The 576,716-nt window shown below is 40.3% G+C and overlaps 6 protein-coding genes and 2 pseudogenes across 10 annotated transcripts in view; 4 read left to right on the top strand and 4 right to left on the bottom strand.

Annotated features, from left to right (window-relative positions):
* Positions 1–101,823: 101,823 nt before the first annotated feature.
* Sec16b (SEC16 homolog B, endoplasmic reticulum export factor) lies at positions 101,824–163,707 on the bottom strand. Its single transcript, XM_052200600.1, has 28 exons — positions 163,663–163,707; positions 163,029–163,196; positions 143,709–143,777; positions 139,017–139,344; positions 137,120–137,232; positions 136,332–136,452; positions 135,313–135,412; positions 134,054–134,198; positions 133,311–133,462; positions 132,906–132,967; positions 131,168–131,303; positions 130,544–130,774; positions 125,448–125,545; positions 122,997–123,078; positions 118,374–118,491; positions 116,649–116,760; positions 114,868–114,973; positions 112,846–112,986; positions 111,617–111,730; positions 110,765–110,837; positions 109,347–109,655; positions 108,779–108,846; positions 106,181–106,330; positions 105,915–106,013; positions 105,180–105,288; positions 104,977–105,056; positions 103,969–104,067; positions 101,824–102,904 (listed from the first exon to the last, which is right to left on the bottom strand). Exons 4-28 carry the CDS (start codon positions 139,280–139,282, stop codon positions 102,833–102,835), a joined length of 3,156 nt encoding a protein of 1,051 aa, XP_052056560.1. The 5' UTR covers positions 139,283–139,344; positions 143,709–143,777; positions 163,029–163,196; positions 163,663–163,707; the 3' UTR covers positions 101,824–102,832.
* Positions 163,708–177,461: 13,754 nt separating this feature from the next.
* LOC127697431 (quinone oxidoreductase-like protein 2) lies at positions 177,462–209,321 on the bottom strand. The gene is made up of 10 exons (XM_052200594.1): positions 209,251–209,321; positions 209,057–209,165; positions 206,037–206,133; positions 203,820–203,878; positions 203,265–203,330; positions 202,441–202,550; positions 200,772–200,853; positions 196,618–196,799; positions 194,019–194,247; positions 177,462–178,408 (listed from the first exon to the last, which is right to left on the bottom strand). The coding sequence occupies exons 1-10, from the start codon at positions 209,298–209,300 to the stop codon at positions 178,340–178,342; spliced, it is 1,053 nt and encodes a 350-aa protein (XP_052056554.1). The 5' UTR covers positions 209,301–209,321; the 3' UTR covers positions 177,462–178,339.
* Positions 209,322–249,461: 40,140 nt separating this feature from the next.
* On the bottom strand, positions 249,462–255,211 carry LOC127697059 (uncharacterized). Its single transcript, XM_052199927.1, has 5 exons — positions 254,845–255,211; positions 254,392–254,614; positions 254,028–254,205; positions 253,380–253,431; positions 249,462–249,714 (listed from the first exon to the last, which is right to left on the bottom strand). The coding sequence occupies exons 1-5, from the start codon at positions 255,209–255,211 to the stop codon at positions 249,521–249,523; spliced, it is 1,014 nt and encodes a 337-aa protein (XP_052055887.1). The 3' UTR covers positions 249,462–249,520.
* On the top strand, positions 254,584–549,304 carry Rasal2 (RAS protein activator like 2). Of its 2 annotated transcripts, none has more exons than XM_052200582.1 (18): positions 254,584–255,411; positions 378,057–378,184; positions 389,055–389,178; positions 448,220–448,326; positions 490,447–490,556; positions 507,212–507,365; positions 508,521–508,619; positions 509,966–510,520; positions 511,904–512,048; positions 518,597–518,741; positions 519,408–519,644; positions 521,803–522,004; positions 524,603–524,781; positions 525,660–526,521; positions 534,438–534,572; positions 536,638–536,840; positions 538,156–538,243; positions 543,508–549,304. In XM_052200582.1, exons 1-18 carry the CDS (start codon positions 255,210–255,212, stop codon positions 543,670–543,672), a joined length of 3,840 nt encoding a protein of 1,279 aa, XP_052056542.1. In that variant the 5' UTR covers positions 254,584–255,209; the 3' UTR covers positions 543,673–549,304. The 2 variants fall into 2 exon arrangements, with proteins under 2 accessions (XP_052056542.1, XP_052056541.1); XM_052200581.1 differs by having other exon boundaries at positions 524,582–524,781.
* Positions 281,202–281,611, top strand: LOC127697722 (gamma-aminobutyric acid receptor-associated protein-like 2; annotated as a pseudogene).
* LOC127697721 (mortality factor 4-like protein 1) lies at positions 347,139–347,937 on the top strand (annotated as a pseudogene).
* Positions 549,305–549,805: 501 nt separating the features above from the next.
* Positions 549,806–565,315, bottom strand: Clec20a (C-type lectin domain containing 20A). Its single transcript, XM_052199926.1, has 9 exons — positions 565,287–565,315; positions 562,919–563,265; positions 561,387–561,455; positions 559,393–559,761; positions 558,346–558,462; positions 557,008–557,211; positions 552,714–552,833; positions 551,975–552,060; positions 549,806–549,970 (listed from the first exon to the last, which is right to left on the bottom strand). Exons 1-9 carry the CDS (start codon positions 565,313–565,315, stop codon positions 549,827–549,829), a joined length of 1,485 nt encoding a protein of 494 aa, XP_052055886.1. The 3' UTR covers positions 549,806–549,826.
* Positions 565,316–573,755: 8,440 nt separating this feature from the next.
* The window catches only part of Tex35 (testis expressed 35), a 9,788-nt gene continuing 6,827 nt past the window's right edge, over positions 573,756–576,716 (top strand). For all 4 annotated transcript variants that reach the window (XM_052200596.1, XM_052200595.1, XM_052200598.1 and 1 more), the window contains exons 1-3: positions 573,756–573,794; positions 574,419–574,466; positions 575,061–575,129. In XM_052200596.1, the coding sequence (XP_052056556.1) occupies positions 573,756–573,794; positions 574,419–574,466; positions 575,061–575,129 (156 nt within the window). The remainder of the gene's footprint in view (positions 573,795–574,418; positions 574,467–575,060; positions 575,130–576,716) is intronic.

Genomic DNA, 576,716 nt, shown 5'->3' with positions numbered 1-576,716 from the left:
GTGACTCTGACCAAACAAGTGAAAGATCTGTATGACAAGAACTTCAAGACTATGAAGAAAGAAATGGAAGAAGACCTCAGAAAATGGAAAAATCTCCCATGCTCATTTATTGGCAGAATTAATATAGTTAAAATGGCCATTTTGCCAAAAGCAATATACAGATTCAATGCAATACCCATCAAAATCCCAACTCAATTCTTTTTTTTTTTTTTGAGTGGAAATATTTTTATTATGTACATTTTCCATCAGAATGCAATGATTCTACATAGATTTAAGGAAAAATTCCTCAACATATCAATTGAACTTTCAGAAGGAAAAAATAAACAGACTTCAAGTCTTCTGGGCATATGGGGTGCTGTCCCAGCTCATAAATCCACGGAGGCAGCATGAGTCTCTTGCTCAGTTTTGCTCTGGCTCCTACCAATGAATATATTGAAGGATTCAAGGTGTATGTTCTGTACAATGCTTGGGTGTCTTTCCTTTCCAGGTTCCTCTCTCACTAAGACTCTGTTTTTAGTCGTTTCTGGGAGCCCCATTGGCTCCAGAATTCACCTGGGGCAAGCATGTCTCTACTGCTGTCAGAGCTGTGATCTTCTGCCTGGTTCAGAGCCCACTAAACCCTTCTCCTGGAAGTGGCTCCTACTTCTTGAGGACCCCAAAGTCTCTCTGAACTCTCAGCCATTGGCTCCTCTCCATGTGGACAGCGTTTCTGTCCCCTCTCTTCTCCAAATGCAGCTTCATCCAGCAGTGTGGCTATGCTGGGGTTCCCAGGCCCACAGCACCAGGGGTTCTGGCAAGAGGGATGACTCAAGGCCTCAAAACTATCCATTGCCCAGGCTCATGCCTGTTCTCGGGTCATGTCTGAAGGCATGTGGGACTCTGAGTGGTCCTTCCTTCCAGGCAGCTCTTCCAAGGCTGATGCAGAAGCCGTAGCTTCAGATTCTCAAACAAGTAGTAGAGTTTAGCAGGTGACTTTCTCCAGATTATAATCTTTAATCCAGAGATTGAATCCGGAACACACACCTTTAATTGGGGCCACACCTTCATCTTGAGGCCTACATAACAACACAGAGGAAGCCAATTTTCACATTGCATGCTTGCTCTCTCCTAGCTAGCAAGTCTTATTACTTAGCTGGCATTAGAGCTTGCTTGTCTGTGGTTCCAGCTATTACTGAAGAGTAGCTGAGACATCCAGCCTCAGGGACTGAGAACTTCTGGATCTTGGACTTTGCTTCCTATCCAGCTGTTGTGTGATAAGGCCGACTTCATCCTGTAAGTCATTCTAATATATCCCATTTCAGGAAAGGGAGCGTAAGTGAGAGATCATTCTATTTATCTTTTATTTTCTAAACCAGGCACCCCAAATTCATTTGCAGGCCCACTAGCACTTTCCAAATTGCCTGTCCATTCAGTTGCCTATAATGTTTTTTTATTATTATAATTTTTTATTTTCTTTTTTTAAATATTTTTATTTTCTATATTCTTTGTTTACATTCCAAATAATTTCCCTTTTCCCGGATCCCCCCGCCCCATATGTCCCATAAACCTTCTTCTCTCCATCCATGCTCCAATCACCTCCCTCCTAGAGTTAGAAAGAGCAACTCTCAAATTCATCTGGAATAACAAAAAACCCAGGATAACTAAAACTATTCTCAACAACAAAAGAAATTCTGGGGGAATCAGTATCCCTGACCTCAAGCAATACTACAGAACAATAGTGTTAAAAAAAAAAAAAAAAAAACGCATGGTGTTGGTACAGTGACAGGCAGGAGGATCAATGGAACAGGATTGAAGAGCCAGAAATGAACCCACACACCTATGGCCACCTGATCCTCAACAAAGGGGCAGAAAACATCCAGTGGAAAAAAGATAGCCTTTTCAACAAATGGTGCTGGTTCAACTGGAGGTCAGCATGCAGAAGAATGGGAATTGATCCATCCTTATCTCCTTGTACTAAGCTCAACTCCAAATGGATCAAGGACCTCCACATAAAGCCAGACACTTTGAAGCTAATAGAAAAGAAACTGGGGAAGACCCTTGAGGACATCAGTACAGGGGGAAAGTTCCTGAACAGAACACTAATAGCATATACTCTAAGATCAAGAATTGACAAATGGGACCTCATAAAATTACAAAGTTTCTGTAAGGCAAAGGACACCATCAAAAGGACAAATTGGCAACCAACAAATTGGGAAAAGACCTTCACCAACCCTACATCAAATAGAGGGATAATATCCAATATATACAAAGAACTCAAGAAGTTAGACCCCCAGAAAGCCAAATAACCCTATTAAAAAATGGAGTACAGAGCTAAACAAAGAATTTTCACCCAAAGAAATTCGGATGGTGGAGAAGCATCTTAAAAAATGCTCAACTTCATTAGTCATTAGGGAAATGCAAATCAAAACAACCCTGAGATTTCACCTTACACCAGTCAGAATGGCTAAGATTAAAAATTCATGGCAGATGTTGGCGAGGACGTGGAGAAAGAGGAACACTCCTCCACTGCTGGTGGGGTTGCAAATTGGTACAACCACTCTGGAAATCAGTCTGGAGGTTTCTCCGAAAACTGGGTACCTCACTTCCAGAAGATCCTGCTATACCTCTCCTGGGCATATACCCAGAGGATTTCCCAGCAGGTAATAAGGATACGTGCTCCACTATGTTCATAGCAGCCCTATTTATAATAGCTAGAACCTGGAAAGAACCCAAGTATCCCCCAACAGAAGAATGGATGCAAAAAAAAAAATGTGTTATATATACACAATGGAGTACTATTCAGCCATTAGAAACAATGAATTCATGAAATTCTTAGACAAATGGATGGAGCTGGAGAACATCATACTAGTCTCAAAAGATTAATCATGGTATGCACTCACTAATAAGTGGATATTAGCCTAGAACATTGAAATACCCAAAACATAATCCACACATCAAATGAAGTACAAGAAGAATGGAGGAGTAGCCTGGTTCTGGAAAGACTCAATGTTGCAGTATAAGGCACAACCAGAACAGGGAAGTGAGAAGTAGTGGATGGGAGAACATGGGGAGGGAAGAGGGCTTATGGGACTTTCGGGGAGACGTGGACCAGAAAAGGGGAAATCATTTGAAATGTAAATAAAAAATATATCGATTAAAAAAAATTTAAAAATTAAAAAATTAAAAAATTAAAAAAGCTTTGAAACAAAAAAGCTCTCCCTAACATACATTATACATATCATAAACAAAAGAGAAGGATATATCATATTATTTTATGTTATTATACTATTATATGCATTTGTTAGCTATTAAGGTTTTTTTTTTCCCTCCAGAGAACTGACTGATACATAGAAGAATCATTAGTAATGGGGCCCAGGCAACCAGCACTGGGCCATCCTGTGCAAACCAGAGTGTGTGATTTCCCTAGTAAGACCCCAACAGCCAGGTAGAATGTGGTGGGAATATGAAAAACGCTGGGTTGGCAAAAAAAGAGAGCTCGATAAAGACTTATTCCTCATTTCCTTTCCTCAGTTGTGGTCTTCAGCCTAGAATGAGCTCAAATCATAAAAGATAAGGCTGGTTTGCTTTGGTTTGGTTTTTAACCTCTAACATGGGACCATCACCTTAGGTGCTTTCCTAACATGATGTTCTGTGACCTGAAGTGACTGGTGTCCATGTTATTCTGGCACAGACAGAAAAGTGAAGGGTTTGGAAAAGACATGGGAGACCAAATGAGGTTGTTAATCAATTCCCTCTCAAAGGGGGTACTCCAGGAACTAGTGCCTGGCACCCAGAGGCTCGGCCTCTGCAGGAGAGAGCTGAGTTGGCCCTGCCTTCCAGGCAGCTCTGATGCGCCCACCACCTGGAATGATCTCAGCGGCTCAGCTGGCACACTGCACCTACCTCCTCCTCTCCTCACATCTCAGTTAACATGTTAGCCCACCAAGGCATATGGAAACTGTGAAAGCTCTCTAGCGTGTCCAACAAATACTTCCCACAGTGAGATCATATTTATTGAGCATCTACCCTCTTCTTGGCATTGCAGAGCAAGAGCACAAATATAGAGCCTCTGACTCTAGGAAACACAGAATCACATATAAGCTTGGGGATGGCAATCGACTCGCACTGCATCCTAATCCTCTTACAGATCTATTCTGGGTCAGCCTACATCACAAATGCCGAAAGCTCCAAATTTGATTTCCTCTCCCCCCCAACCCACCGCCCCCAAACTTAGCCCTGTGAGTTTTCTTCCTGGCTGTAGAATCCAAGGCAAAGATTAGTTCTGGAGTTTGAATGAAGGCCACAAACTAACTTCAGAGAAATGATACTGGGGCTTTAGAGTGTGCAAAACTCTTCTGTTATGAGGAATGCACAAAAACACGCATACACACATGCACAAGAGCGCACACACACACACACACACACACACACTTAGTAGTTTTATATTTTTCAGATTTCATTCATGTGATCCAGTACTTTTGAAGTACATTAAGAGCTGGAAAAGATGTCATGAAGACTGAAGTAAATTGCTCGCCCTCAGCTATACGCACAGCATTAAAAGTGTCCTTCTGAGAAGCCCAGAGCTAAATGGGCAATGCTTAATTCAGCAATGCTGTAATCCCAGCACTTGGGAGGCAGAGGCAGGCAGATTTCTGAGTTTGAGGCCAGCCTGGTCTACAGAGTGAGTTCCAGGACAGCCAGGGCTATTCAGAGAAACCCTGTCTTGAAAAACCAAAATCAAAAAACAAAAACAAAAACAAAAACAAAACATAAAACACTTATTCCACAAGAAGTAGCTTCTAAAACAGTCTTCGATTTTCTTTCAGGAAGAGAGAATTAAACTGGAGTCACATGGTAAACTTTCATAAGCCTAAGATTCGTGTCCTGATGGAGAAACGTGGAACATGGGGCCAAAGCTTTATTCTCGAGTGTATGTTCAGGTGTTGTACTAACCAAAGGTCTGGAAGCACTCAGGGAAGACTCCAAGGATAGAGGACAGATCAAAGTGACCCAATGTTCAGCTCAGCAGGGCAGAAGGCACTGTCATTAAGTATGCTGATGACATACTTAATACTTCACCCTGGCTGACCCATTTTCATGGAAAGACGAGCAACTGACATAACAGCCACCCCTCCCCCACTCCGCGCCCCGTGCCATTTCCATTAAGCTGAGATGTAGGTCTTCTTTTAGACTAAGGCAGCTTAGTCACCACCTAAGACGCAGTCTGTACCCGTTCTTTCTGAACTAAATCAAGGGCCATCCAAAAGACCCCTTTCATCCAATAGACCTTACAATAGTAAGGTACTATTGTAGATCCAAAACCATACTTTGTACTTTCTGATAGCAGATTACTTATCACATACACACACACACACACACACACACACACACACACACACACAGTTTGTTTTTAATTAAAAACAACTTTCTTGAAATGAATCTTTGTTTCCTTCTGAGCCCCCCTACACCCCTTCTCTGTGGAACAAATCACCCTTGGGGCCCCAGCAGCCTCCTTTCATTCCTCAGGAGAGATAGATGCCCAGTCTTCCTCCCGGCAGAACTCAGCTAGCTCACCTTTCCTCCAAAGGCTGCGCCAGGCTTCTGCCTCACAGAACACCCTCCAGCACATCACCAGCCCACTCGCCCACCCCTGTTTTGCAACAGCAGAGTCTCTTGAACTCTATCAGAAATGATACAGATGTAATTAAACCTGAATTCTAGTCTCTCCTATGACAACTCCACGGACAATTAATGATGATAAAAGAGTCTGCCAGCTGCCGCCTGCCACACCAATGCGAGCTTCTAGCTCTGGTGAAGATAGAGGGTGAAGGGCAAGTCCCTCTGGCCCCATTTCAATCTGCCTTTTATCTCAGCTAGCTAAAATGTAGCCCCGACTTTGGGGGAATTTAGAGTCTTTCTTCTCCCCTCTTAGAGATGAGGAACTGACAATTGAGGATAATTCAGTGTCTGTGAAATAAATAAGGATGCTTCCGGCAAAAGTAATTGAAGCTTTATCAGCAGGACCAGTGTTTGGAGCCAACACAGGAGCAGCAGGAAACGCTGCCCATGTGAACCCAGAGCAGAGACCTCAGCTTTCCACACATGCGGGGCCACAGGAACTTAGCAGAGGGTAAAGAGAGAACTCCATCCAGGAGTCGCTGTTGCTCTCAAAATTAACTTTGATGACATCTGTTCCTTTCTATTCTGAATTCTAGCTTTAGCCACAACTAGAGCCTGTGTGGTAAAACGGCCATGGATGAACTAAATGCATCACAAACAAGAATCTGAGAAAGAGTCGGGTGTGAAAAAGAGTGATTAGTAGGAGCAGAAGGGACATAAGAGCGGATGGGGAGAGGAAGTAGCCAGAAGCATTACATATATTTTTAAAAAAAATTTTAAACAAACTTAATATTTTTGTGTGCCTGCAGGGAGACCAAGGCTTGGGCAAGGCGTGTGGCGGCAATGACTGGAAAAGACCCCATCAGACTAGGAAGGGGAGAAGGGAGGGAGGAGGCTGCTCAGTGTTCACACCTCCAAGCCACATGCTGAGGTTCTGTGGAGACAGCCCCAAGCTGCAGGCTTCCTGTGTTGCTGTCTGTTTAGCAGTTGTTGTTTATGGCTTGTAAGAATCCATTTAGATAATTCCCAGAAGAAAATGACTCATAAGCATAGGAAATAAGTGTTCAAGATCACTTGTAATCAAAGAAATGCAAATACGAAACAAGAAGATAACATTTGCACCTATCAAACTAATAGGGATTAAAAAGAAATTCTAATAATCAACAGGAGTGGTAAGGGGACCCATCTCTCACTGCTGGAGTGCTAATTGGTATAGGCTTTCTCCTGGTAATTTGTAACAAAAGTCTTAAAAATATGCATGCTTGTTGGTCCACCAATTCCCCATCTAGGAATTCATCCAAAGGCTGTAAGTAGCAATTCAAGCAAAATCTAAGTGCAAATGTTTAATTAGTATGTTATCTACTACAAAGAAAGTACAAAGACAAATGTGATTTTATTTTGTTGAATAATTTCATGATAAATAATATATCATTGATATGAAATATATTTCATATATTTTCCCCAGTTCACATTATGTATCAAACTTAACATTCTAAGGTTACTGTTATAAAATGAAATAAAAAGGAAATATACAGATAGATATAGAAAGATAGATAGATAGAAAGATAGATAGATAGATAGATAGATAGATAGATAGATAGAGATAGAGATAGTTATATGATGAGAGACAGAAATCCAAAATTATTTTATTGAAAGAGAGAGACCAAAGTGTTAATGATTATTTCTATGAAGACCATTATAGTACATTTTTCTATACTTTTCAAAATCCACAATGAATAGGTACCAGAAAATATATGCGGCATTTTCAAATGTACAAATAAAAGATGAAAAATGTATTTAAAACAAAAAACTTTTATCTGTGTTCATTTTATGTGAATTTATTCCCATGCCATAAGTGTTTGTTTCCTTTCCAGGACACCCTTTGCTTCTCTGCAGCCTCCTCTTCTGGCTTCAGAACAATTTGTTTCTTTTCAGCCAGGATCATCTCAATGTGTCGGGGTGGGGTTAGGTGGTCATACATTGGTTAATCCATCATGAGCTCTGTAAGTTCATTAGCGCACCCTAGTGCACCCTTTGTTCAACAGACACCTTCAATGACTAGAGAAACTACATCTAAACCCTTACATTCAGCATTACACTCTGCATTTTTAAACATGTGCATCAAAAACCAATTAGAGCTCTTTTTAGGCCACCGACCCTGTGTCCCACACCACCCCTCCACTGTTTTTCCTGGATGCACCTACCAACTTCTCCACTACACGGCCAGAACAGCACATGTTGCCCTTTAAAATTACATCTTTCAGACATTTGATGGCTTTCTGAGTACGCATATCCTTAGTGGCCTGGGCAGCTTCAAGGGTATTCTTTAAATGAACGTGAAATTTGGACTTCTTGATTTGCAAGATTTTGTAGGATTTTCTGGGTCGAGAGAGTAGCGGATCATCTTCACAGGTCACCCGAGGCCACTTGTAGCAAAAGTGCATTATTAAGGATGGCTTTTTTAACAAAGGAGCCTCAAGGCTTGATGGCTTGAAACAATAAAAGTGTGTTTCTTATCACCTTGCACATATATTGCAAGGCAGCCAAAGACCCATCCCAACATCACCCCATTCAAGGACAAGAGCTTTACAGCCTGCATTGCCGAAAACATCGCTTATCACCATGGCAGCTAGAGAAGAACACATAGGAAGTTACACAGTGTATCTTAATGACTAACATTCAAAGATAATCAGTGACACTCATCGACCATCTCACTGGACAGAGTCTATCACAGGACCAACTTTTCTTAATGAAGTCAAAGAAGTGTAATACTACAACACACCTTTCAAAACAAAACAAGGAACATATGTGCAGAGAAACATTTCACTACAAATACGTTATTTTTATCTTAAGAACTCATTAGTAGTCATGCTAAAGGTCTTTCCTTTGCAATTCATTAGCAGTGAAGATGTGACATTGTGTCATTCAAGTGGCCCTAAACTATCTAATCTGATGCTGCTTCCTAAATTGGCTTTTGGAACCATCTGCTCTGAAGACATCACTAATGCAAGAAAGAGAGTATTTGAAAAGTTTCAAGGTATGCATACAAACCTCCACTACACTAAGGAAATGTACTTTTTCTGACCAGCCCACGCAATAGGCTCAATAATAGCCAAGATAATTCAAGAATTTCTAAGCCAGTATTTAAAACAGAAGAATCTAAATAAGCAACATTGTATATCCCTCCATTTTTCCATTTATTGAAGAATAAAGAGACGGGATATGAGTTGTTGCCTAAGATTACAGACTCTATTGATTGGTCCCTGCCCCTTTCACTTTATATTACCTAGCCAACCAAAGGTCTTTGTAAGTCCTGGGTACCACCTTTGTGTCAGTATGGTTCTTGTGCCAGAGTTCTCAGGACGGTGAATTTGTTGACATAGCAAACTAGACTTGGGTAAAATTTTTTCTTCGATCTCTCAGTGGTGCTGTATCTGGGGTGAGTAGACACTTGTTAATTTCTCCTCAGGAAAAGTCATGCCACACAACTGGCACCCAAACAGGGACTGGCAGGACCAAAGCTGAGTGATGGAGGAGTAAATATTTTACTCTTTGGATCTTAAGACTTGGACAAGCTCTCTACAAGTGGTTGATAAGAATGCAATGGAACTGATCTGACAGTGGAGCTTCAGCACAGGCAATTTTGATATGATCACCTTCCTCTATGTGGTCCATGATGGTATGCTCCTAATTGTGTCAGCTTCATGCTTTATAAATGATAAGACATACAACCAAACTCAGGCTGTCTGAGGGTGAAGTATCTTTGTAGGAAACGCCAGGTGCCCCTCTCCTCCTCCTCCTCCTCCTCCTCCTCCTCCTCCTCCTCCTCCTCCTCCTCCTCCTCCTCCTCCTCCTTCTTCTTCTTCTTCTTCTTCTTCTTCTTCTTCTTCTTCTGTAGTATTAGGTGGTATGCCTCCTGCTTGATGACTGGGGTTTCCACATGAATATAGGGGAGCCCCAAATGACTGATGGACTAGAGAAGACATTGCTACCCTTGAAAGCACCATAGCAGGCTATGCAGCAATTACAGAGACTTTGCAGTGAATGACGATGCCTATAACTGAGGTTGTGCTGTCTTCCCAAACAGATCTGCCCAAATGATGGAGGAATTACAAGGAATAAAAGATGCTATCATCTGCACTAGCCTCTGACTTGGCAGGAAAAGTAGTGGAAAAGGAAAAATGAGATGGTGGTATTGGCCTACCATTTCTTATTGGTGGCATAGTGCAAGGGAAAGAGAATACCAATTATATCTATATCAAAAAGACTTTCCTAGGATCTTAAGACTTGTAACCCAAGGGAAAAATCAGAAGCAAGAAAGGAGAGAGCAACGTAACATTAAAGGAAGATACCACCTTGGTTAAACCTTTAATGCAAAGGAAGGAGAAATCCATGAGTCAGCATGCAAATGGGGCCCTTCATCATAAAGTAGTATAGGAAAATATCAGTATCAGAAAACAACCTACTTTAGAACTGACTGAAATAATGGATAAACAATTTAATCAAGAGTCAAGCTCGACAAAATTCAGCATCCTTTCATGCTAAAAGTCTTGGAAAGAACAGGAATTCAAGGCCCGTACCTAAACATAGTTAAAGCAATATACAGCAAACCGGTAGCCAATATCAAACTAAATGGAAAGAAACTTGAAGCAATCCCACTAAAATCAGGGACTAGACAAGGCTGCCTCTCTCTCCATATCTTTTCAATATAGTACTTGAAGTTCTAGCTAGAGCAATTAGACAACATAATGAGGTCAAAGGGATACAAATTGGAAAGGAAGAAGTAAAATTATCACTATTTGCAGATGACATGATAGTATACTTAAGTGACCCAAAAAACTCCACCAGAGAACTCCTACAGATGATAAACAAACTTCAGCAAAGTGGCAGGTTATAAAATCAATTCAAGCAAATCAATTGCCTTCCTATACTCAAACGATAAGCAGGCTGAGAAGGAAGTTAGAGAAATGACACCCTTCACAATAGCCACAAACAATATGAAGTATCTTGGTGTGACTCTAACCAAAGAAGTGAAAGATCTATATGACAAGAACTTCAGGTCACTGAAGAAGGAAATTGAAGAAGACCTCAGAAAATGGAAAAATCTTCCATGCTCGTGGATTGGCAGGATTAATATAGTTAAAATGGCCATCTTGCCAAAAGCAATATACAGATTCAATGCAATACCCATCAAAATCCCAACTCAGTTCTTCACAGAGTTAGAAAAAGCAATTCTCAAATGTATCTGGAATAACAAAAAACCCAGGATAGCTAAAACTATTCTCAACAGTAAAAGAACTTCTGGGGGAATTAGTATCCCAGACCTCAAGCAATACTACAGAGCAATAGTGTTAAAAACTGCATGGTATTGGCACAGGGACAGGCAAGTGGACCAATGGAATAGAATTGGAGACCCAGAAATGAATCCACACACCTATGGTCACTTGATCTTTGACAAAGGAGCTGAAAATATCCAGTGGAAAAAAGATAGCCTTTTCAACAAATGGTGCTGGTTCAACTGGAGATCAGCATGCAGAAGAATGCGAATTGATCCATTCTTATCTCCTTGTACTAAGCTCAACTCCAAGTGGATCAAGGACCTCCACATAAAACCAGACACACTGAAACTAATAGAAAAGAAACTGGGGAAAACCCTTGAGGACATAGGCACAGGGGAAAAGTTCCTGAACAGAACACCAGTAGCTTATGCTCTAAGATCAAGAATTGACAAAGGGGATCTCATAAAATTACAACGTTTCTGTAAGGCAAAGGTCACCATCAAAAGGACAAAACAGCAACCAACAAATTGGGAAAAGATCTTCACCAATCCTATATCCGATAGAGGGCCAATATATACAAAGAACTCAAGAAGTTAGACCCCAGGGAACCAAATAACTCTATTAAAAAATGGGGTACAGACCTAAACAAAGAATTTTCACCTGCAGAAATTCAGATGACCAAGAAGCACCTTAAGAAATGCTCAACATCATTAGCCATTAGGGAAATGCAAATCAAAACAGCCCTGAGATTTCACCTCACACCAGTCAGAATGGCTAAGGATAAAAACTCAGGAGACAGCAGGTGTTGGCGAGGATGTGGAGAAAGAGGAACACTCCTTCACTGCTGGTGGGATTGTAAGATGGTACAACCACTATGGAAATCAGTCTGGCGGTTCCTAAGAAAACTGGACATGACACTTCCAGAGGACCCTGCTATACCTCTCCTGGGCATATACCCAGAGGATTCCCCAGCATGCAATAAGGACACATGCTCTACTATGTTTAAAGCAGCCTTATTAATAATAGCCAGAAGTTGGAAAGAACCCAGATATCCCTCAATGGAGGAATGGATACAGAAAATGTGGTGTATATACACAATGGAGTACCATTCAGTAATTAAAAACAATGAATTCATGAAATTTTTAGGCAAATGGATGGAATTGGAAAATATCATCCTAAGTGAGTTAACACATTCACAAAAGAATACACATGGAATGCAATCATTGATAAGTGGATATTAATTAGCCCTGAAGCTCTGAATACTGAAGATACAATTGGCATATCAAATGATTCCCATAAAGAAGGAAGAAGAGGGCCCTAATCCTGGAAAGGCTTGATCCAGCATTGTAGGGGAGTACCAAGACAGAGAAAAGGGAGGGGGAAAGATAGGAGAATGGATGGAGAGAAGAGGACTTATGGGACATATGGGGAGGGGGGAACTGGGAAAGGGGAAAGCTTTTGGATTGTAAACAAAGAATATAGAAAAAAATATATATATACATATATATAAAGAGTCAAGCTCATGAGAGGGAAAGGCATGGTGATGGGTAGGGTCAGTCTTGAGTTCTATGTAAATAAACTGAATAATATAACTACCTATACCCAATTGAGACAAAGGCTGCATAATATGAGGAACTATAAGGGAAAAAATCAGTTCCCAATCACGTAGTCATCAAACATGCCTAGTTTTAACAACTGAGGTTCCCATTAACTAATATTGTAGAGTATAAGGCAATAGAGGAAAGAGAGGCATTACTGAGACAGCTAAGTACATGAGAGGTGGTGTCTGATGCTCAGTTGATAACATTGTATATTAGAGAGTTAATAAAATTATTGCAGAGGAACATTGGAACCGGTTGTGGAGTTTAATGGTTATGTGAGCCCTATCATGGGACACAAGCTTTATGTAGGAGTGAGGATCCGCTGGATCTGAATGACTTAGACCTGCATCCAAATAGGGTTGATAAGTTGCTAAAGCACTCCGGAGGAACAGGGAAAGGGAAAAGTCAAAGCAAACAAACAAGTAGGTCTATCCTTGCAATTTAAAGGCAAATGTGGCAATGTTTGTCAAGTCAGGGGTCTCTGGGGAAAAAGACATAAAGCCAGATTCTGGGTTTAAGAGTCCCTGCAAGGTTTTAGAACCTAAGCAGTATTTACAAAGTTGTGAAATAAGGAGAGAATGATAATGTGGTACATGTGAAGATGACTGCACTTGTCTTGGAAATGGACAATTATCCCCCTCACCGGGCACATTCTCTCCTTCAGAAAGGTACACTGGGGGGTTAAGACCGCTTGTCTGGCCTATGATCCTTTAAGGAGCTACATATGGCAGATGGGGAGGCAGTGGCACAGCCTGTAAGAACTGGAACACTGTTCTCTAGTAACAAACATGGCAGGCATCACATAGATTTGCCTCCTCCTGGACATTTGCTGAGGTAAGCAACATAACCAAATCCTACCAACCCTATCAAGAGATCTGTGGCTAGCTCACAGCTCCACCGCATGATGAGGATGCAGGACAAAAGAATATGGGAAACTGAAGTATGACCTGAACTGGAAAAACCACTCTCTATTGGCTAGCTTTTGTATTCCCTGAAAAGTATGTAGTGTACTGATGAAGAATTATCATAAACAATCTTATTTGGCTATGGACCTGACATACTACACTATCAACATGCCAGATAAAATCTATCTGTTGGTGTAATACTGACAAACGTATTACGGATACAGCCAACTGATTTCCCAGTCTAAAAAAGGTAACCTGTGTTTGGGGCTGTAAATCAGGGCAAAGACCTGTGGCTGGAGAGGTCATAGGCCCAGAGGGGAAGACACTGCTATTATTTCATTAAATGAAAGTAATTTCTGTCAAATTGCCTTCTAAACATTTGTTTTTACACTCATATATATCATTGCTGTCAGCCTTGGTTATAGATGGTAATTTAATTTGCAATAAGGTCTTGTTACTACAACCCTAATAGCCAAGCTTCTGGAGCTGTATCTTAAAGGCCCAACAATCAGCCATAACCACAACAAATAATCACACCATTATCGTTACATCATACCACCATCACTCCCAAAGAGCTCAGGAAACATCACAGAAGAGAGGGAAGAAAAAGTAAGAACTAGAGGAAAAGGTAGAGATATAGATAACTTTGGATATAGTTCCACCTAACTGAAACATTTCCTGCTGGTGGAAGGAGGGACATTCACAAGATTTAGGAAGCTCACAAAACTTACAAGTCTCAGGAAGCTCAAAAAGTTACAAAACTGATGAGGTCTTTTCTGAAGGCTACACAGGCTACTTTTAACATTTCAGAGAAAGCTCCACTTTTCGATGGTGCTGTCTGCAGGTTGGGCAGAGCACCTCAGGCACTCTGCCTTCACGCGCCATCACACAAGCTTTCCAGGGATACAGCTGTCTTTGAGTCATTCATGATTGTATAGGCAACAATAACAAACTCACTGGTTCATCAAGCTGGTTCTGGGTAGAATTATTTTGCTACTCTCTTATAGATGTTATAAAAGATGTTTGTCTATATCTCCCCGGGAAAATCAGACCTCTATAAGGGATGCAGAAAATTATTTTAAAAAAAAATCTAACCCAGGCCAGAACCTTTCTGTTGTCGTTGAAACATTTTCATTCTCCCTATTTTCTAATTAGTCATTATATGTGCAGATTCTAAACTTTCTCAATGCTAATTTTATCTAACCCTTTGTTTCCAGTCCCAACTATTGTCTTTATAAGCTCATTATTTTCCCAAATTATTTTAATCACATGTTCCTTTGTCTTATGCCTTCTGAGTTCCCTCTCCAAAATACTTTCTACACAACATAAAATCATCTAATACTATAACTTCTTCTCTTAAATTATCCAGAAACCTCCTAACATTTAAAAGATGAAGTTTGAAGAAAAATAATGGAATTTCTCTGCCTTGTGACTCTAGGCGACCTTAAAGACTAGAGGGGCCGTTATCAAGCTGTGCCCAATGGAACATTTACGTGGAGAGACAGTGTGTTCCATAGTCTTGTCATTTTAGAACTCCTTCAATGTGTTCAGTTTTGTCAGGGAGTTGAGAATCTGAGATCTGGCCAAGTGAGAATGAGAGCTCAGCCCTTGGTTCTTGGTCTCCTCACCACACTGCTTAATTTTCTCATTGCTGTAGCAAAATAACTTGACATAAGCAATTGAAGGGAGAGGTGGCATGGTTTGGCTCAGGGTTTAGAACACACCATCCAGCTCAGTGAAGATGGCATGGTGAACAGCTTAGCTCATGGTATCCAGAGCTAAGCTGTTCACCTGGTGCCAACATCTCACTGGCACTGAAGCAGGGGGTCGGGGTCTGCACAAGACAGAGGTGTTACCTTCAATGCCCTCTCTTGGGAACCACTTCTACTAGCTAGGCCATACTTGAGATATGTTTTCGGTCACCAATGCTCAAAACAAACCTATGGGGGACAGATCGCATTTATCTATCTAAGTCTGGGTGGCCTTGCCCAGTATCTGGCTTTGACTATTGTCTCTATGCTGACAAAGTCTCCAGTTTTATGTCTAGCCATACTTCACTAGTTGTTGGACTGCCTGTGCATGGTCTACAATCTGAAGTTTCATAAGTACCTAAAACTTGACTGGCATCTCCTCAGCTTCTCCTTACCCAGCTTTCTCCACTTTAGCCAATGGCAACCTCACTGTTCAGGTGGCTCAAGCCACAAACTCGGATGACATTAGGACTCTCCAACTAGTTTTTCATACCTATTAAGTCTATCAGCAAATATTATTTGCTCTACATTCAAAACATATACAAATGAAGAGAGAGAGAGAGAGAGAGAGAGAGAGAGAGAGAGGATTTGACTAATTCTCAAAACTCCACTGTGCTTTTTACTTTTTTTCCAAAGATTTATTTATTATACGTAAGTACTGTTACTGTCTTCAGACACCCAAGAAGAGGGCATCCAATCCCATTACAGATGGTTGTGAGCCACCATGTGGTTGCTGGGATTTGAACTCAGGACCTCTGGAAGAGTAGTCAGTGCTCTTAACCACTACGTCATCTCTCCAGCCCTTTTGTTTATTTCTGTCTTTCACACTAGACTGTAGGATCCAGATGGGCAGGAAGAATGACCTAGATTGCTTACTGGTATATCCTCAGTTCCTATAACAATACCTGACAAAGGAAAGACATTTATATTTTATTTTATAAATGAAGGGATGACTTATTAATGCATAGAAAAATGGTAACTTTAGGCAAAAGATACAGCTTAGGCAGTAACATTATTGTTGGGCAAGATGAGCACCTGAGTTTGATCCTCAGAACCCATGTTAAAAAGGGATGAATGTGGTAGCGCAGGCTTCTAATCTTAACAGTGGGGAGATGCAGATGCGGACAGACCGACCCCTGGAGTTTGCTGGCCAGCACAGTCGCCTAATTGATGTGCTCCAGGCCAAGGAGTGACTGCCTCAAAGAGATGGACGAGGCGAGGCTTTTGAGATTGTACCTAAAGATGTTCTTTGGCCTACACGCCACACACACACACACACACACACACACACACACACACACACACACGAGCACGCACACGCCCACATGCATACACACATGCATACCACACACATAAACATACATACACTAGAATATTATTTCAAAAAAAGAGGTGTAATTCCTGAAGAATGATACCTGAGAATGACCCTTGGCATCTCATATTTTGAGAGGTGGGGGAAAGGAAGGGTAAATCACAGTTCACATAATTTTTTGGCACAGACTTCTTTTCCATGAGGCATTTTTAGGGCCACTTATGATAAAATATCGCCAGTCTTTCTATCCTCCCCATCTGCCAATGAAGGCTCAGGTTCTGCTCACTTGGCCTTTTCTCTATCATTTGACAATCCTTAAGATAATTTAATGATAATCGTGACAACTAGGCCTGGTTTAACCTAGTAGATATTCTTGTATATAAGGTGACAAATATTATATTATACCTTCCTTAGAGTTTTTCACCAAATCTACTTCATATATTTAAAAAACAATTTATTAAATATTAGTTTTGTCCAAGGCAGCATATCAAGCCACTGGGGTGAAAAATGACTAATTGAGCACAGAATTTTATATCTGGGAACAGACCTAGAACCAAGAGTAAATAAGAAGATAGGCATGTATCCAACTGTTGTGGAAAGGCAGCAGGACGGCTCAGCCTAAAACGCCTAAGGAACGTTGTGTTGTCCTTGTGCTAAGTCTTTGTGTGTGAAGTCTTGAAGAGTAGGTTGAAAGTCTTGAAATCAGATGTATTAAGAATCATGCCACACACGGAGAGAAGAGTAAGGCAAATGCTTGGCATGTGGAAGAAACTAGTGGCAGCCGGGATGACTTCCAGAAAAAAGAAAGACCTGGGAAGGAGATGGGGCAGTAGTCGGGCCATGTCTAGAAGGCTGCAGACGGCCTTGGAGCCGGCCACCTGAAGCTTTTCCTTGTTTGTACCCTGGGTAAGAGTAGTCCCCTCGAGAGGAGTCCTATGAGCAGCTCCACACATGCTTATCCACACTTACAGGACTGTTACATGTATGACCCATCGGTCTGCTGGTTTTGTGGATGGGTACTCTGTCGCTGTTGCTCTTGGTCACAATGCAGCTATAGTCACCCACCTCCAGTCTAGTCCTGCTCCAGGTATGAGCAGAAGAAGGCACCAGAGAGACACTCTGGCTTCACCCCTCTCTCCTCACACATTTCTAATTATATACACCACCTTTTCCAAACCAGGCATGTCGCCTATATAAGGTACTTACCAAATGCCAGACAAGGAGTCCAGTACTATGTCCTAACTCTCTCTCTTGCTCACCATTCAGTGTTCCTTAGAGCTGCAGCTTCATGGAGTCAATTTTTCTTTATACCTTGTGTATAAGCCCAACTCTTTAACCAGGTCATAATGTTCTGGATGGGAACTGTTTTAGATGTCTCTGCATCTCTCAAATGCTTTGCACAGTGCCCAGTATACCAAGAGTTAAATACTTAGAGTGTAAAGTACTTGTACAAGGGAGGTCAACTAGAGGTAGCCATGGAAAACTAACTTCCCAAAAATCTATCCATAGGACTCATAGACATACCTAACCTGGCTGACTCCAAAATGTAGCACTGAATCCAGAAGAAATTGGAATTCCCAGACTTCTATCAGAGAGTGGCACAGTAATAACATCAAGACATAATCTGGTATCTAATCACTGGTCTGTGGTACTAGGAAATGTGCCCCTGCCCAATAGGCAGAAGGAAAACTGCAAAGAAAGCATTTATGACTATAAACAATTTTTCTTTATTCCTCATCTGGGTCCTGAGGCCTGTGATTTGGCTCCAATTTTTCATTGGTGGTTGTTTGTTTCAGACAATAAAACTGTTCCTTTAAAATAATGGAGACTATATTGAATCTAAAAATAAATATCAAAAGACCAAAGTCCCTGAATGGGAGCAATTATTGCAAAAGGCCCAGCCAAGCTCCAAACAGCTGTTAAGGGATCTAGGAACAGGCAGGAGGCGCCTGGCCTCCCGGCTGATGGAGTCACATGGGCAGTTGACAAACTGAAACAGAAAATGTTAACACACACATAGCAACAGTACATATGCCATCCCAGAGCATGGCCCTTATTTGATCATTATTGATCACTAACTACCTGTGGTATTGGAGGATACATCACACAATAAATAGAAAAGGAGCGTTCAGCATATTAGGGAAAACAAACAATGGGAAATCAGGCAGAAGAACTACTTGAAAGTCTCTAAGAGGAGGAAACCCAGGTCCAATTTTGCTGTGAGACAGACTAAGTCCCGTGAGTCACCAGATGAGAAGGAAGCCAAGCTGGTGGGTCTTTACTTCGGTGTGGTGGTTGCTTGATGCATTCAGAGAACATGACAAAACTGTGACATAAATGTCAAGGACAACAGTTACGAAGAGTCTGCAGCTATGTTAGAACTGCCTTCCTCCACACGATCTGGGCCTGGACATGTTACAAATAGAACCCATATTCATATTCAAAATCTTCCTGTGAGAGAAGCCTTATACACGGTTAATAGGAAGGGGGAGTGGGGCAGCCACTAGGGAAACTGGAGCAAAGATCCCTCCGAAAACAAATTGCAGAGCCACCATGTGGCCCTACTGTCCCACTCAAAAGAAGATTCCTGAAGGTATCACAAAGATGCTTACACAAATATGTTTCACTTTAGCAGCCAATATATGGAAGCAGCCTACATGTTCATCAACACGTGAATCAGGGGATGGTATACACCTCTCCAAAGGACTCCAAGCAGCACACTACAGAGACAGCTGCACATCAGTGTTTATTGCAGTAACTAATCATAGTAGTTAGGTCGTAGAAACAACAGGTATCCAACAGCTGCATCATGACTGAAAAAATGTGGAATAAATACACAATGGGATATTTTTTCACCCATTAAGAAAAGTAATGATATATTGTATATAGGAAAATGGATACAACTGGAGATAATTCTATTAAGTAAATTAAGCCAAAACGTGAGGTTTTTCCTCATTCTACATTTTATATAGATAAGTAAACTCATATATGCAGTTTACAACATGAAAGTAGAAGGGAAACTAGCTAGAAGAACAAAATGAACTAGTGAGAGAGAAGAGGGTGGGTGGAGGATGGAGGAAGAAGGCGTATAAGCTCGACATACAATATGTACTTGCATAGAAATATCCTTATATAACATAGTACCATACATAATGAATATACAAAATGAAACTTTAAAATAATAATAATTATAATAATAATAATAATAATAATAATAATAATAATAATAATAATGGAAATGTGGTTTACACCAAAATTGGAAATTGCCTGTGGGCATAATTCAGATCGTAGAGAGCTTGCCTAGCAGGTGTGAAACCCTGGGCTCAATTCCCAGCACCACATAAACTTGGTATGAGGGCACATGTCTGTAATTTCAGCATTCAAGAGGTAGAGGCAGGAAGAGCAGTAGTTCAAGGTCATCTTTGGCTACTTAGCAAGTTCAAATCCAACCCAAGATAGATGAGACCTTGTCATAAAAAGGAAAAAAATGAATAAACGTGTGTCATTTGCAGAAAAATAAAGGGAAATAGAAATCATATTAAGTAAGATAAACCAGACGCAGAAAGGCAAATGCCAAGAGCTTTATCTAATGTGTGGAATCTAGCTACCAGAATATATTAATATGCATTTATACACTATTTGAAACAGAACTGGGTTGTATGGGGGAAGGGTTCTAAGTGGAAGGGGAAGCAAGGCAATATACTGGCAGGGAAGAAAGACCAAATAGCATGTTTTTTAGTGTTCTTGTATATGTGGAACTGTAGTGGCCATTCGTGAGCCCCGGAAGACCACCCAGGAGCCTATTCAGATGCAATTGCACTAGGACCTTATTCAAACTCAAGCTTGGGCCACACCACCAGCTCTGACACAGAGAACAGGAGGGTAAAGCCCCAAGCTCTCCGCAAGACAAGGTTTTATAAGAAATGGCAAGCAAGTGAGGGAGTTTCTAGTCTGGCATACATCTGATTGGAAGACTGTTATAGAGTTGTATCACCCTTTAAAATAATTGGCTGTTTCTAGGAGCCAAACCATAAACTTAATTTCTTCTTTCCTCCTGATTGGTGATGAGTGTTAGGAAGTGAAGTGCCAGGGGGCAGGCTTGTAACCTGGAAGCACAGGTTTGTTGGGGAGTAACCTGGAAACTGGTGCTGGAGAGTTCACCCTTAGGTCAGGTTCTCTAAGATAGAGTCTGAAGCCAAGATCTGGTCTTTCAGAACCTAGATTTAAATATATGAATGCATATATATATATATATATACATGATATATATTTATATATTCTTATCTATATGCACATATGTGATATGGAAGTAGAGGGTACCTCCTCTGTACTCCCACCTCATTTACTAGGTGACAATAAGGGGACCAGCAAGAAAAGGAGGAAAGACGGAAAGGGAAGTGGGGGTAAATTCAGCTTGAAACAATAATACATATATTTTAAAAATGTCATAATGAAGCCCATTTTTCTGTATGCTGATGAAAACATATTAATGTTTTAAAACTAATATATAGGGGGGGAAAGCCTCTAAGTAAAGACTTTCTCTTAATACCACAGCATCAGAATATACACATTTCCCCTTCCTTGAATGGCAAGGCCTACAACGTTGATGCTAAGGGATGCTTTCAACTGATAATCACTGGACCACTTATTTTTACAATAGCAAAGTTCTTCAGAAAGTTCTAGTAGAGAAAGTGCTGTGGTATAGGCATCCCACAAAATAGCAAGGAGCCAGCCTGGTGAAGCAGGGGCTGGCCTAAGAGGTTTTGGAGAGAACAAAAATTAGGGACAAATGTGAAGGGAAAGGCATGAGGACTGTGAAGAAGACAAGAGATTGATGCCACCCACTCATAAGCAGTAAAAACAAAACCTAACATTGGTCAAAAGCTCACACTACATCAGCCATTGAGCTAAGTATCTTAGATATTTGATCTGGTTCAGTTACTACATACATAAGTATGTAGAGAGAAAGAGAGATGAATGATAGAAAGACAGACAGAAAGACACATATATACATACATACATACATACATACAAACAAACATATACATACATAGATAGATACATGGATAGATAGATAGATAGATAGATAGATAGATAGATAGATAGATAGATAAATTTTTGCTGCAATACAAAATAATAATACCTTCCAGTAATGCCAAAAGCTTTAACCCTAGAACTTGAATTGTGCTGTATTGGAACAATATGGTTACATGGCAAAGAATGTTTTCAAATGAAATTAATGACAGACCCAAACATGTGGACTTTCTATCATCTTAGGCCTTGGGGTGCTAAAAACAGAATTCCAGCCAGTTTACTAAGGACACTCTTGGCTCTGAAACCAGAGGAACAGTTGCCTAAGCTAGGCAGCATGGGTGGCCCCTAGAAGGTGAGAACTACCCCAACCTCCAGGTAGCAAGGAAATGACTACCTCTGTCTTAGGAGCAGCAGGAATGGAACTCTGCCAACAGCCTGAAGGGTCCCAAAAGCCCCTGATCCTCAGTGTCTGCTAACAATAAAGCTGTTATCCTTGAAAGTTGAGAAGACTGCCCAGCCCACTGAACTTCCGACCTGTGGATCCAGGCAGTGGGTAACAAATTTGCATTATTTAAGCCAATACATTTGTGGCAAGTTGCTATAGCTGTAACAGACAACGAGTACAATAACATGATCTGACTTGGTGACAAGGAAGAGTGAGAGGAGAGAGGGCTCCACCTTAGCTTCATGAGCCAACACCTAAACATCTCCTTAATCCCCAGAACCAATTAATGTCAGTGTTACTCACCATTTCACAGACGGAAAAAAAAATAACTGTTTTCCAATAACTTAAGTCGCAGCAGATAATTGGGGTCTGGCATGGGACCTGGAACACGCCAGCACTCATGTTTGTTCCCACAGCCTTGTTGCTTCCCATTGCTTCTTGCATGGACTTGTGCTGAATTAAAGCACTTCCCTGTACACCATCTTACCTGAATCCCAAAACAGTCTCCAAGGTAGACCGGACAGGACTTATCCTCCCCCCATTTTTCTGAATCAGATAGCAATTTAAACACAGGTCATGAGCTGTCCACAGGTGTGTTGGGGACCCGCCTTATTGTTTAAATGCCTTATTGATACCCAGGAACTCCTACTCAATGTAGGAGCTCCTAATGACAAGGACAAGAAAGACAAGATACCCATCCATCACCAACCTTGGGCACAGGCACAGGCACACTCCCATACACTTGCTAACACACGTGTACTACATGTGCATTCACACCACATATACATATACACATGAAAAAATTAAGGTGGCAAATGAGATTGTTGTATGTAAGAAATACAGTAAAAATGGTAAGACCTGAGTATAAAAAAGTACTTCTCCCTCTCTCTCTCTCTCTCTCTCTCTCTCTCTCTCTCTCTCTCTCTCTCTCTCTCTCTCTGTGTGTGTGTGTGTGTATGTGTATGTGTGTGTGTGTGTCTGTCTGTCTGTCTGTCTACCTGTGTCTGTCTATGTGAGTGTATATACACATGTGTGCTTGGGTACCCATGAAGATCAGAAGAGGGCATCAGATCCCTTGGAGCTACAGGCATTCATGTGCCATCTGGCATGAGTGCTAGGGTCTGAATTCAGCAAGTATTAATCAGTGAGCCATCTCCCCAGCCACAGATATATAGGACAGAAATCCTGATATGTCGAACAAGAGATAGAGTTCCGCCTTCTACAATTAAGAAAGTTCACACATAGTAACCCATGCAAACATAAGTCACAGGCACTCTCTCAAGGCAAAACCCAGCAGCCCTGTGGTGTAAAGCACTTGCCTGCCAGGTCAAGGAAGTGTTGAGCTCAGGAGCTCACCTGCAGCTTCTCTGATGTGGACTAGCATCTAGGAAAAGGATATGCTAGAACCTGAGCTCACAGTTAAGGGAAGGAGGAATCTGAGGTCTCTCTGCTAAAGAAATGGAGACAAGAAGTGAGTCAAGAGAAGAAAGAACTCGGGTAAAAAAATGTTCCCACATCAGGAGAGGGAGAAAATGAAGAGGACAACCTTCAACGCAAGCCAGGAGTATGAAGAGTTAAGGTCATAATTGTATCGCGGAAAAGAAGAAAGGAGGGGAAGAAGCCTTGTAATAGAACTGTTCTAATTGACTGCTGACTCTACAGTGCTCAGATTCACCAGGTAATTGCTCAATTCTCCATTTCATTTCATCTGTGCGGTAAGAGCGGTAGAGCTACTTTGAGGGGGGGGTGGCTTAAGAACTGATTAAGGGAAATCACTCCTTGCAGGCCTTAGGTTATTCTTGTAAAAAGTGATTCCAGAAAAATCATAATTAAAATGAGAACACGATGAATAACAAGAGCCCCTTTCCTTGAATGTGAAATATATTTTAACAGCTACCTCTGCTAAGAGACCCAACACACTCGACCTTCCAATAAGGATAAGCAGGATTTTCTATCAGAGTGAAATAGAAACTATAAATCAAATGTTTCATATCTAAAGTCTGAGCCAGCTCCAGTGAGTAAAATCCCTCTCTCCAACAGTCCGGTATTTTTTCACTGGCTGGCTATCAGACTTCCTTGACTCCGGAACTATATGGATCCTGCTTCTTCATCTTAAATCTGTGAAACTACCATCAAGAGCTATAGTCTTGACTGCTTGTGACATACTATCTGAGATAAAGAAGCTGGTCAATAATAAATAAACCAGCGTGTGAGATTCTATCACGTACACATGGTTGAGATGGAATCATGGAGAAGGAGGAGAGGGGCAGAAAGTCTGCTGCTGGCTGGGGCGAGGTTGCAAAATAAGTCCTAAGGAGACTGCAGACAGCAGCAGGCACAAAGGAACATTAGCTCAAATGCCTTTGGAGAAGAGTAAATTAGGATAATCTAATTCTCCTGATTCAGGTACAAGGAAATGCACCTTGGCTAAGCCTAGATTATTCCTCCCTGGTCTTCACAAACTCAGTGTGGAGTTCAACAGCCTCATTCCCTGAGGGAGAGCTTAGATTTCAAATGATTCAACTGCTTATAGAAACTTCCGATATATTTTTTTCAGGGGTGCTGTTGGCTAATGGAGACCATTCAGAGCTATTTCGCTGACTGATGTCCTCCTCCTACTGAAAGCACAAGAACGCCTTCTCTCAGCCATTTGGTTCAGAGCTGTCTTAGTTAGGGTTTTATTGCTGTGAACAGACACCATGACCAATGCAAGTTTTATAAAAGACAACATTTAATTGGGGCTGGCTTACAGGTTCAGAGCTTCAGTCCATTGTCATCAAGGCAGGAACATGGCAGCATCCAGGCAGATATAGTGCAGGAGGAGCTGAGAGTTCTACATCTTCATCTGAAGGCTGCTCATAGAAGACTGACTTCCAGGAAACTAGGGTGAGTGAGGGTCTTAAGGCCACACCCACAGTGACACGCCTACTCCAATAAGGCCACACCTCCTAATAGGGTTTCTCCCTGAACGAATCATATAAGAAGCATCACAAGAGCAAAATAAAATATGCTACCATGATTATAATCACACTCCACAAAGTCTCCAGGACTCTTTGGTCATCCTGATGGTCCACTGTAGAGTACCAGGCTAAAGAACCTGGAGTGTGGTATGGTCTGTGAGGCAACAGGAACTACCCCAGAACAGGCACTTCACAAGTTTCAACAGAGTCCTTCATAGGCCCGGCCAACATTTTCAATAGGGACACCTCGGGAGTACCAGGATGCCTTGGTGCCCTCCCCTTGTAGACTCAGGCTAAATCAAGTAGGTGTAAGTGCAGTTGACTGTTCCAGTAATGAAGCTCATCTCTTTCTCCCATGCCAGCTTCCAGTCACCTTCCTAGCCACCCCTCATACACTGTACTAGGAGAGCCTCAGGACAGCCTTGGGGCCATAGCTCAGAAAAATGACATTGAATGTGACTTGAAAGTGGGTGAGAGATTTGTGGAGGTAGAAGAATACATGTAGGAAGTGGGAGACAGACATATGGGGGGCGCGAAAAACCAGGGTGGTGACCAACCAAAATAAAGCGTATATGAAAACACCATAAAGAAACCACAATTTTGTATGCTCATTAAGTATATATGTATGTGTATATATATATATATATATATATATATATATATATATATATATATATATATAAATCTTTAAATAAATAAAATGAGCCTAGAATTCTGAAAGCATCACTGACCCTTCTGTACTTATTCTGGGAACATCTGTCATTTACCATGAACCTTCTTGCCTGGAAATGCCTTGAGTTCTTGCCTCTGAACTGAATTAGAATCATGTGAGAGAGTGTTCAAAGAGAAAAATCCCAGCACCCCCAACACCTAGCCTATACCCCCAGAGAATCTGGTTTGGCCAGGTGGGAACAGGTTCCAACCTGGCAGCTGCATGCTCCAAATGCTTCCAGGGGCTTGATAATGTGAAGACAAGGTGGCCTATCAGGTCATGTGCTAACTCCTCTGGGTGGCTCTTTACAAGACAGGTGACTGACTCTTCTGAGCACCTGGCAAAGATGATTAAGCCCTTCTTCACTCAGAACCTGAAGGTCATCAGATGTCATCCTCAAGACCAGCTAGAATAAACATTACCTATTTGTTCACACGCAGTAAATATTGGCTGAAGGTTTGCTCTGGACCAGATACTGTGCAGGGAACAGAGACGTGAACATGGCTTCAAGCTGTTTCTCCATTTATTTAGTGCTCCCTTGGGCCCCTTCCCGAAGCCTGGTTTATTCATTTATGTGTTTATATATAATACATATGCCCAGATTCATTTACCTAGTAATCTCACAGTTCACATGCATCTGCAGCTGATACATAACATCTTTCTGAGGTTCTATGTGATAAGCATACAAGAGAGCAGACAGTCTGAACACAAGTCACGTACCTGCTCCTCTCCCAAGACTTACCTCCTGACCAAGTCTCTACGAGATTAGCCAAAGGATGGAATGAGTATCCAATATTCAAGAAGCCCAAACAAGCTCTCTCTCTCTCTCTCTCTCTCTCTCTCTCTCTCTCTCTCTCTCTCTCTCTCTCTCTCTCTCTCTCTCTCTCTCCCTCTGCCCTTTCAAGTCTTTAATTCCTCCCAAACTGTCAAGGAAAAAAAACACAGTCAAACACAGTCATAAAACTCTCCAACCAGACTCCATGGTCCTTGTGTGTGGTTGAAAGCTTGAGGGGATGGAAGACAATCTGCTGTCATAAACACCCTCATATGGGAGCTTAAAGATCAAAGATCCAGGCCCACAAGCCAGCCCTAATCCACCACTAACCCCTCTCCCTCCGATCTGCCTCCTGCATACTTTGACCTGCGTTCACTACTGTGATTATGCCAGCATCTGTCTTCCCTGCTGGAATAACTGATCCTCAATCTGTGGTGCATTCACTTCTGTGCCTCCGTCCCCCACCAGAGACTATATCTAATTCTGAATACTGTATCTGAACACTTACTGTGTGCTTTATTCTGGAGACTCTTGCTTGTTAGTTCTCACTATCTCTGAGCCTGAGTTGGATAAGTCTACTGCCTCACACACAACGGTTGGCTCCACATAGCTGTGGAGGTCACAATGGAAGCAGGTCGTCTTGCATGAGTTCTGGCTTCTGACCCTCTCAGTGACATTTGGTATATGCATCAAAGTTGTACAGGCATCACTACAATCAATTTTGGAAACAATTAGGAATTTAGAAGCCATTTAGGAGCAAACTTAAAATCAAATCTTGGAGATATTTTGTCATCCACAAAAGAAATGCTGTGCTCATTAACTGTGCATCTCCATCTGCCCTAAGCCCTCCATGACCCCAACCCTTAATCTATTTTCCCTATGTTCTGTACATTTCACATAGCATAACTGTGAAGGATGTTATCATAAACTGTCTTTATGACAATGACGTTTTTCAGTGTTCATCCTGCTATAGCATGTGTGTCGGTTACTTTTCTTGCTGTGACAAGACACCCAACGGAAGGAACTGAAGAGGGAAGTGTCTATTTTGGCCTGTAGTTTCAGGGGACACAGTCTGCCATTGTTGGGAAGTGAGCAGAACGGCCCAGTTGCTACAGGAGAGCAGAGCTGCTGCCTCTCACATGGCAGCCAGACCAGAAAGCAGAGAGCTACACAGGAACTGGAAGTGGATAGAAGACTTGATCCCAGTTACCTACAGCCACCAGCTAGGACCCACATCCCAGAGACTCCACAGCCTCCCCACACAGTACCACCAACTGAAGGCCAAGCATTCAAACTGGTGAGCCTGTGGGGACGTTCACAGCCAACCCATAACAGTGCGCATCAGATGCCTTGTTTCTTTCACTGTCAAATCACTTTCCACTGCCCTGACAGATTTTATTTTATTCCTTCTCTTGTTGATAGACAGTGGGCTGTTACTGCTTTGTGTGCATGTTGTTGGTGTGTGGGTGTATATATGTATGTGTGTCTTGTGTAAATGTGTGAGTGTGGATGAGTGCGTGAGTGTGTGGATCTGTGTGTGATATGTGTGTGTATGTCTGTGTATATGAATGTGTGTATATATGTGCATATGTGTATGGGAATGTGAATGTGTGTGTGTATATATATGTGTGTGTGTGTCTGTGTGTGTGTGTGTCTGTGTAAGTGTGGGTGTGTGTATCTGTGTTGTGTAAGAGTGTGTGGACATGTGTGTATGAGAGAGAGAGAGACAGAAAGACAGAAGGAGAGAGAGACAGAGAGAGAGAAAGACAGAGAAAGAGACAGAGAGGCCAAAGATTGATATCAGGTGTCTCTATCACTATTAACCTTTCTGGGTGGCAGAGAGGGGTATGCAGGGTCTCTTCACTGAACCAGGAACTCAGTGCTTTGGCTAGACTGGCCATCAAACTAGTGTTCCAACTTCTCTGTTCCTGCCCCACCTCCAGTATTGTAATTACAGGTGGGTGCCACACACCCACTGTTTACTGGGTTCTTGGGATCCAAATTCAGGTGCAAGCACTGTACCTACTGAGTCATCTCCCTCACCCTACTTCTGATTTTTATATGTCATGAATAATGTTCCTATGACCATCCGTGAGCAAGTTCTGTGTGGATGTACGTTGTTAATGCTCTTGGGCATATGCATAAGAAAAAATGACTGGGTCATATGGCAAATGTGTGGTTAACCTTTGAATAACTGCCTGTTTTCCAAATGAAATAGTCACAAATCTTGTCCTTGCGTCTATGACCCGGAACAAATGAGTTCCCTTCATCAAGTCTTGATTTCCTCATCTGACAAATGAGGTAATATATCCCGAGGGGACTCTTTATGCACAGGGCTGTCCACTGCCTGACAAGAGGTTTCTAACAGGAGCGGGCACTCTGTGACATTACAAACGGCCTTCTGGCCACCCTGCCTCTGCACTTTGCATTACGAGAGCATGTACCATAGATGGCTTGAGTGTAGCCTCATAGCAAGTTAAACGGAGAAACTCAGACTGAAAAATCACACCGCTCCTCTGGGTCATTTCACCAGTCTCTGAATTTAGTGAAACCATACAATAAACTGGCTCTGACCAAGTGTGTGTGTGTGTGTGTGTGTGTGTGTGTGTGTGTGTGTGTGTGTGTGTGTGTGTGTTGCTTTAAACTGGACTTCTGCCCAGAACCAAGTTAAAAAGTAATCAATAGCCCAAGTTATAGATGCTAATATAACTCGGTGGGAAAAGCACCACTGTGGACTCTGTTAAAGCAACATTTTCTGGATTCCCAGAGTTGCCTACAGACAGCAAAGCAAACATCATCAAAAACCAGTCTTCATGGTCAGGGTGAACCCTAGTTCACAGGGAAATGTGAACCAAGTTCATCGGGCAGTGTGAGCCCCCCACCCATCCAAAGGCCCCGTTAACATTTCTGGTTCCTCCAGAAACATCTGACCGTCTATCATCCCCAGAAGAGTTGTTATTTGAGGGGGGTTGGGCTCCCTTAGGAAGATGCACTTCACTGCGGAAGCTGGTTGCGGAGTTACTATGTAAATCCCAGAGAGGAAGAAGACAGGGAACACAGGCAAAGATGAAGCACACAATATTTAACATTCTACATAATGTAGTTCTGCTTTGAGGACAGTAGTCAGTACATTTGGAGAAACCTCTCCGAACATTTGGGAAAACACGGACTTGTGTCTCTTGGCACAGATACAGTACCAGGCTGAAGGCTAAGAACTAGTGAGGCTGTTCCATTACGCTCTGCTCCACATAGATGTTGGGATCACAAGCAAGAGCGAAGCCATGGGCCAGGCCTTCTGGCATGAGCCTCAGCGCGCTCTGTGCTAATGCAAATCACCAAGCAAGAAAAACTAATCTGTTCTTTTCCTAGAGACATTAATCAAACCTATCAAGACATACAAGATGGGGAGAGGGGAAAGAGGCAGGAAAGATGGAGAAGAAACAGGGACAGGGGAGGAAGGAAGGGAGGGAAGAGTGCAGTAAAAGGTTTAAATGAAAAATGTAGCTAATTTGCTTACTATTACCATGGGAAAATTAACGAGAAACAAAGTTTTCCAGGAATCTTTTAAGTAACTAAAAGCCACTTGGGAGGTTTATTATTTTGAACACACACAGTTCAAAACTGAGCATAGCAGCCCACTTGATTTTAACTGAGAATCCATTTGTTACTAAGTAAAAGTATCTATCAGATAAACACACCTGTAATTTGCTTCTGTAAAGGAATTGGACTCAAGCATGGCCCAGAATCCTTCAGTGACCCCATGACAGGAGGGAGTTCCTGGAAAGCCTGGAACCTAGCAAACACTACCCATAGGGCAGGGGTCAGGAGATGGAGTCTGCCAAGAAATGAGGATGAAACCAAGGTATGCGGAGAGAGATGATTTTTTTTTCTGGAACATTTTAGCTGTAGTTCCATTTCCATTTCCCTTCCATTTCTGAAGGGAAATGGAAAAATTCAATCTCTAAATCTAAGACGTTTGTGATAACCTGAGGCTATGATAGGCTGTTGTCTTCCCCAAGCTAACCTGCTCATCTTCGGTCTCTCACAGACATCTCTCCAGTCGGCTGAGTTCCAAAGCTCTCAAGGCCTGTGTGTGATCTCAGTGCTTCTGCAGTCACTTCCATGGAACCGTCTGTCGCAGCCTCATCTCTCCCATGCACTGAAAGCCTCCAGTAGGAAAGGGAAAGGCACCTGAGGTGTCTGCAGACCAACAGTGTTGACACACTACCAAGTAACGTGGTTCATTTAACTAAAATCCCTTCTCATGGGAGCAGGAAATGGAGCCTCTACCCAAGAGAGGAAGCAACCCTGAAAGACACCATCTAAGACGGATCCAACCCTGAGTTCAAATCTCAATGTTCCTACCAACTCCCAAAGAAGTAGATCGCTTCATTTCTATGACCCCGGTTTTCTTACCTGCAAACTAGAAATGATAACAGCCGCCACTGCAGAGTTATGCTGATTAGATTAAGTCACAAACGGCATATATTTGGCACACTATTAAGTGATATTTCTTGGTGATAGATGTGCATGTGTGACAATGTTTCAGCAGCACTTAGAGCTATGATTCCCAAATATTTACTAAATGTGTTCCTGTTGTGTCACGGCATGTAAAGACAAGCTACATTTTCTGTCCTTGGGGAAATCGTGGTGTACTGAGTTAAACAAACCCACATCCAGCTGTAACACCGAGGTGAAGACATCTGCCTGAGGTCCTCAGGTGGCAGAAGAGGGACAGAACTACAGATCTGATCATTTCTAGTTGCTCCTGTTCCCCGTGACTCTGCTTTCATTGGAATGAAAGGTGGGTGCTTCTTCAGTGGTTGTGTCTTATCTACAGAAAGAAAACCAGAAAAAAAATATAATAAAATTTGCAGGATCGTCACTTCCAATGGTTGCACTGGAAGCTATAACAGAAAAGAAACAGGGGGGGCTGGAGAGATGGCTCAGCAGGTAAGAGCACCGACTGCTCTTCCAAAGGTCATGAGTTCAAATCCCAGCACCCACATGGTGGCTCACAACCATCCGTAAAGAGATCTGACGCCCTCTTCCGGTGTCTGAAAACAGCTACAGTGTACTTACATATAATAAATAAATCTTTAAAAAAAAAAACTGTAAGAAAAGAAACAGGGACAAAATGAAAAGGTTATGTATAGTGTGTCATCCCATGGCCATCCAAACCAGGACTGGGACCAGTAAGGGGTTAGGGTTAGGGTTAGGGTTAGGGGTTAGTGTTAGTGTTAGGGTTAGGGTTAGGGTTAGGGTTAGGGTTAGGGTTAGGGTTAGGCTTCTAGCTGGTACTGCCCATCAATGACTTCTTGTCACAAAACAGATGACTGTTAAAAAGGGATGGGGAGCAAGACAGAGAAAAATCCTGTATAGACAAGTGAAGTCTTCACACCTCATCAAGAAAACTTCTCTTTGCAAAAGATGGATTTTCACTACAGAAAACCACAACCAGTCAAAATGCAGAGTTGTGTAACCAAGTCCCAGTGGATGTATCTACAATATACTTCCAAACGTAAGGCTTAAGAAACATTGAAGAAGACGGAGCAGAAAGATTGTAAAAAAGCCAGTGAGAGCGTGTCTCCTATTAACATCAGAAGCTATGCCTATCAAGTCTCCCCAAATGTGAGCTGAACAAGAAGAACATGAATGAACATGCCAGACTGGATGGGGAGAAGTCCAGAAGGCATCAACCCTACACAAAGAACTATAAACAACCCAACAAAAAGCTGGGCATAGGAGAGGTGTTCTTCCCCGGGGAAGAGCACAGCAGTTGGTTATCCAGGGCCAAGAGATCAGCCCTGAAAACATAGACAGGTGGCATGATACAGAGTGAACAAGCTGTATTTAGAAATGCATATGCACATATGTATGCAATAAAACATAGTGGAAAAAGAGGTTATGAATTTGAAGGAAAATGGGTAAGGGGTATATGAGAGGTTTGAAGAGAAGAAGGGGAAGAAAGAAATGTTATAATTAAATTATAATCTCAAAAAGAAGAAGAAAATGCTGTAAGAAATGGTGCTAGGGGCGATGCTTTAATTGGTAAATCACTTACCTTATAAGCATAGAGACCTAAGTCTGATCCCCAGAATACACATTAAAAAAAATAAATAAATAAATAAAAATCTGAGTACATCTGGCACATGCTGAAACCTCAGCACTGGGAAGGCAGAGTAACCAGTTCTTGAGGCTCACTGACCTGTCTATCTACCTTAATTTGTGAGTTTCAGGCCAGTGAGAGACCTTCTCTCACAAAAGCAGAAAGGGACTGGAGAGTTGGCTCAAAAATTAGCTAGGTTGTAGACAACAAAAGGTCCATTACTGGTAACTACATGGTGGACTCATGAGCTCCAGGCATGCAGGTGGTACAGATTCATACATATGTATGAAAAACACCCATTCAAAGAACCCTTACATGAATATACATATATATATATATATATAAAATAAAAACTGGAGAAATGGCTCATTGAATAAACACATTTCTGTGCAAGCATTAGGACCTGAGACTGAATCCCTCACAGCACATTCCTATTACCCTACCATTGGAGACAGTCAAATCCTGGGCACTCACCCTAGCATGAGATTTGTGCAGGATGATAAATATGGATCTATTTACATAGTTCTACATGCAAACATCCAGTTAGACCAGCACCATTTTTTGAAGATGCTTTCTTTTTTCCATTGTATGGTTTTGGCTTCTTTGTCAAACATCCATAGGTGTTGGTTTATTTCTGGGTCTTCAGCTCAATTCCACTGATCAACCTGTCTGTTGTAGGCAAATGCCATGCAGTTTTTATTGCTATTGCTCTGTAATACAGTTTTAGGTCAGGGATTTTGAGTCCTCCAGAAGTTCTTTTGTTGTACAGTATTGTTTTTACTATCCTAGCTCTTTTTAATTTTCCATATGAAGTTAAGAATTGCTCTTTCAAGGTCTGTAAAGATTATGTTAGAATCTTGATGGGAATTGCATTGAATCTGTAGATTGCTTTTGGTAAGATGACCATTCTTACTATATTAATCCTGCTGATCCAGGAGCATGGGAGGTCTTTCTATAAGACAGAATGAGAAAAGATCTTTACTACCCCTACATCCAAGACAGAGTCAGATATATCCAAAATATCTTTAAAAAAAATTAGACACCAACAAACCAAATATCTCAGTTTTTAAAATGGGGTACAGAGCTAAACAGAATTCTCAACAGAGGAATCTCAAATGTCCAAGAAGCACTAAAAGAAGTGCTCAACATCCTTAGCCATCAAGAAAATGCAAATCAAAATTCTGAGATTCCATCTTAACTCAGATGACAGCACTTGCTGGTGAAGATTTGGAGCAAGAGAAACATTTCCTCCATTGCTGGTGGGAGTGCAAACTTGTATGACTACTTTGGAAATCAATCTGGTTAGTATGAGTCTGTGCAGGAAAGCCTTGCGTTATTAGAAAAATCATTAGTAATTTATAGACACAAAAGGTGAGAGGAACAATTTAGATTGGGAATGCATAGGATCCCCTTGAATCCATGGACTTTCTTTCCTATGCTGTGATGTTTTCATGTGCTATTGGAAAAAATAAAAATTCAACAATTACCAAATTACCAAAGCCTGACTCTACTTGCAAAACACTCTTTAGAACTCAAACGTATTTCCCCAGACTTCAGCAATTCTCCTTCCCCTGAAAATTCTATTTACAGATGGGAAAACAGTTCAATAGTATTAGGTAACTTGATTATAGTAAATAAAATAAAGTTCCTTTTACACTTTAGTAAGTAAATCCACTTAAACAGGCCTGAGAGTAAATTAACCTCTCGTGCATTCCTAAGACAGAATGTGATTAAAATGACATTTGATTGGATGTATTGTGTCAGTTCCTATGTTGTCGGAGTTTGACATAACAGCCTTTATGCCTTTTAAAAAGTAGAGATCTTCTGTATCTGCAGTAATTCCCAGATGGCATATGCACCCATTGCCAACTGCAGCAAAGTTTCTCAACCTGTGGGTTGCACCTTTAGTGTAAATGAATGTGCAGTGATGAAAATCTGGCAACACTAAACATTTTCTTAATGAGAAACAATCAAAAATAATTTAAGATCTAATGCACAATGTGTCTGAGATATTTCTGCCGGTGTGATCCTTGTTGTGTCATGTGGCTTCACTACGGCCTTGGTTCTGAATGTGTGACATGCATACACCACAGTGTGTGTGTGGTCACACTATGTATGGCCAACAGTGGTGCCTGGTGCTTTGGCTCAGATTCAACAGTTCTGAGTGTTATGAGGTATAGTATAATTTGCTCAATTACAAAGCTTTCTGTTCTGATAATAACATAATGACTTAAATATGGAAAACATAGACTGTTAGGATTTTCTTACCATCATTCCTGAGTAAGTAATTATCATAATAGTCAAACTCTATAATGTATTGTGTTAGACAAATAAGCACACACATCTCAATAGAGTATAAAGTTGCTTTTGGTCTTTAATAAATGTTAAGGTTATTTGTGTACAAAAAATAGAAAGAGAAATGAACCTTTGCTTTTGGTTTAATTTGGTTTATGTATTTGGGTTAGTTTGGTTTGGTTTGGTTTGGTTTGGTTTGGTTTGGTTTGGTTTGGTTTGGTTTGGTTTGGTTTGGTTTGGTTGGGTTGGGTTGGGTTGGGTTGGGTTGGGTTGGGTTGGGTTTTGAGGGAGGGTCTCATATAGCCCAGGCTGAGTTTGAACTGTATGTGAAGCTGAGGATTACCTTAGACTCCTGATTCTCCTGCCTCTGATTACTAAGTATTAAGATTCACAGCACATAGCACAATGGGCAAACAATCATGTTTTCAAGAAGAATGAGTGAGAAAGAAACCAGAGATTATAAGGGTTCCTCAGAGAACAGAACTACATGTTAGTGTGGGTGGCTGTGTAGGGAGCCAGCCCATGGAGATAAAGCCTTCTGTACAAGGACATCTAGCTGTACATCATACTTTTACCAGAATCAAAATTTGGATAAGGTAGAGACTGACTGGATATAGAAGGCCTGTGCTTGCATCTCAGCTCTGCCAGAATGCTGACTCTGGTTCAAAATAGACAAGTAACTGAGTCTGCCTGGGTTTCTCATATTCTCTTACCTGCAAAGGAACCATATGTGCATCACAGCAAAAATGAGTTAATGCTGGTTCTAAGGTTGCACTCCAGTGAGGACTACACTCTGTGCCTGGGCTTTGTTATTGTGCCTCTCTCCTAAGCATCCTTTCACACAGGACTTGACCACATTATTCTCTATGCAATAGAAAGATATGTAGAGAGGAGATATAGCACGCTCACTGCAGGACTAATTGTCAGTCACCCTTGTCCTAGCCCTAGCTTGAGGAAATTACTTTCTTCTTCTGATGGAGTTTTCTCATCCTTAAATGTAAGGGCAGCAACTGATAATCTCTAAGATCCCTTGGGTCTCGATGTTCTATATTCTCTTGGAAGAGCCCCTTCCTGAGGCTGGGAGACAACCCAGAGCTCTGGAACATCTTATTGCCCAATTAACAGCATTTATCCAACATTTTTTGTCACGTATATGCTTCAATTCCAGGTATTCTGAGCCAATTCTGCGATTCAGACTTCTTGGACAGTGTTTCAACAATCTTCAAACATGTGACATCAAGCATGCCATTTTCCCTTCATCTACCAACTTTGTACTTTTATCAAAAAAAAAAAAAGAAGAGGTACCGAGTCCATCTGGCATGATTTGCTTTGAATAAAAGCCCATCTGCTTATTATTTTCTAATTTCATTGTCCTCTCGAATGTTTACAGTAGCTTCTTTCAATATTTATTGCACTGTGTTTCTAATTACTGAGCCAGACTATTCACACAAGCTTGGTGGGGTACCAGGCTGGGATGGAGGTGCCACTCTCCTTTTCATCTCCACAGTTATTTCCTCTAGAGGGCCAGCGTGGCCCTCAGCCGTCATTACAGAGCCCTAGCGTGATGCTGTGGAGACAGATTCTGACAATCGTATCCTTTATCCCGAGTCTCCCTGGGGACTTGTGAAGCAGTCTCTGATGAATTTTTGCCAGCCTCAACAGCATTATTGTCATTGCAAGGATGGAGATAATTATCTGATTTATTATCTTGAGGTTGCTATCATCCTGGGGCAGTGAGATCACTGGAGACAGAAGGCTCAGCTCTGGTTTGGGAAGTCCTGGGGGGTGGGGGGAAGGGTTCCAAATGATGGTATCTCTGAAAGGCAAGAAATGTGGTAATCTCTGCTATGGAAACATTTCCAACCGGTTCTTTTGAAAATACTCTTCCAAATCCAATATGATATTATAGATCTATTTAAAAATTGAAATACTTTTCACCCCAAATGAGTTCCTACTTCCAGTTCCCGGATTTAACTGCAGTGCTTTTGTTCTTCTCATCCAAAGGCTCTTGATCCGCTCCCCACACCCAAACAGCTCTTTGTATTCCCTTTCTGCAGCATCCTAATGCTTCCCTCCGTCCCTTGCTCCCATCCCCCATTCCTTCACCTTATCTCAACCCCAGGTTAAATATCTCTATTCTTTCAGGACTCCATCTTTCAGTCCCCCCTATACCCTACCAACCACAGCATTACCCCAAAACCATTACCTAGAGTACATCTTCATTTCATCATTCTCTGTCTCCACAATGCTCTCTGCAAGTGTCCTTGGGCCTGCAGGACAGACCCTGGCCTTGGTGGCATTGGAGAGATCTGCGCTCTGGTCCTGTGCCTGCAACTGGCTGTGCATCCCACTGCTGCCCCAGATCTTCCTTTCAGACAAACAGAGAGTGCACTGGGCTCTGCACTCTCAGTTTCTGCCCACTGGAACTCTGTATGCATGAGTAAAGGTTTGCAAATGAGAGAAGATTAAATTTGAGGTGAATTCCTAGTGCGGACACTTAGGTGAGTGGGGTAAAAGAAAATGTGCACTGCCTCTTTGTGTGAGCTGTTAAAGTGTGCTTGATTTGGATTTCCCCCCTAAATTCTTGCAAAATGTTTCTATTATGCAACCCACTAGATAGACCCCCATCTCACCCTCTTCTCACTCAGTGATTCCACAGAAGTTCTGTTGCACATATGCACATAAAATGTATACAGGTACAAAGCAGCAGATCTTATACAGCAGAGGCAGCAGGTTAAAACAGACTTTGGAATCAATTAGAACTGGATTCATATAACCCAGCTCAGAGATTTACTAATGCTGTAACATGGGCATATTAACATTTCTAAGACCATTTCCTCATCAGTAGAATGAGATAAATTCCATCCCTTGCAGGATTCTTGAGAAAATTGAAGCTAACACACAGAAAGTGCCATCACGGACAGTCCCTGGTATTTAGACTCAGTCACGGCCACCTCTCTCTACTGGAATTCAGTACCAACACTGTCTGTCCCATTTCACTCTAAGGAATTTCAATGGATTGGTCCATCCTCTCCTGATTGACAGTCTCTCTGCCAGCCTCCTGAAATCCTGTTCTGATGATGTCTGAGACTAGAAAGTATAATGGCAGCCTGACATCAGTCCAGTAATTCTGGCTTACTGCAGAGCACAGCTATTTGATGTTTCCCATCAAGGTTATGTTCCTCTGGCTGTTTTTTTTTTTTTTTTTTTTTTTTGTGTCTATTAGCCATTTTTTTTATTTGATATAATTTATTTACATTTCAAATGATTTCCCCTTTTCTAGCCCCCCCCCACTCCCCGAAAGTCCCGTAAGCCCCCTTCTCTTCCCCTGTCCTCCCTCCCACCCCTTCCCAGTTCCCCGTTCTGGTTTTGCCAAATACTGTTTCACTGAGTCTTTCCAGAACCAGGGACCACTCCTGCTTTCTTCTTGTATCTCATTTGATGTGTGTATTATGTTTTGGGTATTCCAGTTTTCTAGGTTAATAACCACTTATTAGTGAGTGCATACCATGATTCACCTTTTGAGTCTGGGTTACCTCACTTAGTATGATGTTCTCTAGCTCCATCCATTTGCCTAAGAATTTCATGAATTCATTGTTTCTAATGGCTGAATAGTACTCCATTGTGTAGATATACCACATTTTTTGTATCCACTCTTCTGTTGAGGGATACCTGGGTTCTTTCCAGCATCTGGCAATTATAAATAGGGCTGCTATGAACATAGTAGAGCATGTATCCTTATTACATGGTGGGGAATCCTCTGGGTATATGCCCAGGAGTGGTATAGCAGGATCTTCTGGAAGTGAGGTGCCCAGTTTTCGGAGGAACCGCCAGACTGATTTCCAGAGTGGTTGTACCAATTTGCAACCCCACCAGCAGTGGAGGAGTGTTCCTCTTTCTCCGCACCCTCTCCAACACCTGCTGTCTCCTGAATTTTTAATCTTAGCCATTCTGACTGGTGTAAGATGAAATCTTAGGGTTGTTTTGATTTGCATTTCCCTAATGACTAATGAAGTGGAGCATTTTTTAAGATGCTTCTCCGCCATCCGAAGTTCTTCAGGTGAGAATTCTTTGTTTAACTCTGTACCCCATTTTTTAATAGGGTTGTTCGGTTTTCTGGAGTCTAACTTCTTGAGTTCTTTATATATATTGGATATTAGCCCTCTATCTGATGTAGGATTGGTGAAGATCTTTTCCCAATTTGTTGGTCGCCGATCTGTCCTCTTGATGGTGTCCTTTGCCTTACAGAAACTCTGTAACCTTATGAGGTCCCATTTGTCAATTCTTGCTCTTAGAGCATACGCTATTGGTGTTCTGTTCAGAAACTTTCTCCCTGTACCGATGTCCTCAAGGGTCTTCCCCAGTTTCTTTTCTATTAGCTTCAGAGTGTCTGGCTTTATGTGGAGGTCCTTGATCCATTTGGATTTGAGCTTAGTACAAGGAGACAAGGATGGATCAATTCGCATTCTTCTGCATGCTGACCTCCAGTTGAACCAGCACCATTTGTTGAAAAGGCTATCTTTTTTCCATTGGATGTTTTCAGCCTCTTTGTCGAGGATCAAGTGGCCATAGGTGTGTGGGTTCATTTCTGGATCTTCAATCCTGTTCCATTGATCCTCCTGCCTGTCACTGTACCAATACCATGCAGTTTTTAACACTATTGCTCTGTAGTATTGCTTGAGGTCAGGGATACTGATTCCCCCAGATTTTCTTTTGTTGCTGAGAATAGTTTTAGCTATCCTGGGTTTTTTGTTGTTCCAGATGAATTTGATAATTGCTCTTTCTAACTCTGTGAAGAATTGAGTTGGGATTTTGATGGGTATTGCATTGAATCTGTATAGTGCTTTAGGCAAAATGGCCATTTTAACTATATTGATTCTACCGATCCATGAGCATGGGAGGTTTTCCCATTTTTTGAGGTCTTCTTCCATTTCCTTCTTCAGAGTCTTGAAGTTCTTGCCATACAGATCTTTCGCATGTTTGGTAAGAGTCACCCCAAGATACTTTATACAGTTTGTGGCTATTGTGAAGGGGGTCAATTCCCTAATTTCTTTCTCAGCCTGCTTATCCTTTGAGTATAGGAAGGCCACTGATTTGCTTGAGTTGATTTTGTAACCTGCCACTTTGCTGAAGTTGTTTATCAGCTGTAGGAGCTCTCTAGTGGAGTTCTTTGGGTCACTTAGGTAGACGATCATGTCGTCTGCAAATAATGATAGTTTGACTTCCTCCTTTCCAATTTGTATCCCTTTGACCTCCTTATGTTGTCGAATTGCCCGAGCTAGTACCTCAAGTACAATATTGAAAAGATAAGGAGAGAGGGGGCAGCCTTGTCTGGTCCCTGATTTCAGTGGGATTGCTTCAAGTTTCTCTCCGTTTAGTTTGATGCTGGCTACCGGTTTGCTGTATATTGCTTTTACTATGTTTAGGTATGGGCCTTGAATTCCTGTTCTCTCCAAGACTTTAAGCATGAAAGGATGCTGAATTTTGTCAAATGCTTTTTCAGCATCCAATGAAATGACCATGTGGTTTTGTTCTTTGAGTTTGTTTATGTAGTGGATTGTATTGATGGATTTCCGTATATTGAACCAACCCTGCATTCCCGGGATAAAGCCTACTTGATCATGGTGGATGATCGTTTTGATGTGTTCTTGGATTCGGTTGGCAAGAATTTTGTTGAGTATTTTTGCATCGATGTTCATAAGGGAAATTGGTCTGAAGTTCTCTTTCTTTGTTGGATCTTTGTGTGGCTTTGGTATCAGCGTAATTGTGGCTTCGTAGAAGGAATTGGGTAGTGTTCCTTCTGTTTCTATTTTGTGGAATAGTTTGAAGAGTATTGGTGTTAACTCTTCTTTGAAGGTCTGGTAGAATTCTGCACTGAAACCATCTGGTCCTGTGCTTTTTTTGGTTGGAAGACTTTCTATGACTCCTTCTATTTCTTTAGGCTTTATGGGACTGTTTAGATGGTCTAGTTGGTCCTGATTTAATTTTGGTATTTGGTATCTGTCAAGGAAATTGTCCATTTCCTCCAGATTCTCCAGTTGTGTTGAGTACAGGCTCTTGTAGTAGGATCTGATGATTTTTTGGATTTCCTCAGTTTCCGTTGTTATGTCTCCCTTTTCATTTCTAAGTTTGTTAATTTGGATACTTTCTCTGTGCCCTTTGGTCAGTCTGGCTAAGGGTTTATCTATCTTGTTGATTTTCTCAAAGAACCAGCTCCTAGTTTTGTTGATTTTTTGTATGGTTCTCTTTGTTTCTACTTGATTGATTTCGGCCCTGAGTTTGATGATTTCCTGCCTTCTACTCCTCCTGGGTGAAATAGCTTCTTTTTGTTCTAGGGCTTTCAGGTGTGTCATTAAGTTGGTAATGTATGCTCTCTCCATTTTCTTTTTGGAGGCACTCAGGGCTATGAGTTTTCCTCTTAGCACTGCTTTCATTGTGTCCCATAGATTTGGGTATGTTGTGTTTTCATTTTCATTGTGTTCTAAAAAGTCTTTAATTTCTTTCTTTATTTCTTCCTTGACCAAGGTGTCATTGAGTAGAGTATTGTTGAATCTCCACGTGTTTGTGGGTTTTCTGTTGTTTCTGTTGCTATTGAAGACCACTTTTATTCCATAGTGATCAGATAGGAGGCATGGGATTAGTTCTATCTTTTTATATTTGTTGAGGTCTGTCTTGTGACCAATTATATGGTCGATTTTGGAGAAGGTACCATGAGGTGCTGAAAAAAAGGTATATTCTTTTGTTTTAGGATAGAATGTTCTATATATATCAGTTAAATCTAATTGGTCCAAAGCTTCAATTAGTTTCATTGTGTCCTTGTTTAGTTTCTGTTTTCCTGATCGGTCCATTGAGGAAAGTGCAGTGTTGAAGTCACCCACAATTATTGTGTTAGGTGCAATGTGTGCTTTGAGTTTTAATAAAGTTTCTTTTATGAAAGAGGGTGCCCTTGCATTTGGAGCATAGATGTTCAGGATTGAGAGTTCTTCTTGTTGTATTTTTCCTTTGACCAGCAAGAAGTGTCCCTCAGAGTCTCTTTTGATGACTTTGGGTTGAAAGTCAATTTTATCTGATATTAAAATGGCTACTCCAGCTTGTTTCCTGAGACCATTTGCTTGTAAAATTGTCTTCCAGCCTTTTACTCTAAGGTAGTGTTTGTCTTTGACCCTGAGGTGTGTTTCCTGTAAGCAGCAAAATGTAGGGTCCTGTTTACGTATCCAGTCAGTTAGTCTGTGTCTTTTTATTGGGGCATTGAGTCCATTGATGTTAAGAGATATTAAGGAATAGTGATTGTTACTTCCTATCATTTTTGACGTTATTTTTTAAATTTGATTGCTTAACTTATTTGGGTTTGATGAAAGGTTACTATCTTGCTTTTTTCAGGGTGGAGTTTCCCTCCTTGTATTGGTGTTGTCCTCCTATTATCCTTTTTAGGGCTGGGTTTGTGGATAGATATTGGGTGAACTTGGTTTTGTCGTGAAATATCTTAGTTTCTCCATCTATGGTGATTGAGAGTTTTGCTGGATATAGTAGTTTTGGTTGGCATTTGTGTTCTCTTAGAGTCTGCATGAGATCTGCCCAGGACCTTCTAGCCTTCATAGTCTCAGGTGAAAAGTCTGCTGTGATTCTGATAGGTCTTCCTTTATATGTTACTTGGCCTTTTTCTCTTACTGCCTTTAGTATTCTTTCTTTGTTTAGAACATTTGGTGTTTTGATTATTATGTGACGGGAAGTATTTCTGTTCTGGTCCAGTCTGTTTGGAGTTCTGTAGGCTTCTTGTATATTCATGGGCATCTCTCTCTTTAGGTTAGGGAAGTTTTCTTCCATAATTTTATTGAAGATATTTGCTGGCCCTTTAAGTTGTAAATCTTCACTCTCATCTATGCCTATAATCCTTAGGTTTGGTCTTCTCATTGTGTCCTGGATTTCCTGGATATTTTGGGTTACAAGCTTTTTGCACTTTGCATTTTCTTTAACTGTTGAGTCCATGGTTTCTATGGAATCTTCAGCATCTGAGATTCTTTCTTCTATCTCTTGTATTCTGTTGTTGATATTTGCATCTCTGTCCCCTGATTTCTTCCCAAGGCTTTCTATCTCCAAAGTTGTCTCCCTTTGAGTTTTCTTAGTTGTTTCTACTTCTGATTTTAGATCCTGGATGGTTTTGCTTAGCTCCTTCCCTTGCATGTTTGTGTTTTCCTGTAATTCTTTAAGAGATTTTTGTGTTTCCTCTTTCATGAGCTCAGCCTGTTGACCAAAGTTCTCCTGTATTTCTTTAAGAGATTTTTGTGTTTCGTCTTTCATGACCTCAGCCTGTTGAGCAAAGTTCTCCTGTATTTCTTTAAGTGTTTTTTGCATTTCCTCCTTGTTGGCTTTTGTATTCTCCTGGATTTCTTTCAATGATTTTTGTGTTTCCCTTGCAAGGGCTTCTAACTTTTGATCCATTTTCTCCTCAATGTCCTTCATGTGTTCCTGTACCAGCATCATGACCAGTGATTTTAAATCCAAATCTTGTTTTACTGGTGTGATGGGGTATCCAGGACTTGCTGGTAGAGGAGAATTTGGTTCAGATGTTGCCATATTGCCTTGATTTCTGTTAGTGACGTTTCTGCGTTTGCCTTTTGCCATCTAGCTCTCACTGGTGTTACTTGGTCTTGTCAGTGCTGGACTCACCAGTGCAAGCTGCCCCTTCCCCGTTGGCCTCTGGTGCACAGCTTACACTCTGCACTGCCTATAGACAGGGTGCTGTTGTCCAGGCTGTTCAGATCCCGAAGCAGGCACCTGAAGGCTCCCGCTGGGGCCCGCAGGATTTATTGGAGCACACCGACTTCTCCCAGCTGGCCGCCCGGAAGCCCCCACTAGCCTCTTGAGGGACCTGGAGATGTGGCGGCCACCCAGGCTGATCTGAAGCGGAGAGAGTTGAGCTGGGGGCTTCTGCCTGAGGCCTTGCCCCAGATTGTGTCTGTGGACCAGGTGGAACCCGTGTGCACCCCCAGGGAGCTCCGAAGGTGAATGTTGCTGTGACCTCCCCTGTGCTCCGCTCACTCCGCTGGGCAGCCGATTTCCCCAACCGGGCTGGCGCACACTAGGTTAGCCTTGTCGCCTGGGCCCTGAGTCCAGGCAAACGCCTGGGAGGCCAAGGTCCGAGCAAAGTTCCCCTAGGGCTATGTCTGTTATTTGGGTCCGCCAGGTGACCTGGATGGCGGGCGTGCGCGTCCGCGCTCCGCGAAAGCACCGGGAGAGTCTGTTGTGCTAATAACCTCCTGGGCTGGTTGACACACAGATGGCCCACCAAGCCGCCCAGTTCTTGGGGTCAGTCCTGTGCCTTTTGGGGCCTAGACCCCCGTTTTGTTAGCCTCAGGCTACGCTTGTTAGCAGTCTCTGCCCTCCCGAGCACTCTGGCTCCTGTAGGCAAAATGGCGGCGCGTGCACCGGCCGGGGCAAAAAAAAAAAAAACCTCCTGGCTGGGTTGGCGCCCCGATGGCCACTCGAACAGCCCAGGGCCTGGGTGCAGGCCAACGCCCGTCTGGCTCAGACCCCTGCGGTGTTGGGCCTAGGATTATGTTTGTGTACCTCAGTCTGACCGATCTCTGGAGCCCGGGATCAAGATGGCGGTGAGTCTCTCCTGACTGGCGGGCAGCCGAGTTCTGAAGTGGCTTCCGTGCAGCGAAAGGCTCCGCAGAACCGCAGTTGCTTGCCGCCCGGCTGGTCAGCGAAGGTCAGTGGTCGTGGGCGCAGGGCCTAACTGGACCCTGTGTCGCCTTGGTTCCACTGCTGATGGCCCTTCAGCTGGAGCAGCCACTGCTACCGCCGCCGCCGCCGCCGCCGCCCCTCTGGCTGTTTAACTGTCCAGGTTCCTGCAGCTCCAACTGGTAGAAGGCCTGGGTTCTTTTCTAAGCACAATACCCTTGATCACTTCTTGTCACCAGCTGCCATTAGGGATTTCAAAAGAGTGAGCAAAACTCACTCTGAACCATGACAGCTCATAGCAGATAGAAAAGAGGGATGGCTGCCAAAAGCAGGTTAGTCTTCACCTGGACTCTGGAGTCAGACTGCTGGCAATTGCACCTGACCTAGGCATTTCTTAGTAAGATGGTCTTGTTCATGTCGCTTAACTTCTCATTGCTTTGTGTCTTGATCTATAAAATGAAAACAGTAAAGTTTAAATGAGTTAGCCCTCAGGGAACAGTTTGAATTCTGCATGGCATATAGCAAGTGGTCAGTGATATTAGCTGGAATATTAATGACTAAAGTCTCCCAACATCTATCTGTCTCTTCGTAGCTGATGAGCTGGCTCCCTATGTGCACAGACGTCTTCAAAACACCCTGCTTGCCCATCATGTGCACCATGTACATATTCCCACATATTCGTCACAGCAAGAATGGGGGGCAAGAGAAGACTCATTTGCTAGAGAGCCTTTGTCAATAATTGCTTCATTATTGACAATAAGGTACAGAGTTAGGAGAAAATGTAGGAAATTAGACAATGAACAGGTGCGGCTGGACCATGAAAAATCTTTGGGCTTTGCTATATACTTTCGGTTTCACCCTGGGATCAAAGAAGAAAGAATAAATGGTTCTAATCAGGTGAGCAAGATGATACCTTCTGAGTTCAAGTATAATTAAGAGGATTTCTGGTGTATAAAAAATAATGGAGATCAAGCAGTGATCATCTGGATTTGTAATAATGCGAGTGAAAGATTATAAGAACCTGAACTAAAGACCTGTCCATAGAGCTAAGAGAAATTAAGACATTTCAGAATTATTTAGAATGTTAGATCATCAAGATCTGAAGACTAGTTAGGGAAGTCAGGAAGTGGAGGGAGAGGGAGCAGAGATGGAGAAGTCCAAGTTTTCTGTCATATGAATGGAAAGCCAAGTCTCAGTTTCTGAGTTAAAAATCCTAAGAACATTTGGCTTTAGATAATACTCTTTTATATGTGATATTATAGATATTCTTCATTTTGAGATAATGGTAAAATAATATGGACTGGAAAAAAAGCCACCCTGAGACCTCAAGTAGACAAATTTCATATAGCAATAAATCTTGCACTCAATGTATAGATCTACTTCAGTAGTTCAGTCTTCTAGAAATAACAAGCTATACTAAGAGGACCAGGCAGAAGGGGAAACTTGATGCAATGACTCAGGTTCAGGACAAAGGTCTGTAGTACACATAAGAGCCTGTGGTTAGAAAATCATTGGACAGGTAATGCTGAGACAGGCAACCAAAAGAGGAAGTAGCCACTGGGACTTTGGGGCTTCCACTAATAAATACCACACTATTAGAGTCATAAAGGACCATGCCTTAGAGTTGATCCCACGTGAAGCTGTTGCAGTTTTCAATTTCAACCAGGTCAACATTAGTTCATTTTCCATCTTGGTCGTTCTGGAATGTCCAAAGTTCTTTTGTCGGTTTCTACTTAACTGGAACCAGAAATGTCCATAAAAGAAAATAGAAGATGAGGGCTCAGAAATGAGTTTTGGAGAGAAGGGAAGTATCAAGCCAACCAATGTAGCTTGCATTTAGAAGCAATAAGCAGTTACTGGAGGCTTTTAGGTGGAGTCACAGTGATATGAAAGCAAATGTTTGAAGGAGTAAAATGACAGCCCTGTGCAAAATGCATTGACTTGGCTGAAATCCACTCAAGTGGTAAAGCATCACTGCCATTCTAATTAGACCTTGCACTTCAACACATTCCTGCATCGTTAAACTCTGCCCCCTCTAAACCCCGGGTAATGCTGCTTGCTAAGGGCTCTTAACTCTCATCTCAGTGAGTTTTCAACCACAGGAGGCACTGAGTTTGGAAATTAGTCAGCATTTGTCACTGGGGTCGTTGCTGTTTTCAGAGTTCAGAGGAAATGGAGTCCTGGCATGGAGTTGGGCAAGCATCTATGGTGCCAAGTACCCTGGACACAATGAGCAGTCCTGACCAGTGAAGACTCCTCCTGCCCCAAATGCCACCAGCATCCCTCTCTAGAAACAGAGATCATCATCTGTTTTGCTTCTCCTATCTTTGTCTCCTACAAATTTTCCCCTTCTGTTTATCACCAGGCATCCTGCCAATGCCTGATTAGCAGGTTAAATGGTCACTCTACTGTCATCAAACTCCTTCTCCCTTTCAGGAGCAACTGGGAGAAAGCCAAGGTCCATTATTGACCTAGTTCCATAGCACTTAGGACTTCCACAGTACTTGGCAATGGTTTCTATTAGCTGGTTCTCCTGTCAACACATCAATTGAATTACTGTTGTTATTATCAGTGAGCTAGTAGAAAGACTGGAGCCCTGGAGATGTGGGAAACTGTCCGTGTCGCTTACATTTAGCTCACACAGATTTGGAGATGCTGGTTTAGAAGTCATAATAATTCTTTCAAACCTCTATGAGATTCATTTAGGGACCACTTGCAACTGAGTTCTAATATAAACACCCCTCTCCTTTGAGAGTTAAAATACTTTGTTGACCAAGTTACGAAAAGTGAATGTCCTTCTTCCTTAGTTTCCAATGTATTATTAAAGCTGTATTCACATGTTTAAGCATCTTATATAACTGAATATTTTAGGGAAAATGTTTTTTAAGGATTTTGGTGTGTGTGTGGGTGGTATGTATATGTGTTTGGTGTGGGAGGGGGGTATGTGTATGTGTTTGGTGTGTGTGTGTGCGCGCGCGCTTGTGTTTGGGGTGTGTGTATGTGTGTTTGTGTTTGGGATGTGTGTTTGTATATGGGGTGTGTGTGTTTGTATATGGGTGTGTGTGTGTGTGTGTGTGTGTGTGTGGTTGTGTTTGTGTTTGTGGTATGTGTTTGTGTTTGTGGTGTCTGTTTGTATTTGGTGTGTGTGTGTTTGTGTTTGTGGTACGAGTGTGTTTGTGTTTGAGGTGTGTATTTGTGTGTGCACATATGTGTGTGTGTGTGTGTGTGTGTGTGTGTGTGTGTTGTGCGCTTCCTATGGAAGTCACAAGAAGTCAGATCTCTCTGGAGCTAGAATTTCAGGCATTTGTGAGATACCCAAGATGGGCTCTGGAAACTGGTCCTCTGGAAGAACAGCAAGTTCTCTTAAGTGCTGAGCCATCTCTCCAGACCTGTTTTGTGCAGTGTCATGGTTCTTTTTTTTTTTTTTTTGAATGTTTGTTACCTCTTGTTACTGTTATCACTGGCCTCTTTGTGGAATATCATATATTACTAATAGACTCTCTTGAGGGAATGCAGCCTTAGTCTCTGTGTTACTCCAATAATGATAAAGGCATCTGGCCTATGACAACTACTTAGAGGATATTTGTTGATAGATTGGTGACCAGGTTGGGGTTTCAGTTCTACAATATGCAAGGAAGTACTTATTAGAATTTGTCACCTTCATCCAAAGTTTACTCTTTGAAAAACACATTGTCTTATTTTAGGGAACTATTGGTATGATGAAACACCATGACTGAAAGCAACTTGGGGAGGGGAGGGTTTGTATCATGAACAGTTCCATATAACAGTTCATCATCAAAAGCAGTGAGGGCAGAAACCTGCAAGCCGGTCCTGATCAGAGGCTGTGGAGGAGTACTACTTACTGGCTTGTTCCTCGTGGCTTGCTCAGCCTGCTTTCTTACAGAACCGAGGACCACCAGGCCAGAGATGGCACCACCCACAATGGCATGGTCCCTCCCCCACCAATCACTAATTGAGAAAATGTTTTACACCTGGATCTCATGGCGGCCATTCCTCAACTGAGGCTCCTACCTCTATGATGACTCTAGCTTGTGTCAAATTGACACAAGACCAGCTAGTACAGTAACTTATTTTGACCAATAAAGTAGGTCAGCTATAACCATATGACTCCAGAACTAGGCCTTATAGGAACTGGAATGAGGCCTTTGTTTGTTTGGTTGGTTGGTTGGTTGGTTGGTTGGTTAGTTGGTTGTTATTTGTTTGTTATATTAAGTCTTGGTTGACTGATTGGGTGGGTGAGTGAGCAGATAGCCAGTTGTCTGCTTGGTTTGCCCCACTTTGGAGCCCCAGCTGGCCTCACTAAGGTTGTCTCAAACTTGTGATTCTCCTGAACCTCCTACCAAGTGCTGGGATTAAAGGCACGTGCCATCACACGTAACAAAACTCAGTATTTTTGTGAATTTCTATGGAAACTTTTTTCAGGCAAGAATCTGGTTAAAAAAAAAAAACAGCTTAATTCACTACTCAAGGATGTGATTCACCTGGCCTTGTCTGTCTTCACAATTAGACAGCAGTTGTCACCCATCAAACATTTGTGGAGAGGCATTCAAGACCGACCAATGTCTGGTTGCCCAGCAGCTAATGACAGGCATAGAAGCCAATCTAAGATCACCAAGGCTACTCCAGGTGAGCACAGCAACCAACTACCCACAGTCCCGCAGATATCGTTTCAAGGTCTGGGTTTAGAGATGGTTTGTTACTTGGCATCATTTAGACAATAAAAAACCTAATTTTAAAGGGATCTTTTTTAACCATGTTCAAACTTAATAGAAAACTATCTTAATTTAAAATTTTTAGATAATGTCAAACAACCTGCAATTTTTTCAATACATTTATCCAGAATCATCAAAGAATAAGCTAAAGCAGGTGACAAACTTTTCAGATAATTGATGGTTTCCTCTTAAAGTGTGAAATCTCTTATTTAATGTAACTATTTCTATGGTAATCTTTCTAAACTCCATTATGCAAATATGTATGCTACCTACATTAGCATAATACTTGAATTCTGTACTTAGCTTTTCCTTAATGGTGTTATTAATAAATATGCTATCCAAAAGTATTGCTCCTCTGGGAGTATTGAAATACATTGGACAACTGTCTCAATGTTAGATGGTCCCAGACCATTTGGTTTTTTGTATTGAAAAGCATACATACATTTCTGTGACCTCCTTATCCTCCTTTAAGATGTATCCACCATTTATTTCTACTAGAACAAGCTTACCTCTATCTGCTTTTCTTTTGCTCTTTCGATCTAGTATAGCTACAAAGCCCTATAACCATAGAAAAATATTTATTATTTTAAATTATTTCAAATTAAAGAAACTCTAAGTGACTCTAACATCAAATATTCTACCCTAAAGCAATGCATACATAAAGAGCAAAGACTTATATCTTTCTCCTACAAACATGTTAGCAGCTGAGATAGGTAATCTCTAGAGTAAATAAGCTTTAGATAAAAATAACAAGGTGTAAAAATTATAAAATAAAATAAACTGATTGACCCATGACATATAGAGTTAATAGGCCACATAAATGTATATCACTCCAGAGTTATAACTATATAGTTATAACTATAAATTGTATGTATATGTCTATATATTATATACACATTTCATATTTATCTAAAGTATATGAAAAATAAACATTGATATTGATCCTATTGGAACCTATATCACTAGAAAATTCAAACAAGATGAAAAATAAGCAAAGAAGTAAGGTATTTCAAAAATGATGACCACAGTTTTCTAAGAATTAAAGTTATATACCCTTAAGTTAAATGCCATATATATGACAAAGGAATTAGATAAGAAAATACATAAATTCATCATAGTAAAACTATGTGAAAAGAGAAAACTTAAAAATCTTTCAGAGAAAAACAACTATCAAAGAAAAAAAAATGAATCAGCACCCAACTTCTTTAAAGTAATTCTGAAACCCCTGGGAATGAACAGAGACACCTAGTTGGTAATATTGCTCTTGTACCAGTCAGGGGCAGAGAAGATGGCAGTCCTTTCTTCAGCCTAGCTTGATGCCTGGCTTGGTGGCCAAAACTGTCTTAAGCCTAGGACATGTAAAAATTCACATCAAATCGAATCCAAGCAGTGTAGCATGGGAGGAAGAAGCTAGAGGCCTACAAACCACCCACAGAACTGCCCACCAGTGTCCAGCGCAGGTGGACCATAGACGAGAGCTTGCCATCACATCACACAGCATGGATGGAGGATGCCACCCAGGGGCCTGCCAGCCGTGTGACTAGCCGGCAGCAGGAGCCATCACTATGTGAGAGGATCTGGTGGTCAGATGGGAGAGAAAAAGAAGTGCCACAGCCTGAGCATTATGAAGAGAGATAAAACTGGAGACTCGAGGGTGGAGAGGAGGATCCTGTTCTGCGTGAACAGCCCCACCCCCTGGGACCATGGTGATGTCCCAGCCCCAGCTGCCACTGGGGGCTATGTCTTAGTCTGTGGCTATTCGGTGGCAGGAGTTGGTGTCACTTCCACCGCTCATATTACTACTACAGAACATGGGGATGTCCCTGGCCAGGGAACCACATGGACATGCAGGGGCTGTGCGTAATTGGCCCCGCCCCTCATTGGATGCAGCACTCTGGAGAGCTGGCCCTGCATCTCCACCAGGCAGCACAGTGGAGCTGGCCCTGATTGCAGGGGGTGAGAGGGTGGGGATGGGGGGGAGGGGGGAGCCACTTGAGGGTGTGACTGTGGGAGAGCTGGCCCTGCCACTCATCTCCCGTGGGGTGGCATGGGTGCAGAAATGGTGTCCCCCACCTCAGCCCCTTGCCACCTCCAACAGCCAGGAAAGCTGCCCACAGGGTCATGAGTTCAGGAGAGCTAGCCAAGCCCCTCACCTTCTGCAGCACTCAGGAGAGCAGGCCCTGCACCAGGCCTGGACAGCACAGTAGAGCTGACCTTGAGTGGGGGTTGGGAGGTGAGCCAGCCTGAAGATGGAGAACATGGTAGAACTGGCCCCACCACTCCTCTGCCATGAGGTAGACTTCTGGGGAACAGGAGTGATGCCACCTCCAACCTTCACTGCCTGCAGCTGTTGGAGAAATGACCTTGAGGTAATGAGGACAGGGAAGCTGGCCCTGTTCCTTGCTAGCTGCAACACTTGGGAGAATGGGCCCTGCACCTCACCTGAGGGGCATAGTAGAGCTGGCCCTGGTTGAGACTCGGGCGAGCCACTTCTGGGTGTGAGAGCATGGGAGAGCTGGCCCTGATATTCCTATGCTGGGAGGTGGTGGGTACGGGGATGATGCCCTCCCCCTCCCTTGCCCCCTGCAGTAGCCAGGAGAGTTAGCACTGGGTTCATGAAAGTGGGACACCTAGCCCTGACTCACTGGATGCAGCAGTCTGGAGAGTGGATTCTGCACCTCGCCTGGGAACACAACAGAGCTCTAATGGCAAAGGCACCAGAGAGACAACTTCAAACCTATGAGAGCAGGAGCGCTCACCCAGCCTCTCGCAGGCTGTAGCATGTGGCAGAGTAGACCCTTCACTTGACTGAACGACACAGGGGAGCTGACTCTAGAGGCATGGGTGTGGGTGAACCAGCCCTAAAGGCACAAGAGCAGGAGAGCTGACCCTGCCTTCTGCTGATGGCAACTTTGGGTGGCCTAGCTGGAGCAGTGCTCCGGAGCTTGTTCTGTTGGTGGGGATTGGGAAGAGCCAGCAAGCTCAACACCTCAGCTATCACCCAGGCCCAGATCCACGGTGATCTGAAATGGCCCACCCCAAAATATATATCATCTGTGAACAGTTGGGATGAATGAAAGGACCAGTCTTGTTGATCCAGAGCTGCAGGATCTCCATGACACAGGGCAACAACAGGATAACTGGGAGGAGTCCCAGTGAAGATCTGCTATTGATGGTGCCACAGAAGAGAGAGGTCTTGAACCAGAACCATGACACTGCAATGAACATTTGCGAGTGAAAATGTGTGGACAGAGGGATACACTGTGGGACACACTGTGGCATACTACAGTTTCAACAATAAGATGTTTTCTATGCTTTAATTTGGTGGTGGTAGTGGCGGTGGTGTGTGTACATGTGTTGTTATTGTTGTTGTGTGTGTGTGTGTGTGTGTGTGTGTGTGTGTGTGTGTGTGTGTGTTATCTTGGGGGGAGGCTGCAAGGGTGAAGGCAAGTATGAAGGCACAGAGAGATGAGCAAAACTAGGGTGCATGATATGAAATTCACAAAGAACAAAATTTTTACAGTAATTCTGGATACAAGAATTCAACAAGTAATGATGTCTTATGTAATATAGGAAAAAATCAAACCTTAAATGTTATAACTAACTAAATTACTATGTACATGAAACATAAGTAAAGATATGTAGCCATGTGACCACATAGCTCTCTCTCTCTCTCTGACTCTCTCTCTGTCTCTGTCTCTCTGTCTCTCTCTGTCTCTGTCTCTCTGTCTCTGTCTCCCTGTCTCTCTCTCTGTCTCTCTCTCTCTCTCTGTCTCTCTCTCTCTCTCTCTCTCTGTCTCTCTCTCTCTCTCTGTCTCCATAGCTCTATTCTTTTGTACTTTGGGCCTCCTTACTCTATCTCTAAAGCCCCTTCCCCTCCCTAAGTGACTTCTTAGTCTGTTTAGTTCAAATCACATGGACTTCTCATCCCCCTCCTCATCCCCCTCCACTCCATTCTCCACCTCCTCTCCATTCTCCTTCTCTGGACAGCTGCTGATATTTACAACTTATAAGTCCTGAGGTTTTTCTTTCAAACTCTAATAAAATTGTCCTCTGGCTTCTATTTGGATCTATGATTAAATTCTCTAATTAATAAAACAAAGACCCTAAACAGGGAACACTAATCTCCCCAGTATCATCAAACAGCCATAGAGAGGGTCCCTAAAATTTCTGGAAACATATTTTGGTGACCCATATGGGAATGCTACAGAAGCTTCTCAGGGGATAAAACCAATATCCATACCCAGAGAGAAGTAAAAGAAAAAACGTCAGTGGTTTTTCTTGCGATGCCCCCTCTATCCTGGGTTGTTTTTCCATCCTCCTGTGGCTGACAGGTGGTAGGAGGCAGGTAATAAATGTCTAACTCCCCATCTTCTCTCTTTGAGCACAGGATTCTTTCAGCTTCCAACGAAGGAAGGAAAGCAGACAGAGGGGCTTGGTGGCTTAGGCCCACTGTCCCCAGACATGAGGGCGGGTACAGCACTGTCTTCCATCATGTGCTACCCGAGCAGTTGCTTTTCTAACTGAGGAAAGGTGCCACCTCAGGCTGCTAAGACTTTAAGTCGGGACTAGCTACCTTAACAAGTTGACTTCTAAGGAACTTGCATTGCTGACAAAACAGAGAGCCACAAATCCACTGACCAGGCTACACTTGAGAGGGACAAAATAGTACCAAAGCCATTTTCTCCCTCCCAGTCCCTCTCCTTCTTTCACAAGTTCTTTTCCTCCTGACAGCTTTCACATAGGAGCCAGGGGGAGATGAGACTGAGATCCAGAGCATCACTTGCTACTCCCAGTGGTTGCAGACTTCGGCTTCTGCAGTGAGACCATGGAATTCCTTACTCCTCTGCTCCTCTGCTTCCTATCTGGGGCCTGTGTACCTCAGGACACTTTCTCCTGCCTAAGTGTTAAGAGTTAGCAAGTTCCCAGACCTTGCAGAGCTCCAGACCTTAGCACAACCGAGCCCATCATTAGACATACCAATCAGGCCCATGAATGCAGCACATAAATAGCACTGCCCACCAAAATTGAAAACAAAGACCTAATTCATCAAAGCCCACAGTTCTGGGAAAGTCTCCAAATGTACTGACCTTGCTTTTTGGCTTTTGTAGTTCTGCTTTGGGCTAACTGTTCTTGTATGTCAACCCAGGATGTGTTTTTGTGCTTAGAAGCTCACCCTAAGAAAGGCTCTGGATGACCAATGCTGCTGAATGCCTTTCGTTCCAGCACTTGGGAGGCAGAAGCAGGCACCTCTCATTCAACCTGGTCTACAGAGCAAATTCAGGACAGCCAGGGCTATGCAGAGGAACCTTGTCTCCAAAAGGGGAGGTCTCAGGGATACACTAGGATCCTGAACACCCAATGTAGTCACTTGCTAGCTAATAAAAATTTTCTATTTTCTTAAACCAGTATTCAAGTAATCTCCTCTGATGGACACCCATAAAACTAGTATCTCCTACTATCTGCATGCTAACTTGGGTGCTTTTTTTTTTTATTAAGGGGGGTAATTGTTCACATTTAATCAGCAAGGTACCTGAATCTCATGGGGATTCATGCCCTGATTTTGTGAGGATGTCTAAGACTCATTTTATCATGGATATGAGCTCACCACAGTTAGAAAGGTAACCATGGGCCTCTGTTACCATCTTGGTGTACCATCTGATAGTGTCATCAAGATGTCAGGAGTCATATGATTTGTCCACCATCTTGGCTAATGACATCATTGAGATGGCAGCAACTATCTGACTCTGTCACCATGTTAGTTAATGCAATCACATGGCATAAATGAAAATAGCAGCACCCATAAAACTTCTTGATACCAGTGAGCCTTCAGGAGAGCACTATATTCCTAGAATTTCCAGTGAACCAGGCAGGCAGTCGAGCATCCCAGTTCCCTTCTCTCAGCTTTCCTGTTTTTGGTCTTTACCTTCCTAGATGCCTAATAGGATCATAAAAATAGAAAGCCCAGGTGGGTACTATAGCCATGTGATAAGGTCATTGTGTTTCCTATACCAGGCCTCCATGGTGTATTCTTTGATTCACTGCTTTGCATGATTTATACTTTTAAAGTTTATGGGATGGGACTTAGTGTTTTCCCAGCCATGTGCCCCCAACACTGGCTAGCTAACCAAAGGAACTGGTGACTCAACCTGGAAACTCATGAAAGCTGCTGTAGACCAGGGTTAAATCTTGAGAAATTTTAAATCCCTACAAAGGATAGTGCCAAGTGCTGGACAAGCCACCACTACTGGTCAGCTGCTATAGCTGAGGCATGATCAGACTGCTTGGTCTAGAGACTAGAGATGCAGGCTCTATTTGGTCTTAATAATGCCTACTCATTCTGTCCTGCATCCGGGCTTGTTTTCCTCTGAGATAGAGTGTTCTTTCCCTCCTCACAGCTCCTTTGCTCCACATTGTCTGCTTTTATTTCTGCCTTTATCCCACTCTGGACACCACAGCTTTTGTTCTCATGCTGTGGTTAGTGGCACGGGGAGGCTTAGGGAAAAGAACATTCTGGGCTCATCTCCCACCAAGCTTTTTTAGATTTTCTTTTTGTCATCTTGGTTATTTGTTTTCCATGCTCAGTATTCCCTAGATTATGGGGATCTAAACCCAGTAACATGTGATAAATTACAATATGGCTGTCTTAATCCAGGCAGCTGACTGATAGCTCTCCTTAATTAGAAAATTCATCCCGGTGCTATTGAGTTTGCCTCATATCTAGACTGAGGAATGTAATGTGGATTGATTATCATTTGGAAAAAAAGGCTCAGAAACAATGCTTAATGAGAATATTGGAGTTTCAACCCACAAGGAAGCCAATCTTCATTGACGTATAAAGCCATTAGAATTTGACTGATTTCCCTGGTACATAAGGGCCAATATTTATTCCAAAGGTTCTTTTGGATGGTAGGTCCTGCACAGGTATGCTAAGACTAACCAGGCAAAAATACTTCATCAAGTTCACAGGGAATCAGAGTCATGTAGAATTATGTAGGTTAAATTGAATTCTCCTTCCTCTCTATCACTAATGAAGGAAGACAAGACACAGGAAGCACAGATTTCCAGAAGTAAAGGTGACTAGTCTGATAGACCTCCCCTTTCCAGATGGTCACTAATGGAGAAGGAAGAAATGAAGGGAAGAAGGAAGGATAATGGGGACATCCTAGGGCAAGAGTGCAAAGAATACATGAAAGACATTCCAATACATGTTTCTTTTGTCTTACAGAGAGGCTATAATATACCAGTTTGTTAATAATCCTGGAAAAAGAAATGTCTAATGATTTTCCATACTCCAGTGTAGTGACAATTCTGGAATTTTGGTGTCTTTAAAAAACACAGAAATATCATAAGAATATGTTTTTATTTTCATCCCAGGTATGAAGATATGAGGCTGCTGCTTCAGACCGTCCACAGCAGCTGACTATGATTTGCCTAGTGCTCTAGCAGAGGCATAATTTTGACAGCTGAATATAGTTTCTGTGATTGTGTGATATTTGGAATTCTGGAAATTTTTCAGAGAGCATATGAATGCTAGAATCCCCCAGTAGTTGATGTATGTGGTCATTGGTCATTCAGGGCATTTAGTTACAATTCATTAGAAGTGGTGCCCAAAGAAGAAACAAGAAAAAAGAAATTAGACTCAGGGATTTCTATTCCTTCCTCCCCTCTATCCTTCATTCTCTCCTATCTAGTGATAAGGGGTGAGACAAGCAGGATAAAGTGTGGGAAAAAGAACTCACAAAGTAGCAAAGACCAGCTACAAGCAAAGAAGAAACAAGAGGAAAGAAATTAGATTTAGAAATCTCTATCTCTCTCCCCTTTATCCTTCTTTCTCTCCTATCTCATGCTGGGGGAAAACCAGGTGATAAAAAGTGGGAAAAGGAAGAACCTACAAAGTAACTGAGACAGGCAACACACCAAGCAAAGTGGCCTAAGTTAAACTGGATGAGTCTTTAAAGCTAGCCTATAGTGGAAATATCAATCAGTATTATAGTAACCTATAATTTGATCTCTTTATAAGTGGGAGAGTATTTAATGTGTTTTCCTGTTTTTGTTTTGTTTTGTCTCCATTTTAAGGAGTGGGTATAGGTTTTCAAACTGTTGGCCACCCAAAGTCCAGCCTGAAAAAAAAGTGTCAGATTAGAAACTAGTAAAGGCAGATATTTCTGGTGGCCTGATCATCCTTGGTTGTGGGTACTAGATTACACTTAGCTTATGAAATTTAAATTTCAGAGGGTGAGCTTTCAAAAATCAAATGGTTCTGTCTCTGACAGCACTCTAAAGGAGAAAAAACATGTTTCATGGCCTCTCACCAATCCTCATTCTGTATGCACAACCCAATGGATGATACGACTCATCTGGACAAATCTGCATAGGTCGGAAGATGGACAGCATGTCAGGTCCAGCACCACTGAATTCAGCAGCAAGTCTCCTTCCAGCAAATACCACTGAGTTTCTTCTCTCTTATCTCTGATCTTTTACAAAAAAGTAGTCATTTGCTATATTCTTCAGTTCTTCAGAGGAGAAGAGCAAATGTCTTTTGTGAGTATTATATTCATAAACTATAAGGCACTGTTACATTCACTGAGAAACTGGCTCTGAAGATGGAATTTGACCCTCCCAACTTTAGACCCAAGCATGTTTATTTAGAAGTATTCTCCAAAGCCCTGTCCTGGGTTCAGCTGGCCCCCTCACTTCTGACACACACACACATACAGAGAGAGAGAGAGAGAGAGAGAGAGAGAGAGAGAGAGAGAGAGAGAGAGAGAGAGAGAGAGGAGAACAAAATATCCTAAGAGTGAACAACTAATAGATAAGCTATTTCCAAGAGAGAGAGCTATTCTCTACCGTGTGACATGAGAAGCCTGTACTAGAAATAGTTATTGGGATGCTCTCCTATAGAGAGGACAGAGAGAACTCTCTGCCTAAAAGAGCTCTGAATCTGTAACACTAGTATAATAGTTTCAATAGGGATCTTTCAGTTAATTTCTCCAGGATGAAAACATCCATTTGATGATGGTTTTGTTACATATCGCTGCTTCCAAGTATCTGCTACTTATAATCACTCAAACACAAAAGCATAGCTACTGCATCATTCTGCAGACTATACAAAGCCCAGAAAGATACCTGACTTTCTTGTGTTTCTATGGGGGTTTCCTGGGACCTTATAAAGCCTCATAATTTAACAATATATATGGGTAACCTTTATTATATTACCCTATTTATAGAATTTGGACTCAACTTTCTTTCATAAGATAGTATTTTTATTTGTTATATACTGTGTCTTATGGTATTGAGAAAGAAATAAAATAAAGGGAAAGCAGTAAGTAGGGAAAATGTTAAAAGAATGTAAAAATAGAAACTTTTAGTAAAGAAGAGTCTCTATGTGCAGAATAAGAAAGCTGTAAAGAAAAGCAAAATGGCTGGGCAGTGGTGGCACACTCATTTAATCCCAGCACTTGGGAGGCAGAGGCAGGCAGATTTCTGAGTTCGAGGCCAGCCTGGTCTACAGAGTGAGTTCCAGGACAGCCAGGGCTACACAGAGAAATCCTGTCTCAAAAAACCAAAAAAAAGAAAAAAGAGAAAAGAAAAAGAAAAGAAAGCAAAGCAGAATGGGCCTTAGCAAGCTATGAAGGTCTGAGTAAGTTACAGAAGGTATGTAAAAGTGAGATGATGTATATCATTCTAAAATTCGTAAGACCAATGTTGAATATATCAATATAAAAACTCTACTTTTGTTCACTTTTATTAAAAAATAGATATTTTTTCACATGATATATTCTGATTACAGTTTCCCCACTTTCTACTTCCCCCAAGTTCCTTCCTATTTCCCCTCCCATCCAGATACACTCCATTTCTGTCTCTCATTAGAAAAACTAATAGGATTCTATGGGAAAATAATAAAATATAATATAACATAATAAGATTAAAAAAACACTAACACATCAGAATTGAACAAAGCAAACAGAAGGAAAAGAGCCCAGGAGAAATCACAAGAAACAGAGACCCATTCATTCACACACCCAGGAATCCCATAAACAGGAAGTTATATATGTAAATGACCTATAGAATTAAAAAAGAGAGAAGAAAATATATATGGGTGTATAAAATAAAATAAAAATTATAAATAATAAGATAAATATTTTTTTAAAAGGAGGAGTTCTGAAATGATATTATAAGACAAGGAATCTCCAAGAATGCCTTAAGTTCATTATCTGTTGATCATCTACCACTGGACATAAAGCCTACCCTTATGAGTAGTTAAACCTCTACTTAAATCAGTGGAGTTCTCTTAGGTTTATTGGCTGCTTCTTGGGAATAGTTACATGAATTAGCTTAAAAGAACAACATTTATGTCTAATAAACATTTATCTTAAACTATTTTGGTTTTGCTCAAGCTTTTCCTAAATATTACACAGTACTAAAAGTACTGGGTGGCTATACCTGACCTGGGTATTCAATACCATACTTAAAGGCCTACCTATACAATGTGGTCAAGGAGACTGAAAAGGACAGTATTTTGCCCCTTGGCCTCTAAAACTAAGTCCCCAGGGACTACAGAGATGTTTCTCAAAATGTCCTCTATCCTTGACGATTTATCCATCTTCTTATTCAAAGAAGCCATGGACACTCTACTAGTGTCCACTCTAACCAATGTCCAATCTACAAAGAAGAGATTCAAGACAGAGAAAATTTCCTCAAATTTTCTTCCAAGAAAAGCCACAGTGAAGCAATGCTTTTGACTTATTCCCAAAAGTCAGAACAACTGATAAAAGAGAATCTAGAGGAGCCAGAGTTTCTTTCTAATCCAAGTGACATAAGGATTAGATCCTCTACTGTCTTTGACAGTAAAAAATAAATAAATATATAAATAAATAAATGGACAGTTTGGCCACCTGCATGATCTTAAATATCCAACAGAAAAGCATAACCAAAGACTAAAATAATTAGTATTTTTAATAGTCAAGAGATTGCAATGCCCAGCCATTAGACTTAAATCCATAAGAGATGTTATTTAGATGTTAGCTATCTCTCTCTAATCATTTTCTTCTTGATAAGGGAAATGCTACCCAGATGTAAGACATCATGACTTTGGCTTAATTCAACACTGCAGCACCTACCTGAAGTTGAGAGAAACAGGTCCTCTATAGTTTTAAGATAAAAATCAAATTGTGGTTATGTTTCTTCTCTCTCCCTCTCTAGAACTCATGTGGATGGGATATCATGCTATGATTCTAGCAACTCTAGCAACTATCAAGGTGCGTGAAAGTAGAGTCTTTGCTGATCCCTCAAGTTTAGCCTTGAAGGCAAAAAAACAACCTATAAAATAGAGAGTTGGTCTTATGTGATCATCAGAACATTTTAATGGACTTAGATATGAGCACATGAAAAATATGCTCTGTTCTGGACTCCCCTTGTTCCCTGCCTAGGGGTTGTGATGCTGGTAAGATTTCTCACTCATATCTCTATCCAGGCACCAGTCAAGGATTTCCTTTTCTCACTACACAACTAACTGTTATACAAATGTAACAACCAATGTGCTTTTGGGGTCCTTTAGATAGGCGTTTTGGAGGAATAACCCAACTGTCATAGCCAATGCCTCTATTCAGCTCAAAGAAGCCAGATCTGTCTTTGTTCTAGTTCCTTAAAGGCAATTTGGGTTACATCAGAGGGGAGAATGATAAAAACAGGTAATATAAATTGACAACTCAGTGGATGAACTCTGAAAACAACAGGTTCAGAAATACCCTTAGGGGGCTGGTAAGATGGTTCAGTGGTTAAGAACACTGGCTGCTCTTCCAGAGGTCCTGAGTTCTATTCCTAGCAATGACATGAAGGCTCATAACCATCTATAAAGGGATCTGCTGCCCTCTTCTGGCATGACTCCTATATTTTAAAAAATGCATAAATAAATAAAATAAAAAAGAAGACTCCAGAAGGAAGGAAGGAAAGAGGAAAGAAGGGAGGGAGGGCAGGAGGAAAGAAGGAAGGAAGGAAGGAAGGAAGGAAGGAAGGAAGGAAGGAAGGAAGGAAGGAAGGAAGGAAGGAAGGAAGGAAGGAAGGGTTCTTAGGTCTCACTTGCTGGCATATGCCTTTAATCCCAGAACTCAGGAGGCAGAAGCTAAAGAATCTCTGATATCAAGGCCAGCCTAGTCTACTGAGTGAATTCTAGGATAGCCAGGACTCTGTAGAGAGACCCTGCCTTAAAAAAAGGAGGGATAGGGGGAGAAAGGGAGAGAGGAAGGGAGGGAAGAAGAAAGGAAGGAGAGGAGAGGGGGGAGGGGAGAAGAGGGAAGGAGAGGAGAGGAGAAGGAAAGGGAAGGGAAGGGAAGGGAAGGGAAGGGAAGGGAAGGGAAGGGAAGGGAAGGGAAGGGAAGGGAAGGGAAGGGAAGGGAAGAGAAGAGAAGAGAAGAGAAGAGAAGAGAAGAGAAGAGAAGAGAAGAGAAGAGAAGAGAAGAGAAGAGAAGAGAAGAGAAAAGAAAAGAAAAGAAAGAAAAGAAAGAAAAGAAAAAAGAAAAGAAGCATTGGTTCTCTGGCCAGGAATGCTAGGATAGGAGTTCTAGGTGAGTTGTCTGATTGCTTGCTGGCTGGCTTGTTTAGCGGTGATGATGGTGGTGGTGGTGGTGGTGGTGGTGGTGGTGGTGGTGGTGGTGGTAGTGGTGGTGGTGGTGGTGGTGCTGGTGGTGGTGGTAGTGTTTTGTTATTAGTTCTTTGAAAATTTCATACAATAAAATTGTATAAATAAATGTTGAGTAACTTTTCCAAGATCCACCATCTCTTCCCTACCCACCCAACATTCTTTCTTTCTTTCTTTCTTTCTTTCTTTCTTTCTTTCTTTCTTTCTTTCTTTCTTTTTTAATGCCATCAATACCAATTTGTGTTGCCCAAATATTCCCGAATGTAGCATTACAATGGAGTATGATCAACTTGCCAGGGACTACTGTGATGGTTTATATATGCTCATCCCAGGGAGTGGCACTACTAGAAGGTGTGGCCTTGTTGGAGGAAGTGTGTCACTGTGGGGATGGGCTTGGAGATCTTCCTTCTAGATGCCTGAGCATGTAGAACCCTCAGCTCCTCCTGCACCATGCCTGCCTGGATGCTACAATGCTTCTGCCTTGATGACAATGGACTGAACCTCTGAACCTGTAAGCCAGCCCCAATTAAATGTTGTCTTTTATAAAACTCGCATTGGTCATGGTGTCTGTTCACAGCAGTGAAACCCTAACTAAGACAACTGCATACACTCTGAGAAAATTGAGAGTCCTCAATGAGAACCTCTACCTAGAAACCACACATGAAGGTGAGAATTAAAACTCCACTAAGACATTAATCCTCCTGCTGAACAGCTTTGGGGTTGGATCTCTAGGTTAGCAAGGTGGCAATGGATATGGTGTGTGTGTGTGTGTGTGTGTGTGTGTGTGTGTGTGTTCCCCACCTTCAGCCCATCTCCTATATGATTTTGGAATTACCTCCTCAGAAGCAAGAGTGAAATATCACCAGTAAGGACCCATTAGGAAAAAATTATTTCCCTCTAGTCAAGAAAATGAGAGAACTAACATTCCAGTTGGGCGGGTCAATGATATGGCTAAGAGACTACCCATGAAGAAGGTGGGACCATCCATAGGAAGATGGGTTTACCTTAAGCCATGTTAAAAAGGATAATTACTGCTTTAATGAGATAATATGCAATTCTTCCCAGAATTCCCTCCCACCCTCAGTCCAACAGCTTACGGAGCTCTAGCCATGTATTTTCACAGGTCTTTCCACTTTGTGGAATTACTCAGAGAAGCATGCCTCCTTTTATAGCTCTATGATATGCAACCTTTCCCTCTACTTTGGACTTCCTCTAAAACCCTCTTCCCCACTCACCATGTGGCTGCCTGTCCTCCACATGGCTAGCAGATCTCATCCCATTTTAATTCAAATGATGTAGTTTCTAGTTTTTTTTTCTCTTCTCCATTCTCCTCTTCTGGGAAGCTCCTAAGATTTACAATTTGCCTGCTCTGGGGTTGTTCTTTTAAGCACTAATAAAATTGTCTATGTGTTTGAAAGCAAAATAAGAATAAATTTAAAATTAATGAGCAAATAAAGATATTCATGGGCATATCCTACTTCAGAACACTTACGCCATGGAACCCATCATTAAAAACATTTAATTCCAAAGAGAAGATTTCAGTGCAGATAGGCACCACGGGATGTGCAGAATGATTAAAGATCTTAGTAGGTGTCCGAAATGAGGCAGGAAGAGAAAAATGACCAAAAAAAAAAAATTATAGTAACCAGGAAACATAGGCTAAGATGGTAAAAATAAATCTTCATGTAACCATAATATGAAAAACAAGTGCATTAAACTTACTGAACAAAAGGAGAACCTCCAGATTGGGCAAGAACACAATCATCATGAGATGACATACTTAAGGACTACATACAGACCACATACAAGTTTTCTAAAAGCAGTTTTAGGCATGTTTTATCCACACAGTTATGCATACAGAGACACAGAGTGGCATTATACATCTCAGGTGAGTTAGAAAAAGGTGTGTAAGACACAAGAACCAAAGAAAGTATACACGGCAAAATAAGCAATGAGACAAAAGCTATGACAATAGAATTGCCAGATTTACATATCAACACTTACTGAGCACCATGTGAGCCTTAATCTAAGATCTTTTCTCTTAGTAACTCATTTAATCTTCACCAAAAGCCAGTGCGATATCGCTGCTACTAGCATCATGTTTTTATCACCAGTTTACATGAAGCAACTAAGATGCAATGTATGCCAGAATTATAAATATAAATGTCACTGATAATATAAGGCAATGGCTAATAAAAGTAAGGGCAAAAGCAAAGAAATCAACTAATACAGTTAAAACTTTAAATGCACCTTCCAAAATCTATTAAGTCAAGACTGTGCTTAAAGGATCCTTGAGTTCAAAATTAGACTTAAGAGACAAAAAGCTCTTGTTTCCAGAACAATACTAACTAACAAATGCAGAAGAAAATATGCACCATCCACATCTAATAATGGAATTCTTCAGGTGAAGATCATTAGTCTATAATAAAACCATTGCTCAAAGAAGGGGGTGGGAAATTAAATAACTAATGGTCTTAAAAATACCCCAAGCTTTGAGTTTGAGGTGGAAATGGATTATTTATTTCAAAGGGTAGAAAGCACATAGTTTTATGATAAAAACAGTGCATGAGTACATGCCATCTCAATGAAGTTCCCGATGAAGAGACGGTGTGACACCCCACACCTCTTCATGTAATGCAATGAAAATATTACAAGTTTTACCAGAACACAGAGAAATTATGTGGAATGTAAGAAAGCTGAGCTGTGCTGTCTACAAAACGGAAAATGATCACTGTGGTGGTTTGAATATGCTTGGCCCAGGGAGTGGCATATAAGGAGGTATGGCCTTGTTGGAGCAGGTGTGGCCTTGTTGGAGGAAGTGTGTCACTGTGGGGTGAGCTTTGAGACCCTCCTCCTAGCTGCCTGAGGAAAGTCTGCTCCTGGCTTGTTTTGTATGAAGATGTAAAACTCTCAGCTCCTCCAGCACCATGCCTGCCTGGACACTGCTGTGCTTCCTGTCATGATGATAATGGACTGAACCTCTGAATCTGTAAGCCAACCCCAGTTAAATGTTGTCCTTTATAAGAGTTGCCTTGGTCACAGTGTTTCTTCACAGCAAAAGAAACCCTAAGAAAATTGCTTATAGGACCCTAGGTCTAAATTTAAAGTAGAACAGATATCAGTGTATTAAAGAAAATATTGATTGCCTTAATTAGTAATGTACAGTTCTATTTATAACTTATACATCAGATAACCAGAAATAAGAAAACACCTTAAGTCAATGAAAGGGTCAACTGAAAAGACGCAAAAAAAAACATTTTAATGAATTCCCTTATAACAGAAATATGACAAAGATGTTCACTATTTCCGAAACCGCTTTACATAGTTTTTGGCCAATGGTAAATGAAGGTTACAAGAGAAAAATCAAAACTGTCATTGTTTTCAAATAACAAACAATGAAGACTAATTTCATAAAGAAAATCTTAAAACCCATTAAGCCATAAATTACAAATGATGGATAAAAACCCAATACTTGTGGGTGATTTAGTATTGTGCAGATAAACTCCCCAACAAATTAACATAAATTTAATGGAATTACAAGCAAAATTTCAGCAGAATTTTTAACATCTCATCAAACTAACTCTAAAATAAGGAGAGAAAACAAACACCATGCATAATGCAGATTATTTTGAAGGGAAAAAAAAGTAGAAGTAGTCATCCAGTAGAATCAATTTAAGGCTGCTGTAACAAATTGTCTCAACAAGATGGCGTAAAACGGACCTTTATTCTCTCACAGTTCTGCAAACTTTACATCCAAACTTAAGATGTCGGCAGGGCCACAGTTTATCTGGATGCACCGTGGGAGAATCCATGCCCGACGGTTCCAGGGTCTGTGGAGTGCTAATATTTCTTAGCTTTCCTTGACTTGTGGCTACCTCCCTCCAGGCTCAGCTTACATCTTCACATCACCTCTTCCGCATGGCCAGGCCTTCTCCTCTTCTCTCTTATAAAGGTTCTTGCCTTTATAGTTAGAAGTCACCCAGTTAATCCAGAATAAGACCCTTTGCTTACATACATCTATAAAGACTCTTTGCCATGTAAAGTGACTTTTACAGGAGCCAAGGACCTGGAGGTGTACGTGGCTTTTGAGGAAGGCCAACATTTAACACAGGGCACTGTCTCTAACCCCAACAGGACAGAGTATGAACCCCATGCTCTAGTTCTGTCATACTTATGCAACCATTCCAAGAAACCAACAGAACAAAATGAAATCGGGAAAGAGTTCCAAACTAGAAATTGAACATATGTGATAACGGATGTCATACCAGGATTTCTGTTGCTGTAATGAACGCTATGTCCAGTAACAACTTGAGGATGAGAGGTTTTATTTTAGCCTATGCTTCCATATTTATTATCAAGGGAAACCAGAGCAGGAGCTTAAGGCAGAACTGATGAAGAGATCATGGAGGAATGCTACATACTGGCTTGCTCCCTCTGCTTGCTCAAACTTTCTTATACAGCACATGCCATATCTGCCCAGGAATAGGACCTCCCACAGTGCTCAGGCCCTCCCTCATAAACCAGCAATCCATAACATGCCCCAGACACCCCCCCCCATGAAGAGTATTTCTTGGTTGAGATGCTGCCTCTCCAGAAATGCCTAGGTTTGTGTCAAGTTGAAAAGAACTAATCAGCACAACTGACATGACAAACCAGCTAAATCAACAAGTGAAACAGTTTAGGAACCAAATTTAAAAAAACAAACTTTGTGGACATCATTGTAACTCAGACCTTACTTCATAAATAATGTCAAGCTAAAAAATACAAATAGATTAAAAAACCTAAAGATTAAGAAATAATGGTATGAATATAGAAAAAATATGGGAGAAAAGATCCAAGCTACAAGGTTAAAAATTGGCACCTTTTATTACAATGAAGTTAAAATTATCTTCTTCCTTACAGGATTCCAAACAATATATATCTGGAAAGTAAAGTTTTATTTTTCTTCTCTTAACTTTGGACAGAATCTAATGATTCACGTTCAATACAAATAAATAAATCATACAAAATAATGGAGTTAAAAATTAACTCCATTTGGCCAGGCAGTGATGGCATATGCCTTTAATCTCAGAACTCGGGAGACAGAAGCAAATGGATCTCTGAGTTCAAGACCAGCCTGGTCTACAGAGTTAGTTCCAGGACAGCCAGGGCTACACAGAGAAACCCTGTCTCAGAAAAACCAAATAAATAAACAAACAAACAAACATACATACATACATACATACATACATACATACATAGATAACTCCATTATAGAAAAACCTAGGATGTATCATATAAGATGAGAACAACACCACCACTGATAGAAATTTACTTTATATTATATACCCTTTGTTGTATCTGATGAGAGAGACAAATTGCTTCTAAGGTCTTTTTATTTTTTCCAAAAAATATTCCTGAGCACAATATGGCCATAAGAAAACCTCTGACAAGCCCCAATCAGAGAACATTCTACAAAATGTTTGACCAGTATTCTTTAAAACTCCAAAAATCAACACGTGAACACACACTGAGAAACTTCCTTAGCTAAAAGAGACTGGGGAGACATGGCAGCAGAATGCAATATCGTGTTCTGAATTGTGTATTAGAACAATCCAAGGAAACTCATACAAAACCTGGAGAAATCAGAATGTCTGTGGTCTGGTTAATAGTGTTAGACCACATAACTGACTTGCTTTTTGACTAACATGCCAGCTTATGTGGAGGTTAGCAACTAGGGAGAGCTTAGAGAAAGACGCTGATAAGATTACTCTGTAATGTCTTTACAACTTTTCTGTAAACCCAAATTATTCTAAATTAAAACATTTTGCCATATATAAAGATTTTTTTGGTTTTGTTTTGTTTTGTTTTGTTTTTCAAGACAGGGTTTCTCTGTGTAGCCCTGGCTGTCCTGGAACTCACTCTGTAGACCAGGCTGGCCTCGAACTCAGAAATCCGCCTGCCTCTGCCTCCCAAGTGCTGGGATTACAGGCATGCGCCACCACCGCCCGGCTAAGATTTTTTTCTCAACAAAAAAGAATAGGAGATGCTTGTAGGAAGCAAATGAAATTCTGAAAATATACAGAACTCCAATAAGTTAATGAAAAGTCAAGAAACTCAACAGCAAAATGGATAAATCCAGGAACAGATGAGTACCGGACCAGAAATCTAAATGACTAATAAGTGTCTCATAATTAACCACAAATGCTCTAAATAGCATCAAAATATATTTAGATCCATTTGCCAAAGTGTGTGGATGAGAATGTGGAAACAGGAAGGCTAACCAACACACTTCTCCCAAGAGAGGAAGATGGAGCATTGGAAAGCATTCTTGAGAGCAACAGTGCGGTGGAGCAGGTGGGTCTTCTGTTACCTGTGACCCCATTCTACAGTTAACCTCCCAGACACACTCACCACGGACTACAGAGAAACACAGCAAAGAATGCTCCTCACAGCACAATGTGTAGACGAAGTTCACAGTGGTGTCTATAAATGGGATGGTAAGCAGAACACGGTGGGTGCACACTCTGAAACATGAATCAACAAGTTAGCTAAATGAACATTCACCCACATAGATGAATCGTAGAAAACCATGCCAAGTGAATACCATCAATGTAAAAAATAAATAAATAAGAATTTAAATGCTGTTCATTTATTTAACCAGCATGTTCTAAACTCCTAGTGCATGTCTTCAAGATATTTCAAGGAACTCAACAGGCATCAAGATGAAGCCTACAGAGGTAAACACTACATAATTGAGCAAGTTGGGGGAGGCCATGCACAGGCAGGCACTTGTGGGGTTGAGATGATGGTTTTCAATTTCAGCTAAGGTCCAAACCAGGCCAAAAAGTAAAAAAATAAAAATAACAGAGTGAGGCATTCTGGCAAAGGCTCGGGAGCCTACCTCTGAGCTAAGCATGTGAGTTTTATATGGGTAAACACAGGGATATCTATATTGTAGATAGACAGATGTAGTGCTGTCCAATGGCAGCACTTTTTCTCTATATACTGATTACAGAATAAGTCATTTGTTAATGGCCAGATAAGTCACCCTCAGATAAGAAAGGCACTGTGGTATTGGATTTCATTACAGTAAGAAACACCAAGAGTCTGATGCTTGTGAGTAATATTCTTTCTAAGGCCTTTATGAATCCCCCAGTTCACAAATAGCCACTAAGTCACACATTTTCCATATATATATAGTTCTTACTCATTTTATATATATATAATGAGTAAGAACAATTTTTCTCTAGGGATCTGGGGGCAGGGTATCTAATTCATTTATTAATCATGTAACCCACCACTAAACTCCAGCATCCCAGCCAGCAAGCATAATTCTAATTCATGCTTCAGTAAAAATACAAATTATAATACAAATTTTGGACCCAGAGGGTCATTTGCAAATAATGAGAAATGCAAATTCTAAATCAATGAAAGTCCAGGGAGAACTTTGGCATGATGGCCACTCTGATCCCTGGAAGAACTACTGCAGCCTTTTAACGTGTTTACTATGATCTCTGAAGCAATGGAGGCCGTGAACGGGCCCTGATCATTTTGAGTGACAATTTAGCCTGTGGCTCAGACCACTATGGACTCACAGTGAATCAGAGAAGATTGAAATTCTAAAAGAAGCTGTTGGTTCTGAAGCTTTTAATGATTCAAATTTTCAATCAGAAGAGTCATTTTTTCCAGTTCATTACCCACAGATTCTATGGATCAACCAATGTGTATAGCCATCTCGCCTTTCCTTCCTCTAGTACACAATTCTGTCCATCATTTTACTGAGCCCTGAAACACAAGGCCAAAATATACACACGTTCATTTCTCCTTCTTTTACCTTGGCAGGATTCCAAAATCCCAAGAAACAAAGTTGGGGGAGGGGGAAATCCCAACATTTTAGAAAGCTTCTAAAATGAAGCAAACTGATTAGACTGATGATTAGACTTAACCCCACTGGACTGATGGGAGATTGGGCATGGGCTGGCAGCTCTGTGACAAAGGAGAGGTGCAGGAACAGGGGGAAGAAGAGAACGGCTCAGCCTCAAGTCAGAACTGTGTCCATCTCACAGTGCCAGTCCACCTCAGATTCCTGAAGATGAAAATAACTCTGAAACACAGAAGGCTATTGAATAAAGCAGCTGACAATTACAAGTACAAGGAGGGAAACGGGAATAGGTTCCCACTGTGTAAAATTGCATGTTATTGAATTGATTGAGTTGTCATTCAGAAAAGGTGGTTTTAGAAATGAAGCCAGCAGGCAAATAAATAGAGTAGAAATTCAGATAAAACTCATTCAAGTATCACTACTGGAATATGTAAAATGAAAGGACTGTAGTGAGTATGGGTAATGTCATTAAACAATGACAGTGAAGGTCATTTCTTATTCCATTTCTTCTTTGGTTTATGGGCTGTCATTCAAAAAAGCCACTGGCATATTGACTTATCAAGAGTCAGGGCCAGGAAGATCTTGGTAATATTAAGAAATTCCCATGTTCTGCCCACTACATAATCCACCCTCACCTCTAGCCTCTTCCACGTTAACACTCCCACTAACATAATTTCTGTGGTCAACCAGTTGGACGAACTATAGAACTGGCTCTGTTTCCCTACCTTTCATCAGGCAGAGCACACAATTAAGTATACACTTTTTTACTAACATATAAAGAATTAGGTTTCATCAAGGGTTTTTTTCTCCCCAAAAACTACTCCAAGTACACTTTGTATAGATATGTGGCAGACTTATGTTTTGTCAGAGTTACTGCTATTCAAGGGAGATCAACCCGGTGTATTGTTTTTGTGTCATTCTAACCAGAGTGCCCAATAGAAACAACTTAAGTGGGGAAAGGTTCTGGCTTAACAGGTTCAGAGAGATTTCAGTCAGTCCATGATAGCAGAGAAGGCATTGAGAAGACTCTCAGTCAAACTACAACTGGATTGTGTGTACAGTATGTAGTAGGTTCTCAACAACAAAAGCTCTCAATGATTGAAGAAATAATGAACCTCTGGCAGCTCCCTGTAGTAGCAGGAGTCTGGGGGTTGTGGGATGAAATCCCAGCAATACATACAAATTTTGGAAGAGATCAACTCTGCAAGCTTAGAGGACATGTGTATGCACTCACCAGTGCTCAGACGCTGTGAGCACTGTCCGCCAGGAATGGACAGGAAATACTGCAGAACAGAAACTCTGGGGTCTATCCTGGATAGGCAGAGCCAAAGAGGACTGACGAACCCACTGCCTAGGACATGTTTACTCCTTTTCCAAACCAGTGCCTGATCGACAATGTTGAAGATTCAGCTGAAGTGGAAAGATTACAAACAAGGATGCTCATCTGAAACCCAGGGTTCCAGCCCCTGCATAACCAGACTGTGCCCTCAAAAACTCATTTAACTTTTCGAAGTCATAGGTCCCTCCTCGTAATTGAGGGCAGCGGTAAGACTGATTGGAGCTTTTGAGAAGAAAAGAGCCCACCCGGATGAAAGCATTCTGTGGCACTCTCAACGTGGCTCTTTGTACATTAAACAGTATTCTATGTGAAGCCTATGCTAAATTTATCAACTCTGAATTGTAATTATAGAGCTACAGCTTTAGTTTCTTGTTAAAAATTTAAACATCAAGCAAGCAAATTGAGTTTTGGAGAAGGCCAGAGAGGCTTTCCCTAGACCCTGAAATTATACCATCAACTTGGTGCAGTGCCTCACCGCAGAGCAGTGCTTGAAGCTGTGAGGAGCAGCGGCCTCCGTGTGCAGAACATTTAACTGTCTGCTGGAGAGTATGTAAATAAAACCTTCACTAAGGTAAACACTTGTTCAGTTTTACTGCCTATTTGCACGTTACTTTTATGCCCCGTTATGATATATGACTTGTATGTGTTTGGAAGTCTTAGAACGTCATTCAGTTGCATTCAGTCCTCTAAGTGACTGGCCGATAAATGGTTATTTACTCACTAGCTTTCATGGCCCATGAAAGTCTTTAAACTGGAACACTGTCCCTAACTACCCATTAGTGATCGTGGTAATTCTTCCTAATGGCATGTGAGCCAGTTCATCTTGACAGCCTTCGTGGCATGGGGCAGCAGGTTGGGTGGCATGACGGAAGATCCGTGTTCAACCCAGGGGACTCAGTACATTGTCTAGAATAGTTTGTGTCATTAATATGGGGCTGGTCCAAGAAAGAAGATGAGTGTTAAATGCATCATCTGCTCCTAGATCAAGTCACCAAGTCCTCAGTGCCTACTTGCTGGTCTCACACTAAAATGACTGTTCAGCTGCTTGGTGGAATCTCCAGGTACAAAAGTGACATGTGCACGGGAAATCCCGTCCCTACAGGCACATGTGAATGCTCTGAAGTAATAAATCAGATCATTCTAGGGCAGAAAAGCTATCCGCAAAATGAATCCAGATTTTGCTTGCAGGATTTAATTTACAATACATTTCTACAGTGTTATAATAGGAAATTTGGGGGTTAAAATTGTTTTTAATATAACAATGGTTATTCCCACAGTAACCATAGTATAATAGTTATTATAACAAAAAATATCGAGTACTGTTTATTTTTTCCAGAAAATGTGCTAATGTACCTTATAAGCATTTCACATTGAATACTCATGTAATACTGAATTCCATTAAATAGGTTTATCATCTCTACTTTGTACATGAGAGTTCTGAGACTCAGAAAGGCTAAGTAAGTCGTCCCAGTGTTGCAAAACACCCAGACCAGGGAATGGTTCTACCCACATTTAGGGTGACTCCTCACCTCAGCAAAACTGTTGTAGATGATCTCTCTCACCACAGAAAAAGATTTGTCAGGGACTCTGGACCAGTGCTTCTCAACCTGTAGGCCATGACATATTTGCTAGATATCCTGAATATCAGATATTTATGTTATGATCTGTAACAGTAGCAAAATTACAGTAAGGAAGTAGCAACAAAATGATTTTATGGTTGGGGGTCAGCACAAGATGAGGAACTGTATTAAAGAGTCACAGCATTAGGAAGGTTGAAAGCCTTGTCAAGTTTACAATCAATGTTAACCATCTCAAAGTGTAATGGTAAAAGCTTTCGAATGTCTAATTAAAAGCTGTGGACTCAATTCTATCTACTAAAACAATACCACTTTTTACTTTGTGGATTTCATAACATAAAACTGTAATAAATACTAAAATAGCTATCCATCAACTAGAAAAGAGAAGTAATTGTTGGCAACTACAAAGAGCATTTTTTTAAAAGAAATGAGATTATTTGTCATATTTATAATAAGAATCATCTCTTCCTTTGAAGTAATGAAACGTGATTTTCACATTTTCAAAATGCTAATAATAATTTGGCTGCTAAAGTATTGAAAATGCTTAATGGGTGTGATCAGGGGCCATGTCTCTCTCCCTCCCCACCCCACCCTGCTTTCTCTGCTTCAGTCAGTTCTTACTTTTACACTGGGCTACAGGAATCTCTTGGTGGACCTCCGGCCTCAGTTATCACTAGAATATTAAAACGGGGAAATGAAGTTAGCAGCTTAGTCTGTGGTAGTCCAAAAAGCTGTCTTTTGAAGATTTCTTGGGTATTCAGGGCTCAGCCACCTGCAAGAAAAAGGTTAACTACTAACCCCTCCCCATCTCTAGTCATAGCAAAGATAGTCTCTGAGCACCCTGGGTGTTAGGTGCTGCGCTGAAACTGGGGAAACAAACAGAAGATGGGCTCTGTGATCATAAATTTTAATATAAATGAATGTAGGAAAATAATATGGCAGCTGTATTTCTTTATCCTAGCTAGTCCCCCAGTAACAACGACACAAAGAGACCAAGATTCATTTTCAAGCTTCAGTACCTGGGTAGTGTATCTTAATTCCCTAAACTAGTCTGGCTACCTCCTAGCCAAGATCCCCATAATATTGACATTTAGGGTTTTCCATTCTCCAGCTGAACTCTGTGAACTCCTCCCTCCTCCCTCTTTCCCTCTCCCTCTCCTCTCCCTCTCCCCCATACACACCCTACCTTCCCCTGCCCCTGACTAATGGAAGCCCTGCCCTATTCTCTCTTCCACCCAGCCATTGGATGCTCAGTTTTTATTGACAAGGCAGAAAATAAATGGTAAGAATTGTTTACACAAACTTGAGACAGGAGATTTTTGACATAAGCATTACAGACATTACCTTGCCCAGATTGAAACAAAATATGAGGGCAGAGAAATCAGCATTTGAATAACACAAGGATAACTTTTACACTGTGCACAAAAACATTATGCTTATAGGCTCCTTACCCCACAGTCTAGTAGAACTTTCCTAGTCCCCAGGGACTGCTGGAGCAGAGCATTTTGTGAGTCCTGGGCTGAGATACCACCTCCATCTTTACACCTAATTTGCATCTGGGCAAGGACAAGGCCTCCCCTCCTGCACCAAGCAGTGGGATAAAGTTTCCTTTATCCTTGATTTGATTTGTTTGGCACTGTTCAGCTCATCAAAGGCCTGGCCCCTTGGGTTCATTTCCATCCCTCCTGCAGACAGACATCATAGACATTTTACCAAAGTACCATGTTCCAACTGCTTGCAACCCTTCCGCAGTCTCTTCATTCCAACAGGCACGTTCTTGTCTCCTCTTCCCAGGACCCCTGACCTCCCGGGTTCTCCATTCAAGTATTAGCTTAATCATCACTTCTGATGGCACGGATCTTCTCCCCCACAGCAGGCTACACATCTGGCAATACACCCGTTTAGGGTCCCCTTGTTCCCTTTGCATAGCTCCTACCACACTCGTAGAATTCACCTGTTGCCTCCTATCCCTCTAGACCATAGCCTTTAGAAAAACAAGGCTTTGTCTTTCTCCCCATCATGCTCCAATCATCCTATAGCGGGTGCTCACTAAATATTGATCTAATGAGTGCTGAGTGAGCTGTGAGCCACATCTTTAGAGAAGAATACATTTCGTGTTAGTCTATGGAGATTTTGTATAGTCTAGATGCAAGGCCCACGCCTGCTTTATCTCTGTAGCTGTGATGCCTTGCATTGTGCTGAAATAATTCAGTTACAGAAGAAGAGGCACGATGCAGGATTTCCTGACTCTAGATTTCCCTTCCAACTCACTTCAAAAGAGCAATTTGATTTCTCCAACCACACTAAACCTTTCTTCTCCCCCCCTTCCAGCAGCTTCCTCGGCTCTCTGCCCATAAAACACTTGTCAGTTGCTGTCTTTTCACCAGTTCGTGAAAGGAAAAAGACATGTCTTCCCTCCTCCATGCTCTGAGTCTGAATTCCTCATGCAGAGCTGTGGCTCAAGAAATGTTGACTGGTGCTGGTGCTCGGCTTCAATCCCAGGGCTTAGAGGCAGAGGCAGGTGGAGCTCTGAGTTCAAGGCCATCCAGGTCTACAGAGTGAGTTCCAAAATGAAAGAAAGAAAGAGAGAGGGGGAGGGAGGGAGAGAGGGAGGAAGGAGGGAAGGAGAAAGAAAGGAAGAAATGTCGACTGAGAACTGACAAACTAAATTTGTTTCCAAATATATTCCATGATTTTCTACCTAGAAGATTTTTAAAACAGAAGGTAGATTTTTAGGCTTGGTGGTTTGAATACGCTTGGCCAAGGGAGTGACACTATTTGGAGGTGTGGCCTTGTTGGAGTAGGTGTGACTTTGTTGGAGGAAGTGTGTCACTGAGGGAGTGGGTTTTGAGAGATAGTCTTCTCCTGTCTGCCTTTGGATCAAGATGTAGAATGTTCAGCTTCTCCAGGCCCACATCTGCCTGGGCGCTGCCACACTCCAGCCTTGGTGAGAATGGACTAAACCTCTGAACCTGTAAGCCAGCCCCAATTAAAGGTTATGCTTTATAAGAGTTGCTTTGGTCATAGTGTCTCTTCACAACAATGAAAACCCCGAGGAAGACACCAGGTGTGTGAAAATCTGAGTGGGAGCCCTTCTGCAAACAGTAAACTCTGGTGTCCCTACCCAAGCCTCCAAATCTGAAAATAAGTATCTTGTTGACACTGAAAAAAATAATATTCTTTTTGTCTTCCTTGATCACAGACAAAGTCTGGTCCTGCCAAATATAGTCATGTTTTAGAAGGCTCAGAAATAAGATGCCAATGCCCACTCTGACATAAGTCAACACTAATTACCTTCCTCTCTCTGGCACTACAAGGAGCACCTGGGTGTTGGCACCCGAGGACAGAGTCTCAGCATTGGCAGGAAGAATTAATGGCACCTCAAATGCAACCCTATTGCTTGCTAGACAGGTCCAGCCTCCGTAAGGGTCCCTCAAGAAGGCCCCATCTCCATACCAACCGACACACTGTCATAACCACAAAGAATCCCTGACATCTTGCCTGGCTTTTGCACCAGCACGCAGCCTTGTAGGAGCTCTGCTAAGCCTCTCCTACTTTTCTCATGGGTAGAGACAGAAAAGGCCCCCACACAGAGACCCCTGGGTATGACACTAATCCATTCGCCTGCTTCTATGTCACATTTAATTACTCACTCGATACAGAATTATCCTTACTGAAACTCCAAACTAATGAGATGCTGTGAAGCCTTCGAATTGGGGATTACAAACCGCCTCGAGCCGCACCAAGGTCAGTTTAGATTGTTCTAAAGCTGATTAGTACGTGATCACCTTCTCTTTAACCTGAACCCCCTTTAGTTTTCATTTTTCAAAAAAAAAAAAAAAAAGGAAATATCAGAGTGTTTGGAGGAGGCAAAGGGCGACGCTTCGTTGTTTGTTTTAACTACATGAAAGCTTCAGCCATCAATATCTGAATCCTCGGAGATGCCCACATTGAAGTTCTTTCTCATAATCTTCCCAACGGGCTATGTTGTCCTTCGCCTCCAAGGGATAGGAAAGCACAACCTCTAAATAGCGTTTTTCAGGGAGATGATGCAAAAGATGCATAGACATACATAGCTTTAAATAAAGCCGCAGTCCTGTTTCATAATCACGAAGGCTCCAGGCAGTCTTTACATTCAATTCCTCAGCACGCGCCTCTGTGAAGGATAGGGTAGTATAACATGTTTGTCCTGCCCAGGAAGTACGTGGTAGTCCCACTGAACTTCCAGGACTTTAAGTATACACGACTTTGACTACGCACTCTGTACACATCGGTATCTACTACAGCAGCTCGAATCAGATGACAGCCTAGCAGCTGAAACATGACAAAGGTCAGCTGAGACACACTGGGACTGGAATAACCACCAGAGTTAAGAGTTAGGCTGGAAGCAGAGCTGAAGTAATCAGGTTGGTAATTTTTATATTTGACTGCATATTGAAGTCATGGTTTGGGATATGTTAACAGAATTTCTCAAGTTCAGTTCTATTGATATTTGGGATAAGATATTCTTATTGTTTGAATCTGTGCCCCACACCCACACCCACCTCTACCCCACGTGTCTTCAGAAGCATGAGAAACCCTTCCCCATAGGGCCTCAGTATGTGTCTATACCTAATTGGCAAGGAGAAGAGAACCACCATTGATTGGCTTAGAGAAATGGTATTTAAAAAGTAATCCTCAAACCAACAGCATCACTTACACAATTGGAAATGCATATTCTCCAACCTACTGCACACCTATGAAATCAGAAACTTCAGAAGTAGGATTCAGTCAGCTGGTGGCTTAAGATGACTTTGTTATGAGCTTTAGAAGTGGAGAGCTTAATGTAAATAAATAAAATAATAAAAAAAAACTGGGGAGCCACTGACGTGGACCAGTCAAAGCCTGTTTCTTATTTAAAGCTTCGTTCTCCTGAAAAATAAAATCAGGGCTGACTCTTAAGGAAAAAAAAAAAGCCATAATTCTTTCATAAAGCAGAAGAAAGGGGTGATGGGAGCATGGTCAGTTTAGCAGACAGCCAAATTTATCTCTTATAATCAACATGTCAATTGTCTTTCCTTTTCGACTAGAAAGAGCTCTGATGCTTTTCTATTGTGCATGCTCTGTAGCCAGTAACTTAAGCGGATATTGACTATCACCATACAATACCCAAATAAAATATCAACCCTTAGCCATGCATGCAAAGTCTTTAAAAGAAGTTCTCATAAAGGGCTTTAGAACATCCCCCAGGATGATTCTTTATGGTGGAAAGATGAATTATTGTTTTTAATTTTAGTTTTACAGATGGGAAAACTGAAGCTTAAAGGGAGAGGAGTCACACGGCTAGCAACTTTGTGTGCCAAAGCTCGCCATGCAGAACTGGCCGAGAGTCTCTGGAGCTCATCTTCCATTAGATTCTGCTGGTGGGAGGAAATGGCCCCTGCCAAAAAAAAAAAAAAAAAAAGTGTGTGTGTGTGTGTGTGTGTGTGTGTGTGTGTGTGTATCTTCCATGGAGAAAACCATGAAGATTTCAGCGACTTTGTCTGCAAGACTTTGGAATTGCAACTATAGTATAAGAGAAGTTGACAGCTAAAACGAATGGTAAAGATTTCTCCACCACTGCTAATTGCATGGCAGAGGAGTTTTGCATGCCACTGCCCAAGAAAATGAGCATTTTTATTACCTACTGTAGCTTTAATGAATGACCTAAGACGTAGCTGCAGAACAGCTACCTCAATCACACTGCGATGCCTAACCGCCCATTTTTCTCCAGAAAAAAATCCAAAAGATTTTTTGTTGTTGTTTTATTTTCTTGTGAGCTGTAGGTATGTACACATATACCTGTAGGTATGAATTTTAAAAAAAAAAATCTTAAAGAAAAAAAATACACATGGCACGTTGTCTGCTAAAGTAGATTTCAAGTGTGACTTTTCAACTAGGAAGGATGAAAATCAAATCAGATCTCAGTCCCCAGAAGACCACAGAGGGGTCATTAGAGCAAAATAGCCCAAGGTACAGGGTTCTCCATCCCAGGTATCTGCTCTGTTCTGCAGCCCTGTCAGCGATGCTCTTCAGGACCGGGAGTGTCTGCTCGAACAGCTCTGCTGGGGATGGAGAGATTGCTTGCTGATTACAGAACCTGCTGCTTTTCCAGAGGACCAGCATTTAGATCCCAGCACTCATGTCAAATGGCTCACAACCACCTATAACTCCACCTTCCAGGGGAATCCAATTCCCTCTGAGGCACACACACACACACACACACACACACACACACACACACACACACACGAGAGAGAGAGAGAGAGAGAGAGAGAGAGAGAGAGAGAGAGAGAGAGAGAGAGAGAGAGAGTTTTATAACAGCTCTGCTGAGCATCCTATGAGGGAGGCTCACATCTCTATCACAGCCTGGGTCAACACTGAGATCCTGAGACCAGCAAGCAGCAGATGCCATTTGATGGGAGATGGCTAGGAGAAAATTAAGAGCAGATAACAGTGGGGACACTCTGGATAAAGGGCAAAGGCAGCATGGTCCTCACGCCCTTTGCCCTAAAGTTTTCAGAGGAAAACTGTTCCGTCCAGATGTCTCCTTCTAGCCTCCCTATTGATTGGGGGATACTGCTTCTCCTCTTGCGGCCCAACCCTTGTACATCTCCCAGGCCCTCTGCTGTCTTAATCTGAAAGTTAAACACTTCCAGTTTCCACCCAGGTGGAGGGAAAGCACACTACCTCAGCCCGGCAGGAGCACTGACATTCAAAGCCCCAGGCAGAGCTCCGCCTAAGCTGGCTTCATGAATGCTGTATTATTGTTCTGCTGAGCAGTTACCCCCATGCCAAGAAAGTCAGCACAAGCCTTCTAAGCTGTGCTGATGGATGTTTCCAGAGAACCCGTGGGAGTTATTAATATTCATGTTCCCGTCACACTTTCTGCAAGTAAAGGAAGCTTGTTTTCTGTAACACATCATTAGGTGAGGAAGACAAGGGACCTCCTAGTGTTTTGAAGCAAAAAGGGTGGTCACTCCAGACCCAGAGGGGCTGAAAGAGGAACAGACAAGGTGAACTGGTTGTACGCAGTAAACTTTCTCCTTTTAGCGATGCACAAAAGATCCTTTTCATCAAATATAGACATTTGTAGACCTCTGCAAAGAGATGGGATCTGGGGCTGTTGACAGTCTCTTTCCTCTGAGAGGGACAGCGGGACAGAGGCCGTGTCTGAGAACACAGCTTTCAGAGTACAGAGTAGGGACTTGGGGACTCTGAGCTGAGCCTCCCTGCTTGTCTGTATAACACAAAAGGAGTCTTTAGATTTGGAAACAAAATAGCAGGGAATCTAGTTAGGATGGCTGTCATCAAGAAGACAAAAACGTAACAAATGCTGACAGGGATGCAGAGAAAGGGGAACCTTGGTACACTAGCTGTGGGCATGAAAATTAGTACAGTCATTATGGAAAACAGCACAGAGTTTCCTTAGACCGTTAAAAATAGGGCAACCATATGATTCGGTAATCCCACTGCTGGGAATATATCCAAAGGAAATGAACTCAGTATGTCAACAAAATAGCTATACTTCCGTGCTAATTGAAGCAATATTGACAATAGTCAAGTTATAGAATGTCTATCAACAGATGGGGATAATGAAAACATTGTGTTTATACTCAATGGAATACTATTCAGTCATTTAAAAAACGCTGTCATATGTGGCTGCATGAATGATGGGTGGCACTGGGGGACATAGAGTTAAGAGAAATAAGCCAGGCTCATAAAGTTGAGTGCTACATGATCTCGGTGGTGTGTAGAAAATAAACATATTGATGATATAAAAGAAAAGTGTCAGAGGTCAGATGCCAGGAAGGCCAAGAAAGAAGTGATAAACAGAGAAAAGATAATAGTTATCAAATAGATAATAGCAAAATTCAGTTAGATAGAAAAGAAGTTCTCCCGCCCATAGCACAGTAACAGGATTCCATTAGCAATTTCCTGTATATTCCAAAATAGCCAGAAAAGAGGATTTTTAGTGTTCCCAACACAAAGAAAGGATAAACATTTGAGGTGATAGAAATGCTAATTACGCTAATCATTACATTTAATCATTACACATTGTACTCACATACTCTCAGATTTCCGAATAGCACCTGTCTCGGACCACATGGCCACTGTGTGTGGAATGAATTAATAATCTAACGGGTCGGGGAAAGAAATGAAATCTGTATTCCCCAAGGGTGGCAACACACCTTAGCAGAAGAGGTTCAAAACTCATTCACGGGCACCAACTCTCGATTTTCACGACAAAGGGAGCTTTTTACCTTCTGTTCATTTCGTAGCTGAGGAAGTAGGCCCAGAGAAGCTACACACCTATTTACAGTGCAGTGTGAGAAGTATTCTGCAGAGTGTGAAAGTGTGAACAAACACAGGAGATCTGGAAAGGTAATAGAGTCTCGGACCTTCTGAAGATTACCTTCCATGAGTGTTGGGGGAAAGAAGACAATAAGATAGTAAACAAATTAAAAAGTAAACGGTATTGTTGAGCTAAATTAAGAGATGGGGAATAGGGACCTGGACCTGGAGGGTAATAAGGAAAGACCTGCCTGAGAAGGGACACTGGCAGAGAGCCTAGATGACAGAGGGTTGAGCCAGGGGGCCACAAGGCTGTAGGGAACGGAGCAGGAAGTGTGAAGACTCACTCGTTTTTTGCTGTACCTGGCAGGTACATCAGCATCTCTATGAAATGGAGAGGGTTTCCTTCATCCCAAAGTCAGCATATGAAATGAATCCTGCCACAAAATAAAAATACAACAAAATAATGAAGGTCCTTACTAATCTTGGGTGTATACGCAGAGTGAGACTGGGCTTCCACCTGCTCAAAAAGGACACCCAAGATCTGTTGCTAGACACTGACCCCTTTCCCTCTTACATACACCAGCAAGACATACACCTCCCTCTTACATACACCTCGCCTGCACCTGTCGTGCTGGAAGCAGCTATGGCATCCGCATTGTGTTGCAGTGTGCAGGAGGCATTCCTAGCCTGTTATTCCAATTTTGTTCCCTCGCGTTCCCAACTCTCCAAAGTCCTGCCAAGGACAGAAGATGCTGGAAGGGTCTGTTGCCGTGTTACTACATGGGAAGAATGGATAGTGAGGGGGAAGAAAGTTATAATTGATTATTAATGCATTTCTCCACACCATGCTGAGAACAGTGTGACTTCGGCAATCTCCAGACTTCCGACTATACACAGTGCCCAGTGGAGAACCTGGCACATAGTAGCTATTCAATAAATGCTTGATGAAAGAAGAAATGGAAACTAATGTCCAGTAGCATACGCTGAGGATGAGCCCAGGCACTCTCCTGGGCTCATTTCCATAAACCCAGCTCCGCTTCTCACCCAGCAGGAGCTAGGGACACCCACAGAGCTTGGCAGAGCCCTGACATCTCAGAAAGGAGACTCAGCTCTCCTCTCCAGAGCACACCCACTCATCCCCCCTCACCGCTATGTCTGTGGGTGCAACTGAGTGGCAGCCCGCAGAGGACAGTGGGGTGATTTCACTGCAGGTTAGCTTGGTTGGCATTTACATCAGTCACCCCTTTCTGTAATTTTAAACTCTAGCTCAGCGTTCTCAGAGAAGACGTAAATTATTAAACAAAAGAAAGCAACTCTGGCTTCAGATCAGATGGTAATAAGCATCACCTAGTATGCTCAAAGTCCCTTCATGGGGCCCGTGTGGCAGCAGAAGGAGTTTAAGATTTGGCAATGCTGTTCAAGTTCTGGCTGGTGTTAATTGTAGATGTGTCTGGAACACACAAGGAGTGTTGGAGAAAATCAGGGCGCACTTCTCCCCATGCCTAAGGAAAGAGGAGGGTGGGAGTAGGGAGAAGTAAGGCTTCACATCAAAACAAAGTAATTTACATTGACTGCACATCTTCTATGTCCCGTGTATGATATATCTATAGTGCTATGATAATGTTGCCTTCACAAGTAGGTGTCACTATCTGTTCTGCCAGTGAAGACATCAGGGCACAAAGACATCAAGTAGCTTACCTGAAAGCACACAGTGGGTGGAAGAGCTGGAACTGGAATCAGCAATCCCCTCACCACAGGTGGCACCAGCCCCCCCCCCCCATCCTCTTACCCCCGTGGGTAGCCATGAAGCCCATCCTAAAGGATGCCATAGGTGATGAGCACCGGGATTAGCTTTGTTGTGGGATGCAAGCTTTGAATGACACACTGGGGGAGGAGTGGGACCCTGTGAAATCTACCCTGTGCATGAGAATCAGGTCCTTCAGTACAGAGGAAAAGACAGCATGGTGACAAACAGCAAAACTCAGTGTGTCCCTAGAGCAGTCCTCTACTGTGGCTCCTGCAAAGCAGTCCCTTAGATATGTTCTTTTGTAAAAACCATGAAAGTTTAATGCTACATATCATATATCATATATATGACATATAGTACATATCCTTTATATATTTAGATAGATAGAGAGAGAGAGAGAGAGAGAGAAAGAGATAGATAGATAGATAGATAGATAGATAGATAGATAGATAGATAGAAAGAATGTCTGGTGAACAAATAACCCCAAACTGATTTCTATTCCCACTGAGAATCTGCACTCTAAGCAAGCCAGAGTTGCCATTCTGTGCCTCATTCAACAGGCTCTAGAAAGAAGCTCCAGGCCGCAGCACCTCACACACATTCTCCCTCTTGAAATCAAAGAGGAAAGACTTCGTGAAGTAGGAAGCCTCTGAGAGCTGAGAGAGAGATAAATAGAAGGCATTGGATCTGCTAGGGTGAAAGAATCAGCAGGAACTGGGCCAGAACCCATTCAACTCCCGCAGAACCCTCACCCCAGATAGGTGTCTGCAATACAACCGGAAGGAGCACAGAACCCCCAGGAGAGCGTCAAATGTGCCCATCCCCAAGTCCATGCTTATGTTAGACAGCTCCAGGGTATTGGGGGAGGTATTGGTAGAGGAGTGTCTTTGATTGCTTCTAACAAACCTGCCCATTTTACAAAGAAGAAACTGACAATCAGAGATCACTTGACCAAGGTCATAATGCCTTCATAAGACAAAGGAACAAAAAGTTAAGCATCCTGGTACCCTTCCCAGAATGTTGGTCCAATTCAACCCTGGGACATCTCAGCAAAAGATGCTGGTTGAGAGATCTGCCCCAGAGAGAGCCAGGCCGAGATTTCATCATGCAAATAAAGACCAACACACTGGATTCCACTCTGGAAGGCCACGCACAGGCATCTGAAGTATTATTTAGACAATACCCAGTACCGCTTGTGTGGAGTTTCAAAAAAAAAAAAAGTAATATATCCAAGAAGCTGCAAGAAGACTAATTTCTCAAGCATCCGTGAAAAATCTCACTTCTTCCAGGAAGCTCTCTTAATTCTCACCGCCATTCAACTCCAAATAAGTTCTCCTACCCCTCAAAACCTTCCAGCTTTATGGATCCTGTGGCACCATAAGGTCTTGTTAGATGTTGCTGTTGAGTTCTCTTTCAGAAACCAGGTCTCTTTGTTATGTTATTTTATGAGCTCCTACAGCCTAGAGATATATTGTCAAATTCCCCTCCAATACCTAGCACTGGGCCTTGTCCACAATACACACTTAGTAAATATTTGTCGAATGAATATTCTTATGCAAAATCCATCATGGGAAATAGAAGATTATAGCTGATCCAACCAAATAGGGTTCGAAGAAGAGAAGGCTTTAAGCATAGATATTTCTTCTAATTCCAAGAGCAAATCTCCCTCTTGGAATTCAGAAAGAGATAGGGGCTGTTGACACTGGAATATGGGAGAAGACGTTGAATTAATCAGGTGTTAAACCAGAAATCTTTGTTTGCTCAAGAGCCCCTGGGCCTGAGCCAAAAGCCTGTTGGGATGGTCTGACTTCCCTTTCTCAGAGATGTTCCTCACAGGAATGAGTAGGGGGAGGGGGTTGGGGGGGGTAGAGATATGGCTGAAAACAGCCATTTAAAAAAGTTTAAAAGACACCATCAGAAAGATATCCAGTATCAGTTCAGAATTACTGTTCTCAGAAAGGGTCAAGAAAAGAGCAAGAGGCTACATTGAAATGACCCTTGGCTGCCAAGCTAAACAAGAATGTCTAAGCAAGAAGAGCCAGGTGAGTTAGGAAGAAATTCCTGCCTCCAAGGAACCTAGGGAGAGCTTTCTACCTCACCTAAAAAGACCACACACTTTTGTAACTGAGGAGAACGTTCTCGGGCCTGCTAACCTTCCAACAACCATCATTGCCAACTGCCTTGCCCTTTGGTTCCCAAGCCACCTGCCTAGCATGACACCAGCCAGAAATTCCAGCTGTGCGTCCCAGGACCGTGGAAGTTCACACTAGCCAGGTGACTTCAGAGCCTGAAGGATGAAGCCAGCTCCAATATTTCTTTTGGGAATCACGCCAAAAAGCAACTGCCTAAATAACAAACCCCACAACCAGCTCCAGTAAACTTTCCCTCGATGCCAAGGGTCATCTACACTGCCAGGGAACAGACTACAGCGTGGGAAGAAATATTCAGACAAGAGGAGCTAAGAATATTATTAAAGCTATATATTTCTTCCTTGGGAATTTCAAACTTTCTTGGCTACAGAGTCCTAGAGATGTCCTCGGGCACAGTTTCTCTCTGCCATTCTGTTGTCCTCTCTCTTACTTTTGCCAAGCAGCTAGAATTTACCCAAAACCATCTTATCTACCCAATACTATTTGGGGCATTTGCAAGACTGGCTCATTTAATCAAGACAAAATGAAAATTCTTTAAGGTAAGTGATAGCATCACTTCTATATCAAGGATGAAGAAACTGAGGCTCTGGGAGGTTAAGTCACCCAAGATCACATGGGTGGAGCCCTCAAGCTTACACAGGGCTCCTGGAGTTTTGTTCCTTTGTTTTGTTGTTTGTTTTTCTTTCTCCATTGCTGCCACTGATGCAGAACAAGCCCTTGGTCTTCACATTGGGGAGCTACATAGGTTCCTAAGGATTTGTACAATTCACACAAGCAAATGAGAGGTGGATTCAGTGCTGGCTAAGTGAAAAATCAGGAGATGGGGGAGGGGACAAAGGGGCATGCAGTGTGGAGGAAGGAGTCAGAACTCACTCCAGGGAAGAGGTACCTATGGAACAAAGGCTGAGAAACTCCTCAGTCACAGAGCTGAGGAGGGTGTTTGGTACAGTGAAAGAGTAACTAACTACCCATGCCCCCTTGAGCAACTCTCTTCTTGTGTGATCACGTTGTCTGATTTCATTTCCAAATTATGTCCCTTATATCTGGCTAGTGTGGAAGTCTAAGTCTTTGGCTTGCTGCTAAGCTCTGTATTCACAGTCTAAGAAGTAGGACGTGACCCATCTGTTGTCCGAGATCGTTCCCTAGACTGGCTCACGGTCTGATTCGATTGCCCTCACACAAAAGAGATCGGTAGCTAGATGTAGCCCTCAGAGAAAGGGACCAAAGAAGCTCGACTGCAGTCTAGTCTTTGGAACAGGAAGTGTTGTGCCTCATACATAGTGAAACCAACTCTCTTAGACTATGGGGCACATGGGGAGGGGAGTCCAGTACCCTGTGGTTAAAAAAAAAAAGTGTAGCCATGTCTGGTCTTGCCCTCATGTATTTCCACATCCAAACAAGGAGTGTGAACTGTGGCTGGGGTGGGGGTGCGGGCACTAGTTTATAGCACCCTGGTCATATGAGGACCAAGGAAATATGGCCTAATTTTGAAGTCTAGGAGAGATAGAAGACATGGAGACCTTGTGATCACTTTCAACTAAAAGAAATCAGAAAAGATGGAGGGAGGGAAAATAATATGTGCATATATATAAAACCATGAAAATGTAATGAAGACTGGTGTGCCTTATACTAAACTAATTGTTTTTTAATCAGAAAAGGCTTGGCATGCCTTGGAGGAGGGGCAGAGCTCTAACAGGACAGGAAGGAAACACATCCCAAGCCAAAGGAGACACAAGCAGAGATAAGGAGGATGATGTGTGAGTAAGTGTGAACACGGGAGAGGCCCAGAGGAAACCTTTCATGTATTAAATGGCTTAGCCTTGTCGCCTAACAGATACGTGAGCATTTGGGATTCGAGTTACACTCATTTGCTTCTAAAGGCTTTTCCTCACCTTCCCTTGAATCCTGGACTAGTAAACCATACTATATGGGTTTGCCGCATCTCAGCTGTCACACACACACATACACACACACACACACACACACACACACACACGCACGCACATCTGCAGCCTGATCCTTCCAAGCCAAATTGACGTGTCTTGACTTTTCTCACATCTGCCTTGCTCACCTTTTGCTGCTGGAGCCAGCCACCTGTCAGTCAAGTTTGACTTCCTTCATTCTCTCACGTCTCACAGTCATGAGCAAATTCTAATAGCTGTAATATAAAAATACATCCAGAACTCAGCCACTTGGCACCACCATTTCCACGGCAACCTCATATACTAGATGATCTTTTACATGCTGGATTATTGAACGACCCTTAACTCCAAATACCATTCAAGCCAGGAGTCAGAGTGACCTTGAAAATTGTAAGCTTGGACAGTCTTCTACAGAAGCCCTCTAAATAGTTTCCCTGTCACTGGGACTAAAAGGCAGATTCCTTCCCTTGACCCAAGCTCTGTGTTCTTGTCTGCTGCCTGCTCCCTCCGCATCAGCACCCCCGTGCTGGCCTCTTTGTTGTCCCTCACACCAAGAACATTCAACCTCCAGACACTACACTCGTGGTTGTCTTGGCCTGGTTTGTTTCTCTCCATGTGCCCGCACCGGTTGTCCGTAGCTCTCCTCAGGTCTGTACTCACATCCTGGTCACCAACGCTACGCCTGACTTCCTTCTGAAAAACAGCAACCCCGTGCTTCTTATCATTGTATTTTCGGACTTATTATGCTTATTTCTTTGTTTGATCACACAGCCACTTCCACCAGACTACTGTCCCACGAGAGTAAAGACTTAGTCTGTTTCACTCACAGATGACTCCTGATGGCAGGAAAGGTAGCAAGTATGGAGTGCTTTTTTTATTTTTATTATCATCACCATCATCTTCATTCAATGTCTGATTAAGTAGGTGAGTTTCTTATGTTAGCATTCCCCACCAAAGACCACAAAAGAGTTGCTTATTATAATGGTCCAAGACAACTCTGATAGGGTCCAGAGCAAGGTCAGATCCCAGACAAACACATTCTTGTGTTACAAGAAGCATAAGCTTAGAGTGGCAGGTGATGTCTTCAAGTCCCAGAGGCCCCAGATTAAAAGGACCAGAGCCTTGATGGAGCACCATCTCCATAGCAAGCACAGACACAAGGCTCCAGGGAGGGTTAGTCCAATAATCCAACAATGACATCAAGGGTCAGCTTTCTTTTCCATCTAGCTAGCTTCACAAAGATCATAGAGCAGATTTCTTCTTATGTACCATTTGCAGAGCCTGATCCTGTGCCCATTTCTAGTCAGTATCTGGCAAGAAGAAAAGAACCAGAGCCTTAATGAAATTGTTTTTGCTTGGGTTTGCATTTTTGTTTTGTTTTGTTTTGTTTTGTTTTGTTTTGTTTTGTTTTGTTTTAAGGGAAAAGGGGAAGTAGTGCTCTTGTCTCTTGTGAGAAGCTGAGTAAAGCTCCTAAAAGGTGTGTCTAGATAAAAGAACGTGGACTGCTCTTCCGCAAGACAAAGTTCAGCTCCGGGCATCCACATCAGGTAGTGCACAATCTCCTATAACTCATACTCCACAGGGGTCTGCAGAGATATGATGTCTCCTGCCTCTGTGGGTATACACACACATATACAAATAATTAAAAGTAATAAACTTGCCATGGTAGCCCACACCTTTAATTCAAGAGGCAGAAGAAGGTAGATCTCTGTAAGTTCAAGGCCAGACTGGTCTACATAGACAATTCAGGTCAGCCAGGGCTACAAAGTGAGACCCTGTCTCAGGCAGACGGACGGACGGACGGACAGACGGACAGACGGACGTACAGACAGATAGATAGATAGATAGATAGATAGATAGATAGATAGATAGATAGAATAACATTTTTTAATCCTGAGATGTGCAGCTCTTAATTCCTGGAACTAACAAATGTGATCTTAGATAACAAACATGAAGCTACAGAAATTTCTAAATTAATGATAGTGGACTTGGATGTAGTTGGTAGAGAGCTTTCCTAGAATGCACATGGCTCTGGGCTTGATCTCAGTAACCACATGAAACTTTTCATAGTGGTACCAGCCTGTCATCCCAGCTCTTGGGAGGTAGAAGCAGGAAAATCAGAAGCTCAAGGTGATCGTGAGCTTCCCAGCGAGTTTGAGTCAACTGGGCTACATGAAACTCTGCTTCAAAATAATGAATTAGTCGATTATATTAAATAGATTAAAACAAATTTAGAATTATGATGGGGAGATTACCTTGAATTAGCCAGATGAATCTATGACATAAAAAAAAAAATTCTTATGGGGGCCTTATAAGGAGAGGGTAAAGGGAGATTTGATAAAGAAGAAGACAATAGAGTCAGAAAGCAGGGATTGGAACTACAGTACAAATGCCCTCTACTGGTGAATAAGGCAGGGAGCAAACTCTCCTGAGGCCTCCAGCAAGACCCACCCCACTGATGCCTTGATTTCAGCTCCCCGAGATTGAAACTGTGAGATAACAAATGTGAGCTTTGAAGTTACAAAGTTTATGGTCACTTGTTCCCGCAGTGAATGGAAACTAATACAGCTAGGATCAGACACACGCGCACACACACACACACACACACACACACACACACACACATACACACAGTGGGGGGGAGAGATCCCTGCACTTCCCTGCATCCCTTTACTCTTAAGGTTCCAACAAGCACAGCAGGCATGGGATGGCTTTTTAAAAATCAGTGCAGCATTCATGAAGTTATCCAATCATTTTAAAAGTCCTTGCAGCCCCCACGCGGCTTGGTTTCTCCCGTGGCACAGCACCAGGAGACAAGACCTGGATGCTCCTTCCACTCTCCCCAATGGGTCGTCTTTGTAACAGCTGCTTTGGGAAAAACTATTTTCAGCCCTGACATACAGAAATCATCTTGGTTTTTCTTTTCTTTTTTTTTTTTAAGAGCATTAACTTTCTTTCTTTCTTTCCTCCAATGGGAGGAGGAGAAAGAGAAAACTTCGTGCCCTCGAGTCAAAATAATTACCTTCAGGACTTTAAGTCTGCATCCCCGCTGCTTACTCTGGTCTGATCAAAGCCGGTCATGAATTAAGAATAAACCGTAGCCCTCTATTCACCACTTTTTAAAATGATCTTTCTGCCTCTTTTCTTGGAGGAAGAAAAATAACATTAAAGTGAAGACTGGTATTAACCATAATGATAATGTTTCACATTTATATTCTCAAAGAGCGTTGTTAGGATCATTAGACAGCTAATGTGTGTGATTCACTCTCGCCAATGCAGGTCAATACTGTTATTCTCTCCTAGGCAACAGGGATCCAGGTGCGGCAAGATGCAGCAGTAGTTACAGAGCCAACACTGGAATTGGGGTAGATGGATGGATGGAATCTAAGATCCTTCCAACATATGTAGAGCCAGGATGGACCAATGCCCTGTGTAAAAGACTAGCAATGTTTACTGATTAGTAACAGAGTTCAGACGAGGCGCTCCAGTTCTTAATTTGAGATAAGATTGTGACTGATAAACAGGGAACAGAAGACAATGCAAGAGCCAAATGCTGGTCTGGATCACAGCAAGAGCTGTAGGAACAGGAGAAGAGGAGTCCTGTCTATACAGAGCCTTGTAGGGACCAACCTGGGCTCTCATAGATTGGAAAAGCACTGTAGAATACACAGAGCATATGTGTGGCCTACCTAAAGACAGACTAACTACATGCTCAGCAGAGCAGAACACATTAGATAGTGACAAACTGGGCCTCTGGGCTTCTCTGGTACTGTGACTGACCTGAATTTAAGAACGTTCTAGGCACTCCTACAAACCTACGACCCAGCCTGGATCCCTGCTGTCCATAAGCAACACTGACAAGCACTTGCTAGCCTTGGAGTTTCTTATTTACTGAACCGGGTGAATCCATTTAAGCAGTCCAATGACTCAATTTGGGCCAACCTGTGATTTCAGTGACATTTTTCAGAAAGATGGACACACGTTACTTCAGTGGTGCAGACTTTGGGATTCAGAGACCACTGAAAAGTCACCTGCCTCCTAAAATGGGAGAAAAAGGTTCAGGGAATCACCAGGATTCTAGGAAGGTGTTGTTTTCCTAAGTGAAGGGACTTGAGGACAGAACAAGCAAGGTTCTGTCTGAGGTTACCAACCCCCAGTTCTTTAAAAGGAAGGCACTCAAATAGAAGAACCTGATCTCAGAATTCTGACAGAGTGCACTCAGCTCTCCATAAACATCACATCCTGTTCTTACTCTTATCCTATTACTGCAGCGTGAAACCTTCACTGCAGTCTGACGTCACCAGCAGGCCTGTGCTTGTGACCGCTGGACCATAGGATTCCCACCGTCAATCTATGCATCACACCCTGTCCTCCATCCAATCTGCACACAGATTCAGGGAAAGCTAGGTGACACGCCTCCTCTGCTCCTTGAGGACACACTGGCTGTGTCTGAGGGAACATTCCATCCATCTCCTTCTCTGCTCATTCATTCATTCACTCAGTCAGTCAGTCAATACTAGAGAAGTACCTGCTCAATACCAGAGACTCTACTAGAAAACGGAAACACAAGGAATTCAGAAGCAAGCCCCAATGATGTACAAAGTATTAAACAAAGAACCAAGTTGCAGGAAGGCATGCAAATTATAGTGACAGCGTCAGTGGACTGGGAGTGAGAAGGGGGAGGGGCTGGGGGAGGGTAAGGGAAGGATGGAAGAGTGTGCACAGGCTGCGCCCACTGAAACGCTCATCTTTCGTTGTACATCCCTTGGTAGCGATGCTGACAGCCGGCATAGCTTGGGATAAGGCAGACAATGATACATCCCACTGTTCTAATTCTGGAACTGCTATGCCACCTCATTAATATGAGAAAATGTGTTAAAAAGCTGCTGATAAACAGCTGCACAGAGGCAGAAATAGTGACTCCCATCACATTTGCAAGTTTTATTGGCTCTCCAACATGGCATAAGAGGCGAGGCTTAGCCTGCGTGTATAAGCGGAGTAATTTGCTGTAATGTTCCAGTTTATTGGTAGACATTTTGCTATATCATGTCTCCCCAACCACAGTTTAAGGACACTTCTGATTTACACAGTTCTGTAAACTGCCTCTTTCTTAGAACCGCCGTGCCAACCGGCACAGTTATCCTAACGTTCCAACCTCTCAATAAAGCAGACGACTGTCTGACTAGCTTCCACGCATCCCGCAAGCTCTAATAAGCAAATTTCTCCTCATTCAAAAGATATTTGATTAAGAAATTAACTAGGAGTTGTGTATAAATCATGGCAAGCTGACTGAAGCAATGGGAAAGGAAGGGAAGTTAAATCTTATCCTAATCCAACACCAGACCTGGAGTTGCAAAAGAGGTTTGTATGAAATGCTGCAGCCAGGACCAGTATTCAAACCTGGCGGGCACAGGTCCCCAAAAACAAAAGCAAAAGTCCCAATTTCCCTTACCTGGGGATGGCTCTGCTTTGTAGCTACACAAGGGAAAGTCCCATGGAAGCTGAATTCTAATGAACTCCCTTCTCCTCAGTCTCCCTCCTTTCTGATGACAGATTGATGGCCTCCTCAGGTGCCTCCTAGGTGCAATCGACAGGGGACAGCAACACTGAACTCACAGAATTGATTTCCACTGGGTCCCTGTTTAGGCCAGGCCCGTAGAGGCGATTTTCATTACTGACCTCCCCTTGACCCCTCCCCCTGAGGAATTACAGCCCATCAAAGAACCTTCTCTGCTAGATAAATATTAAACTCTTTTCTGTTTGACACCAGGCGGCAGCTACTCCCTTCCTTACGGGTTGGGGATTATGTATTTGTGTAATTTTTGTATTATGTTTGTTTTGTTGGCAGATGGCTTATTATTGGGGTTGCATGGGAAGAGGAGTAGGTGTAACTCCAGGGGCGCGTTCTGCTAAATTAGAGGCAGGTAGGGCAGAAAAGTGGGGATTCGTTTTAACAAATAAAATCCAAAACTGTATAATTTAACTAAATGCGAAGAGCCTTAGAGCCTACAATTATCCAAACAATGCTTTGAAAGGGTGGCTTAGAGACAAGAGTTTCCTTGTAGACATGTTGAGGCAATTCTCCTGTGGGCTTTCCCCCTTGGACCTAAGACCTCTGCTCTGACCTCACCCAAGAAGAATAACCAAACAAACTCTGGGTCTGGATCTCCATCTCCTGAAAGTGTGACTGTTTCCTGGCAGCACCAGGGTATGGGGTCTTAGAACTGCCAATATAGCATCAAGTTAGAGCCTTTGGTATAAAATTTGACCTAATTAAGACACTACGGGCAAAGCATTCCAATAGCAATTACATGGGTTGTAAAGGGGTAAAGTACCTTTTAAAACCAAGAAATGCTTCTGCCAGAAACAAGGGCCCTGGAGGGTCAAATGAGGAGCTGTAAGCACAGGACATTGCTACCCTTGACCTTAAAGGGACACGTCCATCACCTGCCATGGAAGCTGTCAGCCAAGAACAAAAAAAAAAAAAAAAAAAAAAAGCCAGGACACCCACATCCCAAGACTACTCTCTTCTTGTTCAAAGACTGTTCTAGTCTGTGGTCCTGGCCTCTTACAAAACCATTCATTCATTTGTTGTTTTTGTATTTTGTGGCAGACTTATTCATCTTCCAAAGATTCAGAGAAGAGTGAAAACATAATCACAGGAGGGTCCCACAAAATCATCTCTAGACTAGACATAAGTTGTAGTCATTTTCTTACAAATATTCCTAAGATTCTAGTTTGGGGAAAGCATTCACTCTTGGCTGTCTCAATACTGAACTGGTATTAGACATAGGAACTGTGCAAGGTGATGCATTTGTTGTGTGTCCTTGCCCCTGTGAAGTCACAAGTGGAAAATGCATACATCCATGTAAACACTTGAGATAATGAGCTGTATCCTTCATTAGCCAAAGAGAAAGAAGGGTGTAGAGAATCATTTTACTGGAGACAGAACTAAACTGAGATCACTGGTCCTTCTGGGATATACATGTGCACCTCAAAACAGGAGGGAAGGCATGGGCTGTGCAGGCAGACTGCACAAGCTGACTCCTAAGTCTTTCACGTACTGTGTGATCTTGGAGAAGATCCTGAAGCTCTCTGAGCCTACGCCTCTAGCTCCTACTCTACAAAGTGAGGCTCCAACACTGAGCTGTCTTAAGGACCCAGGAAGAGACATCTATGGAACCCCAAGCACATGCCTGCCCAGTTCCACTGTTATCTGTGACATGTTGGACAAGTTATCTGAACTACGTGCCCTTAGCTTCTTCAAAATACTCACCTCATCCCATCCTTAAGAGAATTTAACGAATACGCACACATAAAAAAAAAAGAAAAAGTCCAGTGTAATATCCAGCAATGTATAATGTAATATCTTAGTTATTAGTATTGATGTTTTATTACTACAAATAAACCCCTCAGTCGTATAGTAAGACAATCCAAATGATGTTCTCACATTCACAGGGAAAAGCTATCAGTTATGAAATCAAAACCTTAATTAAGAAGATTTAGGAAAATTGATTAGCCTCTCCAGGCCACGGGGTTTTTTCATCAATAAAATGTTATCCTCCAGAACCTTCCTGATAAACTCATGCCTGGCAGGTAAGACGGAAGTACTCCTGACACACAGTCCCTGGGGCAGCACACCTTGATTGGAACCTCATCACTTAGTCTCCAGTTTGACTGTGAGTTCTGTGAAAACTAGGCTCATTCCTCAGCTATGTGTCTGCTAAGGTGTCCATTATATGCTCACTGAATAGATAAAGTCCAAATATTTCCCTGAGATTCAACCAACTCTCTGAATCTGAAAGTCCTTCCTCAGGACTAGAAAGTCAGCTTCTGGAAAGAGTTAAAACCAGAATGCAAGTGATGCTTTCTTTTAGAGATCTGATGTCAATTACCTTCAACTGGCAAGCTATTCCAGTACATTTAGAAATTAATTTCATTTGAATGACACAAGGAAATGTGTCTAGGTTCCAACTCAGATTCTCCATTTCTGTATGTTATGATGATGACTAACGCCATCATTGTATTGGAGGTTTATGGGTGGGTGGATTCACAGAAAGTTTGGAAATGTACTGAGAGAGCTTAGGATCAATAATGCTCCAGATGGTCTCAATTCATGGGCATTTATTCAAATATCTTAAAATGTAGGAATGAAATCTTGAGGCACCAAATTCAAATTATTTCCACTCTAGGACAATGATGTTTCCTTGTGACCCAAAGTCTTGATCATAGGAAACAAAGAAATGCAAACAGTCTGTGATTGTCTTTTACATTCAAAAACAGTTCCTAAAACCCACAGACAAATTTTAAAAGCCAAGGACTTTGATATCCAAAAAGGCAGTTTGAGAAACATGAAAAATTAGCTAGTATTTGCGGGCCAGAATTAGAATCCTTGACAAAGGATTTGTTATTTCCTATTCTGGTGAAACTGGATATTGCTAGGGTGTGGATGTGATTTGAAGACGTCCCCAAGAGTTCATACCTAAGAAGCTTAGTCTTCAGTGTGATGAGACAGGAAATGGTGGAATCATTAGAAGGAGAACTTAGTGGGATTAGTTATGTCATAGTGAATGTTGCCTTCAGAAGAGATTAAGGTAGTTTGCATAGGACTTGGTTAGTTTCCACAAGAAGTCAGAGATGTAGATAGAGAGATGATAGATAGATAGATAGATAGATAGATAGATAGATAGATAGATAGATAGATAGATACACAGATACATAGATACATAGATACATAGATAGATACATAGATAAATACATAGATAGATACATAGATATAGAGATGATAGATGATGATGAAGATAGATAGATAGATAGGTAGATAGGTAGATAGATAGATATAGAGATGATAGATGATAGATAGATAGATAGATAGATAGATAGATAGATAGATAGATATAGAAATGATAGATAGATAGATATAGAGATAATAGATAGATATAAAGATGATAGATGATGATGAGAGAGAGAGATGATAGATGATAGATAGATAGGTAGGTAGATAAATATAGAGATGATAGATAAATAGATAGATAGATAGATAGATAGATAGATAGATAGATAGATAGATAGATAAAGAGCCAAGTGTATGGGTTTGCATTTTTGCCTCCCCACTGGGGTGCCATGGGATGCCAACACATAGTCTAAAATAAGGAGTCCCAACACATGTTTCTCCAGGTGCAGGCTGGGGTGGAAGTTGTGGGATGGGGGCTATAGTTCTCCAACATCTGGGCACCCAGGCACCACTAGGAGCCGCAAAGAGTTGTGAACAGGGACTTCCATTCCCCTGTGCACCCAGATGCCACTGGGGACCACAAGGAGTTGGGAATAGGTCCTGGGCCTACAGTGAGCTTGGGATGGGGGGGTCCAGCTTAGCTCAAGGTGAGTGCCAAGAGTACCAGGGGGCTTCTGCAGGGGACTTAGGCATGGCTCTGCATGATGAAGGCATCCCCTATGGATGGTTCTTGATGAAGGAGACAGTCCTTGCTTGTCCAAACTGCTTTATTCAAGGCAGGTGAGGATGCGTACAACTTGTTCAGGGTGAACCAGAAATGTAAAACCTTTTGCATGAAGGGATGCCCAGGAAGAGAAGCTCATTGGCTAGTTACTCAGGCCTACCTAGATACCTCATGAGCATGGAGATTTCCAAGTTCTATGCTACATGCCTGGCTCTTGTGGTCTTCTTAGTGGGGTGTAGTAGCCAAATGCTCCAAGACAGGACTCTGGTGGGGAGCTAGTCCGAACTTCTGCCATTCTCAGTTATGAGTTTTATTGGGGTTCTGAACTTTACTACTACCTTACCAGTTCTTCTGTCTGGTGGCGTGGCCCTCTGCCCCACAGGTGTGAAGGCCACAAAATAGATTGAATTTGAATTGAGCCTGAACAACATGGCAAGTTCAAGAATAACTGGACTAAATAATGAGTTCCTGCCTCAAGCATAAATAAATGCATAAAATAAAATAAGTTTTATTAAAAATACTTATAAGAGAGTAATGCTGGCCCCACTTCCAGCTGCCATGCCATTTCTCGCCATGTGCCCCCTCCACAATACGTACGCTATATCTCAAACCATCTGCCACCCAGATGTGCCCCCTCCACAGTACGTACACTATAGCTCAAACCATCTGCCACCCAGGGACACAAATAAGGCCCTTCCTTGTTAAGGGGACCACCTGACCTTTTTCCTTTCTTTGTATATTATCCATTGTCTTAATCAGGATTTCTATTCCTACACAAACATCATGACCAAGAAAGAAGCAAGTTGGGGAGAAAAGGGTTTATTCAGCTTACACTTCCACATTGCAGTTCATCACCAAAGGAAGTCAGGACTGAATTCAAGCAGGTCAGGAAGCAGGAGCTGATGCAGAGGCGATGGAGGGATGTTTCTTACTGGCTTGCTTCCCCTGGCTTGCTCAGCCTGCTTTCTTATAGAACCAAAGGTACCACCCACAAGGGGCCTTCCCCCTTGATCACTAATTGAGAAAATGCCCCCACAGCTGGATCTCATGGATGTATTTCTGCAACTGAAGCTCCTTTCTCTGTGATAACTCCAGGCTGTGTCAAGTTGACACAAACCAGCCAGTACATCCATCTTCAATTAGTTTATTCCAGAAATAGAAAAACAAAGAAATACACACATCTCCATAATAGCAGACACTTGGATGATGCTTCAGATAGAGGTTAATGTAGCTTAAGAATGAAACTTAATTATGCAGATGGTGCCCACAAATCTGCATAGACCCCGAAAATCACTGTTAATATTAGCTCCATCCCTAAAGAGGAACTCTACAGCAGAACTCATGACCTCTACATTCTATGTGGGGCAGAGGGAAACAAAGACAGAGTCTATGATAGCAGCTTAGCAAGTCTGTATCAGGTTGTCAAAGCTATCTGTACAGAGGAAACCATTGAATATTTGACACACCATGGACCTAACTCCATTAACAACATCATCGAACTTGAATAAGTGGGAAATGTACATTCTCCCAGAGACAACACGACTAAACGCCCAGATTCCTGTCACACTACTGGACTCTAATTCCAGCTCCACCCTTGCCAGCAGCATCAACTTAGACATGATGCTACCCTCAGTTTTTGATTCTCCATATCTTGTCTGATAACCTCAATAAATGTTAGTATACTTATTGCTGAAATTCAGAATACCTGACCACCATAGACTCCACCAAAAGACTCCAAGTATCATGGAGTCCTTGGAGTTTGATCCTCACTGCTGTGAAGAAAATCTCAGTTTTGTAAGATTTCCTTTCACAAGCAGGAATGTGATCTATGGCCATTTAGCATGTGACAGAGTTCCTGGCATAAGTGTCTGTTTCCTGTCTTCGCTGGAGATGTATTAGTTACTTCTCTCATTATTTTGACCAAAGATCTGACAAGAATTGACCTGAGGGAAGAAGGACTCATTTAGGCTTACAGTTTAAAGAGGGATACAGTCAGTCAGGTGGGGAAGGCAGGACAGCTTGAGCATAAGGAAACTTACTGGTCACATTGGGTCTGCAGTCAGGAGGAAGCAAACAGGCAGGACATGGGGCCAGGTTACAAAACCTCAAGGTTTTCCCCGCAGTGGTCCACTTCCTCCAGCAAGGATCCACCTATTAAAGATCCTGAAACCTTCCAAACCAGTACCACCAGCTAGGGGCCAAATATCCAAGCACACCAACCTATGGGGAACACTTCATATTCAAAGCACAGTGAAACCTTAATGGAAGCTATGGATTTCCCCTTAAGATTCTTTTTAAATGGAACAGGCACTCTCTACCATGGGCAGATGCCAGGAAAGCATCTCATGTTAAAATAACAAACACTTTTCACAGGTCAATAAAGTTGACTTAAACTGTCATTATCTTGATCCAAAGAAGTACTGTTACCTGGAGATGGGAATGTATAGAAAGGAAGGAAGTGTGGGAGGCAGATTCTTCCACTTGGTGGGATTGTGATGAAAACATCCTAACGTGCTATTAATCTTCATCCAAAATAACTTTCACTCTCATTAAGAAGCCATTTCTGAAAGACCTAAATGAGTGATAGCCAGGAGTAAATGCATCAGGGCATGGGCGAGCATTGAGGGCACACTCAGGGGCAAGCTCAGTCAAGCACCTACAGCCTACTGCCATTGCTTCCAGACTCACACCGCCGCCTGGGCAGGTTCCGGCTGAAAACAAAAGGCAGATGAGGTAGAAAATGACTTCCACAAGTCTCTCAGGGGTGGAAGGGTTAGAAACCGTTCTCAGAATAGTGAGAACCAGATCTCATTGTTCTCGCCTCTTTTCAAGTAAAAAATGGGTGTTTGCACATTCCCTCAAGGTAGAATGCACTCTGACTTTGGTCGTGTCTCTTGCCCCTCTTTTATGGTTGATCAGAATAGAAACCCTCTCCCTCCACAGTGAAGCTGTCTTGGAGAAATAAAATTCTAACAGAGGCTTTGGTCCTGGGCAATCTGACGCCCACACAGTGTTAGAAGGGGAGCTTATGCAGGTGATGGAGGTGGTGGGCTCCTTCACAACTTCAGGGCCACATAAGAGGATTCCATGGAGGGGTAGGAGGGTGGCAAGATGTGATAAAGACACATAAATGGAATTTAACGGTTTGTTCTCTTTCAAATTACTGACCATTAAGCTTAAATGTTTTCACATAAGTATTAAATTTTATATATATATACATATATATGTATATATGAATCTCAAATTTGCACTTACAACTCAGTTTCACAAGAAAAGCATGGCTTTATTTTCCTTCACTAATTTATCCTTTCTCTGAGCTTGTACTCCACTGAGGAACAGGGTAAAAAACAAACTTGCCAATTAGTACTGTCTCAGGCACTTCCTTTGAAATGGTGTCTTTTGGCTATTATTTCCTTTAAACACAAAACTCTATTTGTAGTCTCTCTCCCCAGATGGTCCTAGGATGATGTGAAAGAGGGTCTGTGACCCAGTCTCTCTTGTGTTTTTCTCTGTTCCTGTCTAAACCTGACCTATTATCTTTTGAATACTGCTGGTCACCTCTGGCCTTTTGGGATGCAGTGCGATTGCTTGCATCTAGATCATTCCCTTTTGCACGGAGCTCTGCCTACCATCATAGACCTGTCCATCCCCAGGATCAAGCCACTATGGCCACCAATACACTGGACACACTACCAAGCCAGTCTTGCAGGCCCTCCTGGGCTGTGGAAGAGGAAAGGGTCTCTAACGTCTTTGCTTTCCCATTCCCATGCTACCCTCCCAGCTCGTAAAACGGAGAACTTTCCCTGCTACAGCTGCATTCTGTCTTTCACCACAACTGGTTTCAACCAGCTGGAGCTGTTAAATAACTATGACCTTCAGCCACACAGTCATTGCCACACATCCAAAGCAGATAAACAAGGAAGAACTTTGAGTGACCCCAGTTCATCAGACCTTTACTGAACCTACCTTTCCTGATCAATGAGCAATGGATTTGTTCTAATCAGGGCCATGCAGACTGATGGACGCAGTCTGACTCTGCCACAATGAACACTTTCAATCATGAATTAGCCAACGTTTCTTGAACCTCCTCCTTCTCTGGTGCATAAAACATCCTATCGGTCCCTCCTGGGAAGGCGCATTCAGAGCTGTGTGTTCTTCTGCTGGGGACTAAAGAAGCTCTGTGCTTGCTTTCTTGAGCACTGTAGTCATTGCTTTTCTGTGAATGCCTGAACAGAGAAGAAAGGACTTGGGCATAGGGGTTCTTGGCACTCTTTCTCAGTTTGCAGGCCACTCCACTGACACACTACCTTTCATTGGGTAGGACATTCCCTGTGTTGTTGCTCTCAGGGGAGTTATGCCTCTGGCCTACCAAGGTGGCAGATTGGATGCCCAGGGAAACTGGATTTACAATTAAGGCACATCTTGAGACATATTTTAAAATTATCATTCCCACCAGATACATATATCAAAAGGGACACAAGAGATCAGGCAGACATAGGCTGATGTCCAGTGATTTGCTTATTAGCTATACACTAATAACTTGAAACGCAGTTCTTAGCATGAGCTATCCATATTTCAAGGACCTTCGTTCATTTAATTCCAGCACTTTCCCTGTAAGGTAGGTACTATTACCTATTACCATCGCCATCATTTTATAAATGAGACAATTGGCCCCCAGGACGACCAACCCACCTTGTCTGTGGTTGCAAGGTGAACTGGATATGAGCAGAGTGTGAGTTTAGACAGTTTGGTGCCTTGTGGGAGACCAAACTGTGGAAAACCAGACTTTCCACAGCTCTCACCTTAAGATTCCACTGACCTTGCGGTTTATAGCTGAACCACCCGCTTCTTCACACAAGGCCGATCAACTGGGGTTGTCTAGGCGGAATCAGCATTCCAGAAAAGCTGCTGGATGCCACAGCCAGCATCTGCCCCATGACCTTTCCTCTTTCTGTGCCTTTAGCTTTCCCCTCAGCCCCTCCCTACTTCCTCTTATAGAGTGTTCAAAACCAGGCGTTCAGCTTTTCATTAAAGAGGCCTTGACAAGACACCCCTTTTGCTTTGCTTCACTTTTCTTTCCCGCCCATTTCTCTTAACTGGCTCGGTCCTCCTCGCCCCCCACCCCCCAATAACTAGGTCCCGCGAGTGCCTGGGCTATTTATTCACAGGCAACTACTAGGGTGCTACAGCCAGGTGTCAGCATACCAAGCCTAAAAAGCAGCCATCTTAGGAAGGAAAAACCACACATAGTGAGAGCTTTCCAGGTCCCAAATGTATATGTATATAGTTTCTAATGTCATCTAAGGCGAAGAGAATAGGAAACAGAATATGCCACACTCATCCAGCAAACTGACTAGTTGGTTACGGGAGCTTTTGTCCGTATTTCTTAAATTGAAAAAAAAAAAAATGATAGCATTAGAGTAGACCTGGGAGTGAAGAAGACCAGTCTTTGATTCTCCATTAACAAAGGGCTCTTTCTAGCTATTCACACCCGATCACACAATGGAACCATTATTAGAAAGACTTCAGGGAAGAGACCATCAATGTATTTTCTCCCTCTGCAAAAACCAGCCAGAGACAAGCATTTGCTATAAAATTATCTGGATTTAATCGCTATCAACATCAGAACCATAGTACATTAAAGTACAAAACTTTTATGTACAATTACACATACAAAAATGTTCTTTGTGAGGAGCAATTTTAAGCAAATCTGACAAACAGCAAGAATCATTTCTATTTGAGGTTTGAAAGGAAAAAAAAATGGAAATTTCCAAGACATCTCCCTCCTCCATGGGGCTCCAGTGACCCTCACAGAACATCAATTTGCAAAGGCCTAAAGTAGGAAGGCAGGTATTAGCAACACGAGGCACTCATTCCTCCCTCTTGCAGAAAGGATGACGTTTTAGGAAACGTTTTTCATTATTTATTATACTGATGTTCCATCCATCTGCATCATTAGGTTCAGTAGTTACCATGACGATATGATGCCTACAGCAATCTAACTTGATAGCCAGATGTCAGAATGTGAAAAAAATAGGACCCGCTAAGAAAGTGAGAGAAATATAATTAGTCTGAACCACATAGAAAATGTGCACAAAACTAGGACCAGGAGGAAAATTGCTGAAATGTCATTGAAAAGGGAATCACTGAAGGGCAGCGATAATCAGATTCAATGTAAAAACTTCACTAACAGGAGCCATAAACTGGTCTTTAAGCGAGACTGAGGAAGGAGTCCGAGTTATTCTGGGATGTTGCCTGAACTCCTGCTGCATAGCCCGGCGGCGTCTTCTACTGTGTTCACCATGGGATTCTCAAGGCCCTCACTTTCCTCAGGTTCGCAACCTTCTGCCTCAAGTCTGCCGTCATGACACTCGACCGTAGACTTTGGCCCCGTTCCTCTATCTGATGAGATAATTCCCAGCACTCTCAAGCTAAGATGAAGACCAGACCACGCTGTTGTCTAGGGAGATCCAGGTACTCCCTGTGCAGCAGGCTCACAAGGGCCTGAATATGACGAGGTGAGGTGGATTCTGAGAGGTAGAAAGCAACGGGAATGCTGTGCTCCAGAAGATGAGCCCAGAATGAGTAGGTGGCCATCCTCACGGACCTGGGGCAGATGGCCACACTCAGCATGGCTGGGTTGGGTAGCGGCGCTGGGCCAGGCGGTTTGCCCGGTTCAGGCTACTAGCAGTGGGAAGCTGGAAAAGAAGAAGAGACACTACACTGGAGTACAGATCCAAACATGAACACCCGTTTCAGCTGTGGGTGGCTTCCAACACTGTATTCTAATGGCCAGCCTTCACCTCTGAAAGACGGTGAAAGGAAGTTTGATTTCATAAAGAACAAAGGTCAAAGGATGCATCTGAAGAGTCCTCTCTAAGTCACTGAGGATCAGAGAGCTAGTTTGCAGGAACCCCTCACCCCAAGACAAGAGAAGGCACCCACACAAAAACATCAGCACTGTGTTGTTTATATCTCAGGAACAATTACAAGTCAGGAGTGATATTTGGTGGTATGATATTTCATAGATAGATAGATAGATAGATAGATAGATAGATAGATAGATAGATAAGTAGATAGATAGACAAAGTAGATAGACAGACAGACAGACAGGTAGATAGATAGATGATAGATAAGTAGGTAGATAAAGTAGATAGATAGATAGATAGATAGATAGATAGATAGATAGATAGATAGATAGATGATAGATAAGTAGGTAGATAGATAAAGTAGATAGATAGATAGATAGATAGATAGATAGATAGATAGATAGATAGATAGATGATAGATAAAGTAGATAGATAGATAGATAGATAGATAGATAGATAGATAGATAGATAGATAGATAGATAGATAGATAGATAGATAGATGGATGGATGGATGGATGGATGGATGGATGGATGGATGGATGGATGGGTGGGTGGGTGGGTGGGTGGACGGACGGACAGACAGATAGATACATAGATAGATTGATAGATAGATAGATGATAGATAAGTAGGTAAATAAAGTAGGTAGGTAGGTAGATGAATAGATAGATAGACAGACAGACAGACAGACAGACAGACAGACAGACAGACAGACAGATAGATAGATAGACAGATTGCTGCTGTAAACTTCTATAGACGCAGAAACAGAGACTTAATAGAGGCTCAACAATTGCTCAGAAACTTGCATTCAGTGAGTGGAAAATTGGAACGTACACTGCACTTCTTGGTCCATGACCTGACCTCCTAGGTCTCCCCTGCAAGGCTGGTCCTTACCTGAGGGACCTGAGATGGATTGTAGAGAGGAACAGCTCCCTGCAAAGTAGGTGGAGGAGGCAGGGCACCTGGCTGGGAATAGAGCTCAGAAGAAACACCCTGTGGATGCAAACAACAGAGAATCAGATCCGTGGCCACTTCCTGGCATGCTAAACCCTTCCACAAGAATCAGTGCTGGACGGCAAAAGGGCTTCTTATAAACCTCAGGGAGGCACAAGCAATGCCAGGGCCAGGGATGGATATACAGGAGCAGAAGCTCTTACACACAAAGAAAGGAGGAAGAAAGTCACAAGAAATTATATCGGATCATAAAAATCACCATCAAACTCTTCAGACAACCTCAGATACTACAAGAGTACTCCAACCAGGCTTCAAGAAATGGAAACATTTCCCTAGCAATACTCAGGAAATCCCTAGCTATATAGACAATCTGTGAAGAATTTATGATAGCCCCAGCCAAGTGCACATGAGTGAACTCCACTACCTACTAAAGCTGGAGAAGAGGCCGTTCCCTGGACTCCATCTAAGCTACACAGGCTGAAGTGTGATTCTCCAAAATGCATCTGACAAAGCCCCAGTATCTCAGCATAAAACCTAATCCTCAGAGGGTCTTCATAAGACCCCATACAACATGTGTGATACCCTTACAAAGGGAGGAAAGTTAACACAGACACATACAGAGGAATGACCTGATGAAGACATGGCGGAGGGCAGGGCAGGGAGGGGCAGGCAGCCAGCTGCAAACCAAAGAGAAAACCCTCAGAAGAAACTGGATCAGCCAGGGCTGTGTTCCTGTACTTTTGTGTCCCAGCCTTGTGAGAAACTACCCTTCCACTGGCTAGGCTCTCCAGGCTGAGGTACTATGTAGGCAGCTGGAGCAAAGTCATGCAGACGTTTTCTCCGTATCCTGAAGCCATTCTTTGCAGGGATGCTTCTCCAGCCCACTGAAGATGGTCCACCCTCACACACACAGGTACCATCTGGAGTCCCAGGCCCCAGCCTGCTCACCTGTGGCCCCGAGAGCCCTCCAATCCCCACGCCTTCAGCTATTCCACTGCTGTTTGAGGATCCTTGGAGACTACTCCCACCTAGAAGGCAAGGAAGGAATCCAAGCTGCTTCACATGCTCAGAACTGGGGAGTTCCCACTTCAAAGAGGGTACCCCAAGCTAAGAATACCAACAGCATCCAGGAGACTGGAGGCTGGCAGTACCTGTGCCTCTCGGGAAGGTGCCGGCACCTGGCAGAGATGGGGATGTGAGCGGAGGTGTGGGTGAGAGGCCGGGGCTGGCATGGTGAGGAGGTGATGTTCCGGGAGATTCCTGCTTGGTGAGAAGGAGGCAGGAAAGGTGACATTAGTGCTTAGCAAATGCATGCTAACCTTCATGTGTTCTAGCATCCACAATAGTAATCTCTATGTAGGCAACTTCCCACAAACACCATTCTGTGAAGCCTCTACTAAGGATGCTGGTCAGGTTCCTGTTGCTGAGCCTCTGAAGTAAAACTTCATCTTAATTTTCTACTGTTCCTCCCTCTCTCTCTCCTTCCCTCTCTCCCCTTCCCCCTCTCCTCCTTCCCCTCCCCTTTCCTCTCCCTTTCTGGTGTGTATGTATAGATGCTGTTTTGTTTTGTTTTGTTTTGTTTTGTTTTGTTTTGTTTTGTTTTGTTTTTAATGAAGCCAAATTGTATAGCCCAAGCTGGCCTAGAACTCACAGCAATCCTCCTGCCTCAGCTGCTGTGATTACAGGCATGTGTGCCACCATGTCTGACTTCCAAGGCCTGTCTCACTCTGCCTCTTGTCTTTACAAAAAGCCTTATTTCCCATGCTCCCCCAGCACAGAGTCTCCCTTTCCTTCAGCCCAGGTAGAAAGTGATGCCAGGCTGTGTTGTGACTGGATTTGCTCTGGGGTCCAGAGGGAAGCGTTGACAGTCCATCTGTGGAGGTTACCTCTGAGTCAGAACTGTCCGAAGAGTCTTCATCTCCAGAGGTGGACACACTGCTGGCAGGCTTTGATCGAAACCAGCTGAACCAACCAAATCCCGAGCTCTGAGGAGAAAGGGGGATTGCTAAAGCCAGCAGACTTGTTTCTCTCAGCCACTGTGAGAGCTGCCAGCCAGGCATGAGGTAAGCGAGGACGGACCAGGGCTTTGGACTGCTCTGCTGTTTGACACAGGGATGAAGGGAGAAAACACAGAGCAGAACAAGTTCCCCACCTTTGTATTCTTCCCATCGCCCAGTTTTCCTTTCTGAGAAGCATCAGGGTGAGACGCTTTGTCTGCTGCATCAGAAGACCCCTCCTCATCCTCCTTGGCTGAAGTGGCAGACTCCTCGGAAAAACTTCGAGCCCTGGGAGCTGGGGGTGTCTGAGATCAAACAGAACCACAGAGATTCATGCGGTGTTTAACAGGTTATAGAGCACATATGATGACTTACCCGGAACCCAGGGCTAGCTTCGGGAGAGCCCAGTCTACTGGGGAGAGAGGCAGGTTTACCCATGAAAATGTTGGTGACAGGAGAGGGGACAAACCAGGACCCACCCACTCTCCATCGTCTCCCTAACATTATGGGGTTTGTCAGCCATCTAACCTCTTTAAGTCATAGTCTCAGAACCAGACCAAGATCTGGAGAAGGGTGCATGGAAGCTGACTGACACTGGAGATGAGGTTCTGAAAGCAACATCTGAGAGATCCTCACACCCAGTGCCAGAGAGCTCAGCAGCCAGTGACACTAACCTCAGAGCTCACTTCCTAACAGGCATACATAAGAACATACATGCCACGGGGGAGCCAAATACACCCACACCCACACCCACTTCCCACTAACCTTGTTCTTATTGTGGTACGATATGCACAGCCTAAAGCTCACTTTAACCACTTATAACATGGCGGCGGCACTGAGTATCTATCTACACAGTGCTGTCCAGCCAGAAGCAGCGGTTCCCATTCCCCGCATCATCTCACCAGAAACACCTATCTCTACTCCACACCTCCAGACCTGCTCACCTCCATCCTTTTCTGTTATGTCTTATCGAATCTGCCTATACTAGGTATCCCATTTGAGTGTAATAATGTAGCATATTGCTTTTATATTGTGTTTTCATTTTATATTCTCAATAGAACATAATTAATAAAAGCTTTGCAAAGCACTACAGCAAAATACAGAAAGGGCTTCTTCTTTTTTTGGGGGGGGGGGGCAGTTATGGGTACAATATCTTTGGTGTACCAGGTACTGTTCTAAGAGCTTTCCATATCATGATCCACTGAATCCTTGAAACAATATTGTGAGAAATATACTATTATCATCATCTAGTTTTAAATATGAAAAAAACAGTGTATAGCAAGGCCCAAATACACTGAGCTGGTAAAATGCAGAGAAGGGATTCAAAGCTGGCTTTCCACTTAAGCAGTTAAGTCAAGACACGGGCACCAACCTGTGCTCTAGAATGACGGCCATCTGTGTTGTGTAACAGTGAAAGAAAGGTGGAAAACACACCGGGGAAGATGAGAGCGACTGGAAAAGAGAAGGTGGAGAAGAAACGGCCTGTTTCTAAGTCCCCGCCCCTGTGCACCCTGCTGTCTAACACAGGAATCTCCCTCCATTACCCCAAGTGTGTCCACTCGGGGCTCTCTCTACACTGACATATGTACCCCTGTCACCTGGTTCATTTCCATATTACACTCTGATCTCTGCTCCAAGACCTCCACAGAGACACAGCCCTGAGCCATCTCTGCCCAGTGCACAGTGCTGCTCCCCTCTAGTCACCTCCACAGCCACGGATGCACACTCAGCCCACTCCAGTGCCTGGCACACTGCTGGAGTTCCACGGACACTCGGGAAGGAAAGGAGCACTGTCGCACAGTGGATCGTGTCATACCATTTGTGAGAAAATACTAAAAAAATATTGTATGGTGCTAAATAACAAATAGGCAATAAATACACCTGTTTTAATTATTGAAAAGCATCTGCATATGTGTGTATGTGTTTATCCAGAAAAAAATAACGAAAGAACCAAAACTGTAGAATTCTGAATAGTAATTCATTGTATTCCGTGGTTCTTCATTTTAATTTTTCTGCAACAATAATGTACTATTTTTTAAGGGCACTGGCTGCTCTCAAGAAGACCTGTGTTTGATTGCCAGCACCCACATGGTGACTCACAGTTATCCATAACTCCAGTTCCAGGAGATCTGGTTATTTTCTTCTGGCCTCTATGGGCACCAGGCACACATGTGGAATAGAGACATGCAGGCAGGCAAAACACATGTACACATAAAAAATAAAATCTAAACTTAAAATCTTGAGAAAACTACACGATACAGTCATTTAGCCAATGCAGAGCTGCAGAGCAGCTTGTTTGGCATCTAAGTTAAGGGCCGTGCAGGCTGTCAGCGACTAGACAGACTGACCAGACAGCTAGGGGAAAGCCGAAAAGGAAAGACATGAGCCCCGCACTCTTACTACTGCCACAGAGATCTGACATAAACCAAAGCGAATGCTAAAACAAACGCCAAGGCTCTTCCTCAACGTGGAAGAGGCCAAAGAGAGCCCCATCTGTGCCCGGGGTCCGCTGCACTGTCCCTCGGTAACACAGGCGAAGGGACGAGTGGGACTAAGAAGACACAAGAACACAGACTCCTTTCCAACTCCCTGAGTTTTGCCAGGAAAGAAACGAGGGGTGGCTTGAACAAGGTAGAGGAAAGAGTTGCCAGTGCTGGCGAAACGCCTGTGTGTGACTGAGACACCAGGAGCAAAGAGCAAAATGCAGACCGGTTGAAGTGGTCACCAGCGTCCCTCCCGGATCCTCCGCTCACCTGAGGACTGGAAATGACTTCTAGACCCTCAGGGTCCTGCAGGGGTTCTTGAGGCATTGTGTTCTCTCCTGAAGTACCAAAGGGAAATGGAGACGAGAGTCTCAACTTGGGCCCTTCCTAGACCCATCTTGCAGAAAGGAAAACAGGGGGCCCGGTGGCCCTGGTGGCCAGAGATTATACCACAGGCAGGTCACAGCAAATGCAAAGTCCACTTGCTCAGTTCTACTCAATCTACGGTCAACCTCGTGACACCCTGGTCAATCCAGCTCCGCCCGCTAAACACCAAGGTTGTTCCTTAGGTGTAGAGGAAATTACTATGGCGGTGTGGAGCCAGACCTCAGAGTTCTCCCATCCGTGTGCTCTGTCCTGCACTGCTTGTCCCGGGGGAGAGAGCTAGAAGATTAACAGGCCCCTCTGGCTAACACTAGCAAGCCACCCGTGTACTCCCCAGTGCCTTTATCAGTCCCAAGCCCATTTCTTCCACCAGGTCCTAGTACCTCCCTCACCTGCTTCTTTACCACTTAAGAGGCCACCCTCCAAGGTACCCAGCCTGGCTGGCGGGTCTTACCGAGGGCAGGATGTGTCCGCAGCATTTCCTCCCCAACCCCTCCTCCAGGAGGCCCCGTCACTGCCACATTGCTGCCGCTGGCTCCACTAGTCGCTGACAAGTGGGTCGCAGGAACTGAGTAAAGAGGCACTGGGTTTCCCATGTGTGCTGAACCGTCTCTCTCGGAGTAGATATCTCGCAGCACCGGGAAGGGCGGCTGTGGGATAGGATTGGTTAGGCTTGTCTGCTCCGGTGTTGGCCGCAAGGCGGGGCTGTACCCAGAGTCTTCTGAGTAGTTTTGATGGCCAGAAAGATCGTGGTAGGGGGTATCTAAGGAAGAAGAAGCAGCGGTTACAGACAAATCATCTTTAAACATTACTGCTCTTGTCTTCTCTAGAAAGTAACCCCACCTGTTCCGTGTGACTTCCATTAATTTGACAGCAAGCAAAGCACTGAGTAACTTAACACCTCTCTGCTGTCTTCAGGATTTACGCTCTCACTTCTTGGATAATCTCTAAGCCCTTCTCCTAGGGGTCAAGAGGACAGAAATGACATCCAACTGAACTCTGTACCTTTTGATATTTGGATAAACACATTCTCCTTTAAGGGGACTTCCTTAGACTTTAAAATCTTACAGTTAAAAACTCAAATGACACTTTAGAGATGATGGCTTCCCTTGTAAAGACTCTTGGGGTTCATTTGCCCTGGAGAGGGCCTGGCTGATACATCAACTAAGGTGTGGGTGTGTGAAATGCTTGGCCCCTGTGGCACAGGAATGTTTGAGCTGCCAGACTTCCTGCCAGGGTTGTATCGTGTAGAGATGCCCAGCCAGGCTCTCACAAAGCCAACAAACAGAAGCCAAAGCCTCCCTATATTCTGCCCAGCCAGGAAGCATATCCTAAGGCAAGGCTGGAAGGCAAGAGACAGGGGACCTTGTCTGAACCTCACCACCCACGGCACGGCTTTGACAAAATGTGTGGCGTTCATTTGGAATATAATTCCTGCTGACCAGACACATGGAGGCATTCTGAGGGAGGAAGCTGAGCAGACACTTTGAAAGTGATTTCAGTTGTATGGCCAATTGATATAGTTCAACATCTTCACACTTCCAATGTCTAGAACATTACTAAAGATGCTAATAGTGTGCAATCTCTAGCCTTCAGAAATATAACTAGCTGGGAGCAAGTATGCACACAGGTGAAACAATAAGCTAACAGGGGAGAGAGAGAGAGAGAGAGAATCAAGTATTTGGAAATCCTGGCCTGCAAGGCAGGAAACCTCGTGCCACAGGCACTTGGATATGTCCAGGGTCTGTGTGACCAGCAAAAGCCTGGGTCAGCAGGTCTAATCTCCAGAAGAAGGCACCAAAGAAAAGGAAGTGTGGGTGTAACTGGAACGATTTTAATCAGATTATGGTAGTTAGATCTCATGCTGGGTACCTGTTGTTCCTCCAGTTGCATAAATATCTGAAGGAGTTGAATCAGCATCTCTGAGGTCTCCTGTTCTGCTTTGCTGTTTAAAATAAAGGAAAATCCTTTTAAACAGTATAAAGAAAAATAAGGGCAGAAGACAAGGTAGTGAGAACGTTAAGTCAATAAGGAATGTCCCAGGGGAATGACCAGACGAAGGGGCCTCCACTGAACGCCCAGTGCCCAGAATCATGCAGATGAGACACTGTTTCTTGGGTCCGTCAGCTCTCTTCAGAGCAAGGGTCACCAACCTGTCCAAAGTGAAGGCCAAAGAAAGGAACTAAATCATGGGCCTCTGAGTTTGCTATCGGGGAGGGAGAGAAGGCAGTGTGCATTTAAAGAGCCTTCACAGCAGAGTAGAAGAAAGAAAATGGGGGAGGCCCTGCTCCAATTACTCTTCTGATTATGACCAGCAGCTTTTGCAATTGTCAGAACAAAAAGGGAAGGCCTGGAAGTCCTTCAAGCAATTGCCCTACATTACATGAAAGTGACACGGGTCCACTGTGATCCATTGTTCCTAACAGAGACGGGGGAGCTTTGATGCTCATGAAACCGTCTCTGGGACCTCAGAGAAGGGGCAGGGGCGCAAGCGTGGTTGGGAAGAGCGCCCCCCTGTGGCACTAGGCAAACACAGGAAAATGCACAAGGCAAAGAAGCAAGGAACAAAATGTTCTGAATCCCAACATTCAGGGACACAGGCCACGCCTCAAAGGCGACAGGAGACACCCACGGTGGGGAATCAGCACCTCTATGTCTAGCCTATGTCTGGGAGTGAAAAGGGGAACACGGGGTACCCACTGACCCTAGTGTCGCCCTCCTTACCTCCAACTCCTTGTGCTTCCTCCGCAGCTGCACAAGCCAATCTGGCTCCAGGTCCCTGTCCCCACGGCGTCTTTCTAAAACTAGAGGATCTGACAGCTTCAGTTTCTCTGCAAGCTAGAGCCGAGTTTCCAGGCAGGCCAGGGGCAGAAAGGGAGAAAGGACAAGAGAGAGAAATGGGCCACGTGGAAAGACAACGGGGGAGAGAGTCAATAAGAAGGAGGGAGGGAAAGTCATAACTCACTCAAACGTCACATAACACAGAATAATTCAGCAGATCTCCTCCCAAAATTGCAGCATAAATAAATAAGCAACCCATTTGGCATTATCTCCCCCAAAATATGAGTGGGAACAAAAATAGCTCTTCATCTTCGTGTCCCTGCAAAGCAGCCTTCTCTGCAAGAACCTTCTAGAATAGAGATTCGGGAAAACTCAGGGACCTTGTTAATGCTAATTCTGATTCTGGTCTGGATGGGGCTCAGATCTACTTTGTTCACAAGCTGATGCTGCTCTCTGCCTCGAGGTGTCATTATGTTCTGTACCTGGAAACTCTAATCACCACCCATCCTGGGCCATCAACCCTATAGCAGTGGGGGTGGGGAGAGGAGTGGTTCAAGCAGCACAGATTTTATTGGTTATAGAATCCAGCACTTGGGCCTTGTGTAAAGATACAGAAATCGAAGAGCACACTGCCTTTTACTCTCTGGCTAATGGAGGTTTTTTTATTCCTTCAATTAATTGGAACAACTATTTGCCTGATTGTTGTTTCTTCCCAAGAAACGAAGGGTCGGTATGGTTTTTGTTTTCTTTTTTAAATGTGTCCCACACGTGATAAAATATTCCATGCATTTAAAAGTATTTTAATAAGGATCATTTCCTCTTTTAAACACTAAAATCTATTTTCAAAGGCTCGCGTTTGTAATTAGAACAGCACACCGCGGCTCGAAGTTTAACTGTACCAGAAAAGCAGATGCACAGAGCTTCTCAAGCAGAACACACCTGCTTTCCGGTCCCCCAACCCCACTGCCCCACCCACCCAGCCAGCCAATTGTTCTTTGTGCAAGCGGGGACCTCTGCTTATCACATCGGGGCATGCATGGTCAAAGACAGCTGTGGCCTCCAATTTTGCAGTGTGTTCAAAGAAGATGAAATGTGGAGTTTAAACCCCTCTACAATGGCTTCTCTGAGCACTGAAGATAAAACACCTACAGAGACCTCTTCGGGACGCTCACCTTGATGAGCTCTGCTAATAGCACAGGGTGACTGCTCCCTCCCTGGCTCAAGACAGCTGCACCAATGGCCTCACAGTAATGCAAGGCCTGGGATGCCAGGCCATAATCCGCCAGACGGGAAGCATAAAGGAGCTTGTACACCTGTGAGAAGGAACGAGGCCAGTGATGAGTCCATCCAGGCAGGAGAGAGGGAGAAAAATGTAGATAAGACTTCTTAGAAGTCAGCTGACTGCCTGCTTCCACACACTCTGGCATCCAAATAGCAAGGGCCCTGTGCCATTCGGGGCCATTTATCTGCGTATGGGCACAGCTCCAAACCCAGCCTGCATACAGTTCCTGCATTATAGAGAAAAGGATTCAGGGAGCACGTCAACTCATCTTCCCAGTCTTGGGTCTCCACTGGGAAGGCAGCAGGCAGCCCTTTTATCCAGCAGCCTACATCATAGGGAGCCTGAGCTTGTGAAGTACAGCACCAAGGCTCACATGAAGATACACAACTACACCCTTTGCAGAGGCTGTGAAGCCCAAAAGGAAGGGCAGACAAACGCAGGTGTAGGGAGGAGCTGTAGGATGAGACCAAGTATGACAGCTCCGGGGTCCAACAAAACCCATGCAATGCAAGCTCGTGCTAGCTGGGGGACATTTGGGCTAGCCCCTTTGTCTGTCCGTGCCTCAGCTTCCCTGTTAGAGCATGGATGAGACCACCTATCCCACTAGAAGCTACAAAGATAGGATTAGGGGATTCACACAAGGTGCTTAGAACAAATGGTATGCACAAGTGAGCTGGTAACATGTAACCAGTCCTGCCAGCCTCGGTTCCATCTTCTGCAAAAGGGAAAACCCCACAGGATTAGAAGTGATATTCAAGAAGCCACGGTAGCACAATGCTGAGTGTGTGAAGCAGTCGGTAAGAATAGCTGTGCTAAGACTACCAGCCCCGAACAGCGTCAACAAAGCATGTGGGTGGGAAGGATAACAGGAGAAAGAAAAGCAACCGGAAGTGTCTACACTGGAGCCGAGCGGAGGAGCAGCTAGGCAAGGCAGAACTCTCAGCGAGGAGAGGCTAAATGGGTCATGTATTCACAAAACAGGGACTCATTCCCAAGGTCTCGTGTGTTCTGTGTTGAGTGGGCATTGCTCTGGAGCCGCGTGCATTCTCAACAGCAGGCACTGAAGGACATCCATTTAAACAAGGTCTCGGGCCTGAAGGAGATACTCAGGGCAGAGACGAAAGGTACCTGCCTATAAAATACAGAGCAGTGTCGACTGAATGGGAGACGGGGACCTTGGAGCCAGTGCTGTGACTGGAATACTCGTAGTCCCAGCCCAGACACAAACTACCTCAGTTTTAGGCCAATTTGCTGCAAGGCTCCACTGAAGTTTACACTCCACACCAGCAAGAGATGTGAGAAAAGGCCACAAGGTACCAGGTCTCAAAACACATAGGGGATCGGACCAAACCGGAGGATGCTGCCGTGCCAGCATCAGACACTACGGGACATGAGGTAGCATGGAGATGCCAAACAGAGGGGCTGACAGGAGGGAAAAGAGCCTAGCAGTGTGGTTGCCCCCTTAACAGTTGAAACTCTGAGCGGGAAGAGAGAGTGGACCAAGAACGGAGCAGGAGGGAAGCTCTAGTGGGAAAGGGGGAGTGGTCAGAGGCGAGCAGTCGAGGGACCGGGATGACTGTGCGAGCTGAGGTGGAGCTGAGCGGAAGTGCTTGGAGAGAAGAGCCCAGGGCAACAGAGGAAGGCGAGGGAGGGAGGGGCAGAACCACAGCAAGATCTCCACGCGTATGCCTCCAGCAAAGACTTCAGAACCGTTTGCTTTCATACTGTAAAATCCTGACCTTCCGGGAACATAAAAAGAAACCCTAAGCTTTCCCACACTCCTGCTAAAGAGGACAAATGCAGGAGATGACTTGCCCGGCGGTACCAAGTGCCAAGCAGCAAGGCTAAGAACCGGGTTGCCCCTAACCTGGACACAGCCCTGCTGATGGTCACCCCCTCTGGGTTCAGTTACCTGGAAAGAAGGGATGAAGGATTTGGGGCGGCATAGCATCTGGCAGTACTCGAAGATTTCTGTCCGCTGGATAGCCTCAACAGTTGCAAATTTCAAAAACTCTTGACTAAAAGAGCAGGGAATAACAAGAACAGAGGTGAGGCAGGGATGCTCTTCTCAGGCAGCTCTGCAAGAGGAAAGAGGCAGTGGGCCCAAGAGGGATGCACGTCCTCCTTGCCCTCCATCTCCTTGGGTTTGGGCAAGAAATGAAAGTGCCAGCGGTTCTAGAAGAGCCTGCTTGTGAGGAGATGGTTCTACACCTTCCTTAACGTGATATGAGACACTGCAATTCTCCCACTTCACCATCCTAAAAACTAGCCCTCAGCCCGCAGCCCGCAGCCCGCAGCCCGCAGCCCGCAGCCCTCCAGCCTGGCATGTCCCAGGAAACACAGAGCAACCTGAGCTTGCCAAGCGCAAAAGAGGAAGCTGTGGAGTCCAGGAGCGCCACAGATGGCCTGGCAGAGAATGGGGAGGACAACTGAGCCGGAAAGAAATGATGGATCTTGCACAGGAAGTTCATTTGGCCAGTGAGGAAGAAAACCAGGTGAATATGATCTATGCAGGCAGACACACACACACACACACACACACACACCCTCAAGTCTCCCCTCCACAGCTTGCCAGGTGCCCTATATCCCAGGCACCAGAATATTTCCAGAAGCTAACATATCTCCAGAAACTTCCCCAGGATTCATGAACATGGGAGCGGAGACATATTAACCTAGGTGTGGTTATGTGTACCTCAGACAGGTCCTTGAGAAGATGTCTGAGCCCAGGCTCTCAAGAGTCCATGAGGTGCACATATTGCTGCATTGGTAGAGGGCTGGGGCATCAGCTACAACTTGGGCTCCTGCAACCCAGTCCAAGTCTAGTCCAACCTAGACTCCAACTCCACCCTGATGGCGCACCTGAGAGCCACCTCCGACAAGGCTTTCAATCCCTTTACACCTTGCTTCCCCTGGTGCAGTTACCTTTTTATAAGGTAAATCTGTAACAAAGCAACTGTGCAAAGGCACGGATGGCTCTGCACCGCAGACAGGTCTTCTTTCTCTCTATTGAGACAGGTCAATAGCCCTGGCTAGCCTAGAACTCATTGTGCTGCCCAGGCTGGCATCGAGCTTGCTACAATCCTCCTGTCTGTGCCTCTTGACTGCTAGAATTCTAGGAGCACAAATCATGACTGCTCAGAAATCACAACTATGAAGGAGAAAGAGGAAGAAAGATCCAGAACAGTGAGGACCACCCAGGGCTTCTGCTCACTCCTTCCCCAGGGCTTGGGTTCTTCCGGGGGGAAAAAAAAAAAAAAGAACAAGTGACCGATGGAGACGGTTCCAAGGAGCGCGTGCCCCAAATTAATATACTGAAGTAGTAATGGAGGCCCCAAAAAGTAGGCTCCTAGAGAAGGCCCAGGTGCCGAAAATATACTTCTAAGTTCCTCTTTTCATTTTTCTATGTTATCTCTGGTTGTGGAGTTACGCTGCCACCCAGTGGCCAGAAGAGTTCAATACACACCAAAGGCACCAACAGGACCAAGACACCAACAGCACCAAAGGCCCTCTGGCGGTGTGGTGTGGTGTGGTGTGGTGTGGTACCCTCTGGCCACCTTGCCTAGACCGATGCAGAAGATAGAGAGGAGGAGCCAGCAGTAGCCGAAATTTACACAAGAAAAAGACTAGTGAAGCCATGAAACCCGGCAAGGGTTAAAACAACCCATGGAAATCATCTCTGCAAAAGTCACATACCTGTGGTTACTGCCCACCAAGGCCAGGTGGTCTGTCTTCACCGTATAGTAGCCAAAGGGCACTTGAGCCATGAGATAGCAGAAGTGAGAGGCCTCCACGAGGCCTTTCCCAGCTACAGGAGGAGAACAAGAGCCCAGGCGTGAGGCACACCCTGTGGGACCCACCGTCTGAGTAGAACAGAGAAGTAAACAGTGGACCCCAGGGTCAGAGCGGAGACCTCAGGAGAAGAAACCAGGGGACTTCTCCTGGCATCTCCATCTCCTTCCTCCTGCACCAGCTTTTCTGACCTGCATTTCCGTTCTCCTCAGCCACAGCCAGGATGCTGTGTGCTGTCTCACATCCACCCCCTGATGGGTTTTTCATTGGGAATTTTCTAAAAGTCACAGGCAAGCGAGATGAGATGCCTATACCTAAGTAAAGTGGGACATCAGAAATGGATTTTAAACATCCTCGTGGGGTGTGGCTGCCTCCTCTATGGAAGCTGGATAATTGAAGGCTTTGTCCTGTGCTCATAAAAATCACATCAGTTACCAAACTGTTCCTGATTTTTAAATGTTCTCCGAACCTTTTCCACTACCTTAAACTTGAATTGAGTGGTGTGACAGTTAATCTTCATTGTCAGTTTGAATAGACTAATTTAGGAAGTCCCTCTGGGCGTGGCCTTCAGGGCCTTTCCAGAGAGGTTCAACTGAATAGGGAAGACTCATTTGGAGTCGGGGAGGCACTATCCTCTGGACTGGGATCTAGGGGTGAATAGAAAGAGGGGGAAGGGGGAGTGAGCTGAGCCCCATCATGCATCTCTGCTTCCTGGCCGTGAATACCAGGCCTCTAGTTCGTCTCACCCGCCTGCCATGATAGACTGTGTTCCCTATAACTGTGAACCAAAGAAACAACCCCCCATCCATCCCCCACACCCCCCAACCCCCCAACCCCCAACCCACTGCCCACCACCTTGCTTAAGTTGGTTTTGTCGGCCATTTGTCACAGCAGAGAGAAAGCTAATACAGCGGGTGAAGTACCAAGCACAGAGTCTGATACCCAATAAATATGGATTCCCTTTCAAGTAGGCTGCTGGGTGCCCGCCATCCCTGTCTCAACCTAACATGTGGCTACTTCAGATTCAGAACAGCAGTTGTTCACAGCGTTCCACCAAGAACACCATGATCTCTAAAAGTTAGACCAAATTTGCGAAGCAGAGATATGGATATCCTGCAGACATTACATACTTGTAAGGCCCTGTTCACAGACAGATAATAAACAGAGAGGTGGTTTAGGCAGAAATAGCATTTCCCTTCTGATGGTATACAGCCACTGAAGGCCCCGAGGCAGAGGGAAGTGGCACGCCCCTGGGTTAGCTCTAGGTAAAGGAGTCTCACCTGTAAGTAGAAAATGAAGAGGAGGCTATATAGCAACGGAAACGCGAAGCTACCAGTGGGAATTCTGGGAAATAGATATGGAAAAACAAACAAACAAAGATGGCAAAGGGAACTCTGGGAAACAGAGTTGCAAGATGGATGTGCCTTTCCCTGGGGGCTTCTTAACAGTGTCAAAATTACAGTTATGAAGTAACAACTGAATAACTTCATATTTGGGGTGGGGCATCACCACAGCATGAGGAACTGTATCAAAGGGTCCGAGCATTAGGAAGGTTGAGGAAAACTAGGAAACAGTGATGTCAGGCATGGAGAGTTGCCCCAGGGACGGTGTAAGCCCGTTTCTGCTTACCCAGGGTATCCCCCATGGTGACAATTGCTCGCTGGTACAACTCTGTGTCTCCAGCCTGATTTGACAGGATCACAGCCAAGTGGGGCCGCCAGTCTCCCCACTGTTTGTCTCCACAACCCTGAAAAAATAATAACGAATTACAGAATCATTTAGCAGAGCCCAGGGTGTAGTTAAGAAAGCTGCTGTTTATGTGTTGGTATGGAGTTCAGGGAATGTCTGTTACGCTATTGATGCTATTATTCACTGTGTGTGATGCTATTACTCATTGATTCGGAGTTCACGCTGCCTGCCTGGAGCAGCAGGTGTGTGGCACAGAACAGGTTGGTGGCCCACACTTGTAAAGCTGGCACTCAGGAGGCTCTAAGAAAGGATCAGGAGTTTGAGACCTGCCTGGACTAGAGTGAGACCCTGTCTCAAAATAAAAAGAGGGAAAATAATATATACATACACATGCATACACACAGAGATTCATATACACAGAGTCACCCACACATACAAAGACACACAAAAATACATACATATATACACACTCACACAGAGACATACATAGAGATACACACAGATATACACAGAGACATAGAAACATAAACACATAGACACATAGACACATTTACATACAGACACACACAGAGACACAAAAACATACACACGGACAGACAAACACATGTAAAAAAAAACATAGACACACATATACCCATGCACACATACACACAGACAGATACACAGATGCACACACAGAGATACACATATCCAGACACAAACACATACCCATACATAAGAAACACATACACAAAAGCACACAGACTCATACAAACCCATACACACATGTATGTCACACATAGATATACACTAGTTATAAAGGTAATAAATAAGGTGGCATTATTACTAATTTTTCCAGTTTCTTACCTGTGCCTTCACTTCAAATATCCACAGACAACCTCCTCCCAATACCCTGCTGCCTCCTCACCCCCACTGCAAAATAACTCAGGTTTTAGTGAGAAAGGAAACGAAGATTGATCGGCCTTGCCCATGCTAACGGACACAAAGGTCAGGGACTCTGGTTGCTCAATATCATACATGTGGCTGGTGTGTCCTGGCCTTACAAGGCCCTTCCACACATGACAGCCTTCACAGTGCTGCTGTGAAGTGACTTCCTATTACCACATCAGGAATGAGAAAATCAGGCCAGCCTTCAGTTTCCCTGGTGACGACACAGTGGCTGTGGACCTGCAGCAGGAGGAAGTCATTGGACCTGTAGAACTGTGAGGAGACCCACACGCATGGCGTTCCCCTCATGTTCAGATTTCACATGTCTTTGACCCGTTTGGGGTTAGTTGGTGTGTATGGTCCAGTTTCATCCTTCTGCATGTGGGCCTCCAGTTTTCCAGCACCATTTGTTGACAATGCTTCCTTTCCTCCAGCTTATGTTTTTGGCATTTGTGTCAATCATCAATGGCTGTAGTTTTGTGTGCTCACGTTTGGGTCTTTGGTCTTGGTCCATTGTCCTACAAGTCTGGTTTTGGGCCAGTACCGTATTCTTTGTACTAATGTGGCTCTGGAGCATACCTTAATATCTGGAAAGGTGATCCCTTCAACATTGTTCTTTTTGCTCAGATTGTTTTGGCTGTCTGGGGTCTTTTGTGTTTCCATATGAATTTTGGGGTGGTATTTTCTACTTTTGCAAAGAATGAGGTGGGGATTTTGATGTGGAATTAAAATGTAAACAGATTTTGGTAAATTGGTCATTTTCGTGACAGTAATTCTATTAATCCATGAACGTGGACTGTATTTCCATTTTTAATGTCTTTCTCTCTCTTTGGATGTTTTAAGTTATTCCACCCAAGTCCTGTCTCATATGAGCAGTATGAACTTAAGCAAGTCTTTAATTTCATTAAACCTTTGTTTCCTCATCTCTAGAATAGAGATCATCATTTATCCCTGAGAAGATTCCCCGTGACAGTAAGAGACAGTCCTATGAAGCACATTGCACAGTTCTTCACCTCGGTTTGCACTTTATAAATTTCACAATAGGCATGAACACACATTAGTGTGTATACACTTACAAATACACAAACAACCTCAGTACAAGAAAGGTAATTTGCGAACTGTCTACATCAATCCTGTTACACGGATAGAGAATGAAATGGACAGTAATGGCTAACATTTAGAGTCCCTAACTATTTGTAATTATTAGTGATTATAATCATCACAAGGAATAAAGGATGTTTTATCCAATTCCGTGTGATACTTGCTCCCTATCTATCTCAACAGCACATATCTATCATAAGGTGGTCATAAGAAGTCATCAGAGTAACAGCACTTTTACTTTATGACAATGGCTTAGCCCATGAGCCACACCCTAGGCTAAACACTTCTCCTGCCAACCACCACATACCACAAGCACACTGCTGCTCTCACTTAAACATATAAGCCAGGCCTCTTCTTGCTGGATCGTCAAGAATATAACAGAAGGGAAAGGTTTTCTACAAAAAGGAAATATTCTTGAAAGTCATCCTCTGTCTCCTCCCTGGTTTAGAGAAAGACAAGGGTAGTATAAAGCCAATTTAGAAAGAGAGGGGGGAGAGAAGGATAAGAAGAGAGAGAGGGGGGCAGAGAGACTGACAGAAACATACAGGGGCAGCAGAGAGAAGGGGAGGGAGAGAGAGAGGGAATTCATTAATCTTCTTAGTGGGATAGTAATGTAAGCATGGCAGCTGGTGGGTTCAGATATTCTCACCCATAATCCTCTTGGCCATCAGACTCTCCACAAAGAGAAATGCTGTTATTAAGTAGCAGCCATTCTGTCTTTTAGCAATGAGCAAAGTCAAAGTTAAACGTGGACTGAAACCCACATCTATGCGGCCAGTGGCCGTGCTTCTTCCATGACACTACCCATGTAGAAGAAGGGTGGCCTTGTATTCAGTGTGAGAGGATAGAAAGTTCGCACACTCCAGGATCAAATACTGAACTGGTGCATTGCCTGCAGAGCTTTGGCGCTCCCATCTAAGAGCAGGGGATATTAGCTGACACGTCCTCGTCACTGAGGCCCAGTGGGCCACAGGCTGATTATATCACTTCCTCCATTAGGTGCTTCGTGACATGATGCAGCTTTATTGCAGCGCTGAAGCTTCTGTTCAGCTCAATTGTGAAGCATACCCTGTATTCCAAAATAGCCCTTTGGTTTAATGAGGGGGGACAGAAGGCATCATTTCTCTTTGCTTTGCTTTGCTTTGCTTTGAACCATCTACAGTAAGAGGAGGGGCAAAGGGAAAAAATGAGAAATTCATTTTCATTAAAACTGGTTGCTAGCGAAGACTCAAGCTTCAAATATAAGATACAGCTGCCAAAAGTAACAGAGAGTGAACGGAGATGCATCGAGCAGGAACCAGGGTAATGAAGCAACACTTCTACGAAGCAAGAACATAAACTGAACATAAAGGAGCTCAGGAAAGAGATGGCACTGAACAGGAAGAGACAAGTGTGACCAGCAGAGCTCAGGAAATGAATAGGAGAAACATTAAAGAAACAGAGACTAACGTGTTAGAACACAAGAGAGAGAGAGACCTTGGAGAAAGCATCGTGAAGGACAGAGATGGAGGAAGAAAAGGAAAGACAGGAGTGCACAAAGAAAAGAATAACGTGGAAAAGAACAAGAATATTTTTTTAATTTAAGGGAAAAGTCAAAGCTGGGTGTGGTGGCACATGCCGGAATCCTCACACCTGTTGGGAGATGCCAACAGGAAGACAGGAGATCAAGATTACCCTTAGCTACATACCCTGGATCACAAAAAGGAGACAGATATAGTTCTATAATTCACATGTTTACAAGTAGATTATACATATGAGATAGATACATATACATGGAACTCCTGGAAATGAAACCAAAATAAATGCTGGAAAATATAATCCAAGAAAATGTTCCTGAATTCTAAGGTATAAATGTGTACATCCGAAAGGCAGGCTATGCTGCACTCCTAGAAAAAAAACAGGAAAAACAAACAAACAAACAAAAACAGACCCTGCCCATCAGTGCAAAGATATATGCTAGTAAAACTATTGGATAAAAAAAAAAAAAAGAAAAAGAATACATTTGGGCAAAAAGATGGGGTCTGTTCTAGTAGAGAAGCTCTCGAGCAGGCCTCAGAATATGGCCTGCCTCAGCCATATTCAACTCCAAAAGCACAAAGCTTAAGGTGTACAACTCTGGGGGATTGATGTGCAGTGAGTACACTTCCCTCCAGGGAACAGAAGGGCAGCCCAGCTGTGGGAAGTCTGAGGAACAACAGAGCTTGTACAGTCAGACACTGTGGGAGAGGCAAGGCCTTTGGAAGCCAGACAGACCTGAGCCAGTCATGACCCTACTCCACACCACCTCTGTGACTGAGCCTTGGTGCATCTTGGTACCTCTGTTTCTGTGTCTGCGAAGCAGGGATAATAACTCCTATCTCCATTCGTGAAATCAAATAGTATGTAGCAAATCATATATGGGCCAAGCACATTGTCGATAGTTAATTAACTATTATCCATGCTTCCTTCCTCTTGAAAGGTATTGCTACATTCCCCAACAGCCCACTCCCAACCCTTAGGAGTCTGGGGTACAGAAGGAAGCCTGTGACAGAGTACCGTGGCTGCTTGTGGAATCCTTCCTGACATGAGCTGGAAGAGGGTCTGCAGAGGGTCATTGAGCGCCAGCGTACTGGTGAATCTGTAAGAAGAAAGGAAAGTCAGTGGCCCCGGAGCCCAGAGGGAGCCCATCACCAGCACGTGGGCCTGAAGATTCATTCCACTTGACAGAGCTTCTATTTTGAAACAAGGCTTCTCTCTACTCTGTTGTGCATTTGTGGCCTTTTAGGGATGATCAGTTGCATCTTGACTGAATCACACACCCTGAATAGACTTCATTGTTCAAGGATATTTTCTGTATTTTTGCCCTAATGCCTTAATTCTTGGGCAGTCATGTCCAAATGCCTTCCTTCTATCGGTGAGCGGTCTACCCACATCTCCAGGTTGTCTGGGTAGCTGAGCAGTAAACCTCGAAGCTCTGCTCCATGGGCCCCTCCTTCCCAGCGACCCTCGGTTCCTCCTCACCAAACCCGTCCTACTGAGCATCATTTTCCTGGCTTATCTCAATCTGGGTCTGTAGAGCTTTGACTCATAAGCACTAAATAGCCATTTTCAATAACCAAAGAGGCGTGGAAGAGGGACCAGAAATGATCCTGCTGATGACAAACCGTGGGAGATGCTTAACAAGGATATAATAAGCTCTACAGCTGATTTGAGATTTAAGCATACTCAGTAAGAGAGATTTTTCACAATTCACTGAGCCCCATCAAAAATCAATGGCCCAAGGCAAAAATCTGTAGCAGAGATGTATGCTACAGTGTGGGGATGTGGGAAGTTCATTTCCAAACCCCAAAGGGAAAATCGTCCCTCAGATCACCATCTTTTGTTTAATAGCACCCTTGCCACGGGAGCTCAGCACACTCAGCATCGCAGACAGCAGCATGCCCACTGTTCCAGCCTAGGGCCACGATGGTTGGAAGATGGCATTACTTGTCCCCGGGAAGATGGAGCTGAAGTAATATAGAGTCTCACTGAGACCATCAGGAAGAACATACCACCAGGCAGTGTGGCAGCCAATAGGAATGCAGACAGTACTTAAAGTAAAGGGTACTCCTCATTCAACTCTGCCCAATGGGACTTATGGCCAATGCAACCTAAGTTAAGCTGAGAGAGTTGCTTCCAGAACATCAGCATGCCCTAAAAGATAAACACACGCGCGCGCACACACACACACACACACACACACACACACGGGATCTTTCTCACACTCTGACCCAAACCTGCTCCTACAGGAGGCCGCCACCTCATGCCACTGCCAAGCGCACAGGGATGTAGAAGACTCGTACAGAAAGAGACTCTTCTACAGTGTCCATCTAGACCCAATGCCTCCTCTTCACACTGGTTCCCCACTGCTCTCTCTCACCCCACTTTCTCCAGGCTGCTGGCTATGTGTCTTGCATGCATGTGCCTTGCTCCTCTTCCTGTCTCATTCTGGCTTAGTCACCTCCTTCTCCCCCACCCCTAACCCCCCACCCCCGGTCTACCATGGCTCTTGGTTCACTGTCTGATGTGATTTCTTACTAAGTATACATCTTCTAGCCACATTCCCCACATTCCCAATCAATGCCTCTTCTACCACAGCTCATGGTTCTACCAGCTCATATCCCTGTCAGCCTCTCAGTAGCCCCAGGCTCAGTGCAAGACCTGGACATGTGCTTAAATCAAAATCCCTTACTTAGCCTTCAGGCTCCCTCAGATACACTTCAGTGACCACACATTCTTCCTTCACTAATGGAACTGTCCAAACCGTCCCCTCCCACAGAGGACAATAGTCTCAATTCTTGGAAACTCTGGTCCTGGGCAACATTGCCCAACTGTTTCATTCCATTTACATGGGTTGAAAGAATGCCTCTTTGCCTGCCTTATAATAATCTAGGGACAGACAGTAAGATTGCTTAGCAGGTAAAGCCACTCACTGCCAAGCTTGGTGACTTAAGTTTAGATGCCCTGGATCTACGTGATGGAAGAAGAGAACTGACTCCTACAAATTGTCCTCTGGCCTTCATATACCACTCTATGGCACATGCCTACACACAGTCAGAAAGATATACTTACTTAATTAATTAATTAATTAATTAGATGTTTTAAAATGAAGAACCTTGAGAACTGAACATGAGGATGGTATGTTTATAATACAGGTACTCAGTATGCTGAGGACAAGGAAAATAAGAAGAAAGAGAAGAGAGAAGATGGGAAGGATGGAGAGGGGAGGGAAAGAGGGGAATCAAGAAATTAGAAGTGCTATACCCATCTCAACAAAGAGAACTTGGGCAACTGTGTATGGAACCTCTCAATGCATTTTTCACTTCTCCCCTACACACACACACACACACACACACACACACACTCAAACATATACATTCTATCTCGCTCACACACACACACATATACACACATCACCTTTGGAAGGGAGGTTTATCTGCTTTTCTGGTCTTTGTAAGCTAGACTCACCCACTCATGACCCAGTTGTAGGTCCTCGGGTCCATCTTACTGGCTAGGAACAAGGCATGGCCCCACAAGTGGTTCTTCATAGCCCACTCCAAGGCCTCCTGAGAAGCAAAACATGACATTCAATCGTACCTTGCCCATTTTACCCAAGTAAAACAACCAATTCCCATACAAAGGCATTCGTGTATTCCATACCATAGAAATCCCAGAAAAGGGCAGAAAATGAAGAAGGGCGAGTGGGAGTGTGGGCTCCACTCAGTGTACTAATGGTCTCTACACTGTCCACTGCTCCATCCATCATCCATTAGGACATTGCATTAGCTTCTCCTCAAACATGGCCACCAAGCAGTCTCATTCCTTCGGTCTAAGTTACAGAATACTTGTAAGAACCTAACTATCAAAAGTAAGGAAATGAGTTCGCCCCAGAGATGGAGTCTCAAGATACAAGTAGCAAAGAGGAGGAGGAAGAGGAGAAAGAGGAGGAGGAGGAGGAGGAGGAGGAGGAGGAGGAGGAGGAGGAGGATTTTTGCAGTCCTGCTAAAGAAGTGTGCCCTTCCTAACAGCTGTGGCAGAGGCAACATTTCCCACCACACTGTCTGTGAGCTTGGCTGAATCCCAGGCCATGGTATGGGAATGGCAGTGCCACCTATAGATTTGGCCCATAAGATTCATCACACTCATTCCTAACCTGTCTCGCCCCATCAGGTTTCTGGAATGGATAGGACTCCTGGGGAACCTTGGAAATCCTAAGCTGGAGATGGTGGAGGTCCCAGCATCCTCAGCCTGGTGATATGGAGGAGTGATAACCTACTGCTCATTTGTGTTCTCTGACGAAGAGCAATTAACTAGTGTGCTTCAGCCGGCGCACACGGGAGCTAGCCTGAGAGTCTAAGGCAGAGACTGTTAACGGCCAGGCGCTCACAGGATAAATTGGTGGCACCATTGAGTAAGGTAGGCTAAAGTTGCAAACTTCAAAACACACACGTATAGTTGCTTGTTTAATTTAACTTATAGCTGAGGTTTAGAACTGATATTATTAGCTTCTTTGGTAGAAAATAAACACATGGTATATGGTTGACAGTCACTAATGGGCTAATTCTACCTCCACGTATCGTGTCTTTATTACCCCAACACTTCTCCATGTAATCTCATTGCATAGGGGAGGCAAATTTAATACTTAAAATTTGGGAATTCAGTCTCGGATTCAAAGCAAGTGAAAAGACGGCATTAGAATAATTCTTTAGCCCGCTTTAACTATTTCATAATTCTTTTTAACTTGTTCTTAAAAGAAGTGACCGATAGATTGGTTTGGAACTGTTAGTTGACTCAAAACTCTGCCCATCCCAAAAATATAATTTATGAATAAGAACTTGAGACCTTATATCAAGGTTGGCAGTATTATTAAATCCAAGAACCAATACCTGAGTCAAATATGAATAAAGGTATCTTGATATCCAGCTCCTCATTCATCACCTGCCGTCACCCCACCACTCCATCACTCACTGACTCTCATCTGTCTCTCAGTGTGGTTCCCAGAAGCCTGTTCAGGCTCATGCTTACCCAGATTCAAGCCCCACACCTAAATCTAACCGCCCAACCTGTAAATCTGTAAAACAAAAATAGAAGCTAACACACACGTTTCCATGGAGATAAGTCAGATAATGCATAGAAGATATTGAGTTAGTGTCTGACAGGTAGAAAATAATTTCTTAATCTCTGCTTTTGTTATTGTTATTATAGACATTGTTCATCTTTCTTGAAGGAAAAGTTCAAGACTTATTTATCCTCTGTATGCCACACTGGGTGAGAAGTATATATATATATATATATATATATATATATATATATATATATATATATCCACATCTATATATGTATATACATGTGGATCATTTATTTTATTTTATTATTTGTTTTTGTTTTTTATGTGCACTCTTTCTGAGGGTATTGGATTATGTAGAAATAGAGTTACAGACAGTTGTACGCAGCCATCCGGGTACTAGGAATCAAACCTGGTTTCTCTGGAAGTGCAGCTAGTGCTCCTAACCATTGAGCCATCTCTCCAGCCCTCTATAGATATTATTTTAACAGAATAAATGAATCACTGACAAAAATCACAATTCTCTGCTATATAATCGCGATATAGAAAATGGCTGTAATTTGATAACACTGTTTTTATGTCACTGTGTTAAATACAGAAAAAAAACATTATGTACAAAAAGTCAGATAAAATATTAAAATATCAAAGTAACGGCCCGAAAAATGGCTCAGCAGTTAAGAGAACTTGCTACTCTTGAAAAAGATTCAACTTCAATTCCCTGCACTCACAAGGTGGTACACACACACACACACACACACATACACACACACACACACACACACACACACACACACACACGCGCACATGTGGCACTCACATATGCATATACAATAAAAACAAATAAATCTTTTTAAGATGTCAAAATAAAGTCCCAAAAGTAATTCAACCTCATTATTATAAATTAATTTAAAAATAGGAGAAAGCTAACTATGACACACCCTGAAAAATAAAGACTCGCAGTCTGGAATAGGACATAAGGGTATAAAGGGTACAAGCAATTCAGCGTGCTTTGATAAAAGGCTCTGCAGGAAAAGACGGGAAAGCCCAGGACAAGAATCGCCGCAGGTGAAAAGATCATCTCATTCACAGTAACAGAAGTGCAAATGTATACACTGAACTGCACTTTTTCACCTCTCAAATCGGCACAGATCACAAGTGTGCAGGCATGTTGTTAAGGACGGGAAGTAACGGTTCACCCTTTGCTCACGAAGCTAACTGATGATCTAAAGAGGCAACTTTCCGATATCTATCAAAATTATAAACCACATACCCTTTGACCCAACACTTCTGCTTCTAGACATTTATCTTACATACATTCTTTAATAGTGGACAACCTGACCGTGATGCTCTGGCTCAGGTATGAAAAACAGCATTCTCCACAAAGCCCCGTGCACTGAAGCCTTGGTCTCCAGCTATCGGGAGGTAAATGGATCGTGAGGGCTCTAATGTCACAAGGTGGAAAGCAATGTATATCTTTTAATATAGCAAGTATAACAAAAAGCAGGTTCAGCAAAATATTCCTAAAGCCAAATCAAGAGTGCCACCTGTTTGGGTACAGTCCACAGGTTCAGAACATTTGATACCTTCTTAATGATTAGAAAAGATTAAAAAAAAAAAAGAAAAGAAAGAAGGAAAGAAAGGAAGGAAGGAAGGAAGGAAGAAAGAAAGAAAGAAAGAAAGAAAGAAAGAAAGAAAGAAAGAAAGAAAGAAAGAAAGAAAGAAAGAAAGAACAAAAAATTTCATTACACAGGTAGTTTGAATGCATGTACCCTGTCTACCTCAAAGTTGATCATCTAAGATATCATGTTAAATGAAAAATATGAAATCTATAAATCTAATAGCACTATCAGAATGGTGCCATTAGAAAAAATTATACATCCAAAATATATCTCCAGATATTTTTTAAAGATGTTACTTTTTACTCTGTGTGTGTGTGTGTGTGTGTGTGTGTGTGTGTGTGTGTGTGTGCCTGTGTGAGTAGATAGTTTGTGTAGGTACTCACAGAAGCCAGAGCTGTCTGAGCCCCTGGAACTTGAGTTACAGGAAGTTTTGAGTTGCCTGACATGTGTGCTGGAAATTGAATTCAGGTTCTTTAGAAGAACAATACACATTTTTAACAACTGAACCATCTTTCTAGCCCCTCCAGCTATTTTAAAGAGATAAATATAGTATCTGGGGATGGAAATTTTCCTCTATTATATACCTATCACCTTCTGGTATTTTAAATTAAATTGATTTTATTCTAATTTTAAATATTCAGATTTACTTTATGACTTTTTATAAAACATGAGCACAACTTCAAAAGTAAACAAGGCAGCAGTCCCCAGCATTCAGTGTTGACAGGAATGCCTGAGTTCCAGTGGTAGAGATATTATTTATAAACAGGCTTTCCATAAACAAAGCTGTCATATACGTGAAGAAACAGAAATGCAGCCTTTAATCTATTAATTCCTAGCAAAATATTCAATCATATAATTTGTAATGAGTAACAAAATTATAAGTTGTCTTAGTGTTCAGTGATAGTGAGTGTTTTCATTTCTTATACATTTTTAGAATTATGTACTTATTTATTGCATATATGAATATACTGTAGCTGTCTTCAGACATACCAAAAGAGATCAGATCCCATTACAGATGGTATTGAGCCCCATGCGGTTGCTGGGAATTAAACTCAGAACTCTAAACCATCTAAACACTGAGCCATCTCTCTGGCCCTGTTTTTTCTTTATTTTTAAATTACATGTATGCGAGGAGGGTATCTTCACAGGAGTCCAGGTGCCCATTTAGGATAGAGGCTGGATCCTCATGGAACTGGAGTCATAGGTGTTTGTAAGTTGACCAACATGGGCACTGGGAACTGAACTCAGATCCTCTAGAAGGATAGTAGACCTGATGAACTACTGAGCCACCTCTCCAGCCCTAGATAGTTTGTTTGTCTGCTTGATTGCAGAGAGCACTTTGTCTAGAATGTACAAGGCACTGTGTTAAATTCTTGGAACCATAAAAATAATAAAACTGTACTACTTGAACATATTTAATGTTATTAGGGTATTTCACAATATGATATGCAATGTAAAATGAAATTAATTATATATGTATTCTTTAGAGCTGTTTATTTGTTTTAATACAGGTTATCCCTTTATAGCTTAAGCTGGCCTCCTGCTCAGGCTTTTTCCTCAGCCAAATGAGTGTACCACCATGCCTGGCATGTTTATGAAACTTAAACTGATTTTTAATGAGGAAATGCTGGGAGTAAATATATAAAATGGAAACAGATGTTGTCTTCTAACAGATGTTGTCTTCTAACAGTAGAACAACATGAACACTGCACATGTAGGTGGCATACTCCCGTGTATGTTTATTTTTCTTGCTTTAACCTTCTGATCTTTTCACATTATCTAAAAGAAGTGTATTCTGGCCATATCATTGGAGGAGCGGGAGACGGGGTAAGGGATGGTGGTCACTCATCTGAAGGAGCCTGAGGGAAAGGCTTTCTCACCTTCTTCCTTCCATAGTAGAGCAGTTTGGTGAATTTCTCCACGATCTGTGCTGGCGTATCCACGTTGGGGGGAATCTCCCCAGTGAGCAGGTTGCGAGCCCCAGAGTTCGGCACCGGCCAGTCCTCGTCATTCAGGTTGATGAGGTTGGCTACAGGGGGCTGCCTCTTGTACTTCTCCAGTTTCTTGCAGTCCTGCATCAGCAGCTCAGCTATGTCAGACCCCACCATGGACTGCAGGATAAAGAGAGTCATCATGGGGGATGTTCCAACTGGTCCCCAAGCTGAAGAAGGAAGACAGCGGGGTCTCTGCCTTGTTCCTGCGGCAGTCGTGCAAATACACGGGAGCTCTTTTATGAATGAATGAATTTCAAACATCGGCTTTACTGCAAAACCTGCTGGTGCAATAATCCAGGGACTGTACAACAAACCCCAGCCAGCAGGGGGCACTCTCCAGAAAAGGTTAGCATTGACACACCGGTGTTGGCATCAGAGCAGAACTTTCCCTCGGGGGGAACAGTGCTGCGTGGAGACTGCTTTTTCAAATTGTGCTATATACCAACTCCCGCGAAGACTAAAACTTCAGGCCAGCCTCCATCTGCCCCCTATATCAAAGCAGTGACTTACCCCATTCTGTCGACAAAGGAGAACCAGCAGTTGCCAGAGTAGAGCTGAGTCCCTGCTCCCTGGCGTCTCAGATTTGAGACACTGAGCTGCTTTCTTCTGACAAAATGTCATGATATCCACCTTGTGTATGTCCTCCCTGTGGGGCGATTGAGGAAGCAAGGCCTGAGCAGACTGGCTCTCCCTGAACAGGTGCCCAGGATCCCTGCACAAGGAACTAGCTAACATGGCGGAAGCATGACGGCCCAGGACCGGAAGTCTGGAATCACAAAATCATTTTTTTTTTCTGCAGAACAGGAAGGCATTTCAGAGATTCTCCTGTGCGTCCTTCCATCTTTTAAATGGGGGGAGTAAACCCAGAGACTGTAAGTGACTTCTCAGAACGGCACGTAAGGGCTTTGTTTAAAGTCAGACAAGACTGGGTCCGTGTCTGGATTACACAAACATCTCACTTGCTCTGTGACTTAGTGTCATCCCTACCTTAAGACAGGACTTTTTAAAAGCTGTCTGCATACAAAAAGGGATGCGCAAACTATATGGCATCTATCAATAAGTGCTCATTAAATGAACGTTATAGCTTGCTCAAGAACATTCAACAAATCAATACCAAGTGGGGCCAACATCATACTGTTTAATATACAACTTAGTTTTTTGCATACCTACAAGACTTAGGGGGAAAGGGTTAGGTACTTAAGGAATGATCCTTGAGATTGCCCTCGACACATACATGTGTAATCCGTGCTTTCGGCAAGCTTCAGGATAAGATCACGTGTACAGAGTAGTAGCAACATTTACTGGCCTTCACATGAATAGAGTTTCACGGCCTCTGAAGTAGGCAGAGTGAGTGCTAAATCATTTCTCAAGGGAACAACTTAAAGATGGTTGATAAGCCACTGCTTAGTGGGCTACCTGGCCTACTACTGGCCCTCGGACACCCACCCAGGACTCATCTATAGCAGCTAAAGCCTGTGAAAATGTGGCTGAAAATGCTAAAGCAGTTCCAGTTCGTTCCTGCAGAGGGCAGACGTTCACAATGTCCGAGAGCCGGGAAACTCATCTCAAGAAAAGCGTTTGAAGAACATTTTCCCATTCTGTGCTCCAGTCCCCTGTGCACTAATCCCTATCAAGCGCTTGGAACACTACAGCTTCCTGCCAGCCCCTATGAAATGGAACTGTTTTCTGTTTCTTTGTTAGGCTTACTTTTCGTTCTGCCCTTCAAATATGAAACAGCTTGCCGCCTTTACTCACAGCACCTCTTTTTCTACCTACTGGCATAGAGAAATCCTTTTCAAATAAAATAGACGTTCTCTTCCCTGGACACCAAGACCTGGGCAGGAAGATTCCTCAGCTTTCAAACGCCTTTATTTGAGAGTGGGTGACATAACTTAGTGGGGTCAGAGAAATTGCTCTGAAAGCAAGAGAACATAAGGTCAAACGCCAAACACCCACAAAATTCAAACACCAGGCATGGACAATGTGTATCTACAATGCCAGAGTTTTGGGGACAGAGACAGGCATATATCCTGGGAACTCAGTGGTCGGACAGCCTAGCCAAAGCTAGCTTTAGGTTCAGTGAAGGATCCTGTCTCAAAAACTAAGAGAACAAAAGAAGATGAGGGAGAGAAAGAAGAAAATGACAGATGTCTTCCTCTGGCTTCCACATGTATATGCATGCATGCACCTTCACACACACACACACACACACACACACACACCCTTAACAATGCTTGCAGTACTTTACCTGATAAGGGGCCCTGGGAAACCTCTCATCTCCTCTTGATCCTCAAAATCATTAAGTATAACCTGAAGTGGAAAATAAAATTAGGTCCCCAAGATTCTTCCAGCCAGTACCCACCAGTTGGATCCAGTCTCACATCCAGGGCTATGGTCTTATGGTGTGGCTCAGTGCCTTGGGGAGATGGTTATCCTGTGGAAAGATGAGTCACTAGCATCTCGGGGAAAATGTAAATCTAGCATCAGCTTCTTTCAGAGAAAAGCCCACCCATTCTTGCCCGCAATCTAGGGCATGCGTGACTCAATTCCCCCTCCTGGAGATGCCCAGCCTCAAGCAAAGTAAGAGAAAGGCTGAGCAGGGAGTTGAATTGAGCAGAGTACTTGCATCCCCTGGGCCCAAGCTATTGATTACCTCCATGCTATGCACTTCAACCAGGGCCGTTTGTCCATCAGCAGGAGAGTTGGGGGACACGCATACCAGTTGGCCTCCTGGTCCAAAACTCACAGACACGTGGGGAACATAGAACCTCATGGGTGCCTTGGGAACAGTCACTGAAGTGTCATCTGGCCAACAGACACATGTGACATCATTAGGTTTATTTTCAGTGCTTTTTAGTTGATACATGGCTGTTCCCACTCCACCTGGGCCAAGATGAGATGCTAGGTGGGATACTTGGTTAGAAAAAGCCATGCTCTAGTCTGATTTAACCCTCTAAGACTATGTCAGATTATAATGCAAATGGTTCAAATGATAACGCACTCGTCTCAGATTCTCAACCATGACCAGAGAACAAGCAGCGTCTGCAGCTACACCTCCAGACTAGCACTCACACCTCCCCTCACTTCACCCAGTCCTCCCTGGTCCACACTCTCTCACTTGTTGTGTGAAACCACTCCAGAGTGCCTCCTGGCCCAACCTAACAATGACTCAGAGCAGTGTTCCCTTCCAAGAGCTACCTATGATCCACACGCCATTACTAAAGACAAGGCGGGGAAAAATGATCCAAAGTTGGCCTCTCTGCCTGGGAGACCTGCATAAACCAATAAGGTAAATAAATGTAAACCCATTCCTGGTAACAGCAAAGGGTGACTTCCCACATGACCCAACCTTTCCTTCTCAGAATTAACCAGCTCCTGTGTCCACTCGGTACCCACCAGCCTGAATAGGCCTCCAAGCTGCTGATACCATGGGTTCATACGGCTCGGGGGCAGCTGTCATGTACTGACTGAGCTCGTAGCTACTGGAGCTGAGCCCAGACTCCTGATGCTGGAGAAGGTTGGATTTGCTGGTCAGCGATGACTGAAGAGGGTCGGAGTGGTGGGTGGGGAGAGAGAGAGAGAAAACGAAATTATGTAGGAAGGAGTTTCAGAGAATTTGCTTGTCCTTCCACTTCCCAAGAATTCCTTCAAAGAAACAAAGCTTGAGCTTCCCACTGAGCCCAGTGACTGTGGATTCCAGGAAAGAAGAAAGTAGCCCACTGAGCATGGCCCAGCGGGCTCCGGGGACCTAGAATTCAGATTTCAACTTCTATTTCTCTAAAGTCATCCTCTGCTGTTATCCTGTGGCCTTAAGCAGGTGACTTGGGCTTTCCTTCATCTGTAATATAAATTTATATAAATTTAAAGTCCTATACGAGTTACTTATTAATGCATTAGCTAATTTGTAAACACATGCACACTCTGTCTGGATAATGTGATTTCCCCACAGACAGGTATGCAAAAAATTCACCTCGCAAGGTAGATGAATAAAACAGGACATCCAAAGGCTTTTGTACCCTGTAAAGTGCTGTTCAACATTGAGGTTTTAGTATTAGTCACCACAACCTATGTGCTATATTATTAAGTAATAGATACAGAAAAACTGACTACAAAAAAAAATTATAATAATCACATAAATCAGGGAGAAAAAAACCTAACTCAAGCCTACCAAAAATTAAGAGCTGGTCTCTACAATATTTTTGCAACTTTTCAATAAATCTAAAATTATCTCATAATAAAACATTTATATCAATGCTGTTAAAGAGCTCTATTTTGTGACCTAGATGGTGCATGCATTAAGATTTTAGAGAAAAGAGATTAAAGAGTCAAGAAAGATTTCAAGGCTCCTTTAAAAAATTCTAACAGCTTTTTATTTCCTAAACATCTAGCCCCCTGAGGCACCCTAACACCTAAAACGAGGTGGCAGCCTCTTCACTTTCCAAGCACCTCACAGTAAATTAAGTCCTATCCACTTGACAAAATAGGAACAGGTCAGATCGGGGCCTCGGACTGGTAAGACAGAAGGGGGAAAGCAGGGAAGGTGGTGTGACTGGGAACTCCGCTGGCAGCTGCAAACCCCCATCCCCACTGGCCACACCAACAAGGTGGCCTAGCACGTGGCCACTGGCCTCCAGACCTCTGCCACTTTAGGTTACCTTTTGTTTCTGGGCTTCACTCTCTGGAAAGAATTCCCCGGGCTGCTCCTGTCCAGACATAGAAGCAGGGCTGTCTCTGTATGGATTCTTACTGGTAACTCTGCAGTGAAATGACAGGAGTGTTGAGACAGGTCCTGGGCAAGTCAGCAAGGCTGAAATACTCTCTGCTGGAGATAGGCCTGGTGCTAAGTGTGGGCAGATGTCAGGCCATTTTGAGTGCTCCAGCAAAACGCATTTTCTCTCTCTCCCACCTGAATGTATTAGAAAAAAATGGAATCTTCGGGTTCCACACACAATTACTAGAAGAGATCCGGACCTTATGGAGAATGACTGGTTGCTACAGCCTGCCTTCCTGGAAGAGCCTGAGTCAGAGCATTGGTGAATCCCAAGGCTAAGGGCACCGGGACAAATGTTTCAGTAATGTTCAGCCCTGTTGTGTCTTATGCTAAGAGATTGTTCCATGTGTATGACCAGGAAGAGGTGAAGTAGAAACACCCCAGCCCCAGGAAGACCCCAGCCATAACAATTACTGGGAGACCTCATTTCTGAGGCCAATACAGACAGGACTTGACCTTTAGCTAGGCCTCAAGTAATCTTTTCCTTAATTTGTTTATTTATTCACTTTATAACCCAGTTATATCCACCTCCCTCCTCTCCCCCCAGTTCCACCCTCACAAATTCCTCCCCTCATTACCCCCTCACTTTCTCCTCAGAGAAGAGGAGTCCCCCTTTAGGTACAAATGCCCTACGACATCAAGTCACGGCACGACTAAACACATCCTCTCCCACTGAGGGCCTAAAGTAACCTTACAGAATGTAGACTAGTCCTGAATGGGAACAGCACAGCTCTCAGAGATAGAAATAGGTCTGCGCCACCTAAGGTTATTCCCATGTCTCTGTGTCTGAAACAAAAGCAGACTGTGTCTTCCATAGGACCGGGACCACTACCAGGTGCCCTAAGATTGTCCCAACAAAGTCTAACTAAATCTTATCAGCGTGGCTTGTGTTTTAACACTTACTGGAATTGGGTATCACTATTTGTTCCAAATGTACTATTGTGCTTTTCCTGGTGATGCTCTCTGAAGTACCTCTGGTCTCCATGATCTTCATGCCAGATGTAAGGACTTCCTTGTCTTGCCACTGCACCCTCAGAGAAAGCAAAACAGAGACAGGTCACTTGCTGCTTCTGCAAGTCCTTTTAGAAGGATGCTAGGGAGCTGTAAAGCTGGGCTATTGCAATACAGTAAGTATGAGAATGTATCTGCCACACTGAGCCAGTTGATGGCTGAGGGCTAACCCTGAAAGCCCCCGAGATGCTCTGAACCAGTTTACTTGGCTTTAAATAGCTTCACAACAGCCGTGTATGTGTGTGCATGTATGTGTGTGTGCATGTATGGGTGTGTGTGTGTGTGTGAATGTGTTTTGCATGATGAAACAGATTATGGTAGCTAGTCATAAACTGTCATAGCACAACACCTTATCATATGGGGGTCTCAGATACAGAACTCCCATTGCAGTTCATCTGCCGCCCCCAGGATAAAATAATTGCTGCATTCACATTACAGCTTAGCACACCCGAAAGACTTAAGAACTGACTTTTCAGTTACTTAAACAGTAAATAGAACCTTTGCTACAGGAAGGAATCAGAGGAAAATGTGGTGAAGTGTGCGCTACCCACAGAACAAGTATCATGGGGTGGTCTCAGTATTATCAAGGGGCAGAGTCTCCAAACATGGCACTAGTGGCCCTGGCAGTAGGCCACGCATGCATCTCTAGTCCCCAAAGGCTTCTGGATGCTACTTCATACCTCTTTCTTCTGGCAGCAGCTGTGGATGCCCGTGGTAATAGTAATTTCCATAAGCATACTCATCCCTCGGTGTCGGAGTGTGGTACCTCTGATAGGGGTCCTCATAACCTGGTCTGAGATATCACAAAGACAGCCAGTCATCTACTACTAAAGGGAGAAACCAAAGGGAGCCTGGATAAACCAGACACCTTCAGAAGTCAAAAATGACATCCTAGTCTAGAATCTCCTGATTAGGTCAGAAATCTGCCATATTAGGTCAGAAAATCCAAAATCAGAACGGGGGGGGGGGGGGAACCTTTGCTTTACAAAAAGGATGTGTATTTTACAATAAAGCTCTTTTTTCATTTTTAAATGCTCTTATTAAAAGGAATTTATTTACAATTACTGTTATAGCAATAATCTTATTCCCCAATATGCACGTGCAATACCATCAAAGCTGTTATCTTGGAAACCCCTGGTACTGTCTGAGGAAAACCCCTTCTTGAGGAAAGCATAGAAGAGCACCATGAGCCTGGAATTTCGATGCGTATTACAGACAGAAGCAATGCTATCACCAGAATGACTGCTTTTATTATCTCTGTCCTTGACATACTCAAGTCCTCTTGAGGACTCAACAGCCCAAAAGGATTGGAGAAAGGAACGTTATTAGTGTTTCTGCCAATTAATAATAACCTCAGAGGCAATAATTGCTATAACTTTAACCTTCAAACCACAGGGCAGATAGATATAATCCCAACTAGAAGAGATGAAGGAAACCATATATGGCTTCTAATATTCTGTGAAATATTTAGTTCAGTACTGTGGGCCTGGGGGAGCAAGAGTTCAAGATTCTCCAACACAGAATTACCTCTGTGGTCTCTTCCTCCTCGTGTTATAGCCTGGAAAATCTGTATTTTCCTTCTCTGAAATTGAGTTCTCTTAAAGTTCTTATGGAATGAATACTGATCTTTGCATGTCTGTCACCCTCCAGGCATAGTCTGAGACACTGGGGTTATGAGTGCTGTTGGTATCCAGCTAAGATCAGAGAAAATGCAAAACCTTTTACATCAGGGTCCTAGGGAAAGATTTCCCACAGCCCACAAATACTGCCTTTCACAACCCCAAAGAACAGAGGTACTATCTGCTCTTTTATATCTCTACCATCCATCCATCCATCCATCCCTCCATCCCAATCACTCTATGATGGCAACTCTATGAAGTTCTACTTGGGACACAAAAAAAAAAAAAAAAAAAAAAAAAAAAAAAAAAAAAAAGAGGGAAACACTGTCACCAAAAAAACAAATCAGACAAGGCAGATTTTATCTAAGCCACTAGAGAAGAGTAGGTGCCTTGGTGGTTGTCAAACTTGACACAAATCTAGACATTTCTGGAAGAACAGAATCTTAATTCAGAAAACTCCTCCATTAGATCACCCTGTAAGCAAGTCTGTAGAGCATTTTCTTGACTGATGATTGATGTGGGAAGGCCCAACCATGGGGAGGGAGGGTGGCACCCCCTGGCAGATGGTTCTGGGTTGGGTCAAAAAGAAAAGTGAGCAATGCAGGGCTAACAAGCAAGTAAGCATCATTCCTTCATGGTCTCCTTCAGTTTCTGCCTCCAGCTTCCTGAGGAGGAGGAGGAGGAGGAGGAGGAGGACGAGGAGGAGGACGAGGAGGACGAGGAGGAGGAAAAAAAAATATAAGGACTCTGGAAGAGCCACACAGGATAGTTAATGTGCTTGAGAGGCTGTGTGAGGCAGGAGGATCCAAAGTTTGAGGGCAACCTGTTCTATGCAACAAATTCCAGGAAAGAGGGAGAGGCAGGGAGGAAGAAGGAAATAGACAAGAAACAAGAACAATTGATAATCTATTTGCAGGTTCTTAGGAGAGATAGGTTCACTGTAACCCTAGCATCATACCTTGAGTACAGGTGGCTGGGATAAGATCCTTTCAAGTAGTCAGCTCCAGACACAGGCTGGGACCACTCCCCACCCCTGGGTACATAGTGGGGCTGTTGCTGGTCATCCCTGGAGTCCTGCTGTGGCTTTGAGTTCTTGCGGGCATCGTGCCATTGGTAGTACTTAGGATGCAGACGAGGTCTATAATGTCCACTCTGAAGTCCTCTATTTGCATCCCTTGATGGTCCCATCGTCCTTCCTTGTGTCTGAGGAACCCAAGGTTCCATCTCTGACCCTTTGATTTTTCCCTCCTTGGGTTTTGAGGCTGTTACGTAGTTATTTTAATTTCCTGTACACAAAAAGAAAACAAGTCATTATTCTGAGCTGGGGCCATAGCTCCGTTAGGAAAATGTTTGCTTTTTAAGCACCAACATGTCAATTTGATTTCACACAGTTACATAAAAAGCCAGACAGATGTGGTAGTGCACATTTACAATCCCAGTGCTGGGCAGTTAGAAGTGGGAAGGTCCCTAAGGCTCACTGGACAGCCGACCAAGCCTAACCAGTGAAACTCAGGTCCCAGTGAAAGATCTTGTCAAAAAACAAGGTGAATGGCTCCTGAAGAATGCCACTCAAAGTCAACCTACAGCCTACATGTACACATGCGCCTGCACACACACACACACACACACACACACACACACACACACACACACACAAACACACACTTATAAATGCGTGTACATATACACACACATCATACATACACATCACACACAAACACATCACACACACATACATACACACACCAGATATACCATACATCACACACATACAAATCACATACGTCACACATGCCACACACACACATCACATCACACACACATCATATATTATACACACACACATCACACACATATAGCATCATGCACACACACACATCATACATACGCATCACACACATGCATACACATACACCAAATATACCATACATAACACACATACAAATCACACGCATACAAATCACACACATCACACATGCCACACACATATCACAGACACACATCACATCACACACACACATACACACACACATACACACATACACACTCAGCATTTTAAGCCTTTATCTAAGCATGGTAGTTAATGAGATTCTGTGTAAAGAGCAACTATGATTTTCAAAATTGTCTAAAACAAACCACAGACATAGAGGAATCTTTAAAAAAAAACAAACCCTCAAACAGATACATTAAATAAATATCAGCTTAGACAATTAGATTGATGCTGACTAAAAAATTAAGAAAGTACATATGGAACAGCAGCTGTGGGTGGCATGGGAGGCAGATAACAGTCCTTGACGCAGCTTCAAAATGCTATCAAGGAATCCCAATTAATGTTTCCTCGTTTATCTCACCAGCAAATATTTATACAACACGCAAAATGGACGTGCTGAGGTGTCAGAAAGAGAGGAAACCTCCTGGGGAGGTAGTCAGGGTTCAGATTGTTAATATGTCTCCTACCAGACAGATAATTTGTCTACCCCTCAATGTCTTTTCCTATGGAGATGGTAGATACTATGGGCTCGTGTTTCAAGGCTAGTGTCAAAGTTAAACATGACATGGAAAGTGCCTAGAACTGCCTAGGACATAGTAATTGTTCAATACAACACAGTAAGTATCTGTGGAAACCAAGGTTAGGATGGTGTGAGTAACTGAAGGCTTTGTAGGTCTAGGGAGGTGTGTCACTGGGTTAACCAACTGTCCACTACATAAGAACCTGAGTTTGGATCCTTCACACACACATGAAAGGCCAAGCCTGGTGCTTCTGTAACCATCAGAGAGCTTCAGGTTTAGTGAGAGACCCTGTCACAAAAAATAAGGTGGAGTGCAATAGAGGAAAACACTCAATGTTTTCCACTGTCTAAGCTACACACACACACATATACACACATTCCATACACATGCACACATACATACACACATCACACACATAAACACACACATATCACACATACACACATATACATACACATCTCACATACACACATCACACATGTGCACACCACACACAAGCACACATACACACACAGGCACACATCTCACACATGCACATGCACACATCACACACATATCATGCACATAGACATCACATATGCACACATATATACACATCACATATGCACACATCACACACATCACACACATATCACATATGCACACATATACATATATCACATATGCACATATCACACATATATACACACATACACACAAACACACAAACACACTCGCACCTACTGTTTCAATTGACCCCTTAACAGACTTCTCTTCCAAATTCTTTCTTTAACCTCTAGCCCTTCCTCTGGGAGAACCAACAGACACAGTTTGTGGCTGCTGATATGGGAAAATGGAGAGTTAGGTCTCCCAGACCTTTCTGACTGAAGACGTGTAAACCTAGAAGATACTCATATCTGACTAGTATCCTCACACATTCCTCAAGGTAAGAACTAGCTCCAAGCACTGGTGTCCTTTCCCAGTTCCTCTGCTTGTGTGGCAGAGGGGCACATTAGAGAGGGAAAGCCCAGCCAGGCCTTGCCCCTGATCACAGAGCCTGCTGGATCAGCAGCATACACAGGCAAGGACAGCCACCACCACCCCTCGCTTCCCCTTGGGAACATCTAAAGCAATGTGATTCTAATCGAACTTGTTTGCCTGTTCTTAGTCTGGAAGCTTCCAAGTTCATCTGAAACTCTTATCAGGTCAAAAGGGCGTGTGGTGAAACCAAGATCACCCTGTTTGAAAACCACAGAGCCAGGGTCCAGCGCAATGAGCCCGGAAGTGTGAGGCAGCAGAAGAGCAGGCAAGAGGAGGGCCTTCTGCCTTCAGGGCAGACTTAGCGCTGGACCTTGGGCCTTCCTCTCTAGGCCAGCTTACTTCCCGAGAAACTCAGTCGTACTGAAAACTTTGCCAGCAATTCCAGGAAGGGCTCAATGCCCCTGGAGCTGTGTAAGGATCCTTTGCTAAAGACCCATGAAACACAACAGTACTTGAACACAAATAAGAGAACTTGAAAAGTAATTGATTCGCTCATCCCCAGACTTTGCAGCAAGCATCCTCGCCCCGAACTACAAAGGCACAATATCTGATCATTCTGTCACAAGAGTCACCAACTTCAGTAGGTTAAACCTTGAGTTATAATTAAGGGTACTCATTTTCACACCTTTAAGAGTCTCAGAATAATACTCTGTCTATAATAACAGTCACAGCTTTGTATGCACAGAAGTGAACCCCCTGACTCAACAAGGGCAATAGCTCCCTTCCCGCTCTGATAGCCCAGCGAGCCCAAGGCAAAGGGAAGAAGTGTGTCAGTGCCCCCACGCACCTGCCTTGCTGGCTCTCCACCTTCTTTCAGCGAGGCTCCAGGGACCTGCTGGGAACGGCTTTCTCCCCTTTTAGAGACTGACAAAGTCCAGGTGCCACATCTACCAAGACTCACCTGGCCTTCAGATCTGCAGCCAATTACATACCTGTGCAACTGCCCGGCCTCCGTGGAGCTGATTCATTAGGGCAAAGTACAGGGTAGCTACCGCAGGCTGGGACAGTCCTGACTGGGCATATTTGCTCAGAACCTGGTAGGGGCTGGTGCTTTTGTTTACCTGGTCATAGACTGAGCCAGCTACGCTCCTATGAGAATACAACCAATCCCGTACACACAGCAAATATGGAAGAGGGACACTAGGGAGAGGAAGCCCAGAATGGCCTGGGGCAGCCCGATAGGTAGGGACCCAGCACCACTGTGAACTTGTGGTTCTGCCAGTGGCTGGCTCTGTCACTCAGTGTTCTCTGAGCCTCGGTTTCTTTCTCTAACACTTAGCTGTTCCTGAGTTGCAAACAAGTGCACACTAAGAGTGAGTGAGTGAGTGAGTGAGTGAGCACGGTTTTCATGCACTGAGGCAGGGATGGGGGCATGGGGGGGGGCTAATGCTTAGACTGTCTAGTCTGGTTTTCCCTCACCCACACTTATTCCCCACTAGGTTCTTGTTGTGCAGTCAGCTCTGCTTTCTAGCTGAGGGGAAGACTGGAGTCCCAATGTTGAATTGAAGGCACTAAAAAAGTTTTCTCTCTCAAGGAAGGAATTTCTCACATTTGAAAAATACATCTCTTCATGCTACTAAAGTAAACATAGAATGCGCTTTCTCCTTCACAATGTATATTTTACATTTTAAATCCTCCTCTGGATGGGTTGTATTCTTTCAACAAATGAATTTGTTTTGTCACACTACATGTTAAGCCCAGAACTCCAACAAGACAAAACACAGCCTTCCCACCGAGCTATATCCTCAGCCCTGTTTTTTAAAAGGAAGTCTCACTAAATTGCCCTGGCTGGTTTTGAACTCACTTCATAAACAAGGTAGACCTTGAAATTGCTATCCCCTACCTCCCCCTCCTGAAGACCTACAATTAGAGGCTTTCACCACCAACCCCAATCAACAAACTCTTATCGGAGTTCCTGCTATGTGCCAGCATTTGCCGTATATAAATATGAAAAGATATTGTCCCCGTTTGCAAGCCCGTTAGAACAAATTAGCCTTTCATGTAATCCAGGGGAAATGCCATTATCAGTTCTTGTGGTCAGATAGCTAATGTATCCAAACCTGGAGACTTTCTTTCCTTGCACCTAGCACGTCTCAGACTGTAGGCGGTGGTTTCTTACCATGCTGGGCCATGAGGGCTGGCTTACCAGTGGCTGCATCGATGATTTTGATCTCTCTGGGAAGAGGCACTGGTGAAGGACACAGACATTGAAGGCAGGAATCAGCACATTGTTAATTATCAAACAGACTCCATATCAAATTATGTTTTTATACATCAGAATCCCAGTCATAAAACTCTGACATAACTCTTGTTGCTTAAAGACGATGGCATGACGCTCAGCCTATCACAATGGCTGCACTCCTGTTGTGCTAACTGTAACAAGAATCTTAGAGAACATCTGAGTAAACTTCACTTTTAAAAAAAAAAATTTAAACTAAGAGCTACAGAATAGTGACTTACCCAAGATTTTACAAAGCTCAGTAGAAGACCAGCGAAGAAGGGTGTTAGCACACCAGCTAGAGCTAGCTGCCTTACACAGGGCTTTCCAGAGCTGTCTATGAAATATTTAAGAGTTATGTGAACTGTCAATTAAGTCAGAGGTAATTTCAAAAGTCACTCTGCTATGGGTGTCCACACCATAGAAACTGGTGAGTGCTACACTAAAGGATTGTTTGGTTGGTTTTCAGTGAACAAGTTCACCAACAGACTGAGTTCAAGCTCACACTCTTAGCTCTTAATTCCCTGTTCCTTCGTTGTCAAAGTTGTCATCCCATAGCTACCCTTAGCTGCACATTTCTAGTTTAAACATCCAGTTCAATGCTCCTTTTGTGGCATCCCAAAGCATCTCCAATTATCTCAAGAGTTATTATGAAAGTCTTCAAACAGTCACCAACCAAAATTAATTTTAATTAGCTTTAATTATTTTGTATAGACATACGGCATACAACAGTTAAATGGGTCACAGAAGGAAGGAGATTGTGGTGGGAATCTCACTACTCCAACGCATTTGGGATTTCTTAATTCCTGATTTCTCCAGCCTCAAATAGCTACAGTTACCAAGTCTTTCTACCTGGCAGCTAAATTCTTCCTGGTTTCCAGACAATATTTATTCAGCTTGACAAGGTTTTCAGAGCTCAGTCTCTACTAAGAGGTGATGTGAATTAGCCCTGACACCCTAGACTCCAGCTGCAATGGCCCTGCATGAACCCATAGATCCCCTCATGCCCAAATAGCTACTTTCTTTACACTATCCTGGCCCTGGTGACCTGCCCTTGTACCTGGTTCTTGTTCTGCTTCCCAATTATTCACCAAGAGGACCCTGGGGACCTTGCAAATCTGGGTGAATTTCACATAGTCCCTGGCCTCCTTTCCAAATGCCAGGCTACCCTCTAGGGTCTTAGTTCAAACAGGAGTAGCTACCCAGGATATAAACTGAATGTGGTTTTCTCTAAATATTTGCAAGTTGAAATCCTAAATCCTAATGTGTATTAGGAGGTGAGGCCTTTGAAAGGCAAAACAATTATGTTAGTGGAGCCCTTATAAATGGGGCTAATGCCCTTATGCAAAGACCCAAGGGAACTTTCTTCCTCTCTGTTGTCACGGAAGGATATAATCAGAAAACTGGTCTCTGCAAACCTAAAAGGAGGACCTCATCAGACAGCAGATCTGCCAGCAAATTGATCCTGGACTTCCGAGGCTCTAGAAATGTGAAAAATACATTTCTGTCACTTAAGCCACCAAGTCTGTGGAATTGTGTTGCAGCAGCTTGAGCTGATTAAGATACTGCCCTGGTGTGAGTGTGTCTGACAGAAAGGTCATGACTGCTGACGGTGCTGCCATCTCTGGTCATCTGATGAAGTTGGAAGAAATGAACACTGACCGAGCTCCAGGTCAGGTTTGCCATGAATCCCCCAGTCCTGTGACCTCAGGACTGATTAGTGTTCCAAGGAACAGCCCAACATATAAAACTGTTCACCGGTCCTGACCTTCTATCACCAAAATTAAAAATTTAGAGAGCAAGCCAAGTCCCGTGTCAGCACATTAGCAGTAGTTATCTACTTTCAGGTAATAGAATTTTACATGATTTTATATTCCTCTTTTAGTTTGTTCATAGTATCTAACTTTTCTATGATAGATAGATAGATAGATAGATAGATAGATAGATAGATAGATAGGTGATAGATAGATAGATGGTAGATAAATGTTATTTAAAATAATAAAATAAGCCAGGTGGTGGTGGCGCATGCTTATAATCCAAGTACTTTGGGAGGCAGAGGCAGGCGGATTTCTGAGTTTGAGGCCAGCCTGGTCTACAGAGTGAGTTCCAGGACAGCCAGGGCTATACAGAGAAACCCTGTCTCGAAAAAACCAAATCCAAATCCAAATAATAATAATAATAGTAGTAATAATAATAATATCAACTAACATTGCTTTTAATAAATATATCCAAATGTGTTGTCACATTAGAAACTAATTGGAGACCAAAGTTACTAAGTAGGGCCAAAGGTTCCAAGAATGATTAACTGTGATAAGTTTGCTATTGTGGGGATAATTTGAACCATTCATTTACAAAGCAAGTATTTGTGCAATAATCCCCAACCCTATCACATGCATTTGAAGCACATAGAAAACCAACATATGGTCCTTGGTTTAAAGAAGCTTTAAATTCAGTGAAGTATCAGACACCGTATGCAGGGACTATTCATCACTGACTTCTGGGGAAAGGATGCGCAGAGGAAAGCCTGGGGCAAAGTGAGGAAGCACAATACTCCAGGCTATTCAAGAGAAAGAGCAAGTTGGACTATATATACATTATACAAGAAGAAAGAACATTGTGCCAGCACCTCGTGTTTTATGATAGAACTGACATGAACTGGTACTCTGTTAGCTAGAGAATATTGGGGAGGAATCAAGGACAATCTCCAGAGCTGAGGCCATGCTGCATTCCTTTTTAATATGAAGCAAACTTGGGAGAGGCGTTGATTCATCAGGAAAGATGATGGAGTCAGTTTGAGATGTGCTAGGTGTGAGGGACCTGGGGGACACAAGTAGCTAAAAGTCCATAAGGCGTTGGCTCTGATGGTCTGGAGACCAAGAAAGGCATCTGAGAAGAGCAATGGGAAGCCGACTAAGAAAACCTCACAATGAGAGACAAGTCTGAGGGGCACCAATGTGTAGGACCAGGACACAGCAAAAGAGCCTGTGCACGTGGTGGAAGTGGTGGATGGATACCCCGAGAACTGGGAGGAAGCTGTGCTCCCTAAACCCAAGGAGGTGACTGCTGCAAAAACAGCAACACCCAACAATTGCAAACTTAGGGGCATGTTGAGAAAGGACAAGTGAAAGATGTTCTCTGGGTCACTGGGTTGGACCATTAGGAGCTCTGAAGGTCTTAGCATGGACCATTTCAGTGGAGCAACGTTCAAGGCAGACTTAGAAATGGTGTAAGAACAAAAGCAAGGCAAAGGAGACAGCAAGCAATCAGCTGTTTCTCCAGGACTGGCTGGGCCGAATAGGGCCGGGTGTACAACTGCCATTCAGGTTTAAAGAATCAGTTTAGAGCGGACAAGATAACAAACATGAATGTCCTGGATCATGTGGAGGAACCTAGACACTGAAGAGAGAAGATGGAGGGAAGAATCTCAAACCAGACGTGTGGGACCCAGGATAGGGGAGCACTCGTTTGAACCTCACTAAGAGATACATTCCTCTGAGAGAGGGATCAGAAGGTAAAGACCAGTACAGTGTATATATGCGTGAGTTTATACACGTGAGGCCCGCGAAGGAAAACACTTCCTGAAGCAGACTGACCAGTTCTACTGGTTGCCTCTAAAGTAAGCATCTGGGAAGAGAAACCATAAAGTTTAAAATGGCCAGGGTGCAACCAACAAATTGGGAAAAGATCTTCACCAATCCTACATCAGATAGAGGGCTAATATCCAATATATATAAAGAACTCAAGAAGTTAGACTCCAGAAAACCAAACAACCCTATTAAAAAATGGGGTACAGAGTTAAACAAAGAATTCTCACCTGAAGAACTTCGGATGGCGGAGAAGCATCTTAAAAAATGCTCAACTTCATTAGTCATTAGGGAAATGCAAATCAAAACAACCCTAAGATTTCATCTTACACCAGTCAGAATGGCTAAGATTAAAAATTCAGGAGACAGCAGGTGTTGGAGAGGGTGTGGAGAAAGAGGAACACTTCTCCACTGCTGGTGGGGTTGCAAATTGGTACAACCACTCTGGAAATCAGTCTGGCGGTTCCTCCGAAAACTGGGCACCTTACTTCCAGAAGATCCTGCTATACCACTCCTGGGTATATACCCAGAAGACTCCCCACCATGTAATAAGGATACATGTTCTACTATGTTCATAGCAGCCCTATTTGTAATTGCCAGATGCTGGAAAGAACCCAGGTATCCCTCAACAGAAGAGTGGATGCAAAAAATGTGGTATATCTACACAATGGAGTACTATTCAGCCATTAGAAACAATGAATTCATGAAATTCTTAGGCAAATGGATGGAGCTAGAGAATATCATACTAAGTGAGGTAACCCAGACTCAAAAGGTGAATCATGGTATGCACTCACTAATAAGTGGATATTAACCTAGAAAACTGGAATACCCAAAACATAATCCACACATCAAATGAGGTACAAGAAGAAATGAGGAGTGGCCCCTGGTTCTGGAAAGACTCAGTGAAACAGTATTCAGCAAAACCAGAACGGGGAAGTGGGAAGGGGTGGGTGGGAGGACAGGGGAAGAGAAGGGGGCTTGCGGGACTTTCGGGGAGTGGGGGGGCTAGAAGAGGGGAAATCATTTGAAATGTAAATAAATTATATTGAATAATAAAAAATAAATAAATAAATAAAATGGCCAGGGTGGAAAACAAAAGGGGGCTACAACTAGGAACACACCCTCAAGTAGAAAGTGGACTGGAAATACCCCAATGTTAGACCGAGACTCTAGCTTTAGCCTCCATAAGGGCATGGGTTTTCTGTGCCTATTCCCATACCCTGTGCCTGGCATGTAGTACCAGATCATTTAAGTTTTATTTATAAACATCTCAAATGTAGAGCAGCGATAACTTCACGATGATTTCATCCAACCATTTGCACAACGAATATTGAATTACACTTTTAAACAGAAATTCAAAAACAGTAAAGGATGTTGAGGCTGTGAGTGAAGGGATTTGGCCAAAGAGTGGGTAAATTACGTCTCATAGGCACAAATGAGCAAAGACGGACCCACATTATATACATGTCTTGTTAAACCAAGGTCACTAGCTATAAATGAAAGGCACATTCCCCCAAAACAAGAGTGAAAGGAAAACATTACATTTTAGTAATAATTTTTAAAACTCAGAGCAAGGAGACTGGATAGTTTTCTTACATGTTTTTCCGGCAGTATCTGGGGTACTGTGGCTCGTTGCAGTGGGCACACATCTCAACAATCTCTAACTCCAAGAATGAATCAAAGGGTGCAGGGCTCATGGAGAACAGCCTCCTGACTCCAGCAAGGCCACCTCTGAAACCAATCTTACAGGGAAGTTATCATATAGCCTTAACCACTTATTGATCACCAAAGTCCTTATCCTTCCTTCGGATGAAGCTGAGTAACAGGAAAGACACCGAAGTACGCTCTGGCCAAGAGTTCCAATTATGGAGAGGTGAGGTGCCAGGAAAAAGTGGTGCCTGTGCCAAAGTCAATTAGCCTGGCACAGATACTCTAAGTTACCAGTATCAGCCCGGGGACTTCCTGAAGACTTAGAAGTAAAAGTTGGCACAATCTATACTCCACTAGACCACAGAGCCCTACAGATGGTCCTTGACAATGGGTTCCTTTTGTTGTCATTTGTCTGGCCTCCCACAGACCTGTTCTTCCTGCACCCCGCTCTGCCACCAATAGCTAAAGAAACACCCCATCCTTCAAGAAGGACTCCAAGCTTCCTTGGCAACCCTGGGCTGGCAGAGGAGCGCCCTGCTTCTCAGCCACCCAGACTCCCACTTAAGAGGTACTCTCGGAGTCAGGATGAGTACCCTGGTAGAGGGATGTGTCTGTGACTTTAGGCCTCATGTCAAGTGCCAAGGGACAAAGAAGACTCACACAGCAGCTAAAAAATAAAAATCTTTAGTGTTCTCCGAGTATTCTCTCTGCTGCAGATCAATGGCTGTAAATGCCTGAGAAGAGGAGCACACCTCAGTCCTGGAATAACTGAACATGAAACCCTGTTCTACCATCTACTGACTATATAAACTTGTTAGTTATACCTATATCATAATGTTTTCTTCATCTGCAGAGATGATCACAGAACCCTACCTTACAGAATTATGATGAAGATTTAAAAAAAATAATATCTAAAACCTACAAATAATTTAAATATAGTAAATACTCAATAGCTGTTAATAATTGCTATGTCTCTAGATGGACTAGAAAATGTGCCCACAACATATTCTGCACACATCACCACCAGTAAGAGACTTGAATATTTATTACTGCTGTGAAATCAGCAAATCCTCCTTGACACTTAATGTAGTGCCTGCATTGATCCAAGACTTAGAGGAAATAGAGAAACAGTATCACTTGACTACACAGAAAAAAAAAAGGTGAATGGATTAAGGTGAGAATATCAGCACTCGCATCTTTAAGAAGTGTGGTCCAGTGCTTCCCACACAGGGGGGCTGGTTGTTCCAGGAGCAGGGCAAGATGCCATAGGATGACTGTGAAGCATGAATTTTCTTTTATAAGCTACTTTCAATAGAATTTTAATTTAACATCAATGCAAACATTCTGAAGGGAAGTTCGAATTTGCAGTCATTTTTTTTTTGAGACAAGCATGAGATGTCAAAAAAATTTTTTTTCCACATTGGCTATGAGACAGATAAACAGATACATATTCTGCACCCCCAGTCTGAGTCATTCCTCGCCACTCAGTGGGGAAGTCTGAGAGACATATTCTGAACAAGAGCAGACATTCAGACTCACAGAGCCAATGAGCTGGAAAGAGGCTCTGGAAGGAATCCAGCCCTGCAGGTGAAGCCATGACTGGGCCAGGGAAGCTCAAGCCAAGGCCCCTGCTGATATAAAGTTCTTTCATTTACAGGCCTAAAGCACTCTGAGCTCTCTACTGCTGGATAAAATTCTGTCTTATATAAGACCTGGCTCACTCAGCCACTACAGTGCACCAACTCACTAACCATGTTTGTAGAGTTTCAAAGTCTAGGACTGTTTTGGTTTCCTGGAACACCTGGTTTTTCTTCTCTGAGGAAAGGAGGTCCTCGGGGACCTCATAGAAGTATATGCCAATATTCTAAAGCTCAGATGCCCTTCCTAAGGGATGACACACACATGTGTCTCAGAATCCCATCTCAGTCGTTAAAAGACAGGGAATACCTATTGTACTGGCTGGTTTTGTGTGTTAACTTGACACAAGCTGGAGTTATCACAGAAAAAGGAGCTTCAGGTGAGGAAATGCCTCCATATGAGATTCAGCTGTAAGGCATTTTCTCAATTAGTGATCAAGGGTGGGAGGGCCCACTGTGGGTGGTGCCATCCCTGGGCTGGTAGTCTTGGGTTCTATAAGAAAGCAAGCTGAACAAACCAAGGGAAGCAAGCCAGTAAGAAACATCCTTCCATAGTCTCTGCATTAGCCCCTGCTTCCTAACCTGCTTGAGTTCCAGTTCTGATTTCCTTTAGTGATAAACAGTAATGAGGGAATGTAAGCTGAATAAACCCTTTCCTCCCCAACTTGCTTCTTGGTTATGATGTTTGTGCAGGAATAGAAACCCTGACTAAAACAAATTGATACCAGGAGTGGGGTATTCCCCTTCAACAAACTGACCATGTTTTGGGGAGGACTGTGGAAGGACTTTGGAACTTTGGGCTAGAAGATCCACTGGGTGTTAAGAGCTTTCTGAAATGTTTTGTAGGAGCATGGAAGACAATGTTAAGAACAGTGCAAATAATGGAGACCTGGCTTGTGAAATTTCAGAGGGAAAAATTAAAGACTCTTATCAGGGCTGTTGCTGTTTTGATTGTGAAGATCCTGTGGTTTGGTTAGCTGGGGCTGAAGAATCAGCTGTGATTAATAAGATACCAGAACTACAAAATTGAAACATTTGCATTACTGGGACTATTGATGCTGGTTAGCTGGAGCTAAGATATTAGCTCTTCCATTGCCTGACAAATACAGACGAGGATGCTCACAACCAACCAATGGACTGAGCACAGGGTCCCCAGTGGAGGAGCTAGAGAAAGGGCCCAAGGAACTGAAGGTATTTGCAGCCCCATAGGAGGAACAACAATATGAACCAACCAGTACCCCCAGAGCTCCCAGGGACTAAACCACCAACCAAAGAGTACACATGGAGGGACCCATGGCTCCAGCTACATATGTAGCAGAGGATGCCCTTTTCAGACACCAATGAGAGGAGAGACCATTGGTCCTGCAAAGGCTCAATGCCCCAGTGTAAGGGAATGCCAGGTCAGGAAAGTGGGAGTGGGTGGTTTGGTGAGCAGGGGGAAGGGAGGTGGGAAAGGGGTTTTCAGAAGGGAAATGAGGAAAGGGGATAACATTTCAAATGTAAATAAAGCAAATATCTAATAAAAATGTATAAAAGCAATTAATGAAATATATGTATAGGAGATAAAAAATAAAAGGCATGTTATTCATGGTCAGAAATATGAAACAAAGAAGAAGAAGAGGAAGAGGAGGAGGAGGAAAAGGAGGAGGAAGAGGAGGAGGAGGAGGAGGAAGAAGAAGAAGAAGAAGAAGAAGAAGAAGAAGAAGAAGAAGAAGAAGAAGAAGAAGAAGAAGAAGAAGAAATTAGCAGTGATTAAGAAGAGATCAGTGTCATTGAGGTAAAGGTAAAATCTTCGGGGAAGTGTTGTGTTTTCTGAGAGCACAAGGAGGCTAAATTCCATAGATAGCCAAGGTTGTACCTTGTGTTTGCAGTGGGACTTGGTAATGTGTAAGAGTCACAGAGGTGGTACTGGCTTTGAAGGTTGAAGGGATCATGAATAGCAGCTGAGGTTTGGCACTGTGAGAGGCTGCAGAAGGCCATTGGTGAAGGTGCAGCCTCAGTTGCAACTGATGGCCCAGGACTGAAGGGGTCATGCAAAGGAGCTGAGGCTTGGCACCATAAAGAGAGCCTATGAGAGGCTATTGGTGAAGCCTAGGTGCAGTGGAAGACAGCAGTGATTTGGAGATGCCAGTACTATGAGATGACCACCAAGAACAGCAGCAGCAGTGGAATACAGGCAGCTGGAGCCTAGAAGACAAGGTGTGTGCCACAAATGGCAGAACTGGACAAGTGACCCAAGCCCTCGGAGGAGCCCAGAAGATCGTGAGTGGATCCCAGACATTGGACGGTTGGAGTTTGATCTTGCTTTTGATTGTGACTGTGTCCTGATGTTTTTCCCTCGTGAAGAAAGAAGGTATTTTAGTGGAGCCCACAGTTAAGAGACTCTAAATTTTTAAAAGACCTTAAAATTTAAAAGATATTTTAAAGGGATTTAACTTTTAACATGCAAAACTATGGGACTTTTAAAGTTATTTATACCTTGGGGATGCATAAGAAAGTAAGGGTTGAGGCTTAATGGCGATGTTTTTGTGTGTCAAGTTGACAATGGGTCAATTGTACTGTCTGGTTTTGTGTGTCAACTTGAGTTATCACAGAGAAAGGAGCTTCAGTTGGGGAAATGCCTCCATAAGATCCAGGCATTTTCTCAATTAGTGATCAAAGGAGAAGGGCCTATTGTGGGTGGTGCCATCTCTGGGCTGATAGTCTTGGGTTCTATAAGAAAGCAAGCTGAACAAGCCAGGGGAAGCAAGCCAGTAAAAAAACATCCTTCCATGGCCTCTGCATCAGCTCCTGCTTCCTGACCTGCTTGAGTTCCAGCCCTGACTTCCTTTAGTGATGGACAGTAATGTGGAAGCTGAATAAACCCTTTCCTTCCCAACTTGCTTCTTGGTCATGATATGTGTGCAGGCTTAAAAACTCTGACTAAGAGACCCACCATGCAGCTCATCAGTCTTTTCTTCTCCAAATCTCACAGCCCCAACATCATTCATTAGATTTCCTATCTTAATCTTTGTCAAAGTTCCAAAGAATTGGAAATTGATCAGACTCGAGAGATGGCCCAGGAACTGGGACCACTTAAAGAGAACTGGAATTTAGTTACTAGTACGTTGAGAAGCTCACAGTCATCTTCAACTCCAGGACATCCAGCACACTTTTCTAGCCTCCAAGGGCCCCTGCACATAAGGGTAGGTACAAGCACACACACATGCTTGTATGCACATACATTAAAATAAATCTTTCAAAAAAGGAAATTGAAACTAAGCTTTGATTTTTTTTAACTCAGTTATTTTCCAGCCATGCATATTTGGGGTGGAAAAATCACTCAATTGTCATAATATTCTAGATCCTTCATCTTGAATATGGAATCTTTAAAGGGCTGTTATGTGACTGAAATGAAATACCATGTGGATAAGTACCAAAGGAAGTGCCTGTTAATTTTGAGGGTGAGTTTGGAATAAATATTTGCTTTTCATCCAGGTTATTTTATATTTTATAAAGATGTGACAAGATAAGCCACACACACACACACAGGTGATACTGGGTCAGGTATCATAGTGGAGAGCTCTTCGAACTCGAAATTAGATTTGCATTCCAGCACCTCTGAGGATCAGCTGTGAGACAAGTAACTTAACATCCCAGGCAAAGCAGCCTTGTTCAAGGATGCTGTATCTTGTTCCAGATACCATTGTAAGACCAGGCTAGGGTAAGTGAGACAAAGCACTATTTGTGGCATAGACCCAAGGTTTAACTAATATTTTAATAAACAAGAATAAGGTCTAACAGGTGTGATCAAGCTGTTGGCCAGAGGCCACATGAGCCCGAGAGCAGTGATTAACATAGTCCAAGACATTTGTAGATCCTGGTGTGTAGCAACTGTTAAAAAGTTAGACTCCCCGTGCTAGAAGCACTTAGAAAAGTAACTATAGCAAGTGTTCAACAAAAGCTGTTATTAAAAGAGTGCCCCAGCCAACAACTGGCAGGTGAGCGTCATGACGTTGAAAAGCTTCTGCACAGAGTCAGTGAGAAGTGGCCAAGTGGGCCAAGGCGCACACTGTAAAGCAGAGGAGCTGAGTTCGGTCCCCAGACCACAGTGCAGAAGGAGGGAACTGGCTCCCACAAGTTGTCCTCTGACCTCCGCACAATCACTGTGATATATACTAAAGTGATTTTTTTTAACTTTTATACAGCAAAAGAGGCTGTGAAGTAATGAGTCACCCTCACAAAATGGAAAAAAGTCCTTGCTAGCTGTACATCCAACTGTGGACTGGTATCCAGAATAAGAACTCTTAAAAATTGTAAACAAACAAAAACAATAATTGAAGAAGGTACCATATTCATAAACAGATACTTTTAAAGAGAAATCTAAATGGCTAATAAGACTTTAAAAGGTGTTCAACATCATTAACAATAGCGAGGGGGTGGGGGAAACAAATTGAAAGATCGATGAGATTCCCTCTCACCCCAGTGACAATGACGGCCATCATGAAAGCAAGTGGCAACAGAGTGCTGGAAAGAATGTGGAGAAACAGGAAACCTCACTCACTGTTGGCGGGAGGGAGTGTGAACGGGCACCACTACTATGCGAATCAGTCTGCAGGGTTCTCAAAGAGCTAGAAACAGAACTTCATGACCCACCATATCTCTCATAGACATCTACCCAAAGGACTCTATATCCTACTCCAGAGACACTCACTCAAACACCATTGTTGCTTGTCTATTCACAACAGTTAGAAAAGAAAGCAGCCTGGATATCTGTCAATAGATGGATGGATAATGAAAAGGTGATACATTTACACAGAGGAATTTTCATAGCTGTAAATAAAAGTGAAATTGCAAGTAAATGGATGGTACTAGAGTGAGGTGACCCAGGACCCAGAGAAACAAACTCTACATGCTCTCTCTTATACATGGATCCTACCTCTACGATCTGTGTTTTCCTTGTAGAGGCCAGAAAACTAGAAAAGGGTCACTGAGTCAAAGGTTACCTCAAGGGATGGTGAGTGGCAGAAAATATGGAAACAAAGAGGGAGAATAATGGAAAGGATTGCTGAAATAAAGATGGAGAAGGAAGATGAGGGGAAGAAAGGGAGGGGTTAACCAAACTGAATAGTATATGAAAAGCCCTGTGGAAATCTATTTGTAAACCCATTTTAATACATAGTTTTAAAAGATTGTCAGAAAGAAGATACCCTGCAAGCTAGATAGTGCACCTAATAGCTATAGTTATTTAACCAAGCCACAACGTTACCTCCTTATGAATTCCCCCCAAAACAATACAAGTGCTTGCCATTCCTTTTGGTTGCCCACCAGAACTAACTGAAAAGATCCTATTGATGAAGACATCACACGTCTTGGTGGAAAGCTGTAAAGATCTGAGCTGGAACTGGGCTGAAAGCTTCCTCCATGCTGGCTAGTTTCCACAGTTCAGGAAGTTACTATGCAGGCATCAAGGGGTGGGGCAAGAAAACAGTGGTCTTACCCAGATAAGAACTCTTGTGAACTATAATACCAAGCCAGGCAAGATGTGTTTACTGGCACAATGGTGTCATAACTGTTATGGGGGTAACCATCACTTAATTTGGTTTGGGGGCCAACTCTGAAGGAGAAATGCATGCCTAGTACTGTAAACCTGATTTAAAATCCCATGGATGAAGAGGTCTTGGGTGGGGGGAAGGGGAACTTGCCACTATTGTTCAGCTAAATTGACATGGTGCCTATCTGCCTGCTAAATATTTATGTCTATGCTCACAGACAAGCGTTATTTTCAGTCTTAATCAGAGAAGTTTGTCTTTGCAATGAATGGTGGTGAATACAGAAACCCAAGGCTGCCGAAGGTGCAGAGAACACAGGGTGGCCGAGTGCTCAGCCCCAAAGAAGACATTTACACCACACCATCTAAGGCTCAGAGAACAAGGACGAAGAGGGGATGGAAAAAAAATAAATGAGCGAAAAGATAGGGGAAAGAAATATTTTCTTCTGGGCAAATCACAGCCAATGCAATCTCGACCTCCCAGCATCCACAGCTGCCTGCAAGAAGCCTGCATAAAGCTCAACCTGTCCATAGTCAACCATGGATCAAGGAGGAGCCCTCGAGGCCCTATGACTCCTGGTTGATTCTAAAGAAGGGCAGTCAGTTGTGTACCTAATGATGAAGATCTCATCAGATTCCAGTCAGTAATTCTAAGCATGTAGTCACACAGACAGCCCTGGTTAAACTCGGCGGGTATAAAACAAAAAAGATGTGAACATGGAAAAGAAACTCCTATAGGAGAGGGGACCATTAGAGATAGAAGATGAGAGGGAGACAAAAGAAAGAGGGGAGAGCAGCAGTAAGTGTGTGTGTTTGTGTGTATGTGTATGTGTACATGTATATCTGAAACTGCCAAAGAGCCAATCCAATAAAAGATTTTTTTGAATTAGTTCATCATTTTGCACCAATGAAATGACTTATAAGCTGGCAGTATGATACTCGAATCTCATTTTTCTTTTCAAAAAAAAAAAAAATGGTGCACTTTTAAAGTTCAGGTCTTGCTCAGTGGCATCGTAGGATAAATCCAAAATGGTGTTCATGATTTTCCTGAATATTAAATTCTTGCTATTGCTTCCTCGCCCCGTAGCCCCCAAAATGCAAAAATTGCTTTCTCGACTGTTTAGAGCATGTCGTTTTATTTAGCTTTTATATTTCATACATAATGAACTTTTCATGTCATTTTACTTTATTATTGATAATCTAGCCCAGAGTTACTATTTCCAATAGTCATTCTGCCCTTTCTCTTATCATAATAACCCACTGCTACCTTATCTTGTCTTCCCCAGAAGTACCCGCCTGGTGCCTTGTTATTTCATTATCTAGTGGAATCCGTGGGACTGTTCGTTTGAGAAACAATAGGCAAGATCAGAAAGGGTCGGAGACTTTGCCAAGCACATCTGCATTAGTCACCAAATGAAGAACTTCACAGGAAATCAATCAGAGGATTTCTAGCCCAATGTTTTTGTCCAAAAAAAGAAAAAGAAAAAAGAAAAAAAAAAAAACACAGTACTTAGCAATAGGCATAGAATATATTCAACATAAAAACGCAATTATGTAAAAACTCATTTCATGTGAATACAATGATTACAACCTTCAAAGTCATCCAGCCTGTATAAATAGGCTCATTCAGCCTAATGATAGATTGGTAGGTAAGTAGACAGCTATTCAGTGATAAAAATAAGAACTCCAAGATTCATTTCTGTTTTTTTTTTTTTCTCCTCATCCAATTTGTCAGCCAACAAAGTTCCATTCCACTTTCTGGAGTTCCACTCCTCTGCCCACTGTTCATGGACAGAAATAGTCGGTGAGCGCATACACGTGTTTTAGTGCCACTTATGTCCCTTATTCTCTCAGTCTGGAATTAGTGCCTGCGGATAGCGCGGCTCCCCGGGAGTGCTGCTCCGGTGCTGAATTTAGCACATTGGGGCAATTTCTGTAGGAACCACTTATGGTGGCAAAAACCAAGGTTCAAACTTCAGTTCTAGAGGACATCGAAGGGCGCGTCAAGATGATGGAGAGGGCTCTTTTCTGAGCACACGTGTCTGCAGGCATCACAACACGGTTGCCAAAGTTTGCTGTTTTCTGGGGACAGCTTATAAATGACTGCTGCAGATTCTCTGGGCGCTGAGCAAACACCGCCCTTCCTGACATTGCTTCTGTGCTGGAGTTTCTCTCCAAGGTTGCTACCACTGTTTCTTTAACACTAAGGACACACTTTGTATTCCTCAGGGCATTAGTGACATCATGTCCTCGTGCTGATCTGGATACCGTTCATCAAATACATCAAATATCGTTAACTGACTTCAACTGGGGTCTAACTCATCTATAGAGAATGAGAAAAAAGTAGTTCTTTCATTCAACAAGTAATTATTTTACACAAATATAAATTCATTTGTTAATTGAAATAAAATTATTTTTCTACCATAGAAACTGATTCTCCATAGCTTTTATAGTGAAGAAAGTAAGTCCTAGAACTACACAGAAAGAATCCACAGTTCATGTTCTCACCTAATAATAGGGAGTAAGTGCCTATTACACGCCAAGTTAAGCCACATAACGAGAACAAGGCAAACTTACTCCTTGTACTCTTGGAGTTCACTCATGTCTTAGGGGTTCTATCACTATGATGAAACACTATGACTAAAAGCAGCTTGGGGAAGGAAGGGTTTATTTGGCTTACACTTCTACATCATAGTCCATCATTGAAGGAAGTTAGGACAGGAACTCAAACAGAGCAAGAACCTGGAGGCAGAGGCCATGAGGTGAGGGGTGCGTCTTACCAGCTTGTTCCTCATGGCTTTGTTCAGCATTTCTTATAGAACCCAGGACCACCAGCCCAGGGGCAGTACTACCCACAATGGGCTGGACCCTTCCCCATCAATCACTAATTAAGAAAATGCCTTACAGCTGGATCTTATGGAGGCATTTTCTCAAATGAAGCTCTCTCCTCTCTGATGACTGTAGCTTGTGTCAAGTTGACATAAAACTAGCCAAGACATCTATCTAATGGGGACACAAACTACTTAAAATGACTGGGTATGGGGAGTGAGAGTATGAAGCAAGTGAAATCCATTCTGAAGTTGCCATGTGATGGGTTTGTTCCCGGGTTTCAGCACCAATGAAGGGGGCATAAAAAGAGAGAGAGGGGTTTAGAGAATATGGCATGGCGGTGTGGGGGAAGGGGGTGCCTAGGCGGGCCGGTACCCAGGCACCTCTTCCCCCTGAGGGGCCACACGCACACAGACATGGTATAGAATAGAGTTTATTCAGGGAAGAGATTTAGGAGTTAAGAGAGGCAGAGAGAGAGAGGGAGAGAGTAGAGAAATGGAGGCTGGCCATGACCACATGGAGAGAGGGGGGAGGGGAGGAGAGCCCAAGAGGGACAGAGAGGTGAGAGTGCCAAGAGGGATGAGAGAGAGAGGAGGGGCAAGTAGCCCCTTTTATAATGGGCCAGGTCTATGGGGCGGGGCATACCTGGCTATTGCCAGGTAAGTGTGGGGTGGAGCTTAGACGGAAGAATAACACCACACCCAGTCAAAGAAAGCTCTCAAAAGAGAAGCAGCTGCAACTGAGACCTGCAAAGATCTCAAAGAGGGTGAAAGAGACCAATGTGCTCTGGGAACAAGGGTGCACACTGGAAAAGGACTCTTGGGCAAAGGAATGCCTAGGGCACAGCAACCATGGTCAGCGGACTGGGTCATAGACTTGGGGGTTTGAATGCCTAGGGCATAAAGAGCAGCATTCACAGTAAGACCCCCCCCATAACCCCCACCCAGCCTGTCCTAGCTGCCTCACTCAGCCTCAGAGAAAGGCATGTGGCCCCACCTCTCCCAAGACCGTGTTTGGGGTTTTGTTTGTTTGGTTGGTTTTGTTTTCATTTTCTGAGGGGTGTGGTTTTGTTGGGGTACTTTTGTTTTGTTCTTTTTGTTTTGTTTTCTTTGGGTGTTTGTTTGTCTCTTTGTTCTAAGACAGCATTTCTCTGGGTAGCCATGGCTGTCCAGGAACTTGCTCTGTAGACCAGGCTGGCCTCTACCTTCCTTTGCCTGCTGAGTGCTGGGATTAAAGGCATGTGCTACCAACTCACCGTTAAGACCTGGGTTTCTTTCCTTAAAAAACATATCTGCTATTTCTGCCTACCCAACATCCTGTCATTTCTGACAACAATTTATCAGTTTTCCTTTTAAAAAATCTTCCCGGTCTATTCTTAACTTATGTACCACGTGAGACATAGCCTATCTTTTTATCTGAGAGTGGGCACAAATATGTAGGCATAAATATAAGAATATTATGTCTCCCTAATCACAGAGCATCCAGCACATGTCCAGGGACATTTCATTCTGAAATGGAGCTTGGAGATGGTGATGTCTCCAACCTACAGAAGTTATCCTGAAACCACTGAAGAATTAAAAAATACACCTCCCACAGGGCTAGCTGAGATAGCAGGTGGCCATCTCCTCTCCCATCCATTCGCATGATAGTAGTCTATTAAGTAACTGCTATGTGCCTTATGCTGTTATAAGCATCAGGATTATAAAATAAGACATGATTCTGTGTCAAACCTTTTTAACATCAGGCGGTAAGGCGAATAAAGTAATTCTGGCATTTAGTGGAGAGAATGGTTCCAAAATGGAATACCACAGGCAAGGTGAGGCTTCAGAGTCAGTCAGCAATGCTCTCCTTAAATCAGTATGGACCAAACTAAGGGACTGGTAGAAAGGAAGACTGATCTAGGCAAGGGCGTCAGATTCAAGAGACAGCAAGGAGGCAGAATAAGTAGGATCTGGAGGTCAGCTGTGGGAGGGAGCTTACACAGTCCTGGACTGGTGACTGGGGATGCTGATGTCCCTGATCAAGAATTTTCCTGGGAGAAGCACATTGGGCCATGGTGAGTTTCGTTGCCTTTGGGAACGCTTGCTGGAGGAGTCCGAAGCTGTAACGAGTCAGGAGCTCCCAAGAGAAGTCTGAGGAGACATGCATTTGTGGCAGATGATATTCATCTGTTTATGCGCTGCTTTTTTTATTCCTGAAGATTCTGTGTGCTTTAATTTAGGCAGTACCAACACCCACGTCATAATTAAAATCACAGCTATAAATGAGACCATCAAAGGTGAACACAGGCTTCAAAATAACAGTTTAGGTGAGAAACGAAGAAAGAAGAGTCGGTGTACACTGAGAGCACAGGGTCAGAACTGCACGGAGGGAGATGACAGCAGGAAGACCAGTAAGTTAGCCTTACTCCAGAGTAGCTCAAGAGGGACCTGGGCCACAAGAGATCCTGTACCAAACAAAATGAGAGAGGCAGGGGGAGGCAGAGGAAGAGGAGAGAAAATAGTATAGGAGATCAAGTCCTACCTATACAAATTTGAAACTCAACTCAGTTTCATGGGGTTGATGGAAAGATCAGGACGGAGAGAAGAGAGTGGATGTCATGAAGGAGCTGTGCGTTTTCATTGGCTGGTTTGATGCTTGGGATAATGTAAAACGGAAGACACACAAGTTTTTAACTCAAAATGGGAATGAAACCAATGAAATAAGAGGTCGAAGGGGCCGATAAATAAAGGACTGGGAGATGGATGTGGTAGTCCCTGGGGAGGGGACTTGTCTGGGTCAAAAAGGACACTTTAGCTTGGTATAGTATCAAATGCCTGTAGTCCCAGCGCTTGGGAGTCTAAAGCAGGAGGATAAGGAGTTCAAGGACAGCCTAGACTCTATAGTAAGGTGCAGGCAGAATTGGACTGCATAAGATCTTGTTGCAAACAACGGAAAACCATGAAGAACCACAATAAATGTGAAAGTACAGACAGCCGGGGCTGTATGCAGACCTGTGTAGGTAGTTTAGTGACCTAGGCTAGGCAAGGCTGATGGGGGAATATGTGTGTAGTAATTATGTTAAAGAAATCTACCATTTCTATTAAAGCATCTTATGAATTTGCCCCGGTTTCCAGGGTAACCACTTGATCTATGGTGGGGAGTTTCTAGAAGCCAGGAAACTCCACATAGTCACTAATGGTATTTTGTATTTTAGTTGAATCCACTGCCTGTTTGTTTGTTTGTTTTTGTCTTGTCTTGTTTTGTTTTGTTTCAGGTCATCTTTAAAACTTTCATCTTGTCCTGCCGTTCCTCAAAAGCCATCAGTAGTAAAGGCTCCTATTCCAAGCACCGGCCATGTGAAAATCGATATCCAGACATCTAAGATGAGGCGGTATCGAATCACTACTTGTAAGGCCTTTTTCTTGAAAGCAATGCTTGTTCCTAACAGTATCTATACTGTAAGTGGGCCCCCTCTAGGAGGATCTTTCCAGACTGTTCCAGAATATCACGATGTGAAGAGTCCTAATTGGTGATGGGTAAGATGCATACCTAAGGAAAACATCCATCCTTTTAGATGTGGATAAAATCCAGAGCTGTGTTCAGCAAGTGGGAATCTCACACTAGGTGAGGAATCAATGCCCAGGGAGCTCGCCCATCCCAGCGCAGTCACTATACAGCACACGAGCTGCAGCCCAGAGTGCCATATGGCACATCAGGACCTGTGCCAGGACCCAGATCTCCCTTCTCCCAGCCAGCAGTCACTCCTCCCTTCGTAACATCTGTTTTTCCTACTGAGCTGCAAATTCCACAGGGGCCATCACTTCTTCCACCTTGTTTGCCTAGGTTTTCCCAGCAGAGAGGTGGGAATTAAAAATATCTGTTGGCCAAAACACTAACTGCACTCCAGGTAGACAACAGGTGGTCCCTTTTGAGGTTTCCTGCAAAGCTGGTGAGCAGAGAAAAGAGTCTCCATAGAAAGGAAGAAAGAAAGAAAAAGAAAACCACCAACCTGTAAACACATGGTTTATGAACTCTGCCAATACCAGGAACTCTGGACACGACTTCAGGATATAAACCTTGGGAACAGAAGCCACACAGCCACCGCTTGCTCACCGCTCTGTGCCAAGTCCTCATTTGTCACAGTTGGCAGGCACTGTGCCCCTAGTCATCTTTATAGCTTGAAAACAGAAGTTTCCACATTGTCTCTAAGTCAGCTCTAACCAGCTTGAATCCTCCTTAAAATATTTAACAGGCTCTATCCTCTCCCCAAACACTGTAATCGCCAAGCCTCCTTTCATCTTACCATAATCAAACTTGCCTAAATTCCTATGAAAGTTGAAATTACATGCACATTAGCCATGCATTCCATCCGACAAGGGAAGGCCCCTGCAGTCACTGTAGAGTGAGGGTCTAAACCAGCTTTAGCCATCATTGAACTTGAGGTTGCTTTTTTTCCCCCCAAACAGGATCCTGTCAAGTTCTTCATTCTGATGAAACCATGTGCTGGCCTGAACGCCTGTCTTCTCTGACTTTTCAAATGAATCTGTTCGAAGGGTCTCTAGTGAAAATTACATTCCCCCTTAGTTTTCTTCAGCTTGGGTTTGGTTTGGGTGAAGTTGTTAGTGGTGAAAATAAGTACTTACATCTTTGCTCCTAAATCAGGAGCTGCTGCAGCGGCTTCTCCTACCTCCCATCCTGACAGCCTGCTGTTACTCACAGCTGGCAGACACAGCCGTGCCACGTCAGCCACACAGAACCTCTCTGCTTCAGCAGCAGTTTCCCCACGGAATAATTTAGCAGTAGCTCCTGAGGCTGGAAACATGATCTGATCACCATTTTGAGACAGTCCCACTAAAAGGGGCACTGCTTGAAGTACAGAGAGTAACCACACAGCCCTCTGCATGCCCCGATCAAAATTCCTGAAGACACTAAACATCACACTGGCTTTCTTAGCAATCATGACAGCTATTTAGAAAAATGCCCCACCTCAAAAATGTATCAGGATTAATGATAGCTCATTTAAAAAAAATTAATGAGTTTAGAATGGCAAAATATTGAAAAGGCTTTTGCTTAAAAACAGGGCCATGATTGAGTAAATTACTACAACTACATTGTAAAGCAAGACTAATAATAATTAACAATTCAGAGCTGGCACCATTGACACACAGCATTTTCTGAGTTATTATAGCATGGAAAAATGTATCATCATTTTTCCATTTTATACATATACATAATTTTGTACAATTATATAAAATTATATATCAGTTATGTGCACCTACATCGATAAAGGTCATAAAAGATGTGTGGTGGCAGCTGCTAATATTTCCTTTCTCTGAAAAAGTATGAAAGAGAGCATTGGCAGAGCGGAAGTTACTTTTTCAAAGGCTCAGAAGAAATAGCATCTATTATGTCCTATTTCTGTAAAATAGTCTCTTTGTGAATAGTGTGTGTGCTTAAAGGAACGTCTGTAAGTTTATGAAGTGCTAACTAGATATCTTAAAGCAGTGGGATTCTAGATGCCTTTTCTTTTACGGTATAGTTTTAACTGTGTTTCAATTCTGCTCCCTCGGGGGAAACTATTTAGGTAATTGGGAAAGGAAAAAAAGCATAAAGGTGTTTTTATTAAGTGAAAACCATTGGCAAGTGGTAGCTTGCCTGAACCCTTATGCTTCTGAGTCTCTTGCTGAATCTTAAATAGATTTTGGGGTGGGGAGGGGCTCTAGCAGTGGTGTTTGTGGGTTCTTTCTCTGTTCCAAACACACTCACAAATGCTAAAGATGTTCTTAGACTTTTCTGGAGCAGACAAGTCACAAGAAACACTGATCTAGTCCTGAGCTCCACAATGCTCCCCTCCCAAGAGGCTTTTGTCAGAAGCAAGCTATATCCCTCTGCCTTTGAGGGTGAAAAAGGAACCCCAGGCCCATCGAGAAATACTGCTGGAAGCAGAGTTCAGACCAGACTACTTCAGATAATGCTGCCAGGGATGACTCCAGAATCATTTATGGAAATGCCTGTTACAGAATGATGATTGGCAGGTGGTGAACCAAGCCATTGTCTATTTCAACATTAAGAAATTGGATAATACAAGCTCTTACTGATAAATAAACAAATAAAGAACAAATGTCCCACAACTAGTACACAGGAGAGTACATTTTTAAAAATTAAATCAAAGTAAGGGGCTAGAGAGATGGCTCAGTGGTTAAGAGCACTGACTGCTCTTCCAGAGGTCCTGAGGTTCGATTCCTCGCAACCACATGGTGCCTCACAACCATCTGTAATGAGATCTGATGCCCTCTTCTGTGGTGTCTGAAGACAGCTACAGTGGACTCATATGGACAAAATAAATAAATCTTTTTTTAAAAAAAAAAGTGGGGAATAGTTGAGGGAGTAGAAAAATATCAAAATATATTGTATGAAAAAATGTATGTAGATAAAGGAAGTATATGGATCGACATAAAATTAAATGAATAACAAATTTCTAATGTGGAAAGTTTAGAAAACTCAAGATGTTCACTCACTATAAGGCTCAATATCAAGCAAGCCTACGTGTGAATGAGAAGGTAAATGTCGCATGTTTGTATTAGCTAGATCAGAAGAGGCTCTCAGGCTTACATAGGGAGAGCTACAGTTTCAGAAATGGTGAATTATAGAATTCTTCTAAGATTTACTTTTTTAAAAAAAACTAGTGTCCATTATGAAAGAGGATATAACATTCACAGAAGTGACTTACTTTTTTTTAATCCTAAAAATAACCCTAGCTGACTGGCTTATAAACAGAAATTTATTTTTTCTAGTTATAAAGACTAGAAAGGCCATGGATATAACTTCTTTTCTAGTTCTAATCCTGTCATGGATTTTTTTTCTTTGGGGTGGTGGATAAGTGCATAAAAATATATTCCATTCTAAAAGTGTAAAGTGTAATACAAAGCTAAACAGAGTCTGCCCATTCTGGGTGTCTATTCTAGCCATATAGACATTCACTGAGTTGCATAGAATTTGGATCTAGTTAATTTTGGTGTGTGAAATTTATATTTATTTGCAATTCTTTTATAATAAAATTTATGTTAAGTTTTTTTAATATTCTGTTACATTCTACTATAAAAACAATCCAAATAAGCATGTGAGATTATGTCTTTCTAGACATAATCACACACAACTGTCTTTCTAGAAGAGGTAGGAGGACCCAGAATTGGAAGATACTCTGGGATACATAGCAAAGTTTTGTCTTAAAAATGCAAACAACATCAAAAAAAACAACAAAAAGATATTTTAAGTAGTGGTATTTCGGGTGACTTTCACTTAACTCTCTGTGTTTGAAAGTAAATTTCTTATTTTTTCCCTATGAAAATTAAATCATTAGAAAGAATTATAAAGATGTTCATACTATATAAAACTAAATAATAAATAACTTGTTTACAGTAGTGACTTCCTTTTTTTTTTTTTAATCTTAAAAATAACCCTAGCTGCCTGGCTTATAAACAATTTTTTTTCTAGTTATGAAGACTGAGAAGGCCATGGTGAAGACACCAGCAGATTTGGTGTTTGTTTGTTTGTTTGTTTGTTTGTTTTTATGAAGCATACTTTCCTCTAGTTGGTTGCCTAAACCATGCCTCTCCATGGTGGAAAGGTGGGACGGGTAAGCAGCTCCCGCCTGCCTCCTTTAGAAGCACATGAGTCTCACTCTCCAAGCCTTCACCTTCACGTCCTGATCATGCCCCAACTGCTAAGATCACTACATTGGGTGTCAGGATTTTAACATATGAATCTTGGGGTGATGTTCACCAGTAAGGCATCCATCCCATCATTCAAGATGGAAAGAACTGAAAGTCCAGAGAGGTTAAGTAACTTGTCCAAGTCCATACAAGTAAGACTCAGGGCCTCTAGATCTGACATCAAGCCGAATTTGCTTTCATTATTAAGAATGATTGTTGCTGTGCAGGTGTGGCACTGCCACTGGGATGGGGGCCTCACACATCAATCATTAATCAAAAAAAACTCCCTCACAGGCATGTGCATGGGGCAACCTGGTGGAGGCAATGCTAAGTTGAGATTTAGCCATTCCTGACAAAAACTAGCAATCACATGCATATTCTCACTCTATATGCAAAAAAAACAAAAAACAAAAAACCCAAAAAAAAAAAACCACCACTTCCTTAGATTTATGCAAAAAATAGTTAAATCTGACTTGTATTTGCATCTTGTCTTGCACTCGGCTAACTCTTATTTTTGTTACTAACCACCCAACTAAATAAAATGTAAGATATAAAATAGATACCCATAAAAAAAACCATGAGGTACATCAACGACCTTGGTATACATGCAGCAAAGATGCATCCAGACATTAACCCTGCACTTCCCTTTGCTGGGATACCTCAGCTGGGTTGAGGAAGTTATTCAATCTATCCACCTATCACTAAACCACCGAGCAAGGACAAAAGCACTATGGCCGATGCTTTTGGGGTGTCCTGGGTGCATGTGTGTTTGCCAGCGTCTTCAGCAGGCTCTGGTAGAAGACTCACAACAGAAAATAACAAAAATAAACATTTCTTCCCAAAAAGAACTCTGAACTCTATCCTCTAGTGTAAGTTCCTAGTTTACAATGTACTTAAAAAAAAAAAAAAAAACTCTCACGTTTATGTATGACACTGAGACAAATGCTGCATTAAAGTCCTGACCTTCCCTGGGAGCAATGGTGGGTGAGAAGCCCAGGTTCAGAGCCCAGGCAGCAAGTATGGTGGCCCTGTAGCTGTGAAGACATGTGACTAGGCTGGGTGTCTGACTCTGACTCCACTCTCCAACTCCATTTAACTGAATCACTAGGTCTCTGAGCCTCAGTTTTCTTATCTATTAAATGGGGCTAACAATAACCACCTCAAGAGGCACTGTGAAGAGCACTTGAATACTTCAGGCAAAGCACCCAGAAACACGTTGCAGTCTGTGGCTCATGCCTGCCACACAGTATTTGGTTACTTAGTGTTTACCTAGTGCTTAGTGTGGACAGCTTTGTGTTGTTTTTTCTATATAGGTGCATGTCACTGACCCAGTAGTGCTGTGTCGACTGTCTTTTCTATGGCAGCTGAGAAAAGACATCACAGTCTTCACTCAGAAAGTAAGTGCTTGGTTCACGGTCCCACAGCTAGGCAGCAGAGAACCAGATTTCAACTCCAGGTCCAGTAAAGATCAAAAACTAGAAACCTCAATGACTGCTAACTAACAGTGCAAAAGTACAGCTCATAGATTCATTCACTGACTCACTGAAGGCTTTCTGTGCCAGGCACTATGCTGGTATTGAGCCTGTAGAGATGAACCAGGGAGACTGGAAGCCCTCACAGAGCCTGTATGCTATAGAAGGAGATAGAAACCCCAACCACAAAAAAATATATATGTGAATAAAACTAATCATCAAATGTCAGAAGGTGTTAGTGTTAAAAGACTGAGGAAGAGCCAGAAGATGAATGCAGGGTGGCATCGCCAGCCTCCCTTGGGTAGAAGCCTCGGGAACACTTCTCCTAGAAGGGGCGATGTAGCCTGTGAAGGGTTTCCATGGTGATGAGTGGGTGGAAGTGTCCAGACAGAGTGACTATGAGTGCAAATGTCTGGAAGTGGGATAAAGTGCCACCGTGATGGAGTGAGAAGCCCAGAGACAGCACGGGGAGTTACCTGGCAGCCACAAGTTGTAAAACAGCCCCTCAGAGAATGAGACAGTGACTTAGCTGCAGTGAGAGGATCAACTGGAGCTCTGGGTTCCCATCTCCAGAGTATGACTGTGACAGTGTGTGAGTGTGACAGATTGTGTGTGTGTGTGTGTGTGTGTGTGTGTGACAGTGTGTGTGTGACAGTCTGTGTGACAGTGTGTCAGTGTGTGAGTGTCACAGTGTGTGTCATAGTGTATGAGTGTCACAGTGTGTATCACAGTGTGTATGATAGTGTGTGTGACAGTATGTGACTGTGACAGTGTGACAGTGTGTAAGTGTGACAGGACAGTGTGTGACTGTCACAGTGTGTGACTGTGAAGGATGCAAGTGTGACAGTGTGAGGTGGGAGAAAAGATGACTAGGGACTGAGCAGGTTGGGGATCTGAGAAGGCCAGCAGAGCTGACTGAGAAGGAGGGGACAGCTGAGCTTGCTAGCTGGTCAGCCTGGCTGGCTGGTGGATGGTGAGCTTAGGTCAATGTGAGGCTGGCAAGGAAGGAAGGAAAGAGAGAGGGGGAGAAAAGAAGAGAAAAGAAAAGAAAAGTGGACGGGGCTGGAGCTGGCTCAGCAGCTCAGTCAGAGCGCCAGCTTCAGTTCCCAGCATCCACGTGGCGGCCCCCAAGCATCTGAAACTCTGATTCCAGAGAAGCAGGCACTTTCTCTGACCTCCACAGGCACCAGGCACACACTGTGCACATCCACAGATGCTGGCAAAATACTCATCCACATAAAATGAAGTAAGTAAGCCTTTAAAAAGTAGTTAAGGAGGAGAGCAAGCAAAGAAGACAAGGGATGTTAGTCTCAGGCCGCTGCATGTGTGTGCACACATCAGTGCATAAATCACACATGTGCAAAACACACACATAAAATACACACAGAGAGAGAAAGGATGCACACAGAACTGTGTAGGGACCAGAGGCTTGGAGTCTTTTAGTTAGGTAATCACCAATAAAACATGGCAGGATTGTGACTACAGCCCTTCTGGAGCCAAAGGATAATCAATTGTATTTCTCCCTTTTGTCGAAAGAATCATATGTCACTCAGTGACAAGGCTACATCCTGAAACGTGCTTCGTTAGGTGACAGTGACCATGCAGACACCAAGCCTACATTGTTTAAGTCAATCACTCCCTGCGGTTCCCGCCGCAGCAGCAATCCAGAGCTGTGGTCAGCCTAAGATGCACGGTAGGAGGCTGTTGCCTACTGTTTACAGAAAACCCTTTCCTAAGTGGAAGGAGGGCATTCTAACGTAACACTGACATGAGCCAGAAGCAGTCATGTGTCATCGGCCTCTGTGACTGTTATGTCCTGTACTCTGTTCAGCTGACATCACAGTGGGCTCATTTAAACCATCGTCACCACAAACACATGAGCAATGCAAAGTTGGACCTTTACCCTTAAAATCTGTTCCTATGGCCTTATCCCCATCAGCTAGGTCCCGAATCCAAACAGGTTTGCAACCTCATAAAACAGTGCTGCCACCTGAGGACTCAGACTCAGACCTATGAGGCAATGGAATACATTTCTCATCAGAAACATAACTGTGTAAAGGTCTCTTTCCCTAGAATACCTAATCTTAACTGGATTCTATATGCAGATACACATGTCGAAATAATATTGTATTCACAGATTATAAAGTCCTACAATGCCAACATATTCTTTGTGTGAAACAGTTCAACAAAGGGTCCATGGACGTGACTTGGGGACAGCTAGGGATGGAATGGCAGCCTTACACAAAGAACGCAGCAGGCTCTTTGGGCCACGGTGAAATCTTGCTGCCACCACAGCTAGAGGAGGGTCAAAAGCGGGCTTCTTTATGGACCTCGGTGTCAGAGCAGAGGAAAGAGTGGTCTGGAAGGGAAGCAGTCTGCTGGGGGCAGGGGCGGGTCCTCAAACACACCTGTGGGAAAAGAATGGCTGATTCAGGGAAAACCCATCCACAGAGTCAATTCAAACTCTCCATTCAGGGCAAGTCAGTGCTATCTTCAAATACACGATCAGCTCATATTTGATGCAAAGCCACGAATTGACAAGATAATGAGAGCCTGAAAGGTCTCCTGCTAGCTGCCCATTAGCAGAAGTTAGTGCACAAGGAGGGATGAAGGGAGAGAAAGTGGCCTGTGTTGTATGCAAATCCCAAATTTAGTTAAACGGACAATGTGAAGTTGAAACTTAAGGGTTCTTTGGAGAGTCAGTTGTGTTGGATGGTGTTTTCCTGGGGCAAACACATGAAGGAGTTTTTCCTGAAGTGGACACAGGTGAAAGACTAGGCAGACTTGTAAAGAAACATTTAGCTGAAGCAGACACAGGAGAGAGTACATTCTGCTAAAACAAACACGTGAAGGGATGTGTGATGAAGGATTCTTTGCTAACAACACACATGTATTGGTCTGCCTTACATTGCGTAGCTGAGCTCCATTTGTCGGTACTCAGAGGACCTGGTCTGACTAAAGACTGTGCTGAGACAAGACCCAGGCTGAGGCAAGGCACATGGAGGACACATGATGTTTGGAGGGTATGAACAGGACTCAACAGAGTGACAGGGAGAGAAAAGAGCTTTGCTTGCAGGCACTGCTAGCTGTGCAATGCTCCTGGGTCTCCACTGATCTTTTCTTCCCTGAGAAAGGCACAGGAGAACTTCTCCTGGTGTTCCTCTTGGTCCCTCCTGCTGACTGAAGCAAAGGCTGAGGCCTGGCTGTCTCTGCTATGTCATGTCACAGTTGTTGCTAACCCGACTTTACCAAACTGCATATACTTCCCTGGTGTATCCGTGAAGTGTTTGCTAGTGGATCGAGCTGCCAGTGTCTGCTAGTCTGTGAAGTGAACTGCCGATTTCCAGACAACACAAACAAGAATTACTCCACAACACCTTTTCAAACAGGTCCACTTGCCCCATATCCTTTCTTTTCCACTATCTCTAGTGGGTGATGGGCTACAAGAGAGGTTAAAGCATTTAAGGACCATCATTAAAAATGAGATTTAAAAAAAAAATAAAGTTACAGCAATGTGCTCCAGCAATCAATTACCAGAGATTAGTGCCCATTCCTGCAACACTGACATGGAAAGAATAAAATGCACAGCCCCAGCCTGCAAGAATTTATGTGCCAGATGGGGCTGTGAACAAATAGAGCCAATATGAAAGGCTAAGTATAGTCAACACTCCAACTGTAGCTGGGTGTGGTAGCTCAATCCTTAACCCCAGCACTCCGGAAGCAGAGGCTGTGGGTCTCTGTGAGTTCCAGGATAGCCAGGGCTACACAGAGAGATCCTGTCTCAAGAAACCAAACTGAAATAAAAATAAAATCTAGGACTAGAGAGTTGGCTCAGTGGTTAAGAGCACTGACTGCTCTCCTGAAGGTCCTGAGTTCAAATCCCAGCAACCACATGGTGGCTCACAATCATCTATAATGAGATCTGATGCCCTCTTCTAGGCATCAGAAGACAGCTACAGTGTACTTAGATATAATAAATAAATAAATCTCTTTTAAAAATTAAAATCTTAGCCGGGTGTAATCCCAGCACTCTGGGAGGCAGAGGCAGGCGGATTTCTGAGTTCGAGGCCAGCCTGGTCTACAGAGTGAGTTCCAGGACAGCCAGGGCTACACAGAGAAACCCTGTCTCAAAAAAAAAAATTAAAATCTATCTGTATTATGTAGATAGACCAATATAGAAGTTCAAAAACTAGGGATTATTGATCCCATGGTTATCCAATCTGGAGTTTGGTACTTCATTGGGCCCTACTCCACCGACTCGGCTGGGCCATGTCCCTCGGCTCTCTCACCATGAGATTCTAGCGTCCCTGTTTTACGGATGGGAAAACCGAGATTCACAGGTGTGAAGTGATTCACCCAAGATCAGATAACCCTTAACTCAGGAGACTCTTGCCCTGAAATCTAGGGCTTTCCCCATGCCACACTGGAAGGGTGAGGAGGGTTTAGGGAGGAAGAGAAAGCAAGAGGAGCACTTCACATACGGGAAAGAGGATTAATATTTTATTATTACATTGAGCTCAGTGACTCCTAAGAGCCAGTCTATGTCCCCAGATGAGAAACTGCTGCCAGTCTCTTAAAATACCTGCTCTTAGCCTATCTGGGTCACTGAAGGGAGCATTGCAGGCTCTCCTTGTGGTTATTTTTAACTTTTTAAAAAGAACCTTTAAAAGAGAAGATAAAAATTAAGTTAGAAAGTTAGTCGTCCAAAAGAGAAGCTGTGAAGCAGGAAGGGATGGGTTATCTATTCGGACATGGGAGCTGGGGGCAGAATCCTTGCAGGGTCACAGGAGAGGCAGAGACAGGTGTGTCCACGGGCTCTCTGGCCAGTCTAAACAGAAAGGCCCAGATGCCAATGACAGATTCTTTCTCAAAAACCAAGGCAAATAGCTCCCAAGGGAGCCCCACAGTTGACCTCTCCTCCTCATGTATATATATGCACGTCTGTGCATGCATATACATGAAAACTTAAAAGTAAGTTAAATTAAGACGTGTCTCCATAAGTTCAGAGAGGCCGTATCTGGCTCCCTTAGCCTTTCTCTGTGCCCTCTACTCTCAGCATGCCGACTTAGAATCCTTCTTTGAATATCAGACATAGACAGGAAGCCCAATGGCCACCCAGTGCCCATGACTTCTTCCTTCAAGACACGGGCAATTTTCCCACATTATTTTAGGTTACTTTTACAATCCCCCATGAATCTGACCTGTAATACTGTAAATCTGTCTTTGATTTGATTTGGGCCCTGGCAAACTTTGAGAGTAATAAGATCTTTGTGCTCACCATTCCTGTATAAAAAGAAGTCCTATTTTTACTTTGCCCTAAAACTATTTCTTTAAAATGATAAAAAAAAAAATTTTTTTTCTTCTTAGTTTTATCCACTGGGACTTAATAAGTTCATTTTTTTATCCTATGATTTTCATTATTTCATAAATTTCAATCATGCTCTTTTCTTAGCCTGTGGCTTTCCAGAATGAAGAGCCCTAATTCTTTTTATCACCCCTTACTTTTAAAAAAAATATGCTCTCTGCACTCTTGATCAAGTGAGATGTCCTTCTCTAGACCTTGACTGGCTCTGGGTATCTTTGAAGTACATCAAATCACCAGGCCCCATCACTTTGTCTATTATTCTGTATAAAGAGCACAATGACTTCAGCTAAAATGTAAAACCTTTTGGAGACATTTTTAAAAAAAAATCAAACGGTCCCTTTGCTCTGTGTCAATCCGACATATACTGAAAAGGCATACCGTTTCCTTTGATTCTGAACTGAAGTTAAATACATGGGTACAAGGCAGCCTTGTAATCCATGGTGAAAATGGCAGCTTGCAAGGCTCCTTCCCTACAGCATCTCATCTGACCTGCACCTGAACCACAAGATGCAGAAGGAAACATACCATTATCCTTACAGGCAGAAGGGAAGAAGATGGATCTATCCCAAGATCAAAGAGCTGGAGTTAGAGCTGCAGCCCCTCGCCCTCCCGGCAGAAGATGATGCTTCAGTCACTGCACGGAACGACCTTCCTTATAACTGCTGGTCACTTACTTTAAATCCCAAGCCATCCCCTCTAAAGTTTCTGTCAGTGATCTTCAAAAGATCCTCATAGTCTACATACTCCTTTCTCACATGATGGGGTCATCTCAGCCACACTGTGTGTATTAAGACCACCTGAACACAAGAGACTCCCAAAGGTGTATATCTAGACCACACTCCTCTCTTCAGAGCACCAAGCAGATACTTAGCACTCATATCTCAATATGTAAAGAACTCCAGCTTTTTAATTATGCCCCCACTGTTGCCAAAACCCACGTCTTTCATTGCTTTCTTCTACGTGAAATATGTCCAGAAAGTTCGTGTCACCCTGATACATTTTCCTCCTTTCCGTGCCTATATCCAATCCAACAGCAAGTCCTTTCACTTTCATCTCCTGCACAGCTCTACACTCTGGCCAAATCTTTCCTTCCCCATCATAACAATCAAACAAGCAGCTACAGTGCTCCCTTATTTAGAATGGACTCCTCCCTGATCTGCTCCCCTTCAACCTCTCCCCTCTATAGATGGTAGAAATTTAAAAGGCTACCCTGATCACATCCAATTCCTACTAAAATTCTTCATGGGCATCCCATTGCTCTTACAGTAAAATCAAAACCCTCATTCTTTGCCTTCAAACCCCTATGTGCCCTGGTCTCTTCTTCTAGAACCATCTTGCCATGCTCACAGACCCTGCCCCCATTATACCTCACCTGATTCAAGTTTAGCATTGTTGTATTTTGTTTGCTTGTTTGCTTGCTTGCTTGCTTGCTTGCTTGAGTCAGAGTCTCATTCTGTGGACCAGGTTCATTTCGAACTTGGGATAATCATCCTGTTTCTGCCTCCCAAGAGTACCACATATGGCTTGGTTTTTTTGTGCTTTATTTAACTATCTTGACTCCTAGATTTGTAGCTTTTGTCTAACACAGTCCTTCCTGTGTAGTGCTGAGTACTTCATACTTGATTCCCCAGCAATGAGAGAGCTCTGGAAACCAATGTATGTCCCATGCAGGCCAGCATCATAGCAATAAGCTCTGAGATGAAAAGAACTGGAAAAAAGCAGAATTCAGCACAAAGAGGACTTTGAAAAATCACTTTTATTTGATTCCTTTATATAATCCTAGAAGGAAAACTTGAAGAAGGAATAGCCTATTTTCCCCTAATTTATTTAAACTTTTTTTAAAATTAAATCCAAGTGAGTGGATGAAGACATCTCTAGTCCTTCACTTGTTAAGCAACACATTTGTTTTCTTTACTGTAGATCAAATAGAAAAGATTGCTTTCTAGATCCACACATGCACACAGGAAGGAATACTACCCAGTGCACTGGTTGGAAGCAGATAGCATCATTCCTTGGCTCATAGCAGAGAACCTCACTTTGGTTGTTGACCCTCTGTGGGGGTCAGTGTTAGGGACTGAACCCAAGACCTGACAAGCTAAGCAATTAGCTTGTTGAGCTACACCCCAGCCTTTGACACTCCTCTGGAGAAAGAGACATGTGCAAGTAGACCACTTGCACTGAAAACAAGAGGCGGGGCCGTAGGAGTGATTTCGGCCACAGTCAGTCTCAGAGGAAGAAATGAGAAGTCTGTGAATTCAAAATAAACATTGTCACTTGGAGACATATTGATTCTTTTTCAATTCTGATGGCTCAGATGGTAGAACCAGCAGTGACTAAAACATGAGTCAGATGCTTTCAAATCAAATCATTTCACAACAGCAGGAAGACAGGCAAACAGAGAGCAGATCATTAGAGGGTCTAACCAATACCTGCTAAATCTGAATCATCCGTTCTCCTTACTGACTGCCTCCTCCCATCTAGGTCGCTTTGAGGTTGGTAAGCTGGGGACATTCAGTCCTTGCTGTCCATGGCACTCACTAGTCATCCATGCTCCGTGGAAAGGTAGCTCCTGGCTAGAACGTGCACGTGCTTTCCCAGTCCTGATTCACCTTCCTTCTCTCCCAGGCACCATCCAGCTTGTCTTCAGAGATGCCAAAGAGTCCAGGAAATGCTGAAGTTGCCCTCAAAGGTGACTTTCATGAGAGTTAAGCAAACCAACTTTTAAGAATAAATAAAAGAAGCTGATAAAATCAAACTAGCCCCTATGACGATGACGCTTAGGAAAATGGTAAGGAAGCTGTATCATTAGAGGAGCAGAAGTACATAAAGCCCCACAGAAGTGGGAATACACCATACACAGCGAGGTGTGGCAGAGCCTTGTGGAAGCACCTTGTAGAGCCAGAGCAGCCATGTGACAAATTTCTACAGCACCCTTTCCACTCGACCCCCCTGGTATTTTCTAGGTTTCAAATTGTTTCTTTTTAACAGTCATCCTTACATTTTTCTCTCAAAACTTGTATGAAGACAATTTTTACATATGCATGTGTATGTGGGGGGGGGTGTATGTGTGTGTGTGTGCACGTGTCTATGTGTTATATGTGTATGGTGTTTGTATTCAGATGTGGGTGGTACACAGGTAGTAGATATCATTAATATGCAAGCCCAAGGCCCATGTCAATAGCTTCCTCAATAACTCACCACTTTATATATTGAGGCAGCCTCTCTCACTGAACCTAGAGCTTTAGCAATCACTGGTCTCCGCCTCCCTGGCACTAGGATTACAGGTGGACCACTGCAAATGCCTGGACTCCATATGAGGATCTAAACCACAACCCCAAAAGGATTTGCCCACTGACCCATTCTCCTTGCCCCAAAGATGGATGTTTTTAAGTGGTCTAAGGTACCTGACAACAAAACCCCTTGCCATAATATTTGGCAAGGGACCCAATGGATACACAAAAGGACCCATATGCAATCCTGTTATTAACCACTGTACATTGAAAGTTGCACAACTTAGAAATGCATTTCCTACTTCTGACTTATAGATCCTCACAGCTCAGCAACAGGACACAAGGGACACCATGGGAGCTGCGGGAGCTGCTGTCCAACATGAGGCGAGAGGACTGCAACACAGTGTGTATTGCTAGCATGAGAGAAGACCAAAAGTCAAAGTCAAAGCAAGGAGTCTACTCAACACCTATTGCTTTGACAGCTGACTTCCAGGGTAGGTCTCTCCCAGCAGGCCAAACGTACACTGAGCTCAGCACCCTACACACACACACACACACACACACACACACACACACACACACACACACACATGCTGCTCTCTCCCCTGAATCTAGCCATTTACTTAGAAGTAATAGTAGCACAACTTTTTATAAAAACTGTTTTATTGTGGCAAAACATACATACCATTTACCATTTCAACATTTTTAAAAACAATTGAAAGTGTATACTTCAGTAGTTTGTGATGGCGATTGTTACTACACCCATTTCCACTGATTTTCCATCTTCCCAACCTGAAACTCCACATGCCTTACGTAACTTCTTATTTCCCTCTGAAAGCACTGTCAAGTTTACTAGGATATAATCCAAAGGGGCCTCTGATGACCACCATTCCACTTTATCTTTGTTGAACTTTATGGGTCATGGAATCTGATATAAGTGGATTCACAGAGCACATGTCTTTTCTTAATATGTTCTATCTCATGCAGAATGGCCTCAAAGTTGATACATGTTGTAGCATGTCTGTGAATGATGATGTTCCTCTTTGAGGCTAAAAATATTCCAATGTATGCATATTATACAATACATATGCAATATAATATATATTGCATATTATGTATCACATGTATATATAAATACACTAGTATGCATATTTACACATTCACCTGTCAAAGGGCATTTGGGTTGGGCAACATATTTTTAATTTAATCCCACAATTTAAGGCTCCAGATAAGTTAAATTGAATAGTAGAAGGTACAGGCAGACATACTTCCTATGAATTCAGACGTAGTACCTATTTCTCAAGGAACTCACAGTACTTTTTGCTCACAGAAAGGATTGAATTTAGGCAAGAAGCTCTGTGGTCACACTGATTATGGGCAGCAAGAAGGCAGAAGCAAAGGAAACTGATGCCAAGACATGGCACCTGGGTCACCAAGGGTGAGAGCCCTTTAACATCAGGAGGGAGATCGGGAGTCACCAAGGGAGAGCCCTTTAACACGAAGGAGGGAGATCAGACTTGGGAGTCTGCCCAGGGCAGGATTTACTTGAGGGACAGGAGCACCTTGCCCGTGGATTTGCGCTGCATCACATGATGGAAGGCATCGTTGATCTAAAAGAAATCCAAAATGGAATGTGGTCAGACTGATACACATTTCAGCAAATATCTGATAGATGATCAATTTTTAAAACACTGCTATTGAAGTAATATGGAAGTAGTAAGTTGTCTCTCTATGAACTGTATATAGCCATGCAACACTAACAAGGTCACCATAAATACAAAAGAATATAATATTTAAGAATAACTGATCTCCAGAATTTTTCTGCATCTAAGCTATGATTTCCAATGTTGTCAGATAATTAAGTGCCGGTATGCAGAAAGTCCATGAGCCAGTCCTTATTCTCCTGCAAGAATTTTGTACCAGCTTTTGAACAGATACACCTGAAAGAAAAATTTCAATAATTTGAAAGAAAAAATCAATAATTTAAAAATTGTATCATTATATTATGCCAGTCCTCTGCACCTAAAATTATAACATATTACAAATCTTCAGAAATTTAAGGTTGTGTATTTTTTTTACTATGTTATTGGGTTCTTCCACCCTGTCTCCCTTCCAACCCTCACTCCAGCACTAGAGAGGAGAGGAAGAAAGTTAGAGGGAAAGCGAACATAGACTCTATAGGCTACTTCCTGCTGATTAGGGACATTGGGTTCCTTGGTGCAAGTCCAATCTTCATCGTCAGACTATTCAGCAGCCCAGCAAACCAGCATGCCAGCAATAACAAACGCAGCAGCAGGAACCAACATAAAGTTATAAGGCCAATCATAGCAGCCATAGTAGTGAAAGCAGTGTGATATTGGCAGAAAAACAGAAAAATAGATCCATGGAATGGGATAGAGGGCCCCAAAGCAGAACCACACACAGCCAACTAGTCTCTAACAGGAGTGAAGGCAGCTCCATGGAGAAGGGAGAGTGCATTCAGCAAACAGCTCTGGGAACACTGGATACCCACACTTAGAATCAAAGTATGTTTCATTCACAAAATTCACACAAAGTGTTTGAATTCACAAAAATTACCTCAAACCAGTTCATAAATCTACATGTAAAATACAAAACTATACAACTTCCAAAGACAACACTGAGAAAGCCTAGTGCACTTTGGGTCCCACAGTGAGACTCTGGAGACAGTACTGAGAGAACTGGGGGACGATTAGTAAATACACGCCATTAAAATTGAGAACCTTGAGGCTACTGAATGAACTCAACAGGTGCAGGGCTTACAGTGCAGGGTGCTGAACTGAGGTGGATCCACAGAACCCACATACAAGTAGAAGGAGATTCCTGACCCCAAAAAGTTGTCCTCTGATCTCCACATATGCACTGTGGCACATAAACCCACAAACACATAATTTTTTCAGTTAAAAAATTTGGGAGCCGGGTGTGGTGGCTCATGCCTGTAATCCAAGCACTTGGGAGGCAGAGGCAGGCGGATTTCTGAGTTCAAGGCCAGCCTGGTCTACAGAGTGAGTTCCAGGACAGCCAGGGCTACATAGAGAAACCCTGTCTCGGAAAAAAAAAAAAAATTGGGACTACAGAGATGCCTCAGTCAATAAAGTACTGTCCAGGCTTCTGCATGTGGTCCTGAATTACCCCCTTGGACCCACATAAAGAATCTAACATGTACATGTGACCCCAGATGGGAAAGCAGAGTCAGTCATTCTAGCCACAGGGTAGAAAGTGGCACAGGAAGTCATCAGGCATCCACCTCTTATCTCTGCATACATGCACATATATGTATATGCATCTACATATATACATGCACATACACACAAAAAGAAAACTAAAAATGTCTACACTAAAGAAGACATTGTTGAACACATAAAAAGACAAGGAGAAAAACATACACCTAACAAAGGGAATAGATAGATAGACAGACAGACAGATGGTGGATAGATAGATAAATAGATAGATAGATAAATAGATGGTAGAAAGATAGATAGATAGATAGACAGACAGATTGTAGATAGATAGGTAGAGAGAGAGAGAGAGACAGACATATAGATGGACATTAGAGAGAAAGAGAATGCTTAAAACTTAAAAAACATTCTGTTCAGAGCAAAAGATATGACTAGACATCTTACCAAAGAAGCACACAGATATCAAATAAATACATACTAAGACACTCAGCAGGCAGAGACTGAAAACAATGACAAGACCCGCAATACACCCATTAAGATGGCTAAGAACCAAGACACTACCCCAGTAGTGTTGAGAATATAGAACAGTGGGATCTCTCCCTTGCCTTGGCATGCAAGGCAGTGCAGACACGGTAGAAGGCAGTGTGGCAGTTTCCCACCAACCTAACCATGCACTCGCCACATAACCCAGCAACCAGATTCCTGGGTCTTCACTCACATAAACTAAAAGCTATGTTATGATGAACACACACATGAATGTTCATAGCAATTTCATTCACAACTGGGAAAACCTGGGAGCAACTGGTGCCCTTCAATAGACAGTTGGATAAGCAACTTGGGACATAGGGATCTTTGAATTTGAGGCCAGTTTGATCTGTGGAGTGAGTTCCAAGACAGCCAGGACTACATAGAGACAGAAATACCCTGTCTCAAAAAAAAATAAATAAATAAAAAATAAAAACTTAAAAAAAAAAAAAAAAGACGATCAAGACACAGGAAACCATTGAACCATTGAAGAACCTTAAGTGAATATTGCTAATAAAACAAGAATAGCCTGAAAAGGACTCCAATCACTTTGAAAAGGGCCAAAACTATAGAGACACCAGGAAGATCAGTGGCTGCCAAAGATACAGGATAAGGGGATGAATATGAAGATGTGGAGCCCAGAGGATTGTTTAAGGAAGCTATTCTGTAGACTATGTAATCATGGTTACATAATATTAAACATTTAGCAAAACCCACAGAGAGCACAACTTAATGTGCACGCCCCCCATTGTGATTAAGACCCTTCATGCGCAGCCATTGGTTCATTGGTTGTGACAAACACAGGAAACCAGTGCAAGGTGCTGAGTAAGAGTGGGAACTTCTGACTGTGCAAGACGGGATATGAGCACTCTAGTCTTCCTCTTGAATTTTTCCATACGACCAAACCTACTTTTAAAATAGTCTATACATAATGATAAATGCAAAGAATGAAGCTAAAAAGCAAAGGGTGGAGTAAACAACACCATTGCTTCTGCAGACAGAATAATAATCTACATAGGAAAACGAATCAAAGCAACAAAAATAAGAAAGACCATCAAACCAGTGAAATGAGAAATGAGCTTATAAAAGCCACCGGCTGTCTCTAGAGCAGAAATATCAATGTGCAAATGGAGCAGAAGTAAACTACTGTTATCAAAATCAAGAACAGTGACATTTGTGGGAAAGTGGAAAGATCCCATAAGATCTTAAGGAAAATACTTTAAGGTCTCCTAAAAGACATAAAAGATCTGACTATATAGCTCTACTTACAGATAGGACAACTTAACAAACATGAAAAGCAAGAACAAAGATATGAGATTATAAGATTCATTTTTATACATTTAAACATACCTCAAAGCTATACACATGAAGGCTATAGGGTGCTAGTATATGAATATTATATTTGAAGCAAGAGAACAGAAAACAGAGAGCGGATCTGTGTGTCCTGAAACTTGATGAAAATAGCATTGTGAATCACAGAAAAAGACTGGAGGCTGAGAAAGCTTGCTTGCTACAAATAGGAAGGTAAAAATTAGTTAGCTGACTACTCATAGATCTGCCCAGCCCAGCCGTCATCGGAGGCTTCCTCTGGCAGCTGATGGGAGCAGATGCAGAGATGCAGAGACACACAGGCAAATGTGAGAGAGAGAGAGAGAGAGAGAGAGAGAGAGAGAGAGAGAGAGAGAGAGAGAGTCCAATTTGGAGGTCTCCATTAGGTACCTTCTCTTGGAGTTTGGGAAACCCTATGGAAGGAGAACTGTAGAAGCCAGAGATGGTTGAGGACTTTAGGAGAATGTGTCCCATAGAATCAAGTAACCAGGGCTCTTGGGGGCTCACAAAGACTATGCAGCAATCCCAGAGCCTGCCTGGGTCTGCACTGGGACCTCTGCATACATTCTGTGGTTGTTTAGATTGGGGACTTTTGTGGGACCCCTAACAGTAAGAGTAGGGGTATCTCTGACCCTTTGGCCTATGGTTGAGACCCCTTTCCTCCTACTTGGTTGCTTCGTGCAGCTTGGGTAAGTGGATTTGTGGCCAGTCTTATTGTGAGACTTATTCTGTCATGTCCGATTGATATCCCTGAGGCCTGCTCTTTTCTGAAGGGAAACAGAAGAGGAGTGGATCTGGGAGACAGCTGAGGTGAAAAGGCGGGCAAGGACTTGGAGGAGTAAAGGAGGGAAACCTGCAGTCAGGATGTATTATATAAGAGCAGAATAAATACATATAAAAAAAGGAAACATTTAGTTAGCTGAGATACACACAATGCATAAGAAACTTCAGGTGCAGTCAGTCCTTAAGTGTGGACATTGCAGGATATGCCTACAGTCCCAGTTATTCTGGAGGCCGAGGAAGCCTAGCCTGGGTAACACAGCAAGCCCTATCTCAGTGGTTCTCAGCCTTCTTAATGCTATGACCCTTTAATACAGTTTCTCAAGTTGTGGTGACCCCCAAACATACAATTGTTGTTGTTGCTACTCCTTAAGTGTAATTTTGCTACTGTTAGGAACTGTAATATAAATATGTAATATGCAGGATATCTGATATTCCCATGAAAGGCTAATCGTTCAAACTCATAGGTTGAGAACCAGTGACCTATCTCAACAACTCAAACCCATAAAATAAATAAGCAAGAAAATCATTTTGACCCTGGGATAATGAAGGACCTTGGAACAAGTCCTCCAGCCACAACCATAAAACAAAATATTGGTATGTTAGAGTGGATTAAATGTGGACAAAGGTAGCAGGGGTCACACCCTTCTGCAGTCTTGAGACCTGCCCTTATGTTTGTAGGAACCTAACCTGAATGGAAACAAGGCTGCCAGGTGTAGCATGACAAATACTGACAAGTATTGGGACGCTTGGTCTCCAAATTGTGGCAATGATTGGGAAAAGTATTGACCCTTTTGAGATGGTACCTCGCTGGGGCAAGGGTGCGACTAGAAGAGGGCTCCAAGGGTTTAGAGCCTCACCCTGCTTCTGGTTCCCTCTTTCTGCTTTGTGTTGGCTGAAGAAGATACAATCTCTCAGCTTCTTGTTCCGGTTCCTGTTATCATGGACTCTCCCTCTGGAGCCAGAAGCTAAACTAAATTCATCCTTCCATCAATCACTTTTGATTGTGGTCTTTATCACAGCAACATAGAGGTGACTGATACACTCGATGACTTATAACATCAGAGTCCAGAAACACAAATCACTCAAAGAATTGAACATCAAAGGAGGCAGGGGCCCTAACAGAAAGAACTAGAAAGCTGAATTCCTTCTACATATAGAATGTATAGGTTTGTGTGTTTGTGAGGTGTTTCTCCTGGGTGAGGGGACACAGAGTTGAGGATTGAGTAGGGCCACCCCTACCCCGTGCTACACCCCTAGCACAGCCAGCCTGCAAACATTCAGAAGTCTTTCTGTATGTTTAAATGCATCACAGCCAAGAAATGCACATTAAAATCGTAAGATACCTCTTTATGCCTCGCTATGTGGGTGAATCTCAGAAATATGGACACTGCACACAGCAACAAAATGACAAGTAAACAAGAACTGTTCACGTATTTCTGGGAGGGGCAAAAACCCGCAGGGTCATTCTACAGAGTGAGCAGCCATCTGGATGAGCAAGCAGAGGTGCCACAACCCAGCAGTCCTGCTCCTAAGAAAACAGTCCCCACAAAATAGTTGCACAAGTCCCTAAGATTAGACCTGCAAGGCTGCCTATTATACTAACTATGGTGTCACAAACTCTACCTGGAAGTTTAGTGTGAGTGCGTCTTCAAACAGTGGTGGGTGTGCACCCATGTGCATATCACTACGCAGTTCTGGGGAACAATGCAGGATTCACAGAAGCAGTAGCAACAAAATGGCGGTCTTAACGCCAGCATGGCGTCGGAAGGTAAGAAGCAGATCCAGTTCAAGAGCACACCACTGGTTGCATATGTTAAAGATAACACACAAATATGGCGTTGTGCTTTACAAGGGAATATGAACCCACAGAAACACACCAGACATGCTGCAGAGAAGTATGTGGGGGGGGGGGGGAAGAGTGAGGACGGACAGTGGGAGGAGAGTACAGGGGACCAGAAAAGGTGAACGCTTATAAGTATACGGACAAAACAGCAGATTAGCCTGCATGGTCTAACAACGTATACATGCTTTGAGAAGTTTGCTGGTTAAACAACCCTTCCCATTTGAGATTCCCCCTTCCCTCCCCAAAAAAAGCACACACAAAATAAATAACTAAAAATAAGTAGAGAAATCAATCAATCATGTCACTCTCTGGCGGCATGAAATCTGTTTTAAAAAACATCTGCACTGTGGGGCTTTGCGCCTTAGGAGACCTTTCCACAGTGCAGACAGGCTCCCTGGGAGGAGGCGGAGGAAGCCTGAGACAGATGTTAGGAACACTCATTTCCCCCTCACTATCTCCAGGTGACTCACAGCTGCACCCTGTCAGGTAGAGCTGCTCATTCCCAGAGATTTGTCAGAGCCTCACAATAGAAAGAAAGCAGTTGAGAAAATAAGTATTATTTGAGATAGTGGTGTTTCATCACCAGGCATCCTAGGGAAATGAAGACTCCCTGCACATGAATGTTAACATAAAAGAAAGCTGTGGCTTCAAGTGCTAAGTCTTGTTTGTTAACCATTTTGCATATAAATAAACCCTTTGTAGAAATGAATCCCATATTTATCTGGCTTGCTAAAGAGATAAGACTGTGGAAAGCTTAATCTTCTTTATCTGTTTTTCAGATGTCCCACGGCTTTCCATGTCCAGTGGCCACTTCTGTTATGATTGTAATTGCCTCCAGGTTTCCATCCAGAGCTGGGAACCAGAGAAGCACCGGTGTCTGGGATCAACCAAAAGGGAAACTAAGGCAATGAAGTGAGAGATTGTGTGGTAAAATGCAAAGCTGCAAACAGAGGTCTGGGGACACGGCCCTGCTACAGACAGGGAAGTTGAGATGCAAACCGTACCCAGAACTTTGGTTCTCTGCCTTGAGGGGAGGAAGCCGTAATTAAATGTCTGGGGAGACACACAACCTGGAATTTGAGGAAGGGAAAGATAATGCTTTTGTTTTAAGGTGAAGGTTCTGCTTTCGGAATTTTTAATTAGCTCATCAAGCAGGAATAATCAGAGTACTTACAGTTCCCCAAATACATCGTGCTGATTCATGCCCCCATTAGCACTCTTCCCTATCAGTACGATCCTGAGGTCTTTCCAACTGAAAAATAAACTCAAGGGCAGGACCAAGTCCTACATTTTTATAGACTGTCATACAGAATGTTCTCAGCAAGTGATGAATAAAACAAACTCATGAATAAGTGAATCAATGTACCTGAGACTGAGCGGGACTTTCCATTAAAAGGTGAAATGTTTTGGCTGATGGCACTGCTGAATTTCATTCATCATGTCCTTATTCTGATACAAAATTAACTCAATCCTCTTTTAAAAGTCAATCAATGACAGATACAGCTCAGCGGAAGGGTGCATTTCCTAGCATGTGAGAAATCCGGGGTTCAAGGCCCATGGTATCACAAAAAAAAAGAAAGGAAGGAAGGAAGGAAGGAAGGAAGGAAGGAAGGAAGGAAGAAAGAAAGAAAGAAAGAAAGAAAGAAAGAAAGAAAGAAAGAAAGAAAGAAAGAAAGAAAGAAAGAAAGAAAGAAAGAAAAAGAAAAAAGAGATGCAGACCTCATATAAACTCATGAAAGGATACTCAAAGTTATTGATCATTAGGGGAATATAAATTATATTCACAAACAGGTGACTTTATATACCTACTAGGAAAGTCTCTAATTAAACAACTGAAAATACTAGGTGTCAACAAATACTAAACAACTCCATCTCTTGGGCATTATTAGCAGAGAATGCAAAATGGCCCAGACACTGTGGAAATCAGTTGACAGTTGGTTAAAAGTTTAACATAGAATTAGAAAATAGGCAGAAGCAAAATCCCAAAATGTTAGGACAGACACCTCAGCTTCCAGCCCACATATCTGTCTGAGCACTGTGTTCTAGTCCACAATGCCCTGCTCACAGGAAAGCTACATGCCATGTGGGCCTTGGTAAGAATGGCATAAGGTGGCTTTGCCTTCAAAAATCATGGGACGTAGAGGCTAAAGCAGAATTGCACCTGTTCTTTTTTTACGGGCATCAACAGCTGCCCCTTTTAGAATTATGCATAAGGTTTTTTTTTAAACAAACCATTTAGAAGCAACTGAAATCAAATTCTGGCCCTGTCATTCTTGCTTAATGACATTATTTGGATACCATTGGAGATAAGGAGAAATAACATAGCCAATTAACTATCTGTGTAAATTTTTTAACATTAAACATACACTTAGCATGTATCCTAGAAATTTCGATCCTCAAACAAATAAAGCCATATATCTACAAACATGTACATGAATATAGGTCAAACCTGAAAACAACCTTGTGTCTATTAATCAACAACTGGAAAAAACAGGCTGTTGTATATCCATCCAACAAAATAGCACTTGGCTTCTTTATAATAAAGTTTCCACTTAAAAAGAGAAAGAAATACCACTTCACAACAGAAGGGACTGAACCTACTGATGCATTTAGTCTGGATGAACTTCCCAAGAATTATACAAAGTAAAAGAATGCAAAATTATGGGAACTGGAGAGATGGTTCAGCAATTAAGGGCACTGGCTGCTCTTCCAGATGACCTGAGTTCAATATCTAGAAACCATGTGACACCCTAAAATCATCTGTGATGCCTCTAGTCACAGGGGATGATGCCTTCTTCTGTCCTCTGTGGGCACCAAGCATGCACGTGATGCACAGACACACATGAGTCTATGGTGGTTTGAGTAGGTTTGACCTCTCACAGACTCATGTGTTTGAATGCTTGGCCCATGTGAAGTGGCACTGTTAGGATATGTAGCCGTCAGCCAGGAAGTGGTGGCGCACACCTGAAATCCCAGCACTCTGGGCGGCAGAGGCAGGCAGATTTCTGAGTTCGAAGTCAGCCTGGTCTATAGAGTGAGCTCCAGGGCAATCAGGACTATACAGAGAAACCCTGTCTCAAAAAAAAAAAACAAAAAACAAAAAACAAAAAAAACCCAAACAAACAAACAAACAAACAAAAAAAGATATGTAGCCTTATTGGAGGAAATGTGTCACTGTGGGGGTGAGTTTTTAGGTCTCCTCCCATGCTCAAGCTCTACCCAGTGTGGAATCTAGTTGCCTCCTGGCCACCAGTGGAACACAGACTCTTTCTGCTTCCTTTGAATCAAGATGGAGAATTCTTGGCTCCTCTAGCACCACATCTGCCAGCATACTGTCATGCTTTCTGCCATGATGATAATGGACTGAATCTCTGAAACTGTAAGCCAGCCTCAATTAAATGTTTTATGTACAAAAGTTGCCTTGGTCATGGTGTCACAGCAATAAAACCCAAACTAAGACACAGGTAAAATACCCATACACAATAAAACATTAATAAATTTGAAAGTAAATACAAAAATAAACAAAAAATAATCCATCATCAAAAGGTCATGGCCTTATGTATATGATATTCTAGAAAAGCCCAGATTGCAGGGAGAGGAAACAGATGAGGGATTGCGAGGGGCTATGGAGTAAGGTAGGAAGGTGGATCACAAGGGGACACAAGGAAATCTTCTAAGATAATGAAACAAACTATATCTCCATTATATGGTGGCTACATAATTGCATCTGTTCATCTGACTCAGAGACTTTTCTGAGTACAGTGACATTCACCTATAATCCCAGCTGCTAGGGAGACTGTGGCAGGAGGGTCTCTTAAACTGAAGAGTTCAAAATCCACCGGGTGACACAGCAACAGAGCCTAATTCCTTTGAAATAAAGTCTCATTAAAGACGCTTATCTCTATCATACCATCCCTCCGAGACTCTGAGATCCACTGTGAAGGGGGTGCAGAAAGACTGTAGAGCCAGAGGGGACAGTGTTTCCCAGACACAACAGAACAGGTGCACAGATGAACTCACAGAAATGACAACGGCCTGCACACGGCCTGCACAAGCTTAAGCCAGACACAATTGCAGAATGGGGGAGGGGAGGGAAGGTGGGCATTATGTCCCACCCCTAGCTGAGAAGTTATTTGTATTTTATTGCTGCTGGGAGAAGGAAAGTCAGTTTTCTTTAAGTGAGTGGCCCCATACTACAAGGCTAACCCCACTCCCAGGAGTAGTCAGCTAACACAACCTGGATCTAATGGGTACTAAAGGGGTAGGAAGTAGAGGATATGAACGAATATGAGGTTGGGTGGGCAGGAAGGTGGGGGAAGATCTGGGAGGAGCTGGGAAAAGGAGATGAGTAGGATCCAAATATATTTATGAATATCTCAAAGAATAAATAAAAACGTTGCTTAAAAAAAGAAAATGCTCTTTTTTATGACACTATCTAGGCAGTTAACTGTGTCAAGATGAAGCTGAAGATCTCCTCCCCAGTCACCTCAGAAAGCCATTGAGATGGATGGCGAACACAAACGTCATTCTCTCCGAGAGAGGCATGGCCACAGAAGGAGATGCTGATGCTCTGGGTGAGCAGTGAAAGGGAGGGTTGGGTATGTGTCCAAACCAGCGGTGGGAATGACAAGCAAGGTTTTCCCATTAAAGCACGGTGTCTTGACCCATGGCAGTGTGCACCTGCTGTTGAGTGAGCACATTCTACGTAGAGATCAGAATAACTAGAGAGAAGAAGCACAAGACTGTTCAGAGCCACACTGTAGACGCAAAGCTGAGTGTTCTCAACTTGGTTATTATTTTTAAAACGGTGGAGGGAGGATGGATATTCATGGACTGACAGATACTACTATGCTTCAAGGGTTGAGGCCGAAAAGAGCCCCAGCAGCATGCAAAAGCTTTCCAGTCTCTCTAAAGAAGACGATGTCCACCAGCATGTTGTCAGGAAGTTATCAGCGTGTTAAACAGAGAAGGTGAGGAGCCCAGGACTAAAGCTTCCAAGAGTCAGCATCTTGTCACTCCACGTGCCTGCAACAGAAGTGCTCTGAAGAAACAGCACACTAAGGAAAACAAGGAGGAGGCTGAAGAATGTGCTAAACTTTCGGCCAAGAGAATGAAAAACGCCAGAGAAAACTGCCAGAGACAGATTGCCAAGAGACGTGGGCCGTCCTCACCGAGAGCTTCTACTTATAAGTCTGAGTCCAGTCAAAAATAAGCCTTTAAGGGTGACAAATGATCAGAGCTTGAAACACACACAAACACATACACACACACACACACACACACACTAATGCTGCATTGAGGGGTGGAATTCCAGGGCAGCAAGGGGAAGGTGGTACTGAATCCAAGGAAGATGGAAACTGCGTAGGGGTGTGTTACAAACCCTCAACTAGCTGCAGCTTCAGAGATACACAGAACACTGGTCACGTGGGACCTCTATGAAGAAGCCATGTAAAACAATCAGTGGGGAAAAAACAAAGCGCTTTACCCTCTGTCTTCCAGTCCTCAAAGCTTGCCCTACACAGAACACTCTACATTTGGCACTGCGGTACCAGGCCTCACGCTGCTCCTGGGGAAAACAGAGGCTTCTATGAGTCCATTAGCTCAAGCGTCTGCTCTGCAGATGCAGCAGCTGTAGTGAGTACATAGGGGCCTTGGCTCTAAGATCCCCCTCACTCCAGGGAACAAGGGACTGTCAGTGATCTAAACAGATGCATCCTGGGACTAGCCATCAAGGCTATATGACTGTAGACCCCTGGGAGAGCATTCCAAGGAAGTGTGATGAGCAGCCAAGTGGCCAGGGGCTAGGGTGGGGTTGAGGGTATATCAGAGATGGAGGAAGTAGCAGATATGAGACTCTCCACAAACTGGGTCTGGATCAATGGAATAATTACTATCAGGTCTAAAGTTTTGTTTTTAAGACGATTCCACCTGTACAGAAGAACCCTAAAGCAAACAATTTCTAGTCATTAAGTCTATTCACGTGGTGACCTTACCTGACCTTTACATAGGAACAATCTCTGGTCTGCAACATTTCAGTGCTTTGTTAGGTCAGGAAATATGCATCCGCTTCATAAAGAAAACAGACTGCACACCTCAGCAGTGCTATTCTCTGAACAGATCATAAGCCAATGCATGTGTAATCCACCCAGCTCTGCAAGGATGTCAACCTACAGGAAACAGTTAAGTTCTGGCTTAAATTTAAAATCTGAAGACTATGGTTATAACCCTGCCCTCTGAGATCTCAATGCAAAAGTTATCCTTCACAGGGACAGGAAAAGCTCAGTTCTGTATTTTAGAACAATGCTATCTTGGGCATTTGGAAGTTAAGTAAATTTACTGGATTTTTTATATGTATTATTTTATTTAATTTTCACACCCGGCAGAGCACATAGAGTATATTACTTCCCCACTGTAAATGAGGACAGAGCAGAAGCTGTCTAATTTACTCACAGCCAGCATCTGAATTCTGGGACTCTGACCTCAATAAGTCAGTCAACATATACATGAGCGAGTGACAACGGCTGGAGTCTCTAGTTACAGACGTAAGGATAGCACACAGCCCTACATGAAGTCTGTGCACTGTTAGAAGATGGCATTGAACAAGCAATTATAGTGAAGGGGAAAAGTGCAGGCTTCAGCCTACTAAAAGACCAATAGAGCAAAGCTCACTGGCATATTTGTATGAGCTATCAAGGTCAAAACTGTAAAAGCACCAAGCATTCTGCCACAGTACAGATTTTATAAGCTCGGTGGTTATTTTTTAATCCCAACAGGTTCTGACAAATAATGTATAAATCAAAAATGAAGTTCAGTCAAGCCAATTATATATTCACTTACACTTCGTGGTTTTAAACAAGCAAAATGTATAGATTGTCATTGCTTAAGTAAATACAAGAGTCCTGGTTATTTTGATTACAAGACAGTTCTTGAAATTCATGTAGATATTTCTGATAGATAATTTTCATACTACAGAATATAGTGTGTTCTGGCTGTGGTGGCACACACCTTTAATATCAGCACTTGTGAGACAGGAGCGGATAGATTTCTCGGAGTTCAAAGCCATCCTGGTATGTATATATGTGAGTTCTAGGCAAGCCAGAGCTGCACAGTGAGACCCTGTCTTAAAAAAGAAAGAAAGAAAGAAAGAAAGAAAGAAAAAGAAAGAAAGAAAGAAAGAAAGAAAGAAAGAAAGAAAGAAAGAAAGAAAGAAAGAAAGAAAGAAAGAAAGAAATAAAAGAATAGAAAAGAAAAGAGAAGAAAAGAAAAGAGAAGAGAAGAAAAGAGAAGAAAAGAAAAGAAAAAAGCCAGGCGGTGGTGGCAAACACCTTTAATCCCAGCACTTGGGAGGCAGAGGCAGGTGGATTTCTGAGTTTGAGGCCAGCCTGGTCTACAGAGTGAGTTCCAGGACAGCCAGGGCTACACAGAGAAACCTTGTCTCAAAAAACAGAAAGAAAGAAGGAAAGAAGGAAAGAAAGAAAGAAAGAAAGAAAGAAAGAAAGAAAGAAAGAAAGAAAGAAAGAAAGAAAGGAAGGAAGGAAGGAAGGAAGGAAGGAAGGAAGGAAGGAAGGAAGGAAGGAAGGAAGGAAGGAAGGAAGGAAGGAGGAAGGAAGGAAGGAAGGAAGGAAGGAAGGAAAGAAAGAAAGAAAGAAAGAAAGAAAGAAAGAAAGAAAGAAAGAAAGAAAGAAAGAAAGAAAGAAAGAAAGAAAGAAAGAAAGAAAGAAAAAGAAAGAAATACAGTGCAGTATGTGCAAAGTTATTTCTTGGTTCATTTCCAGAGAGTCTGATATAGTCCTAGGCAGAGAGAGATTCTGGTCCAACCAGCCATCTCTGCTTATCAGCTCTGACAGAACACATCACTGGGCAGCTTTCTTGGCTTCTAAGTCCAAGTCCTTCACCAGTAGAAACTGATTAAACAAGGGGTAGACCTCAAAAGAGTTTCTCGGAAGATTAAATCAATTAATATATACAAAGTGCTTAGCGTCTGGTATCTCTCTGAATTGTCTGCCTGGTCGCAGACACGGAAAGAGAAGAGACAGCTAATACATAGACGGGCTCGGTGATAGGGAGCCTGGCTTGGAAGGCCGCTCAGGAGCACCTAAGTCGGCAGAGGGGCAGCTCCAGGCAATGCTGGTCAAGGCCCCTCCTGGGAGGCAGAAAGGCAAATGGAAGCTGACGGACAGTAATTAGAGCTAATTCGTGTTTGGGAGGAAAGAGCAGCCTGTGGACAATTAAAGTGAATCTTTTTCCATGTCTCAGCAACACTGAGATCACATTACCGGAGGGAGGAGATCTTCAGCTACTCCCTCCCGCAGCAGCCTCTCCCTCCGTGACAGAAAGCCACAGCCAGAAAGGGACCAGGAAGCTACCAAAGTGGTGGTTTTCAACACTTTAAGCCACAAAACCTTTTCTTAAGAGAAAAGAATGAATGAAAAAGTGAAAACTGTGGTCCCAGAGGTGAACGGCTGTGGTTGCCACCGCCCACCCACATCCCCACCACAGCTCCTAAAGGTCTTCTGAGAGCTCAGATAATGACCTCTCCATGATTCCACGGTAGAAACTGAAGCAGGGGGACTTCCACATCCTACAGGGGAAGAGGGCTGTTACTGAGTACAACCAGCTTTCTAACAACCAGCAGATCCTCTCCCAACAGTCTGATGCCTTCCTGAGGCACACACCAGAGGGAGAAAGGACACACGCTGCTTCAAGACAATGTACCACAGGAACCACACACAGGCTGGAGGTTGGTAATTCATGAAGTGGGGCACCGACAGAGGGCCTAGCCTCGGCTAACCCACATTTGAACAGGACATGGCCTTCACCAATGACTACAGCTACCAAAGAGGTTGGTTTTTAGATTGTTTTTTTTTTTTAACATTAAAACAAATTAAGAAAAAAGTCCTGAGAGAAAGAGAAAGGCGAGCATCACAGGAAATGCCTAGGAGACTCAGTCACAGCCGAGCTGCATATGAATGCATGCAGTTCTGCTGGGGAGGAAGTTTAAGCCACAATTATGAGACTGCGAGGGGGAATGAGGCAGGGAGTGAATGAGCAACAGAATTAACTACAGTGACTAACGGATGGATTCGTGTCTTCTGGTGCCCAGCACAATCCATGCTCTGGTCACAGTACCGAGCACAGATCGTCGGGCTATACTCTGAGACATCTATATTTGAAAACCAAAGGTCAGGTCAAGTGCTTCCTTCTCGGGACTCTGCTGCAGAGTCCGAGGTTCAAATCAACACATGTAAATTATTTTCTAAAGCACTGTAACTTCCCTCCCTCTGAGTCACCAGTGATTGACAGAGCTCTCAAATTCAGCTTCATCCTGCATCCATGTTGAAAGCCAGGAGAACGGCGACAATCCGGACACACTGGAGCCTGCAACGCTCTACTTAGTATGGGCAGCCCAGCACTCAGGATGGCATTCTTACCCTTTCAGTCCATAAAAGGAGGGTTTATGCGGCTCAGAGACAAGGCTGCCAGACTTGACAGAGATTATTTCCCAGCCTTATCTCCCCCCACATCCCTTATGTGTTGTCTCACCTTCTCCAGCTTGAACACAGCACCAGTGTGTGGGTGGATGAGCCCTTGCTCGCAGTACTGCAGGGCTGTGGACATGCTCTTGGAAAACACTGCAAAGTCCTGGTGTTGGTAGCGACCCCAGTACAGGCCCATGGCGGAGATGTTCTTCAGGAGCAACAGGTTGCTGGGCACAGATGCGATGTTCCCTCCGGCGAATCCCAACACCACAATCCTGCCCTCCCATGCCAGGCTGAGGACAAGGGGGAGACAGAAAAGATTATAGGAAGTGATGGACAGGGCTGGGAAGATGACTCGTCTGTAAAGTGCTTGTAGTGCAAGCGTGAGAACCTGCATTCCCATCCTAGCACTCACATAAAACACCAGGCACGGTGATGTGCACCCATAGTCCCAACACTGATACCACAGTCCTTAGGCAGCCAGACTGAGATGGTGACTTCTAGGTTCAGTGAGAGACCCTGTCCCCAAAAAATCAGGAGAACAGAGGAAGAGACCCAACATCAACCTCTGACCTCCACACAAGCATTCATGGTTAAGTACACAGCCCCCAACATGTACACATATACATTACATCACAGAGACAGAGACAGACAGAGAGGAAGAGAGAGAGAGAGGAACAGAGAGAGAAAACAGAGAGAAAAACAGACAGACAGATAGACCAAGAGACAGACAGACAGAGAGAGAAATAGGCATTTATACCCATCAAAATGGCTACTATATTTAAAAACGAGATCTAGAGAACAATTATTAGTAAAGATATGGAAAAATTAAGATCCTCGTGATCTGTAGGTAGGATATATTTTAAAATGGGGGCTGCTATTATGGGGAACAATATGAATTTTCCTCAAAAATTAAAAAAAGTTCATTTAAAAAACTATTCCTGACATATTAGAGAGAACTGAAAGAACGCTGTGAGCTCTCTGTGTACGCCTATATCCAAATAGCCAAGAGGTAGACACAAGCCAAAATCCTCATCAGATGAAAGGATAAAGTCTCTCTCTCTCTCTCTCTCTCTCTCTCTCTCTCTCTCTCTCTCTCTGTCTCACACACACACACACATACACACACACACACACACACACACACTAGTATTCAGCCTCTCCAAGGAAGGAAATCCTGCCACGTGTTGTCACAGAGGTATCCTTTCAGACAGGATGCTTTAGGATCGAGGCTGACTCTTCAAGTATGGATGGATATTGGGGATCAACCCATGTCACACCATGGGTTGCATGTCAAGACAAGTCAGCTTGAAGATTTAGAACTTAGGCAGCAGGAATGAGGCAGCTGATGGAATATGAAGGAATTAACGAGTCACTTTAAACAAGGACGCTTTAGGGCTCCTTAAGGCATGGGACTTCTTTAGAGAACGCTGAATAATCTACAAAAGTTCCTGAGGCTCCTGCAGCCCATTGCGAAAAGTGCCAGAAAGCACACCACACGCAGACACACCACACGCAGTCAGACACACCACACACAATCAGACACAGCCGCTTTGCACGGGGCTTTGACAGAGAGATGTGCATGGTTGATCCTCTCAGGGTTTTTGGTATTTGGTTTTCTTCTTCAGAAAGGAAATTAGAAGCTGTTTACAAAACATAGTTGTCCAGGTCTGCAAGATAAAAGGCCCAAGACTGAGTTCACTTGGTCTCTGCTTCCTCCTCTGTTTCTCCTTTGCGTGTAGGACCAGCACCCTGACTGATACCAGTGTCAGTATGCCTGTCCCCAGCTCAGGGACCCCTTCTGGATTCTATGCAATGCTAACTGGATTCCTTCTATGGGCAGGCAGCTCTTGCTGCTCTGGTCTGTCTACTTCAAACTGAGGTAAATTACAAAGCACAGATGTAAAAAATGAAAGCAGGCCAGGTGTAATGACTCGTGTATGCTTATAAACTCAGCACTCGGGAGGCAGCGGGATCAGGAGTTCAAGGCCAGCTTTGGCTACAGAGCTTCCTGACAGCATAGCAAATACCCTGTCTTAAGAAACCTAGAGGAGAGGAAAGGGGGAGGGAGAAAGAACAGATAGGAACGATGCTCTCAGAGCACACCAGAAGCCCTGGGTGAAATAGAGACTGGTAAGATAGAACAGTCCCACCAAGGCTCCAGTGACACAGAGTTAGTCAGACAAAGCAAGGAAGCACACAGCTCCTACAGGACTTGCACCGTCAAAAGAGCTTGTACCTTGGCGCCTACTCAGCTGAGGAATGAGGAATCACCACCACAGCGAGCCTAGCATCTGAACAATGATCTCCCCAGGACCCCACACCCCCACATATTTAAAGCAGCCTAGTGGGGGGCCAGAGAGCTAGATTTAACACATGGATAATTTCTAAAGTCTCCAGCATTGCCAACTGGAGAGTCTGGAGTCATTTTTTGAATATTTTCCAGTTGGGTATTTTGTTTTTACTATATTTAAGCATTTCCTGATTTTTCTCTGCTTCTGTTCCTTGTCACCCACCCACTCAGCTATTCTCGTTGACGCGGATGCCTACAGCAGACGTGAACAGCAAAGACAGAGAGTCAGAGCTGCAGGAAGTCAGAGCTGCAGGAAGGTTGTGTGTGGAGGCCCCCGCTCTGACCATTCTGGACAGAGCAGCACACGCACCTGCGCAGAGACTCCAGGAAGACGTCTCCTCCCACCATGTCGACGGCTACATTCACCCCACTACTGCCCACCAGCTTCTTCACGGCATCCTTCAGGCTGCCCCGGCTGTAGTTCACGCTGGACTGTGCTCCCCTCTGCATCGCTAGCTGGCATTTCTCGTCACTTCCAGCCGCAGCTATGACCTGAGTGAAAAAGACAGTAAGGTTTCCAATGAACCAAATCATGTGGTAGGAGGAGCATATCCCCCAGCCTAGACTCCAGGCTTCTTCCTGCCCAAGCGCTGGCTGGCCTTCATCCCAACACCCCCTCCATGGACCCTAAGGTCTGAGGTGCCCAGTTGGAAAGCAATGAAAGCTTTCTCCAGATTGAAATGAAAACCACCATTTAATGAGCACCCACCATGAGCCACACAGTGAAAATACAAGCAGGACATCACACTTGGAGTCAAGAAAGTAAGATGTGTGTGGCAGGGAAAGAGACAGGCTCCACAAGCACAAACCAGAGATATCAAATCTAGGTCTTAAAGATCAGGAAAGGCTTCCCAGAGAGTGGACATGGGCTAGTGGGAAATTCCTGAAGACAGACAGACCAGGGTTCAAATCCTGGCCCTTCTACTCACTAGTTGTGTCACACTGTGGCAGCAAAACTTAAGTAAATTATAAAAGGAAGACCACACAGTCGAGACTCAAATCCAGGTAGCTCACTTAACCCAGGCTCCACACATTTTAACTTCTGCATGGGCCAGACAGTGGCCCTGGGTCTCAGCTACCTCATCAGTCAAAAAAAGAAAAAAGTCCTTCTAAAGTGAAGTGGAACATTGACTACAAAGTTCCTGGGGGCTGGGGGATAGCGTCAGATAAGTTGCAGCCATTGTCAGACATGTGCAATCACTTATTCTACTTAAACATCAGAGGAGAATCACTGGAAAGGCATAATAACTGCCACTCCATTACTCAGATTAAGCAGCTGAGCCAGGGTCACCCAAGTAATAGGTGGCAGAACAGCTCTCAAAGGCTGGGCAGTGGTGGCACATGCCTTTAATCCCAGCACTCTGGGAGGCAGAGGCAGGTGGATTTCTGAGTTCAAGGCCAGCCTGGTCTACAGAGTGAGTTCCAGGACAGCCAGGGCTACACAGAGAAACCCTGTCTCAAAAAAACGGGGGAAAAAAAAAAGCCAGTAAGTATATCACGTTACTCCAAAGTGCACGCCTGACTTTCCTCTGTTCTCCCTGGGGGAAGCCAAACCTCAGGTCCAAGGCAGATGACACAGTTGTGTGGCAAGTTCAAGATCTGGAAAGTTCCAGAGTTGCAAGCACTGAAGTGTCACCTAGAGTTGCCTTGTCAGTGAGACCACCCTCCACAAAGTCCAAGGTGATGTTCAGAAAACCTGCATGCACTCCTGGAGCCTGAAGGCAATTTTGGTTTGACTGTTATTGGGGGGCCCTTTCTTGTTGTTTTGAGGAGGGTCACTTTGTGGTTTCTTTGGGACGTTGCTATGCAGTGCAGGCTGGCCTGTAGTTTCAGTCCTCCTTCCCCAGCCTCCTGATACTTAGAATAACAGGAGAATATTATAAACCACCCTGGAGATAAAGGAGCTTAACTTTCTTTTTTTGTTTTGTTTGTTTCTGTCTGTTTGTTTTTATAGTACTGAGAACCGAACCCAGTTACATGCCAGTTAACTGCTCTACCACTAAGTCATGCCTGCTAAGCCATGCCTGTGTTTTTACTACAACCTATCTCGCAAGCACAAGGATAGAACTGTCTGTCTTCACAGTACTCAAAAGGCTTTCAAATGCAAGTACTACAAAGTTTGGATGTCTGGGTTATGGGTATTCAACCTGCACTCCTCAAGAGTCCTACCCATGAGGATGCAGCGCAGAGCTGGTCACAGTGCTATGTGCCTATAAATCCATCTGTCTACAAGACTGACAAGGGTCAATCAGGAGTCTGAAGGTGGCCTAGGCAATGGAGTAAGACCTACCCTCATTACTATTATCCCATCCTCCTGACCATTTTCAAACTCTCTGTAAACTCATTTCAGCATGTACATGTGATCACACATGTACATCACAGTACATGTGATGGCTAAATTCTCTTTGAGTTCAAAGATATACTTGCTTCTTTGTTAGTTGGTTATTAAATAAAATCTTTGGAATGTTAAAAAAATTGTATTCAGATACTGAAGACCATCGGTGTCCATAAAAGATTTCAACTCACCCATAGCTATTTGGAACTGAAAGCTACTTTCAAATGCTCGACAGTCCACCCCTTAAAACAGCATGGTTTACTGAGGGCTGTTCCCACATAGAGTCATGGTCAGCAGAAAACGGACTAGGACCAAGTACCTGACCCCATGCACAGACAGTGAATTACTTTCTCTCCCGGTGCTTCGCTTTCTTGATCTGTGAAGCAGAGACAATAAACACTTAGAGGACTCATCTCCCAGGGATGGCGTGAGGGTCCGGCTAGGATAATTGCTTTAGAGGCCCTCTGGAAGCAGTACGCAACACTGTGCAGAGAAGGTGTGACCAAATGACCTTTGCCGAGTAGGGGACACAGAGACATTTTTAACTTTTGTTTTTGTTGGCTTATATCTAAAAGACTTTTTGCTTCAAAAGAAGTTGTAGCTCATATGAATTTTAATATCTGAATTGAAGCAATTTTTTCTATTTAATCTCTTAGAACTAAACAAATAGTATAATCTTATCTTCTCAAGAAATGCTAAATAGACATGAAGACTAATTGTGATGTCACTCCCTGAGAGCTAAACTTTCTTCCTGACAACACGTAATGTGTTAATGTTCCACAAGAAACCTCATAGCCCCCGAAGTCATTCTCAAAGCTCACATCTCCTTCCCCAAGGAGACTAAGGTGAGAGAGGTGATGCCAATCCAACACCATGGACTTCTATTTCTAGAACTTGCTGTCTCTCCATCCTATCCACATGCACCATGGGAACTTTGCACTCAATATGGCCAAAACAGCTCTCCTTGTCCGCCTGTGCTCTCAGCCTCAATAAATGGCAATTTCAAAAGTTAATTTTGTGTCTTCCCACTCAGCGTCTAACAATAGCAGGACTTGTTAAGAGACGTGTACTGACACACCATCCCTCTGATAGGCACACTGCACACAGAATCTCAATATTCCCAGCAGCGCTCTGGAAGCAACATTTTACAAATAAAGCAACAGATGCTCTTAAGCTGGAAGCAGGACTGGGATGTGAAACCCCCTCCCGAACCTTTAAGGTCTGCCTCTGACTCGTAGAATGCTCTTCCTCAGAGTTTCTCTCTGACCCCTGGAGCCCCAGAGAGGCCCCCTGTAAAGACTGGTCTCATCTTCCATTCATTAATTTAGCCATTCATCACTTGGTTCAGAAAATATCTCAATTATATATTATGTTCCAGGTTCCATGGCAGCTGCTGGGACTAGTCATGGCCAATGCAGACATTCCCCTTGCCTTCATGAGGATGACAATCCAAGAGGGGAGGCATTGACCCACAGTGGCCCAATCAGGAGCAATCACACAGTGAGATGCTAAGAAACAGAAGCATAGCTGGGCGGTGGTGGCACGCGCCTGTAATCCCAGCACTCTGGGAGGCAGAGGCAGGTGGATTTCTGAGTTCAAGGCCAGCCTGGTCTACAGAGTGAGTTCCAGGACAGCCAGGGCCACAGAGAAACCCTGTCTCGAAAAAAACAAACAAACAAACAAAAAAAACAAAAAACAAAAAACAAAAAAAGAAAAAAGAGAAAAGAAAAGAAAAAAGAAAGGAAAACAAAAGAAAAGAAAAAGAAAGAAAGAAACAGACGCATAGGGTGTTATGAGATCACATGTAAAGTGTAGGGAAAGGAGACTGACCTGTCCTGAGGTACGCGAAAAGGTGACATGAGTTTAAATCGAAATCAGAGCGAGGCAGGTAGAGAAAAGAGCATTGCAGAGGCCATGGTGGGAGGCAGCCCTTGCTAGATTCCGTACCTGAAGAGCCAAGCCATTCCCTGTAAGGTGTCTGTTTAGTAGGAAAGTGGGCAGAGAGCAAGACAATACTCGGCATGCTGTGTGCCCCCAATGCCCTTCCCATAATACTTGATGAGTGAATCCATATATTTCATGCCTAAACACTGGAGTTAGTTTTTAATGGAGATTCTATAGGCAAATACCTTGGCACGGAACACATTTGTCACCACATCTATCACCGCGAGGCCTGTGGCTCCAGCAGCTGCTGTCACCAAAACAGTTTCTCTGTGCCAAGGGAAGACAAATGTTACTGTAGAAACCTTCAAAGCTCACCCAGAGTTAAGATTCCAGGGACACAGACTAGGGCATCTGACAGCAAGAACAGTAGAGACCCTTTCATTCAAACCTTCATGTAAATCCAATCTCTAAGCTTGAGGGGCTAGACATGCATATGATTTACGGATCAGGGCTAATCTAGTCCAGTTCTGGAGCCTTCCTCGAAAGGTCTCTCAAGCCTTCTAGATAGCCTTTCTCTCAAGGTAGTAGCAACGGTTTACCTTAGCAAGCATACTAATGCATGCTTCAGAAAATTTGCCCTATAAGCCATTTTCTTACTCAACTCTGCCTGATTTAAGAAGGTGGTAATTGTGCAATAGCCACTATCCAAATGATGCTACCAGTGGAAAACAATTCTGAAAGCCAGCTCTCTAAACAGATCGGGAGCCACGTTCCCAAGTAAAGGGAAGATTTCAGAACTTTTAAGTTTAAAGCGTCCATAGCCAGGAGATGGTAGCACACACTTTTAACCCCAGCACGTGGGAAGCACAGACAGACAGATCTCTATGAGACCAATGACAGCCTGGTCTACAATGTGAGTTCCACAACAGCCAGGGTTACACAGGGCAGTGCTGTCTCAGATCGATGATAGATAGATGATAGATAGATAGATAGATAGATTGATTGATTGATTGATTGATAGATAGATCAATCCTACTTGGTATAACCAACCAAGCCTTACAGAAACACATAGTCTCTGGTAAGCCCATAGGGAGCTACTTTAAATAAACCAACCTCCACCTAGTAATGATGGTACCTGCCTATTATCCCAGCACTCAGAAGGCTAAGAATGAAGCTCTTGAGTTTGAAGTTAACCTGGACTATATAAGTTGTCCTAGGCCAGCCTAAGCTACATAGCAAGACCCTATCTCAAGAAGTAAAATAAAATAAAAATAAATCAAGTCAGCCAGGCGGTGGTGGCACACGCCTGTAATCCCAGCACTTGGGAGGCAGAGGCAGGCGGATTTCTGAGTTCGAGGCCAGCCTGGTCTACAGAGTGAGTTCCAGGACAGCTGGGGCTACACAGAAAAACCCTGTCTTGAAAAACCAAAAAAAAAAAAAAAAAAAAAAAAAAAAAAAAAAAAAATCAAGTCTGTAAACTTGAAGTACTCCTATGAATGAGCCCCAAAGCGGTCAGATTCAAGAGAAGTACTTTGCCAAACCATTTAATGGCAAAAGGATAATCTATACCCAGTCTCCAGTATCCAAATTCACTTCTTTTTTGCCTTTCCTCAACTTAAAGGAACTTAAGCTGAAGAGAAGCACAGGGAATGGCAAGAGAAAAGAACGAGAGAGAAAGGGAGCAGGGGACACTCTTGTTTGTGATTTGCTTTTGGCTCCTGTAGCTCAGACTGACATCTAACTCGCTATGTAGCTAAGGATGGCCTTGGGTTCCTGATCCTCCTGCCTCTTTCCATATGCTAGGAACACTAAGTATATCACCAGACTGGGCTTCAGGCAAGGTCCTGTCAGACATTTCTAATATCAGAAAAAAAAAAAATGCCACCTAACCCTCTGCTCCTATGTAGTCCTTACCCGGGCTGGATGCGGGCCCGATGATCTACAGCCAAAATAGCTGTGCCGTAAGATACTGGTAGGACTGCAGCATCTTGCAACGAGACATTTTCTGGAACACGCCACAGGGTCTGTACAAAGAAATAACAGCAATTGGCAGTAAACATGAGTAGCTGGTCACACAAGCTACCTAGCAAACCTTATGATTGGATTGGGTGAGTACTTTGCAATGGGAAGCATACGTCTATCAACAGCTATTAAGGAAGGAGTACAAGTCCGGACCAAGCAAGCCAAGGTAGGGTTTAGGACCTGGGTGTGTCAGGCTTCAAACCCATAAGGCTGGCATCTGCTCCAAAAGGAGCCAACTGATGGAGGACAGGCTCTGGGTTACTATGCTGTCACGGGTGAATTGTGTATTAAGGAAAATGTATCCTAGTAAAGTTGGATGGGATCCATATAGCATGCTCCACCAGGGAGCACCATTCACATCCTGCTCACCCCAGCTCAGACCCTCTCTACAAGCTTTATAGGAAAATATGTCCACGATATCCAAGTCAATGTGCTAAACCAGTGTTCAACCATAACTCACTAAATATGGTCCAAATGAATGGCCAACAAAGGAAAAAAAAAAAAACACTCTACACAAACAAAACTCTGTGCAAGGGTAGTCAAGAAGGTTAGCATTTGAAGGGAAAAAAAAATCCTGCTTGGTCAAGAAACATGATGAAATGAAACAAACATAAAAGGAGGAGAGGGTGTGTGAGGAAGAGAGACAAGGAAACTAAAGAGAACAGTGGAGAAAAAGAAATGCCCATGTGTCCACCGGTGCCGAGAGTCAGAGATACCTTCTGGTCAGTGATGCACTGCTCGGCCATAGCATGAAAGTTACTCACGCCAATAACTCGATCTCCCTGGAGGGAAGAGAACATATGTTCAAATGCATGGCCTTGTATTCCAAAACACACATCTCTGACCCATACGACACCGCTTGGCCTCAATATCTATTCAGAGCTCCTTTTGGGTTTAAAGGCAAAACAGCAATTCCCTCAATAGCCAGCAGGCTACCAAGACAATATAAGCACATTTTTCACAATCAAGCCAAGAAAGGAAAAGTTAGTAGGAATCAGAAATCCTGTGACTACTTACTTTCACTTGAGATTCAAACTTAAAAATCCTTTATTGTTTCAGTAACTGAAGACCAAGTGTTGTCTTATATTCATAATAAAGAGTTTAATAAGGCCAGAAACTTCCACCAAGTCCCCCCCACCTCCTCATTCAGAATTCATTCTTTCTCTTCTGACTTGGTCACATGGCAAAGGCCAAGAGAAGCTAGACTTTCGGGGTATAAATGAAATTAGCACATCTCTCACACACACATTCTGGGGTTTTAACCAATTTACCTTTTTCACAGTGCTAACATCTGCTCCGGTCTCTAAGACAGCCCCAGAAAACTCCATTCCTAAAACATTTAAAGATTAGGTTACTAACTGGGCCGTGACACACACCTTTAATCTCAGCACTCAGGAACTCAAGGCCAGCCTGGTCTACAGAGCTAGTTCCAGGATGGCAAGGATGACAAAGAGAAAGCCCATCTCAAACAAACAAACAAACAAATAAACAACAACAACAAACTGGGTAGCAGTTGAGAACACTGTTCTTCCAGAGGTCCTGGGTTCAATTCCCAACAATCACATGGTGGCTTACAACCATCTGAGATGGATTCGATGGCCTCTTCTGGTGTGTCTAAAGACAGCTACAGTGCACTCATAGGCATAAAATAAATAAATAAATCTTTAAAAAAAAAAAAGAAAGAAAGAAATGTAATTTCTTATTACATTTTTTGGAGTTATTTTTGGAGTCTGGCATCCTGAACACAGGAAACACAACCAACAGGACACCTCCTCCTTTTGGGAGCTGTTACTTTTCAATGCCCATAACTTTACGTGTAAAAGGTGGTACTCAAAAACCCAGCACAATGAGCTGTAAGACTTCATGATCACAACACATAACTTATGGTTGCCCCAACTCTTAACCTAGATCATTTCAAGAATATGCAAACGCGCAGAGACTTGCAGGCACGCAGGTACTTTCGACCCTGACCACTGGGCCAATGGGCTCCTCTACAACCCCAACTACCGTGATCACCAGATGATATTTGTCTGTTGCCACCTGTCCTTTGCTGAACTGGGAGGAGGTCCTCAAGGACATGACCTGTGTTTGTGCAGACAGTGCTCAGCTCAACAGGATGAATTAGTGTCGTCCGCCCTTCCTTCGTCCACCTCTGCAATTTATGAACCTAATAGCTATACATTTTCTACTTGCTCTGCCAGGAGAATAACTTAATTGTGACATCGTCCGCTGGTCTATTCTCTCAGCAAACACAAACAAAAGGAACTGGGTCCTAGTATTAACACACATCCAAAAACCCCAAACATAACAGCTATGTTGCAATCACGCAATCACTATAATCTTTATATTTATCCCTATAAAATATTCATGTACTATAAACATACTGAGCTCTACTTAAATCTCTTTAAATAAACCTCAACAACAAAAATCAGTCATTTATCCATGCACTAAAGATCTAAAAATAGCTGGGGGGTTGGGAGATGGCTCATGCCTTTAAACCCAGCACTTGGAAGGCAGAGGTGGGCAGATCTCTGTGAGTTCAAGGCCAGCCTGATCTACAGCATGTGTTCTAGGACAGTCAGGACTACACAGAATAATCCTGTCTCGGAAAAAACAAAAATGGTCTAAAAGTAACCAGACAGAGCACAGTAAAATTCAGACAGTGGGGTACTAAGATATGTCTAAACTTTTTCCTTCCTCTTCTTCCTTTTGGACCTTCTGCATTAAGCTTCTTAGGGTCTGTGCCGTGCCGATGGGGCTGCGGATCATAGCTGCAAGCGTGTTCAAGATCCTCCAGAGAAAAACTGAAACCGAGGCAACACGAAGAAGGCAGAGGACTGACTAGGGTTAACAGAAAAGAAATCTGGAGAACACAACACTGTGTAAACAGTTGCCCATTTATTCATTTTAGAGTAGTTAGTGAATGTCCTAGTTAGCACTAGCTGTCAACTTGACACAGCCCAGAAGTATCTGAGGGAGTCTCAATTATGGGGTTGCCTCAGTCAGATTGGCCTGTGGGCATGTCTGTGGGGCATTTTCTTGATTGCTAATTGATGTAGAAGGGTCCAGCCCACTGGGAGTGGTACCATCTCTGGGCCTGGGCAATACAAGAAGGATATCTGAATATATGCTAAGAGCAAGCCACATTCCTCCACGGTTTATGCTTGGACTCCTGATGAAGAGTAAGCCAAATAAACCCTTTCCTTCCCAACTTGATTTTGGTCAGAGTGGTTTATTACAGCGACAGAAAATCTAACTAGACCACTGGGTGTCATCTATGGATTGGTACAATGCTAAGCTGCGGGCACAATCAGCTGCAGGGGGAGAATCATGCAGTAGTTACTGTAACAATGATGGTGACCTCAATAACAGAAAGTTCACTGGCCAAGCCTGGAAGAGAGTGGGGAGTAGTGTCTGGGAAGATGCATGTGGCTCTGAAGACTCTCAGAACTCTTTTCCTGAAGTAGTCATCTGGTCCCCATACTCACCAGGTGTAAAGGGAAGAGGAGGCTTTTCCTGATACTGACCACGACAGACCAAAATATCAGCAAAGTTAATGCCACAGAAATGAACATCAACTCTGACCTGTAAAAGAAACACAACACAACAAAACAGAGCAGTTACATCCTAGAGACAAGGTTCATTCAATAATAATTCATTCTAAAAGGGCTACCGAGGGCTGGAGAGATGGCTCAGTGGTTAAGAATACTGACTGCTCTTGTGAAGGTCCTGAGTTCAAATCCCAGCAACCACATGGTGGCTCACAACCATCCATTAATGAGATCTGATGCCCTCTTCTGGTGTGTCTGAAGACAGCTACAGCATACTTAGATATAAAAATAAATAAATTTGTAGGCCGGAGCGAGCGGGCAACTGGAGCAAGCAGCCTTTACTCCCAGCAACCACATGATGGCTCACAACTATCAGTACAGCTACAGTGTCCTCATACACATATAATAAATAACATGAATCTTTTAAAAAAGGACTACCGAATATGAATGGCAACCATATGTCTGTCAATATGTGGCCACAAGACAGATTATCAGAAGGCAAAATGGATCAAGTCTATGCCTCAAACTCACTATGTAGTCCAGGCTGGCCTCAAACTTGAAATCTTCCCTCGTGGCCTCTGAGAATTATAGCCCTGAACCATGCTTGGCTCAAATGTATTAAATTATAACCCAACATAAAGTCTTAAAGATAGGAGAAAGCAAATAATGAGAGTATGTGACCGCGTGAGGAATGCCAAGAAAAACTAGGAAAGTAACCCTTGTGCTAATAAAAGTCAAGAGTTGATGATTCAAACTAGCAGGTGAAAACATGGCAAGGACAAAAACAATGGCATGTGCAAATGCCCTGCATGAGGGTCCAGAGACAGGAGGGGAGCTCTGTACTCCACTGAACTCTGTAGGTCCGAACTGAGGATCTTGGCCTCCACACTCCGAGCAACAGAAGGATACTAAGCATGGGAGAGGGGCGTTGTCTGAGCAAAGGCAACTGTGCTGGAACTTGAGTAGCTGGAATCCTGTCTTCTATGCTCTTGGCAAAGCCATGCCTGAGGCAGAACTGCAACCACATGGGCCAGGAGTTTCTCCAGAGCAGAGGCTCTCAACCTTCCTAATGCTGCGACCATTTAATATAGTTCCACGTGTTGTGGTGATACCTAACCATACAGTTATTTACATTGCTACTTCATAACCAAAACTTGCTACTGTTATCAATTGTAAGGTAAATGCTTGATATGCAAGATATCTGATATGGGACCCCTGTGAAAGGGTCATTCAGCCCCTGCAGGGGTCACAGTCCAAGGCTGAGAACCACTACTCTAGACTTTTCGAGGAGCCAGTGAGTCTCAAAAGGTTCTGGACCATCACTGGCATCATCTGGGATTTAGTTAGAAATTCAAACTTCACCTTGTATGGAGGCATATGCCTTTAATGACAGCACTAAGAAGACAGAGAAGGGCAGATTTCTGTGAGTTCCAGGCCAGCTAGGGATACATAACAGAGGGAGACTCTGATCTAAAAAAAAAAAAAAAAAGTAAGAAATTCAGACTTTGAGGCCACACCCTGTATTGGATCACACATGGGAAGGTGAGGCTGGGCAAGGTGTCTGGCTTAGATGACTCTGGTGTTCAGTAGAGAACACATCCCAGCAAGGATTGGAATCACAAACGATGCCAGTTGGAATACCAAGTCGATGCTCTTTTTACTTGTTTAGGTTTAGTACAGAGGTGGCAGGTTGGTTAGAAGCCATTTTTTTATCAAAATCCCTTGTTTCTCAATTCTTTGTATGTGCCACATGCCAGGGCCCATTCCAAACTCCAGGCATTTAAAAGGGGATAAAAATAATATAAATACAGCTCTCACAAGCTAACTCCTTACAATACAAAAAGCAAAACTAAGGAGCCCATCCCTTAGCATCCGAAACCTGGAGTAGTTTTTGACTGGTAGATAGCTTGTCCACAGTCCTCAAGACACTCTATCTTGGTTTAAGAACAACCTAGCCTGCTGGGCCCTGGTGGTGCATGCCTTTAATCCCAGCACTTGAGAGGCAGTGGCAGGAGGATTTCTGAGTTTGAGGCCGGTCTGGTCTACAGAGTGAGTTCCAGGACATCCAGGGCTACACAGAGAAACCCTGTCCTGAAGGGAAAAAAAAAAAAAAAAAAGGAACAATAGCCAAGAGTGGGGAGGCATTTCTGCACTCTAGGGACTGATGCAAGAAGATTCCAAGTTCGATTCCAGCCTGGATGATGCAGTATCTTCAAAGCAGCACCAATTTCCCAGAAATGAATGACTCACGATGAGGGAAGCTGTGTAACTGTGATCACGGGCTCTTCCAATAATCGGGTTTAACCGCAGGCCCCATTTGGGTGACCTTTAGGGCTGTAGCTACATCTCTGCCTCTCGTGAGAGATCCCTAACATAAAGATATTCTTGCCTACTCCACCCGGTTTCAAATTCTCATTCGGTACTACATATGTGTCACACACTGTCACCAGAGTGGTCTACAGGCAAAGCCAAGGTGACTTTCACATTTCCTGGCAGGAGCCACAATAGCAAAATTACTGCAGGACCTAAGAGGAGCCCAGCCCTGTATTCTCATAAGATGGGGGTGGGGAGGGATGGTTTTGGGGACCCGTAGATAATTTGATACTGACGCTGAAGAGGGGCTAAGCAAGGGATAAGGGTCCTTTTGTCTGTATTGTTATGTAAAGTCGTGTGTAAATCAGACGCAGTTTCTAAGGCAACGGCTCTGGAGCTTTCCAAAGAGGCCTATGCTTGAGTTTTGAGGGAGGGCTTCCTTGACACTTCTGGCCTTTCCGTGAACCTTGAAAGGGCTTGACCTTCCAGCCTAAAGAGGGTGCGCGCTCCAGCCTCTGGGTCGCCCCCTAGGCTTGGGAACTAGGATCTTGACTGAAGCAGGAAGCCCACGAGTGCTGGGCTGAGGAAGTCAGATGTTCTGAACTACACAAGGAGGCATCCCCGGGTCAAGCTTGTCACCCTACCTCCTGTGGCCCGACAGGGCGGGGAGCCACCTCTTGAATGGTCAGGGGCTGCTTCAACTCGGTGCAGATGGCAGCTCGGTAGTGCCGGCCTTGGCCCTGCCAGGCTTGCCTGCAACAAAGAAAAGCGAGCTGGTTTTCTCGGGCGTACTCCTGGAGCCTGTAAGGGGGAACTCGGGCAAGAGTTGGGCTTGCACCTGCAGAGCCACGCCGGAGGGAGGCACCGTGCACACAGCCGCGCCGCCATGGCCAGCTGAAGTCGCTGGGGGCGTGGCCAGCGCGTGGCAGGAAGAGCCCGGGGAGAGCGGAAAGGCGTCTGAGGACGAGGACCCGCCCGCGCCGACCCGTGACCTGGAGGACGAGCGGGCAGAGCTCAGTCTGTCCGTGCAGGGGACCATCAGCCCCATCCCGCTTCTAGGCCTAGACCACACGGCGTGTGCAACCCTTGATCTCTTCCTCGGTTCTGAAAAGCAAAAAGGAAGCAAGAGGAAAATGAGTCGATTGCCCCAGATTAAGGCAGAGTCTTTTGAGACAGGGCCTCACTGTGTAGCTCTCTCTGACTTGGAAATCAGTGTTGACCAGGCAGGCCTAGAACATGTGAGCGCTGGGACTACAGCATGTGCCTAGAAGACTGTTAAATCTGTGTTTGGCAACATTTCAGTAGTACTGGGATTCTCTCTAAGAAAGAGTCTAAATGCATAGGTGAATCCTTTGATGTCTACATTTGAACGGCTAGAGTTCTTGGGACTAATTTTTCACACAGGATTAATTATGATAAAAAAAAAAAAACTAAACTGTTACTAATAGTCTGGTGTTAGCTGATCCTAAAGCGAATCCAAAGAGAATGTCCAATTAAAGACAAGCCAGCTGGGCACACGCCTGAAATCCCAGGACCCTGGAGACAGAGGCAAGAAAACTGAATACTGGAGTCAGCCTGAGCTACATAGTGAGACCCTGTCTCAGATAAAAAGAAATGAACATGATGACACGTGCCCTTAATCCCACTGCTCTGAAGGCAAAGATAGGTAAATCTTTGTAAATTTGAGGCCAACCTTGTCTACATAACCAGTTCCTGGCTAGCCAGGACGACATAGAGAAACCCTGTCTTAAAATATTAGTTAATGAAAAAAAATAAAAAAATAAAGTCAGGCCAAAACTTAATGATTTTCATGTTCCAAAGGGTTAACACTTAGTAAATGTGGTTCAGTGTCTACATAATCCTTAGGGGCACAGGTATACCCTAGAAGAAACAAAAATAATAGTACCGTCTATTTGAAATATTATATAAAATTACTTGGGAGTTGGCAAGATTACTGAGTGGGTAAGGGTGCTTGTTACTCAAGCTTGATGAGCTAAATTCCACCCCCAGAAGTCACATAACAGAAAGAGAACCTACTCCCAAAAATTGTCCTTGAACCTCCAAATGCTACCTTGTGACACATATATCATGACACGTACACACACACACACACACACATACACACAGACACACACATTAGCATATATAGATATGACCTATGTAAAACAGCAGGTGAATATACACCAGCAATGTATGTGAGGCACGTATGTGCTCTGCTGGGAAGAGTGGAAGACTATTATCATTGGATAAATAACATTTAACAACAGCATAATGTCTTTAGAAGACATCTGGTCCCAAAGTACAGGTCACGGCTGAAATCAAGTTCTACCACCTCTTTGACCACCTGCCTAATGGTTCTCGTGCTCACATAACTTCCATAAAGAGAAGGCATTGAACAGGAACGGACAACAATAGAATGAAGGGAAACTGTGAAGCAAAAATGAAGTAAGAATGCAGTTCTGAGTTTATGTCCTAAAGGCTTTGACAGAACCCAAGAACAAATACCCCCTCAGGTGTGCAGTAGGCACTGTCATCATAATAGTACCCACTGGGAATACTTAGCTCCATATATACACACACGACCGAAGGGAAGCAATGTCTACAATGGGAGATGATTTAACAAAAAAAACAAAAAAACATGTTTCCAATGAGACAGGCATGAACATGCTTTGTAAACTGCATATAAACCAAGCATGCAAGATGAACTTGGGACCTGGAGATGTAGCACAGTGCTATGGTGCTCGCCTAGGATGCTAGCAGCCCTGGGTTCAAGCCTCAGCAATATGAAAAAAGGAAAGATAGAAATAGTGGAGAAATCCATGTCAACACCAAATGGTCATGCTAGGCCTGAAGTGTAACTCCAGAGTAGAGCACCAACCTACCCTGGGAGGCCCTGAGTTTGAGCCATAGCATGGGGGTGGGGGAGGGGCTCCTGGTTGCCAGGAAAATCAACAGCCATAAATCTCTAATTTATGAAGTATGTAATGAAGATTGTTTGTTCTAAGTATTAATTGTTATTGCTGTGTAGACCAGGATGACCTCAAACTCACAAGAGATCTAACTGGTACCTACAGAGTGCTAGGACTAAAGGTATACACCACCACATCCAGGCCTAGCAACCATTTCTTAATCTTGTTTAATTTACAGAATCTGTATAATGCATGACACTTTTAAGTATTTAATAGATATGTATCTAATAAATTATTGAATGAGAACTCAGTTTTCTAGCATTAATTTTCCAGATAATTAGAAATAACTCTAGGTATTAGGCCTTTTATTTGTATTTAAGTGCTTTTACGGAAAGATTGTCATGTGCAAGTATACCGGGGAGGAATGTATGAGTGGTAAAAGTTCATGTATGGACAAGGGTGAACATGTCTATACACACGGAGGCCAGAGGAGGACATTAGGTATGTTTCTCTCCCATTCTCTGCCTTTTTCCTTCAAGACAGGGTCTCTCACTGGACCTGGAGCTAAGGCTGGCAGGAAGCCAGCCCCGAGGAGCCCTCCCCCAAAATACGCACAGTTCTGGGGATGGAGCCATGAACATGGCCACTTCTAGCTTTTGAGGCGACTGCTGGGATTAAACATGGGCCTCCTGCTTACACAGCAAGGACTCTCACTCACCAAGATACCCCTCAAAAGGTCCTATTGCTGTTTTCACAATAGTCTGCCATTCTCAGAGAATATGAAGATCAAGGAGTATAAGGAAAATTTTCAAGACTGCATTCAACGTTTATGTAAAAGCTAAAAAAAAAAAAAAGTAGAAATCTATAATCTATTTAAGAGTCTTGAAGGCTGGAGAAATGGCTCAGCAGTTAAGAGCACTGAATCAGCCGGCCGTGGTGGCGCACCCCTGTAGTTCCAGCACTTGGGAGGCAGAGGCAGGTGGATTTCTGAGTTCAAGGCCAGCCTGGTCTACAGAATGAGTTCCAGGACAGCCAGGGCTACACAGAGAAACCCTGTCTCGAAAAACATCCAAAAACAAACAAACAAACAAACAAACCACTGAATCACTCTTCCAGAGGACCTGAGTTCAATTCCCAGCAACTACATGGTAGCTCACAACCATCTGTAATGGGATCTGGTGCCCTCTCCTGATGTGTCTAAAGACAGCTAGCTACAGTGTACTCGTATACATAAAATAAATAAGTCTTAAAAATAAAAAACGTCTTGAAAGGTGTTGAAAATATTTTAGGTAATTGAGGTGATTTGAGCACTTATGTGTAAAAATAAGTTTGATGTTTACAGAGAGCAGTCAAAGGGTTGACAAGGTGTTTAACGGTAGTTACCATAGCAGCAAGAAAACCATCTAGTCTGTCCCTCTAGGCGTTACCACCACACCTTACTGTCTACATTCAGCTGTTGTTTCTGGTTCTCCCCAGTTATTTAGTTTTATTTGGAAGTAAGGTGGCAAGAAGAAACAAGAACAAAAGTAGAGTCCTGTAGGAGATTAACATCAAGCAGCTAAATCTGAACAATCAGTCCTCTCCAAAGGAGGCAGGAGATCCATCACTGCCCTCTAAACCAGCTTGAACCAGCTTGAGGCTCTTTAGGGAAGTAAAAGAGTAACAGATGAGTCTTCCTTCTGGCACAAATCACATGGAGAGATAATATTTAACATCCAGAAGCTGCTTGAGGGCTGGGGGTGAAGAAGCAAGCCAAAGCCTGATACACAAACCTCTCTGTTTTCACAGAATGGTAGAAAGCAGTATACACTCCGCTTAGGACGATGCTGGGAATGTACAAGAATCCTCCACAGTGAAAATGCACCATTCAGTAACAAGGCTTGAAAGGAAACGCTGTTGCTGCTGCCTCCAAGTTTACCTCCCCGGCTAGCACATAGCAAGTAGTCAGTTAATGCCAAGAGGGTGGGAAGCAAGGGGCTCTACCAGCTGTATAGGAGAGCTGCCGGGCCCCACACAACTGAAGCCACAAATACCAAAGGTTGTTTGTTTGTTTAGTATCTATCTATTGGTAGTGGACAGCCCGAGGCTTGTATTTGGATACTAATTCCACTCCATAGAGAGGCGGCAGATAAGGAGTTGCCTGGTGAACCTTCTCCTCTTCTTAACTTTTCAAATAAAGCCTTGAGCCAAGTAAAGGCTCAAACCAATGATTGAGCAGGAGGAAGGAGGAGGAGCTGAGGGTTTGGGGGAGGAGAAAAGAATCGCTGGGGAAGGGGGAGGAGCTACCGGAGATTGATGCAGAGGCTGGAGAGAAGCTCGCTGCCTGGAGAAACTGCAAGTTATATGTGATAACATAGATGGGAATAGAGTAGCGTAGTGGGAAATCTGCCCACTCTAGGCTTATAGCTTGTATTGTTACTGATTGAGTTGAGATTTCTTTTACTGGGTAATTGGGTTGGAAAAATATAGCAACATCTATCTAACTATCTAGCTATCTATCTGGTGTGTGTGTGTGTGTGTGTGTGTGTGTGTGTGTGTGTGTGTTCATTCATGAGTTTATGTACATCACATGCAGGAATCCATGGAGGCCAGAAGAGGGAGTCAGATGCCCTGGAACTGGAATTCGAGGTGATGGCGGTGGATGAGATTCTGAAAGAGTAGTAAGCACTCTTAACTGCTGAACCATCATCCCAGTTTTAAGGGCTCTTGCACATGCTTTCTACCCGAGTTCATGGCTACTGGCATGATTTGGTCTTCATGTAGATCAGCATTGCTACTGCAGTTATTAGTTGTCATCTTGTGATGTCCGCCAAAATACCTGAGATGTGTAGGAAGGCTTTGCCTTCTCAGGACTCTCCCCTGAACATTACTACCGATCACTACAGCAGAGTCAGCTTTTATCAGCTCCAGAACTTTAGCCATTGATCCGTGTAACGGCAAGTAACTACTACTTCTCCATCCCAGGAGTAAACTCAGGTTTGCTATGCAAGTTATTTTTCCAACACCCATTGAATCATGATTTCTGATCTGAGATGGAATGCTGGGTAATCTTATCATTAATCCCAGTACTTGGGAGGCTGGAGGACCTCTGTGCGTTCAAGGCTAACCTGGAGAGCTAGCAGTATATAGCCAGACAGCTTCTCAAAATAGAATGACAACAAAAAGATAGTCTCATCAAACCGCTTCCCTTGTAAGAAACAGAGTAGGTGGGGTCTAGCCCAAGGTCACACTGCTTCTTTGTTGTAGGAACTGCATTAAGATAAGATTTTCCTGTCTGCTACTCTTTCTATCGTGCTAGGTGAATCTCATTTCCCTACGTATTCGTCATTAGCTGCATCATCATCATCACCATCATCTTTACTTTACTTTCTCATAGTGCTTCATGAGTTTCAAAGCACTGTCACCCAAAGGGCTTCATCATTAATACTGAGAGTAATGTCGATTAGCATTAGAATGAGCACTTGGTGGTTCTCCAAGCAGAGCGGTTTGCAAATGCCTACGCCTGGTTTCATTGGCCCTCACAAAGGTTCTGTATATCAGGATACTAGCCTACCATTTTTTCCCACCCTTTTATGGATTCCCAATATAGGTTGAAGAGGGTTAAGGAACTTGCCCAAGGCCACACATCTAGGAAATGGAGCAGTTTAGCATCGGCCTAATTGCCTGCTGCCAGAGACCCTCTCACAGTCTCCAGCCACCCACTGTGCTTCCCCCAAATGCCCTCTGGAGTAGACAAAGAAGGTATTATACAGTGTATTGTAAACCCATGCTTTGCTCAGAGTTTTAAGCTTGGTTTTATAGGAATTTTACAGTCTGTCAGGCCCAGAAAAGAGAATAATTCCCCAAAGAAAAGAATATAGTGAAAGCAACCTCCAGGGATGCTCACAGTTAAAGGAGAAGAGAGGGAAAAAAAAATGCTAGCATCTAATTAGGAGCTACTCCCCTGTTCCAATAGCCAGGAGCTTGAAAACGGGCTGGTTTCGTCCAAAAGTATACTGTGTAAGACGTAAAACTGTGATTATGTAAAGCAGTGTTCACACACATACTGGGTTGCACGGTGTGATTAATGAAACAATGTTCTGACCCGGTTGCCTGGTTACAAGTTGTTACTTAAGCGGGTACCAGCAGGCATTTGGGCTAAATTCTTGGCATCTAGATGGAACCACTTCAAAGCAGGGATGACCCAAAATATGGCCACTGTCATTTCCCCAAAACTAACCACCAGTATTTGAATGAAAACAACTATTTTCCACCTTAAGCCATCATGACAGAACTGGTGAACAAATTCTCAAACATCCTAAAAATATGAAAACTCTTCAGTTCCACTTTCCCCAGGGAAGAAAAATTCTCCCTTTCCAAGGCCCGTCCCCAAAAGCGGAAAAACCTTACTACAAACCTCCATTAGTTCTCTAGTCTCTGAGTTCAGTTTGGTATCCATCGCTTTACCTCCACTGCCAAGCTGCTAGCGACATAGATAATTCTAAGAATAGCACAGTGAAGGGAAAGGAATTTGGGCTTAGGAATTTCTCACACCTGCGTTTGGTTCCTGGTTTAGCCACTTCCTCGTTGTAATCTTAGGGAAATTGTTTAAATTCTCGAAACGTTCACTTCCTTATAGGTAAAGCAGGCTTAAGTATGGTTCCTTAGATGGACGGAGGTTGTGAGGATTAACTCAGGTAAAACAAATACACAGGGATGTTCAACAACTAGTTGTCACTAAGAAAACAACCCCTGCCCCTAAGAATCTCACCATCTGGGCTGGAGAGATGGCTCGGTGGTTAAGAGAGTGGTTAAGACTGTTCTTCCAAAGGTCTTGAGTTCAAATCTCAGCAAGAACATGGTGGCTCACAGCCTTCCTTAACGAGATCTGATGCCCTCTTCTGGTGTGTCTGAAGACAGCTACAGTGTACTTACATATAATAAATACATCTAAAAAAAAAAAAATACTCACCATCTTGCCTTGGCAGTGGTGGTGTGAGTTCAAGGCCAGCCTTGGTCTATAGATTGAGTTCCAGAACAGCCAGGAACATCTAATAAAGTGAAGCACAACACTTTGTGTTTTGTTCTATGACAGAGAGGTACAATGGGGGTTGTAGGACCACAAAGAAGGTTAGCCCACCCCTGGCAGAGACTACTATTTTAGAAAAGCCTCATAGATGGTTTTTTATCAGTCTTAGCCAGTCAGAAGGCACAACCAGCATTGTCCTAGGTAAAGGATGGTGCAAAGGAGAACATGGCGAGTTCCAGGTGGCCCAGTTGTGGTCTGAGCCAACGAACAGTGAAAGATGGACTGAGACAGACAGATAGTGGAAACTTTAGAGCCCCACATTCTCAACCAAATGACTTCTCTCTGGATCTCAGTTTCCCCCTCTATAAAATGACTGGGGCCACAGATACCATGTTTGCCAAATGCCTGACCCAGAATATACTTCCTAAAATCATGTTGAATGCTCTTTATCACTGTTTATCTACAAAAATCCTCACGGCCGACTTTATACCCGCCTTTTCTTTCAAATCAATGGAAACATAAATGGGTGAACTCATCTGCTTAACACGTATTTATTAAACACCACCACGTGCCAGACAGACGCTAGATCCTGGGAATACTACCGCGAGCAAAACAGACAAAACTCTGCCCTGGTGGGACTTACAGTTCCTAAATAGAGATGAGAGGGTGGCGGCTCACTCTTCTGCGAGGGAACAGCCCACTTCGTGACCCGCTCCCCCCCAGACCCGAGGCTCTGCAATTCCCTGATTTAAAAAAAAAAAAAAAGTTAATAAACCGGGAAAGCAAAGTTCCCAGGAGGTCTAGATGTTAATCCCACTTCCTAACAACAACGGGGAGCCTCCTGTCCTTCCCCTTAATCGCTTCTTGCTTATCAAGCCCCAGCATCCTGTTGTGACCCAGGGGAACTGGTGAGTTGTGTTGTTTGGCAGGAAGAAATGTCGAGGAGGGCTAAGGCGGTTCTCGGGCTCCCGGGCCTGAAGTGGTGGCTGGAGGAAATGGAAATAGCACACACAGAAAGGCCATCCAGGCGGCGATTTGCCTATCTCCGCTGCCGAGCGATAAGCGAGCTCACATGCCCCGCGAGGGTGCGGAGGGGCTGTTCTTTCAACAGCAGGATAATCATACTTCACAGGTATGATTATCTTTAAGAAAGGCCTCACCACAGGAATCTCACCTAATCCCCAAATTCTGGGGGGGCGGGGGGTAGGAATTAACCCCATTAATCGTCTCCTTGCCCTTGTAAGTTAACTCCTCCTTCTCCACAGCCTCCTTCCTCGTGGCACACGACTATGTATGTAATTAAGTCATACACGAGATGGGGGGCAATTCTTACCCCATTCCTTATCCCTCCCTGCGAATCACAGCCGAGTCCTCTAAGTTTATTAGCCTCCCTTCCATTCACTCATCCCATCGTGCACCAACCCCAGAGCCACTGAGACTACACGCTGGCCCCTGTTTGCTGGGTCTCACAGACACTCGTCTCGAACGTGGCTGGCTTGTTGCAGCGTCTGAAGCCAGTCCTCTGCGTGTTCTCCTCCTGTTCTTGCCGTGTTTTTTCTGAGCCGCCTCTGCCACCCCAATGCGCACATCTGCACACCTGTCTGTCTCTCTCTTTCCTTAAGGGAATTCTTTTGCCTCAAAATCCTATTGCAGGTGCTGATTTGGAGCCCTACTTCCTAACTTGGTCTCACCACCTGTGAGAGTTCCTAAATAGAGATGAGAGAGTGGCTCCCTCCTCAACCTTAAAGACACACTCCATCCCTGGCTCTCACGTGACCTCTAGGTAGAGTCAGTAAAGCACTTCACATCTGACATTCTAAGGTCTCTTCACCCCGAATGAAGCGTGAAGAACTTCAGAATAGACTGACTTCTCCTGTTGGTTCTGCCTTCTGAGTGCCTGGCTCTGTGCCTGGGACGTGGCAGACGCTAAACTTAGAGGTGTTTGGCAAATTCTCCAGAGTCAAGCAGTTGGAGGGTGCAGCTAATTTGGTCCTCTCTGACTCTCAGCCTCGGCACGGGAACACAGCAAGGGTACAGGAATTGTATTCTAAATACCTAAAACACTTGTAAATCAAGGGGCAAGATGTCGGGGGAAGATTTCCTTTTCCACAAACACTGCTCATTTACCAGGTGTGGAAGGTTTAGTATTTGTGTAATCTTCCTTTCACACTCCCCAGAATAAGAAAGGAAAAGGAAAGAAAAAAAAAAAGAAAAAGAAAAGAAAGACACACCTCCCATCTCTTCCTCCCCAATGGACAGCAACACCATCACTTCCTTTAGAGCTAGGAGGCAGGAAGCCTAGCTTAGCTCCTGAAACTCCCAGTTAGCCTTAGGTTTCCTCACAGATGAATGTGTTAGGGAATGATCTAATAAGACATTTCACAGGATTAACCATGGAGATATACTGTCTACTACCATCTCGAAGTAACATTCCTGGAACTCCCTCCCCCCCCCCCCCCCGTATGTTTCCCCCTCCCAAGAAAGGAAACTTCAATTTCCCTGGGATAAACAAGCTTTCTAGAGAGAGACTCTGTCACAGACAATGCGTGCACTCGCCAATTACAAGCTCAAGTTCCACCCAAATACACACAATCAAAGGCTTTACCAAGGCCATCATTACATGTGCACGGGCTTCCTGCTGTCTGGGTAACATTTTAACGCTGCAGTGGCGGGCGCAAGAAAAATGCCATCAAAGCATTAGGTAGAGAAGGCTTCTTTGGAGTGGCAGGGTCTTTTTTCCACCTGATGGCTTACTTCACCTTGTCCTTTTAAAGCCACAGCCTGGGAGGGAGCGAAGGAGACCAAGAGGAAAAGAGTGGGCTGTGTTGCGCATGTAATTTGTTTTACCCACCGTTTCAGACGGCTTTTTAATGAGCTTTCTCATTAAGGGCTCTGTGAGTCTATGCTTAAAGTTTTCCGGAAAAGCCGATTAGCGGGCTGAATTCAGATGGCGCCTTCCCAGCCATGACTTGTTTTCCAGGTACTGAAAGGGAGGGAGACTATGTAAGAAGAGAGACCCGACCTAGCAAACATGAAAGCAAATGACGGTGACGTTAGTCAATCCCTATGAAAATACTAATGGTCATCAATTATTAGAATATCGGAGGCATCTGTGATAGCTTTGCTCTGTTCAACTTGTTCCTGAGAACAGAGGATAATTGTCTTGTGCTATTCTAGCCCCGAGCTCGTATTTCCTGTAGGGCACGCATTATATTGCATCAAAGATAAAGTGCCCTCTGGGCTCTGAACCCTGAGAGATGGGCACTAAGTCTTACGTAGCCCTCCTTATTTCCAGGGCCCAGGGCAACATGCAGACCCAGTGTTATATCCAAATCCACTAAATATGGCTCACCGTCGCACCAACTCAAGAAGGTGCCACCAGCGCATGAAAAAGTGCATCAATGATTTAGGTGAGTGCCAGGCTGCACATCAGAGAACTTGATCAAGTTACAGGACTCCACAAACATTTTAATGTGCTGACAGGCCCTAAGTAGGGCAACAGCCTTCAGTTAAAACTGTCCAGAGGAAGAAATGAATTGAGATCTAGAGAGACAATTGCTTTGTTGCTATGAGCATTCTCTGTTGGGTTTCTGAGGATGAATGGGTCCTTTTCATGACGGAGAGATGGATGTGACTTTTGCTTTGTTTGCTTTGCCAGTGAGTTTACTTAACAGAATCCAAGCACAGATGCATGAAAATGAATGCTAGCTGTTGCCTGTGCTTGAGCCGATTGTCCAGTATACCCTCACTTCTGCTTGGATGGTACAAAGAACACCCTACTCCCAGTGCCTCTAGGGACTTCCGGACATGATATATTTGTACAGCCTGACACAATGTTGGCCATAAGGGTATGTCTCATGAGGCATAAAACAAGGAGAGGGGGCTGGAGCTGCCCAGCATTACTGATTCACTAGACTGGGTATGAACAGCAAGAGAGGGTGATGCAATCTTTCCCAAAATGTTTGCTGAATGATTTAGCCCCACCACCTCACCCCTTTACAAGTCTGGTGAAGAACTGTCTTGTGTCCATGCCAGCGATGCTCACTCTGTCTCTCTTCTCTCCCTCTACACACACACACACACACACACACAACATTCACACACAGTCAGTGAGGAGTGAATGACCCATGCTCAGGGATGTCAGAATGAACTTGAATGAGCTTTGAACGATCTCAGATCGAGTACATAAACCCTTTGCAGTGTGATCCAGGACAGCAGTCACAAGTCCCTGAAAGTGCTGAAGAAAAGAGTTGATCTTCCAACTGGCATGGCGTCCTATTGGATGGCATTTATAGTTTAGGCAAACTCCCCTGATAATTCCGCTTCCTGCTGAAGTTCAAGGACTTCTGGCCTGGTGAGCCTCGGGTCACTAGAGGGCAGCCTGGAACAGCCTTTTCCCAGCGCTTCCCTCTTTGCCAACTGACAAAGCTGTGGCGCCCACGATCTGGGCAGGAGTTTGCCAGCCCATCCTGGAACCTGTTTCCTTTCAGAAACTTGTCTCGTTGCCACATCACTGAATATATCCTGCATGCATTTTACAGTGGCACTATAAGAAATCTGATTCCCAGAGAAAAATAAGTCCTTAAAGATGTACAGATTGTGTACCCTCAAACATTAGATATTGAAAGAATCAAAGACATTCTTCCTACTCCCCAAAAGTTCAAAGATAAGGCAAAACTATAAGACATCTTTTTAACAACTATAATTAGTAGCAATTTTCAAATCGATAGAATAGAGTAGTAAGTTAGACATAGACAGATGATTGTCTGTTTCGCCAAGGAGCCCCAGGCCCAAGCTGAATGGGATCATTGCAGACTAAGATGTTTGTAAATAATTGTGGGGAGGGTAGGATGAAAAAGGGGCCTGGGAATAAAGTAAGACAAAGAGAGATCTGGGCAGCCCAGTGTCTGACTCAGAGCCCTTTTCCTGGTGCCTCAGCAGGTGCTTTAAATATTATCGGCCATCAATTTTCATACTGGCACAGTGTCCATGGATTCAATACGAGCTTGCACAGCATGACTGGGTGCCAAGCACTGGGAATACAACAGCAGACAAGACAAAGACCTTCAGACCACCCACAGCTGTTGACAGTCCAGTATGGGAAATGAATGAGCAATTTACAAAGCAGCATACCAAGTGGCAGGTCAGGTAAGGTTCGTGGATGTCCATAGGAGAGAAACCTAACCCAGGGTACAGGCGAAGAAAGAATCCTCCAGTGGGATCCTTCAATACAGGAGTTAGAAGCAGAGAGAGAAATGGCATGGTTGAAGGTCAGGAAAGAGAGGAAGTGAGACCTATTTAAGGAACTGGAAGAAAAAGCCGTGACTCTGGCTGAGTGAGAGGGAGCCCCAGAGGCAGAGCCCAGCATTTAAGAAGCCTGTTCTAGTGGAGATGTCCAGTAATATCCCTTAGGGCACTAGGGAGTCACAAAAGGGTCAGGAGTAGTGGCAGTAATCAGGTCCCCATATTGGGAGGGCCTGCTGATGCCTAGTCAATGCTACCTCGGAACATCAGCAAACAAATCCTCAGGAATCTGCCTTTCTCTTTAACTGGACCTTTCCGGTTTCCTTCCTCTGTCCATATTCACCAGTTTTCCCTGAAACTCTTTCAAAACAGAGCTCTATTTTAAGGTCATCTTCACTGGGAAGGAAGCAAGAAGAACCTAGCATGTGACTGTCACACTTGCTGGACTGCCTGTCCTCAAGTCCCAGTGTTCTTCGAAGCTGGTGCTCTCTAAGGAAGTACAGGGACAGAGGGAGGCAGGGGGACTCCAAGTCCCAAACCTGTTTTCTTCTAGTTTAGACATCATTCATGCTTGTTTTATGAAGGCAAGACAGAGAGGAAAACTCAGAAGCTTTTGGGTTCCTGCCCAGAACATATGCAAAATGTACAGCAAGGCCTTATCTCTTGGGTAGCTGATGCTCAGGTCTTCCCATCGGCCCACATGTCCAAATATGAAACCCCTGATCGGACCTCCTGTCCTGAGCTACAGGTTGCCTAGAAGCAGGTGATAACAGTAAACTTTAATGACCAGCAGGCGAGCCGGGAAGCACGGCTGCTAAAGCCTTATTTAATTAAAGTCCAATTCCATGCTTGTTTGCCTAAAGACTGATAGAAGAAAGCACCCGCCGCCGCCACCTCGTCAATGGACTCTACCCCACGTCTATCCCACGGTAGCCCACGCTCTGCTCTCACTTCCTAAAATGGAGACTAAGCCTTCAGATATCACCGGCTCCTCCACTCTGGCCCCTGGGACGGGAGGCTCCCGCCCAGTTCTCTTTCCTTCAGAGCAAGGAAGAGTCTGTGTCCTGTGCAGGGCCTGGAGCCTCTGGTCACAAAAATAAACCACTGGAGTGCATGGACCTTCCTTTCCTGAGAGTGAGCGTACTCAGGAAGCGGCCTTACACAAGATATTCTCCCCCTGGTTTTCAAAAGGCATTCAATGGAGAAACAACCAGGTGGAAAGAAGGCTTCTTAGCCCGTTCTCTTTATTCCCCAAAACAGGCTCCGGAGAAGCCATCCCTCCCCCCAACCCTATAGCTCCCTTTTGGGTGTACACCCACCCCTTCCCACCCCAACATACTTCCAGATTCCTTTTGCACAGTGCTCTACCGAGTCTTAAAAGAACCACCGTCTCTCTGATTGTTGGGCTCATAACTGAAACTTCCCACACAGCAATATGAAGAGACGTATGATTCAAGCCTCTCCATTCCAGAAATATTATTAGTCTCGGGGAAAAAAAAAAACAGGGGCCTGCTCTATGTCTGTCACCTGAAATAAACTCCCAGTTTCTTCCCCTGCTTCCCAGATGCTCGATTCTAAAGATTATTCAAGCTTTTTTTTTTTTTTTTACCACCCCCAGGTTCCCTACCCCAACAGTTGCAGAGAGAGGGAGGAGGAGGGTGAAGCCCTTAGATGGAGGCCCCGGGGTGTGAGGGCGGGGGTGGAGGAGGTGGGGGGATATGGTGTTGGGATGGGGAAGATGTGGTCACCGGGAACGAAAATGAGCTGGCCTAACCTCTGAGACTCCCTAGAGAATCCAGTTTGTGTCTCTTTGCAGAGCTCAGAACAGCCTGTATGTTCTCTCCCTGTTGTGTGCCTGGCGCTTCCCCAGTGAGATATCTCCTGGAGAAGCTTTTCCTGTGAGGGGCGGGGAGCTTTTGTTCTCGTCGAAATCTGGTGCAGCTAATTAAATGCATTGTCCTGGGAGGCGGGAAGTGGAGGGCTTCCAGAGACCGGTGTTTTTACCGGGAAGAGTGGCTGCTGTGTGCTATTGAGATGTTCTTGATCTTTTGGCCCTGCTGGGCCAGCCACTTCAGGGGGAGATTTTGATAAAGCCCAGTAAAGTAAAAATAGACTCGTGGGGCGACGGCTCTCCTTTTCCTCCTTTAGCATGTGCTCTGAGCCGAGCTGGGTCGCAATTACAAACCGTTTCAGAGAAAGGCCCTCTAATAGTTGGGCTTTTGACTCCTATTGACCCGGAGTATTTTGGAGGTCATGGGACCAGTTGCCTTATTCTGTCTCACCCATTTCCCGACCAATCACATGCAGGCATGTTGCTGAGGTAAAATTTTTAGCAACGTTTAGCTATTGGTTGACAGGGTAGAAGTAGTTAAACAGCTCTGGGTTATTGATTTTAAAAACATTTCTACAGTTGGAGCTGTAGAAATGGCTCAGCAGTTAGGAACCCTGGCTGCTCTCCCAGAAGAACTGAGTTCAATTCCCAGCTCTCACACAGCAGGCAAGTTAACAACCAACTGTAACTCAAGTTCCGGAAGGTCAGACTCCCCCTTCTGATCTCCAAAGGTACCAGGAATGCATGTGGTACACAGATAAATACACATACACACAAACTAAAATAACAATAATAATAATAAATCAGGAATGTGGTATTCTAGAATATAGCACCATGCAAGTCTTAAAATGTCATATAATCTAGGATTGTCCTCACAGTGGCAAACCCAATTAGGACCAAAGTTTGACAAGGCAGCATGCATTTGTTTGAAGAGTATCACTCCTCTCTAGAGTCAAGAAACTTCATTCATTTAGCAAATGCTACAACTCTTTACTGGGCATGAACTATATGCCCAGGAGTGTTCTAGATGCCTGGTATATAGAACTGAATAAGACAAATACAGATCATATGGTGCCTGTGGTCAGGGAAAATGAATAACAAACAATGTTCAATAAGTAGATTATAAAGTATATTACATAGTGATAAGGGCCTGGAGTTGGGGCATAGATTAAAGTAAGGCCACCTGGAGAGCTATGAGGCCATAGAACAGAGACCTGGTGGGAGCGACAGTTAGCTTGAGGTTCCCGATGGAGAAAAACTTAGAAAGAAAGAAAGAAAAAGAGAAAGAGAAAAAGAGAGAAAGAAAGAAAGAAGCCAGCACTTGAGAGGCAGAGGCAGGCAAATTTCTGAGTTTGAGGCCAGCCTGATCTACAGAGTGAGTTCCAGGACAGCCAGGGCTACACAGAGAAACCCTGTCTCGAAAAAAAAAAAAAAAAAAAAAAAAAAAGGAAAGAAGAAAAGAAAAGAAAGGAAGAAAGAAGGAAGGAAAGGGAGGGAGGAAGGAAGGAAAGAGGGGGGAGGAAGAAAGAAAGAAAGAAAGAGAAAGAAAGAAAAGGAAAGAAAGAAAGAAAGAAAGAAAGAAAGAAAGAAAGAAAGAAAGAAAAAAGGAAAGAAAGAAAAGGAAAGAAAGAAGAAGGCACTGCCAAGGACCTGAGATGGGACTATTCCTATCCTACCGGGGGCCTCTGTGAATGCAGTAGTGAGGGTCAAGAGGAGAGAGGAGGAGGAGGTGATGCTCTAGCTCAGCAGTCCAGGGTAGCATCAGAGTCAGGGTAGCTCAGAGTCAGGGGAGAGAGAGAGAGAGAGAGAGAGAGAGAGAGAGAGAGAGAGAGAGAATATGAAGCTTTGAGGTTAACTTTCCTCTTGTGGGACATTAACATACGGTTACAGGACAGTAATTTGACTAGTAAATTAAGGTAGTGTTGGCATCATGACATCATGTAGTTTGACCAGCTGAGCATCAAGTCAATCACCATACCTCTGACAGTGATGGGGAAAGAATAGGAAAAGCTAAATTTTGGAAGGCAAGCTGTCTCCAGAAGGCTGGGTGTGGTGGTGTACATCTGTAATGCTGGCCTACAGGAGGCAGAAATAAGAGAACCACTGTATGCCCGGGGCCAGCCTCGTCTACTCAACAAGGTCCAGGACAGCCTGTACTACACAGTGAGACTCTATCCCAAAAAAACAAAACCAGTAACAGAAAGCTAATCATCTCCAAAGACATTGCTAGCGAGACTTCAAATGGGTTACACTGTTCTAACTGAAGCCAGTCTAAGAGCCTTCCTTTAAAGATCCCAGTTTCCAGATTTGAAAACTGAGACTCAACGAAGCCAATCACATTCATTCTTACATTCAGCAAGCAAGTCTGAGATGGGACTGGGCTTCTGAGGGATCAGCAATCAAAGGCCGGCAAGGCTGGTTCCCAGGGCTGTCAGCACTTGCTTGTCACAATTGGTTCCACCAGGGGTTGGAATCCCTTGGTGAAAAGAGAGATTGCATAATGAGGCCGCATTCAATAGGCGCTCGCTATTCAGTGTGCCTCCTGACTGGATCGCTCTTTTATCCTGGATCGTTTTCTCCAGCTATTTATTTCTGTGCGGTGGTGGAAAACATTGACGACAAAATGGCACCTTCTTACCCGGCTGCCTGTGTGTCTGACTCACACCTGCTGACAGGACCAAGCCTGTCAGTGGCGTGGCGTGGTTCCCCGGGGAGCCAGAGGTGGGTATTAACTCACCCTTGCCCTTCCCATCACCGTCATCAAGACGGTCAGCTGAGTTCTGGTTGTTTTCCTTTGAGAGAGAGAGAGAGAGAGAGAGAGAGAGAGAGAGAGAGAGAGAGAGAGAGAGAGAGAGAGAGAGAGAGAGAGAGAGAGAGAGAGAGAGAGAGAGAGAGAGAGAGAGAGAAACAAGAGAGAAACAAAGCAACTGGGCAGACCTTTATTACTCAGTGGGTCACTGCAGGCAGAGAGAGCAGCTCAATTTTCCAGTCTCACGTGGGAGCTCCTGGCTGGCAGTTGAAAGGCCAGCTTTTGTAAAACAGCAGCCTACTTGGCCATAGAGGCACTTCTACAGAGGGAACAAGGTGCCCCACCCCTCTTCTGCCCCCACCCCTCTTCATCCAACCTTAAGCTGCAAATACTCTCTTCAGCAGGTGGAGCATCTGTTGGAGGACATTTATTGGGGGGGGAGTATTTAAAGTGTTTGTCCTTTCAAAATCAAGCATTTGTTTGATCTAAACAACAACGACGACGATGATGATGATGGTGATGGTGATAATGATGATGATGATGTTTACATCCATTGAGAGGACAAACTGAAGCATTGTACCTTTCTCATTTCCAGGAGGCTGTGACATTGACTAATACTTTGTTTCTTATTAACGATAATAGTCAGGCTGGTACTCAGTTCTCATTTTTTCAGTTTCTCCCTGCCCCACACTCTTTAGACCACAACTCTTTGCAAGGCAGCTGTCCCATGAGTAGAGATCGTGTTATTACAAAGAGCAAAGGTATCTAGTTATTTATGGATTAAGCCCCTGACCTTATCTTCTTAGCCTTCCTCAGTGTCACCCACACAGAGACCATCTGCCTGTGGGATCTAGTCGGATTTAGCTGACCTAAGAAAATAACTTAAGGCACAAGATTTGGAATATTTATTATTATTGTTGTTTTGAAATAGATGGGTCTTTGTTTGCATACTCATTAACTGACTAGTGGCGGTGTGGTTTTTGTTTTTTTTTTGTTTTTTTCCCCCTCTCTCCTGAGGTTGTTTTGGGATATTGGGAAAGGGGGAACAATGAAGAACAAATTGCTCTGATTAATAATGTATTTATAGTTCAGTGTGCCGGGTGATTTCCCAGGGTGCCAGCTTTTCTTTATGAGGCTAGAAATACTGTATCTGTGACTGTCTTTCTCTGCAATAGGTGGGAGCCAGAGGAGACTATTCAGCAACACGAGTGGGATGCCCTTTTATTTACGTGTATTTTATATATTTGCAGGTTGGTGATATAAATACACCTCGTTCCGCTTTCCCTCCTACTCTAAAACTTGTCTCAAGTCATTCCAGGTTCCCCTAGACGGTGTCCTTGGAAACATATCCACACTTGTTAAGTAACTTTGTTCTACCCCCTCCCCCCACACCGCCACACAGAGGGAGCACCTGGAGGCATGTCTTCATTATGAAAATTTTAACTTTTAAATTACACAATCTGTCGAAGCTCGAACCAAGGTCTGGTTTCCATGACTCTGGAAATAGAAAGCGTCTTCGGAACCCCGCCCTTGGCTGGGCAAGTGGGACTGGGGGGTGACAGGTACTTGTGACACTGGGATTCAGGGAAAGTCTTTAAAAAACTGGAAAACAAGTTGGCACGATTACTTTAATGTTTACATGATTTTAATAGTCATCTTTATGTCAAGAAGACATTACCTCAGACTCAGTCATGATGCCTTCAGGAACCTTGAGGTGTCCTGTTGGCTTCAGACCTCCTTCATCAAGGGAGGATAATTCCCAAAGTCCTTGGGTAGAAATCAGATGACCTCATTTCCAGAAGTTCCTAGTGACCAGTGACTAACTTTGCAATCCCTTCTCACTCCTCCTCCCTTCCTCCCCACCTACCTCTGTCCCTCTTCCCTCCCTCCCTCCCTCCTTCCCTCCTTCCCTCCCTCTCCCTCCCCTCTCCCTCTCTTCCTCCTCTCTCTCTCCTTCCCTCCCCCTCTCTTCCTTCCTTCCTTCCTTCCTTCCTTTTTTTCTTCCTTGCTGTCTTTTTCCATTTTCCTTCTTTTTTACTTCTTCCTTCCTCTTGTGGCTCTGGGACTTGAACCCAGGGTCTCGTGTGTTCTAAGCTTACCCTTTACCCCTGAGATACACTTCTCACACTGGCTCCCAGCATAAAATGTTTCTTCAAGGTGCTTAACGTAATTTATGTACTTTTGCGTATGGGTAAATGTTAATAATTTTGTGGTCACCTTTAGAAGCAACTATTCATTTGTGAGTGAGTGGCTGCTGGAAGATTCATGCCTTTAAAAGCTGTTACAGCCAGGACTTTCGGAGGACTTGCTATGGTTTAGCTTAGGTGTATAACACAGCTTTTCTCACCTGAGCCTCATGACATGCTGGGAGGAAAGCATTGTTACAATCTGTTTGACAGATAAGGCAACTGAGGCACAAGTCAGCACGTTTTCTGAGGTCACGGAACTGGGATGTTGCAGAGCCTGGATTTTAACCTAGGTGATTCTATACCAGAGACAGAATTCTCAACCAGTTCCGCAGTTTCACCTGCTTTGGGCTCTAAAGAGCGAAGACAGAGGTAACATGATGGTAGGAGTGTGGGAAGATAGAGAACATTCAAGCCGTGTGGTGGACTAAGCTATCCACCACCTAGCATTCAGCTTTAGCCAAATTCCCGACTTTGTATGAGACACCCATTCATCAGCAAAGTACTTCATTTCCACAGTAGGTAAAAACATACTGCAGACATAGATTAAGTAACCTTTTCCCAAAATTCTTGGTAACAGAAGTCTTTTGTAGTTCATATTTTTCAATTTGGCTTGGGAATATTTGCATAGATAAAAATAGATATGTGGGAGATGGACATAGGGCTAAACATAGAATTCCATTATCATATATTCATAGCCTGACAGTAATTTAGTACTTATTGGCTTTTAAAATAATTTTGTGCAAGTAAAACAAATTTCTATGGTTTAGATTTTTCCATGGTGGCATCTTGCTGATTCTCAAAAAAGTTTTGGATTTTGGAATATTTTGGATTTTCTATGTTCAGATTATGGATATCCAGCCTTTATGTGGATAGTTGGAGGGGAGGAGGTATCCCAGAGCTCTTGTCTTGACTTCGTTTTGTTGGGACTAAGGAAAGATCTTGATCAAAGAATGCAGAATCATCTCACTGAGGTTGACCAGGAGATTTTGGGTTGGATTTGCAAAGAAAAGCCTGGTAAAGATTGCTAGGCCCTGGAAAGCCAGCCACTCACACTGTGCCACGGAGTTATGGCTTTGTCCTAAGGGATTTGTACTTTTAAAAGATCACTCTGGGGGTTGGAGAGATGGCTCAACAGTTAAGACTGCTCTTTCGACAGTCCTGAGTTCAAATCCCAGCAACCACATGGTAGCTCACATCCATCTGTAATGAGATCTGACGCCCTCTTCTGGTGTGTCTGAAGATAGCTACAGTGTACTTATATATAACAATAAATAAATCTTAAAAAAAAAAAAACCACTCTGCCTCCAGGATGGAGAGTAGGTTAGAGAAGAGCAAAGTTAGAAACAAGACCAGCCAGGAGAGTCTTGGGATAACCCTGCTTATGAAAAATACACTCTTTTTGACATGAGAGAGAGAATTTAAGAATTAAGAATAGCATTCCCATTTCTGACTTGGACAACTAGTTACATACAAATGTAAGAGAAGCTGAACCACTTGTGAGCATGGACTCAAAGGACATTAAGTCAACCTTCTACAGAGCTGCTTACACATCTATGGCTGTCTGCTGCCCCATTCACAACAGCCAGGAAGTGGAGCTGGCCAAAGTGTCAATCGATAAATGACTAGAGGGAGAAAATGTAGCACAATGGAATTTTATGCAACCATGAAGAGAAATGAAATAAATTTTGCTAGAAAAATAGGTACGAATGGAAATCATGGTAAGCAAAATAAGACAGACTCAAACATACCGCATTTTCTTTCATATACAGAATCTAGAATTAAAATTATATGTGTGTGCATGTATTTGTATATGTATATGTGTATGTGTGTGTATGTGTATGTATATGTATATATGGACTCTTGAAGGGGAGAGAGATCTTAAAGGAGGTAGAAAATGAGGTATTTGAATCAACGTCTCAATAAAGTTGAGGTTGGAAGGCTGAAGAGATGAAGCAATGTACAAGCACTTGATACCTAAGCATGAGGACTTAAGTTCAAATCCCCAGAACCAGCAGAGCCTTGAGGAAAGCCAGACACAGTACTCCACACATCTATAATCCAGTGCTCCTGTTGGGGGATGGGAGACAGACATGGGAGAATCCCCAGAAGCTCAAGGGCCAGCTATCTTGGCATATGCAGCAAGAAAAACCAAAACAAGAGAACCTGTCCAAACAAGGTAGGAGGCATGGACTGACACCCAAGGTGGTCTTCTGATCACCACACACCAGCTGTGTGGCAGAAACGCATCCATATTCACACCTACAAAGACCCATGTCTATGCACGCATATATATGCATACAAACACACAGATAAATACAAATGGAAGCCAAGGCGGGATGTAACTGGGAGAAGAAAGGCAGGGAATGAGATGGAAGGGAGCAACAGGCATGGAGAAAGGCAGTGGGGGAGGGGAACAAATGAGAATAAATTGTATGACACAAATGTATGAAGACATCATGACGAAACCCATTACTTCATATGTTAACCTAAGAAAAACCTTTAAAAGATGGCAGAAGAAAGAACGACCTGAGAGGAAAAAGAAGGAGACTTTGGAATGATTTGGTTGACCTGACATCTAAACAGAAACAGCCAGGGCACAGGTTGGTATATCTGGTTGGGAATTATGGGTTTGGAATTATCAGGCAAAGAGATGGTAACTAAAGCCAAGTGAGTGTGTAGGCCCACTTGAAAGTGTGGACACTGAGAAAGGAGGCCAGGGCCTGGTACAGGGCCTCAAGGAAAGGGATGGCCAGTTGATGGAGGTATCAAAAGACAGCTGTGAGGGGAAAGCAGTTCAGTGGATAAAGCGCTTGCTTAGCATGCTCAAAGCTCTGAGTTGGACCCCCAGCACCGCGTAATCTGGGTGTGGTCACAAACACCCTCATTCAGAAGATGGTGTATGCAAGAGGATCTGAGATTCAAGGTCATCTTTAGCTGTGAATTGAGTTCGAAGCCAATTTGGGATGCATGAGCCATTATCTAAAACAGAAGAGGAAAACACAGAAGGAAAGAAAGAAAGCTCAGCCAAACAAAGGGAGGATTTCAAGAGATTGAAAAATATGCAAAGAAATCAACAGAGTGAGGGCTCTGCATGATCCCTAGAGTGTGTGTGAAGGATGTTACTATTGCCCTTGGTGATAGATGATTGACAGAGGTATTGGTGGCATGATCTGAGAGGTGGTAGGGAGGAACACCAGGGAGGCTGAGGAAGTACCAGGTGTAGATGATTCTGTGGCTGACACAAACAATGTGAAAAGAGGCGGGAGGCAGGGGTCTGGGAGAGTTTGGGTTTTTTTGTTTGTTTGTTTGTTTGTTCAGTTAGCTTTTGTTCAGTAAGCAGAGACTTGGCTATTTTAAATAATGATGAAAGGTCTTAGTAGAAGGGGGAAGAGAGAGTTACAAATGAAGATTGAGAGTTCTAGCTGGGTGGTGATGGCACACACCTTTTTTGTTGTTGTTGCTTTTAAAGATTTATTGATATTTATTTGAGTACACTGTAGCTGTCTGCATCAGATCCTGTTACAGATGACTATTTGCTACCATGTAGTTGCTGGGAACTGAACTCAGGACCTCTGGAGGAGCAGTTAGTGCTCTCAACCACTGAGCCATCTCTCCAGCCCTGCACACACCTTTAATCTTAGCACTTGGAGGGCAGAGGAAAGGTGGATCTCTTTGAGTTCCTGGCCAGCCTGGTCTATAGAATGTGTTCCAGCCCAGACTGGTCTACACAGAGGAGCACTGTCTCCTCTGGGGGAAAAAAAAAGAATAAATAAATTAATCAAATTAAATTTAAAAAAAAGATTGGCTGGGAGGTTTGGGGGTGCAAAGGAAAGACCCAGGTTTAGCTATAGCAAAGGAATGCTCCCACAGTAGGGTGGGAAGTTAGGCTTTGGGCATGGCAATGGGGAGTCTGGGGAGTTGAGGTAACCGGAGGGCGGCTAGTGCTTTCCCTGCCAGTGGGTGTTGAGTCATTTGCTGAGAGTGAAGAGGAAGTGACAGTGTGGGTGGGAGACATGGATGTTTGAAGATTAGCAGAGTGGAGAAGGAGAATGGAAGGGAACATGGTACAGAGCCCCAGCAGGGGCTGGAGAAAAGTCAGAGAACATCCCCCGCTGTGGCAAATGCTTTGAGCCAAACCTCCTGCTGAAACCCAGGAGCTTGCCTGGAAAGTACCTTTTCCTATTCCACAAAGACATCAGGGGGTGGAGGAGATGTATACACATATAGACCAGTTATTTGACTGAATAGAGCATAAATAAATATTTTTTAAATGCATATTCATTGATAATTCATTATAAGTGCTGTGTTTACAGGGAGCACACAGTCTACACATCTCTTCAATATGTTCTACAACCAAATCACTTTAGTTGTCAGAACAAGCATGAAAGGGTAGATTTGCCAAAAAGCAGCAGCACAGACTCTGGAGTTAGCTAAACATGGAGTTTGGTCCTGCTTGGAATATCTAGCAGCTGTGTGATCTGAGGCAAGAGAACCTCTTGCTTGTAAAATGGGAATACCAATAAATGCTTCTTAGAAATGGTATATTTGGTAAAATAATATCTTTTGTTTTAAATGTATTTATTTTATATATGTGAGTACACTGAAGCTGTCTTCAGACACACCAGAAGAGGGCAGCAGATCCCATGACAGATGGTTGTGAGCCACCATGTGGTTGCCGGGAATTGAACTCAGGACCTCTAAACAGTCAGTGCTCTTAACCACTGAACCATCAGCCCAAATATTATATTTTTAATATTAACTCTTTTTCTTTCTTTCTTTCTTTCTTTCTTTCTTTCTTTCTTTCTTTCTTTCTTTCTTTCTTTCTCTCTCTCTCTCTCTCTCTCTTTCTTTCTTTCTTTCTTTCTTTCTTTCTTCTGTTTGCTTGTTCATTGATTCGTTCTTTTTTTGTTTTGAAATTGAATCTTGCAGTGTTGTCTAGATTGGCCTTGAACTATTGGGTTCAAGCGATCCTGCTTCAGCCTTCCTAGCACCTGGGATATAGGAAACTAGTTATTAACTAACTCACCTGGATCTCTTCCTTGTTATCAACTCCTAGAAGAGAAATCGGGGTAAAGGAGAGAGAAGGAACAGAGTGTTAAGGCCTATGTAAAATAGTAAGGTCTGGATGGAATGTTAAGGCCTAGGCTAAATCTTAAAGCCTAGTTAACTGTTACCTGGTTAGCCTGTCATTTTGTATTGTTACTAATATTATAAGGAAACTTTCTCATAGGTTGTTTCTGTTGTTACTAGGTAACTTTCTCCTGCCCAAGTTGATTACATATTCTACTATGTTCTGTGCCCTTGAAAACCAGTCACAACAGAAGTCTATAGAACTGCTTTGTATAGTTAACCATAGTAAGCTTGGACCTCAAGCAACCACCCAGGAGCACATCCTGCACCTGTTTATAAGCTTTTTGGTATTTGATTTTGTAAGCTGCCCCAAGGAAGGACCCCAGCACAAGAGAGACATCTGCACCAATATAAGAAACTATTTGAAATAAAACTTCCCATTTTGGCCAGGCAGTGGTGGCGCACGCCTGTAATCCCAGCACTCTGGGAGGCAGAGGCAGGTGGATTTCTGAGGTCAAGGCCAGCCTGGTCTACAGAGTGAGTTCCAGGACAGCCAGGGCTATACAGAGAAACCCTGTCTCGAAAAAACCAAATCCTAAAAAACCAAAAACAAAAAAAACTTCCATTTTGAGTAGGGGATGAGTAAAGTTTAAGTTTCCAAGACCTCCCTGGGAACTGACATCCTACTTGGCAGAAAGAGACATGTATGTGGGGAAACCGACATTTTGGTTGGCAAGTTAAGACATGGATGTTAGACAAGGCAAATTCCCTGCCACAGTTGAATACCCCAACCAATAGGAGCAGGATAAGTATACAACAAAGATATGCTCCTAAGGAAACCCCTATCCCTCAATTCTGATTGGTGGAATAACTTGGCACAGAAGTTTGTAAATCTCAAGCTTAAAAGCCTTACAGTATCTGGATTCAACATCATGATTTAGCTCCTGAGCCTGGAATCTGGCCTTGACTGATCAGTCTTGGGGTGTGTTGTTCAATTAGCCACCCCATTTGACTGAGACTGAGGGGTGTGAGGGGTGATTCCCAGACCCCAACATAGAACAGAGGGGCTAAATAGGACAACTGAGACAGAAAGGTGTGTCTACAAAGTCACCCTAGTGAGAGCAGCCCTTCACCCCACAGGTGACTAAGCCAGGCAGTAGACCTGAAGCCAGTCCTAAGAGGGAATCTCTTTGGGACAATAGGTTGTTTTTGAGAGAGAGAGAGAGAGAGAGAGAGAGAGAGAGAGAGAGAGAGAGAGAGAGAGAGAGAAGTAAGCTGAGGGATGGAGGTGGAGGTGGTCAGAGTGTGTGTGTGTGTGTGTGTGTGTAGATTGGAGAGATGTCCAGACTAACTCTGCAGTGTAAGTAACAGTTTATAGAAGACACTGTTACTTATTTCTCAGGAAGAACTCACCCTACAACTTCATGGTCAAAACAAATACCATGTTCCTGAATTTAGGAGGTCAGAGTCCGGGAGTAGCTTAATTGGATGATTTTAGCTCTAGGTCTCTGATAACTCGAAAACAAACCCAGGGCTGATCCCAGGTGTCTGCAGACTTCATTGTAGTCGAAGCTTCTGCTTCCAAGCTGGCATCCGTGTCTGTTGGGCCTCAGTTCCTTCTCACAAGGACCTCTCTGTAGGAGTGCACAGAACATGAATATCCCACCACGTGGAAGACCCAAGAAAAGAAAAAAAAAAAAACAGAAGGGAGAAGAAGAGGGGAAACAAATAATGAATCCTTCTATCATGGTCCTTTATCCAAGATTTGGGCCAATGAGATGGCTCAGGAGGTGATGACTTGAGTTTAACACCCAGAACCCACTCTATCTTACATGAATATAAAGTATATGTATTTAGTATAGATCCCAGCACTAGTAAAAGTACAATAAATATTATGATTATTAATCTTTCTATTTTGAGGGAAAAGTACCTTTCTATATTCAAGACGTAAAAGATTAGACACAGTCATTTTGATTGTGATTGGTGACATTTATTAACAACCTGACAACCACTGTGACACACAAGCCCACTGTGTTCCCCAGTGATTGACAATGACTGCTTGTTTTGCCCTCTCCTTGTAAAGTCCTATGACCTAAAGTTATTCTTTTAAACACGAGTTACCTTTGTACCTGAGGCATAGCCCACACTGCTGCTGCCTTGAGGGCGGTGAGACAGAGTGGCTTCTGCTGGAATTGAATTTAGACTCCAGGACAAATCTGAGCTGAATGACCTTGGACAAGAGCTCAATGTCCTAAAAGACTGTCTTCCTTTGTCAGTGGGTTTGGTGGGAGGATTAAATGAGATAAGATGTACTAAAACATTTACTACAGTGCTTATCCTGAGAAGGCTACCCATAGCTAAATATCATTTTCCTTTTTCTGGTAGGGTTTAATTTCTTAGTCACTATTGAGTTAAATAACTCTTCTTTTTTTTTTAATTGTTACATGTAAGTACATTGTAGCTGTCTTCAGACACAATGGTTGTGAGCCACCATGTGGTTGCTGGGAACTGAACTCAGAACCTTCAGAAGAGAAGTCTTAACTGCTGAGTCATCTCTCTAGTGCCCCTCCCCACCCCCCTTTGTTGTTGTTGTTGTTAAATAACCCTTGATCATGCAGACTTACAGCACCTGCTATCTACCACATGATGCTTATTTCTTGGTGGTGTTGAGGATTGAATGGAAGGCTTTGCACCTCGTGTTAGAACAAATTACTGCTTGGCACCATTCAAGTAAATCTGTTTTGTTTTGTTTTGTTTTGTTTTGTTTTGTTTGAGATAGACACTCCTAGTTTAGTCCAGGCTGGCCTTTTTGTTTGTCTGTTTTACAGTCTCCTTCTGTAGTTCAGACTGGCTTAGAATCTCATAATCCTCCTGCCTCAACATCCTCTTCACTGGAATTATAGACATATTGCCACGATCACCATGCTCTATAGTTTGCATTTTATTTAGTATTTTTATTTTGTTTTATTTTAATTTATTTTGGATTTTTGAGACCGGGTTTCTCTGTGTAGCCCTGGCTGTCCTGGAACTCTCTGTAGACCAGGCTGGCCTTGAACTCAGAAATCAGCCTGCCTCTGCCTCCCAGGTGCTGGAATCAAAGGCATGCGCCACCACTGCCCAGCTATTCAGTATTTTTTAAAAAAATAATTGTGTTTATTTATTTAACCGGTGTGGGGGTAGGGAGGTCCAAGGACAACTTGCAAAAGTCAGTTCTGTCCTACCACGTGGGTCTTAGAGATAGAACTCAGGTTGTTAGGCTTGCCAGCAGGCACCTAATCCTGCTGAGCCATCTCTCCAGGTAGTTTTGCTTTTGTTTTTATGTGAGGCGGGCTTGAATCCAGAATCTTGTGTATGCGACCCATGTGATTTACCACTAAGCTGTACCCATAGCCCTACCAGATGGGGTTAAAACACTTAAGGAAGCTACGCAGTAATATCCCTGTTATTTATTTATTATTTTTGAATTTTCCCAGCAGCCCAGTTAGTCTCCCTGGACATATTTCTTAAGGGCAAGAGCCATTTCTTACTTATATTCTTTGTTCCCTGCAGTGCCTAGCAAAGTGGTAGTGCACAGTGATTGGTACTTTGTCTTTATTTGCTGGCCAAATTAAAATCAGAAGGGATTGAGATTAAAACAATAGGAAGCCTTTGCGGTAGAAAATGAAGTAAATTACTTTGAGGATATGAAAAACTGGTGTTTCCAGACGATAAATCATGTGAATTGTATAGACTTTTATATTGTGTTATACAATACTCTGTATAAATATATTAAAAATTAAATGATATTTCAAAGTTTTAACGAGATAATGGTGACAAATAGACAGATACATTTGTAAAACATTTAATTTTCCTTTTATGAGTATAAATAATATGAATACATAGACATAAAGAAATTATAGCATTAATCATATGAATGATTTATCTGGCTTCCCAGGGTGTTTAAGCTTATTGTTGCTTAGAGAACTATTAGAGCCGCGAAGGACTTTCTCTGAAGGAAGTAAGTTTATATTTTCTCTTCAACCGTGGGGAGCAACAAGATAGAACATTTAGACCCTTGATAATATCAGTGGGAGAAAAAAAAAAAACCCAAGTAATTTAATATCCTTGTTCTAATCACATCTGGATGACAAAATATCAATGTTGGATCAATTCAAAAGTCATCCAGTTAATTTCTCCATGTCTACACCTGTCACTTTGTGGCCCGGGGTGACCACTTCTTGTTTGAGTAAGCCGTACTGTGACTCTATTAATATTTGTACCCACTGGCACTGCTCAAGTGCCATTCAAAGGTCCAGGTCCTGTGTCTTAGTTACTTCTCTATTGTGGGGATAAAACACTAAGACCAAGGCAACTGGACTTAAGGTTCCAGAGGGGTTAAGTGCCAATCCTGGTGAGTACCTGGCAGGCTTGGTGGCTGGAACAGCAAGGTGAGGGCTCACATCTTAAACCATGAGCAGGAAGCAGAGAGAGCACACTGAGGATGGCACTGTGGCCTTGAAGTCGCAAAACCTGTCCCCCAGTGATACAATTTCTCCTGTCAGGCTACACTTCCTAAACCTTCCCAAATAACACCACCAACTAGGGACTAAGTATTCAAATATCTAAGCTCAAAGGGGACATTCTCTTTTAAATCACCCTGTCACAGAAATGCCTGGTCACACACAGCTGTTTCAAGATCTTGAGAGGTGGACGGGTTGTGACCCACAGCAGGACTCCTGGTCTAAAGAAGTGTATTTTATCTCAGTGAAAGATTCTCCAATATTCTTCAAGAGGCTGACTCTTGACAATGCAAGCCTAGTTAGTTTTTCTAGAATCATTCTTGTCCCTTCAAGTTGTGTTAATAAGTTGAGCCCACCCTTTCAATATCTCCTTTCCTTGACAGGGCTATTTTCTTCCATGGCACTATTTTCTTCTGCAGCCTGACTTCCATTATAAGGAGAAGATAATTAAGGAATTACCTTCTAGGCTTACTTACTAGGGTTAGATGGGGGCTGGAGTGGGGGGGCTCAGGAAGTGGGTATGGAGATCTGACATGTATGTTACTTGTTACTTATTTTATTTTATTTTTTTGTACATGAAAAGTTTATTGGTTTGTTTTTAGGCAGAGTCAAAATGTTCCCATATCAAAACAGCCACATCAAGGCACCCACATGAAGATGTACTTGGCATCAAAATGAGTATATCAAAGCCGCGTGTCAGCAAACCAACTACGACAAAACAGCGTGCATCAAAATGGCTGTCTTCCTGAATCAAGACAGCTGTGTCTTCCGTTGGTATAGCCTTCGCTATCAAGGGAAATGCGCTCTAGAATAGCACTGCTGTCTAAGATAAAAATAAAAGGCTGTCTTTCTTATCATTAGCCCTTCTGCTTTCAGCTGGAAAGTAGACTTACTCACCAGGTGCTGTGTGACAAAGGCATCATTCCTTGGGTTTGATCAGGCTCAGTAGATAAAGATATTTGCTGAATAGGCCTGGTGATCTGAATTCTACCACCCAGAATCCTCATAAAGGTGGAAGGAGAGATCTGACTCCACAAAATGGTCCTTTGACCTTCACATAGGAACCATGGTAGACACCCCCCCCCAAGAGGCATATGCGTGCACTATACTAATAACACACTAAAAAAAACTAAACAAAATAAAAAAGAAAACCCTAAAAGTAGGTATGAAATTACAGGGCTGATCTTGCTTGGCATAGGAATTGTGAAACTCCCATACTAATTTTATAATCATGCTTTTACACTTTGTTCTCATCACAAAGCTCTTCTGGAATCATCAGCTCAGAATCAGCCAACAAAGTTTCTGCCAACATGGAGGCAGCCCAGAGCCGCTCACTCACTGCCTCCAGCTTCGTGTTCAGTCACAAGCCTGGAAGAACCAGAACACATGCAAAATGCCTTGATCTGATGTTTTATCAGATATCCAGTTAGCTTGCAAAAATATTCCCTGAAAGGCATGGTCCGGAAATTATTTTCTCTCTGTTCCTCCCGCTAAGGAAGCTTAGAGACTGGGGAGAGTTGCGCTGGGCACGTGACATGCAGTGGACACGGATTCTTTGCATCTCCCTTCATTGTTGACCGACACTTTCCTGGTTTTTGAGGTATCACAGTTTCTTGGTTTTATCCTTCCTCACTTCACCTCAGCTTTACCTCAGGCCCTTTTAAGCCTTGTATTTCTGTCTGACCTTTAAATGTTGGAGCACTTTGCTTCTCAGTCCTGTGTCCTCTTTAAGCATAACTGCATAATAGCTCAGGGTTCAGAGATGGTCTCCCACCAGGCCTGTGGAGCATAGCCTCTATCACAGTGTGTTAATTTGCTCCCTATCAACTCATTGTGTTGAGCGTCTTCATATAGTTCCCTACAGTGTGTGATGCTCTATTTTGATCTTCTCAACCGTGCTCCCTGTTAGAGTTCCCTCTCCAAGATCGAGAGCCTAGTGGGTACGTTTCTTCTCCAGTCAGCCTCCGGGGATTAACATGGCACCTGACTCAAAGTCAGCTCTTGACAAATATTGGCCAGAGAGAATGAATTTAAGCTTTTAAAAGAGGAACTCCATTAAGGAGCCTAGAAATTTCCAAACCATTAAAATATGCTATTGTTTAGAAACATTCCATGCACAATGACCACACATATATATATGTAAACTAAAAGGAATGCTATGTAAGGGTAATAACTTGGGAACATTTTGAGACTTTCACTTGGATATAATTGTATCCAACTTACTATACTCCTTAGATCATTTTAATCTGAACATCTGAATGCTGGAATGACTGTCCATCTGGTTCAGGGGATTGGTCATCAAAACTAAAGGTGTCCTTTTATCTACAACTTTCTCATAAAACAAATGATTTAGTTGAGAAGAAATAATCATGTGGGTTGAAAGGATCAATATCAAGGAGAGAAGCAACATAAAGATCACAAAATCATTTTTACCTAAGACGTGATTGGACAATCTGGAAAGAAGACAGGCCAGGAAGCGTGGGAGAGGCTGAGCAAAACGCCAGGAGGCTTTCACTTAGCTTGGTGGAAAGAGAACGAGGAAATCACGTTTGCAGTTTTAAATTGGATGCTGAGGAGCCCTGCATATTTGCCACAGAGCCCCCGCCACTGCTGAATGGCAAACACTATCTTTGAATTTCCAGGAAGTGCCTACCACACACAGCTGCCTCTCCTGCATTTGTGGTGGGAAATCAAGGAGGGGCTGTAACTCAACCTTGGGTCAGCGCCAAAAGAAGATAAAGGAACAGCTGCAAGAGGGATGGGAACGCAGCAGAGGCAGAACTCAAATCCCAGGCGGCCATAGGCATGGGCAGCTCTGAAGCACTGCCTGGAGTTTGGGGAGAGCATGGGCTTTCCCCGGAGATGTGCAATGGTAAGTTCCTGTAAAACTTTACAGCGAATCCTCTGAGAGTTCGAGTCTGCTGGTGTTCTCAGTCACTCTTTACCAGAGCAGTAATGAAATCTCTGTGTGAGGAAGGCATGTGCAATAGACTCCATTGAAGGGGGGCTTAAGCAAAACCCACTTGTTTCTCATCCAAGTCACAGCACCAAATGAAGGGGCTTAAAAAGAGAGGATGGGGGTTTAGGGAGTGTGGCACGGTGGTGTGGGGGAAGGGAGTGCCCAGGTGGGCCCTTGTCCAGGCACCTCTTCTTCCTGAGGGACCACACGCACACAGGCATGATATAGAATACAGTTTATTCAGGGTAGAGTATGGGAGTTACAGAGGCAGAGAGAGAGACAGAGAGAGAGAGAGAGAGAGAGAATAGAGAAGTGGAGTGGAGGCCGGCCATGACCACATGGAGAGGGGGGAGGAGAGCCCAAGGGGCAGAGAGGTGAGAGTATGTGGGAGAGCGGAGAGAGCAAAGAGGGAGAGGAGGGGCAAGTAGCCCCTCTTATAGTGGGCCAGATCTATGAGGCGGGGCATGCCTGGCCATTGCCAGGTAGGTGTGGGGTGGAGCTTAGACAGAATACCAACAGCCATTATTATCTATACGTTAAAATGGAATCTCCTTTGTATTAGGAACTAGTTTGGGGGAGGTAATCAGGTCATGAGAGAGTAGCCCTCGTAAATGCCATAGTGCCTCTGTAAAAAGAACTTAAGAAACCCTCCTGCCATGTGTGGGTATAGTACCACAGATTTATCAGTAACCAGAAGCAAAGTCCCAGCCTGACCAGAACTGAAACAGGTTGGCATCCTCCTTTGGGACTTTGTGCCCCCAGTCGTGTGAAACCTCCATTCCTGTTGTTTCTAAGGCATCCAGTCCACAGTACTTTGGCATAGCAACATGAATTGACTCTCTCCTATCCACACTGTACCTTGCTTTCCATTTTCCAATACGATCCTGTAGTCTCACCCTAGACTTTGCTACCTATGGCAGTTTGACTACTCACAGTCTCCATAGGCTCAGCTGTCTGAATGTTTGACCCCAGTTAGTGGCACTGTCTGGGTAGGCTTAGGAAGTATGACTTTGCTGGAGGAAGATGTTACTGGGGGCGTGGCTTGAGCTTCCATAGTCACATGCTATTCCCAGTTCTTTCTCTCTGTTACACACTTGAGGTTAAAGATGTGCTCTCCTCTGTTTTCTTGCTCCAGCCGCCTTACCTGTTACTTACTACCATCATTTTCTTTTCACGGTCTCTTACTACCCTGGAGTCATAAGCCAAATAAACCTCTCCTTCTATATGTCGTCTCTGTCATAAAAAGTTAGTAATATACAACTCGTACTAATAGGTCACTGTTTTGGCATTTTAAAAATTACACTTCTTTTTTGTGTTTGTATATGTAGGTATACATGCACACCATAGCACATGTGTAGTGGTCAAAGGACAGTTTCTAGGAGTCTCCTCCACCAGGTAGGTTCCCAGGGATGGACCTCAGATCAAGACTTAGCAGCTAGCGCCTTTACCCACTGAGTCAACTCTTCAGGACCTAGGTTCTAGAAATTTAAGCATGAAATAAACTCAGTTTCTCCTTTTGCTGAGTTACAGTTCAGTGGGGATATACAAATAGACAATTACAGCGGAATACACTAAGTGCAAACTATAAAAATAATCATGGCTTTTATGAGCTCATTAAAGAGATGCACTTAGCGAAGTCCTCAGAAGCGGGTCAGTTTTTTAATAAACTGACAGGTGAGTCAGATCTTAAAGGATGTGAGTTAAGCAGAGAGAGGGAGGCAAGCTAGAATGGGGTTTGAGGCAGGAGGAGGATAGGAAAGGGAAGACATAGCTAGAAAGGACAAATTTCTATGCAAATTAGTGGAAAGAAAAAAAAAAAACAGACTATCTAGGGGACACCAGCAGGCTTGAGTTGTTAGAGACCAAGTTACGCTATAAATAAGAGCAGAGAAAAATATCAGCGTTAGATGATGATGGTAGACTCAATCCAATATTAAAGGCATCCACCATCTTGCCTGTACCACACAGCTGGGAAGGGGGTGTAGGTCATAAAGGAGCATGGCAAGGTCAGAGTTTTAAATAAGTTACTTCATTGTCTAAAGAAGAGCACTTATGGTGGGCAGTGGTGGCTCACATCTTTAATCCCAGCACTTGGGAGGCAGAGGCAGGCGGATTTCTGAGTTCGAGGCCAGCCTGGTCTACAGAGTGAGTTTCAGGACAGCCAGGGTTACACAGAGAAACCCTGTCTTGAAAAACAAACAAAAAAAAAAAAAAAAAAGAAGAAGAAGAGTACTTACTAGCAGGTTATAGTCACAGCCGTAGTTCATAAAGAAAACCAGAGGACTTTGTTAGCTCATCGTTCTAGTCCCGGTGAAAGAGGAAGATAGCCTTAACTGAGACATGGATCCTGAAGAGCACAGGCAGGGACAGCTTTGTCACTGGCAACAGACTGGGACGGAGGAGACTAGCAGAGTTCCTTCCTGGATAACAAGAACCGGGTAATGGGATTGTAGGTTAAGATTATTATTAACAGGAGGAAGATGTGTGTTCAGTGGAGAAAATGAAGAATTCTGTTCTAAATTGTTAAGTCCCAAATCACCTTTAGATGAACAAGAACAAGATAGAAAAATCTAGACCGGAGAGAGCTGCAGACTAAAGGCATCGCACTGGGATTCATCTTCATACAGGTAATACTGAAATACCAAGGGTATCTCAGATCACATGGGGAACATCCGTGAGGTGGGAACGAGTAGTCAAGAATTCCAGGGTGAAGGTAAGAACACAAAGAACTTAGAAATAATACGAAAGACTGCTAAGAGTATGGCGTCATTAAAATAAAGAATATGTGAGAGAGAGAGAGACAGAGACAGAGACAGAGAGAGGGAGAGAGAGAGAGAGAGAGAGAGAGAGAGAGAGAGAGAGAATATCTTCTCTGTTGCCCAGGCTTACCTGGCCTCAAGCAAACCTTCTGGCATCAACCTCCTCAAGCAAAGCTATACGCAGCACTACTATATCTAACTTTGTCTTAGTTACAGTTTCTATTGTTGTGGTGAAACATCATGACCAAAAAGCAAGTTGGGGAGGAAAGGTTTATTTGGCTTACATTTCCACAGCCCTGTTCATCATTGAAGGAAGTCAGGTCAGAAACTCAAACAGGGCAGGAACCTGGAGGCAGGAGCTGATGCAGAGGCCATGGAGGGGTGCTGCTTACTAGCTTGCTTCCCCTGACTTGTTCAGTCTGCTTTCTTATAGAACTCAGTACCACTAGCCCAGGATGGCACCACCCACAATAGTCTGAGCTTCCCCCATCAATCACTAATTAAGAAAATGCCCTACAGCTGGATCTCATGGAGGCCTTTCCTCAATCGAGCTTCCCTCCTTTCAGATAACTCTAGTTTGTGCGCGAAGGCGACATAAGACTAGCCAGCACATGCTTCAAAAATAAATTTTAAGGAGGTGATCAATTATGCTAAATGTAATGCAGGGTGTGGTAATCTAGAGCTGAAAGACTTAAAATGAATCTACTTAAATATCATTTTGACAGCTGAAGGCAACTCCCTTGACTCCTAGGAAGAATATTCAAACAAAATAAGGGCAGTGCCCGAAGAGAAAATGATTGGCCAGTCACACACACAAATATAGAGACATTAAAACTAAAGAAAGTAGTCATTGAAAGTACAATATTATTAAGGAGGGTTTAAATTCCAGAAGTGAATGACATTTATTTTTGAAATCTATTAATGTCACTCACTGACATTAAATTAAGGGAGAAAATTAAATAATCATTTCAACAAATACGGGGGGGGGGGCAGTAATATTTAACACTCATATTTTTTGTTTCAAATGTTTCTTAGAAATCTAGAACTATAGTGGACCATCTGAATATATTTAAAAGCCTAGAGCAAATACTGCAAAATAAGAACTATTCTCTGCTTAAAGCCAGGAACGAGATCCAGACCTAATTCTTCAACATGCCTCTGGACTTCCTGACCAATACAGTAAGACAAGAAACAAAATGTACAGACTATTAAAACTAAGGAACAAAAATAAACATTTATATGAACATAATAAAATTTTCTCAACATAACATATTTGAGGCAATCCTTTACTATTGCATGGTTATATGAGTTTTTAAATGTTGATGGACCCAAAATCAATAATCAAAAATCACTAGTTTCAGTACAACTGCAATAACCAATTTGAAAATACAATAACATCATCTAGTCATAACAAAAGCAATTATGTACCCAGAAACAAATCTAGCAAAAATATTGAGCGTATTCACACACAGACACACACAAACACACACACACACACACACACACACACACAAAGAATATTTAGCCAAAATAGAAAACTGGTTTGTAAGAAAACTGATAGAACTGGAGACCACTATATGCAGAATCTATCTATCTATCTATCTATCTATCTATCTATCTATCTATCTATCTATCTAAAAGAGACATGAAAGATGAAAGGGCAAAAGGGGACTATTTGTGAGAAGAAAAGAATAGGAGTAAAAAGTAGAGGGAGACAAGAATATATTACATACATTTGTGAAAATATAATGAAGTATATTATTTTGTACCATTATTATCTGGTAATAATAAAAAGAAAACCAAGAGATTAGGCTACAGTCAGTATATAGGGGGATTTTTTTTTTAAAGATAAATCACAGAAAAAGACAAAATTGCAATTGAAAAAAATCTGCAAAGAATTCGACTAGGCGATTCAGACAATATTAAATAGTCAAGAGCACATCAAAGGGAAAATGTAAAGTTTTAAGTTGGATTGCTCTTCTTGTATATTCTAATTTTTTTTTTTTTTTGGTTTTTTTGAAACAGGGTTTCTCTGTGTAGCCCTGGCTATCCTGGAACTCATTTTGTAGACTAGGCTGGTCTTGAACTCAGAAATCTGCCTGCCTCTGCCTCCCAAGTGCTGGGATTAAAGGCATGTGCCACCACGGCCCGGCTTGTATATTCTTTATAAGGCTTATTTATTATTATTATTATGTGTGAATACTTTGTCTTTATGGGCACCATACAATTCCATTACATTGGATCCCATTACAGATGGTCGTGGTTGCTGGGAATTGAACTCAGGATCTCTGGAAGAGCAGGCAGTGCTCTGAGTCATGTCTCCAGCCATATATTCTTGGGAATCTCACAAAACTGAAAAACAAACCAAACCAAACCAAGCCTAAATAATGCTAAAATAGTCATGGTGTGGAGAAGAAGGTCTTCGCTCAGCTCTTGTAACTTGAGACAGCTATGCTGGAGAGAAACCCACCAGTATTTTGTGGTATTGGATATAAGACTATACAATATGTCAATTCATTTAAGACATATGGTAATGTCAATCTGTGAATCATGAGAAGTGGTTTAATAATACTGTTTGTGATAGAAAGTATATCATTTTAACTGATTTATATATGTATATTTATAAAATGATCAGACTAGGCCTACAAGTAATGACATTGATAACCCTTGAGAATATAATACTGCACTCAAAAGGTAACTACCAGGATGCATTTCATGTGTGTATGGAAGAAATGCATATCACCATTAGAACAGCAATGATATCTTCATCTGTAGAAGAAAATGGGGTTGGCTGGAGTGTTAAGGGGATTTCAACCTTAACACCTTATTTCCTTTTAAAATATTTGAAGAAAGAGAGATACCAGAAGAGAAGGAGGTAGTGGAGCCAATGAATATAGTCTAGTCTTTCAAAGTTCAGAGAGGAAAAAAGAAAAAAGAGGGATTGATGGTAGGTGGCTTCAGGAAGATACTGGGCCAGCAGAGTTATTCAACCAACATTTTTTATTATAATTTTGTCATAGGAATGAACTCATTTATTGCAGGCCAGGGCTGCTCAAACGGTAGCACTTCTGCTGGTCTTTCATTTCCTTCAGACTCCTGATGGCTGGTTTGACTGTGACAGCAGAAGTGGTGTTGTAAATCCAGGACCCACCAGCCATTGTTGTTGTGATGGAACCACAGAGTCAGATGACAGTGGCCCACATTATTATCTTGGTCTTGCCACAGAGAATTCTGGTGTACTGGTTGATTTCAATTTTTGTCACCATTTTCTGGAGAGAGGCACCACAATGATCCAGACCTTCTTGGTGCTTTTAGCCATGTCAGTGATTGACCTAGGTCTGATCTTGGAGAGCTAAAATGACAATTTAAACAGAAAGAAAAGTTAAAAGAATTATATTGAGGATACCCATGTACCTACCACCTACATTCCCCAAATAGCACTTGGCTTTACTTGGTTTATTACATAATCACCCATCCATCCATCCATCTACCCACCCATCCATATACCCATATCATCCATCCATCCATCCATCCATCCATCCAGCTTGTGTTTTGGGTGCAATTTCAAGTACAGTTTTGAGCATCTGTGGACTGCATTGGTACGGAGCTTTTTGGTAAGATGGAAGAGATGGACACATAGATTCAAAGAAGGAACCACTATTGAGAGCACAAGGGAAGAGACAATACTTGTTTAAAACTTGAAAGAAATAGGAGGAGGATCCAGCCTCTGGGGAAAAAAGGGAGGCAAAAGATGGGAGAGGTATGGTGAGAGTGAAGGAGATCTTGCTTTGTGACCTTATTATTATTATTATTTTGAAGATAGGATTTCTCTCACTGTCCTGGAACTCACTCTGTGGAGCAGGTTGGCCTCGAACTCATAAATCTGCCTACCTCTGCCTCCCAAGTGCTGGGATTAAAGGCATGTGCCACCACTTCCCGGCCTTAATTTTCATTCTAGAAGTAGGAGGTGGGAACATTTGTTGAAGATGGGAGTTGAGTGGGTCTAGAAGACAGAGGTACATGTGAGGTATCTTCACTGGGGAAAACAGGATGGCAACTATCAGTGAGAGCCAAAGGTCTGCTGGGATGCTGACCTTGAACCAGCAGCAGCAGCTGCAGCAGCAGCAGCAGCAGCAGCCTTGGAGCTGGTGTCAATACAGTAGCTTGTACTATCTGTGTACCTCCTTTATGCTCCAGACCTATTCCAATCTGCTTCGGTTATCTGTTGTTTCCTAGACTACACTGCCTGGCCATAACATCTCAGTGGAGTCTAATTCCAAAGTCATTTTCTGACAACTTGCTTCTAAACTCCTGTCTTGTGCTGCAGAAGATGTCTTTTTTGAGACCAAAAGACCAAAATGATCACCACTACCATAAAAGTTTTCAGACTTATCACTGATATATTGACTCTCTTCTACAAGAGACAAAGGGAACATAGGTCATTATAAACTACATATATTGGCCAGCTATTATGATATTGTTCTCAAGGGTACCAAAAAGACAATGGAGTCAAGTTTTTTTTTTAAAAAGAAAAACTCTCCTTTAGTGTCACTGAGCTCTGGCTTTTTTTTTTTTTTTAGATTTTATTTTTTTATTTTATGTATATGACGAATATACTGTAGCTATCCTTAGATACATCAGAAGAGGGCATCAGATCTCATTACAGATGGTTATTAGCCACCATGTGGTTGCTGGGATTTGAACTCAGGACTTTTGGAAGAGCAGTCAATGCATTTAACGGCTGAGTCATCTCTCCAGCCCCAAGGGCTCTGACTTTTTAAATTTTCTATTCTTTTCTTTCTTTCTGTCTTTCTTTCTTTCTTTCTTTCTTTCTTTCTTTCTTTCTTTCTTTCTTTCTTTCTTTCTTTCTTTTTAGATTTTTTTCCTCCCTGAAGACCCACCAGAACTACAAAGCTAAAAACTTAGTCATTTTGTTTGGTCAGGGTGAAGTATCTTGGTGTCTGTAGGTACTAGAATAACAGAAACTAATTTGCTAAATATGACATGGCATTGTGTAAGTTAATAGATGTTGTCACTCTGTATTCTAAGCAGTGTTGTATCATTTAACAGATGTGTATAGGAGCATTAAAAACAAAACCCACACACAAACAACTGACAACAACTTAAGTTTTATATTTGCTGTCTCTGGAGCAGATTCTGTAGTTGTCATCTCTGGGGTGGGGGAAAATCCTAACTTTGTTGTTTTTCCGACACTTTGCTATTTATTTTTAAATTACACAGGGTGGAGCTGGGCACCTTATTATTTCCAGTGCTTAAGATCTCAAGAGATTTTAATTAGACCCTGATGTCAGAGGCCATTGTGGTTCCCTCTGTTTTTATTCCTTTTGAATTCCTAAAGTTGAATGTTGAGGTGAGGTCATAATTTTGAAGGCGTTTCTGCCAAGAAGAAGTCACTGGTGGAGAGCTGTTTGTCTCTGGCATGTTCCGTGGCTTTCCCAAACAACAGTGTCAGCGGCTGCTGCAAGCTGTGGCGTTCTCTTAGGGCGCTTGGACAAAAGGGTTCTCTGGCGGGTCTTCCTTCCTTCCTCCTGGCTGCCCCCTCCCTTCCTTCCTTCCTTTCTGTCCTGATTCCTACCTAAGATCACGGAGCCTCTGTGTTTTAATCATTATCAAATGTTGCTGTGAGGCCCCAGCTTCCTTACTTTACGTTTACTTTCCTTACCCGCCCGGCTTCCAAACATAACTTACAGTTCGCTTTGGTGTTCCTGCATCTTCTACCAAGAAGGGAGGACAGAGGGGCAGCTACCTGAGCACTGGAGACTGGCCTTTGTCTCAGGCTCTAGAACAAAGGGGCTGAGAAAGTAGAGAAAGAACAGTTCCTTTAAAATTCAGAACCCTTTTAGGAAGTAAGGAATGCAATGTTTCTTTTATTACATTAGGTTCTGCTTACAGGCCGGCCGGGATGCAGGATGCTGTCTTGATGAGGGACAGACAAGGTTGGAAGGGGGAGCAACGAGCAACAGCTGAGAGCTATGAAGATAGGGCTGTGCTCGTGTATAAATAGAAATGTTGCTGTTGCCCTGATGAATCAGACCAGATGTTTCTCTGATGTCTCTGTTTGGTCCTTTGGTTGAAAAAAAAAAGTATAATTTTGCTAAAATTATATGTAGGGCCAGGAATGTGACACAAATGCTTTAAGCTTAAATAATATGCAAAAGAGTAAAATTGTTTTTTACTGAGAAAGCCTTTATAAATAAGGAAAGTAACTGTTTAGAAAGGGCCAGGGAAAGGTAGGAAGCAAGTCTTTGACAGTGAGTTTGAGACTCAGATGATTCAAATTTGACTTCTTCCTATGTCTCTAGTTATATGACTTTGGGCAAGTCAAGTCATTCTTCAGGGTCTAGGTGTGTTCATTCCAATTCATTTTTGAGATGGGATCTCAAACTTGCTCGGGCTAGTCTCCAACTTAGGTGGTCTTCCAGTCTCAGACTCCTCAGTAGCTGGGACTATAGGCATTAACCCTTCATACTTAGCAAGGCATGGTTAGTTTCAACTGAGGAGGGGCAGGACAGAAAATGAATTGAAGGGCTGGAGTGATTAAACTTGTTTTAAATGTCTTTTTCAGTTCCACATGTCTAAGAACAAAACCAGGTTTCCATTTTCCTTTAATCTACTTCCTTGCTTCCTGGTTTCTGGTATCATTGGAAGGATGATATGAGAAAGACATTGTGGGGGAATAAAAATGCAGAACACAGTGTTTGCCTTCATGATGTTTATAACCTAATTGTGAGCATTAAGGACTGCACTACAATTATTTATTGCGTTGATCCCAGAAGTGAAACAGGAACAAATGGTTAAGGAACTCAGAGGAAGGACTTGGTTAAGGCCTTAGGCGTTTGATGGGGTTGCTTTCCTGCAGTTAGGAGTAAACAAAGAGCTAGGTATTTTGGGGAGTGAGCTATTCAAGTGGGCAAGGGGGTGGGGATGGGAGCAGGGATCACATGAGTGGTCTTTTTAGATGTGGGATGGTTCTGCATTTTTCTTTTAGGCACCAAGGGACTTTAAAATAAAAGTTAGATTTAGATGTGATCTGGTCCTAACTATGCTTTATGATAAATCACCTATAAGGAAGGTAAGATAAAACTGGAAGCAGAAGGTCCTTAGGGCAAAGAGCCCAGCTAAGCAGGTCTACAGTGGGAGGGTACAAATGGCTGGATTTCTGTAAGTCTGAAGTAGGATCTACAAGCTCCTTTACAATAGCGATGAGAAGGCTGTCTGGGTGAGGGAAAACAGGGCACACAAAGAGATTTGTGAAGCGTTGAGTCTGAAATTTAGGAAATGCCATCTTGGTGGATGTATTCAACATTTATAAACTCCTGATTGGACCTCAGCACTGCAGAATGGTGATAGATATCCTAAACTCAATATCAGTCAGCTGACACTATAGTTACAGAAGTGCTTGATTATCGAGGGGATTGGAGATCTAGGCGAAGGCTGAATATTTCCCTGTATCACCAACATTGTACAACACAATCCGGAAGGTGCTAGGCCCCTCCGCTTAAGAAGAAAGGGAGTGCAGAAAAGAAGTGCAGATGTGCACAGCTGACAAGGTGACTTTATGTTTATGGGATTATCAGCAGAGAGAAAGGGGGAGGCACTTACACAGGGCATAAAGAAGTGGGTGGGGACCTCCTGAAGTATGAGCAGTTTCTGATAAAAGGGATGATGGGAGACAATCAAACACACACACACACACACACACACCACACAGCCTTTAAGGTGTGCCAGCCAAGATTCAAACCCTCATCCCCTAAGACTAGTGACACATGCAATGACCTCTTTTGTCTTTTAGAAATCTCAGAACTATTCCTAGATTTTGATATTTAGACCATCACTTAGAAAACTCTTTCTATCAACCCTCACATCTTTCTACAGGTTCCTAATTTCAGTTCCCACGTGTCCTAGTTGTTGGGTTTGATTTTGGGGGCCAAGAGTACTAGTGTTTATGCACTTTACAGATGTGCTAAGCATCTCCAAAGCTCCAAAGCGAGGGGAAAAGCGGGTGGGAGACCACAGGTAAGGAAATGAATCTCCAGCTCTTTCACAGTTCACACATCAAGGTCTGCCTGCAAACTAAGATTTATATCATACAAAAGCCTGTTTTCACTTTAAGAGCTGGGATTATACTGCAGAGATACCACAGGGACAAATGCAGGTGGCATTAACTACTTTGGGCAATACAAATTGGTTTATAACTTTTTGTTTTGTTTTTCTATATTATTTTTCTTAATGATAATCACTTGCAGAAAAAAAAAAAACCCAACCCCTTTTCTCACAAATATCAGAACAACTCTACCTGCCGCAAAACCAAAAACCTTACGGAGGCAGATTTATTAATAAATTAAGTAGGGCAGGGGTGGCAATATGCCATCAATTCTAGCACTCTGGAGGCAGAGGCAGGTGGATCTCTGTGAGTCCAAGGCCAGAATGGTCTGTGGAGTGAGTTCCATGACAGGCAAAGCTATACAGAGAAACTCTGTCTCACCCCCTCCTCCCAAATTAGGCTACGAATGCTTTCTTGTTTGTTTTTATTCACAGACTCAAGTAGCCAGGCTGGTCTCCAAATCTCTCTGTACCTGAGGGTGACATGGGCATCTGATACTCCTGCTTCTATCTCCCAGTAGGGATTATAGGCAGTGCCATCCTTTCCTGTATTAGTCTAGAGTTTTAATTTAGTTATCTTCAGAAAGGCTGTTTAATAGTGTACTTCATCATTTTTCCATTGGCTAAAGACTCTTTTTAAAATCCTGTTTCTGTTACAGAATTACTTACTCTCCATGTTGTGAAAGTATTTTCCTTTAGACCTAGAGACATTAGGTACATCCTAGATGTATGTTACTTAGGTAATTGGATGATGATGTGCAGCTAGTATGAGCTCAGGATGCCAATGTCAAGTAGTGACTAGCATGTTAATAGTCCGGATGGAAACAGATTACTAAGGAGGCAGGATTAGAGCAAGTCTGACAGAACCTTTCCCTTACTACATGATGATGATACCAAGAATAATATTTGGAAAACTTTTTTCCCCTTCATTCTATATACTACTCCTAATCCTGCTTTGGGGATAATAGCTTGGGTAAATATGTCCATATATATGAGTAGATACTTGGATTTATATGTCTGATGCCCATATTCACTTTTTGAGGTATCAACAATAATTCAATACAAAGGCAAGGGGTTTTCTCTCTCTCTTTCCCTCCTTCTACTGCAAAAGAGCAATGTCCTTTCAAAAACCTTTACAAAATTGTAGATGAGGTGGGTATGGTGGCCAACATCTTTAATCCCAGAACCCCAGAGGCAGAGGCAGAGGCAGAGGCAGAGGCAGAGGCAGGCCTATTTCTTTGAATTCAGAGCCAGCCTGGTCTACAAAGCATGTTCCAGGGCAGTCAGGGGTGGTACACAGAGGAACCCTGTCTTGAAACTAAACCAAAGGAAGGAATGAAGGAACGAAGGAAGGAAGGAAGGAAGGAAGGAAGGAAGGAAGGAAGGAAAAAGAAAACACTGGCTTTGTTTAGGGCTGGGTGCTGTAACTTCTAGCTTCAATATCTCTTCATTAACTAAAATTGGACAGCCAACTGTAGTAGTCAGATAGCAAGCAAGTGGGCTTCTACATACTGGGAAGGATTACTCCACTACATTGCCAAGCAACAGATCAACAAATCTAATCACAGAGTTCTTGAAAGATCAAAGTTGAAGAAATCAGTGTCACAGAGAGCTTGTAAGATGTACCTGTCCCACTGGTGGCTGCTTTGGCAGGTAACCTGGGCTGTCCTGTTGGCACCTGTTAAACAAGAGGAAGGGTGAGGGGATCTTTAAGGTCACTTGTGTTAAAATGCTATTACTCAATGTAAAATTTGGGAGAAAATTATAAAATGCATGCTCTAACTCCCACAAAGCACAAAAAACACACGAGTGCCCCAAACCTAGAAAATTAGATTGACCTCTTATAGAAGTTCAAAATAGAGAGAAATGAGGGCTGTGGTGGGTTAGGACACAAAACAAAAAAACTCCCTCAAAAGATTTTTTTTTAAACATCATCTAATTATGAAAAATTACAGCTTGGTTTGAAGTAGTCTTATTCATAAATTGTTGAAAAATCTATGATTTGTCAATACAACTTAAATTGGTAAATCTCTATTTGAAATTATTACTATTATTATTTTGCCTGCAATGTCTGAAATCTGGATTGGTGAATCCTGCTTAGGGTGGGTACAAATGAAGCCAACGTTAAAGAGGAAGGCAGTTTACTCACAGACCAAAAATAAAACACAAGTGACATTGTTAGAGGAAAAGAGAAGCCAACAGATTGCACAAAGATCAAAGGCAAAAAGAGAAGCTTGTTTGGTTAATGCTGGGGCTTTGGGGCATTTCATGTACTTGCGGGGCTCGTCTATCCATCCACACCACACATCGTAGCCATGCTATTCTAAACTGAAGATAAATCCAGCTCCAGGACGGGCAGGGCGCAAAGCCGGGATCTCGCACTGATCTCAGAATCCAAGACCCGGGGCCAGATCTCCCTTCTGGAAGGACTATGGCGTTTCCTCCAAGATGACTGTTAAATAAAGCAGCGTCTTAATGCTCTTCGCCCAAGAAAGAAGCGCTGGCCCAGAAATCAACAGGAAAGGGGCTAAGAAAAGAGGGAAGCGCCTTTCCCATCTTTTTAAATTTCCCGCACCCCCTTTTCTCTCCGCCTCCCTACACCGTCTCTGCTTCCAGCAGCAGCTAGAGGATCCCGCACCTAGAGGTGGTCAGAGCCGCAAGAGTCTTAGAAAAGTAGGCGGGTCTGGCCCGATGAGTATTTCGGTGCCCGATTTTTGCTGTCTTCGGCGGCAGTTCCTCCTCCGCTCGGTTACTGGATTGCACACGCGGCCATGCGCTCGGCTCTCGATTGCTTCGGCCTATCACCCTGGGATGCCGCCTGCCGCCGCCGCCAGCGCCGCGGCTGCCGGGCTTGTGGGTTTCTCAGAGGAGCGCGAGCTGGAGCCCGAGCAGCGGCCGGAGCGGCGGCCTGAGAGTTAGCGGGCCGGCCTGCGCGTTCCGCAGGAGAAAGCCGACGCCAGGCGGACAGAAGCTGGGCCGGGCGCGCCCCTCAGGCTGAGGGAGCCGGCGCTTTGAGCCCCTGAGGCGACGGCGGCGGGAGCCGGTCAGAGGGGGCGGCCCCTGGCGGCGACGCCCCCGAGCCCAGCCCTGCCTGGCCGCGCTCCATCCTCAGCCCGAGCCCGGGCCGCTCGCGAACGCGCCCGAGGGGGCTGAGCAGGGCTGAGTGGGGGCGGGAGGTGAGCCCGCGCTCCCCGGTGCTCCGCGTCCGCTCCGGACCCGCACCTGAGCCGGGACCCACCTCCGCTCCGGACCACGCTGGACCCGCCTCCCGGCCCGGGTCCCACCCTCGGCTTGCAGGTGGGCTGCGGCGCCCGGCCCTCGGGCGGTGGGCGGCGGGGAAGGAGGTGAGCGGCGTCCTCGCCCGCAGCCGTTCGGGTGCCGGTGGCCGCGCCGTCGTCCCTTTCCCGCAGCCGGGGAGCCCGCCCCGCCGCCGCCGCCTGCTCCCTCTGGGACACCATGGAGCTCTCTCCGTCGTCCGGAGGAGCCGCGGAGGCGCTGTCGTGGCCGGAGATGTTCTCGGGGCTGGAGTCCGACTCGCCGCTGCCCCCGGAGGATCTGGAGGCGGTCGTCCCAGTCAGCGGAGCAGTGGCCGGTGGCATGCTGGATCGGATCCTTCTGGAGTCAGTGTGCCAGCAGCAGAGCTGGGTCCGGGTGTTCGGTAAGGATCACAAATCGTCTGCCTCAGAGGCTGGCGTTTCTTATCTTTCCTTGGGCTCCGATGCATTCTTAGTTCCCATCTATCCTAGGTCAGCTGCCCACATCCCTTTTTGTTGCAGGAAATGCTTTTTGACAAGTTTTTCCAACATAGCGCCTGGTTATGTGACTCAGTAGGCTCTTTGGACCTCTTTAGATATCCACAGTAAGTTTATAAGAGTTGAGCTATCCGGACGTAATTCTTAAGTGACTAATTAAAGGCACTTGCTGCTGAGTCTTCTGGAAGGTAGGATGGAACAAGGCGCAAAACCAAGTGAATGGGATTTCATTTCCTTCCTGTTCTGTGAAGCGAGTGTTGAGAAGAAGATATGAAAAAGCTCAATAGATGAGCTAATGAATGAAAAACAAAACAATACAAAATCGAGGGGCTGGGGGGTGGGGCAGAGATGGGAGAGACCCCCAGCCCCAGCCCTAGCCCTTGCCTCAGCCTCTATTCAAGTGTTTGGTAGCAGTAGATTTACCTACAGCTTTTCCTTGAACCTTACTCTCTACTTGTCCTGAGTGCGTAGATTGTTTCAGATTGTATTGTTGTTTCTGGTTTTCATTGTGAAGCTACCCGGTTGCCACTCAGCAGGTTTAAAGTGATGAACACACTAAAAAAAAACTTTCCCCTTCTGCATTCCCAGTAACCATCTTTTAAATTAAACCTGAATGATGATTTTCTATTAAGGAAAGGCTGTAGCAACATTAAACATGCTGGATTCATGATTTAGCTGTGGCTTTCCAAAATATTAAAATAGCAGAATGTTTCTCACTTAGCCCACATGAACATAAAAGACATAAGTAATGTGGCTGAATATAAAATGACCAATTTGAAGCATCTGGGATCAAACAGTGTTGAGATGCTGTCCTGCAGTCATGTGCATCTAACCCTGTTAGTGATCAGCTTATTATATTTATGTTTTGCTTTCATACTTCCAAATAGGCTATGTGCTTTGTAATTCAAGACAATCTTTTCATGGTTTATAAGTTGTCTTTTGGACAGTTCAGTTGACTTCAGGCCTTCAGGCCCATCTCAGAGAGAAAGATCTCAGACATGTGAGTTTCAGCCTCAGTTCTGTCACTAAATTATTAAAACAATTTAGGGCAGATAAGGCCACCTTTTGGCCTCAGATTCCATATCAATAAAATGCATTGCCTGGATTAAATAATCTGTAAGGTCTTTGCAGTCATAAAATCTGCAGCTTTTCTTATGGTTAGTTCTTAGAAATTTATGTATATACTACGAAATTTATGTATGTATGGTATTTTGCTGGTGTTTCTAAGTGGTTTTTTTTTCCCTTCCTTTTTGCTAAATGGAGGAATTAAAGCACAGAGGTGGGAACTGATGCAGAGACACTCAATTCATTCTCAGCAGGTTGGATTAAAAGCTTTGCTGCCTGGTAGTTCACCTGTCTGCTAATTCAGTGTAGCTGATCACTTATAACAAAAGTTGATAAGAGTCTAAAAATGACTATAAATTGGAGTACATTGTGGTTACATTTTATCTTCTTGTCTGTGTACACTTTCACTCACTGTTTTCATACAGTGCTAGAGAGGAGACCATGTTAGAATATATGATAATTGACTGAGGAGTGTTCAGAGGCTGGATGTTCTAGGCTTTATTGTGTACAGTTTCCTTCACATGTAACCCATGTAAATTTTTACTAATGTTTTAGTAGTCTGTTCTAGAACTGGTCTCATCATATGCACACTTTTGCACACACATATATCTAAATATGTTTGGAGAAACCTAGAAATTAGTAGCATATAAGTAGGGCCAAGAACCTGATAGTTTTCTTTTTGGTTTTGCCACAGTTTCATTGTCATTTAATTTTGTATGAGTCATTTTTATCTCCCTAGTTCCAGGTTTCTGCATACAATGTGGAATCTGGAGTAGTTGGCTTACACATGCACTTAAATTCATACACAAGAAGTTATTCAGAGGGAGCATTTCTATGTTAAGTGGTAGAATTTCCACTGTATCATCTTTTTTTTAAATGTGTGATTTCTGTCAGTTAATTAAAACTCACTTTTATTTACTGTTTATTTACTGCTTTTCTTCTAAGGATTTCACCCTGGAGACTGCTTTGTTGTTCATAGTTGATACAAACCAAAACTAAATGGGTCTTGGTTGTTTTAGGTAATTTTAAACTTGTTTATTGTATGATTCTTTGAGTTCAGAATAACAATGTGGAAAATCAGTTTTTAAAAGTTATTTAGACAGAGTCTCACTATGTAGCCCTGGTTGGCCCGAAACTTGCCACATAGTCCAGGTTGGTCTCAAACTCATGGAGAACTGCTTGCCTCTCCCTCCAGAAGTGCTAGGATTAAAGGCATGAGCAGCCATGCCCAGCAGGAAAGAAAACATGTAAGGAATATACGTTTGTTTTTCTTGTTTCTTGTCTGATTTGTGTATTCCGAACTGATTCTCTTGGGTTATCTTTGATGTTCTACATAATTTATAGAGACTTTTTTTTAAATGTGGTCCACCTGTTTCAGAGAAGTTTTAACTTCTTTCCTCTAAATTTGTGGATTAAATATGGACTTTGGTCTAATTGGCCTCATTATTTAACTACAACTTGAACTACAAATTCTGTAATGACTTTTGAAGCCAATTGTTGAGCAAGCTCTCACTTCCGCGCTTTTTAACTCATCTTCAGGAGGACTCTGTTTTCACAAGGCAGGAAGGTGGAGGTAGGCTACTGCTGGACAGGGACTTGGTTCCAAAGGCTGATTATACTGAGTAGTGGTATTGAGGTACTGAGTGACGCTGGATACTGGCACATTCACTTCGAGATTTTTTTGGGGGGGGGGGGTTTCAAGACAGGGTTTCTCTGTGTAGCCCTGGCTGTCCTGGAACTCACACTGTAGACCAGGCTGGCCTTGAACTCAGAAATCCACCTGCCTCTGTCTCCCAAGTGCTGGGATTAAAGGCATGTGCCACCACCACCACCACCACCACCACCACCACCACCACCACCTGACTCCAAGAATTTTTATTGAAATCATGCAAAAAAACCTAACAAAAATATTTGCCCTTTTTTAAGGATATCTCATAGAAACTTTTAGGTGCAGTATTTTCTTAGTTTACTTCACAGATTTGAAGACTGCCACTGTTTTTACTCTTTGGTTAACAAGTTTGACGTTTTGCTTGATAATACATCCAGAGCTTTGTGTATTACCATGATTTGCTTTGGAATATGTTCAGAGCATTGTAGTAGGTGGGTCTATATTTAGTGCACAAACAAATGCAAGTCTTTGAGACACAGCTAAGAGAAAATGTTTATGCTGTCCTTTGTTTGAGTAAAATGTTTCATTCCAGTATTAACAAATAAATTGTGTCCATGTCCTGTCAAGAGTATAAAGTTTTAACATTAGTCTGTCTGTCTTGTTTGTATTCTTCCCTTACCACTTCCTTTATTGCCCTCAGGTCTAACAGATTGGTCCTGTGCCTCACAGTAAATAGGTATTAAATGTTAATTCGTCTTCCATTTGACCATTTAGAGTTCAACCTGATTGATTTTATGGGTGGTAGAGTTGCTTAAACAAAGACATGCCACAAACAGCTAAATATGGATGCAGAATCCAAGAGCATCAAATGCAGAACATTTCCCAGATATTTATAGCGTCAAAGCAGAGTCAATTGCCTGCAAAAGCTCAGCAAGCTAGCAAAAGGAAACGGGAGCAGCAAAGCTAGCCTTACTGTCTGTGCTTTTTCTGGTAAACAATGAGAACATTAAAATGAACTGCCTCACCGGGAGCGGATGGCAAGGGTAGGATACCCCAAAAGGGATTCGAGCTCCTCTAGAACTGTCTGTGGTAGTGCTCTGTACTCCTCTGTGTAACAGGTTTTGCAAGGGTTTACACTGACCACTCTTGGAGAATCAGAGGTCAAGTACATTAAAGAGTCAGCAGATGCCTTGTACTTTACAGTTTTAATACTTCCATTAGGATTTATCTAAGATATTCAGTTAATAAAATGAGGAACATCATTAACATTAAGTTAGTGTAGTTCTCTGTTTTTATTGATTGCAAAAGGAACCTTCTGGAAAGTTTCTAAAAATTGGTAGGTACTATTTCATATTTCAGCAAACACAAGATAAAGGAAGTGAATTATACTGTATTAAGTACTAAGACTTCTAGAGAGGGAACTGGTAAGCATTTCTCATGTGAGCTGATGGGATGGAAGTTGTAGTTGTATATAATATTTAATATTTCAGGAGTTAAGTCAAAGATGAAGTCTGCTTTTTGCACTTCTAGAGATTATTTTTGTATTCATTTAAGATATTATAACCAGCAACAAGTCCAGGAAGTTGCATCATTTTGGCCCACTACAGTTTTTTTTCTCCCCTGAGACAGGGTTTCTTTTGTAGTTTTGGATGTCCTAGAATTTGCCCTGTAGACCTGGTTGGCTTGGACCTCAGATCCACCTGCCTCTGCTTTGTTAGTGCTGGGATTTAAAGGCTTTTGAAGAATGCCTGGTTGGCTCAGTCTGAGTTAAATGTGGTTCACTCACTGGCTTTTTGTACGATGTTTTTCTTTAACTTTAGACATTATTAGTGAATTGTTTCCCCTCCTCTCCTGCCCTCAGTCTCTACATGCTTCAGAATGTAGCCTTGAGACATTGCCTCACACTGAGCATTCTGCTAGGCTGGCTGGTCAGATGGCCAGTGAGCTTTCTGAGATCTGCCTGTCTGCCTACAGTGCTGAAGTCACAGACATACAACCATGGCTGGGAGTTTATGAGAGTGCTGGGGATTTGAAATCAGTTCCTCATATTTGGGGAGAAAGTGTTCAAACCCACCGAGCCATCTTTTTAGTCCCTCCTAATTCATATATTAATTTATGGGTATTAAGAGTTCTTTATGACTGTGTGTGTTCATACATATCTGTAGTCCTAGCATTGGGAAGAGAGAGGGAGCTCTTGAATTCAAGGCTTGTCTGGGCTATATAGTAAGAAACAAATAAATAAATGAGTTCTTCTTTCAGACCATAGGTACTTTCCAAGAAAACTTTTTGTAATTTTAAATTCAAATAGTCCCATTTTCTTGAGAGAAAAATTCTTATATTGCATGTTCTATTAATGTTCAGCTCATAGACAATGGTGAACAATTTATTTTTTTTAAAGATTTATTTATTATATGTAAGTACACTGTAGCTATCTTCAGACATTCCAAAAGAGGGCATCAGATCTCATTATGGATAGCTGTGGGCCACCATATGGTTGCTTAGATTTGAATTCTGGACCTTTCTTTGGAAGAGTTGTCAGTGGTCTTAATCGCTGAGCCATCTCTCCAGCCCGAACAATTTATGTTATTTTAGTACAGTTCTAATTTCTATCATTGGTTTATTACTACCTTATTTTCAGAGAATTATAGTCTTTTTCACTGACTCAAATTGTATATCTATAATCTGTTCTGTAGTCATTGGACTAGAGTAATTTAGAATTAAAAAGTGAATTTGAAAAATTGATATACGGCATATATACAGTGGTATAAAATTCTTACTGACATTAAGAGAAATCATCAGGAATCAATCATGTTAATATTTCTGCAATCAAGCCAAGTGCTCTAAAGACGATAAATAAAAATAACTGCATTAGTGTAGGTCAGAGACTAATGTGAGAGAAGGTACCAGCAAAGCTTAGGTGTTCAGAGTTTGTGATTTACATCACAGATTTGTAAATAAGGATTTATATAACTTTCCATGATGAGCAATGTGAATTATACAAGAATTGCCTCGATCTTTTCAGATTGTAAAACTGAGTGGTCTTATTTGTTGTATTGAGACAGAGTCGTAGTTCAGGCTGACCTGGAACTCACTATATAGCCCAGGGTGGCTTAAAAATCTGTGATCATTTTGCTGTCATGGACTTCTGATTGGTGGTATTGTAAGCATAAGCTACCACACCCAGCTTTTGAGTACTCATAATATTAAAACAAATGTACAGTGGTGTTCTATAATGTTAGGTGAACTAAATTGCTGTCATAATTGAGGAAAAGAAAAGGAACTCACATGACTAAGACAGTAGGCTTACTGAGATTACTGAAGTGGCAAGGCAGTGGATTCTTGTTTTCATTAGGAAGGAAGGATGAGGTAAGTTGGCACAGAGGGTTTTATGTAATTGTTCTTTACAGTTGCTCTTCTCAGTAGCAGAGTGATTTGATCACCTTTAAATAGGTTAACCACAGAAAAGCATCAACTAATGTCTTGAGTTAATCCAGAAAAAATTTAGCCATTTGTTCTCTTATTCTACTTTATTGGAAACACTTTCAAGTAAGTAGAGATGTTTGGTCTTGTTAACCAGGAGAGGAGTTTGAAGTGAAGGGTGCTGAATGCACTACTGAAATTGCTTCACTGGTTTTGGCTGAGGGAAAATTGCTCTCTGATGTTTGTGAAAAAAGCAAAAAACAAAAAACAAACAAACAAAAAAACCCCCACCTTTCTTCCCAAAGACTGAAGAGCAGTGGTAGAGAACTCTACACAGTTAATGTGGTTTATCTTCTAGTGAGCCGGCAATCTTGAAGAGGTACATGAAGGAAAGTAGGAAGAAAACAGCAAATGTTAATGAGTATACAGGAAGAAAACAAAACTTAAACCAGCCTCATTTGTTAAATTGCTGTATTTTATTTGTACACATGTTTTGCCTGTGTGTATGTGTGTGCACCACATGTGTGCCCCACACCGTGGAAGTCAGAAAAGGGCTTCAGATGCCCTGGAACTGGAGTTAGGGATGATTGTGATTTATATGTGGATGCTGGGAATCAAACCCAAATTGATTTTCTACAAGAGTAACAAATGCTTGTAGCTGCTGAGCCATCTCTGCAGTTTCTGTTTGCTAGTTTATTATATAGAAGTTATTATATTTTTTATTTCTGCTGTACAATCAGATTTTGTTTTCTACGTTTTCTTATCAAATTACTCTAATTTTTCATTTGCATTTCTTCTAAGGTTCTACTGGACTTCTATACATTAATAATTATTTTCAGTATTATTCAAGTTCTAGTTTCATGTTGTCTGCATTTCTGAGGCTAAGGGTTTGATAATATGTATATAGAATGGAATTGTGAGATGAATATCTAACAATTTAGAGAAGAATATCTAACAAAACAAAATAAAACAACCAAAATTCAGAGTAGTGTGAAAAGTTAAAAGAAACTTTAAAGTCAATAGTCCCGAGTCTGTCAAAACAGTTTTAAAAGATGTCCTTGCCAGAGAGAAACTGACTCAGGAAGTTCAGCTTATTTCCAAAATTGGAGACAAATTCCACAATTTGTCAGGATTGGAACTCTTAACCTCAGATTCCTTAGCCTCCTGATTTAGCTTCTAGATCTTACTGCTTCCCTTAGGGAGATGACCTTTCAAAGCCAAAGGTTAGGAAAACTCTACAGTGAGAAATACCAGATTGTGAGTTTCACAGTCTGTAAGGGAAATGCTGGAAGTACCATTACCTAGGTAACAGAAAACAAAAATGAACAAAACATCCACCAAGCAGGAGGAGGAGGAGGATCATTGCCGTAATCCCTTACAGATAGACCAGAAGACAAACTCCATGCTTTTCTTCTCCTTTATCTTAGTTCTTTAGGCATCAAATCTTTAAACTGAGATCTGAATTGATACTTTAAGGAAGTACAGATGTTATATATGTGATGGGAAACCTGATACACTTAGTTAACTTTCTACCTTAGCCTTTAATTTCTAAGCTCCTGGACACATAATCATTACATTTAATATTTTGTAATTGTAAATTGTAAATTGTAAATTGCTTAATATGAAAATTTTGAAATTTGGAAAATCCAAAGAAAATTTAAGTCATTTGCAAATCTGCTTCTCAGAGGTAACTATTCTATAATGTTTTATTCCATTTTTTCCCTGTCTACATATTTGGTATTATGCTATCTGTGTTTAGTATTTTGCTTTTTTTCCCCCTTTACTGTATATTTTTTCAGGTTATTGAAAATATTAACATTTATCAAATACATTTTTAGTTAAATTTTTTTTTAGAAAATAGGCAATACTTTTTTGTTTCAAAATTTGACAAGTATAAATATTTCTTGAGTTGTCACTCACCCCTCCTGACTCACCCCTCTACTTGTTTTCTCTAATCATTGACAATTTATCCTCCTGCTTCTAGCTAAGTGTACAGAGGGGAAACTTAAAATTCTGTGTTAAGGGACTGGAGAGATGGCTCAGCGGTTAAGAGCACTGACTGCTGTTCCGAAGGTCCTGAGTTCAAATCCCAGCACCCACATGGTGGCTCACAACCATCCGTAATGAGATCTGACTCCCTCTTCTGGTGTGTCTGAAGACAGCTACAGTGTACTTAGATATAATAATAAATAAATCTTTAAAAAAAAATTCTGTGTTAAATAGGAACCAAGAAATTTAGTTAAAACAATTGGCCCAGTAAAAGAAAAACCTGGACTGGAATGGTAGTTCTGTATTTGTACTCAAGAGACTGATGCAGGGGAATTGCTGCAGGTTTTAAGGCTAAACTAGTCTACATAGTGAGTTCCAGGCCATCGTAGGTTACAAAATGAGACTTGTTAAAAAAAAACAAAACAAAAAACCCCCAAAAAACCCCATGATTTTTATTTCATGATATTAATGAGATGGTGAGCCAGTTTGCTAGGAGTTCATGGGTCTGGAGCGAGTTTTTAATTGCTTTATTTTTGGACTGAGAGTACCATAGATTTTTACTGTTTATATTCAGTATATGACAATTCACTACAAGCATTGATTTGATCTATAATTTATTCCTCTCTTCTTAGTTATTAATATGTTTGGCACATATATTTTCTATCATTTTTAAAAGAGATTCCTCTTTTTTTTCAAGACAGGATTTCTCTATGTTGCCCTGATTGTCCTGGAAATCACTCTGTAAACCAGGCTGGCCTTGAACCCAGAGATCTGCATGCTCTGCCTCTTGAGTGCTGAGCTTAAAGGCCTGTGCCACCACCGTCTGGCTGAGTCCTCATATTTTAATAGTGTATAATGCATAGGTGAGTCATAGTCAAGAGATTTAGGGGACATGATAAGTCATTTCTTCACTTGGCTAGAGAAGTAATTAATCATACAAAAGTGAGTCCTAAAGATATTTGGTAAAGTGAGGTGGTCAGTAACTGAACTCTGATGTAGTTTTTTCTTTTGGCAAAGAACGAATAATACCATTTCTACTCTCTAGTTTGTGGTTATGTTTGTTATAATATAATACTTGATATTTTAAAAGGTTCATCTTCTTGTTTTCCTAAATGGTTTTAGAATTTAGCAGTTTTTTTTTTTTAAGATTCATTTATTTATTTTATGTATGTGAGTACACGGTCACTGTCTTCAGACACACCAGACTAGGGCATCGGATCCTATTACAGATGGTTGTGAGCTAACATGTAGTTGGTGGAAATTGAACTCAGGACCTCTGGAAGAGCAGTCAGTGCTCTTAACCACTGAACCATCTTTTCAGCCCTAGCAGTATGTCTTAATCATAGCTCCTCTGCCTTTTTCAGAACCATGTGATTCAGAACTGACACTGAGTTCCTCATTTATAAATTGTGGAACTAAAATGAAAATGCTAGAGTAACAAGTTCTTCTGCATTAGTTCATTGTTACTATGAAATATATATTCCAAATCTGTTAGAACAATTTAGTGACATGAAATACTCATTGTGTAATCATCACACCATCATTCTGTATTTAAAATCTTTTTATGATCTGCAACAAAATTCTCTACCATTGAATAATGACTCTGCCTTGCACATCTTCACCTTGGCTGCTGATAACCTGTGCTCTAGTTTTTGTGTCAGTGAATTTATCTATTTTATGCACTTCATATTCATAAAATTATATATTTGTTTTCTTGTTATGTTTACCATGTATATCATGAAGGCTCATTATCTTATCAAAATTTATACTTTATCAAAACTGAATAATATTTCATTGCATATGCTGCATTTTGCTTTTCCATTTATCTGCTGATAGACACTTGAATTGTGTTCATATTTTAGTTACTGGAATCTTGTTACAAGCTTTGGTATATAAATATCTGTTTGATTCTCAGCTTTCCATTCCTAGATGATAACCCCCTATGACTGTACTACTCTTATCTTTCTATTTTATAGATACATTTAGAGGTAGATTTGAATATACTAGCTTGGGTTTATGGTAGTTCTGTAGTTGACTTTTGTGAAACTGCTAGCTTTTCATAGTAGCTGAACTGTTTAAAAATCTTGTCAGCAATATATAAAGGGCTTCAGTTTCTCCCCATCATTATTAAAACTTAATGTATCCTTTTCATAGTAGCCATTTTGAAAGTTTTGATTTATATTTCTCTGATTATTACTGATGTTATATTACTCATGAGTGTTGGTCATTTATATGTTGTTTAGAAATTGCCTATTCAGTCCTTCTGCATGAATTCTTAGTAGACATATTGGTGGTTTTCAAATTGTCAGTTTTAGCATTGATTTATGTATTAATCTAATCTCTATCACAATCATAATCATGAACATGATCATGATGATAAGTAAACTCATGGAGTGTTCATTATGAACCAGCTGCAGTGCTAAGTGCCTTATCCCTATCGTAGTGGATTTTTTTTAAAAAAAAAAATCACAAATATTATGCAAGCATGATACAAACACGAGCGTGAAGGTCAGGGAACAGTTTCTCAGGAATTGGTTCTTCCTCTGCCGTGTGAGTCCTGGGGATTGAACTTAGATTGTCAGGCAGGTGCCTTGACTCAAGTTGAGCCGCCTAGCTGCCCAGTTTAAAGAGCCTTTGTAAGTCGTTGTCAGAAATAGTGTTATTGACATGTTCTATAGATGAGAAATCATAGGCATGAAGATAAGAGTTAACTTGCCAAGAGTGACACAGCAGACAAGTGACTGGTGTGAAACATGTGGGTTCTTCTCAGATTTGTTTATAAACACTGTACAGTTTGGCTCCTTACACATAACTTTAAAAAATTGTAAATTATAACAAAGAAAATAGTATATGTTAATTTAGAACTTGCTACTGTAATTTACTTGTGAGTTTTAAATAGTACCATTACTGCACGGTAAAGCCATTGGTTATGTTGAATGTGTCTTCAAAACCATTACTTTATAGAGCATGGACTAATGGAGGATTTATCATGTAGACAATATGAAAAAGCTATGTGCGGGTGAGTGGTACAGATATTTATATATTTAGAAAAGGTTATCTAGGGCTGGAGAGATGGCTCAAAGGTTAAGAGCACTGACTGCTCTTCTGAAGGTCCTGAGTTCAAATCCCAGCAACCACATGATGGTTCACAACCATCTGTAACGAGATCTGACACCCTCTTCTGGAGCATCTGAGGATAGCTACAGTGTACTTACATATAATAAATAGATAAATCTTTAAAAAAAAAAGGTTATCTAAAATTCATTTATTTTTATTCATACATAAAATATGATTCTTTCTATATAAAAGCATATCTTTCTAAGCCTCTTTGTGTTTTATCAAGCTAGTGAAAGTATTGATCATTTAGAAGACATAAAATCTTAAAGACCCTGAGTTATATTTGTCTTAGTAATAACTATGGCCTCTTCAGTAATGGGAAATAAGTTAAGAATCTAACATTTTGATTAATTCATGAGCTTTAAAAACTGTTTAATAAAAAGGAATTGATAGAACAAACCACACATGTTTAAAGTATAGCAATGTATTTTAAAATATGTAAGTGACCATGAAATCATCCATACAATCAAGAAGGAAACACCTCGAATTTCAGTTTCCAGTTTCATTTCAGCCCTGTAGCAGACTACTTGGAGGTGGGATGGTCTTCTCCTCTGACTCTACTATTCCCTGGGGACTTTGCCAAATTTCTTGACAGATTCAGCTTTTCTCTATCCTATAGACCCTTTCGGTAACCCTTCCCCAATTCTAGCCCACTTCCATTGCTTTGTAAAAGTCCACAACTCTAGAAATACATTCTAGTTCTACATAGAGGCCCCCAGTTCCTCAGTGGTAGGGATTCAGAAGCACTCTGAACCAGGCAACCCATAGCCACAACATTCTGCTAAGATCCAGAGAAGGCAACAGAAACTAAAGATCAGAAAACCTACCTAACAAAGATAAGACCAGATATCAGTACCTACTATCACAAACATCCCTAAATCAGATGCCTAGACACCAGCCCAGAAACATAATATTAATTGTATGCCTCCATCAGAACCCAGCAACCCTACTACAGCAGGCCCTGAGAAACACAATACAGCTGAAACATAAGACAAGGACTTCAAATAGCGATTAAAAAGATGCTCAAGGACCTTAAAGAGAAAGTGAACAAATCCATTAAGTAAATCTATGAAAACACAAACAGTGGGATGAAGGGAAGAAAACAGTTCAAGACATGAAAGTAGAAATAGAATCACTTAAGAATATCCAAACTGAGGGGACACTGGAAATGAAAAATTTAGGAAGTTAAAGCTAGAGGTAAGTCTCACCAATGGAATATAAGACATCGAAGGGAGAATCTGAGGCATTGAAGACAAGATAGAATAAACGGATACCTCAAAGAAAATGTTAAATATAAAATAATCCAGGTACAAAACATTCAGGAAATCTGAAACAACATGAAAAGATCAAATCTATGATTAATAGAAATGGGAGAAGAAACCCAGGTCAAAGGCACAGAAAATACTTTCAACAAAATCAAAGAGCAAAATTTCCCTAACCTAAAGAAGGAAGTGCCTGTGAAGGTATAAAAAGCATATAGAACACCAAATAGACTGGACCAGAAAAGAAATTTCCCACAACACATGATAGTCAAAACACTAAACATACAGAACAACAACAAAACAAATATTAAGTCTCAAGGGAAGCTGGGCAGTGGTGGCGCACACCTTTAATCCCAGCACTTGGGAGGTGGTGGCAGCCTAATTTCTGAGTTCAGGCCAGCCTGGTCTACAGAGTGAGTTCCAGGACAGCCAGGGCTATACAGTGAAACCCAGTCTTGAAAAACAAAACAAAACAAAAGTCTCAAGAGAAAAAGACCAAGCTTTTTAATAGAAATTAAAAGCCAGAAGGGACTGGAAGGATGTTCTATAAACTCTTTTAAGAGACCATAGATATCAGCCCAGACTACTATACCCAACAAAACTTTCAATCGCAATTAAGTGGAGGAAAACAAATAGCATTCCATGATAAAACCATCTTTAACCAGTAGCTATCTACAAATCTAGTTCTATAGAAGTTGCTAGAAGGAAAATGTGAACCTGAAGAGGTAAACCATATCCAAGAAAACAAGGAATAAATAATCTCAGACCAACAAATCACAAGGTGTATGTGAGGGCAGGGTACATTGTAACAATAAAATTGTAGGAATCAATAAATACTGCTCATTGGTAACTCTCAGAACTAATTGTCTCAATTTTCCAATAAAAAGACATAGACTAACAGATTGGGCTTGAAAACAAAAACAGAATCCATTCTTTTGCTGTATCCAAGAAACATACCTTAACATCAAGAATCGAAATCACCTCAGGGTAAAATAATCAAGATATTCCAAGCAAATGGACTCAAGAAGCAAGCTGGTCTAGCCATTTTAATATCAGACAAAATAGACTTTAAACCAAAACTAAGCAGAAGAGATAGGGAAGGACACATCACAGAGTGTCCTCTATCTCTTCTGTTTATCTCTTGGGTTACTTCTAAATGTGTCCCCAAAACAAGGGTACCCAAGTTTATGAATGTAATACTACCACAGCTTAAATCACATATTGTACTTCACACAGTGATGGAAGGTGACTTCAATACCCCACTCTCATCAATTGATAGACATCCAGTCAAAATCTAAACAGAGAAATGCTGGAGCTAAATTATGTCATAAACCAAATGAACTTAATAGATATTTATAGAACATTTGCTCCAATACAAAATACTATACCTTTTCAGCATATATATACTTAGACACAAAGTAAGTCTCAATAGATACAAGAAAATTGAAGTAGCATCCTGTATTCTGTTTGACCATCATGGCTTAAAACTGGATATCTACAACAACAGACAGCCTCAAACTGATGGAAATTGAACAAAACACTACTGAATGACAAATGGGTCAGGACAGAAATTAGGAAAGAAAATAAAACATTTTTTAAAAATGGAATGAAAATGAAACCACAACATACTCAAACTTATGGGGCACAATAAAGGCTGTTCCAAGAGGCAAGTTCAGAGCACTAAGTGCACACACACACACACACACACACACTTGGGTTGATCTCCACTAGTAACTTAAGCGTATACCTGAGTGCTTTAGAACAAAAAGAAATCACACCCAAAAGGAACAGATGACAAACTCAGGACAGAAATCAATGAAATAGAAACAACAAACATAAATACAAATTATCAGTGAAACAAAGACTTGGTTCTTTGAGAAAATCAGTAATTTGACCAATCCTTAACAAAGTTAGCTAAAAGGCCAAAAGAGAATGCAGAAATTAACAAAATTAGAGCTGAAAAGTGGGTCATAGCAACTGACATTAAGGAAATCCAGAGACTCATAAGGACATACATTAACAACCTGTACTCCACCAAATTGGGGAATCTAAAATCAGGGAATAACACTTTTTACAATAGCCTCAAATAATATACAATATCTTGGTGATAATTCTAACCAAACGTTATATGATAAAAACTTTAATTTCTTTATGAAGGAATTAAAACATCAGAAGATGAAAAGATTCCCTGTGTTCGTGGATTAGTAGGATTAATATAGAAGAAATGGCCAACCCACCAGAAGCATTCTATAGATTCACAGCAAGCCCCATCAGATTTCAGCACAGTTCTTCTCAGATCTTGAAAGAACAATTTTCAGCTTCATATGGAAACACAGAAAAACCAGGATACTGAAAAAAAATCTTGAATAATAAAAGAACTGCTAGAGGTATCAATATAGTTGTAGTAACAAAGCCAACATGGTACTGGCATAAAAGCAGGCATGGTGGTTGGCAATGGTGGCGCACACCTGTAATCCCAGCACTTGGGAGGCAGAGGCAGGTGGATTTTTGAGTTCGAGGCTAGTCTGGTCTACAGAGTGAGTTCCAGGACAGCCAGGGCTACACAGAGAAACCCTGTCTTGAAAAAAACAAAACAAAAAAAACAAACAAACAAAAAAAGCAGACATTTTTTTCCATCCAACTTTAATATTTAATTATAAAATTAATACATCATTCAAATCATCAGTACTACTAACACAAAAATACAATGATTTAATTAGTAATTGAACCAAATGTTTTAATTTTTTATTAAAAATATTGTAATATTTTTAAAGTATCTGCTTTTTAATTTTTTTTTATTTTATATCCTGATCATTGCCCCCCTCCTGGTCACCCCCTTCCACAAGTCTTCTCTCTGTCCCCTGTCCCCTTCTTCTCTGAGTGGGTGGGGTCCACCATGGGTATTCCCCAACTCTGACAAATCAAGTCTCTGTAAGGCTAGGTGTGTCTTCTACCTAGGCCAGACAAGGCAGCCCAGCTGGTAGAACATACCCCATGTATAGGGAACAGCTTTTGGGATAGCCACTGCTCCAGTTGTTTGGGACTCACATGAAGACTAAGTACACACCTAAAAGTAGACCTGTTAATCAATGGAATTGAATTGAAGACTCAGACAAGACAACTAAAGACTCACACAACTATGGATACCTGATTTTTAATAAAGAAGCCAGAAATGCACACCAGAACAAGATAGCATCTCTAACAAATGGTGCGGGTCAAAATGGATGGCTGCATGTGGAAGAATACAAGTGGTTCTTAACATGCTGCCCAAAATTCAATCTGATAAAAGAGAACACAGCAAGTAACAGTCTTGAAGTCATTGGCATAGGAAAGACTTTATGAGCAAGAAACCAGTAGCACAGACACTAATAACAACAATTAAAAGCAGAACCTCAAGAGACTGAAATGCTCCTGTATGGCAACTGACACCATCATTTTGACAAAGTGGCAGGATACAGAATGGAAAATATTTTTATCAGCTACACATTCAGTAGAGGTCTAATACCTAAAATATATAAAGAACTCAAAAAACCTGACATCAAGAAAACAACCTAATTTAAAATAGGGATACAAATTTAAAGCACATTCTTAAAAGATGAAACACCTGATAAAGGCAATTAAATGACAATATCCTTATCTTGAGGGAAATGCAAATCAAAACTGCTTTGAGATTTCATTTGATACCTATCTGAATGACTAAGAGCAATAAAACAAGTGACGGCTTACTGTTGTGAAGATGTGGAGTAAGAACACTCAACACTGATGGGAGTACAAATTTGTGTAGCCACTGTAGAAATCTGTTTGGCAATTATTTAAGAAGCTGGGAATAGATCTACCTCAAGATCCAGCTATACCGCTTTTGGGCATATACCCAAAGGACTCTACATTCTCCTACAGAGAAACTTGCTCAGCCATGTTCATTGTTCTTCTAGTCATAATAGTCAGAAATTGGAAATAGCCCAGATTTCCATCAATGCAAAAGTAGGTAAAGAAAATGTTATACATTTTCTCAGTAGAATGTTACTCAGCTGTTGAAAAATGAAATCATGAAATTCATAGGTAAATGGATAGAGCTAGAACACAGAATCATCCTGAGTGAGTTAATCTAGATTCCCAAAGACAAATATGTATATATTTGCTTTTACGTGGATGTTAACTGTTAAGTCTTTGATAAGCAGGCTACATATAGCTACAAGTAACTTGGGGGAAGGATAAATCTCCCTAAGCAGGGGACATAGGTGATGGTTTGTATATGATTGGCCCAGGAAGTAACCCTATTAGGAGGTGTGGCCTTGTTGGAGTAGGTGTGTCACTGTGGGTGTGTCCTTAAGACCCTCACCCTAGTTGCTTGGAAGTCTTCTACTAGCGGCTGCCATCTCCCATCAGATGAAGATGTAGAACTCTAAGCTCCTCCTGCACCAAATCTGCCTGCATGCTGCCATGTTTATGCATTGATGACAGTGGACTGAACCTCTGAGCCTGTAAGACAGCCCCAATTAAATGTTATCTTTTCTAAAACTTGCATTGGTCATGGTGTCTGTTCACAGCAGTGAAACCCTAACTAAGACAGACAGTAATGGATTATTGGGGTGTGTGAGAGCAGGACTAGAATGGGAACATCAAATGAAGAGAGGAAAGAGGATAAGAGAGAGACAGCTAAAATTAAGGGCCATTTGAAGGGTGTATGAAAACCCAATTCAGTAGAAGCTTCTTAAAATATATACATATATAAAAGAAATCTAAATGGAATCCCCAAATAACAGGGCAGACAAAACCCCAGCTAGATAACTCTTGTCACGGAATAAAGCTTCCAGTTCTGGGAGTGGGTTACATATAATTGAATTGGTAGTGAAAGGGATTCTGTGGACACACCCAAATAACCCAGGTTATTGTCAGGGATATTTGTAGTTCTCCACAAACTGATGATAAGGCTTTGTTGCTGAAGATAACATCTACACAACTATTGAACAGGGAGAAGTTGAGTTGATGCCTACCTAAAGTCTTCTTCTGTACTGACTAGTGTTTATGATTCTGTAAGGTTACAAGCTACAGGAGGAGAAAGATAAATGCCAGTCCCGTTACAAATCCTTCAGTCTACTGTGGCAACCTACCTGCATGATAATGCTAATGTAATAGTGGTACACAGCTTAAGAGTAATCAGCCAATATGTGATTGGACTTAAGGCCCATACCATGGGATGGAACCCACACCCATTGCTGCTTGGCTGGCCAACATATCTCAGGGACCTAAGCAAAACCAAATACCACTGTTTTCTTAAAGTAGTGGTTCTGAACCTTAGTTGTGCCCCCTTTGGGGTCTCAGATCATGTATCCTGTGTATCAGATATTTACATTATGATTCATAGCAGTAGCAAAATTACAGATATGAAGTAGGAACAAAATAGTTTTATTGTTGCAGCATTAGAAAGGTTGAGAATCATTGCTTTAAAGGAATACAGCAATTAAATGACTCCTAATGACACTGCTATACTCCTAGATCTATAGATCATTGTACACATCCATTATCAGAGAAGCTTCCTCCTGTAGCAGATGGGAACAAAAAGAGAGGCTTACAATGAGACAATATGCAGAGATTGAGAAACCTTGGAACCTTACATCCTAAATGGGATGTCTCCATTAAATTCTTCCCCTTAGAGCTCAGGGGATCCTGTGGTAGAGGAGGTGGAAAGATTGTAAGAGCCAGTGGGGATGGAGGTCTCTAAGGAAACAAGGCCCTCTAAACATAGTAGGACTGATACACATGAATTCACAGAAACTATGGCAGTATGCACAGAGCCTGCACAGGTCTAAGCCTGGTAGGGGTTTAAGAGAGTAAAAATGCACCCCAGCTGCCTTCCCTAGCCCAGAAGCTGTCTCCAATTGATAACTGGTCACAAAGGAAAATTTAGGTTTTTTCCAATGGAGTTTCACAGAGCATACAAAACTTACTTTCTTTCTCTTTCTCTCTCTCTCTCTCTCTCTCTCTCTCTCTCTCTCTCTCTCTCTCTCTCTCTCTCTCTCTCTCTCTCTAGCTTTGGAGGTTCTTTCTCACATAATGTTTGCCTAGGCATTTTCATTTTAATTAATTAATCTCCTTATAGGTCTTTTGCTTATATGTTATGGGTATCAGTGTTGTATTTTTATGGGATTTCTCTTTATATGAATGTGTGCCCCTATGTCTGTATGTGCTGCTTGTGCTTTTTCTTCTGTTTTGTCCTATTTTTGTTTATTATTTTGTCTTATTCTTTAGATGTGTGTTTGTATTCTAATGATAGAAAGAAAGGAAGGGAGTGTATTTGGATAGGTGGGGAGTTGGGGAGGATCTGGGAAGGGTTGGGGCAGGGGAAACCATAATTAGAATATATTGTATGAAAAGTATTTTAAATAAAATAGAAACAATCATCAATGCCTAACATTTTGTGTGTGTGTGTGTGTGTGTGTGTATGTTCACATGTGCTTGTGTGCCTGCATGTGTGTTTATGAGTTTTTAGGACAGAGGCTAACTTTTGGGAGTTCTTTGCTAACATGTGGGTCTCTGGGGTTGAACAAAGGTTTCAGGCTTGATGGCAAGTGTCTTTTCCCATTGTATGATTGTTCCATTCCTAAAGAATGAAATCATACGATATAGAGGATGCTTACTTCTGGTCGGTCCTTTAGGATATTTTGAGACTGAACTGTTATATGCAACAATAGTTAATTCCTTTGTTTTGTTATATAGAATTTAACTGAATGAGTATATGATCCACAACTGTAGTTTTGCCTCTGGGGGTGCAGACACAGAGGATGCCAGGTACTTCCTGGCCAGCCAGTCTAGTCTAACGTACCTACTTGTCTTTATAAATGGTGCAGTTAAAACTAGGAGTTTGTATTTTATTTGAATACATCACTAAAGTACTTTCTCCATCTTAAAAAAAAAAAAAAAAAAAAAAAAAGCCGGGTGGTGGTGGCACACGCCTGTAATCCCAGCACTCTGGGAGGCAGAGGCAGGCAGATTTCTGAGTTCGAGGCCAGCCTGGTCTACCGAGTGAGTTCCAGGACAGCCAGGGCTACAGAGAAACCCTGTCTCAAAAAAAAAAAAAAATGCTGTCTTTCAGCAAACCAAATTATTTCTTCTAGGATTAAGGTGGACTTTTCAGGCTCCTTACTAACAGCTTCTAAATAATACTATTAACCTTGAAGAGAGGTGTTTTTCTAAACAGACTAGGAGGTTAGAGTAGAGTGACCTGGTCAGGGAACTGCATTGAGTCTACAAGGCATGTGCTGCATCACAGGTAGGACATTGATTAATGCTTGTTTTTATTGGATTATTATAGGTATTTTCATGAAAAGAAAGTCTTGAAGTAAAAATAGGCATGCTGGTAAGTATGATAAAAGGCAAAATTATTTATGGGCCTACTCCTGATGATCTTTAGTCATGTAATCACAATAGATAAACAGAAAATAAACATAAAATTGTATCTTTAAAAAGCACTTAAAAAGGAAGCATATGGTTCTTTAAGAATATGTAATTAAAATGATCAAATTTAGTGTAATGTAGTAGGGAAGGCCTTCTTTAGGAAGTTACATCAGCACTAAGTCCTAAAGGGTGAATAGCTGTTAATTAGATGAAGAAAATTAGCAGCTAAATGTTCTAAATTGAAATGATAGCTAGTATAGTGGTTCTAAGCGACAGTTTTAAGGATGGTCATAAAGACTAGAGTGGCTGTAACACAAAAGTTGTGGGGGCAGATAGTTGAAAATGAGGCTATAGAAAAACCTGAGCCAAAGACGTGACTCTAGAAGGTGATGGTGATATTTTAGCCATTGAAAAGACCTCTCTGGATTCAGTGTGGAAGATAGATGTGTGCTTGAAGACCAGTCAGAGGTCTATGCAGGTTACAGATAGTGGTAATTTGGATCAAGGAAATGAGAGTAAGCAGATTTGTAAGATACTTAGAAGATTAAAATTAGGAAGACTTGGTAAAGAAATAGATGGGGCAGGAGATGTGGGGGCAGTATAGAGAGATTTGTTAAGTGTAACCTATGTCTTAACAGTGAATAAACACTTAGAGAGGATGCTGACGTTGTTTGCAGATACAGGTTTCCACGAATGAGCAGGGAAGCATTTCTTTTCAGAGAATTGTGTATTTCATCCATTATAACCTGTACAAATCAGACCTTTTCTTTGAAGCCTTTTTTTTTTTTTCTTTAGTACTGGGAATTGAATCCAGGGTACAAGGGGATAGCTTCATGCTATGCTATAGAAACACACTTCCAGCCCCTTAAAGCCTTTCTTGATATCTTTCTTTTTTTTTTTTAAAGATTCATTTATTTATTATATGTAAGTACACTATAGATGTCTTCAGACACTCTAGAAGAGGGCGTCAAATCTCATTACAGATGGTTGTGAGCCACCATGTAGTTGCTGGGATTTGAACTCAGACCTTTGGAAGAGCAGTCAGTACTGAGCCATCTCAACAGCCCTCTTGATATCTCTTTACCTGTTTCCCCACTGTGGCTAAAAGAAATGTTCTATTCTCTACTAAGTTTTACTTAGTATCTGTTATATAACTTTCCATCACTTAAGCTCTTGCCTTCTACTTATTGCACACATGTCCTTTTTCTTCTGCTGTATTAAATATTGCTTACTGAAAGGGAATTTTATTCATTTTAATAATGTTTACAATCAAGCTCACCTTGAGAGTTTTCATGAGTAAATTCTTACTACCTGCTCCAATTTCCTGTTTTTTTGATCTGTTTGTTTTCCTTATATTGTGTTTACAAGTGTTTCAGAAGCTTTGGTATATGTAGTACATGAAATCATGATGAGCATTTTTTAAAGTCCTTTATAGTAATTTTGTGAAATAGATACAGTTATTGATTACTAGATTGAGGCTCAAATAGGTGTGACTTACTTAGAGACTTAACCGTTTTCCAGTCAGTTCTCTACTAGCAGAAAGCTCATTTCTCTGTTTTCTGTCTTTTACACTGTGTTGTAGCCTTCTCCTCAGACCCTCAAACCTCTCTCTACCTGATTTATATTACTTTGTGTATAACTGAAAACAAAAATAAGAACAAATAATTGAAAAATAAAAACCAACACCAGCAAACCAAACAATCTTGGCCCTAGTTCCCCCCCCAATCTCACCCCCCCCCCCCTTTTTTTGGTTTTTTGAGTATAGCCCTGGCTGTCCTGGAACTCACTCTGTAGACCAGAGTGACCTCAAACTCAGAAATCCACCTGCATCTGCCTCCCAAATGCTGGGATTAAAGGCGTGTGCCACCACTGTTTTCCCCCTTTATTTAGCATTTTTCATTCACATTTCATTTTTGGGTTTACCTTGCTGAAGTTGGTTTTATTTTCTGGGTTTCTGTGGCAGCTTTTAGAAATGTCTAAGAGCCAAGCCTTTCGTTAGAACTAAGTCATTATTAGACTGCCTCTTTTTATTTATGTTCCTTTGTACCTTGAAGACAAAGGGTACCCTGAGTCTTGTCAAGGGAGCAGGGAGTCCATGGAGCTGACTCCTGTTGTTACTGCTGAGATAATGGCTGAATATACCACCAGCTTCATTCATAAAATGTTCAGCAAAATTAGTTTGAAGTGTTAGGCACATTCGAAAACATCAATATGCTTTATTAGCAATCTGGCTTCTTCTGATTTGAGGGAAAAATTAGACAAATATAAGCCTGCTCATCTGTCTTACAAAGCCAGCACCAGAGCTGATTAAAACTTGGGAAGTCTATAAGTCAGATAGAAATTGATGCTGTTTGCCCAGACTGTGCTTCTTAAAAAAAAAAAAAAAAAGGAGGTCAAATGGATATGGGGTTTGACAAATATTTTTTAGATATTTAGCAGTGAAGAATGGTGATGATTACATACCAAAAATAGCACAAAAGGGCATTTATCTGTTCAGTCCTATATGATCTTAATGAGTATGCAGTAAGAAAATCAATAAAGAAGGCTAGTTTGTGAACTGACTATATTATCTGTTATAGACAAATCTCTGTATATATAAAAAAAATACATGTCAAAGAGTCAGAGTATTCAGAACTATGAACTATTTTGTTTTGATTTTTTTGGGCATGTTTTACATATTTCTCGAAATATTAAAACAAAAAAAGTAATGATTTGGATTTTTCAAATTTTATAGTCGGCTATTCATTCAAAAAGTTGAACCTGTAATACTTTTATCTTTTTGTTCACAAAATACATTTGAAGATTTTACTTAAATTTATTTTTGGATCTTAAGTAAGTCAACCACAAGCTCATAGTAATGCTAAGTATTGTGTAGTTTATGTATGGAGAATACCCGGATTTCATACTAAGCAGATACAACATGGGTACCAGATTCAGTTGATTGACCATTGCTTTCCAAAATAATTCCTTCAGATCACTAAAAGAATTACCTGCTATATCTGCTAAAAAACGCAGATGCCCTTGAATTTCCCCCTCCTCCTCTAGTCAAACTTTCTAAGCGCTGTGTTAAATCCTTACATTGACAAGTCCTAGGTAACTTAGGTGTGCACTAAGTTTTGCGATCTCCCTGTAGAGAGCACTGCTTACAGTGGATGTATTGCTTTCCTGCTTAAGGTGGTTAAGTTAGGAGATCTCTGTAGACAGGCAAGAATAAGTGTATCTTTTTTTTAAAAACAGAGTTATTTATTTACTTTATGTTTGTGAGTACACTGTTGCTGTCTTCAGAACACTAGAAGAGGCCATTACAGAAGGTTGTGAGCTACCATGTGGTCGCTGGGAATTGAACTCAGGATCTCTGGAAGAACAGCTAATGCTCTTAACTGCTGAGCCATGTCTCCAGCCCAATCTGTTTTTAATGTAAGAATCAACTAGAACTTTAGAGATGAAGCCAACCTAATATGTAATTCGAGCACTGATGTTTTAGTAGTTTCTCCTGTGGCTGAAATTTGGACTTCCACTGTATACATTTTGTTGTTTGGCTCTGTACTGCAATGCTTCTAAAAACTGTTCTGTACCTGTTGAAGTAAGGAAATACAGATAAACCATGAGTTTAACTTACCTCCAATCCCCATTTCCTTGTCGACTCTCTTAGCCCTTTTCTAGATGCCACTTCTTCAAAAATTGTCCTTAATCTAAAAGTGTAGGAAGGGAATATGTGAGGTTTCTTAGCAGTTTATAGCACTTGGATGTGGTTGACATGCTATTTATTATGGCTACTGGTTTGTAAAGTAAGTTTACAAATCATGTTTTTCTTAACCCACTTTTTCAAAGTTTAACTCTTTGGCTTTGGGAATAAAGTGCACATGGAAGAGAAAATGAAGATCATGTTTTCACTTTTGTCTTCTTTGCAGTAAGGTCATATCTAAGATCCGGAGTAAAATTAAAGGGCCAGCTGTTTCTTTTATTTATTGAAGAAAACATTTATTATAGAAGCAGAAGTTTATGTTGATGGTGGTATTTTATGTATTTGTTTATATACATATATTTACAAATAGTAAAGCTTGTTTCTACATGTATGATGAGTGAACTTGGTCAAATGGATTTATTTAAACTCTTAAGATCAAATGAAAAATTTTTTGATTATTCCTAAAACTATCTTTATGCTCCTTTATAGTAGATCCGCTTTCTTTTTTTTTTTTTTTTTAATCCTCAGCCATTGGCAACAATAGTTCTAATTTCTGTTATACTTTTGTATTTTTTCAGCTGTGTCCTAGATGAAATAGTAAGATATATATCTTTATATTTCTGGGCATATTAACTTAATGTGTTTTTATTTGAGAGTTTTTCTATTTTTGTTTTTGTTTTTAAATCTGTTTTAGTGTTTCCTTTTTATTGCCAAGCAATATTCTGTTATGGGAACTTATTGTAGCTTGTCCATTTACAAGTGAATGAAAATTTGCTTTATTTTATACAGTTGAGAATATACTTATAATCACTGATGTGCAGGTTTTGTGTAGACAAGTATTGTTTTTTTCTTGCGCAAATCTCCAAGGAGTGCAGAGTTACTGGATTATGTGATAAAGAATATATTTAACTTTATTCACTTTTTGCTTGCTTGTTTGTCTATCTTTAGACAGATTCATGAAGCTCTGTGTAGGCTTGAACTTCTGACCTTATTGTCTTCCTCAAAGTCTTGCTATTACAGGTGTGTACTGTGACATCTGCTATATATTTAATTTTATTAGAAATTGCCAAATCACTTTCCAAAGGGGTTATTGTATGTTTGTGTAACATTATATATTTAAAGCATAGGTATTCATTGAATGAGGTAGCATATGTTTATAATCTTAACACTTCAAGGGCTGATGCAGAAAGAATATGAATTTGAGGCCAGTTTGGCCTACATAACTATAATGAATGAGGCCTTGTCTCATCATTAGTCAGTCATTCATAGTTACATGTCATATGTAAATGTCATGAATAAATTTATTATATAATAGAATATATAGTGACATAACATACAGAAAGTATTACTTTGATTGTCTTGAGGTATGTAGTTACTGCCACTGAGGTGCCCTTCAGACTTGTGCAGCCTTGACTGTCATCTCCAGAAGTGTTTTAGCTCCACAAACTGAAACTCAGTGTCCATTAAATAATAAATCTCCATTATCTGCTCCCCACAGCTCTTGATAACTACATATTTTGAATCTCAGTTAATTTAAAGACTGTGGTGGATACTTTCAGAAAAATAGAATCATACAGTATTCATCTATTTTTTTTGTTTTTTTTGTTTTGTTTTGTTTTTTTTTTTCATTTGGTTTTTTTTTGAGACAGGGTCTCTCTGTATAGCCCTGGCTGTCCTGGAACTTATTCTGTAGACCAGGCTGGCCTCCAATTTAGAAATTCGCCTGCCTCTGCCTCCCAGAGTGCTGGGATTACAGGCGTGCGCCACCACCGCCCGGCAGTATTCATCTTTTTATATTTAGGTTATTTCACTCTGTAAAATGTTTTCAGTGTTTATCCATATTGAAGCAAGTGTCTAATTCTAGTCATTATAAGACTGAATAATATTCCTTTGTATGTTTTGGCCATAATTCTTTAGACATTGATCTGCTGGTGAATGCTTTGGGTATTAACACTTTTTGCCTATTGTACATGTTGCTGCTATCAAAATTAGTACACAAATAATCTTTCAATCCTTTCTTTGAGTTTTTTTGGGGTATACCCAGGAGTAGAATTGCTGGGTCATATATTTTGTTTTTAAGAAATAAGATGTTGGTTGTGGTCGCTTCCCTGAAGTCCGCAGCTCAAAGAGCTGCCTCCGTCACCTCCCACCGACATGAAGTTGATGTTTAAGGAGGACCACATGCTGAAACATAGATGCGTGGAATCTGCGAAGATCAGAGCAAGGTAACCCAACTTGGTTCCGGTGATCGTGGAAAAAGTCTCCGGCTCTCAGACTGTTGACATTGACAAGAGGAAGTACTTGGTCCCATCATGTGGATCATCAGGAAAAGGATCCAGCTTCCTTCCAAGAAGGCCATCTTCCTGTTTGTGGACAAGACAGTCCCACAGTCCAGGCTAACTATGGGACAGCTTTACGAGAAGGAAAAAGACAAAGATGGCTTCTCATAGATGGCCTGCAGTGGAGAGACCACTTTCGGCTTCCGAGGCCTGATAGGGGCCAGGTGCACCCTCGCTGCTTGTGGCGCGCCCTCGCGCCTTGCAGCTTGGGTATCTTGTAGATAACTGGGTGTTCTCAGTTACTCCGCCAGAGCCGCCACACACTACTAGTGCATTTGTAACTGGATTTATTTCTTAATATATTGAAAGGTTTCATTTCCTTAGATTACTAAATTATCATATAGAGTTTTATTTTCAGTTTTCTTTTTGTGCACTGTCTTCATGGCTACATGCTCCAGGGAACCTGTCCTCTGGGAATCCTATTTAATGAAGATATTCCTGTAATGAAGGGTGGTAGGTTTGGTAGTACAGTGGAAAGGAGGGACTGATGCATTGTTCTGGATTATGTTCGAAGTGTTAGATGGCTAAGTATTAAAAGCATCCAAATTAATTCCTTAGCAATCAGAACACTTGCTTCACTAGATTTTGCCAACTGCAAATCATGTTGGACTGAGTTAATCTGTTCTTTCTGAGACTATTAAGGTAAACATTTAACAATAAAACCTCCTTATAAAGGCAGAAAAAGAGAAAGAAATGAGATTTCAGGACATTGACAACATTGGCTTTAAACTCCTCGGCTTAGCAGCTCTCCAGCTCTCCAGGTAGCTGAGACTCAGGTGTGTGCCCCTTTGCCTGGTCATCATTAGGATCTGGTAGCAATTCCTTTTTCTGTTTAACATTATGAAAAAGACCTCTAAAAGCATTCTGTTTTGTTATTTGAAATAAATAATCTAGTTTACATTTTAAAAGAATAGCATTTTCTCCCCTTCATTTTATTTATTTTCCTGACCTGCTCTGGCCCTGCTCACTCTGGCCTATTTATTTATTATATATAAGTACATTGACGCTATCCTCAGACACCCTAGAAGAGAGCATCAGATCTCATTACAGATTCTTGTGAGCTACCATGTGGTTGCTGGGATTTGAACTCATGACCTTTGGAAGAGCAGTCAGTGCTCTTAACCGCCGAGCCATCTCTCCAGCCCTCTCCCCTTCATTTTTATATTCTGTGTGGATAATCCTGAAATGTTGTTGTCAGATGTGTAGGTTTTTGTGTGAACAAATATCTTTTTTTCTTGTACAAATCTTTAAGGAGTTTTGAGTTTCTGGGTTATGTGATAATCCAGTTTTCTCAGATTTAACAGGACTGTGAAACTGAAGCAGAAAAAAATGGTGAAGCCTTTGTTCTATTACTTAGTTATTTTTCAATTCCTTTGTAAATATGCTGAAAATTAGGACCCTATGAAACTATACTTTAGGATAATTAGCATCCTGAGGAACTTAAGAAGGCATTCTAGAACAGTAGAGATTATTGCTCACAAATTTCACCATCATGGAGAGAGATCATATTACCAATAGGCTGATTCTTGAGCTTCAACAAATCTTGTTGCTAGGATTTATAGGGATACAGATAATTATAGCTAATAGTTTATGTGCACCGTGTTTTTTAGGCACTCATAGTTTATTGCTCTTAGTTTTTACAGTCCCACATGCTGTGATTTCTGGTTTGCACTTGAGAAAACAGGTATATAAAAGGTTCCTACACTAGTGGAACTGGTGTGTCTCCAGAGCGTTCCTTGTTCTTGTTTCCTCTATTCTGTACTAGGAGGGAGGAGATGTGATTCATGCCTCTAACAGTTGTCTAGTTGAGATGTTGGACCTTAAAGTAAGTGTGTGTGTGTGTGTGTTTGTACGTACATGCATTTGTGTTCATGTGAGGAGTCTGGAAGTTGACATTAGAAGTCTTGTTTAATCACTCTTTACCTTATCTATTTAGTTATTTATTTAGTGTGTGTGTGTGTGTGTGTGTGTGTGTGTGTGTGTGTGTGGTGTGTGCACATCTGTGTACATGTGTACATGTGGAGGCCAGAGGAAGATGGCTAGTTTTCTGCTTTATACTTTCCATATTATTGTTTTGAGACAGGATCTCTCACTGACCCTAGAACTATGCTGTTTGTCCAGCGAGTCCCAGAAATACTCCCATCTTCATGTCCTCCCCACCACTACTGACCCCAGGGCTGAGGTCACAGTTGAGTTCAGCCATTCCTGGCTTATATATGAGTGTTGAGATTCCTAAATCAGTCTTTGCTTGCACAGCAAGTACTTTTCCCACTGAGCCATCTCTGCAGCACTTCACTTTACTCTGTTGAGACAGGGTTTGTTGCTGATCCTGAAGCTCACTGATTTGGCTGGACTGGTTGGCCAGCGTGCCTCAGGAATGCCCTTGTCCCTGCCTTCTGGTGCTGGGTTACACGTGCATGCTTCCATGCCCTGTGGGTTTTTTTTTTTTTTTAAACATGGGTGCTTGAGATAGAACTAAGGTTCTCGTGCTTAGGTTGTAAGCACGTGTACCAACTAAAGCCATGACCTCAGCCCCCTAGGTATATAACATGTGTTTACAGGCATAGGGCACAATAAAATGCTGTAAGTAGAACAACAGTCCATTTTTCTGACTCAGTTGTCAGAGTAAGACACAGTCAGGATTCTGAACTCTAGCTGGACTGTGATTTTGACCTTGAGAAGCAGTATGGACCATGTGCTGTGCATCTTGCATTCTTTATTGTGTAAGAGACACAGAAACATTCCTTTAGTACATTAAGGAAAACTTAGCCATGTATCTGTAGATAAATGAAATTTTGATTAACATTTTTTAAAAATTAAAAATAAAAAATTGCAGAAAGTTTTAAGGATATATAATGCAATTGTACAACTTTCTTGCTTTTTTTTTTTCTTTTTTCTTTGGTTTTTTGGAGACAGGGTTTCTCTGTATAGCCCTGGCTGTCCTGGAACTCACTCTGTAGACCAGGCTGGCCACGAACTCAGAAATCCGCCTGCCTCTGCCTCCCAGGGTTCTGGGATTACAGGTGTGCGCCACCACCACCTGGCACTTTCTTCATTTTAAAGAAAAATTTCCTTATATTTTGAAAATTCTTCATGAATTATAGGAGATAGTAGGGAGAGGAAAGAGAAAGGAGCATTAAAATTCATTTAGTTCCTTTAAATAACTTTTATTAACTTTTTTTTTTTTTTTTTTTTTTTTGAGATAGGGTCTCTCCATGTAGCTGTCTTGTAGCTTGCTGCTTAAGATCAGGCTGTCCTGGGACTCACAGAGTCCCCAGTCTTGCCTCTTCCTGTCAAGTACAAGGATTAAAGGCATTAACCACTGTGCCTGACCTTTAATAACACTCTTAATGCTTCAGGTTTATGCTCAGAAACTGTGTGTCATTCCTTACACAGTATGTTGTCATTTCCAGCCTGGGGCCTCATGACTTCCCTGAGTCAAACTGATTCAGAGTCCTGGAGCCTGAGTCAGGCTTCAGCACAGAAGGCAACACCTGCCTAGATCCCCCGTGGTAATAGATCTCCCTTTGTGAGATGCATAGGGCAGACCACAGCCTTATTCTTTGGTTCTTCTTTTACAGCTTCTTTTAGCTCAGTCACTTGTGTCCTACAGGTTGCAGGCTGAGTTAAACTCAACCTACAATGATTGATTTTAATATTGCAGTTTTGTAAACCGTACCACAGGACAGTGGCTTGAAAATAGACTTAGCAGAAGTCTTTAAAGCAGTCGACATTGTCCAGCACTTAATGGTGGTGTAGTTAGGTATGTTTATGTTTTATCTCTTGCCTGGGAGTTATTCTGGAGCTTTAGTGTATATATAGTAACTCCTTGAAAAGAGGCTGTAGGAAGTTGTTTTCTCTTCTGATAAGGTAGCATTTAAGGGTACATGGAAGTGGCAAAGGGTTGCCTATAAGAAAAAAAGCAATGTCAACTTTGTGCTTTAATAGAAAGAAATCAGATGGCAATATTCCTGTCATTGGTGGTGCTTTCCATGATCCTTTAGAGATTCAGGCTAGATTATTGAGTACATGTTTTTGGAACTATTAGTTAAAAGTATTGCCTGATAAATGTAATGCAAATTTCAAAAAGGAAACAGTGAAAATTACCTTTGTAACTGTTATTTTCACCATTGTGGCATTTTCTATAACAACAGTCTATAAAAGACTGTTAGTATTTGCATTAGTTTTCTCTATACTTACGCCATAGTGTAAGCTTTTCCTCTGTGTAAAACCCCTATTCCGTGAACACACTTCTCCTCAGCCTTTGTTCAGGAAACTTATTTAAATATAACATCAGTTAAATTGGCGAATGGATAAAAGGACAAGATAGAAAACGCTACCTTTATCCTACCTGTTAGTAGATTTTTAGAAAATGGCAAGGAAGCAAGTGATAGTTATTTTGACTAAATTACTAAAGCTGCAGGAAATTAGCTGTGAAAGTGTCCCCTCCCTGTTCTGTGGAAGATATTATTTTATAGAACAAAATTGGAAGGGCCTTTTAAGACTCCCCAGTTCGGGGCTGGGGAGATGGCTTAGCCGGTAAGAGCACTGACTGCTCTTCCAAAGGTCCTGAGTGCAAATCCCGGCACCCACATGGTGGCTCACAACCATCTGTAATGGGATCTGACACCTCTTCTGGTGTTGGAAGACAGCTACAGTGTACTTACATATCATAAATAAATAAATCTTAAAAAAAAAAAAGACTCCCCAGTTCAGTGCCTTCATTTTCATATAAGTTTTATCAATCCAGGGCTTCGGACCTCAAGAAAGTCCAGTAGTGTCTTCCTTCAGATACTACCAAACTTGGCCTCTTCAGTATGTGAATGATTCTTTGCCTTTGAAAATTCCAGAATTCAAAAATATTAATCCATACATAAAATGTGTATTGCTTTTTGTAAAGAAATGAAAGTTCTTGTCAGTTTTGTTTGAAGTTAAATAAGCTGAGATTCCAGTCTTGGTCCTGGGGTTGATAACTGACTAATGAACTACTGAACTTTACTGTGTTTCAGTTTCTGATTGTGACCTAGTGATAATATAAATATATGTTACCTTATGCAGTTAAAAAAAAATTACTGACTGTCTCAAATTAGTAAATTATAGCCGAGAGAAGAGAGCCAATTAAGTATTTTTATTTATTTATTTTTTGGTGTTTTTGAGACAGGGTCTTTCTGTGTAACCCTGGCTGTCCTGGAACTCACTTTGTAGACCAGGCTGGCCTCAAACTCAGAAATCCGCCTGTCTCTGCCTCCCAAGTGCTGGGATTAAAGGCGTGCGCCACCACTGCCAGGCTATGATTTGGAATATACTACTGCAAATTCTTTTCTGGCGAACAGCTGTACTGAAGCGTGATTTGCTTTGAAGTGAAGCTGCCCTTCCCTTCCTTCCTCCCTCCCTCTCTCCCTTCCTTTTTCCTTTTGCCCCCTTTTTCTCTTCCTTCTTTTTGTGTGCTGGGTTTTAAACCTATAGTGTACCACTGAACTACTGGCTACCACTTTTTTTAAAAAAATAACCATCCTTGGGGATATAGTGTGTTATCGTATGCTAGTTTTATTTTGTAATTTTCTGCTTAGTAATGATGCTGAATACTGTTTTATGTGCTTTTTTAGATATACGTGTAGCTATTCACTAAAGAATGAAGTGTCAATTTATATATTTTGTCTGTTATAAAATTGGGTTGTGTTTTTATCTTGTTTTAGAAATTTATTGTATATTACCTGACAAAGTGAACTGAAGTCTGAATGTGAGAGAAAATATTTGCGTGTTCTGAATTTTTTATTTTTAATATATAAATAAATCCTTTCAAAAGGAGAAAATTAGAACTTAGTATTATATATGTAGTGCTCTACCTTAGGAAGTCTTGTGGAAGAGTTGGGGGAAGGATTGAGGATCCAAAGGGATAGAGACTCCATAGGAAGACCAACAGAGTCAACTAACCTGGACCTTTCAGGGCTCCCAGATACTGAACCACCAACCAAAGAACACACAAGGACTGGACCTAGGCCTCCAGCACGTATGTAGCAGATGTGTAGCTTGCTCTTCCTGCGTGGTCTCCAACAACTGGAGGAAAAAGGGCTTACTCTGTTGCCTGCCTTTGAAACCTGTTCTCCTATCAGGGCTGTCTTGTCTGGCCTCAGTGGAGAAGATGAAACTACTCCTGCAGTGACTTGAGGGGCCAGGGTGGGTTGGTACCCAGGGAGGACCTTCCCCTTCTCAGAGGTGAAGGGAAGAGCTAGGGGGAGGGGATGCATGAAGGGGCAGAGAGGAGAGGAAGGGGCTGCAATTGGGATGTAAATTGAAGAAATAAATCATTGGAGAAAAAAAAATCAGCTTGTAAATGTCAAAAACTAAAAAACCAAAACCAATCAATCAAACCAAAACCAAAACCAAAGCAAGTAGTGCTCCAGGGGAATGAGTGATGAATGAGATCTAATTTTTGTGTTTGTTTTGAATGACACCTGTCATTGAGAACTCTTTTTAAGTGTTTAACTTGATAGAATTTGAACAGTAGGATGGACCTTTTTTTAGATGTGGAGGATACATGCTATAACTCTTTGGTTTGTATGTCTTTTTATTGTTATTGTTGTTTTATCCATTTTGCAATTCAGAGATTTAAATAAAGCTTTTAGAAGAGTTTGATTGAGCAGGGAAATGATCTGTAAATTAGGGGTTGTTTGTAGAGCTGAATGCTGACCATTTCCCCCTTGTACATCTCTGTTGTACAATGCCAAGGTCTCTGCAGTTGCCATGCTGTACTCCACCTCAGGGATAGGGAGGACAGTTTGGTATCTGTTAAAGGTCATTGCTTTATTTCATCCTTTTAATTCTGTGTTCCTTCACTTCCTTAATTCATTTCCATCCCCTTTATAAATTTGCTTAGAGAATTAGTGCCCCCTTTCTCCTAAAGTCCCAGTCTTTCTCTCCCTCTCCCTTCCTCTCTTTCCCTCTCCCTCTCCCTCCCTCCCCTCTCTGTATGTGTGTGTTGTTACCATTGTATGAGACAAAAGGCCTGTTGTCTGCCTTTCCTGATCATTTGACTGTCATTGTATCAGTTACAATTAAGTTTGAGAATTTTATGAATAGTAGGGCAGATCTGTGTGTGATTATATATAGGAGGTTATTTATATTTTCTAATCTGAAGTGTTCCCAGAAAATGTAGTTTTTTTATTTTAAAAAATATTTTTGGTGGAGGAGGGTGAAGAGGTTATTTGGTGGAAGAAATAATAATTTAAATTGTTTTTTAACTTTACTATGTAACACAGTTTTGAAATTTCATTCTGTACATCTTACAAGATATTTAGTGTATCTTATAGGCATTTGAAATTACTAGATTTTCCATAAAAATCTCTGGGTATAGGTTTCACTGTGTTCCTGATGAAAGTCTTTTTATAGGGTACATGTAAGACAGAGAGGAGGGGATTTTCCAAGGCTTGAATTTAAACAAGTCATTCCAGTTAGTAAATTCAGAGAAGCCTGGGTGCCATCTAATTCTGTCACAGCATCTTATCTGCTTGGCAGTCCTCAGTGTCTCAAGGGGACCTCATTACTTTTCAGCAAATTATGTTCGTTATCAGTGACTGTCAAAACTGGGAGGGATAGAACAGGATAATATAGGGGACCTTTTCTGCATTAATAGCTGTCTTGATTCCTGGAGTTTTGATGAGTCCTAAGAAAGGAAAATGATTGAGATGAAAATAATGTGATACATTTAATAGTTCAGTGACTCCTTAATCCCTTCTTTGTTACTGTTATAAACAAACTACCCTAGAACATAACTACTTACAAATCAATGAACATTTATTAATTCACGTAGTTTTATGGCATAGTCAGAAATTTAGAAACCAGCTAAGGTGGCTGTTAAGACTCTTACAGCATTGTAAGCTGTGACCAGTCTAGTCATCTGGAGGCTGGTTTAGGTGAAAGGATATTCACTCACGTGACGATTGTTAGCAGACCTCTTCCTCTCTGAATCTTGCCATGGGGCTTTGAGTTTTAGTCACATGGCTGTCTTCATAGCTGAGTAATTTTGGGACATGGTTGCTAGTGTTTCATTGAGTGATTGATTTAACAGCAACAACAATACAAATCAGAACAAGGGAAGCCGTGATTCTTCTTTCGATCTGGTCTTAGAAATCAGATACTGTCACTTCTGCCTTGTTCCTTTCCCTAGGAGTCACTCAGCCAATTTATGCTCAAGGAGAAGGGAATTGAGCTTCATACTTAATTTCAGTTTTGTTGTTGTATTGAAGATGGTACCCAGAGCCTTGCACATGCTTAGTTACTGAGCTATATTCCCGGCCTCAGGCTTCATATTTCTTTGTTGTTATTGGTGGTGGGTTTTTTTTTTGTTTGTTTGTTTGTTTGTTTGGTTGGTTGGTTTGGTTTTTTTTTCCGAGACAGGGTTTCTCTGTGTAGCCCTGGCTGTCCTGGAGCTCTATAGACCATGCTGGCCTCAAACTAAGAAATCCGCCTGCCTCTGCCTCCCAAGTGCTGGGATTAAAGGTGTGTGCCACCATTGCCCAGCTTGGCTTCATATTTCTATGGGAAGAACACTACAGAATTTGTAGAGATATTTAAATCTAATATGAGGCATATAAAAGATGAATGGTCCCTCTTTTAATGATTGGCATTTAAAAGTGCAATTGAGTGCCTTCCATATGCAAATTAATAGAGATATATTGAAGTTAAAGATTTAAAATTTATTGAAAGTTAAAGATATATTGAAGTTAAAGATTTTAAAATTTTATAGGCAACTGAAAAGTTAGATATGTATGTAAATAACATAAAATATATTTTCAGAATATTTGTGAATTTCGTTTTCAAATTAATTTCAATCTATTTATTAAAACTAAGTGGAAATGTTGCAAAAATTTTGTCTTTTCATTGACAACAAAGCAGATTTTTAACTAGCATCTGAATATGTATTAATTGAAGGCTTTAGGATAAAGTTGGAAATTTTGTAATAGAGCTACTTAACCCAAATATATAAATACACATATCTTTAATACGTACCTAACATATATATCTTAAATATAAGCATCTATATCTTGTACACAGAAGCGATGCCTTGGGAGAGAGCTCAGTTTGTAAAGGGCTTTGATGAGGCTAAGGGCCTGTGTTCGGATCCCCAGGGTATGATGGTGTGCATGCTCGAAATCCAAATCCTGGGAAGGGCGAGCCAGGGAGATTGCTGGAGCTACTAGCCAGTTTGCTAGCTGGAGCTACTAGCCAGTTTGCTAGCTAGCTAGCTAGGTAAGTTCCAGGTTCAGTGAGAGACCATGTTTCAAAAAAAAAATAGGGTGGGAAGTGATTGAAGAAGATATTCAAAGTAAACCTTCCACATGCATACACCCATGTGTATATATATGGCAAGGTTTAGGAGAGAAATAGCATTTTCAGTATATCTTCTCAACTTATGTCAGAGATAGCCGTTTTTCCTTTACAATAGCAAATTGATAACATAAAAGAAATAATATATTAGCAAATGAGAGTTTTAAGTGTAGACTTAATTTTTGCAGATTGCAAGTTTACAAGCTTTCGTATAATCTTTTTGTGACTATGTATTTAAGCATTTAACTAAAATCCACATTCCACTGCCTCCTGAATGCTGGGATTGATGACAAGGGCCACCACACTTTAGTCTTTGATTTGTCTATGTGATCTTGGACTTTATTTATCTCTGAGATTTATGAAGATTAAATGAAATGATGAGAAGGTTTGTTCATTGTTTGAAACTTAACAAATCTTTTAGAACTACATTTATTTATTTATTTATTTATTTATTTATTTATTTATTTATTTATTTATTTATGCATGCCAGTGTGCATATGCAGGAGAGTTGATTTTTCTCTGTCTCAGTGATTGCACTCAGGTTGTGAGACTTGGTGAGCCATGTTGCTGGCCTCCTATGAATTTTAACTTCATCTTACTCCTTTCTCTTAAAGAATGAAAAGGCAAAACAGGCTTGGGGATGGGGAGTGGGAGGATAAGATTGGGGTAAGTATTTAATTCTGAATTTGGTGAAATCTGTCAGTTTAAATCTATGTGTGAAATTTGACTTCTCAATTTTTATAAGTTGCAGTTCCAGTGATGGTCTATTTGTCTGTCTGTCTGTCTGTCTGTCTCTTTCTTTTTTTTCCCTTTTTTTTTTGGCCAGAATCTAAGAACATAACACTAATACTATATTTTAAAGTTGATTGTCTCCACCCTAAAGCTAGGGAATGAAATTTTTGGAAGAGATTTGTGCTTATCTCACTGAGAACTTACAAATTCACTTGCAGGGACTGAAGTAGAATCTTTTCTGTTTTCTTCTGCTTCTAGAAAGGAAGCTGTTTTCTCTCTGTCTTCTTCTAGTTGCTGTAGTTTTTGAGGAAGCTAGGGCTTGAGTTGATGAAGTTAGTTCTTTCATCTCCCCTTGTTTTCTCTCTGTGGAGCATTGCAGAGTTTTCACTGTCGCTGTCTGTGCACAGTTTCTGACACACAGACCTTCCCAGGCCCCCTTTCCTGGGTTTCCTAGTAGGACTGTGTTTTTTACGTCTATGGGTATGTAGGACATAATACTAGGTTTGAAATTTATTAACTAAGTTTTTTTGAAAATTTAGAGATTTAATTTTATAGAACGAGAAACTTGTAAGTGCTTTTAGGAAGGGAGTCAGCCTAGATATTGGTTAATGTTTTTAAAAGTCATCCAAAAACAAAAAGGAATTTTGTGAAGTGATTTGTTTATAGTCAAATACTCATTGTGACATAATTTAGATGATCTGGTTAACTCTACCAATATTTATTTTGACTATGTGCATGTGTGTGTGTGTGTGTGTGAAATTGGTACAGTTTTAAGTTTACTATTTCAGCTCCATAACTGATAGAAATTTCCCATAATCCATTTCAGCTAAGCAGAGGGAAGGCATTGCTATTTGCCAAATGCATTGTAGAAACTGATGTTCTTAGTTTTTTTCTACCTGTTGCTCCCAGAAGTCCTGAGGAGAGGAGCCAGGCTTGTTTCTGTCCTATCTTCCATTAGCTATGGAAGAGGAAGAGAAAGATAAAAATAAAGTTTAATAATGGTTTTGCATGGTAGGTAGCCTCATCTGTCCTAATTATTTCATTTAATTCTTGTATTTTTAAAATGTCAGTGGTATTCAAGAACCATTAAAGAGTTTAAAGGCCTTTCCCAAGGTCTCATGTTTTTAAATATGTCTAGTCAGGATTTGAATGTAGTTATAGTCTGAGTCTGGAACCTTCCTCTTTCCTTCTCTTTTTCCTTCCTTTCTGCTTTATTTCTCCTTAGTATGTATATTTTATATAATCCTTCCTAAAGATTACTAGGTAGAATAGGAAAGTAAAGGCAAAGTTAATAATCAGAAGTACAGATGACTTCTATTTAATACTTAAAATGGAGTTTTTTGCTGTTTGTTTCTGGTGTTAATATTAGAAAATAGACTGTAAGCACTATTTGGTGGGTCTTGACTTTTGGAAAGATATTTTAAAAGGTTTTTATTTTTATTTATATATTCAGGTGTGTGTGTGAATGCTGCATGTCAGATCCCTGGAGCTGAGATCACAGACAGTTGTTAGCTGGTTGCTGGGAACAGCGCTTGTGACCTCTGGAAGAGCAGCAAGTTTGGTTATATATATTTTCTGTTTAAATTTCTCTATCTCTGCCTCTGTCACTGTCTCTTTCTTTTCTTTCTTGTGAGAATAAGGGACTATATTTGTGAAAATAACATTTAATTTTTTATTTACTTAATAAATTCATATATATGGTGCATGTGTGAAAATCAGAGGAGCACTTTAGAAAGGCCCTTCTATTTTTCCATCATATGGCTTCCAAATATTGGAATCAGGTTGTCAGCCTTAGTTGTCCCTTTAACTACTGAACCATTTTGCTGACCTGTTAAAGGCTTTTTAATTGGTTTCTTTCTTGATAGCATGTATATCTTCATACACATATCACACATATACATATACATGTATACTTGCTGCTTTTGATTTAAAAGAGTGATAATAGTACTCTGAATTTTTCAAATAAGTTTTTAACCAGTATTTTATTTTTATTCTTATTCCCAATATAATAAAGTTATAGGCAACATATTTCTCAATTTTTACTAAATGAGAAATTTACGTGTGATAGAGGAATAAGTTGTAGGGAGGTTACTTAATAGGTATTATACCAGATTGTATATAGTATTAAATTGTCATAAAAAATTTCAGTTGGCAGGTATATTTTTAAATTTAGATTGTTGCATATTGAATTTTTTGGTGTGGTAAAAATAGTGATAAAGTAGTATAAATGCCTATTACCTTATATGGTGAATTAGACTTGGAGTTTTTGTTTTATAATAAAAACAAAAGTCAGGGTACCTTATTAAATTTTGCCCAAATCAAAGTACTCTGTATGTGATCTTGTATTTACTTTGTTCTGCATAACTTTCACTTTTTTCTTATTTTTAATTTTTATTTATCTATTTCCAGTTTTTGGAGATAGGGTTTTCTGGGTATTTCTGGCTGTCCTGGAACTCACTCTGTTGACTAGGCTGTCCTGGGACTCAGGAATCTGCTTGCCTCTACCTCCCAAGTAGTGCTCAGATTAAAAAGGCTTGCTTCACCACTGCCTGGCCCACTCTGTGTAACTTTTAAGGTTTATTTATCTATTATATATAAGTACACTGTAGCTGTGCTCAGACACACCAGAAGAGGGTGTCAGATCCCATTACAGATGGTTGTGAGCCACCATGTGGTTGCTGGGATTTGAACTCAGGACCTTTGGAAGAGCAGTCAGTGCTCTTAACCTCTGAGCCATCTCACCAGCCCCTGTATAACTTTTAAACACAGATATTCTGTGTAATATATTCTTGCCTACATTTTCAATATACAAAAAAGTTAAAGGTCTATTTTTCTATCACAAAGTTTGACTCCATCCTAATGTTTTAAAATTCCATTTAACAAATTTTCAACAAATTTGGTATTGCCAGACACAATGGGATACTTTTCCCCCTTTCTTATTTAACCTGTTCAGCATGAATAGATTTTATTTACCTCTCTCTTCTCTTTTTGATTCTCTAATTCCAGTTGTGTATTTCTCCTGACCATTTGGTTACTCTTGATTTTTAAAATACTTTGGGAACAAATATATTTATCTGTGGATTTAGTTTAGTGGGATAATAACAGTGCTATTGGTTTGCAATTCTTTCCCTGTAAATTGAAAGTTTTATGCATTGAGAATTATTGTCCATTATTTATCACTTACAAGTAACTGCTGTGCTTGACATGTAGCAGGTAATTTCTAAACATTTGAGAGTACATGAATTATTTAAATCTTAGTTACATGGCATTTTTAGATATAAAAAATTTCATGATATATTAAAATTTTTTTTTGCCATTTCTTTTATTAGCAGGTATAGATGGAAATAGTAAATGACTACTGAGCAAACCATTGTTTATATATAAAGGGCTTTGTAATAACAAACAGCTAATGCTTACCAGTTTAAGGAAAAAGGTAATCACCAATTAAGAAGAAATATATGTTAAACTTTTCCTAGAATTTCATCATTCTTTGATACTTCTTCATGGGTTTACATGTAGCATCCACAGGCATACATTTTTAGATGACTGGAAAGATTCAGTAATCTTTTTTTTTTTTTTTAAGATTTACTTACTTATGTACACACCAGAGAAGGGTATCAGATCCCATTACAGATGGCTGTGAGCCACCATATGGTTGCTGGGAATTGAACTCAGGACCTCTGGAAGAGCAGCCAGTGCTCTTAACTGCTGAGCCATCTCTCTAGCCCAAGATTCAGTAATCTTTAGAGCTGTCATTTAGAGACCAGTTGCATATTTATACTGTAGGAGTTGAGTTAGAACTGTCTTTACCAAGTCCATCTCTGCCTTTTCTTTGTCTCTGTCTGCATACTCCCTGCTGTGTGTGTGTGTGTGTCTGTCTGTCCGTCTGTCTGTCCGTCTGTCTGTCCATCTGTCTGCTGTCTGTCTATGTTCCTCTTTATCTTTGTGATGTTGGCAGTGGTGCCATGTGCTAGACGAGTGTTCTACTTAGCTATACCATCTAACTAGCTCTCCTCTTTTTTAAAAAATGTTTCTAAGATAGTAGAATCATTAGGAATATATTCTAAGTTTTATGCCATTAATATTAATGAAGAAAAACTACCTCTTTTCATTTTTCATATCAAAATTGCTAAAGAAGTCACAGAGGTGGGTATTTTACAGCAAATATAAGGGAAAACTGTCTTCCGGAATTTTTATTTTCCACTATGGATGATAACATTTAATTCTTGGCTTTAGAAATAATTGAAAATTTCATTGTCTATTTAAAAAACAAATATTTGACTCATGTTAGAGAAAAAAAACCTTAACAAATATGTTAGAAAACTAAGGAGTATATAAAATTTCTTAAAACAATAATAAAGTTGTAAGTAAACAACATTTTTAATTTTTAAAGTTTTTCAGTTATTTTACAATACTATTATAAGTGAGTATTAATGGAAGATATAATGGAGCTATTAATGGAAATTTTTTTTTTTTTACTTTTGATGTGTTCCTTTAGGTCAGCAGTTCTCAATCTGTGGGTTGCAACCCTCTGGGGGTTACATATTAAATAGCCTGCATACCAGATATTTATATTATGATTCATAATACTAGTAAAATTATAGTTATGAAGTAGCAACATAATAATTTATGGTTGGTGGGGTCATGACAACATGAGGAACTGTTTTAAAGGGTTTCAGAAGGTAGAGAACCACTGATCTGGATGAATTTTCCTCATTGCTCTAGTAACTGTTTGGTAGAGAGAGTTAAATATCAGTTTTTCTTTCTTGAATTGATAACTTTAAAACTTTGTTCATATATTTCCTGACTCTGAACATGCCTATTATTTTAGAGCCTAAATTATGGTTTTGACAAAAGAAATGAGTACCAATTTGAAGTCTGAAATCATAAAAATGAAAAATAAATGTGGCCTAAAATATAAGTTTCATAAAAGCTACAGGTAGAGAGGTGCTATAATCAAAGACCAGTCTTAGCTTTGGGCTATCTTAGGGCATGGTGGCTTCCCTACTTCAGAGGATCTTACCAGCAACTGTGTGGATGGGAACTTTAGCCATTATGTTTGTATTTTGAGAAAGGGAAGAGCCTGAAGAGGTTGCCGTTCAGTTAATCCTACCGTGTAAGCAATCTTACCAGAATGTATCTGTTATTAGCCAGAACTTAGAGGCATGGCTATACCTACCTGAAAAGAATACTGGGAATCTAAAGTAGGCATATTGCTACTCTAGGTAGAACCAGGGTTCTATTGCTAAGGAAGGCAAAGTGCATGTTGGATAGGAGTGTAACATCTTGTCCCTTAGTGAAGGAAGTTTTGTTCTATGGAGAAAATTTTATTGCCTCTGAGTATTTTCAGTAAATATTGTTATCTAATAATAAGTGCCCTTTTATGTATCTCATATTAAAATTTAATTGCCATATACTTGTACCTGGAGAGTTTTAAAACTGGAAATAAAAGCGTTTCTGGACAGATGCAGACACCCACAGCCAAACAATTGGTGGAGCTTGGGGACTCTTAAGGAAAAGTAGGAGGAAAAGTTACAGCCTGAAGGACATAGGATCTCCAGAAAGACCAACAGGGTCATCTAACCTGAACACTCGGGGCTGCTCTCATAGTCTAAACCACCAACCGAAGAACATACACCTGCTGGACCCAGGCCTCCCCATTCAGATGGAGCAGATGTGCAGCTTGACCTTCATTAGGGTTCTGAGCAACTGGAGTGGGGGCTGTCCCCAAAGCTGTTGCCTGTATGTGGGATGTGTTCTACCAGCTGGGCTGCCTTGTCTGTCCTCAGTGGGAGAGGAAGTACCTAGCTTCACAGGGACTTGAAGTGTCATGGTGGGGAGGATACCCAGGGGTCCTACACCCTCTAGAGGAGAATAGGAGGGAGACGGGGGAAGGATTGTGGTGTGGGATGACAAGGAGGGGACAGTAAGTGGGACGTAAAGTGAGTAAGTAAAGAAAAATTTTAAAAAAGTAACTTTCGCTTTGATTTTTCACTATTGAGGAAAAGAATGTTCCTTCTTCTGAAATTCAGCATCTAGAAACTTTAAGGAGATTTTGATAGTAATGCTTTGTAAATTTGATGTAAGTGTATTGTTATAAGCTTATTTAGTCATTTAATGCTTACCAATTCTAGTCATGATGCATCTTTTGCTTCCTAATGTTGAAAAAACTTAGAGGAAATGTGGGAAATATAAATTAATTCATGAGACACTCAAAAAATATTAGATGGGGTTTTGTGTGTAATCATGTTTTCAAAGTGGTTACAAGTTTTATTTTTCAGAAACTTGGAAAACATGTTTCTGTCCTAATGTATTATGCTTAGGTGACTGAGCTGGAAGTGTTAGCAGCTCTTATAATGGTGACTTATTGGCTGAGTATGTGTGCCTGCTGTTGTCTTTGGCATCTGAATAATGGATAGCACGTAGGTGGCCATGGGAAGAGAATGTTATGAATGGACTTTGCCTACACTTTTGTGAGTAGCAAATTGAATTGCTGTGCCATACCTCATTTCTCCAACTGTTACAAAGCTATTAATTTTCACAGTGATGGATGGCAGTAACCTTTGTCACATAGTCTTGCTCTCTGCATGGTGTATGCCAGGCCAGTCTGCAGGTGGGATGTCTATATAAATGTTTGGTATAAATGAAACATCTCCTTTAGGGTAGCCTTTGGCTGTTTGCAACTATCTTAAGATTGATTCATTTATTTCTTATAACTTGGATTATTAATTTATACTGTTGTAGATTAGCAGTTTATTTTTTGCCAAGTTGATGCTTAAGGTTAACAACACATTGTGGATATTGTATATTTTGTCTTTTAACTTTCATTCTATTCTTAACTAGTTTAGTAAGCAGGTAAATGAATAAGAAATGTGAACAAACTATTAAAATATATATGACTACACAGACTGTCACACAAAATTGGATATTAGGCAAGATCTCATTAAAGGTCTGAGACAGTTGTAATAATGGAACTAGGATATATCTATATATATCATTCATATATATATATATATATACATACATATATAAAATGGGGGAAAATATGCCTCATTGAGCAGCTAGCTACCTTTCTTTTATTATACATGTTGTTAATATGTCATAAGCACCTATGATGCTTTTCTCTTTCTTTTTTTATTCCTTTAAATTTTGTTTATTAGTGCATGAGTGTGTGTGTGTGTGTGTGTGTACATGTGAGGGTGTATGTATGTAAGGGGTTATGAGCATGTGCCAAGGTTTTGAAGTCAGTTAACTTTTGGGAGTTGGCTTTTGCTTTTTGGTTTCTGCTGTGCTGCATATTCCAAGCTAGCTTCTGGATGGGTCTCCCATCTCTATCTTCTGTACTAGATAGGGGTTCTGGGATTACTGATGTGTGCCACCTCATAGAGTTTTCTTCTTGAGTTCTAGTGATTGAATTCAATTTGTCAGGCTTGTACAGCAAATGCTTTTATTCAGTGATCTAAATCTCCCAGTTCCCTTTTTATTCATCAAACAACAAACTCTAAAACCCTGATACTGTCAAATGTGTGTGTGTGTGCCTAACAGTATTCCATAAGTATTTATAATAGCTGGATCTATTAAAAATAAGTTTAAATGTTTCTAGGAATGTGATGATATCCTACTCCTATATTTCACATATTACATTCAAAGAGAATCTGTTGTCTCCAGGGAGTAGTTTTAATTGTAAAAGCCTCCTCCTATGTCATCCATGCTGTGAGTTGAGTTTAGATCACTGTCAGCTTACCAGTTTTAATTTTTCCCCCATTTTCTTTAGACAGTTGCTGGGCATGTTGTACTTCCTCTCTTGGTTCTATTTAGTGCCCTTCTGAATGACTTGACCATCTATGACTGTCTTTAATTGACTGTGGTTGTGCTTTTTGTAGGTAGAGGACACAGAATTTGGATCTGTGTAAGAAACAAGTGATATAGGCTCTTATAGGTCTCATAGTCTCTACATGACACTCATATTTAGATTGTCACAGAAATTCTTAGAACAAAGATGCCTTCTTTGCAGTAATCCACTGGTTGCTTTACCTATAGAAACCTATTATAATGTTTAGTCATTTGACTCTTCAGTAAGCCTTGTATACCTTGTCTTTTTTAATGATGACTAGGCATTTAATTATAAGAGTATTTTAAGGAGTTCTATTCATTTTATTGTACAGCTGGGAACTTATAATTATAGCCTTACGATAGAAATTTGAAATTCAATAATCTAACTGGAAATTAATGATCCCATTTAAGGCAAATTAAAGGCATTTTGAAATACCAAATTATTTACCAGTTGTTCATGAAGGCATATAAATACAAAAATAGTAAACAATTGATTAATGAACAATAGTTGCTGTTTTTAATTTCTTTTCATTTTCCTGAATTTTAAGTTTTATTTGTACATTTTAAAAACCAACTATTAAGTAAGTAATATTTGTGTTTTTATTATGCTTGTTTCTTGTTAAACCAGGTTGTTTTTAATACTAATGAATAGTGTTTGGTTAGGAGGTTTCCTGTAAACAGTAAACTTCAGACATGATGTATGTGTTTTATGTCATATTGGTCGCAATAGCAATAAATTGTAGATAGGATTTAGGGCGTGTATATTTTTCATTGTCAGAATGTCAGTTGGGCTCACATACATTTTTATATGATAGAAATACATATAAAAGTGTATGTGTGAGAGTGGCAGTTGTTATTTTGGAATTATTCACTTGTATTTATATATAAATAAGTGATGGCTTTGGGGATGTTTGGTGTATGACATGTTTTATTGAGTAGGAGAAGAGAAAATAAGCACATTCTAATAACTAATAACCAGCCAAGTTCAAGGGTCAGGGTAGGCAGGCAGACACATCTAGACTACATTGATAACTTGTTGTTAATAAACCCATTGAGTATGCCAAAGGGTAGACATCAAGGGGAAGATGCAGAGCAAAAACAGGGTTACTCAGACTTCTTGGTGTCCTTGTTCTTCTATCTTGCTGTTTGAATTTAGCCCTTTTCTTTGCTGTGATCTATAGATTCCCACTGGAGACATAACACTGCTTTGTTTTTGTAGTAGTTATAATAGGTTCAGTGCTACTAAGATCCTGATTCCAAAGTCCTCCTGATTTGGGTCTTTACTCCTGGGACCAGGATATTCCTTTACTAACAATATGTCTCTTCTGTTACTGATTATTTTGACAGTGTTATTTGACCAAGTCATATTCCCAGATCTCTGATTCTCATGCACTGCTTAAGAATACTTAGTTAAATGGAATGATATCCTTATTTTTGGAGAGTGTGATTTGGGGGTTTAATACTTTTATATTAGGTTGGCCAAAGTGCTAAGGCACATTTCTATTAGGTTTTCTGGGGGGAAATAGGTATTCCTACTGTGATGACACATGTTATCTTGGAAACTGTAGTGGAGCTGATCAAGAAAACTAGACACAAAAGTACGCAAAGGTGTCAGCTGTGAACCATTTTATACATAGCCCAAGTTGTAATTCTACAGTTGTTGCCTATTGCTTTGATCTTTAGAGGACATCTAAGTATTCTTCATCTTTGACTTGTTACCAGCGCCTTCTTCCATTAGAGGATTCTGTCTCAAGACTAACACTTAACATCAATCACGTTTGCATCCTGTGTTTACTGTCTTAGTTCCAGGAGCAGTCTGTTGTTCTGTGAACCATCCCTGCCAGCTTGTTGTTTGTTTCTTCTGAAGTTGTAGCAATTGCAGTTGTTTTTGGACTTTGTCTGGTACCCACTCTGAGCCTGCTTCAAATTCCAGTGCTTTTGTTGCTGCCTCAGTAGGTGTTTCCCCTTATGAAAAAAGCAAGTATTATCTCCCTTCTAAAAGGTCTCCCATCTCATTCTGATTTTTCTAATGTCATAGGTTATGGGTAGCATACAGATCTTAGTTACAGAATTGTTTCTTGGTGACATTTGAATTTTAAAGCTTGTATTCAGTATAATACTGTATAATCTTGCTAAAATACAACTGTACAAAGGTCATAATTATATTGGAATCAGTAAGGCAAAATATATCTTAAAATTTAAAATATAAATAACAGGAAGTAATTTAGAAATTATTTTTAGAATGATTTGTGCTATTTGTTTCAAATTAAAATTGTGAAAATGGTTATACTGGGTATTTTAAATTTTGGTTTTGAATTCTGTTCTTTGTATTTTAATCTAAGTCATATTTGATCTTAAAAACACTGCTCATGAGATACTCCAATGCCATCCACCCTGATCATGCCTGTCTTGGACTGGGCCAGTCACACAATACAGATAGGTAGCCTTGACCTATCTTATTTCACGTCAGAGCCCAGACTTTGTCTCAGGTGGCCAGACAATCCCTTAAGTCTCTATTCCCTAACAACTTCAACTGCCCTAGAAAATGATTAAAACAAAGTGATGCAGGAATGTATTTCAAAACTGATTTACATATTTGCCTACTCTTTTTCTAGTTCTCTCATTTATTAAAGTTATTGACAAATTAAAAAAACAATCTTTTTAACTTTATAGTTTGTAGTTTCAGAATACAAATAAAGAAGTTTCAGAATAGAAACAAATATAAATTTGCTTCTTTTTCTTTTAAACATTTACTATTTGTGTGTCTATGTGTGTATGCATGAGCATGCCACTTCAAGCATGTGGAAATCAGAGGACAACTTGTAGGAATTTGTTCTTTCTTGAGAATGACTTTAAACTTTTCCCTTTCTACTACCTAAGTGCTGGGGATATAGGCATATATCACACCCAGCTTGAAGGTCTTCATCTCTCTCTCTCTCTCTCTCTCTCTCTCTTGTATGTATGTATGTATGTATGTATGTATGTATGTATGTATGTATATATGTATGTATCTATATAAGTAAAAACTACTTCAGAATGAAAAATTTAAAAAACCCAGGAACTTAAAATTTGAAACCAGCTGTAAGATAAGATTCTTTGCTAGTTACTGACTGTCAGATCTTATTTTTAGTGGGTGTGCAAAAAAGTGGAGCTTTTCTGAGTGCAGGACTCTAGTTACAATCCTGCTTCCATCTCTGGAGTTATTGTGCCAACAATGAAACAGATTAATCTTTTTTATAGTTGTAATTATTGAAATACTGGTTAATTCTAGATGAAATAGTACCAGCATTCATAAGAAATGTCTTTATTTTTGAGCATCAAAGCAGGACTGACAATAAGTAAGGTGTTCATTTAAACAGTATTTCCCCATCATTTAAATAGTTGTTGCAAATAAACTACCATCAGTAATTTTGTTAGTACCGTTTTCCTTAGAGTATAGAATTTTTTCTCATTTTATTTTTTTAAATTAATCTTTAAAACAGGCACATACATATTCATACAAAATAAAATCACATACACATATATATGTGATATATAAAATCATATATAAGTATATAAACATTGCATATACACACATGTAATATATATGTATGCATACTGTATATGTGCAGATGTGTGCACGCGCATGCACACACACACACACACACATGTACATGTATCCCTGTAGTGAGGTGACACATTGTTAATGTGATTATCTAATGGATTTTTAAGTAAATATGCTTAATATATTTCAAATAATGCTATCCATGTGGCAACAGTTTTTGCGTAAAGCCATATTTGAATTGCTATGGGACGTAAATACAGTACATGTCTAATATGCTTAAGATATGGTTAAATTCTGCAGATTTGGGGGTTAGCAATATGGCATGGTATGTAAAGAAGCTTCCATATTGGCAGTCTGAGTCTGATCTTTAGGATTTTGATAAAGAATGGAGAGAAGCGATGCCTACTACTTATTTTCTGATGTTCTGTTTACATGTAGGACATGGCCCATGAGCACACTATAAACACACACACAACAAACAAACAAATAAATGTAAAATATTAAGAATTTTATGCAGGGTTTAGATATAAGTCTAGCTAACTTTATATTGGTATGTTTATTAAAAAGTGAACTGCATAATCAGTTTTTAAAAATCATTAATATGTGTCATTTTAAAGTTTAAAATCTTAGGTGTATGAATTTCTATAGCATTTCACTAAAATTCTTTCTAAAACTTATTCTGAGGAAGATACTTTAGTTTACTCTAAATAATAAATGTAAAACTTTTCAACTAATAGATCCAATGACACTTCCTAGGACGGAGGCTGGCAATATAGTTTCCACTTGCAGAGTTTTTTTTTTTAGGCTTAAGTAATGTGCCCAGTAAGTAGGATGTGTGTAAAGTGATATGGTGGTTTGAATGAGAATGGCATGCATAGATGTATAATATTGAAATACTTAGTTACTAGGGTGCATCACTATTTGAAAAGATTAGAAGGATTAGTTGATGTGGCCTTGTTGGAAGTATGCTACTAGAGTTGGGCTTTGAGGTTTAAAAAGCCTATGCTAAACCCAGGCTCTCAATCTTTCCTTCCCTCCCTCCTTCCCTCTCTCCCCCAGCCCCTCCATTTCTCTCTCTTTCTCCCCTTTCCTCCCTCCCCTCTCATGGATCAGGAGGTAACTCTCAGCTACTTCTCAGCACAGAGCCTGCCTGCCATCAAGCTCTCTGCCATGATGATAATGGACAAAATAAATGAGCCCCTATTTTTTTTTAAAGATTTATTTATTTAGTGTATGTGAGTACCCTGTAGCTGTCTTCAGACACACCAGAAAAGGGCATCAGATCCCATTACAGATGGTTGTTAGCCACCATGTGGTTGCTGGGATTTGAACTCAGTATCTCTGGGAGAGCAGCCAGTGCTCTTAACTGCTGAGCCATCTCTCCAGCCCCAAACGAGCCCCTAATTAAGTACTTTGTTTTGTAAGAGTTTCATTTGTCATAGTGTCTCTTTATATCAATAGAACAGTGACTAAGACAGCTGCCATTTATTGGTGTTATACATAGCACATGATAATGGGTCTTGTCTTTGCTCAGGAAACTTGGAAGTTTGAATTAGGAAGACAGTAAAATGAGTACTTTGGTTTTGGCTATACTTTTTTGTTTATTGATTGATAGTTGTACAAGATAATAATGACTTAAAACATAAATCATATATTTATTTTTCAGATGGTGAATTAAAATATTTATCAGTTATTTATAGAAACTATTTAGATCAGAGATATTCATTAGTTAGAAAAGTCATGATCTGAGGAAAAGTAGACAGGCCACTGCTTTTAAGAATATGTGAGAACATGTTAAAGATAAGAGTTCCTCTTGGACTTACAGTGTGTTTTCAGTGTTAGCCACACAACCAGATTTTCCTGCCAGCATTGGAAGCTGCTGAAGGTTCATTTGATTCATGGCACAAGCAGATGGTATCTTACTGCTGGCAAAGGGGGCAGAAAATTCCTCAGGCACCCACCTGCATATGCCTTTCTAAAACTTTCTGCACTTTTAAACTTGAACAGCTTCCAGTTTTAGCAAACACAGTTGAAGTTAGAGACAACATACAAATAGTTGATTTAGCCTTATTTTTTTAAATTTATTTATTTATTTCATGTATGTGGGTACATTGTCATTGTCTTCAGACACACCAGAAGACAGCATCAGAAGCCCATTACAGATGGTTGTGAGCTACCATGTGGTTGCTGGGAATTGAACTCAGGACTTCTGGAAGAACAGTCAGTGCCCTTAACTGCTGAGCCATCTCTCCAGCTCGATTTAGCCTTATTTTTGATCCTTTTGACTAAGTCCTAAAAGAAAGCTGGTCATGGTGTTTAGTGTCTGACCAAATACTACATACGCATTATACACACACACACATACACACACACACACACACACACACACACACACACACACGCACAAAGGTAAAATATCCCATAAATATTCATTGCTATAAGTCATAATTCCCTTTTCCAATTTCGTATCTTCAACTCAATTTTTAAAGGTTTAATTTTTGCAAAATTCTTTATAAAGATCTAGTTTGTAGTCAGTGCAACTCTGGTACTCTGAAAGGCTTTGACATATGCTTTTCTCTACTTTTACATATCTTAAAATTTGAGAATCAAAGCCTTCTAGAACACTAGTAGCTTTGTGGGATAGCTGCGATGCACACTGGCCTCTTTAGTCACAAGACTTGTCTAGAACTTTATGTTTGATCTTCGTATCTTTACTGTCATACTAGATATGGGTTAAAAATCACACAGTTAACTTCTTTTTGTAGCCAATTTTGTTTCTGTGTGTTAATTTAGATTTGACACTTGTCTGGCTATGGTAGTGCATGACTTTACTCCCAGCGGAGGCAGGTATATGTATGTATGTATGTACGTACATACATATATACGGAGATGCATACATACATAGGCTATGTCCATGTTGTACTGCTCTTATATTCATGAGTATGGAGTTATACACTTGAGCATGGTCAGCCTACCAGGGGCCGTATCCCTGAAGAAAATAGACTCTTCTCTCCCAGTAGCCATCTACTGCCAATACTCCTCAGCAAGTGTTGGGGGGGGGGGGCTTGCGAGTTGGAATGTTAACTAGTTGGTTTGATCTTGTGTAGGCAACCACAGCTGCTGTGAGTTAATGCATGGTCCTGTCATAGCCAGAAGACAGTGTGTCACCCTGATCTTTCCCAAACTCTGGCTTTTAAAACCCTCTCCTCTTCATCCCATGGTCTCTGAGCTTTGGAATTATGGAGTGTGCTATAGATGTTTCATTTATGGCTAGATATTAGAACACTTATTCTCAGTACTTTGATCAGTTGTGCATTTCTGTCTTAACTGAATTCTACTGACAAACTTTCCTTATGAGGTCTGAGAACTACATTAAATCTATGCATATAGATATGTGAATTTAGAGGGCAGTTTGATTTAAGGTCTGCTCTGCAGGAGAAAACACATGCATAGTGCTGTAAATCTGGCCAAGAAACCATGGCTAGGAAGATGCTAGTCCCAGGGGTGAACCTACTACCATTAATTTGCTAAATGAGCACAATCTTAAACTCTAACCCAGTTAATGTTGCTTATGCATGTCCTATCCACTGGGATATGAGCATCTTGCTGGTGGCCATATCTCCACCCCAAACATATGCAGCTGGAGCCATGGATCTCTCCACATGTAATTTTTGGTTGGTGATTTAGTCCCTGGGAGCTCTGGGGGTGGGGAGGTGTCTGCTTGGTTGGTATTGTTGATCTTCCTATGGGGTTGCAAACCCCTTCAGCTCCTTCAGTCCTTCCCCTAACCTCCTCCATTGGGGTCTCTGTGCTCAGTTTGATGGTTGGCTGCGAGCATCAGCATCTGTATTGGACAGGTTCTGGCAGAGCCTTTCAGAGGACAACCATACCAGGCTCCTGTCAGCAAGTGCTTCTTGACATCAGCAGTAATGTCTCTGTTTGGTGTCCGCAGATGGGATAGATCCCTAGGTGGAGCAGTCTCTGAATGGCCTTTCCTTCAGTCTCTGCTCCACTCTTTGTCCCTGCATTTCATTTTAGATAGGAACAATTTCTAGGTTAATATTTTTGAGATGGGTAGGTGCCCCTGTCCTTCAACCAGGGGCTGTGCCTAACCTCTGGATATGGCCTCTACAGGTTCTCTCTCCCCTCTGTTGGGTATTTCAGCTAATGTCATTCCCACTGGGTACTAAGAACCTCTTGCTTTCCTGGCATCTGGTACTTTCTAGTGGCTACCCCCAGTTCCCCATCCCCCATTGCTACTCACCCCTGGGCATATACCCAAAAGATGCTCCAACATATTGCAAGGACACATGCTCCACTATGCTCATACCAGCCTTATTTATAACAGCCAGAAACTGCAAACAACAGATGACCCTCATCAGAGGACTGGATATAGAAAATGTGGTACATTTACATAATGGAATACTACTCAGTTATTAACAATGACTTCATGAAATTCACAGGCAAATGGATGGAAGTAGAAGATATCATTCTGAGAGGGTTAACCCAGTCACAAAAGAACACATATGGTATGCACTCCCTGGTAAGTGGATATTAGGCAAAAGGCTCACAGACCATACTAAGCTCAAGAAGAATGAAGACCAAAGTATGGATGCTTCAGTGCTTCTTAGAAGGGGGAACAAAATAATTATGGGAAGTAGAAGGTGGAGGCACCTGGGAGGGAGAGAGGAAGGGGAAGGAGAAAGGGGTACAGGATCAAGTGTGGGAGGAGACGGAAGAGAAGGACAGAGAGAGAGGGTCAGGAAATTGAAAGTAGTTGTACAGTTTGCATTTTTCTATGCTTGTTTAATAATCAGGACTACCTTTTAGTTTTGCTGACTTGTGTTGTTGATTTTTTCCATCCTTTGTTCATTTCTCACTGCTTTATTTCTGAGTGTGAATGTGGCTATGGATTAATTTTAGCCAAATTTTATGGCATTTGTTCTTACGGAACATAAATTGTAAAATCTGTTTATAATGTATTAAAGGTATATTTATTTCTTTATCAGTCATCAGTAAATTTATACACTATTACATGACAATTGCATTTGAAAGTATAGGAATTTATATGTGTATATATATATATATATATATACACACACACAATCATTTTCTATCTTTAAGATAAGTTGAAGAGAAATAACTTTAGCCCATTTATATTATCTAATTTATACATAGATTGTGTACTTTCTTATTCTCATGGTGGTACTGGCTTTGTTGTCAGATGTACCAGTGCCTTGGAGTCCAGAAATTTAATCAGTAACTGACCTGGTTCCTCTGGTAAATGTTAGCTACAGATTTTCATACTATTCCAAGTATCTTTCCCCCCCCCTTTTTTTTTTTAATTTTTATTTCATTTTATTTTATTTTAAGGGTTTCTCTTTATACCCCTGGCTGTCCTGGAACTCACTCTGTAAACCAGGCTGGCCTCCAACTCAGAAATCCACCTGCTTCTGCCTCCCAAGAGCTGGGATTAAAGGTATGTGCCACTACTGCCCGGCCCAAGTACCTTTTCCTACACAACAATGAAAATAGTAGTTGATTTTAGAGTAGACACACTGGAAGTCAGTCTGGCGGTTCCTCCGAAAACTGGGCACCTCACTTCCCGAAGATCCTGCTATACCACTCCTGGGCATATACCCAAAAGATTCCCCAGCATGTAATAAGGATACATGTTCCACTATGTTCATAGCAGCCCTATTTATAATTGCCAGAAGTTGGAAAGAACCCAGGTATCCCTCAACAGAAGAGTGGATGCAAAAAATGTGGTATATCTACACAATGGAGTACTATTCAGCCATTAGAAACAATGAATTCATGAAATTCTTAGGCAAATGGATGGAGCTGGAGAATATCATACTAAGTGAGGTAACCCAGACTCAAAAGATGAATCATGGTATGCACTCACTAATAAGTGGATATTAACCTAGAAAACTGGAATACCCAAAACATAATCCACACATCAAATGAGGTATAAGAAGAAAGGAGGAATGGCCCCTGGTTCTGAAAAGACTCAGTGAAGCAGTATAGAGCAAAATCAGAACAGGGAAGTGGGAAGGGTTGGGTGGGAAAACAGGGGGAGGGAAGGGGACTGATGGGACTTTTGGGGAGTGGGGGTCCAGAAAAGGGGAAATCATTTGAAATGTAAATAAATATATCAATAAATTAAAAAAAATATTGATCTCGAAAATTCAGACTTAAAGTCTGAGCAGTTAGTAGTTTCGATGGGGAAAAAGAGGTTAGTTAACAAGTTTGAAAGTGGGTCACTTATGCTTTGTGAGTCTTTTTAGACAATGTTTTACCTAATGTTGTTGGAGTGAATTAGTTACTATGGATCAGGTCCTGTCAGCTTTATGGCAGTATTCTTTTTATTTTTTAAATATAATTTTTTATCGAATCTTTAGGGTTTCATATCATGCATGCTAATTCCGTTCATTTCCCAGTCTTTCCATATCTACCCTCTCTACCTTTATAATCTCCCCTCCTCCACTGAGCAAAAGTAAAAATAAAGATTTGAAAGGAAAAGAAAAATGAACAAAAGCAAACCCATCTTGCCTACCTTCTTGTCTGTCAACTGCAGCCTTTGTTTTGTGCATGTACCATTCTGCTCCTCCATCTTTCCAGCCTCTCCATCATATATTTGCCTGTTATAGTAGCATTGGAAAGTGCAGTGGCTACATGCATTCTAGCAGCTCATAGATGGAGAAGATGTTGGGGTGGGCCAATTCAAAGCCATGGCTCTGGAGCTGGGTGGAAGCTGAGTCAGTCAGCCCACCAGCTCTCCTGTGCCCACACCGCTGGAGCCAGCTCTCTCACACTTGCCAGGCGAGGGGTTGGGGGCCAGCTCTCCTGCTCTCCCATGCCAATGCTTCCTGGTTCATCTCTCCCATGCTGCCTGGGTGAGGGGTGCAGCCAGCTCTCCTGTATCCAGACCACCTGCGCCAGCTTTTTTATTTATTTATTTATTTATTTATTTATTTATTTATTTATTTATTTATTTTTTATGGGCCACCCATACCACCACTGCCATGCTGCCCAGGTGAGATGTGGCAATATTTTTTACATATCACTTTGTATAAGCTATTTTAATCAGATAGTCTCTTTGGACATTTTTTAGTATGGGGTCGAATTTGAGAGTAAATTGCTAAGAGTAGTAACCATGTCAACTTTTAATTGGTTTTTGTTTGGCAGTATTTTATGGGGAGAAAACCATAGATAAATCATTTCTTTAAGCTTGCATATGTAGTTTTGTTGCTCAAGGCTTTCTTAAAGGATTATTGTGCTTAATAATTTCTGTGTCATTGACAACTTCATGTATATGCAATTTTGAAATATTCCTAGAAACTTTTTTTAATATTCTGTTTTACATTCTGTCTTCTAAGCTTTCTTTTCTCTTCCCTCCCTTAGTTCTTCTCTGCATTCCACTCATTTATAATAATTCTTTTCAAAGTTTAAAGGGTATAGGGTTTTAAGTTTAAACTATTACTAAACATCTTCCTCTTGGAAAACAATCTTGATAAATTTGTAAACAAATCATATACTTTTTATCTTTTTATTTGGTAAATGCATTCCAAGAATTTCAGTATATTTTAAATTGTGTAAAATATATCTAATCTTCATGTTAGAGCAGATTTAAATTTCAGGCTCTGTTGTTCTGAGAGGCTTTTCACTGATAGTAAGACATTCTTCGTTTAAATATCTATACTTTTATCAACATTTCACATACAGGTAGGCCCATTTATCACTCTTTACCCAGAGTGAGGAGAGAAGAGACAGCTAAACTTTAGTACCTACCACTAATTACTTTGATAATGAAAAAGAAAAGAAAAGAACTCAAAAATTTCTTCTAGAATAGTAGTTCTCAACCTTTTACAGGGGTCGCCTGATACCATTTGAAAAACACAGACATTTATTTACATTACAATTCATAATAGTAGCAAAATTATACTTATGAAGTAGGAAATGATTTTATGGTTGAGGTCACTGCAACATGAGGAACTGTATTAAAGGATATGGCCACCTCTTCCTCCTCCTCCTCCTCTTCCTCCTCCTCCTCCCTTCTCCTACTCCTCCCTTTCCCTCTCCCTTCTCCCTTCTCCCTCCTCCCTCCTCCTCCTCCCTCTCCCTTCTCTCTGCTTTCTCCTTCTTTCTTCTTCTTCTTCTTCTTCTTCTTCTTCTTCTTCTTCTTCTTCTTCTTCTTCTTCTTCTTCTTCTTCTTCTTCTTCTTCTTCTTCTTTTCTTCTCCTCTTTTCCTCCTCCTCTCCCTCCTTTCCTTCCTCCTCTTCCTCCTCCTCCTTCTTCTTTCTTCTCTCTTCTCCTTTCCCTCCTTCCCCCCTCCTCTTCCTTCTTCCACTTCTCAGAGAAAGTTCACTGTTTTTGATGTAGGATGTATAGAATAAATGAATCACAAGACGTTATCATTACATTGTAGCATGCATCTACATTGTGCTTTGGATGGATGAGACTGTATAAACTTGTCATTCTTAGGCATAGTCCTCATGAAGTAGATGGTACTTCTGGAAATTATGCAGTTCATACATATCTTCCTAGATGCATTTATCTAAACTGTTTTTTTTAATGGAAAAAAATTTATTGGCTATTTATTTACATTTCAAATGTTATTCCCTCTTCCAGTTTTCCCCCTCCTGGAAACCCATTCCATCCCCCCTCCCTCTGCTTCTATGAGGGTGTTCACCTATCCACCCACCCACTCCCTCCTCCCCATCCTCCATTCCCCGACACTGGAGCATCTATGGAGCCTTCATAGGACCAAGGACCCATGTGTTGTAACCAGACACATAAGTTGAAGATGAAGGGAAGAAACCCTTGAAATGTAATGTTTTGTAGTTTTCTTGTCCTATAGCAAATACACATTCCTTTTTATTGAGTTAGAGTTAGTGACTTAATGCTATTTATAACATTCTTTTGTCCTTTTACTAAGAACACAGTTTCATCTACGATATTAAAACTTTATATTTTTTCTTTTTTCCAATTTGGCTAGAGATTGAGTATTCACCCTGAATCATTAGTCTTAGTGTGGTAAGACTAATTTCTTTGTTTTTCATCAAAGAGTTTACCATTTCTGTTACATGTGTATGACAATGATTATGTCTGGTTTATAAATGACATAACATGTCAGAAATATAAGCAGTCTGAACAGCCCTCTGTAAATCAGTAACTGATTTATAGGACTCAAATATTCCATCTTTACTTATAATTCATGCCATTTGTTTCAGGAAATTATAACCAAATCCATATATATATCCATATCCCTGGTGGAAATTCTTCATGGTTCTGAATAAATGTATTGGCACATTTATTTGCATATTTTTATCTTATTCATTTCAAATTTAAAATTGCATGTTTTACATTGTATACAAGTTGAATATACCTAATCTAAAAATCTGAAGTGTAGAATGCTCTAGAATCTTTTTCAGAATTTTGTATTTTAGCATTTTGGTTATTAGATTTTCAGAATAAGAATGTTGAAACAGTAAAGACTACACAAATATTCCAAGATCTGTAAAAACAAAAATCTCACTTTTGACCCAAAGCATATTCAACATACATATCATTACTGCATTAGCCTTGTATTTAGATTTAAATATCTAGATAAGTGGCACATACTTGTTTCCTATTCTCTTTCTCTGTCTCTGTTTCTCTCTGTCTCTTTGTCTCTCTGTCTCTCTCTCATAAACTTTGATAGTATTTGTGCTGGCTAGTTTTATGTTAGCTTGATACAAAGTAGTCATCTGAGCAGAGAGAAGTTCAATTAAGAAAATGCTTCCATAATACCCAACTGTAGGACATTTTCCTAAGTAGTTATTGATAGGGGGAGAGCCCAGCCCTTTGTTGGTGGAGCAGCCCTCATCTGGTGCTCTTAGGTTTTATAAGAAAGCAGGCTGAGCAAGTCATGTTGAGCAAGACAGTGCTCATGTTAAGCAGCTCTCCCCCATGGCCTCTATATCAGCTCCTACCTCCAGGTTACTGCCCTGTTTGAGTTCCTGCCCTGACTTCCTTTGATGATGAACAGTGGTAGGGAAGTTTAATCCTTTCCTCCCAACTTGCCTTTTGGTGTTTTTGTCACAGCACTAGTAACCCTAACTAAAACAGTACATATTAGGAAAACAAACTTGGACATTACTAATCTATACCGTTGAGATTCTGAATAGAAAGCCGGGCAGTGGTGGCACTCGCCTGTAATCCCAGCACTCTGGGAGGCAGAGGCAGGCGGATTTCTGAGTTCAGGCCAGCCTGGTCTACAGAGTGAGTTCCAGGACAGCCAGGGCTATACAGAGAAACCCTGTCTCGAACAAACCAAATCCAAAAAAAAAAAAAAAAAAAAAAAAAAGAGATTCTGAATAGAGGTATCTAGAGACATTTTGCTTGTGATGATTAAGTGTGCTGTTGTGCTGTTGCCATCTAATAGGAGAAGGTAAGAGTGCTTCTGAACACCCTGGTGTTTGCAGGTCACCCTCCTTTAGTCCTTACCCCAAAGAAGTGGGTGTTTTAAAATGAGTCCAAGAAATCCTGGTATTTTCTGTTCCCTGTTTCTTGATCAGCGAGTAGCAAAGATGTAAGTTTAATTTGTATTAATTTTTTTCATCTCACTGTAGATTATTTGACTTCTGGTTGTATATGTTTACGTTTTTTATCTTTTTGATAATAGGTAATTCAAAAGAATTGAAATTTTGTTTTTGAGATAGGATTTTACTATGTAACCCTGACTGTCCTGGAACTTACTTGGTAGACCAGGCTGGCCTTGAACTCAGGGTCCTGGGATTAAATGTGTGAGCCACAATGCCTGGCTGAATTGAAGGTGTTTATCCAGATGTATTTGAAGCCAAAGGATAGTTAGAACAATTAGTGGAAAAGAGATGATAAAACATGTAAGGTCTTAATCTTAATATCTTAAATATTATTGTGTGGTATTATGTTACAGTTTTGAAACTACTTCTATATGTTTATTAAGTTCTGTTTTATATATTGTGATTTCTACCAGACCTTTAAATTTTTTATGAAATATATTGGTTAAATTTATTTTTATTATATTATAAATAATAATATGATAAATATAAATATAAAATATAATTAATATATTTTATGAAATATATTGATTAAATTTAAAATGAAATAAGCTATTAATAAAAATGATAGGAAGCTGAAATGAGCTTTGTGTGAGACACTGACTTTAGGTTTTTAGTATTTTGTGTACTGTTTTGTTTTGTTTTGTTTTGTTTTCGAGACAGGGTTTCTCTGTGTAGCCCTGGCTGTCCTGGAACTCACTCTGTAGTCCAGGCTGACCTCAAACTCAAAAATCTGCCTGCCTCCAAGTGCTGGGATTAAAGGCGTGCGCCACCACCACCCGGCTTTTGTGTACTTTTTATATATAAATTATGTATATTAAAATTACTATAGTCACATAGGGTAGAAACTTGTATTCATAATAGGAATAAGCATTCACTAAATTTTCGGTGTTTTAATAGTAAAGACTTTTTAATTGAGTTTGTAAGCTAATCAAAATTTTTTCTATATACTTGCTTTTTTTTTAAATCAAAAAAATACAAGCACTATGCAACAAAAATGTGAATAGTATTGGCTTCAAACTACAATACTATTTTACAATGATCTTTTAATAATATGTGCCAAAGATTGTGAACCTAGTTGTTCACAATGGCTAATCCCTTTGTCTGGCATGGTAAAATAATGTGATGCATAATTAAAATGGATCATTACCTAAATGATTTAGTTATTTCTGAGTTGTGGAAAGCCTTTTAGAATGTAATTTAGATCTAAAAACCAGCTTAAAAGCTGGAACAACCTGTGCAAAATTAGAATTCATTTCACTCAATAATAGTCCTCCTCAAACTATTCTTTTTAAATTTTTGATGTGTTATGATCCAATACTTTTGTATAGTTCAACAAAAATGAATAACTAGATAAATGAAATAATAAGTAAGCTATGATCATCTTTTTAGCTCTAACAAGGCATAATATTATCCTGTCACATTGTTAGCAATGTTTCTTATACTCATCTTTATATGCTTGTTCAGAAACATTTTTTGGCCCACCTGTAAAACTTTGAGCAGCACTGATTTCAAAAGAAGTGACTTGAAATCTTAAATTTCTATTATTTACATGTTAATGTTTGCTAAGTACAAATTCTCTTCTATTTGTCCTTAGTTGAAATATTGCCTTCTCTTCATCCTGACTTGGATAATCCATTTCCTATACTCTTGCTGCATTCCAAAGCAATCTTCAGTATCAATATATTAGAGCTAGTATATTATTAATTATTTTATCAGTTTATTTTATTTAAAGAAACATATTAGTTTTTAAAAGGTAAGGACCTAGGAAAGTATATGATACATAACAGATAATAAGTAAAATATGTTTATTTGAATGAACTAAGAAATGAATGGATAAATTTCAGGAAACTATTGTGGCTTTAATATCTTACCGAATAAAGGAAAACATTATTTTTATAGAAAAGAAGGCACTTGTCAGTCTCAAAAGTTACATCTATGTGAATCAGCTTATGTAAAAACACCAGATAGAAAACCAAATAGATACACATATTTCATAATTGCATAAATCAATATCTGAATTAGAAGACATCTTGGTATAAGACAGATTTAAATTTGCTAACATTACTAGCTCAAATAAATTTTACCAATGAGAGGCTAAAAAGTAGGAAATGTAGAAGAAGTTGAAAACAATATGTCCTCAGGGTTTTAAGGTATTCTGCCTTTGTCAGTATCATTTTTTCTTCTTTCTGCTGTAGAGATTTAGTATCGTGTGATACAATTAAAGTTTATTTTGGTGCATATTTAGTGACAGTGTACTGTGTACTCTGTTAAGAATTTGAAGACTATGAGGCTTCTTGGTAAGCAGATTATGATCTTATAAGTTAGAAATATTTCATCTTAAAGTACAAAATAAAATTCATTAGGGAGAGAATACAGAATTATAAACAAAGATGAAAATTTAAAAACCAAAACCCTTTAATTATAGAATGTTTCTGAATTTTTATATTTTTGTCTATATTCTTATAATATCTGTTATCTTTATCAGTATGAAGTAGTCTTACTATTATTTTGTAAATAATAAGAATAGTATTGCATGTAGTCTATCACTTTAGCTTCCCAGTCTGGTCATAATCAATAAAAATGAACAAGGCATCTTGAGACCTCTTCTACTTGTATATGTATCTGATTAGGAAATTATTGTATAATCTTAGGAACTTGCTCTGTGAGGCTGTGCAACTGTTTCCTTTGCAGTCCCTCTTCTAGTGATGGGGTTGAAGAGGAAAAAAGTACTGAAGTCTGGAGGCCTCAGACAGTGGTTGACACTACTTCTGGGAAGGTTCAGATCTTGCATCACTTCTTAGGTATGTGCACAACTTGAGTTCCCACAGAGAAGCTGATCCCTGGCAGAACGCTGATAGTCACAGTCATACTGAGTCAGAGCCAGGGAATTAGGAACATTTTTTTATAGGCGGCAAGGACCGAAGTAGGCTCAAATTTTTATAAACTTATGGGAAACAATGGAAAGCTATATTTAAATCAGGATTACATATGAGGGAATATATATCACAGCAATTTCTGCTGTGAGAAATAAGTTTATTTGGTACTTTACATGCATTGATTTTCCTTCACAAACATATAATGATAATCTTCTGGTCTGATTCATTTAACTCCATTTGCCAATAGCATAATTATTTGTCAATATGATTATAGAATAAGCCCTGCCTGAAAATCAGAGTTTATATTCCCAGCACCCACATAAAAACCAGGTGTGCTAGCTTTGCCTGTAATCTCTAGTGCTGATGATACAAGGCAGAGACTGATGGCATCTCATAACTACTTGTCCAGCCTGTCTAGCCAATTTGTGAGTTCCATGTTCAGTGAGAAATCCTGTCTCAAAAAATAAAGAGTGATAGAGAAAGACAACTGATATTGACCTGTGGTACCAACACATACATGTGCACACACATAGGTACATCTTTTTCTTTCTCTCTCTCTCTTTCTCTCTCTCTTGCACACATACACACACACACACACCCCACACATACCCTACAATAAATGACACAAATAATACTATCTCTTTTGTCCCTTTCCCCCTAATTTGAAGTTTGATTGAAGTCTTATTAAATAAATAATTTGTATATAATTAAAATACTTTTATATTAACATAAATAGAAATTAATCAATACTATTGAAAATCTAAGAGCAAGATACTTAATTTTGTTTGGAAAGTCTTTCATCTTTAATTTTTTCCTCTTTCTTTCATTTTTTTCATTTTTTTAAATTTATTTTTTATCCCTCCCTCCTCATTCCCTTTTTAATTGTGCTAGTACAGATAGTGAGTTTGTTACTTTCTTAGGCAGGGTTAAATGTCTTCTTTGAGAGGTGCTTCACTTAAATCAATATTGTATATGCTCCACTGAAAGTAGGTAAGCACAAGAGAACACACACAGACATATGTTGGTAGAATTATTATACAGGGAATATACAGGGACCACTACTTAGAATTCTATTTCCTTAGTAGAACTAATCATTTTTCAAAATATTCAACCAGCTCAATTTGAAGTTGTTCTTGAATAGTGACTTACTTCAGAAGATTCAGCAGCTAGATTTTGGGTACACAATGTGACTATGGCAAATTCTTCCCCCCCCCCCCCCCTGTTTTTGTGCCAGTACCATGCTGTTTTTCTTACTACAGTTCTGTAGTACAACTTGAAACCAGAAAGAGTGATACTTCCAGCAGTTCTTTTTTTTTTTCTTGGCTATTTTCTTTATTTACATTTCAAATGTTATCCCCCATTCCCTGTTCCCCTTCCTGGAAACCCTCTATCTCCCCCCCCCCCCACTTCTACATATATCTATCCATATCAGTATTTCTTAATCTGTGGGTCATGACCCCTTGGGGGCCCACATATCAGATATTCTGCATATCAAATATTTACATTGCATTCATAACAGTAGCAAAGTTACAGTTAGGATGTAGCAATGAAAATAATTATGTGGTTGGGGTCACCACAACATGAGGGACTGTATTAAAGGGTGGCAGCACTGGGAAGGTTGAGAAGCACTGATCTATATAAAACAACACATCATCAGAGAGTCTTCAGACTCTAATTTAAATCTTTTCTCCTAAACAGTAGTGAAGGCCCTTTACAAAATCATTACACTATATACAGTAAGCAATACAATTTTCATAGTAAGACAGCCTAGGATTCAGGTACTATTGGCATTTTGTTACTAATGGTTTTATATCAGTTGCTGTTTCAGAAAGGAAGGGTGGTACAATTGTATTTTCTGAATTCCAAGGACAATTTCCAGTTTGTACAGTGGCAGTGTCCTCTTGGTTTAGTCTTGTTTGTGTTCTCATTTTCACATTCTTTAGTGGAGAACAAAGTTTGTGAAGTGTCCTACCACTTCAGAGTCCCATACAAGCCCAGAAGAAGCCTTGGAAGCAGCCATTTTGCCAATGGACCTGAACCGGCATGCTGCTTGGGACTGGTCATGTCCATAGTCATTGTTTCCCTGTTTCAGCTTTGTTGTTGTTGTTTTCTCTTTGAGTTGCTCTTTCAGAATTTCTGCTTCCCCTCTGACTGTACACATCAGGTGGCCTTTTACCAAATCAATAGCTTGCTTGGTTTTGTGGTCCATAGTTACCACACTTGAACCAGAGGTGTGAAGGAATCAGACCCCAATCTTCCAAAGCAGTCTGTCTTTGCGGAACTAAAGTGAAACTTTTGTTATTTATTGGAGAAATAGTTAAATCTTTTTAAAAGAGGGTGGCTTTGGGGGCACTGGAGAGATGGTTCATTGAATAAGAGCACTGGATGCTCTTGCAGAGAACCCAGCTTCAATTCTTAGCATCCACACAGTGGCTCACAGCTGCCACTAACTCCTGTTCCTGGGATCTGATACCCTCTTTTAATGTCTACAGGGACCAGGCACACATGATGAGCAAACATACATGAAAGGGTAAAACATTCACACAATAAAAGTAAAGATGTAAAAAGAAAAAAGTACATTTAAAATAGTAAAAGCTGTTAACTTTAAAAATTTGGTGATTCAAGAATTTTTTTTTTTGTTTTCCCAGACATTCTTTTTATTTTAATTTATTTACCTTCTTTTCTTTTATTTACATTTCAAATGATTTCCCCTTTTCTGCCCCCCCCCCACTCCCCGAAAGTCCCATAAGTCCCCTTCCCTCCCCCGTTCTCCCACCCACCCTTTCCCACTTCCCTGTTCTGGTTTTGCCCTGTACTGCTACACTGAGTCTTTTCAGAACAAGGGGCCACTCCTCCGTTCTTCTTGTACTTCATTTGATGTGTGGATTATGTTTTGGGTATTCCAGTTTTCTAGGTTAATATCCACTTATTAGTGAGTGCATACCATGACTGATCTTTTGAGCTCCATCCATTTGCCTAAGAATTTCCTGAATTCATTGTTTCTAATGGCTGAATAGTACTCCATTGTGTATATATACCACATTTTTTGCATCCATTCTTCTGTTGAGGGATACCTGGGTTCTTTCCAGCTTCTGGTTATTATAAATAGGGCTGCTATGAACACAGTGGAGCATGTAACCTTATTACATGCTGGGGAATCCTCTGGGTATATGCCCAGGAGTGGTATAGCAGAATCTTCCGGAACTGAGGTGCCCAGTTTTCGGAGGAACCGCCAGACTGATTTCCAGAGTGGTTGTACCAATTTGCAACTCCACCAGCAGTGGAGGAGTGTTCCTCTTTCTCCACATCCTCGCCAACACCTGCTGTCTCCTGAAGTTTTAATCTTAGCCATTCTGACTGGTATAAGGTGAAATCTCAGGGTTGTTTTGATTTGCATTTCCCTAATGACTAATGAAGTTGAGCATTTTTTAAGATGCTTCTCCGCCATCCGAAGTTCTTCAGGTGAAAATTCTTTGTTTAACTCTACCCCATTTTTTAATAGGGTTATTTGGTTTTCTGGGGTCTAACTTCTTGAGTTCTTTGTAAATATTGGATATTAGCCCTCTATCTGATGTAGGGTTGGTGAAGATCTTTTCCCAATTTGTTGGTTGCTGATTTGTCCTTTTGATGGTGTCCTTTGCCTTACAGAAACTTTGTAATTTTGAGGTCCCATTTGTCAATTCTTGATCTTAGAGCACTTCAGTATTCAGGTCAGGTTGGTTGCAGAGTCTCTGAGGCTACACTTGGATGTTCAAATCATTTGTAGAAAGTTCTGTGGTTTTGGCATATAACCTATGCACATCTTTCTGCCTATTGTACCCATTCTACTTATAGTCATTGAAGTTCTCAGCTGCATTGTCCATGGTTAACCGATTGAGTCTTCATATGGAGAGCTTGATGGACCAATTCTATATCCAATTTTTGCTTTAGTCATTTATTTAAAACTGTACTCAGTCTTACTCCCATTCTTCTCAGCACAAATGTCTTTATACAGTGCATTTCTACTATAGATACATTTTTATTTGAGTGTAAAATAAGGCCAAGAGATACTAAATACTTAAGATAGGGCAGGCTAGGATCAATTAGATTTCATATCATTTTTACTTTAAAGCTTATATTCTATCCTATAATTCTGATCATTTAACACTTACCAATAGGCCACATACTACCCTCTCCGTTGTAGAAAGTCATTAAACATTTCCTGTTAATCAACTGTATTTGGACAACTAATTGTGACTTTTTAATAATATATGAGTAATAAAGGGCCAAGAGTTAGTAGGCTCTGTTTGTATTGTTGGTTTATCTGTTTGTCTGCCCAAGACAAATACGGCTTTTACAGCAAACTTCACTTCTGCATTAATAAGGCTTTCCTCATAGAGTGCTCTGAGAATATAAACAGGTAATAAATAAAAAGGTAAGGACATTCATTTAGAGTAAGTATCTAATAAGTAATAAATATTGCTTTCATTTAATAAGCTTTGTATCTTCAAAAATACTGACAGGGAAGATTGAATCACTTTTTGTGATATCAGGACTAACAAAGTTGTCAGACTAACCATTGTATTTGATATTTCATGAAACATGACATTTGTTTGTCTGAGGATGGTGTGGTAGAGGGAGATAGTTATGATAGTCTCTGAATTAAATACATTGGAGCTATTATCCCAAGGTTGTTGTATGCTCATAAAGACATGTGTTATTGATAGTTTTTCTTTTATCCATGCTGTTTGTGTATATAGTGTATACATAGTTTACAGTGAACCTCAAAAGATGTTGAATTATTTTACTGTTGGCCATTTACTGCTGGGCATGTGGCCTATTCTTTTTTGGGTTGTTGTTGTTGGTTTTTTTTTTTTTTTGGTTTTTTGGTTTTTTGGTTTTTTTGATTTGTTTTTTTTCAAGACAGGGTTTCTCTGTATAGCTCTGGCTGTCCTGGAACTCACTCTGTAGACCAAGCTGGCCTCGAATTCAGAAATCTGCCTGCCTCTGCCTCCCAGGGTGCTGGGATTACAGGCGTGCACCACCACCGCCCGGCCCATGGCCTACTCTTAAGAGTAGTTTTTTCCCCCAGTGAAATTTCCTTGGAGAAAATTAGCTTTCATTAGCAAGTACTTATCCATTATAGCTTCTGGGTCAATCATAGGGCATGTGTCGACTCTCCTTTCAGCTGTAGGACTCTATCTGGTGCAGACCCATGCAGGTCTTTTGCATGCTATAGTCTCTGTGAGTTTATATGTGTTTTAGTCCTGCCGTATTTAGGAGGCTTTGCTTTCTTGGAGTTCTCTATCCTCTTTGGCTCTTATATTTTTCCCTCCTTCTCTTCAGCGGGGTTCCTTGAGTTAAGGGGAGGGATTCGATGGAGGCATTCTGTTTAGGACTGTTGGTCTAAGGTCTCTTACTCTGCATATTGTCTAGCAATGGCTCTCTGTATTTGTTTTCATTTGCTGGAGGAAGCAGCTTCTCTGATGATGGCTGAGCAAGACACTGATCTATGAGTATAGGAAAATGTTATTAGGAGTCATTTTATTCCTCTGTTCCTTTTATAGAACAATAGTATTTGGTTTTATCTTAGGGACTGGTCTATCTAGTCTTAGGTTCTTGGTCACCCAAACTTCATTGAATATAGGTTCTATATCATGGAGTAGTTCTTAAATCAGATATGTGTTCCAAATGTTTGAGTTTGTATAATTAAGTCATTTATTTGTGTTCTTTCTGATTTTTTTAAAAAGATTTATTTATTTATTTATTTATTTATTTATTTATTTATTTATTTATTTATTATATGTAAATACACTGTAGCTGTCTTCAGACACACCAGAAGAGGGCATCAGATCTCATTACGGATGGTTGTGAGCCACCATGTGGTTGCTGGGACTTGAACTCAGGACCTCTGGAAGAGCAGACAGTGCTCTTAACCGCTGAGCCATCTCTCCAGCCCCCTTCTTTCTGATTTTTAAATGTAGTCTATCCGAGGGATGAATTGGTTTTCTACCCCAATTGGTTTTCTAATATCAAATGGTTATATCTGAAAGCTCATGTAAAGTAACATTGTACAGAGTGATCAGGTTGTATTTATGTATTTAAGAATATATTACAAATTTATTACACACACACACACACACACACACACACACACACACACACACTATATATATAACAACAATGAGTGAAAAAATGGCCTTGAACATGAAAGTAAACAAGGATGGTATATGGGAAAGATTGGCGAGAAGGGGAAGATGATGTAATTTTATTATAATTGTAAAAAATAAAAGAGGCAATTTAGAAAAGTAAATGGGGTCATGAGGACTCTGCCATCAGTAGATCAGTCTATTAATGAATCATTGGTAATAGGCCACTAAGATGTGAGGACTCATTGCACAAAGAAGGTCAGTTTAAAAGATACATTTTGTTCCCAGGATACCTAACCCACTGCTTCTGGCTTCTCTAAGGTGAGCAGCTGTGTTCCTTTGTTTTTTTTTCTAGAGCCAGATGATCATGTTTTGAAACCATGAACAAAACTTTCTTCTCTTGAGTGATTTGCCCAGGTATTTTGTCATAACAAGAAACTAATACAGCCCTTATCTGTAAGCTTTATCCCCTCTAAATTGATGACAACTAACATACATAGGAACTGGTATTAAGGGATGGAAAAGAAGCAACAATATACAAGTAATCCAAAGCAATGAGGTGAAGAGATGTATATTAGCAGTGGTTGTTACTAGACTAAGAAATTAAGCTGAGGCATACAACCTTTCTACTTAACAGCTGTGTGATTGATCAGGATTCTGGTCACCAGCAGGTTAGCAGTAGTTAAAGTTTTGAGGAGTAAAAAGATACATATGAAATTTTGACTAGTTAATCAAGTTAGTATCCCTAATACTATGTTGTTTAAAGATCAATTGTAGTTTTTAAAACACAAGTATAAAAATGTAAATGGAGCTCTTTATTTTGAGGTGTTTATATATAGCTATCACCACTTGCTTAAAGGCTTTGATATTTAGGCATTTCAGTATACTGTAAAGAAGTAGAATGAGGCAAACCTGTATTTCCAGGAAATTTTCTATCTCCTTCAGACAGTACAATTTGTGAAGTCTTTACCTGCTGCTAGGATTAGTTTGACTCCAAGATTGCCTTTTTGTCATATAATCAGAGCTACTTGAGATTTTCTCATGTACTTCTGCTGCCTTGAATCAAACTGACTGTAGTATGTCTGATGTGAGTTTAAGAATTATAGTATTGAAGATATTTGAATTTCTGTTGATGATATTTAAGATAATAAGGCATTTTATTTAGACACAGGTAATGTACACTGTCATGATTGCATAAGAAACACTGTGTATACTTTTCTACAAGGTTATTGTTTAACTATATTCCCCACTAGGCATAGGCACTTTGATACTAGTACATATGATAGCTTAATATCAGTCAAAATGATGCCCCAGATAAGCGAGAAAAAGAATACTGTAAAATTTTCTTCATATCAACTTTAAAACAGAAGTGAAAATAGCAGTAGCCTCTCAATTTGGGGAATGTGGGCACAGTCGCTTAGATTTGGGTTGCTGAACGTGAGTACTTTCAATAGTCCGACGAAAGTGTAGAAGAGCCTTCTGGTGTGCAAAATAAAAAAATCTGTATTGGATAGTGACTAAACACATACATATAAGGACTTGTTGAGCTATATGCTTTAGATAGGTGGATTTTATTATTGTATGATTTATACCTCAGAGAAAGAATATATTTTCACCCAAAGTTAGGGAGCCAAACAAGAAAAGTAAAGACAAAGTGAAAGGTGTTTTGTTTGTTTTTTGTTTTTCATTTTGGTAATACTAGTTATTGAAGCTACACATAGTGTAACTTTGATTTATTTAGAATTTCCAGTTTTGGAAAAATCACTTAGGTAGGTCATAGAAAATACTTGAAAGCTAAGCCAAAGATAAAATCAAACACTTTTGAACAGATAATATTACATAGAAGGTATGCTATTGGTTTATATCCAATAAAGGCTATCTAGGCGTATAACTTGGTAAGGTTAGCTCACTTCCAACTATGTAGCATACTGTCCACCTGAGTTTTGAATTTATAGGTGTCTAACCTTTTCTGTAATAATATCTTTGCACTATCTCTAGTTCAGATACTTTCAAACTTCATTTTAGCCGTGGAACTTATTCTTCAAATGTGTGAACTCAGTATCTAACAGTTAAAAGTTAAACAGCATGTGAGACTCTAGCTCAAATGTACAGCACTTATTTGGCATATGCACGGCCCCAGCTTCAGTACCCAACATCGTAAACAAACAGGTACATAGATAAAAACTTCTGGTTTACTCCTCATCCTTTTTGATTTGGTACTATTGTAGCTACTTAGAACTTTTAAACTTACATTCAAATAGTAGCTTTCTTTAATCAGTAAATCGGTATATTTTAATGACACTTGTATTTAAACACCGTCAAGACTGCTGCTACTCATCCTCAGGCCAGTTTGTCTCTCTGTTTACCCTGACTTTGCTGCATTACTTAGCCTCTTTGGCTAGAAGCTGTAGCCATATATCTTGAGTTCTAAGAGAGCATAGTTGGGAATAGTGTCTGCTACTACAAAATACATAGGTGATTCTTCCATTTCTTTTCTCCTGTACATTTGATGGTGAAGATAGAGTGGAGGAGTAGGAGTCTGAATATTCCATCAGACGTTACATCGTGAGACTGTAGTGTAAATAAGCTGTTTGTGCTCACTGTTTGGTTGTTATAACAGGTGGTATTACTTAACTTGCTAGTATGCCAGACCTGTTTAACTATGACTTGTACCAGAGTCTCGGAATACAGGGACTTTTCTGCTATATAAGAAGAGTAGACAGTCTCAGTTGGTTATAAAAATAGTTTCTTCTCTCAGCTCTACTGTTCTCCTGAATAAAGGTAGGGTGGGAGAGGGGGAAGAGCACTATGAATGTTCACTTTGAAATTTCAAGGTCGGACAATTTAGGGAGCAATTTTACCTTGCCTCCTAAACTTGTTAATGGCAAAGAGCTATCACAAAATTAGTTAAGTATGAATTAGATCAGAAGACTTCTCCAACATCCTTCTAGCTTTAACTAAAGTTCAAAATATGAATTATTTATATGTAAAAACGATCCAAGAGAATAAAGATTTGTCCTTTACAGACTGATTTCAACAGAGCAACTAAATTTGTATAATTAATGTTTTTCTGCCCTTTAGCATAGAATAATAAATATTTAGAATATTAAAATGCTCTTGGATCTTATTATGTTAATTATTTAGGAATTAAAGGAGAAGGTTGGTTTAATTTTGAAATCCTTAAGAAAGATAAGGTCTTTAGTTACAGAATTTTAGACTCTTAAGAGATAGTAATCTTTTAACCAAGTTTAGTTTGTGTTTTCTATTTTTGTCTTTTATATGAATGGCTAGAAATTAGATCTAGAAATGTATTTATGTTTTTATGCATTAGAAAAGACTAAAACAACTCATTGCTATGTAATATGTTAATAATGATAGTGATACCATAAACCAGAAAAAAATTTTTTACCTTTTATATTCTAATCCTGATGGTTTGTGTTTACTTTCTAAACCCTAAGTTCATAATTGAAGAAGGCATTTGTAGATATATAGATTGCTGTAACTGTAAAAGGAATATGACGTTTGATCTAAAATAAAATATTTAGTCCAAATAGTTACAGTGAAAATAATGTTCAGCCCTATAGTTATGCATGTCTAATTTTTTTGGTTGCCAAATTCAGAATATCTGATCAATTGCTTTATTTTTGTTGTTGGCTTTAAACCATTCTTGTGAAATAAGAATTCATTAATTTGCATGTAAGAAGTGCTATCCTCAGTTTTAAGAAAAGTATGCATTAAAGACTGGGACTCCAGCTCAATTTTAGAAAGCTTGCCTTTCATGTCCTAGCTCTATTCCCAGTAATGTTCAAAAAGGTGTCTGTTAGTGTTTAGTACATTAATATATTAAAGAAAACTTGGATAGAAAATACAAGAGATTCTTAGGTACTTCTGTTCATCACAGTTTACCAGCATGTCATGCAGCAATTGTTAGATAAATTAACAACACTGATACATCGTTGATACCACGCAAAGTTCATAGTCTACATAAGGTACGCTTGTTGTATGTTGTATTCTATGTGTTTATACAGATAGATGCTGAATTGTATTCATGATTACAAAGTCAGTGCAGGGTTTTCAGTGTGTTGAAAATCACCTGTGCTCTCTTGTTTATTCCATGCCACCCTTTATAGGTCCTGGCAAACACTGATCTTTGTACTGTCTCCAGAGATTTGCCTTTCTAGAATATTATATTGTTGAAATCATAAAACAGAGTTTTTACAAATGCTTAATAATATGCATCTAAGTTTTGTCATAGATAGATATTTTATTTCTTTTCAGATCTGATTTATACTCCTTTAACAGCTGTATTCCAGTTAACTTATGCATTCAGCTAATTAAGGACATTGTGGTTGCTTCCAAGTTTTAGCAATTATGAATGAAGAGGTTTTAAACATCGATGTGAAGATTTTGGGTGGACATAAGTTTTCAGCTTGCTTGGATAATTACCAGCATGAGTAATTGCTAGTTTGTTCATTAAGACCTTGTTTAGACAGAACATTCCTCATTGGCAATTAGAGAAAACCAGTGAACACTGGCTTTTCTAGGGAATAGAAGCTGAACAGCTGCAGAAAAGCTACCCTTTGGGCATTTTATGTCCCCAATCTCTAGATCTATGGCAGTGCAGTTGGTATCAGCACTGTCAGAGGAGTCTGCAGAGAAATAAAGCCATGTTAACTCATTTCCAGTAGAAATCCTTCTTGCCCTAGCCTGGGCTGTGGATAGCATGGAATAATTGCAGCAGAAAGCAATCATGGATGATTCTAGTGTGGTTAGGAAAGACTTGCTGCAGAAAGTAATGCTTCAGCTACAACTAGAAACTAGATTGTAAGGAATGGAGGATTGGGAGGAGCCTGTGCCATCTGATTGTAGGGTGTACAGTATGAGCAAGATGCCTGTCCTGGAAAGGAGAGTCCTAAGTAGAAAGGACCAATAGACTTGAAGCTGTGGGATAAAGAGAGACCAGGCTGTACATTGAAGAATTTTGTGTCATCGGGATAATAGGAGGCCACCAAAAGGGTTTAAACAAGATAGAGTGAATTGATTTTTTTTAAAAGGTGTATGTTCTTTTTTTAAAAAATATTTATTTATTTATTTTATATGAGTATACTGTACCTGTCTTCAGACACACCAGAAGAGGGCATCGGATCCTATTACAGATGGTTGTGAGTCACCATGTGGTTGCTGGGAATTGAACTCAGGACCTCTGGAAGAGCAGTCAGTGCTTTTAACTTCTGAGACATCTCTCCAGCCCGATTTTTTTATTTTTTTATTTTTATTTTTATTTTTTTCTGTCTGTCCATCTGTCTTAGTTAAGGTTTTACTGCTATGAAGAGATACCATGACCAAGGCAACTCTTACAAGTACAACACATAATTGGCATTACTTAACTGGCTTACAGGTTCAGAGGTTCAGTCCATTATCAAGGTGGAACATGGCAGCGTCTAGCTAGGCATGATGTAAGAGGAGCTGAGAGTTCTACATCTTCATCTGAAGGCAGTTAGAAGACTGGCTTTCAAGCACCTAGGAAGAGTGTCTTAAAGCCCACGCCTATAGTGACACACCTAAGCTAACAAGGTCACACCTCCTAATATTGCCACCCCATGGGCCAATCACACCTTCTGTCCATCTTACACCTATCTTGTTCTATCTATCCATCCATTTATCCATCCATTTATCCATCCATCCATCCATCTATCCATCCACCCACCCACCCACCCTAGGTTGGTCTTAAATTTAACAGCTCAGATAGCCTTTCCATATCAGCTACCTAAGTAGGTAGGATTATAGGTATGCTTGCACACATGCGTGCATCCATCACTGGGAGATATTCTCATTAAAACATGTGGATAATTTAGACATCTGTAATTCAGGTGAGAGATTATCTTGTATTGGTTTGGAGGAAATGGTGAGATAGTTTAAGTAAAACCTGGGAGGGGAAGTCAGTAAGACTCATGTAGATACTGAGTGGTGAGAGAAGAAAAATTACTAACAGTTTGGCTGGATGAGAGGAAAGCCAGCTTTTAAAAGGAAGAATACAGGTTAGATTTTATGCATTTGAATCAGGGATATCAGGAATATTAATTTGAATGAAGCTTGATACAAGGTTTAAACTGGCAGTAAAATTCGTTGTGGTAGTGATGAATGGCAGCGTTCAAGACATGACTATTGATAGATAGTGCCAAGGACCCAGCTTTGAAAATTTATAATTATTGCTGGGTGGTGGTGGCGCACGCCTGTAATCCCAGCACTCTGGGAGGCAGAGGCAGGCAGATTTCTGAGTATGAGTACAGCCTGCTCTACAGAGTTCCAGGACAGCCAGGGCTACACAGAGAAACCCTGTCTCGAAAAAAAACCAAATCCAAAACCAAAAAAAACAAACATTTCTAATTATTTAGAACTGGAAGAAAGAGAAGATGAGATTGGAGGCTGCGGGAACAGTAGAAGTTTTTTGGGGAAGGGTCTTTAATGAAAGACTATAGTTTGGGGATTAGGAGTTATCCAGGTTTGGTTTTATTTTTAAAAACTATATTTAAGACTTTTTTTTTTTTAATATCAGGAACTCACTTTGGCCCTTCTAGATATTTTTGTCTCTTAGGAGAGAGGTTGTTGTGTACGTGTAAGGAAAGTGTGCCTCTTGGCTCTGATTCTTAGAAAGGAGGTAGTTTGCTTTTGCCTTTTATTTACCTTTTTTTTTTTTTTTTTTTTTTTTTTTTGCCACAGGAAGTGCTCCATTGGGAAACAGATGTGCCCCAGTGATAGGAGATGGGAAGGGGATGTTTTGTTGTTAATTACTTTGCTTCCTATAAACAAGGACTTTGTAGTTTTGAATGATATCCTTAGGGTAGTAGAAAATAAATCCTATTTTTAAAGCTTTCTGTGAATTAATATAAGAAGTATACTTTCTTATGTTGCAGCAAGAGAATTATATTGTTAATTTAGCAAAGCTTATATATTTTACCAGAGTTTGTGGGCTAAGTAAAATTGAATTTCTGTTACAAAAGTATGTTATCAGATAGGAAATAGAGGCAGACTGTTTGTAAACCGAGAGCTTCCATTCTGCTTTTTTATCTCTGTTTTCCTTAGTTGAAATAAATCTATAAAGATATCATGAGACACTCAGTCTATTTTAAACTATAAAAAATTATAGAATCTAAACCAATAATGCTAGAATTGCTAAGATTTAAATTTCATAGGTATTTTAAGTCAGAATTTCTCAACTGTACTTGTAGATCCATTTTGTTTTGTTTTTTAAAAAGCTAATTATGCATGTTCTACATGTGTAAAATGAAAATTAGGATATGTTTTATGTTTTTGCTGTTAATTAACTTTAGAAAGCATTAGAAAGCACTTTTTTTTTCTGGTTTTGTTGGATTGTTATAAAGCTTGGTTAAGATTGATCTGTGATGACTTATTCACATGTCCACCCCATAATTCTGATTCTGTAGGTTAGTTAAAGTTTTTGCTTTTTCTGTGAATAGATTTTTGCTTTGTTTTTGAGGCAGGGTTTCTCTGTAGCTCAGGCTGTGCTGGAACTCTGTGCAGCAGGCTAGCTCCAAACTCTTTGATCCACCAGCTGGACTTAAAGGCGTGCACCACCATCAACAAGTTTACTGTGACCAGTTTTTAATTATATGTTTATTCAGATTTTGTACTTTTAAAGCCAGAAAAACATATTTATTACAAAAATTCATATAGAAATTAAAATAGAAATTCTACCCTAAGTCACAGGTTTTTTTCTTTTGATGCATATTATTCTAGTATGTTGACATACTGTTGACCATCTGTAATAAAATCATGCTCTTCTTAAATTTTTTGATATGTGAGTGTTTTGCCTGTATGTCTGTGCATCAGTTTGACTGCCATATAGATACTAGGAATTGAACCCAGGTCCTTTGGAAGATCAGCCAGTATACTTAACCATTGAACCATCTCTCTTGCCTTAAAAAGAGAAGTTTTTAAGGCTGACAATTAACTGGTCTATAATGTGTATTAAATTTTGTCTATTTTCCCAAAGTTGTTTTTCATAGCTATTTTTCTACATTCAGGATGAAATACAGATTATGCATTGCTTTTATTTTTTTTTTAATTTTTTTTATTCGATATAATTTATTTACATTTCAAATGATTTCCCCTTTTCTAGCCCCCCCACTCCCCGAAAGTCCCGTAAGCCCCCTTCTCTTCCCCTGTCCTCCCACCCACCCCTTCCCACTTCCCCGTTCTGGTTTTGCCGAATACTGTTTCACTGAGTCTAGTTTGCTTTAGTAAGATCCCAGTTCCATAGTGTTTGAAGCAAGGAATTATTTTTGTAAAATGAATTGATTACTGCTTTTCTTTTCCTTTTCTCTTTCTTAGGAACACTATAAGACTTCAACCCCAAGGCCTGTATAAGCTAGCTAAGCATTCTGTTCCAGAGTACCCTTATACCCCACCCTCAGTACGTTTTTCAGTTTGTTGTTGTCAATATGTTTTGCCTTACATTTTGTATATTATATCCTTCACAGTTAATTATCTTAGGCGGCACATAGCATCAGGTTGTTTTATTAGTGCGGTTCAGTTACTTGTTCACGCTTTCATTTGCCCATTCATCTAATTTTTTTTCAATGTAAATTGATCTTCCCACAGTCCTTGGACAAATAGAGCATGACTTTGGAATTGCTAATATCTGATACTGGATAAGCACACTCACTGACTAGAGTTCAGTATTACTTACTTTTTAAAAAAATATAATATTTAAATTGTAAGTGAATAATTATGTTTGTCTTTATGGGTTACACTACTTTCTTCACTGGGACTGCTCCTCCTTTCTTCTCTCTTTGCCTTCCTTTCTGCCTTCTTCCTTCCCTGTTTCTTCACTTTCTGCATTTTTTAAAAGTCAGATTTATAATTATAACTAACTAAAATTTTTATAGTGTGTGCTTTTTTTGTTCCTTTGTTGGAATAGTATTTGAAAGATTCATTCACATTATTTGAATTAGTTGCCATTTTATTGCAGTACACATTTGCATTCTTTCAATTTTATAGCTATTATAAATAAAGCTACTATGATTATGGAAGTTCATGTATAAGCAAATGTATTTTAAAGGTTCTTTTTTAAAATATCACCTATAGCAGAATTGCTTACTTATACTGTAAGTGCATGTTGCACTTAATTGTATTTCCTATGTTTCTGATACTCATTTTGACAGCTCTACCTGCTGAACCTTCTTACTATGCCTTTGATTTGCATTTTTAACTACAAATGAAATTAAGAAATTTTTCATGTGTTTTTGGTCATTATGTTTAAAAATTGAGACCTAAGTTCACCGTTTAGTTCATGACAGTCTCAAACTCACATCTTTCTCATTTGGTTTCCCAAGTGCTGGAATTTTAGGAATGTTCCATTCTGCCTAGCTAAGTTTTCTTAGTGAAGCATTTTTATTTACTTTTAAAAGAGTTAGTTTTTCTTTTTATTATGTTTGTGGAAGAATAAAACAGTCAGGGATGTTTATTTTGTGAATGTTTTCTTCCATTTTCGTGTTGCTTGTCAATTTTATCAGTGGGGCCTATTACTGAGCAGAAGTTGTTAAATGTATGAATTCATAATTATTAAGGATTTCCTGTACCTACTCTTGCTTTCTGTATCTTCAAAGCTCTTTGCCTTCTTGCAGGACATAAAAATATATTTTCATACTTTTTCAGATTTTCAGTGCTGACAGTTACAGTTAAGTATGTTTCCTATCACATTATTAGTGTTGTGGACCTTGTACTGTGTCACAGAAGGTTAGGGTGAAATTGCTTGTTTCTTTTTATAAACTTTCATTTCTTATTTTTAAATGCAGATAAATTTATATGATTCCGAGACTTACTAATTTGGTATATTGTGTATTTAAGAAACCCAAGTATCTCAACATCTCTTTATTACACAAATGAGCAAATTTGGAGACTTTGTAAACAAAGGAAAATGAGTTTATGTCTTTGTGGTAACAGAAGTAATAGAACATTTGATATGCTGAAATGAAGAAATACATGAAATTTATTATACTTATAATAAATTATAAGTATACTTCCCATCATAATAATAGAAATAGTATGAGAACTGCTTTTCATTGTATATATTTTATAAATAAATGGGTAGTTTTAAAGTTTCCAGATGAAATCTTTTTTCATGCAATTTACAAAGTTATTTGATTGCTCTGCTATATCTTTTTTATTGGTGGTCTGATGTCTGTCAGGCTTTCCATTTGAAACCCTTATTTTCAGGGGTTTATGGGCAGACTATTGAAAAAAAAATACAACTAGCCAAAATTTTGGCAGTCATGGTTTTGGTTCAGTATAAGGTACTTGTTTTAACAAAATGTTTAATAGTCAGCTCTTTTTAGAAAGATGTAAGAAGCAGAAAGAAGAAGAAAGGAGTAACTTTGGTTAAATGATAGTGTTTTTTTCCAGCTAACTTATTCCAATTAGATTTGCATAGCAAATTTTTCCCTTCTACAAATTATTTAAATATATCTGTTCCTATGTTTCCAGTTGCCACAGAACTTGCCTCAAGAGTTTCTTTTTTAGGGACTAGTGCTGTATCAACAGTAGGATACTCGCCTAAAAGATGTAAGGCAAATGGGCTCAGTTTTTCTTTTTCTTTACAATGCTTTATATCAAATGTCCTCAGTTTCTGCCCCTCTCCTCCAATTTATGCCTTTTTAATCCTTTGTAATGTATTCACATTTAAAATGTCCTGAAATTTTGTACATACACATACAAACACCCCCCCCCCCCCCTCACTGCAGTGCCAGCTTGAACTGTCATTTGACTTGTTAGGTAGAAGACAGTATGTATTAATGTTGCAAGAGAATATAGCATAAATAGCCTCATTTTGTTTTAAATTAAATTTCTTTTTTGGGGGGGGTGGGGGTTCCTGAGACAGGGTTTCTCTGTGTAGCCCTGGCTGTCCTGGAACTTACAATGTAGACCAGGCTGGCCTTGAACTCAGAAATCCGCCTGCCTCTGCCTCCTAAGTACTGGGATTAAAGGCGTGTGCCACCACAGCCAGGCTTAAATTAAATTTCTGAAATAGAGATTTTAAAACTTTCCTAAGGAGCAGCCACACTAAACACAGACTGTTAGCAAGTATCTGTCTGTCTGTCTTCCTTGACCCTGTGTCCACTTAAGTATTCATTCTACAATTTATTTTTAATCTGTTATCATTTGCACAGTATGCTAATTGCTATTGATTCATAAAGGTACTTGTGGTTTTGTGGGGGGGGCACTTCTCACTTCCTTAAAAAAAATCATTTTCTGCTATAGCATGAACATAATACTATAAGAAGAACAAAAATTCTTTGGAAAACTCTTTTTTATTTCTACGCTGAAGAAGTTTTGTTTCAGGCTAGAGATTTTTAGGTGCCCCTGGAGTTTTGAAGATCTGGGAAAATGGGGTAATAATATGACACCAACTCTTAAGCAGCAACATCTGCTGTGGTTCAAAGCCACACAAAAGCTGCTTAAATAGGCAAATGTTTTGGACTCCACGGACAAGTGTGGTTCAATGGTAAAGACTACAGAGTAGAAGAAACTTAGTCCAGAAGGGTTGAAAAATGGAGTCCTGGAAGATAAACATCTTTAAGAAACAAACCTCACCTTGTCCTCCAAGCTATCGAAGATCTTTGTCAGAACCTGCCTATGCAAATTCAGAGATAGGAACATCTTTAAAGATTTATCCATGGCATGGTTCAGTCAGAAGCAAGAGGAAAAAAAATGACTATGCTGTTTCCAATCTGGAAAAGCCCCTGGAAGCTTATAGGTGGCAGAAACACCCTGGTTCTAGGAAGAAAGGGAGCAGGATGGAGAGACTGCAAAGTAATAATGGAGACCTGGACGAACCCCAGCAAAAGGTCCTGCCAGAGACACTTGGAAGTAATGCGTCTTCGTCTGCTAATGAGATCCTTGGGACACTAACAGAGACATTGGACCTGGTCAACAACACCCAGTCACTTCGGGCTCCATTTACCAGGTCTATTTCAGAGCCAGAACCCCATTGTAGTATCAGGTTTATGAGACCATGGCCGAATTCCCTGGCGTCAGTGAAGTCTGGACAGGAGGGACAGTTCATCTGTGGCATTTTCTCTACTTTTTCCAGTGGCTTTTCCAGGATGCTGAGTCTAAAAGGAGAATCAACCAGTAAGCCAGTAGAAGAAGGTATATTATGGTGAATAAGGGTAGTGGGAAGGATGACCATATACTTAATTACTATTGAAAATTTGATTTTTAGATGAAGCTAAACCACTTTTATTTACTTATCATAAAAGAAATTTGTTTAAATAACACATTTTATATGGGTAATCATAGCTTCCAAAACGCTTTTCAGTGAATGATAATAGAGTAGAAATGGTTGGGTTTGGTTAGGAAATTTTTTATATCATTTTTTAACTCTGTTTTGAGACCTATAAAGATATATTCTATTATTTCCATAGATCATTTTCTTCATGTAAATATTGTTTAGAATCAGATAATTTTCTCAGAACAGTTGAAAATTAAAAACATTTTTATTTTTTCCCAAACTTATTTTTAAATCACCATTATTAAGGAGATCTCTGTGGATAGTTTTACCCTGATAGCTGTTGGTCCATTGGAGTTTTGATTTACTGTATCATCAAATTCTGATTTGAATATAGAAGATGCAAATCTTCAATACTTTTGTTCAGATGACAAAATGCAAATGTGTTTTGTGTTTGATTTACCAGGATCTGATAAATCTTTTTTCAGATGCCAGATTATCATTAAAAAACAATTTAGGAATTTTCTAAATTAAAAACTATATCTTTAATTGATATAGTTTTGATTATAGTATTGTTAAATACAAACCAACTCTTAAATTTATCATCTGATCAGTTTAGGAATGGTTGGATGTACATTATGAGTCAAGTAAGTTGTAACTTTAAACCACCCCTTCCTTTTTTTGTTTTTTCTTGTTAAGAAACTAAGTCTTAGAATCTTGATTATATTTTCATTCAGTTGAAATCACTTTTCTGATAATCTCTAATCATATAAGCTTTTAGGTAATTACTCATTAGTAGATTGACCATTTCAATAAAGGTCTAAACTCTTAACATTGTGAGTATTGTTAAATGGAAGACTGCAAAGACATTGCATATCTGTGAAAAATGCTCTTCTAAGTGCCTAAGAACTCAAAATTTAATATTCTAAATCTTGTCCTTTTTAAATACTCCCGTTCTTTGCAAGTTTTAATGAGGGATCAAGTATATATATTTTCTTCTTACCCTTGGCAAGTAGATAATTACCATGAGGGAAATCTTCCTTGATACTTCTGTAAACATTCCACTACAGTTTTGATGGATTAGGATGCTTAATCCCCTTAGCTCCTAATGGGTCTGTGTTGCCCAGGTGGGCACAGATGACCTAAATACTGGAATGTCAGATTAATTTAAAATAAATTTAGAAAATTGCTGCTTCTTGATAGTTAATGTATACATTTGTTGAGATATACACAGACTTATGTACATACATACATACATACATACAAACATACATTTGGGATTTTTACAGTTTACTTTAAGTTTTTAATAATTATACAAAGGTGTTTTTGAACATTTATAATATATGCTGTAAAATTATGTCCCTACTTCATATCTATTAGTGATCTAATGGAAAACTAGAATGTTCTGACTTTTTTTTTTTTTTAAATTCACTTTACATCCTGATTACATACCCCCTCTCTTCTCTCTTTCTGGTCCCACCCTTACAAATTCCTCCCTCATTGACCCCTCCCCTTCTCCTTAGAGGAATGGAGTTCCCCTTAAGTACCACCTTGGGATATCTAGTCCCAGCAGGTCTAGGTGCATCTTCTTCCATTGAGATCCAATCAGGCAGTCCAGGTAGGGGAAAGGGGATTTAATGGCAGGGAACAGAGACTAAACCCCTGCTCCAATTCCTAGGGCACTCACATAAAGACCAAGCTGCACATTTGCCACAAATGTATAGAGGATCTAAGTCCAGATCCTGCATGCTCTGTGGTAGAGGCCCAGGCTCTGTGAGACCCCATGGGCCCAGGTTAGTTGACTCTGTAGGTCTTCTTGTTTCATTGACCCCTCTGACTTGCTCACTTCTATCCTCAACTCTTCCACAACACTCCCCAGGCTCTGCCTGATGTTTGGCTGTAGGTCTCTGGATCTGCCACTGAATGAAGCCTCTCAGGAGACAGTAATGCTAGGTTCCTGTCTACAAGCATAGCAGAATATCATTAATAGTGTCAGGGATCGGCTCTCTCACATTGGATGGGTCTCAAGTTCGGCAGTCATTGATTGGCTGTTCCCTCAGTCTCTGCTCCAACTTTATCCATGTACATTTTGTAGGCAAGACCAATTTTGGGTGGAAGGTTTTTTTGGATTAATTGATGTTCCCTTCCCTCCTATAGAAGTCCTTCCTAGCTACAGGAGGTGACCACTTCAGTCTCTATATCCTACTCTGGTAAGAATCCAAGCTGGGGTCACTCCCATACACGCATATCATCTTCTATCCTAGGCCTCCAGCTAGTCACCAGAGATTCTCCCCTCCCAGGCTCATTTCTGTTCTCACCCCCCACCCTCTCTTACCTCCCTCCCTACATCTGATTGCCATCCCTGCTCTTCTCTTCACCTACCCAGTCCTCTCTCGCCATCCACCTCTGATGACGATTTAGTGTCCTCTTCTAAGTGAGATTTGCACATCCTTCCTTGGGACCTCCTTATTACCCATTTTCTTTGGGTATATGAATTATAGCATAGTTGTCCTGTACTTTATGGCTCATGTTCACTGGATTTATGAGTACATACTATACATGTCTTTCTGGCTTTGGGTTACCTCAGTTAGCTGATATTTTCAAGTTCCATCCATTTGTCTGCAAAATTCATGATGTCTTTGTTTCTAATAGCTGAATGGTATTTTATTGTGTGGATGTGCTACATTGTCTTTATCTACTCTTCTGTGAGGGACATCCTGGTTGTCTCCAGCTTCTGGCTATTATAGATAAAGTTGCTATGAACATAGCTGAGCAAGTGCCCCTGTGGTGTAGTGGGGCGTCTTTTGGATATATGCTTAGGAGTGGTATAGCTGGGTCTAGAGGTAGGACTATTCTCAGTTTTATGAGAAACTGCCAAATTGATTTCTAAGTAGTTGAACAAGTTTATACTCCCACCAGCAATGGAGGACTGTTCTCCTTGCTCCACATCCTCGCCAACATGTGCTGTCACGTGAAGTTTTGATCTTAGCCATTCTGATGGGTGTTAGTTGATTGTTTCTCAGGGTTGTTTTGTTTTTCATTTCCCTGATGAATATGAATAAGGACATTGAACATTTCTTTATGTGCTTCTCAGCCACTTTTAAGATTCTTCTGTTGAGAATTCTGTTTAACTCTTACCCCATTTTTAAAATTGCATTGTTTGGATTGTTGGTGTCTAATTTCTTGAAGTCTTTATAAATTTTGGATATTAGCCCTCTGTTGGATGTAAGGTTGGTGAAGAGCCTGTAACAATCTGTAGTTTGTCGTTTTGTCTTAATGACAGTGCCCTTTGCCTTACAGAAGCTTTTCAGTTTTATGAGGTCCCATTTATCAATTGTTGATCTAGAGCCTGAGCCAGTTGTGTTCTGTTCAACCCTCCCATTGTGGAATATATGTATGTGTGTGTGTGTGTGTGTATACATATATACGTATATTCACACATATACGTACATACATATATACACACACATTTTTTCAGATTGTACAATAAATGGGTAGGTGATAATGTAAAATAATAAAACTTCTTACGGTTTTTACTAATAAAAATATTGCTTACTGTTGCTTTACTTATTTCAAATATTTTTCATGGGATATAAATCATATCTTATGTCATAATGTTAGTTGATTGTTTTTTAAGAAATTTATATATTTGTACTACCCATAGCATAACTGTCCCTGATGACTTTACCAAATTTGGACTTAATCTTTCTTTTAAATTGTTTTGTTATTAACATAGCATAGTGTGAGGGAAAGGAAATATACTTTGGAATTATACAAATGATTTCAGATTTTACCCATGCTGTTGTCTAGTGATATGACAAAGGATTTTTTATAACCTTCCTGAGTTGTTTCTTCTTAAGTAAAATATAAGATGATAGTAAAATACTATTATTTTCATCTCTCTGTGTATGCATGCATATATTCCTATGTAGTATGTGAAAGTCAGAGGCAGCTTTGGTGTGAGTCTTCATCTTCTACGATGTTTGACAAAGGATATCTTTTGTCCCATCCTGCCATTGTCTATACCACTGTCATGTATGCCAGTGTCCTGTGAGCACCTGGGGATTCTTTTTTTTTTTTAAATTTTTTTTATTCGATATAATTTATTTACATTTCAAATGATTTCCCCTTTTCTAGCCCCCCTACTCCCCGAAAGTCCCGTAAGCCCCCTTCTCTTCCCCTGCCCTCCCACCCACCTCTTCCCACTTCCCCGTTCTGGTTTTGCCGAATACTGTTTCACTGAGTCTTTCCAGAACCAGAGGCCACTCCTCCTTTCTTCTTGTACCTCATTTGATGTGTGGATTATGTTTTGGGTATTCCAGTTTTCTAGGTTAATAACAACCCTATTAAAAATGGGGTACAGAGTTAAACAAAGAATTCTCACCTGAAGAACTTCAGATGGCGGAGAAGCATCTTAAAAAATGCTCAACTTCATTAGTCATTAGGGAAATGCAAATCAAAACAACCCTAAGATTTCATCTTACACCAGTCAGAATGGCTAAGATTAAAAATTCAGGAGACAGCAGGTGTTGGAGAGGGTGTGGAGAAAGAGGAACACTCCTCCACTGCTGGTGGGGTTGCAAATTGGTACAACCACTCTAGAAATCAGTCTGGCGGTTCCTCCGAAAACTGGGCACCTCACTTCCAGAAGATCCTGCTATACCACTCCTGGGCATATACCCAGAGGATTCCCCACCATGTAATAAGGATACATGCTCTACTATGTTCATAGCAGCCCTATTTATAATTACCAGATGCTGGAAAGAACCCAGGTATCCCTCAACAGAAGAGTGGATGCAAAAAATGTGGTATATCTACACAATGGAGTACTATTCAGCCATTAGAAACAATGAATTCATGAAATTCTTAGGCAAATGGATGGAGCTAGAGAACATCATACTAAGTGAGGTAACCCAGACTCAAAAGGTGAATCATGGTATGCACTCACTAATAAGTGGTTATTAACCTGGGGATTCTTTTATCTTTGACATTTGTCTCCCTGTAGGAGCCTTTGGATTATAGGTATATTTAGTGCTGTGTTCTACTTTCTGTGTGTTCTGGGAATTTGATAGGTCCTTATATGTAGGAGAGCTTTATGCATTGAGTTATATCCTCAGTCCTGCTACTGTCTTTTAGAACTATTGTAAATAGTAAAGTAATTAGTTAAATTTTTAGTTATTAAACTGACATTAAAATTTTAATTATTAAAAGCTCTTAGGAGTATTAGCTAAATGGGTATAGAATATTAATATAAAATGTAAATGAATAAAACCATTACTATTTTTGTAGAATACTAAATTTATAATTTATTAGCAAAATAATTTCGTTGTTTTTGTTACGGTGGTTGTTATAGATAGGGTCTCACTATGTAGACCAAGCTGGCCTTGAACTCATAGAGATATACCTGCCTTTGCTCCTGAGTGCTGAGATTAAAAGGAATTCACTATCATATCCAGCCATTGTACTATTTTTTTATGTAAATGAGTTCTTTACCTGCATTTGCAACTGAATGCCAGAGGAGGACATCAGTTCCCAGGATAGATGGTTGTGAGCCACTGTTTGGTTGCTGGGAATTGAATTCAAAACCCCAAGAAGAGCAGACAGTGCTCTTAACAGCTGAGCCATCTCTCCAGGCTCTTTACACTGTTTTAAAAGTAGAATCCTTAAAGATATTTTCATATAAATTTTGAGTACGTTTATAAATATTTATTTTCATTGATATTAGATGATTGCTTAAATCATTTATATTTGTCTCAGATATCCTTGTTTTAACTCAAGTTTGAGTAGGTGACTCTTTCTTTGATTTTTTTTTTTAAAGATGGTTTAAAATCTTGACCTATTATTTATCTCTTTTCTGTTTCTTATTTCATTTTGGTGAAGTATTTTTATTTAGGTTTTTATCAGGATTTTAATTCTTAATATATAGTTATTAGAAAATAACTTGATTTTTAAAAATTTCTTCAGATTTAAGTACAAAGTAGATAACAGTTTCTAATTATTAGCTATAAATAAGGTAATGTTACTTAAATATTTTTATTTACTTCCTCCATTGAATTTATGTCAAATGCTATAACAATTAAAAGCATAATTTTATATTTTTTACATTTTAATTAAAATATAATTATATTACTTTCCCTCTTTCCTTTCTTCTCTTCAGCCCTTTCTATATCTCATCTCTTGTCTTACTGTCAAATTAACAGCCTCTTTTTCTTTGATCATTAGTATTGTATATCTATAACTCTCTATGTAGACAAATATACAAATACAACCAGTAGAGTCCATTTTTGTTGTTTGTTGGTATTTGATTTCAACTGACAGCTTTGTATTGGACAACCAGTCATGGGGCTCATCCTGGGGGAGACTGATTCTCCCTCTCCCAGCTGTCAGTAGTTCCTTGTAGTTCTTTGTCCTAGAAGCCGGACCCTATGCAACAGGACTCCTTTTCCTGTTGGCATGTCTATTAAGGTCATTATTGGTCTTCCTAAGAGAGGCAGTCACACAACAGCAGACTTCCTCTGTATTTTAACTCTTAAAGTCTTTCTGCTGCTTCCAAAATGTTCACATGCCAGAGTTATCCATTGGGGCTAGGTACCACATAATCCATTGATCTTTTGTCTATAGTTACATTTTCTGTAATGATCTATATTTGTTATAACAAGAAACTTATTTGATGAGGAATACCTACACTTACTTGTGGGTATAATGATAAAATTTAGAACATGGTTAAGGAGTTTGGCTGGGAAAAGTGAAAGTAGTAGATTTTCTTCTAAGATCTATGACCTCAGTAGCCATGGGTAGTTGGGTAGGTTTCTAGTGCCAGGCATGATTTCTCCCATATTGAGTGGACCTTAGATAGCTGTTGGTTACCACCAACATGTGAGTGCCGCTATTATACCTTTACCCTGCGGTGGTGGTCATTATGGAAGTTCATAGGTATCATATACAGCTGCGTAGAACTATTAAGTGCTTCCTTCCTTGGCAACTCACATAGTCCTTTTTGTTAATATATACTGCAGGAAAGAGACTTTCAGATTAGATCTAGCTTGGATAATACTTGAGCTCTGTGTCCTAAGTGTGCAGTATCTTGGGATTTACATTCCATCTCTGAGAGGCAACCAAGGACAAGAGCAGTAGCCTATATTGTTTGGGGTGTCATTTGGACTGCTCTGACCAACTTCTTGAGAGGTTTCTTATGACTAGTTTTTTGCTAGTCTGTGGTTCTTGTGGAGAATAGTGATATCCATCCCAAGTGGCATAACTTTTTCACACACACACACACACACACACACAGAGAGAGAGAGAGAGAGAGAGAGAGAGAGAGAGAGAGAGAGAGAGAGAGAGAGAGAAGAGAGAGAGAAGAGAGAGAGGCATAAATTCCATGTGCTACCAAAGTTGTTCTTTTACTTAAAATATCTAGTGCATATCTGTAAGAATTATTTGGTTTGGTTTTTATCTACCCTTTCAAGCAAACAGTTCTTGTTCATTTTCTGGAAAATTGAGTTGGAGTTTGATTGTCAAACCCTCAGGTAAGTAGAAGTTATTCTACCAGGTATGTTCAACCTTTTGACACTGTGATATCATCCTAAAGCTCTTGTTCTGACATCACTCAGTCCTATTAAAAAAAAAAAATAGTAGAAAATCTGATAGGTAAACTTATATTTTTTGTGTTGGGCTACATAGTTATCCTTAATTACCTTAAGATCACTGATTATTTACCATAGCTTTTCTATGCTGTGTAATAATATTGCCTAATAGTCTTAACTCTCTAGCTTTGAGTAGAATTCATTTCCTTGTAGTTGTTATTCAGGATAATGATAACACAAAATATACCTGCCTCACAGCTTTAGAATTTTCTTGTACTCAATTGCCAAAATAAGAGATTCTATTTTCTTTTAGTTCCAGAATATTTACTGAAAACCTGTGGGATTTCCAGCAACTTCCCTAAATTACTCATCAACCAAATTTTATTCCTTCCCTCCGAATTATTTTTTTATGTTATGTTAGATATCATATTCTATTTTCACACATGTTTGGCAGGCAGCATACCATTGAACTGCACTCCAGCTATGAAGTGGTTTGTTCAGTAGAAGTTGGAACTTAAATCATTCCTTTGCTTCTCAACCCTATACAGATGAGTAATGATAATTTCTTGGTTTTCATAGTTTCTGGTTTTTCAGTGATGTTAAAAAATTAAAACAGTACTAGAAAACATTTTCTTTTAAATGCTATGACTGGTAGTATAATTTTTCTGGTTAAAGTTTGAGGTGTGTCTCATGTGAAACATTAGACCTGGACTAATAGACTTTTAGGTTACCCACTAATTTAGATGTAGCCGGTTCCCTTTATTCTTATTGGATCCCTCCTTTTTTCCTGTCTCATTAAATACTGAGGGTAACACAGATTAATATAACCCATCAGATGCATCTTAGGACTGTGGGTTGCAGCCCCCTTGGGAGTCAAATGACTCTTTCACGGGTCACCTAAGACCATTGGAAAACAGACATTTACATAACAATTCATAACACTAAATTAAAATTATGAGGTAGCAATGAAAATAATTTTATGGTTGGTCACCACTACATGAGGAACTGTTAAAGGGTAGTAGCATTAGAAAGGTTGAGAAGCATTATTCTAGAAGCTTATCACACAAAATCAGTAAAGAAATAGAACTACCAAGCAAGTAACAATCCTTAGTAAGATTTGACTTTAAATTGATTTTAAGTAGTAAGAGGCTACCAGGGTAACAGAGTAGAGATTATCTACTAGCAGGGAGAACAATGTGAAAAATTTGAAGTCCATCTGGAGAAGTTAGTTCATAAAGTAAAAAAGCAAAAGGTACAGGGAGATGTAGCTGGAAAGGAAGTGAGAGTTGGTGTTTAAAGGGTCCTATGATAATACCAAGCCAAAGCTTTTGGGATTCAGTGATCACAATGATTTAAAGGATAAGATGCGTCCTGGTTTTGTTATTTTTTTTGAGTACATAATTTTATGTTATTGTAAATTGCAGGCTAATGTTAGAGAAGATTATGTTGTACTGAGGTTAAAGTAAGACATGATAAAAGCCTAAATTTAAAATAATGCCTGATAATGAAGTTAGAGGTAGAAAGGAAAAGTATCTCTGAGGTAGACTGATGGAATTTGAGGAGCAAAAAGAAAACATTGAGTTTTTAGCATAGGAAGATCAGGATAAAGAGGAAGTTCATTGCACCAGAGAGTAAGCATGAGTTTGGAAGTGGTTTTATGGGTGGGTACTCAGTAGGCACTTAGCTGGCTTAACTCTGAGTACTTCACTGCTATTCTCACTTTCAAATCAAGGAAGTAAAACTTCAAGGTCTCATTCACATTTTGATACTAGATGATTAGCAAGTGGTGTCTCTCAGGTCTCACTGCCTCTTGCTTGTGTACTTGTTTAAGTGCCCTTACCTTGGAGCATATGTCTAATGGGTATGAATAATTAAAGGACTAGAGTTCAGAAGCAGGTATTGCTTTCTGTATGAGGATACCCATTTGGATGTCACAGGAAAAGGAGACATTTCTCAAGCTGGGAATGTAGCATATGGGTAGTGAACCTGTCAAGACTAGTGTTATGGCCTGGCACATCTGGTGACTCATTCCACGCTAACCAGAGTCTATAGCAGAGCCACAGAGCCTTTATGATTACAGACTTAGAATATATACCTATTGAGGTGACAGCTTCACTAGTTTTACTATTATTAGCATTCTACTCATAAATTATACATGATTAGTTTTTATTAAATAGCCTTATTTATGGAAAAGGATATGGGAAGTCTCAGTGCCTTCCCCTCAGTTTTGCTATGAGCCTAAAACTGCTCTATAAACCTACTCTCCACTTGGGTGGGGAAGGTGGCACAATTGGTAAAATGCAAGAACCCTTTGTTTGCCCTTCTGGTTTAGGGCCTGGGACAGCCACTCACCTTCCCTGCTCCTCCATGTCGTCTTCTGTGCTTAGAATGGGGATCATAGTATCTAGATCAGTGTTGCTGTGAAGTAGACCAAGCTAATATGTATTAACAGGTGGTTAAAGCTGAGACCCAGACTTTAGGCAGCAGCAGCGGAAGTACTAAATTTTATTAGTACTGACTGCTCCTTAGCACAGATAAAGAGAGAGCAGTTAACGTGTGTGTGTGTGTGTGTGTGTGTGGTGTGTGTGTGTGTGTGTGTGTGTGTATGTATACATGTGTGCACATGCGCGCGCGTGCACACACACACACATATACAATTCACCTTCTTAAAAATACTTTTTTAAAAATTGTGGCAATATATACATACAAAAATGGGGATATTTTAAGCATATGGTCCAATGGCATTTACTTTAAGCAGCCATCACCATTGTCTGTCCTAAACTAAAACTCTTTAAGCACTATTTCCCTGTTCTTAATCATTGTTCCACTTTCTGTATGAATGCCATGTAGCATGGTGCTTTCATGGTTAATCATGTAGAATCTGCCAGTATTTCATTTCTTTTTACAATTGAATACTATACTATTCTATAGATTTATAGGATGTTTTATGGTAACATTCAGCATTTGATAGGTGATGGTTTGTTTCAACTTTGTTACTGTTAGGAGGTATGCTGTTACAGACATTGTACTGGTTGGTTTTGTGTGTCAACTTGACACAGGTTGGAGTTATCACAGAGAAAGGAGCTTCAGTTGGGGAAGTACCTCCATGAGATCCAACTGTGGGACATTTTCTCAATTAGTGATCAAGGGGGGAGGGCCCCTTGTGGGTGGTGCCATCTCTGGGCTGGTAGTCTTGGGTTCTATAAGAGAGCAGGCTGAGCAAGCCAGGGGAAGCAAGCCAGCAAGGAACATCCCTCCATGGCTTCTGCATCAGCTCCTGCTTCCTGACCTGCTTGAGTTCCAGTCCTGACTTCCTTTTGTGATGAACAGCAATGCAGAACTGTAAGCTGAATAAACCCTTTCCTCCCCAAGTTGCTTCTTGGTCATGATATTTGTGCAGGAATAGAAACCCTGACTAAGACAGACATTGACAAACTAAATTTTATCTGTACATAAATTTTTATATATCTTGAGAATTTACCCTCATTTTACACATAGTACGTTTGTCTCATAGTGATTTGCTGTTTTGAGATATTAAGTCAGTTTGGTTTTCTAGTTATTATCTAAGGCTCTAATAGTCCTGGTATTTTTTATTTCTGTTTTATGTCCATGTGTTCAATTTGTATTTGTACATGTATTTTTCTTACATAATAGTCTTATTGAGATATAATTTACATATACACAATTCACCTTTTTAAAAGTTTTTAAAAAAGATTTTGAATTTATGTGCTTAATGAATGTTTTGCCTATATATACTTTCAATATGTGTATTGAAAATACAAATATAGATATCTTTTTATTCAATAGTCTTCTGTAGTGTGATTACAAGAATAAGGAGATTTATCTACTTTTCTAAGATGATAGTCATAATTTTATTTTCCTGAGGCAATTTTTAGTTGGTTTCTCATGCTCACACCAGCGTGCGTGTGTGCGTGTGTGTGTGTGTGTGTGTGTGTGTGTGTGTGTGTGTGTTTGTGTGTGTGTGTGTGTGTGTGTGTGTGAAGAAGCAAAGAGAAGATTTGAATAATGGCTCTGAGTATATTATTATGAAGCTATATCCATACAAGTACATAGGTTGTTAGTGGCTGAGCTTTAGTCAGTAACCACAAGTATTTTCCTATCATTCTCATGTGAAACTCACATTGCAATATCCTAAAAAGCTGGTTTACAAAGTAAAAATCCTATGTTCTATTTGTGTTTTTAGATGTTGTTACCAGAGTTTCAAAAGAATTTGAAACTTAGAGGACACCAATTCAATTATAACTTAGTATGAAATATAATCATAATGGTGGTAAAAAGTAAAGGGTGCTTTGAATGCCATGTATGTGGTTTGTTGTTTTGGAGGAAAATGGTATCTGGTGGTTAGCACATAGGAGTTGCTGTCAGCATTTGTGGGTTTTATTCCCAGATCCAGAATTTTTAAAGAAGAAATACATAGTCTATGCCTAGTCCATTGTAGTATAGTGTTTCAAGTGCTGTAGCTATGCTAAATGTTAGTGAGAACTTTATACTACTGACAGAATAATGTATAAGAAAGCACACAAATACTTAAAATTATGTCAGTGGTCAGTGGTAGTGATTCAAAGTTGTCGTTTAAAAAGGTGGTATTAAAGCAGTGTGGTGGTGGCACACGCCTGTAATCCCAGCACTCTGGGATGCAGAGGCAGGCGGATTTCTGAGTTTGAGGACAGCCAGGGCTATACAGAGAAACCCTGTTTCGAAAAAAACCAAATCCAAACAACAACAACAACAAAAACAAAAAAAAAGGTGGTATTAATAAACTAACAAAGATGTTTTCCTAGCTGATTAAAAGTAAAACAATAACTTGCTGGGGTGGGGGAGGGCATGATAGAGAGTAGGGGCAGTAGGAGAGGGATGAGGCAGCCTCAAATGGTACCTAAGAAGGACTTGAAACATAAATTCCCGAAGGGGGAGTGAGTGGGGTGCTTTCATAGCCTCTGCTCCATGAAGCAGAATGTGCAGAGATTGCCAAAAAGGACAAATGAAATACTTCATCTATCAGAGATCCAGAAAGCAAAGTACTGAAATACATGGTCACCAATTTGCAGAAACAGTGAGAACTTCAAAAGGTCAATCAGGAACAATAAGCAGAAGGCGAGGTAAGAGGTCCTGCTCCAGGAAAGCACTGCCACAGAACAATGTTGACATGAAACAACAAAGAACAAGCAGAAAACATCCTAAGATGGAGATGGTGACAGTACCAGGAAGACACTTAGGACTCCTAGGAAGAAAATCCTACAATTGAGAATGAAGAAACATTCATGAGCAGAGTTAAAGATTCCTGAAGACCCGAAACTGTGGCCTGTGGATTACTAAGACTTGATCACTAGACAAAGGGCAACTATTTAATCTTCCTTCCAAGAAGAATGTGGATTCCATTTTGGAGAGTCCCATAGATTTTACGAAATCTCTAAGGAACACAGATAATAAAAAAGTATGCTATTAACTTATGGCAGGGCTAAACGCAGTACTTCAAGGTAATTATGGGCACTCAGCTAATCTACATATTTGAGACAGCAGAATGCTTATTGAAGTTATTTGTGCAAATTAGAGCAATGTTGGCCTATACAGTTCTAGGTGAGAAAAGTCTTTGTTTTATTGCTGAACTATCTTCAGGATTTCATTCCTCAAGTACTTGGTGAAGAATTGTACAACTTTGTTAATATGAGAGGGGCATGCTTTCTCTCATTCATGCTTGGACATCTTGTACAAATGATGTGTTTTGAAGACAGAATTGATGCTTGTTTACTGTTTGACTTTAAACAAAATAAAAGGGAGTGCTGCTTCTTTATTTCTTTTTTCGTTTCAGAGTTTCTACCACTGAATTCAGTGGTGGACATCAGAGAGACATTCTGTAGAGTGTTTTATTGCCCGCTTGACAAAGCTGCTTTTGACTATTGGTGATTCTGTTTCTTTGACATTGTGTGCTTTTATAATATGTTAATGTTCTGATTCATAATGCCAAAGGTTCACTTCACTGTATATAGTCAAATACTCATCCATCTGGATGTGTTTTGTTTGTTTGTTTGTTTGTTTGTTTGTTTGGTTGGTTGGTTTTGTGGCAGGATTGTCTTTTTTTTAATGGTGCTTAAGGAGTCCATCCTTTGCTAGTCATCTATGCTGCTTCTCAGGCATTTTATCGTTGCTCAGTTGTTGATGGATACTGGCTTTTTCCATGGCTTTTGTATTTGTGTATAGTGCACGCTTTAACATGGTAGACACAATGCATCATGTTAGCCACAGTTTCATGGAAAAGTCAGTCTTGTAGGAGCTGTCTTTCAGATCTTCAAAAATGTTTTTCTTTTAAAAAAGAATGACATGCTTTTCAATTCAACATTTTCAATAAACATTTCTTAATATTTGATGCTTTGTTATCCCTTAGTCCAAAAATAATTTTTTTCTTAATCTAGCTATTTGTGTATATGGGTGGGGTAGGGGCGGGGAGAGGTCTCAGGTAGGTTGGGTAGGCTGGCCCTAGACTAATCCCTAGTCATAGATGATGATGTTGCACTCTTGTCTCCCTCTTTTTTCCCAGAGCTGAGATTACAAGAGTATCCCACCGTGGCTGACTTTGATACATACAGTTTCTGTTTAATGTCAGCATTTTGTAGTTGCCTTTTGTCCTACTTTAGGACATTTCTTTCTGAACACACTATTTTACAAACAGTTGTCTCCACTGAGAATAGGATTCACTTGATAGTGGAAATTATGCTGCAACTGGTTTATTAGTCTCCTTTAGCCTGTTGCAATTTATCTGCCTAGTAAATATGTCTTGGGTGCTGCTATTAGTCCCTTCCCTTAGACTATATCCCTTAAAAATGTTTTTTGTTCTCTTTATAGAATTTTAGATATTTTGTCTAAAGAAACTTAATATTTCATATAAATCTCATTTTTGTAGTTAGTGTCTGTTGTATTTGTCAAGACTTTAAGCATATTAAGAAGTTGATTTTGCTTAATTTTAGCCTTGTTTCAGCATTAGGTTTCATTTCAAATGTTAGGTTATTAAAGAGAACTTTTATTCATCAGCAAATGGTATTGGAAAAAGATTATATATAAAAATAATTCAAAACAGTATCAATTTCAGAGTAAATAATATATTTATGTGTTGTTTGAGATAATATGAAAATAAAATGCTTATGAAAATTAATATTTTAAACAAAACTTATATATCATTGCAATTATATAGTAATTATTAAACAGAATTAAAAGCCAAGTTTTACATGGAGTATTTTTCTGACCAAAATTTTTTTATTTCAAATTTGTATTCATTCTTTGTAGAATTATTTTAATTGCAGGATTTTTTTCCCTTTTGGTAATCATCATAAAAGTTTGTTCATTTCTGTTTCTTTTAGAATCTTTTGCCCATACTTACTTCTATCTGTCCGTCTGTCCATCTGTCCATCCATCCATCCATCTATCTCTCGCTCTCTGTCTGTCTATCTATCTATCTATCTATCTATCTATCTATCTATCTATCAGTCATTTTCTAGGGACTTTTTTATTCATGAAAAAACAAGGTCTTCTTAGGTAAGTTCTTTTGCCATATGTCCTTAAATTAAATCAGTTTAGAGGACACTAAAATATGAAGTAGAATTTTGGGGAAATTGGTTTATAAGTAAAATGAAACGAATAAATTTTAAAAATACCTGACTATTCAGATTGTGATAATTGTTCATGCTTCCTTCTGGAGGCTATATAACTAGAATTTGTTTTTGCTAAATGACAATTACTGATTTAATTTGTATTGTATTTGGGCTAAAATTATAGCTAGTGCTGACTATACGTGACTATAAAATTATAGTGAGTGCTGCTGATTCATTAAAGAATGAAGTATTTTCTGTTTGTATAGAAAGATATTTCAGCTGTGTTTTAAAATAAGAAATTACTAAGGTAATGTATTTTTGTTCTGTTTTGAAACCCATTTGCTATAAGTTTATAATACATTTCCTAATACATGTACTATAAAGAAAGTAATGAAATCATATTATGTGTGAGGTGACATGTAGTGTCTTAAAATTTTTGAAATACATATTTTTTTTAAAAATGTAATTTTAGATAATTTCAACATGTGATTCTTGTCAGTTAATTATGTTTTCTTGTTTAAGTAGTGATTTTTCTTACCTTGTTCTTGAGAAGCTACCAGATCTTAGATGTTTTGACTGTTAGGAAGTAATGAGTCTTGTTAATCTTCTATGTTCACATATAGTCACTATATTTCAGGTTCATAAACAAGTAGCTCCAAACTTATTGACAAAGGCTATTGTTTTAATGACAATTCCGTTTTGGTTGTTTGGTTGATTGGTTGTTTGGTTGTTTTCTTTTTTTTTTTTCTTTTTTTTTTTTTTTTTTCTTTTTAGATTTTGCACTATTGTTTGGGTTTCCACTGGTTTTTAACTAGTGCTTTCTGGAGCTGCTGAAAACTGGAATCAGTTTCCCCGAGACAAGCCCCTGGAAGACAAGCTAGTATTTGTCCAATGGGAAAAAATTCCAGCCAGGGTTCTCCTCCCCCCACCCCCCCAGGATCACCCTGCTCATAAAAAACTTTCTAGCCTGGTGTGGTAGTATATCCCTTTAATGCACACTTGGGAGGCAGAGGCAAGCAGTGCTCCGTAAGTTTAAGGCCCATCTGGTTTACAAAGCCAGTTCCAGGACAACTAGGGATGTTACACTGAGAAACCCTGTTAAAAAGGAAAAGAGGGAAAGGGAAAAAGAGAAAGCGAAAGGGGAAAGGGAAAGGGAAAGGGAAGAAAGAAAGAAAGAAGAAAAAGAGAGAAAAACCAAAACCACTTCCAAACGGAGCTGCTGACTACCTATTGTTTCCTGTTAGGAAGAGGAGATACAGGGGTGCTGTCTCAGACCTGATATTTTCTCCTAGGCATCTCCACTATCCAGTGAAGGTACTCAGGTAGGGCAGGAATCTGGAGGCAGGAACTGAACCAGAGACCATGGAGGAATACTGCTTATTTGCTTGCTTTCCATGGCTGGCTTGCTCAGCCTGCTTCTTTATACCATAGAAGTCCACCAGCCCAGGGGTGGTACTACCCACAAGAAATTATCAATCAACAAAATCTATGGAGGCATTTTCTCTATTCCTTCTTCCCAGATGACCTTAGCTTGTGTCTAGTTTGTTATGACAACTAGCCAGAACAGACCTTAAAGTCTCCCCAATCAAATGTTCTTACTTTATAAAGTCATTTTTTAAAATCACAAGAAAATACATATTATTAAAAAAATATGTTATTAAGGTGACTGCAATTTATAATCTGAACTGAGATTTCTTGAAGATTGAAAGGGGGACACAGTGACTGAAGTGATGACTCAATGGTAAGAGGACTCACTGCACTTGAAGAGAGCTTGGGTTTGAGTCCTAGCACCCAGAGAGGCTCAACCACCTTTAACTGCAATTTAAATGGGATCTGAGTTCCTCTTTTGGCCTTTGAGGGTTCCTGAAAACAAATAGAATTCATAAACCCACACAGGCATGTGCAGGCATTTGTGTGCACATACACACATACTTAATCGAGAGAGTGGGGAGGGAGGGAGGAGAGAGAGGGGGGGAAGAGGGGAGAGAGAGAAGGAGGGAGGAAGAAAGAGAGTGAAGGAGGGAGGGAGGGAGAGAGAGAACCAACAACCCAGAATGAATCTCAGAAAGGGAAGGCAGCCACAATTAACAGCTTCTTGGAAACAACTCTTATCAGCTGAGATAAGAAGGTCCTTACTGCTAGTTAAGTACCAAACTAGTACAGGGCATCTTAAACCTCCTGCGTCCTGTGGCCAGCCAGGATGTAGACAGCTTAGTGATTATGATTGTGACTACCTGGATTCCAGTGCCTTTGTTACTTCCACACCGTGACTAGTTACTCAGATGCCCTCTGTTTCCCTTGCCTTTGTTCTGCAGGGGAAAGATAATGGCACTCACTTCACTGTAAGGCTTGGCTGGCATTAATGAGTGACAGCTCTACTACTGCTATTGCTGTTCCTTAACAAAATCCTAGGCCAGAAAGATGAAGATTAAATGAGATCTGGTAGGTTTGTATAAGACTAAGAATCAAGAGGGTTTTTTTTTTTTTGTCCCTTATTTGGGTTATTCAGGAAACTACTTCTCTTTGTCTCTGAATCTTGCCTTCAGGTTACTTCATGAAAAATGGTAAAGAAAATGGAAGATACCTTGAGTTCTGTTAAGTAGAACAATAGTATGTGAATAAGCAAATATCTTTGTAGAAGATTATATAGAGTCTCTTGTAGATACCCCTGAGTGGTGTAGTTTGGTCATACTGAAGTTATGTTTTTGGTTTTTCAAGAAGGTTGACACCCAAAGTGGTGTCATTGAGAGTGACTACATGCTCCTTTTCTCCCATACCCTCTCTAGCAGCTGTCGTTTGTTTTCTTGAAGACAGCCATTCTGACAAGAGTAAATGGAGTCTCAGGTAGGGTTAATTTTCCATTTTAAAAACCATTTATAGGACATTTGTTTTTCCTCTTGAGAGTCTGTTCAGTTCCTTACTCCATTTCTTGGTTGGGTAGTTTTATTTTCTTCACTTTTTTTGAAGTTATATGCTGCAGGTATTAATACAACTAACAGATTCATACCTGGCAAAGGTTTTCTCAGCAGAAGGCTGCTGCTTTACTCAGTTAACTGTTTCCTTATTATACAAAACAAATAGATACATTCATTAAATTAACACCTTCTCATCTAACAAAGAACACATTGTATACTATGGCTATAATGCTTTCAGTTTGGGCATAAAATTTTTTCATCTTATTTACACTACTTGGATACACGATTTGTTCTCATCAAAGGGTTTACCACCCTAAGCTTATGATTCTTTTCTTTCACTATATTCAAGAATTTACCTTTTAAAAATATTTATTTATTTATTTTAATTTATTTACATTTCAGGTGTTATCCCCTTACCCGGTTTACCACTCCTCCCGGAAATCCACTATCCCATTCCCTTCCCCCCTCTTCTATGAGAGTGTTCCTCCTCCCACTCATCTACTCTCACTTCCCCACTCTCTATTCCCCTACACTGTGGCATCTGTTGAACCTTCACAGGACCAAGGACCTCTCCTTCAATTGATATCTACAAGGCTGTCTTCTGTTACATATACAGCCAGAAGAACCACAAGTACTCCTTGGATAGTGGCTTAGTCCCTGGGAGCTCTGGGGCGGGGGGGGGGGGGGGGGGGGGGTCTGGTTGGTTGATATTGTTGTTCTACCTATGGGGTTGCAAAGCCTTTCAACTCCTTAAGTCATTTCTCTAATTGCGGGACCCCCATACTCAGTACAAATGGTTGGCTGAGAGCATCTGACTCTGTATTTGTCAGGCTCTGGCAGGGCCTCTCAGGAGACAGCTATATCATGCTCCTTTCAGCAAGCCTTTCTTAGCATCCACAATAGTGACAGAGTTTGGTGACTGTGTCTTGGAGGAACCCCCCAAGGTAGAACGGTCGCAGGATGGACTTACTTTCAGTTTTTGCTCTGTACTTTGTCTCCATATTTGCTCCCGTGAGTATTTTGTTCCCCTTTCTAAGAAGGACCAAAGCACGCACACTTTGGTCTTCTTCTTGAGCTTCATGTGGTCTGTGAATTGTATGTTGGGTATTCGGAGCTTTTGGGCTAATATTCAGTTATCAGTGAGTGCATACCATGTATGTTCTTTTGTGATTGAGTTAATTTACTCAGAATGATATTTTCTAGTTCCATTTGCCTAAATATTTCATGAATTCATCATTTTGAATAGCTGAGTAGTACTCCATTGTGTAAATGTACCACAGTTTCTGTATCCATTCCTCTGTTGAAGGACATCTGGGTTCTTTCCAGCTTCTGGCTATTATAAATAAAGGCTGTTATTAACATGGTGGAGCATGTGTCCTTGTTATATGTTAGAGCAGCTTTTGGATATATGCCCAGGAGTGGTATTACTGGGTCCTCAGGCAGTACTATGTCCGGTTTTCTGAGGAACCTCCAGATTGATTTCCAGAGTGTTTGTACCAGTTTGCAATCCCACTGACAATTGAAGAGTGTTCCTCTTTCTCTACATCCTTGCCAAAATCTGTTCTCACCTGAATTTTTGATTTTAACCATTCTGACTGGTGTGAGGTGGAATCTGAGGGTTGTTATGATTTCCATTTCCCTGATGACTAAGGATGTTGAACACTTCTTTGGGTTTTTTTTTTCCTTTTCCTTTTTCTTTTGATTTTTGGATTTTTTTTTTTTTTCCGAGACAGGGTTTCTCTATATAGCCATGGCTGTCCTGGAACTCACTCTATAGACTAGGCTGGCCTTGAACTCAGAAATTTACCTGCCTCTGCCTCCCAGAGTGCTGGGATTACAGGTGTGCACCACAACTGCCCAGCTATTGAACACTTCTTTAGGTGCTTCTCTACCATCTGGGTTTCCTCAGTTGAGAATTCTTTATTTATCTCCGTACCCCATTTTTAATAGGGTTATTTGATTGTACGGAGAATAAATTCCTTGAGTTCTTTGTATATATTGTATATTAGCCTCTTTCAGATGAAGGATTGGTAAAGATCTTTTCCCAGTCTGTTGGTTGCCATTTTGTCCTATTGACAGTGTCCTTTGCCTTACAGAAGCTTTGCAATTTTATGAGGTCCCATTTGTCAATTCTTGTATAAGCTATTGGTGTTCTGTTCAGTAAAATTTCCCCTGTGCCCATGTGTTCCAGGATTTTCCCCATTTTTTTCTTCTGTTAGATTGAGTGTATCTGGTTTCATGTGGAGGTCCTTGATCCACTTGGACTTGAGCTTTGTTCAGGGAAATAAGAATGGATCAATTTTCATTCTTCTACATGTTGACCACCAGTTGACCCAGCACCATTTTTTGAAAATGCTGTCTTTTTTTCCACTGGATGGTTTTAGCTCCTTTGTCAAAGATCAAGTGACCATAGGTGTGTGGGTTCATTTCCAGGTCTTCAATTCTATTGCATTAATCTACCTACCTGTCACTGTTCCAATACTAAGCAGTTTTTATCACTATTGCTCTGTAGTACATCTTGAGGTCAGGGATGCTGATTCCCCCAGAAGTTCTTTTATTGTTGTGAATAGTTTTAGCTATCCTGGGTTTTTTGTCATTCCAGATGAATTTGAGAGTTGGTCTTTCTAACTCTATGAAGAATTGAGTTAGAATTTTAATGGGGATTGCATTGCATCTGTAGATTGCTTTTGGCAAGATGGCCATTTTTACTGTATTAATCCTGCCAATCCATGAGCATGGGAGATCTTTGCATCTTCTGAGGCCTTCTTCAATTTCTTTCTTCAAAGACTTGAAGTTCTTGTCATACAGATCTTTCACTTGTTTGATAGAGTCACACCAAGATACTTTATATTGTTTGTGACTATTTTGAAGGTTATTGTTTCCCTAATTTCTTTCTCAGCCTGTTTTAGAGTACAGGAAGGCCTCTGATTTGTTTGAGTTAATTTTATATCTGGCCACTTTCCTGAAGCTGTTTATCAGCTATAGGAGTTCTCTGGTGGAGTTTTGGGGGCACTTCAGTAAACTATCATATCATCTGCAAATAGTGATATTTTGACTTCTTCCTTTCCAATTTGTATTCCTTTTGACCTTCTTTGTTGTCCAGTTGCTCTAGCTAGAACTTCAAGTACTATATTGAATAGTTAGGGAGGGAGAGGGCAGCCTTGTCTAGTCCCTGATTTTAGTGGGATTGCTTCAAGTTTCTCTCCATTTAGTTTGACGTTGGCTACTGGCTTGCTGTATATTGCTTTTACTATGCTTAGGTATGAGTCTTGAATTCCTGATCTTTCCAAGACTTTTAACATGAAGGGAGTTTTAATTTTGTCAAGTGCTTTTTCAGCAATATTTACCTTTTTACTAACTTGTCTTTGACATGCCTAAACTGCGAGCATCACTACTTTGGCAGTTTACAACCAGTATTACATAAAATAAAGTTGTTTGAACAACCAATATGACACTGTGACAGCCTGACAAGGCTCTTAAATAAGATGCCCTGACATGGCTTTTAAGTAAAATTCACAGGTAGCATTTTGCATTGTTCTCTCGTGCAGAGGAAACCCCTTACATCCCTACCGGGACTCAGATTTCATCATTCTGCTCACACAACTAACGTGTTCTATCTTATATTTTTGTACCATGGTTGACTTTAAATAATTAAAAGTGTAGAGAGGAGAAACATGGACAAGGAAAAAACATGGGATGTATTGCTTGTTTTTAAGAAAAATGGGGTTTATTAAAGATAATTTTACAATGAACTTTAAGCGTGAAGTTTAATAGAAATGTTTGTTTTGATGTGATTGATGAGTTTTTCTTGAGTTAGCATTCATTACACCTTAGAATACAAATACAACCTTAGCAGCTAGAATCACTGACTTTTATCTTAAAAAATTACCTAAATGTGAAAATATTTTGCCTTCCTATTAGGTATAAATTTTGCTCTCCTGAAAATAGTTTTCTTTGGAGCTAGAAAGATGGCTTAGATCTTGTAAAAATGTTTGATCTGTATTAAAATCTACCTAAGTTCTAATTTCCAGCACCAACGTAAAAGGAGCTTAGCACTGTGCACCTATAATTCTGGTGGTGGAGGCAGACAGATCTCCTGGGCTCAAGAGATTGGCAAGTTCCAGGTTTAGTGAGATCCTAATTCAGATAATAAGTTGTAGAGCTGTAGAGAAAAACGTGCATGCACATATATTCTATACACACACAGACACACAAACATACACACACAGGCATGCCTAGCATTTTTCATCTTATGCATACATTTTATTTTTCTTTTTGTCTTGTGTTAATATTTGAGGAAATTCAATTTTGAATTTTACTCATAAGTGAAATTGTGTTATAGCAACAAAAATAAGATTAGTCACCAATTAGAATTGTAATAATGATAGTGAAAGTCTAAATTATAATAGACAAAGATTTTTATTATGCTTTACAAAATGGACTCATTAGGGAAGTTGCTGTTTAGATTTCAGTGAAGAAACTGCATATGCTAGCTAGCTTTTATGATTTTTAGGACCTTTTCCCTCAACTTTCTGAGATTAAGAAATACTGATTTTGAGTTTATGTTGGGCTAAAATATTAATTTTGCTATAGGGATTTAAAATCAGATGATAGATTCATATAATTATGCATTGTAAAGAAATATATTTTATTTATTCCCTGGCAGTTTTACCATGTATATAATATATCTTGAGTACATTCACAGGTATATAGTGTATCTTGATTATATTCACAGGTATATAGTATATCTTGATTACATTCATAGGTATATAGTGTATCTTGTTTATAATCACAGGTATATAGTGTATCTTGATTACATTCTCAGGTATATAGTGTATATTGATTATATTCACAGGTATATAGTGTATCTTGATTATATTCACAGGTATATAGTGTATCTTGATTACATTCTCAGGTATATAGTGTATCTTGATTATAATCACAGGTATATAGTGTATCTAGATTACATTCTCAGGTATATAGTGTATATTGATTATATTCACAGGTATATAGTGTATCTTGAGCATATTCACTCACTTTCCTCCCATCCTTTAAGACCCCATACTTTTTTTTTTTGAGTAATCCAAAGACAAATATTGAAGTTAACTTATAAGGAAAATGATTTTTGCATTGCTTCCTCAAGTCATGGCCTATATATATTCTAATAATTAGCTTCATAAAACATCTGGGATTTTTTTTTTTTTAACTAAAAGTTTCCAGGTTCACAGAAGTGATTGATTCCCCAGATTTCTCCAGTTCTTTTGTGAGTTCTCTTAACTGACACTTGTGTGCGCTTACTGTATATCAGTGTTGAAAACCCAACAAAAATCAGTTATGTTAATTCCCTAACCTGGCGCTCTGTTTCTGTTATTGTAATTCCCAAAATTTGTAATGTCTCATAAATTGTTGATATTAGAATACAAAAGCTTGTTTACATTTAGCTAAATTTTGAAATTCAGGAAAAGCTCAATTATGAGGTTGCTTGTAAATAATAGTTCTGATACAGGGAAACTTACAGAAGATTCAAGAGCAGAGAAGAAGACTCATGCTAGGTAGGGCAGATACCTAGAAGGGCTCTGTCTTCAAATTATTTAATCAGATAAAACTTTTACTAGATAAAATAAGTGGACATGGATTATTAATGGTTTATACAGAGATCCTGGATAGAACTCTCACTGCAGATTCATTGGAAGATAGCTTTCTATAAAAAAAAAACGGTAAATGAGCATATATTGTAATATTAAAATTCAATTTTTGTGTGAAAGCGTATCCTATGTATGACATTTGCAGTAGTCCAGCCAACCATCATATAAGCAGTCATCTCCTGTAGTTGGGTCTAATTTCCTAATGTGTCACTAGGAACACAAGACGTTTCTAGCCAAATGTTCATCTTGTCCTTTTTCACCAATAATGTACGCCACCTTTTTCTCACCTCCCAACACCTGTGGCTGTTAAGATTATTCATTCTTCTCTCTTACTTACCCATGCTTCTTATTCTTTTTTTATGCATAGCATATTGTATTGGTATTATTTGACCACATATCGATTACAGTGGAGTTTGTAATGTCTAGCACAGAGACAACACACTTACAGTAGCCAATAGTAGCACTCAGCAAATTTTAATGGTACATAAAAAGTAGTTTTTCATATCTACATAGTTAAATAAATTGTTTGTTGCTTATAGATTGTCAACAACAGGTAGCTTCCTCCTTTGCACTAAGGAATTTGAGTTTCAATATATACTTTTCTTAAGGAGTGTTTGTCCAGTATATATATATATATATATATATATATATATATTGACTCTACATATATATGTATATATAACTCTATATATGACTCTACATATATAAACCCTTGATCAGGTAGTTGCTTACTTTGCAACTTTGATTTGGAATTTGATTATAAGTAGTAATCAAATCCTTGTACTTTAGTATTATTTTTTGTTACTATTTGTGTATATGGGTGTTTTTCCTGTTTGCATACTGCATATGTGTCTGGTGTCCATAGAAGCTACACAAGTGTATCTGCTCTTCTAAAAGTGGAGTTACAGATAGTTGTAAGCATTTGTGTGTATGTGTGTATGAATGTGTGTGTATACATGTGTGTTGTGTGAGTGTGAGCATGTGTTTCTGTATGTGTGTGTGTGTGTGTGTGTGTGTGTGTGTGTGTGTGTGGTGTGTGCCTGAGCACATGTGCTGTTATTCTGTGGGTACTAGAACTTGAACCAAAGCTCTCACATGTTAGGCAAGATACTCCCACTGAGCTATCCTTCCAGCATCTCCTATAGACCTACAGGACTAAAGAATACTTTTAGTCTCTAGGCCTGGTGTCGGATTGTTTCTCTTTAATCTTGTTCTTCATGAGAGATAGCTTTTGCCATTTGTCCTCGTATATAAATCCTATGATGTTTTTACTCATCTTCCATTTGTTCCCTCAGGTACAGCAAACTGAAATCATGGAGCTATTAAGTAACTTATTGCTGCTTCACACTTAGCTTTTGAAAGTTAGTAATGAAACAGAAAACAGTTTGAAAATATATGGAATGATACACTTTTCAAAAAGTTAAGTACTTCCACTTGAGTTATTTTTACTCAGTGCAGACACTGATAAAATTAAGTTTGCATTATCATAAAGTGTGTCTAAGCATTTCTCATGCTTGTAGTTTTACAGGTCTTCTTAAACCTTTCCACTCACAGTTCTTTAACTCAAGCCCTGAGTAAAGTAAATGACTTTTAAAGTATATATACAAATAAAACATTTAATAATAAATCATAGATTTATTTTAAAACAATTCTTTGGTTTATGTATAATTTTACCATTTGTTAAAGATGAAAGCAAATTTGTTTTGAATAAGATAGATATGTTTTGTTTATGTATGATACGAGTTTTTTCAGGCAGTGTATGGCATGGACTACTTGCTTAGTGTAGACTCTGCATACTGTGTGTTCTAATCCAACGGTGTGGTGAAGTCATGGCTGTCACACTTGCGAATGGTGCCAGGATGTGTTAATTACAAATTTGAGTTTTGGATTAGTTTTTGGTCATTGCACATTCAGAAACCTTTTACTCTTGCCACATTTTTGTGACCCCTATTTGGAGTAGTAGCAGACAGTTTAACAGGATGTGATCTGTGGAATGTTGAAATGTATTTGCAAATAAAACATGTATTTGGCTTGATAAAGATACATAGCTGGCAAAGTTCAGCTTGACATTTAGCTAGACATCACAGAACCCATGATCTGGTTCTGATCATGGTGACTGATGCTGAGAATTGTCTTTTAAACTTTCTTTGGCTTAAACAATTTATTATTTATTTCTATCACCAAATTTAATTGGTACAAGGGAGTTGGCATGAGGGAATATATTTGTTAGTTATGGAGGCTCTAAAGAACGTGGTTCTTTAGAACCTGGTTTTCAAAGTTCAAAATTAAAAGGACAATTTTATCATTTTTCTTACCCTTTCAAGTCCCTATAAATAGCCCTTTACATATACAAAGCAGTTCTCCTCATCCCTGTTTATTTGAAATGTTTTTTTGTTTAAAGCTGCTACTTTGACACCCTCTTTTCATTGTCCTAAAAGCTTGGCATTGTATGAAATTGGAGCATTATAAGGAAACAAGCCAGAAAATGTAGAATGTCCAATTCACATAAAGCAGATCTCATGCTTAGTCATTGTCTAACAGTCTTTTGGAAATTATTGCATGGATTTTTTTGTATTCAGCATCTTTGGGTTCTGTTTTCTTTTAAGTTTCCAATTTGTTTTTTTGAGAAATATGCACTTAAAATATTTACCACCTAAAATAGGGGTGTCCAGAATTTCAGTGACATGGAATTAATGAAAAACATACTCCAGATACAGATTTGATGTGAATCTATTTAGATGCAGAAGAGCTTGGCTCATATGCTACATTGCTGTATATAACTGTCTTCCCTCCCTCTTTTCTCCCTTTTCTTTCTTTCTTAATTTTCTTTTCCTCCTGTTCCTCTTTTCTTCTCTTTAGTTTCTTTTAATTTTTGGAACTAATCTGTAGCCTTGGCTGCCTGTGAATTTACAGTTCCTTTTTTTGAGTATTGGAATTACAGGTGTGCTCCAGCACCTTTTCTTTATTTTGACATTTAAAAAAGACCTATTCATATCATGTGTATGAATGTTTTGCCTGCATGTATGCATATGTACCACAGGTATACTTGGTGCCATGGAGGTCAGAAGAGGTCATTGAGTCCCCTAGAACTGGAGTTAACAATGGCCATGATCTATTATTTGGGTGCTGAACCCAGATCCTTTGCAAAAACACCACTGAGCCACTTCTAAGCTCTTCTAGAATACCTCTTAGCAAGAGACTTTAAGAACTTGTAGGCTTGTTAGACTTTTCATGTAGTTAATAACCTGATACTCATCCTATACTTCTGTATTTCAGTACTTTAGCTAGAATAAACATTAAGTTTATACATGAATTCAAGTCTATTAGTAGACAGTGAAAAAATATTCCAGGCATGGCATATGTCTAAGAAATTACTCTTTATGTTTCTGTACAACACAGAGGAATTAGATGTAAGGATTAATTTACAGTGTTTGTGTGCTTTACATTAAAACATACAATGGTATTTCATGTAATTCTTAATTTTTTCTAGTTATGAGAATATAAATATGAATTGATAGCTTGAGGGACATTATTATTTGAATGAATTATTGGTTGCAAAATCCCTATTTTTTTTTTTTTTTTGCTAGAAATTGCCTAAGAGAGAGAGTGAACAGGCTTCTTGTGTTGGTTATAAGGTCTGCTCTGGGACATTGTATAACTATAGGATATCCCATGAAGTTGGTATTCCTGGAAACTATCTGCTTTTTATACTCGTGGTGCTTTTGTACAACTTATAGATATACACAGTGTTTTCTTCTCTCTCTCTCTCTCTCTCTCTCTCTCTCTCTCTCTCTCTCTCTCTCTCTCTCTCTCTCTGTGTGTGTGTCTTTTTGGCTTTCATTTTAAGGAGTGAAAAATATTTTTTGAGTTTCAATTCAACTTAAATAATATTATCCGCATACTTCTCAGTGTTGTATGGTCTTATGGTTGTATTTGAGAAACATACACACATTTTTTTAACTAACTGAAATTTATTTAGGATTAGTCACTTTTTCCAAGCATAGCTGTCATCTATGTTATGCTTAGAGGCTTATAAGGCTGGGAAATTTGGAAGCCATTGGTGAGATTAAAACAGCACCATTAAGATGATTGTTCTCCTTTTTCATCATCTTCTTCCTCTCATCTGAGAGGAATAGTAGGTTATTAAGCTACCTTTTCTTTCCTTGTGAAATCTGCATTCAGAATGATAAACAGGCTTTTGGTGCACTGGTGTATAAGGTCTATTAGATGGAATCAGAGTAGTTTTCTTTTGGTAAAGCAAACCTGTTGCGGGAAATATTAAAATTAAATGAACTGGCACGTTCCCATGTATGTGCCTCACTACTCTAACCTGGCGGCCTAGCCTGCGATGCAATTGCAGGCAATGGCTGACCTGTTTTTATCTTGTGGATACTCTCTGACTCAGAGTTTCAAAATCTCTCCACCCAGCTCAAGTTCCCATTGGCAGGTCACTACCATGCCAGTGCTAATGCTTCAAAACGCTCAAGGCCTTTGTGGTTCACATCTGGCAAGCCAATGCTTTGTGGTAGTACCTTTCTCTCTTGAACCAGGATGAACTGGATGAGCTGCTGTATGAAGGAAAACACCACCCAGACTTACAGTTCAGAAACGACGGTAACTCAGTCATTGGACACAGCATCTAAAATCCTAATCTTGTAACCCTTATTAAATCTAAATCCTCCAGTGGCGAATCCTGATGGATCCACCATTGAAACTGGGAGACACTTGTAGCTACGTCTTGTCCTTACACTATCAGCATCCAAAAGTCATAACTCTATCCTGCTTCCTCTCTTTCTCTATCCAACCCGGAAGTCCCTCCTACTCACTCAGCGATTAGCTCCTTTATTCATTGGTTCACAAGAACAGCACCAGACCCATACATAACACAAACCTATGCATAACACACACACACACACACACACACACACACACACACACACACACACGCACACGCGCGCACACACACACACACACATTATTTTAACAAATACAAAACGAAAAACTGTGTTTATATTCATTATAGAATCCTGATATTCAGTTTAAAACTGTGTTCTCCTGACTTACATGTTTTGCTCTGTTTTTAGCATTAATATTTTTGTGTAGGAATACTGAATAAATTCATTTTTATTAGATGCATAAAATAAAAATACATTGCTCACTCTTTCTGAGGACTTCCAAAATACCAGGCACTATTTGTAATGTTTGATATTTGTCATCAATTCTTACATATTCCCAAGAGGTTAAAACTTAAAACTGAGGGTCCAAAGTGTTTTGACCAGGAGTCATGGTTGCAAAGTGACACTACAGAGATTCCTTTTCAGGTCACTGGACTTCCTCCAAAATCTTTTTGTAAGCTCTTGACCTTGGTGCTTCTGTCCAACAATAACATGATTCCTAACATTTACTGACCACTTCTCTGTTTTAGAAATTACTCTTACTTCTTTCTGATGTGTAAAGTACTTTCATCAAATAATCTACAATGGGGACATAAGTCTTGCCAGGGGTCCAGTTTAACCTTGAGCCTTGTACTGCCAAAGTTCTGGGCCTTGTTAAGCTATATCTATGAAGAACATTCCTATGTGCTGAAAATCAGTGATGTAATGAGTTGTGTTATGTAGGTCTGTTAAGAATCTAAGGACATGCCATCTCTTTTTCAGTTAATATCACCTTCTGGCACAGTAAAGCACTCTATGATTTATTTTTCAAGAGACACAAATCTCAAATCTCACAGAGTTATATGAGACATTTAATGTTTTTCTTTTTTTGGGGGGTGGTGTTCAAGACAGGGTTTCTCTGTGTAGCACTGGCTGTCCTGGAACTCACTCAGTAGACCAGGCTGGCCTCGAACTCAGAAATCCGCCTGCCTCTGCCTCCCTGGGATTACAGGCATGCGCCAACACTGCCCGGCTGACATTTAAGTTCTAAACAGATGTCTCAAATCCTGCTTACCTATTTATAAAGAAAATTAAAAATCTTGTACGCAGCTTCACCTTCTGTGGTGGTTTAACTTAAGAATGGCCCCCATAGGCTCATATATTGGAACACTTAGTAACCAAGGAGTGGCACTATTTGAAAGGATTAGAAAGACTAAGAGGTGTGGTATTGTTGGAGGAAGTGTGTCCCTGGTGGTGGGCCTTGAGGCTTCAAAAGCCCATGCCAATCCCAGTCTCTGTCTGCCTGTCTGTGCCTGTCTCTATTCTCTCCCTCGCCTTCCCTTCCCCCACCTCTCTCTCTGCCTGCAGATCAGGGCATGGCATAACTAGCTCTCAGCTCCAGCTCCAGTGTTACCAAGCTTCCCACTATGATAATGGACTGAACTTCTGGAACAGTACCCCAGTTAAATGTTTCTCTTATACTAGTTGACGTGGTCATAGTGTCTCTCACAGCAATAAAACAGTGATTAGGATACCCTCCTCTTGAGAAGCTTTATTCTATAACATTTAAGGCAGGCTTCAAATTCATGATCCTCCTGCCTCACCCTGCCAAGTGCTGTAATTTTAAGTCTAATTCCAGTTTATATATACATATATATGTGTATATATATATATACACACACACACACAACATGCAAACATACATACTTTCTATGTTCTTTAAATAGACTTAAACTACCCACCCCAAATAGGCAATGTCCTAATCTTATTGTTATTAATAATAATAGTTAGATTATGTCTCTGAAGACTCATATAGAATTAGTTTTTGTATATTACTTATACTCTGCACCATAGTAGAGATAAAATTATAGAGATATTGAGGGCTTTAATGTTTGGTTTGTGTTTGTGTTTGTGTTTTTCTGTTCATGAGGTTGATGTTAAGCACTGTCATTTGGAGTTTTAATCATTTTGTAATTTGGCAGGACCTAGTTATTAAGATTCCCAATGCTACTTTTAAGTTCAGTTTTAAATATATTTAGTTGATGTACCACTCCAGATTCCATGAATAAAAATAACGAACATCTTGTTTTCCTAATCTCTCACACATCTCATCTCCCTCTTACCTCTGATCACAAGGCAGTCAACTCTTTTCACACGTTTTATTTTCTACTCGCCTTTGTATTTTAATTTGTCTAGGTATTCACACATGTACACAAGTACACATAAAAGTATAGGCTAACAGTTTCACAGATCTCTTTTTTATTTTTTATTTTTTTATTTTTTATTTATTTATTTATTTTTTTTTTTTTTGAGAAAGGATCTGTGTTGTCCTGGCTATCCTGGAACTGGCTGTTTAGACTAGGCTAGCCTAGAACTTACAGCAATTTTCCCACTTTTGCTTTTGAGTGCTAGAATTAAAGATGTGTACCACCATCCCTGGCCTTTACATTTTTTTTTAAAAATCTCTTTTAGTAAAACATTCCTTTACTTTGAATCAAGTTTTAAAATTCTAAACATAAATGTACAACCAAATGCCACTCCTTTATAAAAAAGAAAGAAATTGAGAAAATAGTCTTGGAAAAGTTATATACATACTGAAGGGAGGGACGAAGGGAGGGAGGGAGAGAGGAGAAGAAGGAAGGAAGGAAGGAAAAGAAAAAAGAAAAGAAAAAAATGAGGGAACACTACCCATAACTAGTTTTAGTCTCTGGATGCTGGATGCCACTGGGTACTTGATATTCCATTAGATACCACCTATCTATTGTCATGGATTCTGTGGATTTAAGAGCTCAGTTCTATAATACTGCCTCTGCTTCTAATGCAATTGCTGGGCCTCTGATACTTATAACCAATTTAACTACAGAAATCAGAGGCTTTCTCAGATTTGCTAATTTGAGAAATGATCCACAGAAGTCAAGGAAACATTGCTAGTTAGGATATTATAAAAGATATAAATGATCAGCAAGATGTAGAAGTATATAAGGCAGGGTCTAGAAAGTTCTCAGTTTCACCAAATGGCACTAAGTATTTAAAGAGAGGAGGCCATCTGGGCCACTCTCATTCAAACCACACCTGTATTTTAACCTATTCTCCTGTGACCTTCACACATTTCTTTCTTTTTAAGATTTACTTATTTATTTTAGACATATGAGTACACCACCATTGCTTTCTTCAGACACACCAGAAGAGGGCAGCAGACCCCAGTTACAGATGGTTGTGAGCCACCATGTGTTTGTTGGAAATTGAACTCAGGACCTCTGGAAGAGCAGTTGATGCTCTTAACCTCTAAGCCATCTTTCCAGCCCGCACATCATTTCTTGACATTCACTATTTTTCTTTTTATAGTATCTTCATACTAAAACTTCATTATATAAATATTCACTATACTGAATGGAATTTTTTTTAGCTTAAATTAACTAGTAAAGATTAAACATTACTAAAAGCAATCCACATGTTTACTTTGTCCCCCAAACCATAAATTATTCATGAATCTAGACAGGAGGTGGACTGTCCAATAGAAGCTCTTTTCTATAAAGGATAATTTTTTATATATACATATAATTTTGTTGTTTAAAAAATGTGTGCAGTATCTGTCTGCCTTTCATCCAAGACAGGGTTTCACTCTGTAGTTCAAGTTAGTTATGAACTTACTGTGTAGCTCAAGCTGGCTGCAGGCTAGGTTGTGTGCTTATAGGAGTAAGTCATCATACTTGGCTGCAGTCTTACCATCTTCTTACATAATATGTAAAAAATATCTAAGCCTAGGAATGGAAAAGTTCCTCCTGAGAAGAAATGAGGAAAACTAATGAGGTATCAAAGGCAGAAAAACAAAAGATATAACCTTGGCCATGCAGGAGTCCTTATGTATTATGCATTTTTTGTTTGTGAGAAAAAATGAAGACAACTCTAATCATGGTGCTTGTTTATGTTTGTTAACATTCATCATTTATATTTAATAAATTGTTACTGTTTATTGATCTTAGAGTATGTTTTCTGTATAGAAGGGGAACTTATATCTGATACTGTAACTATACCTACCAACACATTCATTAAGCATTAAATAATTTGTGTTGGCATTTTTATATGAAGTCTTTGAATTATATAAAACAGTGATAATAGTCAGGGGAAATTAAGAGTTTTATAAATCCTTGTTAAATTTTATTTTCTCATTTAAAATCATAGACCACTTTTATTGTTGTATTAGGATTTGCTATCTGGCACACTTTCAGAAATGGAATAGGTTTATTTAAGAAGAATGTCTGGCCTATAGACTTACATTGTATATCACAAAGAAAAAGCTGAATACTTTTTTCTGCTTTGTAGCCTTCTGCTGTAGATGCTTGTTCCCGTTCTCTAATCTCTAGTTTGATTTTTTTCTTCTTGTTGGTTTTGTTTTATAAAAAGAATAGTTCGGATCTTTGCAAAGCTCATTGAATTGGGTTGTTCCTTTAACAATGACTGACTAGATTCTTTAAAGAAGACTGCTAACATTTTCACTGTGAATGCAGTTATTTGTGATTCAAACAGGTTACATTTCAGGAAAGATACATACAAATTTTGTATTGGTTGGTATTGTGCTTTAGAGAGAGGTAGAGCTATTAAAAGCTCTTTACAGCAAGTCTGCTTTCTTAGGTAAAGATAATGTCACAGTGCAGGCTGTGTAGCCAGTTTTTAAAAGCTCAGATATGGATAACTCGATAGTGATAAACTGCTTACTCTCTTCCCCCTTCCCACTAAGAATTAGATTCCCTTACTAACTCTAGCCTTCCCCCACAGCATCTGCCCCTACAGAAAAGTGAGATTAAACTCAAATAGAGAGAAGTGTGGGATATATTAAAATAGGCAGAGTCACTAAATACAATAAAGTTGATGCATGTGACATGCTTTGGAGATTCTTAGTATAGTTCATTTTCTACCTGTAACAAATTGGTTGATCAAAAAGGGCCTAGACCATGGTCAAGTTTTAAACAACTAGACTAGTATTTTTTATACTTTGTACAATATCATACGCTAAGAAAAAAATTACATAAAGATTGTTTGTCTCTCTTAGAGTTAAAATATAAATGGATTGTTTTGTGCATTTTGAGTTTTTCTATTTAAGAGATTCAATAGGAATAATAGGTGTATTTAATTTATTGCAATTAAAATATAGATTACAATAGACTGCTATTTAATATCCTGACATTGGCATCATTCATAAACTCAATTTAGTTATCAAGGTCATGTAGTTGCTTAAGCAGTGCTTGACTCCCAATGTGGGAGTTATGAGACTTAATTTCTCTAATGCATGTCTGAGAAGTAAAAGACAATCATGTAATTTTCTCTTCCTGCTGTTGACAGCACGTGTGATCAGGGGCAGCTCACAACTAGATGTAGAAAGAAGTAAGGTCGGACCATCCTAGGAATTGCTTCTGATCCCAGCTATCTTAAATACTTAGATAATAGGAAGTTCAAGGGAGCGCTGCTGTTGAGGGAAATGCTTCCTTCATCACAGTGATTTTCTTTTTAAACCAAAATTAAGTTCTCCCTTCACAGACCTTAATACTTGTTATTGAAGAACTCATTCGTCCTTGCACTTACAGAGTTCCAACTTCTGTGTTGAGTTATCCTACTGCTGAGATTGAGAGTGAAGCGGCAGAGAGCCTTCAAATGTTAGCTACTAATAGAAGTATCAGAAAGAAGTATACTATACCCTCTCTCTCCTGTCTTCCATGCCTCCCCTTTCCCACATCTTCCCTCTCTCCCTGGGTCCCTCTCTCTCCTCTTTCCACGTCTCCCCTCTCCCCTCTGCCTCCTACCTCTCCCTTCTCTCCTGTCACTCCTCTCTCCCTTTTATGAAGGGCACCGGTAAGCATGGGGTGTTACTGATTAGATACCAGTATTCAGGTAATATGGAAATTAAGACTGTGGTTGAGAAATAAAATGGTTTCCTAAGGCACAAAGATGCAATATAAATTTGTTTTAACAAGTGGTATGAAATCCTAGTGAGTATTTCAGTAATGTCCAAACAGATTTTTGACTTGGTGAATTTGTATCTTAAGCATATTGGCTTGTCATTAATGTCTTTGTTCCTTACGTTTCATTGTTAGGACAAAGCAAAGTTCACAGGCAACATGTTACCATTCTGACAAAATTTGGGTGTTCTGGTAACAGGGTACTTTCTGATATTTCTGTAGAATAGAGAGTAGATGGTAATGAAGAAAAATGAAATTAATAACCCGAATGGCTTTGATTTTTCTTCTGTGCTTTAAGGATTAAAAAAAATGAATTTAAATAAAGGTGAGGTGCTATGGAGATGGCTCAGCAGTTAAAAGCACACAGAACTCTTCTGAAGAACCAGAGTTAGGTTCCCAACACCCAGGTCCATTCGAGAATCTGAAAGCCTCTTTTGGCCTCAAAGGGCACTGCGCTCAGGTACACACCCACTGTCTTTCTTAATCCCACCCACAATACATAATTTAAAATTAAAAATAAAGTCTTTGAAAAACAAAACAGGCCAGGGACAGATCAAGGGTCAGACAAGCTTCTTTGAGTTAGAATGCCTAGCACATACATAATTCTCATCCTGGGCTACATGCACCTGCAGTTCCAGTTCCTGGGGACATGGGACACAAGCAGATCCCTGGAGATCACTGATCATCTAGCTTTGAATCAACTAATTCTAGGTTTAGTAATACACCGTGTCTTACACAGTAAGGTGGAGGGCCAGTGAGATGGCTCAGAGGGTAAAGGTGCCCAAGCCTGGCAACCTGCGTTCGTCCTTGACCCAGATGGAAGAGGGATAGGACGAACTGCCACAAGTTGTCTCCTGACCTCCATATGTGCATTATGACATGCAGGTACATGTGTGCATGTACTTGCGTATAGACATAACTACAGAGATAAATGTCTTCTATAAATTAAAGTGAGGAATAATTGAGATAAACACAAGTGCACCTGTACACATGTTTACATACATGAGTACATACATACCTTAGCATAAGTTTAATAAAAGAAGAATTGATGGTACCTGTAGGAGGTAGCAGATACCATTAATACAGTAACTTAAAATGATTCAGCCATCTATCTTTACTACCTTATAGACTGCTCCTGAGCAGCATGTTGTAATTATTTGCCATTACTAAGAGTCATCTCTAAGGACTGAAAATGTAGAATAGTGATAAAGCACTTACATTACAAGTTCAAAGCCCTAACTTTAGCCCTTAGCACTGTGGAGGAAAATTGCCTATAGAATACAACCAAAGGTAGAACTTTTTTTTTTTAAAGCTGTGTGACAAAGATGCACTATCTATAAAGGGTTAAATTGCTTCTAAAAATGTATATTGTAGATTGTAAATATATTATCATGAATGTTGATTAGAATTGTTTTGAGAATTTGAGTTAAAAGAAATATACTTTTTTTGTATATTTAAAGCATTGAATGTCCTAAGCTAATGTAAGCAGCATTGTTCTGTTTTAATGCTATTCCATTATGTTTACTTCCATAACAAGTGATTACCCCAATTCTCAGCCTTCATAAAGTTTTTCTTGTTCTTTAAGTTTTTGAATTTCAGAGTTCATAACAATATACCATCTTCTAAGCCAGGTGAGCTCAGATATGAAAATAGAAACACACATAAATGAAAATAGAGATCTACATTTCCTCACAGTTTATGACAGTTATTAGTTCAGATTGTATTTCTTTACTAAAAATAAAAAGCTCAACCTAAATGGATGAATTCTCCCAAACTGTTTTGTTTGTTACTAGAGTGTATGCATATTGGTGTGTGTGTGTGCGTGTGTTCATTTTCATTTTTGCACTAAGAGCAGGTGAAAGGTATTGAGATTGAATGGAAATGTTAGTATTTGTATTACCTGGATGCGTCTCTGTAAAATTCCTCTAAAGCTTGCTTTGAAGGCAATAACTTACAGTGGATCTCATTGGTTACATCCTAATTACAATTTTGAAATAAAAAGCAAAAAGCTGTGTATAAATTTTAATTCATTTATTTATCTTTATTTTTATTTTTTTATTCGATAGATTTTTTTTTAAATTTACATTTCAGATGATTTCCCCTTTCCTGGCTCCCCACTCCCGGAAAGTCCCTTAAGCCCTCTTCCCTCCCCCCTGTTCCCCTATCCACCCCTTCCCACTTCTCTGTTCTTGTATTGCCCTATACTGCTGCACTGAGCCTTTCCAGAACCAGGGGCCACTCCTCCATTCTTGTTGGACAAGAAGTTGGACATCATTTGATATGTGGATTCCGTCTTGTGTATTCCAAGTTTCTAGGCAAATATCCGCTTATCAGTGAATGCATACAATGATTGATCTTCTGAGATTGGATTACCTCACTTAGTATGATGTTCTCCAGCTCCATCCATTTGTCTAAGAATTTCATAAATTCATTGTTTCTAATGGCTCCATTGTATATATATATTCTACATTTTTTTTTATATCCATTCCTCCGTTGAGGGATACCTGGGTTCTTTCCAGCTTCTGACTATTATAAATAGGGCTGCTATGAACATAGTGGAACATGTATCCTTATTACATGCTGGGGAATCCTCTGGGTATATGCCCAGAGTCGTATAGCAGGGTCCTCCGGAAGTGCCCAGTTTTCTGAGGAACCACCAGACTGATTTCTAGAGTGGTTGTACCAACTTGCATTCCCACCAGCAGTGGAGGAGTGTTCCTCTTTCTTCATGTCCTTGCCAACACCTGCTGTCTCCTGAGTTTTTGATCTTAGCCATTCTGACTGGTGTGAGGTGAAATCTCAGGGATGTTTTGATTTGCATTTCCCTAATGTTGAACATTTTTTAAGATGCTTCTCAGCCAACCAAAGTTCTTCAGGTGAAAATTCTTTGTTTAGTTCTGTATACCATTTTTTAATAGGGTTATTTGGTTTTCTGGGGTCTAACTTCTTGAGTTCTTTGTATATATTGGATATTAGCCCTCTGTCAGATGTAGGGTTGGTGAAGATCTTTTCCCAATTCGTTGGTTGCCAATTTGTCCTTTTGGTGGTATCCTTTGCCTTACAGAAACTTTGTAATTTTATGAGGTCCCATTTGTCAATTCTTGATCTTAGAGCATAAGCTATTAGTGTTCTGTTCAGGAACTTTCCCCCTGTACTGATGTCCTCAAGGGTCTTCCCCAGTTTTTTTTTTTTTTTTCTATTAGTTTCAGAGTGTCTGGCTTTATGTGGAGGTCCTTGATCCATTTGGAGTTGAGCTTAGTACAAGGAGATAAGAATGGATCAATTCGCATTCTTCTGCATGCTGACCTCCAATTGAACCAGCACCATTTTTTGAAAAGGCTGTCTTTTTTCCACTGGATGCTTTCAGCCCCTTTGTCGAAGATCAAGTGGCCATAGGTGTGTGGGTTCATTTCTGGGTCTTCAATCCTAGTCCATTGGTCCACTTGCCTGTCACTGTACCAATACCATGCAGTTTTTAACACTATGGCTCTGTAGTATTGCTTGAGGTCAGGGATACTGATTCCCCCAGAATTTCTTCTGTTGTTGAGAATAGTTTTAACTATCCTGGGTTTTTTTGTTATTCCAGATGAATTTGAGAATTGCGTTCCCCCTTTCCCCCTTTCTCCCTTTCCCCCTTTCACATCTCTTTACTAACTCTTTGTGATTTTTTTTTTAATACTTCCCTCAGTGTGTGTGTGGGGGTGGGGTGGGGAAGTTACATTTTGTTAGGCACTCTTTGTGTCTAATGAAGCATGCAGCTTCATATTTATTTAGGAGATGCCATTATCTTTATCTAGGAGATGCTTTAGTCTCATAACAAGGAAGGGCTAACACAAAATGGAACTAATTCCTTGTCAGACAGTTAAGCATTTGCAGCATCCTTGGGTCTACGGTTTAGATTAACTCATAGACCAAATAGCCAATATTTTAAATGCTATATTGAAATTACTTGGAAATAATGGATTGCATTGAACTTTTTAAAATGAGTTTCCCTTTTAGGTTTTTATTCCCTGTTTGAAAACTGTGTTGGACCTCTGCTTTAAATTAAAGTAGAATCACAATTACATAATTTACTTTATGTGTATTTATTAGTTTGCCTTTGTACTCATTGTTCTTTTATTTTCTCCTCTTTTTTGTGCTGTTCTTCCACCACAGACTGCAAGAGAATTATCTGTTCTGATTCCTGTTTTAAAATCTGGATCACATAAGCTTTATTATACTATTTCCACTTTGACCAATGTGGTGTGTACTCTCATCATCTAGGAGAGTAGACCAGCCTATTACCTTTGACAAAGCCTCTTTTCCTTTACTCCCTCACTTGATTTTATAACACATGGCTTGGTTTTCTTAGGATTCTTCATTGCCTTCTTATTGTCATATGAATGGTTGATTCTGATGTATCATCTGTGGAACCCCTTAGTCCCAAGATCCCCTTTCTAAATTAATCTTATTTTCAAAAGACACAAAGATAGTTGGACAATTTCCTTCCCTGGGAAAATGTTAACAACACCTACCACATCCTTATTAAGCCCAAATACCAGGTCAAAGTGTAGCTTCATCAGAGCTGAGCGTAGGGAACTATTGAGTTTTTGGGGTTACTAATATAACATGGATAAGGGACTTCTTTCAGGAGCCTTAGGACCCCAAAGCAGCTGTGCTGTAAAGTCTAAACAAGCATGGATTGTGACTTCTCCATAGCTGCTTAAGTGGAGTTTCCCCTTCTGTCAATCCTTTCCTTTCTCTATACCCTCAACACTTCCCAAGACCAGAAGGCTACAAGCACTTAGAACAGCATTACATTCAGATAGCTAGGAGACACTGGAGGAGTTGCCAGAACCTCAGGTGAGGTTTTAGTGACCCTCCCCAACCCCTCCTTCTATGAGGGGACATCAGTAGGCAACAAGCCCTATGTTAGGCAGAGTTCTCTTGAAAATGGTCATAACTGTTCTGATTTAGAGCAAGGCTGTTATACTCCAGGATAACATTTTACAACCGATTATGGTTGTTCCATATATGCTGTATGGGAGACATTTTCTGGAAAACAAGAGGCAATCCTGTTATTTCAGGAGAAACAATCAGTAGTATTTATTGCTAGAGAAAAATCCATGACTAAACGAAAATTAGAGTTTTGGATAATGTTTATCTGCTCACCTTGAGCTTGACATCTTTCCTGAATTCAAAGACATTTCTGATCACAGCAAGATGATTGTGAAGGTTGATGAATACAGATAGCTTTATAGTATATAAATGTCATCATTTGGAAGATTGGAAATCCCAGCTACATAATGTTTATGAGCTTATGAATATGGGGTAAAAAGAGCTACTCAAATTATAAAAGTCATTTTTTTAGTTTTAAAAGGTTTGTCTGTTTAATTGTTTGTTTAGTCCACAGTGCTCTGCCTGCATGGCCAGAAGAGAGCACCAGATTGCAATATAATTGATTATGAGAGCTGCTGGGAATTGATCTCAGGACTTCTGGAAGAGCAGTCAGTGCTCTTAACCTCTGAGCCATCTCTCCAGCCCTAAAAATTTATTAATTTTTAATTTTTTACTTATTCACTTTACATTCTGCTCGCTGCCCTCCTCCTAGTCACCCTCTCCCATGCCAGAACCCCTTCTCTGAGTGGGCAAGGCCCTCTGGATATCCCCAACCTTAGCACATCAAGTCTCTGTGAGGTTAGGTACATCCTCTCACACTGTAGAACAGTTATTTTTAATGTATCTATATGAAAAGTTTGTTGCTGTGGTTTGAGATTCCATGTTGTACTGATTCCTCCTACTTATTTATTGAAAAATTCTTATCAGGTTTTGGTATTACATTGAAGGATGCCCATAATTATTTTAAAATACTATTAAAAATACTACTGTTGTTTCAAACCTTTATATCTAAGTCCTGATTTTCTCTTATATATCAACCAAAGTAACTAAAATAGCAAATTAGGTATAGAAACATAAATGAACTAATTTGTCTTTTATTTAGCCAGTCTTTGAGGACATTTGAAAAAAATGTAAAAAAGTGCCATTCTTTTAGATTTTTATTAAAAATAGTTGTTTCATTAAAATGCATTTTAATATCAATTTGTGGTAGATTTTAATTTCTAATATAATTGATGTTGATATATATATATATCCTCAGTAGTTTTCCAGTCTCAAGAGATCTTCATATTAAAAAATCGATAATTTTTAAGACTACAAGGTAATATCCAGTCTTAAAGTGCTTTCCGTAGAAGTTTACTTTGGATTCTTCTCAATGTTTCTAAAATTATTTAATTTTTATAATGAGGCCAGCATGTAATGTCCTTAGTATTCTCATAGGAATAGGACACAGCAAATCTAAAATTGTTTCTGATTTTGCTATTAAGAGTCTTCTTTGTGACTCTGTTACGCTTTTCTCTAGTGAATTTTAGGTCCTAAAAATAATTGGAAGTCAGAATTAGAAGTAAGTCACTAGAGTCAAAAATGAAGATTTTCGATACTGTTGAGGTGAAGTAGGGCAGCAATCTGAGCATGCTCTGTTCTTACAATTTTCCATGCACGACATGATAGAATGACTGAGTCAAATCTGTAGATGTCTAAAAATCATCAGGGATTGTTGTTTGTTTTGTTAAAGCATTTGTTAAATCTTAATCCAGTTATACTAAACAGAACAACAAGACTCACTTATTTCTCTGTCTTCCATATAATTCTTTAAACTATCAAAAACTTGTAGAAATGGCTATAAAAATGGACAACACTGGCCTCTGGGATGACTCATCTATCTCTCGTAGACAAATTTTTAAAACATGCTTTATGTTCATCCTGTAGTTATCAATGAACTAAAATGATTTTAGGAATCTATTTGCTTTATTGTTGACTCATTTCACAGCACCATGGAGGAACTAGAAGAAAGTTCAGGGTTCACAGAAAATGAATGTTCGGAGGCTTAAGAAAAGTACTCAGAATCACACAGACAATTCAGGTTTTCTTAGGTTTAATACTGATATCGATTTATCTTTAGCAAGAAACATAAATACAGGGTCTCAAATTCTCATTTTTAAGGGGTGGGGCCTATCAACACCATCTAGCTTTAGTATCAGTCATAAATTACAATGGACAGTTTGGGTTGTAAGTGGCTGCCTTGTGTAATAAAGATAGTAACTTGAATACAACTTGTATAGGTTACAGTGTTTCTACATAATGTAGACCTATCTTTCTCTACTTAAGTTTCCTAATATTTCACTGTGGAATTAAGCCTATATAATTCATTTGTCTAAATCATATGACTGCAGCCAGTTTTGACATAACTTTTGACTATAGATTAGCTTACTGTAAATATGTCCAAAGGTTAAGAATTTATTTATTAGCCTTGTGGTGGTAGCACACACCTTTCACACTAGCATTTGGGAGGTAGAAGAAGGTGGATCTCTGAGGACACCCTATTCTATAGAGTGATTTTTCAAGACAGGGCTATGCAGAGAAACCTTGACTGGGAGAAAGGAAGAAAAAGGAGAGAGGGAAGGAAGGAGGGGAGGGAGGGAGGAAAAGAAGGATGGAAGGAGGGAGGGGGAATGAATTTTAATGTTTTCATTAATAATTTTGAAAAAACTTTAGATGCAGTTCTAACATTAACTAAAGATGCTTAGACCACAAAGGGAAATCTATAGGTATAGAGTGAAGATTCTGCAATGCCATATGTAACTGCTATATATTTTATAGAACAGACAGAAGCAGAAAAAGTAACAAGAGGCTGAAGCAGTAGATTCCTATGAATCAGCACCATGTCTAGCAAACTCTTAGTATTATTGGTTCTTAGACCCTAAATTATTTTTGGAGGGAATGGGTGATTTAAGTAGGAGGGAGGCTAAGAATTTTCCTCCCGCCAACTAAAAAAAAATGAAGGTAATATTATCCACTTACAGGATTTGAGAGGAGACATGAACTTATGTGCTCTGATCAGTAAGTTGTAGCTGTTTTCTACTGTTACCAGTTTGGATTGCTCTTGTAGCACATCTTAATAGCAATAAGGTATTTGAACTAATTGCTTTAGTATATTTATAAAAGGAGTAGTCCTTTGTGGCCAAATAACTTTTAATATATTTAAGAAACTATCATAAAAGTTATATTTAATCATCTAATATGTTACTATTAAGGTATGTTTCTCATTTCACAGTATAAATGAGTCAACAGTTCATATTAAACCATTTTAAAGAAGGAAAGGATAATATCATTTGGGACTTCAGAATTGTTAGCACATTTTACTTTGATGTTAGGCACCCTCACTTCCAAGCGATGTCTTTAGATCTTTCCTTGAGGAAATCATTTTTGTATGCTTTAAGATCTTAGTGGCCTCTAGTGGTAATGTGATGCTATAGTTTTAGTCCCAATTCTTATTAATATAAATTCATTTTGTAGATGTAGTTACTCAGTTCTTAACTTTGCTCATTCAGTTCTTGATTAATTGCATCCTCAAATCCTCTTCATCCCTAGACTAGAAATCTTTGTCCTTTCTTCTTTTCTCTGTTATCCCTGCTCCTACATTTTTAGTAATATTGGTTTAGTTCTAAAATAGCTTCCCATTGTCTCAGTGTAAACTGTGTTGATTACAATATTAAGTTTATGATAAGTTTTCATCTTGGAATTTTTGAGCGTCTCTGATGATTGTAGGACCGAGTCTTCCTTACCCCATTATAATAGTTTTTAAAAGTAATTTCAGTTCATTGAGATTCATGTTTAAAATGACTTCTATTAATTCATCATATGAGAATCTTGTATTTCAAATATTCGTGTACTGGGCATGGGTATGGTTCATTAATTGGTTTTTATTTTTTGCTACACAGATGTAAAAGGCCCACCAACCCACCGTCTGTCTTGTGGTCAGTCACCCTACACTGAGACAACATCATGGGAGAGGAAGTACTGCATCCTCACAGACAGCCAGTTGGTGTTGCTCAACAAGGAGAAGGAGGTGAGATACAGAGCTACTACTCATTTCTAAGCACATTTCTGAAATTACATACTTCTTAGTTGTATTTTGATAAAGTTGCATTGTAAAATACAGACTCCAGCAACCAAAAACTGTAGTCTAAGTGGGTGCTATTGTTATAATGATATGTTGCTGCAATGAAATGGCAAGTTCCACAGGCAAGGCTGGAGTTTGAGTAGGAAAACAATAAAAATCACACTGAGTTGGTAAATTTGGAATGGGAAGGCATTAGGTTGTGGAAATCTCGTCCTGCAAATAGTCTAGATGGGCTAAATAACCTGATTACTCTTGTGCTGACTAGTTTTATGTCAGCTTCACACAAGATAGAGTCATTTTGGCAGAAAATGCTCAGTGGAGAAAATGCCCTCAATCAGACTAGCCTGTGAGCAAGCCCGTGGTGCATTTTCTTGACTGATGTTGGCGGGGTTGGGACTGGTGGTTCTTAATAGTATAAGAAAGCAGGCTGACCAAGTCACGAGGAGCAGCAGTCCTCTCTGGCCTCTGCATCAGCCTCTAGGTTCCTGCAGTGTTTGAGTTCCTACCCTGACTTCCCTCAGTGATACACTATAATTTGAAGGTATAAGCTGAAATAAACCTTTATTTTCCATGTCACTTTTGGTAGCTGTGTTTTATCATAGTAGTTAGAAACCCTAAGTAAGACAAAAACCCATTACCAAAAAGTTCCCGATTAGTTAAGTACTATCTTCGTTAGGTTTTCTTTGGCTGTGAAGAGACACCATGCCCATAGCGATTCTTATAAAGGAAAACGTTTAATTGAACTGCCTTATAGTCCATAGGTTTGGTGCATTATTGTGACAGTGGGAAGCATGGTGGCACATAGGCCATACATGGTGCTGGAGAGGTAGCTAATCTACACCTGGGTTTGCAGGCAGCAGGAGGATACAGTGAGCCACTACCCTCCAGAGAGTGACAGGCTTCCACCAACAAAGCCACACCTCCTAACAGGGCCGCTCCCTGTGGGCCTGTGGGTACCATTTTTATTCACACTACCACAAGTACTCCTTTCTGGGTTCTCTTCATCTTCTATAGAATGCCATATGTCCTTTTCCTTTTTGTATGGGTACATGCCTGTGCATCTGTGAGGGGTTGGGGGATGAATATTGAGAATAGAACCTAGGAAATCCTGCATATTAGTCAAGTACTTTATCACTGAACTACATCCTTAGCCCATTTATCTTCTGATGCTAGCTGTTATAAGTAATTTTAGATGTCTGAAAACCTTCATTCCTACATTTAACCCTGGCTTTGGGTCTGTATATTTCCACTTTCTGACCTTATCTTCACTCATGTTTCCCACCTCTTGAAACAATTCATTTTTTTCTACAATTTAGGATAGAACTTCTGTTTCTTCTGCCTTGCCTCTTATAGGGGTCTCTTAACTTAATGGTTGAGTCATATACAGTTGTGCATGTGTGTCACATTTTTATAAAAACTTCATTTAGCGTTTGATGGATACTGGAAAATTTGAGGAGTGTCCCACATGAGTTGCCAAATGTTTCCAGAGACATCTGGGTCCCTTCTTGGGACTCTTAGTCTTCTTGATAAAATAATATCAAGAACATACTCTGAAGGAAGCTTGAGGACAATTTTATTAAAAAAAAAATCTCAGAGCAGGCAAGCTTCAAATCTCAACAGCCACATGGAGGAGGAAGATAGAGAAGAAAAAGAACAAGTCATTCAATGTGACTCAAGCCAGTGTGGAGGGGTCAAGCCACAAGTCAGACAAGCTGCCACATGGTGGGAGAGGAGAGCTTTAGAAAAGGAGTGAGGAGAAAGAGAAAAAGGAGGAAGAGGAGAAAGAAGAAGAGGAAGAAAGAAAAAGTTAGGCCGTTCTGAGTCAGAACTCAGAAAGTTGGAAGACCCAGCAGAACCTCATGGTCTGGGTTTGGGGTTGAGAATTCTGAGAAGGAAAAGTATTATATCATTAAAGGGATCGTTATCCCTTCTATCTACTTAGCATTTAAGATTAATCTTAATCTTAAGATGACTCTGCCTTGGGGATGGGTAGTCCCCTGTCCAGGTGATGCCTGGACAGCTTGATAACCTTTCACCTCCAGGTGGCCATACTCCTTTGAGAAGCAGGCAACAGCTTCCTGTAGTGGGGCTTCATTGCCTCTCTGACGGTTTAGTTCTCTCTTAGCCATTGTGGAGAGTGTTGTAATAAGTATGTGAGTGCAGAAAACAGTTATAGGAGTTTAGTTTTCTCTGGTTATATATTTAGAATCTTTATCTACAACTTCTGATATAACTGCATGGCTTTAGTTTTATAGCATTTTCCACCTTATAAAATAATAAGTAATTTACTATGTTATTATCACTTGTTCTAATTTAAGCTTTAAGACAGGGTGTTTTTGTTTGGAGGTATATCCCCCAGTGTTTCAAGTATATGGCAGAGGAAGGGAGGGAAGGAAGGAAGAAAATAAGTAATTGTTTTGGGAGTTTTTCTTTTGTTTTATATATAAATATGGCCCTAATTTGCTTGGTAAGTCCAAAATAACCTCAAGCTCAAGATGCTCCTTATTGAGCCTTGTAAATGTCGTCAAGATTATAGGCATGTGCTATCACACTTGACAGTAATTCCTTGTATGCATTTATGGAACAAATTTTGCAAAAAACAAAACAAAACAAAAAACAGTTTATAAACTTTGTTCCCAAAATATCTGATTCTTTCATATATCCTTGAGATCTCTTCTATTCTTTTTCCCTGCGTTTTGTGTCTTAGTTCACTTTCTATTTATACATAGTGTCGGAGGCTCCACTCTGTGATCAGCTGGTCTCACTGCATCTGGGTAAGTAGTGAGGCAGCACATCATGGCTGCACTGTATAACAAAGCAGAACCATTACCTTCAGGCTGAGAAGCAATTCAAGAAAATGGAGCCAGTGATCCTTGTCACGGTTCCCTTTTGGGGCATGCTCCCCACTAATCTAAAGAGCCTTCAGTGGGTCCCACTTCTGAAAGTATCCACAATCTCCTGATCCTGTGAACTCTTAAGAATTTATACTGTTGTATAAGCCTACTCAGAGCATGAAAGCGGTTTTTTCCCTAAAGCTAAATCATGTACCACAATGTAGTACATGATCCTCTACTATTGAACGTCTGACACACAGTGATGTAGTCACAAAGGAGCAGTCCCATTGCAGTATTTAAGATCAATACAAAAACATCAGAGTTTCAAACTAGATAGCGTAGTAGTTTTACAATGTTCTGGCTGTACTAAATGCCATTGAATTATTTACCTTTAAATGCTAGATTTTAAATGAATTTTATTTCAATCTGTTTAAAAATTATTATTGTAACTACAAGGGAAACTTTAAGTAAATTCTTGCCTTAGGTGGGTTAGATTTATCGTAGAATCTATCAAAAAGTGGCTTTACAGAAATATCAGTATCTTGTCCATGTTTTAAGGGAGAAATAATAGTTTCCCAGGAGAACAAGGGAAAACCAATCATATAATTTTAAGTCCAGAAACATCTAGCAAACAGTAGAACACTCCAAGAATTTAGAACAGTTTGCAAAATAAAAGGTTATAGCTAGCAAGAACTAACTAATCAAGAACAGTCAAGGCCCTGATAAAGAATTCTGTTTATACTTTTTTAAATGATCTAGATCATAGAAAGTATTTATTAGGTTGATGATATGGTCAGATTTTCCTCTCGACTTAGGGTTTTACAGCTGTGAATAGACACCACAACCAAGGCGACTCTTATAAAGGGCAACATTTAATTGGGGCTGGTTTACAGGTTCAGTGGTTTACTCTATTGTCATCAAGGTGGGAGCATGGCAGCATCCAGGCAAGCATGGTGCTCGGAAGGTAAACAGAAGACTAGTTTCCAGGTCACTGGAAGGTCTCCAAGCCCATCCCACTGTGACACCACACTTCCTCCAAGGCCACACCTCCTCCAACAAGGCCACACCTCCTGATAGTGCCACTCCCTGTATTCAGACTACCACACCTCTTAAAAGAATTTTATTGGTCATGTGGAACAATGAGTAAAGGAGAGTGGAAACAATTAGTTGGGCTAGAAAGAAGAATATTTCATTGAGCCAAGTAAGGAATGATGAAAAGATGATGCATTTATTGAAAACAGAGCCTACTGCCTGGAGAGAAGTAGTTTTGTTTTACCACTGTTAAATCAGAAATGTTTAAGACTTAAAAAAAAACGAGACCATTGTTGTACCTGTTACTCAAAGAAGTTTTATATTTTGTTAATTTTACTGGAGGAAATTACTGGAGATTTTTATGGAATGATTGTGATATTATACTTTATACCTTTTATTCACACAGAAGAATTATAATGAGGATAATTTGAAATGTCTTTTTGAATAATTGACAGTTTCTTGAAAAACTTAATGACTTTTCTGCTAAAATTATCTTAAAAGGCTGTTTTAAACTTGAATCAGCTTATTTTGGAAGTGTTTATTTTCTGTGTTTAAAAGAAAAATCAAAAGAACTCAGTAAGAATTTAAGCTTGAATCTTTAGCCAGGCACTGATGGAATATGCGAAGTGTGTAATAGTCTGGTATCATTCTCATTCATATACATATACGTATACGTGTAAGCGTGTGCATGTATGTGTTTCAATGCCCTTCAGGTTGGGTAAAATCTATTTGAGGGACAAACATGGAAAATGTTAAAAACACCAAATATAGCAGAAGGATAGATCTGGACAGAATGATGAAAGAGAGTACCAAAAATGTTGCCTTGAAAAATAAATCACTGGTTCAGTGAATTGCTTGTATGCAAATTGCATGCCAAATGAATATTGCATATGCGTTTTGAAATTAATTTTCTTGCATAGGTCCAAGAAGAAACCCAAATGACTTGATCCAAAGCCGGTTCAAAGAGGGCATATGAGTCCTTTGAGGAATTCTTGAGGTTTATTTTCCCTTCAAGAGATAATACCAAGTAAACTACAGACTAAGGAGTAGAGGGGAAACAATAGAGGAAACAAAAAACAAAACAAAACAAATATGCCCCTCTCAGGTGTAGCCAGCATAAAAATACAGAAGAAACCTGAGTTTGTAAGCTTCTTTTAGCAGCAGTAACCTGTTAGAGTAAATCGAGCTCCGTTTGTTAAAAGCTATCTCTGCTTTCTGTGTTTTGGATTTTTTTTTAAAGATTTGTTTATTTATCTTATTTGCACTCGTGTTTTGTATGCATGTATATCTGCACACAGGAAGAGGGCATTGGATCCCATGGGACTGCAGTTACAGATAGTTGTGAGCTGCCATGTAAATGCTGGGAATTGAACCTAGGACCTCTGCAGGAGCAGCCAAGGCTCTTAAACACCAAGCCATCTCTCTGTCATCGTGTAGTTTTAAAACATTTCAATATAATTTACTTGAAGATATGTTTATTCTTGTGTATATTGATTGTAAGTATTAGTTGAACTGTGCAAAACAGCTGAAAATTATTTGCCATTTACCCCAGGGTTTGATACCTGGGGCATATTTCATTCAGAATAATTGTCTTTTTTTTTTTTTTTTTTAACAAATGTAATGTTTGTCTGTATGTGCATTTCTGTGTTAGGAATTACAAGGATTAAAAACACAGTTCTTTTCTATACTAAACTTGGGGATGGAAAATGAGAGGCTGGAGAGATGACTCAGCAGCTAAAGGCACTTACTGCTTATGTATACAAAGGATCCAAGGTTCAGTTCCAAGCACAATACTGGATGGCTCACAATGATCAGTAACTTTAGTTAAGGGGGTTCTTCTGCCCTTTGTGGGTATCTCTGTTCATGTGGTACACACACACACATGAAATAATTAGACAAATATTGTTAAAATGATATTTGATGAATAATAGAGTTTAACTGGAAATTAGAAAATACTCATTTACTAAAGAACCTTGATTTCATTAAATATATCATTTTGAGTCTTCTGGCAATGGCGGATTACTGAAGAATGCTTAATTAGAAGGGGGCTTGGTTTTAAAAACAAGGGCTCTGATTATTAATCTGTAATATATATTGAAAGAAGAAGCAATAAGAACATGGAAGACTAGTCAAGAGCCTACTATTTCACATATCTAAAGCCTTGGAGGCTTTCAAATGCCCCTTGAATTATATACATGACCTGTGGTGTTCTGTGTGGACATGATATACTTTGGTGTTCTATTCTGCTTCTCTCTGTTAAGAAGCTCTAGCCAATTTGCCTATTTTCTTCCAAAACATATAACAAATCCTTGCATGCTAGCTAGCCTCTTCCCTAAATGCTTTTCTCTTTGCCTAAAATGGACCTCATCCTACCCATAAAAGATTTATTCATTAATTTGTGGTTGTGGCTATTTTAAAATTTAGGGAGTAGCTAGTAATGTACAAACTGTTAATTTATATTAAAGTAGTTGAAAGTTATAAATTAGTATAATAATTAGAGTGATAAAAGGCTGTTATGGGAGGAATCTTAAGCTATATTTTAATGACCAATTAGGGCATTAGTGCAGAATGAAAAAGTCTTGGGAATGTCAGTTTATCCTGCACCTTAGGGTGAATAGGAGTTTATCTGACAGGTACAGAATAGAAAAGAAATGAGCAACAAAATTCAAAATTGGGAGAATAAATAACATAAGGGCACTGAACTGTAAAATAGGGCCTGTATTAGGGCAAGCACTTTGGTGCTCCTGTCTGTAAAGCCTGAAACTGGACACAGAGTAAGTGGCTAGATTGTGGGAAACCTGAGTTCTGTAGTGCAGAGTTTGCATTTTATGGGGTAGTACTTTTGAACAGTATCATTGTAGAAAAGCTATGTACAATTCCTAAAGAGCAGATAAACAGGATTGTGTTCTAGTTAAAGTAAAAAGGTTCTTTATCTCCTGCATGCAAACCTTTCCTTTGAAAATTACTGCTAGAGCAAGGGATAACCACTGAAGGGTGTTAAGCCTCAGAATAACATGATTGGATTTGCTTTTGAAACTACTCATATGTATGCAAAACTTATTAGGGGACAGAGACTGGTAAAGAAACTTTTAAGAATTTGGATAAAAAAATAAGTATGTGCTATGATAGAATAATTGATAGAAGACTAATCCTATTCTGAAAACAACAAAACTAGCCCCTTCCACAATATACGTATATTCAATCATCGGTTAACAAGCAACTTCACATTGCAATGGTCATGTTACTGCAGGTATTTGCTGTGTACCTTTTCCCAGTGTAGCACATCATTTTGAATTTCAAGCAGAAGCAGCAGAACCTCTTGAGAAGTCAATTCTACTGAACAGAAGGATATCCAGGAGACTTTGCCAAGGATTCTCCTGTTTTTGCAGGGAAGGTTTTTCAGCAGACAACTAAAGATGGAGAAGACAAATGATACTCACTGGTAGGCTGAACAGAGAGAGGCCTTAATTTGCTAGTGAAAGACTTCTTTAAAATCTCATCATTCCTGGAATTGATGGAATGCCACACCCCAAAAGCACAGCAAATGAGGTTTAGTAGAATTAGGTGGTTTCTGTTTCTTGGTTTACTTAATACTTCTGAGCAAGATTTAAGAAGAAAACAGAGACACTGAGAATAGATTTACATAGATTTAGCAGTCTTCCACTTTGTCTGCCTAGAATGGTCTGTTTCAAACTTTCTGGGTGATTATAATTTGCAGTGATGGCTGAGAGCCTCTATATTGAGGGCCCTTTGAGATGCTTATCCATAGTAGGAGGGAAAGAAACTACACCTTGAGGCAGTGGATGTCAGCCTTGAGTGAGCATCTAAATCTTGTTAAAACAGTGTTGAGCTCTACCACTACAGCTCTGATTTGCAGGTGCAGCTGGAGCCTCAGAAGCTGAATTATAAAAATCTGTTGAGCTCAGAATAAATTGAAATAATTTCCATATAATTCTAAGCAAGGAGAAAAGATTTTTCTAGGAAGTATATGTGTATATATGTGAATATATGTTAAAATAAATACACTCGCTCTGCAGGTGTCATAGACAGTTAACTAAGAGGACAAAGAAATTATATTTTATTTTATTTTGTTGTGAACATTTCTTAGAAGCTACTTAAGCCCCTCATTCCTTACAGTTTTCTGTCTCCTCCTCTACAGAAGATGAGAATTGAAGTGCTTAGTTCTTTCCCTTTTTATTGAATCTAGAGAGATTTAGAAGCCCAGTCCAAGGTCTTGTCATAGAAACTGGGAGATGTATGAGTTCTGAGCAACAGTTTTTAAAACAAAGTATGAAATGGTAAAAGAAATTTAGGACAATCAGAACAGAACAAGTTGATATCTGAAACTGTTTATCTTAGCAGAATTCGGTTCATTTGACCAGAACGAAATTACCAATAAATTTGGCGTCTTTAAAATACCGTGTCTAAGGAGCAATCGTGAGTGTTATAATAATAAAATATTCTAAAGAAATGTAGGGATATTGGAGAGATTATTCAATGGTAGGAATACTTGTGCTGTTAAAGAAGACCTGAGTTCAGTTGTCAGCATTCAGATAAGGTAGCTAACAGCTGCTTTTAACTCCAGCCTCAGGAGCTCTGTCAGTGCTCTCTCCTAGCTTCTGTGGGCATGCAGATCACCCAAGAATACATGCACACATGCTCACATTAAATGAATAAATGCATAAATACAATTTAAAAAGAAATTTATATTTAGAACAAAAATTCTCATTGTATTCTCTTTGCTTTGACTCAAGAATAAAACTACCTAACTTTTCAGAGTAAGTACTTTAAATAAAATATATGATCATAGTTTATCTATGTTAAGACTTGGAGAAAATAATTGACAATAAAATTTGGGTTCAAATAGCAAGACTATGATTGTATTTCTTTCTTTTTCATAGTGAAAACCAAGCAGATAGTAGAGACGTTTTTCATGGATACGGTCTTTTTAAATTTCAAAGGGGGGGGGGTATTACCTCCTCCTGAAATACTGTAAACAATTAATGTTACTGCAATGCTTATTCAGGTAATAGACAGTTGAAAACCATTACAGATAGTTTATTTGCTCAGTGATCCAAATTTTTCTTTTCTAAATTTACTCCCCTAGTTTCTACTTTTGAATCAAGTAAGTTACTTTTGCTTTTTAAAATAAAAGTCACTTACCCTTTCCATGCCACTCTTTAATTGTTTAAGTAGAGACAGTATAGTTTACTACTGAAAGGGGGGGATGACTTAGGTTTCAGTTCATGGGGTTTTGTATTACTTAGTATTTTAGGAAGAGTTTTGTCTTTATTGATTATGATTTCTGTCTTTCTAATTTTATCTTTCTTAATTTTGCCCTCTGAATGTACAAAGAGTAAGCTTAGTTAATGTAATAAAAGGAAAGTACTATTTAGTTCTGCAAAGAGTGTGTAAACTTTCAGTACTAAAGAAGTGCTTGGACATTCATTCTTTAGATGTTTCATAACCAACAGAAAGCTATAATGTCCTTGACCCTAGTCACTGGGGTTGGATTACTGAGCATTGCACAAGTCAGGTACAAGTCTACCTGCTTCTTCTGCTTTGTTGGAACATTTGCTATGATACATGTTGATTGCTGTCCTTGGAATACCAGGTGTCACAGAGGAAAATCTTCATGTTTCTCAATATGCAAGATTATCCAAGGTTTCCCTCTAATGATTAGTGTTGTCTACTGTTAAAGGCATTTTCCCTTATGTAGGATTAACACAATACCATTCTACAAACCTTATTTTGTTTCTTTTCTCTTTTATATCTACAGCACATTTTGAATGTGGTGTAAGGAATAAATCAAGTCCTACACCCTTGCCCCTCTTAAAAAATATGTTTGACTCAGCAGCGCCAATGCCAAAAAAGACCCCCTATGCTTTACTGGGCTCCCTTTGTTAACAATATATATCCTATATTTTCTTAGTAAGACTTAAATGTTAGTCATTATTAACTGTGATTTCTTAAAGACAATCCAAGAGGTATAAGAAATGTATTATTGATTAGTTATTGACATACTTTACCAAACTAATACAGTTTGTGATGAAAGTTAGAAAATACCATTTGTAGGGCTGGAGAGATGGCTCAGCAGTTAAGAGCACTGACTGTTCTTCCAGAGGTCCTGAGTTCAATTCCCACTAATCACATGGTGGCTCACAACCATTTGTAATAGGATCTGATGCCCTCTCCTGATGTGTCTGAAGATAGTAATAATGTACTCACATATATAAATTAAATAAACATATCTTAAAAATATGTAGAAAAGATAAAAATATGATTAAGTATATTGAAACATGTCAGGTAATGGAGAAAAGAGAAAATACATTCTTGTAACTATATGCTTGTTGTTCTGCTTTATTAATCATTGTTGTTAATGTCTTACTGTATGAAACAATAAAATTTATCATAGATATTCATAGGGGAAAACATAGCTGAAGCCTGAAGCCTAGCTAGCATAAAGCCTTGCATATACTGTTTTCCTCTCTATAGCTATGATCAATTTTATGTTGTAAGTTACATACAGTAAGGCATTGACAACAATATTTAATAAAACAGAACAACATATAAAATTACTGAAATAGCTTTTCTCTCTCTCTTTTCCTTTTATTTGTGTGTTTATTTTGTTCTCTGAGCTTCCAGAACAGGTTCACACCCAGATAGGATTTGTACATAGTCCAGGTTAGCTAATTTAAATACTTGCCTTTCCTGATCCTTCAGTTTTCTTTCTAAACAGCAGCTTCCTGCAAAGGAGTTGGTCATCCCTTAACATCCTTTTTACATTCTATTTTTTAATATTCATATATATTTTATATTCTATTTCTACATTCCTCTCCTTTCAGATCTCATCCCACACTACTATCTTCATTAATTAGAAACATTAATAAGTAAGAAAGTTCTTACACATGTTCATTATTTAGTTTTCTCTCTGTCTCTCGCCTAAATAGATACCAGTGGAAGGACAGGATCAACAGACAGATTCCACCAAAGGGCGATGCCTGAGGAGAACTGTCAGTGTTCCTTCAGAGGGTCAGTTTCCGGAGTACCCACAAGAGGGCACCACGAAACTAGGTAAGTGAAAGAAAGGAAAGCAATCCCTACATTTTGTTGGATGACTTAAGCATTTGTCACTGCTACAGTAAAACAAAGTATTGTATATTTCTCCTTAAACAATTGTATTCATATCAATAGACCATTAATCTAGTTCATCAGAGTTATAGCCAAGTATCAGCAATTATTATATGCTAATAAAATGTATCTGTGTGTTACCCAGTAAGATTGCTGTTTGGTGTAGGCAAATTGGATGGCATATTCTGCTCAGCTGTTTTCAGAGCATTGGTACTATTGTTTCAGGCACTGTGTGAGTGGCTGAGACACACCCTTTTCGTAGCCACTGATGTCATGGATGTCAGAGTAGGCTGATTTAACTTTGCATGGTCTATATAAATTATTTTCAGACCCACGGTTTGAGTAGATGACAGGGGAAAATGTTAGCCTCTTCATTTCAGGTTGAGGATAGCTTAGTTATAGAATACTTTTTTAGCATTTGATTCTACTGTTCCCTAATCAGTCCCTCAAAAAACAGCTAGCCCTTTCCCCATTCTATATCCTATATATCATTTTATATTTGTTATTGTTTTGCAATACTTAAATAATTAAACTGGAATGATAATGGAATACACAATTTAAATGAAAAATAGGACCTGCTTTGGGTTTTTTATATTAAAATGTATTTATATAAAATGTATTTATATAAAAATACATTTTTATGTATTTAATGAACCATAAATATTTACTCATGGATACATGATAGGTAAATAAAATCATTTGTTCTTTCTGTGGTGGTGGTCAGTGTCTTTAATTCTGTGGTTTGTGTTTTCTAACATAAACTTTTTTGTTGTCTAAGTGTATTTTTGAATTTACATGCTTTTTAGGTCTATTTCTCATATTGTCATTAAAAACTTTCTGCCTGTTAAAAATATCAGCCTAGTAAATATTCTCACAAGTTTACTATTGGGAGAAACCATATCCAGTCATCATGTTTACTTTGAGCCACTTTAGCATATGTTGAAGGTACTTTAATACTCATAATACTGAAAGCTTGTCAGACTGTAAATGTTTATAGCCTGTTTTAGTTTACATGCACTGATACTCCATATATACAAACTGGCCAAGAGCCACCACCTTTCATTTTCTCTTTTTTCTTGTTTCTGCTATATTGAAAAGTGCTTAGGTTTTAAGGAAGACTAATCATTTGAAGAGTTATTACAGAGTTCAGAAAGTGGCAATTAATGATGATATAGTGAACTGTTAAGTGTCTATGGTGTTCCAGGTACTATTCCTAAAGACAAAATAATATGGTAACTAGCAAAGGTACCTGCTTATGAGCCATTTTCTGGTTTTTATTCTGGACAGGTCTAGCAGTTTTCCTAACTGATGAGACTTAGTAATAAATTTTCAGAGTGGTTTTCCTAAAATTAGCACTGAAATTGACCCTCATTAGTATGAGAGTGGCAAAGCTTATCCCTGAAGAGATTCTTCTCTTTCATGTCAGTTAAATCTTGAATTAGATAGCCTGTTTTATTTTTCTTTCCTGATGAGTTTTATTTAGGCAAGTCTGTTGAATGTTGCTTTGAATACTTATGTTTTTAACATTTGATGCTATTTTAAGAATAAAAAAGAATATAGAAGGATTTTAGTATTTTTTTAACAAGAAAGAACAAATACATGTAGGAACAAAACTATAAGTATTTATGATAAATTGTTTTAACTGGTATTTGTATATGCTGGCAAATAGTCTTTGCAAAATTAATATGTTTAGTAGAACATCAAAAAACAATAACTATCTGGGCTAGGAAAAAGAAATCTAATGTGGTGTGTAAAACTTCTACATAGAAAATTATAAAAAGAATTTAAATAAATGAAGGTCTATGAGATAGAGTTGTGCTGAATGTTTGGGAGCTTGTGTAGAATTCATGAAAGACTAGATTTAATTCAGACCAGGAAGAGAAACAGACAGACAGACAGACACACACACACACACACACACACACACACACAGAGAGAGAGAGAGAGAGAGAGAGAGAGAGAGAGAGAGAGAGAACACCACTTTTGTATATTAGAACACAGTATTACTTCATTTCTCAGGATCAAAATTAAAGAATGATATTCCTATATTCCTTTTCTAAGTTATCTCATAGATTCTTAATTTCACCTAGAAATGACATAGGCCAAGAATAGCTGGGCTGTCTGGGAATGATGGTACATACTTTTAATGTCAACACTCTGCATACAGAGGCAGATGGATCTATGTGAGTTGGAGGGCAGCCTGGTCTTCATAGCAAGCTGCTTCAGGCCAGCCAGGACTGCATAAGAAACACTTGTCTCAAAATAAACAAACAACAACAACAAAACAAACATAAGCCAGGGTACAAGAAAACAAAACAAGAATACTTAACCTCTTGATATTAAGATCTGTTTAAATCTAATTGAATAGGATTAAGAATTCTGAAATCATTATGCTTTTATATGAGATGTATATTTTAACAAAGTGGGCCTAGTGGAATAGTGAGGGGTCACTCTTCAGCCATTGGTGTCAGGTCGGTCGGATAATATTCATGAAGAGCAAGGGCATGTGTGTCTTCACTTCTTCCCTATATCATCGACAGAATCAGTTCCAAATGTACTATAGGTCTAAAAGAGAGAAGTAATTGTAGAATGCTATTGTACTGATTTTGGATAGAGGACAATGTCTTTAGCAGAAAATAAATAACACTAATCTTTAGGCAAATAACTGATTGATTCAGTTGATAAAGGTTAGAAACTATGTATCATAACACCGTTTAGAAAGTGAAAGTGTGGAGCAGGACAATGTGTTTCTAAATACCTAAGACAGGAAAGGATTGATCTGATAAGTGTTCAGGTTTCCTAGTGGAACATGAATGAGAAGATTTTCATAGTATTTACTGAAGAATTTACTGAATAATACACCAATGATGCCTGCTGTCCCATCCATTTAGATGAAGCTTCAAGTTGCAAAACTAATATATAGTGTTTGATGTCAGGGTAGTGATTAGTTCCAGGGAAGAGGCAGGAACTAGGGAACAATAGCACAAGCTCCTGGCTTGCTTTTAGTGTCCTTTTTGCTGATTCAGGCAGTGGTCACACAGCTCATGTCTACTTTGGGATAATTCATTAATCTCGACATTATTCATTTGAGCTGTATGAGTGTTAGCTTACCAAATAAGGAGGGGGGCAAAGATCATGTTGTTGAATAGATGGACTAAATAATCAGACAACAGAAGATAGTTAAGAACTACCATCATCTTTGCACATGCTACTGAGGGGAAGCTACTATAAGAACTAAAATCAAAATCATCATGAGACTTAGCAACATTAAGGTTCTTATGAATTTAGTCTAAAATAACAGTTTTAAATGGTATGTAGTAGCAGAAGCCATACTGAAATGGCTTGAGAAGATAGTGTATTCAGAGATCAAATTGAACAGCAAGAGGAGACAATTCACTTTAGATATTACCTGTCAAAGGGATGGCAGGTTGATAGATACTCCATAAATATTGAGTGACTAAAAGAGTAAGGAAGATTAATGAGGAATAAAGATGAGGAAAGATAAAGGACAGGCATGTCTGTTAATCAGTCATGGTGACAGTATTAGTGTAGTAATATTAATGATTATGCCATTTTGTCTTTCTTAGAATTAAAGTAATTCATGGTCTCATGCCTCTGGTTCTCAATTCGATGAACTGCTAGGGTGGTGCTGGGCTCATGGTCAGCAAGACTTTGAGGTTTGGGGTCACTCAAGCTGTTGATTCTTGCTCTTCACAATCCCTTAATAGCAAAAGGGCAGGAATGGGGATCCAGAGACAAGTCAGGATACTATTACAGTCATCTGACAAGAATGATAGCAACTTGAGTATTTACTTTCCCTCAGTATTAGTCTCTGTTCAGCAGATTGCAACATTGGTTTTGTGCCATCAAATACTTTTTTTAAAAAAAAAGATTTATTACTTATGCATATGGGTGTGTTATCTGCATGTACATTTGCACACCAGAAGAGGGTATCAGGTTTCATGGAACTACAGTTATTAGACAGTTGTGAGCTGCCATATGGGTGCTGGGCATTGAACTCAGGACCTCTGGAAGAGCAGCCAGTGCTCTACACCTCTGAGCCATCTCTCCAGCTCCATCAAATTCTTTTCTTGTGAAAATGTAATGTTTTCTGAAATGTCTATTTCAAGATTTAGAAAATCTACTTTTCCCCTTAACAATTTTCAGGTTTTAGTATATTAATCAGAAGATTATATTTGAGCCAGAGAGATGGCTTAGTAAGATGGCTTAAGATCTTCTTACAGAAGATCCACGTTTGATTTCCAGTACCCACAAGGCAGATCACAACTCCAGTTACAAGGGGTATGACACCCTCTTCTGGCTTCCATGTATACCATTCACATAATATACAGTCATACATGTAGGCAAAACATATATACACGAATATATAGTCATTATCCAGGGAAAACATATACTAAATATAATATTTTTAATTTAAAAGATTATGTTCAAACTGTTCAGAATTTTCAGAAATGAACAGGCTTCTTCAGATGACACTATTCCTTGTCTACCAACAGTAATAGGAGTTGATTAAGTTACAGGAACGTCAGAGCTGGAATTTAGCAAATGTCCATTTTTAGTGTAACTGTAAACTATAAAGCCATCCTTTTAAATGAAATATTTTTCTCATTCAGAACTCTGGAAATAGAGGAAGTTAAAAGCTTAGCAATGGATGGTTTTATAAGCTTCCCATTTCTTGCTACTGCCATATAGTACTTCCTGGTATTTATCATACCCAGATGACAAGCAACCTGGCATTCCTGTTATGTACACTTACCCCCTAAAGCTTGTCAGTTGTGATGGAACATTGACATTCTGCAAGCCAGCATAATAGCAGAGCTACTTTTACCGTCCTATCAGATGTGCCAGGTGACAAGAAGCAGCCTTTCTAATTTTCTCTTATCCTCTCTATCCTAGCACAGTAGATTGTTTGCTTACTTGACGGTGCCTAAGGGCACCTTTCATTAAATTGTTATTAGTGAGTGCATACCATGAGTGATTTTTTTTTTTTTTTTGAGACTGGGTTACCTCACTTAGGATGATGTTCTCCAGTCCATCCATTTGTCTAAGAAATTCATGAATTCATTGTTTCTAATGGCTGAATAGTACTCCATTGTGTATATATACCACATTTTTTGTATCCATTCCTCCGTTGAGGGACATCTGGGTTCTTTCCAGCTTCTGGCTATTATAAGTAGGGCTGCTAAGTGGATATTAGCCTAGAAACTTGGAATACCCAAGACATAATCCACACATCAAATGATGTCCAAGAAGAATGGAGGAGTGGCCCCTGGGTCTGGAAAGGCTCAGTGTAGCAGTGTAGGGCAAAACCAGAACAGGGAAGTGGGAAGGGGTGGATGGGGGAACAGGGGGAGGGAAGAGGGCTTATGGGACTTTCAGGAGTGGGGAGCTAGGAAAAGGGAAATCATTTGAAATGTAAATAAAGAATATATCAAATAAGAAAGAGAGAGAGAGAGAGAGAGAGAGAGAGAGAGAGAAAGAGAGAGCAGGCTGAGCAAGCCATGGAGAACAAGCCCGTAACCAGCACTCCTCCATGGACTCTGCATAAGTTCCTGCCTTCAGGTTTCAGGCCCCTGTTTGAATTTCTGTCTTGAGTTCCTTTATTCATAAACAGTGATGTAGAAGTGTAAGCCAAATAAAATATTTCCTCCCCCCAAAATAAACAAACAACTAAATAAATAAATTGTTACACAGTTTGCAGTTATTTTATAGTTTTCCAGCAGATGGCAGTAAAATGTCTCAAATAAAGGATAATTTTATTCAGGTCCTTTCTGTAGATAGGGTTGTTGTTCCCAGTTTGCACATTCAAAATACAAGGCACCTTAGAACAAGGTAGTAGAGTCTTCTGAAATGGCTCCCTGACTACTGCTTCTCTTAATCAGTCCTAAAGCTTTGTTAATGTATTATAATGTTAGTATATGCAAATTGGTAATAGTACACAATAGGACATGCTAATATTAATAAAACACTATTGTGATTGGAAGATCAGATATGAAGAGGGAATGAGTAGATAAACAATCAGGAACAGCTTTTAGATTCATCTTGGATTTCTAGGAATAGAAATAACGCAATGAACTTAAACTTCTAATCCTACTCCTTTCACAAAACAAGTAAAGCTATATTCTAAAGGATTTAACTTTGAGGACCTAGTCCTTCCAGCATATGGAAAACAAGAAAGGCAAACATGTGTGCATGTGAGTGCACACCTGTGCCACATGCCTGTGCAAGCAAACTAAAAGCTAATAGTAATTAAACTGTGGTAAAAAGTCATTTGAAAGAGCCAGATCTTGATGTGGTAACAATAACAACAACAACAACAACAAAACACCCATTCTTATTTTTTTTCTTCAAAGTCTTACAATTTGGAAGTAGATGGTACCATCATATGATGGTTAATTCATGGGTCATGTTCTCTTTTTCACGTTAGTGCTTTTCCTACTTATACATTCTAGCCATATTTTCAAGGGAGGGAAAAAAAAACCCCAAATCCCCAGAGTATCTGGATTTTTGAGATACCAGGAAAATTAAAAGTAAGTTACTTTACCATATACAGTGTGAATAAACAAATATTTGAACATGGAAGGATAAGACTTTTCTTTCCTCCTCACCTCACTGTCATTACCCCTCAAGCAAATGTCTAGACTAACTCTCTCCTGATTAGCATAAGAGGAGAGATATAATGCTGCTAACTTTCCCTAAAATTAGCAAACATGAAGTAAAATGAAAGACAGTAAAATAAACAAACAAACAACAGAAAAACAAGAGTCAAAACAAAAAGTCAATTGGAAATTTAAAAATAATTTTCTCTACTCTAAGAACAATAACCTATGATGTGCATGTTGCAGGATATGTGATCACACTGGGAACCCCTAGATAGTGTTACTTACTGGAAAAAAAAATGTTTCTAGTTGTGTGACTCAGCCCTTAGCACACACCTTTAATCCCTAGGGTTGGAAAACGACACATCCTTAGTATACACCCTTAGTTACAAACAATAAAGAAAAAGTTAGTTTGTAGAAGGAAGCCCCCATGTCTGAAAGAGATGTCTAATTGAGTGGCAGACAAAGTGGTGATTCAGAGAAAGATTTGACAGGATAGGATACACCCCCCACCCCTCAGGAGAACAGAGAGGAAAGAGGCAACATAAAAGGGAGCAGCCCAGAGGAAAGAGGCAGCTTTGCCAGGAGACTTTTACAGAGACAGGTTGAAGAGAGAACAAGCTAGACACGGGTAAAGACAGCCTGAGCCAGAGAATGAGAAGGAGCCAGAGGATTAGAACAGATTGTCAGAGTCAGAGGCTGAGTGAAAAACAAGATTGAATCACTCAGTTTGGAGAGGAATTTGAGCCAGAAGAGCTGAGTTGACCAGCCAGCCAGAGTTCAGAAAGAGCTAGAAAGGGAGAGCATTGCCCGAGCTAGTACCTCAAGTACAATATTCAAAAGATAAGGAGAAAGGGGGCAGCCTTGTCTAGTCCCTGATTTTAGTGGGATTGCTTCAAGTTTCTCTCCATTTAGTTTGATGCTGGCCACCGGTTTGCTGTATATTGCTTTTACTATGTTTAGGTATGGGCCTTGAATTCCTGTTCTTTCCAAGACTTTAAGCATGAAAGGATGCTGAATTTTGTCAAATGCTTTTTCAGCATCCAATGAAATGACCATGTGGTTTTGTTCTTTGAGTTTGTTTATGTAGTGGATTGCATTGATGGATTTCCATATATTGAACCAACCCTACATTCCCGGGATAAAGCCTACTTGATCATGGTGGATGATCGTTTTGATGTGTTCTTGGATTCGGTTGGCAAGAATTTTATTGAGTATTTTTGCATCGATGTTCATAAGGGAAATTGGTCTGAAGTTCTCTTTCTTTGTTGGATCTTTGTGTGGTTTTGGTATCAGCGTAATTGTGGCTTCGTAGAAGGAATTGGGGTAGTGTTCCTTCTGTTTCTATTTTGTGGAATAATTTGAAGAGTATTGGTGTTAACTCTTCTTTGAAGGTCTGATAGAATTCTGCACTGAAACCATCTGGTCCTGTGCTTTTTTTGGTTGGAAGACTTTCTATAACTCCTTCTATTTCTTTCGGCGTTATGGGACTGTTTAGATGATCTATTTGGTCCTGATTTAATTTTGGTATTTGGTATCTGTCAAGGAAATTGTCCATTTCCTCCAGATTCTCCAGTTGTGTTGAGTACAGGCTCTTGTAGTAGGATCTGATGATTTTTTTGGATCTCCTCAGTTTCCGTTGTTATATCTCCCTTTTCATTTCTAAGTTTGTTAATTTGGATACTTTCTCTGTGCCCTTTGGTCAGTCTGGCTAAGGGTTTATCTTTATCTATCTTGTTGATTTTCTCAAAGAACCAGCTCCTGGTTTTGTTGATTCTTTGTATGGTTCATAAGGAGGTCAAAGGGATACAAATTGGAAAGGAAGAAGTCAAACTATCATTATTTGCAGATGACATGATAGTCTACCTAAGTGACCCAAAAAACTCCACTAGAGAACTCCTACAGCTGATAAACAACTTCAGCAAAGTGGCAGGGTATAAAACCAACTCAAGCAAATCAGTGGCCTCCCTATACTCAAAGGATAAGCAGGCTGAGAAAGAAATTAGGGAAATGACCCCCTTCACAATAGCCACAAACAGTATAAAGTATCTTGGGGTGACCCTTACCAAACATGTGAAAGATCTATATGACAAGAACTTCAAGACTCTGAAGAAGGAAATGGAAGAAGACCTCAAAAAATGGGAAAACCTCCCATGCTCATGGATCGGTAGAATCAATATAGTTAAAATGGCCATTTTGCCAAAAGCAATATACAGATTCAATGCAATACCCATCAAAATCCCAACTCAATTCTTCACAGAGTTAGAAAGAGCAATTATCAAATTCATCTGGAATAACAAAAAACCCAGGATAGCTAAAACTATTCTCAGCATCAAAAGAAAGTCTTGGGGAATCAGTATCCCTGACCTCAAGCAATACTACAGAGCAATAGTGTTAAAAACTGCATGGTATTGGTACAGTGACAGGCAGGAGGATCAATGGAACAGGATTGAAGATCCAGAAATGAACCCACATACCTATGGCCACTTGATCCTCGACAAAGGGGCTGAAAACATCCAATGGAAAAAAAGATAGCCTTTTCAACAAATAGTGCTGATTCAACTGGAGGTCAGCATGCAGAAGAATGCGAATTGATCCATCCTTGTCTCCTTGTACTAAGCTCAAATCCAAATGGATCAATGACCTCCACATAAAGCCAGAGACTCTGAAGCTAATAGAAAAGAAACTGGGGAAGACCCTTTAGGACATCGGTACAGGGAGAAAGTTTCTGAACAGAACGCCAATAGCGTATGCTCTAAGAGCAAGAATTGACAAATGGGACCTCATAAAATTACAAAGTTTCTGTAAGGCAAAGGACACCATCAAGAGGACAAATCGGCAACCAACACATTGGGAAAAGATCTTCACCAATCCTACATCAGATAGAGGGCTAATATCGAATATATATAAAGAACTCAAGAAGTTAGACTCCAGAAAACCAAACAACCCTATAAAAAAATGGGGTACAGAGTTAAACAAAGAATTCTCACCTGAAGAACTTCAGATGGCGGAGAAGCATCTTAAAAAATACTCAACTTCATTAGTCATTAGGGAAATGCAAATCAAAACAACCCTGAGATTTCACCTTACACCAGTCAGAATGGCTAAGATTAAAAATTCAGGAGACAGCAGGTGTTGGAGAGGGAGAAAGAGGAACACTCCTCCACTGCTGGTGGGGTTGCAAATTGGTACAACCACTCTGGAAATCAGTCTGGCGGTTCCTCCGAAAACTGGGCACCTCACTTCCAGAAGATCCTGCTATACCACTCCTGGGCATATACCCAGAGGATTCCCCACCATGTAATAAGGATACATGCTCTATTATGTTCATAGCAGCCCTATTTATAATTGCCAGATGCTGGAAAGAACCCAGGTATCCCTCAACAGAAGAGTGGATGCAAAAAATGTGGTATATCTACACAATGGAGTACTATTCAGCCATTAGAAACAATGAATTCATGAAATTCTTAGGCAAATGGATGGAGCTAGAGAACATCATACTAAGTGAGGTAACCCAGACTCAAAAGGTCAATCATGGTATGCACTCACTAATAAGTGGATATTAACCTAGAAAACTGGAATACCCAAAACATAATCCACACATCAAATGAGGTGCAAGAAGAAAGGAGGAGTGGCCCCGTGTTCTGGAAAGACTCAGTGAAGCAGTATTCGGCAAAACCAGAATGGGGAAGTGGGAAGGGGTGGGTGGGAGGACAGGAGGAAAGAAGGAGGCTTACGGGACTTTCGGGGAGTGTGGGGGGAGGCTAGAAAAGGGGAAATCATTTGAAATGTAAATAAAAAATATATCAAATAAAAAAATCAAAAAAAAAAAAAAAGGGAGAGCATTCAGCAGTAAGTCTCAGAGGCTGGAAACATTCTAGGATTAGATAAAATTGTATGGAGTCTGGAAGCTTCCAGAACTAGACCTAGGCCTAGGTTAACAGATGGACGCAGTAAGCCTGGGAGAAGACATTTACATCAGCTGAATAAAAGATACATTTACATATTGCATGTAACAAGAACTGAATGCTATGCAAAACACTTCTCTTTTTGTGTACGTTTATTTGAAACATAAATGTAAACACAGGACATTAATAGGATTGGATTTTAATACACATGTTTATTGCATAGTGTTTAAAAAGCAGGCTAAACGTACCTATGTCTTCAAACATTTGTCTATTTTTAATGATGTAAACTTTAAAAAGTCTTCTAGTTTTCTGAAATCTAGAGGGAATTATTTTTATCTGTGTTACCATACTGTGTAAAAGTACACCTGAATTTGCTCATCTCTGACTGTGACTTAGTACCAATTGGCCAACTACCCTCTTACCTGTCTAGCCTACATAAACTCTAGTCTACTTGGAACTTTATTGAAATCAAGTCTTTTTTTATTCTACTGTAATTGAGATTATGTGTATTAGAAAATTAGACAGAAATAGAACCTGAATAGTGTTCAGCCATATCCTGTCAATTGACTTAAGAAGGTTGTGCCTGTATGGCATTAGGTAAATTCTTCAGGTAAACACCCTTGCACAATTTAACTTACAATTAGAATCCTAAAAAGCTAAATACATAAAAAGGATGAGTAGGATAAGAGTTACCTTAGGTGTTGGGGTGAGGTTGAAGGTTGGAAGGGGTGTGAGGACAGTTAGAGGAGAAGGATACGTTACTAGGTTCTGTAGCACATCAGGGTGACCAAAGTTATGTGGAACACATTGTCTATCTTTATATAGTCAAAAGAGGATTTTAAATATTTTCACCATAAAGAAATGATAAAACATTAGGGAAATAGGTATTCTGATTATTCTGAGGTAATCATCACTTTGCGTTTATGTTAACTAAACATAACTGTGTACTTCGTGTATACATACAAAAATGTTTCAACTTGGGATTGTAATTCAGTTGGTAGATTACTTGACTAGCATGCACAAAACACTGAGTTCAGTCTCTAGGACCACCTAAAACTGGGTGTAGAACACGTGCCTGTTATCCTCAGGATGTCACACTCAGCAGGTAGTGTAATAACGACTATATGACATATCTTTAAAAAAAAAATCAGTGATGATGATAAAAATTTTGCTATGCATGATGTTAATTCCTATCGTTCTAACACTAAAGAAACTGAGGTAGATGATCACTGTGTTCATGGTCATCTTAGACTACTAAATATCCTGTCATTGATTTTTAAAACTTTTTATTGATCTTTATGAATTTCACATCATGTGCTCCAATCCCACTCACCTTCCTGTCCCTCCATACCCACCTTCCACCTACACATATGCATACATGTGTGTGTCTGTGTGTGTGTGTGTGTGTGTGTGTATGTATGTATGTATGTATGTATGTATGTATGTATATAAAACATGTAGTCATATATTTCATATATGAGGCTAACTATCAAAACATAGCCCAGAGGGATAAAAGTAGTTTCCTCCATGAAGAAAATTTGTTAAGAGGGCTTCTGAGATTGCTCATCAGGAAAAGCTGCCTGCTCCTAAGCCTGACTAAGTGGATTCCTGGGACCCACATGGAAAAAGGAAAGAACTTACTCCCACAAATTGTCTTCTGAACACGAACACACACTCATATACACACTATAATATAGTTTAAAAATAATTTTAAGTTGTTTAAACATAGAGCTGTACATTATTGTTTTAGCAACCTGTATAGAACTATTGAGCTCTAAACTATATTTGTATATTAACATAAGTTTATATACTGCTCATCGAAAAGAATAAGTGTCACTTAGTCCATATACACAAATAAAAACAAATTAGAACAATAGTGAGCTGTATTTTTTACACATGAAATTCTCAACTGTGTTTTCTGGGAGGATAAGAGGAAACAAATATGACAGCCTATTAATACCAACTTGCCTTTTCAGCGCGTAGACATGTGGTATATACATAGCTCACGCAGCTCATCCATGCCCTCAGAGTAATGGAGCAAATCTCTCAAGTGGAGACTTAGACTTAAAGCACTCACTTTGTAGTCTAATGTTACTTACTAGGCTCATTAACACTTGTAAAACTCAAAGGATAAGCAGGCTGAGAAAGAAATTAGGGAAATGACACCCTTCACAATAGCCACAAACAATATAAAGTATCTTGGTGTGATTCTAACCAAACAAATAAAAGATCTGTATGACAAGAACTTCAGGTCTCTGAAGAAGGAAATCGAAGAAGACCTCAGAAAATGAAAAAATCTTCCAAGCTCGTGGATTGGCAGGATTAATATAGTTAAAATGGCCATCTTGCCAAAAGCAATCTACAGATTCAACACGATCCCCATCAAAATCCCAACTTAGTTCTTCATAGAGTTAGAAAGAGCAATTCTCAAATTCATCTGGAATAACAAAAAACTCAAGATAGCTAAAACTATTCTCAACAGTAAAAGAACTTCTGGGGGAATCAGTATCCCAGACCTCAAGCAATACTACAGAGCAATAGTGTTAAAAACTACATGGTATTGGTACAGTGACAGGCAGGTGGACCAATGGAATAGGATTGAAGACCCAGAAATGAACCCATACACCTATGGTCACTTGATCTTCGACAAAGGAGTTGAAAACATCCAGTGGAAAAAAGATAGCCTTTTCAACAAATGGTGCTGGTTCAACTGGAGGTCAGCATGCAGAAGGATGCTGCCATTCTTATCTCCTTGTACTAAGCTCCAAGTGGATCAAGGACCTCCACATAAAACCAGCACAACATGGGCACAGGGGAAAAGTTCCTGAACAGAACCAAATAGCTTATGCTCTAAGATCAAGAATTGACAAATGGGACCTCATAAAATTACAAAGTTTTGTCGTGCTGAGGTTGTGTACGCCTTTAATCCCAGCACTTGGGAGGCAAAGGCAGGCGGATTTCTGAGTTCGAGGCCAGCCTATTCTACAAAGTGAGTTCCAGGACAGCCAGAGCTATACAGAGAAAACCTGTCTCAAAACAAAACAAAACAAAAATTACAAAATTTCTGTAAGGCAAAGAACACTGTCAAAAGGACAAAACGGCAACCAACAAATTGGGAAAAGATCTTCCCCAACCCTACATCTGACAGAGGGCTAATATCCAGTATATACAAAGAACTCAAGCAGTTAGATCTCAGAGAACCAAATAACCCTATTAAAAAATGGGGTACAGAGCTAAACAAAGAATTTTCAACTGAAGAAATCCGGATGGCTGGAAGCACCATAAGAAATGTTCAACATCATTAGTCATTAGGGAAATGCAAATCAAAACAACCCTGAGATTTCACCTCAAACCAGTCAGAATGACTAAGGTTAAAAACTCAGGAGACAACAGATCTTGGTGAGGATGTGGAGAAAGAGGAACACTCCTCCACTGCTGGTGGGATTGTAAGATGGTACAACCACTCTGGAAATCAGTCTAGTGGTTCCTCAGAAAATTAGGCATGACACTTCGGAGGACCCTGCTATACCACTCCTGGGCATATACCCAGAGGATTCCCTGGCATGCAATAAGGACACATGCTCTATTATGTTCATAGCAGCCTTATTTATAATAGCCAGAAGCTGGAAAGAACCTAGATGTCCCTCAATGGAGGAATGGATACAGAAAGTGTGGTATATTTACATAATGAAATACTACTCGGCAATTAAAAACGATGAATTCATGAAATTTTTAGGCAAATGGTTTGAACTGGAAAATATCCTAAGTGAGGTAACCCAGTCACAAAAGGATACACATGGAATGCAATCACTGATAAGTGGATATTAATTAGCCCAGAATCTCTGAATACTCAAGACACAATTATCATATCAGATGATTCCCAAGAAGAAGGAAGGAAAGGGCCCTGGTCCTGGAAAGGCTTGATCCAGCATTGTAGGAGAGTACCAGGACAGAGAAATGGGCGCGGGGTGATTGGGGAATGCGTGGAGAGAAGAGGGCTTATGGGACTTATGGGGGGGGGGGACCAGGAAAGGGGAAAGCATTTAGAATGTAAACAAAGAATATAGAAAAATTAAAAAAAAAAACACTTGTAAAACTGTTAAAATGACATAGACAATTTTTCTAAATTTTGATTATCCCACAGTACAAGAAATATAGTAAAATTATTAACTCACCAGGGTAGGAAAAAGGCATTCTCAGGTTTTCTCATGTGAGTACAGCTTGCTGTAAGTCTGTAAACCAGGTGTACCTTTTAATGTTTGAATTCATTATTAGAAATGTGAACAATCAGAAGGATAGGTTAAGTCACAGGCGTAGCATTTATGAGTCATAGAAAACTTGGACTGTAGCCTTTTTTCAGTTAAGTTTTATTTAGCAAAGGGACAAGGAGAAGAAAATGTCCTTTACAGCATTCCTGAAGCATGAACAGAAGATATTTTTCTAATCTTTAGAGTATAATAATCTAATCTAAATATGTCAAGTAGGTCTTAGGCAGTCATAGTAGCGCTTGCCCCTTAATCTCAGAACTAGAGAGGCAGAGGTGTACAAATCTCTGTTATAGGCCAGTTTGCTCTACATTGTGAGTTCTAGGAGAGCCAGAGCTACAGAGTTAGACCCTGTCTGAAATGAACAAACTCTTATGTTCAGTCTACTTCGCTTGCTTTGTCTTCTATGTCCAGTTAATTTCACCTATCTTCATGTTTCCAAACAATCATGTCTGTATGGATAGCTTTTAAACGTCTATTTCTGGCTTCTTCCTTTCCTTTTAATTCAGACCTGTAATCCCAGTTGGTCCCTTGAGCATCTCTCCCATCATGATCAAAACCAAAATCCTGTGTAGCTTCCCTCTTCTTCCCTTCCTAGCTTCATGACCAGTTCTCATGTGCTGACTGTCTCTCTAGCATGACTACTGTATTTGCTTTTGCCTCAATTTCTTACAGTTTTTAAAAATTTTAAAGTTTACTTAGCACTTCCTTAAAGGATTAGTTGAATCATATTAGTTTCTCTGTTTCAACATAGCTATCTTAGATTCTGGCCTCATTGGACAGCTTCAGGGTTCCAGGCAGCCTCAGACACAATGGCATTTGCTCACTTTGACCATCAACTTGCAGTGCCTTGCTTTGTTCTCCCACCTTTACCTTGACCTCCTTTGTATGGCATTGTGCTCTGTCCTAAGGCCAGATCATCTCTTGGCAATCTGTCCCTTTATTCTGCCAATCAGCATTCTCCAGGATAATAATTTACCCATGGTAAATTGCACTGATATTTGGATGTGTGCCCTTATGTTTTCATTAAGTTGGCATTATCTTAGTTACTAGATGGAACCTTGTAGATGATGGCAGGACTGTAGTTTATCCACCTAGATATCACCGCAACAGCAGTCAGCTTGTCCTGAGGTAGCTCAGGTTAAGCAGGTAGTACGACTACATGCAAGATATGCATTAAACCTATCTTGGAGCTCCCAGAAATCATTTTATTTTTGTATCTCATAAGATTGTCCTTTGAGTTTTTATTTGCATAGTTGGAGAAATTCTTCTCCTCTAAACCATGGGAATAACTCAACAGTCTGTTGTGTGATGGAGGTAGAAAAGAAGGGGCGGAGTTATAATACACTTTGTGGTTTATTACAGAGACTTGACCTAGATCCATAAGAACTCAGGGGCTTTTCTGAAAGGAAAAGGAACCTGAATGATTCAGATAAGTTGAGCAGAATTATCTAAGTACCAGTGCAGGCTGACACCCACTTCATCTTGAGTGCCTGAATTTATTGTTTTTAATAACTCAGTAGTACTCCATTATGTAAATGTACTACATTTTCTGTATCCATTCCTCTGTCAAGGGACATCTAGGTTCTTTCCAGCTTCTGGCTATTATAAATAAGGCTTCTATGAACATAGTGGAGCATACGTCCTTAATACATGTTGGAGCATCTTCTAGGTATATGCCCAGGAGTGGTATAGCTGGGTCCTCAGGTCCCTATGTCCAATTTTCTGAGGAACTGCCAAACTGATTTCCAGAGTGGTTTTACCAGCTTGCAGTCCCACCAGCAATGGAGGAGTGTTCCTTTTCACATCTTCTCCAGCATCTGCTATTTCCTTAATTTTTGAAATTCTTAGGCAAATGAATGGAACTAGAAAATATCACCCTGAGTAAAGTAACCCAATCACAAAAGAACACACAATATGCACTCAATGATTAGTGGATGTTAACCCAACAGCCCAGAATACCCAAGATACAACTCAGACCACATGAAGCTCAAGAAGGAAAACCAAAGTATGGATACTTTGATCCTTCTTAGAAGGTAGATCAAAATTTCCATGGCTTACAGCCAACCAATAGACTGAGCATAGAGTCCCCAATGGAGGAGCTAGAGAAAGGACCTTAAGAGGTTTGCAGCCCCATAGGAGGAACAATAATATGTACCAACCCGTACCCCCCCAGAGTTCCCAGGAACTAAACCACCAATCAAAGAATACACATGGAAGATCCTATGGCTCTAGCTACATATGTAGCAGAGGATGACCTTTTCAGACATCAATGAGAAGAGAGGCCTTTGGTCCTGTGAAAGCTTGATGCCCCAGTGTGGGGGAATGCCAGGTCAGGAAGGTGGGGAGAGGGGTGATAAGCAGGGAGGGGGGATTGGATGGGATGTTTTCAGAGGGGTAATGAGGATAAGGAATACCATTTGAAATGTAAATAAAGCAAATATCTAATAAAATAAAAAATCTAAAGTTTATTTTTCTGTGTGTATGTGGGCACATATGTACAGTGACATGCATGTAAAGTTAAGAGGACAACTCCTGTAGACTCACCTCCCTATTGTTATGTGCATTCTGGGAGATGCCCTACAAGTGCTTTATCATTGATTCCAAGGTCTTTTTGACATTTAAATACTGATGGTTATTTTTCCACATTGTACATACATCTGGGGAAAGAAGTGTGTAATTTAAGGAAGCAATTCTTTTAAATATATCAAATCAGCTTAATAAGTTCCTACTTCACAGAATATGAAAAATGTCAAATGCAAATTTCCTAGCAAATTGCTGCTGTGTCTGTAGCAGGTGAATATTAAACTCTTTCTTTCCCTTTGCCACATTTACTTTGTAGTCTTTCAAAAACAGAAAATAAAAACAGCTGACAACATGGAATCCAACCAGTTCAGGTATAGATACTTAATCTATCCAATTTTCAAGGGGAGCACTGCAATTTTAGTTTTTCTTTTTAAGCATACAATATTATATATATATATATATATATAGTCTAAGAGGTTGTGGCAAATGTTCATATGCCACATACTTGATGAAGAAACTTTTCATGAAAAAGCAATAGACAGGGCTGGAGAGATGGCTCAGTGGTTAAAAGCACTGACTGCTCTTCCAGAGATCCTGAGTTCAATTCCCAGCAATCACATGGTGGTTCACAACTATCTGTAATGGGATCCAATGCCCTCTTCTGGTGTGTCTGAAGACAGCGATAGTGTACTCACATATATGAAATAAATAAATAAAATAATAAATAAATAGATACGTAGATAAATCTTTTAAAAATAATAGACTATATCTATATGTGTATATGTATATGTATACATATGTAATATATATCAAATGCATACCAAGACATTAATTTAGTGTAATTTTTTTGTTTTTCTTAACTGCTTCTCTCAACATTCTGTGCTAACATTTAGCATTATTTTGCTTAACATTTATCATATATTTATTAAGTCTTTGACCATTTATATTCTAAACCGCCTTTATTAAACAGGACAGTTGGGGAGTATGACTGAACACTAAAGGGTAAGACATTGATTTATATTATAGGTCCATGTTACTGCAGATTGTTTGCAGATGACTAGTACAACTTGCACAAGCCTATTCAGAAATCATTTGATTAGATAAACTTGGCATGAGTGAACAGAAGAAAACTAAGTGATGTGGTATGGTGTCTTAGCATTGCACTTGGAATGTGTACCAAATTACGGAAGCTCCTGACTCTTCACAAGCGCGTTCCATTTGTTTTCTTCCTTGGGGTATTTACATGTCATCATTCCTATCAAAACATATATGAACATAATATAGATTATGTGCTGTCTTATTTTTAATATTCTGTGGATGGAACAGAGTAGTAGTAGTCTTGGTAAAAAGGAGCTCATTTTAACAAAATTTGAGTTTTTTAAATTTTTTTTGTTATAATGGTTTGTATTCTGTTTAGTGAACAATTTTAAAAATATTGCCTAGTAAAAGAAATAGTTCCATAAATATAAGCAAAAGAAGACATTAGAGAATCTAAGATGAAAATAGCTTGTGAGATCTAGTGCATGAAAAACTCTCTAAAGGTATTTATACTTTTTTTTTTTATGGAAATTCAGCCATGAATGATAAAAGTTGCTCTCATTTTTCTTTTTTACATTTTTTTATAACTCTCTTTGTCTCCTCCCTTCCTCCCACTTCCCACTCCCATGAGGTAGATGCTCCTACTATCCCTCTTAGTTTGTTAATACTCAGGCACTATCCCTCTTAGTTTGTTAATACTCAGGCACTGTTTGCCCAAGATTTCATAAAGGGTAAATGGCTCAGTTTGTGTTTGAACCTAGTAGTTTGTTCCTAAGGTCAGTCCTTTCTCTTCCACGTACTAATAGCACCTGAGAAGTTCTAATTAAAAGTTCAAAAGCTAGAGAGAGAACACATTGGTCAGGAATATTTGCTGCCCTTCCAGAGAATCCTTCTTTCAGAAGACCTGAGTTCAATTCCTAGGTTTCGTTCCCAGTACTTAAATAGGCTCACAACCACCAGTAACATCAGTTCCAGGGGAACTGACACACCTTTTTGGTTATTATTGGCCTTTGCAGCAGCATACATATGCATGCATGCATATATGCACAAACACACACACACAAATGTACAGAATTTAAAGTGTCAGAATTCTGTGTTCTTTATCCCAGTGAAATTGTCAATGTTTGAGTATTTTACAAACATGAGTTCATAAGCCATTTTCTGTTTTACTGTTACTTAGTGGGAAGAATGTGTAGTTTTCAATTAAAAGGTACAGAACATGACTATATATAGGTTTTAGTTGCTATTGGTTGTCACAGAAAAAAAAAAGCTGATGAATGAGTTTCTATTTACTAGAGCTAGAACTCAAAAGTCATTAAATGAACATCCACACAAAGACTGCATTTACAATTAAGATTACTCAAGTACAAATTGAGTTAAGTACTGAATATGATATATTCAGTAGTTTTGATTTCATATTTTTAGATTCCATTATATACATGGATATGATATAAGACTAAAAGCATTTATCATAAAACTGTTAGGAAATTATGAATGTTTTTTGATAATTTAATTATGCAACAAGAACATGAAGCACAATCCATTAATAATAAAACTTCATTCAGGTCTCTAATCAATGTAATTTATATTATATTGATATTATCGCCCCCCCCCCCCCGCCAGTGAGAGGGAAGGCATTTTATTTATTGGAGAGGAGAGAGGTATTTTTGTCCCTATTTGTGTCCTCTGTGTGGCCTTCTGAGAGCTGTGATAGTGCCCTATAACTTTCTCCAGACTCCAGTGTACAGTTTACCTAAGAGCATACACATCTTTTATTCTCTCTCAGTTCTTGTCTTCAGTAAATATCATTTAAGTATTAAACTTTCCTGAAATAAAGCTACTTTTCACCTTCTTTGGTCATTTTTCATGTACTTGTTGTTAATATGACATTTCAATGTCAGTAGAGGGATTCGAGTAATGGCTCAGCAGTTAAGAGCACTGGCTGCTCTTTCAGAAGACCTGTGTTCAATTCCCAGCATCTGTAATATAGCTGTCTGTAACTCCAGCTCTAATGGATCCAATGCCCCTTCCTGGCCTCTCTGGGCACCAGGCATGGAAGTAGTATTCAAGACATATACACAGGCAAAACGCCTGACATAAACATAAAAAGACCACCAATAGAGTAAATATATTGTTTTAAAACATAAGCCGTATGCTATTTGATTTATCCAGGGGGTATATTTCTGCTTTGATAGTAACTACTGTTGAAGACAGAATACGGAAGAATATGTACACATTGTCATTATTCTCAAATACATTGAAACCCAAATATCTTCTATCTTCTTGGAATTATTTCTATTTCATCTAAAACAATTTTTTATTAGTAGTGGTTATTTTTTGTCTTATTTCAGCTATAATAAATCTAAATATCCTATCCAGAAGAAAATTACATTATATTTCCAGTGGACAAAAAACCCTTCCTTTATTTTCAAAACAGAAGAGTAGTTAATCAGGCTTTGGCTCTGGCATTAGGGTTTCTGAGCTCCACTTTATCTCCTTATGTCCTCATTGTTCACAATTGACTGTGAATTGACTATGTGACTCATCTCATATTCCTATGCCCTTTTTTTTTAATACCATTGTTGTGTCTAATTTATATATTTTGTGTATCTTTTAATAATAATAATTTTATAATGGCATAGAGTTTAGAGGGAAGCTTTAGCCTCTTGGATATTATTTTTTGTATTTGTAAATATTTGAATACTAGACATTATTATCATTATTTTGTTTTCCATTTCTATATGTTTTATACCTGGTTCTATCAAAAATAAGAAAGAAATAGAGAGAAGGCATAAGAGGCAAGGGAAGGACAAAAATCAAAACAGATTGGATATTGAGGTCCATACATATAATCCTAGCACTTAGGTGGTAAAAGTAGAAAGATTAGCAGAATTCTATTCAAAACCAGCCTAAACTGGCTTTGCTACATAGCAGGTTCAAGACCAGCCTGGGCTATATAACATACTGTCTGAAAGAAAAAAAAAAAAGAAAGAGGGGGAGAAGAAGAAGAAAGGAAGGAAGGAAGAAAAGGGAGGGAGGGAAATGAGGGAAACTTTAAATATATTATTTTAATAAAAATTAAAATATTCAAATATTAAACTTCTTATATGTAGCTATTTTCTCTTATTATGTTGCCTGGCCTTTGTCAACATGACATTTTGAAACTAGTAGATTTAATATATTCTTATGAAATAAGTTTAAAAAGAAAAAACACAAGATGTATGATAAGCTATTTAGGAAGGACATATTTGTTGATAGTAATTACTACTGAAAATAGGTTCCAGGAAAAATGCATATATAGGAACTTTCAAAAACATACTGTTGAAAGGGACAGTATGTAGTATCTGAAGTGAATATATAATATTGGTCCTATCAAAAACAGAATTTTCCTGTTACAATCTGGCAAATGCTTGAACAAAAAGGTCTTGTTACTTTTGTTATAATGATAGTTTAGGAGTAAAAGATTTAAAATACCTATCACAAATTACTCCCCCCCCCCATATAAGAATTTTAATTTCCCTTGTGGTTAGATTTTCTTTTTTTAGTGAATGGATAGGTTTCTTCCAGCAGTAAGTCTGGGTAGTAAACAATGGTGCTTCAGTGATTACAGTTGCTTCCTCAGAGCTTCTGGCATCTCAGATGGAGGAAAGTGAAGGGACCATGGGGTAGACCTTCATGGAGTCAAAGTGTGAGTCATGATACCAACAGAAAGTCCCATCCACACAGGAGTCAGTCTCTGGAGGCCTTGAGAAGCAGTACTATCCTCTCTGCTTAGCACTGATGTCACCAAATGAGCCAGGTGAGAAACAGTTAACTAGAAGATCCAGCTGGGTAACCAGTCTACCATGATGTTACAACCAGATGCTTTGCTTGCGTACATTCCCTCCTGCCTTAGCAACCACAGATTTAATATAAACTTCAACAGCATGGTCAAAGCAGGCAAACTTCAACCTGGTATGTAGTTTCTTCTCATCTGCAGAGGATAGATTATAGAATACCAATTGAGCTTTCTTCTTACACATTTTGAGAGCTGCACACTCAAAAAACCAAACTTGCAGAGCTCTCGCATAGAGCAGTCAAATTTGGCCAAACCACAAAATACAATCCTCTTTCATTGTAATTGAGAATTCAACAAATCCCTTAACTGTTTAGGGGTCCACCTGTATATAGCATTTTACCAAATTTATAGCAATGACAGCAAACTTAGGATGCCACCAAAGCCTACACAGTGCATAATACTCCATGGGGCCAGATTCACAACTATACTTTTCAGCTGCAAGGCACAACTGCAGGAATCCATGAGGCTGTCATATACAAGCTCCAGGTACACCAGTGTGCCGTAGATAAGAACATCCTCTGCCTAAGGTAAGCACCAACCTGCTCACTTAGTAAGCTGTAACTCACAGAGTGGAGTTGGATTTTTTACTAAAAAAATAACCACAAAGGAGGCACACCCAGAGGAGAAAGGTAAATACCAACCCAGCTATAAACCCTCTTGTCTAAAGTGGTGTCCTGCCTGCAAGATACACTGGTGCTCTAGTGGCACAAACACTGTGAGAGTAACCAAACACTATGTGATTGGAATTAAGGCCTGCTCCATGAGAAGGAACCCATGTCTGATGCTACCTGGGAGGCCAAAGGCCCAAGACTAGGTAGGCCGTGGACCTAGTGAGGGAAACCATATAATGCTGTTTTGCTAAAATGACTCCTGACAACATTCTGCTATATGCATGGATCAGCACCTCGTTCAGCTATTATTAAAGATGCAGTAGATGGGAACAAATACAGAGACCTACAACTGGACAAAGTGTAGACAGTAAGAGACCTTGGAGCATTCAGCTCTAAATGGGATGTCTCTATCAAATCCCTCCCCTCAGATCTCAGGAAACTTGGGAAGAGGAGGCAGAAAGATTTTAAAACCCATTGGGAAAGAAAACCAAGGAAACAAGGCCTTCTAGACACAACAGAAACTATGACAGCATGCACAGGTCTAAGCCAGATGGAGTCTGAGTGTTGAGAGGGGAAGTAGATACAATCTCCCATCTCTACCTAGAAGCCATCTCCAGTTGACAACCACTCCCAAAGGAAGAACTAATTTCCTCCAAACCAGTGTCACTGGATGAACAAACCAAACTTATGGGCTCATGCCCAGTAGTAAACGTCCAACACAAAACAAACTCAGTATGTTAGAGGGTTCTTTTTTTTCCTGGCCTCACAATGCTATGCCTGGGATGGATGGAGGAAAGGAAGCAGGGAAGGAGGGGAAGAGGGAGGGAGAGAGGGAAAGAGAGAGAGAGAGAGACGGAGGGAGGGAGGGATTGGTGGACAGACTGACCTACCAACTGACCCACTGACCAATCTTTTGCTTTCATATCTTTGTATGTTTCTTGTGAGTTTCCTTCCTCCCTTCCTTCCTTCCTTTCTTCCTTCCTTCCTTCCTTCCTTCCTTCCTTCCTTCCTTCCTTCCTTCCTTCCTTCCTTCCTTCCCTCCCTCCCTCCCTCCCTCCCTCCCTCCCTCCCTCCTTCCTTCCTTCCTTCCTTCCTTCCTTCCGGTTTTTTGAGACAGGGTTTCTCTATATAGCCCTGGCTGTCCTAGAACTCACTCTGTACACCAGGTTTGCCTCAAACTCAGAAATCCGCGTGCCTCTGCCTCCTAAGTACTGGAATTAAAGGCGTGCACCACCACTACCCAGCCTCTTGTGAGTTTTCTTTAGCTCTTTTTTCCCTTTTTCTTTTTGTATTCTGGTTGTTTTTATTTATTGCTATTGTTAATTTTAGAAGCTTGTTTATATTCTAAAGAGAAAAATGAGGAAAATGGGCGTCGATTTGGGTGGGTTGAGGAAGTGAGAAAGGGCTGGTGAGCGGTTGGTGGGGAAACCATAATCGGTATCTACTATTAGGTGGGGGACTGTATTTTCAGGTAAAAATGATAAAAGGGGGGCTGGCTATGTTTTTAAAAATCCATCACTGAAGAGTAATAGTCTTTTTTTTTTCAGAAAAAAAGAATAACAAAATACCTACCAAACAATAACACTATGTGTATGTAACCAATACAGTTTCTTAAAAAAGATGTGCTCTAGTTAAATCTATTAAGCAGTTCCAATAAGAATGTTTTAAAAATAAGGAACAAAAGTATAAATATAAAACTGAAGAAAAGAAGTTACCATTCTCTCTTGAATTGGATTGCTTATCAAATACACAATCTGGGACCAAAACTTTATTATATTGCATACTGCCTTTAAAAGAAAGCAAGATCCAAAGCAGGCCCTCTTATAGGCCCTCCTAAGAAAGCAAGGGTTCTGAATCTGCTCACATATCATTCAGAAAAAATATTTTATATTCTGACTAATGTAAATCTCTTTATTGAAATATATGAAGAAACATGCATGTATAATACCTTTTCAAAAATCTACATAAATTATTCTAATAGATATTACATAATTACACACTAAAGAAAATAATCTACTGATAAGTCAAAATAGGTACAATCTGCAAACTCTTATGTAAAATTAATATAGAAAATTTGGTGTGAAACTGTGAAGAGGCAAAACAAAACCTCAGTTGCCAGTCAAATAAAGAAATGTGGAGTAGTTCAATAGTGTACCACAGTGGCTCAGGAATAGCACTCAGAGCCAACAGAAAGAAGCTTTCTAGTGCTTCCACATTGAGAGTCTCATGTCACTAACTGAACTTGACTCTGTCTCCATCTCACTTGTAAAATGGACATTTGTTTCTTACATTGCTTATTTTAGAATTCAGTTGCTTAGGAAAGAAGTTTTAGAATTTTCTTTTTTTATTAGATATTTTCTTATTTACATTTCAAATGTTACCCCTTTCCTGGTTTCCCCTCCAAAAATCCTTATTCCCACCCCCCACCCACCCACTCCCACTTTCCTGTCCTGGCATTCCCCTATACTGGGCCATTGAGGCTTCTCAGAACCAAGGGTCTCTCCTCCCTTTGATGTCTAGCAAGGCTGTCCTCTGCTGCATATGCATCTGGAGCCATGGGTCCCTCCTTGTGTACTCTTTGGTTGGTAGTTTAGTCCCTGAGAGCTCTGGGGGTACTGGTTGGTACACATTGTTGTTCCTCCTTCAGCTCCTTGGGTCCTTTCTCTAGCTCTTCCATTGGAGACCTTGTGCTCAGTCCAATGGTTGGCTGGGAGCATCCACCTCTATATTTGTCAGGTACTGGCAGAGCCTCTCAGAAGACAGCTATATCAGGCTCCTGTCAGCAAGCTCTTGTTGGCATCCACAATAGTATCTGGGTTTGGTGATTGTATACGGGATGCCCTAGGTAGGGCAGTCTCTGGATAGTCTTGCCTTCAGTCTGTGCTCCACACTTTGTCTCTGTATCTCCTCCCATGGGTATTTTGTTCTCTCTTCTAAGAAGGGCCAAAGTATCCATACTTTGGTCTTCCTTCTTCTTGAGCTTCATTTGGTGTGTGAATTGTGTTTTTGATATTCTGATCTTCTGGGCCAATATCCACTTATCAGTGAGTACATACCATGTGTGTTCTTTTGTGATTGGGTTACCTCACTCAGGATAATATTTTATGGATCCATCCATTTGCCCAAGAATTTCATGAAATGGTTCTAATGGCTGAGCAGTAGTCTGTTGTGTAAATTTTCTTTATCCATTCCTCTGTTGAGGTACATCTGGGTTCTTTCCAGCTTCTGGCTATTATAAATAAGGCTGCTATGAACATAGTGGAGCAAGTGTCCTTATTACATGCTTAAAAATCTTCTGGGTATATGATTTCCCTGATGACTAAGGATGTTGAGCATTTATTTAGATGTTTCTCATCCATTTATAATTCCTTAGTTGAGAATTCTTTGTTTGGCTCTGTATCCCATTTTTTAATAGGGCTATTTGGTTCTCTGGAGTCTAACTTCTTGAGTTCTTTGTATATGTTGGATATTAGCCCTCCATTGGATGTAGGGTTGGTAAAGATCTTTTCCCAATTTGTTGATTGCTGTTTTGTCCTACTGATTATGTCCTTTGCCTTATAGAAGCTTTGCAATTTTATGAGGTCACATTTGTCAAATCTTGATCTTAGGCCATAAGCTATTAGTGTTCTGTTTAGGAAAATTTCCTCTGTACCCATGTGTTCTAGGTTCTTCCCCACTTTCTCTTCTATTAGATTCAGTGTATCTGGTTTGATGTGAAGGTCCTTGATCCACTTGGACTTGAGCTTTGTACAGGGAGATAAGAATGGATCAATTTGCATCCTTCTTCAAGTTGACTGCCAGTTGACCCAGCACCATTTGTTGAAAATTCTATCATTTTTCCACTGAAAGGATTTAGCTCCTTTGTCAAAGATCAAGTGACCATAGGTGTGAGGGTTCATTTCTGGGTCTTCAATTCTATTGCATTGATCTACCTACCTGTCACTGTTCCAATACTAAGCAGTTTTTATCACTATTGCTCTGTAGTACATCTTGAGGTCAGGGATGCTGATATCCCCCAGAAGTTCTTTTATTGTTGAGAATAGTTTTAGCTATCCTGGGTTTTTTGTTATTCCGGATGAATTTAAGAATTGCTCTTTCTAACTCTATGAAGAATTGAGGTGGAATTTTGATGGGGATTGCATTGAATCTGTAGATTGCTTTCGGCAACATGGCCATTTTTACTATATTAATCTTGCCAATCCATAAGTATGGGAGATCTTTCCATCTTCTGAGGTCTTCTTCGATTTCTTTCTTCAAAGATTTGAAGTCCTTGTCATACAGATCTTTCTCTTGTTTGGTTAGTCACACCAAGATATGTTTGTGACTATTGTGAAGGGTGTTGTTTCCCTAATTTCTTTCTCAGCCTGTTTATGCTTTGAGTAGAGGAAGGCTACTGATTTGTTTGAGTTAATTTTATATCTGGTCACTTTGCTCAAGTTATTTATCAGCTGTAGGAGTTCTCTGGTACAGTTTTTGGGGTCACTTAAATATACTATCATATCATCTGCAAATGATGATATTTTGCCTTCTTCCTTTTCAATTTGTATCCCTCTGACCTCCTTTTGTTGTCTAATTGCTCTGGCTAGAACTTACATTATAGAACAAGTACAATATGAGAGGGGGGAGCGTGGAGAGGGAGAGAGAGAGAGAGGGAGCGGGAGGGAGGGAGGGCAGGCATGCAGCCTTGTCTTTTCTAGTCTCTGTTTTTAGTGGAATTGCTTCAAGTTTTTCTCCATTTAGTGTGATGTTGGCTACTGGTTTGCTGTATATTGCTTTTACTATGTTTAGGTATGGGCCTTGAATTCCTGATCTTTCCAAGACTTTTAACATGAATGGGTGTTGAATTGTGTTTATGCTTTTTCAGCATCTAATGAAATGACCATGTGGGGTTTTTTTCTTTTGAGTTTGTTTATGTAGTGGATTACATTGATGGATTTCCATATATTGAGCCATCCCTGCATCCCTGGGATGAAGCCTACTTGATTGTGGTAAATGATCCGTTTGATGTGTTCTATTGGTCTGAAGTTCTCTTTCTTTTTTGGATCTTTGTGTGGTTGTGGGGGACTTCAACACCCAACTCGCATAAATGGACAGATTAGGGAAACACAAAACAAACAGACAATAGTGAAACTAACAAGTTATAGACCAAATGGATTTAACACATATCTATAGAAAATTTCATCCTAAATCAAAAGAATATACCTTTTTCTCAGCACCTCATGTTACCTTCTCCAGAATTGACCATATAATTGGTCACAAAACAGACCTCAACAGATATAAGAAGATTGAAATAATCCCATGCCTCCTATCAGATCACTATGGATTAAGGCTTGTCTTCTGTAGCAACAAAAACAATAGAAAGCCCACATACACATGGAAGCTGAACAACACTGTACTCAATGATAACTTGGTCAAGGTAGAAATAAAGAAATTAAAGACTTTTTAGAATTTAATGAAAATGAAGGTACAACGTACTCAAAGTTATCTGACACAATGAAAGCGGTGCTAAGAGGAAAATCATAGCTCAGAGTGCCTCCAAAAAGAAAATAGAGAGAGCTTACACTAGCAACTTGACAGCACACCTGAAAGCTCTAGAAGAAAAAGAAGCAAATATACCCAAGAGCATTAGGTGACAGGAAATAATCAAACTCAGGGCTGAAATAAACCAATTAGAAACAAAAAGAACTAGAATTTTCTTTTAGATTGTTTCCCTTTTTAAAAAATGCTTTATGGTACTAGAGGTGGCTCATCATTTACGGATAGGCTCACAATTAAAAAGGTTTTATGACTTAGTTTTTATTTCTGTTGAAATTTAGTTTGTTTCAATTACTTGTAAGGTTATTATAGAAATTGAATTACTACGTGATGAAGTATTTTGAACTATGTAGTGTGCATGTGTGTGTGTTTTGTCGCGTGTATATATACAAATCAAATGCCAAAGACTTACTGTAGCAAAAAGCTTAATTTTTTTATCTAAATAAATTTTGTGGACATAGAGACCACTTACCTATGACCATCATTTGTACTGAAAGTAACCTGTGTTCTGTGTTTTACGAGAAGACTACAATATTGTCTGAGTTATTATAGCAGAAACAAACATGACTGGCTAGTTTGTATTTGTTTTTAAAACCATTGAGCAATATGAGTTTCCTAAGATCATTCTTTAAAGAAATAACTTATGATCCTATTTAATTTATTTTAGTGTTTTATTTTGTGTGTGTGCATGTATACAGATACATACAGAGTCTAGATGACAACCCCAGTTATCATTTCTTTGAATCTCTCCATTTTGTTTTTGTTGATCAAGTTTCTCACTAACCTGAAGCATTCCACATACCCCAGGAATCAAGTATTTGCCTGTCTCCACTTACCTAGCACTGGGTTCTGTTGAGACAACTCAGGTTCCTCATGCTTACAAGGCAGATACTTATTAACTAAGCTGTCTTTTTGGTCCCAAGACCCCTTTTTATAATAGCTGGAGAGAGCCAATATCATAAATATGGTCCTAGCTGTGTGAGTGTATTCAAAAATAGTATTTATTATTATCTATCTCTATCCCCAAAATGCTTTTAGATACCTTTTGTTGCTTATTAAGTTTTCCATTTCCATCATTTTTGTTAATTAATTTTTTACATTCCATATTTTATTCCTCCCCAGCCCCCCACCCCTGTCCACCCTCTGACTGTTCCTCTGACTGTACCTCCTCCCACCCCCCTGTTTCCATGTGAATGTCCCCACTCCTCACCCCACCTGACCTCTAAACTCCCTGGGGACTCCAGTCTCTTGAGGGTTAGTTGCATCATCTCTGAATGTACCCAGACCCCACAGTCCTCTACTCTATGTGTGTTAGGGGTCTCATATCAGTACCAGCTGTATGTTGCCTATTTGGCGGTTCAGTGTTTGAGAGATCTTGGGGGTTCTGGTTAAATGAGACTGCTGGTCTTCCTATAGGATTGCCTTCCTCCTCAGCATCTTTCAGCCTTTCCTAATTCAACAACAGGGGTCAGCTGCTTCTGTCCATTGGTTGGGTGCAAATATCTGCATCTGACTCTTTCAGCTGCTTGTTGGGTCTTCTGGAGTGCAGTTGTGCGAGGTCCCTTTTTATAAGCATTCCATAGCCTCAGTTATAGTGTCAGGCCTTGGGACCTCCCTTTGAGTTGGATCCCACTTTGGGTTGCGACTGTTGCTGGACATTCTTTTCCTCATGGTCCTTTCCATTTCCATCCCTGTAATTCTTTAAGAGAGGCACAATCATGGTTCAGAGTTGTGACTGTGGGATGGCCCCTCTCCCTTGTTTGATGCCCTGTCTTCCTGCTGGAGGTGGACTCTATTTAAAGTTCCCTCTCCCTACTGTTGGTCATTTCAACTAAGGTCCCTCCCTTGAGTCCTGAGAGTCTCTCACCTTCCATGTCTCTGGTGTATTCTGGAGGGCCCCCCCAACCTCCTGTCTCCTGAAGTTGCCTGTTTCCATTCTTTCTGCTGGCCCTCAGGGCTTCAATCCTTTTCCCTCACCAAATACCACATCATATCATGTTCTCCTCTCCTCTCCCTCCCTCCGTCCCTCCCTCCCTCCCAATTTGTGATTGCTTTGTTCTTCCTCCCAGGTGGGACTGGGGCATTCTCACTTGGGCACTTCAGCTTGTTGTCTTGTTCAAATGATGATATAAAACAAAATATTTTCCTTGTATCTATCTCACTTAATATTTTGTCCATTTTTCTTTGTAGTAGTGTTTTGTTCACATGAACACTCTAGTTAAAGAGCAGTCAGATAGGGCCTTGTCTCTGTACTGGTTCCTCCCAGCCAGTTGCCAGGAAATGTATTTTATGCAATCATCTTAGCTCCAAGAGGAAGGTAATGTTCAAGTTGTTGTTGTTGTTGTTGTTTTTCTTTTTGAGCTAAGGTTTCCTTGTGTAACAGCCCTGGCAGTCCTGGAACTCACTTTATAGACCAGGCTGGCCTTGAAATCACAGAAATCTACCTGCCTCTGCCTCCAAGTGCTGGGATTAAAGGTGTGTACCACCATATCTGACTTCAGATTCTTAAACTGAAGTTTAAAAGGAATATATAATGATACTAATTATTTCATGTTTTTCAAGTGCCCTTTCAACAACCATTTGGATATATTGCTATTCATATGACTTATAGGAAATTCTGGTCTTCTAATGCTTTTTCATCAAAGTAGAATGAATAACTAATGTTTAGTGTCATTTCTGAGTAAGTGGGTGATTTTGATATTTGTCATAACAATTCTAAACAATGGTTTCTTTTTCTAATATGAACTCTTAGAAGAATTCAGTAGGAAGATTGCATTATCAAAATGCCTTTCCCTGTAAGGCAACATTAAAAGAAGCTGTGTTTGTGGCTAGAAAAACTGTGTGTAATAAGCCATTTGCTGTTTAAAAGAGGGAACGTTCATAAGTGCAAGAGCTAGATCTGTTCAGTTTGGTATACACCTCAACCTGGTGCTTACGGAGATGTGTCTCTGCTTGGAAGAGTAGAGGATAAATGTTAAGCAATGTCTTGCTTGTTGATCTGTTTGAAAAAATGAATGATTTTGATGTATGTTTTTGATTATGTGCAAGCTAGCTAAATTGTTATCTTTTTGGTTTTTTAAAAACAATGCATTTGTGGCACAAAAAAATTACTCTTGACTTTTTATCAACGAAGACAAAAATTTTTGATACTAATCTTGGGATCGTTCCTAGATAGAACCTCTAGGAGTCGACTTTTGCCTGTGCCAAACTGTTTACTGTAGACTTGACACTGTGGTTACAATGAGTAGACATGTGTGTGTTCCTCGCCTCCTTGGAGCTTACCTGAATTACAGTGAGGAACACGTGAGATCCACTGTAAATAATTTATAACTATTGTTTCAAGATGTTTAATAAGAAAGTATTACATTAGTCTATAATAGGAAAACATTGAGACTGACTTAAGATATTTCTATTGTCTGAAGTATAACATTACAGAATGGAATCTAGAAGATAGCTTTATAGTCATCTTATTCAGCTATTCATTCAGTACTTAATTAGTATTATTATTCATTAGTATTTTATTGTTTGGGGTTGGTTGGTTGGTTGGTTGGTTGGTTGGTTGGTTGGTTGGTTTGGGCTGTAACAGAGGTGAGCACCCATGCCTAAGAAGCCTAGGATATACTCTATCACTAAACTAGAGTGGCAGTCCTCATTTGACATTTTTTACTTAGAAAAATGCATTTTCATGCAGTATAATACAAGCATTTATTAAGTTTTATGCTGGGTCTAGACTATAAAATGGATTAGTCAGGAATACTGTACCGCTACCTGTTCACGGTAATATGTGAAACCTAATAATCATAATATAAATAAAATGTCTTAAATGGTCTTGTCTATCCATTGTGAACATGGTAAGTGCCAAGTGGAGTGTTCTGAATTGTGGTTGTAATTGTAATTTGTTTTAAAAAAAAATAAATAAAAAGAAAAACTCTACCAATCTATAAAAGGCTGTTCCTAATTAGAGAGGGATTTTCTTTATGGGCATGGATGTTAAGTTAGGTACTTTGTAGATTATAAATGACTGCATAGTGAAGCATTTACTCATACTTCTAGAAGTTGGAGGACTCCCTAGTGCTATAACAGAGGATTAAAAGTTAATTGAACTCTTAAGTCTCTGCTTCAGAAGCTGCATTTCCCTAACCAAGGCAACATAGCAGCTGAGTAAGACTTCTCAACAGTGAAATATAGTGATGGTAGTCCTGGGAATTACCTCTGCTGGCCAGAATTTTGCCCATTATCAGTAGGTCCTAACTGGGAAACCGTCCTTCTTTGATTATGCTGCCTTCTGTTGCCTAATTCAATTAGACTGTTGTTAGTCCTGTTTTAAAGTTAGTTTAAAGTGTACTAAGTCTAGATATTTTTTAAAACTTATAATAAATGACATATATTCATACTTCTGCCTGTCCCTCTATCAGTTATTAAGCTCCTACTGATGCCATGCATATTTATAAAGTCTGGAGAGGGGTTGAAAGCAAGATGAAAGCTCCTACCATCTTCCATTTCCTGAAATGGACTTCATATTGTAGAGAAAAGGCACATAAGACATCAGAATATGCATGATACAGATAAGGAAAAATCACGAAGACTGTGAGAAGTAATAGAGCCAGGAAAATAGACAGTGCAGGAGGATGTAATCAACTCTCTAGCTATGGAAGAGAAGGTGTGCCATGCTAAGAACATAGCAGTGAATCTGGATTTTGAAGAATAAATAAGAAAGCAGACAGGACTGGCAAAGCATCAAGAGTTCAAAGGCTAGGCGCATAGCATGGTGTGGTGTCAAAGGTAGTGGGTACAGTTATTGAAGCATGTTGTGTCACCTCCTTTGAAAATTATTAAATATTGGAATAGCATATTTAAGAAAAAATTCCCTACATGAGGATCTTGGATTTCTCCAAGATTTTCTCAAGTATTAGAACTGCAGAATGTAAATTTTTTTTAGAACATTATAGTTTTCCTTTGGATATGCTTTTATGCTATTATGGACTTGAACTCACTACCTGAACTCAAAGCTTTTGTAAAAGTAATAAGTAGTAGGAGAGTCTCATGTTTTAGCAAACATATTTCAGAAGAGAACTTCACAGTTGAGATTATATGGCATTTAGTAAAAGATTGTTGTATTCTATTATAAATAACATAATACTAATGTTGTTTAGGATTAGTGACAAAGTTACGGGGTTACATGGACACTCTGGGAAGAAGTTGGAGCCCATTCTTTCTCAGAGTGGGCAGGGCTTCAGAGAGCCACTTTTGTAATTAAATAATTCTAATTTCTGTTTTGTTTCTTATTTTGAGCTGAAATCTCTTCCTGTTACTTAAATCACTGTCTGTAATTCTCTTAAATAGAACTGGGGAAATAATTACCTATTTGAACTGTTGCTATGAATAATTGATTTCATTGTGCTTTGTGTGTTCTAAGGTCAGCTATAAAGTATCATATAAGAGTTGCTGCTTTGTTTTGTCTTGGAGAGGACAGGGTAGAAAGCTGTAGAGTGCTAGTCTTCATATGCAAACAATCAGTTTGAATGTTTCTGAGAGTATTTGGTTATGCATTTCTTTCCCTTTCATATTTTAATAGCAGTAGGGAGGAAAGGGTAGGCAGTTTATGTGAAGTAGAAACTGGAAACTGAAAGTAAAGGCAGACAAAATGTAATATAAGACTAGATTAAGAAAACTAAATTTTAATGGAATTAAAAGAGAAAGTTTATCAAGGGAGAGTAGTGAATATATACTTATAAGCAAAATATAATGTGCTTTGTACAGTAGACAATGTGCTATAAGTACATATACAATTAAATATCATAAGAAGCCTATTTTATTGTTCATCTACTTTAAATTTTTCCTTTATAAATGCTATTTAAATCACTGAGACTTGTTTAGAAAGGTAAAGAAATGCTAAAAGATTCATTCCCTAACACATATATGTACATATATACATGTCTGTATATATGAATAGCTGATATGAATTAACCCACACACACATGTAGATAGGAGACAGTGCAGTGTGAATCCATCATTAGTAAACAGCCCCTAACAGATTGACTTCCTTTCATTTCTACTCTGCTCCTTAAAGTGGCACATGGAGTCTGCTGTGGGAACGTGACATGCTAGCCTCAGCAACTGAGGAGCAATGTCGTCCATTAGGACCTCATGCCAGTAATGATGGTCACATTGTTAGCCTGCCTTCCACGCGCGTGTTTGTGTGTGTGTGTGTGTGTGTGTGTGTGTGTGTATTGAGTGTAGAAAAGTGAGCATATGTCTTATTTTAGACTCAAATGATGACTAAATGTGTGATGCTATCTATAATTTCATCACACTTAGTAGGAAACTAGTTTAGTAGAATCTCTTTGTATAAAATTATTCTTCAATATTAAAATGAAATTCCAGTTTAAGATATGAACAAGGAACCTTATAGAAATTAAAAACTTTTCTAACTACAAGATATTTCCATCATGAGATATTAAATTGGTTTGATTTATAAAGTAATTTAAAAGATACTGAGATGTCTGTGTAAAATACAAATATTTACTCCATTTTGTGTACTTTAAAAGTGTTGATTTAGTACAGTAACATTTCAAAATAGGGTCTAAATAGCTTTTCTAGCCTTAAAATGGGACAGATTTGGAAGTCTTTTCTTTTTTTAAATTACGTTTTAGAATACCCATAAAGAAGTACAATCTGTCCTCCCACCCTTGGAAAAGAAAAAAAAAAAAAAAACGAGTTACTTTGCTGGATAAATCCCATTGCTTCTCCTGACAGTTTTTGTACTCAGTGCTGATGAAAGAGACTCAGTGGTGAGTGAGCATGGAAGAGTGGCTATTGTTCAGTGCTCTCCAGCACCAGAAAGGAGGGGGTGGATTGAGTGCGACTGGCACTGGCTCTGGCTTTTCTGCATTCCAAACTGTCTGAGGCACTGAGTGAGAGCAAAAGGGAGAGAGAGAACAGGGGAGCAAGCTTAGGCGAGCACCATAGGCAGTGTTTGGAGTTTCTGACCGATGCCGGAAAGATCATGTTAGCAACACCCAGAAACTTCAAAGAATGCAGACCCCAGGTAAGACTGACAGGTGACAGGAATATTTGTGTACAGTTAAGAGAGAGTGTTTTTGTTGTGTAGATGTAGTATTTGCCATCATGAGTATTTTTAAAAATTAAGCTTTTTTTCACTTGTCTGTGTTTACAGAAATGTGTAGAGACTGTCAGTATTCTAGCCCAACACAAAAGCATCACTCGGGAATTAAAAGAATAGTGAAAATAACAGAGCAGAGTATTAACACAACAACATTTGCTGCTCTTGTTAATAATAAAATATGAAACCAATATTTATTTGAATCTGCCTTAAAAAAATCTTCACAAAATATAAAGATACCTGGGAATTGATAGAACTTATTTCTGAGAGACAGAATATGCTTAACATTCAGCTTGAATCTCTCAGAATATAATTGTCATTCAGAAAGTTCAACAGGTTAGATCCATAGACAACAATAAGAGTATTCATATGGAAAGTATGCTTGTTCTGATTACAAAAGGTTGCCTTTTAATATTCTCTACCAGCAGATGATAGAGATTTTAACTGGTTGACTCAATGAAAGTTAAATCTGGGACTTTAAAGACTATCTATCCAGCCCATTCTCTTAATTTTCAGTGAGAACACTGAAACCTAAGGACTTTGGTACCCGCTCAAGTGAAAACCTAATTTCTTAATTCTCAGTTAATGCCTTTTGGTTTATTTGTTTAGTTTTTGGTATGATACTGTTTATATTTAGATCTCACATTTTAATCTATATTATAGTTGTTAATCTCATAAATGATAAGTTATTGCCTAAATAAATAAGATATATTATGACCTCATATTAAAATCTCATGGGGAGAAAATATTGAGGATTATTATCAAATTATTACTAATATATTCTTGAATTATGTATTAATCAGTTGTAAATTAAATATTTTCTAATAGCTTGTAGTTATGGAAAAGTCTAGCCTATATTGCTATTTTTAATAAGTTATACATTACATAAGTAGCATTTTGTATCTGTATATGAAGTCAAAACTCTTAAAATTGATTATAATTTCTTTTAAAGACTTGAAGTCTTAGAAATTGTCTGTATAAGTAAATTTCCTATATAGAAATATCCATTTTATGTACATTATTTTTTACTATAAGCAAAAATAAAATCTTCCTATAACACTTCTTTCCTATATTAATTCAAAGAGGGATAAGATCGAGGTTTTAAAGTATTCAGCCATTTGGACCAGTTGCTTTTCAGTGTACAGCTCTGCTTCTCTCCATTCACAAGAGTTCTCTTTTTACCTCATGAATTATATGTTAGAGGATAACTTAAATGTAGGACCTTGAAAGTCGGGGCATCTGTCTTCATACATTGTCATATAGTCTCTTTAAAAAGTTGCCCCTTGCATTTTTCTGGAGAACATTGTGATGAAAGCCACACTATTCTCGTGAGCTAAATAAGGATAATCACTGCCCAAACCATCTGCCGCGCTCTTTAAAACGCTGGAAAACAAGGTCGTCTGATTCAGCAACAAGCACAGTAAAGACACTTAACTCTTCTGTGTTAATTCCTAGCCTTCATTCCAGTGTGGGGATAGACCTGTGTAAGTTCAGTGCTGAATTCCAAGTATGTGGGAGATGGGCAGTAGGTTGTAAGAAATAGCTTCATTATTACTGTGGGCTATCTCAGAAACCATTGCAAATTCTCCACTCAGTAGGAAACAAGAAACTGTTCACTGTTTGTCTTACTGGAGAACCCATTACTTAAGTTTCTAAGAGGTCTGAAGACCGTGAAAATAATGACCAAATAATACATAATAGTATTATAATAGCAACTTAATAGTATTTACATTTAACTGTGTAAGGCTTGGGGTTTTGTCTTCAATTTCATCCTTCTTAAAATATGTGGCAGAACTGCTGTGGTATATATAAATATTATGGTTCGTGTGTACATCACAGGATAGAAAAAGTAGAGGAGATTAAGATGGATCTTTGATCTTTGTTGTTTCCTTATGCCAGGAATGATCAAAAGCATATTCCATTGGTAGTATTTTACTGACATAAGTTGAAATAAACTAATCAACCTAATCATTATGAACTATACTACTGTGCCAAAAAGGAAGAAAGTGTCCTTTTCTCTTCTGCATGTGAATCCAGACAGTAAAGCCTTAGGCTTTGTAGAATAGCAAAAAGCAACTAGGTATCAGTTTAAAATGGGAATGGAATATGGCTGGGCAGTGAGGAGCAGAAGGAAATAATGTCTCCTGTGTGTAGGAGGCAGGAGAATTGAAGTATTTCCTAGAAGGACCATTTCTAGTACTCAAGACACCCCCCCTTATTAATAGTTTTATGAATTTCTTTACTAAATATATCTCCATAAATGCAGGTTATGTATTACGTTCTCAAGCAAAGCCATTCTGTAGTCATTTTTTATTATAGTTGATCAAAACATTGAGTCACTCAAAATATTTCTTTTCTTCTTTTTAAACAAATTTATTTATTTGTTTATATATATGAATATGCTGTAGCTGTCTTCATACACACCAGAAGGATGGTTTCAGATCCCATTACAGATTGTTGTGAGCCACTATGTGGTTTCTAGGACCTCTGGAAGAGCAGTCAGTGCTCTTAGCCACTGAGCCATCTCTCCACCCAAGATTTCTTCTTTTTAATTGATTCCTTTTACCTCTTTTATTTTACCTCTTAAACATAATTCTATTTTGTGTTCTGATAAAATCTCTCTAATGATTGTATCTTCAAATAAATTGAAGGCAAAAGATCAGGGACCCAGACATGAAGCTGAGCCTATGTGACACCCTCCCTGATTTGTGAGGTTAATTATTTACTCACACACAGTTCCAGGAATCCCCTGCTCAGAAACTGCTTGTTTCCCATCTGCCTCTGCAGCCCTTCTGAACAGTAGTGCTGCTTAGTACAGCTTTGTTTCTCTTCTGTCCTTTGATGCTCCCTGGTGATTGTTTATGATTCTTCTTGTTTGCATTGCTCTGGGTTTCGGTTTTGGTGAAAAGTAACTCACACCCTTTTACACCTGAGAGATACAGCGGGAGAAGTTGTGTCTCTGTGCCCTGTTGTTCTGGTCATGGCTGTACACTCAATATGAATTCTCTCCTGCTGCTTGAGATTTTCAAGTAGTAGGGGTGTACTAAAATTTCACTTTTCCTGTGACCATGGTCAGCTTGTGTTCAGAAGCCTTCAGCAATACCACTTATATTCTGTACATACTTGGTTAGAGAAACCTAACTGAATCAAAGATCAGAATTCACTTGAAGGATTGGTCTTCTCTGGTGCATTCTTTCTCCCATCCAGACGTGGGTATTGAGTTGAATCAGAAGCACTGAACTTAAAGGTGAGGAGAGATTGCCTTGACTCAGGATGGCACGGTTTTTTATTCACGAATCCATAGCTTTTTATAGGTAATGAGTTGCTGCAGCATACTGGAGAAATTAGATTTACAGCCTTTTTCTGTGAAGAATGCCTGCTTCTGCTTGCTCTTTTTCAGGCCTGGTCTTAGAAAGTAAGCAATTTGAGCCACCAGGCGCAGGTCATTCAGTTTAGAGGTCTTTGCTGGGTGTGGCAACAGTCAGACAAATGGCTGTGACATCTTAAGGGCAGTTTGAAAGGCTGTGGATTGCACTGTCCCTCCTTACTACTTTAGCTATCTGAAGACTTGAAGTAGTGCTACTTTTTTCCCCTGAAATACTTCAAATGAGATTGTATAACTGATTTGACTTTTGAGTCAGGTAGTAGAGCTAAGGTGTTTGGTTCCCTGCTTAAATAGTTTTCCTTTTACAAGAACACCTGGAATACTAAATGTCAAGTAAATAAATGAAATGGGATTTATAAAGAGGAATGTGTGCTGTGGTGAGCATAGGAAGAGCCACAAAGAAAACCCACCTGTGTGAAAACAGGTGTGAGTTAGGGGTATTGAGTCCAGGACAGGAAAAGGTGTGCTGCCTATGGGGCAGGGAAAGCAGTCCTGCACAGAACTTGCTTTCTCATCTCTGTTGTCTCAGAGTACAGAAAAGCAACATAACAGGGCGTGCATCACACATAGTCTGCTTGTTGTAGTGAATCTCTATCAGAGCTGAAGTCTAGGACTCTTAAGAAATTAAAATATTTTATTATATATGTATGTATACATACATATATACATACACATCCTACATAAAGACACATACATATATTATGTATATTAACAAATATCCTGAAGTTTCTTTGGGAGCCTTTTACCACACTTGAAAGTCAATGAAATGTTCCCATACTTCCCTGCAGTGGTAAACACTACATTATTTTACTTGTAACTATTCACCTGGCTATAACTGCTAACATTTTAAAAATATGCCATTAGCTTTCTAGTTTTAGTTCTTCCATTCCTTTATGAAAATAGTATTCAGTAAGTGATTAATGATCATTTATAGGTAAATTAGCAAAAAGGACAACCCTGCCCTCATTATAGTTTGCACCATTCTCCTAGCCGTCTCCCAAAGGAATCCCAGGAGCTGGTAGCTGTCATTAAGAGGAAACTAATGTCCCTTCAGCAGTATTTGCGAGATCATGCAGACCTTCTGTGCCTCGGTGGAACCTCTTGAGGCTGCCCTTAATAACACTGCTTTATTCTGCTCGCTTTGTTTCTCAAGTGTTAGGGCATTTAAAAGCAGAAGCCAGGATTTCATATAGGTCTCCTTAGGAGAAAAATCCCACTAATCATATCACCAGCCTTCCTCCCTTCCCCAAAAGCACATTTTACAGTGAATAGCTGCAAATTTTATTTGACAGTGAAATTTTAATTAAATATTGGGCCTGGAAAGTCTGACTTGCTTGTTGCTCTAACATGCTGTAACTTAGGACGGCTTCCCAGTAGGTTTCTCAGAGGGTGTAATGTTGTGTAATGTTGTGTAATATTGTGACATGTAAATGTACACTTTATGTCTTCATCTATGTTAAAGCCGAATAAAAGGATGGAGAGGGTTTGGGGTTCTGTGAGTTAGCCTCGGTCTTATTGATACTTATATTACGTTTTCTCAGATAGCTTAAAAAAAAAAGACATTTGAAAATTCTAACACCCAGTACACATCTTAAGAAAAAGACAAGGCGAGAATGTGCATTCCATAAGAGACCATGTAGTCTGTGGAGAGAAGCTCCCAACATAGAGTCATGCCCCATCAAAATGGCAAAATTATGAAAAACAGAAAATACCATGTGCTGCTTAGAATCTAGACTGAAGAAAGAGATCATACAAATGGCTGTTGAATATATAGACAGGGGCCTTTACTTGGGAGACACTTTGAAAGGTTCAGAGTTGAAGAATGCTCTGTGACCCAACAATCCTGAACAGAAGCGTAGTACAGAAATGGTCACTGAAGAACCTGTACAAAACTGTGTATAACTGCACTGCTTTTGATAGGTAAAAATTAGAAACTACCCCAATACCCATCAATAGCAAAATGGACAAATTTTGATTTCTTTATGTAGTAGAATTCTATACAAAAGAATCTATACTTTATGCAACACAAAATAATGTGGAGAGGGCTGTATAACGCCTCAGAGGTCGACCTCTGCTTGTTGGGCATCGTCTGTTATTTTGCCATTGTGCTTCATATTCCTGGCATGTTGGCTTCTAAGCTTCCAGGTGGTTTTCTTGCCTCTACCTGTCATTTCACTATAGGGGTGTTGGGAGTATATATGTGTTCTGCCACCTGTGACTTTTATCTGCTGAACCATCTCTCTGGATCCTATATTAATTTTATATTGTCATATAATCATATACTGCCAGCTTAGCAAGCTGTAATACCTATTTTTTATAGCAGTCTTATTTATTTATTTATCTATTTATTTATTTTTATTGATATATTTTTATTTACATATCAAATGATTTCCCCTTTTCTGGGTCCCCACTCCCCGCAAGTCCCATAAGCCCTCTTCCCTCCCCCTGTTCCTCCATCTACCCCTTCCCGCTTCCCTGTTCTGGAATTCCCCTATACTCTTGCACTGAGTCTTTCCAGAACCAGGGGCCACTCCTCCATTCTTTTTGGGCATCATTTAATATGTGGATTATGTCTTGGGTACTCAAAGTTTCTCGGCTAATATCCACTTATCAGTGAGTGCATACCATGATTGATCTTTTGAGACTGGGTTACCTCACTTAGTATGATGTTCTCCAGCTCCATCCATTTGTCTAAGAATTTCATGAATTCATTGTTTCTAATGGCTGAATAGTACTCCATTGTGTAAATATACCACATTTTTTGTATCCATTCCTCCGTTGAAGGACACCTGGGTTCTTTCCAGCTTCTGGCTACTACAAATAGGGCTGCTATGAACATAGTGGAGCATGTGTCCTTATGTAATACCTATTTTACCTTTATTATTTTCCAAACTAGCAGATAGAGTCTAGTTTATTCTCTTCTGAGAAGATTACAAGGCCAGACTAAAAAGTAGACTAGTTTGTGTTTTCTTCCCAAGCTACATGCTCAGTCCTCTTTAGTTCCTTGCAGCCTGTTGAATATATAGGATTGAGATCTATGGCCATTTTTGCTGGCTGTTGGGAAAGAGTTATTATTTGAGTTCCTGAAGACCACCTTTGTGTTCTGTTCTCACACCTGCATCACAACCTGGCAACTTATTTCTTTAAAGCCATCAAAATATCTTACTCTATTGAGCTGTCATGTAGTAGAGAATGTAACATCTGTAATCTGAATAGTAACTATACTGCTACTTTCACCGTGTAATAGTCGGTATGGCTTGCATTTGTGTTTCCCTGATAGTGGTGCTGCTGGCTATTGTTTGAACACCGCTTGGCCCCTCTTTCTGTGTTAGCCTGTGTGTGCCCATGTATGTGCAAAGATGCACCAGAAATTGACATTGGGTATTTTCTGTATCGTACTTTCTTACCTTCAGTTTCTGTGAATTATGCGTGTCTGCTGGTGTGCTTGGATAAAAGGATGCTAGAGATGAACATCAGTATCTTTCTTTGCTGTCCTTCCCTTTGTTGTGCCAGAGATCTCTCCCTAAACCTGGAGCTCACCTTTTTACCTAGCTGGTGAACACATCTTGAAGTCCTGCCTGTATGTCTTTATAGTACTAAGATTGTAAGTCTTTAAAGTACTGTGCCTATCTTTTTCCATGGGTGCTGAATCAGAACTCAGGTCCTCATGTTTGCACAGCAACTCAGCCAGTCTCCCCAGCCCTACTATTAGCCATTTATATGTCTTTGAGAAATATTCATTCAGGCTCTTTGCCAGTTTTTGAATCAGTTTATTCCAGTTTTGTTGTTGAGTTCTATGATTAGTTTTTGGATATTAACCCTTTTCAGATAATCAGTTGGCAAATATTTTCTCTCAAAATATAGGCTGCCTTTTCATTTTCAACTGTTTCTTTGCCCCTCTAGGTATTCCTCCCTTAAAACCATATGCTAGATTTTCTCCTCTAAATATACTGTATATTTTTACTTTAAATATGCCACTTACAACAATGGTAAAAGTAGACATTTGTTTCTGTCTTTGATGCTGGCAATGGAAATTTAGGAAACAGAAAAATTAATAAATAAATAAAAAGCCTCCTTAAGTGCCTAAAAGTCAGCATCTTTACTAGACATGGAAATACATTTATCTGTCATTCATGAAATACAACCATACATGTAACTGACTGTATTTAGTGGTAACGATGAGTGAAATTCCATGTGTAAGAACCATGTAAAAATGACACTTTAAATTCAATTTGACTTTTATTATTTTACATTAGAAACTAGGTGTTCTGGCTGCTTATTATTTGCAACTTTAGTCAAATCAATAAGCAAGCAAAATACTTTAATTCACAAATAATGACTACTTGCCTTTTCTGTTTATACTTCATCCAAATAGCTAAAAATGCTATTTTAAAAAATCCTCTATTACAGAAAGTATATAGATTTTCATCCCTGGAGTGACACATCTACTGACTCCTCTTCACTAGGCAGTCTGATTTCATCATTTAAATCTTGGCTTTCCTGTTTATAAGTGAAGAAATGTTGAATCATCCTCATGCATTATCATAAGGAGTAATGAGGTTAAACATGTAAATGAACATCTGACCTATTTACTTTTAGTGACACAATTACTTCAAATACTGTTTGGCCTAGCAATAGTTAGAAGAAATATAATCCAGATTATTTTCAACTTTGTAATAGTCATAATTATGTAGATACTCTTGTTTACCTATTTACATACTCAGTAAATATTAAGAAGCTACTATTCATTTTATATTGGATGATAAACCTTATACTTCAAGAATTATATATTGTTTGAGTAATTTTTTAAGTTTACTTTTATTTTAGGGAAAAAATTTTAAATTATATATTAGCCACTTTTTATAGTGTTTTGGAGAAGAGTTTTCTGTTAATTAACTATAGTTTTAACTTTTCTTCTTCAAAGTATAGCTTAAAAGAATCTGATCACCTTCAGTCTGAGACTTAATCAGTCAGCTTCCTTAAATCAAATTAGCTTTTAGTATTTGAAGAGAGGTTTTTAGTAATTTTGTTACTTTCTTACCATTTTGTTTCCTTCTATTTAAAGTCATATCACGGAAGGGTATCAGAGCATCCTCTGTGTATGTGTTAAGTACCTCATGGCAACCCTCCTGTGATTATTAAAATCCTGTTCCTCCTTTGGCTTTGCTTTCTAAATCCAAGTAAGTGAAAGTTCATCTTACCTTCATTAATTTCATCAGGTCTAAATACAGAAGGAAACTGGGGATCAAGTGTAAGCAGTGAGAGGCTGACCCTTGGGGATGCGTGACATACATACAAAGGACTTGAGAGCTGGGGTGCATGGGTAGAGTGAACTGACTCCTATAATTTGTCCTGGAACCATCACACTCCTGTGCATGCATATGCACACACAAACCAAAGCAAAGAAATAAAAACTTTAAAAGTCTCTTAAAAACATTTAAAAACTTATAGTTTTGCATTCAGTTTAAGCTTCTTAGAGGAAGAGTTTTGTACCTAGCCAAAGCAGTAACAAAATGGAAGTACAGCCACCGTCTTTCAGTCCACTGTCTTGGAGAAAGCTACTCTCATAGTTCTCTATCATAAGGGTGCACTGAATGTTGTATATTCAGAAGTCCCTCAAAATGTGAGACATTATTTACATGCACATGCGTGTGCATGTGCACACACACACATACATATGTATATATACGCACATACATTATACCTTAACTTATACTTGTATTCAGATAATCGGATTTTATGAGTGTAGGTTTGTATGTATGTCTGGCTCACCATGCAATGCTGGGTGCCCACAGTATTCTCTGGGACTGGAGTTAAGAACAGTTATGAGCCTCCATGTGTTAGGCAATTGAACCTGGGTCCTCTGGAGAGCATCTTTCCATTTGTTTTTCAAACAAAAGTCTATGACACAAAGTAAAATTCAGATGGTGGATCGTACACATAGTGGCATCTTTAATTTTATTCTTAAAATACCAAGGAATGCCGATGTTAAATTTCATAAATTTGATTAGTTATGTGAGAGATTTTCCTTTGTTTTAGAAACTCACCTGAAAATAGTTTATGGCTAAGGACATAATGCCTGTAACTTTCATAAATGATTTTATAATGCACATATATGTTACATATACAGAAACTGACGGAGCAAAGGTGGAAGCATTTCTAGACTCATCCGGTGAGTCTAGAAAAGGGGTTTCATTACACTATTCTTGTGCCTTATCATTAAATGTGAATCTACATAAAAATACAGGGAAAGTAGTTCTACTGCTTTGACAACTTTGATGTTGCTTTAGAAAAAAATGATCTGCCTTATATTACCTGCCACCATTCATTATTATTTAGTATTAACCCTTGCCTATGTGCAAGAATAATACAAAAGGAAGAAAAATGAGTAAGAGGTTTTAGCTTCATCAAGAAGAATGAATTCCAAAACATTTAGGAGGAAAAATTAAGCGATTGTTAAATTGGAAGATAAAGTTTAATAAAAATAAAGATTATATATAAAACATCTTATTTTGGTATTCTGTTAAAATACAGGCCTCCACACAAAAACTTAGGTACAGGTTTTCATGACATCATTGTTTGTAATATCGGTAAGTGTAAACAACTCAAATATAAATGAGTAGAAAGTAAGACAGTACTATGTTTATAAAGTATGGATGAACTCAAGCATAAGAAAACGAGCACCGAGACTTAACTCTAAGAAGTCCAAGCCAGGCTATTTCAGAGAGACAGAGCAAAGTAATGATAGGAGCTCAGGAGTTGGAGGAAGAGAACAGAGCAACTGAGGGCTATAGAGGTTCTTTTGGAGGCAGCAAAAAAGTGTTCTGGGGTTAAGTAATAGTGAAGGTTGCACAACTTTTTGATTGCTCTAAAAATATTTTAAGGCGGAGGGAATTAGTGCTAAATGTGTTTCGTCTAAGGCACTGGGTTCAGTGCCTAGCACCAAAACAAAGTAATAGTTTACCTTGAGACGAATAATTGTGATGGTATGTGAATTGTATTTTATAACTGCTCTCACAACAATAGCCCAGCTACCTACCCCCAACTTTTTCCTTTAACAAAGGCCAAGTGCCAGTGACTTGAAATTTTTACATGGTGTAGGATCCAATGCTTTCATGGACCTCACTGCCTTTCATCTTTCTCTTCTTTCCAGTCTAGCTGTGCTATGTTCTTGCTGTCCTGCTTCTAAGCTTAACTGCTCCTTCCTTCTTCCTGAGAGCCACTACTTCATGCTGTCGCCTCTTGGTGGTGTGGCTGACTAACTGCTACCTGCTGTAAAATTAAACAACTCACTTCTTTGTTTTCTTTTTTTGTGCTACTTATTATCAAATATAGTATGCACTTTGCTTTTTAATCTTGTCTGTTACTTACTACTTTAATAAATACTCTGAGCCCCTTAGGGCTAGAGATTTTGACTGTCTTGTTTGCAGCTGTCTCTATCTCAGGGCTTAAATTAGTGTTTGGCTTATATCAGCACTAATGTAAAATAAATCTAAACATGTAAGTACAGGCAGCTGTGATGAAATTTGGAAATATCAAGTAATTGAGGGAACGGTGTCTTTTGGTAAGTTTTATTTTCTTATTTTCAAGAACAAAGGATGAATGAAGTCATACTTAAGTTATGACGGTTAATGGGGGGAAACCAGTGTGGTGCTTTATATATTGATATAGTCTTAGCAGAGCAATTCACTTTGGTCCCTTGTTCACTCAGTTTATAGGAAAGATTTATAGAGCAGAATTGTTTTGCTGATCTTGTAAGTCTATACTTTTCTTTGGTCATGTAAATAAGATATAGCTTAAGTAGGTTTTATTTTGATTGTTAACGTGAAAACTAATGTCAAGGAACTTTCAATCAAAAATATGTGAAATTATTTAACATTACCTTTTATATAAAAAATACAATCTCACTTTCAGTAATACGCTTTTCAGCAAACATGCATGGCATCCATGTGTTAGACATAATTTTTTTAGTTAGTAGAATAGGTTTTGCTTTCTAAAAGCATGAAGTGTAATGAGGAAAACCACTATGTAAACAAGTACTGTGCTGTAACAGGAGCACTTACAGTGAAAATACAATGCAGAACCTAGAAATGCTACTGTTAGGTGTAGGGAGAGTCTGAAGTGATGATTTCAGCTGACTCTCAGTAATCAGCGTACACACACATACAGACAGACACAGGCACACACACACTTGCATACACACATGCAGACACGCATGCACCCTTTCTTTCTTCCAAAGAAAGACAGCTATTGACTGGAAGCCCAGAATTGCCCCCAAGTTCCAACCACCAGCTCGAATTCTTATGAAGCGGACTTGTAATATCCTTAATGTTGCTGCTGGCAGCCTGTTACAGATTCCATTATTGTCGATCAATGCAGTCGCCATGTGAGGTGGGGGGAGGAATGGAGGAGGAGAAGAAAAGGAGAGATGAGAGCTTCCTATTCACGGATTTATCAACCTGCCTTTGCTCACAGGAAATCCTCCTGGAGGGGGCTGGGATGCTGCTGAAACAGCCACTGCAGGAAGGGGCTAGGGAGCTGCAATTCTGACTGAAAGGAAATTTGAAAACCTTTCTTTTCAGAATAACAACAAAAAAATGCTGAGTTTGTTTTTGTATCTTTGTTTTTGTTTGATGATGTGCTTTACCTAGCTGATTAGCTATTGTGCTGTCTGGTTATTGAAGCTGTTTTCAGTGTAGGACACCCCTCTCCTTTTATTTTCTTTGAGTGTCTTTATTTCCCCATGCTTTCTCCTGTCATTAAACACACAGCATTATTCAATTTTATCCTGGCGTTCTCTTTCAGGCTAAAGCTGAACAAAAAAGAGACAGAGAACAAATCTCTTTCCTCTATCCTACCACCCTCTTTTAACCCTTTCTATTCCCTGCATCGTTCTATCCCCACTGTTGTGTTAGATTGATGTCACAGAAACAGAATTCAGAGTGGAGGGAGGATCACATTTTCTTTGATCATTACAACCTAATCCACATTTTTAGTATTTGACCCCCACCACCTCCAAGAATTTAGCCTACCATTTCTTCCCGCTTCATCATTCAGTGATTGTATTCTGTATGGAAAAGTTTGCTGGCTGGAGAATGAGTCTCCTTTCCCCTGGTGATGTGTCGGAGTGGTTGGATAGTAGCACCGAAGAGGAGAAGAGCCTTCTGTCATTTCTGGGTAAGGTAGGGCTTTCTTGTTCTTGTAACCCTTTGTTGTCCAAAGTTTTTGTACTTTGGGAACAACACCCCAAAATTTCTAAATCTAACTTTGTATTTTTAAAAAAGAAAGAAGTGAAAAAAAATGTGTTTTAGTTGTGTGTGTTTTTAAGTTTTTTGTTGTTGTTGTTGCCTGTAGACATATCCTGCCCACATTGGGTGCAAGAATAAATGACAATTTGTTTTGATTTAACAAAGAGTGGTAGCTCTGTACAAAGCTCATCATGTCATCTCGCCTTCTGTCCACGTGTGTAGATAACTTCTAATAGCCAAAATATACTATTAATTTACACTGCTCTCAAAACAGTAACAGTGAAGCTTGCCATCTGAGAGGGAGGAAAATGCTTTTGTGTGTGTGTGTGTGTGTGTGTGTGTGTGTGTGTGTGTGTGTGTGTGTGTGTGTGTGTGTGAAAAAACCATGAAGTAGCTTTTATGCAAAGTATACTTGTAGTGATCATAAAGGATTTATTCTGAGCATATAAAATTGGATACCTGAAACAGAAATTACTTTAACTTTGTACTTATAGATGCTTTTTAATAAATTTCTAAATGGCAATTATTGGTCTTAGAGTTGTAGATACAATAGATAACTAGAAAAGTTAGGTTATAAATCTTTACTTCATGTGCCTATTACTTCTGCTTATTATGTTTACCATCAAATGTATCATTTTTATTAATTTTATTCATATCATGCTCGTGAACATATTAGTTTGTTATTACTTTATTATAAATGAGCGAAATCCTTGTCTCCCAGGTAATTCTTTATGAATATCATTTTAAGACCTATAAGTAGTCTAATGCCAGTTCCAAAAATACCTCTACTTACACATCTGTCATAATTAGGATAGTTTCCTTTGTTTTATTTAATTCAATTTGGTTTCCCAACCTTAGCCTTCCATAGCTGCTTCTTTTTTTCCTGCAGTTGAGAAATAAAGGGGTCATCCAAATCCAGTCTTTTCCAGTTCTCCCATCAGGTAGACATATTTAGATGTTTATCCTACTCTTTGTTTGATATGGTCTTATTAGGTTAAATATTTGTGTAACTATAAAATGATGCATACCTCCTACCATTTGGTGTCTTTGGAGTCTGGTCTCGCTCTACTTGTTTCCTATTCATTGCCCCAATACATGTACCTACATATGGGGACACATAAGTTCAGGGAACAAATACTGAGATCCTTCAGCAAACCAACAAAGTGGACCCAATGCATTATAGGAAAAGGAGACAGAGACATTTTTAAATATCGTTTCCTTGCTCTTTAATACATTTATAGATCCTGGTTATCAAGCCTAGGATCTCAGTTGTTCAGTTTCTCTCATTCTTTTCTCTTTCCCTCTCTTCTGCTCCCTCTGTCCTCTTCTTCCCCTTTGTCTTTATCTTACTATACCTAAAAAGGTTTAATCTGATGTTTAAACAATAATTTTAAAACAATACTACAGTGTTACTCTTGCTCCCGTCCTCTGATTAAGGCAACTGTTTTTCTATAATTCATGTTTGCCCACAAGTAGAGGTGATAAGGACAAGGATACTACAGCTTACTTAGAAGGGAAATGTAAATCTGTATACATCATTGAATTGACTTCTGCATAGAAAATGTTCAGTTGTCTATCTCTTTTTAATGAAAGGAAAGTTTAATATGTATAATAAATACATTTTGCTTGAATGCCATAAGAAAAATGCTTACTTGCTCATTGAGTATACAGACATGAATCCCCATGCTTTGCTCTGCAGCACTGAGTTCTGATGTAAGGACATTGTGGGGTGGGAGTCGGTTTGGTGTTTTGAGATAGAGGTTTACTCTGTAGCATTGACTGGCTTGGAACCCACTGCACATGCTCTGCTCCTCTTAGCAGAGTTCAAAGAAGTAGTGTTAGACACTGTTAGGGACTGCATTTGGACACAAAGAACTATAAGATAAGACTGCTCAAGAAACAGAGTGTTGCTAGGAAGTAAATATGAATTCTGAAGAAGTTAAATGAGAACGATGATTATTTAAGACAACTATGGCCCAAAAAAGGCAATACCTAGTTGTGAAATTATTTATTCAGGTGAAAATTGCTTTGGGCCTTTGAAGAGGCCTAAATGGAGAGGATTTATTTAATATGAATCCCAAAAGGATTCAATAGATATTTATTAAAAACAGTAGATTTTCCTTGTATGAAACCCATGTCTTGCAGAATATTAAATTATATTCAGTTCCAATGACTAAACTGACTTAAAAGGAATGGGGTTTGTGTAGAGAAGTAATGAAGGATACTTAAGAGTATTCAGGGCTTACTGGGAAACTTGGTGTAACAGACTAACAAGTGACTGACAGTTTTATCCTGAAAGTTGTTGAAAAGAATTAAAAATACTTGAGGAAAAAAATTGTACATTTAAAAATATGTTTTCTTTTTTAGATGGGATCTCACGTACCTAGGTTAGCTTTACACCATTGATCTTCCTGCCATTAACTCTCAGGCACTGGATTTAATGTGCATACTACCATGCCCAGGCAAAAATAAACTTTTAAGAAGAAATAGATCTAAAACTAGTACTATGGAAAACAAGAGTAAAAACAGTTAAGCCAGTGTAAATACTTTTACAGTAAGCCAGTATGCAATAACTGTTTCTGTTCTAATACTTAGCCCTCATACTGTAATTATTGTTTTGATTACTTATCATTAAAAGTAGATTATGAGGAGCTAAAGAGATGACTCAGCAGTTAAGAGCACTTACTATTCTTACAGAGGAAGACCTGAGTTCGATTTCCAGTGCCCATATAGTGGTTCACACATCTATAACTCCAGACCCAGGTGATCAGATGCCCTCACTCGGCCTCCATGGGTACCAAGTATACACCTAGATATACATGCAGGAAAAGCACTCACTATAAAATAAAATGAGTAACTCTAATGAAAGCTTTTAAAAAGTAGATTAGAGAAACCCCAATAGGATTTTTAAAATATGTATTATTAGTGTATGAGGATCTATATGTATATGCACCTATGTAAGGCAGAAAAGGCTTCAGGAATTGATTTGCTCCGTTGGAGGGCTTAGGTTACAGATGTGTGCCACTCTGTTTCACTGTTTGGCCTTTTTGGAAAAAGGTGCCTCTAGTAGTCAAACTTAGGTCATCAGGTGTACAGTCTTCACCTGCTCTACTATCTCGCCTGCCTATAAATGGCTCTAGAAAGAAGATTCAATCACCTCTATCTTCCCACCAATTTATAAACTGAAATCCAGGTGGATATTTGCAAAGCTTAAAAGCAGAAATGAAAATGTGGAGAGCTATTATGTCAGCAAAACAGGTGGAAAATCAGAGGTACACATACAAACATGCAGGCACACATAAATAAATACACAATAAATAAAAATAAATATTTTTTATTAAAAGAGAAGGAAACTCCCCTTTTTTTAAATGTGGGGCTTATAGTTCAAAGTTTTGGGCCAAAGGAGAGCTAGTCACTGTTTCTCAGCAGATGAGAGTAGCTGAGAGAATGTCTTCTGTGGGCTTATGTTATGGCTGAGGGTCCAGCTAAAGCTCAGGGTTAGTGTTTTGGCAGAGGAAACCAGAAACCAACAATGCTTGCAGAAATTCAACAACAGGAAATGTTGAAATTGCTCTTGTCAGATAATCCATTTTCTTCTCTTATTTTTCTGTTGTTTTATAATTTCTATAATATCAGCATTCTGGAGGCTGAGGCAGGAAGATAACAAATTTGAAGCCAGGGTGGCTACATATTAAGACTGTCTCAAAAAATAATAACAATAAAGCAAGCAAACAAACAAACCAAAACAAAACCTGTGGGATTTTGCTGACATTGTAAGTTCAGCCTATTGTAATGTTGTAGCTAGTTGTAATACAGCCTGTTATATTGGAATAAAAGATTAAAAATTAATGAGCTAAGTGTTTAATTCTCTATTTTAGAAAAAAATACAAATCACTCCAAAGAAGGTTTTAAAGAAGGTATAATGAGGATGAGACAGATAATAATGAACTGAAAAATACAAATACATAAGATAGAATCAATAAAGCCAAGAATTGTCTTAAAAATCTAAAAATAGATTCAAATGACAAAATTTGATCAAAATAGGAGGTACACATAGTCAAAACTGAAGAAGGAACTATTACAGAAAATTAAAGGCTTAATTAAAAGTTGGAGATTATGGGCTGTAAAGATGGTTCAGTGGTTAAGAGCAAAAATAATTGTGAGCTCTTGTTAAAGTTCTTTGTGTTCTGTTCAGCTCTTGTAGAGCACCTGAGTCTAGTTTAGCACCAGTGTCTGGGTGCTTACAGTTACCTGTAATTTCAGCTCCAGGGATCTGACATCACTGTCCCCCATGAGCACCTATGCTCAGGTATACACACTTATATACAGATAAGCATACATACACATAATTAAAAACAAAATATTTTTCAGCTGGAGAATATCATAAAAAACTTTACAAGTATATATTTGAAAATGTAGACAAATTGTAAACAACCTACAATTTCTGTGAACTATGCATGCTGATTGAATTGTATTACACCTCACTGGTGGTGTGACTTGGGATTTTTTAATCTTTGGTTTAGGGAATTTGTTTGATAGGATGAGTAACTATAAAACTAAAATAAAAAAAACTGGGCAGATATCTATAGAAAATGAAATTTGAATCAGAAACTATAAAAAATTAAACATGATTAATTTATATTTAAATGTACTTAATAAAATTTGAGACTCTGTGGATTTTTAAATGAATGGTATATACATACCGAAGCCTTCAAAGATTTTATACTTGATCTTCCATGAAGCTTATTCATCAAAATCTCAATTATACCTGATCATTCAAGTTAATGAATGCGAAAGCTGATTGTTAAACTTGTCCAGATGGTAAAATCAATTCCAGTTTAGAATGGGAAAGCTAAAAATTGAAGTTAATTCCATTTGCAAAGCTGAAAATTTACCTTTTATTTTTATAATAAGATGGTAGTCCTGTACAATTCACTGAATAAGATCCTAAGTATATGTGTCTATTAATGAGGTTAAGGTATCTAGACTCAGTATTTGTAACTATTTTTAGTTCTTTAGTTAAAAGTTACTTATTTATCATCTTTTATTCTATTTTAATAAAAGCAATTATGGATAGAAATATAAACATTATAAGAAATACTTAAAATTGATGTGACTACTCATTTTGTTTGTAATGTCTAACAGACCATTACTGAAACTGGGAGTATAAAACCTCAGCTACAGAACACTAGTGTAGCTGGCAGTATGTTTAGCTCAATGGGGGGAAACTAGAGAACATATATCAAGCAGTATGAACTTAGAGATGTATGTGAAGCAGGTAGGCTTACCTTTATAGAAGTGGCTGAACTGAAGGTCACCCACAATTTGATAAGACGGTAAAACACTCCTTTTTTTCCTTTTTTTTTTATTGGATATATTCTTTATTTACATTTCAGATGTTAGTTATCCCCTTTCCCTATTCCCTCCCACCCCTCAGAAATTCTCTATATTATCCCCAATTCCCCTGCTTCTATGAGGGTATTTCCCCACCCACCTACCCACCCACTCCCACTTCCAAGCCCACATAAGGCACTAGAAAATGAGTGACCTGTTTTCACAGCTCGTCATACTCAAGCACGTTGTTGGCAAAGAGAAGGAATGTGTAAAGAAGGCATTTGACCTCCCCCCCCCCCAATGCCTAATTGTGTAAAGATATGTAGCAAAATAATTCCATTGGAAAAGCAGTGTTTAGGGGAAATTACTTATAATTGTGCCTAGGATAATATTAAGTAAATGGATCCCTGTCACAATGTGCATTTTTAAAATGGCCCTAGGTTAGGATGTTACTGGATGCTGACTGAATGTTCCCCTATTTCTTTTACTTCACTAACACTTAAATACTTATAGTAACTTATATAACACTTCGGTTCATTATCATAGCTTTGGTTTTATACCATGCTGCGTGCACATTTTATTCTCATAAATGATTGTTTCATATTTACATTAAAGGTCCATACATTTGTATTCATATTCTCTCTCACTTTTCTTCCTTTCTCCACCGTTTCTCTTCCATGCCCCCCTCTTTTGTGGGGTGGGGGTCTTTCTATATTGCTTAGACTGACCTCAAACTTTTAGGCCAAAGTGATCTTCCTGCTTCAGCCTCCCTAGTAGCTGGATTTTTTTCTTTTTAGTAGTACACTATTCTATTAATTAAAGTTATATGTGGGGGAAAACTAAACTGTTTTAGTTTTGCATAATCAAATGCAAATGACTTTGCATAATCAAATCTATTTTTTAAATTATCACGAGTGCTGAAATCATTGTTTCACCTCCAGTTGTACCTCCAGTTACATTACTGAGTCATTATAGGCATAGTGTAAATACCTTAGAGCATATCTGTAAATAAGGTGGTACATATTACTATGAAACTTATTAATAAGAAGAACAAATTATTAAATCAGTTTCAGAAAAACCTGAGACAGAACAGATACAATGGCACACACTTATAATCGAGCATATTTTGAGTGTGAGGTGTGCTTGTGCAAAACCTTGTCTCTGAAGAATAAAAAAGAAGAAACAACAGCATCCAAGGAGAGTAGGCTAGAGAAGTTTTAAGGGCTGTCCATGGAAAGCTGGAGGGATAGTGTCCACCAGAGTTGACAACATGCATAACCTACCAAAAATGTAATATTAGAGAATTCTTATAACTGGTTAGATTGAAATGCTCAAACTGGTCATTTGGGGCTGAACAATACTATTAGTTATTTAGAGATTATCCTTTGCAAGGCCTAAGACCTTGATTAACTTAGTCAGACTCCTAGAATTTGTGGAGGTAGTTGTCACATATATTGAAGACTTCTTTAACGATGTTCAAGGGCATATTATCTTCTTGAAGGCTTTTTCCCTAGTGTTTTAAGATAAGAAATAAGTTTTAAGTATTCTTAATTATTAAGTTATTAAATTACATACCTTCCTCCGTTTTCTTGGTGCCTCAGCTCTGTTTATTTTGACTTGAGAGTCTTACTAGCACCAGCATCCCAGGGCTGTGTCTTCCTTGATAGGTCATGTTTGGCGTAATGCTTAGAATGTGTGCCTTAGTTTTAAAATACAAAGAATTGTGAAAATACTGTTAAAATTATTTTAGTTATTTTTAGGAACAAATAAACTAGAGTTTCTGTAGTTATAGTTTCTCCCTCCATTATAGCCTATTATGTAAAACATGCAGAGAACAAAGTAACATGCCTGGTGGTTAAAAGCACAGGCTCTAAATGTAGACTGCGTGGGTTCTAATCCTCATTTTGCCTCTTGCCTGCTGGGCAGACATGGGCAGAGTACTAGAACATCTTGTTTTTGTGTCTGTAAAATGGGGAGGATAATTCTAGTTCCAAAAAATTATTGTCTAGATTAAAGATGTAATTCATTTAAAACAGTTCTCTGAAATAAAACATAATAAAAGATGGCTTGGTATCGCAGCGTCATATATATTTTTTTTTTATCAGAATGCCTGGTTGTTATCACTAAGAACCAGAGATAACTTTTGTATTGGAAACTTAAGTTAAAACTATAGCCTCATTAAAAATCCACTCTCTCTTTAAAAGTCCTTTCTATTGTGGACTTTTGTCCAATAAAAAGCTATATACTTCCTTATCCCAAGACTGAGGAACCACAACACAGATACAATCAGATCAAAGCAAAACTATCCAGCAGTGTATGTAGTTCATTGTCTATCATCTGGTCTCAACTGCAACTGAGACTGCCCCTTCACCATTGTCCTCTGCCTGCTTCTCACAATGCTGCCTCTCAGATACTCTCCAAGATACTTTCCATCCTGTGGCATTAGTGCCACAAAAACAGTGTGCAAGACTTACACATTACCAAGTTAAGCTGTCAGCTTGAGATGCAGCCGTGACTTCTCTGAACCACAACTCTGTGTGCTCACTCTGAAAAAAAATACTTCCTAGAAGATCATGCTGGTCTCTTATTAATCACAGCTGATTTTTAGCCACCACTAACTAGCATCAATTGCCTCAGTAATAGCAAAGGTTTCACTTTAGTGTTGCTAGTCTTTTGCTAATCACAGTCAACTTTCTTTTTTTTTTCCTTAGATATATTCTTTATTTACATTTCAAATAATTTCTCCCTTTCCTTGTTCCCCCCTCCCAAAAGTCCCATAAGCCCTCTTCCCTCCCCCTGTTCCCCAATCAACTCCCTCCCACTTCCCTCTCCTAGTATTCCCCTACACTGCTGCATTGAGCCTATCTCAGTTGACCAGAAACCTCAAATTCTTAGTACAAAATGTCATATGAAGAGCTCTGAGTCTTTAGTCCTCAAAACTTCACAAGCCTGGCCTCTGTCATGTGCATCACATAAAGGTGCTAACTCATAGACAGATTAGAGACTGCCAGGGACTGAGTAATCTAGCAAGCTACCAGTCAGCCTCCTGTCTTCTTTTTTTTTTTTATTCGATATATTTTTTATTTACATTTCAAATGATTTCCCCTTTTCTGGCCCCCCACTCCCCGAAAGTCCCATAAGTCCTCCTGTCTTCTTAACATTGGTCTTTAGGGGTGCAAACCTTATGAGGAATAAAACTTGTGGTCATTCAAACGGTTATTTTATACCATGAGATAAATTGTGTTGTAGAAGGGTGAGAAATTAGTGTAAAGTACTGACTCCTTTCACTGGTTCAGTTTCTTTACCGCTTCAAGAACAATTTAATTACAAGTGTTGTTTGTTTTAATTGTATGGAGATAAAAAAATTAGTAATTAAGTATAGTTACTGGGTTTTGAAGTCTTAAGTTGCTCACTTTAGCCAGTACAATTTCAAATAGTAAGCCTTGAAATATATTTGCCTAATGAGTTCATAAGCCTGAAACTAAAATTAGATGTTTGGAAGAAAGTGAGGAAATGAATTTCATTTTTTTCATTAACCAGAACATTGCATATTAAGGAAACTGTTTCATTCTGTCATTTTATCCTAGCTAATTAAACTTACTTTTCTCCAAGTTTGGTTTCTGTCATTTATCCAAAGATTAAAATATCTGCATCTTTGAACCTTTATAGATAATTATCAGAGAAAACATGAGATTTTCCTCCTGCCTTACCAGCTCCTCTCCCCACCTGCCTTGTCCCCCAACTTTAGCATCACCTGACTTGGATACATCACTCTTAAAGTCATGTCTTGACTAAAAGTCTCCCTGTGTGGTGTACTCCAACAAGCTGATTTGCTTAAATTCCTTTGTGTCATTCCCATGAATCTGAGTTAATTATACTGCCATCTTTCAGAGATGTATGTTAGAAGTCACGTGTGCCTAATTCTGAAAATGACTTCGTACATTAAGACTCATTTATCCTCTGATGGTTAGAGAGAAGCCAAGATGCAGTTATTGGTCATAAATTTAAAATATAGCAATACATGGAACCATCTTCTACTGCAGGCATATAAGCTGCGGTATCAGCTTCTCAGTCGTTAGGAATATTGTAATTTGGCTAATATCTTAATGGTCAGGATGCCACAAGGAGATGAAAAGAAGACCTGTATCCAACATGCAAACAATGATAGGGTAAGCATTTCCAGTTGGCTTTTCTTAGGCAGCATTGATTTGTGTGCATTACTGGGTCTGGGTAAAATGGTGTCCTTTTAATACTACCGAATTTAAATTTAAGTAATTTTTTTCTGCTGCAGATTAGTGTAATACAGAGAGATTTTCTGTAAGCTGGGGGAGGCAATGGATGCCTGTTAATAGCCTAAAAGTAACTAACGAGGATGTGCAGTCAGACGATTGATTGAATGAATAGCTGCAGTCCTGTGTGTTTCTTCATCGCTCGCTCTCTGCAAGCTGGCAAGAGGGAGGGGGAAGTGCAAGGCAGGGAGGGAGCAGGAGAAAAATGCTTTCTCTTAAGTGGAAGTAGCACGGATCCCAGGGGCCAGGAGGCCAGAAATGGAAGTTTAAACTGCATCTATCTTTTAAAGGCAGAACAGCAGGAATCAAAATGTCAGTCTCCGGAGTCATGGTTTACTCTTTATTTTTTAAGATCTGGAAGATAACACAGAATACTTTTTTTAGGATGTGTTTGTTTTGTTTTGTTTTTTTTCTTGTCCATGTTGAGATTATCTAATGTTATCTGAGAAGCTGGATTCCTATCTGTCTGTCAGTTGAAGTGGAGATGGGAAGCAGTTGTGATAAAGGTATAATATGTATAGCTATCTGTGTGTGCATGTATATATGTATATATCTATGTATCACTATGAAAATTTTTTTAAATGTAGCATAAGTATTTATAGCTGTTAAATTAGAGCTCACATCATTTGCAGATTCTTAATCTTGTTAGGTCATTTGAACAGATTTATGATTTCAGAGTAAAATGTGGTAAGGTCATGTAGCCAGAACAAGGAGAAAGCCGATCTATTTTTATATCTGCATAGGCATGTATATTCTTTTCTCCTGCAGTACCTTTCTGTCTTCTCATAGCTTTTGCTAAAGTCTGGCAAATCATCTAATAGAACCGAACTTTGACCTTTGTTCAGACGGTGTCAAATCATGCACAACACTAGTATTTCTGGCTCACAAGAATATTAGAAATTTCTGATTCACTTAACTTCTAAATAGCTGATAGGGAAGTAGAGCCATATGATATAAGATCTAGCTATTAAATGAACCTGAAAACCTTAAACATATTATAGCTTAGAAGAATTACTTCTTATATATGCACCCATGAAAACACAAGTTGTTTCTCAGAATAGATTCTTAACTCTGACCAAGTTTCTTTGTCTTTATAGGTCAAATATCACAAAAATACCTAAATCACATTGAGATAAAAATGTACTGGACCTTCAACAAAATAAACAGCATTTTTTTTTGTATGTGTGAAAAGCCAGTAATTATATACTTTAGGGAAAGTCTGAAATTTGGATCCTTGATGTTTCTATTTCCTCCACTTTTCCAGAGGTGCCAGCAGAAAGGTCCCCCCGCAGGCGGAGCATCTCAGGGACCAGCACATCAGAGAAACCCAACTCCATGGACACTGCAAATACCTCTCCTTTTAAAGTACCAGTAAGTGTTGCTTTCCACTAAAAAGAAATATTTTATTTTTCTTTTGAGAATTAAAATAATCACAACATTTTGTTCCTCAAGAATTTTATTACAAAACAGAAGGTAAAGGCCAGAAGTACAAATTTATTTTGATTAACTGTATATTATGTCCAGTATAAGGTCTATTAGATTTTAAGAAATATCTTAAAATGGGAACTGTTTTAAAAAATAACTAAGTACCTTAAATATAAATTTTTCTGAACTATAGAGTATAAATCTTTGCAAATGTCATTTAATTATTAGGTAAAAATTTTTTAATATCAAGTACAAAAGTTTGCCAAAAGCATACTGAAATGGGAGACCCATAGTGGGACAGGATAGCTGACCACTAGATGCAGCATCCTGTCTCACTGTAAAACTCATATTTTTTATACATTATTTTCTACTTTATTATTATTTGTGTGTGTTTGTGTGTGTGTATGTATATTCATGTATGTATGTGTTTACTAAAACTTTCTGGAGTCTGTTCTCTTCTGCTTCTATATGGACCCCAAGAATTGAACTCAGATCATTGGGCTTTGTGGCCTTAACCTCCTGGACCATCTTGCCAGTTTCAAATAGCTCAGATTTTAAGTCATCTTTTCTCTTTGAGTATTGGATAAGAAATGCACCTATTTTGTAAACATATTAAAATTTGTAGTGTTATAAAGGGCACTTGAAGAGAATTTCTCTATGAGATTGGTTGTTATTTTAATAAGTACAGTGAAAATCAGTATAATTTAGAAAAAACTTTTTTATTTGGGGTGAGGGGGCATTTTTCCCTCTTAATGAGGCCAAACTGGTATGTTCTTATTCTAATACTTCTAAGTTGAGATAGCCTTTTAAGTAGAACTTTTTTTTTCAGGTGTATGATGAATGTTAGTTAACACAAGTAGACACTTTATTTCTGTGAACTCTGAAAAACAATATAATTACCTCTTCTACATTAAAAATGGGCAGAGTTTGGATGTCCCATTTCTGTATGGACATTTCTGTAAGAACCTTTCAAAATTTTACAGATTTGTATAGACTGTGAGTGCTAGATTAATATTGTAATCAGAATCTGGCAGCTATTTAAGAGTATTAGATTTCATGTCTTACTAAATTTCTTAGTTCTATTCTCTTAGGCACAGCTACATATGTTTTGATTTTTATGAACAAAAATATCATCCTTTCATCTCCTTTTTTTTTTTTAAACAAAAAAGTAACCAGTGTAGCTTAACATGTATTACTAGTTGTGCTGATTGGTTTTTGACATCTGGGAGGAGAATCTTAATTGAGAAAATGCCATCGTAGACTGGACTTAGGAAAGGTGGTGGAATATAGTCTTGATTAGTAGTTTATTTTGGAGAGCCCAAGGCATTTCTGGTATTCCTGGGGTATACCAGAAAGCAAACTGAGCAAGCCAATAAGCAGCATCCCTCCATGGTCTCTCCATCAGCTCCTGCCTGCAGGTGCCTGTCCTCATCTCCCTCTGTGATTGGAATATGATGTAGAATTGTAAGCTGAAATAAACTCTTCCCCACTTTATCACAGCAATAGAAACTCCACTAAGACTCTGAAGGATATGATCATACGTCAGTTCACAGTGGCAATAGTGACCATAAATTAAGAAAAAGTATTAATTTTTCCCATTAATTAATTATTCATTTAAAAGATAAGGATTTTTTTGCTATTTTTTTCCCAAGGGATGCTTGGGTATATTATATATCAGTTAACAATATTTAAAACTACTCATGGACAGAGTTCAGTGATAAACTTAATGGATAGATTTCCAATTCAAGATCTTCACACTTGTCTAACTGGAACCAAATGGTGATTTCTCACATATTTCTTGAAGTACACAAATGAGAATATCCCTCTGCATTATGATAACAATGAAGAATGTCCTTAATTATGTGTGAAATTTTATATTCAGGCTTTGAAAATTTTAATTAAGAACTGCAGTTTTCTCTTATTTAAATAATAAATTGGTAACTAATCTTAAGAGTTATCTTAGTAAGACTGTTCTTAGGTAGAAACTTCGAAGCAACAAGAGGGAAGTACTTAATACCAAGCACTACTTACAGACCATGTATTCATTTGATAAGCATAGAGTAATGAGGGAAAGAAAAGGTTCTTGACCAGCAAAATGAGTCTCAAAGTTATATATTTCTAGAATGTGATTTCCAGAATTTTCACTCACAGCCCTAGACATTTTTCTAGAATTAACCGTCAGAATAGAACCCAATTTTTCATCAACTCTCTAAAAGAAAAAGTCAAGTGTCTAACGTGTCTTAGTAGCCCTGGAGCGTGCCATCACATCTCAGGGTAGATTATACAGAGGATGACACTGAGAATAGTGATCCCAAGTCATTAAGACAAGAAAGGAAATTACATTTATTTTTTAAAGTGTAACTGGGTATATCATTTGAGGATGCTTTAAATCTTGAAGATAAAGGATCTTTATAAAACTTACTTTCCAGAAAGGTCTGTTTAATGCTAGATAAATAACATTTATTGTTTGACAATTCCATGCATGTATTAATATATTTTGATCATTTTTCACTTCTCATTTTCCTCTTTTAGTTTCTTTATGCCTTTGTTCCTCATTTAACAATGACTGTCTATTCTGACCATGTTTGTAACCACCCCAGTTGCTCTGTGCAGTACATTGCACATAGCAAACATCCAATTAAATAGTTGTTAAGAAGATAAATACACAGGATTTATAGAAGGATCTAAACAGAATGAGCATATCTCGGGTTTAGTCTCTTAGTATAACTTATAGCTCTAGGCAACTGAAATAATAAACATTTGCTGTTTAGTGAACATTTCATAAGAGATTATTTGAAATGAGTATGCCTGTGCAAAATAGGGGTTCGTCCCTCAATAACAAATATTTTTAATTAACAGTTAGGATTTGTGTCTAGAGTATATTCATTGTATATTTGCATTTGGAAATTGAAACTAGTTAGAATTTTTTAATCTAATAATTTCTTTCTTGAGATATTTCTTTGAGACTCGGATATGCTCACGATGTTTTTGGTACTTGTAAGTTTTTTCTTAGATTCTTCAAACAATTATAATCACTTTTACTTTTTAAAAAGAACATTTTTTCCCCTTTTACATGTTGCTAAGTTGTTTGCCTTGGTATATTTGTCCTTTCCTTTGTAAAGCTTCCTTTGTATATTTTATGCATTGCTCATGACATTTAAGTGCTTTTTATGGGGAACTGAGATCAACTGTGCAAAATAAGTTATCTCTACTTATATTTAACTCAGAGAGGAAGACTATTGTGTCTTTCTGTTGTATATAGTTGTTTCATACATAATTTCTGAGTTTTTAGAACAGCCTTCTTTACACTCTATTTATAACGTGACCATTGATATTTTGGACTTTTGTATGACTTCTACTTAGCTGATACCATCCATTTGGCATTGACTAAGAGAGCTGCTTGTTTCCTGGGCCAGGTGTTCAGCTTGGTGCTCTCATTTCCATAGCACAATGATCTGAGTTGGCTTGTCTGTGACACAATGCAGTCACAGCTGCTCAATTTGTATTGGCTTTGAGCTTAGCTCTAAAAGAATTCAGACACTAAAAATTATTCCAAGATACTCAGAAACCCTAGTTGACCTAAGGCAGCAGACAGATATTCCTATATAACCTTCCTTATTCTCTTGATACTGTAACACTTGACCACTCCCAAACAAGTGCATAAGTATAAGAGATTGCCAAGTGATTAATCCTTTGTATAGTTTTTTTTTTTAACTCTGGAAAATAAAGTAAAGACTATATTAGACTCATGAATAGCAAGATATTGGGACTAGAGAGATGGACTAGCTGAAATACTGACTGTTCTTCTAGAGGACTCAGGCTCAGTTCCCAGTACCCACAATGGGGCTCACAGCCAACCATTGTAATGTTAGTTCCAAGGGATTTGATACCCTTGTCTGACCTGTGCACATGTGTGTCACACAAACATCTATGCAGGCAAAACACTCATACACAAAATATAAAATTAAATTTTTTTATTAAATGTTTCTTAAACATTTTTTTAAAAGTTGGTATCCCCTTAAGTATCTTGCTGTCAAGACCAGCCAGTATTGGTTTCTATTGTATCTGATTCTATATGATCTGCATAAGTACTTTTCAAATTTAAACAGATAAGGCTCGAGAGTGTTTATTGTCCAAACCAGTGGTTTTCAATTCTAACTAGCCATAAAATTTACCTTTCATAAAATACACTGATATTTAAAGATAAGCCTGATCATCTGTGGGTTTTTTTGGGTTTTGTCTTGTTTTTTTTGGGGGGGGGGCGGAGTCTTGCTGTGTTATTTTGTTTGTTTTTTAATAAATGCACCCTGAAATTAAGAATTGTTTGCCTTTGAGATTGGTAAAATATGAGGAACTCACTTGCACTAACCTTAAGTATAAACATCAGGTCTTTCTTTTGTATCTTCAAGTCTGACATAAGAAACTGATCAGTAGTGCTTTCTTTGTGGCCTGTTGCTGCTCACCTGTAAACTGCTCTACAGTGCAGTAATTGATTATCTATGTGTTTGCCACGGTTGGAAAGGCTACCAGTCTGAGTTTACAAACCATCACTGTGACACAGTAGCTGGTGTAAAAGCCTGTCTTAGGAGTGAAGTAATGACGCTCATGTTATTACATCCAAGCTGAAAGGCTATTTTTATTTTTATATCTTTCTTGCTCTCATATTCTAGGAAGACAGTTACAGACATTTCTCCTAGTACTTAGAGACTCTGTATCTGTCTGGTCTCCTTTTCACTGTCCCTCCATTCAGAGTTGAAGTCTGTAATAGAATCACTCTATAATGATTCCTCTTTTAATAAAGAATATATTTATGCTCCTATGTGCATGAACATAAATAAAAGTGTCATTACCAGAAGTAATAATAACATACTAAGCAGAGATGTCAGAAAGGAAATGTGTGATACAACAAATTCAACTATATCTTTAAGTCAGTTTAAAATCAGGATACAATTTAATAATAGCCTAGAAAGTTTGAAATTTAACATCGTGGAGTGCAGAAAAAAAAGAATAAGATTAGTTACAACTCTTTGAAGAATAGAATCTAAGAATAGAGATTTATAGATAGCTGGAGAAGGGAACAGGTTTGGCAGAAAGTGTTGTTAAGAGTTTAACTTGAAAGAATGCAAGAATGATGTGAAGGAAGCACTCCTCAATCTATGGCAGTCCTTAGAAGTCGACATACAGCAGCCAAAGTACTAAAGAGTCCAGTTTACCCTACCCTGGAGAAAAGACCTGTTAAAGAGGATAACCTATATATAGCAATTCTTTAGATAACTCCCTTTTTGTCCCAAGAAAAGAGATTTCTTCTTGCCTTAAATGGAGGAGAGAGGCACAATAACTTTCACTTTATAATTAAACACAAGTGTTTCAAGCTAATTTAAATTGTTAGTCACTAAGCATATCTAATATGTACAAGGGACATCAAATGTTTCCCTCCTATATAAGAACTCAGAAGCTAATGATTTGGAAAGAACACGTTACCAATGTCATGACTTTGTTAGAGTAAACTGTGCAAAGGGTGTTTTTTGCCCCTTTCTCTAAAACTTTGCAAGGTACAACCACTGGTGCTAAAAAATACCCCTGAGGTACCTTTTAGCATAGGACTCTTTAATTCTATAACCAGTGCCACCACTGCCGCTGCCGTTCTCCTGAACTGTTTTAACATTTTGTATATTTTATATTAAGCATCTACTAATTTTAGTTTAAAGGATACCTATAGTTTAAATTAATTTTGGAAGAAACTCAGATACAATGATAGGCATATGAATGCATGTAGAATATAATTGAAAAAGGAAGTAGCAACATTTTTAGACAATACTGAAGATTTACATCTAATTTGTGTGTGATAAAATTGTGGATTATAATGGACAGTTCATAATATTGAAGATTTTTTGGAAAAAATTCAGATAAAATAATAGGCATATAAATACATTTACGATATGATTGATAAATAAAGTGGAAACATTTTCTGATAAAACTGAAGATTTTCATATAACTTATGTATCATAAAATTGAGGATTATATAGGATTATTGATAAAATAATAATTATTTGGAAAAACACTCAGATACAATGCTAGGCTAGAAAAAACTGAAGATTTTAGTAAAACATATATATGATAAAATTGAGGATTATACAGGATAACTGATAATATTGAAGATTTTTTGGAAAAAATTCAGATAATATAATAGGCATATAATTACATTTAGGATATAATTGAAAAATGAAGTGAAAACATTTTCTGATAAAACTGAGGATTTTCATATACATATGTATCACAACATTGAGGATTACATAGGATAATTGATAATATAGAATATTTTTAATAAAAAACTCAGATAAAATGATAGGCATAAAAATGCAATTTTATATTATCTATTATGTAATCATCAATTTTATGAAACATGTTATATGAAAATCTTCAGTTTTATCAGAAAATGTTTCCACTTCATTTTTAATTATCTCCTAAATGTATTTATATGCCTATTATTTTATCTGAGCTTTTTCAAAAAAATCAATATTATCAATTATCCTATGCAATCGTCAATTTTCTCACACACAGGTGAGATGAAAATCTTAAGTATATTCAAAAAATATCTACACTTCTTTTTCAATTATATTCTAAATGCATTTGTATGCGTAGAATTGTATCTGAGTGTTTTTCTGAATAAATCTTCAATTTTATCAAAAAAATTAATTAATTAATTTTAAAAATCCTTTTATCTCTGTAATTTCCATGATAATCTTTAATTTTAACATGTTTTTCTATATATTTCCACAATTTTGTCAAATATTTTCCATGTAAATCTTCAGGTTTATCAGAAAATGTTTATAATTCCACTTCTAATCAACTTAGGAATACGTTTATGCCTACCATTATTATATCTATATAAAATTTTCCATGATCTTCAATTCTAACATGTTTTTCTCTATTTTTCTACAATTTTATCAGAAATATTTTCCACGTAAATCTTCAGTTCTATCATAAAATGTTTCTATCCCACATTTCAATTAATTTAGCAATGTTTTACATGTCTACCACTTTACTCCTTAATTTTCCATAAAAATTGTCAATTTTAATGTGTTTATCTGAAATATTTTCCATGTAAATCTTTAACTTTATCATAGTGTTTTTACTTCCCTTTTCAATAAAAAAAATTTAAAAACCCTCCTAAAAAGACCCAAAGAAGGTAAACAGTGATGCTTATACACTTGAAAAGATGCTCCTTATCAACTCTTAGGAAGTTAAATGATACATTGCTATGTGTAGGATAGCCATGATCAAAACAGGGAAACAATAGTGAGTATTACTGAAGATGTGGAGAAATTGAAACTCTCATTTCTGGGAATGTAACTTGATGTAACTAATTTTTTTAATTTAAAAAAAAAATGAGTTTCCGGTTGAACTAACAATTCTACTTCTAGGAATGTAAAGAAAAGTAGAAAACATTCCTTTATAAAAGCACATAAATGTTTATGTCATCATTATTTATAGTAGCTACATAGTAGCTGTAACATAAATATCAGCTGATTAACAGATATTAAAAAGTGTGGCCAGTTCATATAAATAGCACGTTATTACTCTTAAGAAGAAATTAAAGGTCTAAGCTACCGCGTTGGTGGTACCTACCCCCCAAAAAGCTAGAAAAGTCAAAAACAGAAATCCATATGTTTTATGGCTATATATATAAAATGTACAGAATCATAAAAGCAAAAGAATGCTAGAATTAGACTGTGGTGATGGCTGTATAATATTCTCTCTCCCTCTCCCCCACCTCTTTATTTTTATTTTTTTGAGACATCTCAAGTGCTAGGATTATTACAGACATGAACTACTTACTCTACTCAACTCAACTTTCTGAATATACAAAAACCATTTACTGGTACACTTTTAAAAGAGTAATTCATAGCATATAAATTACATTCTAATAAAGATGTCAGAATTAAAATATGGGCCTGTAAGACAGGATAAAAGAAAGTCTTATTAATACTTTTTAATGTGCTTATACATTGAAGCAATAGTATTTCCAATATACTAGATTTAATAAAATATATTGGAGGGAAAAGGCAAAGAAGATATATTGAAGCGCATGGTTATATATTAGCTGCTTATTGTCGGCAAAGTTGTTAATTAATCATTATTGATGCTTTGAATCATTGCACTTTTCCAAACTATCATAATTTTACCTTCTACAGGGAAATAATATATTTTTATTCCAGGATATAGACATAGGAAGCATAATATTTTAAAAGAAAAATAAAGCAGGTACTGTAGTGCTACTTAACAGTTAAGAGTACTTACTGCTCAAGTTCAGTTCATAGCATTGACTTGGTGGCTCACAACTGCTGAAAACTCCAGTTCCGTGGGACACCAGTGCTGTCTTCTGGCCTCAGAGGCTCCTGCATGTACACAGTACGTATATAGTTATGGAGACTGAAGGTTTAACCTTTCTCAATTCTGTATATTTTAAGAATGATTCATTTCTTATAGAATAAGTCATCAGATCTCTGCATCTTTTCACATCCATCAATCTCTTCTCAGCTTGCCTGCCATTAACTGCCTTCAGTTATTAGTGTTACTTACTCTTCTGAAGGCAGCTTCATGAAGAGGGAAACAGTTCAGTATCTAAGTACTGCACTCAGAAAGTCCTATGCATGGGCAATATTGAAATCCCCATCCCCTTTTTTATATGTGTGTACTGTGTTCTTGTATGTGAACATATGGGGGGTAGCACATGTGTACATATGTATATTTGTATGCATAGTTCAGAGGATGTCAGATATCTTTCTATCAGCTTTCCATCTTCGTTTTTTTTCTGTAATTTTTATGTGTATACCACGTGTATAGATGTGTGTGCTGGTACACCTATGTATTTGACCATGCATGTAGAAGCCCAAGATTGATATTGAGAATTTTCCCAGAACACTCGTCCACTTTATTCTTTGAAGTGAACTCTTTCAGTCAACCCAGGGTTGGCTGATAGAGTGAGTCCTGCTAGAGACCTAGACCTAGGAAGTCCCCTGTCTCCCATCTTCTGAGGCTAAAATTATGGGAGGATTTTCATGTCCACCCAGGTCTGAGCTCCCATTCTCTTGCTTGCATGACAAGTGCTTTAACTACTGAGCTATGTCTGTAGCCCCACCTAATTTTTACTTTTTTTATTACATTTTTAGAGAGAGGGGAGTGCGTGGGTCAGAAACCAACTTTTGGAAATGAAACCCAGGTATCAAACTTGCGTTTTGTACAGTGGCATTCCTTCCCTGTATTTTGAATGATTGCCTGCACTCAGACTGAGACACACTAGTTATGCTGCTAATCCTGTGCAGTGCACTAGATTGTTAGCTCACTCACCTCTAGCTTCCTGTTCTTCCACATGCTCTCCAGCCTTCACATTGTGCCAGAGCACTTTCTTTACAAAATTTAAACTTGATTGTTACTTCTCATGTGTCAGACTCTGCAGCAAGCTCCTTCACCAGCCCACACCTTATCTTCTAAGAGATGACCTGTCACTAAACATGGAGCTTGCTGCTTCCGCCAGGGGCGTGACCACCAGACCCAGGGACCCTCCTGTCTTTACCTCTCTAGTGCAGGGCTCTGGGACACCTGCAGCCAAGCCTGCCTTTTTTATATAGATGCTAGGAATCAAAAGCTTTTGTGACAGTCACATCACCAACTGAGCCATATCCTCAACCCTACAATCTTGAAATACAATCTTGAGATTCTTATTACTTGTCTTGCTCAGTCTTCAATTGAGAAAGTCTTCAAGTAGCTCAAGTAATACATGACCAAATCTTATACATTTTAGTTGGCTTGCACAGATGATTTTGGGGTGCAGAAATGATGTGTTTGAGTCTTCATCTTTAGATTTTTGTTATTAAATGTTTCTCAGTCATACATCTGAATATTTTATTAAGTAAACATTAAAATATGTACTCAACTATATTTTATTCATTTTATAGAATTAATACAGTTTAGACACCACTTTTCTAGAAGCCCAGAGCCCTTCTTCAGCCTGTAACATCAGACTGTCCTTTTTCCTATGCTTCTGATAGCTCTCTTAAATCTGTGGATGGGATGCATTATCACCCAGACTATGCAAATTGTAAGAGCATGCTGCAGTAGCCTCATCATTATCTGGTAGTTTTGAGTTCATCAGTATTGTGGACTTTCTAATTTTTCAAAATTCTTCCATTGGTCTGCTAAATGAAACAATTGAAAAGGATGGAATATAGTAAATATAAAATCACTTTCTGTGGAAGTGATTTGAACATAAGGAAGAAAAAAATGACTTGTAAAGATTATTTTTCTGATGTTTTCCCTTCATTCACAGTATAGTTGCCTGTGTAGGAATGTAGTGCCTTTCAGCTCTTTAAAAAATCAAACAAGAAAAAGACAATAGTAACCAACAAAACTGAAGATCAAGACCTGATGATCTGTCCTACTTACCCACATTTTATTTAGTCAGTGAGATCACTCTTACTCAGAAGCACCTTTGTGTGAAGATCAGATGGTTGCAGTTGGGGGGGGGGGGCGGGGAACCAAAACCCTGAACTCTTCTCACAGGTGATATAAGAGGCTTGTGTTATCCTGCCTCATCAATTCAGACTAGCATCAATATATGGAGTACACATTATTGGCAGTTAAGGATTTGTTTCTAAAATAAGCAAAAGAATGCTAACTTATTTTGGCCAACAAATGGCTCAGTAGGTGGAGGCACTTGTCACCAACTCTGGAGACCTCACTTTGATTCCTGGAACTCACACAGTAGAAGAGAACCAACTCTCATAAGCTGTTCTCTGATTTCCACATGTGTACTGTGGTGTGCACACCAACACTCATACACTCAAATGAATGATAAAATCTTTAGTAAAGAAAAACCTGTATGCTAGGTGTGGTGACAAACCTAGCACTCCAGAGTCAGGGGCAGGTGGCTCTCAGTTCTAGGACAGCTACAGGGCTATATATAGACACCCTGTGAAAAGGAGAGGGGAGTGGGAGGATGACGGAGAGGGAGGGGGAAAGAAAGGAAAAACTGAAGAAAGAAAGAACTGTATGTTTTACTATATGATCTTAACCTGTTTGACTAAAAACAAGATGATTGCCCTCATCTCAAATGTTTTATTTTTTGTTTTGTTTGTTGAGACAGGGACTTATGTTATAGCCCAGACTAGCCTAGAACTCACTGTGTAGCCTCAAACTTGTGGTAACTCTCCTGCTTCGGCCATCTTTTCATTGCCTAAACAAGTTGTGCTTAAGTGTGTGTATAGTGTGTGTGTGTGTGTGTGTGTGTGTGTGTGTGTGTGTGTGTGTGTGTGTTTGCGCGCGTGCGCAGATCCAGAATAAATGTTTGAAACTTTGTTTAAACACTGTTATATTCAGAGAAGTGAAACCTAGAGACACTATCCACCTTGCTGCTGAATAAAACAATCTCACACCTCACATAAGAATAATCTAATAATATAATAATAATTATTATCACGTAATAATAATCTAATAATCTTTAGTGGACTAAAGACCTAAATATGGGGAAGGAGATATAAACAGGCTCTGTATCTACTAACAGAAAACAGTTGAATTTTTTTAACTTTAGCAGGTTTTTTAGTTAAAAGAACCAATAAATCCAACTTTACAAGAAATGTTATTAGGAGCAGACAAGATCCCTTCCAGGTAAAAGGGCTTGCCACCAAAGGCCGAGAAAGGCAACACCTTCATCAGTGAAGCTGTGGGGAATAGACGCTTATGTTTCTTATAATAATATAATATATCAGAATTTTAAGGTATGTGGAGGTTTAAAAATGAGACTGAGAATCAGTTTAATATTTTAGTACCTTAAAATAGAGGTTTATAACATTAGAAACAGTTCAACTAGTAAATACTTTCTAGAAGTAATAAAATCTTTTTCAACAATATTTTTTTCCATTTCTATTTCTATCCCTCGTTTGTTCTGTACAAAAACAAACCAAAAATGAAAACAGATAACCCAACAGACATTAGGGGAGAGTGACTGTGTTGTTGACATTTTACCCATAGCTTACTGTTATACAAAAGAGTGATTTTTCAGTTCATCTCATTTCACACAAGGCACAAGGAATTTTAGTTTTTAAAATAACTAATAGTCTCCACTCTCTCTCCATCTGTGATACTGTTATTCTTAGAGTCCTGGAAATGAGAGGCAGAAATTTTCAATTAAATTCATCTAGTCCATCTCCCTTGACAATGAAAATTGCCTTTTACATTGTATTAGCTAATGCTTTTGGGGGCTTCCATGATAACCTCTGGGAGACTATCCAATGGACTAATAGGCTAATAGACCTCACTTTAGGACAGTGTTCTCTCTTCATTTGATCCATCATTTCTTACTATTTCAGGTCTTAAAGCTATCTTGCTTAATATTCATACTCAGAACTTGAGATCAGCTCGAGTCACTGTCAGCCATAACAAAAGCGCATGTTTACATGAGAACTGACCTGAGTACCAAATTAATAGTCCAAATGCCAAACCTTTCCTCTTAAACAGAAGGTTTGGCATTGTTTTAATGAATTGGATTTCTCTTAATAATTCAGTCTACTTATTATTAACGTTCTACTCTACAACTATGAAGTAATTCACAGTTCCTTAAAAATTGCACAGATATAAAGATAACTTGATCTTATTTGCCTTCTGGTATTGCAATTCAGTAAAGAATATAATATAAAATAAAATAGAAACAGAACTAATTATAGGTCAAAACAGGAAAATGTCTGTGTAAACAAAAGGTTTTGTAAAATCAGGAGAGAGATCTGTTTTATATATATATATATATATATATATATATATATATATATATATATATATATATATATATATAATTCAGATGATTTCCCCTTTTCTGGACCCCCACTCCCCGAAAGTCCCATCAGTCCCCTTCCCTCCCCCTGTTTTCCCACCCAACCCTTCCCACTTCCCTGTTCTGATTTTGTTCTACACTGCTTCACTGAGTCTTTCCAGAACAAGGGGCCACTCCTCCCGTTCTTCATGTACCTCATTTGATGTGTGGATTATGTTTTGGGTATTCCAGTTTTCTAGGTTAATATCCACTTATTAGTGAGTGCATACCATGATTCAGCTTTTGAGTCTGGGTACCTGCATATCTCACTTAGTATGATGTTCTCCAGCTCCATCCATTTGCCTAAGAATTTCATGAATTCATTGTTTCTAATGGCTGAATAGTACTCCATTGTGTATATATACCACATTTTTTGCATCCACTCTTCTGTTGAGGGATACCTGGGTTCTTTCCAACTTCTGGCAATTATAAATAGGGCTGCTATGAACATAGTGGAACATGTATCCTTATTACATGCTGGGGAATCTTTTGGGTATATGCCCAGGAGTGGTATAGCAGGATCTTCTGGAAGTGAGGTGCCCAGTTTTCAGAAGAACCGCCAGACTGAATCCAGAGTGGTTGTACTAATTTGCAACCCCACCAGCAGTGGAGGAGTGTTCCTCTTTCTCCACATCCTCGCCAACACCTGCTGCCTCCTGAATTTTTAATCTTAGCCATTCTGACTGGTATACGGTGAAATCTCAGGGTTGTTTTGATTTGCATTTCCCTAATGACTAATGAAGTTGAGCATTTTTTAAGATGTTTCTCCGCCATCCGAAGTTCTTCAGGTGAGAATTCTTTGTTTAACTCTGTACCCCACTTTTTAATAGGTTTGTTTGGTTTTCTGGAGTCTAACTTCCTGAGTTCTTTATATTGGATATTAGCCCTCTATCTGATGTAGGATTGGTGAAGATCTTTTCCCAATTTGTTGGTTGCCGATTTGTCCTTTTGATGGTGTCCTTTGCCTTACAGAAACTTTGTAATTTTATGAGGTCCCATTTGTCAATTCTTGATCTTAGAGCATATGCTGTTGGTGTTCTGTTCAGAAACTTTCTCCCTGTACCGATGTCCTCAAGGGTCTTCCCCAGTTTCTTTTCTATTAGCTTCAGAGTGTCTGGCTTTATGTGGAGGTCCTTGATCCATTTGGATTTTAGCTTAGTACAAGGAGACAAGGATGGATCAATTCGCATTCTTCTGCATGCTGACCTCCAGTTGAATCAGCACCATTTGTTGAAAAGGCTATCTTTTTTCCATTGGATGTTTTCAGCCTCTTTGTCGAGGATCAAGTGGCCATAGGTGTGTGGGTTCATTTCTGGATCTTCAATCCTGTTCCATTGATCTGCCGGCCTGTCACTGTACCAATACCATGCAGTTTTTAACACTATTGCTCTGTAGTATTGCTTGAGGTCAGGGATACTGATCCCCCCAGAATTTCTTTTGATGCTGAGAATAGTTTTAGGTATCCTGGGTTTTTTGTTGTTCCAGATGAATTTGATAATTGCTCTTTCTAACTCTGTGAAGAATTGAGTTGGGATTTTGATGGGTATTGCATTGAATCTGTATATTGATTTTGGCAAAATGGCCATTTTAACTATATTGATCCTGCCGATCCATGAGCATGGGAGGTTTTCCCATTTTTTGAGGTCTTCTTCCATTTCCTTCTTCAGAGTCTTGAAGTTCTTGTCTTACAGATCTTTCACATGTTTGGTAAGAGTCACCCCAAGATACTTTATACTGTTTGTGGCTATTGTGAAGGGGGTCATTTCCCTAATTTCTTTCTCAGCCTGCTTATCCTTTGAGTATAGGAAGGCCACTGATTTGCTTGAGTTGATTTTATAACCTGCTACTTTGCTGAAGTTGTTTATCAGTTGTAGGAGTTCTCTAGTGGAGTCTTTTGGGTCACTTAGGTAGACTATCATGTCATCTGCAAATAATGATAGTTTGACTTCTTCCTTTCCAATTTGTATCCCTTTGACCTCCTTGTGTTGTCTAATTGCCCGAGCTAGTACCTCAAGTACAATATTGAAAAGATTAGGAGAAAGGGGGCAGCCTTGTCTGGTCCCTGATTTCAGTGGGATTGCTTCAAGTTTCTCTCCATTTACTTTGATGCTGGCTACCAGTTTGCTGTATATTGCTTTTACTATGTTTAGGTATGGGCCTTGAATTCCTGTTCTTTCCAAGACTTTAAGCATGAAAGGATGCTGAATTTTGTCAAATGCTTTTTCAGCATCCAATGAAATGACCATGTGGTTTTTTTCTTTGAGTTTGTTTATGTAGTGGATTGCATTGATGGATTTCCATATATTGAACCAACTCTGCATCCCTGGGATAAAGCCTACTTGATCAGGGTGGATGATCATTTTGATGTGTTCTTGGATTCGGTTGGCAAGAATTTTATTGAGTATTTTTGCATCGATGTTCATAAGGGAGATTGGTCTGAAGTTTTCTTTCTTTGTTGGATCTTTGTGTGGTTTTGGTATCAGCATAATTGTGGCTTCATAAAAGGAACTGGATAGGGTTCCTTCTGTTTCTATTTTGTGGAATAGTTTGAAGAGTATTGGTGTTAACTCTTCTTTGAAGGTCTGATAGAATTCTGCACTGAAACCATCTGGTCCTGTGCTTTTTTTGGTTGGAAGACTTTCTATGACCCCTTCTATTTCTTTAGGGGTTATGGGACTGTTTAGATGATCTATTTGGTCCTGATTTAATTTTGGTATTTGGTATCTGTCTAGGAAATTGTCCATTTCCTCCAGATTCTCCAGTTGTGTTGAGTATAGGCTTTTGTAGTAGGATCTGATGATTTTTTGGATTTCCTCAGTTTCTGTTGTAATATCTCCCTTTTCATTTCTAATTTTGTTAATTTGGATACTTTCTCTGTGCTCTTTGGTCAGTCTGGCTAAGGGTTTATCTATCTTGTTGATTTTCTCAAAGAACCAGCTCCTGGACTCATTTATTCTTTGTATGGTTCTCTTTGTTTCCACTTGATTGATTTCAGCCCTGAGTTTGATGATTTCCTGTCTTTTACTCCTCCTGGGTAAAATAGCTTCTTTTTGTTCCAGGGCTTTCAGGTGTGTCATTAAGCTGCTAGTATATGCTCTCTCCATTTTCTTTTTGGAGGCACTCCGGGTTATGCGTTTTCCTCTTAGCACTGCTTTCATTGTGTCCCAAAGATTTGGGTATGTTGTGCGTTCATTTTCATTAAATTCTAAAAAGTCTCTGATTTCTTTCTTTATTTCTTCTTTGGCCAAGGTATCATTGAGTAGAGTATTGTTCAGCCTCCATGTGTATGTGGGCTTTCTGTTGTTTTTGTTGCTATTGAAAACCACTCTTACACCATAGTGACCTGATAGGAGGCATGGGATTAGTTCGATCTTCTTGTATTTGTTGAGGTCTGTCTTGTGACCAATTATATGGTCGATTTTGGAGAAGGTGCCATGAGGTGCTGAGAAAAAGGTATATTCTTTTGCTTTAGGGTGAAATGTTCTATAAATATCAGTCAAATCCAATTGGTCCAAAGCTTCAATTAGTTTTACTGTGTCCCTGTTTAGTTTCTATTTTCCTGATCGGTCCATTGAGGAGAGTGAAGTGTTGAAATCCCCCACAATTATTGTGTTAGGTGCAATGTGTGCTTTGAGCTTTAGTAAAGTTTCTTTTACGAATGAGGGTGCCCTTGCATTTGGCGCATAGATGTTCAGAATTGAAAGTTCTTCTTGGTGGATTTTTCCTTTGACCAGCAAGAAGTGTCCCTCAGTGTCTCTTTTGATGACTTTAGGTTGAAAGTCAATTTTATCTGATATTAGAATGGCTACTCCGGCTCGTTTCCCGAGACCATTGGCCTGTAAAATTGTCTTCCAGCCTTTTACTCTAAGGTAGTTTTTTTCTTTGACATTTAGGTGTGTTTCCTGTATGCAGCAAAATGTAGGGTCCTGTTTCCTTATCCAGTCTGTTAGTCTATGTCTTTTTATTGAGGAATTGAGTCCATTGATGTTAAGAGATATTAAGGAATAGAGATTATTACTTCCTGTCATTTTTGATGTTATTTTTATATTTGAGTGATTATCTTCTTTTGGGTTTGATGAAGGAATGTTACTATCTTACTTTTTCCAGGGTGTAGTTTCCTTCCTTGTATTGGAGTTTTCCTCCTATTATTCTTTGTAGAGCTGGGTTGTGGGAAGATATTGTGTAAATTTGGTTTTGTCATGGAATGTCTTGGTTTCTCCATCTATTGTGATTGAGAGTTTTGCTGGGTATAGTAGTCTTGGCTGACATTTGTGTTCTCTTAGAGTCTGCATGAGATCTGCCCAGGATCTTCTAGCTTTCATGGTCTCTGGTGAGAAGTCTGGTGTGATTCTGATAGGTCTTCCTTTATATGTTACTTGGCCTTTTTCTCTTACTGCCTTTAATATTCTTTCTTTGTTTAGTGCATTTGGGGTTTTAATTATTATGTGGCGAGAGGTATTTCTGCTCAGGTCCAGTCTGTTTGGAGTTCTGTAGGCTTCTTATATATTCATAGGTATCTCTCTCTTTAAGTTGGGAAAGTTTTCTTCCATAATTTTGTTAAAGATATTTGCTGGCCCTTTCAGTTGTAAATCTTCACTCTCATCTATACCTATAATCCTTAGGTTTGGTCTTCTCATTGTATCCTGGATTTTCTGGATGTTCTGGGATACAAGCTTTTTGCATTTTGCATTTTCTTTGACTGTTGAGTCAATGGTTTCTATGGTATCTTCGGCATCTGAAATTCTTTCTTCCATCTCTTATATTCTGTTGTTTATATTTGCATCTATGGCCCCTGATTTCTTCTCAAGGTTTTCTATCTCCAAAGTTGTCTCCCTTTGTGATTTCTTAGTTGTTTCTACTTCTGGTTTTTAGATCCAGGATGGTTTTGTTCAGTTCCATCATTTGTTTGTTTGTGTTTTCCTGTAATTCTTTAAGAGATTTTTGTGTTTCCTCTTTCATGACTTCTGCCTGTTGACTCAAGTTCTCCTGCATTTCTTTAAGTTTTTTTTTTTGCATTTCTTCTTTATTGGCTTCTATCTCTTGAGCCTTATTCTCCTGCATTTCATTAAGTGATTTTTCTGTTTCCATTATACGGGTTTCTAGCTTATTCATGTTCCCCTGTATTTCTTTAAGAGATTCATTCATGTCCTTTTTGTGTTCTTCTAGCAGCATCATGATCAGTGATTTTAAATTCAAATCTTGTTTCTCTGGTGTGTTGGCATAACCAGGACTTGCTGATGTTGGAGAGTTTGGTTCAGATGCTGCCATATTGCCTAGATTTCTGTTAGTAGCGTTCCTGCGTTTGCCCTTTGCTATCCTGTTCTCTGGAGTTAGTTGGTCTTGTCCCTGGCTGGTGTTTGGGCCACCTGAGGGGCTCTGGGGCTATTACTGCAACACTATATGGCTGGGTTTCCCCTGTAGCAGATTGCTGATGTGCTATCCTCCTCTTGGGTGCCCTTGAAGCTCTAGTGTGCTTTGCCCCAGATTGTGTCTGTGAACCAGATGGAGCCTGTTTGCACCTTCAGGGAGTGCTGATGATGTATGCTGCTGGGACCTTTTCCGCGTGCTGATCACTCTGCTGGGCAGCCGATTTCCCAACCGGGTTGGTGCACACAAGGTTAGCCTGGCTGCTCAGGCCCTGGGTCCAGGTAAAAGCCTGGGAGTCCAAGGTCCAAGCAAAGTTCCCCTCGGGCTATGACTGTTAATTGAGTCTGTCAGGTGGCCAGGATGGCGGGCGTGTGTGCTCAAGCTCCATGAAAGTGCTGGGAGAGTCTGCTGGGCTAACAACCTCCTGGGCAGGTTGACACACAGATGGCCCACCATGCCACCCAGTTCTTGGGGTCAGTCCAGGTCCTATTGGGGCCTAGACCCCCGCTTTTTTAGCCTCAGGCTATGCCTGTTAGCCGGCTTTGCCTGCTAGAGCTCTCTGGTGTCCTGTAGGCAAAATGGCAGCGCGCGCCGACCTGGGCAAAAAAAAACCTCCTGGCTGGGTTGGCACCCCGATGGCCCCTCGAACAGCCCAGGGCCTGGGTGCAGGCCAACACCCGTCGGGCTTAGACCCCCGCGATGTTGGCCTCGGGTTATGTTTTTGTACCTCAGTCTGTCTGATCTCTCTGGAGTCCGAAACCAAGATGGAGGTGAGTCTCTCCTGACTGGAGATCTGGTTTTATTACAAATATCAAGAATGATATTCTGAAACAGAAAGGTTGGTATTTATCTCAGTGATATAGGGACACCCATGGAACCATTGGGGACAAAATTAAAGTATGTATATCCTCCTACCTCACAGTGTCTCCAAGTGATCTAGAGATCCATATGTAGGAAGATAATTGAAATAGCCCATGTAAATACTGACAACAACATTGTAACAGCATTGTATAACCTCAGTACAGGGCAAGTTTTCCATCATGGATACCAAAAAATCCAGAAGCAGTTTAAAAGAATCACTTAATATAACCACACACACAAAAATGTTATTTGAAGCTGGCAAGATACTTCAGCTTGCCACTAAAACCAGTGACCTGAGTCTGAGCCCCAGAACCCATGCCAGGTCTGAGAAATCCAGTTCCATAAGGTTGTGTCTTTGACTGCTAAATACATACCATGGAGCACACACATCCCCAAAATAAAAATGATAAATGGAAACAAATATTCATAAAATATCTTTAATTGAATAGTATAAAATGCTAGAACAAAAAATGACAGCTAATAAACTGAGAAATATTTACATATTTTAAAACTACTGAAAAATCTAAAGACAAATTATCAAAACACAAGATATTTTAAAATTGAGGGATTTGAGGAAAGACATGAACAAGTCATTTTTTTTAAAAAGTTTGTGTGTGTGCGTGTGTGTGTGTGTGTGTGTGTGTGTCTGTGTCTGTGTCTGTGTCTCTGTGTATGTCTGTGTATCTTTGACAAAGTATGTGCTTATGGGCCAAGGTGCCTATGGAGGCCAAAAGAGAAGGTTAGATCTACAGGAGCTGGAGTTAAAGGCGACTGAGAACTATAAGACATAGGTGCTGAGAACCAAACCCAGGTTCCCAGTTCTTGAGCAAGTTATTCTTTAAGGAGGAAGGAAAGGAGAAAGAAAAATCTAAAAAGGATTCTGAATGTACAAAACACTGTTCAAATTCACATTCAGAGGAATGAAACCTGGATATACTATCAACCTGGCAAGCTGATAGAAACAAATCAACAACTCTATCAGTGAAGATTTGGACAAACAAACAGCACCACACATTGTTGATAGAAAGACAAGCTGGACAACCCTTCTGGAAATGTCACAAACAACTTATTCTCTAAATACATTTTGGTCCAGAATTTGTAATCCACCCCTAAAGAAAAGCTACCACATGAAAATGCATATGCACAAAGTTCTTCATTGAAGCAATGGTTATAATTTTAAAACACTGGAAATAGCATAAATAGTTAGAAAAGAATAGACTACTATACAGAAAGAGACTAAAATAATGTAGCCCACTCTCAAAATATATTACCACAAAGATGGGTAAGTATTCTTTTACTCAAACAAGAAGCAACTCCCTTAGAATTCATGATGGAGATTTCTAGAAGCTTGCAAGATCAACTTTCTCTAGAGAGAAACCCCAGGTTTATTGCCCCAGGTTTAGGGTCTCTACACTCAGGAGCTGGAGTTACAGCTCCTTAGCAATTATTTTGAGGACTCTTGGTTCTTTAACCATTTGGATAGCTCAGTAACTCTTCTAGCATCTGGAATTATTTTGTCTTTTGGCTCCTACCTTTTGCTCTTTGTGACTTCTATAGTCTCAGGATCTCTGCCATCCATTGTCTTAACACTTCCACCAACCTTCTTAGCTTCTTGTGCAGCCTGCCCTCAGGCATTCTGGCAGGTATTCAGCCACCTCCTACTGTTGCAGTTCTAGACTTCAGAAACCTGAGTTCTGAATTCCCAGCTGCTCTTTCAAGCACTCACCTCCAGTTATGGTAAAGTCCTACATTTTGCTGAACTAGATCCTTACCTCTCAGTAACTCTGGAATCCTCAGCCTCCTCACTCTCACTCCTGGGGATCGAAACCCTAGATTCTTATTTATTTTTTTGTGCAACCAACTGAACCTGCTTTACCAGTTACAAAGACTACAAGAAGGTAAAGACCATCTGCACACACACACACACACACACACACACACACAACACACACAAACATACCATACTTACACAGCTAAAAAGGGATGCCTATGCTCAGATTGTAAATCCCCCAATCAGAAGTAAGTCTCATACAGTGGCCACTCACTGGGCTAACATAAACACAGCCTTATTCCTGTACCTTATAATCTCATATTTTTTTCTTTTTTTAATTACTCTTTTTTTTTTTACAGTCTACCCATTGCCCCCCTCCCAGACCCTCCTCCCACAGTTCCTTATCCCATTCCTCCTTCCCCCTATCTCTAAGAGAATACACCCCCCCACACTCCAACAGGCCTTCCCACTCCCTGGGGACTCAAGTCTCTCAAGAGTTAGGCAAGTCTTCTCTCACTGAGAGACCAGGCAGTCCTCTGCTAAATATTATGTCCTGAGCCTCGGACTAGCTCCTGTATGCTGCCTGGTTGGTGGCTCAGTGTCTGAGAGATTTCAGGGGTCTCGGTTAGTTGACATTGCTGGTCTTCCTATGGGGTGATCCTCCTCAGCTTGTTTCTGCCTTTCCCTGATTCAACCACAGGGATCCCTGATATCAGTTCAATGGTTGGGTATAAGTATCTGCTTCTGTCTCTGTCAGCTGCTTGTTGGGCCTCAGAGGATAGCTATGCTAGTCTCTTGTTTGTAAGTACATCATAGCATCAGTTATAGTGTCAGGCCTTGGAGCCCTTGAGATGGATCCCAAGTTGGGCCAGTCACTGGACTGCCTTTCCCTCAGTCTTTTCTCCCTTTTTGTCCCTGCAGTTCTTTTAGACAGAAACAGTTCTGGGTCAGAATTTTTTATTGTGGCAACCTCATCCCTCCACTTGATGCCCTCCCTGTCTTTCTACTGGAGGTGGGCTCTACAAGTTCCCTCCCCCCACTGTTGGGCATTTTATCTAAGGTCACTTCCTTTGAGTCCTGAGTGTCTCTCACCTCCCAGGTCTCCGATACTTTCTAGAGAGTCCCCCAACTTCCTAACCCCCCAAGGCTGCATATTTCTAGTCATTCTACTGCCCCACAGGGCTTCTCTACTGTCGCCCCCCCAATACCTGATCATATTCTCTTTTCCCTCCCACTGTCCTCTCCCACCCAGGTCCCTACCTCCCTCTGCCTTTCGTGATTATTTTCTTCTCCCTTCCAAGTGGGATTGAAGCATCCTCGCTTGGGCCCTTCTGCTTGTTAGCCTTTTTGAGTTCTGTGGATTGTATTCTAGGTATTGTTTTGTTTGGTTTTGTTTGTTTGTTTGTTTGTTTTGTTTTGTTTTGTTTTTTTACTAATATCCACTTATTTGTCAGTACATACCATGCATGTCTTTCTGGGTCTGAGTTACCTCACTTGGGATGATATTTTTTAGTTCTATCCATTTGCCTGCAAAACTCATGATGTCCTTGTTCTTAATAGCTGAATAGTATTCCATTATGCAAATGAACCACATTTTCTTTATCCATTCTTTTGTTGTGGGTCATTTGGGTTGTTTCCAGCTTCTGGCTATTACAAATAGGCTGCTATGAACATACTGTAGCACGTGTCACTGTGGTTTAGTGGGGCATCACTGTGATATACTGGGGCATCTTTTGGGTATATGCCCAAGAGTGGTATAGCTGGGTCTTCAGGTAGATCTATTTCCAATTTTCTGAGGAACCTCCAGATTGATTTCCAGAGTGGAATCAGTTTGCAATCCCACCATCGATGGAGGAGTGTTCCTCTTTCTCCACATCCTCTCCAACATGTGTTGTCACCTATTCACTCACCCCACATCTGATAGAAGACTATTATCTAAAATTATAAAGAAATAAAGAAACTAATCACCAAAAAACCAAACAACCCAATCAAAAAAATAAGGTATAGAACTAATGTAAATCAAAACGACCCTGAGATTTCACCTTACACCAGTCAGAATAGCTAAGATCAAAACCACAGTTTGCTAGAATTTTATTGAATATTTTTGCATTGGTATTCATAAGCAAAATTGGTCTGAACTTCTATTACTTTGTTGGGTCTCTGTGTGGCTTTGATATGAGAGTAACTGTGACTTCATAGAATGAATCAAGGAGAGGTGTTAGTTCTTCTTTGAAGATCTGGTAGAATTGCACTAAAGCCATCTGGTCCTGGGCTGTTTTTTTGTTTGTTTGTTTTTGGTTTTTTGGTTGGGAGATATTTAATGACTTCTATTTTCTATTTCCTTAGAGAATATGGGACTGTTTAGTTACCTGCTCTTGATTTAACTTTGGTACATGGTATCTGTATGGAATATCATGTTTCATCTAGAATTTCCAGTTTTGTTGAGTATAGGCTTTTGTAGTAGGGACTGATTTTTTTTTTTTTAATTTCCTCAGTTTTTGTTGTTATGTCTCCCTTTTCATTTCTGATATTATTAACTTGGATATTATCTTTGTGCCCTTTAATTATTTTGGCTAAGGGTTTATCTATCTTGTTGATTTTGGGTTTGTTGATTCTCTGTATTCTCTTCGTTTCTTTTTGGTTGATTTCTACCCTGAGTTTGAGTTTGACTTTTTCTTGCCTTCTACTCCTCTTGGGTGTGTTTTCTTCTTTCTGTTTTACGGCTTTCAGGTGGGCTATTGAGTTGCTAGTGTAGGACTCTGATTTCTTTACCAGGGCTTAGAGCAATGAATTTTCCTCTTAGCACTGCTTTCATCGTGTCCCATAAGTTTGGGTATGCTTTGTCATCCTTTTCATTGAATTCCAGGACGTCTTTAGTTTCTTTCTTCATTTCTTCCTTGAACCAAGTAAGTTCTCACTGAGTAGAGTGCTGTTCAGTCTCCATGTGTATGTGGTTTTTCTGTTTTTGTTGTTATTGCCCTCTAACCTTAGTCTGTGGTGATCTGGTAGGATGCATGGGATTATTTCAATCTTCTTGTTTCAGTTGAGGCTTGTTTATAACAATTTTGGAGAAAGTACCGTGAGGTGCTGAGAAGAAGGTATGTTCTTTAGTTTTGGGGTGAAATATTCTGTATCTATCTGCTAAATCCATTTAGTTCATAACATCTATTAGTTTCGTCTCTTTTTAGTTTGTGTTGACCTGTCTATTGCTGAGAGGTGGGGTGTTGAAGTCTCCCACTATTATTGTGTGAGGTTCAATGTGTGCTTTGACTTTAGTAAAGTTTCTTTTATGGATATAGGTGCCCTTGCATTTGGGGCATAGATGTTCACAATTTAGACTTTCTCTTGATGGATTTTTCCTTTGATGAATATGAAGTGTCCTTCCACATCTCACTTGATAACTTTTGGTTGAAAGTTTATTTTCAAAGTTTATATTCAAAGTTTATTGAATACCAGAATGGCAACCCCTGCTTGTTTCTTGGGACCATTTGCTTTGGAGACTTTTCACCTGGAAAAGGAGTCTATTAGCTGCCATTTATGAGCAGGAAACATTAAAGTAATCATGAAAGATGTTTACCATAAAGAACTATCCTGACAGTATTTAATAGTGCTTTACTCTTAGCCAAATACACTCAGGGAGTTCAGTTCATTTGATCTCAGTAGTATATACTACAGTGGAGCTGTAGAGATGATTCAGCGGTGGCTGCCTAAGCATGACAATAGTTTGCATTCCAGCATTCACACAAAAGCTGGGAATCATCCAGAGCATGCTTGTAATTTCAGTGCTGAGGAGGAGGAGAACAGATTATCTGCCAGCCTAGCCAAAAAACTAAAATCCAGGTTAAGGAAGAGACTACCTTCAAAGAAATAAGGTGTGGAGTGAGAGAGGAAAACACCTACCACATTTCTCTGGCCACTGCACCAGCAAAGGCATATATATCCCCACCACACAAGCACAAACATACAACATACACACACATACTGACAGACACACATGCAGTCATAAAACACTAAGAACTTTTCACAGGGTTATTAACATTGCTGGTTTAAGAAGATGGAGGAAAGGATAAAATAAAGAATACGGATGTCCTTTATAGGATAGAAAAAGCAAGAAAGCGATTCTCCCTTAAGGCTTTCAGACACCTTGATTTCAGCCAGGAACCTCTGACAAAACTGTAAGATGCATTTGTATTGTTGAAGCCAATACCATCACTATGCAATGTTAAGTAGAAAATTGATGCAGTTGAAAAGCTGGTCAAATTCCAATTTATAATTTAGGTTAATATGTCTTCAGTGTTAAAATATTCAAAAGAAGTATAATAGCAATGTGTTCTGTCAAATAAAAATGAATCTCTTAGTTTAGAATATCATTAATGGTAAAAGTATATTACATATCTTCCTATTTGCACCTCTGTTAAATTATATCAATATATTACATATAGCAGTTATGGCATCATATATTTTTAATTAAAATATAATTTTTAATTAAAAATTTATTTTGTGTGCATATGTGTTCAGAAGACAACCTACAGGACTTTATTCTCCTCCACCATCATGTGGGTCTCATAGACACAACTCAGGACTCAGAGTTAGTAACAGGCGCCTTTTCCCACTGAGCCATTTCAACAGCCTGTTTTTATGCCTTAGTATATCAGTTATATCAACCTGTTAATATTGGTTCCATCTGATTATAGGTATGGGTTTATTGATTTCTGGACTTTATATTTTAAAAAATAATAAAATATTTACTTTCTTCATAAAATAATAATCACACTGAATCTTATGTAAAAATATAGATCTCTTGTCTGAGAGTACACCTCAGTGATAGAACTCTAGCCTAAAATGCACAAGGCCCTGGGTTTGAACCCAAACACAACAAAAAATCAAAAAAATCAAATGAAACAAAAATTATAGCTAATTCTCCCCAAAGCTCTGAGATTCTGATTAGTCAGCTCTAGACTTAGGAAAACAATTTTAGTTTGATAAACTTTAGTTTCATAGACTTTTTTTTTCTCCCTCTCTCTGATGCCTAAATTGGGGGAGGGTGATACCAAGATTGAACCTATTTGTTAAAATGCTTACCTTGTTTGGCTAATAGTCACAAGGTGAATGCCTCACTGTGGGCTCAATCCCCTAGTAACTGCTATGATACAATGACTCTAAAGCCAGTTTTGTGATAGTTTTTATCACTACTTTTGTTTTGTTTTTCCAGATAGGGCTTCTCTGTATAGCCCTGGCTGTCCTGGAACTCTCTGTAAACCAGGCTGCCCTCAACTCAGAGATCTGTTCTGCGTCTTACTTCCTGAGTGCTTGGATTAAAGGCATGTGCCACCACCTACCAGCTTAATTGAAACTATTTGTTAATTATAAAATACTTTGCAAGTGTTTTTAACAGTACCTTAAGTTTCCTATGTGGTCTGGGCTCTAGTTATAAATATAACGAACCATGATGACTAGAAGATAGGTTTAAGAATTTCAGTTGTTCTTTCCCTTTTCCTTACTAGTTTTTTTAAATAGTTGCCTTTTGTTCAACATTTATTAGCCATCTAGAAACCTTTTTTTGTTTGTTTTGTTTTTGTTTGTTTGTTTATTTGTTTCGAGACAGGGTTTCTCTGTATAGTCCTGGAACTCACTCAGTGGACCAGGCAGGCCTCGAACTCAGAAAACGCCCTGCCTCTGCCTCCCAAGTGCTAGGATTAAAGGTGTGGCCACCACTGCCCGGCTTTATTAGCTATCTAACAGGTTCTTAAGATAACTAAGAATGAAAGAGAATAATGTGGATATATTTTAAATCTTTCTAATTAGAAATTAGAAATTGATAAAATTATAATTGATAAGATATAAGATATATAAGATTAGAAAAAAACGTAATAATTAATAGTTCCTTTGCAACTTGAAAAGCAAAATTAAAACAATTCTCGTCTGAGTCTCTTCTAGTGGGCAAGATGACATTTTCTTAGTGAATCATCCACATTTTAAGGAAATGCTATTAAATTTCCTAATTGCTGTGCAATCTCTGATGTGAGAAGGTTTCAAGCAGAGGTTTGTTGCACATCCCATGTTCTCCTGTGAAACGTGATCACATGTTTCTGTCTCCACTTCTCCCTGTCTTAAGGGAGCAGCAGCAGGGCCAGGACACGCACATGTCAGCGCCTCCTGTTCCCTCCACTGAGGCTTTGGAGAGCTGTTGCATAGCAGCAGTTTTATTTCCACCACCAATAGAGATCAGATAGCCAAGCCCAGCCTTCAGGGGTTACGCTCATTTGTAGGTGGTAGACAACTTTTGTTATTAGCTTTCTTTTATCTACCAAGCTCCAGAGAGAGAACGCTGGCATTGGGGTTTTTATTATGCCAGCAGTTGCTGGTTTTCAGCCTTTATTTGAAGGAAAATAGTGATCACCAATTAATCAAAGTAAGTCAAAGTAGTACAAAGGGCTTTTGTACTATAATTTAAAATTATATACTATAATTCTTAAAGCAAAACCTACCTGAATTGAGTTTTGTAGGAGTTTTTGTGTTTTCGTTGTTTTTGAGTGTTTAATTAGAATATCTTTCAGTTAAGGTTGGTGTCAGGAGGCAGCTTGATGTATTGCCTTTCTTTGTTTCCATTTTCACTATTGAAATTTTGTTGTAAACATACAGAAACAACTTTTATGCTCTTTATATCACTAGAACACAGATACTATAACTAAGAGAAGAAAGCATTTTCATGTTGGTAGTCCTTTCTTTTTAAATTTTATATATAAAAGTTATTTTGATTTAAATACTCAGCAGTTCCAGGATTAGGTACATGTAACAGTAATTTTAGCAATGTTTTCTTCAGTTGCTTGTACAGATATGAACTACATGACAAATTCTACTAAGTCAAATTAACACTGAATTGTTGCTGCTTAGTTTCTCTTTCAATAATGTATGCTTTGTCATATACAATTTTAATATATATGATAGTGCAGGACATATGGGGAAAATAAGTTACAGTGCTTGGAAAACTAAAGAAGAATTAGAATATGGAGAATTAGCATCATGTAGTAAACAACAGAAGTTCAAAAGCCTGGCTACTTAATCTCAAAATCTGCCAGTTAGCAGCTGTGTGACTTTAAGAAGGTCCCCTATCTTCTCTATAGAAAAGAGTCTGCTGTTAATAAAAGAAATTCACTATCATTTGCTCATTTTTGCTCCAGACATAGTAAGTCACTATTCCTTTCTGTTTTTCATGAGGAAGGATATTTTTATCAGAAAAATTTACCCATCATTATTGATTAGGCATGGCTTCCTTTCCTAGAGCAAAATGTGAGATTTTTATGAGGCTTTCCAGGATCCGCACACCATTACCCATCCCCCTGCCTCTTCAGGGAGCACTTCACTCCTCTGTGGCTGCTTCTGCTCTCCTCCCGTCATTTCCTCCCCCCACCACACTGACTCTTCCTTGAACATAATAGACAGGTTTCTACCTTGAATCCTTTTCTTAACCTACCTCTGAAGGCTGAAGTGCTTTTCCCTCTAATTCAGGCTACTTTACCTTAAGTCTTAGTCAAGTGTGGTCCTTCCCTGTTGGGCCTACCCTGACCACTTAATATCGCCAAAGCCCTTTGTGCAAGGCTCTAATTTATCTAGCACCTGCCTTTTACTTACTGTGTTCTTATTTGTTCTTTATCTCTTTCTACTGGTACATAAGTTTACAGAAAGTGATTTTTTAAAATTTTACTTTATTCACTGGTATGTCATATAATTCAAGTATACAACAAGTAATAGATGCCTAATGAAACATTTTAAATATTTGTAGCATGCTGGGTTTAAATCTTAACTCAGCATCTACTAGCTGTTTAAACTGAAGCAAGTTATAGACTGTTCCATGGGTTGCTGCATAGATCAAAAGGTTTAATAGATAAAACATATTGCAAAGACATTTACCCTGGCCCACTATGCTATGCACAAGCTGTTCGTAAATTCATTAAGTTGACAGATATTTAGTGAGCGCCTACAACATACAGAGGATCATTGTGAACACCAATGGATACAACTCCAAACACAATAGGAACAAACCTCAGATTTCAAAACCTTTCTAGATGTCTCTTTATTCTGGTGTGACGAAGCTTGCTTCTATCCACGTTTCTATTCAACAGGCCTTCACCCTAGATTCATATTCAGTTAGTATTAGTATTATATGTATTAGTATATATTATTATTATATGGGAACACCAGAGAGCGATGAGGGATGCTGAATCAAGATGGTATAAGCCTCAAATATACTTTTCTCCAAGCCAGAATTTTATGGAATAATGTGAGACCGCTATGGTAAGAAGGGGAAAGGTCCCATCATTTCTACTTCCTGTGTACCACGGGGTAACAAGTATAGGAGATGATCTACCATATTCTCAGGTTAAAATATTATTTTAAAAGCAGCTGTAGTATGAAAGAAGGCAAAAAGAGAGGCTTGGTCTGACCATGGCTTAGGCAAGGCCATGTTTATTCATGGTGAGGGGCATCTCTGTCACCATGTGTGGTGTAGATGTGTAGATGGCCAAAATGCTTATAAAGGAGGATGGAGTGTGGTCTCTTAGGGGCACAAAATAGGTGGAGATGACTTATGTAGTGTGCAGGGAAACAGAAAGCTGTAGTCTTTCAGCGGGGCTCTGTCACCACTAACTCTGAGCGTATATACAAATGCAGGGCTGAGGGCAGTTACAACTGTTTTCTGCTGAGAAGCGTTTTTGTTACAGGGTGTGGTTCTGGGTACATTGAAGAAGGGGTCCTCTGGTCTTGTAGCCTGGGGAGATCTTATCTTGATTAGCTGCAGTGGATCAGGTGATTGCCATTCTGTAGGATTGCCTTTCCATAAAGAAACTTGGAAGATAATTATTAGAGGACTAGAAGCAGATAGTTTGATTAAAGAGTAGAACTGAGAGATTTTTCTGGAAAGACTGGGAGAGGGTAATAAGAGCAAAGGAAGCAAGAGGCAGAGCAACCCAGTGAGCAGAGTTGATCAGAGTGACAGTGATTGGTCCCATTGCCAGACTGTTGGACCAAAATGGGCTAGCAAAATTAGCAGGGAGCTGCAGACAACGCAAGGAAGGAAATGGTAAAAATAGAGGACTAACATAAAGGATTGTATCTGGACTCTCCATAGCATCTCAAAAACGTATCAGGGACAAATTGAACTGTTGGAGGCCTATTGGAAGAGCTTACACGGAACATTTTTGGGGGCTGTTGGGTGAAATTTAATAAGTAAAAGACAGGGTTAAGGACCCCTGGAAGCTCCTTGAGACTATGCCACCAACCAAAGTGCATACATGGGCTGGTCTGTGCCCCCCCCCCCCCCCCAGCACATATGCAGACTCCCTTGTCTGACCTCAGCGGGAGAGGATGTACAAGTATAGGTCTTTTCTGTAACTGCTTCTTGGCTGACAAAAGGGCAGCAGAGGGAACAGTAACTAGAGTCTCTCAGAAGAGGGTCAGTCCAAGGGACCATGATAAAGCTTAAGGTCCACAATCTAAGCCAGGAAGTAATAACTGTACGACTTTATAGGGAACATTAAAAGACAAAGTTGCTGAGGAAAAAATGTTATATAAACATGAATTAAATGCAACTTTACAGTGGAACCATGTACTGGAATTCTGGGGAAGGGTAAAGTAACTGTAATTATTTGTTTACACCAGCATAAGGAACCAGCACCTGGAAGCTTTCTAAATGAAGTCAGTCTAGGTCAGCATCCAAGGATAGACAGTGTCTAAGTCATATTCCTTGCTTTTAAATATGATGGACTTTGTATATTTGTATTAAATATTAACAATGTCAGCTATTATTTAATGAGCAAAAATATAATTATCTTGAGTAAAACAAAATTTTGGGTTAGAAAAATTTGTTATGATAAAAATTTTAATAATTGAGACTATTACCATAAATGACCATATCTAGTATTCAAAACATAACATGGTTACAGCCGGATTTGTGGCAGAGGAATGCCTGATCGGGCATTGGTGGGAGAAGTGGTTCTTGGTCCTATGAAGGCTCTATAGAGGCCCCAGCGTGGAGAAATCGAGGGTGGGTAGGTGGAAGTGGGTTGGGTGGAGGGGCATCTTCATGAAGGCAGGGGGAGAGACGATGAGAGGGGGGAACCAGGAAAGGGAATAACATTGAAATGTAAATGAAGAATATATTCAATTAAAAAAACATAACTTAATACAATATTTTGTTAACATCGCAGTTTTATACCTATATTCCAAGAGACAGTTTAATTGTAATTTGAATTTCCCCAAAAGAAATGGTTTTCAATTTCCAATTTAAAGTATATTAAAGGTGAGGATGTGGAGAAAGAAGAACACTTCTCCACTACTGGTGGATTGCAAGCTGATACAACCACTCTGGAAATCAGCTTGGCTATTCCTCAGAAAACTGGACATAGTACTTCCTGAGGATCCAGCTATACCACTCCTGGGCATATACCTAGAAGATTCTCCAACATGTAATAAGGACACATGCTCGACTATGTTCATTTCAGCCCTATTTATAATAGCCAGAAGCTGGAAAGAACCCAGGTGTCCCTCAACAGAGGAATGGATACAGAAAATGTGGTATATTTACACAATGGAATACTACTCAGCTATTAAATGAATGAATTCATGAAATTCTTTGGCAAATGGATGGATCTAGAAAATATCATCCTTAGTGAGATAACCAAATCACAAAAGAACACACATAGTATGTACTCACTGATAAGTGGATATTAGCCCAGAAGTTCGGAATACCCAAAATACAATTCACAGACCAAATGAGAAAAAGGAAGACCAAAGTATGGATATGTTGGTCCTTCTTAGAAGAGGGAGATACCATGACCAGGAGAAGACTTGGTTGGTCTAGTTCAGTGGTTCTCGGCCTCCTAATGCTTCAACCCTATAATACAGTGATGACCCCTAACCATAAAATTTCTTTCATTGCTACTTCATAACTGTAATTTTGATAGTGTTATGAATTGTAATGTTTATCTGTGTTTTCTTATGGTTTTAGGCAACTACTATGAAAGGGTCATTTGATACCCCCACTCCCAGGTTCTCCAGGTTGAAAACTGCTGATCTAATTATTCTATGGATAGTCCCTTAGTTTATTTATACCATGTTGTCACCTTAACCAAGATATCAGTGAAGTCACATGGCATGCCCTTTCTTTAATTTTAGTAAAGATGATGGCTAAGTACCTGGCTGCCAAGTTGGTGGCAAGCCACATGACATTCCCAGGTGAGCTCAGCAGGCACTTTCTCCTTTCCTAAATAAGAGCTGGACCCAAGTTACATACATGGTGTGCTGTAGCAAATTAAGGTTATCTGTTCATAGACTTTTCAACTATCAACCCTTTTTGTTACAGATTGTAAGCTAACTTTTTATGCTTGAAATTTTATATCCTCTTTAAACCATACTTACAGATTTTGTTAAGTTTAGCAAAAGTTTTAGAGATAAAAGAGGGGGGGATAGTATTCAGAGAATTAAATAAAAGCAAGAAAAGGAACATGAAATAAGCAACAGTAGTGCCTACTGGGAGTAGCTTCCCTTTTAGCTATTTTCAAGCACATGGTCTCTTCTCCTAGGTTGATCTTCTTTTTCCGATCACAATCAGGTAACCCAGGTAGAAAATGTGGAGAAAACTTTTAAATAAACATGCTTGTGTCTGGGACAGATGGGTCAAAATTCAGCTCCAGAGCCAGCTTTCTCCTTAGAGTAGAACAGCATGAAACAATGTTTCAGTATTATCTCTAACCACAGACATTTGACTTTCTGTAAGACTGAGCCCAGCAATCTATATATTCCTAACCAGTGTCTGAGGATGGGAGAAGACAACATGAAATGGTTTTCCCTCTTAGCTCTTAAAGCTACAAGTAGGATATTCCAGGTACAGAGGTACAGAAACACATGTAGACTAAAGGCATAAAGAGGAAGAGTTCTACAAACATGCAACTTTGAGGGCTTTCTGTAAGTTAGCCTTCAAACAGGCCAAAGGAGTGTCTTGGTATAGAAAATTTGGAACCTTGGGCCCAGGACCAAGGTACTATGTATCGAAATAGCCAAATGTGCCTGAAACATAATGAGATATCTCCAATCTATACAATTCCAGGGTTAAAGAGTCACAGAGCCACTGGACGCTTGTCAGGGCTTTTGACTGAACAAATGGTTTTGTGGCCAGTGGAAAGTCTCCTGTACCTTCAGCTAAGTTGGCCTTAAGAAAGTCCCAGTAAACCCCAAAACCTAACTGGGTATCTCTGAGTTCAGTCCAACAGATTACCTTGTCTCAGTGCTTCACTGTGGTGCCTTCATGTTCTGATCAAATGCAGTGTGGCCCCCACCTAGGTCAGACTGTGCCTGGACATTTCAAACAGTGGGGTGAGAGAGAAAGAATGGAGTCAGAAAGGGAAAAGAAAAGGCTGTTTATGAGAAACTGGGGGTTCTGCCTGGTCCGCCCCAGCTGGGGCACGGGAGAATATGAGAGCAAGGGGTGTGTGTCTATCCTGGGTCTTCAGCACCCACCATATGTTATATTATTCTAAAAGGCAGCTGTAAAGAGAGAGAGAAAGAAGAAAGAGAGACTTAAAGTGGGACCATGTTTATTCACAGCAAGAGAACGTCTTTGTCACCCATGTGTGCACATGGCCAAAATGCCTGTAAGGGCAGATGAGATGAGATTTCATATAAGGTTGAAAATGTGTAGAACTCATTTTCATAGCCCTCAAGGGAAGCTGGGAAGTTTAGTCTTTAAAAAGAAACTACCAATATGAAAAAGGTAAGCGATTCTGCTACATCCACAAACAAAAGACACACACACACACACACACACACACACACACACCTTACCTCTAGCAGAGAAAGGAGAGAGGGGACATTTTGAAATAAGACAAAGTATTCTGTCCTTAACAAGATCTTCTCTGAGGAGAATCTCTATCTGTCTGACTGGCCTGGGATGAGAGAGGGCCAGAAATTTCTGACTTCGGTTCTCTTTTAATAACTTGTGGCTGAATGATACTAAGAAACATATAGGAAGTTTTTAGTCCTGAACACAAGCTCACAAAAAGCTCAAGACCTAGTCATAAGACTGGAGCGTTACCTTCTCACTGCACGCTACTATGGGACGGTTTGACCATGGTTCCTTTCACCTGTTACATTTATCCAGCTTTAAGAAAAAAATCACAAATGTGAATGAGAATTCCTGAAAAGAAGCTGTGTCTGCCTACAAGCAGGAAAAGGAGTTTCTGTGTCTGGAGACATTTGATTGCTAAAATTTCAATACTGTGGAGAGTTGCAGGTCCAAATGTTAATTATCTCATTTGGGCTAAGTTCTAATCATCTGGGACTTTCTTGCAAGCTGTGTCTGAACTGACTTAGCTTCTACTGATCCAAAAGGACCATCAGATAGTATCTTGAGTCTACAGGAAAGTGTCCCCATTTCAATGTATCATGTACCTCTCTAATGTACCTACCAATATATTTTGAACTTGCCTGGATTTATAACTTTTTCTGTTTTATAAAACAATAAAAACACTGTGAAACTGCTTCCATTTGGAATGTGAAATTTGCGTTCCAAGGCCAAATTTCTCAGAGTGGTTCTAGAATAAACTATCTCTTATTCCTTTTAAGAACAGAGATGGGGTTTTTTTTATTGACATGAAACATAGAAGAGTAGGAAATATAGTTTAAAGAGACAGAAAATATCATCACCCAGAATCAGATGTTATCACCAAATCAAAAATTTAAAACGATTATTATCTGTGTGCTAAGAATTTTTGTGGATAAAATTGACAGCATGCAAACACGGGCAACATAAGCAGAGAGGAAGGAATTCTAAAAGGAACCAATTATGTGGATAAGGGAGAGCGGTGGGCTGGCCAGCTCAGCTACCACCCAGGCCCACCCTGACATCTATAGCATCTGCTAACAGCTGGGACGTGTGAAAAAGTAAGTACTGCTGTCCCAAAGCTGCAGCACAGCACAACTGGAGGAGTCCTGATGAAAACCCTATTGATGGTGTCACAGAGCCAGAGATCTTGAACCAGACAGCTGACTCATTGTAATTAACATTTACACGTGAAGGTAAATGGACAGAGGGGTGTACTGTGGGACACACTGTGACACACCACAACTTCCACAATGAGATGTCTTTTGTGCTTTGTTTTGTTTTCCTGCTCGCTTGCTTGTATGTCTTGTTGGGGAGGTTACAAAGGCAAAGGGTGGATATGAAGGGAAGGGGAGATGAGCGGAACTGGGGTACATGATATGAAATATACAAAGAACCAATAAAAAATTTTTAAAAATTAAAACAAACACTATCCCTTTATTAGCCTTTTGGTTTGGTTTTTATTTTTATTTTAATTTATTTATTCTTTTTTTTTTTTTTTGAGACAGGGTTTCTCCGTGTAGCCCTGGCTGTCCTGGAACTCACTCTGTAGACCAGGCTGGCCTCAAACTCAGAAATCCACCTGCCTCTGCTTCCCAAGTGATTACAGGTGTGCGCCACCACGCCCGGCTTCCTTTATTAGCCTTGTAGTCAGGCAGACTCAGCTGAGGAATCAGTCTCTAAGCTTAGAGACATGTCACTAGAGACATCTAAACATGAACAGGAAGACCAGAAAAGACCAGATTAGAGCTGAAGGAAGCATAATTGTGTGTTGTTTAAAGAAAGAAGTCAATTAAAAACATCTGCATAATACATTGACTATATGACATTCTAGAAAAGTAAAACTGTAGAATCAATGAAAAGGTCAGAGATGCAAAACAAAAAAAAACCTTTTTGAGGGCTGGAGTTAGTTAATGGATGAATAGGTAGAGCACTGCACCTTTTTAGGGCGGTGAAAATACTCTGAATGGTACTATAATGAGCATACATATCATCTACATTTGTCCAAAACATAGCATCGGTAGTGGACTCTAACGAAAACTATGGTGCTGGGCAGTACTGATACCAAAGTAGACTTATCATTTTAAACAGATGTCCCCTTGGGTATAATAATGAGAATGACCGTGTATGTATGGGAAATGATTATTGTATCTGTATTGACCACTGAAATTGTTTTTTGTTTTGTTTTGTTTTTTTAATAAGTAAAAACAGAAAGTGCTTTCTTTACTTACACCTCACAGAGATGATAGATATTTGATATCATTTCTTTAAATGTTTGGTAGGATTCAGTAGTCAGGATGTGTTTGACTGGTAATTTATGTTCAAGGATTAATTATTGAGACAATTAGTTCTTTTTTCTTTTTTTTTTTTTTTTTTTTTTTTTTGAGATCAAGTCTTGTCATGTTGCCCAGACTGGCCTTGAATTCCTACACTCAAGCAACCTTTCTCCTGCTTCAGTGCTCCAAATAGCTAGGATTACAGGCACACACTAGGCAACCCAGATTCTTTAATATATGACAGGCTGATCTATTTGTTGTTTAAGAATGGCAGATCATAACTGCCATTGAATTTCATCTAGGCCACCAAAATTTTGGATATACAGTTGCATTTTTTTATTATCTTAATGTTGATGAAATGTATAGCAATATATCTTTTTTCATTTTTACAGTTCATAAACTGTATTATTTTAATTACTCCTTAATTCCTCCTTGATTCACATGATTTTTTTAGAAGTATATTATTGAGCTAACAAGATAGCATAGCAGACAAAGATGCTTGCTGCCAAGGTTGAAGATACAGGTTCAATCCCCAGGACCTACAAGTTGTCCTCTGCCTATCTACATAAACCATGGTACACTCAAATAAGTAAAATAAGTAAACAAACTTTTTTTTAGTAAAAAGGGGGGGTATCTTATTTAATCTAAACGATTTCAGTCATCTTTCTTTTGCTTAGTAGAAGTTTAATTCCATTGTAGTCTGAAGACATTCAATATATGATTTCTATTCTTTTAAATTTGTTAAGGTTGGTTTCATGACCTAGAATATTTTTTTTTTTTTAGTTTTTTTATTCAATATATTTTCTATTTACATTTCAAATGATTTCCCCTTTTCTGGCCCCCCACTCCCCAAAAGTCCCATAAGCCCTCTTCCCTCCCCCTGTTCTCCCATCCACCCCTTCCCACTTCCCTGTTCTGGTTTTGCCCTATACTGCTACACTGAGTTTTTCCAGAGCCAGGCCCCTCCTCTGTTCTTCTTGTACATCATTTGATGTGTAGATTGTGTTTTGGGTATTCCAATTTTCTAGGCTAATGTCCACATATAAGTGAGTGCATACCATGATTAATCTTTTGACACTGGGTTACCTCACTTAGTATGTTGTTCTCCAACTCCATCTATTTGTCTAAGAATTTCATGAATTCATTGTTTCTAATGACTGAATAGTACTCCATTGTGTATATATACCACATTTTTTGCATCCATTCTTCTGTTGAGGAATACCTGGGTTCTTTCCAGATTCTGGCTGTTATAAATAGGGCTGCTATGAACATAGTAGAGCACGTATCCTTATTACCTGCTGGGGAATCCTCTGGGTATATGCCCAGGAGTAGTATAGCAGGATCCTCTGGAAGTGACGTGATCCATGAATCTTCCATAAGACTCTCAGAAGAATTCATTCTGCAATTATAAAATGATGTACTCAATAGGTGTCAGTTATATTCAGTTGATTGATTACGGTATTAAGTTATGACCTCTGACTTCCTGCTTGTAAAACCTGTTCATTTCTGATAACAGATGTCCAGACTTCAGTAATATTTCAGTACAGTCATTATCTAGCAGTTTTATCATTTTTGCCTTGTGCTCTCTGATGCTCTTGTTAGGTATGCACACATTAAATCTATTGTCTTTGGGGGATATTTACCCTTTTATTGTTCAGTTACCTTCCTGATCTCAGCACAGTCTTTCTGACATCTGCTCTGTCTGAGATGAGTGTAGCTACTTCTGTTTCTCTGGTGTTGGTGAGTTACATCTTTACAGTCATCTATTACTATTTATATTTTATTTGAACTTCTCTGAACAGCATATGGTTTATTCCTGTTGCTTTGTAACTGATACATCTACACTATTAATGTTAAAGTGATTTTTAATGGATTACAATCTAACATATGTGTTTCTATCTTCTCTTCATTGTTCTTGTTCTGTGTTCTTATTTTTGTCTTTCTCTGCCTTTCATACTTTTGAGTAGGCATGAGATTTCTCCTATATGAAATACAAAATACATATCTTGAATATGAAAAAAGAGGATTGTTTTCCTCTTTTTTGCTCCTCCTATAGTATGTCAGCTAGACTCCCTTTACTTTTGTAACAGTTATTTTCTTCTCCACCTAACTTCTTTTTGGTATTTCTTGTTCAGCAGGTCTATTAACAACCAATGCAATTTTTGTCTTAGAAACTCATGCCTACTTCTTTCTTCACTTTAGAAGACTAATTTTTCAGCTTGTAGAATTCTAAAGTAGTCACATTTTTTCTCTTACCTATTTAGTTTGTGCCATGTGTCTTATTTCCATGGTTTCTGAAAAGATGTGTTTCTTTTCCTTTTTTAGATTTTTTTTTTTCTATGCTGGGCTCCATAGTGATGCCTTGATGCAGGTCGGTAATACACCTGGAGTATGCAGCCGCTCTTCTCTTCACTGCTCTGCACCCAGGGAACTTTCTTCTTCAACCCACTGGAGTTGTTTTTTTCAATATTTTTTTCTTTAAATTTAATTTTCTTTGGTTTAAAATATGCCTAATTTGGGGCTTAGGAAATGACTCAGTGCTAAGAGCTCTCATCGTCTTTGCAGAAGACCCAGGTTTTGTCCACAGCACCCACACGGTGTCTCACAACCATCTATACCTCCAGTTCAGTGGGCTCCAACACCCTTTTCTGAACTGTGGTGGCATTCTTGTGGTACACATACATGCATGCACACAAAACACTCATACAAATAAAAAAGCTTAAAAAATACATGTAAGTATAATTGTGATGTCTTTAGTTTGTTTGGGGTATTTCTGCTGCTTGCCCTGTAGATCTTGCTTTAGTGTCTGATATTGAGAAAAATCCAATTATTTCACAGGTTTCTTCTGTTTGGGGGTGACTTGCTTTGCTTTCCTTTTTTCCCTTGATATTCCACTGTGCATATGTTACTCTCATGAGCATCACAGTCCTTGCCTATTCTGTTTTGGTTTTGTTAATCTTTGTTCTACTTGATCTTAGCTTTAGATCAACGTTTTAAATACAAATTTGAGGAAAGAGAAAAAAGTATCTTTAAAAATTCTTTAAACAGTCAATTTGCCTGATCTGCTGTACAATGCTAGTATTGCCATACAGTTGTCATTAATTCTCAAGATATGTGCTCTGAGATCTTTCCTCAGCCATTTCAACTCTTCTAATAAGGAGATAGACAGATAGATAGATAGATAGATAGATAGATAGATAGATAGATAGAATGATAGATAGATAGATTGATAGATAGATTGATAGATTGATTGATTGATTTCAACTCCTCTAATAAGGAAATGAAAGAAAGGAAAGGAGGGAGGAGGAAAAGAGGGAAAGAAATAAAATGAAAATGAATTCCATATCAAATCACAAACTCCATTATGGCAGAATTTGCATTTGTTTCTTCTTTATTTTTCTTACAATTTTTATATAAGAAACAAGGTAAATTATATTTAAATATTGCAATAAAGTAGTGTGGTGAAATAAATGCCAATAAAAGATAAAATTAGAAAAATTTTAGAATTTTTTCTAGAAAAATAAATATCTATTAGAATGTTTTTTGGTCAACTGCATAACTATATTTTTATTAGAAGTATCTTAGTATTTAGTGAAGTCCTGTACTGAATCACCCCCAGCCCTCACAGTCCATCTAGAATTCTGTCATTAAGTCTTGCTTGCTGAATACATTTCTGAGCACATGAGGAATGCTTCTTAACTTGTGGGTTACAACCCCAAAGGGTATCAATCAGATAGCCTGCATATCTGATATTTACATCACAATTCATAACATTAGCAAAAAAAAATCAGTTAAGAAGTAGCAGTGAAATAATTTTATGGTTGGGGTCACCATAACATGAGGAACTGTATAACAGGGCTGCAGCATTAGGCAGGTTGAGAACTGCTGATGAGGGGACCATACTGATGAGATGTAGTTAATAAAGCACATATCTTGAGAATTAATGACAACTGATGGCAATACTAGCACTGTATAGCAGATCAGGCAAAGACTGTTTAAAGTCTTTAACTTTTTCCTCTTTCCTCAAATTTGTAACTACTTATAGTAATAAGCTGGAATTTAAAATGTAAATAATTGCATCTCTATGGTATTTTTCTGGGTTTACCACATTCTTTCATCTTCTTTTTAAATTTTGTGTGCTTAGTTATTTCTTACACTGAGATTGATCCCTGGTCCTCATACTTTCTAGACTTCTGAACTACACTCTGAGTCTTATCCACACTTACCTTTCCAGGTAGCAAATATAACATATACATTTTTTTCAGTCATTAGCTTTTTCATCTTTCTCTCTTGAGTGGCTAAAGCCCTAATGTGATTGATTGATTGATTGATTGATTGATTGATTGACTGACTGACTTCCACTTATATAAAAGGAAAATACTAACTCTCCTATAAAGGTAGAAACATCAAAATAATTTCACCTCTGTCATGAGCAAACCCAGATGTCAAGAACTATGGAATGGTAACTTTCAGGCCCTGAAAGTAGTATCTGCTGACTATGATTGCTGTAACTAGAAAAACTATGCTTTTAATAAAGGAGAAATAAATATTTCAAGAACAGCAAAAACTCAGTCAGTTCATGATCACCAAGCCATCACTGCAGAGCAAGAGGTAGGAGTGGAGTCTCAGTACAAGAGCATGGAAACAATCTGATTAAAGGGATGATTAAAAGAGAGCAATCTACAATTACTAACAGGGGAGGAATAAAGAGCAAACATTCATTAACCCAGCCAACCAGAAATTAACAAACAAAACTACAGGAATTAGTGAACATTTCTCCATAATAACCAAAAAGGTAAATAGCTTCAATCACCAATAAAGAGATACAGACTGGGTTAAAAAAAAAAAAAAAAAAAACCCAAACTAGGTTCAACTATTTTTATCTCAAAAGAAAACAAAAACAACAACCAAAAAAGTGTGCTTTATTGGTAAAGATTGAAAGCCAGAGGATGGCAAACAACCTGCCAGGTTACCAGCCAAAATGAAGTTAGTATAGCTCTTCTGTTAGCAGATAAGGCAGGCTTTAAACCAAGCTTAGACAGAAGGAGATAAGGAAGAGAGTCAGGGACTATTCTGTACAGAAAGCAGGGTGTGTGTGTGGGGGGGGGGTGGATATATGTGAGAAAGGAAGAGAGCTGGCCAGTGTTGGGCAAGGAGGAGAGGTGAGGACAACAGGGAGGCGAATGATTGAAAACAAGGTATATAACATATGCAGTAACAACAGCAGAATGAAACACATTGTTTTGTGTGTCTTGTAAATAGTGACCATCTTCATTCATTCTTGAGTTTATTCAACATGTTTTATTGTATGTTCGTTATTTGCAAGATGATGAGGAGCTCCCTGTAGTTTGGTGAGTGTCAGGAGGTCACCAAAGAAGACAGAGTACTTTTTTCTTTAATTTCTCAGTACTTTAATCATTGTATAGATGACCTATATTTCATATAAAATAGGTTATCTGCGTTTGAATGAATTTTATAAAAAACAATATACAAAGAGGTATAACTAAATTTTAGTAATGCTTTGGAGACTAAAAGTACAGTCCTTGTGCTACTTAGCTGGCTCTCTCCAGGCTGCTCCTGCAGTGTCTTCAGTCTCTCCAGGACACCAGATACCTTCCCACTTCAGGGACTTTGGACCTGGTGTTTGTACTCTCTAACCATTTTTCTTGGTTTAGGAAATCATGAGGTGTCATTTCTGATGCTATTCAAATTGCTGATAATATTTTCTTAGAAAACAATGTATTTGTCTGCTTTATTGCTGTTTTAAAATTTTCTTTGTAAACTTGTTTTTTTCCTGCTATAACTATTATAAAAACTAAGATTGGTGCTATTAACAAGTTTAAGTATCTCAGTTTTTGTTTCAATAGAAAAAACTCTTTCACTACATTACCAAGAAGTTTCAAACAACTAGTATTTAGAAAATGAAAATGAAAAAGAAAGGAAAGCTAGATTCTGTCCCAGTCCTTCTTTTTCAATCTATGCTACAAGTTCATTGCAGAAGGCAGTGCTCCCAAATAGTTCTCTCTCCCACCACTCTGCCTTTTCATTCTAGGGATTCTTCAGCAAGCGCCTGAAAGGTTCCATCAAGAGGACCAAAAGCCAGTCGAAGCTTGACAGAAACACAAGCTTTCGACTTCCATCCCTTCGCAATGCAGATGACAGGTAGGATATGACTTGTTTAAAACAAGGATAGCCAAAGATAGAGTGGATTGTTTACTTATCTATTTTGAGATAGTATCTCAGCTCTAATTTGCCTGGAGCTCACTATTATAAACCAGGTTGGCCTTGAATTATAGAAATCCAACTACCTCTGCTTCTCAAGTGCTAGGATTAAAGGTGGGCACACCACTTCTAGCATAGATTGGATTTTGATAAGGCGCTTGAACTTCTATACCTTTACATTAGTGACAGAATAATCCAGTACAAAGTTTACTTTTTTGTCTTGTTTATATTGAGACAAGTTACAAATGTAACTTGTTGTTTCAGCAATCAATCAGTGTAAAATGCATATAAATATTAGTACTTGTGGATATGTAAGTTTTTATTTTTTTGATATGTAAGTTTTTAAGAATAAGATATACTATTTCTGTAAAGTCACATTGTGCTGGTAATAGGTAAATTCTTTTTCTTCAAATGACTCTAAGGTATAACAGACATAACTAAAATCTGTTAAGTACTATATAAGTAGAATACATATGATTATCTTACTCAGTCTCCATAATAACTTTTTATGATAAATATGTTCTTCTGCTCATTTTATAAGAATCAGATGCACAGGGATAATAAATAATGCCCAAGATCATACAGTTTGTAAATAGCAAAAATGACATTTGCACTTGGGCCTTTTTTGTGCAAAGAGCAGCATCCTTGCTCCTTGCTACTCTACTGGTCTGTATAAAATCAGTCTTGGGTTTACGGTCACTTGTAGAAGAAACATAGTGGGAAGAAAGTATGGATTTTAATAGAACTGCTAACTTGGTAAATTTTGCGTGTTTAACTCACTAAGGATAACATGCTTGTAAGCCATTGCGTATGTACCCATACACATCTGGCCATCTCACAGCATTCACAGTGTTAGAGATGGTGCTGCTGTCAGCACATTGACATGGCCAGTGCTTGCTGAGTGCTCACGGTGCACCCAGCATTTTCCATGGACTGTTTTGTGTGATCCAGCTCCAGGAGCTGCCCTAACCCTCACCTTACAGTTGAGGAACTGGAGGTAGAGAGACTGAGAAACTTGCCCAGACTTAGGCAACTAGTAGACCTAGATTTAAACTTGTCTGTCATTCATATTTGATACTCTTATTTATACTTGGGGACTTGGAGTTAATCTTTTTTTTCCTCTAGGTAATGACACTGTTTTCTGTTACTTTCCTCACAAATCGAAATTAACAGGCAGGGCTAGAGAGATGGCTCAGTGCTTAAGAGCATTGACTGTTCTTCCAAAGGTCATGAATTCAAATCCCAGCAACCACATGGTGGCTCACATCCATCCTTAATGAGATCTGATGCCCTCTTCTTGTGTGTCTGAGGACAGCTACAGTGTACTTACATATAATAAATAAATAAACCTTTAAAAAAAAGATTTAAAAAAAAAGAAATTAACAGGCAGAGAATTTTCAGTTTTATTTTAGTATTGCCTCCATCCTGAATTTTATCAGAACTTCTTATATGTGAATCACATAGAAAATAGTGAAATTCAGAAGTCTGTCCTGACGTACCCACAGGACTAAACACCACAACACTGTATTTGATTGGTTGTGGTTTTCTATAACGGTCTCAGTCTGTTGCAAAGAGTTTTCTTGATGAGGGGTAAGGACTACACATATCTGTGAATATAAGGACAAACAGAACGTGATTAGGGATTACGGGGCTTTATTAAAGCAGTTGTCTAAGTGCTTCTCCAAGATCCATGACTTCACTAGCTCTGGGTAGTTGACTAGATTACCAGTACCAGTTGAGTGGGCCTTAAGTCCAGTTAAAGAGCTGTTGGTTACTACTAAGATATGCATATCACTTCACCTTTAGAGTTATCAAAATTGTTAAGAGCCAAAGACTCCAGGAGTTTTCTGTGAGAATGTCTTCATTAATATCAAATAGTCTTCCCCAGTGAAAAGCACACCAGTTGGTTATCCAATGCCAAATGGTCATCCCTGAAAACATGCATACAAGATACATTATTCAGACCAAGCAGGTTATATTTAGGAGTGTGTGTGTGTGTGTGTGTGTGTGTGTGCGCGTGCGTGCGTGCGTGCGTGCGTGCGTGCGTGCGTGTGTGTGTGTGTGTGTGTGTGTGTGTGTGTGTGTGTGAATATCTTTCTAAAAAAGAGGAAAGAGTCCTCAGGAAGTGACATGCCCAGTTTTCTGAGGAACCGCCAGACTGATTTCCAAAGTGGTTGCACCATCTTGCAATCCCACCAGCAGTGGAGGAGTGTTCCTCTTTCTCCACATCCTGGACAACACCTGCTGTCTCCTGAGTTTTTGACCTTAGCCATTCTGACTGGTGTGAGGTGAAATCTCAGGGTTGTTTTGATTTGCATTTCCCTAATAATTAATGATGTTGAACATTTCTTAAGGTGTTTCTCAGCTCTCCGAAGTTCTTCATGTGAAAATTCTTTGTTTAGCTCCGTACCCCACTTTTTAATGGGGTTATTTGGATCTCTGGGTTCTACTTTCTTGAGTTCTTTGTATATATTAGATATTAGCCCTCTGTCAGATTTAGGGTTGGAGAAGATTCTTTCCCAGTCTGTTGGTTGATGTTTTGTCCTTTTGACGGTGTCCTTTGGACCCTGTTATACCAGTACTGGGCATATATCCAGAGTTTTCTTCAGCATGCAATAAGGACACATGCTCCACTATGTTCATAGCAGCCCTATTTGTAATATCCAGAAGCTGGAAAGAACCTAGATGTCCTTCAACGGAGGAATGGGTACAAAAAATGTGGTATATTTATACAGTGGAGTACTATTCAGCCATTAGAAACAATGAATTCATGAAATTCTTAGACAAATGGATGGAGCTGGAGAACATCATACTAAGTGAGGTCACCCAGTCTCAAAAGATCAATCATGGTATGCACTCACTGATAAGTGGATATTAGCCTAGAAACTTTGAATACCCAGGACATAATCCACAAATTAAATGATGTCCAAAAAGAATGGAGGAGTGGGCCCTGGTTCTGGAAAGACTCAGTGCAAGAGTATAGGGGAATTCCAGAACAGGGAAGTGAGAAGGGGTAGATGGAAGAATAGGGGGATGGAAGAGGGTTTATGGGACTTGCGGGGAGTGGGGACCCAGAAAAGGGGAAATCATTTGCAATGTAAATAAAAATAAATAAATAAATAAAAAGAATAATATAAAATGTCATAGAGATCAACCTGTATAATAGAGAACAATACCTTATAAAGGATGACCCCATGTCCAAAGAATAAATATTTGAGAAAAAAAAAAGAGGAAAGAAATAAGAAAAAATTGTATTTATCATTAATATATAAAAGGCTGCTGTGGCTTTACATGTTAATTTTGTGTCCTTCCTTTTTGCTAAAAGTGTTTAGCAGACTTAAGTGTTTTCTGATAGTCTTTAGGGTCTCTTATATATATCATATTATCTACAAGTAAGGATACCTTGACTTAATTTTCTAAGTGTGTCCTCTCTCTCTCTCTCTCTCTCTCTCTCTCTCTCTCTCTCTCTCTCTCTCTCTCTCTCTCTCTCTCTCTCCCCCCCCTCCTTCCCTTCTTCCCTCCCTCCCTTTCCCTCTTTCTCCCTTCCCCTCTTTCCTTCCCTCCCTCTCTCCCTCTTTCTCCCTTCCCCTCCCTCTCTCTCCCCCTCCCCCATCTCCCTCTCCCTCTTTCACCCTTCCCCTTTCTCCCTCCCTCCCTCCCTCCCTCCCTCCTTCCCTCCCTCCCTCTCTACCTCTCCCCTCCCCCTGTGTGTCTCTCTCACTCCAGCCAAGTGGAAACTCCTGTCATTTTGATTTTAGTAGAAATGCTTTCAAGTTTTCATTTGGTATAATTCTATCATATACAGCTTTTATTATGTTGAGATACGTCCCTTCTAGTCTAGTCTCTGGATTTTATTAAAAGCCTCTGAATCTATTGAGATAATGTATATTTTCTATTTGAATCCATTTGTGTGAAATACTATGTGTCTTCATTTGCATATGTTGAGCCATTTCTACAATTCTGTAATGAAGCCACCTCAGTCTTGGAGAATTATCTTTTTGATGTATGGAATTCAGTCTGCAGGTATATAGTTTTTGCAGCTATATTTATCAGGGAGATTGATGTATTTTCTTGCTGTGTCTTTATCTAGCTTCAACATTAGGGTAATACTTCATTTGTAGAAAAAGTTCAGTACATATCTTTCCGTTTCTGTTGTATGGAGTAGTTTGAGAGGCAGCAAGACTAGTTCTTCTGTAAAGGTCTGGTGGTATTTGCATCTGTCTGGGTCTAGACTGCTTTAGCAAGTGGAATGTTTGGTTACTGCCTCAGTCCCATTGCTTGTTATAAATGTGTTTAGTTTTTCTCATCTTGGTTTAATTTGGCATGTCATATGCATCTTAAAATTCATCTATGCATTTTTTATTTTCCAGTTTAGTTGAATACAAGGTTTTAAGGTATGCTCTTATGTTTGGTCTCTCTTTGTTTGTTTGTTTGTTTGTTTGTTTTTAGATTTATTTTTATGTTTGAGTCTTTTCCCTGCATATATGTCTGTCTCTTTATCACATTTGTGCTATGTTTGCAGAGGTACAGAAGTTGTTATCAGTGCCAGAAATCAAGCCCAGGTCCTCTACAAGAGCAAGCATTACTCTTGACTGCTGAGCCAGCTTTCCAGCCCTTAATTTTATCAAACAGGATCTATTCTTTCTTTGGTTACTTTAGCTAATAATTTATTGGTCTTTTTCATCTTTTCAAAGAACCAACTCTTCCTTTCATTGATTCTCTCTGCCCCCCTCCCCCCTCTTTCTCCCTCTCCTTCTCCCTTCCCCTCCCCGATCTCCCTCTCCCTCTTTCTCCCTTCCCCTTCCTCCCTCTCCCCCTCCCCCATCTCCCTCTCCCTCTTTCTCCCTTCCCCTTCCTCTCTCTCTCTCTGTGTGTGTGTGTGTGTGTGTGTGTGTGTGTGTGTGTGTGTGTGTGATTACTTTCTGCATAGATTTTATGATCCTGTCTATTAAAAGAAATGGGGTTTTAGCTTGTTCTTGTTTTCCCGAGGCTATAAGGGATAATGGTATTTATTTGAGAACATTCTGATTTGTAATGTAAGTACTTTTAGCTGTACACTCTCCTCTCACATCTGCTTTCATGGAATCTCGTATATTGTGTTTTAATTTTTGTTCAATTCTAGGAATTTTTTTCTTGATTTCTTCATAGACCCATTAATAATTCAAAAGTTTATTAATCACTGTATATTTGTGCATTGCTTGCTCACCCACTTTCTTATACTACCCAGGGCCCAGGAAGAAAAAGAGATTCAATTTTAAAGGTTATACACAAAAGGTATTCTTTTTTCTTAAAAATTACACTAGAAGCAGAAATATGAATGCTAAATAAACTAGAAAAATCTCAGTCATAGATTACTTACGAGTGAATCAGATCACTTACTTACTGATCAGATACAGTTGCTGAGCAGAAAGCATTTCTGAAGTATTATCACTTAAGATATAAATGAGCTATGAATAGATACTTAAAGTAGTAATCACTTCAGCAAGATGTATTTTCCCCCTTAGGTAAAAGTCCAAGTCTGCCATTCTCAGGATCTTCAAGGAGCTCTTTATGAACACAAGATAATTGCTTTAGCTTGGGTATGACATCCATGTTTCAGACATCAGAAAAGAGAGAGCCTTTTAAGGGTATTGCCTACTACCAACTGAGTTATCACACTTTAAAAGAATTTCCATGAAACAATCCAAGTACCCTTGGTTATTCATTACTAACTGATTTTGCAATGGAAACTGGAAATTATTACATTTGGGTATACTATGTTCCCAATAATGCAAGGATTAGTTCTTAAATTCACAGAAAGGGATAGATACTAAGAAATAGTTAGCTAGTTGGCATTTGCCATTGAGGGTTAGTTTAGCATATATACTCCCAGAATTCTGGAAAAGTTCAGCCTGCCCTACTTTAGCAGACTAGTAGTTAAGATAATACTTACCACATACACTGGGAAAACAAAAGTTTCCCCAAGAGATTTATAGTAGTGATGTTGTGTTTCCTCTGTTAAAATCATAACTGGTGAGTACATGCCAGATAAAAACATATCCATGCAAACACGTGGACATGGATGTCCATAGCAGCATTATCCACAGTAATTATGGTTACCAAACTGATTATAACCAAAATGCCCATCGACTGATGAATTCACAAACATAATATACCCTCATGATATCAGTCATCCACATGAGAGAATGGAATACTGATGTGTGTTACCATGTGTCTGACTGTTTAACCTTGAAAGGATGATAATTGAAAGAAGCTTGTCATGGACTGTAGGCACAACATAGGACTGCAGCACTGCCTCTCATACATTTCATCCTTACCATGAAGAGACAAAAACTAATCACTTTATTTTCCCAATCTATATGATAAGTGTTATCTTGGATACTAATTCTAAATATTATGTTTCCATTTGTAGAATATGGAAGTGTCAAGAATAGGAAATTGCATAGAGATTAATAGTTGTCAAAGACTGAAGATGTGATATTAAAAAAAAAATGAGAGAGGAGTAACTACAGAAGGGTTTTGGCTTCTGTTTTTAGTGGTTGAAAAGATTTTAGGCATAGGTTGTGGTGATGACTGCACCGATATGACTGTACTAACAACTGTGTAAACTTGAAATGGGTAGATTTTATTGTATGTAAATTATATATTAATAAAGATGTTTAAAGAAAAGAAAGACAAATGGCCAGGAAGCACTCTGCAGTGGAGCTCTTTAGTCTGTGAGCTCATTCCAGGAACAGAGTTCCACTGAGCTTTTTAGTGCTTTACTCTTAAACATATGACCAAATGTCTTATAAATACCAAAGAAATACCCCAAAATGAAAGACAGAGACCAAAATAATCAGGTAGAGAGAACAATGTTAAAAGGAAAAAAAATAAACTTCACAAGTAAAATGAGTATTTTCCAAAACAAGAAAGAACTTGAAAGTTAATATGAAAGATAAAAGAAAATCACTGTCACAGGAAGTGTAGCAGAAGATGGAAGAATCAGACTGGCAAGATGGCAGAAGCCAGTGAGGACACTTTCTCACAGGACCTGGATTCATCCCTAGAGCATCCATGATAGGAGGACAGAACACACTTCTACAAGTGGTCTTCTGACTTCTACCCCCCTAGGCAGCAATAAATAATATAAAGGATGAAAGAATCCATGAACAGTATTATAAAAGAGGAATAAAGGCTTTAGGGAGGCAATTACATTAAAAGGAATAACACAAGAAAATGTCCCCAGACAAGAAAACAAATGTCCATACTGGAGAGACCACCCAATTTCTAGTAATGTAAAGACCCCCTGAACAGAAGCATATCAGTTTGTAACATCACAAAATATCAGATCACCACAGTTTGGAGGGGGGTGTTTGTTTTCTATTCTTAAAATGCTTCCAGAAAGAAAACAGTAGGTTGCATGCAAAGAATTAGAATGGCATTCTAATTTTTGGTAAAATTACTAAAATGCAGAAGTCTGGGGGAACGTGTCTTTAAAGTTATGAGAATAAATATTTTTAGCTCAGTTCGCTTAAGTTCTTAAATGTTAAGCTAAGGAGTGTAAATTCTAGTCTATGAGCAGTAATGAACCGGTAAACAGTTCTCAGATATGCAAATGACATAGTCAGAGCAGTGTTTGGTTGGACAGATCCAGCACTGTGGAGTATGGGATTCCAGATCACAGAGACCACGTTTGGGAGACCAGTTATTATAAAGTTACTGTGAGGTACAATGATTGCTCTAAGGAGGATATTGGCTGTGGAAGTGCAAAGTCAAAAGACAGGATATGAGGAACACTTTAAAGAAAAAAACAATAAACTGTTACAAAACCATTATTTAAAATCATCTAATCATTTAAAACCCAGCAAAATCATTTCCTATGATATATATTGGTTATATTTTGACATGGAAAGTGTGCATGTGAGAAGGCATGGGGCCATGAAAAGAGCGATTGTTAAAACTAGGGAATGATGAAAAACATTGCCAGATTTCAAGGACTTATTACCTCTGCTAATTTTTGGTTTCTGAGTGAATAGACACAGGAGAAGAAGGGAAGGCAGACATTCTAGTATCATCTTACTTTTCCATTATGATCTGTGGACCTGGTTTGTATCCTGCTTCTTTGAGGAATCCTTCATGCATTTTTCATCTCTGAAGAGGCTCTCGACTATAGTTTGGTTCAAGAAAATCTGTAGAGAAGACATACATCTAAGCAAGGGCATGAAGGCCAGAAAGAGGTCTTCCTCAGGATCTTCCTCTATCACTATCCACTATCTTAAACCTGGAGCTCACTAGTTGGCTAACTATAGTCCCCTGTGTCCACCTCCTATCCCTGAGACTATAACCATGCCCCACTGTGCCCAGTCATTTATATGGGTATGAGGTTACAGAATTGAGTCTTCCAGGCTTACAGCAAACATTTCACACACTTAGGCATCTATCTCCCATCCCATTCTGAGAAAAAACTTTTGTTGTTCTAGTCTCTTCACAACTACAAAGAATATTCATATATTTCTTTGCACTGCCAACCATTAGAAATTAGGCATGCAGACCACTCCAAAAGCATTAACATTCTTGTTCCACTACCAACACTTAAACATTTCTCATTATCTACCTAACTAGAAAGAATCAAACCTTACCCCATTTCCCTATATATACATTTCCCTACCTATATACATTGTAGAGAACAGTTTTCTCAAAATTCACTCTGACAAAAGTATTTGACTCTTCAGTCTCTGGCCTCTCTTTGTAATCTTGAGCTTTTGTTGTTGTTGTTGTTGTTGTTGTTGTTGTTGTTGTTATTTAATATATTTTTTATTCGATATATTCTTTATTTACATTTCAAATGATTTCCCCTTTCCTGGATTCCCCTTTCCTGGATTCCCCGCTTCCCGAAAGGCCCATAAGCCCTCTTCCCTCCCCCTGTTCTCCAATCTACCCCTTCCCACTTCCCTGTCCTGGTATTCCCCTACACTGCTGCACTGAGCCTTTCCTGGATCATTTGATATGTGAATTGTGTTTTGGGTATTCCAAGCTTCTAAGCTAATATCTGCTTATCAGTGAGTGCACACCATGAGTGTTCTTTTGAGACTGGGTTACCTCACTTAGGATGACATTCTCCAGCTCCATCCATTTGTCTAAGAATTTCATGAATTCATTGTTTCTAATGGCTGAATAGTACTCCATTGTGTATATATACCACATTTTCTGTATCCATTCCTCCATTGAGGGACATCTGGGTTCTTTCCAGCTTCTGGCTATTATAAATAGGGCTGCTATGAACATAGTGGAGCATGTATTCTTATTACATGCTGGGGAATCCTCTGGGTATATTATATGCCCAGGAGTGGTATAGCGGGGTCCTCTGGAAGTATCATTCCCAGTTTTCTGAGGAACCGCCAGACTGATTTCCAAAGTGGTTGTACCAGCTTGCAACCCCACCAGCAGTGGAGGAGTGTTCCTTTTTCCGCATCCTCGCCAGCACCTGTTTTCTCCTGGGTTTTTGATCTTCACTATTCTGACTGGTGTGAGGTGAAATCTCAGGGTTGTTTTGATTTGCATTTCCCTGATGACTAAGGATGTTGAACATTTCTTTAGGTGCTTCTCAGCCATTCGATATTCTTCAGGTGAAAAATTCTTTGTTTAGCTCTTTACCCCAGTTTTTAAGGGAGATATTTGGCTCTCTGGAATCTACCTTCTTGAGTTCTTTGTATATATTGGATATAAGCCCTTTGTCGGGTGTAGTGTTGGTAAAGCTCTTTTCCCAATTTGCTGGTTGCTGTTTTGTCCTTTTCACAATGTCCTTTGCCTTACAGAAACTTTGTAATTTTATGAGGTCCCCATTTGTCAATTCTTGATCTTAGAACGTAAGCTATTGGTGTTCTGTTGAGGAAATTTTCCCCTGTGCCCATGTCCTCAAGGGTCTTCCCCAGCTTAGTGGCTGGATATAAAATTAACCTAAGCAAATTAGTAGCCTTCCTATACTCAAATGATAAACAGGCTGAAGAAAGAAATCGAAGAAGACTTCAGAAGATGGAAAAATCTTTCATGCTCTTGGATTGGCAGGATTAATATAGTAAAAGTGGTCATCTTGCCAAAAGCAATCTACAGATTCAATGCAATCCCCATCAAAATCCCAACTCAGTTCTTCATAGACTTAGAAAGAGCAATTCTCAAATTCATCTGGAATAACAAAAACCCAGGATAGCTAAAACTATACTCAACAGTAAAAGAACTTCTGGGGGAATCAGTATCCCAGACCTCAAACATTACTACAGAGCAGTAGTGTTAAAAACTGCATGGTATTGGTACAGTAACAGGTAAGTTGATCAATGAATGGAATAGAACTGAAGACCCAGAAATGAACCCACAGAATTATGGTCACTTGATCTTTGACAAGGGAGCTACAACCATCCAGTATAAAAAAAGATAGCCTTTTCAACAAATGGTGCTGGTTCAACTGGAGGTCAACATGCAAAAGAATGCAAATTGATCCATTCTTATCTCCTTGTACTAAGCTCAAGTCCAAGTGGATCAAGAACCCCCACATAAAACCAGACACATCAAAACTAATAGAAAAGAAACTGGTATAGTCTTGATCTAATTGAAGGGTTTAAAGTAGTGGAACCAGTCCTAAAACATTTTCTTTTTTCTTTTCTTGTCTTTTCTTTTCATTGGATGTTTTATTTATTTACATTTCAAGTGTTATCCCCTTTCCTGGTTTCCCCTCCAGAACCCCCCTGTCCCATCCGCCCTCTCCCTGATATGAGGGTGCTCACCCAACCACTCCCACCTACATTGGGGCAACAAGCCTTCACAGGGCCAAAGGCCTCTCCTCCCATTGACTTGTCTGGCAACATTTTCTTTATAAACACTACTTTTTGTCTAGTGCCTCGCTTTGGCATAGTTCTCTCTTTATCTCAGTATCACAAATGAAATTTCAATTATAATATCTTACTGCATGTATATACTTTTATTATAATCATTAGCATAAATGCAAAATGCAACCACATGGCCCAGTCCTTCCTTAACTCTCAGCATGATCGCTTGTCAACCCCATATGAAGTCTTTCATTTACAATAAATCCCATGGTGTTTTGCATTGTTGTTCTGCTTTTGAGTGTGTTCTCTCTTCTCAAATAATATTCCCTGTTCCTATACTCTGTCCTGAGTCTGGCTCAATGTGCTAAAATACTATAACTTGTGTAAGTCCTTAGTCTTACCATTAACCATCCATGTAGATGACTTAGTACAGAACAAACTGTATTGTATTAGATATGTACCTGTATTTCTGTCCTTCTTTCATGCTGATGTAGGTGTTGCAGCTGCTAGGCTTATTTAATTTGCTTATCTCCCTTGGCAGCTTGCATAGTATTTTCTGAAACCATAAAAGCTAGACCACATGAAAGAGTCTTTCAGGTCAGATCTAGTTTGAGTCATTTAAGTCATGCATTCTAAGTGTGTCTTTAGCAGTAGGGACCACCCTCAACCCTGAGAGGCAATATCACAGAAAACCACAACAGGACATAATCTAGAGTTCAATGGATTGCGCAGAGCCCAGCTCAAGCAGATAGATCTATATTACAGTTCATGCATCTATAGCTCAAGGAACTGGAAGAGGAGGGCCAGAATCCGAGGAAGAAGCAAGACAGAAACAACAGCAATATCAGTGCACGTGTTAATGTGGAAGAGGGAACTTTTCACTCCTAGATTAGGCCTTACAGACAACTATTGACTACTGGAAAAAGAATTAGATTCTCTCAAGGATGAATCTCCTTATTGATTGCCTAGTGCAGAGTGATCAGCCTTGAAACCATATACACAGTGTGTGTGTGTGTGTGTGTGTGTGTGTGTGTGTGTGCGTGTGTGTGTTTGTGTATACACATATAATTAAAGAAAAGAAGGATAGCAACTTAAGAGTGAGGGAGCCTGGACAGGGTTCTGGGGAAGGTAACTGTGAGGGGCTGAAGAGAAGAAAAGAAGAAAGTGACATAATTCTATTTTAAATAAAAATATTTTTTAAAAGAATTTAGTATTTCCACCCTTGGACTGGTCTATTAGTTGAGTTGGATTCTAGGTGTAATTTGGTTTGTTTATATGTCTTTGCTTAATTCAGCATATCTGTGTTTATATTTATTTAATTGGTACTAGAAGGTTTTAATACATTTACAATTTAAGGACCAAGAAAGGTGTATTATAAAATGGTACAGTTTCTATTAGGTAATTTTGTACTTCTCAAAATGTATTTTTATTTTTCTAGCCTCTTTCTATGTCCCCTTTATTGAATGTGCACATGAGGTCTCTTTGTTTCACTTTTTGTGGGATGGAGAGCCATAAGGTTTTTATTTCAAATGATGAATCAGACTACAGATACCCTGCTTTATCCCTCACATCTAGGCTCATCAGACCATCCTGTCTGGAGACTTGAGGGCAGAGAGAAGGAACATCTGCATTATACACTGGGCTTCCATAAGTAGCTTTGTGTGGCTAACATAAAAATCAGTAGCATAAGCAGTAAGGACTGGTTTCACCTACAGCAACCAGGCCCGTGCAGCTGGAACTATGGAGACTCTGAGTGCACAAGAGAACACTAGTTAGTGAGTGGCCTGAGAGGGAAAGCCAAAACAAGTTAGATGTTTTTCAACAGATAGAATCACTTGGAAATGTTCACAACATATCTGATCAGTAAAATCCAGGTAACAGGGAAAAAAAATCTTTTCTTATTGGTAAATCTCAGTTTTAAAATGTGTTGAAAGTGTTGAAATACCCAGGTTTGTTAACTATTCTTTGGGACAGTTTCAGAGTGAGTGCCTTAAAAATGCATACTGGTAAAAACAGGAGTGCCCTGCAGTACTCAGCTACTGGCTCCTCGTCTCTTCAAGAATGCAGTGATACAGTTCAGAATCATAACTGCCTACCAAGCAGAAACTCACCTGCACTGAGTCCAGGATTTTGTGTGGCAATAAGCATTTTTAATTAAAAGTTTCCCAATTCCTAAATTTGGAACTGAATCTATAAACATGTGGCAGATTGAGCTAGCCAGCCAAGCATTATTGGAGCTGTCGGGGAAACATGACTTTAAAAAATCGGATGGGTAAGCTGAGAAAATCCAGCTGTGTTTATTTCAGATTGCACTAATCAGGGTTCTTTTACTCTTTTCTCTCTGCACCAGTGCATTCACTGGTTTGTGTGTGATGGCGCCCCATCCCCCGGCCATTCACTTTTCTAAGACAGATTTTAAGTAGTGATGTAGGTTGAAGTAATATAACATGCGTTTACTGAGGTAATAGAATGCCTCCCCTTGCCTGGTAGTTTATATCCTCAGTAAGTCAGCTAGTAACCTCCATCAACAATTAGATTTTTAACCCTTGATAACCCTACCCTCACAGTCCATAAACTGACTAAATGTAGATTTTAGTGTTTGTTAATTAAATGTACAGTCAACCTCTGGGAAGCTATTTCCCAGTTAAATTAAGGAACAGTAACATTGGAACCCTGGATTATTCCTCTATGGTGCTTATACTAATGGCCCAGGGCAAAGGAGAACAGTCAGGAAAAGAACCTGGGCAGCAGTCAAGGAATGCACATTATCTACTTTTAAGGCCAAGTCAGGTTTCTTGATGAAGGCCCTTGTCAGGCTCACCTTGGAAAAGTTGTTTTAAACTCATTATCCTCCCAATAAATCCCCATTCTGTTCCATTAGAAGAGTAAACTGGTGGCACCAGGCTCTAAAACTCAATAACTAGAAGATCTGTGGAAAATCAATTCATGTGAAGACACAGGAAGAGGTAAACATGATTAGAGGTGACCTGGGGTTTCTAATGCCATATTGAAATAATGCCTCCTTCCCAGCTCTTGCCCTGAGACATCCCCAGGCTGTTTGATCTTCTGTTTACTGTAATCATGCTTCTGTGGGAATTACTTCTCAGAGACTGTCTTCTCAGGAGAGGAAGAGCTTGCTTATTTATTCAGTAGTAAGGTTGGACATATTAGACTTTGGTTATCGATTCATGTATGTGCATTTCCACATTTTGAACTATAGAAGATTCTGAACTATATATTAAATATTGAAATTTCAGTAGGTAGCATCTTAATTTATAATTCCAGATTGCTTGATTAGAATGAGTTTTTATAGCAGCTATAAGAAGTTGGACTTTACTGGGAGAACATTGAAAAATATCTTATTTAACCTATTCTAAAGTTAGAAAATAACTTTAAACCAGATAAACCATTCAAACAGAGGCTTCTACCTAGGGTGGGCACTGCGGAAGGAAATAGCAGGTGTGAGAGATTGTCCCTGTAAACAGGGATATAATGACTATCTAGTGGAAGGGTAGCTGGCGATCATGTAAAACAAGCTAAAGGATACTGTCTTTAGTAAGAGATCATCCCCCAGCTCCAGAGCTGCCTTTGCCACCTTTGACTGAGAATGTAACAGGAATGGGCCCTCACTGCTCCTTCCCTGCTGTTATAAAGCAGTCACCCTTGTGGTATTTGCAGAGCTGGCTCCCTGAGCCCTGCCAGCTGCAGCTTCTCCCTGCTGCCTTCCAGCTCTAATCTCCTTAAAGGTGTAGCACCATGGCAACAGGCCCAGCCTGGAGCCCTGGAACCTTGTTTGTGTTACCTGAGGGCTAGATGCAGCCTAGAGGAATAGAGGAACATCACCTGCACTTCAGGCTTTATATAGAGAGGACTTGTTCCGTTGTTTGTGTTTCTGCCCTGCGTCTGTTGAAGCCGAGTAGCACCTGAAAGACTTTTTATGCAGCATGAGTAACTGATGCATCAGGGAAATCATACTCAGTTGGTTCCTGTCTTCTAAACAGAATTTTTGAGATGTAGTCCAGGAACTGACTTGCTACATACCGGGACATGTGGCACCGCTATGGTTTGGGGCTGCACTGCCAAGTGGCTGTACAGTTGCTTCATGTAGGTAGACATTTATTTTATTTTAAATAAAATTAATTAATATTTTAATTTTTGGAGATTATAAAAATAAAAAAAACTTTGTCATAACTCTTTCTACTTTAAATATATCTTGGCCTTTCCCGGGGATCCGGTCATTCCTGAGCTACAGTGGTTTCCTCCAGCAGTTCTTGAGAAGGATAGCTAGAATTGTTTTCAGTTTGTTTAAAAAAGGTTGTGGTGTTGTTTCTTTAGCCTGGCTTCTTATCCAGCGACTGAGGAAAGCTGTGTTATGATAAGGTGACTAAGGTTAAAAGGCATTCAGGTATTCACAGCTGTGTGCTGGTTTTGTCCCACATAGCTTCAACAGGTTTCCTTGTCTAGAGGAAAGGGAAAGGAATACAACAGTTGCTTTGTCATTTTTTATGTATACTATATTTGGTGGCTTTTGTCCTTTTTTGTACATACTTTGCATTATTAATGGGAAATACCATGTTGCCTCTTTTCTTAAAAAGAAATGCTGTCAGAACACAGAATTTTTCAGCCGAAACTTTAGATGGTGGTTATTATTTGTTGTTTTGTTTTTGTTTTATCAACAGGCTAAATTATCCTTATTGCTTAAGATGTTTCTTATTTATGGAGTTTGGCTAAGTAGAGTGGAAACAGAACCTTAGTGTAAGTTTCCACTATCCTATTGTTTAATAATTTAGACTCTTCTAGCAGTAAGTACTAAAGCTCTCTTCAGTACTATCCTTGTTCCTAGTAAATGAATACAGCTGCTTAAAATATTTTACCAAAACAAGTGTCTTTTACACAGACACTTCCTTTTAGACCTATCACTAAGACCTACTTGAAGCTTATGGTTGTTTCAGCTAATAGGGATACTTATTGACTACAACTGCATAACCATACATTTCTGAATTCATAAAAATAGTTTTCCATAATGTTTGCTTCCACTAATTTTTACAGTTTACGGTAGGAAGACAGTGAAGTACTAGCTCCTGTAGTAACAAGAGCTAGGATACCTAACTACCTTTCTCTTTTAAACAGCCAGGAAAACAGTCAGCCAGGATGTCTGCCAACTTTAGCTTTTTTTTTTTTTTCTATATGAGAAGTTTCCTCAAGGCATTCTATTCCTTATTCATATTTATACAGTAAAGCATGTATAAAAGTCAGAGTTTACTAGAAGAGAATTCTGTATTAAGATGGAAATCAGGCTGTTTGAAAGACACTCTTATGCTGAAAAGTTTGTCTTTTTTGCTGTTACTCTGACAACTGTTGCTTACTATTGACTACTATTGCTGTGTGAGGCGTGGGGGTGGGACCTACCAGCACACAAAGAAGCAAGCTGAGGATACAGCCATTGTCAGGAGTCAACAAGATGATGTGTATCCTCAGCAAGAATGTCTTTTTCATAAAAAGTGATAAAGTAATTCTGAATAGTGTATATTCATTTTCCAACACAGAAATAAGAATGAAAATAACATCTGTACAGAAACGTAGGGGTCCTTTGAGGCTTGTAAAATTATGTTTTTATGCTTTCTTGAAGGTGTGTTCGTGTATGGGGATACCACATGAATGTGCTTGCTAATACTCTTAATATCATAGAATATTTCCTCCTCTATTTTTCTCTCTTCCACTTTTGTGCATTTTTGTTAGTCTCCTTTCATTAGACCGTCTTGTAATACTGCCTTAAGTATCCTGTACTTTTAGATCTCGAGGTCTGCCTAAACTGAAAGAGTCCCGTTCCCATGAGTCCCTGCTAAGCCCATGCAGTGCAGTGGAGTGTCTGGATCTTGGTAGAGGGGAGCCAGTCTCAGTGAAGCCACTTCACAGTAGCATCCTTGGACAAGACTTCTGCTTTGAGGTAAAACAGAAAAAAAAAAAAAGCACAGGAAGAAGGGAGAGTAGTTGGTAATAATTTAACAATTTCACTATCATGTTTCTGATTTCATTATCTTAGCTGGTTTTCAGTTCCTGAAATGTTTTTTTCTTAAAAGGAAACAGTTAAAAATCTGTTAATAGAATTTTATTTGTAATTGAAGTTATGAATAATTTTCATGCCTTTGCTTTCAAAAACTTAAACACTTAGTACATTCTCAGTATAGGTTACAAGATGAACAATAGCTTCTCCAACTAATATGCTAATCTTTAATATTGATGCAATATACTGATATTTAATCCTTAATTTTAAGGGAATTTTGAGAAACTCACCAAAATCATAGTTTTATAACATGAGCAGTTCTCGACCAAGGACCATACTTTGTTTTTTGTAATCTCCTGCATGTTCCTAGATCAACAGCCTCATTTAAGGTCTTCCCTAGCCATGTGATCTAGGAGCTGCCATTTCAGACACTGTCCGATCTGATTCATTGTATTAATGAACTGAGAGTGACAGACCTCAGCAGTTTGAGCAGGTCATTTATATATGTTTTTATAATTAATAAGAATAAAGTTATTGTTATTAATTATCATTATTGAAATTTTTCTTGAACATTTTATTTGTGGATCTCAGTTCAGTATACTATGTCCAGTGTTATGACTGGAAATCAGTGGGTTGGTTGTCTCCTGGAGGAGAAATGTCTTCCAAAGACTGATTCAGGTATACTGATGCCTTTCAACTTCATTTAATAGCCTTTTGTAATGAAGCAATCAGAAGAAATCAAATGATTTTACAAACACCTTCACTTTTTAGTTAATTTTTATTAGCTCAAATGAACATATTCATTTACAAGTTATTTTAGATGTGTCTTTAAATTTTTTTTAATGTTGATTTTTCTGAACCTAAAAAGCTAAACTATAAATGAGCTTTGTTCTCATGGCCCAGTCATGTGCATGCTACTTAGAGATTAAATTTTAAGTAATGATATGACAAAGCTAAAACAACTGTTTTAGTTTTACATGATAAGATTTGAGTTCCAGACATGTCCTTAATTCTTAAACTATAGAAATTAGAAGATAAATGCCCCCCCACGCAAACACATATAGTCGTACATCAACATCTCTAATCTTTGTGTTGAAGGTCACCTACTTAAGTGGAAGTAAATGCTTTAGCTGTAACTCTGCCTCAGAGAGAGATAAGTGGATGGAAAACCTTCGAAGGACAGTTCAGCCAAATAAGGTAATGGTGGTTTTGAATGACAAAAATGTGTCACAAATGGGACATTTATAATACCCCCTCTAAGATGTATGGATCATCTCAGAAGAGAGATAAGACAGAATATAAATGCAGGAAGACTGGAGAAGGATTAAGAAATGCACAGCCACCCACACAAAACTGGGTCTGTCCCGTCAGCAGTCAGTCGTGGATTAGAAGAGGCTCAAGGGATCCTAACCCCTCCTTACTGAACTATTGGCTACTTATAGATTTAGGGGAAGGGCAACTACAGGTTTCAGTTGTGTGCGCAGCACAGGAGCCCATCAGGCTGGAGTAGGTGGTTCTAAACACATGGCCATGCATATTTTCTTGATTAAACTCAGCGGGTCTCAGAAGGGTGGGGGGTGCAATGAATGTGTAGGAAAGGAATTTGTAAGGAGGGGAATATGAAGATGGGAAGGAATTAAAAATGTACATTATACATGGATGAAATTGTCAGAACCAATTCAATAAAAGTCTTTTTAATGCATCACTTTGTAAGCAGCAAGTTGTAGTAATATCTTGATTTATAAATCTTTGTAACTTTTTGTTGTTGAAATAAGATCTCAGTGTGTAACTAAGACTGGTCTTACACTTACAGCTGTTTTGTCCCAGACTCGCCAGTGCTGGGATTGTAAGCTCGTGCTGCCACACCTAGCTTAGAGAAAAACTATACCTGTTATAACATTTTGCACTGAAAATAATCTTACTGAAAATGGTATTATTGTCATTTTACCAATGTGAATTCAGAGACTCAAAAAGCTAGGTGGCATGCTCTGCCAGAAGAAGGCGAGGTTGTTAGCAAGTTCTTTTTTTATTTTCCTAGAAATTAGTCCAGCCTCATATAGCTAGCTATAGAGAACTTACTATTATGTGCTGATATTTTTTTAACCCAAGTAAAACAGGAAATATGTGGTTCTGTAAGATTCTTTTAAAAGTATTTTTGATTACATTTATTTGTGTGTATACAGTGTGTGTGAGAGACAGACAGACAGACAGAATGTGTTGGGGGGAAGAATAAGAGTGAGCACAGTGTGTGTAGAGAAGTAAGAGGACAATTTGCAGGAGTTGCTGCTTTTCCTTCCACCATGTGTGTCCTGGGATCAAATGCAGGTTGTCAAGCTTGGCAGCAGGTGCAGCTAATGAACCGTCTTACTAGTGCAAGGCACTTCTGTAGAGTTCTATGATCCCAAACAATGAGATGACGATTCTTCTTCCTATTCGTCAACTGCTCTTAGTAGTAGACCATTAATAGTAAGCATTACTTAAAGAAGAAAGCATTTTCTTCCTAATCTGTCAACTTTAAAGTCAACTTTGTTGTCTCTCTTTAGGACAACTGTAGACGAGCTGAAAATGTTCTTCGTTTATGGATCATCGAAGCCAAGGACCTTGCCCCTAAAAAAAAGTATTTCTGCGAACTGTGCCTTGATGATACCCTCTTTGCTCGTACAACCAGCAAGACCAAAGCAGATAATATTTTTTGGGGTGAACATTTTGAATTCTATAGCCTTCCACCTCTTCATAGCATCACAGTTCATATTTATAAGGATGTGGAAAAAAAGAAAAAAAAGGACAAGAATAATTATGTAGGGCTAGTCAACATCCCCACTGCCAGTGTGACTGGTCGCCAGTTTGTAGAAAAGTGGTACCCAGTGAGTACACCCACACCTAACAAAGGAAAGACAGGAGGACCTTCGATTCGGATTAAGTCACGCTTCCAGACTATCACCATTCTGCCTATGGAGCAATACAAAGAGTTTGCAGAATTCATCACCAGCAACTACACCATGCTGTGTTCTGTTCTTGAGCCAGTAATTAGTGTGAGGAATAAAGAGGAGTTGGCTTGTGCCTTAGTACACATTCTTCAAAGTACTGGCAGAGCCAAGGTAAGTCAAAAGGGGCTTGTTACCTTAAAGTCTTTCTTTACCATATACAGAGAAACGAAGCTGCAGACACTGACACATACTGTCAAAGTCCAGCCTAGAAACTTTTCAGGAAAGGAAAATTGAATTAAAGGTGAGTTAAGAATACCTATTTGGAGATCCATAAGAGATTGAGGTTCTTAACTAAAGTAAAATGGTAGAACTAGCAAATACTTACTTCTAGTTTGTTTTCATGAGGTAGATAGCAAGGATGCAGTTGCTATAATAACCCCACAACATATTCTGGAGTTATTGTTGTTTTCTCTTGAAAACATGGTCTCACCATGTTACCCATTCTAGCCCCAAATTTGTGATCCTCCTTCCTCTCAGCCTCCCAAATCCCAGAATTAAAGGTATGATACAAGTGTGCCACATCAAGCCTAGCTAAAGTTTTTCTGGAGTCCTTAATCTTTCTGGAGTACTTTCTCACTGTATTTTAAGATTAACTGCTAACTATATCCTAGTGGTACAGAAGGAGATATTCAAGAAATGTACGAAGTATAAATCTTCATGGAATTAAAATTGGGATCTGAAATGAAAACACCAAGGGGTGTTGTACAGTTTTTTGGCACCTGTCTCTTGGTAATCTTTCATCCATATGGAAATGAAAACTGGAAAGACAAAATAGCAACCACCATGCGCCAGTAACGGTTAGATGCTGAAGTGTGCTTCACTGTATGTATTGAACAAAAATAAACACTATCATTGCTCGTGAAGCTTTCAGTTTTCTGGAGCACAGCATTAAGTGATTGAACAGTAAATCTGTGATTATAGTGAGACGTGCAGAAAGCAAAAAATAGTTATATGGAAGTGTAGGGAGGGGACACTGACGGGTGAGGTACCAGAGTAATCCCGGTCGTGGAGGACACAGTGTGTGAACTGAGAACTAAAGGTTTCCAGAAACTCGATTTATGGTATGGTAGAGGGGACAGCGGGAGGAGAGCACAACTGGGAACAGCATCTGCAAATATTCCTTGTGGTGAATAGAAAACGTTGTGTGTAGAAACGGCTGTATGGACTAAAAGACAGAAGAACCAGAGCAATGTACAGGGACTGGAACAGATAATAGCACTAGGTACAGTGCAGGCAGGGCAGGGCAGGGGAGAGAACTTGGAGATGCATTCAGAAATTTGTTTCAAGAGTGCAGTAGAAAATCTCTGAAGGAATTCAGAAAATAAATTTAGAGCTGGAAATACATAAGCTTTTTAATGTGTCTGTCTTTTCTCTTTCCATGGGATTTGGTGACTTGGTTTTAAAGGAGTGTCCCAGAGTATCTGCTGTTTCCATAATCTTTTCTAATGTTTGTTGCTTAACTCGGTTGCTTTCTTTCTGACATTATTCTTCCAGGATTTTCTGACTGACTTGGTGATGTCAGAAGTAGACCGTTGTGGAGAGCATGATGTCTTGATCTTCAGAGAAAACACCATTGCCACTAAATCCATTGAGGAATACCTCAAGTTGGTGGGACAACAGTACCTTCATGACGCACTTGGTATGGAAAAGGAAGATATCCATCTTCTTTGTCTTTCCGTTCTTTTTTTTTAACCTTCTAGGACAAACAAATTGAACCCAGACTCTGCCTGTATTTAGTTCATCTGACTTGAGTGATTTATATTTCAACTGTAAACTGTCCTTCCCAGCTCAGTAACCACACACATTTACTGTAACATGAGTCAAAGTAGAAAACCCATCAGCGTATACACCCATCCCCAAAACTTTGTATTTCTGATCCTAGGATATGTAGTATTATTGATATTCATTACTATTATTCATTACTAGAACTGAGGTGTTCTATTTCTCCTAAAATTATTGGGCATTCATATTATGATATGGCTGTATTACCTCAATCATAAATGGATTAACCTACCATTTATTATCATGCATACAAAGCTCTTGTCAGAAATTAAGAAATGCTTGATATTTCCTGCAGTTCTACACTTCTGTTTTAAGGTCTTTAACTAGTAACTAATTTTTGTTAAGTCATTACTTGTTGTTGACTAAGCCACTCACTTAAAGATATAGATGTAGTTATGAAATGAAATCATTGCTGATAGGATAAGGGAATATGTTAGACAAATAGCATGCTAAGGTGTGGAATAATAAGTTGGTGTGAGTTCCTTGAAGAAAATAGTGGTTTAGAGGTAGACTGCTGGTCTGTCTTAACTTCAGCTGGCCTTGTTTTCATAGCAGTCCTCCTGCCTCAGCCTCCCACTGCTAGGATTATAGACATGAGCCACCATGATCAGCAATTCATACATTGTACACTTCATACAGAATGTAATATAGTACTCTACTGTACAAACATAATGGTAGCCACATATGTGTGTAATATTATGTGTCTATTAAATAACTTTGACCTTTTAAGTAAGTGTAAAAAGGAATGAGAAACCAATGAAATTATGGCAAATTTTATTTAACACAATATATTTCAAATATTAACAGATGATCAATATGGGAATCGTTAATGATACATTTATTTTCCATACTCTGAAATGTGATGTATATTTTACATTCATCCCATATTTTAATTTATGCTAATTATATTTCTAGTGCTTATCAGTCACATGTAACCATCAACATTGGGTAGTAATAAAGGTATGCTGAATGATTATAGGGATTTTTTTGTTCACAAGGAGTTTATAATATAAAGAAATAAGATAGGATTCTTTGTTTAACTGAAAGAGAAGTTCCTGTATTCAGGACAATTAGGATTTGGCATAAAAGAAGAAAGAATGAGACATGAAATAAAAAGCATAGAAGGGAAGGAAAAAAATCAATAAACCTTTCATTGAAAAGGGGGCATGAGAGTAAAACAGTGAGATGACTCAGTGGGTAAAGGCAATTGTTACCAATGCTAGTGACCAAATTTAGTTCCTAAGACCCAATTTCCGCAAGTTGTTCTCTGACTACCTTACATGTATCATAGCACTTGTGGGCAGGGGCGCACATGCACACATACACACAGAGAGAGGGAGAGTAGAGATTGAAAGAGGGAGGGAGGGAGAGAGATCATGCAGTTTATGGCCTGCCAGATGTAAATGTTGGGAACCAAACTCAAGTCCTCTGTAAGGGCAGTACATATGCTTAACCACTTAGCCATCTCTTCAGCCCCTTGATTAGATTTATAACAGGAGTCATGGAAGTAGTAGGCTTGAAAGGGGAGAATTAAATGTTTACCTTATATGTATTCACCTTAAGTTTTGATAGGAATTTTGGGGGTGTTTCAGTGGGAAAGCAAGTGAGAACATACATCTAGACTCAGGGTGTGAGAACTCAGGGACTAACTCATATACAAGTGTTAAATAAAGCTAAGAAATTATCAAAACAAAAAGGAAAGAGCCAAAAACACACCTCATGATTCATGTCTGCTGAGACAATAAGGAATCAAAAAAAATGATTCAGAGAAAAAATGCAAAAAGAGAAAACCAGGGAAACACAGCCCTGGGCACTGATAGAAAATATAGGAAGAAAGTTAAGGAAGGGATCTTTTTCTGGGTGCCTCCTACACAGCTATATCAGGGTGAATATCAGAAACTCATTGAAGTGGATGGTGAGAAAGTGGACTGTGAGAAGCACGTGGATGCAGACATTCCCGCTGATGCTCTGGATGAAGAGTAGAAGGGCTATGCGATCCAAGTCAGGGGTAGGAACAAGGTTTCCCCTACAAGCACATGTCTCCATTCACATTAGGTGCACCTGCTGGTTAGTAAGAGGCATTCTAGAAGATTGTGTCTGTTCACAGATGCATTGTGGATACCAAGCTGAGTGTTCTCAGCATGGTTATTATTTAAAAAGAAAAGGAGAGCTGGGCAGTGGTGGCTCACACCTGTAATCCCAGCACTTGGCAGGCGGAGGCAGGCGGATTTCTGAGTTCAAGGCCAGCCTGGTCTACAGAGTGAGTTCCAGGACAGCCAGGGCTACACAGAGAAACCCTGTCTTGAAAAAACCAAATGCAAAAAAAAAAAAAAAAAACAAACAAACAAACAAAAAAGATGATGTCCACCAGCATGTTGTCAGGAAGTTATCGGCATGTTAAACAGAGAATGTGAGCCCAGGACTAAAGCCTCCAAGAGTCAGTACCTATCACTCCACGTGTCCTGCAGCACAAGTGCTCTGAAGAAACAGCACACTAAGAAGAGTGAGGAGGAGGGGCAGAAGTGTTAAACATTGGGCCCAGAGAATGAAAGAAGCCAAAGAAAAACTCCAGAAGTAGATTGCCAAGAGATGTGGGCTGGCCTTGCTGACAGCTTCCACTTCTGAGTCCAGTAAAAATAAAGAGTCTTTAAAAATTATAGTCAGATGTTGGGGGCAGGAAGAGTCAGAGGAGCTGAAGATACTGCTCAGTGGTAGCACATTTTTAAGTATTCATGATGCCCTAGATTTAAACCCAAGACTACCTTTTTTATTCTTACATTATTACTTATTTACATTTGTATATACGTGTATGATAAAAGAGGCAGCGACAGAGAGACAGAGAAAGAACAAACACAGCTTGTAGTTGGTTCTCTCCATGTGGGTGCCAGGGATCCAGCTAAAGTCCATCAGGCCTGTAGCAAGTACCTTTGCCTGTGGAGCCATTCTGCTAGCCCAAGACCACCTTTAACAAAAAATTCAAATGGTAAGAAAAAGTAGTTGTCAAATTGTTTGACAAGTTATTAAATACTACTTCAGATCAGTGAATCAAGAGGAAAGAAGCCAGACAAAGGTGGCACATGCCTTTAGTCCTAAGCACTTGAAGGCAGAGGCAGATAGATCTGTGTGAGTTCGAGGCCAAACTGGTCTACAAAGCCAGTTACAGGATAGCCAGGACTACGCGGAGAAACACTGTCTTGAAAAATTAGAAAATAGAAAATAAAAGGAGGGAATCGTAAGTGGTAAATGTAACGCCTGACTGGTCAGGAGGTAGGGCTGGGTTTCCGTGAAGCATACCTGCTGTGGGAACAATTCCTTATCTGAACAACAGGTTTGTTTTCTTCATTTCTGTTATCTTGAAATCTACTCAGTTGCTTTGGTATAAGATCTAATAGGGATTATGAGGAAAAACATTTGATTTTCACTATATTAGAAAAGACACTATTAATCTCATTTATATAGGCACTTACTATAATTATTTATTACATGTCATGGTTTGCTTTAATGACTTATGTTATCCTATAAAAGGTAATAATGAAGCATCTCTAACAGTATTCTCTATTTTGTGAACATGAAAGTGAGAATATTGATATTGTAAGATCTATTTGCTTAAAGATATTTCTGAATTAAATGTCCAAAGTGATAAATGTATACCAAGTCCTTTGATACAATAATGAATAATTAAATATCTAATGAGCTTACCAAGCAAGGCATGAAAATTAATTCATTGAGCATGGGAAACAATTCAGATAACCTCTCAAAGATCTCTTTCAATATTCTGTACCCTAATAGCATAGGCTAGAGTAAAGAAAATGGTTGTAGCTTCTAAGAGCATAAAAGCAATTAACTCATAAGATTCTCCATACTGAGATTGGATTGTAATCTTCTTAATGAAGTTTTGTTGTATGTCATACGCTTTAAGCAAAAAGCAAAAAGAGGTGCTATTTCCAAACTCTTTGATTTTAGAAACTGCCAGTGAGGCCTGGGGGTTGTAGTTTATTGGTAATTTAATATCCACCCATCCTTAAAGAAAGTTGCCTGTCATATAATATCATCTAGCTTTGTTGGTTGTCTTGATCTTAAAGCATTACTCTTTACTGAAAAAACCTCTGCTTTATTTAGACTTAGGTCTTCCATCTGTTAGCTCACTTCACCTAACTGATTTGAGTCAACTTGTTGGTGTCTTGTGACAGAAGAAATGCCATCTGTAAAACATAAATCTCTCAGAAGATGTCATTTCCATGCTGGTGTTGGAGGCAAATGCCTTTCAGCAGTAATAAGTCAACTTAGACCTACACATGAAATGTTGATGATAGTAATGATTTGGTGATTTACATAGAAAACACATAATAGAACTGAGCATGGTGGAACATGTTTGTATTTCTGTCAGTTTCAAGGTAAAGGCTTGAACAAGTTAAACAAGCAAGGTAAACTGCTTAACAAGTTTGTCGTTAGTAGATGAGATCTTTCCTAAAGGGGGAAACGGGCGGGTTGGGGTGATGGCTTAAGTGGTTAAGAGTGCTTGTTGCTCTTTCAGAGAACCAACAATGGGTCCCCAGCACCTTCATGGGGGCTCATAACCATTCACAACTCCAGTAGCAATGATTTTGATGATGTCACTTTCTGATCTCCACTGACACCAGGCACTTGGGCAGTGCACATACAGACATGTACACATAAAACTAATTTTTTTTTAATTTAAAAAGTGTTTTCAAAGAAGGGGCTAGAGATGTGGCTAAGCATTTAAGAGAGCTTGCTTGCTGATTGTCATGAAGCCCGCAGTTGGATAACACCACCACATAGTAGCTAGGTGTCCATAGACATCTATAACTCCAGCCCCCGTGTGTAAAGGCATGCTCATCAACACACATACGTGCTTATACTCATGTAAGTACAGATGAATAAATTAATATTTTCACAATTCAAAGAAATTACCTTTTTAGATGCAAACCTATTTTAAAAAAGCTTCATCGTTTCAGCATACTACGCATTATCAGATATAAGTTGTAATTGTAAAAAGGAGAATTTTCTGAATTTTAATAATATTTTTAAGGTATCTCATCTTTTGAGGCTCTGTAGTGCTAGTACCACAAACAATTTGTGTCTGGACCCTGAGTATTTACTTGAAGAATGAAAGAAAATAGTATTTATATTATTAATATTTCCCTAGAATAGTTGTGACCCAAATGAACACCCTTAACAGAATTTTAGATTTCCAGTTTGACCAATTATTACCAAAATATTTGAAGATGATAATTTTAAATTTACATTAAATGGAATAGATTATGTGGAAACATGGAACAATCATAATCTTATGAGAATTGTTAACATTTTCTAAACATTACCAGTTTTAGTGATTTTTGCTTTAAAGTAGCATATTTTGTACATAATAATGCTTTCTATATGAAGCCCAACTAAGTGCCAAAAACAATACTACATTCCGGAGTGCTCCTTATCACAAGTCTACGTGTTTTATCATGTCTAATGCTAATAAAGCAGCCATGGCCAGGGCTTGACCTTAGATCTCTCTTGATACTATAGTGCATATTTATATTCATTCTCTCTCTTCTCTCTCTCTCTCTCTCTCTCTCTCTCTCTCTCTCTCTCTCTCTCTCTCTCCCTCCCTCCCTCCCTCCCTCCCTCCCTCCCTCCTTCCCTCCCTCTCTCTCATTTTCTGTGTGTGTGTGTAATAATGCATGTGAATAAATATGCACAATAGTATAAAACATGGACTATTAGAAGATATTGAAGAAGCATACATAGTAGAGTTAAACAGATAAGTTGATATCAGAAAATATTAAGCATATCTTTATAGACAGGCTATTTGGCCAGTGCTTGTAAACCATTGTCTATGGAAAGCATATAAGATATATGTATGTATATGTATGTATACATACCTATCTATATAAAGAAATGTTGCAGTTTTGTGTGGAAGGTTAAATTACTGTCCCCAATGCTAGTGATAGACCTGAAAAGCCTTGCTTGGATCTGTTTGACACCAGCATTACCCCTAAAACCTTAGTTGGGTTGCCTGTTCAATCAAGCTTGGGTTGAGTTTTTTACCTGGAATGATATTACTTAAACAACTAGGGGGAAGCTCTGCTACAAGTTCATGATAATTAAATATGTTCTGTGTTTCCAATAAAAGATACTATATTTTTAAATCAAATTGTCGCTATGTTTATAACTAACGGTGATGCTGGTGATGGGCTGTATTCTGCTTCCAGGATAAAGAGAATAAACATAGTGCATGGGTGGGGACTGTTAGCTTGTAAAGCAGTGATGCCTCATAGTCTCTCCATACCTGGGCTGAGAAAAGAAAACTCTCAAGAGTGCTCAGTCATTGTGTATTCTGTTTAGGAAGCTAGAGTATGGTTATAGTACTTGTCACCTTTTCTCTTTGATCAGGAGAGTTCATCAAAGCCTTATATGAATCAGACGAGAACTGTGAAGTAGATCCCAGCAAGTGTTCATCTAGTGAACTAATAGACCATCAGAGCAACCTGAAAATGTGCTGTGAGTTGGCTTTCTGCAAGATCATCAACTCATACTGGTGAGCTTGTGTCCTTGCCAAAGAACCTACTTTTTCCAAATGAAAGTCAACACAAGGAAAGGACTTGAAGGAAATTGCAAGATCCTCCTTCCTTAATGCTGTCTAAAATGTCACCCTTCACTGTAAGCAGGACTATCTGTCAGCAGTCTACTTCCTAATACCTAAAAGTAGAGGTTGGAGATGTGGGGCAGGGTTGTTTTATTTGGTTTGGTTTGGTTTGGTTTTTACTTTTAAATTTTTAGCTAGTATGGAACAGATGTATTCATAAATTTTGATCTTTTCTCTACCACAAGCAAATGGTGACTTTAGGAAGATTTTTCATGATCAGCCTTTAGGGGTGTTATGGTGAGCTGTGTTAAACCAGACAGTTACTCAGGAACCTTATGCCATTTTCCCACTTAGCTAAACTAAATTTGTACTAATCCAGAGTTTTGTAACTTTTCAGTTTCAAATTGCCATCTGGCCTTCTGTGAATTTCCCCATCATGTCAGCCGTGACTCAGGCTGATCCCCATCCCTAGATGTCTAATGGGTCCTCCTCCTAGCTCAGCCCTAGGTCAGTGGAGTCCTGGGTTCAAGTGGGGTCACTTATACTTTCATGTGTCATGACACTTTTATATTTAGAGGTTTGGGGGTTTTGTGTGTGTATGTTTTCCCTTTTCTGTAGTGTCTTCCCTCGTGAGTTGAAAGAAGTGTTTGCATCATGGAAGCAGCAGTGCCTGAACCGAGGCAAGCAAGACATCAGTGAGCGGCTCATCAGTGCCTCATTGTTTCTCCGTTTTCTTTGCCCAGCCATTATGTCTCCCAGTCTTTTCAACCTGATGCAGGAGTATCCTGATGATCGAACATCTCGGACACTAACTCTTATTGCCAAGGTCATTCAGAACCTGGCCAACTTTGCCAAGTAAGGGAAACTACTACCCTGACCCTTTTTAAAACACCTGGGTTTAAAAATTCATGAGCATTTGGATGAGGCTAGGGAGCCACATACCTACTCTTACTACATTTTTATTGCAGTGTCAATAAAATTTTTAAAAGGGAAACAAATATTAAGCTCTGGTACAAACATTTATTGAAATATTTATAACAATTTAAAGTAATTTTTATAAAAATATCCAATAATATGAAAATGCTGATAACTTTAAATACTAACTAAAAGATAGATCGCAAAATGATACATATACTATCATTTTAGCAATATGAAAAAATAATACAGGTGTGAGAATATTGGGAAAAGGCTGGTAATATGCTTACATTATATGTACAAGTGTTGTCAAAAGAGCCAACACTTGAAATTTATTAATATCGTAAGTTAGAGGTAGTATCTATAATTTAGTTTAAAATGATTCTATATAATAAAACAAAGAGTGTTCGTATCTGGAGAGAATGAAAGCAAACCTGCCCCTCCCCAAATGTTAGCAATTGGTTGATAGAGATGAAAAGCAAATGGGTGTTTGTTATTCTTCCAACTTTTCTATAGGCTTAGAAAACCAAAAACAGTGACTCACACCTTCAATCCCTGCACTAGAAACAAGTGCGACTCTGGGAGTCTAAGGCCACCTGGGCTACATTGGTTATAGGGCAGCCAGCCATTGAGACTGTCTCCAAGAAAAAAGGAAGGAAGGAGGAGATAGGGTGAAGGAGGGAGGAAAGGGAAAAGGAAAAGGAATGGAAAGAAAAGAACCAGGGAAGAGTTCACACACTGCAAAGTTGATTACAGGTATATTTAATGTTGAGACACACAAGTGTCTACCAACAGTGTGTGGAAGAAAAACTGTCAGTGAAGCAGATTGTCCTCTCATATAGCGTTTTGTAGGTTTTTTTAAATTTTTCATTTATTTTTATATGTATAGGTGTTTTGCTTGCATGTGTGTTTGTGTACCACATGTGTGTCTGGTGCCTGCAAAGTCCAGAAGAAGGCATTGGATTTTCTGGGACTGGAGTGAGAGACCATCGTGAGCCACTGTGTGTGTGCTGGGAAAGGAACCTGGAAGAGTGGCGCTCGCATTCTTAATTTCTGAACCATCTCTCTAGCCCTCTAATAGAATAATTTTTAATTCACTGTTTGAATTTTATGGACGTCATAGCTAGGTCAAGACAGAAAGATTTGCCCACATTTGAGTTGTATCTTATAAAATTACTTTTAGGTTATGTTGGGACAGGTTTTATATAAAGTTGTATAGATAAAATCTAGAAGGACAGAAATTTCTTCTCTGATGAAATACAGAGCATGAACGGACTTAGAAAAAGCCCGCTCCCATACAATCTCCCCTTGTGCAAGAATTGCAGTCCATGGTTTTAATTACCTATGATCAACTCCTGTCCAAAAATATTAAATTGGAAGTTCTAGGAACACACCATTCTGAGTCGCAAACATTTCATGAAGTCTAGCTCAGTCCAACCCAGAATATCAGTCATCCATTTATTCTATATATCTGTGAAGTATGTGCCACCTATCTATTACTAGGCTCCTAGTTTTTATGTTAACTAATGAAGCATCATAATACTTATATTCAAATAACCTTTTATTACTTAGAAATAGTCCCCCAAAAACAAAATAGTTTTTCTGGCAGTTTGGATGTGCTAAAGAAAAATTATGAAGTCATTTTAAGATTGGTTTTGCTGGGGGTCTTTTTGTTTTGTTTTGTTTTGTTTTGTTTTGTTTTTAATGAGTGCATGTGTAGGGCAAAACATAGTGTTCCATGATATCTACAGTTTCAGGCATCAGTTGGAGGTCTTCAATATGAACCATGGGTAAAGAAGAGACTACTGTGGAATATATTTGGAAACTGAAATTAGTTAAATTGACAGTTGTCTTGATGGGCATTTGCTAGATAACTAGGGGCTGTATTATATGAGAATTTTGAAGACCAAAAAAAGGCATTTTGTTTCTACCCTTGAGATCTTTCAACATGAATTAAAGTAATACTAAAAAAGAATATTGTAGCAGTTACCACTTAAAGAAACAAAATCCTCATCACAAAAAATAATTTGTATGCCAACTCAAAATATTAATATCTTTTCTTGATCTATGTTCTCTCTTATTTTCTCACCTAATTCAGGTTTGGTAACAAAGAGGAGTACATGGCATTCATGAATGATTTTTTAGAGCACGAATGGGGTGGAATGAAGCGGTTCCTTTTGGAGATCTCTAATCCTGACACCATCTCAAACACCCCAGGCTTCGATGGTTACATTGATTTGGGCAGAGAACTGTCAGTCTTGCATTCCTTACTGTGGGAAGTAGTTTCCCAACTTGATAAGGTAAAGTAGGAGGGAGGGTAGTGGGAAATGGGAGATACTGACCCTTAGTGTCCAGATTCTAGCAATCATCTGTGATGAAAGCACACAGCCTTTCTGCTGGTTAAGCAAACCTTCTTTACTTTAGACATCTAAAAATAAATGATAATCATTGAGTGATGTTCAACCAAAATTCCTAGAAAGCCATGGTATCATTGATTATCTGAGCTAGTGAAATATTTCTATAAATTTATCTCTCTTAGTTATCTGAGCTAATGAAATATTTCTATAAATTTATAGAGTTAACTATAGAAAGTTTTCAGATATGAGCATGTATATACATATCTGAAACATATATATATACCCTGCCTGTGTATGTGTATATATATATATGCATATATACATATCTGAAAACTTGCCTAGAAACTATTACCAAATAAATACTAGAGTGCGCATCTTTATCTGTATGGGAGAAACTTCTGGTAATTTCGAAGGACAAGATCGTTTTTAAAAATACAGGTTTGCCAATGTATTGTTTGTCATATTTAAGCTAGCCTCACCATGGAGAAGTTGTTTGTCCTACTGCGTATGTCAGACTTGGATATAATTTTTACAACTAAAAGCCATATAGGATCTGAAAATGTGGGTGTTTTCTTTATCTACCTATGTGAATTAAGAATACAAAAATAGCCAAGCAATGGTGGTACACACCTTTAATCCCAGCACTTTGGAGGAAACCCTGTCTCGAAAGAGAGAGAGAGAGAGAGAGAGAGAGAGAGAGAGAGAGAGAGAGAGAGAGAGAGAGAGAGAGAGAGAAGGAAGGAAGGAAGGAAAGGAAGGAAGGAAGGAAGGAAGGAAGGAAGGAAGGAAGGAAAAAAGAAAGAGAAAAGAAAAAAGAATATAAAAATAATTTATTTTCTAATGACACATGAACTTTCATTATTTTAATAACTTAATGTAAAGTATACCAATCATTTTCTTCATTCTGGGATCTTACAAAGAGGAGTATATTCTATAGTAGAAAATAGTTCAGTAATCAGTGTTATTCTTATGTGATAAGGACTTGTTTTCTTAAATTTTCCTTAGCTCTAAAATGTTATATATAATAATGTCGAGTAATAAACGTCTTAGTAAGTTTCACTTTCTAAAATAAATATATAGATGGGAGTGTGTCCACTGGTTCTTAAAATGTTTATAAAACCATAAACCATTCCTTATTCTCAAGAACTACATCTTCACTTTGAGAAATGCCAGGTAGATATTAAGTTGAAGTTATGTAGAAGATAAATTCTTCTTATATGAATCTTAGCACTGTTGAGCAAGTAAAGGCATTTATCAGATGACATTCATACCTACTGAGAGTGGAAGAGTCCGATAGTTGGCTGGAGCATGTAGCTAAGTGTGAGAGCACCTGCCTGGCATGCACAGACCTTAGGTTTGAATGCTAGCAATAAATGCATACAATATAATTCCATAAGTACACCTTCCCGTCATGAACAAGGCCCTGGGTTTGCTTGCCGGACTCAACACACACACATACACATACACACACACACCTACACCTACCTTAATGATCTTTGAGAAGCTAAAGAATCCCTGAAGGCAACCATCACTGTTGGCCTAAAATGAGTTGAGGATTCCATGAGGATAAGAATTCCATTAGGACTGCTGAATGAAGTAGCACAACCCTTGAATCCCAGTACTCGGAAGGCAGATAGGTGGATCTACCTGAGTTTGAGGCTAGCCTAGTCTACAAAGTGTGTTCAGAGACAGACCAGACTAATAAAGCAATTATTTTAAAAATTGTTGTTAGATAAGTACATCAATAAGATATACATGCAGTTATTTTTTTAAATAAATCTCATTAATTCATGAAGTCTCTTTTAACAAATTTTTTGTGTAGGCGCATTTCTTCATTTTTAATCTTTAGTCTTGGGAACTAGAAGTTTATCTAGACATATCTGAGAAGAGTGAAAGATATGATTTTACTGGTTTGGTTTGGTTTTTAACAGAAGACTCAGTTGACAGTGAGTCAAGGTTCCCAAGATTAAGTGGGATAGTGGGTTGTAATGTAAACTAACTGCACTCCCTGCAGTTCTCTGGGTCCCTGAGGGGTAGCACCTTCCTGTATGTTGGCATGCATTGCTTTCCTCACATAATCCTTTTTCTTTGGAAGTTTCATCACACTAGCCAATCATCTGATCCTGAAGTTTCTTTTGGTTAGAAGGTGTTTGGTTCTTCCATTTCCCTCTCCATCTTGGTCTGGTAGCCACTCAAAGCCTTAGTGTGCTTTGCATGCATATTTTAGTCGGAATGGCAATTGTTTGTTTGTTTGTTTGTTTGTTTTGAGCATGTCTTTTAATTTTTATTTGCATAATCCTAATTTCTATTTCTTTCTTTTCTCAATGTCTCCTGCACCTTGTTCCGCCTCCTCCATTCATCTCGACGCCATGGTTCCGCTGCTCCATAACAATGCATTATGAACTTGCCACTCCCATATGCAATACCTACCCTCCCTCCAACCTGCATTCTTCCATCAATGGGCATCATTGTCCCCAAAACAATATGTTGTGGATATCACAATGCTTATTGTCCAATTAGGGTGAAAATTCCTTCCTACAGGCAACTGTGGCAAAATTGGGACCTCTCCCTCGTGTTCTTGCTGATATTACCAAGTCTCTGACTAACCCTACGCCAATACAGCAGCAGCTAAGACGTTTCGCTGAACACAGCTCCAGTCCAAATGTCAGTGGAAGCCTCTCCTCTGGGCTACAGAAAATATTTGAAGACCCCACTGACAGGTATGAATGAGAGGGTCCGAATGCTGCTTCCCCAACAGATAATATTTAGATTTTACAGAAACCTATTTATTTTTTAAGTTTGTAACTTAACAAGTTATAAGCAACTGAAAAGAGTCACAAGATAAACCCAGTTGTTTGTCACAGTGCACACAGTATTTCTTACTTTCTAGGATGATACTGTAGTGCTTTAGAATGTAAATATACAGAGATCATTCATGCTTCATAGAAGATGAAGGGCTTTTATAAAACTCATATTTTCTTACTGTCTGCCACTCTCCAGACCAGTGGTTCTCAACCTTCTCAGTACTGAAACCCTTTTCCAGTTCTTCATGTCGTGGTGACCCCCCCCATAATAAAATTGTTTCATTGCTACTTCATAACTATAATTTTGCTACTATTAGAAATCATAATATAAATATCTAATATGCAAGATATTTAATATGCCATACCCCAAAATATCTCAACCCATAGGTTAAGAATCTCCGCTGTAGACCCTCAGTTAAAAACCATTTTATGGTTTTATGTCTATGTCTGCTTGGGTGGGTCAATAAAATGTTGAGCCTTAGACTTTGTGCTCTGAATTGGCAAGGTTTGAAGATTTAGACAGAACTAAATATGAATAAGAGTATTTGGGAGAGTGTTCTAACTTAGTAAAAGCTGAAGACAATGATGAGTGGTATATTATTTTCCATCTTTGAGAAAAAACTAGCAATGCTAGATTTTACTCTAAGAATTATAGCGATGAAATCTGATTTTCTATAGAAATAAAACTTCCGCATTGGACCTGTGAAACTTCAGAAGAGTTCATATGCCCAAAAGGAAAAACTATTATGTTGATTTTGCTTCAAGAGTAATTAGGGGCCATTCTTTTTCCACAGTGATTTGCATAAACTAAAGTCACCAAGCCAGGATAACACAGACAGCTATTTCAGAGGAAAGACATTATTGTTGGTTCAGCAAGCCTCCTCCCAGAGCATGACGTACTCTGAAAAGGATGAGAAGGAAAACAGCCTTCCTAATGGTCGGAGCATCTCCCTCATGGACCTCCAGGATACTCACGCTGCTCAGGTGGAGCATGCATCTGTCATGCTTGATGTGCCTCTACGCCTCGCAGGAAGCCAGCTGTCTATAACCCAGGTAGCTAGCATCAAGCAACTTCGGGAAACCCAGAGCACTCCCCAGAGTGCACCTCAAGTGAGAAGACCCCTGCACCCAGCCTTGAACCAGCCAGGAAGTCTCCAGCCCTTGTCATTCCAGAATCCTGTCTATCACCTCAACAATCCAGTTCCAGCAATGCCAAAGGCCTCTGCAGATTCCAGTTTGGAGAACCTAAGCACTGCCAGTTCTAGAAGCCAAAGTAATAGTGAAGACTTCAAACTCAGTGGACCCAGCAACAGCAGCATGGAAGATTTCACCAAAAGAAGCTCACACAGTGAAGACTTCTCCAGGCGACACACTGTACCAGACAGACACATACCTCTTGCTCTGCCACGACAAAATAGTACTGGGCAGTCCCAAATCCGAAAACTGGACCAGTCTGGGTTAGGTGCCCGAGCCAAAGCACCCCCATCTCTGCCACACAGTGCTTCCTTGCGTAGCACAGGGAGCATGTCAGTGGCATCTGCAGCCCTGGTGGCTGAACCTGTGCAGAATGGGAGCCGGTCCAGGCAGCAGTCCTCTTCCTCCAGAGAGAGCCCTGTTCCCAAAGTGAGAGCAATCCAGAGACAACAGACACAGCAGGTAGGGTGCGCTAAAAGGCATTCGTCTCTGCTTGCATGGGCAGCTGCGTTGGCCCTTTATGTATAAAGTGTCCAGAACTGAATTGACAATAATGTTTCTACAACCTTTAAACAGAAGAAAGGAAGGAAAAGGTTTGGGGGAAGGGGTGCTTCTGGATAGGGAAGCAGAAGAAGGAGAGCAGAAAGGAGCTTGACTCATTACAGTTAGGAGACACAAACACTCAGGAGGCTTTTCCTTTCCATGAGGAATAGCACCTTTCCTTCAAGGTGTATGCTTAGAGCACTGTGTAATTGATAATTACACAGTGAAATAGGAAATTCATAGTCAAAATCAACTGGAATCTGGAAATTAATCCTTAATTTTTTTTCCCTTAAGCTTCCAGAGTAAAGTTTTATGTTCTGAGCTGACAGTTTAATATAACTGATCTCTACTTCATCCCCCACCTCCCTGTGGAAATGCCAAGTCCCACGTGCCTTTTCCTGGAAATGGCTAGAATAATAAACAACTGAACAAACACCTAGAGACACAAGGGAAGAAAGGAGAAGATACAAAAGTGCAGATGGCTGATAAGTACTTGAAATATTTGTACAACTCTTAACATTACTACATACATGAACAAGTCCTGCTCATGTCACACCAATGTTACATTTTAAAGTTTTACTTATTTGCCCAAAATGTAATCATTCCCTCCTTAATGTGATCATTTATATATTTTTGCCCTTAGATATAAACTAATAACTTTAGAGAGATCTCTTTATTTTATTTATTTACTTATTTATCTTGGAGGTAGGGTCTCACTGAGTAACTGTGGCTGGCCTTGATCTCACAGAAATTAGCCTGCCTCTACCTCCCTAGTACTAAAATTACAGTCTTACACCACTATACCTGGCTTAAATATTTGTGTTCTTTGAGAATTTGCATAAAATGAGTTTTGATCAAATCCAACCATATTCTCTCTCCTCCAGCTCCTCCCCACTCAACCCCACTTTCTGTGAGTTTTTGGTGTGGTGTGTGTGTGTGTGTGTGTGTGTGTACGTGTGTGCACGTGTGCGCGTGCGCACATAGCCCTTAGGTACAGACTACCTACTGGAACATGAGTACTTTTTGAGGAATGGTATCCCCACAGCCAGCTTACTCTCCCTCCCCTGGCAGCACTCAGGTGCCAGTGGCTTCTCAGCAATTGGAAGACTTTCTGATCCCTTCCCCTGTCTATGTTGGGATTTTAACTGGCTTGATTTTGTACAGACACAGCTGCTGATTTATTGGGGGTAGTGGTACTATCATGTCCGGCAAATAATGGACATTACTTTCACAAACCAGCTATATCTATTATGTTTTTGGCCTCCTAGAAGGGAGGCGGTATGTGCTATTGATTTAGAACTGAGTACTCCAGAGTCTTCATTCTCTACATACTGACCAGTTATAGGTCTCTGCATTTACTGCAAAAAGATGTGTTGGTTTATTGGTATAAAGATAAGAACTTAGGACTGTCAGATTCTTTTTTTGTTTAATTTATTTTTGTATATATGAGTACATTGTCACTCTCTTCAGACACACCAGAAGAGGACATCGGATCCCATTACAGATGGCTGTGACCCATCGTGTGGTTGCTGGGAATTGAACTCAGGACTTCTGGAAGAGCCATTTCTCTAGCCCCCAGGGCATCAGTTTTATATTGTGTTCATTTAGTAGAATAATATTAGGTTGTCCCCTGAGATCTATCACCTACCAGTGATGGGATTTTTGGCCCAGGTAATAGTACCAGGCCTGGGTTCTGTCTGTGAAAATGGCTTTAAGTTCAAGCAGAAGGAGTTTATTATCTCCATATACATATCTTGCTAGACCGGTTATTATTGTAGCTCACAGGCTTCACAGCTGGGAAGACTGTTGATTACTTTCTAGCATGCATAGGACCTTCCAGCACTCCGAAAGCTAGTCAGAAGGGATGAAGCTTCCAGGTCAATACCACTTGATTGTCCTATGACTCAGGTCTGTGGCACTTCAACTGTAAGTCATCTTTCAAGTTCTGGAGGGAATCTAAGAGCAATGGCGACAGCCTCTGATGTTTTGCTGGGGTCTGAGGGATTCTACTGACCCACATTTTGAAAGGGTAACCAGACCTGACACTAGCCCTTTAACATGTCATTGAGAGCTTAGGGCAGTCAGAGGGAAGTGAGGATGGCATAGAATTAGAAAAAGTTCTCACTAATTAGGTTCAGCCCTGAAAATAAAAGGAAAATTAAGCATTTCTTCTTTGGCCAATCAACCCTCTGCTATTCCCCATCCAAGTGCTCCTTGCAGTATATTTAATAAATAATTTATAGCAGTTTTCTTTCAAAAACGTGCTATAAAATTTTCTCTTCTTCTGCCTTCCCATTTCTCTTTCCTGCATCATGGAGTCCTATCATATAGTATTTGTGTTTACAATTCTTGTGCATTTCCCTGAGACCAATTGTTATTTACAATATTTTTTCCTATAGAAAAATATGCCTGTTACACAAGCACAAAACATAAGGATTCTACAAGTGAGTAGAATCCTGCCTAGATAGACAGAGGTAGGAGATGTATATCATCTCCAAAACCAAATTTTAATTTTAATTTTTGTACATGATTAATGAATGAGGGAATGGCTATACTGGCATGAACTGGGCACAACAACAGTGAGATGGCCTAGCACAGATTTAAATTTTTCATTCTTCATTTATACCCTGCTGAGAACAACCACTATCGCAGAAGTTGAAGCCTAGTGTTTTGGTTGCTCAAGTTCTACAGTGAACTGGATTTTCTACAAAGACTTTTTCTACCCAATAACTAAAGAGTTTATTCTTTTGGACTTTTTCCTATCTTTACATTTCTTGTGTTTTTCACCTCACATGAATCCTCTAGTTCTGTATAATCAGCACATGCTAAGGCAAATTCCTCTACATATTTTAATTGCAAATTGTGTTAGGGACTTTTTTTCTTTCTCCCACCCTAGAGGATCTCTTTGTGAAGATTGCTCTGTAGGCAGCTGTAATTATCAGTGGCTTTGTCCCTACAAATTCCATTTGTGTCTTAGCACAAAGGAGAGGTCTTTGTTGGCAGTGTGACTGGATTCATTCAGTCTTCTCAAATACTGAGTAGGAAGAAAATAAAATCCTAGTGAAATATTTTACTAGGAAACAATTCTTCCTCGGAAAATTCACAGGGAGGCACTGTCTGGATTTCTTTTTTTCTCATTTCTTCTCTTTTATTTTTTTACATATCATGTATCTTGTACAAATAATAGACTATTTTAAAATATATGAGTTGTTAAGACTTAGTGTGTCAGAAATTTGAATTTAAAGAGGCCTTTTCATTAGACTTTTGACAAGCCCTCCAGTGTCTGCAGCAGTTCTCAAATCTAGATTTGTGGAAACCTCTTCTAACCCATCTTCCTCAAGAGCTCTCAGAGTTTACGTCCTTGTTGATACCAGACTGGTTGTTCATTTATGAGAATTTATTTCAGACTGTGAAGAAACTGAGTCCAACAAGTGTTGTTTATATCTAGTAAACCCCAGCAAGAAGCAGGAGCACTGGCCTCTTACCGGCTGTCCCAACAGAGCCAGACCATGACTAACTGTGTATCAGGGAAATTGTTGTGTCAGGCCCTTTTGCCCTAGAGCATTGTTTTTCCCAAGGAAAACCTACCCCGCATCAGCTCAGAGGAGATTATAGGATAACCTCCTTTTCATGTCTTTTTTTTTCACCCTTAATTTTTGTTCACGGCCTCTTAAAAGTTAAGTAAATATAAATTTTTTCTTCAGGCTATAGCTAAGCAAGATGAAATCTGAGCTACTATATTTCTTTGACTATGAATTAGAAATAATAACTGTTACATATCCAGCTTATAAAAAGGAGATTGAATGATTGTTAATGAAAAGCCTTTGGTGTTCTTCCAGAAAACTAAAGGAAGAACAGTGCCCTTCTCCACACTGTATTTTTTTAACCAGTGAATTTTAAGGAGAATTCAGTGTTAATATATAAAATCTTATTGAGCATTTCTTGTACATTGACGTAGTCACTGCTATTCAGAAGAGTTGTATGATATGGTGCTGTTAGTTTGTTGATAGAAGACAGAGGTAGTTGAGAAGACCAGCACATGTGAGACAAAAAAAAAAAAAAAAAAAAAACCAACCTAAATAAATAAAAATGACTCTGTGGTTCAGAGCACTTACTGCTGCTCCTGTAGAGGACTCAGCACCCACATGGCAGCTCACAACAGCCTGTAACTCCAGTTCCTGGGGATGCATGCTCCCTCTCTTTTGGCCTCCTGAGAGTTCCTACATATGTGTGTTACACACAAACTTACAAAGGCAAGCATGCAAGCACAGTAAATACATATTTCCTTTTAAAAAAACTGTAAAAAACAGATTTTTCATGTAGTCTACATATTCTAATAGTTTTGACCCAAAATTACCTTTATTTTCTCCTATTCTAGTACAGTAACTACTTATAATTTCCTCACTATTATTTTCTACTCACGGTCTTTAAAGGCTGTGACATAAGCAGAAGTAAAGCTGATGTGACCCATCTTGTCAATTTTATATATCTCTTTTAAAAAAAAAAAAAACAGCTTACCCCAAAGTGAGATTCAACCACACAACTAGGAAGAGAGTTGAGATGTCCAGTTCAAAGCAACCCTTGCTTTAAAATCTTCTCACTAGCATTCCAAATGGAGGTCACCCACGTTTTTAATGTTTTTCAAGCTGAGATCTTCTTCCTTTGTATGTGCTTGGGAGCACTATTAGTTTAGAGCTAAGGAGCTTTGTAGATAATGAAGTTCTCCCTAACAAATTACAGGGAAGGAAAGTTTATTCAAGTAACATTTCATTAAACATTGAAAGCAGGAAACTGTTGGTTAGCTGCCTGAAGTAATTTTTTTTTTTTTTCCGAGACAGAGTTTCTCTGCATAGCCCTGGCTGTCCTGGAACTCACTCTGTAGACCAGGCTGGCCTCGAACTCAGAAATCTGCCTGCCTCTGCCTCCCAGAGTGCTGGGATTACAGGCGTGCACCACCACCGCCCGGCTTAAGTAATAGATTCTTAATAGTGAGTTATTAATTCAAATAGTTACTTCATATCAAACTGCTGTTGAATAGAAAATCCTAGCCAAGCTGCTTCTGTGTGCCTAACTGTACTAAAGTCATATGAATGTAAAACTAAAGGACCACCTCTCACCTTTAAATATTGATAATCTATTCATCTTTGAGATTCGGTGCTACACTTTTTTGTTTTATAGCAGATAATTAAACCCAGTGCTTCTATTTCTCTATATCAGTACAGAAACGGTTGATTGCACTTCGCTTCTCCTATCTGACAGGCAGAGAACTACACATTTAATTTTGTATAAACTACTTACAATTTATGAAGTGTTCTCACTTTTTGTCTTTTTTTTTTTTTTTTTTTTGGATTTGGTTTTTTCGAGACTGGGTTTCTGTATATAGCCCTGGCTGTCCTGGAACTCACTCTGTAGACCAGGCTGGCCTTGAACTCAGAAATCCGCCTGCCTCTGCCTCCTAGAGTGCTGGGATTACAGGCGTGCGCCACCACCGCCAGGCTTTTCTTTTTTTTTAAAGATTTATTTATTATTATATGTAAGTACACTGAAACTGTCCTTAGACACACCAGAAAAGGGCGTCGGATCTCATTATGGATGGTTGTGAGCCACCGTGTGGTTGCTGGTATTTGAACTCAGTACCTTTGGAAGAGCAGTCAGTGCTCTTAACTGCTGAGCCATCTCACCAGCCCCTGTCTTTTTTTTCTTATAACTTGTTTTTTTGTTATTGTTTTGTTTTGTTTTTTTAATGACAGGGTCTCTCTATGTAATCCTGGCTGTTCTAGAACTCACTATGCAGACAAGGGCATCCTCAAAATCCCAGAGCAGGGATTAGAAGAATATGACACCATGCCAAATTATCATAACTTTTTATATGAATAGTTCTTTCCTTTTGTAGATGACAGTGTATTCATTAGGCCAGAGTTCCCAAAGTATGATGTTTAAAATTAAGTTTACAGAGGTATTTACTTAGTCATATAAATGATACATTTGAAAAATAGAACCATTAATGTCTGAAAATATAACATAATTTAATAGTATCAAATTCATGAGTCTACTGACATTGCTTAGCTTAAGGACTTAGCTAACTATGAAAGGTTACATTTAAAGGAGATAAATGTTAATGATTAGAGCAAACACCAACACAAATAAGGTATAAGAATTTTAAGTACAAAAGACTCAGTGAAACAGTATTCGGCAAAACCAGAACGGGGAAGTGGGAAGGGGTGGGTGGGGGGACAGGGGAAGAGAAGGGGGCTTACGGGACTTTCGGGGAGTAGGGGGGCTAGAAAAGGGGAAATCATTTGAAATGTAAATAAATTATATCGAATAAAAAAATTAAAAAAAACAAAAGAATTTTAAATACAAAAGGTACTGAAGTTTAAGACTAAAACATGCAAATTTAAAAGGTAACTTTAGAGAGGGAATTTCTACGTGTGTGTGTGTGTGTACACTTATATAAACTTCATCCTTCCTCAGGCACAAAGCCATTCTTACTGAGCTAAGTTTTCAGACCTTTAAGACAGCCTATAGTAGTCCTGTGTGTATTTAGAAAGTCCCTTGCAATGCATCTCTGAGTTCTGCAGACAGGCTTTTCATCTCACGTTCTAACCCTCACAGTCATCAAAATCCCCTTAAGAGTTTAAATGAGTTCTAGTCTAGAGTGGTATAAAGATTCTTAAAGTCTATAGCTAGGCATGAGGGAGAAAATTCTCTTCAATTATGAAACTTCAATTTATATTGAGAGTTGTGCCTCAGTATAAATCCATTTTAATTATAAAAAGCTAACAAGATATACAATTTTTCTCACTCCTGCTCACACACACATACACAAATGTTCCTCCCCATCTTCCCACACCCTCACACACACACACACACACACAGCATACACATTTGCTTCCTGTCTCTGGCAGCCTAGAAACTAACACTCTTAAGTTACCGAAGAGCTTTCACATATAGTGTCTTAAATCCTCAGAACTCCCTGTGAGATTATCAGGTAGGTAATGAAAATGGTGATGGTGGTGACAGCTTCATTCAGTAGATGAGGAAATAGAATTTAAGAGATTACATACAGAGTTCTTTAAATGCTAAATGGCAGTTGTTTCTCAGAACTACAATTTTTTAACACTATATATCTGTATTGAGAAAGGACTATTTATCTTGCTATCCTATCTAGACGGAAACATGCTTTAGAGGCTTAGAGTATTAAAGGAATTTATAGTTTGACCTTTGTTTCTTCACAAACTTTCTTATGTAGTTCTGAGGACATAGTTTAGTGGTAGGACATTTACCTAGAATATATACTAAGCTCTAGGCTCCCTATCTAACACAGCTAAGTAAAGCATATACTCTTGAATGGTCCTAACACACCAGGAAATCAGATATCACTTCTTCTCTTTCTCTAAATGGTTAATATGAAAGTTCAGCATTGGCATTCTGATATGTACATCTGTGAACTTGCTTAGCATCAGCCAGCTCTTCAATCCATGGGTATCTGGTTCAACAGACATCCCAGCACCCGAACATGCAACTTATCTTGTTGTTTGTTCTGTCATCATAACTCCAGTAGGTTAATATCATAGCTAACAACATTTGTTTAGCTGATCAACTTAGTAATGTTAAGGATTTCTTCATAAGAAAAAAAAATGGTTCTTAGAAGTTATGTATGTGGATTCAGAATGGTTTGTCCTTATTCTGACAAACGTATTCTCTGGCCCTGGCATTGATAGATTATTACCTAAAACTGAAAGTATTAATTAAGAGTGATCACAATTACCATAATCGTCTTTATGATGCATATCTAGTGCTTTAGGAAATGGTAATAAAAATCTCTGACATAGGTTCAATCACCTGTGGACTCTGCCACAATGTCCCCAGTAGAAAGGACAGCAGCCTGGGTTCTGAACAATGGACAATATGAAGAGGATGTGGAAGAAACTGAACAAAATCAAGATGAAGCCAAGCATGCTGAAAAGGTAGAACCTAATTTGTCTTTGTTGACAACTGATATAGGTAATTTTTAAAAATAATTAATTAATTTAAAAAAAAAAAAAAAAACTCTGGCCTGGAACTCATTGTGTAAGCCAGGCTGTCATCTCTACTTCTTATGTAAACCACCATCACCTCTGTGCATCATAGGCTGAGGAGGAGGGGATGACAGTTTTTAATGCGGATTGCTTTAATTTAAAAGGCACTAATACACTTGTTTCTAATCATTTTAGATGAATGCTATTTCTAAAGACTCAGATCAGCCGGGTGGCAGTGGTGCACGCCTTTAATCCCAGGACTTGGGAGGCAGATGCAGGCAGATTTCTGAGTTTGAGGCCAGCCTGGTCTACAGAGTGAGCTCCAGGACAGCCAGGGCTATACAGAGAAACCCTGTCTCAAAAAAAACAAACAAAAAAAAAAACTAAAGACTCAGATCTTCAAGTGCACAGTTACATTAAGACAATCTATATTTTGGAAACAACCAATTTATATTTTAGTTCTATTGCATTTTTTTAATTTTGTAAATAAAAACAAATTAGCTGTACAGATAATTGATATCTGTTATTTGAGGGATTTCATATAGTATTTTGAAGGTATATGGGTAGGTGGGTGGATTGGTTGATTGGTCTGTTTACTAAGACAGGATCTTGTACATACCTCCATACTGGCCTCAAATTCAGTCTTCTGTCCTCTACCCATGGAACTAGGGGTACTGTTTTAAAGAAAAACAGACCTGGAAAAAATTAGGCAATAACATTAACATTTAATTGACCATCAGAAATCATCCCATTTTTGTTAGAAAATCATCAACTGTGCCTAGTAATGCAGCCCAACTTTTCAGAGATGTCCTAAGACTTTCAGCTCTCTACACTAGCCAGCAGAATTTAGAGCAGAACATAAGGATAAGCAGTAGCTCATTCTCTTTTCATAGGTTTCCAGACAGTATCATAAGTTGTATTTTACAAAACTCCATACATATGTATCACCAGTTTACTAATGACTATAATAAGTAACTCATCTATGAAGAATCTCATGATTCCCACCTTACCTGAACAGTTTGACTTTATTTTTAAAGCATCAGTGATCTTTTTTTTTTTTTAAGATTTAGTTATATGAATACACTGTAGCTATCTTCAAACACACCAGAAGAGTGCATCAGATCCCATTACAGATGGTTCAGAGCCACGATGTGGTTGCTGGGAATTGAACTCAGGACCTTTGGAAGAGCAGTCAGTGCTCTTAACCGCTGAGCCATCTCTCCAGCCCATTGACTTTCAGTCGCACTAACAACCCCATCCACATAAAGTACACGAAGGGCCTAGTAAACAGCTGAATTACAGAATTTGTAGAAAGCTAGTGAAAACGGGTGTGGATTCTAGCAGGTGGGACCAGGTCAGGCTGATGAAACCACGTTATGGAAACCGGGCAGGAGACAAGATTAATTCCCTTAAAAAGAGGCCCTGGTCAGTGCTTACAATGTGAATCTTTCATACTCTTATAATTAAGGGGAAAGCAGCAGTGGCCTATCCTGTCATGAAATTGTATTAGCTGATTTAATGGCTTAATAGAAATGTTGCTTTCCTCTGAATTGTCTAAAGGGTAAGTTCTAGTGGAGTAAAGATAGTCTAATGAACCCCAGTGTCAGAAATCCTGAAGTACAAGTGATAACATGGAAGTCTTTCCCTCGTGGACAGCTAGCTTTTAGCTTAAGTCATTTGTCAGGCTTCTAACTCTTTAATCATTTTCTTTTTCTTTCTCCTTTCCATTCAATACCATTGCAGATTAGACGTGACTTGCCAGAACTAGTGGTTTAGTGTGAAGAAAAGCACATAAATTTGTAGAACTCATAATGACAAATTAAGATTTAAAATGTAATTTTAGACATGACAGTCCTTCCTTAACATTTATGCCAACTGACACTCTTAAATAACCTGGGTAGTAGTAAGAGCTTGGCAGGTCAGGTAGCATCTACCATGTCACCTGGGGTTCTCTGGCTAGCAAATTCCAAAGCCGATAGAATTCCTGCCATTCATACATTTCCCCTTTTGCCAGTATGAACAAGAAATTAGCAAACTGAAGGAGCGCCTGCGAGTGTCCAGCCGGCGGCTGGAGGAGTATGAGCGCCGGCTGCTGGTGCAGGAGCAGCAGATGCAGAAGCTGCTGCTGGAGTACAGGGCCCGGCTGGAGGACAGTGAGGAGCGGCTGCGCAGGCAGCAGGAGGAGAAGGACAGCCAGATGAAAAGCATCATCAGCAGGTTAGAAGACCGCCTGCATCTCATTGGCTCTAGTTAGGTACAAAGAGGTGGGGAAATGATCCAAATACTTGGAAAACATTTTTTTATCCATGTCTATAACTATATTTTGTAGTACTCAGTACACGTTTAATGACTGTGTCTCTCAGGTATTAACCCAGTTGATATCTGGTATACTTACTATGAAGATAAAGTAGGGCCTTTTTTAACTATAACAATATTAGAGGGAAAAAAAGAGGGGGAAACTAGGAATTTACTTTGAGGTTTTAGATGAAGATTGGGTTTTCAAAATCTATAATATCTAAGATTTAACTCAGTTTTCCCAAGACAAATCCAAAAACAGCAATCTCACTGGATGTTTTTAGGGCCAGATGATCAAAAAGTGCCATAGATGCCAAAAGAGGAAAGTGAAGAAGAAATCTGTTTAACTGTATTTGCAGAGCACTCACTATGGGCCAAGTACTTTTCTAATCACTTTGTAAATAGTACTTTGTTTTATCTTCATCAGGTCTCTGAACCAGATGTCACTGACACTTATTTACAGATAGAAAAATTGTCAACACTTGCATGCCCAAGGTAACATAGTCAGTGGAGACCTAGGATTTGAGCCAGGCATCAGACTTCAGACTCCAAACCACTAGCTTTGATAACACTACATGCTGTGGACAAAGTAAGAGAACATTAAAAAAAAGGGGGTTGCTGAGTAGCCTAAAGTTAAGTGACCTCATACTGAGAGCAGTGAGACTAGAACTGAGGGATTCTGGGTAAGTAGATTGAGATGTGAGAAGGAAATGAGAAAGGAGATCTACTGTCAAGGGAGGAGGGAGACAGGATGGTAACTACAGTGTAACTCGAAGAATAGATGGTTTGCAGCCAGGCACGGTGGCACTTGCACATACTAACTGAGAGGAGTACCAGGTGTTTAAAGCCAGCATCAGCTTCATAGCAAGCTTAAGGGTACTCTGAGCTATATGAGATACTCTCTTAATAATAAATAATTTAAAAAGTAGGTAGCCTTTTTTTGTTTTGTTGGTTTTGTTCATATGCTATTTTAAGCTGTTTGATAAGGGCGTGATCTAATAGGAGGAAAATTACTAGAATACTCTTCTTAAGAAAATGTAATGTTATGACTAACCACAGGTAAAAGACTCAATTTAGGATGTCTTCTTTCAAGGGCAGATAGGAGAGGAGAAGAAAGAAAAGTTATTACAATAAAAGAGGTCTTCTGTTGGGAAACACAAGTTTTAAGTTTCTCATTCTCTGTGTTGCCTAGCCCTGTCTTTGAAAATATTGATACCTTCTTCCTACCACATTCTAGGCTAATGGCTGTGGAAGAGGAATTAAAGAAGGACCATGCTGAGATGCAAGCAGTTATTGATGCAAAGCAGAAAATAATTGATGCACAGGTAAGCAGGCCCTGAACTTAGTAGAAAACACTTGTTTTGATAGCTTTTACTTTCTGACTTCCCATCCTTGCAAATGGCAAATCAGTAGAAAACAAGATACTGGAAGTTTCTTGGCATTATCCTCTGAATATTAAATGAGTTTCCATATGACCTCCATATTGATATAGCATTAATATTAGTGTGTAAAGTACTATGTATTTAGTGTAGTTGTTTGACAAGTCTTATCATAGTACATGATGAAATTGACTTCCTTCCTTGAGGAAAGGAGGACATTCTCTAAGAAGGTAACTGTAGAAAAGTGCACTTAGGTTACTGTAGAAAAGTGTATTTGGGTTGTGACCTCCACTAAACATTGCTTGGCTGTGTTCTTCACGGTCTTGTCAGTCACGTCCACTGCCATCAACACCTAGTCACAGCAAAGGAATTGTAGAGGAAAGATAAGGTTGGAGGAGACAGCTTTCCTTGCTGTCCTTTTGGTTCAGGGTTTGGCATTGCTGCTTGGAATGTGCTTGGCTGTCTTTCTTTGTTGATGTTATTCTCAGAGAGCCTCTGGATAAAACTTTATTTTAAAAAATATTGATAAAATTAGAACCTAGGTTTCTGTTGATGATAGCTTATACCTAGTAATATGATGGTCTCCAAGAGCCAGCCCTTCGCAAGAACACACACCAGTGATCAGAGCAAAATCTAGTATGTATGAAATATTTCTAATTCCTTGTTGCTTCATCACTGTAGAGTATGATTTATTTCCTATACGGAAATAAGTTGCAAAAGGCAATTACAGTTTTGATAGTGGTCTATCTAACCGCATCTGTGGAGATAACTACTGGAGCCCCTGGTATTCTTACACGTGCACTTCAACAAGCAAGCTTCCTTAGGAGCTCAGTGTAAAGTAGGGTTATTTTTCAAACTGGGAGCATAGCCATGGAAGCCAGACTTCATCTATCTTGACCCACACTAGGGTTAGAAGCTAGTTGTGCGTTGCTTTCTTACATACATAGCTCCGAAATGTTTAGACTCAAAGTCTGGATCTTTTGACCTTTTTTAAGCCAGAGAAGTATATGCTAGGACTTACCTTACTTGCCCTTCTTACTCTTTTATTCTTTCTAGGTATTCCCAAAGTAAGTTAGGAAGAATGGTAGAAACAAGGCCATATTGCTATATTATCATTTAAGAAAAAAATCACTCAGGGTTAAAATAAACAGTATAGGTAAAGATGGTAATTTCCTCAAGAAGACTAGTGCTGAAAAGTTACCCCCTTTGGATTCTCAGTCTAACAGTGTGAAGCAATGCGAGCCTTATTAGTAATCACACAGAGAGATCTTAGTGCTGTACTAGAACAGATTTCAGCCTGTCTTAAGCAGAGGGAACTTGCCAGCAACACAGCATGGCTCTGTATGCCGGCTGACAGGACAGCTCCATCACTGGTTTCTAGGGAGTTTTTACTCCACCTGTCTCCAGTTTTGATCTAAGTATAAAGCAGAAGTTGTGGTCACTAAAGGTGGAATCCAGGAAGGGAATTTGACCAGCAGTCAAAAGCTCTCAGAGGTGGAAACAGTGGTATCCTCAGAGCTCAGTCAGTCAGATTTATGATCTGGCCAATGGCAGTTTGGTTTTCCAGTGGCTTGGTTCTCTGGATTATTTCTATTGAACCAAGGCACCTTCCATAAACCAGTGCTCTTACTGACTACACAACCATGAAGACCACTCAACTAATGGGTCAGAACTTTCTGGGTTTGATTAAATGTAATATGCTTCCCACTAAAGCATAGGCTTTATTATAGGATATCCCTCTGTGAGAGCTAATTAGATCCATAAAGAGTACTCTCAGACTAGACCACACTTGAAAACTACTGGACAGATTGTAAATACCAAGGCAGTTCACATTATAATAGTGTCTTAAAAGGGAGCATTCTCAATCCAAGCTATTGGCTTACTGGTACATAGAATCATAAAATAGCAAGACTATACATACTTAGTTATTCATTGTAATGAATGGCTTTTTATCAGATTCTTTTCTGTAAGAACAAATCTTACCTCTTGTTGGAACAGAGTAACCCTCTTGGCTTCATTTCTTAGATGATGACATGTTGGGAATAACAGTCTACCTAGGGGGCAATCCATGATTCTATATGCCAGCCCTGTGTCTTAGTGCCAATAATAGTAAAAAAATCTTTCTAAAATGGAAACAGTTACTTTCTTTGTGCTAGTATTAATTCTGTCAATTATCAGAACACGAACACTCAGGTACCCAGGAATGGTTTTCACCTCTCTCAGCAGCCCCTGCTCCTTGTCTGGGAGTTCAGCTTCTCCCTTTCCATGAGTCAGTTGATGCTGCAAAGCTCAGGCCCATATCAGTCCTGAACCTCACAGCTCAGACCTGGGGTCACAGTGATGGCACCAAGGACTCTTCATATGAAGGATGGCATCTTTAACCCCTGTGACTAGAGGGAGAACAGAGAAGGGCTTCTTCCTATGAGAGACAAAGCAGCTGCCTAGTTACTATTGCAAGTGATATCTCCACTGTGTTAAATTACAGGTCATAAATGGAAATGAGATTATTCAAACAGGCAAGTAAACCCTGTCCGTTCTCTAGCTAAGCAGTCCCCAGCCCTGGCCAGTGCACTGGCCTCCTACACATTCCAGCTCCTGGCACTCCCATGTGAAGTCCTTCCTGTCAGGAATGTTAGATTGCTCTGCATGCTAATCCAGGCAGAATCAAAAGTCAAAGCAACTTGGGCCAGCTGAGCCTTAGTTTCCTGTTTGAGGTTTTTAATTGGGGATGGGGTTGTTACTCCATTCATTTCTGTTTCATTTTGAAAGCTGGCGGTGGGGGAAACTAAACTTTCAGCTCTCTAGGAGGGGAGGTTGTTTGATATCAGTTATTTGCAGGTAATAAAGAATCGCAATCCTTCTCAGGCTCTTTTTTGATCCTTTACGACTAAACTTGAATTTTTTTTTTCTTTTCCAGACAGGGTTTCTCTGTATAGCCCTGGCTGTCTTGAAACTCACTCTGTAGACCAGGCTGGCCTCAAACTCAGAAACCCGCCTGCTTCTGCCTCCCAAGTGCTGGGATTAAAGGCATACACCACCACCTGGCTAAACCTGATTTGTAAAGGAGCTAGAGGATTGTCTTGTTTTGTTTTTGTGAATGCTTGATTTTATTTTTTTTTTTTTTTTTACAAACCCAAAGAACAGTGTTTTCCTTAGTATTGGAGCCTTATCATTTGTCCCAATACTGAAGTAACTTTCCTTGCCTATTCTAAAAAATTACCAGTTATGATACAACTATTTATTTATATAATATACAAGAAATTTGGTACTGACAAAAATGAAACATTTTATTTAAAAATTTAAGTAACATTTATTGCACTTAGGGGTGATTGCATACTGTGAAGAGGGGAATTATATTTGGAATCTACCTCTTGTTTTTTAGTCTATCCTTACTTACTGTCTTTGAAAAGACCTGTATTTATTCTCCCGGTAAATTCCACTAGCTATAATTACTATTTTTTAAAAGCATAACAAATCTGTCTTTGAGATTCTTCTGTTCTTAAAACAAGTCATCTTTGTTTTTGTTTTTGTTTTTTAAAGATAGGAGATAGGATTTTTTTTTTTTTCTGTGTAGCCTTGGCTGTCCTGGAACTCATTCTGTAGACCAGGCTGGCCTCAAACTCACAGAGATCCATCTAGGTACCTCTGCTTCCTAAGTGCTAAGATTAAAGGTGTGTGCGTCCTCCTCCACCTCCACTACCACCATCACCACCACCACCACCACCACCTAGCCACAAGTCATGTTAAAAAAAAAATAACCTTATATAGTAAGTGGATAGTTAATAATACTGATTCTGTATGTCTTGCCACTGAGTTTCACACCAGAGAATGGGAATTATTTAAGGGAATAATAATAATAGCAATACTTGGGTTGTTTTGGTTTTTCATACTTTTAAACTGAGGCTACCAACCCCTACTTCCATAAAGACAACTTCCTGTTTGCAACAAGTGAGCGATAAAGGCAAGCGTTGCCTGACGCTGTAGTCATCTGAGGCTTTACCCAGACTCCCTCACCACCGCCACCCCAGGCCCCTGAACACCGCCAGCTGCTCGTGGCGGCTCGTGTTCCAGCAGAGCAGTACTAGGTCCCCAGCCCTGTATAGTGTCTGCTCTGACAGCAGCAGCAGCAAGCTTCAGCCCTCTTGCCGCTCTCTGAACCTTACCATGACTAAACCTTGTCACATGTCTTCCTGGGTAAACTCAAAAAGAGAGCTTCGTTTGTGTTAGGGTTGATCCTCATAGGCTATTTCCTTAAGGAAAGGCCATGATTGTCTTTCTCCGTCTTTATTTTCTGAAAAATAAGGAATTAATGTATGTTGGGAAAGTCCTAAGATATAAAGATGAAAGTCTGCTAATTTTTGTGAGCCTGATAATGTTTGATCCTACTGTAAAACATTTCCGGGGGAAGGGTCTACCCATCCCCTCTCTGGTGGATATGTGAAAATTCAGCAACCCATAGTTCCAAAATATTATCTATGAAGCATTGCTTTGTTTTGTTTATTTTATTTTAAAATCTAAGAATAAAATGAAGGTGTGCCCCTTCCCGGGCAGCTTTCCTGGAGTAACTGAGCTGGAATGGGTCTAGGAGCCTGTGTTCTCTGTCTGTTCTCATGTGTTATGTTTCTAGCATCCCTTCCAGCCACATCGCCCTCCCCGAATTCAAACAACTCCCCGGTCTGAGCTTCTGGCTGCTCTTACCTCTCGCTCTTGCATCCTCACCTTGTTGGTGACTCTAGACTGCCACCATGCATTGTTTTAATTTTGAGCACAATGTGAATTCTTTCCGGATGTGAGTGTTCTGCCTTCTTTGGGCAGTGAATCCATGGATCACGTGCACTTCTCTTCTGGGAAATGAAACCTCTGGTGCTTCTTTCTTTGCCACCTAATTTCCATGTTTCAGTTTTGACAAAAGCATTTACTACACAAGGCAGCTTACTACACAAGGCATGGTGTCATTTTCATAGACAGCCTAGTAATGCCACAGAGTGTTGTTGGTAAGAAGAAGTCCTATTATGCAGACATGAATAACAGAGAGATTAAGGGGAGAGGGCGCTGAGCCTAACCACTGTGCAGAAAGAGGCAGAGACGTTCCATTTGTTTGGGGAGCACCATGGGTACCATGCTATGACTGAAAGTACGGGACTGTTCATTCAGTAAAGAAAGTGGCTTCCTCCATGCAGCGTGAATAAAGCCATGATTGTGTGTTGTAGGAAAAGCGGATTGTGTCCCTGGACTCCACCAACACGAGACTGATGAGTGCGCTGACGCAGGTGAAGGAGCGGTACAGCATGCAGGTCCGCAATGGCATCTCTCCCACCAACCCCACCAAGCTTTCCATCACGGAGAATGGTGAATTCAAAAACAGCAGCTGCTGATGACCTTGATGACACAGCCTGTAGGAGGAGGCAGAAGGAAGTTGCCCAGCTCTCCTACCCCAGCCCTTTAACCCTCCAGGTTTACAGAATGTTGCTTCAAATGGCAGTGTGGTGAGAAACTCTTAAATGAAGAAAGGAACCTTGTCTTTCAGGGCGTAAAGCAAAGACTTCAAGTTCAATGCTTTTCCCCAGTGTCTCTATGTACATAGGGAACTTAGTTCTGGGCCATGTACAGAAATACCACTGTAATATACCAAAAGGAAGTTAATAATGTAGATTACCTTTTTAATTATTACTATTTTATTATTGTTTTTCTCTTATTGAAAGCACTGCAGTTGTTAGTGGAGGAAAAGTAGGAGCCAAGTGTGAGTGAGAAATGAGCCTATTGGTTCAGTAGGTAGAGTCTGTGTATTGGATAGGAGCACATGGAGTGTGATAGGACCTTGTCAGAATGAATTTTTTTCAGGGATTCATCTGCCAGTTTAAAAGCCCCACCCTAGTCCTTACATTAGGAAAACATGCAAATACCAAGATCCATACAAAACGGTAATTTATGCCACTGATCAACCAAGATGCTTCTACCAGACTGTAACCTGCTTTGGAAAGCTGCCATTTCAGAGGACACAGATAAACGTGGATGACTGTACTAAAACTAGAGTAGGAATGATTTCTCTTGAACCTGTCAATGTTTATTCCTCCATCTATAACGGACATTTTCTGTTTTAGATGTGGAACTTCTTGATTTTACTCCAACTTTTTTTTAACTGCTCTTTAGAGTTGCCAGAACTATAAATACCATGTCTCTATCTACTGTCTCCATGTTCACTCGTCCACTGCCCTTCCTCCCCCATGCTGGGAGCGGTCAGCACCAACAGGACTTACTCTCTCTCCCCTGGAAAGTGGCCATTCCAGTACACCGCACATAAGCCATCTGACTAAACACCCTTTCTTCCACACAGAAAAGGGCTAACTATACAACAGAGCAGGAATCTCTGAATATCCCACTAAAAGTTTTCTTCTTCCTCTTTGTCAGTTGTATTTTTCCTTAGAATAAAGGTTTTATCCACTATATTAGCAAATCTGTGGGCAGGGTAATTCTGTCACCAATTTTAACATTTTAATTGCTTCCTCTTTCTATTAATCCTCTCCGTAAAATTTGGGAAGTTACCTAAAACTGAAATATATCCCTTACAAATGATGATTAATCTTGCTAGAGAAAACCAAAGTGTGAGGAAGGCACGTTCTCATTGGTACTCTACACTCATGGTGGACTCAGCAACAGTGGTGGAATCGGCTTATCATTAATGACTTTAGTAGAGGACAGAAAATCCGTGTCTCTCTCCAGAGTGTGACATGTCATCTGGAATGCAGGCTTGATTCCCAGAGATATGGAAAGTTAGCTGCAGGTTAAGCAAATATTATATATATATATAAATATATATACATATATTCACACATATGTACATACAGTGTGTACATCAGAAATGTTCATATCTTTTGTGCTATCAGATATACAGAGATAAATGTTTGAAAGGGTCTTGAATCTCTTTAAGCAAGATCTATACCATTTTACAATGGAAAAAAACAGCATTTCTCAAATAAGTTAATGTTTCATTTTGTTTTTTAAGTTATAAACTTTAAGAATTTTTTTTTAAGTAAAGGACGAGGGGCAAGACATAACGGAGCCATATGCATGGAGTATGTGTTTCTATTTAACAGAAAACTTAAAGGAAATGAGAACATGTGTAGTTCCCTCCTATTTGAAGCCCAGGCATAAATACCAAGGCCTCCTTCCCCTAGTCCCAGGCATGCATTCTGAGTCTCACTTGCTCCTCAATTGACCTTTGGATCTGACCTTGTACTTTAGCCTCCCACCAGAGCCCTCAGCCTACAACCTGTGAGAGGGTTTCTTCGTAACTCTTGAAAGCAGGAGCATCACACAGTGCTTAGAACTTTAGGCTCCACACCCACTTGACCCTTCTCCTGATCCTCAGCAGTTCTTTTACATCTTATCCCTTCCCTCCAAGCTGAAGTCACAGTGTGGTTAAAATTACTTCTGAGAGAGAAGGTCATTGGCTTTGCAGTAATGCCCTGTATTGAGTGAGGGGGATGTAAACATTGATCTTTTCATGTTTGTAGCCTAGCAGTGTTTCCTCCATTCTTCAAAATCCTTCAGCATTGCCACACAAAACCTAGTCAAATATTAGTGTTGGTGGCCCAAAGTATGTAATGTGGATTATGTCTTGTTTTGAGGTAGGGAAGGTCTTCAAGTACAGGTTATAATTACAGAGAGCTGGTCAAACAAGTGTATTGTTGAATGCAGTTTAACTATTAATTCTTAGAGAGCCTGTCTGCATTACAGGATTGAATGTCCAAAACATTTGGACATATTACGAGGTCCTGTAATGTTAACATGAATGAAGGGAAAAGTAAAATAATAACAGTCATAAGAGAGTTTGGGGTCTTAAGTCAGTATTGTTGCCAGATATTAAATCTTAGATTAGTCTTTGAGCCTACTCATATTTTTAGCCTGTCAGAAATATTCTGAGCTAGGATATAGCTCAGTTGGCAGAGTGCCAGCTTAGCATACCAGAGGCCCTAGGTTCAACACCAGCATGGCATGAATTGGGATGGTGGCACACAGGCCTGCAGTCCTGGCACTTTAGGGATCGAAGCTCCAGATCACCCTTGGCCAACCTAAGCTACTTGAGACCCTGTCTCAAAAAATGATAACAAAATCTTTTTTGAGTATTTCTTTAGAGAATGTTTCAATCCTAATAAAGTTTATTTTGGAATTTTTTTGGTATATGAGAGGACAGCAGCAGGCATTTTATATGACATTTCTTTACCCTAAATAGATATCTTTATCCTGAACAAAAATCATTATGCTTTGCTAGGAGGAAATGTGTGATTTTTTTTTAAAAGTTGATGGGTCTTCTGATCCCCGTGATTGTCAATGTATCATCACAGTATGGAGGGAGATGAGAGCAGGCTTAGGTGGGATTTGGGTTTGGCATGCAGGTGAAATGCTTGTGAAGCTTTGATCCAAGTGAGGTGGACTTGGCCATTCATTACCAAGGTCAGTTTCACAGGACCAGGAAAGGGCTTCTTGTTTCCCCCCATGTCACTTGAAGCAAGATTTCAGAACATATTCCCATGAAGCTAGCATTACTTCAGTGTCTGTCCCCTCTGTGCTGCTTGGGTCTGGGACAGTCTTTCTCTGAATGCAGAATGAGGCCAGCCATTATGCGACTGTGGCTCTTCTTGCTTTTTCACTTAATACCGTGGGTTCTCACTGCCTTCTTCTTTCCTCTGCTATGGAGTTGGACAGTAAAGAAAGCATGAGCATTTCTAAGATGAGGTGAACATTGTGTGCACTGGGGCTGAGCATGACTTCATAAGCAGTCTGTACCCGTGGCTTTTATATGAGTTGGCGGTTCTCCAGAGCCCTGGCTCCCGCTGTGTCCGTCAGTACAGCCAGTCAGGAGCAGAGGGTTATTTCAAGTTCCAGAGGACAGTGCCATCAAGTGGGCTTGCATTAGTGTTTGCTCTGCTTCTATCCAGATTTAGTTCTGGTTCCTCAGGCATACCCTAGTCTCCTCATCAATAGACTGACGGAGCCCCAGGCTGGACCATAGACTAGCCATGTCACTGGCCAGTTTAGCAACTCTCCAGCCCATCTCACAGCTTTACTCCATTCTCAGCAACTTTGGGGGCTATCTTCTGCGACAGATTAGCAAGTTCAAGGGGCACTCTGCACTATAGCCCTTGGCTTTTTCTAGTACTAACTTGAACTCTCCTGCTTGCCTCTGCAGTAAAAGTCACCTTCCTACCCCATACCTGGCATACCTTTTTAAATTATTATTATTATTATTATTATTATTATTATTATTATTATTATTAATTTAAAGGATTTTTTGGGTTTGTTTTGGTTTGGTTTTTGGTTTTTGGTTTTTTTGGTGTTTTATTTTTTGGGGTTTTTTTTGTTTTTTTTTTTTGTTTTTTTTTTGTTTGTTTGTTTGTTTGTTTTTTGAGACAGGATTTCTGTTTATAGCCCTGGCTGTTCTGAAACTGTTCTGTAGACCAGGCTGGCCTTGAACTCAAGAGTTCCACCTGCCTTTGCCTCCAGAGTCCTGGGATTAAATGTGTGTACTACCACTGCCTGGCCATACATGTTTCTTAAAACAAGTAATGTTTAAGCCCATTTTAAGTTTGAATGATTGTTGTCAGTTCTTCTAGAGCATCTTCCTGTCACTGACCCATCTAGGAAAGCACTTGACCTTTGAAAGGACAAGGGCAGGGAAATATGCATGAGAGAGAATAAATTTCCTTCAGAAAGATCCTGAGGAAAACACATGATCTATTGACTTGTTGCTCAGAAGTTCAAAGAAACAAGTGGAGTGGCATCCCCCTGGCTCCTCCTAGAGATACACATACACACACACATACACACACACTATATGCAGCTCCTGAGACAACATGTTACATGCCTACAGAAATACCACTTAGGGCATCCCTTTAAAAAAAATGTTAATCTACTTTATAAACTAGTAATTCCCAGACTTTCTTGAGGCTTTGTTTTTGTTTTGTTGGTTTTTAGATTTTATAACATTCTATTCTCTTTGAAATGTACTATATGTGGTATATGTATATATAAGTTACAGTGACTTGGACTCTGTTTGGCATAGGTTGAGAACTACTGTTGGTAGCATAGAGTGTATAGAGCAGCCGCTGACTGTCACCATCTGAGAGCAGGATACAGAAAGGAGTTTGGTTCCTCAGCAGTTAATGCCCAGGTGCTTGAGCAACAGCCCAGCCAGCCTCTGTGAGTGCAGCAAGCCACCCAGGAGAGGACAAGAGAATTTGAACCCATTTCAGCACACAGTTTTAATTTTGTACTCTTGTCATTTTTGTATCAAATGCCCTCATTATTCCCTAAAGTCTTGGAACTAAAAACCAGACTGAACTGTTGGTGCAGTGACATCTCCACAGCTGTGCTTTAGGGGGTTCTGTCCTCTTTGTGTGGTGCAAGTATTTCAAATAAATAGCATGGATATGTCATTTCCAAACCCTCAAGAGAAAATTATCTGTTTCCATTTTACTAACAGATTAAATGCTAGTTAACCCAATGCCCACTGTCCTGCAGAAAAGCTACAGTAAGTAATGAAGGGTGGGTTTGGCTGGTGCTTGGATACTTCTTAGCTGTATAGATCAACTCAAGCAAACAGCAGCATTATTTACCTGGGTCACACCTGGGAGGAACTTCTCTTCCAAATTTGGTTTTTGTTTTTCATCTCCAGGGCCTTAATAAGAGTGTGTTAATACACATGACTATTTTACAGATAATTCAAAATAATTTATTTTTTATTTGAAGAAAACAAATCCACCTTAAAAAAACAAACCCAAGATTTTATTTTATTTTTAAAGCCATATTTTTGTGCTTTGTAGCACTTAGATTGTTCCATATGTGATCCATATCTGCATTTCATTACCTGGGTTCTAAAAAAGATTTATTTTTGTTCTGTGAATAATTTTTGACGGTTCTTGTATATGTACAGATATAGATACGTTTGAGGTCTTTTATTGATATTCCTACAAAAAATACAAATAAACTTTAACTTTAAACATTTCAGACTAAGAGTTGCTGCTATCCTCTCCTTCCGTCTGTGTGTTCAGGCACTTGGAACACTGGAATATTGTTCTGAAGATGCAGTGTGCATTAGGAGCATCAGGCCTCAGACGTGGCTACTCTCAGGTGAAAAACTTAGGCACAGGGCAAATACTTGGCACGGGCATGCGCTGCGCTGTGCTGTGCAATTCCCTGGGAAGAAAGCTTCCTACAGCTCACCTAAACCGCTGTGCCCCTCTCAGAGCCTCCACAGGATTCCTTTCGTTTGCTTCAGGGAGTGTTGTCTTCATTCTCAAGCTGTGCTATCGCCAGCTTGCCCAGCTCATTGTGTAAAAGCCAAGGATGCAGGTTTCATATGTGCTTTTCTTTTGTGCTACATGTAGGTCTGTGTGTCCTAGAATATTTCAAGTTATTTATAGCCTTGTGCTTCTTAGGAATTTAAAACAAAAAACAAATGAAAACAAGAACCCTAAAGACAACTTAAAAAACTACGTTAGAAGGGACGTGAAAGCGAATGGGTGCTTGCTATTTTTTGTTCACTTCGAAGCCAATCCATTTCAATGTGAATTCCCCGTGACCTAACACAAACTTTAAGACTTCTTGGATCTGAAATAGCAGAGAAGTGGGGTTGAGGATATAGTTCAGTGAGATCCAGTCCCTAACCTGGCACTACAGAAAGAAAAAGAGCTACCAGAGCTACTTCATGAGCCTATGGTTCACATAGCTCTAAGTCACTAATACATACACCTTCTATGTACGCCTATTCTATTTATTCTTAGCCTTCCTTCACCTGTCTGCATCTTGTCAGTAGCACCAGATTACTCAGTGGTTCTCAATCTAAAACTGAGCATCAGACTTGTTTGGTAAATTTAAACAGACACATACACACTCACACACATACACACATATGTACATGCATATATACATACACTATGTGCGCACACACAGACACACAGATAATGGCTGCCTCTTGAATTCCATTACTTCATATTGATCTCTGAACACTCTGTGGGTTGTTTGTAGCTGTGTCTTTTACCACCATTCCTAGTTAGCTATGGGTGTTTCCTTTGTATTTGGAATTTTAAATGCTGTTAAAACCCCCACATACCTTGTTGGTATCAACTCTATTCCTTTTATATCAGTGAAAGTCTGTGACTTGCTCACCCCATAAAGTTCCTTTACCTTGGTTTTCCTTTTCATAGTGCTAGGGGCTATGCACTTATGTTCTTATCTATAACATTAGGATTTATAATAGATCATAGCTAGGATCTGTAGACTACTTTAACCCTTGGGAAATGTACTCTCAGGTTATCCCGAGGCCTGATGGCCATGCCACATATGGAACAAATACATTCTGACAAAGCTAAGCAAGAGGTGGGATTTAACAATTCAAACTCAATTCTCTCATTGGCTCTAGTTTAATACATAAATTAGTTGCCTCTAGCTTAGCATCTAAAGTTTCCATCACTACTCCAGAAAGCACATAAAAGCCCAGGCTAGAACCAAAGAAAACACCTCTGACCTTAAGGAGCAAACAAACATAGAGAACCCAAAACTGTTTCCCACGTCCTTTGTAGCGCTTGGTTTTATCACCTGAAATGTAGCTGAGAAGCTCATTGCGTGGTGAATTGCATCATTTCCGTGTGTTCTTTCAGTAGCAAACACATCGGTCTCCCACGCCCCCGACCTACCATGAACCCACAGAAGCTCACAACACTACTGGTCTTTCCAGAAATCCTAGAAAGGATTGCCTGTGTGCTCTTTCTCTGGACCTTTGAGTATGTTGCAAAAAACTGCTAGGTAAATGTCAGTGCTTCTTCTTATCTATAACATTAGGATTTATAATAGATCATATCTAGGAATAAATGATCTGTAGACTACTTTAACCCTTGAGAAATGTACTCTCAGGTTATTTTCAGAAATCCATTTAATTATAGTGATAATGCTATCAATAGCTAATAATTGATTGAATATCAAAGTGAGCTGGGCAGTTTGCTAAGATTTTATACAGAATGTGTCATTTAGTCGTGATACCAACCATGTGAATTTCTTGAGAAATTTGGGGGTTAGAAAGACTTGAGTTTCTCGCCCAGGTTACACAAAAAATGAGTGCAGAGTCAAGACTTAAACTCTGGTAGTTCTGACCATCCTGTCTTGACTAAATGAAGAGCTCAGGAAAAAGTGTTAGGCTACAAAGACTCTTAAAGCAGTGCCAGCATTGGTGTAGGACAGTTTAGTCTCCAAAGCTTTTTCTTTGTGTCTGGAGGGTGTGTGTGTGTGTGTGTGTGTGTGTGTGTGTGTGTGTGTGTGTGTGTGTAAGGAGTGGGGTGTGCATGCTAATGTGTACATATGCATGTGGAAGCCTGTCTTTCTCAATGGCCCTCCACCTTATCTTCTGAGATGTGGTCTCTTGCCGGCCTGGAGTTTACTCATTCAACTAGAATGGACAGTTAAGTTCCAGGGATCTAGTGTCCTGAACACTAAGATTGCCTCCACATCTGGCTTTTTTACATGTGTTCTGTGGCTCAAATTCAGGTCCTCGTGCTTGCAAAGCAAAGCATTTTACCAACGGAGACATCTGCTCAGCCCCAAGTCTCTTAACATATTGGTTTTCACAATACTGCTTTGCATTCCCATCTGAATGACCAAAGTTCAAAAAGCTAGACATCTCACCTCACTCAAAAGTTGGTCTGTCATCTCTTCTGGATCCCTCAGTGTTGGGATGGTAAAATCTGCTTTCAAGATTCCAAAGGAGTGCCCTGGAAACAAATGCTACCTGGTTCAGAAAATTGTTACCCATTGCCACTTGAATTTCCCAGTTCTTGAGAGTTAGGGATACTCATTGAATCCTATAGGTGCTATATGGTAACATAGGGTTTCAAAGAGAGAAAGAGGGAAACGGCTGAACAGGACAACACTTGACCAAAATTAATACAGCTCTTTTCCCACAGCCTGGACACCCATCGGGAGTTACTTCTGCCTCTTCTGTGGTCTCCTGTTCCCTTTTTATAAATCCATTATACAGATGTTCATGGCCATCCGATCTTGCTAGCATTTTGCCTTCCCCTGGCCTCACTACCTCCAGAAAACCCCAAAGAAGTTCTCTGAACTAATAGGGAGACTCAGTTCCTGCTCCATGTCCACCATAATCATGACAACACTACAGACTCATGAAGAATCTGCCCTCTGCATAGCTTTTGGTAGCTTACAATGTTCCTTTGCCTAAGTACCTTGTGTTGTCACAGCAACCCTATACTATAGGGTAGTTACCCCTCATTACACTACAGCTTAAACTAGAATCTACATCTTCCTTCCTATCCCTGGTGCCAACATTTCATGTTATCATTCCTAAGAAGGCCCTCAAGTGTCTCTGGTTGGCAAGATGGTGGAGTTGGCAAACAGAAGCAGTTACCTGATTCTGATGTTGCTGGTTTCTTTTTAGACTCTGAGTAGTTAGGTGAGTTTAAATGTTGAGCCTGAGTGGTGGTAGTTGTGTCCCCTTTATATGCGTCACTCTCTATAGTGGTCATAGCTATAGGAAGGAAGAATAAAGGAATTATTGTAAATGTAGCCAGGAATCAAGGTATCTAATCCTGGTGACTGATTGTGAGCCAGAAAACAGGCAGGGGCAGCAGCCCTGCTGTGTACAGTTGTGAGCAGTTACTCCTGCTCGTCCGTCCTTCACATCCTTCACACCACGCGCCTCCCAGACTCTCCTTCCCCATCTCTGGAGTTGCTATACCATCATTCAGAAAGTGTTCCAGTGTCAGGCTCTATAAGGCTTGAAGCAGTAGCATCAGGCTTGCTACAAATAAAACCAAGTTCCAATTTATCTTTTAGCAGTACTCAGTCCAGAAGCCCAGTGCTCTAGTATTCCCTGCGTGCTGCCCTATCCATGGTGTACTGGAGCGGCCTGGACATCTCGACCAAGGCAATACCCCACACCAAGCTCAGCCTCTTCTAGCATACACTAGGCACTCTGGACAGAGACCAGGAGTCCTCAGTTACTGTCCCTTTCAGTCCTCAAATCCTGTGTTTCTCCTTTTCTCATAATTGCCCCACCTCCAGATATGGATATAATCATATTATTTAGAAATCTATAAATTACTTACAAAATAATTCTAGGGCCCCAGCCCTAGGAAAAAAAAAAAACAACATTAACAGTTTACTAGACACCAGGGGGTGGTGGCGCACGCCTTTAATCCCAGCACTTGGGAGGCAGAGGCAGGTGGATTTCTGAGTTCAAGGCCAGCCTGGTCTGCAAAGTGAGTTCAGGACAGCCAGGGCTACACAGAGAAACCCTGTCTCAAAAAACATACATACATAAATAAATACATACATACATACATACATACAGTGTCCTAGACAATATCTTTCATGGGTTGAATTTTTTATTTAAAATGCAAAGTCTACCTTACTCTCTAAAAGACCGCATAGTTCACTGAGTATGACGTGAATGCCTTAAGTAGTCTCTCCATAGACAGTCGATCACGTCTAGTTTTTAGTTTAATAAACAATGCTGGTGTGTGTGTGTGTGTGTGTGTGTGTGTGTGTGTGTGTGTGTGTGTGTGTGTGTGTTTGGGGGGCAGGTTACTTTGTATAATGGTTTATATATGCTTAGCCCAGGGTGTGGCGCTATTAGGAGGCCTTGTTGGAGTGGTATGTCACTATGGGTATGAGCTTAAGATTGTCACCCTAGCTGCCTGGAAGCCAGTCTTCCAGACCACTAGCAGCCTTCAGATGAAGATGGAGAACTCTCAGCTCTGCCTGTACCATACCTGCCTGGATGCTGTCATGCTCCCGCCTTGATGGTAATGGACTGAACCTCTGAACCTGTAAGCCAACCCCAATTAAATGTTGTCCTTATAAGTTGTTGTCTTGGTCATGGTATCTGTTCACAGCACTAAAACCCTTACCTTGGTCATGGTGTCTCTTCACAACAATAAAACCATAACTAAGACTATTTGTATTCTTACTTCCTTTATCAGCTCCTAAGTGTATAATGTCTGTAGGAAAGGACATGCCATTTTAAAGCAGACACATCTCACCAGCATGGCAGCCCCACTTGACAGCCTACAGTATTGGTCATATCTGTTCTTCCTGCATTCACATTATCACTGCCTTTAAATCTTTACCAATCTGTTGTTAGGGGAAGAAATATATTTTAAAATAAAACTTAAGTTCATTTTTAAAGTCAGATTTATTTCTATGGTTTCATGAACAGTTCTTTAAATGTATTTGTGTTGTGTTTCTTGACCTGTGTCATTTGTGACTAATCTAGTCTTCATGTCCCTACTCATGTCACCAATGCCTCAGCCTACCCCAGGCTTTCTTTCCTGGTGGGCCTTCTCTCTACAATCCACTTTTCCTCATCCAAAGACTTATAAATCTCTTTAATAAGATTCAGAAGGACTGGAGAAATGGCTCAGTGGTTAAGAATACCAACTGCTCTTCCGAAGGTCCTGAGTTCAAATCCCAGCAACCACATGGTGGTTCACAACCATTCGTAATGAGATCGGATACCCTCTTCTGGGGTGTCTGAAAATACCTACAGTGTACTTATATATAATAAATAAATAAATCTTTGAAAAAATCTAGAAACAGAAGAGGGGGTGACACTCATAAAGCATACTGTTAGACATTTCCTTCTGATCTTTATTTTTTAAACCTTGGTTGATGCCTTTCTCACTATTGAAATTGTGATTTTCCCTTTAACATCCTGATGCCAGCATGCCACCATGTCACCTATCACCTCTAGTAACTACAGATCTTAGCATTCTGCTCCTTTTCTGAAACCTTCTGTTGGTCCTCTTGACAGCAGGTTCAAGACCCTCAGAATGTGGCACGGCCCTTTTCCCTTATCTCTGCTATTCCCTCCTCCAAATGTAACCTTACAGTAACAACATCAGCCTGCTTGGCAATCTTTACACCTTTGTCTAGCAAAGGAGTCACTTTCTGCTCTTGGTTCACACTTTACACACTCAAGCTGTTCTAGTTGTCTGTGCCTGTCCTATCAGTCCTGCTCACCCTGCTTGTGACACACAGAATGCACAATTCAAGGCAAAGCAGGGGTTATTGCATAAGATGGAGCTCAAAGCACGGAAACAAAGGAAGTACAAACAGCCTCTGTCTGGGAGAGTCTGTAATGTACACAATGCACAGCTGATGATCTGCCATCATGTGTGGTAACATGAGAATGAGCCTTGTGGAGCTACTAAGAAGATAAGGACACTAAGTGTCACTGGTGAGTTGAAATTAAGATGGGAATAACTATATTTACTGTTTGCTGAAACCAGAAATTAAGAGGTACTCTATCACACTGACTCGGAGAAATGAGATTCAGTGAGGTTAAGAAAGTTGTGAGCAGGCATGGTGGCGCATGCCTTTAATCTCAGCACTTAGGAATCAGGAGCAAGTGGAGATCTGTTAGTTTGAAGCCAGCTTGGTCTACAGAGTTAGCTCCAGGACAGCCAGAGCTGTACAGAGAAACCCTGGCTCACAAAGCAAAACAAGGAGGAAGAGGAGAAAGTAAGTTATGGGAACATGGAGTGGTTCATTTCTGTAGTCTCAGCAGTTAGGAGGTTGGGACAGGAGGATTGCAATGAGTTAGAGGCCAGTTTGATCTATAGAGTGAAGCCTTATCTCAAAAAAACAAAAACAAAAAAACATAAAGGGAGGAAGAATGGAGGGGGGAAATTGGTTGTCTGTGGCTGAGCACAGTAAATTACAGAGCCACCAGGATTCTACTGTCAGACTTCAGATCTTGTGGGTGGATTTTCCTAAGTCATACTGCCTTACCCCATCCTTATCCTTCCTGATCAAGGGAATGGCCTTAGGTGCTGGAACTGGCCAGGCAGGTCCCTGTAGAGAGGCTTGCAGTGCAGCCCTGTCTAGCCCATGAGATTCCTGCACTCAGCTCTACATTTTGCAATTTGATATTTGGCTGCTAATGCCCCAGGTTTGGCTCCCAATCCCCAGTGAAGCACATGAGCACCTGGAGTAGTTCCTGTCCGGCTCCCAGCTGTCGCAGTGCTGGTGTCCAGGCTCCAGACTGCAGAAGCATTGGGCCAATCTTGGGTCTCTGCTGGGCCCCCTAGGGTGGATGTCTCTGTAGCTCGCTCTTTGGTCTCTGCAAAGTTCCACAGAATCTCTGAGTTATATAGGACTAGCTGAATGAAGACCCAGAGAATATTACTAATATGGGAATAGCTGAGACATTGTGGCTAGAGCTGAGCCAGGGCCTGTGGCTACCTCCCCTGTAGCCATGAGCCCACTCCAGGTTATAGGGACCTGTGCTGCATAGGTTCTGCAGTACCATTGACAATGGTAACCTGAGGGCTCTGACCACTTCCTGGTGAACTGACCCACTTTCTTGAGACACAGAACCAGTATTGACTAGTGTCAAGGGTGCAAGATCTAAAGGCTCGCTCTGAGCAACGGCCATGAGCTTTTCATCAAGAACTGAAATACCATCTGGGGATCTGAGATACAAGGATGTGGTTCTGGCGGTGACCAGTGGTGGAATGGACTTTTCTTCCAGAACTCAGTTTTTCCCAAGGGTCCAAGGTTCAAGTACACAATCTGAGAAATTAGCAATGATGTCCTAGGCCCTTCTCCCAGAACCACACAGCTGAGAGCTCAGGGTCCAAAGACAAGCTCTGAGCCGTGACCAGTGGGCTTGTGAACCCTTCTCAAAACCAAGGTACCTCCTGAATGTGTAGAGGTTGCCAGAGGAAGTATTGAAACCATCCCTTGAGGTTGGAGAGCTGTAAGGCCCACGGTGGTCGGGGCAGGAGTGGTGGTGTCACAGGTGCCAGAGTTGACCACAATTGGTTCATGACTCACTCGCTGTGGGATCCAGGTTGTTGAATACAGTGCTTGGGAGGCATCTATGGGGCCAGGGCTGGTCCCTATGGCAAGAGATAAGAATCATTGTGGCGTGCACTAGACATAGGGCCTTTTTCAAAGCCCTAGTCACAAGTCGAGAACTCCTCATAACCCCAGTGGAGTATATCAGAGTGAAGATCGTAGCTCCAAGACCTGATTTTCTGCCACACCTAGTGGTAGTCGCCCACTGAAGACAGAGCTGAGTAGAGAGTGCTTTCTAAACCTATTTGAGTCAGTACAACTAAACAGTAAGCCTGAGACAACTGGATAGAGTCCAGGTTAGACCATAACAGGAAAGCAGAAGACGGTTTCTCAACCCAGCATTTTAACCAAAAGGAGCCATGCCTCTACCAGCTCTCAGTGATGACATCACCACATGAGCATACTGGCAGTCCTCTCTCCTGCCATCCCCTACCCAACTACCTGCCAACCACCTCATCTTTCTAAAATCACTCCAAAAATTCTTCTGCTACTACAGCTGCTGAATGGCTCCTGTTCTCTGTATGTTAATCAAAGTGCCAGCCTTTATCTGCTGGCTGTGAGCACCATCAGAATGAGCCCTGCCTTTGTTTGGAGGTCTTCATGGTTATATTTGTCATTCATTGTTGGGTCTTAATCAGTTGCCCAAAACCTCTCCTAGCACAAGAGCATACTCTAAAAAGGATAATGGATCTACTGTGATGGGCTTCCTTCCTCTGACTGCTGAACCTCCAAGGCCTCTCTGGTGAGACAGGATCATCACTCAGGAATAGCACTCAGTCATCTGTCCCTTTGTGTCCTAGGCCTTTATTTCTTCACTTGACTCTTTATTTCTTCACTTGAGAGACTGCACAGCTTCTCTGGCGTCTCCTGGCCCTAGAGCTTCAAATTCAGAAGCCCACAAAGAAGGATGTCTGCGGTAAACCAATTCCTTATTTTCCTACCTTTGGTTAGGCAGGCAGTGTAAGGAGAAGGAAGAGGAGGAGGAAACGATTGATTGGTGTAAGTAGTAGCTAATTGCCACACAAGTGGCATGCCCCATCTCTGTTCACTCACTAGCACTTCAGGAAGGGCTGCTCACTTGAGTTCCACCCTGGGTTGCTGCATGTAGACCAATAATTTTCTCTAGTTTCCCAGGCCCAGAAGACCCTAGACAGCCAAGGACAGATTCAAAGTACCTGTGTTTGGCCTAGAGGTTGTCCTTGTAGGAACTTTTGAGTGCTGAGTCACTCTAGGGGTGGAAGTATCATCAAGTGGAGGCATCTCTGCCGACATCCGATATCCAATGGAGGGGTCTGTGAAAAAGCAGTGCAAAGGCAGGCCCTGTCACACCAACACTAAGAGAAGTCAACAGACGCTGCTGGACAGCCTCCGTCAGAGCAAAACCAGTGCTGCACACTGAACAAATCACTGGATAAATAGATCCTCTCACCTCACCAAGCAGCATTTACAGTCTTACACATGGCAGCCAAGATTGTCTTAAAATCCAAGAAGAAAATAAACAGCTACAAATAGGCAAATACAGAGAGACATAAGTCTATTTTGGTTGCCAAGGGGAAAGTAGGGCATGACTAAGCAGTAAGGACTTTTGAGGGTGGTGGAATTGTCCTTAAATTGGACAGTGGTGATAGGTGAATAATAGGCAAACAGTAAAACCCACTGAACTGTACACTTCAAAAGGTTGTCCCTCTCAACATATGTGGATTCTCTCTCAACAAAGGCATAAAAGGAGGAGGGAGGCTGAACACAAAGGGCACGATAGGAGGGCTGTCACTGAGAAAGCACATTCTACACATAGATCCAGAGTCCCCTGCTGCCCTCAGATTCATAGTGATCATAGCTGCCAGTAGCAAGGCACTTGCTCTATGTCAAGATCTGCAATCATTCAGCCTTCAGACATCCTATGAGGTGGATGTCCTCAATCCCAATTTGTAAAATACATTTTCCAGATAAGAAAGGCAAACTCAGATTCTGCCTGTTTTCTAGAAACAGGCATTTACAATCTACCTGATTGTAAAGTGCAGGTTCATGGTTACTTATTTCTCTGATGATTGTTGTTGCTAACAGCTAATGTAATAAAGCTGGATGGGATTTAAGAGTTACAACTCTCTTATTACTCTGCTATTCCGAAAGCTTCCAAGTGCTCGCTTAGGTCTACCCTGGTTATTCCCCACTGTCTAATAAATTCTTTTTAACCTCAGTGAGCCAAGGACATTCTCACATACCATAGAAACAGATAAAAGGTTTCAGACGAGGACAAAGCAGAGCATAAATCTGAGGTGGGTGATTTGCAAAGGTACGGAGTCCTGCACACAGTCCTTGACCAAACATAGGCATGTCCTCCTGGAGCCACTCAGGGATGCTGGAACCCTGGTCACTGGACCAGGTCAGATTATTGATCTTTACGTTGAAGTAAAGGCCAATCCAGGCATCATCGTCATTTATGATGGACTTGAGAGTTTCTTTGTCCTTGTCGGTCACATTCTGCAGATCGGCCAGGTCTGTGTAGTGATTGCGACAGTAGGTCAGAGCCGAGGGCCATGTCATGGTTTGTTTAATCCGAATGAAGGTCTGTTGACCAATCTTGACCTCAGCTGGAGGTAAAGAATACAGAGACCACAGGCCTGAGATTTAGGTTTAATGAAAACCACCATTTTACAGGGAAACTACCAAGTTGGAAGAATGAGATATCAGAGCATCAGTAGCCAGTATTGGGGAATCATTGAAGAACAAGTTAAACTCTCAGTTTAATACTGAGAGTCAGGATTACATAAAATCACACATTAGCATTTAATAAAATGGTAGGTACTATTTGAGAGATAGTAAGTAGTAGGTCATTCCTATGATAGAAGACAGTCCTGGTTTTTATTTGTGATCTACCACACACATATATTCATTCTCTCTCTCCCTCTCCCTCTCTCTCTCCCTCTCCCTCTCCCCAACCCCTCTCTGGTGGGGTCTCTTAGAAGCCAACCACATCAGTGCAGATCTTGTGGGCAGGAAGCATAGCAAGCTGTTTCTAGCAGATCTGCAACTCATGAGCTCAGAGACATACGATGATAGTCTCCCTCCCACACACACTACCTCCCCTCTCCAGGCTGAATTGCTTTGGGTCTCAGAGGCAAGTTCTACCCTGAGAGGCCCCTGAAGCCCATGCCTCTCTGACTCCTAGCAATGGGAGTTTTGGAAAGGATGTGAGCTACTGCAGCTCCACCTGTGTTGCTTCTGGAGGTTTGGATAAAGAAAAGACTGTTTGCAGAATCTGGAGTCATATCCTTCCATTCAAACGAGAGAGCCCCTTCCTGCTCTCTGGCGTACACCTGCTCATCTCAGCCATGAAGAGAAGCTTACTTCCCTATCTAAATAGATTTTTGTTTGCACTTAATTGTACACTGTGCATGGCACAGCACACACATGAAAGTCAGAAGATAACTTGCAGAAATCAGTTCTCTCTCTTGAGTATGTGTGTCCTGGTGAACGAACTCAGGTCCTCAGGCTTAGCAGCAAGCTCCTTTGCTCACTGAGCCATCTCACCAGCCCCCAAACTAATCAAAGTTCCTCTCTATCATGGCCCTAGTATGTGCCAGCCTTGACACATGCCTTTGGCCTACATAACTTCTTAATGTTCTATTGACTATCATCCTGAGAGGTAGCCATTATTAATCTTAATTCACAGCTTAGGTAAAAGAGGTGATAGTTCATCCCAAACTCAGGGTCAGGATGAGATTAAAGCACAGGTCTGTGTGCCCTGGAAGTCCTTGCTGTTTCACTCTGTTCTAGAACACTCAAAGGACAAACCCTAAATGTACAGGTATCAACTCATTTCTTTCATCATAGAATTCTTCTGTCAGACAAAAAGAAACTTTCTTTTTAAATACCAGGGCAGTTTTGTCCAAGGGGTAGGAATCTTGAGGGAAATACCCCTCTCTAGGCAGAACCTGAATTGTGAAGTCCTACCTACTCATCCCCCCAACTCCCAATGCCCAGAGGAAGACCCATTGGCAGGACTACATACTACCAGGAGACCCGGAGCTAGTTACCCCCCACTCTGTTCTTTTCCAGGCTTGCCATCATCAGTCTCTGGGTTTTCAGCCTGGGGACCCCAATGCAAAACAACTAGTCAGGCAGAAAAGGGAGGAGCAGAGGGAACCATAGTGATCAGCATCTGCTTGCTGGTCCAGGGAGATGAGCCCAAGGCAAAGTAAGTCAAGTGTTTTACCATCCTCTGGAAGAGTGGTCAGGTCCTTGAGAGGGGACACCAAGGAGATGCGGTGTCCTACAGCAGGATCTGTAAAAACAGAAGCAGACTTCAAATTATGACATAGCAAATGAGAACTGCCCAGGAACCACCAGGTTAGAGCCAAAAGAAGTTCAAAAGTAGCCTCACCCATTTTATATTCAGTAAATATAGATTAAGCTCCTATTGTATGCCTGGTGCTACTCCCTAGGAAAGTGATATAAACATAATAAGCTGAGTCTTTGCTTTTGAGAATATGAACCACCCAGTCCCAACAGAGAACAGCTAGAGTAAACTGCAGAAAGGAGCTAGATAAATTGGGGGGACAGAAATAAGTCAATACACCACAGCTAGAGAAAGGGCTGAGCAGTGGGCCAAGGAGACCAAACAGGGCATGGTTGTCTATGAAAAGAATGATATTCCAAGCGCTTTGAAGGTCTGCTGAGTATTTTGTAAGGAAGTTATCTGGGTGTCTGTAAACCTCTCTCACTCTGACAAAAACAGCGTCGCCACAAGGCAGACTTCGAGAAGTAAATGGCAGTTTGACCCATGCACTCATAATGGATCTGCAGAACTGGAAAGAACCGTGTGATAGGAGAGTGTTGTAGTCGGGTTCTAAGGCAATGAAGGACGCAGGAGGAAGTCATCACACACAGCTCCTGCTTCTGCAGGGATTCCTTCCAGACGCCCTGGCCATCCCTGGAGATGGTTATGTTCCCTTGGGATCCAGAGATAAAACCAAGGCCATCACAGGCTTCTGTTTCAAGGGTTTCATGGCAACCTTGGGGAAATGGCAGACTGACCTCCATGCCAGTATCTGGGCAATAAGGGTGACATAGAATTGTGCTGAGCCTTCGCTGGCCAAGAAAGCCAGAAGTTGGCACTTTTACTAGGAAACTGCAGCTCTGTCTACAACCACACCTCTGTGCGAGCTCTCAGCAACAATGTGAGGATGCTAGTAGTAGTGTGGACTCCAAGGGGCAGACGGGCATAGGTAGAACACAAAGATGGGACGTTCCCCCAGCAGCCAGCACCATGATGTGCTTGCTGATGGCTGATCTCCAGCAATGCCATCTGGAATTGGTCCTACCCACAACTTAGCAAATAGCAAAAGGTCTCATGGAGCAAAAGTTCTCCACTCTGCCACCCAAGTAAGACAGTGGACTGGGCCCTGTGCTTTCCAAGTCGATACCTTACAGTCTACTCTCACTTCGGCACAGGTAAATGGGCCCTCCAACCTGTCTTTCCCATTTTCTCCCTTGCTTAAATCTTTAATTGGCAAATGGAAGAAGAGATTTAGTGGAACATCCCAGGTTTTTTCTCTCTCTCTATTCATGCCCAATTCTTTGGTGAGGTATTGGGAATTGAGTACAGAAAGACTAAGGAAATATGAAGAGGGCGAGAGAACATCCAGTTACTCTCATAGATGTCACACACACAAAACACACACTCTTCCCCACCAAATAAAAAACAGGCCTGAAGAGAACAGGCCCAGAATATTATTCTGCACACACCTAAATAGCAAATGAAGGGCTTCTGTTCTGTGCAGGAGGCAGCTCCCAGTGCAGGAAATTTGAGCCATGAATACAGAGTAGCACAGAGTCCTTCCTGGAAGACAGGCAGCTGACTCCATGTTGGTAAAGTAAAGATGGAGCCACTAGACCAGCTCAGGCCAGAGATGCGCACATCGTAGAAGAGGCCGATCCATGCCTGGATGCTGCTGGTGTAGGAGTAGACCACCATGATGCTTCCTATGTTGTTCATGCTCTGCAGGTCAGCGAGGTCTGTGTAATGTTCCTGGCAATACCACATGGCCTCTTTCCAGGTCCGCAGCTCATCCACCCGATAGAAGGTCTTGCTGCTGCTCACCAGATGGAGGGCTGGGGCAGGAAAAGCTATCACTACGTGACTACCTACCCCCACTTCACCCTTGACCCCAACAGATTTCAACCGTACCACAGTAGGTCTCTTTTGTCCGATATACCCCCCACTTCTGACCTCCACTCATAAGCAACTCTGCCTCTGGACCTTTCCATAGGCTGCTACCTTGGCTTAGAAGGACAGGCCATGCTAGTTCCCTGTTCTTTTATTCTTTGACCTTCTCCCTTCCTTTACTTGGTGACTGACAGTGATTTTCAGTGTTTATTGTGCCCGTGTGATGTGCTGTTTAGCTCACTGAGGTTTTCTGAGGACTACCTGAGATTTCATTTTATCTGTTTTACAGATAAGGACTCCAAGTGATAGAGAGTTGAATATGTGACTAAGGCCACTAGGTGGGAAATAGAGAGAGCCAAGACTCAAGAACACTGCTGTGTGGCTCCCATGCCCAAACCCCTTAACCACAGCCCGGCATGGCTTACGTTAGAATCACCAAGAGTGTTTCAGGTGCGCTCCAGCATAGAGCAGGGGTTTGCCTGCTGCGACCAGCACCTGAGTTCTTCAGCTGCCTTTGGGGAAGAGAACTTATTCTATTCGCATTGTGTCTACCAGGCAACTTGGGAGATGGAGCAAGCCTTATTCATCATCTCCCAGTGCTGATCTAGATGCAACAAAATTGCTCTATGTGTTAAAGGAAGGTGGAGAGACAGACAGAAGGCGAGAGGCAGAAAACCTCTTCAGGATTCCCTCCCAGACTTCACATCCTCCTCCACCCTTCCTTCCCTCCCTGGCTCCAGCTGCTTCCCAGCTCTAACAATAGAGTGTTCCTCCATAGCTCTCCACCCTGCAGAGTTGAGGGGATGGAGGGGCTTGATGTTGAAGTCCTGGGGACCCTAGAACACGGAAAACTAGGCTAGAGTACAGAGACCAGACTAGATACCAAAGGCTAAGTGTGTAAGAGAGAGCAAAGACACGAGAGGACGGACAGCCACTGGCCAGGAGTGAAATTCTAGCCCCTACCAGAGCTACCGAAGCCACCGGTAACTGAGCACAGCTGGAGGACCCCAACGCCCAGGAAGGAAGGGGAAACATTTTTTTCTGTTCACTTTAGTAGTAGATATGAGTAACTTTGTTTTTTTTTTTAAATGCCACTTTATTTAATTTTTAAAGCACTTGCTGTGGCCCACTAAATTGGATTTTAGGAACTAATGGATCACAGCTAAAAAAAAAAAAAAAAAAAAAAATCAGCCCCTTGAAACTCACAGCAAGCCTGGGACCCTTGTACCCTCTTTCTATCCCTGAGCCAGGACCCTCATTTTGTGGGGTCCTGTCTCAACTGGACCCTTCCACTCTAATCCCTGGAATCTAATCTCATGGCGAATGTTAACAATAGCAAGCTTTCTGGAGCTCTCTACTTCTCACTGTGCCTTCTGCCATCTGAGCCCAGGTTGTCACCTTCCGCAGGGCCAATGGCTCACCCAGCTTCCACCTGGGGTGCCCTACATTTTGTGCTCAGTGGAGGGGGGGCTTTAAGTGGGGACCAACCCCCTGCTCCCATTGTTCCAGTCCCGTGCTGGGCTCCTTCTAAGAGAATCATATTCCATTGACAAGCTCGGCCTGGCCTCTGCCCAAGAAGTAAACCCAGCCTGCGTTGTGTGCCTGTGCTCAGCAGCTGGCCTAGGAGCTGATCTGGCTGCCAGGGGCCTGGTCAACTTCTTCCTGTGCTGTTCCTTCCCACCCAGCCCACACCTCCCCTCCTCAGAGACCCTCACACTGCCTCTCCCCGGTTCTGGCCCTCTGGCATGCTGCTTTGGCTACAGTTCTATGCAATGGAAGCTTGTGGGAGTGGGGAAGGGCACCTCAATCCCCAACCTTGGAATGATGGCTGAAACTCACTTCTCTCTTTCCACATTTTTTCCCAACCAACCTACAAGTCTGAGGGCCTCTGGGGGAGGGGGTGCGTGGAGCAGTGCACCCTCCTCTGGGCCCAGGTGGGGGTCTCACCTATTGTCCAGATGGAGAATAACAGCCATGCAGACAGCATGATGATGGCCCAGTAGAAGCTTCTGGAGTGGGCGCCCTTCTGCAAAGGCTGCCCCTGGTGTGTTCACTTCGCTTTCTTCTCTTTCCTATCCAAATTGATGGATTTTACTAAGTAAATATGGCGTGCCTGCTGTTTGCCAGGTTACAGCCTGAATAAAGCCGGAAACATGCTTTTTCTAAACTTGGCAAAAGCACCACGGACCCTACCACCACTAAGCAGGGGGTGAGGAGGAGCCCTCGGGGCTGACTGCCATTAGAGGGGAGGAGCAGGACATTGGGAGCATTGGGTCCTGGGGTTGAAGGGAGCTAGGGACATAGAGGAAGAGGGAAAGAGGGGACGAAGGGAGAAGAGCTAAACTTGCCACTCCACTGCCCACCTCACAACAACTATACCAGAGATTCTGTCATCATCTCTTTGTCCTCTCTGTGCAGGAAAGACTTGTGTGCCCCTGAAATAGCTTGATCAATGCATCATAGGACAGCACAGAACAGCAATTCAAGAGAAGGTCACCCCAGAAAGCACAAAATGGGATTGCACAATGGGAAGCACAAGTGGGATGATGTCCCACACGGGTCACATCAGAGTCCCATCCCACCCCCAAGTCTAAGATCTGGATTCCAATACGACACAGCCTGGAGACTGAGGAAGTTGTTCTGGAAAACCAAAGCAGCTTGTTTGTATTCTGTCTGTCCCAAGACCTTTATTATCCCCAAGATGCCCCACCATGGGCTGGGTGTTTAAAAATAAAGCCTAGAAGACTCCTTTTCCTGCCCCCCCCCCACCACCACTTTTGTAGAAGCAGCAGCATACACAGACTGGCTAAATGGGCAAAAAGAAAGTACAATGCAGATTGTCAAAGCTTGAGCAATATTGTATGCACTGGCTGGTTTTGTGTGTCAACTTGACACAGGCTGGAGTTATCACAGAGAAAGGAGCTTCAATTGGGGAAATGTCTCCGTGAGATCCAGCTGTGGAGAATTTTCTCAGTTTGTGATCAAGTGGGGGAGGGACATCCCTGAGCTGGTAGTCTTGGGTTCTATAAGAGAGCAGACTGAGCAAGCTAGGGGAAGCAAGCCAGTAAGAAACATCCCTCCATGGCCTCTGCATCAGCTCCTGCTTCCTGACCTGCTTAAGTTCCAGTCCTGACTTCCTTTAGTGATGAACAGCTGTGTGGAAGTGTGAGCTGAATAAATCCTTTCCTCACCAACTTGCTTCTTGGTCATGATGTTTGTGCAGGAATAGAAACCCTAACTAAGACATCGTGCCTTCATGTGTTCCATCAGTGATGGCCTCAGGTGACTTCATTCCATTAACAGAAACAGCTCATGTCAGGGTATCTTTGGACCTAATGAGAGTGGCCTGGGAAACACTTGCTCTAACACTGCTAAGCTAAGCACTACGCCTTTCATGCCCAGAGAGAAGTGAAGTGAGGATACAAGGGTCTCCTCAGCATGCCCCGGGGGCATCAAGTGGCACTCCAAGTGGCAATTCAACATTCCTTCTCTTTCCTTTAGACATACATGCTTGAGAACAGGGACTGTGCCCAACTGGCAGAACATTCACCCACCCTACTGCTCAGCCCCTGGATTCCAGAGTCCATCTGCAAAGTCTTGCAGGGCCAACCAGGAAAGCACCCAAGAATCCAGGATTCACTCCTTCCTTAGAGGCAGATGAATGTCACTCCTTAACAGTGTCAGCCCAGTGTGTCTGGCTGTCTTAGCCATGTCACAACCCTCTTCCAGAAGGAAACCATGCACCACAGCCTGGCCTCGAATGTGCATTAGCCACACTGCACAATCAGCTGAAGAACAGACATGAGGGAGGCTAGCCTAGAGCCACAGGCGAAAGGGGTTCACAGTCTTGACAGTACATATGAGGAAGAGCTCGGAAGGCTCTTCCTCAGATATAACAGATTGTGTTATCTATAAAGATTCAAACCTAGTGAAGCCAGTTTAGCACATACATGGCTCAGGGGATATGTAGACTTAAGTCCAGTCCTAACTGCTATTACAATGACAGGACCAGAGAATGGTGCACTTGGAGAGATGGAGGAGACAGAGGACTGATCTGGTATGCAGCACACGTGCTGGGACAAGGCAGGCAGTCTGTGTGATGGAAGGAGGTGTAACAGCATTCTTTGCAGGTAACCAGTACTTAGGTAAAACTAACAAACACTTGTGTGGGAGAGTTGGCAGATGAGTATGGCCTGCCCTGGTGTTAGACTCACCTGTCTCTCCTGACTCCCGGAGCACTGCTCTTCTCTTCCCCAGTCTTGTCGCTCCTGGCCGTGGCACTCGTGACCTGACGACTGGGTCTGTTGAAGGTTCTTTCACTTGACGTTGCTTCCACTCATCTCTAGATGAGTCATGTCTCCCATACCCACCTTTCCCTCAGCTTCAAGTTGGAGCGCAGAACCCCAGAAGGTTTTCTCACTTATTATATGATTCAGGACTATGTCAACTACATGGGGGAGGAGTAGGGGAAGGTAGGAGAAAGACTCCAGGGACGGCTCAGTGTTTAAAACAGGGCTGCTAGCAAAATGTACTCTGGGTTGAACACACAGGGTGTGGAGAAGGCTGTCCTGACTGTTCATGCCAGAAAAAAAATTATCTGCTCAGTGAAGACTTAAATAGAAAGGCACTAGATCCCCTTTTTTAAATGGCCACTCATTTTAAAGAGACAAACCTAAGAATCTATGAATTGTCACTATCCTAAATTAGCCTGTATGCATGTTCATCGGGGCTTGTCTTGATTGTTCATTGATAAAGCACAGTATAGCCCACTGTGGGTAGCACCATCCCTTAGGCAGATGGTTCTGAACTATATAAGAAAACTAATAAACCTGCTGCCCACCAAAAAAAAAAAAATGTCTTCCATAGTTCCTGCTGAGTCTCTTTGGCTGTGTGGAATAGCAATCGGGACTACTTTCAGGTATCTGCCTTGAGTTCCTCAATGATGACCTGTGACCTGGAATTATAAGCCAAACAAACCCTTTCCTCCTCCCCCATGTTGCTCTTTGCCTTAATGACTATTCTATTGCTAGGATAACGTACCATAAGCAAGGAAACTTTTTCAAAAATGCATTTAATTTAGAGGCTCATGGTTCCAAAGCGTTAGGACCCTGCCCATCATGGAAGGAAGCATGACAGCAGGCAGGCAAGCATAGTGCTAGAGGAGTGGCTGAGGCAGCAAATACAGGGAAGGAGAGGCAGGGGGGAATGGTGTGAGCTTTTGAAACCATCAAGCCCACCTCCAATGAGATACTTCTTCCAACAAGGCCACACCTCCTAATCCTTCCCAATCAGTTCGACCAACTAGGGACCAAGCATTCAGATATATGAGCCTGTAGGAGCTATTCTCACTCAAACCATCACACTTTGGGTTGGATAATTTTTTTATCATAGAAACCTAAGTGAAACTAAAACAGTTACTAATTAGAAGTCCACAGCTTTTCCATGGCTGTGTCCTCATGGGTCCTACATATGCAGGACTTAACAAAGATCTACAATTAGCAGGTGCATACAAGTACCCATCCTTGACTTGTTTGCCTGCTAGGAGGGCAGCAGCTGAGGCAGGACTTCCAGCAACTGTCAGGGCTACGTTAAAGAGGTGCTGACTCTGATGCGGCTGATGCCGAGAGCTGTCACCTGCTTTCCACACACATCAGGGTCAAGGAAGTCTCTTCATAGAGGAAATGGGAGCCTAGCAGATGCCAAATTCATTTCCAGATCATCAAAGTGGATTCGGGCATGTGATTTTTGGCTCTGCTAAGTCTGAGCCACACCACAGCAGCAACATAGTTTGGCATTAAGTACAAAAGAAATTCAGAATCTATTACATTCAAGCTCTAGAAAACCAGACACCCACTTTGTGACCATTCCACCAATGCTTCCTGCCAGGAGAAGGACAGAATCTGCGGCCTGCCAGAGCTCAGCCGTGTCACAAGGAACAAGCTTGGTCAGAAACACCTAATTATTTGGATGCAGAGTCTCCCATTGACATCTGTCACCTGGAGAGCCTCCTGGTTGACAGTACCTGTGCTGCTCTCCACATTCTCTCTCTCTTCCCCACCCCCACCCCCACCCCCACCCCCACACCCCCACCCCAATCCCCCACCCCCACCCCACCCCCGTCTGCCTGTCTTCTCACTCCTCCTTTGGCTCTCTCTATAGTGACACTCGGAACTTGGCCATTGGCTCCTCTGACTCCAGTCACCTGTAAATATTAACTCAGCTCTTGTGACTCTGGTCTCTACCACCTCCTTACCCTTCATCACTGCCATGACTTTAAGAAAGGTGTTCTCCAGCCCAGCCCAGGTGCTAGAACCCCTGCTGGGGGAAGAAGACTCAGGCCTTCTAGAATCATTCAGATTCACTCATCCTCATGGTGCTAGGGCCTTAGTGGTAGAATGGATGTGAAAGCCAGTGTCCAACGTTTCCCACGGATAGGAAGCCAGCCAGCAGCCATTTTTCTCTAGGAATGATTCTCTAAAACAGGTCTAATGTGTGTTCTCCTTTGTACCCCACTGGCTATAAGAAACAGTAACACTTCTCACCACAACTCAAACTCTCCTTTTCTTCCCACTTTTCCTGCCAAATCAGAGACTACTGTGGACCACAGAATGAGTATGCCTTTTTCTCATGATACTTTGTCCTTTTCATTCCAAGTTCTTTCTGGGAGACTAAGGGCCTTGCTTGTAGGTATCACCCACAGCAAAGACCCCACAACCGCCGCTACAATCTGCTTAGTCTCAGCTTCTACGTTCATGCATTCAAATACATCCTTCACCTTTAGGGAAATCTCTGTCCTCACATAGCACACCCATCCACCACAGAGGCAGTCTGCATTGTAGAGAGGAAGATGGGCCAACCTAGGACTCTACCCAGGGACATGCTACTCTTAGACGGCAAGCCTTGGTTAAGTGTCTTATTGTCCCATAGCTGGGGGCATGCAACTGTCACCATAGCAAAGAGACACAGCAAACTATACCCCATGGGGGAAGGTAGCCACATCAGGATTGCCCTTGTGAATTCTGGCCCTCAGGGGGATCTGTTCCCATTGTTCATCCTGTCATCCAATAGCAGAGACAACGCAGTCACTTCTGCCAGACTCACACCTGGTTCTGGTTAGGCACCAATTGTGCTACATAGCTTATCTACAGAAGACATGAACAAACATGGTTTTGTCTCAGACAGGCATCGGAGACAAATCAAGAACACTTCTACCCAAGTCTAGCTTGTTGAAACAGGGTGTTCACTGGAGTGCTAACAGGAGCACAGGCAAGAGTATATTTATAGGTGCATGGATAACAGTAGCTGCATACTGAGAAGTCCATTTTAACATGAGAGGTGACAAAAGCTGTATCCATGGAGATCTTTGCTAAGCTGGTAGACAACTCTCCAGGAGTCTCCTGTTCCTCAGCATTATTAACCTCAGGGGAGCAGGAATTGATAGGCTTCCTCAGCTTAAATTCTTAGCTTCCTTAGTCTTTTTAATATACATGAGTGTGTGTGTTATATTTAAATATATAGGAATAAAATCAATATTTAAATATACAAACATAAATATAATTTATATAAACAGAATTATATATGCATATGTGTATACATATACTTATATGTATACATATATATGGGTATTTTGCCTGTGTGCAGGTCTGAATACCACATCCATGCAGTACCCCCCAGAGGCCAGAAGAGAGTACCCTAAGAATGAAAGTGGTTGTGAGCCACCATGTGGGTACTGGAAATTGAACCAGGGTCTTCTGTAAGAGCAACAAGTGCTTCAAACTGCTCACTCCAGCTTCAGTGTCTTTAGTCTTAAAAGCCTCTCTCCTCCCTTGAGGATTGAATGTTACCTTATGTCCCAGATGGGCATTGAACTCATGACAATCTTTGTTGTCCACTTGTCAAGTGATGGGATTACAGGCATGAGCCACCACACTTGGTTTCTTTCCTCTGTCTTAGAAGCACAGCCATATTTCCCAATCTCCTTTGTATCAGCTGTGGCCTTTCAGTTAAGTTCCAGCCCCAGGACATGTGAATGTGACAATGAAGGGTGCATAGTGTTGCTCTCAGGACAAACCATGAACCCTCCCACCTAGCATCTTCAGTGAACACCACATGAGAAAGTCCCTTAAAGCCTAGTCCAAAGATTCTGTGCTGCCACTCACTTTTGTTATTCCAGTGACAAATGGGAATTGGAAAATGTGGAGGTTGAAGAAGTAGGGACAGGGACAGCAACGGTAAGCTTTCCAGGAAGGGGCCTGAGAGAGGTAGGACAGAAATAAATGCTATATTCTCCATAGATCCTGTCCAAAGACAGAACATTAAGTCAGGAGGCCCCAGGAGTCACACTTGGCAGGGAAAGCTCTGGTTGCTGGTGGCTCTTGGGTTATCCTGCACCATAGGCTGTTGTAGTTGGTTGTGGAGCAGTAATGGTTCCCCTGGGACCTGGAAGACCTGGCAAACCTCCTCAACCTAGTAGATACACAAATGCGAACAGCCAGCAATCCTCACAGGACACCTTTGCTGTGAGTTTTCACCCCTCGGCAAGTGCACAGAAATAGCTGGGGATTACAATGATCTGTGTACACAAAGCTTATTTCTTAAACAGTTCAGATAATATCAGCAGAGAAGAGGTTTCTGCAGAAACAATGTATGCATGCCATAACTATAGATGGTCTGATCAACTATTTATAGGAAAGATCAGAAGTTACATATACTAATCAAAGTATAAATGATAAAAGACATCTTCACACAGTTGATTCCCAGTTCTTCAAGGATATAACAGTAACAACAATGACGTGTTTGGGTACACCATGAGAAAACACAGTGGGTGGGGGCTTGGTTTTTACTCTATAAAGCAGGTTCCTACCCACTCAAGAGTGATTGTTTTCTATCTACTTGTCTGATGTAGAGTCTGATATGCCCATATGTGTCTGTGTGCTTGGCTAGAAGGTATCTCATGTAATATTTGCCCTGCTGAGCAAAGGGATCATTACCAGCAGATCTCTGAGGCTGTCAAGCCAATGGATAAGAGATGGCCATGGCAATAGGCCTTAAAACTGTTCAGCTAAGCTGTGGTTCCCTCATTTACATGTGGGGAAATGAGGCCCAGACAGCTCAGGCCACACTCCCTCCTCTTCCCTGGACCAGCATGAAGTATAACATTCTCCTTTGGTTGGAATCTAGTGAGATCCAAGGCTGTCACCTGAGAGACGTATCTACCATGGCTGTAGGTGGCTCTGGAGGAAGCTGACCCTGGGAGGCCCCAGCAGCTGCGTGAAAACAGAAGAGTCAGTGTGGTGAGTGCTATCTGGGATGGCACATGATTCACACACATCCTGGGTACTTCCTATACTGGTGGGCTACCTGCCCTCAGAATGCTCAGACTGACTCCTCTGTGCCAACTGTACCCTTGAGACAAGAGAAAAAGAGAAAATGGAATCCCAAGTGAGGAGAGAGATCAGGTTTCCCATCCCAGATTCTGAGTCAGGTGAGGCTCCAAGAGATGCCATCTGCTTCCAAGTCTCCATGTTCAACACAGATCACAGTTACCTCTGTGTTACACACACACACACACACACACAGAGTCTTCTTGTCTTAAGCACTATTCAATATTTCTTCTAACCCTCTTCCAACATGAAAGAAGAATCAAGAGAAGAGATAGGGTAGGGGTGGATATGGGGGGTTATAAGAATGAAGAGTGGATTCCAGAGAAAAAACAGCCATCTGCAACAGCTTCTCCTGGTCAGCGAGTGAGGCCTCCTGCATCAGGAATCAAGGACTCGACTTCACCCAAGGTATGTGTCTTAGTTAGGGTTTTACTGCTATGAATAGACACCATGACCAAGGCAAGTCTTATAAAGAACAACATTTAATTGGGGATGGCTTACAGGTTCAGAGGATCAGTCCATCATCATCCAGGTGGGAGTATGGGAGCATCTAGCCAGACATGGTGCAGGAGGAGCTGAGAGTTCTACATCTTCATCTGAAGGCTGCTAGTGGAAGACTGACTTCCAGGCAGCTAGGGTCTTAAGGCCACACCTACAGCAACACACCTACTCCAACAAGGCCACACCTCCTAATAGTGCCACTGCCTGACTGGGCCAAGCATTATACACCATCACAGTGTGTCTGTGCTTCCAAATGGCTGGCTGAGGTCCTCGGCATCCCCAGGCTTAAGGCCTTTTGGCTTTGGAACCTGGTAAGAGCCTTTGGTCTCAGGGGCAACAGCAGACAAACCCAAAGCTGGCAACACTCTAGGCCAGGATACAAGTCCTGGCATTGTGACCTCAGCTGTTCCGCACACAAAGAGGCAGTCAGCTTACCCTTGCCTAAGCCTGTAAGTTACATAGGAAGGTGGCCTGGTCCCAAGGGACTGTTGTGGGGAGGTTGGGAAGTTGAAGAACACCTGGTCCTTCCATCATGTCAGCCAAGAAGGCCGAACTGAAGAAAACTAACCTGGTAAAGGAAGAGTATTGCTGGGCACGGTGGGGCCTCTGTGGGCTCCTGCTGAATAGCGGCAGGACAGAGAGGCTACCGGAAGTCATCCTGGGAGCCTGCCAACTTTCTTTCTTTGTTCAGGGCACAAAGCAGCCTCTTGCTTGGAATAGGTGTGAAACTGGTTCTTGGCCTTGGGGTGGGAAGGCAAGAGGCCCACACTGCTCCCATGTAAGACCCACCACTCCTCCTGACGGCTCACAGTCCAGGTCCCGGCCAAGGCCTGTCTCTAATTGGCGGATTTAAGACTCAAAGTAACCTTGATAGATTAGGCCCACTTTATAGATGAGGAAATGGAGGCCTTGGCACTAAGTAAGATGCCCACATTGGTCTTAAAAGAGGGGACAGCTGAGATTAGAACCCAGGTCAGTCTCTTGAAACAGCCTTCTGGGGCTTTCCTAAAAGTTGTTCAAAAGCACGCATGCTCATTAGAAACAGATAACAAGACCAGGTTCAGTGGCCAGAAGCAGACAGCACAGCTTGCTGGGACCATGTGAGCCTGTACGCAAGTGCAGATCACAGAGCTGGCTACTGGGGACCTTCCCCCAATCCTGATATGTGGCCAACTGCGGCTTCTTCTCTCTGCAGAAAAAGAACAAGGCCGTTTGCATGGAACTGAAGCCAGAGCTGACACGAGTAAGCTGTTTTGAAGTTCCGCTAGCAGCCAGGCCTGAGACCGTGGGGAGACCTGGAGACAGGGAGGGGCAGCTTCTATTCTTGGTGGCCAAAGCTGAGCCCACGTGCTGGGGTACATAAGAGAGAGAAGTTCCTTGGCTTCATAATTCTTCACCTCGGCAACCAATCAGAGACACAAACAACCTAGAATGTCAGTTGTGTTGCCTTTGACGCTGAGAATGAATATTAGGAGACAGGAGTGGTTTGTTTTAGACAATGTGACTGGGAAAGGCCTCCCCTGAAGCAAGTGCCAGAGGACTCGATGCCGGCAAAGCAGAGGCTGAGAAAGAACCTTCCAGATGGAGGGAAGCAGCAGCCTGAGGTGGGAAGAGGCTCGGCTGTGCGGAGGAGCAGGAGGGGCAGGAAGAGCTGAGGCCCATTGAGCCAAGGGAGGAGCAGAACACACTGACCCCATCAAGGACAGAAAAGGGTGGAGGGGTCTTCTATACAGGCAGGGCTTTTCCTTGTGCCCTGTCTCCAGAGAGGCACAGGATTCAGGGTGGTCTCTCCATGTTGCTGTTTCCAGGGCTTCTGTGTTTCTGTTTCGATCCACAGATGTATGATTTCAAAGGATTTAAACAAGAAGGGCTATTCATCAGAAAAGGGATGACGCAGGGGCTAAAGGTCAGTGTTTGGGCCCCCATGGCATAGGGACAAATCAGCACGTAAGGGGTGGCCAGTCAGCTAACTGCTGAGTGTTGGTACCTGCTGGCATCTGCAGCCTGGAGACTTCACTCACTCCACGACTTATATTTTAAACCTGTTAGTTTGAAACTATTTGAATTACCTAGAGCTTGCAAAAACTGGCATAATGGATTCTAGTACACATTTCACCCAACTCCTGCCAACGCTGGCAGTTTATCGATCACTTTAATCTCTGTTTCTGTTTTCCTTTCTCCACACACATGTACACAGAAACACACACACATGTACATAGAAACACACACACACACAAACACACACAGCCCTCCATGCCTTTAATTCAACCAACCTGTGATTTAAAATATTTGGTAAAATATTACAGATGTTTTTCCATCACATTCTAAACAAGACCATATAACAATCATTTGCATAGCATTTACTTGCATTGTGTATCTAAGTGATCCAAGGATGATTTAAAGTGTATGGGAGGGCGTGCTCAGGATGGGGGGGATGCCAGCATTGGCAGATTTGGATATCTGAAGGATTCCTGAAGCTAGTTCCTCTCAGATACCGAGGAACTGCTGTGGGCACTTCAGTTGTCCCCTTTTGGATAGTGGGTGTGTATCTGACTGTGTCTATGTCCCTTTCCTGTGCTCTCCCCTTGGCCTTCTTCCTTCATCACAGAGAGCCCTGACAGAGGGTGGGTTAATCCTCTATGGATACCCAGAATTAATGACACCATACATTTTCTGAACCATTTGAGAGTTAAGTTTACCTAAAATTTTAATGTATACTTTCTAAAGTCAAACATGTTCTCTAACACAATTTCGTGTGTAATTATCCAAATTAAGTCATTAACAAAGTCTTTCTTTTGGTGTTACTGCCTCATTAACAACAAAATCAACTGGCCTGGGCTCTAATCCCTGCATTACCTCTAGTCTTTCTCTTCTCCCTCCCCCTCTCCCTCTCCCTCTCAGTCTCCCTCTCCCTTTCCCTCTCCCTCCCCCCATCTCTCTCTCTCTGTGTGTTCATGCATGTGTGCATGTTTTGCCAGTGTAAAGTTGGAGTTACAAGTAGTTATAAGCCTCTAGATGTTGGTGTTGGGAATGGAACACAGGTCCTCTGATAGAGCAGCAAGCATTCTTAACCGCTAAGACATCTCCAGCCCCATTGTGTCTCTTTAGTGTGAATTACCCTTTCAGTGATTATCTTCCTGGAAACCAACAGTTTTGGAGATTTATTTTACTGAGGGACCCTTTCTATTTGTTGTAAAAAAAAATTATGTGTACACACATCTTTTATTCTTCTGGTGTAATTGTCATCTTCAAGGCTTACTGCCTTAGTCTGTTAGCCTAGGAGGCCTAGTCCTCGAAGGTTCTAACCTCCATACAACTTTATCTAGGCCTAGAAAGTTTTCAGCCTCTGAGACTTATACTAAGTAAGCTCACCCTTTCCTAGTTCCTTCTGAACTCTGGCTGGCTGGTTCAACTCAACTGTTCTAGTTCAAACTCCTCTCCAAGCTGACTGATTCAATCTGGCTTCTCTCTCTCAGCTTCTACTGAATTGCTC

Source organism: Apodemus sylvaticus, chromosome 12, assembly GCF_947179515.1.
Source record: "Apodemus sylvaticus chromosome 12, mApoSyl1.1, whole genome shotgun sequence".
NCBI classification, from domain to species: domain Eukaryota; kingdom Metazoa; phylum Chordata; class Mammalia; order Rodentia; family Muridae; genus Apodemus; species Apodemus sylvaticus.
The sequence above is the reverse complement of the archived record's forward strand: the minus strand, read 5'-3'. Positions and strand labels throughout refer to the sequence as shown.

Excerpts from the sequence above, each read along its gene's own strand:
- Clec20a (XM_052199926.1), bottom strand. The coding sequence starts at position 565,315 with ATGGCTGTTATTCTCCATCTGGACAATAG. Across the intron at positions 563,266-565,286 it reads ATTCTCCATCTGGACAATAG|CAGCAAGACCTTCTATCGGG; the intron begins GTGAGACCCCCA and ends TCTGGTGAGCAG. Across the intron at positions 559,762-561,386 it reads GACCACTCTTCCAGAGGATG|CTGAGGTCAAGATTGGTCAA; the intron begins GTAAAACACTTG and ends CTTTACCTCCAG.
- Sec16b (XM_052200600.1), bottom strand. The coding sequence starts at position 139,282 with ATGGAACCTTGGGTTCCTCAGACACAAGGAAGGACGATGGGACCATCA. Across the intron at positions 112,987-114,867 it reads CCTTCATCCCTTCTTTCCAG|GTGTACAAGCTCCTTTATGC; the intron begins GTAACTGAACCC and ends TCCTTCTCACAG. Across the intron at positions 106,331-108,778 it reads AAGTCATTTCCAGTCCTCAG|ACACCCCCAGCTCCCAGGGC; the intron begins GTGAGCGGAGGA and ends GTTTGATCTCAG.
- LOC127697059 (XM_052199927.1), bottom strand. The coding sequence starts at position 255,211 with ATGGTGTCCCAGAGGGAGCAGGCGGCGGCGGCGGGGCGGGCTCCCCGG. Across the intron at positions 253,432-254,027 it reads TGGATAGACGAGCCCCGCAA|GTGCCAACAGGACAGCCCAG; the intron begins GTACATGAAATG and ends CTTGTTTAACAG. Across the intron at positions 249,715-253,379 it reads AGCAGCCACCAGTGGGACAG|GACCAAACAGAGACATCAGA; the intron begins GTACATCTTACA and ends TTTCAACCAAAG.
- Rasal2 (XM_052200581.1), top strand. The coding sequence starts at position 255,210 with ATGGAGCTCTCTCCGTCGTCCGGAGGAGCCGCGGAGGCGCTGTCGTGG. Across the intron at positions 255,412-378,056 it reads GAGCTGGGTCCGGGTGTTCG|ATGTAAAAGGCCCACCAACC; the intron begins GTAAGGATCACA and ends TTTGCTACACAG. Across the intron at positions 512,049-518,596 it reads GTACCTTCATGACGCACTTG|GAGAGTTCATCAAAGCCTTA; the intron begins GTATGGAAAAGG and ends CTCTTTGATCAG.
- LOC127697431 (XM_052200594.1), bottom strand. The coding sequence starts at position 209,300 with ATGGCGGCGCGGCTGTGTGCACGGTGCCTCCCTCCGGCGTGGCTCTGC. Across the intron at positions 206,134-209,056 it reads GCCCTGTCGGGCCACAGGAG|GTCAGAGTTGATGTTCATTT; the intron begins GTAGGGTGACAA and ends TTTCTTTTACAG. Across the intron at positions 200,854-202,440 it reads CGGGCCCGCATCCAGCCCGG|AGAAACTGTTTTGGTGACAG; the intron begins GTAAGGACTACA and ends CCCTTGGCACAG.